The sequence below is a fragment of the Nyctereutes procyonoides genome, unplaced genomic scaffold (genome assembly GCF_905146905.1).
Source record: "Nyctereutes procyonoides isolate TBG_1078 unplaced genomic scaffold, NYPRO_anot_genome, whole genome shotgun sequence".
Taxonomy (NCBI): Eukaryota; Metazoa; Chordata; class Mammalia; order Carnivora; family Canidae; genus Nyctereutes; species Nyctereutes procyonoides.
Genome location: NW_026575042.1, coordinates 15918436 through 16495151, shown reverse-complemented (window position 1 = coordinate 16495151; position 576716 = coordinate 15918436). Strand labels below are relative to the sequence as shown.

The 576716-nt window shown below is 37.6% G+C and overlaps 5 protein-coding genes and 1 pseudogene across 5 annotated transcripts; 4 read left to right on the top strand and 2 right to left on the bottom strand.

Annotated features, from left to right (window-relative positions):
* The first annotated feature begins 115029 nt into the window (after positions 1-115029).
* CMC1 (C-X9-C motif containing 1) lies at positions 115030-198714 on the top strand. Its single transcript, XM_055321245.1, has 4 exons — positions 115030-115163; positions 139970-140059; positions 195009-195099; positions 198460-198714. The coding sequence occupies exons 1-4, from the start codon at positions 115145-115147 to the stop codon at positions 198578-198580; spliced, it is 321 nt and encodes a 106-aa protein (XP_055177220.1). The 5' UTR covers positions 115030-115144; the 3' UTR covers positions 198581-198714.
* Positions 198715-201075: 2361 nt separating this feature from the next.
* On the bottom strand, positions 201076-236429 carry AZI2 (5-azacytidine induced 2). The gene is given in 9 exon segments (XM_055321243.1): positions 201076-203078; positions 203081-203167; positions 205579-205697; positions 211458-211516; positions 219608-219756; positions 220857-220956; positions 221414-221539; positions 222954-223174; positions 235918-236429. Coding segments are annotated over 8 exon segments (1179 nt in total). The 5' UTR covers positions 223170-223174; positions 235918-236429; the 3' UTR covers positions 201076-202755.
* On the bottom strand, positions 236222-239575 carry LOC129507320 (uncharacterized). The gene is made up of 4 exons (XM_055321660.1): positions 239562-239575; positions 237383-237408; positions 237101-237151; positions 236222-236943 (listed from the first exon to the last, which is right to left on the bottom strand). The coding sequence occupies exons 1-4, from the start codon at positions 239573-239575 to the stop codon at positions 236222-236224; spliced, it is 813 nt and encodes a 270-aa protein (XP_055177635.1).
* Positions 239576-244790: 5215 nt separating this feature from the next.
* LOC129507319 (SIN3-HDAC complex-associated factor-like) lies at positions 244791-257941 on the top strand (annotated as a pseudogene).
* On the top strand, positions 245161-367579 carry ZCWPW2 (zinc finger CW-type and PWWP domain containing 2). The gene is made up of 9 exons (XM_055321451.1): positions 245161-245295; positions 285327-285679; positions 296609-296768; positions 320907-321021; positions 331961-332007; positions 356303-356361; positions 357669-357736; positions 363677-363801; positions 367003-367579. The coding sequence occupies exons 2-9, from the start codon at positions 285369-285371 to the stop codon at positions 367162-367164; spliced, it is 1047 nt and encodes a 348-aa protein (XP_055177426.1). The 5' UTR covers positions 245161-245295; positions 285327-285368; the 3' UTR covers positions 367165-367579.
* A 35402-nt stretch (positions 367580-402981) lies between these two features.
* On the top strand, positions 402982-571782 carry LOC129507317 (proline-rich protein HaeIII subfamily 1-like). Its single transcript, XM_055321658.1, has 7 exons — positions 402982-403180; positions 406681-406731; positions 410758-410814; positions 410961-411206; positions 412121-412461; positions 570538-570670; positions 570776-571782. The coding sequence occupies exons 1-6, from the start codon at positions 402982-402984 to the stop codon at positions 570625-570627; spliced, it is 984 nt and encodes a 327-aa protein (XP_055177633.1). The 3' UTR covers positions 570628-570670; positions 570776-571782.
* The last annotated feature ends 4934 nt before the right edge of the window (positions 571783-576716 follow it).

Genomic DNA, 576716 nt, shown 5'->3' with positions numbered 1-576716 from the left:
TGGAATTGGGGGGCTATAATATATCATTCAATTTTTTTTAATGTTGCAAGTATTTAAAAGCATGTCATTTTACATAATATCCAGATTTCTGGGTCCCTCGACAATTTAGGAGGACTGGAAATACTAGGCTCACATTCCTATAGACAACAATTAACTGCAGCTCCCAGCTGCTCCCTTTAGAAAGTTACACTTTCCCATTCACCACGTCCCCACTAACTACTCTATTTTTTAAATCCACCAGGGTGTAATCACATATTATCTTATTTTCCTCACACCTGAGGGCAGTTTGAGTGGTGAGCCCTGATTTACATGTTTAACACCTGCAATACTGTGCTATACTAAGATATCTATATTTTGATCTTTGTCAAGGTTCCAGGCATCTAGCTCTGACAGTTCTTGTAACTTCCCAAGTGACAAGAGTTATTGGGGCATCTTTTATAATATTTAGTTTTTGTTCCCTATTTCTGAAATAGGTCCAGAGTGATAAAGGTGAAATGGAGGTCTTTCGTTATTCATAATGCGCACCCCCTACCTTTCAACCATACCTGAGTTTATGTTAATGAGGTGATTTTCTGAAAGCCCCAGATAATGGAGGGGCATGTTGGTTGCTGAGGGAACCAGTCTGCAATTAGAGGGTTGTAACTTTCAGCCCGATCTCCACACTTGCTCTGATCCTGGAGGGGAGGAAGAGGTGGAGGTTCAGTTAATTACCAATAGTGATGCCTATGTAACAAAGCTTCCTTAATACACCAAAAAGACAGAGTTTGGAGAGTCTCTAGGAAGTCAAACATGTGGAGGTGCTGGGAGAGTGGTGCCCCAGGGAGGGCATGAAAGCTCTGGGCTGCTTCTCCCATACTTGGCCCTGTGCATATCTTCCATCTGGCTTTTCCAAAATTGTGTCATTTGTCATAAACCGGTATTAGCCAGTAAACTGTTTTCATGAGTTCTGTGAGTCACTCTTGCAAATAATTGAACCTGAGGACAGGGCTGTGTGAACCAACAATTTATAGCCAACTAGTTAAAAGCACAGGTGACAACCTGGACTTGGGATTGGCATTTGAAGTGTATGCAGTCTTCATGGACTGAGACCTTAACTTGTGGATTTTGGGCAGCTAGTGTCATGGTGTGAGTTAAATCGCAAGACACCCAGCTGACGTCTAAGAATTGTTTGGTGTGGGAAGAAAGCCCATACATTTGTTGACCAGAAATGAAGCATTCTATGAGTGTTCTGAGAGTACAGAGAAGGAAAAAGCAGAGATTTTTTTCCCTCATCACTGTCACATTTTGGCATGTTGCCCAAGATGTTCTCCTACTCAAAATTAAGCTTTCTTGACTTAGCCACATTGAGCCTTAAAGGACAGAACTCAATAGCCAGGGTTTGTTTCAGCATGTGGACAATTTGGCCAGCCTTACAATTAGGCCAGCCTTACCTTTGTACCACTTTGTGAGGAGGAGCTGGATCTACCTGGGTAAAACCTCAGGTGGAACCAGGTGGGCATCAGTTGTCTTATCACATATCGAAGGATGACTGCAAATCTGCACTTACACAGCAGCCCAGAGATATTCAGTCAGAATCATCACAGAAATGAGGTATACAGGAGGGTTGCCAACAGAAAGGCCTTTCAAACTTATTTTCACTATGACTGCCAGTAAGAAATGGATTGGGCGACATGGATACACAAACTCACACCCTAATTTTCTTACTAAATAAAAATATCCTATTTTATTTTATTTTATTTATTTATTTCATTATATTAAGTGTACTCTTTAACCTCCATCATCTATTTCGCCCACCCCTATCCACCTCCCCCTCTGATAACCATCATTTTATTCTCAATAGTTAAGAGAGAACTGTTACTTGGTTTATCTCCCTGTATCTATCTCTTTCCTTGACTGGTTTGTTTTGTTTCTTAAATCCACATATGAGTGAGATCATATGGTATTTATCTTTCTCTGACTTATTTCACTTAGTATTAAATTCTCTACCTCTATCCATATTGTTGCAAGTGGCAAGATTTCATTCTTTTAATAGCTGACTAATATTCTGTTATATATATATATACATAAAATTGAATATATATCTATTTATGTATCTATATACACACATACACACACACACATATATATCACATCTGCTTTATTCTTCAGTCTCCTGGGGACACTTGAGTTGATTCCATAGTTTAGCTATTGCAAATAATGCTGCAATAAACATAGAGGCACATGTATCCCCTTGAATTAGTGTTTTTATATTTTGGAGTAAATACCTCAGAAGTACAATTACTGGAATGTAGAGTAGTTCTTTCTTTCTTTTTTTTTTTTTTTTTAATTTTTTGAGGAAACTCCATACTGTTTTCCACAGTCTCTGTGACAGTTTGCATTCCCACCAGCAGTGCCAAAGAATTTCTTTTTCTCCACATTCTCACCAACACTTGTTTCTTGTGTTTTTGATTTTAGCCATTCTGACAGGTGTGAGGTGCTTTGTCTTTGTAGTTTTGATTTGCATTTCCCTGACAATGAGTGATGTTGAGCATCTTTTCATGTATCTGTGGGCCTTCTGTATGTCTTCTTTGGAAAATGTCTATGTATGTCTTCTACCTATTTTTAAATTGGATTATTTTGCTTTTTTGGTTTTGAGTTTTATCAGTTCTTTATATATTTTAGATACTCACCCTTTATCAGATATGTTATTTGTAAATATCTTCTCCCATTCCATAGGTCACCTTTTAGTTTTGTTGATTGTTTCCTTTGCTGAGCAGAAACTTTTTATTTTGGTGTTGGCCCAGTAGTTAATTTTTGGTTTTATTTTCCTTGCCTCTGGAGACACGTCTAGAAAATGTTGCTATAACTGATGTCAGAGAAATTACTGACTGTGCTCTCTTCAAGGATTTTATGGTTTCAGGTCCCCACATTTAGTCTTTTGTCCATTTTGAATTTATTTTTATATATGATGAAAGAAAGTGGTCCAGTTTCTTTCTTCTATATGGCCGTCCAGTTTTTCCAACACTATTTGCTAAAGAGGTTTTTTTCCCATTCGATACTCTTTCCTGCTTTGTTAAAGATTAATTGACTGTATCATTGTGGATGTGTTTCTGGGTTTTCCATTCCATTCCATTGATCTATGTGTCTATTTTTATGCCAGTAGCATACTGTTTTAATTACTATTGCTTTGTAATATAATTTGAAGTCTGAAATTGTGATACCTCCAGCTTTGCCTTGCTTTTTCAAGATTACTTTGGCTATTCAAGGTCTTTTGTGGTTCCATACAAATTTGAGGATTGTTTGTTCTAGTTCTAGTTCTGTTCTAGTTCTAGTTCTGTAAAAAAAAATACTGTTGGTATTTTGATAAGATTTGCATTAAATGTGTATAGATTGCTTTGGGTAGTACAAATTTAAACAGATTTGTTCTTCCAATCCATGAGCATGGAATGTCTTTGTATTTCTTTGTGTTATCTTGAATTTCTTACATCAATGTTTTATAGTTTCCATGCTATACTGCTGATTCATTATTGTTGTATAGAAATGAAACAGATTTCTGTACATTGATTTTTGTATCCTGTAATTCTATTGAATTCATTGATAGGTTTTAGTAGTTTTTTGGATGGAGTCTTTAATTTCTTACATATAGTATCATGTCATTTGCAAATAGTGAGAGTTTTACTTCTTCCTCTGCACTTTGAATGCCTTTTATTTCTTTATGTTGTCTCACTGCTGTGGCTTGAACTCCCAGTACCATGTTTAATAAAAGTTGTGAGGGTAGACATCCTTGTGTTGTTCCTATATACTATTTTTATTCAAGGTTATTGTTTTATTTTTTAAAGGGCTGTTCATGACTTACAATATTGATTTCACAACTTTTAACAGCTCATCATCTGCAATTTGAAAAACATGGCTCTTAGAGACATGCAGTTGGGGCACCTAGGTAGCTCAGTCAGTTAAGCATCTGTCTTCCACTCAGGTCATGATCCATCCCAGTGTCCTGGGATCAAGTTCCACGTTGGGCTCCCTGCTAAACAGAGTCCGCTTCTCCCTCCTCCTCCACTGTTCCCCGGCTTCTCTCTCCCTCCTTCTCTCTCTTTCAATATGTCTCAAGTGGATAAATAAAATCTTAAAAAAAAAAATACGTGCAGTTAAATTATCTCCTAGACTTCAAATATTTTCTCTCCATAATGATTAAGTCATAAGAAAATAACATGTCTACAAAATATTGTTTAAGCGCCTTATAGATGTGTTTCATTAAGTTATGAACTAATATTTTGCCCTGTCCTTCATCAGAGGCTGAGATAAGGCCAAATGCATGCAGAGTGTCATTTGGAGGGAAATATTCCATATGTGTTCCTCTTGAAGCTCAGGACAAAGTTTGCTGCTGACTAGAATACAATATTACACTAAATAATTATTATTGAGTAATACCTTTTATTTCCCATGTTTCCATGACTTTCAGGAAATTTAAAAATCTAGTACACAAGTGTAGCTTTTCTTAACCTGTATTTTCTAGTTTGATTATGTCTTCCTCTATCTCTCCAAGTTCACTGTCTTTGTCTTCCTCAGTAGTTACAAACCACTCTGCCCACTTCCTCTGGTTTTCATCCTTACTTCACACTACTATAGAGTGATTTTTTTCCAAAGATGATTATCTAAAATACAAAAATGATCATCTACATGCTTCAGATCTTTCCGCCACCCTCTTTAGGGTTACCTCCAAGAGCTTTGGCCAGCACACAAAGATTTTTCTGAAAACTAGGTTAGGTAAATTTGCCATGTAATATTAAAATATGTAATACTCCAAAATCCATTGCTAGAAAAGGAGAAAATATCTAAAGATCTAATAAAGAATGAATAACTCTAGACTATTGATTGTGTAGTTATTTGTTATTTTTTAGTCTCCACAGATAGAAGCATAGAAAGAGGATGCTTATATATCTAGGAATGCCCTGATTCATTCAACAAGAGAAACCTCTATATATGGATCTTACACTGGTGACTAAAGGGCCAAATTTGGCCCTTAGCCAAGCTTAGCTTCTCATGGACAGCATTTTAAAATTTCTACCTTGAATATCTTTACATGAACATGTGAAGACTGGTTCACTACACCCAGATGTGCTAATCATAGCCCACCACATTCATTTCAGCTACTTGAAAACCCCTCATGGCTTTAGAATTTTTAATTCTTTTTTTTTTTTTTAGAATTTTTAATTCTTATTAAAATTAAGACATCCAGGAGAAGTGGTCAAATGGGGCCCTTTTCATCAAAATATATTTTGTCTTCCAAATACAAGTTTTGTTTCTGTTTTCCATATCATTTCCAGGTTTGATTCTAAAAGTGCCTGAATTCTCAGAGAAAAAAGAACTGTTTTCCTACCAGTCTAAATAAACAAATAGACAAATATATACACACATACATATATACATACATAAAATAGTCCATATTTTTTTGCAAGAAAACCTTGCCATTTTACTTTTTTTATTTTTTTGTATATTTTTTATTAGAGTTCGATTTGCCAACATATCGTATAACACCCAGTGCTCATCCCATCAAGTGCCCCCTTCAGTGCCCGTCACCCAGTCACCCCATCCCCCACTCACCTCCTCTTTTACTACTCCTTGTTTGTTTCCCAGTTAGGAGTCTCTCATGTTTCATCACCCTCCCTGATTTTTCCCACTTATTTTCTCTCCTTTCCCCTATAATCCCTTTCACTATTTTTTTATATTCCCCATATGAAAAAAAAACCATATAATGTTTGTCCTTCTCTGATTGACTTTCTTCACTCAGGATAATACCCTCCAGTTCCATCCACATTGAAGCAAATGGTAGGTATTCATTATTTCTAATGACTGAGTAATAGTCCAAGACCACATCTTCTTTATCCATTCATCTGTTGAAGGACATTTGTTGAAGTGTGGACATCCTTCCACACTTTGACTATTGTGGACATTGCTGCTATGAACATTGGCGTGTGGATGTCTCAGTTTTTCACTGCATCAGTATCTTTTGGGTAAATCCCCAGTGGTGCAATTGCTGAGTCTTAGGGTAGCTCTATTTTTAACACTTTGAGGAACCTCCACACAGCTTTCCAGAGTGGCTGCACCAGTTCGCATTCCCACCAATAGTGCAAGATGGTTCCCCTTTCTCCACATCCTCTCCAACATGTGTTGTTTCCTGTCTTGTTAATTTTAGCCATTCTCACTGGTGTCAGGTGGTATCTCATTGTGGTTTTGATTTGTATTTCCCTGATGGCAAGTGATGTGGAGCGTTTTCTCATGTGCCCGTTGGCCATGTGTATGTCTTCTTTGGTGAAATTTCTATTCATGTCTTTTGCCTATTTCACGATTGGATTGTTTATTTCTTTGCTGTTGAATTTAATAAGTTCTTTATAGATCTTGGATACTAGCCCTTTATCTGATATGTCATTTGCAAATATCTTCTCCCATTCTGTAGGTTGTCTTTTAGTTTTGTTGACTGTTTCTTTTGCTATGCAGAAGCTTTTTATCTTGATTAAGTGCCAATAGATCATTTTTGCTTTTGTTTCCCTTGCCTTCATAGATGTATCTTGCAAGAAGTTGCTGTGGTCAAGTTCAAAAAGGGTGTTACCTCTGTTCTCCTTTAGGATTTTGATAGATTCTTGTCTCACATTTAGATCTTTCAACCATTTTGAGTTTATCTTTGTGTATGGTGTAAGAGAATGGTCTAGTTTCATTCTTCCGCATGTGGCTGTCCAATTTTCCCAGCACCATTTATTGAAGAGACTATCCTTTTTTCAGTAGATAATCTTTCCTGTTTTATCAAATATTAGTTGACCATAGAGTTGAGGGCCCATTTCTGGGTTCTCTATTCTGTTCCATTGATCTATGTGTCTGTTTTTGTGCCAGTACCACACTGTCTTGATGATCACAGCTTTGTAGTACAATTTGAAATCTGGCATTGTGATGCCCCTGGCTCTGCTTTTCTTTTTAAATATTCCCCTGGCTATTCGGGGTCTTTTCTGGTTCCACACAAATCTTAAGATTATTTGTTCCAACTCTCTGAAGAAAGTCCATTTTGATAGGGATTGTATTGAACGTGTAAATTGCCCTGGGTAGCATAAACATTTTCACAATATTAATTCTTCCAATCCATGAGCATGGAATATTTTTCCATCTCTTTGTGTCCTCCTCAATTTCAAAATAGTCCATATTGACAATGACATCCCTGATTAAGTGGCATTTAAACTGAGACTTGACAAATCCGGAGGAGCAAGATATGCAAAGAGATAGACAAAGAACAGTCTAAGAGAAGTAACAATTACAAAGGGCCTCAGGCAAGAAAGAGATGGGTGTGTTAACCCAGTGTGATTTAGGAAGAAAGAGCAAGAACTGTTATGACATTGAAAACTTTGCTAGAGTTTGGAACATGAAGCACCCCAAAGACCATAGCAAGGAGTCTGGATTTTATTTAACTTGCAGTGGGAACTCTTTAAGAGTTTTGAGTAAGAGAGTGATGTTGTGTGATTCCATTGGGCTGCTGTGCAAAGAATCAATTATAGTGGAGCTAATAAAGGAAGCTGGGAGAACTGCCTGGAGGCTACTGCAGCATACAAGATGAGAGATGGTGGTGGTTTGAACTAGGTGGCAGTGGTGGAGGTGGAAAAAGTGGATGCACTTGATATAAGTTTTGGAGGGTAAATTGACAGGAATTGCTGACTGGGTGTGAAGGCACTATAAAATGAAAACTCAAGGATGATTCTTGGATTTCCGGTATTATTAACTGAGTGGAGGACAGTACCATTTACTGGAAGACTGAAGAAGAATGAGGTTACATGGCATTGAATGGGAGAAGGGAGTGCCATTCATTCTGGCACACGCAGTTTGAAATTTGAAATAGGACTTCAGAAAAGTTCTAGGCTGGAGACACAGATTAGCATTGGCTAAAGATGGAATTTCAAGAGAATGTGGACATAAAAGGAGGAATCTAATCCAATATCAGAGATACTCCAACAATAGAAGTTGGAATAAAGATGAAGAGCTAGCAAAAAAATACTGAGAAAGAGCAACTGAAAAGGAAGTATGAACACAAGGAGAATGTGATATTAGCAAAGCCATCTAGGAAGGAGTTGTCAATCTTGTTGAAAGGTGCTGATAAGACTAGTAAGGTAAGGATAGAAAAGCAGTCATCAGGTTTTGGAAAACTTAGGTCATTGGGGACCTGAACAAAAACAGTTTTAGTGAATGGTGGAATGGAAGCCAAATGGAAAGAGACTGAAGAATAAATGTGAGGAGAAAAAAATACTGATGGCATGTGTGAGCTTCTCAATAAGAAGCTTTGCATATCTGCTTTGAGTTCCTTGGATAGCTTAAAGCATCCTGAAAATATGAATTTGGGGACTATGGTTTCACTGTTTATCTTGTCTTTAGGATCCCTTTCAATTTGAAAAAGTCAGCCTTCCCTTGGTTCAGTCACTACTATGTTTTTCATCTAGCAATTCTTTTCAAAAGACAATTTTACAACTTGGCTGTGATCATTCTGCTTGTCAGTGTGTTTCAGGGCCTGAGGTTATCTCAAGATGGTGTGTTGGAGTCAGTACAAGTTTCATTTATTTAAAACTTGGACTTGGTAAAAGAGTCTCTTGAGATATAACACTTCCCTCCCCTGCCAGGCTTGGGGAGAGGAAACAAATCATACATGGCAAATATCATTTACACCATTCTAACACATTCAGAGCACTCTTACCAAATCCTAACGAAGGGAAAGAGCGTATGTGTGCCCAACAGAGAAGTTCATAAATTGAGAAATATACAGTCATTTTAAGAATATATAATTCAATAAGGAATTTGTGGGAAAGCTACTGATCCAATGTTCATTTTTCACTTGAAGATATATCATTATTTAAAATTTCAAGATTTAAAAATAGGATGAATTCTGTATCTCTAAACAGGAAAAAAAGTACTATTATTTTGTACCTTTCAGTACCTAAGCAACTAGTTTCTTCTTTAATGATAATAAATGAAAAAAAAATGATAATAAATGGACTGTATCTCATTGCAATGATGGAGTTGCAATGACTAGACTTTTAATGGCCTCATTTTAGAAATTCTGAATACAGCCAGAATGTTGCAATTTAGCCCCATCAGAAATTAAATCCATTTTAAGCCAAGAGAAGAATCTTGTATCTTGAGCTTCTGATTGCTGTGCTATAGAATCGTAGAAGCTTCAGTGAGGAGGAATCTTAGACTTATCTAATGCAAGTTCCCACCTAAAACACAGGGATTATACCAATTCTGCCTGAAAATTTTATTGATGGTACACTCACTATCACGCAGAGTCAATACTATTTTGAAGCAGATCTAATAGAAAGCTATTATGACTTCAGTTCTGTTCTCTTTACATATACCACAACATTCAAATATTTAAAGGAAAGTATAAGGCCTCTCTATTAAAAATGTTTCTCCTCAAGGCAAATAATAGTAACAAATAATTGTTAACATTTTTGAATATTTATAATATGTGCCTGTGAAAATTATGGTACAAGTTTCATTCTGATATAATGAAATATTATTATATATTTATAAAGATATAAAGTTATATCTTTACAGTCATATTCTGAGGTGGTTGCAGCCAACTAACTCCCTTGCCTGCCCTCCTGCCATAGGGGATAGCAAACCAAAAGCTTTCTTTCTTCATCTCTTTTGCAGCCAAGAGTTACTATTGAATCCAGTTTTGGCCAAGTAGATATAGAGGAAAATCTGCTATGGGGATTCTGGGAAAAACTTTTCCTCCCTTTTAAAGAGAGAGGGACATGTTGGAGGGTTTTTCTTTCATTTCCCTGCTTGCTCTCATTGTAGCTAGATTTTAGCCTTGAAATTGTGAGGATGAACCACTGCTGCCATTTTCCAACAAAAGATGGAAAGTCAAGGAAATCACAGAGAACCTAGAAACCTCACACCATGGAGCCACTAAACTAAGAACCATGTACCTCTAGACTTCTTGATAAGTAAACAAGTGATGTCATTACCAACTGAGCCAAGATTAACTGAATTTTCAGTTATCTAATGCCACGATCATCCTGACAGAGCAAACAATATTATTGTTTTCCTTTCACATAGGAGGAACAGACTTAGAAAAAGTAAATATCCCAAGGTTGCACAAAGGTCAAAGGACAGAACTGTGACGGAAACTCATAGTCCCAGAACAAAAATGTAGTTTACAGTTTCTTGAATTGGTTTTCACATGTAATATTTTTCAGATTCTTTCTTATGCTGAACAATCTCATATTCTCATAACTTGTATTTTCATTGTCTCTCCTATGACATCCTTATAGCCAAGTATAGTCACTCCAAAATCTGACAAAAGTAGAGGCCAAGAGAACATTAACTATACCATTTTATACACATACATGAACATAGACTAGAATTCCATGATATTTTTACCAGTCTCATTACTCCCATATTGATTCATGTTAAGATTTATTATTTCCCTAATTTCCCTCTAACCTTTAATATATAAATAATGGAAATAACTCTAGAAAATTGAAGTGTTGTTGAAGAAGCATCTCCTTTAGACATTTGCTTTCATACACACATATGGAATAACATATCATTCTTTTCCTCCAGCTTTACTTAGATACAATTGGCATTTGATGTGAAAGTTTAAGGTGATGAATTGATACATATATTGCAAAATGATTGCCACAATAAGATTAGTTAACACCTCCATCATCTCACATAATTACCATTTCTTTTTTGTGGTGATAATATATTTTATATATGTGTGTATATATATAATATCTATATATATTACATATAATTGATATACATGGTGGATATTTATATATTTTTATATATACAAAATGAATATATATATCACATTTCCATCATCCATTCATCCTCCCATGCAAATTAGAATCTCTCATATAAAGATATTCAGATATAAGGATTCCTAAATCTCACTTTACTGTTCAAATGTTTAAAATCATCATGATTATTATTGACTGTATCAATAAAATGTAAGCTGCATGAATGCAGAGACTTTTTGTTTCTACGCTATATCCTCAGCATCTTAATATAGTGCCTGGTACATGTTAGGCACTCAGTAAATATTGGTTGAATGTGACCATTAAGAAACTCTTCCTTCTATTTAGTTGAAGTTCTTAATTTTATTTCCCTGTATTCTTTGCATTGTAGAGACCCCAAAAGTAATGGCCTAAAGTACAGATGCCTTGCAAATCCCTAGTTGGAGAACACATCTGTCTATATATTTAATTAGCTCTGTCTCTAATCAATTATCTAAGTAAGGTTTAATACTAGTCTATTCACAGCAGATGACACTATTTACCATGACTCGCAGCCTAATCAGTCGTTTTGGCTTCTCTGCTGAACAGCTCAGAGCACATGGTTGGTCAATGAATATATCACATGGGATAGAATTGAGAGATGTGTTGGAACAGGTGATGAGACTGAATGAATGAATGAATGAATGAGTGAATTAAAGAAATCAAGATCTATTGCAGACACAATTTCTCCTTGATCACTCATTCTTATCTCCTTTCACAGGAGGAGAGGAGAGGATTGTTTCTAAGAAAAACCTTTTTGATGTTTTTCTAATAGTCAATTCTCTTTTATATCTTCTCTATTTATTCCCACTATTTTCAAAGGAATTAAAATTAGTCTTTAAGGTCTGGATTTTCCTTGTTTTCCCTATAACACTTATTACTTTTCCTTACCTAATCTTAAAGAATTTCAGTAGGTTTCCAGGAGTACCTAATTGCCCTGTGATTAACCAGGGGTCCATTCTTAATGTCAGGTTTCAGGAGAACCTATAGGGGATCCCTGGGTGGTGCAGCGGTTTGGCACCTGCCTTTGGCCCAGGGCACGATCCTGGAGACGCAGGATCGAGTCCCACATCGGGCTCCCGGTGCATGGAGCCTGCTTCTCCCTCTGCCTGTGTCTCTGCGCTGCCTCTCTCTGTGTGACTGTCATAAATAAATACAAAAAAGAAAAAAGAACCCATAAACGTGAACCCATTTACTAATTATTATTAATTTAATCAACCTTCACCACTACTTCATCCTTAATCCTACTTCCTTAATCCTTCATCCTTAATTCTACTTTTCTCATGGAAAGCCTATCTAGTTTTGGGCTCACTTACTACAATGATTAGAAAACTCTTTAGCCTGAGGATCCCTGGGTGGCGCAGCGGTTTGGCGCCTGCCTTTGGCCCAGGGCGCGATCCTGCAGACCCGGGATCGAATCCCACGTCGGGCTCCCGGTGCATGGAGCCTGCTTCTCCCTCCGCCTGTGTCTCTGCCTCTCTCTCTCTCTGTGTGTGACTATCATAAATGAATAAAAAAATTGAAAAAAAAATTTTAAAATTAATTTAAAGAAAAAGAAAACTCTTTAGCCTAAAAGTCTAAATAAGGCTAAGATTAGCAGTCTACAGTTTATAGAGTTACTAAAAGAACTTATCAAAACGAAAACGAGGAAGAGATCCAGGAAATAATGAACTTGTAAAGAGTGTCAATATCGTTTGAATCGTGTCCTCTTAACTGGTAAGATGACGTCAAATAAGGAAAACCATGGGTGTCTCTGAGAACATATTTAGAAATATATTATTACTCTGAGTTTAATTTAATAAAATATTGTAGATTTGGGAGTCCTCTTTGTGAATGACATTTACAACCTAATTTGCCTCCCCAGTGGAAGAAAACATGTGTTACTATTAACTTAGTAGAAGAACAACCCAGAGTTTGAAGCTACACATCTGAAGTCTTATGCTAACAGAGGCACCTGGGTGGCTCAGTGGTTGAGCATCTGCCTTTGGCTCAGGTTGTGATCCTGGGGACCTAGGATCCAGCCCCTGCAATGGACTCCCTGCATGGAGCCTGCTTTTCCCTCTGCCTATGTCTCCACCTCTCTCTCTCTGTCTCTCATGAATAAATAAATAAAATATTTTTTAAAACTCTTATGCTAATGAAAACACAGGCAACTATGGAAACAGAATGATACCACATCATTGTTAGAATATTACTGGCATTGGGGTGCCTGGGTGGCTCAGTAGTTGAGCATCTGCCTTCGGCTCAGGGCATGATCCCACAGCCTGCTTCTCCCTCTGCCTCTGTCTCTGCCTCTCTCTGTGTGTATGTGTCTCTCATGAATAAATAACTAAAATCTTTAAAAAAAAAAAAAAGAACGTTACTGGCATTGTTTATCTTTAATACAATTTATAAGTGAAACATCTAAAAAAAGACAACTATTACATGCTTTGAAGTTGGTGTTAAACTTTCACTGTGACACAGGTAAAGAGGTTGTCACAAATCTACCACTCTACTTCCCTCTGACAGGAAATACATCTAATGAACTATTTGCCAAACATTATTTATTAGAACAATTTCTAACATTCTGACCCATATTGTCAGGGTTCTAATGAAAGATTCTATGTCACCCCTAAAAAAATAAAAACTAAAATCAGACATTACCACAAAAGTAAAAGCAATTGCCGGTGAGGCAAGAAAATGACCATATTCTATTAAACTTCAGGATAAAGTATTAGAGACAAAAGGTGAGGAATGTGTTGGCAATAGTACAATTAACCTTTGAACAACACAGGTCTGAACAGCATAGGTCCACTTATTATTTATTTAGATTCTTTTAAAAATTTTACCATTTTTAAAAAAATTTTACTGTTTTAATTTAAATATTTTAAATGTATTTTCTCTTCCTCATGATTTTTTAAATAATACTTTCTCTGATCTAACTTGCTTAATTTATATGTAAATAATACATGTAACATACAAAATATGTGTTAACTGTTTATCAATAAGGCTTCAGATCAACAGTAAGCTTTTAGTAGTCAAGTTGTTGGGGAGTCAAAAGTTGAACACCTATTTTTGACTGTGCTGGGATCAGAACTCCTGGCCCCCACATTATTAAAGAGTTAACCGTACTGTGAATTTATTCCCAGTATCCTGAGTAGTGCCAAATTCCAGGGACAATATGGCCATTTCCCAAGCACAATTCTCACATATTCTTGATGGGAGTGGAATGATGCAACTTCTTTGGGGGAAAATTCAGTCAAATTCTTCTCAATTAAAAATGTATATTCCCTTTGACTGAACAATTTCCTTTTTCAGTGGTCTGTACAACATATATAATCTACATGTTTCCACAAGTGTATATGCATTATTTGTAAGAACTAAAGATTAGAAACCCCATAAATGTCTGTCAAAAAAGGACTATTAAATAAATTAAGGTATATTCACACAGCTGAATGCTACATGTTCTTAAAAAGTATGAGTTGAAATAAAACACTCTTCAAATTTATTCAGTCAATTAAGTAAAATACATAACTTTTTCCCCCACGCCCACCTCTTGTATATGCACTGAATTTTTCTGGAAGTAGACATACAAGGGATCCCTGGGTGGCGCAGCGGTTTGGCGCCTGCCTTTGGCCCAGGGCGCGATCCTGGAGACCCGGGATCAAATCCCACGTCGGGCTCCCGGTGCATGGAGCCTGCTTCTCCCTCTGCCTGTGTCTCTGCCTCTCTCTCTCTCTCCCTGTGTGACTATCATAAATAAAAAAAAAAAAAAAAAAAGGAAGTAGACATACAAATGAGTAACTGTGGCTGCTTCTAGAAAGGACAGCTAAGAGATCAGGGAACAGAGGAGGAAGGAAGAATTGTATTTTGTTAGGTTTTTTGGTAACTAAATGGAAATGAGACCACCAAGGCAAGCGAGGGTCCAAGAACAGATTTTATTGCAGGCACCCTCGGGCGAGGTTCCACGACTCACGGAGGGAAGAGTGAGTCGGGGAAGTCGCGCCAAGACAAGGTGGCAGGGGGTTTACATAACGTTGTAAGGCAGAACGGTTTCCTATTGGTCGGCTCATATGCAAAGGAAGGATTGCAATCCAACCAGTCAGAGTGACCCTCACTATGCAAAGGAAGGATTGCAGTTCGGCCAGTCAAAGGTGACTTCCTCCTCTGGGGTTTGAAGGGCATTGGGTCCGGTTGGGGAAGTCCAAAGGAGAGGTCTAAGGGTCTGCGTCAAGCTGTCAGCAGGTCATTGGTCCATTGGCGTCCCAGGTGGAGGTGGTGACAGGAACCTCAGCCATTTGGGGTATCCGCCATCTTGAGGAGTTTCTCTTCCCGCCTGGCCCCAACATATTTCAGTACACAAGAGTTTAAAATTATAACACGTCTATGTATTCCTAATTTTTAGACTTAATTCTTTAAATGTATGTATTGCCATATTCACAGCATCTGTGACTTATATCAATGAAAATCATGTATTTCATATCATATTACAGTTGTATCAGGTGTCTGAAAATTGTGAAGTTCAACATTAGAAATTATGGTTTAATTTTTAAATTTAGTTTAATTTTAATATTATAGTTTAATTTTTATAATTATAGAATTATAATAAATTGGACACTAGATATTTATTTGTGAACAAATAGGCATACATATAAATATCATAGATTGGATTTGTTAACTATTTTTAATATAAATAGTTCCTTTGTAATGTTATGCCTTTTATTTTATTCATTTAGAAGTATTATGCACCTGAAAGAGGTTCGCAGGCATGTCTAGACTTCCAAAAGGGTCAATGGGACCAAAAAAGAGTAAGAAGCCTTAGAGAGATGCAGTATTTGCTGAAAGAGGGGTAACTAAGGTCTCATCCCTCCTCCCCAGAAAGCCCTGGAGAAGCTGAAGAGCTAGAGGAAAGCTTGGAACTGAAAGGACATAGGATAGGGAGCAGGGTAGAGGGCAGCTAGCTCTGCAAGCCATGGGCAGTCTATTTTACCTTCTCTTCTTGCTTCTCACCCATGCTGCCTGAGAAGAGTCATTGCAGGCCTGGTGGTCAATTGGAGATCAACATCCACAAAAGAAGCTCAGGTGGCTGGTTTGGGCATATCAAGGCATCAAAAAATTGATGGAGTGTGGACAGATTCAGAACTAAAGTATCCACTCACCCCAACTATCTTCTCCTCCTCCAGACCACCAGAATCAGTGGATTTATAGTCCTAGTCCCATCCTTAGTCAATTGTCATTCTGCGATGCCTGGAGTGCAGTGCCCTGGGGCCCATTTCTCCCCTCTGCCTTATCTCATCAAAAGGAGCACCAGCCATGACTTGGCCTATACCCCCCCTACCATGACATTAGTTGATGTTGCCAAAACCCCAGGGGACCCTGCTCTTCCGCCATCTTGCCCTGAAGAGCAGGGTCCCCTGGGGTTTTGGCAACATCAACTAGAGCAGGGTCCCCAAATCACCTGTCCCCACCAAATTACCTAGATAACCTTCAAATCATCCTGAATATCTACGAATTCGGCCTGAGATGTAAAGAGAGACCAGCTGGAATGCTACAGTGAGCAGAGTCCGCGCTTCTATCAAGGTAGGAAGACGGGGAAAAAGAAATAAAGAAACAAAAGGCCTCCGAGGGGGAGGGGTCCCGCGAGGAGCCGGGCTGAGGCCGTGGCGAGTGTCCCCAGGACAGGAGAGCCCTGTCCCGGAGAAGCAGGAGCTGCACCAACCTTCCCGGGTGGAAAGGGGCTCGCAGGGAGTTGGAACAGGACCCAGGAGAGCGGGGATGCCCTCGGGCTCCCTGGGACACTAACAGACACCTGCGAGCGCAGGAGAGTGCTCCGAGCTCCCTAAGGGCTGCAGCGCGCACAGCGGGACCCGGAGCAGCTCGGAGGGGCTCGGGCGGCGGCTCCGCGGAGGGAGCTGCGGGGCGGGAGCGCGAATCCAACAGCGCAGGCCCCGGAGCACAGGGCGCCGGGACACAGCCAAGGATCCGGCCTCCCCCGGGACAGGCAGAGGCCGGGAGGGCCCAGGACAGCGAGGACGCTCCTGCCCCGAGCTGAGCAGATCAGCGGCCCCGCCCCGGAGCCTCCAGGCCCTGCGGACAGAGAACCGAGAGCCCCGAGCCCTGTAGTTCCTGCGGAGGCTGAATCCAGGCTTCCAGAGTTGCCATAGCAACTGCGGCTGTTCCTCCTGGGGCCTCACAGGGTAAACAACCCCCGCTGAGCCCTGCAGCAGGCAGGGGCAGAGCAGCTCCCCCAAGTGCTAACACCTGAAAATCAGCACAGCAGGCCCCTCCCCCAGAAGACCAGCTGGACGGACCAGTGATACTCCCCCGTGTTCCAATACAACTTGTTTTTGGCCACTCTGCACTGAGCAAAATGACTAGAAGGAAAACCTCACTTCAAAAGAAAGAATCAGAAACAGCCCTCTCTCCCACAGAGTTACAAAATCTGGATTACACTTCAATGTCAGAAAGCCAATTCAGAAGCACTATTCTACAGCTACTGGTGGCTCTAGAAAAAAGCATTAAGGACTCACGAGACTTCATGACTGCAGAATTTAGATCCAATCAGGCAGAAATTAAAAATCAATTGAATGTGATGCAATCCAAACTAGAAGTCCTAACGACGAGGGTTAACGAGGTGGAAGAACGAGTGAGTGACATAGAAGACAAGTTAATGGCAAAGAGGGAAACTGAGGAAAAAAGAGACAAACAATTAAAGGACCATGAAGACAGATTAAGGGAAATAAATGACAGCCTAAGGAAGAAAAACCTACGTTTAATTGGGGTTCCCGAGGGCGCTGAAAGGGACAGAGGGCCAGAATATGTATTTGAACAAATCCTAGCTGAAAACTTTCCCAATCTGGGAAGGGAAACAGGCATTCAGATCCAGGAAATAGAGAGATCCCCCCCTAAAATCAATAAAAACCGTTCAACACCTCGACATTTAATAGTGAAGCTTGCAAGTTCCAAAGATAAAGAGAAGATCCTTAAAGCAGCAAGAGACAAGAAGTCCCTGACTTTCATGGGGAGGAATATTAGGGTAACAGCAGACCTCTCCACAGAGACGTGGCAGGCCAGAAAGGGCTGGCAGGATATATTCAGGGTCCTAAATGAGAAGAACATGCAACCAAGAATACTTTATCCAGCAAGGCTCTCATTCAGAATGGAAGGAGAGATAAAGAGTTTCCAAGACAGGCAGGAACTGAAAGAATATGTGACCTCCAAACCAGCTCTGCAAGAAATTTTAAGGGGGACTCTTAAAACTCCCCTTTAAGAAGAAGTTCAGTGGAACAATCCACAAAAACAAGGACTAAATAGATATCATGATGACACTAAACTCATATCTGTCAATAGTAACTCTGAACGTGAATGGGCTTAATGACCCCATCAAAAGGCGCAGGGTTTCAGACTGGATAAAAAAGCAGGACCCATCTATTTGCTGTCTACAAGAGACTCATTTTAGACAGAAGGACACCTACAACCTGAAAATAAAAGGTTAGAGAACCATTTACCATTCAAATGGTTCTCAAAATATACCCTAAAAACTATAGAACACTTCTGAAAGAAATTGAGGAAGACACAAAGAGATGGAAAAATATTCCATGCTCATGGATTGGCAGAATTAATATTGTGAAAATGTCAATGTTACCCAGGGCAATTTACACGTATAATGCAATCCCTATCAAAATACCATGGACTTTCTTCAGAGACTTAGAACAAATTATTTTAAGATTTGTGTGGAATCAGAAAAAACCCCAAACAGCCAGGGGAATTTTAAAAAAGAAAACCGTATCTGGGGGCATCACAATGCCAGATTTCAGGTTGTACTACAAAGCTGTGGTCATCAAGACAGTGTGGTACTGGCACAAAAACAGACATATAGATCAATGGAACAGAACAGAGAACCCAGAAGTGGACCCTGAACTTTATGGTCAACTAATATACGATAAAGGAGGAAAGACGATCCACTGGAAGAAAGACAGTCTCTTCAATAAATGGTGCTGGGAAAATTGGACATCCACATGCAGAAGAATGAAACTGGACCACTCTCTTGCACCATACACAAAGATAAACTCAAAATAGATGAAAGATCTAAATGTGAGACAAGATTCCATCAAAATCCCAGAGGAGAACTCAGGCAACACCCTTTTTGAACTTGGCCACAGTAACCGGAGAAGGACAAACAGTGTATGTTCTCATTCATTTGGGGAATATGAATAATAGTGAAAGGGAATATAAGGGAAGGGAGAAGAAATGTGTGAGAAATATCAGAAAGGGAGACAGAACATAAAGACTTCTAACTCTGGGAAATGAACTAGGGGTGGTGGAGGGGGAGGAGGGCGGGGGGTGGGGGTGAATGGGTGACGGGCACTGAGGGGGACACTTGACGGGATGAGCACTGGGTGTTATTCTGTATGTTGGTAAATTGAACACCAATAAAAATTAATTTATAAAAAAAAAAAAACCAAAAAAAAAAAAAAAACCCCAGGGGAAATAACCCTCACACACCAAAATATCTAGACCCTTGAGGAACACAGTCACTATACAAAACAGATACACTGAGCATGTGAAGCAAATTTATGGGATTAATGGATTCGTAATTTAAAGTGAGCATAATATCCAAAGAGATGAAGGAGGGTTTTATTAATTTTAAATAGGATACCATAGAGTTGAAATCCCAGGATGTAGCAGAAGGCATGCCCACTGTCAAGGAAGACAAGTTGGTTAGCAATTCACCATGAGTCCATAATGAAAACTAAAATAGTAATAAAATTACTAATGGTTCTCACAAGGGCCTAGAGTCAAACAAAGAGTAACAACAGACAGTATCAATCACAAAGGGCCTCTTGGAGTTGGGCTTTAAACCAAAGCTTTAAAGAAAGAGAAAAATAAGTTTTGGTAAAGGAGAGAATGAAGGCATTGAAGACAGACAGAAATATAGATGAAAACACAAAGATGGGACTAAAAACAAAACAAAACACCCAGTCTTGGAAAAAGCAAGTAGATTCATCTGGCTTGAGCTGACAAAGTTATTAAGAAGAATAAGGAAAAAAGAGAAAATTGTTGTAGGTTTTGAATAAAAGATTTAGAAATTCAAAATTTATATGCCAGACAAAAGAAAGCCACCAGAGAATCTTATGCAGGTAATTGAAAAATTGCCATTTACTTCTTTGATTTAGAGGAGGATAAATACACTTAAAATCATACTCTCAGACTTTCTTTTTAAATTTGCCCTCATTAATAACTTGACATCTGTAATATTCAAATCTTGAGACATTACCAATTCTCCAATGGAAGACCTGGTGGGAAACACAGGTGTTTCAAGATTTCCATGATAATGTATTTGGATTTTTAAAATCTTTCTTAGTAAATATGTTTCCAGAAAAATTATCCTGAAATGTCATGGTCAAGATGTTAAGCTTAACTTACTATTAATGCATTTTTGACAAACTGAACCTGAAAAAGTATTCTTTGTCATCCATTTGGGTTATTTTCTCTGCTTGCTGAATAGTTTCAGGAGTCTTTATTGTGAATTCTGAGGGTAAAATTAAAAACATGGTTATGGTTGCTTTTTAAAAGGCAGAGTTGTATTGTATCAATGAAAACTATGTATTTTATGATGTCTTCCAATCCTCACATAATACAAGGGCCCAAATACTTATTCATTATTTTTCTTCATTTCATATCATAAACTATAGCCATAATCTGATATTTCCCAGATTTGGGTCCAAAAGTTTCAGTTATTTATTTGTTTGCTTGCTCACTTTCTAAACTGGGAATTTGGTAAGAATTGGATATTTAAAAACTCAATATCATTCTCTTGGAATGGGGTTTGTTTTTAATTGATTTTTATCAGATAGTCCAGACAAATAATTTAGATGTCAAGGAGTGCTGAAAGGCTTCCAACAAATATACAGCAGTCTCTTGCCCCATCTCCCCAGATCCTCATTCCTGTGCCCAGAGTAAATAATTTTCAGCTTGTTGTTATTGTCTTCTCTGGCATTTACATTAATGTTTTAAAATAATGTACATAGCCCTTTTCTCTTGATTCTGTCTAGAAATCAGAAAGAGTCACCATTGACAAGATCAATGTCCTTGTTCTTTGTAATGTGACCTATCTTGAAGATCTTTTTCTGTCCTAATAGTTTGATATTTCACAATCATGTATTGTGCTGACATTCATCTCTTTCACTGTGAGGAAATAATCTTGTATTTCTTTCTCACCATTTTCTCTATTCTTCCTCCCCCTCCCCCAAATTCCTATTTATCAGATAATATTTCTCTATTTTAAAAAAAATTCTGTCACCTTTTTTTCTTTTTGATCAATTTTGGGAGGAGATTTTCACACCCTTATCTTCCAATGTTTCCACGAGTTTATCCTATTTACTCTCATATTTTAAATTTCCCTTCCCATTTCCTTTAAAGCTAGGCTGTTCTTGTTTTATTTGTGCAATATTTCTCTTATCTCTCTGATGTTTTCTTTGAGATTCTTCTTGCATTTTCTTTTCTGATTTTTGTTTTTCCCTTGTTCCTTATTTCATTCTCTTTCTTGGAGAGAGAAAGAATGTTCTCATTCTTGGAGAGAATGTTGGAAATGATCCTCAAATATCCAGTTATCACTGACTGTTCTTCTGTTTAAGAATGAAGCACTAAGAAATCACCTAGATCTATTTGTGTAAGAAGTTTGTGTGCTGGTGGCTATAATGCAGGGCAATAAAGAAAGCCACTGGCTTTTTACTTATGGACCCTCCCTCTATGTCTATATCAGCATTTCTTTCCTCTGGATTTGTTTTCTCCAGGGAAGGAGATTCTAATCTCCTGTTTTAGAGATGAAGTGATGACAGGGAAGGATGAATAACTTGCTACTGTTCTGGAAATGAATGGGGAAAGAAACCAGGGGGTTCTTGCCATTCAGGATGTTCCTATTCCCTTAGTAACACTGTTTTCAGTAGCCAGTTTCTTCCACTGTCTGCCCTCTGTGTCTGAGGTCCTCAATCCAGAATCTCTAGTTTGGTTAATCTAGAAAATAAACATCTAGTTTCTCACTTCAGTAGAATAAAGGAAACACTCTGAGAGTAGAGATTCCAATTCCAAAGCTTCTCTCAGATTCTGCAAAATTCATCTGCCTGCTTCCAGTTATTACTCTTTCCCTGCAAAAACACATACTCACCTCACCTTCTTCCCACTTGCTATATCATTTATGATTTCTCCATGTTTTTCTATTTTCATATGTCATTTGCATTAAACATCTCTTAGTTTCATTGGTAATGGAATTTGGGTTTTGTTCATTTCTTGTTCCTTTTATTGTTTGAAGATGACCTGTGAAGCCAAGAAGTCAAAATATATCTTTGTTAGGCATCCTTGAAATAAAAATCTCCTGAGAAGTGATTGAAGAATAGATCATTTCTGTGACTGATGAGAGTGCATAAGTTTTAGCACTGTCCAATAAAAACTTTGAGCTGAGGAGAATATTCTATTCTGGCATTGTTTGATATGGTGATTGCTAGCTACATGTGGATATTGAATACTGAAATGTGGGCAAGGAACTGAATTTTTAATTTTTTTTTGTTTTAATTAACTTAGATCTTTAATACCTAAATGTGGTTAGTGGCTACTATATAGAACAGTGCAGTTGTAGATAGTAAATAAGTTGAGAAACCAAACCAAGGCTTCAGGACAGATAGATGGCCATTGCCAATCTAGTTACAGATTTAGTCTTTTCTTACTCATAGATAATCAATGCAATTCCCAAAATACTATACTCGATGCTTCTATAGTATTATGAAGATTATTTTGTTCTGGAAATTATGTGTGTCATCTACAGAAAATGTCAAGAGTGCCCCAATGCAGCATCCACTTATTTTTAAGAGATTTCAGGAGAAAAACTACCAGAATTGATTGACCACAAATGATCCCACACCACTAAAGTATGAATGAACTCTCCTACTCCATGAATGTATTGGCTATGTTAATTAAATTTTAAATAAGATTTACTAAAAATAACATATTAGTTTAAGAATAATTAAGTCCTTTTACATCAAATATTAAAGAATCTTTTATCCTCAGAGATTCCTCCCATTCACTATCATAAGAATATATCATTTACATTCAAAAGGAATATTGTTTGTCCTATATGTTCTAGCCAAGAGGGATATATCTAGTATTCTAGTTATTGGGATATAAAATTTAAAAAAGGAAAAACAACATAGCTCCATTTTATTTTTTTAAGACTTTATTTGTTTATTCATGAGAGACACAGAGAGAGGCAGAGACACAGACAGAGGGAGACGCAGGCTCCATGCAGGGAGCCCGACCTGGGACTCAATCCTAGTACTCCGGAGTCACACCCTGAGCTGAAGGCAACACTCAACAGCTAAGCCACCCAGGGTCCCTATAGCTCCATTTTAAGCTCAAATGAACAGACTATTTCTATTCCTATGGGGTCTAAATCTCAAGTCTATGAGTAATAAGTTTCCAAAAATCATAAGCCATTAGAGTCCATATCCAGTCTGCTGAGTAACCCTTTATAGTTCCTGTTTCTGGAACCGAACACCAAGAAAACATGTAAAATTTGAAAACCACATTACATTATTTTTATCAGATTTCTCCATGAGATGACAAAGGGTGATCAGTGGTGAGAGAGCCATCCTAGAGGCTTGCTTCCCCTGGGAAACCCAGACTTGCAGTTTGTTGAGGAGTAAACTGGAATAATATAATCTGGGATTTCCGTAAGATTGATAGGTCCACACTTGAAGGGACATGAAAAATTACTTTTTTACTTATAATAGGAAAAACTGATGCTCTGGCAAGGTTATATCCATGGAATACTATCCACATACATTGTTCTTCAGTAAAAATTTCTAGTCACAGTTCAGTTATTTATAATGATTGTTTAATACAAAGGTAAACAAAAATACCAAAAATCCTTTTGCATCATCAGTACCAGTAGTGTTTTGATATGAGTCTATGGAATGATTGTGTTAAGGATGAGAGGCTGAATTTTAGTCAGTTTCTGCAGTTGAGAATATTACGGAATACCTATAAGTTTTAACTATTATTCAATTATGAAGAATAATAATTGGTCTAAATAAAGGTTTATGTCTAAATCCCAGCAAAATATAACCTAATGCTGGGTGCCTGTGCAGTGCATGTGATGTGTAAATCAAATATGCTTGTGAAACCCAAGTGTTCTCCATGTACTGAAGGATACTAATGATTTTAATAAGAGTGAAACGTTGTGCTTAAAGCAAACTGATTAACCTTGACAACAGAAGTGTAAACAAGAGTCTAATGAATATTAATTTTTCTTCTTTCCTGCATTAGCTGTAGCTGTTGACTGATTAGCTCTGACACCTACATGGTCAAATTAACAAGCACATTTATAAGATATTTTCTATTGTTTATAATATCAACAATATTTCTGAACTTTGGTAGGTTGTTAATAGCAGGTTGTCATCATTTTTTAGAAATCTACCAGATTACCTTTAAAATAATCAGATATACCAGCTCCCACACTGTAGAAGATACATATTTTAGAAGACATGAATATAGTTCCAGTAATTTATAATGGGATTTGAGATGCTAAACCAAAATATAGTAGTGATTCCATTATTAGACTTACACATGAGCAGGATTACTTATCAGCAGCATTGATGCAAGGTCAGGCTTGATGTATCCAGAGCTACCATATTGAACTAAGTGCCACTTCCCATTGTGCCCTTGCCATCTGTATAATGACATCAAAGCAGACAAGGCAGGAGCAGATGGCACCAATGGCATACAAGAGCAAAAGTCACACCCACAGCATGCTGCTGAGTAATGAAAGTGAGGTGACGCACAGGCAGAGAGCAGAAGGAAATTAAGAAGGGTCATGGTGGTGCTACGGACTGCTTAGCTCCCACCATCATTACAGGAGCAGCATGCCCCACCCACTCCTACTTCCTTCTTATAGGAAGTGCTCTTCCACCACTCCCAGCATGTGCTTCTAGCAGGGGCTGTCATGTTTTTACAGGATCCCAGACTCCCTCACTCTAGGTGATTATCTCAGGAGGTCAGCACCTGACCCAATCTACACCCATTCTGCCCAGAATTTGAACTAAATAAAGAGGTATTCCTTCTCCAATGGTGGTGAGAAACACAAGATGAAAATCTGAGAGCTGTCAGTAGTGATATCTCCAGCTAAGAGGAAAAAAATAGTCTACAGTTAGAGAGAATGACAACAGCAACATGAAGTGAGAAACAAAGACAGGAGGTATTTGAGTTTGGGTTTCAGAGGATAAAAATCTCTGAAATGGAAGAGATGGAACTCAGACATAACTGCTTCTATCTCTCTTCACTTAGGCAGGTAAAGGTGTAAACTTTTAAAGGCCATGGTTGTGGAGTGCCTGGGTGACTCAGTCACTTAAGTTTCTGATTCTTGAATTCAGATCAGGTCACGATTTCAGGGTCATGAGAAAGAGTCCTGCATCGGGTTTCCTGCTCAGTACAAAGTCCACTTATCCCTCTCCCTCTGCTCCTCCCCCTTCTCACTCTCTCCCTCTCTGTCTCAAATAAATAAATAAAATCAAAATAAATAAAGGCCATTATAGAAACATGTGAAAACTACTATCCAACCTGGCAGCAACAGGATAGAACTAGAGGATGTTATGCTAAGTGAAATAAGTCAATCAGAGAAAGACAGTCATCATATGATCTCACTCATATGTGTAATTTAAGAAACAGAGGATCATAGGGGAAGGGAGGGAAAAATAAAACAAGGTGAAATCAGAGAGGGGGACAAACTATAAGAGACTCTTAACTATAGGGTACAAATTGAGGATTGCTGAAGGGGGAGGGGATGGGTAACTGGGTGATGGGCATTAAGGAGGGCACGGGATGCAGTGAGAACTGGGTGTTACATGCAAATGACGAATCACCAAACTCTATCTCTGAAACTAATGATATACTATATGTTAATTAATTGAATATAAATAAAATAAAATTTAAAAATAAAAGGGCTGTCCAAGATCATTTGCTTCCCCTTTCTATACCCATAAAAGAAGCTGAGGGGCACCTGGGTGACTCAGTCAGTTGAGCATCTACCTTCAGCTCAGGTTATGATCCTGGGGTCCTGGGATTGAGCCTGCACTGGGTTCCTGCTCAGCAGTGAGTCTGCATCTCCCCCTCCTTCTGACCTCCCCCTGCTCATGCTTTCTCTCATGCTTGCTCCTTCTCTCTCAGATAAATAAATAAAATCTTCAAAAAGAAAAAAAAAAAAGAACCTGGGCTGTTTTATAGTTATCTACCCCTTTCCGTAATAAAGGAAACCATGTAATTATTCCTAACAATTTCAGCCCCTTCCCAAATTTTATTCCAAGTTTTATTTGGGATGCCTGAAGTGTTTCCTCTTCTTAATCCTTTTAAATCTAGTAGAAGCCAGAACACTATCACAAATGTATCCTTAGGGATCACAACATTGGGATAGTTAGGTTCTTTGTAGTGTGTGTAATTAGGTTATTTCTGTATAACTGGAAATGGAATAGGAGAGAGAGACAGTAGGCAAGAGGAATATTCCATGAACCCATGTTGATTAAATTGCTTTATAGTAGTGACGATACCATATAGTAATGATGATTCCATAATAATAACAAGGTGTTAGATTCTTTTCTAAATGCTTCACATGTATTCATTTAATTTAATTCTGACAACAACCCTAGGAAATAAGCACTAAACTATTTTATAGATGAGAAAACTGAGGCATGGGCAGATTAAATTATTCAAGGTCACATGACTAATAATTGGCAGAATCCAGATGCTAACCGAGGAATCTAAGGTTTGTATTTTTAACCAATATATCCTCTTATGTTTAATAGGAAGGAAATGTTACTTATGTGTTGATTGTGTTACTAAAACTAAACTAATATGCATTTAAGCTTTAGTTACTAAAACTAAACTAATTACTAAAACTAAAATAAGAAGCATTTGAAAAAAAATTTTTTTTAGAGAGAGCATGAGTGAGGGGGGAGGGGCAGATGGAGAGGGAGAGAGAGAACCTTAAGCAGGCTCCACATCCAGCACAGAGCCAGACACAGGGCTCCTTCTCACAACCCTGAGATCATGACCTGAGCCAAAATCAAGAGTCGGATGCTTAATTGATTGAGCCACTCAGGCACCCTAAATTTTTGAAATATTTTAATAAGTTTGGAAAAGTATACGCCAAAATATTAACCATGGATATTAATGTTTAAATATTGGGAATAATTTTATTTTATTCATTTATTGTTTTATTGCTGTTATTATTTATTTTTTCTATTTGGAAAAATAGAACTAAAAATGTCACTAGTTCTCAAGGTCACCTAGTTCAAACTATCTTGTGGGACTTCCTGCACTATCACAAGGAACATTCCATAAAGCATACAGCCTCTCCTTTTCTAATTGGTGATTGGGTGTCTCTGTTTTATGGTAATTGGCAGCAAGAGTTAGATTTTACAAAGATGTTGTGCATGTGCTTTTCCCCATCTGTCACAACATGCTCTTTGAGAAGGCATAAGTTATACCAAGTAAATATGAACCCAAGTAAAATAATGTTGACTTGCAACTAATATCTGAATGATACCAAAAGTGTGGGCCATGAGAATTTTTTCATAGTACAATTAATACAGTATCTATAATTTTGTCTAGGAATAGTCATGCCTAAGGAAGAGAGTGCTATGGAATGGCAGCATGAGACCATGAAGAGAATATGAAATTAGAATATAGCCGGCTGGGATTGGGGAGAAGTACTTTATCCCATTAGTAAATGTTTTAATCCCAGTTGTACCTTAAATGGTGCGACCTTGTGCAAGGTCGCACCATTTAAGCTCTTTGGTGTTTATTTTCCTTGCAAATAGATGCCAAATTTAAAATTTTAATATTCCATGATTACATGCTAATATAGTTGGTCATGTCTGTAGAACTCACTTTCATACTCTTAATTAAAAGTGAAATTTCTTAATCATTCAAAAACTGAACTTTCTCATCTTTTGGACAGATGTATAACAGTCCCTCAGGGAAACAGGCTGCTATAGCTATTTGAGTGTTTCCCTCTATCTAAATAAAAGTCAAATATACATATCCAAAAAGTCAGGACAGGCTAGTGAGAGTAACCCAGGAGACAGGAGAGTTGCTGTCTTGGTATCAACAGCACAATGGATGTCAGCTTTCAGCTCACATAGTGAAAGCAGCATTTAATATTGATAGCTTCAAGTCAATGCTTTCTGACATGGATTCTAGCAGAAAAGAAAATAGACAAGTATAAAAATTTATTTCTGCCTGAGATAGTTCATTTGGGAATGAGATGGCCTATATATAAAAAGTTTCTTTATCTCTCTACACCAAACACAAGTAAAAGGAATCTGTTCTCAAAACTTATGGGAAGTGCAAATGGGCACCAGGGACCTTTTGGATGTGCTGGAAATGTTCTCTTTTTTTATTGTGGTGGTAATAACATGGGTACATACATTTGTCAAAACATCAAATTATACAAATTAAACTGGATACATTTTATTGTATGCAAATTTTACCTCATGGAGTTGAATTTAAAAAACAACAACAACAACAACAAAAAACTCATGGGGATATATTGTCCACATACTCAATAAGATTCCTTTTCACTTCTTTAAGCTAAGATACAGAATTCCAAAATACTTACTCTAAAATATGCTTACCTTTCAGGATATGTGAGTGGCTCAGTTGGTTGAGTGTCCAACTCTTGTTTTCAGCTCAGGTCTTGATCTCAGGGTCCAGAGTGGAAGCCCCATGTTGGGCTCCATGCTGGGCATGAAGCATACTTAAAAAAAATATATATATATATATATATGTATATATATATATAATAAAAATTATATATGTATATATATTTTATAAAAATTATATATGTATATATATTTTATAAAAATTATATATATATATATATGTTTCTTTTTGGACTCAGAAGCCAGAATCCTAACTCTGTGGCTTATCAGCTGGAAATCTCAGCACATTCCTAAACTTGTCTTGCCTTAGTTCTCTCCTCCTCCTCCTCCTCCTCCTTCTTCTCTCTTTCTCTCTCTCTCAATCTCTCTCTCTCTTTTAAGAGGTTGGGGGGCAAAGGGGCAGGAGGAAGGGGAAAGAAAGAATCCCAAGTAGTTTTCACAGTCAGCACAGAGCATGACATGGGGTTTGACCCCACTACACCAATGTCATGATCTGAGCCTAAATTAAGAGTCAGATGCCCCTGGTTTTTCTATTTCCAAAATAAAATTAAAATAGTACTTATCTTATGGGGGTATTATGAGGATGAAATAAGCTAATATTTGGAAAGTGCTTAAAACAGTGCCTAGCAGATAGTAAATGCTGAATATATAATCATTGGGTGAGCAAAGTGTTTTCCTTCATATATTACAAAGATTTAACCTTAAAAAGTTCATTTTGATGTAACTTTCTCTACTAGATCTATGTTAACATAGTGATTGATTTTATACTAAACAGATCTGAATTTTAATGATAAAAATTATTTTTGTAAGAGTAGTAACTTCAGGTTTATAGAACTTTCTTCTATAACCTTCTAAACACTGTCCTCTTCAGCTAGTATGTATACATACTATCCATCATTTTTAAGAAAGAATATGAAAGTATGTACTATCTTTTTTTAAGAAAAAAGGAACATAAAAGTACATCTCTTTAAAGAAAGTAATATAAAGGTATATGAAAAAGGAATTAAAAGTTGTAATTTTAGTGGAAGAATAAACAAAAATAAATATAAATGGTTATCTATAATGATTAGGAGGGAATTAGGTGAAGATAAAAGACATGGAAGCTACACTTCTCTGAATCAATTAGTTTTATAGCTTTTGTCTTTGGCCCCATGTATAGGTCTCATAAATAAAAAACCAGATTAGCCCAAATGTGATAGTTAATTTTATGTGTCAACTTGAACAGACTAAGGGATGCCCAGATAGCTGGTAAGACATGATTTCTGGGTGTATACATGAGGATATTTTCTGAAGAGATTAGCATTTGAATTAGTGAACTAAGTAAAGCAGATGGCTCTCCCCAATGTATGTGGGCAGTCCATTGAGGGCCTACTTAGAGCAAAATATGTAGAGAAAATGTGAATTTGCTCCTTCTCTCAGTGTCTTCTGAGATACCTATCTCCTTCTGCCCTGAGACTGCAACACTCCTGGTTCCTTGGGATGAACACTCAGATCAGGATTCTCACGAGCTGCTTCTGGTTCCCAGGCCTGTGGGTTCAGACTAAATCATACCACCAACTTTCCTAGGTCTCTATCTTGCAGATGGCAGATTATGGGGCTTCTCAGCCTCTATAACTGTGTGAGCCAATTCCTATAATAAATCTCTTATACATGTCTCTCTATATCTTAATCATTCTGCTTCTGTGGAGCACCTTGACTAATATGCTAAAAATTTTTTAAATCCCCAAAAATAAAAACAAATGAAATAAACATAGTTATAGACTTAACTACTCAGTTAAAAATTAGTTTGATAACTTTAATAATATATATAATTTCTTTTTTTCTTAAAAAATTTTATTGGTCCTATCTTTTGAAAAGGCCTGGAAACAATGACCAGCCCTGTGGCAATAAACATCCTTAGTGCCCAGGTTGTGGTGTCTTTTTTTTTTAATTTATTTATTTATGATAGTCATAGAGAGAGAGAGAGAGAGGCAGAGACACAGGCAGAGGGAGAAGCAGGCTCCATGCACCGGGAGCCCGATATGGGATTCGATCCTGGGTCTCCAGGATCGCACCCTGAGCCAAAGGCAGGCGCCAAACCGCTGCACCACCCAGGGATCCCCAGGTTGTGGTGTCTAAATACTGTTTCTCACTAAAAGGAAATAGGGCTTGTTAGAAAAGTAGCTGATTCCAGAAAGTACAAAATCAGCCTCTTGTCATGCCAGAAAGGAAGCTATCAAAGATACTGAAGAAAAGTTGAAAGGAAGAAGAAGCCAACTTTAAGGGTTTCCTTTGGGGCAAAGATGAAATAATTTGTGATTTTAAAAAAAATATTATTTCAATGTATTGAAACATAGCACATTTTTGAAAATCCATGTTTCCTAATAATAGACAAGATAATTTAAAAAATCAAGCATGTCTCCTATTTTTCCTTTATAAACTTTTGCTTTTTTTTTTAAACTTTTGCTTTAAAATAACCAGTGAAGAACTTTATACTAATTGGACCAGGTTGACATCACATGAACCCATTCATCTCTTTCAACATCACCAAAAAGTGAGGTAACCAAACATTAAATGACTCCTAATTTAACACAGTAGAACTCAAGACCATCCATAAATATTCTTGCAAAAGAGAGAGAGAGAGAGAGAGAGAGAGAAAGCTAAATCTGATCAAGCCTTTAAGTATAATTATCAGTTTATTGAAAAGTCAGGTCTAGAGTAACATGTTACTCATGACTAATCAGTAAATCCAGAAAATGGGAAATTCTATGTAACAAGTGATTTGATTTCTTTTATAAACAAATAGCAAGCAGGGAAAAAAAGTGAAAGAATCTATAAATAAATGAGACATAAGAGATATATCAACCTACTCCATGCATGGCTCTTGTTCCTCTTCATTTGAACAACAACAAAGGAAAACCACTATCAAATAAAATTATTCGTATTATTATTATTACTATTATTTTTAAAGATTGTATTTATTCATTCATGAGAGACACAGAGAGAGAGAGGCAGAGACACAGGCAGAGGGAGAAGCAAGCTCCATGCAAGGAGCCTGAAGTGGGACTTGATCCCAGGTCTCCAGGGTCACGACCTGGGCTGAAGGTGGCGCTAAACGGCTGAGCCACCCAGGCTGCCCTCAAATAAAAACTATTAAGACAACTGGAGAAATTCAGACCATGGCTACATTTTAATGATATTGAAAAGTTATTGTTATTGTTATTTTAGGCATTATAATGGTAATATGTCTTTGCTTTTAAAAAAGTTATCTTTTAAAGATACATTTTGAAGTATGTATGGGCATAATAAAAGGATGCTTGAAATTTGGTTTAAAATAATCCAGGTTGTGGGTGAAGAGTAAAAAGTAGGTGGGATTAAAAATGAAACAAGTTAGGCTATGTGATGATAATTATAGAAACTGCATGATGGGTTCATGCAATTTATTATACTAGTCTCTGTGTCTGAAATTTTCCATAATAAAAAGTACCACCTTCTCCTGATTCTTAATGCCGTTTTTGGATTCTTTGTTCTGGATGTTTGTAATTAAATTGTGGGCTGAGGCTTCTTACAATTGAATCAAGGCAAGATATGGGAGTGGGGTGGTAGTAGGGAAGCCACAGGTATATTAAACCTAAAAATCTAATAGCTTCCAAGTAATAATATATTACTATATAATTACATGTGTCCTCACTTTTGTTTGACTTCAAATGAAGCTGCATTTCTTCAATTTGCTTCCCCTGGATAATAGTGTGCGATGAATGTCAAACATAATTAAAACATAGCAGAGCACAAGGAGAGACATTGTCAGCAGCCAGTGAATACGGTGCTGTTCTTTATCCAGTAAAGATAAAGTGCCACAGACAGCTGAACAGATGCTGCATTTAACTCAAAGGAGTTTACAGAAGAGGGAAGCACATTCACAAGATAATATGACCCTGTGCATCTCCCAGTGCTGTGTTACCTGGACTAGAGTTTCTTACTATTTTCCTTGCCTACAGGACGTCCCTCTCTAATTCCTCTAATTTTCCTAAAACTTGCCTGGTGCAGACCCTGCTCTGGGCCACTCAGGTCTCATACAGTCTGTTCAAGTCAATCCAATTCCTTATCCTGGTATTCCAAACCTCCCACCATCTGGCTCTAACCTTTGTTCCCACCCTAGCCCCCCCCCCCACTTTCTTTCCTTCATTCCAAGCCCCAGGCAAATGAGTTACTTATTGTTTCCTTAACACAACCAAACTCCTCATTTAGAGTTGCCACCTAGTTACAGCTATTGCTTCCACTCTTTGCTCCCCCAACCCCCCCAGTTAATCTGAAAGGTCATTAAAAATACATTTGAAAACAACAACAGATAAAAACCTCCCAATCCTTTGATTGTCACTTCTATCTCAATGTGCCATTAGCCTTTCAAAGTCTTGTAGATACATATTCAACTTTCTTCCTCAAATTCCGAAGCCATTTGACAGTCTCCTTCCACCAACATTGCTTTCCTCAAATCTTTTACCTCTTGCAGTTACTTCTTTCTAGCCAAGCTCCTGTTTCAACCTGTACTTGCTGGGCCCATACATTCTTCACCTTTTGCGGTAATTATTTGCCAAACGTGTGTCTCTCCAATTAAACCATAAATTCTGTATGGCAGGGACAACATTTGTCCTTTTCACATTATAATCCCAGAGCCTGAAGCAAAGAGATAAAACTAACGTTTTCAGTGAATAAATGAATGCAGTAAATCTCTCATACCTTCATTTTATGCAATATCAGTTATCCAATATGAGTTATCCAATATTAATTTTGTATTTTCTCATGTCAGCACATTCTCTACTCCTTGTCAGGAATCATCTCTTTCTTTCCTTTTCTCAATCTAAACTTCCCTTACACACATTTTTGTTTCAAAGAGTATGCATGAACTCTAACAATCCTAAAATAACGCAACTGAGTATGTATCTGCTTTTCTTTAGATATTCCTCTCAAGGCTCCAAAAAAGGAATATTGTAAAACAAATAAATGTCAAGGGAAACATGAAATCTAATCATAGAAAATGATATATGTATAAAATAGGTGTTGGCAAACTGCAGCCCATGGGCCAAATCTAACCTACAGACTATTTTTGTCAGGTTTTATTGGAATGCACCCATGTGAAACGAACTAGGGGTGGTGGAAGGGGAGGAGGGCGGGGGGTGGGGGTGATTGGGTGGCGGGCACTGAGGGGGGCACTTGACGGGATGAGCACTGGGTGTTATTCTGTATGTTGGCAAATTGAACACCAATAAAAAATAAATTTATTATTTAAAAAAAAGGAATGCAGCCACGCCCATTCACTTACAAATCATTCATGGCTGCTTTTGCACAAGGACAGAGTTAAATAACTGTGACACAATATGTGGCCCACTCAGTCTAAAATAGTTACTATCTGTCCTTTTACAGAAAAAAAGTTTGATGACCCTTGGTATGAAAGATTGTTTTTAAAGGATATCATATGAGGGATTTGTGATTGGGGCCCCAATGGGAAGGCAGACATCTCTAGGGAACACAGCTGGAGCTATACAGTGAACACTTTGCAATGTGTAGTGAACCTCCAGATAAGAAGGTAAAAACAAACAGACAAAAGTGTAGTGTCACAAGGTAAAGATGCGTGCCTAAAGGAAAAAGATTGATTACTAGAAAAGAGCAATCACAACAGGGATACTCTGTTTGCAGTTGAGTGAACTCACAAAGTAAGTATCCAGTGGAAATTATTCCAAACCCAGGTGTGCTGTGCCTGAATTAATTATCTGAGCTTGATTTTGATGCTAAATTAGTGGCTGTGTGGTGCTATGGTGGTTGATGCTGGGAGCCACAGTGGAAGTATGAGACCAGGGGACATTAGGAAATGATGAGTAGGGAATGAAGAGTATGGTAGGATCCCACAGCTGTGTGGCCTTGGGCAAAGTAGTTCATCAACAATTTTGGGCCTCCATTATCCCACATGGCAGATGGGGAATGATAATATGTAAAAAACTTAAATAAGAAAACATACGTGCAAATGATTGGCATAACCAAACCCATCTTTTATCAGGCTAAATGGAAAACTATAATCTGTCATGAAGGATTTCGTCATAATCATAGATACTGGCAGAGTAAGCTCTCCAAAAATAATGGTGATTATTCTTATAGTAGAATTACATTTAAATGGTCATATGGGGTTGCTTTTCCTCAACTAGCCATAGGGGCAAAAGTTCTGCAATTTTTCTTACATGTGGCAGTTAGTTACCCAGAGTAATCTTACAGGGATGACAGGACTTTTTTTTTTTTTAATTTTAGTACCAATTTATATGATAGCTTTTCTGTGAAACTACACTAGTGTCTCTGATGTGACTAGTATTTGTATGGCTCCTCAATGACTTGGAGTTACTATCAGATTCTCTCCTAGTCCCCAAAATCACATAAGAAAATACTGGTCCCATGGGTTTAGACAAGCAAGTGGTTATTACCTGCTCCACAGCCTTCCCTACTCTCCCTTTAAGATAAATTCTGATTTGACCTGTTTGACCAAGGTCTTCCCTAGAAGACCAACGAATTATGATTTATGGCATTTTTCTCTGGCTTTCTATAGGGAGCATGCTTTCATTTGTTCATTAAGGGCCTACTACATGCCAGGTATTCTTCTAGGATTTGTATGCACAAGAGTGCATATTGGTACTTCTTGAGGTAATACTAGATGCTGTGATGAATAAACTCAAAATTCCATTGGTTTAGGACTATGAATGTGTATTTCCGGCTTCTGTAAAGTCCAACATGTGGGAAGAAGGAGGGGTCACTCTCCTCTACATAGTGATTGAGGAACCTGGGTGGTGGAGAATCTGCTGTCTTTCATACATGGCTCCCATAAGGGTACTGAGTTAGCAGATGAGGCATAAGAGCATGGACAATGCTCCAGGGATTTAATGGGCCAAGGCCGGAAGAGGTATACCTCACTTCCATCCACATTCCATTGACTAGTAATCAGTCATGTGACCCCACCTAGAGGCAGGGATGCTGAGCAAAGGTGTCCAAGACTAGAAACCCTTTGTTGCAACAATTCTGTGCTATTAAAGTGTAAAATTTAGCCAGACAGCTGACCATTCTGCCACACTTCCTTGTAAAGGTGAGACACCATGAACAATTATGTGCATAAATATTCAAGGGAGATCTAAGTTCTGAAAAAGCAAGCTTGTCCAAGGCGACATGTAAGTTCACATTTCCTATCACAAAAGGGCTCCCTGGGGGATTTTATTAGGATGCACAGAACCCTCTGAACATAACCCATACATGCTTTCACATCAAAAGTAGAAAAGGACAGATATGTGTAAAACAGAGGTTAATACGGGGTATTTTTTTGTTCATTTGGTTGACATTTTAGTGTAACTTTATTTTACCACATTTATTAGACATTCAGTTGTTTCCTCAAACTTTTCCTTCTTGAATTTGATACTATAATCTTAGAGGATGAATAAATAATCTGTTGGAAAATTGCTTGATGAACATCTGTCATGCTATTTAATTACATGTTAACAGCAATCATAAAAAATGCAGTAATAACTTTTGCAGTCTTGAACTGTTCATCATTAAATTGAGTGGATCATGAAGTTTTTGCCAGGGGAAAAAACCCCAGAAGTTTCCAACTATCACAGGAACTTTGGGTCCTAATTAAGCAATCAGATTTGACAAAGTGTGTATCGATGTAAGATCACATACCTTGTGGCATTGAAAAGCTGAAGTCTGTTCTCTGAAAGTCAATTACAATTTGTAGTGTCATAGTAACACTTAAAATGTCCTAAATTGTATCTGAAAGTATCTTCAGAGTTAAGTAGAAAAAAAATTAATCCCTCTACTGTGGGCCAATCAGTCTGAAAGGCATTTACTTCTAAATTCAGGCATAACTATATTGGGTCTTAGTTCTGTCTACTTTTACCTAAAATTACAACTGTGGTAATTATTTCTTGAATATTCCTTCTTATATCATATTTCACGGGTTATGTTAGTTGTCAGCTACAATGATGAAAGACAAAAAGATGCCATATTTAGAAAAGAACATTGCATTTAATGAAGCAATGTCAAGAGCAATAGTGTTTCTTGAAGGTCTTTTGGAAATTTGTGGGGGCATGTTTAGTTGTCCCAATTATTGGAAGGCATTGCTGGCACTTAGTGGCCAGTAGCCAGAATGATGCTAGAACATCCATAATATGCAGAAGAGTCCCATGTAATGAATAGTCCAGCAGTGAACACAGATTAGCATCACACCAGATATTTATAAAAATGAACTATTTTCATTATCTGACCCCAGAACGTAACTCTATTTTATGTATTAACATAAATTTTATTTTGCATAATTGTTAGGTTCACTGACATTCTAGAAATGTACCTACCATGTAAAGTCACGGAAAATTCTCTTTTGTTTTGTTCACAATTCTCTTTTGTTTTGTTCACAATTTCACATTAAGAAAAAATCATGTTCCTAATTGCAGTCCTGGTTACAACACCTGAACTGCCAATTTTAGACAGTCAATGTTTTAGCTCTCTCATTTGCATGCATTCTAATCTTAAGTAAACATGTGAATACTTTTTATGTTTCCTTTTATAGTTATGCCTGAATTTTCATGATTGTCCCATTATGAACTCCTTCCCTTTTATCTCTTTTATTTCTAGGTAGGGGCTTGTATAAATCTCTGATTATCAAGAGACTCACAAAATCTTTGCAGCATTGTTTAAGAGGATTGAGAACCATTGTTTAAGGCAATATAGGTTTTCAGGATTGCAATGAGATCATAATTATAATGATGACTACCATTTATTGATGCTTATCATACATTAGACAAAATTAAAAGAAAAAGGAGGAGGGAAATCTTTAGATCAAACAATTAAGTCCTCTACCTAGTACAGCAGTATATAAATGTGACAGCACAATATCAGGGTTATTCTTTTTTACATAAACTAAAGATAGATACATTCAGGTCTAATACACACCAAAATTAAATCCTTCTTAAGGTAGTAAGAATTCCTTTCACTTTGGACTTCTTTTTTTTCACCCTTAACATTTTATAGAGGTAGGTAAAGTCCTTCTAATTCTAAAAATCTATGATTCTTTGGTATTTTTGTAATTTAATTTAGGCTCAAACTTCTGACCTCTATTGCTTTAACATCCAGTATGAGGCTCAGACACATCAGGAAAGACAGAAAAAAGAACTACATAGAATTAAGAAACTTCAGATATATCTGCTTATTCTCCTATTTTAAAAATAAAAATACAACAGAAGTCTCCAAGGTCAAAATCTCCTGTATTCAGCTCTTCTCCATGAACAACTTCTTCATATACTCATGCAAAACCTTTGACCCCTATGAAGCCAGCAGCATTGATCATTATGTCTCAAAAACAACTCTTTATATGGTATCCACTCTATAATGGATTCAGAGACATGAATAAAACATCTTAATTCTCAAGTATTTCTTTTTAAATTAATTTTTGAAAGAAAAAATACTTGTAAAGAAAGGGATTTTTTTTTAGGCTCTTGCATAGAAGGATATAGTTTTCATGGCCTATCTTGTTAAAAATGTTCTAGTACCCATCTGATGCACACTTATTTATGGATTTTAGACTAAAAGCTCTTTTTTGCCAGTTTTCTTCACAAGCACTTATCTCGACATCCTCATTAGGTGATTTTTCTCTTTTCTTTTTTGTTGAGGCCTAGCCATGCCCTTGGTACTCTCTTTTGTTCCATGCTGCAAAAGGAATGGTTTTAAAGGCTCCCTCTCCACCAGTCCCACCTTTTTTTTTTTCTTTGTAATTAGCCTTATTTGAGGACTAGGGAAGCAAAAGACTGGAAAGAAATACAAAAACTGTTGAACAAAAGATACGATGTTCTTTACCCCAACCATATGCTGTATAGCTCGTGTACAACCTGGGTCAGATGATTCGCATATATGCCTTTAAAATGAAAAAAGAAAAAAGAAAGAAAAATAAAAAGCACTGACTTACACAGCAGCTGCATTGGTATAAACAGGCTGGGAGTAAATGTCACAGTGAAAGGAGAATAATACATTTTACCCTCATTGCAAAAGTAATTCACTTTAAAACCAAAGAACATGATGAAGCTCCTTCACTAATAACAATGCTTACAGATATCCATTTGAAATATCTTAATATTAATTTTGCTTTAATTGGGATGAGAGAAACACTTCTTCTTTTTTTTTTCCAAACTCTAAGCTTTCTTTGTCACTTGAGCCACACACAAGTGGAATTGTCCAGCTATTTCCTTTGGTTTTACAGTGATAATTAATGAAATAATTTTTTCTGCCTGCTCTTAATTCATTAGTTAAAAACCTATGTCTAAGTAGAGGGCCAATGGATGGATTTATGCCAGCCTTGTCTTTAGAAGTAAAGCTTCAGCTTTCAGAAGATTAAAATTCATAAATACCAACTAGCTATTGGGCCTGAAATAGTGTTCCTCCTCAAAAAGAAAAACAAAAAGTTTCATACCAATAGAATTCCATAAGAATGACCATCAAGGACAGCTTGAATGGGACAGGTGTTGCAAAGTATGAAGACTGGGGGTTGTCAAGAACCGACCTGTCTTCCTCCCCACTCTACCCCATAAAGTAGACATTTTAAGGTTAGCAGATCATAGGCTTTGCTTGTTGCTTATTTTTTGTTTGTATTCCATTTTTGTTAGGCAAGTGTTAATGACCCAACAGGAAACAGAGCATACCCTAACTGTCTAATTTAAGGAGAGTTCAGTAAGTGGACCATTTATAAAAGTGTGAAGGAAGTTTAGAAAAACCAACATGGTGCAGTGTTGGTAGCAATTACCACCCCTCAGCCTGAAATGGCAAAAAGAAGGAATCATTATCAAAATCTAGAGAGGCAGCAATATGAAATGAACTATGGCTTTTTGAAGAGACTTGTAGCCAACCCACAATGACCTGGCAATGCAGAAGTTAGAGGAACAAACACCCAACCCTTCTCACTTCCTGCCTTCTGATTTTCTGCAGATGCCTCCCCGTAGCTAAACCCCACTAAAAACCAAAGGGCAAGGGATGATGCCATCCTACAGATCTGCCTCCCCAGACACAGAGCAGGTGAACGGGGAATCAAGAGGGACAAATAGAAGCTATCCATTTTTTTAAAGTCCCAGGTGAGTACCTCTTTTCTCTCCCTACTTTTCACTATAGGTATAGGTATCTATTCCCCTTAAGGTTCCTTTGCCTTTTATGTAAAATCAGTTCAATGAAACTCTTTTAGGAAACAATTCTAAACAGCAAAGTTAGTCTTCTAAATTATATTAATAGATGTCAAAGAGCTCAAAATACCTTTAAAAAATATTAATGCCCCCCCCTTCCCTGCCCACTACTGGGTAGAAGGTAATTAATGATATGGTCATTTCATTCAACAAATATTTATTGAATACTTACCAAATACGTGCCAAGGCACCATCTAAGAACATGGAGTGCCCAAAAGTAAATCAAATAAGGATCGCATCGCTAGCATAGATCTCTGGATTCCTTGCATCCCTTTCTAATTTCTTCTACTGTGCGTACTCAGCCACAAGATGGTGCACATGGCCCAGGCCTGCCAATCAACATGTTCTTTTCTTCTGTCTACCGTGATGGGTTCAGGATGGACAAATTATCTAAGATGGGTAAGAGTCTTACTTGGGACTTTTAGGCCATATTTCTCAAGAAAGAAGTGCCCTTTCAAAGTGAATTATTCAGTAAAACAGATCTAAAAAAGTGTTTGTGAGGAAGAGGAGGCCAAATTGGGATGAGCAGAGCTGAGCAGGAGAGAAAGGGACTGAGCCTCTGGATCCAGCCATGCCTGAAGCCAGTCAGGTTTTTCAGTGTTTTGAGACAAGAAATTATCTTGTTTTGCTTAAGTTGCAACTTTATATTTTACAAGGACAGGAATCTTGACTAATGCCTTATCCTCAAGAAGGTTATCTCTAATAGGAAAGATAGGTATGTAAGTAAAATACAAAGTTATAAATGACATTTTAAAAAGATGAAGAGCTTGAGGAGGCTGGTTTATCTATAGAAGTAATTATCTGAATAATCCATGAAATGAAGATGCCATTTAACTAACTGGGCCCTAAGTCACAGATAAAATGTGAATGTGCCTGTCTCTGGGGGCAAGGGCATGGAGGTGGCAGATGTGGTGTGGTATTTGTGTATTTGCATTTCACAAAGAAAGAGAGGTGAAAAAGAATGGAAAACATGTTACAATTTATTCCTAGTAAGGACACCAACATTTAAAAAAATATATGTGACTCCAAGAATGTAGAGTAAATTACTTAACAGCTCTTCACTTTTTATAGTAGGACTATGAATCATTTGGGTTTTGTTTTGTTTTGTTTTCCACATTTCTAGTTTTCAAACTGTATTTTGGTACTAAGGAGAAAAAATAGTTTTGAAACAATAAAGAGAAAACGACAAAATCTATTAGAAGAGAGAGGGGGTCACAGTTAATGTCGAGTTTTTAAAATGTTAATACTCAAGTTCCTTTATTCTGAGTTGTTCTAAGACTAAAGATGCATTTATTGGTCAACAGCTCTAAAAGCATGCCCACAAATTCAAGGGTAGAATTAGCAGAGGCCACCGCAAGTCTAGGCTTCAAACCACTTACTGTTTTTACAGGTTGCCCAAGATCAATATCTGTGTCATAAAACTTGTTATAACACTTTTCTGTCACTCTAGGAAACCCGATTTTAGTACACCATTTTACCAAAGAGAGTCTAAAACTCAAGCAATATGGTTACATGAACCTAATAAAACCATCAAAACTTGAAAAATTCAAGCAGATTATATAAAGGGTGGAACTGCATCAAAAACTGGGAAGAGTTTGAGCATTTCCTTTAGATGAAGGACAAATTGAGTTTGTTTAAAACTGAATATGGCTAACTGTGAATGTGCTAGCCTCCATCCACTTCAACTAACAAAGTAAGATGAAAAAGTTTTATAAAATTAATGAATGTATTACAAAGACAATATACCCAGTTTAGACTCAGAAGTGACAATCTTCTGTCACTCCTGAAAAATATAGAAAAGATCTCGACTCTCTCCTAGGTGTTGTAGATGCCCTTATTTTACAATTATTCTGAACGATTATTCTGAATTTCGATAACAAATTCTTGGCATCCTTCCTCCCCAACAAGCTTTGGTCTTCTCAATGGACTTTTTTTTCCCTTCTAGTTTTATGTGGTATTCATTAGCTTTTGCATTGCTGGAGGTATGAGAAAGAAGGCAGACAAGGAATTGAGATCTTCATCATAAAAAAATTTTTTAAAGCCATGTATTATTTTTTTAAAGATTTTATTTATTTATTCATGAGAGACACAGAGAGAGGGGGGCAGAGACACAGGCAGAGAGAGAAGCAGGCTCCATGCAGGAAGCCCAATGTGGGACTCAATCCTGGGACTCCAGGATCACGCCCTGGGCCGAAGGCAGGCACCCAACTGCTAAGCCACCCAGGCATCCCCATCATCATAAAATTTAAGACAATTTTATGTGGCATCACAAAAGTGCTTTCTTAGGTTAATTTTTCTATTTACTATTGATTTCACATATTAATTGCTCTGTTTTACAGAATCTTCTTAAGGTTCTAAATGAAATATAATGTGCACATAGTCCTTTTTACAAAAGGACTAAGTGTGCACTAGTAAATTAGATAGGTATATATAAACTGACTATTTAACAAATAGAATTTCTCATTTCAAATTTTGGAGTGGGCTGAACAGTTTGGTAACTTCACTATGGAAGGAAGACTCATAATGATTTTAAGAACCTTGCTACTCTAAACAGAAACAAAAAAAAATCAAGGGACAAAGATAGTGTCCAGGAAAAAAGTCAGGTTACATTCAGGAAATTAATATCTTTTTATTTTTTCACATTAAAAAATTTTTAATTCCAGTATAACTAACACACAGTGTTTTGTACAATATAGTGATTCAACAATTGTATGCATTACTTATATGTTCATAGTCATAAGTTTACTTTTAATCTCCTTCACCTATTTCACCCATCCCTCTTCGCCTCCCTTCTGGCTAACATCAGTTTGTTCTCTTAGCTAAGAGACTGTTTTATGGTTTATCTCTTTTTTTCTTTGTTCATTTGTTTCATAACCTAAATTCCACATGTGAGTAAACTAATGTATATAGTATTTGTCTTCGACTTATTTCACTTAGCTTTATACCTTTGAGATCCATCCATGTTGTTGTAAATGGAAAGATTTCATTCTTTTTTGATGACTAAATAATATTCCTTTATATATTATATATGTTAAATATTATGTATATTATATGTATTATACCATTCATCTTCTTCTTTATCCACTCATCTATCCTTGGACACAGGTTTCTTATGTGGACTATTGTAAATAATGCTGTAATAAACACAGGGATGCATATATCTTTTTAAATTAGTGTTTTCATATTCTTTGTATAAATACACAGTAGTAGAATTGGTAATTCTAATTCTATGGTAATTCTATTTTTAACTTTTTGAGAAACTTCCATACTGTTTTTCAAAGTGGCTGCACCAGTTTGCATTCCCACCCACAGTGCGTTAGGGTTTCTTTTTCTCCACATCCTTACCAACACTTTTCTCTTGTGTTTTTGAGTTTAGCCATTTGTTGAAGAGATTCTCTTTTTTTCCCATTGCTTATGCATGCTTCCTTTATCAAAGATTATTCAACCACATAATCATGAGTTCATTTTTGGGCTCTCTATTCTGTTTTGTTGATCTGTATGTCTATTTTTTGTTTAATATTTTATTTATTTATTTATTTTGAGAGAGAGAGAAACAGTGTGAGTGAAGAGGAGGAGCAGAGGGGAGAGAGAGGGAGAATCTTAAGCAGGCTCCATCCTCAGTACAGAACTTGATGCAAGGCTCATCCTCATGACTCTGAGATCGTGATGTGAGACAAAATCAAGAGTCAGGGCAGTCCGGGTGGCTCAGTGGTTTAGCACTGCCTTTGGCCCAGGGCGTGATCCTGTAGACCCAGGATCGAGTCCCAGATCGGGCTCCCTGCATGGAGCCTGCTTCTCCCTCTGCCTTTGTCTCTCTCTCTCTCTTTCTCTCTCTGTGTCTTTCATGAGTAAATAAATAAAATCTTTAAAAAAAAATCAAGAGTCAGATGCTTAACCAACTGAGTCATCCAAGCATCTCTCTGTGTGTCTGCTTTTATGACAGTACCATACTGTTTTGATAACTACAGCTTTGTAGCATATCTTGAGATCTGGGATAGTGACACCTCCAGTTTTGTTTTTGATTTTCAAGATTGCTTTGGCTATTCATGGTCTTTTGTGCTTCCATACTAATTTTAGGGTTGTTTGATCTACTTCTGTAAAAAATACTGTTGGTATTATTATAGAAATTGCATTAAATGTGTAGATTGTTTGGGGGTAGTACGGACTTTTTAACAATATTTGTTCTCTCCATCCATGAGCATGAAATATCTTTCCGTTTATTTGTGTCATCTTCAATTTCTTTCATCAAAGTTTTTAGTTTTCAAAGTACACTTTACCTACTTGGTTAAATTTATCCCTATGCATTTTATCATTTTAGGTGCAATTATAAATGGGACTATTTCCTTAATATCTTTTTACTACTTCATTATTAGTGCATAGAAATGCAATAGATTTCTATGTATTGCTTTTGTATCCTGCAAACTTACTGAATTAATTTGGTTCTAGGAGTTTTTTGGTGGAGTATTCAGTGTTTTCTATATATAGTAACATGTCATCTACAAATAGTGAAAGTTTTACTTCTTCCTTACTGATTTGGATGCCTTTTTTTTCTTTTCTTCTCTGATTGCTACAGCTAGCATGTACTATGTTGAATAAAAGTGGTGAGACTGGACATCTTTGTCTTATTTCTGATCTTAGAGGAAAAGTTCAGTTTTTCCCCAATGAATATGATGCTTGCTATGGGTTTTTCATATATTACCTTTATTATGCTGAAATAGATTCCTTCTAAGCCTACCTTGTTGAGAGTTTTTATCATGATGGATGTTGTACTTTGTTAAATGTTTCTTCTGTATCTATTGAAATGATCATATGGTTTTTATCCTTTCTCTTGTTGATGTGATGTATCCCATTGATTGATTTGTAACTATTGAACCACCCTTACATCCTAGAAATAAATCTCACTTGATCCTGGTGAATGATTTTTTTGTTAATGTATTGTTGGATTTCGTTTGCTGATATTTTTTTGAGCATTTTTGCATCTATGGTCATCAGATATAATGGCCTGTAGTTCTCATTTTTTAGTAGTGTCTTTATCTGTCATTTTTTAGTCCTTTCTCTTTTTTTATGAGTCTGGCTAAAGTTTATCAATTTTGTTGATCTTTTCAATAACATGAATGGATCTTAAGGATATAATGGTAAGGAAATAAGTCAGTCAGAGAAAGACAAATACCATGTCACTTCCCTCATATATGGGATTTAAAATACAAAACAAAGAAAAAAGACCAAAAAAACCCCCAGGCTCTTAGGTATAAAGAACAAACTGATGTTTACAAGAGGGAAGGTGAGGTTTGGGGATGCTTGAAATAGGTGAAGGGGATTGAGTATACTTATCACAATGAACACTAAGTAATATAGGGTTGTTAAATCACTGTATTATACCTGAAACTAATACAATACTGCATATTAACTATACAAGAATTTTTAAAAAAAGAACTAGTTCCTGTTTTCATTAATCTGTTCTATTGGTATTTTTTTTAAGTTTCAATTTCATTTATTTCTGCTCTAATCTTTATTATGGACTTCCTTCTCCTAGTTTTAGATCTTCTTTGTTCTTTTTCTAGCTCCTTTACATTTAAGATTAAGGTCTGGGTTTTTTTTGTGATTTTTCTTGCTCCTTTAGATAGGCCTGTATTGCTATAAACTTCCCTCCTAATACAGCTTTTGTTGCATCTCAAAGATTCTGGAAGTTGTTTCCATTTTCATTTTTCTCCATGGATTTTTTAATTGCCTCTTTATTAGCTGACCCATTCATTATTTCATAGCATGTTATTGAACCTCTACATATTTGGTTCTTTCCAAATATTTTCTGGTGCTTCATTTCTAGTATCATAGCATTGTTGTTGGAAAAGATGCATGGTATGACTTCAGTCTTTTTAAATTTGTTGAGACTTATTTTGTGGCCTAATATGTAATATATTTGAGAATGTTCCATGTGTACTTGACAAGGATGTGTATTCTGCTGTTTTAGGATAGAATGTTCTGAATATACCTGCTAAATCCATCTGTACAATTTGTCATTCAAAGCCATTGTTTCCTTGTTCATGTTCTATTTAGATTATCCATCCTTTGATGTAAGTGGGTGTTAAAATCCTCTATTATCTTATTACTATCAAGTACTTCCTTTATGTTTGATATTAACTGCTTTATATATTTGGGTGCTCCCATGCTGGGTGCATAAATATATACAGTTGTTACTTCTTCTTATTAGATTGTCCCCTTTATGATTGATTATACAATGTCTTTCTTTATCACTTGTTACAGTCTTTGTTTAATGTCTGTTTTGTCCCATAGAAGTGTTGCTATCCTGGCTTTCTTTTCACTTCTATTTGCATGATAAATGCTTTTCCATCTCTTCATTTTCAATGTGCATATGTCTTTAATCTAAAATGAATCTCTTATAGGCAGCGTATAGTTTGGTCTTTGTGGGTTTTTTTTTAATCCATTCCATCACTCTGTATTTTTATTGAGCATTTAGTTCATTTACATAGAAAGTAATTATTGATAAATATGTATTTACTGCCATTTTGTTATTTATTTTATGGTTGTTTTGTAGTTCTTCTCTGCTCTCTTCTTCTCTTTCTCTCTTCTTTCCCAGTCTGCTGCCTTTCTATAGTGATATACTTGGATTCCTTTCTCTTTATTTTTTGCATATCTAATATCAGTTTTTGATTTGTGGTTATGATTAGTATCTATAACATCTTATGCATATAGCAGTCTATATTAAGATGATTGTCTTTGAAATTTGAATCTATTCTAAATACACTAATTTTAACTCCTCTCCTGCCCCCCCACCATGTTTTAAGTGCATGGTATCATATATTATATCATATGTACATATACATATAATATACATATATATATATTAAATATATACATATATTTAATTTTACTGCTTTCGTGTTTCCTACTTTTCTTACTCTGCTTATCATCCTTACTTTCTACTCAGAGTCTCCTTGAACATTCCTTATAGAGCTGGTTTAGTGGTCATGAATTCCTTTAACTTTTATTTAGGAAACTCTTTATCCCTTCATTTTGAATGATAGTCTTTCTGGATACAGTATGTTTGATTGCAGGGTTTTTTTTCTTTCAGTGCTTTGACTATATCATGCCACTTTCTTCTGGCCTGCCAAGTATCTGCTGAAAAGTCAGTTGATAGCCGTATGGTGTTTCCCTTTATGTAACTGCTTTTTTTTTCTCTTGCTGCTTTAAAAATTCTTTTTTACCATTTTAGTTACTATGGTGTCAGTGTGGACCTCCTTGGGTTGATCTTGTTGGGGGCTCTGTGTGTGTCCTAGATCTGGATTTCTGTTTCCTTCCCCAGATTGGAGATGTTTTCAGCTATTATTTCCTCAAATGAATTTTCTACCCCCCTCTTCTCTCTCTTCTTCTGGGATCCTTATAATGCAAATGTTATTATGCTTGCCGGTGTCACTGAGTTCCCTTATTCCATTTTCTATTCTTTCTTATTTTTTTCTCTCTCCTTTTCAGCTTGATTGTTCTCCATTACTCTGTCATTCAAGTCACTGATCTATTCTTCTGCTTCTTCTAATCTATTTATTACCTCTAGTATATTTTTAACTTCAGTGATTGAGTTTGTCATGCTTGATGGTTCTTTTTTTTGTTTTTAATCTCTTTGTTGAGGCTCTTGCTATGGTCTTACATTATCGTCTCATGTCTAGTGAGTATCTTTATGACCACTACTTTATTTTTTTAAAGACTTTTAATTTAATTATTCATGAGACACACACACACACACAGAGAGAGAGAGAGAGAGAGAGGGGCAGATTCACAGGCAGAGGGAGAAGCAGGCTCCATGCAGGGAGCCTGATGCGGGACTGTATCCCTGGTCTCCAGGATCACGCCCTGGGCTGAAGACGGCGCTAAACGGATGAGTCACCCAGGCTGCCCATGACCATTACTTTAAATGCTCTATTAAGCACATTACTTATCTCCATCTCATTAGCTCTCTTCTTATGATTTTGTACTGTTCTTTCATTTGGGACATAATCCTCTGTCTCCTCATTTTGTCTTTCCATGTTTTAGAAAAATCAGGTACATCTGTTCTTGAACAAGTAGTCTCATAAAAAAGGGGTCCTATAATGTCCTATAGTTCAGTGTTCCCTGTTTGCCAGAATCTGGTGTTTCAGGCCTGTCTTCTATGTATGTTGATGCCCTAGTGTTGTGGCTGATTCACGTTTGCCTTCAGTCCCATCATCTGTAATGGCTCTCTCTGCCTGTTGTGAGCAGGGTTTGGTCCTTGTGTTGTTAGTGGACCAGTCTCCAACTGCCTTGGGCTTCAACTAAATTGGACCAAGCACTTGCCAGTGATGCAGTAGCACCAGACTCAGGGTACTTTCCCTGTGTTGCACCCTGAAAAACTTTCCTTGGTGGGCAGGGCCCACAGTCAGACCAGATATTTGACTCCAGCCCACTTCTGGGATTGCAGCCCACTTCTGCAGTCAAAGGTGTGCGTGGTTATATTCCATTCTCACTGGGGTAGGAGTCACTTTGGAGTGGTACTCATCCCTATCAGGGTTGTGGGCACACTGCCATGTTTGTGGCACCACTTTGGATGTACTCCTGGCAAGGAGAGGGCAGGTCTGCAGGAAAACATGGGAGTGGAGCACATGGTGCCAGCAAGACCCTTTCCAGTCTGCTGTGGGAGAGGGCCTGCACCTAACCTGAAAAATTCCTGCCCAGTCCAAGATGAAGGGGTTAAGTCTACAGAAAAGCACAGGGGCAGGGCATGCTATTAGCAAGCTAGATGGAGAGTGTTGGTGCTCTACTGGTTCTGGCAGACACCTGTGTATCTAGACTTTGGAGCATGAGAAGGAAATGGTGCCTCTTAGCTCTTTTGGAGTAGTCTTCCAAAGATCTCTGCCCTTTCAGCACCTGCTGAGATTAGCAGACAAATATCCCTCCTGTATATCCCATTTTTCAAACTGTTGTTTCTATGTTGTATCTCAGTAGACTATGTTATTCTGTCTTTTCTAAGGGCAGGGACTCAGTTTCCTAATGCCATCTGGCTCTTCCAGAGCTGAGTTAGGTGATTTTTAAAGTTCTAGGTGTTGACCCCCACTGATTATAAGAACTCATGAAATTTGGCCTCTCTGGTTTTCAAAATCAACTGTTGGGATCCCTGGGTGGCGCAGCGGTTTAGCGCCTGCCTTTGGCCCAGGGCGCGATCCTGGAGACCCGGGATCGAATCCCACATCAGGCTCCCGGTGCATGGAGCCTGCTTCTCCCTCTGCCTGTGTCTCTGCCTCTCTCTCTCTCTCTCTCTCTCTGACTATCATAAATAAATAATAAAAAAAAAAATTTAAAAAAAAAAAAAAACAAAATCACTGTTATGTTGATTCATCTTCTCAGTGCAGAACCCCCATGCTGGGATACCTGGTGTGGGGTCTGCTCCTCTTCCCCCCGCTGCACTCCACACTTTTCCTCCCTTTCATGACCTTTCTCATGGTCAGTTTGGCTCCAACCACATTTCCATTCATCCTTCCCTCTTTTATGTGGCCTCTTCTCTGCATTTAGCTGTGGAGAGTCTGTTCTGCCAGTGTTATGGTTGTTTTCTTGGTTATTTACACTCATATGGGTGTTACCTATGTGTATCATGGGAAGAGGTGACCCTAGAATCCTTCTTCACTGCCATCTTCCCATCAACTTAATGGCATTTTAAATCAGCAGGGAGAGGGAAAATTATTCAATAACTAATTTTAAGACAATCTACTTGGAAAAATATTATATCATTATTTCAAATCACCCACAAAAACAAATTCCAGGTAAATAAATCTATTTATCAATTTAAATCTATTTTTAACTGTTTATGTTGTAGAAGACAATATAGCAAATACTTATAATAATTTCACTGTAAGGAAGATAATCATAAAGTTTGCCAAGAAATGTAGAAAACATGACGGAATATTTGTGAGACCTGACAATATACAATTTCATTACATTTGTAAACTGTAAGAGACCATAAACAAAGGTATGTAGTTTGAATCAATAGATTAGAAGAAAATATTTTGAACACTTAGTCCTGATGAGGGACCTTAATACCTGAATGGTTCTTACAAATCAAAATTGAGAAAAGCAAACAATACAATTAAAAATTGTCCCTGAAGAGATAAAAATAGATGTTAAACTCATATTCAGACAATAATAAAAATATGATCAGTAAAATAACAATGAAATATAGTGGCAAGTGTTTAGAAGCTTGATAACAAAATATTAACAAGAATGTAAAGCAATAAGCAGTATAATTCATGTTGGTGAAAATGTAAATTGATACAGCCTTTATGAAAGGAGAATACAACTGTAAATATTTTAAATCCCTGTACTCTATGACCCAGCAACATTATCAAGGGAAGTCGGTCCTATAGAAATGGTGGCATGAGTCTACACACATATCTATAAAAGAATGTTTGTTTCTTTTGCTTAAAATAGCAAAAAGTCAGTTCTAATCTGTATAGTTATTTAAAGGATACTAGAAAAATAATTTATAGTGTATCTACATATCTCAGTCATTTAATACTGCATAACATCCACTCTAAAATATATGGTTTAACAACATAATTTATTATTTCTCATGATTCTGTGGGATATAATACAGTTGTGGTATTGACAAGGGGCTGATAACGTGCTATGAGAGCTGGTGACTGGTTAAGTTGGAAGTTGCAAAAAGCTTCACTGCATATCTGGTGCCTCAGTGTGCCTCACATGGCCACTCTCCCTTCACATAGCTCTCCACACAGGATGGTGGTCTTGGTAGTCAGACTTCTTACATGGCAGAGTTTTAAAGAGACAATATACCAAGAGGACAAACCCCCTTGTGGAAGCACCTATCAAGTTTTTGCTGTCCATTTGGTCAAATCAAGTCATATGGCCAACCTCAGTATCAGTGCAAGAGGGAGCTACAACAAAGGCATGAATACCAGAAAATGTGGTCCTTTAGGGATCATGAAGTAGAAATTACACAGTTAATTATATTAACTGTGATTACTGAGAATTAGGATAGGAATGGAAAAGGATTTTTTTTTCATTACTGTTGTTTGGTTTGTACTATAATTTTTACTTTCTCTTTCATATTCTTTAAATGTGTTACAACTACTATGTGTTACTTCCACAGATTTTTAGAAAGAAAAAGTGTCCAGAAATCTCCTTTAGTTCATTGTACAGAACTTTCAAAACACCACATGTGGCCTGCTAAGGCAATGTGCTGAGAAAAGGTGATAGGTAAGAAAAATAGTACAGGGACATGAATTATGGCAGGACAACTTTTTAAACAGCTTTAAAGCATGAAGATTACTTTGATAATTTCTTCCTTCTCTAAATGTTACTTGTCCTAGCAAAATGCAAGTGAGATTTTGGTAATAATTAAAATTTAATATGTTTTACCAAAAAAAATCTACCAGATGGATTTTTAATTTCTGTTTCTGCTGCCTGAGTAGTTACCAGAATAGGATAGTAATAACAATGATGATGATAATAACATAGCACATAGTACATGTCAAGCCCTATATTAAGAATATCACCTACACAACAAGCCTATAGATTGTCTACTACTGTAATCTACATTTTGTAGTCAAGGAAACTGACATTTACTCTAGGTCATATAACAAGTGGAGACTAAGATTTAATCTCAGGAAGTCCTGGTGCAGAGCTCCTAATATACTGCTTCTCCATGGGAATGATGATAGATTGACTCTGTATACATAAACATCTTCAATGAAGAAACAAGAAACAAAGAAACAAGCTCTATCCTTAATACAAATACATAAGAGTGATATCTAAAAGTCTTCATTTCCCATGATCATTTGGGGTACAGCTAGCTGAGGTTAAGGTAAATCATACATTTATGTCCCATGATCTTGATTTCAGGATCACACTAATTCAGAGGTAGTTGGGGCATGTAGCTTGCTTCTAGCACCACACATCAGTCTCTCTGTGCCATAAGAATTCTCTGTGGCAGGCAGAATCTGATCTCCCAATATTCTAATGCTGAAATTAGAGAGCTCAAACAACAGCTGATTGCACACCATGAGATCCACTAAAATCTGACAGCAGGTGTATTCACCAATTTTGACCATAATGACAGCAATAAGGAGACTTTCTGTTAAAGGGACAAGAGAGCAGATATCTGGCACCAGGCACTGGAAAAAAGCAAGACAATTTTAAACAAGTACCACATGTGGTGACTCATTAGATGTTGAGAGCTAATAAGAGACTGAAGATTTTTAGCTTAGCACTGATGCTGTGGACAGCAGGATATCCTAACATCTAGAAAATGAGAATGAATCAGGAGGTGGTGATAAATCCTGTGCTGATGCCTGGTGTGTGGAACTGTTATATTTTTAGGATAAAGGCAAGGATGTAAAAATTGAAGAGAGTGCCAGAGTGGAGCAAATATATTGAGAGATCTGCATGTTTGTGGGTTCATTCATTCATTCAGCAAGTACAGCAATGTGGTGGGTATCATCTTGGATTTCAGAATACAGAAATCAACAAGAGAGACATGGTGCCTTCCTGATGGATAAGGTAACAAAAAGAAAACAATTAACCAGATAACGATTATAAATGTGATGGGTTGTTGGGATACTAGAGATATAGGATACCATGGGGGCCTTGTCTTAGAGAAGTGAAGAAATTCCAGAGGAAGTGCAAGTCCAGGTCAAGGAGAAGGAATAATGCAGACGGTGGGAAGTCCCATAAGTAGGGACCTGAGCACAAAAGGTCAGAAATGGCAGGAGCTAGGGGTGCTAGTGAGCATGGAAAGATGGACTGGGGCCAGATGTTTATGCTGTATACAAAAGTATCTATTCTTACAGACATGAGAGCTATTCTAATTGTTATTCTAACTATTTTAAAAGTTATTCTATTCTAACAGCTCACCAACATTTCTATTTTGAGAAATTGCTATGTGCCACACTGTAAACGAGATTAAGCCCCTGCTCTCAAAGAGCTTATCTAATAGTAGAGGGATTCAGATGCTAAACCCATAAAAGAATAAATACAAATAAACATCCACCAAGTGCTAGGAAAAAGATAAAATATTGTGCTATAAGAGAGAATGAGTAAAGGGGTCAGGAGACACTTGACCTCTGGTGGGCAAGGATGACCACTTTTAGGGAGGAAATTTTTGAACTGAGGTTTGAACAATGAGAAGGGAAGAGGCACATGAAGGTCTGGGGAAAGCGTTTCACCCAGAAGAACAGCAAACACCTAGAGGCAGAAACAAGCAGGTCTGTGTTCAAGGCCCAGAAACTAGGCCAGTGTGGCCAAAGAGGAAATGAAGGGAGGTTTGAGGTATACCGTGTCAAAGAGATGGACAGAGGACAGAACCTCAAAAGGGGAGGGATCAAACATCCAGTCTGGCCCAGGATAACCCCAGTTAGCACCCTTTAAACCAATTTAACTATTAATTAATTAGTAATTAGCAATTCTGCTTTTTGCTCTCTAAAGATTATAGGGTATGGCAAATTGTTTAGATTTGGTTCAGATGAAATCCACGGGGAACTTTTAAGCAAGGGAATGACATCTTACTCATGCCTTAGCAAAGGTACTTGGCTACAATTTAAACAAGTTCTGTAAGGGGAAAGAATAGAGTGGAAAGCCCCATCAGGAGATCCCACATTTTCATTCATTCTGTATAAGGCCCTGATACCCAAAAAGCTTGGATTTCTCACAGTAGTCCAGAATCTTGGAATTTGGAAGGAATCTTAGCGTTTACCTTATCTATAATTCATATACTACGTAACAAAACAATCTTATTATAGTTGATGCTTACATCTAGCTTTAATGAAACTGGAATGAAACAGCTTTTAAAGAGAAGTCTACCATTGAATAAAAAGGCAAAGGACTTATAATAAAAACAGTCTTTGGAGCAAGACAGAGCCCATATGAGTCCTCGCTTTTTTTTTTAATTGGAGTTCAGTTTGCCAACATATAGCATACCACCCAGTGCTCATCCCATCAAGTGCCCCCTCAGTGCCCGTCACCCAGTTGAGTCCTCACTCTTTATGAGCTTTGTGACCTTAGGCAAGTTACTTAACCTGTCATAACCTTTCATTTGCCATCTGCAAAATAGAAATAATAATGACGAGCTGGCTGCCTTTAAAGAATTAAAAATGAGGTATGTAAAGCGCTAACTAATGCATAGTATTTCAATATTATAAAAAAGAAAGAAAAAATATAGTTTCTTTAATGTCATTTCAAAATGCTAATCCTACCTGACAAAGTGATTTTCAAATTATTGTCAACATCGCTTTTTCTAGCTCATGCTGAACCTCTGTGGAGAAAAACACATTCTTTCCCCAGAGTAATGCATACATTGATATATATGTGACATTTTGCAAACATTTATTGGATGGGGGCTCTGAAACAATTTTTGCAAAACTGTTGAAAGCCTCCTTTCGAAACAAATTGGGCTAGCAATTATAGAACTATAATTTCATCTAAACCCCACCCTCAGTGTTGCAACTCTGTTGGCAAGGTGACTTAAATCTTTCTCCCTCTGCTGCTTATACCCCTTCTCTACCTCTAGTCTAACCTAACTTCACTAAGCAAATGGATAGGTTATAAGTGACTGTTAGACACATAACAGTCAAGTTACTATATAGTTTCATAACAAGGAAAGAAAAAAATTATTGAAAGTTTCCAGCAATCACAGCAGCTATGTTTTTCCTATTGTAATTTTTGTCCTGATAAATCTGCCCAAGCTTAACTGTTCCTGAAATATACATTCACATTGTCTCTTCCACTCCTGCAACTAGAATACAGTGACCCAAATCTTTGTGATTTACCACTGGTGCTAAGAGACCAGAACCACAAACACTCATCCACATCTAAAGGGACAAACTTTCTCAGAAATCTTGGCTAGTAATTATACTAGCTCTAAAAGGAAGTCTTCATAAAAATGTCACAAACATTATATTAGTTTTCTAGAGCTAACGTAACAAAGTACCACAAACTGAATGGCTTAAACAACAGAAATTTATTGTCTCAGTTCTGGAGACTAGAAGTCTACAGACTTGGTTCCTTCTGAAAGCTATGAGAGATAATTTGTTCCATGCCTCTCACCTAGGTCCTGGCACTTTGTTGGCATTCCTTGGCTTATAGATACATCTCCCTGATCTTTGTTTTCATGTTTATTTGGTATTTTCATGGTGTGTATATCTGTCCCTTCACAAGGCATTCTTTTTATGAGAATATCAGTCATATTAGAGTAGAGGTCTCCAGTATGATCTCACCTTTACCTTCACAAATCACATCAGCAATGACCCTATTTCCAAACAAGATTATATTCTGAGGTACTGGGGATTAGGCCTTCAACATATAAATTTTGGAGACACAAAATTCAACCCATCACAACACAGAAATGAATCCTCTTTATTTTACATTTATCTATGATCCACCAAAAAAAAATTTCATCTGAGCCTTTTTAGAAAAAAAAAAAGATGAAAGGAGAACTTCCTCAGCTTGCTAAAAAATATCTACAAAAGAATCTATTGCTAACATCATACTTAATGATGAAAAACTTCAGGTTTTCCCACTAAAATTAGCTATAAGACAAGGACATCTCCTCCAATCACTCCTTTTCAACACTATACAAGAAGTTTTAGCCAATGCAGTAAGGCAATAAAGGAAAATGAGAAGCATACAGACTAGGAAGAAAGAAATGAAACTGTCTTGTTTGCAGATGATGTAATTTTCTATGTAGAAAATCCAAAGGAATTGACAAACTTTTTAACTAATAAGTGAATACAGCAAGGTTGCAGAATGCAAAATTAATATACAAAAGTGAAACACTTTCCTGTATACCAGCAATGAACAAGTGGAATTTGAAATTTAAAACATAATACCATTTACATTAGCACTCCCCATAATAAAATACTAAGGTATAATTTTAACTGAATATGTTGAAGATCTATATAAATAAAACTACAAAAATCTGATGAATGAATCAAAGAAAACAAATAAATGGAGAAATGTTTCATGTTCACAGATAGGATGACTCAATATTGTCAAGATACCAGTTCTTACCAACTTGATCTACAGACTCAGTGCAATACCAGTCAAAATCCCAGCCACTTGTTTTGTGAACATCAACAAATTGACTTTAACATTTACATGGAGAGGCAAAAAAAATCTAAATAGCCAACATGATATTAAAGTAGAGCAAAGTTGGAGGACAAACCCTACCCAACTTTTAGACCTACTATAAATCCATAGTAATCAAGACAGTGTGGTATTAATAAAATAATAAACAAATAAAAGAACAGAATAGAGAGCCCAGAAATAGACCCACATAAATATAGTCAACTGATCTTTGGCAAAGGAACAAAGATAATATCATGGAGCAAGGATAAGTCTTTTCAACAAATGGTTTTGGAACAACTGGACATCCATATGCAAAAAGAGAAAGGAGAGAGAGAAAGAGAAAGAGAGAGAGGCAGGGAGGGAGGGGAAAAAGGTAGGAAGGAAAAAATGAAAAATGAAGGAAGGAAAAAAGAAAAATCACAAAATTAACTCACAAAAATTAACTCAAAATAGATAATGTAAAATGCAAAACTATAAAATTCCTGAAAAACAACATAAGACAAAACCTACATGTCTCTGGGCATGGCAATGACTTTGTAGATATAACACCAGACAGGATAAAAGAAATCATTGACAAGTTGGGCTTCATTAAAATTAAAAGCTTCTACTCTGTAAAAGCTATTGACAGGAGAATGAAAAGACAAGCCACAGACTGGAAGAAAATATTTGCAAAAGACATATGTGGTAAAGGACTGTTATCTAAAATAGGAAGAACTGTTAAAACTCAACAATAAGAAAACAAAACAAAAATTTTTTAAAATAGGACAAAGACCTTCACAGATACCTCACAAAAGAAGATATATAGATGGCAAATAAGCATATGAAGAGATGTTCCATGTTTTTGTCATCAAGGAAAGGCAGATTAAAACAATGAGGTATCGCTACATATTAGAATGGGCAAAATCCAGAGCACTGACAACACCAAATGCTGGGAGGTTATGAAGCAACAGAAACTCTCATTTATTGTTGGTAGAAAAATAAAATGGCACAGCCAGTTTGGAAGACAGTTTGGCAGTTTCTTACAAAATCAAGCCTACTCTTACCATAAAATCAAGCAATCATGCTCCTTGGTATTTACCCAAAGGAATTGAAAACTTACATACACACAAACCTATACATGAGTATTTATAGCAGCTTAATTAATAATTGCAAAAATGTAGAAGCAACCAAAATGTCTTTCAGGAGATGAACTATGGTACATCTAGATAATGGAATATTATTTAGCAATTTTATAGATGATTCATCAAACTATGAAAAGACATGGAAAAAATATAAATTGATATTACTAAAGTGAAAAAACATGAAAAAGATATATATTATGATTTCAACTAAATGACATTCTGGAAAAGACAAAACTATGGAGGCAGTAAAAATATAATCAGGGATTACCAGGGGCTGAGGTGGGGACAGGGAATGAATAGAGCTTTTGGAGGCAAGTGAAAATACTCTGATACTGTAATAATGGATACATGTCATTATACATTTGTCCAAATCCATAGAATATATAATACCAAGAGTAAATCATAATGTAAACTATGGAATTTGGGTGGTTATAGTGTGTCAATGTAGGTCAATTGTAACAAATTTACCCCTTTGAGGGGATGCTGATCATGGGGGGAGTCTATGCATATGCAGGGTCTGGTGTATATGGGAAATCTATCTCCCCCTAAATGTTTTTGCAAACATTAAACTGTTCTTTTAAAAAGTTTTAATAAAGAAGCAACTTTTTAGAAGATATTAGAGCTACATAATTCATTCCTGTTTAAAAAGATATTTCCTTTGAAAATATTATGCCTTGTTAAAAAATATACAGCATTATAAAAAGGAATTTAAAGTAGAAAGGAATCTAAGGCAGACTTCCCCACAGACCTACCCCTGCCACCACTTATTTCCAAGTTGACATTTGAGTCTCAAGGGTAATCAAGAACATATAATTCATTCTGAAAATATCTTCTGCTCAGTTGGAACAACTGTTTGTGTTTATAAGGCACATGGTATGATGAAGATTACATTTATTTTAAATTAATCTGGGGGATGGCTTGCTGTTCTAGAAGTCTGAAGGTGAAATTACAAATTTAAATAGTTTGTGTTAGTAGTAAAGCCTGCTGTTTGCTGTGGCAGATGCTGTCAGTGTTCCACTCATATCCTGTAGGATTTGTCTTACCAAAAACACTGTGACTCTGTGGCTGAGGAGAGCTGGGTAGGTGGCTAGAGGTACTGGGGGGTTAATACCACTTGGGAGGACCCCTCAGCCAATGGCAGATGGCAGTTGGCAGATGAATGGCAGTGGTTGAGATGACTCTGAGAAACTTGGTTGGGATAACTCTTAGAAGTGGCCACACTGACTCTCAGGATTCCTTAGCTGGATTAATCTTCAGTTGCCTAGTTTTATAATCTGCCTTATAATACATCCTTCATTAGCTAACTTCCCTCCTTTTCTCACTTTCCTGTTTCTCCTACTTTTCCTGGTTTCATCTCCTAAACAAACTACTTATACATTATTTTAGGATCTGCTTCTGGGGTAACACAAACTAAGACCAGTGTCTTCCCAATAGCTATTGCCTTCCTCCTTATTAACATGAATTCAATTCTCCTGAAATTCCCATTCTCTTCCCCAGCATCATGGGCTTCAAGGAAGGCTGGCTCATATCACCCCAAGGAAGGGGTCCTGACTGGTTTAGATTGATCCTGGTGTTCCTGTTCTTTTAGCATGAGCAGTTGACTCAGTTGTGACCAATAAGACATGATACAAAGTCAGCTAGAGGACTTTGAAGACAGAGGAAAAGCCACTTCATTTTCAGCCCCTGAATTTTGTCATGTCTAGGTGAGATGCTGGAACTGGTGTAGTCCTTTTACAACAATGAGGGGAGGACAGAGTCCACACAGATGGGGCAGAGCCATGAGAACTCCAAGAATCAGAGTCAGAGCTCTAATTATATTATATCTGGAGTTGCTCTGCCTTTGGAATTCTTGTTATGTGAAATAATTCCTTTTGTTTAAAGCAGTTGAGTCAGGATTTTTATTACTCCAGGCAGAAAATATCTTATTAATAAATTTTCTTGACTATAGGAAAAACAAAACATAGTCCTTCAAATGTCAAAAGACTGCATATGGCCACTGGGGCAGCAATCAAGAGCCAAAAGGAGTCAAACACACATCAGCATAAATAATCTAGGGCAGGGGAAGAGGATACAGAACCATGTTCACCAAGCAACAATGGCAAACAACGCTAGAATATACAAACCAGACAAATAAAGCATCAAGAGTGGATAATCACCCAAGCTGTCTCCTTCCCTCCTTCTGCCCCTCCTTCCACCTTCTTCCCTCCTTCCCTCTTTCCTACCTTCCACTATCATCATTGAGGACATACTCTCTTCCAGGTACTTCAAAAAACTGTACATTTAGTGGTGAACAGGACTGACATGGCCATAGCCCTTGGGAAGTTTTCATCCAAGAGAATCACTGGTAAGTTAAAGCCCAGGAGTACACTGTGGAGAAAGAAGAAAGGTGGGCACATGTGCAGGCACAGGTAAAACTCTGTCAAGGCAACCAGGTGCTACATCTGCTGTTCTACTACAGTATGTGTCTATTTCCACTCCAGGCCTTAGAGGAGCCAAGAATGACTTTGGAGTCAAGTCAAACTACCCCCAAAGAAAGAAAACTCTTCATAGGACTCAATGGAAATCCTATAAACCGGGCAGTATTTGGTAAAATGGCCTGCTGAAAGAGAAAAATCACCTTTATCATAAATATGTCATGAGATGAAAACTGGTACTCGGCAAATGATTTTTTTCCTCACACATGGAGTGACCTAAGTTGAGAATATCAGGTAAGATAAACCAAAAAGCTACCTGGAAATTTGTGTTAATAAGCCCATGCTCAGTAAGGGGGAAAAATGCTGTGATATTTTCATGGACACAGAAAGAATGATAACCACTCAAGTATGTATTTGCTGTAGCCTAATTGTGGGAAAACGTGGAAGAAGGGAAGTCTTAACTCCTTTTTATCCTTATGGGGGAAATTATTCTATAACTAAAAGAAAAATAGGACCAAAAATTAAAACTATACTTGTTTCTCTTCTTGGAATTTATGCCATAAAAACTGTGAATCCTAAAGATGGCAGATACCTGTTCCTGAGTGTCGAGCTATAAATCAACCCAAACATCTCTTAAATGTAAAATGCAACATTACTTAAACAACTTAATGTAGATCATACTTTATCATTTATGATTCTGAGATTTACTTAAAATGTTTTACTGTATGTTTATCATTTGTACATTAAATCTAATAACACCTTTTTTTTTGCACTGACTTGCAGATGGCTGTTACCTATTATTGTTCTGCTGTGTATGTGCTCTTCTATATTTTCAAACATACCAAAAATATCCACATATACACATTTGTGCTTTCTTTTCAAGGTAACATGGCTGGAAATTATGTTATAAAATATATTATTTTTGTTAAAAATGTGTGGGTTTGTGCATTTTGCAGAAGCATAAAGACTACTTTTGATTCATTTATTTATTCATTCACCTAATATTTGTGGAACCCCTATTATATGTTAGATACTAGAATACTTGTCTAGAAGTTTTATTTGCCACTATAAGTCTGTTTGTAGAAACTATGTTTCCTCTGTTGCCTTATAACAGAGTTAGTTAACCATGAATTATTAGTATCAAAGTCTAAATAATAAATCACTATAAGATGGAAAAAAGAAAGAAGTCAAAAAACAGAAGACCTTTGATAAGATGTGAGAACCAAGTTTTTTGGACAAAAGCAGAGTTAGAACAAGCCAGATTCAGATACTAAAATCCATAGAATTGAAGATGCAAGATTTTAAAAATGATCAGGAGAGAATATAAAGAACATGGGAAAATCTGAAAGCCATAGAAGCTTTCAAATAACAATAAAAACATTCTTTAGTCAGTGCTTGGTTGGTGTGAGCAAGTTCTCACTGACAGAGAACTGTATTGAAATGAAAACTCTGAGAAAAAAAAAAGAAAACTCTGAGCCCCATTCTTTGGTCCCAATTGGCATCTGAGAAGTACAGCTAGGAGCACCTAAGAGCGCTATTTTCAACTACCTGAGACTTCATCACTTCTACATAGAAAGCCAATCTCTCTATAATCTCCACTTGATGTTTTTTCCAACCAACTTTCAGCTGGTGTCTGATTCTGGAGGTAGAATTCCAATATGGTATCATAATGGCACAATGTGGATTTATCCTGCCATATCAACCTGTAGTACATCCTCTTCGGTTCATGACATAACAGTCATTTATTCTACTGAATACCACTATCTTCTAAGCTGAAAAGAACAAAATATTGCATCATCAAAGTCAACAAGTTAGAAAAAGGATAACTTGAGGACATCAAGTTACAAACTAAGATAAGCCCCCATAAATGTGCAAATCTTAAATGGGAGAGGTCAGACAGTTGGCAGGCTAATGCTCAAAGAGGAATCTAAAGGGCAAACTTTGATCAGTGGTGTAGATTCAGAAATTTAGCTTTTTTAACATTTTCTCCAAACTAATCAGGCCCTAGAAACTGAATAAAGTACATCTGAAGAGATGGAAATATGTATTAGTGGGTTAGTTAGTTGTTTGTGGTCAGCATTTTTATGTCACCTTTCCCAAGCACAGGGTATTTATAAAACCCATCTGGAGTTTTCTTGGAGACCACGGACATGGAATAGCAAAAGTCTGAGAATCTTAAGTGGACTTTTATCCATGAAATGCTGATTTGAATCTATTCCATGTCATCTAAGTGCTGATGCCAGGCAAATGGACTATGGGGCTTGGAATAAGGCATCATTTCCAGGACCTAAACTCTGGGACTCAGGAATGAGCACTGGAATGTAGCAGAGTTGACCCAGAGCCTATTGTAAGAAGCAAGCATTAGAGTTATTCAAGATCCAAAAAGTCCAAAGGAAAATCATGATTGACCCAAAGAGACAGTTAAGGTTCAAGCAGATAAGAAGTGGAGTCCAGAAAGAGTTTCAGGATGTGGAGTTCCAGTCAGAGACCTTTTTCTGGGGCACCCATGGGCCTCAGCAATAAATGGAGAAAGATCTGTCAGGTGCACCAAGTAGTTCAGAATCATGACAATTCACTGGAGTCCCACTAACTGGAGACCTGATTGCTCCTACAATCTACAGGATGAAAACTGATAGATTTCCTTTTGCCTTTCTGAACTCTGAAAATTACCACCTTTCTCATTGCAAACTGAATCTTTAGCTAAACTGTTAATCTATTAATCTTTAATTAAACATTGATGGTAAGACTGAACTACTAAAAGCAAGGTATGACAAGTCATTTGATCACTCTTACTATGTAATTCCACAGATAGGAGAAAATGAATGGTAAAATTATTTAATATTATATTTCCTTAGGAATTTTGAAAGGAATATGTTAAACCCAATACAGCACAATGATCATCTCTATTAGATATTCTGTTTGCCCCTCAACATCCATTCTCTAACATAATCTGCACTGCTCTGTGTTAGCAAACTAACTTTTTTGGATACAACAACCAGGTTGATGGCTTCTTTTTTAAAATTTTTATTTTAATTTCAATTAGTAAAAATACAGTGTTATATTAGTTTCAGGTGTACAATATCATAATCTGACACTTCCATACAGCATTCGGGGCTTATCACAACATGTGCACTCCTTAATCCCCATCACCTATTTCACCCATCCCCTGACCCCCTGCCCTCTATGGCTAACAATCAATTTGTTCTCTATATTAAGAGTCTGCTTCTTGGTTTGTCTCTCTCCATCTCTCTCTTTTTTCCTTAGCTTGTTTGTTTTGTTTCTTAAATGTCACATATGAGTGAAATCATATGGTATTTGTCTTTCTCTGCCTTTCTCTGACTTAGTTTGTTTAGCATTATATGCTCTAGTTTCATTGATATCATTGCAAATGGCAAGATTTCATTCATTTTTTATGACTGAATAACATTCCTCTGTGTGTGTGTGTGTGTGTGTGTGTGTGTGTGTGTGTATCACTTCTTTATCCATTCATCAATCTGTGGACACTTGGGCTGATTCCACATCCTCACCAAGACCTGTTGGTTCTTATGTTTTTCATTTTAGCTATTCTGATAGGTGTCAGGTAATATCTCCTTGTAGCTTTGACTTGTATTTCCCTGATGCTCAGTGATGATGAACATTTTTTCATAGGTCTGTTTGGCCATCTGGATGTCTTCTTTGGAGAAATGTCTGTGCATGTCTTCAGCCCATTTTTAATTAGATTATTTGATTTGGGGTATTGAGTTGTATCAGTTCTTTAAATATTTTGGATACTAGCCCTTTATATGTCATTTATAAATACCTTCTCCCATTCCATAGGTTGTCCTTAAGTTTTATTAATTGTTTCCATCACTGTGCAGAAGCTTTTTATCTTAATGTGGTCCTGGTAGTTTATTTTTGTTTTTGTTTCCTTTGCCTCAGAAGACATATCTAGAAAGAAATTGCCAAGGCTGGCATCAAAGAAGTTGCTGCTCATGTTCTCTTCCAGGATTTTAATAGTTTCAGGTCTCACATTTATGGGTCTTTAATCCATTTTTAATTTATTTGGGAGCATGGTGTAAGAAAGTGGTCCAATTTCATTCTTTTGCGTGTTGCTCTCCAGTTTTCCCAACATCACAGGTTGAAGAGACTATCCTTTTGCCATTAGATAATCTTTTCTGCTTTGTTGAAGACTAATTGACCACATAGTTGTGAGTTTATTTCTGGGCTCTCTATTCTATTCCATTGTTCTATGTGTCCATTTTTGTTTCAGTACCACACTGTTGTGATTACCACTGCTTTGTAATGTAACTTGAAATCTGGAATTGTGAATCCTCCAACTTGGCTTTCTTTTTCAAAATTGCTTTGGCAATTCTATTGTGGTTCCATACAAATTTCAGAATTCTTTGCTCTAGTTCTGTGAAAACGCTGTTGATATTTTGATAGGAATTGCATTAAATGTGTAGATTGCTTTGGATAGTATAGACATTTTAACAATATTTGTTCTTCCAATTCATGAGTATGGAATGTCTTTCCATTTCTTTGTGTCATCTTCAGTTTCTTTCATCACTGTTTCATAGTTTTCAGAGTACAGTTCTTTCACCACTTTGGTTAGGTGTATTCCTAGGTATCTTATTATTTGGTGTACAATTGTAAATGGAATTGTTTTCCTAATTTCTCTTTCAGTTCTGGCAGTGTTTTGGTGGAGTCTTCTGAATCTTCTATATATAGTATCATGTTATATGCAAATAGTGAAAGTTTTACTTTTTCCTTACCGATTTATGTCTTTTATTATTTTTTATTGTCTGATTACTGTAGTTAGGATTTCCAGTACCATTTTGAATAAAAATGGTGAGAATAGGGGCATCTGGGTGACTTAGTCAGTTAAGCATTCAACTTTTGATTTCAGCTCAGGGTTGTGAAACCAAGCCCCATATCAGGCTCCACACTGGGCAAGGAGCCTACTTAAGATTCTCTCTCTCCATCTGCTCCTCCACCCGGACTCATACTTGCATGCATGCACATTCTCACAGCTTCTCTCTCTGTGTGTCTCTAAAAAAAAACAAATGGTGCGAACAGGCATCCTTGTCTTACTCCTGACCTTAGGGAAAAGGCTGTTTTCTTCCACTGAGGATGATATTAGGTGTGGGTTTTCATAGATGGCCTCTATTATGTTGAGGTATGTTCCCTCTAAACATATTTTGTAGAGAGTTTTTATCATGAATTTATGTTGAACTTTGTCAAGTGCTTTTCTGCATCTATTTGCAATCATTATATGATTATTTTCTCTTACTGATGTACCACATTGATTCATTTGTGAATGTTGAACCACCTTTGCAATGCGGAAATAAATCCCACTTAATCATGGTGAAATATTTTCAATGTATTGTTGAATGTGGTTTGCTAGTATTTTATTGAGAATTTTTGCATGTATGTTCATCAGGGATATTGTCATATATATATAAAGTTAATATATATATTAACTTTTTATTTTTTGGTGTCTTTATCTGGTTTGGGTACAAAGTAATGCTGGCTTAAAGAATGAATTTGGAAGTTTTTCTTCCATTTCTGTTTTTTGAAATAGTTTAAGGAAAATAGTTGTTAATTCTTTAAATGTTTGGTAGAATTCACCTGTGAAGCCATCTGGTCCTGGGCTCTTGTTTTTTGGGGAGGTTTTTGATTAGTGACTCAGTTTCTTTGCTGGTTATTGGTATATTCAAATTTTCTATTTACTCCTGTTTCAGTTTTGGTAGTTTACATGTTTCTAGGAATTTCTCCATTTTTTCTAGGTTGTTCAATTTGTTGACATATAGTTTTTCATAATATTCTTTTATGATTGTATTTCAGTGTTGGTTGTTACTTCTCCTCTCTAATTTTTAATTTATTAATTTGACTCCTTTCTCTTTTTTCATGATAAGTCTGGCTAGAGGTTTATCAATTTTACTGATTTTTTTCCAAAGAACCAGTTCCTGGTATCATTGATCTATTGTAGTCTTCTTTTAGTTTGTATATCATTTATTTCTGTTATAATCTTTATTATTTCCCTCCCTCTCCTGGTGTTAGGCTTTGTTTGTTGTTCTTCATGTGTGTGGTTAAGTTGTTTGAGATTTTTCTTGCTTCTTGAGGTAGGTAGGCCTGGATTGCTATAAATTTCCCTCTTAGAACTGCTTTTTCTGCATCCAAGAGGTTTTGGGCTATTGTGTTTTCATTTTCATTTGTTGCTTGTACTTTTTTATTTCTTCTATTATTTCCTGTCCGACCCATTCATGGTTTAGTAGCATGTCATTTAAGCCAGCATATAGGGGATCCCTGGGTGACTCAGTGGTTTAGTGCTTGCCTTTGGCCCAGGGTGTGATCCTGGAGACCTGGGACCGAATCCCGCATCAGGCTCCCTGCATGGAGCCTGCTTCTCTCTCTCTCTCTCTCTCTCTCTCTCTCTGTCTCATGAATAAATAAGTAAAATCTTAAAAAAGAAAACCCAGCATATATTTGTGGTTTTTTCAAATTTTTATCTTATGGTTGACTTCTAGTTGTATAGTTATTTGTGCTCAGAAAAGATGCATGGTTTGATTTCGAACTTCTTGAATTTGTTGAGGCCTGTTTTGTGAATTTATATGTGATCCATTCTGGAGAATGTCCCATGTACACTGAAATGAATATGTATTCTGCTGTTTTAGGATGAAATATTCTGAATATATCTGCTAAATCTATCTGGTATAGTGTGTCATTCAAAGCCATTGTTTCCTTGTTCTGTTCTGTTTAGATGATCTGTTCATTGATGTAAAAATGGGGTGTTAATGTCCCCTACTGTTATTGTATTGTTATCAATTAGCTCCTTTATGTTGGGCATTAAGTGTTTTATGTATGTGGGTGCTCCTATGTTGGGTGCATAAATATTTACAATTGTTATATCTTTTTGTTGGAATGTCCCCTAATTATTATATTGTGTCCCTCTTTGTCTCTTGCCTCAGTCTTTGTTTTAAAGTCTACTTTCTCTGATAGAAGTATTGCTACTCCAACTTTCTTTTTTTAAAAAACAGATTTTATTTATTTATTCATGGGAGACACACAGAGGAAGAGGAAGACAGGGACATAGGTAGAGGCTCCCCCACAAGGAGCCTGATGTGGGACTCAATCCCAGGACCCTGGAATCACCACCTGAGCCAAAGACAGATGCTCAACCACTGAGCCACCCATGCATCCCTCCAAATTTCTTTTTCACATCCATTTGCATGATAGGTGTTTCTCCATCCTTTTGATCTGCAGGTGTCTTTAGGTCTAAAGTGGGTTTCTGGTAGGCATCATACAGATGGGTCCTATTTTTTTAATCCATTTGGTCACACTCTGTCTTATGATTAGTCCATCTCCATTCAAAGTAAGTATTGATAGATATATATGTACTGTCATCTGTCATTTTATTCCTTGTTTTGTGGTTGTTTAGATTTTCTCTGATCCTTTCTGGTCTTTCTTTATGTTTTGCTGATTTTCTTTAGCGATATATTTGGATTTCTTTCTCTTTATTCTTTGCATATTTATTAGTGGTTTTTGATGCACAGTTACCATTAGGTTTGTATATAACCTCTTCTGCCATATAACAGTGTATATTGAGTTGATGGTCATTTAATTTGAACCCATTCTTTTCTCCTGTCCCCCATTCCCACATCTTAGATAAGTGTTATTGTATTTATATCTTGTTGTTGAGAGTTGCTTGACTGGTGTTTTACAGAACTATTCATTTATACTACTTCCAAACTGTTACTTTTGGTCCTTTTTCCCCCTCAAAGAGGCCCTTATACTATTTCTTGCAGAGCTGGTTCAGTGATCATGAACTCCTTTAGGGTTTGTTTTTCCGGGAAACTGTTGCTCTCTCCTTCTATTCTGAATGGTAGCATTGCTGGATAGAATATTCTTGTCCACAGATTTTTCCCATTCAGCACTCTGAATATGTCATGCCACTCTCTTCTGGTTTGCAAAGTTTCTCTTGAAAAATCTCCTGCTAACCTTATGAGTTTTCCCTTGTAAGTTAATGACTTCTCTTGTCTTGCAGCTTAATTTTTTTTTCTGTATCATTATGTTTTGCAAATTTAATGATAATATGTCTTAGGGTCTATCTGCTTTTGTTGATTTTGTGGGCAGTTCTCTGTGCCTCCTGGATCTAGATATCTGTTTCCTTCCCCAGATTAGGGAAGTTTTCAGCTATTATTTCTTCAAATAAATTTTCTGCCCCCTTTTCTCTCTCCTTCTTCTGGGATTCCTATAATACAAATGCTATTATGTTTGATGGAGTCACTGAGTTCTCCAAGTCTATTCTTGTTTTGTATAATCCTTTTCACTCTCTTTTGTTCAGCTGATTGCATTCCATTATGCTGTCTTTCGGGTCTCTAATTTGTTCCTGTGCTTCTTCAATCCTGCTGCACATTCCATTAAGCGTGTTTCTCATTTCATGTGTTGAGCCCTTTATCTCTGCTATGCTATTCCTTATTCTCTGTGTTAAGGGTGTCACTCATGTCTTCTACTCTTTCCTCAAGTCCATTGAGTATCCTTATGATCATTGCTTTAAATTTTCTATCAGGCAAGTTACTTGTATCTGTTTCACTTAGAACTTCGGTTGTGGCTTTGTCCTGTTATTTTATTTGGAATGAATTTCTCTGTTTTTTTTCTTTTTTTTTTTAATAGCTTGAAAACAAAAATTTATTTCGTATTTTTTTTATTTTGTATTTAAGTAAATGAAAGTAAGATATACTTGAAGCCTGGCTCTGCACATAAGAATAGATTACAGGCTCATTTTGGTACCTACAGCTAGATTCAATTGGAAGTTCATTCTGTAGGTAGATACCATAATGTTTTGCTTGTCTTTGACTAACCTTCTCCATTGCTCTACCATAGCATTCACATGTTAAATATCAGTGCCCAGAGAAAAACTAGCAAAAAGATAAAAGCTATCTAGTCTTCAGTTGACAAAGTCATTGCACACATCCTAACATAGAGACAATGATGAATTCATGGTGCTGAATCAAGAAATTCTCTGAATGCCAAACCTCTCGTAATATGGTGTTTAAATTAGGGACATCTGTTTCTGTTTCTCTGTGTGAAGAACATCAGCTGTATATTCTTCTCTTGGAAATAGTGACTTTACACAGAAGAGGTCCTGGAGTGCCCTCTAGGGCACTTTCTTCTATCAGAAGTGTCAGAAGCTGGCACTTTAGAAGAATTGCTTATACCCTGTTGTGTCTGAGTCACTTTTCCTTTCAGTGCAGTCATCTGCACTTACTTTCTGCCTATTATGGGCTGTGTTTGCTCATTGTGGTATCAGTGGGACATGTCAGGGCAGCTCTGGGGTGGCATACCCACTAGGGAACTTGGGAGCAGGGCAGAGATGTTAGCCAAATTTGTGCTGGGCTTATAAGAGTATGTGCAATCTCCTGAAGTGTTATGGCAGCTGAGATTTGCACACTGGAGTAGCCATGGTCACATAGCTGGGTGTGGTGCAGTGGATGTGTACAGCATGTGGTGGAAGCTGTGCACCCTGAAGGTGGGTGTGGTGCCCTTGAGGCTTTAACAAAATTGCCCTGAGCCCAGAACTGGGGTTAGGAGGCTTGAAGTGGGTGAGTCTTTAGGATAACTTATAGGCAAGGGCTACTACTATATGGTTAGTAAGTGTCTATGCAGACCCACCACTGGGGCAGATATCTCTGCTTATGCCAGTGAGTAGGAGAGGAAAATGGCACCTGCTAGCTCCTTGTTTTCAGAGAAGGTTCCCAATAATCTCTGAAATTAGTATGAATAGATCTGTCTCCTGTTTGCCCTCAGTGTTATATAAACTAACATCTTTATGTTGCCTCTCCACAGGCTGCTCTCTTTAAAGTCAAGCCAGCTATCACTTGCCCTCCAGTGCTAACCTAGATGACTTCCAAAGTTCCAGTACCAAGTCCCACTGGTTTTACAAACTCATGGAGTTCAACCCCTCTGGGTTTTAAAGCCAAACACCAGGGAGATTAGTCTTCCCCATGTGAGCTTCTTGGTGTAAGGGCCCATTTCTCTGCCCTCTCCAGGCATACAGCTCCCTCTATCCTGTGCACAGCCTCCCTTCAATCTTTCAGATGCAGCTTCTTCTCTATATTTAGTTGTGGAGCTTATTCTGCCTGTCTCTGGACCCCTCTCCAGTTTATTGACTTGGATGTAGATAACATCTAGTTGTAAATGTGAAATGGGGTGAGTTCAAGTTCCTCTGACTCCACCATCTTCCCCAGATATCAGTTGATGGCTCTTTTCCTCTGGCTCCCACTCTGTTCAGCCAATGAGAACCACTAACGGGAAGGCAGAGAGTGGAAGGATGAGGTCATGGCAGCAGGTCTCACACATTTTGGTGTCAGGACCCATTTATACACTTAAAAGATAAAAATTGTATCATTGACCCTGGAAATTAAAACAAAAATTATATCTATTGATTTTATTGTATCTATTGCCATGTATAGATATATAATAGAAATAGATCAATATTGATATAGAGAAAAATTATGTCTATTGACATTAGCAACTAAAACAAATTATATCTATTGATGTTGCCACACTACATATTAAGGCTGAACATAATAAGTATTTCAAAAATAATAATAGTTCCATTGTACATTAATATAAGTAACATATTTTTTATGAAAAATTATTATTTTGTTCCAAACAAATAATAATGTGATAATACTGGCATTGTTTTACATTTTTGCAAATCTCCTTAATATCTGGCTTAATATAAAATAGCTGGATTTCTGCTTCTGCATTCAATCTGTTGCAGTATCACATCATGTAATCCCTGAAAAATTCCACTGTATACACCTAAGGAAATTAGAGTACACAAGGCAGATACCTCAGTATTATTATGAAAATACTTTTTTAAAGTTATGAAAGTAGTCATAAAGTCCTTGGGGACACAAAGAACTCCCTATGCCAACACTTTGAAAACTGCTGGCCAGACGATGTCAGACTCTCTCCTTTCTAGGCTGCAAATTGACAATGGCAGTGTTCCCTTGTTAGAGCCGCACCTGCTGTTGTGCAGCCAGCCTCCTACAGTTACAGGATATCCAGCCCCTTCCCCTCCCCATGAGTAACAAGGGCTACTGCTGTTGCTAGGTTCTTCAGTATCTCTTGTTGGTTTCTTTTCATTTTGCCCAGACCTCTCTTTGTAAATAGGCCCCTCATTAAACTCTCACTGATTATTTTAGTGTGTGCCTGTGGTGGAGAGACTCTGACCTCCATGATCACCACCTCCTGATACTCATGACTTTGTGTAATCCCCTCCACTTGAGAGTTAACTTGACCTAAAATTTGCTTCTAACTAAATAGAATGTAACCAAAGTGATGGTATGTCACTCCCGTGATACATTCTATACGCTCTCTTTGTTGGCTTGATGGAATAAATAGCTTTGTGGGAGAAGCAATCACATGATAAGGAACTACAGCCAGCAAGAAGCTGGGCCTCAGCCCTGCAGCTATAAGGAAATAATTCTTCCAACTGTCTGACTATGCTTAAAAGTAATTATTCTTTCCCAGTTGATTTCCCAGATAAAATCACAACCCAGAGGCACTTGGATGGCTCAGTTGGTTAAGTGTCTGACTCTTGATTTCAGCTCAGTCATGGTCTCAGGAATGTGAGATAGAGCCCCACCTTAGATTCTGTGATGGGCATAGAGCCTGCTTGGAATTCTCTCTCTCCCTCTCCCTCTCCTCTATCAATCCCTCTAAAATAAAATTTAAAAATCACAACACAGTCAGCATCTAGCCCTGTGGGAAGCCAAGGGGAGGCTCTGATTAAGAGCCTGATTAAATGTATGTTGTCTGAAGCTGCTAAATTTTCGATTACTTGTTATAACAGTAATAGATAACTAATACAGTGCTATTTCCCCCAAAAAACCCTGATTCATAAATTATCTACACACCAGCTATAAAAAATTATTTTTACAATTTCCCTTCAATTTTTGATAGCCTTTCCTGTATTCATTTCCATATCACAGGATTGCTACAAAAGCAATAATAGCTTATTGCATGAAGATGTAGTGATATTGGAGTTGACTGTTCTAGTTGTTTAAGACCTTGTTCCAGATGACTTTTTTCTGGGTTAAAAGGATATAGTATATAATGGTCATATATGCAAGACTCTTTTGCTTTTGATTCCATTGCAGTTAATATCAATACAATACATAGAGAATATTTGCATGTGACTCATATAATATGTACATAGTATAAAATTAGAGTATCATGAACATCTGCATACCTACCACCCAGTTTAAAACACTATTACCTGAACCTTTGATACTAACTCCCTGAATTTTCATCTAAAAGCCTATTTTCTTGCCTCTCCAACTAGGTAACCAATATCCTATATTTTGTGTTTGTCAGTTTCCTGACTTTGTTATTAGTTACCAACTGTATGTGTATGTCTAACATTGTATTGTTTAGTTTTACATGTCTCTGAATTTCATATATATGTATACACATACATATGTGTGTATGTATACTATATATAGTATGCCTCTACAATTTGCTGTTGCTTCTTAATATCATTTTTAGATTCTTTGATATTTCTGTATATAGCTGCAATTCATTCACATTTTATTATATCTGAAGTTAGTTATCCATTCTCCTATCTTATATATTTAGATTATCTTCAGGCTTTGTTATGAACCAATATGCTTTACACAGGGACAGGAATTTCTCAACTCTAGAGTATATACCTAGGAATGGAATTGTTGGATTGTAGGATATGCTAATCTTTGCCTTTTACCTGATAATGCTTAGTTCTTTTCCAAAGTGTTGTGCTAAAGCCCATGCTGGGCTCCCTGCTCAATGGGGAGCCTGCTTTTCCCTCTCCCCCTTGCTTGTGCTCCCACTCTTGTTCTCTCTCTTTCTCTACCTCTCTCTCTCTCTCTCTCTCTCTCTCTCAAATAAGTAAATAAAAACTTTAAAAAAGAATAAGGGCAAAAAAAGTAAAATTACATCAATTATAGAAACAAAGAAAGCTGTCTTTTCTTTGTTCATCAATTCACTTTATTCAATAGGTATTTATTGAAAGCTTCCTTCACATTAGACACTATTTTAGGCATGGAGGATATATCAGTAGATAAAACAAACTTCCTGGTCTCATGGAACTGACATTATATAAGAAGGAGACAGACAGTAAGTGAGAAAAAATAAGTAAAATATATAACATGCTGGAAACTTATCAATACAGTAAAAGGGGATAAAACTACACGAAGAAGAAAGATAGGATATGTTGGAATGAAAAGGGGGTACAATTTTAAATTGGTTGTTGAGAAAAAGCCTCCCTGAGAAGAGGATGTCTGTGTAGTGCCTGCAAGGAGGTGAAAGAAGAGCCATGAATAATCTGGGAAAACAGCAAGTACAGCAGCCCAGGGGCAGGAACATGTTTATTATACTCACAGAATAGCAAAGGAGCAAGGCTGTTGTGGCTCAGTGAGGGTAAGACTAAGGGATTAAAATCAGTAAAATTGAGATGAATCAAGTAAGGCATTGAGGTCATTAAAAGGGTACTGATTTTCATTCTATGTGATAAAGGAAGTCTTTGGAAAGTTTTGAGCAGAGGTGTGACATGACATGTATTTTAAGTGCATCGTCAGTTGCTTGGACAGACTATAGGAGACGGGAATGGGGGAACACTTTGGAAATGAAGGCAATAATTCAGCAGATTGATAAAGTAACAACTCAACAGATATTACTGGTTTGAACCTGAATAATAGTGTTAAGGTAAGGAGATTTCAAGATTGAGCAGTGGTTTGTGTTTGGATGGTTGTCAGAGGTAGAGGGAGTTTGTCAGGGATGTTTCCAAATTTTTGGCTTGAGCAACTATAACGGTAGAGGTGCCATTAATTAAACTAAGAAGAGAGGCAAAAAGAGCGGGTTTGGGGGTTATTGGTCAGAACTGACTTCCAGGGCAGCCCGGGTGGCTCAGGGGTTTAGCCCTGCCTTTGGCCTGGGTTGTGATCCTGGAGACCCGGGATCGAGTCCCATATCAGGCTTCCTGCATGGAGCCTGCTTCTCCCTCTGCCTGTGTCTCTGCCTCTCTCTCTTGCTCTGTGTCTCTCATGAATAAATAAATGAAATCTTAAAAAAAAAAAAAGAACTGACTTCCAGAGATGTTAAGTTTGAGATGTCCATTAGACATCCACATGGATATGTTAAATGTGCAGTTGTTTATATGAGAATGAAGCAGGGTTTCTTCACCTTAGCACTCTTGACATTTGGGACTGGATAGTTCTTTGTTGTTGGGAGCTGTCCTGTGCATTGTTAGATGTTTAGTAGCATCCCTGATCTTTATGCACTAGATACAAGTACTACCCATTTCCCCTGTTGTGGCAACGAAAAAGTCTTTATTCATTGCTAAATATCCCTCAGAGTGAAAGTGCGAGGCATACTTTTCCTAAGGTAAGAACTACTAGAGTGGAATGGAGTTATGAAAAGAAGTCTGGGCTGAAGTTATAAATTTGGGAATCATGAACATACAGATGATATTTGAGGTCATTAGATCAGTTGATATCACCAAAGGGTCAATGGAAAAGAGAAGAGGTCCAAGGGCTGAGATTAAGGTGGGGGACCTTCAACATTTAGCAGTCAGAGAGATAAGATGCAATTAGCAGAGGTTCAGCAAAAGAAATTTATAAGGAACATCAGTTAGATGGAAGAAAACTAAGAAACTATGATGTTCAAGTGGGAAATAAAATTTTATCATAAAAGGAGGGAGTATATAACTGTGTGAAATACTGTTGATAAATGAAATAAAATAAGGACTGAGAATTGATCATTGAGTTTATTATTATGGAAGTTATTGATGGCTTTGTCATTATTTGTGTAGAGACTAGTACAAAATATATTTCTAATTGATTCTAGAAATAATGGTAGAAAAATAATTATAAACATTGAATATAAAATAATATTTTCAATGAGCTTGCTATAAAGGGAAAGAGAAATCAGGAATCAACTAGAGGAAGTGGACACAGTGGGGGAAAAGGCAGAGCATGTTTATATAACGATGCAAAAGTATCCATTTCAGAGGGAAATTTTGATGTTACCAAAGAGAGAGAGAGAGAAAATGTTAGAGTGGTATCCTTGGGTCAGCAAAAGAGAATTGAACACATTTGAGTCATGAGTATATTTCAATAGATTTCATAGATGCCAAGAATGTTGAGTTTGAAATATACACAGTAGATACCCATATCCTCTTGACACTTGCTGTCCTGTGCTTGCCTGCAATTTCTATGTAGAGCACACCATGAGGGCTTTCTCTGACTAGAAGAGCAGCTTTGGTCCACAGATGTTGGCCCTTCTTTCCCTAAGCAGTCTTCAGCCAATGACAGATGGGAGTTGGAGCATAAGTATACCAGTAAATTTTCACCCTTGGTGAGAGGGCAGCTCTAAGGAGCTGCTGTGGCATATCCTCCAGGTCTCTAGGGGAATTGGACCTCAGTTGCCCTCAGCATTAATCTGCTCATTAGTTCGCCACATACTGCTTGCTTTCCTTTCCCCATTTCACTTGTCCACACCCTTATAGAGCTACTGCCTCCTGGGATCACATCCTAAATAAGCTATTACATTCAAATCCTTGTCTCAGTGTCTGCTCTGTGGAAATCCTCTGTGTAAATTCAAAAAAACTTTGGCTAGTACAATACTTCTTACAGATTGCATAGAAAAGTTGTCATTCCAGACCAACTTCAAACAATGTCTATATGTCTTAGCAGACTCAACCCAGAATATAGCTGACTTGACTAAAATGGCTTCGTATCTTTGCTTGAGTGTCATTCTTTGTCACATCAGCATGACAGCACTAAGTGTTTTGCTTGAATAAGTGGCTCCTTTGATAATACACTGCAGGTCCAGCATTCTGCTCGCCATGACTTTCAGTTTCATCAAGGGAAGCCTAAGACATCTCAGAATTCCCAGAGATTTTCAAAATGGGCTTCATTTGTTCTATTATACACTCAATCTGTCTTGTCCATTTGAACTGGATTCACCAGAGAATCAGTCAGATAGCCACTTTGCTTTTTTTCTTTTTACACTCTCTAGCCTGCCATTTCATTTTTAGTTTGAATTGTTGTGTTGCTTTCTCATCCCCCACTCACCCATCTCACTCATCTTTCATTTAAAATCCCACAGCTAGGCAACTATAACATTGTTTGACCCTTAATGCCAAAAGATTTCATTATGCACAGTTAAGTAATAGTAGCTAATATATATGTAGTGTTATACATATTGTAAGTGCTTTACATGAGTTTTTCACATCAACTCTAAGCAGCAGGTACCATTATTGTTTCCATTTTACAGATAAATTGTTATAAATTTTTATTGGCACATTTTGAATTCCACAATGCCTCTGGGCTAGAGTGAAAATTCCCTTAGATGATCTTTTCTTGATAAATAGAGATGTCTCTAAGTACTCCGAGGATAATTATAAATCCAAATCTTTGAAGTAGTCTACAGGTTCTATGCACTGAATTGTGTCTTCCCAATATTCAAATATTGAAGCCCTAATCCCCAATGTTATGGTACTGGGAGTTATTTGAGATTGGATGAGATCATGGGGGTGGGTCTGATACGATGGAGTTAGTTCCCTTATAAGAAGAAACCAGATAGCTATGTGAGAACATAGCAAGAAGATGGCTGTCTGCAAGCCAGGAAGACCATTCTCACTAGGAATCAAATTGGTCAGCATTTTGATCTTGGATTCCCCCGACTCCAGAACTGTGAAAAATAAATATTTGTTATTTAAGGCACCCAATCAATAGTATTTTGTATAGGACAGCCTGGACTAAGACAATGGGTTTCTGCAGGGCCCAACCTTGGCCTCTTTCTCCAGGCCAATGTCACATTCTTGTCCTCCCCTTACTCTGACACTCAAGTCATGGTAGCTTCATTTTGTTCCTCCAATGAGACATGTCCCTCTAGTTCAGCACTTTAGTAAATGCTGTTTCCACTGTTTTGCACTCTGTGGAAGACAAAATAATGACCCTCAAAGATGTCTAAGTCCTAATCCCCAAAACCTGTGGCTATGTGACTTTACATGGCAAGGGCACTTTGTAAATGTGATTAAGTTAAGGATCTTGAGATGAGAAGATTATCTTGCATTATCCAAGTGGACCAATGGAATTACAAGGCAGGGGGGAAGTTTGGAATCAGAGGGAAGGAGATACGACCACAGAAACAGAGTTCAGAGTGATGCCATTACTGGAAGAGGACCATGAGCCAAGGCATGTGGCAGTCTCTAGAATCTAGAAAAGGTGATCCTTCCCTTAAACAGATTCTACCCTAGAGCTTCCAGGAGGAATGAAGCCCTGCTGACCCATTCTGAACTCCAGAACTGTAAGATAATAAATTATACACGTTTAAGTCACTGTTCATAGTAATGTGTTAGAGCAGCAAGAAGAAACTTCCCTCTTCATTTTAACTCTTATTGATTCTTCAGATTTGATTCAAATATCGCTTTATCAGAGAAGAGAATATCATTTCCCTTCCACTTTGACCACAAACTCATTTTTTAAAATGCCCCTGTTATATTTTCACAGTATCCCATACTTTTCCTCTGAGACACTTACCACTCTAAGATAATTTGATTAATAGCTGTGTAACCCCAAGCAACAGAACTTTCATGAGGGCAGAGTCTATGCTGTCTTTTCTCACCATTATATTCCTAGCATCTCACACAGTCATATCATAAGAATTCAATAAATAGTTGTTTAATGAACAGATAAATAAATGAAGTAATTAATATAGAATATGAAAATGATTTGATAGCTCTAAAAGGGACATGTAAATATTGTTCTAATTTTAACTGGTTAGGCCTCCAAATGAAAATCAATGCTGTCTGTAAAGGCAACCTAATAGTCTGTAGAGCATTATTCCTATATTAAAAGGGTATCAGAAGTTTATAGTAAGAAACGGATGTTGGTTAATGAGAAGTTGGAAACTCTCTCCTACTTTCCATCTTATCTTCATTCTTCTTTTTCTAAATCATGGCCATTCCTTGTTTCCATCAATTCAAGGATGTTAAATTGCTTTTATAACTTTGTTAATTAAGATAATCCTTGCTGTGGTTTAGCAACAAACCCCCAATTCTCAGTGGTTTCAGACACAGGTAAAATGACTTCTTGTTCTCACAAAGTCTAAAGAAGGTCAACAGAGTTGTCTTCCATCTGGCAATTCAAGAATCCAGATACCCTTTATCTTGTAATGTCACCATTTCAACCTGTGGCTTCCAAGGCTATTGTGTCGGGACAAATCATGAAGAACTCAGTCCTTATCTACCTTTGTCCAGAGGTCATTGATACCACTTCCACTCATAAGTCATTGACCTAAATTTGTCACCTGGGTCCAATTCAACTACAAGGAGGTTTGAGAAATGTAAGGGGTATAGGCGATACCCCTTTGGGGTAAGCATCACTGTATTGTCCACAGTGGCTATACATATTGTTTTGGGCAATGTTTCATTGCTTATAAGTAAATTGAAATGTTGCTTACCAAATAATATTTTAATACATTTAAAAGTTCCAGCTCTTCAAAGAAGCAGTGCAGTGACTCATTTTGTAAATAATTTTTTGTGAATAATCACTTCAAATATGTCTCTTTTTGTGTTGGCTTTTCTTAAAGTGGTATAATCATTGATGTAATAGAGCTGGCTCATACTGGCTCGGGAAGCTGATTTGATACATCTCTTCCAACTTCCAAGTTCATGTTACATAGCTTGAATTTGGCCACAGTGGAATTAATCTACACTATAGAAGTCAGCAAATGCTACAAATCAGGACTTTTTTCATTTTTTTCAAAGAGCCAATTCTTAAACATTTACAAGTATACCACCGTATACACGGGTAGTTAAATGATTGGCCCTAGAAATCAGATAGTTGCACAGCTCTAAAATAATTGAGTTCTGAAATTGTATTTTATTTATTTATTTTTTAAAGATTTTATATATTTATTTGACAAAGAGAGAGAGTGAGCATGAGCAGGGGGCAGGGACAGCGAGAGAGGGCAAAGCAGGCTCCTTACTTAGCAGGAACCACTTCCGCCACCCTCCCAACTTGGGACTCCAATCCAGGACCCTGGGATCATGACCTGAGCAGAAAGCAGATGCCCAACTGACTGAGCCACCCAGGTGCCTGAGTTCTGAAATTTTAAAACCAAATTATGGTTTTGTGCTTTTATATCTGTGCACATATATGCGCCCACATGTGCTCATGGCTTACAATGCATTGTAGTATAAGGCTCTAGAAGAAGGATTAGGAAGCCGAAGGTCTATTCCAGATTCTGCTACAATCATTTGTGAGACCTGAGCCAAAATGCTCAATCTCTCTCAGTTAGTTTTATTTTTTCTAACATAAAGTAAGGGAATTGTATCAGCTGATCTCCTATCCTATTCCAACATTTAGGATTCAAGTCCCAGGCTGAGTTAAGTCATAATTATCATACTCTACATTAAGACTGAAGCACCTAAAAGCACCTCATTTTTTCAGGGGCAAAATATTGTAATTTATTCCTGAATGATTCTGTTAGGGTTTGTGTTTGCTCTGTTAAATATGCATGAACAGCACAAAACTATGCATTAAAGAATGGTGCTCTGTTACTGTAAATTAAGTGAAAGGTCTACATTGCAAGAGATACACATTGTAAGCTCTGTCATCTTGAGGATTAATCCACTACAATTGTAGCATTTTCTTTCTTTTTAAATAGTGCTTTAATATTAGCTTTTATTCCAATTATCTATTGCTGCTTAACAAATCACTGCTAAACTCAGTGACTTAAAACATAAACGACTTTACTACACAATTTTTTCACAATTTTCTGGGTCAGGAATTCAGATACATGAAATCCAATAAGGTTGCTAGGTAGTATTCAGCTGGCAGCAAAGCTCATTTGGAGGACTCAAGACATCTTTATTTACTAGACTGGTACCTTGATAGGACTGGGCTCACTTTGGCCAATCTCTTACTCTCCAGCAAGGTGGTCAGACTGCCACATGATGATGCAGAGTTCCCAGAAACCAAAGCTCAAACTGCCAGGCCTCTAAAATTCCAGGTCCAAAATTGCTACGGTATCACTGGGGGGCATATTCTACTTGTCAAAGCAGACACAGGTTCAGCCAGAACAGGGTCAAATAATTTGTGGCCACTTTTAATCTGTAAAATCAAACATATCTTCAGTGCCATCAGGGCTTCTTGAAGACCCTCTGTGATTCTTTTCTCCCCTAAATACACAACCGCTACCACTAATAACAGAGAGATCAACTACGACTACCAACTACTGTGCCTTGATCCTCTATATAAATCTTGCAACATTTAGCACAGTCTTGGTATATAAGAGTTTGTACAAAAATATGTTAATTGTATCATTACATTTTAAAATGTCTGTCTACAAAATTGTAAACGTTATGGCTAGTGTGTTAGTCAATATTCTCCAGAGAAACAGTACTAATAGGATGTCTGTACATACATATACATAAGGTATATATACATATGTGTATAAGATATATGCATAAGTATGTAAGTGTATATTTATATAAGACATATATATCTTACGTATATACATACACATATAAGAGATATATGTACACACTTACAGATATAGGATATACATATATGTATGCATATATATATATCCTATTGGCTTTGTTTCTCTGGAGAACTGTGACTAATATACTAGCCATAAGATATATCTTATGTCTGTCTTATTTTATGTATCTCATATATATGTATATAAACAATCATATATATGAAGACATTTATTATAAGATATTGGCTCGTGCAATTACAGAGGCTAAGAAGTTCTACCTTCTGCCATTAGTAAGCTGGACACCCAGGAAAGCTGGTGGTATAGTTTGAAGGCTTGCAAATTATAATCAATTATACAGCATTCTTCCCCTATCAGTTTAATAAACAAGTTTAAAAACTAGACAGCGTTGGGAAGCCTGAGTAGCTCAGTTGGTTAAGAATCTGACTCTTAAAAAAAAAAGAAAAAGAATCTGACTCTTGATCTCAGCTTAGGTCATGTTCTCAGGGTCGTGAGTTCAAGGTTGTGGACATTGGGCTCCATGCCCCAGCATGGAGCCTACTTTAAAAAAAGATAAAGTAAAAACTGGACAATATTATTAGCAATAACGTGAAGACATGGGAATTGTGGTAGGACTGTATTTGGTGCAGTTTGAAGACCAATTCAGTGGTATTTATTGAAACAAAAAACTACATACTTTCTGTGACCCAGTAATTTCACGTCTCATTAACTTCCCTTATTTTGCACAAAATGAAACACTTTGGTATTGTCAGGATAATTGACAAAGTGACACATTTTACTATATTTTTTATTGCCAGTTAAATAAAGTGCTCAAGTTACTAGCCATGACCTTCAAATTTTGGCAGGAATGTACCATTTTTATTATATTAATAATTTGACACGTTTTGCCCAATTACATAAGGAGCCATATTTAAAGTTACAAAGATTATATAGCATTATTCATAAGCATTAAAGAAAAAAAACAGAAACAACCTAAATGACCTTAAATAGTGGAGGTGCTAAACAAGATGTACTATAGTCTTATTAAAATAATGAGATAGGGCAGCCCCGGTGACACAGTGGTTTAGCCCCGCCTTTAGGCCGGGGTGTGATCCTGGAGACGCGGGATCAAGTCCCACATCAAGCTCCCTACATGGAGCCTGCTTCTCCCTCTGCCTGTGTCTCTGCTCCTCTCTCTCTCTCTGTCGTGAATAAATAAATAAAAAAATCTTTAAAATAAAATCTATTTTTAAATAAATAAATAAAATAATGGGATAAATTTTTGTGTATTAACATGGAATGGGTTGGGGGTCCAGGTTGGGGGTCAAACTGTTGAGTAAAGAAGAACATGGTATAACATTATATACAATGGAAAACTCCTTAAATTAAATACACACAAAAACAATACTATAAATTGTTATAATTTTGTAGATAATGATATAAATGCAAAGAATAAGGTCTGGAAGGACATTTATAAAGCTGTTAATAGTGTGATGGAAGAAATAGTGAGAGTTAGGGGCAGAAATCAAAGCAAGGATTAAAGGGACTTTAGCCTCATCTATAATATTTTAACCTCCATGAATATAACATATTATAGTAAAAATAATTGTTAAAATGAGCCACAGACTTTTTATTTCAAAATTTTGATACAGGTAGATTACTATTAGTAACAAGACAAGATATATCTTTAAGTGGACACAATAAAATTTAGATAATTACACATAGTATAACTTCATTTGGGTAAAAAGAGAGAAAGACTGCTATTCAGTTATATGTTCCATTTAAGTGGCAAATATATGAAACGGAAAGATCCCTACCAACTGTTAATGAGGGTGGCTTTGTGTGGAAAGGGAGTTAAGGTGAGAGGCAGAGCAGGTAGGGGGGCACTTACTTTTTAAAATATGTTTCTGGGGACACCTGGGTGGCTCAGAGGTTGAGCGTCTACCTTCAGCTCAGGGTGTGATCCCAGAGTTCCAAGATCGAGTCCCACATCGGGCTCCCTGCGAGAAGCCTGCTTCTCCCTCTGCCTATGTCCCTGCCTTCTCTCTGTGTCTCTCATGAATAAATAAATAAAATCTAAAAAAAAATATGCTTCTGTACTGTCTTAATTTTTATAATGAGCATGCACTACACTTTTAATTAAAAATTCTAATGAAATGAGTTAATTCAAAGGTGGCCTACATGGCTAGTTATAAAACATCTAGAATTTCACACCTAAACCATAGATTATTTCCAAGTCTCACTTTTGTTTAAAAGGTGGAAGCATTTGCTCCTAAGGGACTGACTTGAAGTTCATGTGTTCAGTTAACAGACAACAGTGCCCATGGTTTACATGTGCACTGATTGGCTTTCTTCATTAGGAGTATAGGAAATAGGCATATGCATTTATTTTCCTCTAAGAGTTGGGGAAAATGCCCTAAGAGGGATACATTACATTTCATTATCATCATTGGTTTGTAACCCTCCTGGAAAAGTATATAAAAGCTGAATAATCTGATTGCTACCAAATTATAAAGCATGTACTGGAAGAGAGTATACTAATTGTTCAATCAGTTTTCTACTAACATAGGACAAAGGGATAAGTATATAAACTGACACCATTGCTATCCTACCCCTTTGTGCCCAAAAGAAAAACAAAAGAAAAAGATTTTACACAAAGTGACTGTTTTGATGGTATCAAACATGGTAGGAAGAACCTCTTCCTTTTAGTCGTTTCCTGTTTGTCAGCTTTCTATCTAGGTGTCAGGTTTAAATTTGGAACATGCAATATGCAGTGAATTTATCTCAAGCAAAGGACAAAAAAAACAAAAAGAAGAAACAAAACTTTAGATTATCCCTCTGAAAACAAAATATATTTAACATATAAAGTAATGTTACTTTTTCTAGTTATAAAGGCCACTGTGCTATAAGTGGAGTTAATTTGCATAATGCCAATCAGTGCCATAAATAAATATGGCTCTAATTGTTTATGAATTGTTAGACTGTGATTTGAAGCTTGATTTGGGAAATGCTAACATTAACAGATTATAAAATAAAATTGATGATGAAAAGTGTTACATTCCAAAATCAGGATAATTCAAAAGTGAAATATCAAGAGCAAAATTAATGTAAGAATCTCTAAAGAGAATGATGAGAAAGGAAAGAATATTCTAACAGAATACAAAGCAAGGATTAAATCATATGATTGTTATGAGAATTCACTAATACAAAAATGATGTTTCTTCTCACTAATAGAGAAAGAAAAGGAAGAGAGGAAATCACTATTAGACCCCCTAATGATTGACCCAAGGAATAGTGAAAGAATTCTCTCAGTGCATGTATATAGCTATCTAAATAGTAGAGAGGACAGCCACACCTGGATTTTCTAGTACAGTGCCTATTGATTTATTTTTTAATTGTGGTATTAGTGACAAGATTTAAATGCACCAACCTTCAGTACATAGAGCAATTAATTTTTACAAATGTATGTATCTGTGTAACCATCACCAAGACTAAGATAAAAAAATATTTCATCATCTTAGATTTTCTGAAGCCTCTTTTCCAGTCAATTCCTTTTCCATTAGAGGTAGCCAACCATTCCTGTAACCCTTACCATTGTAGCTTAATTTTCATGTCCTTGAACTTAATATAAATGGAATCATACAGTGTGTAATCTTTTGTGTCTAGCTTCTTTTTATTGTTGAATGACATTTGCATTGTTCTCATTTTGAGATCATAATAGGCTCATAGCCATTCTGAAATCTACTCAGGCACATGGCATCACTTTAATACCTTGATGGGACCTAATTCTGCTCCCTGTGAATGGATTATTCTTGGTTCTAGGCTTTGACCTTTGGGCTCTTCACTCCTCCTTTTGAATCATCATTTCTCATCCATAAAAAAACATCTACGTTTGCAGCAAGGTAGCTTTCTTAGCCTGCTTCCCACTCATAGAAGTTAATTTTGTATTATCTCTGTCTCTTTCATTCCAAGCCATTTTGATTCCTTTAACAACTTTGTGGGTTTCTTACATATTATATATTCACAATAAACTCCAATAAACAAAGCCACACTCACATTTCTTTCTGAAACAAGTCCTTCTATACTTGGTCCATATGTAAAGCTGCTATAGAAAAACATCCTCAAAATTCTTGAAAGCTTTAACATTCAACTGGGAGGATCTATAAAAGCCTACTGTAAACCTTTCTGAAATCCTAATAAAGGATCTTATAGCTACATAAACAAGATATTTACCCTGAGGCCATACTCTACTGATGACCCTGGATTTGATCTCACTATTTATTACTTTGAAAATATTTTACTGGGAGACACTGGGAATAGGAAACAGTTTTATTTTAAATCCCAGAAAATTCTGAATATATTATAATTCTTCTAAATTTACTCAAAGATATAATAGTTTCTTCTTCATTTCCTCTCTCTTTCTTCTTATATGTTATCATAATCAGTAGAAGAAGCCAGCTGGCATTGGAAATCTCCACAGCCATGCCCAGGAGCATCTTAAGTAGTACACTTTTGATTTTCCAAACCTCCAGAGGCAACAGTTTTGGCAGACTATGCCACCGCATAGCAAGCATCCTTTCTTCCTCATCTTCAGATAACACTTTCCTCAGTGTCATTGGAGCCCTCAGCAGGTGGCCTCTGGAGGCTCTTTGAGATTGTATTTAAAACATTTTTGAGGCCCTACCAGCATACACCCAGTCCCAAAGCTAATGTCATGTACTTAAGATTTAGGTTGTGGAGTACCTCCCTTCCAAGTACATACCATTTGCTACATAAGAAATTGTGCTAAAATGTAACAGCTTCAAACTATAGCAATTTAATTATACTTCATTATTTTGTGGGTGAGGAATTTGGACAAGACTCAGTAAAGTGATTTTTCTGCTCCATGTGACATTGAATGAGGTCACTCAGTGGTTTTCAGTTGTGGCAAAGGATTGGTTTGGAGAATCCAAGACAGCCTCCTCACATGTCTGAAGCACTTTATTGTGGATGGCTGAAGTCTAGGCTGAACTGAAGTGCCTGCACATGGTTCAAATATCTAGATGGCTCTGGTATGTATCAAAATTATTCAAAAGAATGTCTTTAAAGACAGGGATAAAGAGGAGACTTCTATCATCCATAGGGCCTTCTCTGGCTTAGACTACTCCAAAGAATGGGAGAGCTGATTTGCTTCATGCCCCAGTGAATCATTCTGTTAAGAACCAGCTCTAAATTTAAGAGGAATATCACAGTTATTGTATTTTTTGCTCCCAATTGGAAGGCCTATAGACAATGAGGCCAGTTCATGTATGGTTCCAAGGAACACTTTTTAAAATGTGTATGATGCTCCTAAGAAGGCATTCTTATTTTTAAAGCAGGTCAAAATGTTGAAAATATTAACCCTTAAGATTTGAGGTTTCCAGGGAAATACATCTTAGTTTTCCAGATCCCAGATCCCAAGCCCCCCTCTCTTTCATTCTGTTTGTGTTTGTTCTCCCATAGGTCTGTAGATAGGCAAGCAGTGGGTTGAAATATACCCAGGGACGACAAGGCACTCTTCAGAAGGCATGCAAACTCATTGAAGCTGCTAGGATTAAGCTTTCTCAGGAAGCTTCTGGTTAAGTCAGACCTTCCAAGAAAGTAAAAATAAGCTTGAGAACTAAAGTGTCCTCAATCTAAGTGGGGCCATGGTGAAAAATGATGGCTATTCTCAATCATCAAATGGAGAGTATATTAGTATGGAGTTGGGAATTTAGAACATAGAAGAGTAACTAAATATGAACTGACAAGACTGGTTAGAAATATAGGAATGTTATGCTACTTTGTCTAACAAACCAATGAATGGTATTTGGTGTTTATCTCATTTTCTTGATACCAAAAAACCCTTGGCATTTGCTTTTCTGGTGACATACCTAGACCAAGAAAGAAGAAGCTTCTTCTTTGGGGCTATGTATTTACAATGGAAGGCACTTAAAGAATGAGTTTGTTACTCAGGAATCTGCAAGCTTGTCTGAGTGTCCATACAGAACCACACCCAGGAGAATGCCTTCACCCACATGTCTGAAGAAAGAAGAAAGTAGAAAGCTTATGACAAGGAAGAAATATTTTCTGAATGAGAGAAATGAATTTTTGTTCATTTTCAGTCCTTGGTTAACGTCTAAAGACTTGATTAGTGATCAGTTTCACCAGCTTAGTGTAAGATCAAAGCTAATACTGATCTAGGAGTGAGGAATTATTACCTTTCATGATGGATCAAAATTTGTGCACATCTATACTTCAAAAAAAAATGTAGTTTAGAGAAACTTCTATCCCTTAGTCTTTCTTTTCAGTCATGATACCCTATACATCAAAGCTAACAACTCACTGAGATAGAAAAGTCTCCAAAGAGATGGTGAGTCAGATTCTAAATTAATAGATTTCACTAGGGTCAGAGAGTAGCAACAAAACCAAAAGCCAGCTGGAGAATTTATTGCTATTATAACTATAATAATAGTTATTATTATTATTTTGAGTTACTAGTGTGCTCAGAAGACTCCATGTATTTAATTAACCTTTCAGAAAACAAGTCTAAAATGTCTGCCTTTGTCCTAATGAGGTTACAGCTGTTGTTAAAATCTGATAGAGTTCTGTTCCCTTTCTAATTTCATGAGAGACTGATTCATTTGTAAAATGCCTCCACTTCACTCATTCATTTATAACTGAAGAGATGCACTAATCCACTCAGAAAACAAATCTTGCGATACACAGGAGATCAATTTTTTTATGAAATAAAATTAAAAGTGTAAATGCGGTTAACATTTTAAAGGTATGTCAATTCAAAGTACTCCTTGAACTCATTTGACCAAGTATTTTTTTTTCCATTTTTTGAAATCACACCTGTGCTAAGACATGCACTCTCTTCCTCTATCTGGTAAGCACAAGGTGTGGGAACTTGTGCAATAGATAATTAATCTCTATTGCTATCTATAGTTTCATAGTTAACACTGTCTTAGCAGAAGTGTGAAAACACATTCACACCTTTGAAAATGGATGATTAACTAATCAAATGACAATATGAATGTTAGACAGAATTACAGAAATGACTGCAAGGCAGAGCTATTTATGATTATAACATTCTATTTAATTTTTAAGGGTGGATTGTTCAGTGTAATCTGTGCTCCGCAAACATCCAAGCAGATTCTCAACTTTTTAATTGCATGAGTCCTCAAAAAAGAATGAAGAATATTTCATATTCTTCCCTAATTAAGCAGTTTTCAATATCAAAGTCAAGAAGGAAAAGAGAGGTATGTTTTAAGACCATGGGCAAGGAGGAGCCAAGAAAGAAGAATCACGTTTGAGTGAATAGTCAAATTATATTTTTTACTCTGGATATTGTCATTTCCACTTAAATGCAAACTAAGCTGAATAAATAATGAATGGCTGGTTCTCTTCTGATAGTCTGATTTATAAAAATCCAAAGTGGGAGGTAGGCCCCATCTTCATAATTTTATTAATTTTCTAAGTTTACCTGTGTGTTCTCTTTAAGAAATGATAATCAGGAAAAGACAGAGACACAGTTGAAGGAACAGAGATGTAATTACTGGGAGTTTAAAACCAGTATTCTGTATGCATTGTATTAAAAGACTTTAGATAAAAATATTTACCCATATTTGTATTTTTAAAGCCAAAGTGTATATTTGCAACACATATAACTTACTGACTTACAGTGTGGTGTTTTAAAGACAGGTTTACTCCTTTGTAATCCCTTGAGATCTGGTTACTTGTCTGACTCGCTATCCCAGCCCAATTTAGTCCAGTACTTTATACTGAGCACACATCTCTATCTACTGAATCAAGCCTAAGTAGTAAATGAGGAGACAAAAGTTGTTATTAGATTACATTTTCATGAAAAAAAAAACACTTGATTATTTAAAGAGTAAAAAACAATTTTTTCAATTAATAAATTAGCTGCACAATTCTTTATAACATACAAAAAATATCTATTAATTAGTAATAGTCTATTTATCAGCACCAAACAAAACCACTGTCATCTGTTCAACCTTGTAGTTCCTGTTGCCCCACCTTGAATGCAGGTATGGGTATAGGTGTACACATACATCTATTCTCCCCCTCCAAGTTGGCTTCTGTCTCGTTTCTTTACTGAAGGCATTCTGGAAAAGGTCTTCCCCATCTTTCTCTGCCTTGATTTTGCAGTAACATTTGACACCACTAAATAATCCTTTCTTTTTGAATTTGAATCCTTCTCTTATTTTCCATGCTAACACATGCTCCTAATTTTCCTCCTACATCTCTTCTTGGGAGATCTCATTTATTCCTGTAGATTCAGTTACTATGTATATATTCATATGTCTGCCAAGTTTAAACCTCTAGCTCAAATATCTCTTCTCGCCTTCAATTCCATATGCCTATATCAAAGTATGTACACACACAACACTACACATATGCATGCACACACACACACACACACACACTCAGGGCATCACATACCTGTCCTTCACACCTGCTCATTCACCATATTTCCCTCTCTCAGTAACATCAGTTACCCAAGTAGAAAGATGGGTGTCATCCTTTACCTTTCCTCTTGTACCTCCACATCTAATTTCTCATTATATCCTATTCATTCTACTTCCTAATGTTTCTCAGCTTCATCTACTGCTATCCATAATCATCACCCTACACAGTTGGGGCAACCATTATCCTGACTCATTTATTGCAACATCCTACTAGCTAGTCTTCTTGTCTCCAGCCTCCTTCTGTTCCTTTTCATACTGTACTCAAAACAGATTTTCTATTGTGGTCATTACACTTTTTTTCTTACAAATGCCCTTAAAAAGTTTAAAAAATATATGTATTTTCTTACATATTTTTAAGTTCGCATAAAATTATTTTACTATAAATTAGATAATTACAAAAAGTGGAATAGCCAAGATGATATATCATTGATACAAAAAATGAGACAGTTGTCCTCTTTTGAGTACATCCAAGTGTATCTAAATGAAAAAATTTGATACTAGTCAATGTCCTTTTTAAAATACATGAATAAGATTTTATCTAACAACTGGAAATGTCATTTGATTTTTTTCCCTTTATTTATATTCCCACTCCATTTTCCCACACAGTTTTTATCCTAAAGAATCATTTTTGTCTTGGTTGATTATCCTATCACACTGCAGAAAAGCATACATATAAGCCAAAATGTTTAAAAATTTCCTGTGACAATAAGGTGGTAAGTATATTAGGTTCTTACATTTTAAATTACTGTTACACTTACCTTATAATTGATGGAAACAGTATAAATATACTACATATTTAGAAAAATATTTATTACACATGAAAGTAAAATTATATAAGAAAACCATCTTTTACCGGGATGGAAAGTCTTTTTCTATTATTTTATGTGTCTGTGGATAAACATGTATTTCTAGAATGATAAAGCATTCTATGCCCATATTTGGCCTTATAGATATCATTTTGAGAAGCTTTGATTCTATAAATAACTATGTGGGCCAGGAAGGAACTTTATTATAGCGATGACAGTCATTTCTTTAAACTCTTTTCAAGCAATATGCCAAAAAACATGATATAATTTATAATGTATCATATGTTTTGCATTGATATATCAGTTGATAACATGAGTAGATCCTCCTTCATCTTATATAAAGCACACAGTTGGACACCCTTAACTTGGGATAGGACAATTTACCAGTTATTAGTGTTATTTTCTTGGCCAGTACCTGAGAGTATACTAAAAAAAGCTTTAACAAACCTTATTGGGAGTTCTCCTGAAGACACTCATCTACTCCAAGCCCATTAGCCTCAGCCATGGACTTAGGACAAATTTTGTTAAAGCCAAATGTACACAGGACTTACCCAGCTGCCAGGTACACAGCAGCCACCATGTGCCCCACCAAGCCAGTAAACCACAACTAGCCACCCACTTCCAACCATTCTTACACACTTTGACCAGTCTCACACCCCAGGCTTCCTTACAGCACTTCGGGAGATCCAGCATATGACTACTAGCATAGTACAAATTTGCTAACACCATGGCTTGCTCCCAAGTTCCTGGCGGGCATGTGCCCTCAGGGCTGGCCTGTCTGGATCTCACTAACACTGCAGAGAGCAAGCACAGCCCACAACAGGCAGAGAGTCAGTACAGATGATTGCACTGAAAGGAAAAATGACTCACACACAATAGCAGGACATAAGCAATACACATCAGCTATTCTTCTGAAGTGCCAGGTTCTGGTGGACAGAAGACACTGCACTGGAGGGCACTCTAAGACTACTTCTGCAAAAAGTCATTACTTTTTTTTTAAAAAAATATTTTAATTATTTATTTGAGACAGAGAGCAGGAGTGGGGGTGGGGGTGGAGGAGGAGCAGAGGAAAAGGGAGAAGCAGACTGCCCACCATGCAGGGAGGCTCATGCAGGGCTGAATCTCAGGACCCTGAGATTGTGATCTCAGCTGAAGGCAGATGCTTAACCAAATAAGCCACCAAGGTACCACATAAAGTCACTACTTTCAAAAGCAGAAGACATAGGTGACTTTCTTAACATAGAGAAACAGACACAGAGAGGCAGACAAAATGAGGAGAAAGAGAAATACATCCCAAATAAAATAACAGGACAAAGCTGCAACCAAAGTTCTAAATGAAATCGATACAAGTAACTTGCCTGATAGAAAATTTAAAGCAATGATCATAAGGATACTCACTGGATTTGAGGAAAGAGTAGAAGACATGAGTGACACCCTTAACACAGAGAATAAGGAATGGCATAGCAGAGACAAAGGGCTCAACACATGAAATGAGAAACACGCTTAATGGAATGCACAGCAGGATTGAAGAAGCACAGGAACAAATTAGAGACCCGAAAGACAGCATAATGGAATGCAATCAGCTGAACAAAAGAGAGTGAAAAGGATTATACAAAACAAGAATAGACTTGGAGAACTCAGTGACTCCATCAAACATAATAGCATTTGTATTATAGGAATCCCAGAAGAAGGAGAGAGAAAAGGGGGCAGAAAATTTATTTGAAGAAATAATAGCTGAAAACTTCCCTAATCTGGGGAAGGAAACAGATATCCAGATCCAGGAGGCACAGAGAACTGCCCACAAAATCAACAAAAGCAGATAGACCCTAAGACATATTATCATTAAATTTGCAAAATATAATGATACACAAAAAAATTTAGGCTGCAAGACAAGAGAAGTCATTAACTTACAAGGGAAAACCCATAAGGTTAGCAGGAGATTTTTCAAGAGAAACTTTGCAAACCAGAAGAGAGTGGCATGACATATTCAGAGTGCTGAATGGGAAAAATCTGTGGACAAGAATACTCTATCCAGCAATGCTACCATTCAGAATAGAAGGAGAGAGCAACAGTTTCCGGGAAAAACAAACCCTAAAGGAGTTCATGATCACTGAACCAGCTCTGCAACAAATAGTATAAGGACCTCTTTGAGGGGGAAAAAGAACCAAAAGTAACAGTTTGGAAGTAGTATAAATGAATAGTTCTGTAAAACACCAGTCAAGCAACTCTCAACAACAAGATATAAATATAATAACACTTATCTAAGATGTGGGAATGGGGGACAGGAGAAAAGAATGGGTTCAAATTAAATGACCATCAACTCAATATACACTGTTATATGGCAGAAGAGGTTATATACAAACCTAATGGTAACTGTGCATCAAAAACCACTAATAAATATGCAAAGAATAAAGAGAAAGAAATCCAAATATATCGCTAAAGAAAATCAGCAAAACATGAAAGACCAGAAAGGATCAAAGAAAATCTAAACAACCACAAAACAAAGAATAAAATGACAGATGACAGTACATATATATCTATCAATACTTACTTTGAATGGAGATGGACTAATCAAAAGACAGAGGGTGACCAAATGGATAAAAAAAACCCCATCTGTATGATGCCTACCAGAAACCCACTTTAGACCTAAAGACACCTGCAGATTAAAAGTGAGAGGTGGTAGAAACATCTATCCAGCAATAAAATAAAAGCACGTGGAAACAAATGGAAATATAAATAGCCCTAAACCTCTGGAATGAAGCCAAAAGCCATTTTAGAAGGGAAATTTATAGCAATACAGGCCTACCTCAAGAAACAAGAAAAATCTCAAACAACCTAACTATACACCTAAAGGAGCTAGAAAAAGAACAACCAATGAAGCCTAAAACAAGTAGAAGGAAGGAAATAATAAAGATTAGAGCAGAAATAAATGATATATAAACTAAGAAGAACAACAAACACAACAGATCAATGAAACCAGGAGTTGTTTCTTTGAAAATATCAATAAAATTGATAAATCCTCAGCCAGACTTATCACAAAAAAGGAGACAAAGAGAAAGGATTCAAATAAATAAAATAACAAGTGAGACAGGAGAAATAACAACCAGCATCACAAAAATATAAGCAATCATAAGACAATATTATGAAAAACTATATGCTAATAAATTGTATAACCTAGAAGAAATGGAGAAATTCCTAGAAACATATAAACTACCAGAATAGAAACAAGAGTAAATAGAAAATTTTAACAGACTGATAACCAGCAAAGAAATTGACTCATTAATAAAAAAAACTCACAGGAAACAAAACTTCAGGATCAGATGGCTTAACACTGGAATTGTACCAAACATTTGAAGAGTTGATATCTATTCTTCTCAAACTATTCAAAAAAAAAAAAGGGAATGGAAGGAAAACCTCCAAATTCATTCTATGAGACCAGCAATACCCTGATACCAAAACAGATAAATGGATCACTAAAAAGGAGAACTACAGGCCAAATATCCCCGATGAACATGGAAAAATTCTCAATAAAATACTGGTAAACCACATTCAATAATGCATTAAAAAATCATTCACTGTGATTAAGTGGGATTTATTCCTGGAATGTGATACATCACATAAATAAGTGAAAAGAACCATATGATCATTTCAAAAGACACAGAAAAAGCTTTTGACAGAGTTCAACATCTTTCATGATAAAAACCCTCAACAAAACAGATTTAAAGGGAACATTTCCCAAATGTGAAAAACTCACAGCTAACATCATCCTCAATGGGGGAAAACTAAGACCCTTTCCACTAAGATCAGGAACAAGACAAGGATGTCCATTCTCACCACTTTTATTCAACATAGTACTGGAAGTCCTTCACCATAGCAATTAAACAAACAAAAAAATTAAAAGGCACCCAAATCAGCAAGGAAGGAGTAAATCTTTCAGTATTTGCAAATAACATGAACTATATATAGAAAATCCTAAAAGACCACCAAAAATGGTCTACTAGATTTGATAAACAAATTTAGTAAAGTAGCAGGATACTAAATCATTCTGCAGAAATCTGTTCCTTTTCTATGCACCAACAATGAAGCAGCAGAAAGAGAAACTGAAAAAACAATCCCATTTATAACTGCACCCCACATAATAAGATACCTAGCAATAATCCTTACCAAAGAGATGAAAGACCTATGTTCTGAAAATTATAAAACACTGATGTAAGAAATTGAAACAACACAAAGAAAGGGAAAGCCATTCCATGCTCATGGATTGGAAGAACAACTCTGTTAAAATGTCTATAGTACCCAAAGCAATCTACACATTTAATGCAATCTGTATTAAAATATCAACACCATTTTCACAGAACTAGAGCAAACCATCCTCAAATTTGTATGGAACTGCAAAAGACCTCAAATCGCCAAAGCAATCTAGAAAAAGCAAAGCAAAGCTAGAGGCATCATGATCACCTCAAGTTATATTACAAAGCTATAGTAATCAAAACAGTATACTACTGACACAAAAATAGACACATAGATCAATGGAACAGAATAGAAAAATCAGAAATGAACCCACAACTATATGATTCATTAATCTTCAATTAATCTTCAACAGAGCAGGAAAGAATATGCAATGGTAAAAAGACAATCTCTTTAATAAATGCATTGGGAAAACTGGACAGCATCACGCAAAATGAAGCAGCTGGACCAATTTCTTACACCATACATGAAAATAAACTCAAAATGTTGAAAGACCTAAATGTGAGACCTGAAACCATAAAAATCCTAGACAAGAACGCAAACAGTAACCACTTTCTCATCAGCCGTAGCAACTTTTTTCTAGATATGTCTCCTGAAGCAAGAAAAATACGAACAAAAATAAATGAATGGGACTAAAACAAAACTAAAAAAAAACTTCTGTACAGCTAAGGAAACAATCAACAACACTAAAAGACAACCTATAGAATGGAAAAAGAGCCTGGGTGGCTCAGCGGTTGAGCAGTTGCCTTTGGTTCAGGGTGTGATCCCAGGATTCAGGGTCTAGTCTCACATCAGGTTCCCTGCAGGGAGACTGCTTCTCCCTCTGCCTACGTCTCTGCCTCTCTCTCTCTCTCTCTGTGTGTCTCTCATGAATAGATAAATAAATAAATCTTAAAAAAATGTAAAAAGATATTTGCAAATGACAAAACTGATTAAGAGTTAGTATCCAAAATACATAAAGAACTGATATAACTCAACACCCCCAAATTAAATCGTCCAATTAAAAAATAGACATATACCGACATTTCTCCAAAGAAGACATCCAGATGGCCAAAAGACACATGAAAAGAGACTCATTGTCACTCAGCATCAGGGAAATGCCAATCAAAACTACAATGAGATATCACCTCACACCTTTCAGAACAGCTAGAACAACAGCTATTGGCAAGGATGTGAAAGAAAAGAACACCCATGCGCTATTGGTGTGAATGTAAACTGGTGTAGCCACTGTGAAAAAAGTATAGAATTTTCTTGAAAAGTTAAAAATAAAGCTACCTCATGATCTAGCAATCACGCTACTTGGTATTTACCCCCAAAAATTCAAAAACACTAAATCAAAAGCATATATGCACCCCTTCTGTTAATTGCAGCATTATTTACAACAGCCAAATTATGGAAGCAGCCCAAGTGTCCATCGAAATGGAGATTAAGGAGTGCACTTGTGATGAGGACAGAGTGATGTATGGAATTGCTAAATCATTATAGTGTACACCTGAAATGAATATAACACTATACGTTAACTATATTGGAATTAAAATAAAAACATTTTTTAAGATTTTATTTATTCATGAGAGATAACAGAGAGAGAGAGGGGCAGAGACACAGGCAGAGGGAGAAGCAGGCTCCATGCAGGGAGCCTGAGGTGGGACTCAATCCCGGGACTCCAGGATCACGCCCCGGGCTGAAAGCAGGAGCCAAACCGCTGAGCCACCCAGGGATCCCCCCCAAAATTTTTTAAAACCTTATCAGATGACAATGAATTTTACTATTTTATTTAGAGGCACCTTGTTTATGAATCAAAAATTAGTCAAATCTAGACTTTATATAAATTCATAAATTTCATATATAGATACTGAATTCCACATGGTAGAGTATTTTCTGCCATATGTTCAAAAAAAGACCTTTACATTTGTGCCAAAGTTCAGTTTTCTAAGTCATTTCTTGATGCTTTAAAAATCATGACAGGTAAACATAAATATGGTCTCTTAAGAATTTTTATATAGAGATAGTATGGTAATATTTCATGATGAAAACAAAGACAGAATGAGAGCAGCAAATCCACATTTGAAATACTGGACTTAATCACAATAAGCTGATATTGATTTTAGGTTCCTAGAATTAGATTAAAGTGCTTTGTAAAAATTAAGCATAAACAGAAGAAAAGATATTGATTAATATTGGCAAAAGATATTGCCAATATTAATGATTTTGGTTCATTGCATTGTTTAGAGTAGAATCCACAACACATTTCCTTTAAGTTATTCTCAAAATGAATTCTTGGGAGGAATGAATAGATGGCTAGGGACATTGACGAGAGACACAGAAGACTTGGTCTAAGCAAAAAATTTGGATGTGTTCCCCATATTATTGAATTATTAATGTTATATGTTCCTTTTTTGAAACTATAAAACTTGTTGAGGGTCAATTATTAAAAAAAGAGAAAATCAATTATTTTTCACTTTTTCTCTCTGAAATCAGGCCAAATAAACATCTGAAACAGAGGTAAATGAGAATTCTCTCACTGGTGTTGGAAAAGCACTTTCTTCTTACTGAGGAGAATGAAATGTTCAGAAGGCACGCTTTGTTGCAGATTCTCGTGTTCTAACATACTTTTTATAGTCCTAAAAAAATAGATAAAGCAGCGAACCTTGCCTAGATGAAATAAAGTACTGCTTTTGTCAATGTTTTTGATCAAAATTCTCTTTGCTTTTTTCAAATTCTTTTCAGGAGGAGTGTATTCTTTGACGATAATTCAAGAATGAAAGGGACAAAAATTATTAAGTTAAAGTTAACATTACTCCCACATCTCCACTGTGCAATATACCTGACTTTGAAATATTCTAACACTTTCTGATACCACGTTTAGCACTTAATAAAACTATCTTTAAGCAAGTGGAAGTCTCAAATCTACAAGCTGATTTACCATGTCTTGAGAAACAAAGCCTTCACCTATATAATATTTAGATTTGTCCGTTTATTTGCAGCTCCTGAATAACCCACCAGAGTGAAATTCAGAATGGGTGTTTTTTGTAAAGAATATGTCTGTTTTTTGTAAAGAGAAAGGATAGTTGTAAGATATACCAGGGAAAGGAACCCTGCGTGATACCTTCACTGCAAGTGTGTCTTTCTCAAAAAGATTCTCTTTAAGAAAGATTACAAAAGGAGGTGGAGGACCTGAACATTGATTATTTAAAACTGGTCATGCCTGTGACCCCTTCAGCCCCACTGAATGAGCCTACCCTATTTGAAGTCTTTTGTTCTAAAATGTAATTTCACATCACTTCACTGTTTAACCTGTAAGTGGCCTTCTCATTGCTCTCAGGACCAATGCCAACCCGTTAATGTTTTCTGTAAGGTGAAGGGGCCTGTATCTACACTTTCTCTGAAGCATCAGTGAAACTGAACTTCTTAGATTTTTAAAACCCATCAGGATCCCTGGGTGGCTCAGCGGTTTAGCACCTGCCTTCAGCCCAGGGGGTGAACCTGGAATCCTGGGATCGAGTCCCACATCGGGCTCCCTGCATGGACCCTGCTTCTTCCTCTGCCTGTGTCTCTGCCTCTCTCTCTCTCTCTCTCATGAATAAATAAATAAAATCTTCAAGAAAAAAACCAACAGGATTTCTTTCCTTCAGAATTTAGCACATGCTTTCCTCAACTTGGAACATTTTTCTCTTCCCTCTCTTGCTTTTTAGCCTGAATTACTCCTATTGATCTCACATTTTATTTTATTTTCTTATTTTTTTTAAAGATTTTATTTGTTTATTCATGAGAGACCCGAAAGAAAGGCAGAGACATAGGCAGAGGGAGAAGCAATTTCCTCATGGGGAGCCTGATGCTGGACTGAATCCCAGGACCCCAGATCAAGACCTGAGTCAAAGGCAGACACTCAACCACTGGGCCACCCACGCATCCCTGATCTCACATTTAAATGTCATTTCCTATCAGAAGCCTTTCTGGACTTCTCACCTTCAGGTCCACTCCATCCATGGCTGGATTAGGCATCCTTCCTATGCACATATGGCCCAATCTTCACAAGTCTCATCCACTTCTCAATTTTATTGTAATAATTAAAAACTTACATCTAGACGAAAGCATCTTGAAGGCCAGGAGCAGTTTTAATTTCCCACTGCATGACCAACACCTATGTCAAATGCCTACCCTATAATTCAGTAGTGCGCATAGTTTTTCAACAGACATGAGAGAGTTTACAAATTCAAAAAAATCTTGAAGTGGTTACTTTAGCCAACTATTATTAGCTTATGCTATTACTCACAAACAAGTAAAACATTCTCAACGTGAGTATTAACACAAACCAGTTATAATGTTTCCAGAAATGCCTGTCAGGAAAGCTAGGTTCTAGGCTACACTTTGGCATGGCTCCTTTTCCCTTGGGCATGTTAAGATCTACTTATTCCCCTACTTCAAAGGCCTGTAGCTTCTTGCCACTGGTTTACTTTGGTGAATTCAGTTGTCAAGCTTATGTATGGGCTATGAACAGAGACTGAGATGCCTAACTTGTAAGATAAAATGGCACAAAGGCAACATAGTTTTCCATTTGTAAATTAATCAGGTATCTTACATCTTTTTCCATCTTTTTGATCATTTGAATTTGAATCCTTGACTGTCTTAACTAAATGATGACTTTAATAACATAGCAGCAATGTCCACAATAGCCAAACTGTGAAAGGACCTAAGATGTCCTTTAATAAATGAATGGATAAGGAAGATGCTGTATATATATATACATGCATATATATATGTGTGTGTGTGTATATGTGTGTGTGTGTATATATGTGTGTGTATATATATATATATATACACATATAAAATGGAATATTACTCAGCCATCAGAAAGGACAAATATCTATCATATACATCAATGTGGATGGAACTGGAGAATATTATGCTAAGTCAATCAGAGGAAGACAGTTATCTTATGGTTTCACTCATATGTAGAATATAAAAAATAGTGAAAGAGACCATAAGGAAAGGAGGGGAAAACTAAGTGGAGAAAAATTAAAGAGGAAGAAGCCATGAGAGACTTAACTCTGGGAAACAAACTGAGGATTGCTCAAGGGAAGGTGGGTAGAAGGTTGGGGTAACTGGTGACATGACGTCATGAGCACTGGGTGTTATACTATATGTTGGCAAATTGAATTTAAATTTAAAAAAATAAAAAATAATCTTAGGAAAAAATAAATAATGATGAGAAAAGTTGATAAATCTTTATCAGTTCTTTGTTTATTATCTAACTGGTTTGGCATAGAAGAGAAGGTAGACACAAATTAAATTGTATCATTTAGATTACTATGGGTTTCATAAAAATTAGGTTTCATTATTTCCATCTAAAACAAGTCACTGTTTATGTCATATCTTAAGAAACTTGACTAATTTTCCATGGAATACTTTATCTTGGAATTCTCTGGTGATTTCATCAAAATGTCACATAAGCGTGTTGCTATGTTTTTTTTTTTTTAAAAAAAACCCTCACATGCTCGGTAAGTGATTATAGTCATCTTTTAAAACATATAAGACAAGTAAAAATTAAAAGTACAAAACCTGTTAAAAAGAAGGAGAATAACAGATGTACAGAGACCTGGGATGAGTTAATTTATGAAGCTTAGCAATTAAATACTGCAAGTTTCCTGGCACATAAGATATGAGGGGAAATTCACTGGCTAACTCAGTTCTGTGTCTAATAAAAGAACATGTACTGACTTGTTCTTTCCTAGACAGAGTCTTTTTCCATTCCCATCAAGTCATAGACAAAATCTAACACAAATATTACCCAAATCTCACTATTTTTATATCTTCTGAATTATCAACACAGCATTATAGGACTTCAGGTGAATAGGAAGTATGGGTTGTAGGACTCATTATAAATCCTTATATTCTCTTAGACACTGCCAAAAAAAATGAATGCAAGTTTATTTACTTCTTAGTCAACAGATTAAAACCATAATATCCAATTTTTAATAGTTTTCAGTAGCCAAATCATTTATTAGTAGAATGAACTAAAGTAAAGAACATTTTTTTTTGAGACAGAGAGAGAGAGTATGTGCTCAAAGGGGAGGGGAGGGACAGAGAGATAGTGAGAGAGAGAATCTTAAGCAGGCTCCATGCCCAATATGAACCTGATGCAGGGCTCGATCTCATGAACCTGAGATCATGACTTGAGCTGAAGAGTTGGATGCTTAACTGACTAAGCCACCCAGGTACCCCATAAAGAACATTTTTTAAAGTGACCTGCAATAAATGTGACATTTTAAAATCTTTTTCATCTATTATATTTTCTATTTAAAATATTTAATAATAAAAATAAATTTAAAAATTGATGAAAATGATGAAAAATGCAAACACTGAAGAATCCACTACCTTTTATGACCTTTGTATGCATAAAGAGAACACTTGGGAAATTTGCCAGTTCTCAGTGTTTAGATCATAGGGAGATGGCAAAAAAAAAAAAAAATACTTAGGAGAAGTACCATCTAGTACTGTAGTGCCACCTTATATTTGTGGAATCACATTGTGTCTCTAAAGAAGGGGTTTGTAATCATGAGGAGGTATTCTAGACAGAAAATGAAGTATCTCAGGAAGGTTTTAGGTTACCCTTCCCTGAAAGAGTTACTGCCTATCTGAAACCTCCTATAAATGGAATGAATGGGGCTCCAGAGAGATAATGATAAGTGGGAAGGAGTGGGATTATAAAGTCAGGTTAAGCCAGACATAGGTCTGGAAGTCCTGGGAATTGGGAAAATCTGTGGAAACCTGTGGAAACTCTGGGGTCATCAGAAGGTTTTCCATAATCAATGCCATGATGAGTTAGCAAGGGTTGTTAAAAGACATAATCTAGCTAAGGTACACAGAATGAACCGGAGAGAAGAAAGTCTGCAGGTCTGAATTAGTTCTGTGAGGTGGAGCTACAAAATCAGTCTAGATGGGAAAGAATGTGGGCCTGCTCAAATATGTTGATGGTGAGGAAAGAAAGATCTATGGTATTAGAGAAGGTTATACAACATGACAGGTTTAGGAAGTGAAATGCAGAACTGATTTGAACATGATTGAGATGATAGCATGAGTCCTGAGAAAACTGAGAGAAATAAGGATGACAAAAGGTAAGTCTTTTCTAATATGCTGAGTTTGAGTTATCTATATGCTATCAACATGCAAACCTGTTCAGTAGGAAGCTGGAGATGCAAACCTGAAACTTAAGAAATTAAAACTTGAGTAATATTTCAGAACCCTCCACATAAACTGCAACAGTTACGTCTCTGAAAATGGATGGATTCTTTAAGAGAAAGGTCACAGAGAAGGCCGTGGACTTCAAGATTGAACATGACGGAAAAGTCAAGGATTTAAAAGTGGAAGAGGGTTAATCAGAGCAGGAAAAGGTAGAATTCATGGAAGAAGTAGGTGAATATAGTTTTAATCTGGTGCAGAGAAAAAGACTTTCAAAAAGGACAACTCAGGGCGGGGAGAGTGGGCAAAAGTGTTGGATACCCCGGAAAGGCAGACAATGAGGGCTGAGGAGAGGTCCCAATGTATTCAGCTTCCTAATTCGTTTATAGAAGCTGCAATTTTAATGATTTCCTACTTGTCTCATCTCTTGACAATAAACCTCCTCTTGGCAAATGTGATTCTGTTTTGCATAGTGGAAAATACACATTTGCCAGGGCACTGAGCTTCTCGACCTCCCCTCCAATAGCCTTTTTTAGAATACCGGATATGTCCAATTGGTTACTTTACGTCCAACATTGTTCCCCAGACCACTCCAAGGAGCATTTCACTCTACTTGAACAGGAAATATAACCATTGATGACCATTTGTATTTTCCGTAAGAAAGCTCATAGATGCTTAAGCTTTTTTCTGAGACTCACAGTCCGTGGTACTATTATGGGATATCTAACATCTATTGACCACCAACTTATGCCATGCATTGGCTACCATTTCTGTAATTATTCCTTTGTTCGATACTGACAATAATACTGTAAGTTGGACATTATTGAGAATCATTGTTCCCCATTTTCTTGAATGGTCTCCCAAGATGGTTTATTCCTCTTATAGTAGAAGGCAATATCTCTATACCTTCTAAAATTGAGAAATGGCCTACTATTGGACCAAGGGATTAAAGAATCAAAACTAGGAAAGCATTTCAACACTAAAGAATAATATGTATTGGGTCATATATCACTTGTTCTTCTGGTTTGTTACAATTATTTGAAATGATAAATTGTAGGGAATTTCATCTAGATGAGATAAAAATCAAACTCCTTATATAATGAGAAATATAATTTCTGAGAGTAAGGGATTTTTTAAAAAGTCAATTATTGGGTCCAAGTACAGTTAAAACTATTAATTTGAAATTTGACATAGTGGTTTAGCTATCATCCCTTGCATCTGGTTTATTAGAAGTTGACAGTTTCTTCTTTTTTGCTTTTAACCTTTATCTGAGAAACCCATTACCATTTATATTTAAGCCCAACCTATGAAGTAAAAATAATCTATACATTTGAGAAGGTGTATTTCACCCTGAAAGGAAACAGGGTATAAAATTTTTTATGGCTGGTAATTTTTATAATTGGAATACTATATACTTTCTAGTATAATTAATGAAGAGTTGGGTTATTCATATCTTCTGAACATCCAGGTTATGTTGCCCTCTTAATGATAAATGAAGAGGCTGTCATTAGCAATATTTCACAGCTGGGTTGTGATTGAAATTTTTTTTCTTTTTTTTTCCACCTCAGAGTTTTCCCCCCTTAATGACTTCAGAGTATAATAATACATAGTTTGAAATAGAAATATAGTAGATGATGCCATGCACTTTGTCACCTGCAAGCCCTGAGTCAAAGAATGAATAGAAGAATGAATTGAAGGATGGTTGAAGATGAATCAAGTGTTAAGAGGTGGGCTGTAGGGAAAAGGGAAGGTAAGGAGGAAGGTTCAACCAGGAGCCTTTCTTCAGATCGTAACGACTGCAGATCTATGAGCCATTAGTCTAGTGGTTGTAGACAGTTTCAAAATTCAGGAACCAATGAGCCAAATCAGATCAAGCAAAGTGTGTTAGTTTGGCAGGAAATAGAGGCTAGGGAAGCTAGTGGACTTAGAGCTAGAGAACCCAGTCTGGACCTCAAGAAGTAAATGTGTAAGCCAAAGAAAATGCTGGCACATGCCAAATGAAAGCATGGTCAACAAAGCCTGGAATGGAAGTCAGCTACATAGACAAATTGAAGGTGAGATCCAATCAATAAGGGAGGCCATGCACGGTAGCTTGAAGGAGTTGAAATGCTCCTCTATAGAGTCTCAGATCCTACTAGAAGGAAAGGAACCTTACAGGATGTCAGGCTACCATTTATCCCATGAATTGTTTAAGCTTTGACGAATAATTAAACTGAATTAACTTTAAACACAAATCCAACATATACCAAGCAGCAATTCTTGGCAGACACTGTGTGAATCATCAGAAATACAAAAGTGAGACATGTCACCTAAACAGTAAAACCCATAGTGAAAGAGAAAGACTTGAAAAACAATAAAAATAAAATGGTAATATAAAACAGAGATATGAACACAGTGTGTGGAATCATCATTAAAATACTCTGAGAGAGTAAGGCAAGGCTGCCCAGAAAAGAAGTATGTGAGCTGGGTAGGAAATAGACTTTGCCAGTCAGGAAGGTATGAAGTATGACAGTTTCTGAAGTGCTCCAGACATGGTGAAAATATATGAGTAGCATGTAAGATCTATGGGAGTTAGAAGGAGGGGGGCTGAAGAAGGGTAAGAGGGAGAGGGATAAGCAAACTGAGGCAAAAAGCTGGTGGTTAGACTTATCTACAGGGCAAAGGTTCTCAAAAGGTAGTCCCAGGATCAGTTTCATTAACACCGCCAGGGAACAGGTTAGAAATGCAAGTTCTCATGCCTTGCCCTAGCCCTACAACATCAGAAACTCTAGGGGTGGAGGAATGTGGTGGAGAGATGCCAATCTGTGTTTTAACAAACCTTCTAGTCAATTCTGATGTACAATGAAATTTCAGGACCACTGCCGCAGGGAGAAATGAGACTGTAGGGAATAATTAAGTAAGGGAGTGACAAGGTCCTATTTTCTTCTCAGGTTGAATACTAGTCCAAGTATGAAGGATGGACTAGATTACTGGCTGAAGACCATAACTATTGCAGAATTCAAGATAGAAAAGCTGAAAGCCAAATATCTTTAATGAGAAAATATGGGTCAGAATTTGATATGGTGGTTAAAAAGCTACTTCAAGGTCTGGCAGCAATTTGGAGTCAATAATTAGGGGAGGACTAATCTTGAAGTACTACTGTTTATTTTTAAAGTTTCTCATACCTTTCATTTCAACCTTTTTCTGTTTTTCTCTTATTTTCTACATAATTGGACACAAATGGCAACATTACTTCCATAACAGGAGCGCAGAAGACTGAAAGGAGAGTGCCCCAGTACTGCCTAGGGTAGGCTCCCCTAAATCTTTGTGTCTTTATAGTAAACCCTGGACATCTTTCTGTTATGGACTGAATCACATCCCCCCAAAATTCATAAGTTGAAACCCTAATCGTCAATGAGACTGCATTTGGAGATAGGGCCTATAAGGAGGTCATAAAAGTGGGGCCTTAATCTGATAGGACTAGTGTCCTTATAAGAAGTGGAAGAGACACCAGAGATTCCTCTCTTTCCCTCTGTCCCTCTCTCTCCTAACCCTCCCGCATGTGTGGGTAGAGGCCACGTGAGAACACAGCAAAAAGATGTCCCTCCAAGCTAGGAAGAGAGATTTCACCAGTGATGCACCCTGATGGCCCCTTGATCTTGGACTTCTGGTCTCCAGAACTGTGAGAATATAAATTTCTTTCGTTTAAGCTACCCAAACTGTAGTATTTTGTTTTGGCAGTCTGAGCTGACTAAGATACTATCAGGGTGGAAAGAGCAAAGCCTCTGAAACCAAACTAATGTGGACTTGTATTTCAGCTCTACCGTTTATTAGCTCTATTTTGTACCTTGATTACTTCTTTGTAAAATATAGACCAAGAAGATAATATTGCTTCTTCTTGTCATTTATTTATTCAGCAATTATTTATTGAGTGCTTTATAGGTACTCAACAAAAAATTGCTTTGCTCTGAAATTGCAATAGTTGTCTGAAGTTGTCTGATTAAAAAACAGACATGGTCCTTTACTTCTGGAGCTTATGATACAGAGAAGGACAGTTAATAATGAATGCATCTCACAAACTCACATTATTTTGTAATTGTAATTATGATTACTGCTACGTGCTAAAGAGACATGCCTTACCCAAGGCTATGCCCCTTCCTAGGGCAGCCTTTTACCAATGATTGATCAATGCAGGATTATGAAGCCCAGCACCCTTGTTCCAATTCAGGAGAGTTCAGAAGCTTCATCCAACTTCAGAGCTTGACTAGGTTTTTGTTAAGACTATTTATTCCACAGCTCTGTTTCCTTCTTTTCTCTCCCAAAAAGTCTTGACCACCAGAGCTCTCCCTAGCAAACTTCCTGTGTGCTAATCTCCACTTCAGAGCCTGCTTCCTAGGGATCCTACGTGCAATAGTAGAATGGTATGCAATAAATGTAAACATGCTCTACAATAAGGATGGGAAGTCAAGAATCATTCTTTAGTTGAACCTGGGGAGTGGCATATGGGCTCTTGTAGCCCATCCCTCATCTGTCTGCATACAAACCAGGAGCCAGCAAGCCCAGAACCAGGTTGGATGAGGCAGGTGACATTGCTCCTTGTCCTGACACCAATCACAGACATTGTTTTGAGCCTTCAGTAAGTTCTGTGCTCAACTGTGCTGAAGCATGGCCTGAAATTGGAAGAGATGAAACATTTGTACCTTCACTTTACCTATCCAGAGCTTAAGACTTAGTTGAAAATGAAAAGACTATGACACACAGAAGTAGGCAGGTAGATGGAAAGGACAAACAGCTTAGAAAAGTTGAAAAGAAAAAGGTAGGTTATTCAGTAAATACTTCTGGAAAAACAGTGTTAGAAGAATTGGTTAGTTATTTGGAGAAAAAATTAGGTATTCATTTCCTACCAAAGGGTAAGAAAAGAAAATATTTGTAAAATAGCAAACTACTTATTAAGAAAAAAAAAAAGAAAAAAAAAACAGGAAACAAAACAAGAAATATAGAGGATAGGATGGGTTATCTCTAAGAATTAAATAATAGAATAAACAAAAGAATACTCCATCTGTACACGAGTTTGTCAAATTATTATTCATAAAAGTAAGAAGAAAACACTATAACAAATGCCACAAATAGTGTAGAAAAAGGCTTCATATAGAAAAGCAATAAAGGGGATCCCTGGGTGGCGCAGCGGTTTAGCGCCTGCCTTTGGCCCAGGGCGCGATCCTGGAGACCCGGGATCGAATCCCACGTCGGGCTCCCGGTGCATGGAGCCTGCTTCTCCCTCTGCCTGTGTCTCTGCCTTTCTCCCTTTCTCTCTCTCTGTGTGTGACTATCGTAAATTAAAAAAAAACAAAACAAAAAAAAAACAAAAACAAAAACAAAAAAACAATAAAGGGTCACCTGGGTGGCTCAGTCAGTTAAGCATCTGCCTTTGGCTCAGGTCATAATGGAATCCTGGGTTTGAGTCCTGGGTGGGGCTCCTTCTCAGCAGGGAGCCTACTTCTCCCTCCCCCTCTGCCACTCCCCCTGCTTGTGCTGTCTCTCTCTATATATCAAATAAATGAATAAAAATCTTTAGAAGAATCTAAAAATAAAAAAGCAATGGATAAATTAATAAGAAAATGGTAATGGTTTAATTTAAAATGGGAAAGAATATGGAGAGAAAATTCATAGAAGGACAATAAGTCTATTAAACATGCAAAATTTTATTACTACTAATAAAAATAAATAAGTTGTAACAAAATGCCTGTCTGTATCAATTTAGCAAATATATTTAAAGTGATTTTGCTTGTTGTTGGCAATTTATCCGCAATAATTAGCACAATAATTCCACTTCTAGGAATTACCCTTCAGAAATAAGCGGAGCTAGAGATGAAAGCTTTATTGTTAGAATATTCACTTCAGTGTTATTTTTAAAAAAGAAATTAGAAATAACCTAAAATTTCAACAATATATAAACAGTGAAATAAAGTGTGGTACCTAGACACAGCTCCCAACAGGAAAAGAACAAATAGTGAACTGGAGTAATCCTGGAGACAGTAGGATTTTTTTGTGTGTGTCTGGATGTTTATGTATTCTCAATGACATGGTGCATAGTTAGGGAGAATTTGATTAACTCTCAACTAGGAGAGGGTGATAAACATTTGCAAAGCACCAGAGAAGTTAAGAATGTAAACTCTGGATCAGATTTCCATGTGTTCTCATCCAATCCTATTGTTTGTATGCTCGTATTCTATGGGCGATGGGGGAACCATTGCAGGGCCTTGAATCAATCTGAACAATGTCTGTGGGTGGCAAGGAGCAGGGCCCAACCTGAATCAGTTTAAACAAAAAGTCAGAAACAAAGAGCAAGTGCTCTTTTAGTCTAGATTATGTGCAAGTGGATTATCTTTGAATATCATCCCAGGGAGCAGAAAGGAGAGACAGGGAAAAGTGAAGCAGGGAAGGAGGGAAAGATGATGCACTCATGTTTTAGTTTTTTAAAAGATTTTATTCACTTATTTGAGAGAGAGAGAGAGAGAGAGAGAATAAGCAGGGGGATCAGCAGGCAGAGGCAGAGGGAGAAGCAGGCTCCTCACTGAGCAGAGAGCCTGATGTGGAACTCAATCCCAGGACCCTGGGATCATGACCTGAGCCAAAGGCAGACCAGCTTAACCATCCAGGTGCCCCAATACACTTGTGTTTTAATGAGTGTCCCATTTTACAGGTGACTGGTACAGAATACCATGACACTATTGGAGGGTTATTATAAAATGTGCTTCAGACCTGTCTTCCCAAATAATAAAGTGGGACATATTTATCTATTGGATTCCATTCACTATTGATCAAGGTGGCCCCACATTCATTAACTTCCCCTGCACTTCTGTATATATGTGTACATGTGACTGCTCAGAGGGTCCCTATGGGTGCTTCATGCAGTAGTGTCAGAAAGGTACAAGGTACTATCAGCTTGAACCTGTGTGAAGGTGTTTGAAGTCTACAAAGAACTAGTGGCCACATGCAAGAATTGAGGTTAAGAAGATTTGGAGTCATATATAAGACATGTCTTATTTTATATGAGTCTTTGGTGATTCAAAGACCCAAGACCCAGAAAGCCAGGAATAGAGATCATTCTCAGAGCAGCTCCAACCAGAGGTTCAAATTCTGTATGGATTTTCTCAGTTTTGAATCTCTATACTTTTTTGGTTAGGCATCATCTTTCCTGTCTCCTTCGAGACAACTTTCTTTACAAGGCACAAAACTCATCTCTTAATGGCTTCTACATTTTGCATTTTACAATCTAGCCTCAGAAAACAAACTGATACACACAGCTAATATTTCCCAGGCAAAATTTCATTGGTCTACTTCAGGCCATGTATCTATTCTTGGACAAATGAGTATGGCTAAAGAGAGATGTCATACAAGGACATGAAAACATTTGTAGGAATGTATAATAAAGTAGGGGAGGAGCAGTGTCCAAAAGAACAAGATGTCAAGCAGACAGTCCCATAAATATGTATATCGTGTTCTAAGTGAGGGGTGCCTTGACCAGAAAACGTATCTTAAAGAATGTAAAACCTGAAAGTTGTCTTTAGCCAAAGATGAGAAATAGCAAAATAGAGTCTGAATTATGGTGGACATTAGTGACAGGAGGAGTTTGGAAGTGATGCTAGGGAGAAATAATCAATAGACTATGTGACCCACATTAGTTTTACATGATGTCCCTATATTCTCTATTAACATGATCCTATGCAACAAACATTTACCTTACCAGATGTCAAGTCTTCTGAGAGGTTCTACAATGGTGCTTAAGACAGTTTCTCTCCTCAAAGAGCAGAGTCATGTAGCTTAGCAACAGCAATATTTCATCTCTGTGGGGAACCCTGCATCCATACCTTGGGATGCCTGGCTCCATGACATAGACTTTAACTAATGGAATAGATCTGTGTAAGCATTCTTCTTTGCTGAAGGTCAAGGCCTGAGCTTTTGGGAGGTCTTCATTTACCTTTAATATCCTATTGATAAATATACCGGAATCAATGACATAGGATTGTTTTGTCCGGGCATAGCACTAGTGAGAAAGCATCAGAAGTTGGTAGCAATTCTCAACGTTTGATTTTTATCTCCTGTGTCTATGTGGCTCCAAACTAATAGTGGTCAATCTAGCTATTTTAACCATGTTTGTGGCTTGTGATGGTTACCCCATGCCTATTCTATACAGCAAAATGCTGTCAACTATGACTCCATTGTCTTTCTCTTGTTGAATAATAATTTTTAAAGAGTTACTTCAAATATAAGCATTAATGTTTATATTTATCTCCTATCTTCTGTAAGTCAAAATTTATTTCTCCCTTGAGGCTCACACATCATCTTCTATCATGTTGGACTGTAATTACTTGTTTGTGTGTTTGTCTTATGCCTCCTGTACTGTGAGTTCCTTAAGGAACTAAAGAAATAAATCTTATTTATTCCAGGGCTCAGCACAGTGCATAGCACATGGTAGGTTCCCTTATTTGGGGGAAGAATGGGTAATAAATTCAGGACGTTTGTCGTCTGTCAGATTAACAGTGCAGGAACATCTGGAATACATTGTTAGAATTTCATTAACTTTATTTCCTCTAAACAAGTAAAAGATCTTTGAGATGTTTTCAGTGCAGCTGGCCATCTAACCAGAATGCCACTGCTCTTTCAGACTCACTATACAAGGGAAAGCACTTCCGTATTTGTTTGTCGAGTTTGCCAGAACCTGTGAGAAATTCTACAAAGAATCATAGCATCTGCATAAGAAATCTAATATAAGTCATGTCATCATCTTATTATTTTATTATCTTTTTTAAGTATTCTTCAGGAATAAAAGCCTGTGACCCCAGAAAAAATTGTGGCCTGTCTTAAAAGAGGCCACCCAGAAAACAATTCACAGTAAAAGCAAAACAATAAAATATAAAAAGCCTTCCACAGAGGTGAGAGGTGATTTTTTTTCACACTTTTTTTCTCACCTGATAAGTGATAGGGCACACTGCTAAATCTCCTTTGTTCATTTGGAGGGTGTTCACATAATACTGATTTAAACATATTATTACCCAGATTTCAGTTTTGAAGGCAAGGTAGCTCTGAAGTATTGCGTAGAAAGAAAGAAAGAAAGAAACAAAGAAAGAAAGAAAGACTGAATATAGTGCAATGGTTCAAAAGGACACTTTTCTAAAAGTAAAAGATAATCATCACAATAACAATTGCTAGAATTTAGCAATGGCCTACCATGTGCTGGAAACCACATATCACTGTTTGTTACAGGTCTTCTTTAATGCTCAAATCAATTATGCAGGGATGGTGTGATTGAGGACACTGAGGCTCAGGAGGAGACACAGTTTACCAAATGTAAATTAGAAGTAGGAAAGCAGATATCAGTTATATACAACAACATGAATGAGTCTCATGACTATTGAGCTGAGCAAAAGAAGCCAAATATAATATACTACACTGTACGTACTATGTACGTAAATGTAAATGCACATAATTTACATAAGTTTGAAACTAGGCAAGACTAATAAATTCTCATAGAAGTCAGGAGAGTAGTTATTTTTATGAGGAGGGTTTCTCTAGGAGGAGGTATCAAGGAAACTTCTGGATGACCAGAAATGTTCTAAGTCTCAACATAGGTGTAGTTCAAAAGCATATACATACATAAGAACTCATTCAGCTGCACAAAGATTTATGTTCTTTTCTATATATAAGTCATATCTCAATAAAACAGTTAAGAAGTAAAAGATGGCAGGAGGAATTAGAATTTAACTCTGTTTAGTTCCACAGCCCCTCTGTTCCCACTACACACTCTTTCAGAAATCAGTTTCAAGTTTCTAGGTTTAACACAGACATTTTTTCTGGGATGGTGCACAGAGATGTTTCCACAGATACTTTCTAAACTATTGCAAGTAGATACACACAGTGGATAATGTAGAGTACAAGCAGGTTGTTTATGAAAGGATGATGCAGTAAACTGGAACTCGTCTATCAGGGGTTTCATGAACTTAATGAATGGGAGGAGAAATAGCCTAGGAACAGAAAGCAAGTTAGGAGTCTATTGTAAATAGCTCTGCAAAGGTAAGTAGATCTTGGACTAAGAGACACAACAGTGTGGTTGGTGGATGAAATAAAAAGATTAGTTAAAGAGCCAGGTGAGTGTTATGATCAGTTGAGTGTGGGTAATGGGGCACAGACAGGAGCTGACCGAGGTGGCTGGATGGACCAAGCCTATGCAAGGCAGAACCTATTCAACCACCAGAAAGACAGGGACAAAGTGTATCACTCTGGGGGAAGGCTAAAGCTAGGCAAGTTGTCAGGGCTCTAGCTAAGTGATTTGGGATTTCAGGAAGGATTCTGGTCCTTGTAAAGTATACTGTTTTATGGGCTGAACTGTGTCCCCCAAAATTCATGTGCTGAAGTCCCAAGCCCAATACCTGAGAATGTGACTGTATTTGGAGATAGAGTCTTTAAAGAGGTAATTCAGTTAAAATGAGGTCATTAGGGTAGGCCCTAATCCAATATGACTGGATTCCTTATTTTAAAAAAAGGAAATCTGGACACAGACACCCACATCCTGAAGACTGTGTGAAGAGACAGGGAGAAAATGGCCATTTGTAAGCCAAGAAGAGAGGCCTCTGAAGAAACCAAACCTACAGATACCTTGATTTTGGACTTCTAGCCTCCAATTGTGAAAAGAAATAAATTTCTGTTATTTAAGCCACATTCTGTGGTACTTTGAAATGGCAGCCCTAACAAACTAATATTGTAAGTGTCAGTCTTGACCTAAGCCTATTCAAGTGAGGGAAGACACAGGCCCTAGGGCACCAGGAGCTAAATCATGCAGCTCAGAAAGCAGACAGGGGCACCAGGGACCAATGGATAGTGATCTTCTAGCCAAGAACTAGTTCCAAATTTCATATATGGGTAGGGATGGGCTTCTAATATTCTTCCAAATGTAATTCTCATTGGCTCAAAGACAGAGCAGAACAGAGCTATAGATGAAAAGTCTTCAATTCTGACATTGGGTAGAGTTGGAAGCAAGCAGGGGCTGGCTATCTCAGCCTTTAAAAAATAACTAACTGGATATCAACATAGAGCAAAAAGGTATGCTAGATCTAGTCAAACTGATGCAATCAATAAACAATTAAGATATTTATTTGTATTTGCAAATTTTTTAGATATTAGACTAAGAGATATGTATATGTGTGTATTCATGTCTAGTCTACATACTAATAGCAGTTCACTTCTCTTGGCTTTTGCATGCTCTGCCACAGATCAGCTGCTGTCCTTACTCCCTTGGGTCACTGTAATTTCCTCCTCACCAGTCCCTCTGCCTCAGTATTGCTCCCCAGTGATGAGGATCAACAACAGATCATTTAAGGCATGAATGGGTGTATTGCCATGATTTTCTCATTTGTCCGTGTATGTTTGCCAAGGAACGAAATCACCTAGAAATCCTTCTTGACTCTGTTCTAGTTTCCTAAGTCCATTATGAGGAATGGATTCTTCCACTCCAGGTACTTTCACATCCATCCTTTTTTTTTTTTTTTTTTTTTTTTTTACATTGTCACATATTTTAATTCAGGCTCTTTTCAGATGCTGCCTGAACTCCTGCAAAAGCTCCTTAGCATTCTGCTTAACCTCTGCCTCCCTCCTCACCACCTAGATATATCCTACGTAAAAATCTTTAAAAGATATCACCTTGACCACAAGGCCATTTTTTTACTTCTGCTTATAGCAACAAATTCAAACACTCCTCAGCCTAATGTTTAAGGCTGTGGGAATCTGGCCTCTTCTAACATTTTCAGTCTCATTTATAGCTAGCTTCCCAAATCCTCAAATGAATGGTTTCAGGCATTGCCCTCCACCATACCGGCTACACAGCCCTGCTTCCCACCCCTAGCGTTTGCACGTGTTTTTATTCCCCAACTTCTATCTTTTCCATGCCTCATTTGTCCTTCAAGAACACCTCAAATCCCAGACACTTTGTTTACTTTTCTCCTAGTGTGACATGCATCCTTCTCTGTAGACACATGCTACCCATCTTTCAAGTTCAGCCATAATTTCTACCGCATCTTTGAAGTCCTTCCTAACCACCCACCCTGGCATTTACTCCTTTGTGAAAGGCTACTGTGGGGCCATTTAGGTAACAGATATTATCTGAGCCCTAGAGGTCATGCTTGGATAAGACATATTTTCTCATTTCTGGGACAACGTGCCCTCCTCCTCTTTCTGTTCCTATTGCAGTTATTGCTCAAAGAATTGTCCATTAATAATGTGATATCTTAGGACATTTCTTCTCTTTTGAATTACCAATTATGTTTTTATGATTTAACTTTTAATAAATGGCTTATATTCCCCAGGTATGTTATAAAGACTTTGCCCCCAAATGATCTCATTTAATATGAGACAGGAGAGGGGCATCCTGCTACGTACCAGGCACTGAGGTGCCAGTGCTTCTCACAGAGTGCTATGTCTAGAAGTCCATTTTATGGGACACATAAAACCCATGATTTTACAGATATTATTATGTAGGATAAGGCTAAAGTAGATAGTACCCATGTAAGTTTAAGTGAGTTGATTTAAATAAAAAATATTAAATAATAATGGTTCAAGTGATATGCAGTTATGGCAAAAACTGTAGCAGTGTTTTTTCAATGACCAAAACAGTGTTAAATGATATTACATTTATTCCTCACAATGATCTTACAAATTAGAAACTGAAGTCCAGAGAAACATTGGGATTTATTTAAGTCACAAAGCTAATAGGTTTTGATGCAGGATTCAGATAGAGGTATATAGGTCTCTGACTAAAGCTCTCCGTGATGCCCTTTTGCATATAGGAAGATTTAGTTTTATTACCTAAGTGTGAGTGTCTGGCTTGTGTTTTTTATAACTCAGCTCATCTTAAAAAGATTTATTTTCTAGACGAAACTCTCCACCTCCAGAAAAATAAAAGGGGCACCAGAATGAATTTGGTATGTTTCAAACCACATTCATAAAACACACAAGAAAACAGACCTGCTTTCCTGCCTGGTTGAGTGAAACGTTAATTCTTCACCTTGGCATCTCAACCTACAGCTGTAATAAGGGCCGTTATGCCCAAATAGGCCCTTAAACGGAAGACCTGCTGAGCAGAGACCCACTTTCCCAGCCCTGCTCAACTGCGGCTGCTTTTTCTGCCAACTGACCAGGCTGAAGCAGCAGCAGGGGAGGAGGGACTGCAGGTAGGTGGGGAGGGGATCATTTTGAAAGCTCTAAATCCCTCCCAGGGAAGAAGCAGCTGCTCCTTGTTTTTCTAACATCTGTCCCATCTGTCCCCGGCTGCACCTCACCCTTCGGGGGCTCGAACTAGCTAAACGTGGATATGACAAGGAGGCATTTCTGAAGGCTGGCTGGTGAGTGGAAATGAGCATAATTGCCACAAGAAAGTTTCTTTTATCGAGAAGAGGGCATTTGGGATTCTTCAGGAGCATAGCTACCATCTTCCTTTCATTTTTCTCAAACACATACAGCTTTAATGGACAGAGTCGGCATGTGTAACGTCATCACCCCAATCAGGCTGTGCGCCCTAAGGATACTATTTCCTAGCGCCCAGTTTTTTATTTATTTTATTTTATTTTATTTTATTTTATTTATTTTATTTTATTTATTATTTTATTATTTTATTTTATTTTATTTTATTATTTTATTTTATTTTATTTATTTCATTTTATTTTATTTATTATTTTATATTTTATTTTATTTTATTTTATTTTATTTTATTTTATTTTATTTTATTATTTCCCCTCCAGGGGAGCCAGAGGCTGCTGCTTTGTGAGACAAATAATGATACTCGCAAACTGTACCGCCTCTATAGTAGAACAAACAAGCTGTGCATCTCTCGCACGTGTGGAGTTTATCACATTTAGCAGCGTGCTGCTTGCATCTGACTCCCCTGCCAACAGGATACTCCTCGAGACCAGGGACCTTATTTTTATTTAATTATTTGGCCCTCGTATCCAGAACTGTGGCTGGAACCGGACATAAAATAGACATTTATGAATGAACGTTAACGAAGAGAAAATAAGGGAACGGGACGATTCGTTCGTCCTCCCAAGGCGGACGTGGAGGGAGGGGCTTGGCCGTGAACGGAACCGCCACGTAAGGCGCCCTCCCAAAGGCCCACCCACCGCTTCTGCTCGGGTCCCCGCAGACCGGAGCCTGGAAGCCGGCGTTCGCGCTCCTCGCGGAGCGGGGCTGCGCGCGCCCGAGAGAGCCCCGCCTCCAAAGCGGGCGAGGCCACGCCCCCTTCCCGGTCCTTCCCGCCCAGGAGTCGCTTCCACTTCAATTACAGGCTTCGGGGCGGGGCCAGGAGGGCGCAGGCGCAGTGGGCGGCGGAAGTAGCGACGAGGGGAAGAAGAAGGCAGGAAAGGGGCCGCCGCCTCCTCCGCCTCCCGCGGGAAGCTCCCGGCCGCCGCGCGTGCCGCCCAGCCCAGGCCCCTCCCCTCCCCTCCCCTCCCCTCCCCTCCCCGCCCCTCCCCGTCCCTCCCCCGCCCGGGAGCGGCCCGGCGCTGCTCTCCTCTCCGCCCGCCGAGATGGCGCTCGACCCCGCAGGTACAGGGGCGGGACGCGGGGGTTGTGGAGGAGTCACGGCCGGGGTCCCTAACCGCGGCCTTGCAGCTGGGGGCCGGCGCCGCGCTGAGGTGCACCGCTGCCGCCCACGTCCGCTCACCCCCGGCGGCCGCGCGCCAGCCTAGGGATTCTGGCGGCGCACCTTGTTCCCTGCAGTCTCCGGTCGTCTTCCCGCGCCTCAGGGTCAGGGTTAGGTGAAGGGCACGGGGTTTGCTGTCCGAACTCTCGTCCATTTGTGGCCTAACACATTTCCTTCTTAACGCGACTGGTCTTTTTTATCCTCTTTTTCGCCCCTCTGGGGCACCGACTCCTTTAAATATCTGTAATCTACCTTAAAAGCGATAATCCAAAGGACCCATTATTGTGGCGGGAGTCAGATTTTTTTTTTTTTTTAAGATTTTATTTATTTACTCAGGAGAGAGGCAAAGATAGGCAGAGGGAGAAGCAGGCGCTCTGCGGGGAGCCCAATGCGGGACTTGATCCCAGGACCCGGGGATCACGACCTGAGCCAAAGGAGACGCTCAACCACCGAGCCACCCAGGCGTCCCCAAGAGTCAGTTCCTTGAGAAAGGATCCCTAAGATCTTGATCAACGTTATTTTAACTTTAGTGCTTCCACCCCACTTCTATCTGCAGCAGTAGTTTCAAGTTTCCCTCGATTTCCGGTCCTTACGGAAGCTCACCTAAGCTATTTATCTTACGGAAGCTCACCTCACCTCACCTCACCTCACCTCACCTCACCTCACCTCACCTCACCTCACCTCACCCGAGGTATCTTTGTAGGCTTTTCATGTAAGTATAGGAAACTTCATCTTTGAAGGGAGTGGTAATTGGACTAATCCACTCCCTTCATTTTATGAATGCGAAAACTTCAGGCTTTGGGAGGAGTACTGGCTTCAAGCGTTTGGAGATTCAGAAATGAGAAAGTCACTTTGGTGGCTCTCAAGGAGAGCGAAAAGTGTATGCCTTCTAAAGAGGGCAGTGACATAAATTACGTCTTTGCTGCCCTGGCTGCAGTGGTCGGTCACATGCGCTACGGAGGAATCCTCAGTGGAAGCAGGGAGATAGGTTAAGAGATGGTGGCAGTAGTCCAGGCACAAATAATACATTTACTGAACGCTTTATTATCAAGCTGAGTATTCTCGATTGTCCAACAACAGTGTGTGATGTGGTAGATAGTGTGCTTTCCCCTTGTGGATTAGGAAACAGGATCAGGGACTTCTCTAAAGCATGAGAATTTCTGGAACGCCTAATGATCACGCCAGTATTGGGCTAGGTGTTTGGATTAGACTTTATGAGGCTGTTAACAATTGATCTGGGCTTTTAAAATTTTTTTGATTTCTAAAAAAATATTTTTATTTATTCATGAGAGACACACAGAGAAAGAGGCAGAGACACAGGCAGAGGGAGAAGCAGGCTCCATGGAGCGAGCCTGACGTGGGACTTGATCCGGGGTCTCCAGGATCACGCCCTGGGCTGAAGGTGGCGCTAAACCGCTGAGCCACGGGGCTGCCCTGTCAGGTTACTCTTAACCCACTCAAATCTTACGGTGTGCCCAAGGCTACCCAGCTAATTGCTGGTAGAGTCAAGTCTGGAATAGAACTCTGTAATTTCATCTCCAGGTTGGTGTTACAGACCATGCCCTCCATTGGAGTATTTATTGATTAAACAAATACATGACTGCTTGTGATATGTTACAAGACTACAATGGTAAAAGAAAGAAGACAGCCCATCCCCATATACGCTTTGCCAGATGATGATAAACATGAAGAAAATAAAGTGTTATGTGGTAGGTAGTGAAGAGAAGACTACCTCAGAGCGGTCAGTGAAGAGCTCAATGAGGAAGTGTTGTTTGAATTGAAATCTGAAGGTCAAGAGGAAGTAGTTAGTGTGAAGAGGTAGAGAAAGAGTATGCCAGGCAGCCAAAAGTAGCAAATGCTTAAATATTTGCCTATAATGAGGGCCAGTGTGTGGTGGAGATCCATAAGGGAAGATGTTGGGAAAGTAGGCAGGAGCTAGATGCTGCAGGATTTTTAAGACTCTGATAAGAAATTATTTGGACTTTTCCTGATGTTAGCAAAGCCTTTGGAGTCTTCTAAAGAGGGCAGTGACATAAATTATGTCTTTGCTACCCTGGCTACAGTGGTCACATGCGCTACGGAGGAATCCTGAGTGGAAGCAGGGAGATAGGTTAAGAGATGGTGGCAGTAGTCCAGGCCAAATATGATAGTATCTTAGTATGGAATGGTATTAGAGAAGCTTGAAAGAAATATAAAGCTTATTCAGTTAATGTTTTGGAGGAGTCATTGAGAAGACCTGCTGTTGCATTGTATAAAGGTGATGAGGGAAGTGGAGGCATTAAGAATTAATAGATATTTTTTACTAACTGGATGGCAGATGATGGTCAGATTTAACAGCGTGATCATTGGAAACTTGTTAAAAGGGATGGAGGCAGGATTGGATGGGGAGGAAGAAAATGGAGTCAGCAAGTTGGTGTCTAAATTCCAGAATAAAAGTGTATTGAAGCCAGTTTTGTGTTTTTTAACTTCATTTTTATTTGGTTCCTGAGTGGAAGCATAGGTTTACGTTTTGATATTTCTCCTGCTTTTTATACAGTGCTATGTGCCCATACGGAGTAGATGTATTTCTGAGTAGATGAGTAGATATTTACATCAAATGAGGTTTACATAGCAAAGTCTGTTTTTCTACTGGTTTATGTTAGATTTTTAAAAATCTTTTTTTTTTTTTAAGTTTTTACTTTTAATTCCAGTATAGTTGGCATACGGTGTTATTCATTTCAGGTATACAGTATAATGATTCAACAATCCTGTGCGTTACTCAGTGCTCATCACACTAAGTGTACTCTTTTTTTTTTTTTAAGATTTTATTCATTTATTCATGAGAGATACACAGAGGCAGAGGCTCCCCTGTGGGGAGCCTGATGTGACTTGATTCCAGGACTCCAGGATCACGACCTGAGCCAAAGGCAGATGCTCAACCACTGAACCACCCAGGTGCCCCAGACTAGGTGTACTCTTTTTTATTTTTTTATTTTATTTATTTTATTTTTTTTTTAATTTTTATTTATTTATGATAGGTACACAGTGTGAGAGAGAGAGGCAGAGACACAGGCAGAGGGAGAAGCAGGCTCCACACACCGGGAGCCCGACGTGGGACTCGATCCCGGGTCTCCAGGATCGCGCCCTGGGCCAAAGGCAGGCGCCAAACCGCTGCGCCACCCAGGGATCCCCTAGGTGTACTCTTTAATCCCCATCACCTCCACCTGCCTCCCCTCTGTTCTCCATAGTCAACAGTCTGTTTCTTTGTCTGTTTCTCTCTTTTTTCCCTTTCTTTTGTTTCTTAAATTCCACATGAGTGAAACCATATGGTATTTATCTTTCTCTGACCAACTTATTTTGCTTAGCATTACCCTCTGTAGCTTTACCCACATTGTCCCAAATGGCTGAATAATTCTTTTTTTACGGCTAAATAATATTCCATTATGTACATGTATACCCCACATCTTCTTTATCCGTTCATCTATTCATGGGCACCTGGGCTGCTTCCACAATTTGGCTATTGTAAATAGTATTGCTATATACATAGGGATGCATGTATCCCTTTGAATTAATGTTTTTGAATTTTGGGGGTAAATACTCGGTAGTGTGGTTCCTGGATCATAGCATAGGGTAGTTCTATTTTTAAGTTTTGGAGGAAACTGCATACTGTTTTCCACAATGCTGCATCAGTTTGCATTCCCACCAACAGTGCATGAGGGTTCCTTTTTCTTCCTCTCCAACACTTGTTTCATGTGTTTTTGATTTTAGCCATTTTGACAGGTGATCTCTCATTGTAGTTTTGATTTGCATTTCCCTGATGAGTGATGTTGAGCATCTTTTCACATGTCTGTTGGTCATCTGGATGTCTTCTCTTTATCAGATGTGTCATTTGCAAAAATCTCCCATTCAGTAGGTTGCCTTCACTGGTTTATGTTAGATTTTTAAAGATCTTTATACAAGTTTGATCTTCATTTGGCAACAGCTTTTTTTTTTTTAAGATTTTATTTATTTATTCATGAGAAAGAGAGACAGAGAAAGACAAAGACATAGGCAGAGGGAGAAGCAGAGGGAGAAGCAGAGAAGCAGGCAAGCAGGCTTCATGCAGGGAGCTTGACGTGGGACTCTTCCCGAGTCTCCAGGATCACGCCCTGGTCTGAAGGCGGTGCTAAACCACTGAGCCACCCGGGCTGCCCGGCAACAGCTTTTAACTACCTTAGTAGGGTCTGTTTTTCTCAAGAAACTCTGAACCTAGCAATGGAATGCAGGTTACATATTTACTCCTATAGGTAGTTTTATTTAAACTGTTTTCCTTTTTGTTAGTGTAGAGGTCATAAGGGCACTCTTTGTACTTTTATCAGCTGTAATTATGTTCATTATTTTCTCTATTTGAATGTAGAGAGAAAAAGCTGGAAGGAGTCCACAACACCCAAGAAAAGTGGCTGCAGAAAGAGAATAATTTTTAAAAAAATACTAGTATGTGTACTATATGGGATGAATACTCCCAGATACTGAGATTTAATTTTCTAAGCCTCTGACATTTTAAAATAGTCCATAGACAGTTCTAATATGCAAGTAGAGTAGATGAGGAACCACTATTCTGAACTCTTCCACTTTTATTGACTTATTCTTCAGCTCTGTTTTCTTATCAGTCTAATCTATTTCCAGAGGAAATTATTCCTATTTTAACCATGAATGGAACCTTTGAGGGCATAGTAATTGTTCAGAAATATGCGGTATAGCTCATTCCCATATAATAGGACTTTATTTTTCATCTATTGCAAGTTATATTTGCCAATATATAACACCTTCTACAAGTATTGTGTATTTTAGAAATCTTGTCAGACTTAAATGATTGAAAATTTAAATGCTTGTGTATTTTGAATGCCTAACACATCGCCTATAGGAACAATTTTAAAAGTGGTGCTTGTTAAAGTAGAATTTTCAAAAAGGTAAAATTATCACTTATGCAAATACAAAATGAATATGTGTGGAAGATTTTCTTCAACTCATTAATTAGTGAGGGAAGCAGTAAAATGTAAAAAACAGTCCAAAAAGCATTTGAGAAGCTAGATGCATAGACAGTTTCATAGGTTTCTTGCTTAGATAAAAAATGATTGGTTTACAGCAGGGCCTCTATACACTATAATCTTTGGGGTTATCTTTTCCTCTGGTCAGAAATTATTTTTCTTTATTCAACAAAATTCTAGACATTAACCTCCTCCCATAACGAGTTGGAAAAGGGCCTGGCAATGGAAAGTTAAGCCCAGAGCTATACTGAAAGAACACTCAGTTATTCCTTTGCTCTTCCAGATTCCAGATAATTTTCCAACATGATTATATTCCCCAATGACAACTTACAGAAACCTGGGCCTGATAATTTTAACTACTTTCCCTAATAACCAGAAGAGATTCCTTTTTCCTTTTTTTCTTGTACCTTTTCCTCTTTTAGCAGGGTAGCTAGTTTCCCTTCCTTCATCCATTAGTGTGGATTTGTTCTCTACTTTTGCGTGGTGGGGCAGTAGCAACAGAGAGGTTTCCTTAAGTGTATCTGTCCCTTTAAAGGTGTTTTTCAGAAATCTAATTAGGAGAGGAAGATGGGATAGCGAGAGCTCAGAGGGTAGAAAGTGCAGTCAGGAATTTTCACAACATTGCGGGAGTAGATGTTGGATGAAGGTGGGTCTTGGGAGGGTGTTCTCTTGGCAGTTCTTGGAGTATTTGGTATTTATGTATCTAAGTATGTATGAGAGAGAGAGAGGCAGAGACATAGGTAGAGGGAGAAGTAGGCTCCATGCAGGGAGCCCGATGTGGGACTCGATTCCCGGACCCGGGATCACACCCTGAGCCAAAGGCAGATGCTCATCCATGGAGCCACCCAGGCATCCCAGGGATTGCTGGGGTTGTTTTAGTAGTTCTTGTGAGGATATAGGTAGATTAGCCTTAGGGGTAGTAGCACTTTTTTAATTCACTGGAAATTTTTTTTTAAATAAAGTTTTTTTTTTTAAACATTTTATTTATTTATTCATGAGAGACACACAGAGAGAGAGAGAGGCAGAGACACAGGCCGAGGGAGAAGCAGGCTCCATGCAGAGAGCCCGACGTGGGACTCGATCCTGGGTCTCCAGGATCACACCCTGGACTGAAGGCGGCACTAAAGCACTGGGCCACCTGGCTGCCCAAACTCACTGGAAATTTTTAAGTTAAACATCTGAAGAGACTCTTCAAATCTTTTCTGAGCACCATGTGACTAATATGTAAAAGGTTACATAGCAGATTAGAAAAATTTTGATTTGATTGCTTCTGTGGCTCTATGGTATCCTCTTAGACATAAATTACATTGGTATTTCAGAGCTAAAAATCTGTTTACTTGTAAATTTTCTATATTTCTAAACTCGAAGTATATTTGTGATAGAAGTTGTGAGTCATGAATCATGAAATGTTTTGTAAATCAGCTTAAGGAGTTTGAATTTTATCCTGAGAACAATGGGAAGATGCTACAGATTTTTAGGCAAGTAGAAATTTCCTTCATTTTCGGCTTATCTGACTTTTCATCAGATCCAGGTTATGTGTTCTCAGAATACTGCTTAAGTGGTGATGTGTCTCCCATGGTATCACATCTGGAGGCACATGATGTCTGTCTCTCATAGGTGATACTTATTTTGATCACCCAGTTAGGGGCTTGTTCCATTTCCTTGTTTTTTCCTTTCGTAATTAATTAATAATCTCTGGGAGACCATTTAAGACTAGGCAAATATCCATTCCTCATCAAAAAATTCCCCTTTGAGTGTAGTATTATATATTGATGATTTTTGCCTGATTCAGCCTTTCCTAGAATGGTTGCAGAATGATGATCTTATAGCAATCTCTCCACATTTTTTAGTTGGTTGTTGACATTTTAATACAAGCCAGAGACCATTTTGTTTCTTATTTACTTATTTGTAAATCTTTATAGATGTGGACTCATGAATTCCTATTTTTCCAGTGGTTTATAATTTGTTACTGCAGTAATTATTTTGGTGCTCAAATTTTCCCAGATTTGGCCAGTGAGAGAGTTCCTTCAAATTAGCTTTCTGGGTCCCTGTGATATGCTCCCATCCTTTTTTGGAGCATTTCCCTTTTTTCCTCACATAGGTATTTCTGGCTTATCTCATACCTATTCTGGCCCATCCATAGAATTAGTCCTATCTCTGACAAACCCTGATTCCTTTCTTTGGGCATGACATTAGAGACCAAGGTTGGGATACCATTTGGATATTTTACGTGCAAGTGAGTTTTGAATTACGTGCTCTTAGGAAAAAACCTGTAAAGGGACTGAGGGGAACAGGAAAGGAAAGGAGAGGAAGCTGAGCAAGGATGTGGTTTCAGGGAAGTCTTGTCTCAATCTGATCAGTTCTGGTGCACCACAAAGTACAGGGCTTGTCCCACTTTGGAGGCCAGGGCACTGGGCTTTTGTGCCATCTGCCAGTCCCTGCCCACTGCAGAAGGTGGGAGAGGGGCAGCTGGAAAGAAAGCTGGAATGTGCCATCGTGCCAAGGGGCAGTCCTAAAAAGGTTGCAGGTGTGAGTGCTTCTACATTCTCCTGCAGGGAGAATTCCAGCTTTCTCCTCAAAATCATTTCCCTGAAGCTCCTAGGAACCTTTGTTCAGGTAGTGAGAATTTGGATAGTGGTAGGTCAAGTAGGAAGGGGTACTTGCACAGATGTGTAAATACACACAGGTGCATGTATGGGGTCCAGGTGGAAAGTATCATGGGGTTGTGGTAATGACCTTTCCTAAGATACAGCTAACATCTGCCAAACTGTGCTTTTGTTTTTTTCCCTCTAGATCATTTTGGACATAATGTTCTTTCTTTTTAGAATTTGCCCTCCCCATCCCCAAATCTGTTTAATTCTTGTTCATTTTCACACGTCACTTTAGAGTCACTTTACATAGGAAGCGTTTCCTGATTGTTATCATCCCGTAATCTTTCAAAAACCAATTTTAAAAATATTTGAAAATTTTAAAAACTACTGAAATATAAAATAACCTGGGTAGAGAGTTTTTCATTCTATTTTTTTTAGAGTTTTTCATTCTAGATGAAAAAATATTTTTTTTCCCTTGAGAAATTAAGTGAAACCTAAAGATGTGATTTGTCTGTTTGTATCCAATGATTTGAGAGATGAAGTATCATGTGGAGAATGAGAATATTTACCTGTGTAGTAAACTGAATATTTTTCATATGATTTCACCTCTGAGTTTAACAGAGACTAGATGATTAGGGAAGATAAAAAACAGTTAACTACTTCTAGACAGTAAGAGATTGCCCACAAACGAGAGTAGGGTGAGTGCTGTCCTGTTATGGAAAAGCACCCAATTGAATTGGGGAATTAGTACTGATATCTTCTTGTTTTAGACTTTGCCCATTAGCCTTAGGCCTAATTCTAAATGGTATAATCTCAGGTTTGAGGATGAGGGGTACGGAGAATAAGGCTTATTGGATGACTGCAAAAGCTGCTTTAAGCCTTAAACTGTTAAGATTTTAAATACTGGTAGTTGGTCTCAAGGGATTCTTGACTCAGCACAGAGAAGTCACCGTAGAAAATAACTTTAGGTTTATATTCCATAGACTATCAGATGAGTATCCTTATTTTTGTATAAGGGTGTTAATAGCAAATGTGTAGCATTCCCTAAGCTTATAGATGTCAAAAAAATGCAAAAAATATCACCTTTTACTTGATATAAGTGGATCAAACAAAACTGCCCAAATAAAAACACAGATTCCCAGATTAACCTTCTTCTCCACCAGCCCTGATTATATTTTAACATTTTTAAGTAGAGAGGTTGAGGGGGGAAAAATTCTAAAAAGCATGATATTTAGTATACTGCATTGTTTTTGCTGAGGAACTGTTACTGGGTGTTTTTTTTTTTTTTTTTTGACAGATCAAAGGATGTGTTAATTAAGCATGATGAATTAAAATGTGGAGTTTCAAATGTTTATGCGGCAGAATGGGAACTAGCCTGTTTGACTCATCATTATGTATATAATTCGCATGGTGACTGATACATAGTAGGTTCCTAATATTTGTTAACAGAATGAATATCTATATCAAATACTGGAACACTCTTAATCATGTGTTATTTATTAAATATATATTTAATACAGTTTGTATATTTACCATGTGTCAGCAGTTAAAGGGAATTAAGAGATGAATTAGACACGGTCTTGGACCTCATTAAAGTTTCATGCAGTTTCTTGATTTAATACATATTAGAATTATTTGAGGAGCTTTTAAGAATACCAATGCCTGGGTTTTTCCCAGCATTTTTTTTTTTTTTTTTTTTTTTTTTTTTTTTAAGATTTTGTTTCTTTATTTGGCAGGGAGAGAGAAAGCATGCGAGCATATGCATGCACAAGCAGGGGGAACAGCAGAGGGAGAGGGAGAAGTAGGCTGTCCACTGAGCAGAGAGCCTGATGTGGGGCCAGATCCCAGGATTCTGGGATCATGACTTGAGCCAAAGGCAGACACTTGATGACTGAGCTATCCAGGCACCCCCCAGCATTTCTGATTTGATTCATCTGGGTCGTGCCCACGCATCAGAATTTCATAATGCCCTCTCAGGTGCTTGTTAGATGCAGCCAGAATCGAGAAATTCTGGTACTAAAATCTGTCTTTTTGGCCTGCTGTCACAGCATACCATAGACTGAGTGGCTTAAACAACAGAAATTGATTTTTCCACAGTTTTAAAGGCTGGGGAAGTCCAAGCTCAAGGTGCTAGTCAGTTTGGTCCTAGTTCTTCTTATGAGACCACCTGTCAGATTAGGGCCCCACCCATGTGATCTCCTTTAACACCTAATTGCCTCTCCAAATAAAATCATATTAGGGTTTAGAGCTTCAATATGAATTGGGGTGGGTGAGGGGGACAAAAAATTCAGTCCATGGCAACCATTGATCTATCAGGAGAAGAAGATAGCACAGATGGTGTGATGTGATATGTTAAGTCCAGAAGCAGTTACATGATTGGTATACACAAATCTTGGGCAGAAAGCACTTTCAGGTCCTGGGGCCAGAGAACTTTTGGATGGAACAAGTGTTTGATTTTTAAATTGGTAGACTTTGATAAGAAAATAAGAAGTAGAAAATGGAAGATAAGGGCAGAAGATTGAGTTGGAGTTTGACTTTACAGTTATTTGCTGAGTAATGTTGCAAAGATTGCTTTTCTTGCAATCTGACCTCCCCCCTCTCCGTTCCTTAATAATACCTTGTGTGTGGTGATGTTTGTAAAACAATTTCTTCTACTGCTCCTTCCTTCTGCAAATATTTATTGTGCTTCTTCTGTGTACCATATAAATGTAAGCTGTTTTTTTTTTTTTTTTTTTGTAAGGAGGATAACTTAATCACTAGGATGGCAGAAAGAAGATTTAAATTGTTGAAATTTTTACGTTGAAATCGTGATGCTGCTGGGACTTGGAAATTGCCAATAGACATTTGAAAATGTGGGCAGAGTAGATTTGGAGCTGGAAATAAGCCCTGAGAACATGGCATAATCAACAGCATCTATAAAGGTAGAAGTTTGTGGGGTTGCCACAAGAGGAATAAGACTAGATCTAACCTTGGAAGCATTTAAGCTTTTTCTGCTATTATTACCTTTGTTCAGAATATTTTTGAGACTCCTTTAAGATTTGCCTTCAGCCTTTATAGTCCATTCATCCCAGTATCCTCATTTTGAACAATTTTTTTTTTTTGTGTGTGTAGGAGGTGAACTTGAATTTCAGCCAAGATTAGCCAGAGGCAATCTGGTGAAGGTGGTAGATGATCATTTTGAGAAATGCTACCCCTAAGAAAAATTGTATCATGGAACTCAATTTCATGTTAATGCACACAGACTCTGAAGGGCCACATCAACAAAGATGTGAGGGGTGTGAGCAAAGTTTGATTCTTGGAAATAGATGAATAAGCCCTCAATGTAAAAATAATTCCCCCACTCCGTTGCAGAGTGGCACATGTTTTTTGTAGAAATGTTATGAAATATTGTAAGATGAAGAAGAACTGGTGGAATAGAATGGCCAAAGGCACCGAGGCACATTCATAGATTTGGGGGTAATCTACCATGCTCTAGATGTATATCAGAGAAAAATAAGGTATGTATTGCTGAGAAGGCACATGCATGCTGTCACTTCCCATATCAATGGAAAATTGTGCTTGTAGGAAAAGATAGTTTCAAAGGTTTACCAAATAAATATGAAATCTTTTCATTTAAGAAATTATGGCCACAATGGAGATTGCAGCACATTTCTAAAATTGGCATGTCTTCTTGTGTAAGTTGATTTCCTGCTTTGGTATACTTTCAGATTTGTTGTCCCTTTTTGGCCTCATCTTGGTTAAAGTAATGTGGGTGGAAGAGGAAGTTTTCACACCTAGCAATCTGCAGAATCTGAGGTCCAAGAAATAGGTGCTTTTGGGAAATGGGTACATCTAGTGTGAACTAGGTGGTTATTAACAGTGAAAGCTGATAGGACAGAGGAGTTCAAATGAAGCCTACTATTGTGGGATATATGTGGTATTTGACCCAGAAGCTAAGCAGAAATAGGCACGTCTACCTCAGTGAAGTGCTTTCCTTATTTTGATGAAGTTTGAGCTTCTAAAAAATTAGATTCTTACCAATTGACCTAGCATGTGATGTTTACACTCTTTGAAGGTATTTTTTCAGCCAAGTAACAAATGGCTCCTCTTGTGTTTTTTTTCTTTTAAATAATTTTTTCCATGACAGAAATCAGAGAATCAGAGGGTGCTTGGGTGGCTCATTCGCTAAAGCATCAGCCTTCAGCTTGGGTCATGAACCTAGGGTCCTAAAATTGAACCCCGCATCGGGGACCCCGCATCGGGTTCCCTGCTCAGTAGAAAGCCTGCTTCTCCCTCTGCTGCTCCCCCTGCTTGTGCGTGTGCTCACATGCTCTCTTTCTCTCTCTGTCAAATCTTTTTAAAAAATCATAGAATCAGAATTCTATTTAACATTCTGAGAAAAAAATCTAAACTGTGAGTTTGTTATTTTGATTATGCTCCCAATGCTTCTGAAACAGTCATGACTATCCAGTCATGACTATCTATTATTTCACACTTTGCATGACTTTAGAAGCTTACGCAACCTGGTTTGCTAAAATCCCCTTAAATAGGCCACCACCCCTGTATGTGTGTCATGGAAGATTCAAGACCTGGGTTACATGATCTTGGCATGCCGCTCTGTTAGAGACTTGGGTTATTTTTTTTATTTTTATTTATTTATTTTTTTAGAGACTTGGGTTATTTCACCTCTGTAGGTCTCCTCTTTTTTATCTGCAATATGGAATCAAACTATTTCACTTGGGAGGGCTGTTATACAGGGATTTCATTGCCCTCATCTTGAAGCTTTATAGCCAGAGGCAGGCTGGAAATTGGTTGGGGTAGATGTCTCTTACTACTCATTTTCTTTTCTGGTTTGTTTTGTCAGTTCAAGAAGGACTTATTGAAGGAAAGAATGTGAAAGGAACACTGATCTTCACTGTCTTAATTTTCCCAGCCTAAGTACTTCCACCACCCACCCCCCTTCCTCAATTTATCATAGCAAGGAAGTACGAACAAGCTGGCAAGAACATGAAAATCTGATCAAGAGCATCCCTATTTCTGTGCTGTTGAGGAGAAATGGAGTCTGCCTAGCTTCCTGGTGTGAAGCACTTATTGGAAATGTAGCAATTGAGAACTCTGGTCTTTCTATATTGTTCATGACACCATCTGCCTGGAGTCCTTCATTTTGAGGCTCTTGGTAATTAGTAAAGAAGAGAGACCTAAAGATAGAAACTATGGCTAATGAGAATATGGTTGCAAACTTCAAGTATTTTTCTTGTTTTTCCTCCAGAGTAAAGAGTAGCATGGAAATATCTTTAGGAGCAAATAAATAATAACTAGAAAGTTTTAAAAGTGGCAGTATATAAACAAGAATCAAATCAGTTAAATTAGAATGTTTTCACTATTGAAAAGGTATACTTTGCCCTTCAGGTGTCACTTCTTTCCAATGAACGATTCTGTAATATTCTGATTTGGTTCACTGTTATCTTTTTGGATTCATAGCAAGTGCTGTTGTCAGTAGACTTATAATCTACTACTGCCATACTGCAAGAACACGTGAGCCCCAAAGCAGTATCTGAGCTAACAAATTCAGCCAGTGAAAAAGGTGAAAATTGACTTTCAGGTGATGATAGAATGTTGAGAAGTTAGAGCTTCGGAAATTTTCCCTGCTGGTGTTATCCTGATTTTTTATCTCAGTATAAATTCATTCATGTGACCCTATAGTAGCAAACTCTCAAACTTTGATTTTTTTTTTTGCAGGCTCTTTTGCAAGTGTATAACATATATGTGTCACTTAACTTTGAGAGAATCATTCTGTAATTTTATGAATAAAAATTATAATTTTATTTTAATTGTGTTGAAGATAGCTTTGTGTAATATGTATAAAATAATATTTAGTGGTTGGTATGCTAGCAAACGAGAGAATCTTTAGCAGAATTTGTTCATATATTTTTAAGTCTGTTATTTCTGACTTAACACTAAGAGTTTGGAAAATCTAAATCAATATTCATGTGATTCTAGAATTGTTTTTTTGCCCTAGAAGGTTTTAGAAGAATGATCAGAAGGAGTTTTTGTAAGCCATCTAAAAAAAAGTGTTCAAGTAGAAATTACAACCTAGAATTCAGAATATGGGCGAATTTCTATTATATTTCTTATGGAAAATAGTTTAATATTACACAGCTATACTTGTATTTAAAGAACTGATTTTTAAAATTAGTGCTTTTGTTATCTAAGACTACTGCAAAATTTATAGAGCAAAAGACTCATCAGGACATATTATTAATAAGTTGGATAGATTAAAATTATATGTGAAAGGAAGAGGTAACATTTTGAAATTGGTTTTATAAAAGAGGTCAGTATATTACAATATTTCTTCTGCTCTCAATAATTATTGTGTTAATGTGTGATGCCTCATATGATGTGTGCTGCAGACCAGGAGAAAAGAAATATGTGGAGATAGTCCTCTGTTTTATTATTTACCTTCAAGTACACATCAGCTTTCCACTCCATAGGCAGTCTCACAGGCATCTGAAATTCACCATGTCCACAGCTGAATTCCCCTCCTACCTGGTGTTTCTTTTGTGCTCCCTATGTCAATGAGTAGTCACGGCATTTCCCTGGGAGCCAGAAAACTGGGAGCCTTCTTTGAATCCTCTTTTCCTTAGTGCCTGTAGGCCCTGTGCATCTTGTAGGGCCTCTCTTGAAGCTGCCCTTTTCTCTCCATCCATACTTTCAACGCCTCCTATGAGCTTACTATCCTTTTCCCCATCTTACAGCAGCTCTGGCAAAGCTAAGGGGAAAAAGGAGGCATCAATAAATAGTTTAGGCCAGTTTTCAGCAAACCATGGTCCAGGCAAAATCTGGTAAGGCCCATAAGCTATGAATGGTTAGTAGGTGGTTAAAAACAAAAACAAAAAACATACATGAGGTAGTTTGTAGTCTGCAAAGCTTAAAGTATTCACAAGTCTGGTCCTTAGAAATAGTTTGTTGAACTCTGGCATATGCAGTGGAAATTGGGATACAACTATAGGTATGGTAGAGAGGAAAAAATGTGAATCATTATTTGGGAAAATGTAGATGAAATGGATAGTTTGTTCAAGAAATATAAATTTACTAAAACCATAACTGACTAAAGAATAAAAAGCCCTTAGAAAATTGAGTTAGTAGTTAGGGTTAGAAAACTCTGTGTCTGTCTCACGTACAGTCACATTCATACCGCAAGCCCTGGGCCCTAATAGCAGTCAGAGTTCCAGCAGAGACCACAGGGCTATTGTGTGTAGGTATGTCTACACACACATATGCTCAGGTACTAGGTCATGTGACTGGGAGCTAGTTGAGCAAGTCTGTAGGGCAGGCTCTGCTTCAGGAAGAATGGCTGTCAGCATTGGAATTCTTGGTTCTGAACTGAAGGTACGGTTTGCAGAAGCAATTCTTTAGGAAAATCTCAGTCCTGTTCTTAAGGCTTTTCTGGCCCACCTAGAGTATCTAGAATAATCTCCTTTACTTAAAGACGACTGATTATAGACTTTAATCACATCTGCAAAGTACCTTCCCAGCAATACCTGGGTTAGTGTTTGAGTAAGTGGAGACTATAGCCTAGCCAGGTTGATTCATAAAACTGACAGCCACAGATAGTTTCTTTTTTTTTTTTTTAATTTTTATTTATTTATGATAGTCACACACACACAGAGAGAGAGAGAGGCAGAGACACAGGCAGAGGGAGAAGCAGGCTCCCCACCGGGAGCCAAAGGCAGGCGCCAAACCGCTGCGCCACCCAGGGATCCCCACAGATAGTTTCTACCAAACTTTTAAAGGAACTGATAATGGTCTTTATACAGAGCATTCCACAGAATATAAGGGAAGAGAAAGGTCCCTACTTTATTGTTTAAATAATGTAACTATGATGCTAAAGCAACACAAAGGAAAATCATAGGCAAATCTTAACGTGAAGATAACTATAAAAATTCCAAATGAAATTTAAGCATCCAAGACAGAGGTTCTGTTAGTTTCTACTCATCATTTTTCTAAAGGACATAGCCAGTAAGAATTTAAAAAGAGTAGAGCTGTCCCTGTGATTATTTACATAGAAATTAGAAGAGACTATGGACAACTCTGTGCCTCTCATGAATAAATAAATACCTAAATCTTTTTTAAAAAAAGAAACTGTGGACAATTTACTAGAACCAATGAGAGTTCACTAAGATTGTGTTGGTTATAAGGGCAATGTAAAAAATTTAGGTGAACCTGTATACCAGCAACAAATAATTACATGTTACTTATGAAAATATACTTTTATTGGTAGAAATAAATCTAATAAAAGATAGGATCTTTAAGGAGACTAATAAAAGATGAACAGTATCTTTAAGGAGAAAATTATGGAACTTTGTATCCACTTACTTATTTAATTTCTGATAGTTATGTGTTTATCACCCATGAGTGCAGATACTTATCCTGGTTTAAAGCTAAGATATTATAAATTGAGGTAAAATATACAGTGAAATCTATAGGTTATGAGTTTTGATAAATGTATACAGCCCAATCAAGACATCCCCACAGAATATCCTTCTCAACTCCTATAGATAACTAGTATTTTATTTTTTAATCACCATAGATTTTTTTTTTCATGTTCTTGAATCATGTAGTATTTACTCCTGTGCCTGGCTTCTTCTCAACTGAGTTTTTGAGCTTTCCCCATGTTGCGTCTATTAGTAGTTAATTATTTTGTATTGCTGAGTAGTATTCAGTTGGGCATTTAGGTTGTTTCTCATTTTTGGCTACTATGAATAATGCTTCTCTGAACAGACTTGTGCAAGTCGTTTTCTGGAAATGCATTGTCATTTATGTCGGTTGAATGAATACCTAGGAGTGGAAAATAGATTAGATGTATATTTAACTATGACTTAGCAATTAGTTTTCCAGAGAAGTTTTCACACTCTTACCAGCAATATATGAAAGTTCCAATTGCTCCACGTTCTAACATTTGGTGTTATCAGTATTTTTAATTTTAGTCATTCTTGTGGGTGTGAAATGGTATAATGGGGTTCATTTGCATTTTCTTAATGACTGATGATTTTGAACACCTGTTCATTTACATATTCACAATTTGTATGTATTGTTTTTGAAGAATCCATTCAAGCCTTTTGTCCCTTTTTTATTGGTTTTTTTATTTGATTGTATTTTTGTTATTGATATATAGGAGTTCTTTATATATGCTAAATTCAATCAAGTCCTTTGTTAAATATATCTGTATATATCTATGTGTCTATATATAGATATAGATCTGGACCTATCTATATCTGTATCTATATCTATGTATCTCTGTTCTGTGAATACTTTCTCCTGACTTGCCTTTTAATTTTCTTCATGGTGTTTTTCAGTGAACAGCAGATTTTATATTTGATGAAATTATATCTCTTTTTTTCTTCTGTTTAGTGCTGTTGTGTCTACTCAAAGAGAATTGAAGGGGTTTTTTGGTTTAATAGTTTTAGTTTTTACATTTAGGTTTATGATGTAAATTAGTTTTTGTGGGTACTGTGAAGTAGATCAGAGGCTTAAGCTTATTTCCCACTCTCCATGTTTATCTAGGTCTGCCACCATTTGTTGAAAATGTTTTTTTCTTTCTTCATTCAGTAACCTTGATGAATCTGTAAAGCAAAGTGACTATATATAGGTGGAAACATTTCTGGACTCTGTTTTGTTACATTAATCTACTTGTTTATCTTAATTTATGCCAGTACTTCACCACTTGGATTGTTGTAGCTTTGTATTGAGACTTGAAATCACTTGAAATCTGGTAGTGTAAATCATCTAAATTGGTTCTTCTATTTTAATGTTGTTTTAGTTATGCCAAGTCCTTTACTCTTACACATTTTTAAACTTTTTAAAATTATCACTTTATTTTGAAATAGTTTAATGCAACAAACTGCAAAACATGGCAGATTTTATGTACCTTTTCACCAGCTTTTCCTACTGATGGTGTCTCTCATAACCATAGTATACAGTCCATCCATGAATATAATGTTACTTTCAAGGATCAGAGGGAGAAAATAATCTTGCTTTTTTAATGTATAAAGTACTGTTATACATGCAGTGTATAGAAAGACAATGTGTTTGTGGTATTAATGTATCATGGAGGGGCGTTAGAAAAAGTCTGAAAAGACTCTCTCGAGTAAAAATGGAAAAAAGTTGGGACACACTGTTATAATTAATTGTACCTAAGGAACCAGGAATTGACATTATGCTAACTCAGGTACATATTTTAGTTAAATTTTACCATATTTTACATGGAGTGTGTGTGTGTGTGTGTGTGTGTGTGTGTGGTTATGACATTTTATTACACGTGAATAGTCAAGTAACCATGCAGAACTGTTAAGTCAGCACAAATGAAACCTTTCATGTTTGCTTTTAATAGTCCAACTCCTTCCTCAGCTCTTTACTGGCAACCAATGACCTGCTTTCCAGTACTCTAATTTTGTCACTTTAAGGATGTTCAATAAATGGAATCACATAATAATATAATTATTAAATTTAATAATAATATTTAATATGTAATTATAATATGAATAATAATTAAATAATTATTAAATAATATAATAATAAAAAGACCCTCTGAGATGGTCTTTTTTCATTTGATATAATGCCCTTGAGATCCATCAAGTTGCTGCTTTTGTATATCAGTAGTTCATTCTGTTTTATGGCTGAGTAATATTCTGTTGTCTTGTTGAACTGTTGTTATTCATTCACCCATTGAATTCCATGTTTTGGCTATTACAGCTTAAACCTACAGTGAACATCTGTGTACTCGTTTTTGTGTGAACATATATATATATATATATTTTTTTTTTTTTTGGATAAATCCTGACGAGTGTGTTTGCTGAGTCATATGGTAAATGTATGTTTTACTTTTATAAGAAACTGCCTGATTATCTTCCAGAGTGCCTATACCATTTAATGTTCCCATTGGGAATGTATGAGAGATCTGGTGACTTTGCATCCTTGTTAGCACTTAGTAGTAGTATTTTTTCTTTTAGCCATCTTAATAGGTCTTTAATGGTAACTTTTATAATTTTATTTTGGATTTCCCTAATGACTAGTTATATTAAGCATCTCTTCATATGCTTATTTACTATCCTTATGTCTCCTTATATAGTGTTTAAATCTTTTGCTCATTTCTAAATGGATTGTTTTCTTGTTGGGGTTTAAAGAAGTTTTTATATATTTTGGATGCAAGTCCTTTTTCAAATATGAAATTTGCAAATAATTTTTCACATTATGTTGCTTGTTGTTATCTTCCTAAGAGCAGTTATTGTAGAGTGAAAAGTTCTTCACTTTGGATGAAGTTTGAATTTATTGATTTTTTTTTTCTTTTATGGATCATGAGTTTTGTATCATGTATAAGAACTCTTTAACTCTGGGTCCTAAAGATTTTGTCCTATGATTTCTACTAGAAGTTTTTTTCCTTTAACTTTATATTCTGAAACAATCATAGACTCACAGGAAGTTGCAAAAAATACTAGATAGAGTCCTACATGTTCTTCATGCTGCTGCCCTCAATGATGACCTCCTATATAACTGTGGTATAATATCAAAAGCAGGAAACTGAAGTTGGTACAATACAGTTAATTAGACTATAGACTTCAGTTTTCTCCAGTTTTTATGTACATGCTTATGTGTGTGTATAGCTCTATGCAATTTTACTCCATGTTCTTGTTCTTATAAGGAAAACATTCAGTGTTTTATCATTAAGTGTGATGTAGCTATAGGATTTTTGCAGACACTGTAGATTGAAGTTCCTTTCTCTTCCTAGTTTTTTGAAAGTTTTGTTTTTAATGAATGGTATTAAATGTTTTTTTCTGTTTCATTTGATATGATCATATGGTTTTCTTTTTTTAGACTGTTAATATGATTGATCACATTGGTTGATTTTCAAATAGAGACCCAACCTTGTATCTTGGAATAAACCCAATTTGATGTGGTGTATTTTTCTTTTTCTAGATTGCTGGATTTGATTTGCTAATATTTTGTTGAGAATTTTTGAGTCTATAGATTGTGAGGAATATTAGTCTGTTTTTTTTTTAATACTGCTTTTGCTTTTGATATCAGAGTAATACTGGTCTCATAAAATGTGCTGGGAAGAGACTATAGAATTGGTGTTATTTTTTCTTTAAATATTTCATAGACTTTGTCAATTAAGCCATCTGGGCCAGTTTGATTTTTCTAAAACAACAAAACTTCAGTATAATTATCTCATTTGTTTCCCTGTTTTCAATTTTACTGATTTCTGCTTATTTTTTGGGCTTGTTTTAAGTTCCTTTTGTTCTTTTTCTAGTTTTGCAGATGGAAGCATAGATTATTAGTTTGAGACTTTCTTTTTAAGTGTGAACATTTATTGCTATAAATTTCCCTAAAAGCACTGCTTTAGCTTTGTCTTAGAAGTTTTAGGAAGTTCTGTTTTTGTTTTTGTATTCTTCTACCCTTCTTAATACTTCTTTGATCTATGATTTATTTGGAAGAGTACTGTTTAATTTCCAGGTGTTAGGAGATTTTCCTGCTACTTTTTGTTTTTAGTATCTAGTTGATTCTATTATGGCCAGAAAAAATACTTCCAATTTGTTGATATTCCATTTGATTTATTTAGTATTTTTATTATTATTTTTTTTAGTGATTGTTACAAGATTATACTATATGTACATAGGTTATGATAGTCTCTCAGCATGAACATTTTATCATTTAAGTGGAATGGAGATAATCTTGCTATCACCAAAGTTGATTTACCATCTCCCTTTTATGGTATAGTCATCCTTAGTATTACCTCTATACACATTGAGAATGCTATGATTTTTGCTTCTGTCAAAGATAATACTTAAAACTCAAGAAGAGAATAGTTTATTTATCTTTCTGTTGTATTTCTTAATTCCTGTTTTGTGTTTCCTTTTGTTACCATATCCTTCCTGTTTGAAGGAAGCCATTCTTTGAAAATAGGTCTGCTGACAAGAAATTACTTTAGCTTCCCTTCATATGAGTTGTCTTTATTTCATCTTCAATCCTAAAGAATATTTGATGGATATAGAATTTTTGATAGTTCTTTTCTTTAGTACTTGAAAGTATTATGCACTTCCTTCTGGCATCTGTGGTTTCGGATGAGAAATCCTTTATCTTTTGTTTTCCTTTGTGTATGTGTATTTTTAAAGATTTTATTTATTTGAGAAAGAGAGAGCACACATGCAAGTGGAGAGGAGGGGCATGTGGAGAGGGAGAAGCAGACTCCCTGCTGAGCAGGCAGCCTGATGCAGGGCTCAATCCCAGGACCCTGGGATCATGACCTGAGCTGAAGGCAGATGTTCAACCGACTGAGTCACCCAGGTGCCCTGAGAAATCCTTTGTCTTTTGAATCTTTGTTCTCCTATATTTCTCTCTGATGCTTTGAAGATTTTTCTTTGCCTTTCATTTTCAGAAGTTTGATTATGATGTGTCTTAGGTATCTTAGGTCTTAGGTTTGTGTTTTTAATTGTTTTCCTTAAGAGGTTTATGTCTTTTACCTCATTTGGAAGGGTTTCAGCCATTATTTCTTCAACTATTTTTTTTGGCTCTACATTCTTTTTCCTTCTGAGACTCTGGTAAAGTAAGTGATAGATTTCTTTTTTTCATCCTGCAGCTCCTGAGCCTTAGTTCATCTTTTAAAATGCTATTTTAAAAATTATTATTTAATCTCTACTTGATTTTTATATATTAATCTTATATCTGGAAACCTTGCTGAACTCACATGTTAGTTCTAGTAACTTTTTTGTAGATTCTACTGGATTTTCTATTTTTTTTTTTTTTTTAATGATAGGCACACAGTGAGAGAGAGAGAGAGAGGCAGAGACACAGGCAGAGGGAGAAGCAGGCTCCATGCACCGGGAGCCTGACGTGGGATTCGATCCCGGGTCTCCAGGATCGCGCCCTGGGCCAAAGGCAGGCGCCAAACCGCTGCGCCACCCAGGGATCCCTCTACTGGATTTTCTAGATAAATAATCTTATTTCCTTTGAATAACTGCGGTTTTATTTCTTCCATCTAATGTTTGTGCTCTTTTATCCTGGCTAGTGATTTATCAATTTTAATAATCTTAGTGAATCAGCTTTGACTTCATTGCTTTTCTCTATCATTTTGTTTATTTTCTAGCTTATTGATTTTGGCTTTGATCTTTATTACTTATTTTCTTTTGTGTTTATTTTTTCTGATATTTCAAGGTGGAAGCTTATGTCATTTTTTTTTTTTTTTGGAAGCTTATGTCATTGATTTAAGACCATCCTCCTTTCTCAAAGTGGACTTTTAGTGTTACAGATTTTCCTCTCAGTACTGTTTTAACTGCATCACACAAATTATGCTGTTTTATTTTCATTTATTTCAAAATACTTTCCCTTTTGATTTCTTCTTAGACCCATGGGTTTTTTTTCTTTTTCTTTTTCTTTTTCTTTTTCTTTTTCTTTTTCTTTTTCTTTTTCTTTTTCTTTTTCTTTTTCTTTTTCTTTTTCTTTTTCTTTTTTTTTTTTATTATTTATTTATTCATGAGAGACCCAGAGAAGCAGAGACATAGGCAGAGGGAGAAGCAGTTTCTACAGGAGGAGCCTGATGCAGGACTCGATCCCAGGACCCTGGAATCACACCCTGAGTCAAAGGCAGTTGCTCAAACACTGAGCCATCCAAATGCCCCATCCCAAGGGCTATTTAAAAGTGTGTTAGTTTCCAGATGTTTGGAGATTATCAAGACATCTTTCTGTTACTGATTTCTAACCTAATTACATTGGTGTCAGGGAACATACTTTTATGATTTTGAATTCTTTTAAACTTACTGAGATTTGTTTCATAGACTATGGTTTATCTTGGTCAATTTTTAGCTGTTATCAAGAGGAATCTTCTGTAAATAGTTGATGATATGGTTCAGGTGCTTTATAATTTTAATATTAAAAATATGTTTTCTAATATGTTTTATATATTTCACATTTGTACATATATTTCACATTTGTACAGGGATTCATTTTTATTTTATCAGAGTATATTCTTTATTACTTCTTATGGTAGGTTTTGTTTTACAAAGAAAGTCACATCTTCCATCCCTCATGTTCTTCTGTAATGTGGCCTTGCAAGAAAGAATGGAGTCTTCATTCCCCTGCAGTTGAGTATAGCCTGTCCTTTGTGACTTGATTAACGTAGTGAGACAAGAAGGATGTTTCATGGCTTCTGTGACAGAGTCAGAAAAGGCCATACTGCTTTTACTTGGTTTTCTTGGAACGCTTGCTCTTTAGACATTCCTTCTTAGGTTGCTCCCTCTCCGTCTGACCTACCTGCTGTACTGTGAGAAGCCAAACTACATGGAGAAGCCATGTATAGGTGCTCTAGTTTACAGTCCTCACTGAGCCCATTCATCAGCCATTGCAGCCCATTTGTCAAATATGTAAATGAAGAAAGAAGTCATCCTGGAAGTAGTCCTTCAACCTCAGCTTTTGCAGCTGTTGTAGTTAATGCCAGTCATTTGACTCAGCCTAGATGAGGCCCCAGATACTGTGAGGCAGAGGAGTCCATTCTGCTTTACCGTTCTGAATTACTAGCCTGTTGGATCTCCATGCGTAACAAATGTTTGTTTTACACCATGAAGTTTGATTGATGGCTGTTGCACAACAATAGGGATCAGTCCTTTTCAGTAAGATTTGCCAGGGGTTTCAGTCCTTACATATCTGAAAATATTTTAAACTGCACTCTTAATTGGCTTTGGAATTCTTGGATCTAAAGTAATTCACTCTCAGAGCTTTGAAATTATTTGTCCATTGTCTTCATACATCCCAAGTTTTGGCAGTGAAACATGATGTAAATCTGATTCTCATTCCTCTGTGTGGGTTATGTGTTCTCCCTTTTGAAGCTTTTAGAATTTTTGACCTTAAGGTATTTTCAAAGTGCGTGTAGGTTTTCTATGATCCGTTTCTGTCTGAGGACTTCTATCTTTTTATTTACTTCAGTATACTTATTAAACTTTAAAATACACACACACATATATATATATATATATATATATATATATATATATATATATTTACTCTTTTAACTCTCCATGATGTGGATATTTCTTGATTAATTAGAGTTGGTTTCTCCCTTTCACTGTGTTGTCCCATTTAATTTAGGGGATTCTTGGCTGTTTTGTTGTTGATTTTGTTTGCTTTTTAAGATCCCTTTTTACACTCTTTGCAAATATCTATCACTTCATCGCTGCCTATTTCCAGAGGTTGTTGGGAATTGTATAGTACCAGGAAGAATTTAGAGGCTCCTAGTCTAAGGTCTTAGCTGTCACTAGATATTGGGAAACTTCCTGATCCTTTGGGGATAAATACAGGTATTACTTCTTTTACCTATGATGTAAAGGCAGCAGAAGAGGTCACCCACTTGCTCCTACTGAAGTATTTTAACTTAGTAATGCTTTGGTTTCTTTCAGGGAAGTCTCTTCTCATTTTTGCTGCTTCAGTGCATGGAGCAATACTCACTTTTGGCATAAATTTTTTTCCTGGGAAAAAACTCTGTGTATGATTAGCTCCTTTAAGCCTTTTGTCTTTCAAAGAGACTCTTGATTATTTTGCTTTCTCAGAGGACACCTACCCCTTTGTTTTTCAAGACTCTATGAATTTAAGGAGCTGGTAGCACTCTGCAGTAGCTGCTCTATCATTTTAGTCTAATTGTGGTAGTTTTGTTTAAAATGCACATAAATTTCACGTGCAATGTTTTTATGTGCACATGTAGTTCTGCTTTTCTTTTACCAGTTCTTTCTTTCTTAGGCTATTCTTTACTACTAGGTTGAGGAACTAATTAATGTTTTAGTTTATGACTTTAATTTTGACAAGACTGCATGGACTATGTTATCAAATAAAAGTGTCGCAATATAGCTTGTAGAAGTTTTTGGAAAGATATTGCCTGTGTCCCATATTTTTTTTCTGTTGCATATAAAAATTATTTAGAATGATTTTTAGTAACTAAAATAATCACAACTTTATGAGGTTGTGAGAGTCAGTTTTTAGTATGTTTGTATAGGCTTTTTGAGTAAGCCAGAGTGCTTATTTTTCCTAAACTGGTGATTTACGTGAGACTTCATTATATTAAAGAAAAATCTTTTTCTTTTTTTTTTTTTCCAGATCAGCATCTCAGACATGTTGAAAAGGATGTTTTGATCCCTAAAATAATGAGAGAAAAAGCCCGAGACAGATGTTCTGAACAAGTTCAAGGTAAGATTCAAATATTCATATAAAGATCAAATACATTTTTTATAATATGATCTGAATTTAATCCTTAGCCTCAGAATCAAGTAGTCAATGAATTAATATGTATGAATTGCTTCTCACCCTTTCACTGAGATACCAGTATTTCAGCTTTCAGAACTTCCAGACGGTGTTCATTTACAATTTAAAAATATTCTCCCAAATTACCAGTAAAAAACATTTTTTCCCCAAAAGCATGGTTACATATATAGAGAGAAACTTGGTTTTGAGTATTTTAGAGAAACTAGTTATTCTAGTAATTTTGATAGGGAAATAAACATCAAATGTAACATGTACCTGTTTTTTCTTCATCAACATATTCATATAGATGTATATACTAAGATGATCTTTGGTGTCATTGTCTATTACTGAATTGTTAATGGAATCCCAATATTATTTACAATGCATCTTTTTATTTTTTCCTTTTCCATATTTTAATTTTTTTTTTTTTTTAGATTTCTTTTTTATTTATTCATGAGAGACACACAGAGAGAGGCAGAGACACAGGCAGAGGGAGAAGCATGCTCCATGCATGCAGGGAGCCCGATGTGGGACTTGATCCCGTAATTCCAGGATCACGCCCTGAACTGAAGGCAGATGCTTAACTGCTGAGCCACCCAGGTGTTCCCGTATTTTACATTTCTAAGTGGAAGATATTTATGTAAATGCATGCACTAGGCACTCTATATGCACATTTTCTTTGGAAAATGTTAACATGAGATACTCCTGTACTTTGTAAATCTAGAAAGATACTGTTGATTAATATATAATATTTGGTGAAAAAATGAGGCCATAAGCAGTGGATCATTAGAAAAGCAGATGGCAGTATGACTGTAGAAATAGCTTCTTAAAAAAATCCACCTCCTGAAATGGCCATCTAGAAGAAGTTAGTAGTAAAATTTTGCTGACATAGACTATTTTCCTGGCTCCTCTTCACTTTTCCCTGTAGTCATCTTCTTTGAGGGATCTCAGTGATTCTTAGGATGATGGGCTGTAATTCCCCAGCAAGTTTCTACAGGGGAGCCAGGTGGTGTCAGTAATGTTTGTATGCTGGGAATACTTCTGTCCCTCTGATGCTGTTCTCCTTGGAGAATGACCTTTGGAATCCATGGATTGAAGCAGTGAGAGAAGAGTATACTATTCCTCGGAATGGACATTGTGTGATAGTCATTTCTGTTTCTTTCTTTCTTTTTTTAATTTTTATTTATGATAGTCACAGAGAGAGAGAGAGAGAGAGAGAGAGAGAGAGAGGCAGAGACACAGGCAGAGGGAGAAGCAGGCTCCATGCCCCGGGGGCCCGATGTGGGACTCGATCCCAGGTCTCCAGGATCGCGCCCTGGGCTAAAGGCAGGCGCCAAACCGCTGTGCCACCCAGAGATCCCGTCATTTCTGTTTCTTAGGTGACTTATAACCTATTCCAGTTTAAAATCCATTCATAAATTAGATTTAAGTTAAATCCATCTATAAATAAATTTTATCAATAATTAATTATTTTTGGGTTGCTTGGGTGGCTCAGCAGTGGAGCATCTGCCTTTGGCTCACAGTGTGGTCCCGGAGTCCTGGGATCAAGTCCCATACTGGGCTCACCTTGAGGAGCCTGCTTCTAACTTTACCTTTTCCTGCCCCTCCCCTCTCTCTGGGTTTCTCATGAATAAATAAAATCCTTAAAGAAATAAAAACAATTATTTTCATTCTGATACTAGCTTTGCTTTCCCTGTTAATTAGTGTTTAATCAAGAGCACTTTTCTTCCACCCACACCTCCAGGTGTCAGGAGAAATTAACCTATTGCTACCTGCAGACAGCGGTCAGTGCAAAGCTGGCATTGGCAGGTGTCATGCTGTTCCTCTCGAGATAATCCTCCACTTGACTCAGAACTTTAAAAAAAAAAAATACATGTTCTAACTCAGATGAGGGAGGATAAAAATTAACACTGCATGATGAAATTATAGGGCTAACTTTTCACTACCAGGAAAATTTACTTATTACTGGTATATTGGTACAAAGTGATAAGTATGAGTTGTATTTATGCTGTTTTTAACACATTATTCAGGTATCTGGAATGAAATAAAGTTAGCTAGCTCAATTATAGATTGGGTTTTTACTCACATGATTCAGATGAAAATGCAGAATAATTGGGTTCAGGTTTCAGAACTGCCTTTGCTTATTCATCAACAGTGAAACTTTTTGGTTTTTTAAAATGAAAGTAGTAGAGTATAACTTTAAAATATTTGTAAGTGTGATGTTGCATGACTATCACATAATGAGTGGTACAGAAAAGAAAATATTTATTTTTTGCTTCTTTATCAAAAGTTGTTTAGGGTGTTGATTTGGTTAAGTTTTTTTTTTTTTCAGTATACTGAAAATCTTCTGAAGATTCAAGCATCTTAAAATTTGAGATCTAGTTGAGTTATTTTAATGCATTTGCCCCTATTAGAACATGTTATGAAAATTGATTTTTGAATATTTGAATCTTTTATAGATAATCATATATTGATATTTTTTAGGCCATATGGTCTAAAACAGTGTTATAGAATCTAAAATTGATTATTTTATAAAAGAATAATCTTTATTCCTCCTGCTTAACCATGTGATTTAATAAAGAGCATACATTGGTATCACTTAAGCAGCAACAGAAGAGCTACATTTGAACTGAACAATGAGATGTAATTTAGAATCAGGACATTTCCTTGTAGTTTATTTACTGTTAATAGCCTTTGCTTTATTAAATAATTGTAGGATTGTATGAAAAAGCATTACGTGTTCTCATTGTATATAGTTCTTGGATAAAGATAGAGGAATTTTTTAATAAGTGATCTGACTTTCTGCTAAATGCCTGAAACCTGACTATGTAGGAAAGCTTTTCTGTTTGATTTTTTTGCATGTCATTTCAACCCAGCTGATCATAAGAACTGGGTCAGACTGCCAGCAACTTAGGTTTCTGAAGGGAATGGAACAGCTTTTCCGGGGACAAAGAGAAATGAAATCACTTTCAATGAAAGAAAGATGCCTCATTATAGTCACCAACAGCAGTTATTGACAGCTACACTTCCTATTAACAAGGAGCATTTAACTAAGAGTTTGGCTGTTGGATCTTTGGACTTGATCTAATTTGCTAGCATTAATTAGTTTCTTTTGAGCACAGACACTTGGTGCTCACAGCTATAGATTTGGAGGGCTAATTAGGATAGAAAATTGAACAGAATGGGGTAAGGCATTAACCTTCAACCATTACCAGCTGGGACACTGATAAAGACCACAGAGTCCAAATGCTCCCTATTGATGTGAAGAGTACCCTAATGAATATCAATTTCAGCCAGGTTGCTATATTCTTACTAGTTCTCTCTTCATTATAATTTTTAACCAGTTTCCGTGATACCTTCATTGCCTATTGGTTTTTACTATACACTGATTTAGTCTGAGTTGCACATTTCATTTTATGTTTAAACAGAACTAAAATTTATCTTAAGTAGCAGGTAACATTTAGAATGTTTCATTGTTACATGCCTTAATACTTCTAAAATTCAATTTTTATTAACAATTACATAACTCTTATTCTACGGTGAGTTTTTATAAAGTCACAGTAACTATGATTTCAAATAATGAAAATTATAACCTAAAAAAAAAACCAAAACTATAACCTGAAACAAGAGAATCTTAGCTTTTGGGTAACAAATTGAGCAGTGTTTGTATTAAACTGGTGTCAACCTGACAATCTTTGTCTTCATAAAATACACTTTTTTTGTTTTTGCTTTTTGAATAGAAAAATAGTAACTCCTCACCTGTTCTTTTGGAATTTAACTTTGATTTAATGAGTCAACCTAGAGTTTAGACACAGAATTGAGAATGTTGATCTTGTTATTACATAAACTTTGACAAGATTATTAACTATTGGTAGAGCATATATTAGCAGACAAGCTAGTGATTGATTGATTTAGGTAGAAAACTAAACTTTATGGCATTATTCTTTTGCCAGTGATATTGGCAATGAATAGAGCCACTATATTTACCAAAGTGTATTTTTAGATATTAACATAGTGAATACTAATACTATGTTGGGGATGAAACTGAAAGAAGATTCTAGGCTGTCATATCTCTCCCCATGTCTCCCATTTCCCAAAAGCCAAAGCAAATTCTCTTCCATCAAACGGGATGGTAGAATCATTGCTTTCTTGGATCTGGGAGTTACCAACTTGTTTTAGAAAGATGATTTGATGACCTCTGGAGGTTATTTTTCACTCTGGGACTTTTTTTTTTCTTTATAAATTTATTTTTTATTGGTGTTCAATTTGCCAGCATATAGAATAACACCGAGTGCTCATCCCATCAAGTGCCCACCTCAGTGCCCGTCACCCAGTCACCCCCACCCACCTCCCCTTCCACCACCCCCAGATCGCTTCCCAGAGTTAGAAGTCTTTCATGTTCCGTCTCCCTTTCTGATATTTCCCACTCATTTTGTCTTTTTACATGTGTTTGACTCTTGGCTAAGTTATGATTTATATTTTCTATGTTAGTAATACTGTGTCATATATATTGTATGTTACATATAGACACACATATATGTAGTTTGTCATATATATTTTATATATAATATGCACATAAGTATACATCCTTGTGTTACAGTTTTCCTTCTGGAAATAGTGCATGAGAGGAAGAGTCACTGAATTTCTGTTTTGTAAAAAAAATCATTATATTTTGTTGCTTTTTATTAATTGCATACTTGGCATTTGATATAAAGCTTCCATATTGAATAACGAAGTTAGCTTTAAAAATAATATATATTTTTTCTTTTTGCTGTGATATATCAAGACCAAAAAAAGTACTCTGGCATCACAGATGGCCTGGAGCTCTAGATGCATCAACTGCTCACTGACTCCTTTCATCCTTTGGGACCTTGTTTTACCTATTTTAATATTTCTTTTTTTTTTTTAAGATTTTATTTATTCATGAGAGACACACACACACAGAGAGAGAGAGAGAGAGAGAGAGAGAGAGAGAGAGAGAGAGAGAGAGAGAAGCAGAGACACAGGCAGAGGGAGAAGCAGGCTCCCTGCAGTGAGCCTGACATGGAACTTGATCCCGGGTCTCCAGGATCACACCCCCGGGGGTGAAGGCAGGCGCAAAACCGCTGTGCCACCGGGGCTGCCCTAATGTTTCTTTCATATCAGTGTCTTCTGCTGCAGTCTTTTGACCAATAGGTAGTGTTAGTTCTAAAGGAATTCTATAAAGTATAAGAAAGCATGGATTGTTCACTTTTTGAGACATTGCAGACTTGTAGTTAACACAGAAGTTTGATAAAATGCCTATCTTCTTCTGTCAGTCACATGCAATTAAATATGTTACATTTTGTAAATTCCAAAGATAATGTGAACTGACAAAAAAATTAAGAATGCTTTGGATATTCTTTAGGATGTTTACAGGCAGAAAACTATCAAAACATTATTAAAACAAATTGGAGGACTGCGGACTGCAAATGGTCAAAGAAATCAATCTTCTATCCAACTGCATTACTTGAACCTGCCAAAAACTTTTCCTTTGTGGTTTGAATGGTGCTATTATTACCACATATATTTTGCCATTTAACAGTTCACCAATGTTAACTAACACTGAAGTGGAGATGGAACTATTTTCTATATATTAGGAGGATAATATATAAAATCACCAAAGGTATCTATTATGTCTAAGAGTATGTCATATACTCTAAGAAATATAAAGAGATAGAAGGTACAAAAATTCCTCTTCTTTGGCCCTCCACTGGACTCATCACATATTCGTATTCATGGCTCAGATTGATTACAGCCTAAGGATACAAGCAAAAAGAGCAAAGGGAAAAGGCACATGAGATGAAGTTTGGAGGAAACCAGGCGCAAACTTCCAAGAGTCCTTTCTCAGTAGAGTCACTTGGGCTGTGCTTAATTCCTACAGTGTTGAATTGTGACAGCATATGTGAAATGTTGTGTACTAGGGAAACTGATTAGACACTTAGTCCTCAGAGTTTTTATAAGGGATTGGTCACATGGGCATCCTTTGGTTAGCATTACCAAAATTTTAGACTCCCAGAAGGAAAGCAGGTGTTCAGCATTAAACCATATGGTTTGCACAAACAGTTTTAGACACAGTGAGCCACTCTTAGCAATTAGAGAATGATGGGAACACTCCCAAAATCGAAGTTGTCAGACACCAGCAAAAGGCCAACCTTGCAAACAGGCTTTTCTAAGGATAGCAGCCTCAGGCCTGCTGTGTCCACCCCTTTCTGCATATGAACATAATACAGATTAATTGCCAGTTAGTACTTGTGTATGCCTATCAGGCCTGATGTCATGACATTATGAGTAATAGACCTATATCTGACAAATACAGTGGAATTATTCTTAAAACAGCTGAGCAAAGTATATAGCGGTCATTATTTATTGATATAGCAGTTCTCAGTTACATTTGTTAATTCATACCTGTATTGTAGGATGTAATGGCTTATTATTGTCTGATTTCTCAATAACAGGGCAGTTTTGTAATAGAATTATAATTGTACAAAAATAAGTCTTGATTGCCTAGTTTTCTTCTCACAGAGAGAGGTATAGTCTGTTTTATTTTTATTTATTTATTTTTTTTAAAAAGATTTTATTTATTAGAGAGAGAGAGAGGCAGAAACACAGGCAGAGGGAGAAGCAGGCTCCATGCAGGGAGCCTGATGCGGGACTCGATCCTGGGTCTCCAGGATCAGGCCCTGGGCTGAAGGCAGCGCTAAACCGCTGAGACACCTGGGCTGCCCCCTCTGTTTTAGTTTTAAAAGTAAGTTAAATCTTTAAATGACTAAATTAGCAAGGAGTTTTATCAGGGCAGATTAATTTAATAGCTCCAACAACTAATTTATGCAGTTTATCTTTGAAGATAAAAGTGAGAAAAGTCCACATTTGACACAAAAGCAAAAAATTACGTGACTTGAAACTTAGAAATATTGTTTTTTTTTTTTAATTTTATTTATTTATTCATTAGAGACACAGAAAGAGAGAGGCAGAGACATAGGCAGAGGGAGAAGCAGGCTCCCTGCAGGGAGCCCTATGTGGGACTCAAGTCCTGGGACTCCAGGATCACGCTCTGAGCCAAAGGCAGATGCTTAACTGCTTAGCCACCCAGGAGTCCCGAAATTTAGAAATATTGTTAAGAAGAGTAAATATTAGTGATATAAAATACAAGCAAACTGTTCTGTGATTACTTCATTAACAAGTTTTTATTATAGCCCTACTTTTCCTAGGCCTCGCCTTTCAATGATTCTGCTGTAATAGGTTTTTTTTTTTTTTTTTTTTTAAGATTTTCTTTATTTACTCATGAGAGACAGAGAAAGAGAGGCAGAGACACAGGCAGAGGGAGAAGCAGACTCCATGCAGGGAGCCTGATGCAGGGCTCAGTCCCAGGACCCTGGGATCACGCCCTGAGCCAAAGGCAGACGCTCAACCGCTGAGCCACCCAGGCATCCCTGTAGTTTTACATTCTTTTATTTTATGAGAAATTAATCCAAAATTAAATATGGTCTTTAAACAGTGCCATCCCTTATTTATAAGGTATAAGTACAAGATCACATTTCACTTTAGCTACCTGATGATCCTTGAGTTATAATTGACATTCTTTCCAGATAATCAGAGCAGATGACTGGTAAACTTTTTGCAAAACTCACAAATAATTATATTTTGACTGAAATACATTCTTAGAGGAATCTTGTCTGTTGGAAAGATAAAGAAATTTGGTTTGTGCAAAACTCTGGAATGCATGTAGATTTAGCACCATTTAAAAAATAATCAGTTCCTTTTCAGAGGGAGCTAAAATTTGCTTCAAACTTACTGTATACAACAGATAAAAGCAGTATTTTATTGTAGTATGTTTAATTTTGTACATTTTCAGAGTCAACATATGAAAACAATGTTGCGTTATTTTCATGAAGCAAATTTTAAATCAGATGTTGTAGATTACAGTTGAAGCCTAGTATGTATCTCCTCTTCCAGTTCATTTTTCTGGCTTTTTTGAGGAATATAAAATATAGAGTAAATCCTAAATCATATAAAGTAGTAGTCTAAATAGTAATGATTTCTTATGATTTACTCAGGTTTTTGGAGTATCATTCAGTTAAACAGATATGATAGAAATGTTGATTTGAGGCCCATAAATAAGTTTACAAGGCATCATATTTTAATATATTGGTTGTCTCCAATGTGTTAGTGGTCAGTAGTACTACTTACAAGTATTTTTAGTGTTATTCAGTGATTATATTACTAAAGATACATTTTTACAAGCAAAATATTGAATTTTCAGTTTCCCATAAGCACTTGAATGGAACCTTAAGGTTATATAGAACATAGTCATTCAGAGATGTTTACTAAGTATTTCTTAGCCACCAATATGTGAATAGTAAATGAAACAGACAAAAATTCTTACCATCATGGACCTTATATTTCAACAAAGGAGGGAGATAAATCTTGTAGGTTATTATAAGTAAATAGATGTAATCTGGAGAAAGTTGAGTGAGGGCCATGGGGAGTGCAGTTCCTTCCTCCCTCCTTCTTTCCCTCTTTTCTCCCTTCCTTCCTGTTGTGGGACTCAGTCCCATGACCCTGAGATTATGGCCTGAGCCAAAACCAAGAGTTGGAAACTTAACTGACTGAGCCACTCAGGTGCTACAGCCCAGGGCTGTAGTTTCTAATAGGTGATCAGTATAGGTCTCACTAGAAAGTGACATTTGGACAAAATTTTTGAAAGAGATGAAGGAGTGAGATGTGTAGATATCTCTAGGAATAGTGATATGAACAGTACATGCAGACCTTGAAGCACTAGATAAAGCTGGCATGTTTGAGAAACACCTAAAAGGTTACTGTGGCAAGGTAGAATGATTGAAGGGGGAGTGGAAAGTGAAGGGTTCAGCAAAATGGGGGCAGAATAATTTTGGGTCTTATAGATACTAAGGACTTGTAGGTACTAAGGAGAGAAATGGATAGACATTGATGGTTTAGAGTACTGGAAAGAGAGGCAGGGTCTGGTTTACTAGTCAGTAGCATCACTGTTGTGCTACATATAAATGCAGTAGGGGCAAGGGCAGAATCAGGGATATCAGTTTAAGCACTTGATTTTGATAATCCAAGTGGGAGGTGATGGTGGATTAAAAGGGTGGCAGCAACGGAGAGGATTAGGATGAGTACATCCAAAATATATTTTGAAGGTAGAGGCAACAAGGAAAGAGATAACTTCCTATTATTTGTCCTGAACAAGTAAAAGGATGTGCTGTAGTTAACCAGAGATGGAGAAGAATGTGTGTGTGTGTGTAGAAATATTACTAGTTTAGTCTGGTCTTTGGTGATTGATGGATCACCAAGAGTTTAGTTTTGGACATGTTAACTCTGAAGTGCCTAGTAGACATCTAAGTTGGAAACCATTGTATTATAAAGTAGTAAAAATTAATCATTGTTTTAAAGGGAATCAAAGGAGTAGAATGTTTATACAGATGCAATGGTTCTGGTATCAAAAACTGACATTTTTATGTCTTGGTTTCCTTTAAGATTTCACATAGACCAGTTTCCTTCCGGAGCAAATCTAACACTTATTTGTTAATTTAACAAACTATATACCTCAGTGCTAGTAGGGAAAATAATGGTGCCAGTACAGACAGAGGAGGATATGAGGATATAGTCTCATACCACAATAAAGAACCTAAATTACCTATTCAGTATCATGTGACTGGTTAATGTCTCATAGTTGATATTAGAATCCAGGTATCTTAATTCTCAGGTTAGTGCTCTTTCATTAACATACCATTTAACTATGTCAAGGTATGACAAGTACACTTTATGCTGACTTTAATCAGTTGGTAGTGGCTGCCTAGCCTGCTACAAAGGGGATCAATCAAAAACAGATCTCATTAGATCAGCTAGCTATGTCTGTCATGGGTGGTAGATTTGGTAAGTAATATGCTTTGCCTAGTATTTTCTTGCCTATATGCTAGTTTATTTCTAGTTACTATTTTTCTGTTGCTGGATTGTGTGTGCTCTGTATAATTTATCCCAGACTTCACCAAGGCAGAAAAGTTACTTTCTTCCTGTAGCTTAAGCAACTTTGAATTTTTATTTCATTTTCTGGGAACATACTTCCTATGGCACTCCTTGAGGCTATAGCCCTACCTACATAAACTACAAACCATTGGCTTATTAAAAATGCAGTCATACCCATAACATTTTGATTTATACATTGAACTTGTTTTCTTTATTTTTATAATTAATAGTTAACAATACCTACTTCTTTGAGGTTTAGTTTTTGCTGCAACTGAAACTCTTCTTGCTTTTCATTACCTTATATCTTCTTATTAAAGATATCATTCAATAAAATATGTGGTAACTAAAGGTTGAGTCTGTGAAGGATCATTAACATATATGAATATGTTCATTCACAAAGTAAAAGGGAATTACATAAAATCATATACATGGTGTATGATAATACCATTATAAATATATGTTGAAAAGAGTAAATTACATCCAAAATTAGTAAATATCTGAAAATGAGAAGGTGGATCGTAGTTTATTTCTTTTTCTCTGCATAGCTTTTTCATGTTCTTCAAAATGAACATTAAGCTTTTTTATATCCTACATGCACAAATTATGTGTATAGCTTGATGAATTATGACAGAGTAAACATAAGTGTAACCACTATTGAAGTGAAGAAATAGAAATTACCAGAAGCCACCCTTCTTTAGGCTCCCACCCAATCACTGTCCTTTTCCTGCTCTGACAAAATAACCACCATTTTGACTGAGAACTGCATAGACTAGTTTGCCTGTATTTTAATTTAAATGGAACCATACAGTATGTGATCTATTGTGCCTGGCATCTTTTACTCAACATTTTATTTGTTAGATTCATCCATGTTTTTTGCATGCAGTAATATTTCCTTCATTTTCATTGCTATATAGCACCATTATAAGAATGTGCTATAATTTATAGCATAGAAATGGGATTTCTGGGCCATACAATGTATATAACTTCAGTTTCAGCAGATAATGTTAAACAGACTTCCAAATGACTGGAAGTATACCTCATTTTTAAAAAACAGCCATAAAAGTGTATTGGAGGAAGAGGAAGGATGATAGGTAATTTTTATTTTCATAGAAAGGATTTTTTAAAAATTTCCCATGATGAACAGGTATGTTTTAAAGAATCAAATGTACTATTTCATAGTATAAAACTGTAAATATTAAAAAAAGCTTTTTGTATGTTATATACTACAAACATCACAAGTAAGGAAAATGTATTTGTGACATATGTGACAAAGGTTTGCTATCCTTAATTTATAGAGACTTAGTAAGGAATTGGTGAATATCCAATTTTAAAAATGAGCGAGGACACAGAGTTTCTTTTTGACAAATTACATTTATTAAACATGAAAAATATTTGCCCTTGCTTTCGGTGGGTGAAGTGCAAATCATACTGCACAGTACCATATGTAACCTGTAAACTTGATGACTTAAAAGTTCATAATAAAAAAGTTCAGCTTCTGGCATGGCCTAGTTCTTAATGTACATGTCTCTCTGCAGAGAACAACTATAAGCTATGAGCAAAATGTAAAGACAACATAACGGCATTTGAGTATAGACAAAAGCAATTGGAAAACAGAGGGGAATCACACTGAAGGAAGGGAATATATGGGTGAATCTCCATCTTGTTAAGGTGGCTGCAACTCTGACCAAACAAGCAAACAAAAAAAAAACCTTTTAGTTTTACTGAAGAACCAAAAATCGGGTTTAGTGTAACTACTTAGAACACTTTGTATTTATGTGTGATGATGTAAGAGAGGGAAAGAGCATGAATCCCAGCAAGTTGAGAGCTAGAGAAAGTGAGCCTCATATTGTGTATACACTGTGATTATTTCTGGTTCAGTCCTAAGCTACATACGGAACAAATTCCAAGCCACTCAGTTAAGGGTAAAGAACCGAACCAAACTTTGAGCTGCTTCCCAATATACATTGTAGGGGACATAGGGTTTCACAGTTTGAGATCAGTGAATAAAATCGAATACTTTAATGTAAAAGATAAAAATATTCTTCAGAAAAACCACAGAATCTAAACATTTTACATGATACTGATCACAATATATGTGATAGAATGGCAGACTTCCCATGTGCACAGAAACAGTAAAACATCCGTTCTCAAGAAATCAACAGAGGTTAATTTCAAGATGACTTAGAGAAGAATGTTACATCAGCTGTTCTAATTGCTTAAGAATGTAAAGGAAAAATATATTGCAGTGAATAACAAGACTATAGATCTTAACAAAGAATTAAAAATAATAAAGACCTGAATCAAAATTCTAGAGCTAAAAAATAAAGTATCTGAGGTAAGAACTTCAGGATGGAAAGGCAGGAGTCATGAATCTGAAGACAGATCAGTTGAAATATCCACTCTAAAGAACAGATGGAAAAATGATTGAAAAAGATGAACAGAATCTCAGTGATCTTTAGAACAATATATTAAGGACATATAATTGGAATTTTGTATACTTAGCATAATAACTAAAGTTAAAACACTGAAAATATTCACTAACCACATACCTGCCCACAATGACCCAGCAGGTCTACCAAGGAGAAATGAATCATTTCAACGGAAGTTTCATTTCTCTATCATAATATTTATGGTAGCTTTTTTTTTTATAAGAATCAAAAATGGAAAATAACCCAGATATTTCTCACAAGAAGGGATAGCCTAATGGTGGTGTACTCATACAATAGAATACTTTTCAGCAATAAAGTTGAACTGCTGTTATATACTACAGCACAGATGAATCTGAAAACTATTACTCTGAATGAAATGTAAAATAAATATAAAAGTACCTACTTAAAAAATATGTTCTAGAAAAGGCTAAACTAATCCAAATAATGGTTGCACCATTAGAGTGGGAGTGGGACTAATTGGAAAGGAACTTACTGGAGTGATTTTTAAAAAAAGATTATTTATTTATTCATGAGAGATACAGAGAGGCAGAGGGAGAAGCAGGTTCCCTGCAGGGAGCCCGATGCAGGGAGCCTGATGTGGGACTAGGTCTCAGGACTCCAGGATCACGCCCTGAAGCCAAAGGCCGCTGCTCAACCGCTGAGCCACCCAGGCGTCCCCTATGGAGTGATTTTTAATGTTCTGTATTTTGTTGGTTTGTGATATAGAGGTGTGTATACTTTGTTTCATGGAGCACTATTTTTAAGCTGTATTTCCTTGTATGTAACTGTTACCTAGTAAGGAAAAAAAACAAGTATAGAATTCTAATCATGTCCATGATAAAGTATTTGTGGATAAGAAGACATGTAGTGTATAATATTGACGAGGTTTTGGAGAAGCAGGTATTTACACTGCTGGCTAGAAATATAGATCAACAGCACAGTATCATGAAAGTGGTTTATGAGTATTTTCTTTTTTAATTTTAGTTCAGTTAACATACAGTGTTACATTAGTTTCAGGTGTACAGTACAGGGATTCAACACTTCATATATTATCCAGTGCTCATCAAAGTGCACTTCTGAATCCCTGTCACCTATTAAACCTGTTCCTCTGTTCACCTCTCCTCTGGTAACCATTAGTTTGTTCTCTGTAGTTAAGAGTCTGTTTCTTGGTTTGTCTCTTTCCCCTTTGCCCATTTGTTTTGTTTTTTAAATTGCACAAGTGAGTGAGATCACATGGTATTTGTCTTTCTCTGGTTGACTTAATTTCACTTAGCATAATATTCTCTAGCTCCATCCATGTCAATGCAAATGACAAGATTTCATTCTATTTTTATGACTGAATAATATTTCATTGCCTGTATATGCCACATCTTTATCAATTCATCAATCCGTGGATGCTTGGGCTGCTTCCATAATTTGTTTATTGTAAATAATGCTGCAGTAAGCATAGGGGTTCATGTGTCCCTTTGAATTAGTGTTTTTGTATTCTTTGGGTAAATACCCAGTAGTGCGATTGCTAGATCATGAGTTAGTTTTAGTTTTAACTTTTTTGAGAAACCTCCATACTGTTTTCCACGATGGCTGGACCAATTTGCATTCCCACCGACAGTGCACAAGTATTCCTTTTTATCCACATTCTCAGCAACACCTGTTGTTTCTTGTGTTTTTGATTTTAGCAATCTGACTGGTTTGAGGTGCTATCTCATTATAGGTTTTGATTTGCATTTCCCTGATTGTAAGTGATCATGAATATCTTCTTATGTGTCTGTTGGCCATCTGGGATGTCTTCTTTGGAGAAATGTCTCCAAAAGACATGTCTTTGGTCCATTTTTAAATTAGATTATTTGTTTTTTGAGTTGAGTTTTATAAGTTTTCTATATATTTTAGATACTAACTCTTCATTGGATATGTCATTTGCAAATAAATATCTTCTCCCATTCTGTAGGTTGACTTTTAGTTTTGTTTCCTTCATTATGCAGAAGCTTTTTATTTTGATGTAGTCCCAATAATTTATTTTTGCTTTTGTTTTCTTTGCTTGAGGACACATACCTAGAAAGCATTTGCTGTGGCTAATGTCAAAGAGGTTACTGCCTGTGTTCTCTTCTAGGAGGTTTATGGCTTCAGGTCTCACATTTAGGTCTTTCATCCATTTTGAATTTATTTTTGTGTTTTATGTAAGACAGTGGTCCAGTTTCTTTCTTTTGCGTGTTGCTGTCCAGTTTTCCCAACACCAATTGTTGAAGAGATCATCCTTTTCCCATTGGATATTCTTTTCTGCTTTATCAGATTGACTATGGAGTTTGAGGCTTATTTCTGGGTTTTCTGTTCTGTTCTATTGGTCAATATGTCTGTTTATGTGCCAGTAGCATACTGTTTTGATCACTACCACTTTGTAATATAACTTAAAGTCTTGAATTGTGTTGCCTCCAGCTTTACTTTTCTTTTTCAAGATTGCTTTGGCCATTTGGGGTCTTTTGTGGCTCCATACAAATTTTAGAATTCTTTGTCTAGTTCTGTGAAAAATGCTGTTAGTATTTTGATAGGGATTGAATTAAATGTGTAGATTGCTTTGGGTAGTATAGACATCTTAACAATATGTGTGCTTCTAATCCATGTGTTTGGAATTATTTTCCCATTTCTTTGTGTCATCTTCAATTTCTTTAATCAATGTTTTATAGTTTTCAGAGTACAGATCTTTCACCTCTTTAGGATTATTCCTTGGTCTCTTATTTTTAGGTGCGATTGTAAATGAGATTGTTTTCCTGATTTCTCTTTCTGCTGCTTCACTATTGGTGTATAGAAATGTAACAGACTTCTGTCCATTGATTTTGTATCCTGCGACTTCAGTCAGTTCTAACAGTTTTTTACTGGAGTCTTTCCAGGGTTTCTCTAGTATCATCTGCAAGTAGTGAAAATTTTACTTCTTCCTTACTGATTTGGATGTCTTTTATTTCTTTTAGTTGTCTGATTTATGTGGTTAGGACTTCCAGTGCTGTGTTGAATAGAAGTTGTGAGAGTGGACATTTTTTGTCTTGTTCTTGACATTTTGAGAAAAAAATTCTCAATTTTTTTTCCATTGAAGATGATGTTAGCTGTGAGTATTTCATAGGCTGTTATTATGTTGAAGTGTGTTCAATCTAAACCTACTTTGTTGAGGATTTTTATCATGAATGGATGTTGTACTTTGTGTGAAGCTTTTTCTGTCTATTGAAATGATCGTATGGTTCTCATCCTCTTACTGATGTGATATACCCTGTTGATTGACTTGCAAATATAGAACCACCCATGCAACCCAGGAGTAAATCCCACTTGATCATAGTGAATGATTTTTTTTTAAATGTGTTGTTGAATTCAGTTTGCTAGTATTTAATTGAGAAGTTTTGTATCTGTGCTCATCAGGGATATTGTCCTGTAGTTCTCTTCTTTTAGTGGTATCTTTGTCTGGTTTGGGTATCAGGATAATGCTGGCCTTAAGGAATGTAGAAGTTTTCCTCCTCTCTTCAATTTTTTGGAATAGTTTGAGAAGAATAAGTATTAACTCTTTATAAATGTTTGGTAGACATCACTTGTGAAGCCATCTGGTCCTGGACTTTTGTTTGTTGAGTTTTTTGATTACTGATTCAATTTCTTTGCTGATTATTGGTCTATTCAAATTTTCTACTTTTTGTTTCAGTTTTGGTGTTTATATGTTTTCAGGAATTTATTCATTTCTTCTAGGTAGTCCAGTCTGTTGGTAGATAGTTTTTCACAATATTCTCCAATGATTATTTGTGTTTCCATGGTGTTTGTTGTTATCTATCCTCTCTTATTTGTGATTTTATTTACATGAGTCCTTTTCTCTGTTTTTCATAAGTCTGGCTGGAGGTTTACCAATTTTATTGATTTTTTTCCCCCCAGTTCCTTGTTTCATTGATGTCTTCTAATTTATTTTAAAAAATTTTTATATCATATATTCTGCTCTAATCTTCATTATTTCTTCTCTTCTTCTGGTTTTAGGTTTTGTTTGTTCTTTTTCTAGCTCCTTTAGGTGTAAGGTTAGGTTGTTTATTTGAGATTTTTCTTCTAGAGATCGACTTTTATTGCAATAAATTTCCCTCTTAAAACTGCTTTTGCAGCATCCTAAAGGTTTTGGACTATTATTTTTTTATTTCCATTTGTTTCCATGTACTTTTTCTTTTATTTCCTGGATGACCCATTCACTGTTTAGCAGCACATTATTTAGCCTCCATGTATTTGTGGTCTTTCCATATTTTTTCTTGTGACTGACTTCTAGTTTCATAATGTTCTCAGAAAATATGCATGGGATGACTTTTGGCATCCGTTTGCACAATAGATGTTTGTTTGTGTCCTCAGTTTCAACTGCAGGTGTTTTTAGGTTTGAAGTGAGTCTCTTGTAGGCAGCATATAGATGGATCCTATTTTTGTTTTGTTTTTTATCCAATCTGATACCCTCTGCTTTTGATCAGAACATTTAATCCATTTACATTCAAAGTAATTATTGACAGATATATGTTTATTGTTACTTTATTATCTGTTTTGTGGTTGTTTTTGAAGATTTTCTCTGATCCTTTCTTGACTTTTTTCCTGTTTAGCTGATTTTCTTTAGTGATATATTTGGATTTCACTTTCTTCTTTGCATATTTATTAGTGGCTTTTGATATATGGTTAGTATTGTTTGTATAGAACATCTTCTGTATATTGCAGACTTTATTAACTTAATGGTTGTTTAAATTTGAACCCAATCTTTTCTCCTCTCCTTCCCACATTTGAGGTATGTGTTATACTATTTTATATCCTTTTTTTGTGAGTTGCTTGAATGATTTTTTTTTTTACAGAAATACTTATTTTTGCTGCCTTTGTGTTTCCTACCTTTGTACTGTCACTTTTGATCCTCCTCTCTTCAAGAATGCCCTTTCATATTTGTTGCAGAGCTAGTTTAATGGTCATGAACTGGTTTTTGTTTGGGAAATTCTTTCCCTCTCCTGTTCTGAGTGATAGCCTTGCTGCATAGAGTATTCTTGGCTTTAGAAATTTCTTGTTGAGCACTTTGAATATATCATGCCATTCCCTCTGGCTTACAAGGTTTTTGCTGAAAAATCTTCTGCTAGCCTTAAGGGTTTTCCCTTGTAAGTTACTGTTTTTCTTTCATCTTGATGCTTTTAAAATTTTTCTCTCACTATATTTTGCAAATTTAATTATAATACGTCTTAATGTGGGTCTGCTTTTGTTGATTTGATTGGAGTTCTCTGTGTCTCCTGGATCTGAATATCCATTTTTATCGCCCAGATAAAGGAAGTTTTCACCTGTTATTTCTTCAAATAAACATTCTGCTTTTTTTTCTCTCTTCTCCTTCTGGGACTTCTATAATATGAATGCTGTTACTTTGGGTGGAGTCACTGGGTTCCCTAATAAGTCTGTTCACGTTTTGTATAATTCTTTTTTCCGTCTTTTGTTAAGGTTACTTTCCATTACTCTGTCTTCCAGGTCACTCATTTGTTCCTTTGTTTCTTCCATCCTGCTGCTCATTCCATCAAGCACGTTTCTCATTTCATTTATTGAGCACTTTATCTCTGCTGTGTTATTCCTTATCACTGCATTAAGGGTCTCACTCTTGTCTTCCACTCTTCACAAGTCCAGTGAGTAGCCTTATGATCAATTCTTTAGATTCTCTATCAGGCAAGTTACTTGTATCTATTTGACTTAGATCTCTGGCCATGGTCTTGTCCTGTTCTTTCATTTTTATTTCATTTCTCTGTCTCATTTTGTCTGCTTCTCTGTGTCTGTTTCTGAAGAAAGTCAGCTATGTTTTCTTCTCTTGAATGTAGTGGCTTTATGAAGAGGTCCTGCAGTGCATGTCCCTGGTTCACAAGAACTTGGCACTTTAAGAGAGCATCCTCTCTGTGTTGCTTACACTCTGGTGACGTGTCTGAGTCACTTTTCCTTTCAGTGCAGTCGCCTGCACTGATTCTATGCCTGTTGTGGGCTGTGCTTGCTCTCTCTGTGGTGTTAGTGGGACCTAGGCAAGCCAGCTTTGAGGGGTGTGCCTGTGGGGTCCTGTCAGCTGGGTGTGGTGTTAGAAAAATGTGTGTGGGGCCACTAGTCCTACATCAGATTTCCCAGGGTGCTGTGGCAGTCGAGGGTGTGTGGCTGAGTAGGGAACTTGATTATGGCTGGCCGTGGCTGAACCCAATATGTGATGGTGGTGGAGGTGCATGTGTGGGTGCTGTGGGAGGCAGTAGCTATGTATCTGGTGGTGGCTGTGGTGCACGTGTATTAACAAAATATGCCCTGAACCCAGAGTGGAGGTGAGGGGGTGAATCCTCAGGGGAATTTGTGAAGATGGCACACTGCTAGCAATCTAGATCTGCAGCCTGGCCTTCTGCATGTGCCTCTGTGTTTATGCTGGCAGGTAGGGGAAGGAAATAGTGCCTGACAGCTCCCTTGTTTTTGGAGAAGTCCCCAACACTCTGTGAAATTAGTGTTCATAGATTTGTTCCCTCTTTGGCCCTGTTTGTAAACTGCCTTTTTTCATTTTGCCACTCCACTCAGGCTGCTGTCTCTTTAAGGGCAGTGACCCAGCTATCACTTACTCTCCAGGCTCGCCCAGTGCTGAGTCAGCTGACTTCTAAAGCTCCAGGTTCGGAGTCCTGCTTGTTTTACAAACTCACTGAATTCAGCCCCTTTGGATTTTAAAGCCAGAGATTATGAGAATTTTCCCTGTGTGGGCTCCCAAATGTGAGGTATGGAGGAGCTTTCTCTCTCCTGCAGATAACCACCTCCATCTTTCTTACCTTCCTAACTTTACACATGTAGCTTCTCTATACATAGTAGTAGAGTTTGTTCTGCCCATGTTCTGATCACTTTTGGGTTTATTGACTTGAATGTGGATAATATCTAGTTGTAAATGTGTAATGGGGTGAGCTCAGATTCCTCCTGCTCCACCGTCTTCCCAATATCCCTCAGTTTATGAGTGTTTTTTTCTAATAGTAATTCATAAATATAGCTGCTGCTTAACTTAGTGTTTCTAGTGGGAGAAGTGTCTCTTAAGGAAATTATCAGAGGTATCCAATAAAAATATGCATTAGTATATTCATCATTGCATTATATACGATATGGAATATTGCCCCAAACTTAGGTATCAGCAGAGTCTGGTTATATAAATTATGTTATAGGAAATGATACATACACACTTGCAATCATAGTAAGTCCATTGTTGATGGGAGACTCATCACAATATATTATTTGCATTCAGGGATTGGCAGTCTACAGGCTTAGGGTGAAATCGTCCCACTGCCTGTCTCTGTGTTTTATTGGAACACAGCTATGCCCATCACTTCTGTATTGCCTCTGACTGCTTTCACACTGTAGTGGTGGAATTGAATAGTTGCAACAGATACCGTATAGCTCACAAAGCTGAGAAAATTTGCCATGTGACTCTTTACTTGAAAAATTTCCTCACCTCTTGTTTAATTAAACTAAAAAATATAAGAAGGGCTTGCCAAAATTAACTAATTCCATAAGTTTTTTTAATGAGGACTTACCATGTACCAAGCATTGCACGTTTACTACACTAAGTACATAAATGTGACAGAAGTAGATTCAGTCCTTGTTCTTATTGAGTTGAAGCAGGCTAGATAGTTATTAAATATTCAAATAAAATTATGACTAATACTCTGAAGAAAGCACTGTAAAGAAATGTTAACAATTTCTAAGTGTTGGAAATATTTGTGATTTTAGAAGTTTGTTCTTGGTATGCCTGGGTGGCTTAGGGGTTAAGCCTTAGGTTCAGGGCGTGATTTTGGAGTCCCGGGATCAAGTCTCACATCGGGCTCCCTGCATGGGGCCTACGTCTCCCTCTGCCTGTGTCTCTGCCTCTCTCCCTCTCTCTCTGTCTCTCATGAATAAATAAATAAAATCTTTAAAAAAATAAAAATGTGTTCTTAAGGCACCTGGCTGGCTCATTTGGTGGATTGTGTGATATTTGATCTTGGGTTTGTAAGTTTGAGCCCCATGTTGGGGTAGAGATTTAAAAAGTAAAATTAAAAAAAATTTTGTTCTTTTTAAAAGTTTTCTGGATTTTTTTTAATATTCAATTATTTCTTATTGGAGATAGATCAAGAACATTAAGTAGATAAACAGACATTTGCTCAAACCTTTTTAAAAACCCTTTTAAAGAATAATGGTGGGATGCCTGGGTGGCTCAGTGGTTAAGCGTCTGCCTTTGGCTCAGGGATTCCAGGATCAAGTCCTACATTGGGCTCCCTGCATGGAGCCTGCTTCTCCCTCTGCCTTTGTCTGTGCCTCTCTCTCTGTGTGTCTTTCATGAATAAAAAAAGAGAGTACTGCTCTTAATTTGCGAGTTCAATTTAATAGTAGTCTTATTACATACTTCTTAATGACTGCCTATCACATGTTCAGCACTGAGAAGTTATATAGAGGCAGAGGAGACTTGGTTCGAAGAACCTTCTCTGGTTGATGAGAGACCAACCAAGCATACATAAAATAGAATTACATCATATAAAGCAATTTATAATAAGATATCTATATGTTGGTTTAGGAAAAAAAGAAAAGCCAGTGAATTCTGATTAGTTAGGTGAGACTGAATGAAGAACACGGGCTATGAAGTGGACCTTGAAGGGTGCCTAATGATTTGGGTAAGTACAGGGATTCTGGAAAAGCATTTTATACCAGAGACTCAGGATTGAAGGCACAGAAGTCAGAATGGGCATAGTGTATCTATACAGCAGTAGAGATTGACCTTAGGAGATCAGTGGTGCATTTGTGGGATATTGACAAGTAGAGGCTAGTAGTCAAGCCTGATTCTAGAGTGCCTTAAAAAACCTAACCTACCACAAAAGTGTAGATTTGCCTTCTGGTCAGAACCAGAAGAAGCATCTGAAGTCTGTCCTTTCTCCCACCCTCGCTTTCTTCCCTCTCTTTTTCTCTCTTCCTGGAAAGAGACTTTATACAAAAAGAATTGAAAGTGATTAGTTCTGCAACAGAACATGTGATATATTGACAAATGTCTTTCCTAAAATCTGGTTTTCTGCAGATTAAGACTAGGTGTTGGGCAGCCCCGGTGGCTTAGTGGTTTAGTGCCACCTTCAGCCCAGGGTGTGATCCTGGAGACCCAGGATCGAGTCCCACATTGGGCTCCCTGCCTGGAGCCTGCTTCTCCCTCTGCCTGTGTCTCTGCCTCTCTCTCTCTCTGTGTCTCTCATGAATAAATAAATAAAATCTTTTTTTTTTTTTTAAAAAGACTAGGTGGTGTTGTTCATTAAAGTGACAGGCAGTGATGTGTGTTTGCCAGAGTTAAAGGGACACCCCTGTCTCAGACTGCTATAGCATAACCCCTGGCATTTATGAAAAGTGTTAGGCTACCATGTGAGGATGAGCATTAACTCTATGTAGTACTTCCACATAGTTAACTGTGGCATAGTCTTTTTTCATTCTTGCAGGTGTCCTTAGGAGGCATGTATTATCATCTTTTTTAGACTGATTTGCCAGATTTTTATAACATTTTGCATTGAGTCCTCAAAGCCAAGGAAAAACTTTCTTTGATCTAAGAATAGCTAAATAGCCAAGCAGCAGCTTATTCTCCTAATTTAATGGCAGTTGATTTCTGCTTACATAATTTGAACAAACAGTCACATTGGTCAGGCTGCTTCTTCCCACGCTCCCCCATCCCCAGCCAGTAGTTTTTCCTCTGTATTTTGATACAGTACTCAGGTCCTTGCCTTTATTTTATTTATTTTTTTAAAGATTTTATTTATTTATTTATTCATAGTCACAGAGAGAGAGAGAGAGAGAGGCAGAGACACAGGCAGAAAGAGAAGCAGGCTCCATGCAGGGAGCCCGATGTGGGACTCGATCCCGGGTCTCCAGATCATACCCCGGGCTGCAGGCGGCGCCAAGCCGCTGCGCCACTGGGGTTGCCCAGGTCCTTGCCTTTAAAATGCATGAATAAGTAATGTGTTTGCATTTATTTTTTTTTTTATCTTTCTGATTCTGGATCATAACCCTAAAACCAGTTTTAATAATAACCAAACTCAGAAATGCAACCTAAATTTAACTCTGAATCCATATCATTAGACGTCTTTTCTTATTTTAAATGTCTCTATTAGCAAAAAGTTTAAGAAAATCTTACTGGATTTAATTTATTAGGACATGCTATATTTATATAAGATTTCCAGGTCATCACACACAAATTCAGCTTCCTCTTGACTTTCTAAACTTCACCATGTGTTTGTTACAGATTATTTCTGTAGTTCCACCCCATATTTACACGTCCTTAGTGACATTGCCAGAGAGCCAAGTCTTACATAGAATTTAAGTGATAGGTGGAATCGTAAATATCTAATCTTTTCTAGTGTCTTTTATGTAAGAGGTTAGGTTATAAACTAACCTTAGTTCCAACCATGGGTTAATAACAAATACACAATTAGAACCCAGCTCTTTCAGCGTTAACTTATTGCCTGACTCTTAATTGTCTTTCGAAGCCTATTGGATCCTTGAGCTCAGGTAATCTCACTTCTGTTCTGACTGTTCTAGATAGATAATAGCCCTTCATTTTGGTGGAAAATGTCTTTATTGGATCAGTGGGAGCAATTTAATTCTCTGTGCAGTTTAATGCAGTTAGAGCCCTTACTTTTCTCATCACTCACCTACAAACTTTGAACTAGACCGTCCTAGATGAGTCAAGACTATGTTTGGAAATTTGACACTCACTTTAAAGAGCTGAATCCTAGATTGTGTCAGGGTAAAAACTGAAGATCTTTTGCATCTTTTTCTTTTTTTTTTTTTTAAGATTTTATTTATTTATTCATGGAGACATAGAGAGAGAGAGGCAGAGACACAGGCAGAGGGAGAAGCAGGCTCTATGCAGGGAGCCCGACATGGGACTCGATCCCAGATCCCCAGGGTCACACCCTCGGCCGAAGGCAGCGCTAAACCGCTAAGCTATGGGGGCTGTCCTGCATCTTTTTCTTTGCCTGGTATATCTCCCATAGATATGCCAAACTCATAAAACTTAAACTTTGAAAAATTCTGATCTTATTGACAGTTTGACCAACCATACTTTTTATGTACTAGTGTGAAGAAGGTGATGTTTGTTTTTTTCTTATTTTGTCCTCAGGAGACAAGACCTTGTTGTTGACTTATATGTGGTTGAGTTTTTTAAGGAATTCTAATTTCATTAATACCCCCATGATTTTCAGAGTGGACTTCATTTGCTAAAATGCCTTAATGATAAAGGCTTCATGCAGTTTCTTCTGTGTTCTCTATTTCTTTCACATCTTCTCTGGTCAAATCTATTCAGATGATGAGATTCAAATTGTCATATTCTTACGGTAGAACCTCTGCTCTGCCTTAATTTTTATTCTCTCACACATAGATTAGATCAGTGGTCCTCAGCCTTTCCTATACATCAAAATTATCTGGGAATCTTTTTAAGAATACCAGTGCATAGGCTCCTCTCCACAAAGAAGGGTACTGGTTGGAAGTTTCTGTTTTCAAAGCTCACAAGGTGATGTGGACGTGCGGTCAAGTTTGAGAAACAAGGGATATTAGCCAAAGACACAAAACTGATCCTTAAGGCATAATGGCAATAGGCCATATGGCTTTTACTTGTCTTCAGCTCCTTTTGTGTATCTTCAAGTTATGTACTTCACCATCTAAAGCACTCTTCTGTATGAACCAGAAGCTTTCCGTTTTTGTGCTTTGTGTGGTGTGTGTGTGTTTTATTTTTTGAAACTTTTTATTTCCTTTCCTTCCATCTTCAAGGTTGAGCCCTACATTATCTAGGCCAGCCCTCAGATTCTTTCTAATGGGCCAAAGCAGTGATGAACCCAAGTGTGCTTTTGAGATCTTAACCCTTGCCTCCTTTTTATTTTATAGTATTCCTTGTTCCTTTTTCCTATTCTGAAAATTACCTGACAGCACACAGATTTCATTTCACCCTTCTCAGCAGCCTCTCTCTTCTCTGTGTTCCATTAGTCTATGCTTAGTTTGTCATATTTATGTACAGATTTTAGTCTCTACATGAGCAGAATTTGATTTGTGATCATTTTAGCTTGAGTTCATAGGATGTAATGTGAATAATTATGAATAATTGCAGATATGAGTAGTTTATAACAGAGTGAAGAAAATGATTGTGATATGGAGAAAAGGTCTTTAACCAGCATGTACATGTATCCTCTGCCTTCCTGAGGGTGATGGTTCTGGCACTGAGCCACCAGTGACAGACTCTGGTGTGGCCCCTTGTGGTTACACATTCAGTCAGAAACTCTTTACGAATTGAGTTAAAGTTTTGTTCCAGTTAACAAGTACATGTTGTAAAGGAAATACACAGATATGAGAATTGATTATCTAAAACCCTTTTTGGATTTAAAAAAATGACTAATCAAGTTACTGTTGTAATTCCATATGTCATCCAGGTAAATGCTCAACTTATTCTGTTCTGTTCTCTGCTGCTATAATATGTAGTGGGTTTATCTATGCCTAATTTCTCAAGTTTCAGTAAAAAAAGGCTAAATCAAATATATCATTGTTGCATTGTATAGGTTTGTGACCTTGCTAGCTAGTATTCTTTCACATTGATACATGAATGGTTGTTTTTGTTTTGTTTTTGTTTTTGTACATCAGTATTTTGAGTGGGCCCATTTGATCAAACTTGTACTTCATGGTATAGAATTAGCTGAGATGGGCAGTTACATTTTTTACCTTGTCACATTCTTTTACATTGAAGGGGACACTGATTTTCCTATAGTGGTTATACTGGGTTATTTATACTAGGATTAATTGTTATTGAGATTGGATTCTTCACAAAGGTGAAGAACCTATAAATTTTAACATGCCCTTTAATGAATATAAAGTTATGCAAAGCGTTTATATTAAATAGACTTGTTAAGCGTATCTTTCCTATCTGCTACGTGGTTCCTACTGAGAGTGCTAATATTCAGATACTCGTTTATGATCTGTGTTATTCAGGAATATGTCTAAAAGAATACATCAGATTCTTCCTCTTTGAATTATCCATGTTAAAGAATACGTTCCATAATGGTATTTTTCATTAGTGGGTGGAATATCTTAGTTTTCTTCTTCCCATTTCCCTTTGTTTTAAAGGAAAAGTTCCAAAGTATAAGGAAATAGGTCATGCTATCTATAAACAGGTTAGGAACTGAAGTATATTATGAAGTAAAAATTGAAGCTCAGTTGCCCTCTAGGGGTTCAGTTTTAACACAGCACATGTAGAAATCATTTAATGAGATCTTTTGGGGGAGGGGTAGATCTGCTGAATAGAAGAGTTCTATCTTTCGTTTTCTGTTGGAGCATGACTAGTCAATGACAGGCTGATTTTGACTATGTATTTCAAATGAGAACATCCTAATTTTGTAACCTACATGTAATTAAACATTGTTTTGTTTTTAAAGTCAGAGCACCAAAAAAAAAAAAAAAAAAAAAAGTCATGGCACCTGTACCCAAATAGTCCAGCCATCAACATATATTCAAGAATTATTTGCTGACCACACCATAAATTCTTTTTCTACACTCTTATCTCCTCAGTGCTGCTTTGATAACATTTCAGGTTAGCTCCCTCCCTTTTCTGCCCAAACCCAGTAAAGACACCAGTGAAGTGGTTTGGTCAGGAATCTTCATGCTTTCAGGATGCAATCATGAAATTTTTTCCGTTTATTTTCAGCACCTTTGATTGGCATCTTTGGATGGTGAGAGTACTTCCAGTTAGAAACACCCTGGCTTATTGGCTCTCCTCTAGTCTAAATGGTACCGAACTTGGAATTGATTGAGGTCCAGTGGATTTTTGTTAGAATCTGTGTCTGCTGCAAAGGGCTCTACTTTGTAATTGCAGAGTTAGACTTACTGCTGTTTGGTAAGAGGGAGCAGTTTTTTTCTTTTTTGAAAATGTTAGCTCAACTTGGACTTGAATAAGTAGTAAATATAGAGTTTATTTTATGTACAATTATTTGATATTTAATATTTTGAATATTTAAGCATATTTCTAAATCAAATATGAAAATTCACATGGTCATTGATGTATTTTAAAAAGATTTATGTGTATCATGTTTGTTTTTTTAATAATGTTCTTTTACTCTCTTTGAAGGATGGTAAACAACTTTTTTCTTTCAATATATAATTTTTTTTCATCGCAGTAGTCATATTGAGCTTTTCCCTTTTTTTCCCTCATGGTTATGGAAAAACCTTAGTTATTAATTGTCAGAACCTGTTTTTGTATCATTGATTTATAATTATATTTCAGGTTTTATCTGTTAATATCTGTAAACTTCATTAGATGTTGATAAATATGAAAATATTAAACTGGCTATGATATAGATTTAGTACTAGTTAGTAGCTAATAGTCACTAGTCCTTTTAGTTACTTAATTTTTCTTAGCACTAGTCACATTTCAAATGCTCAACAGCCACATGTGGCTTGTGGCTACTACATTGGATAATGCAGATTATTGTTCATTTCCGTTATTGTAGAAAGTTTTTTTGGACATCACTCTGGTATAGACATATGAATCATCATCTTCGGTGTATGTTTAAAATAACCTTAATATACTGGTAGTTTCCTGTGTAAAGTGAGTTGTAACATGAAAACATTCTATGTCTTTATATTTTCTTTTATCCAAAGAATATTTTGAAAATAACTTTAACTGAAACTGATCTTATATGAACTAGGATTACCTTTCTATTTACCTTAAAGATCAGCATATATTTCTAATTATGAACTACATGATATCAAATGTTTTAATAAAAATTATGTATTTTTAAAATCTGTAAAGATGTCTACTTTATCTCCATCTTGTGGTAGAAATATATGGAAATCTTGTGCTTGAGAGAATACAGTTAAGCCATATTCATCTGTACATTGACTTATGCTCCTTCCCATTACTGTAAATGTAACATTAAATATTAGGGTTTATTAATAAAGTTTTAAGTCTTACTCAAGTCAACTAAAGATGATCTTTAGATTGTAAAATTATAAAGAAGGGGGGAAAACCAGAATTATGACTACCATTCTGAATGTGTTGGAATATTAAAACAAGTAATATAAATATTGTAACCATGGTTGAGAGGAAGAACAAATAAGGAAGCTTTAGCTGCTTACTCACAAAAGTAGTTTTGTCTTGGTAAAGAAGATTTTGATGAATATGTTTCTGTGATAAACCTCTGAAGATTCATAAATTCTTAACTGAAAGAATTAAAATTCTCATTTTTATAGTTTCTAGATTTTGACTGTGCTCATTGTCCTTTTGTGGATATTATAATTGTAAAATTATTTTTGGAGGTAAATGAACCTTAAAACACTTTGTAAACTGTAGCATTCTACATAAATATATAAAATTACCTTTTAAAAATACCTAATATAAGCTATTTGATTGGGAAGACCATATCAAAGGCTTAAGGATTTATTTCAAATCAGATTTATTTGTATCACCCTTTCATTTTATTTTTAATTAAAAATGTAATTTTTTTCAACTAAATATATTTAACCTAATATTTAAAATTTTTTCCATTCTTCCAGGTTATTTTTAATTTTTTTGAGTTAAGACTAATCAAATTTACACAGCAGTATTAATTTAGAGTTAAGTTTTTAATATTTTTTTTTGAATTTTTATTTATTTACGATAGGCACACAGTGAGAGAGAGAGAGGCAGAGACACAGGCAGAGGGAGAAGCGCCAAACCGCTGCGCCACCCAGGGAGCCCTAGAGTTAAGTTTTTAAATAGAAATGTCTGGGCAACCCGGGTGGCTTAGCGGTTTAGCGCTGCCTTTGGCCCAGGGCCTGATCCTAGAAACCTGGGATCGAGTCCCGTGTCCGGCTCCCTACATGGAGCCTGCTTCTTTCTCTGCTTGTGTCTCTGCACCCCCACCCCGTGTCTCTCATTAATAAATAAATAAAATCTTTAAAAAAAAATGTCTGAATGCTCTAGAAGTTATGAAAAAAATGTTTTAACTTTCAAGCAGTTAGGAAGAATTTTATGCAGCAGATAGAGGTTTTAGCGAGGTTAGACTTAGATAGCTTTTTAAAAACTTAAGTCTGTTGACCTTATTAAGTTTTAGGGATGAAATATCCTATAAATTAGTAACACAACATCCCCAAGTCCATCTATTTAGAAGATATCCCACATAGAAGTTAAAACATGAAAGCTGAATATAGTGCAAGGTGTCTGTGGGACAGTGAGAAGATTGGCCTAATTATGTAAAACTAGTTGCAGTTGGAGTCATATTTTGGTGCTCCTTGAAAGCCAAGCAAAGAAATCTAGACTTGATATAATAGAAAACAGGGATTTTCATATTGCAGAGATTTTTATATAGGGGAAATTCTGTGATCTTGGAAACTTAGCATCAGATGGAGCCTTTGAGGGTTACTAGTCCTAGTTCAGGAATCTTCCAAATAATATGTGAAGATTTCCATTTTCAGTGGTATAAAATTGTCACGTTGTATTTACTTTCCCTCAGTTTGTACACATTGCATTAGTATTTTATGACATTGAATGTTGCTCTGGGAATTCTGAGCCTGATTTTCATCCCTGCCCCACTTTACAACTATCCTGCCATAGGGGTTTTGATTTTTCTTGGATAGTAGAAAATTTATTTTTTTAATTCTTGGGTTAGGTCACTTAACTAGACTATATCTTAGGTAGATATTGTTCTATATCAGTTCTTTTTGGAATACAGTGTGTCTTTTTGATTTGCAGATCCAATTCTTATCAGAAAACTTTTATTAAATTATCATGTAAAATATATATTTTTTCTTTTTCTGAATTCTCTACCTCAACACTGAAACAGGGCTACCACTTGATGCTATTTGCTATTTAACAAATAACCTCAGAACTTAGTGGCTAAAAACAGCACCTATTTATTATGTTAGTTTCTATGGGCCAGGAGTCTGACATGACTTAGTTGGGTGCTCTCTCTCCTTCACTCTCTTACAAGGCTGCAATCAAGGAATTGGCTCAGGGTCTGCAGTCTCATCTGAAGCCTCAACTGGGGAAGCTCATTCAGTGGTTGTAGCAGCATTCAGTCCCTCTGTAGGATATTGTGCTGAGAGTCTCACTTTCTTGCTCACTGTTGTCCAGAGTCCACCCCTCCATTTGCTACATGAGCCTCTCCCTCATGGAGTTTTTATCATATCATGCAAACTGGGACGGCATAGAGCGCATCTACCAACAACACAGAAGTCAGGCTCTTTTGTCACCTAATTATGGCAGTGACATTCTGTCCTTCACATTGCATGTTTTTTAATTAGAAGGAAACAGCTAGGTTTAGCCTGTTCCCAAGGGAAGTGGTTTATTCTAGGACATGGATACCATGAGGCTGGGATAATCTGAGGCCATCTTAGAAGCTGCCTACCATGTTTTGGTTTTCTCTGTGTTTGCATAACTTTTAAATTTTTTTCTCTATGTTTACTATGATTATGTAAAGTCATTCTTACAAAATCTATCACTTAAATTTTAGCTATGTCTCGTTTATTTAAGTATTTCTAATATATTGGTACTGTTATGGATTTGTTTATTAGATCTTTAATTTAGATTCTTAGCTCCTCTTAAATCTTACTCTATTTTATCAACTATTCCTTCAAGTCTAGCTTCCTTGAATTTATATTTTTATTAAGTTCTTATATAGTGTGACATTTGAGATGGATTTTTTTTCCTTAGGGTATGTTTGCAGAGTTGCCCTGCTGTTTCTCTGAAAAATTGTGGGTGAATTCTCTTTAACACTCCTGCCACCTTTCTCTAATATATTTGTCTTCCCTTGTGGGCTGTAGTGTGAGGGCTGAGGTGTTCTTCTCTGTACTTTCCTGAAGCCTGGAGGGAGGGGGAGAAAAGGAGCATACTGGCCAGTGCAGTGTTTTTGTTAAATAGCCTTCAGGAATGTTTCCTTTTTTCCTGTGGGGCTACCTTTGGGTTATCCTCTCTGTTAAGCCTGGAGCTCTGAAAAATGGCATTCTGTGTGCTTTTCTACCCCTGCTGAGATCTCTGAAGGTGGGTAGAGGCTTTTATTCTAAAGGATTTTGTTTTGTTTTTTATTTTTCCCTAGGATTCCTATTTATGCCCTTGGTGCACTGCTTTCAAGAATAAGGAGTGCATTAGTGGAGATTCTTAGGACTTTTTAAAACTCATTCTTTCCCCAGTGTTTTAAGGGGTGGAAATGGGACTCTAGTGGCCATGCCATGTTGAGCCTCACCATGCTGAGTTTGCCAGTCTTTTCTCTTTCCTATTATTTTTTGAAGTTTATGGTATGAGACTATATATACCTCTTTCCTTGTATTGTGGCAGCTGAGCAATTTTTCCTCTTTTGAAACTCCTTTTGTTTAGCTTATTGAGGAAGAGTTTATGAGCTTGCAATATTCTGGTTTTGTTTTGTTTTTTTTGTTTTTGTTTTTTTTTTTTTTGTTTTTACCCAGAACTATCCTCATTTTCTATTGCCTGAATTGTTTTATTAGCATATAGACTAGCTAGCATTCTCTATCTAGAAAATTTCTTTTCCTTCATCTTCCCTAACTTAACCCTAAAAGTTGCTAGGTGAAACTTTCTGAAGTATACAGTTTTAGTTCATGTCATTCTCCACTACCTATAGGATCACATCTAAAGTCTTATATTTAAGGTCTTCCAAGATTTTATTTAAGCCTACTTATCATAGTCTCATTTCCTTTCTTGAGCACATTTTAGGCTAAATTGAAAATTTTTCTATTTTCCCATGCATACCCTGGGTAGATTTTCAAGATGTTAGTACATAACATGTTTGATGCTTGAATGATGTAATGGTTAGGGGTGCCAACCTCTTCATCCCTACTGTCATGGCTGACAATCCATGTGTAACTTTTTCTTTTTTTTAATTTTTATTTATTATTTATGATAGTCACACAGAGAGAGAGAAAGAGAGAGGGAGAGACACAGGCAGAGGGAGAAGCAGGCTCCATGCACCGGGAGCCCAACGTGGGATTCGATCCCGGGTCTCCAGGATCACGCCCTGGGCCAAAGGCAGGTGCCAAACCGCTGTGCCACCCAGGGATCCCCATGTGTAACTTTTGACTTCCCCAAAACTGAACTACTAATAGCCTACCCTTGACCAGAAGTCTTACCAATAACATAAACAGTCAACACATATTTTGTGTGTTGTGTGTTTTAAATACTGTATTCTTTAAGTTAAAGAAAGAAAATGTCATTAAGAAAATCTTAAGAGAAAATACATAAATAGTCTGTACTGTATTGAAAAAAATCCACATGTAAGTGGACCTATACAGTTCAAATCCATGTTGTTCAACAGTCAACTGTATATACACTGTATTTTTTATTTCTTTCAATTTCCTGATCATATTTCTTTGGAAACATGCTTATTTGTCAAGATCCATTTAAATAAATATGTAGTCCCCAGGGAAGAACACAGATATCTGTGAGCTTGTGCTATTGTGACTGGGATACTGATATTAAGATGGATTTAGGTGTCCTTTCATGCTTCATTTTTTTAGATCACACGGAGTTTGTCATTCTCTTCTAAAATTGGAAACTATTTCTTTAAATTTGTATTTATCCCTGAGAAATTTCACCTTAAATTTTTTTTTTTGCCCTGGTTTTCCATATCGTTGAGATTATTTTGTATTTTGAATCTCAAGTCAGTCCTCCCATAAATCAATATGTGCTAATCAAGTCTTCAGATTAGAAACAGGAACTTTCGGGGAGGGTAGCTACAGTAGTTCCATTATTGTTGTGTCCTTGTAATATCGTCATATTTTGTTTTCTTCCTCATGCCTCTGGTGACATGAGAGAAAATTGGTCATCTATTTATAGGGGATGACTGGCTGTAGGAGGAGATGTTAGAGAAAGGGGATGCTTTTTCTTTCATTAAGCTACAAGCAGAGGGCCTGTTTCGGGGAAAATGACAGTGAGAATGAGAAGCATCACAGGAAACATATGCAGCACTTGGTGACTGAAAAGATGACTCCTGAAGAGAAGTGTGATGATGCCAAAAGTTTGACTTAAGGTGATTTGCAAGAAGCAATGAACCTGGACATACTAAGTTTAAGGTCAATCATAGCTAAGAAGATAATCTAGTTTTTAACAGAATTGCTTTGTGTCTCAGGTTTCTAATGTAAGGTATTACAACAGGGTTTTAAAGCAAAATATATACCTTTCTTTAACTCAAATATCTTTTAGTTCTATAAAATTAGTGTTAATTTTCTTTCTAAGACCGTGTGTATTTTGGATGCATGATTAAATTTGAACTGTATTGATTTCAAATAAGGGAATAGAATAATTATTTTTTTGAAAAACCCATTTTAATTGGGTAAAATAAATGTGAAGTTAGTGATTTTTTTTTTTTTTAATTAATGCCCAGTTACGTAGATGTACTTTCACAGGATCTCATCTACCACAACTGGTATACCCATTAAGTATCCTTAATCAGTGCCGCTTCTGGGTCAATTACATAAATGAATTCCATCAAAAAAGTTATAGAACTGGCATTGCAGGGATCCCTGGGTGGCGCAGCGGTTTGGCGTCTGCCTTTGGCCCAGGGCGCGATCCTGGAGACCTGGGATCAAATCCCACGTCGGGCTCCCGGTGCATGAAGCCTGCTTCTCCCTCTGCCTGTGTCTCTGCCCCTCTTTCTCTCTCTCTCTCTGTGACTATCATAAATAAATAAAAATTAAAAAAAAAAAAGAACTGGCATTGCAATTGGGAGGCCCTGACACAGTTGTTGTGTTGTGTCACAACACAAAATAGAGACATCTTCCCCCATTCATATGCAAAAATTTCTGTTTTCTATAATTGCCTTATTTTGTTGTAGAATAGCTTGAAGTTGCAAACTATGTAGTTAAATAGCAAAAATTGGGGACAATACTTCCTTTTTGTCTCAACATTTGTCACATCTATAACATAGGAGAAATAGAGTGAGAAATAACATTTCTCACTTCTACAGTATAGGAGAAATAAAGTTTTAGTAACCACTTAAGATGGATTTGAGAAATTTTTTCATAGGATTTTACAAAATAAGATAAAGTGTATAGCTACATTGGAAATTGATAAGCATCAGAAATTACTAATTGCTTGTATTTCATAAATAAAAAGAAATAAAACTCTTTAATTGCAAGTTAAAACATGAAACTAACATAGATAAGTGAAAATCAACATAAAGTAATAATAATACCAGAAATCCTAAATTTGCTCATGCTTGATTTCCTTTTTATGAGTTAAGAACATAATTTTAACCTAGGATGTATTAACCTTATTTTTCCCACTTTCTCCTTAAGGAAATATGTTTTGTGTTCTCTGACTAAAAAAAATAAAAAATAAGAGAATGTAGTTCCTTAGTGCATGCATTATAATAGGATTACTTCCGGATTTGTCATTCCAAAACATCAGCCATGGTGGAAATGCAAACTGGTGCAGTCACTCTGGGAAACTGTGGAGGTTCCTCAGAAAGTTAAAAATAGAGCTACCCTACGACCCAGCAATTTGCACTATTGGGTATTTACACCAAAGATACAGATGTAGTGAAATGCCGGGACACCTGCACCCGTGTTCATAGCAGCAGTGTCCACAGTAGCCAGACTGTGTTCCACGATGTCCTTCGACAGATGAATGGATAAAGATGATGTGGTATATATATACAATAGAATATTCTTCAGCCATCATTTGCTTTGACATGGATGGAATATCTGCTTCTCCTTCTCCCTTTGCTCCTCCCCCTGCTTTCTCTCTCTCTCTCTCTCTCTCTCTCTCTCTCTCTCTCTCCCCTTTTCTCCCCCCCCCCCAATAAAATCTTTAAAAAAATTTAGTTTTAGCTACAATTATTTCTTCAGGTCGGCTTTCCTTATAAATATTTTTTGATGTGTATAGAATTAGAAACTAAATTATTTATATTATGCTATCATTGGGTATATAAATGATGATATTCATTCCTTCACTTCCTGTAAGTTTTCCCCTGAATCCTCAGAAGGGCCTACCTCTATAACGCTATGTCAAATGCAACCCACTCTCACTGCCCTCCTATAATGCACCTTACTGCTCTCTTCTTTTTCCCCTTAATTTTGCTATTTATTTTTTTAAAGGTCTTTTGATTTATTTGATCTAAAAAAAGATTTGATTTATTTGATCTAAAAAAAGATTTATTTGTTAGAGAGAGTGCACATGTTTGGTGGGAGAGTTACAGGGAGAAGGAGAGAGAAACTTAAGAAGACTCCATGTTGATCACAGAGCCCACTATAGTTCCATCTCACAACTTAGAGATCACTACCTGAGCTGAAACCAAGAGTCAGGTGTTCAACTGACTATGCTGCCTAGCACCCCAGCTCTTAACATATTTGAACTACTATACAATGTTAGGTCTCTGTCTATCTTCCTATTGGTTAAGTTCACAAGGGTCAAGATCGTGAATTTGTTTTATTTGTCCCAAGTGTTCAGAATAGAACTTGGTATATAGAAATATATAGATATATAGGTTATTTTTTAATTTTTATTTTTTAAAGCTTTTATTTGAGAGAGAGCATGAGCAGGGAGACAGGCAGAGGGAGAGAGAGAATCTCAAGCAGACTCCTCACTGAGCAGGAAGTCCAATGTGGGGTTCGATCCCAGTACCCTGGGATCCTAGTCTGAGCCAAAGGCAAATGCTTAACCAACTGAGCCACCAAGGGGCTTCTAGATATATAGGTTTATATAGAGGAAATGCATAGTGTTTGTTGACATACCCTATTTCCTTTCATTTGTAAAAGATTTATTTTACAAATGAATACAAGATTTTATTTTACAAGAAATAAATTTCTTACAAGATTACAATAAATTTTACAAGATTCATTTATTTGAGAGAGAGAAGGGGGAAGGCAGAGGGGAGAGGGAGAGAGAATCTTAAGTAGACTCTCCACTGGGCAGGGAGCCCAATGAAGGGCTCCATCTCACGACTCTGAGCCGAATCAAGTGTTGGACACTTAACCTACCAACTCCCCCAGGAGTCCCTATTTTCCTTCATTTTAATTATACAAATACTGTTTGTAATAATAATTTTAATTACTATTACAAACATTTTCATTATACAAATAATTTTAATTATTGCATTTTAATTATACAAATACTGTTTGTAATAATAATTTTAATTATACAAATACTGTTTGTAATCTAAATTTTCATGATGCACTAAAATTGCAGACTACAGTTTGCCTCACACAATAGATGAACCTAAAAAAACTTATGTAAATAGAACCTGGTTTTCTTCTTGTCTTATGCGACTGTTTGGAAGTGTCTTACTTGAATTTCAGATTGATCTTTGAGGGTACTTGCAACATTATCTTTCAAGTTTCTGTATCTATTACCTGCTGTTATGAGATACTGATTGTATGGTTCAATTATTTGGATAAAATAATTTTGGATAAAAGCCATGGATACATTATTTTAGTAAAAATGAACTTTTTTCATAATATGTGCAATTTCTTTAAAGTGTATTTAAGTTTGAGTTCATTTCTCTTTGAAGGAGGAAGAGCTCCTATCCAATATATGGGACCAAGTAGTAGTTAGGAGACAGACATGGAACTGCAGTAGAGTTAGAGGCAAACATAAGATTTATTTTGAGATCTGAATAAAACTCAGGACCAAGCGGATTGGGAACAGATTGTCAGAAATCTGAATTCCTTTCTCCCCCAGCTGTTCTGAGACTTAACAAGCCAGGAATTATGCATATATTCAGTTAATGAGAATGTGACAGATACCTCCCATGAAAAATGTAATGCTGGGACTAAATGGTTGATTACCCTGGTAACCATGTAATACTTTATACCAAAACTAGAAGACCTAGGAAATAACTTCTTTCTGTTTGACTTTAAAAACAAAACAAAACAAAAAAACGATGATTCTCTAGTTTTAAAGTTTGTACATTTTGAGAAAACTTAATGTCAGCAGAGCAGCTGCTGTTTAAATTTACTTTGTAAAACACTGAATTATTCATTTCCATAAACAAAACTTCCTTAGTAATTATTTAGCATTAATTTATTTCCATTTATTTCACTCAACCCTGTTGACATTCTGTTTTAAAATTAAAAATATTCTTTGTGGAATCTAACAAATAAGACTTTGTGACAGCTACTTTACTTATGACAGAACATTTCCAAATCCCTTTTTATTTTTATATTTCATATATTATTTTTATGTTGATGAAAGTTACTGGTAAAATATAGAACAAAAGTAAAATTCTTACTTAGCATCATCTTTTAAGTAGCTTACAACCAACCCGTATGTTGTTGACTTGTTAGATTTTGCCATATTGCTTTATGCATGAGTGTAATTAACCACTATTATATTGGATTCTGAAAATGTAAAATTATTACATATATTTTAAAGAATTTTTCATTTTAACTATATTCACAGATTGCTTAATAGGCTAGTAGGGGGAAAAAGATAAAGATTGCTGTTTTACATTTCTTGGAATTCTTTCATCCATCTTTGCAAATAGGGTGGGTAGTCCTTTAAATTTCGTGCTGCTTTCTAGAAGCCTGAGCTGGGCTCTTTCACCTGTGAACTGATGTTACTAGTTATTGCATGCCCTCTTTGGGCAGTTGGTCTTTTACTGTCATGTGATATATGTCATTTTTCCATAATTGCAGTTCTATTTCTGTTTAACGTTTTGAGAGTGTCATTGCTTTGCTGCTTCTCCATTAGACACTTCTTGAGGGCAGCAGACAAACTATCCCTTAGTTTACCAAATGTCTACAAGTGTCTAGTACTAAATAGAGTAAGAAAAGAAACCCCTTTATTTTTAAAGTAGCATCCACTTAAGTGAAGTTACCTTCTTACCTGAAGTGTTTCTTGAGATGTTTAGCCTAAAGGAAATGTAAACTTTCAGTTAAGAGCCTATTTTGATTCCCTGTTGTTTCCTGAAAGGAAGTAAACGTACTACATCCATTATAACAGAGGTGGTTTCATGGGATTATGGAAGGATTGAGGAGTCTCCCTTTACTCCGCCTCTAGGGCTGTGATTAGAATTATTATGAGACTTCTGCTTTAGTAGTTGTCAAATGAGTGATAGTAGTTTTGAATGGATGACCACATGTGCATATTTCTAGAGGTGAAGTATTCAAGAGAGACTTTGAAGTCAACAGAGACCTTCAGCTTTCACCAGGACCCATTATTGTAGACATTTTGTTTTTCCCCTGTGCAGTGTCTTAGAAAACAATGTTAGCTAAACTATTTAAAATTGTGAAATTTTACATAAAACAAAAATTCTAGTTTAAAAAAACTAAATCCTCATATCTGGTAATAATGTGTTTCCATTCTTGCAAGACAGTTATCTGGAATGAAGTAACTGCTTTACCTTTAAACAGGGGGGCATGTGCACTGGTTCTTTATAGTCTTTCTGCTTGCACTGTGACATATATATATATATATATATATATATATATATATATATATATATATATATATTTTGAGAAGTATTTTACATATATATGCACATAAAGTGTATATATATTAATATATATTTACACACACACATTTTCCAAAAATAATGGGCTTCAATCATAAGTAAAATCAAACTGAAATGTCTTTGTGACTCAACAAAAATAGAATGGAGTCTTTATGAAAGTAAAGACTATCCTTTTGTGCATAACATACAAATAGCCCAACTTCCAAGATACATACGCATATGCAAATTCTACAGGCAGCCCAGCATCCAATTCTACAAATCTGTGGAGGTGTCCTATATTAACATAAAATCTAAATTTTATGCCCTTACCTATCATATATAATTAACTTCTGTGGCCATTTTTCATAGGGTATGATTTTGGAAATTTTATTTGCAGGCTAGTTTGCATAATTTTTGGTTTCTCATATTCTTTTCTTTGAATTGATAATATATAAAACACAGAAATGGTACATCTAAGGTAAGTAGCTTACCTTAAGGTACATTAAGGTAGTAGCTTACCTTAACTTAGTATGAGTTATTTAGTACATAGTAATAGCCTGTTTTGTGAGGTTTGAGATGTATATAATGTATATGAAATACATATTTTATATAAATTATATCCTTTTTAAAGTGCTTTATAAAGGTATTTTATATATGACATATACATAATATATAGTAAGTATATATGTTGTACAATGTTTGGCACACATTAAATATGCTCAAAATTTTATTTTCAATTTTAATAGTACATTTAGCTGTGATTTTGCTTTCTTCAGTATATTGTTTAGAATTTGAAAATTTTCTGTCACTTTCATCTGAATTATTGAGTTGACTAACAAGCAAAGTATTATTTTATATTCATTTAATCCAACAAATACTTTGTCTTTACTCTTCTCCTTTATCTTAAATTTGAAGCGGCATTAAGGATTGAAAGCAGAGGAAAATCTATTTTCCCATCAGTATTAAGAGTTAAAATTATGTAAATATTTTATTTTAGGATTCACTGATTTTTACCTTGTTCAGCAAGAATTAGTATGTCTTTTTTTCTAGGAAAGTCATATTTGGTTGTTTTTTGGTACGTGCATTACGTGCATCCATTTTGGAGGTCACAGTAGTAGAAAGAGTATGATCTAAAAAGAACTGTGTCTGCCCATCTTGTAAATATCCGTGCCTGCAATAAGACTCTTCTGTCAGAGTAATCAATCTTTAATAAAACCATGCTCCTAACTACTTGAGCTGATAAATAGTGAGGTTTGTTTTAAAGAAGTCAAGTTTACTTTATGTCAATTTTCTATTTGCCCTGTATAAGATATATTTAATTACTTTATTCCATCTCTGTGTTCAAATTAATCAGGTTCTGCTACATATCGGTGCTCAAATTAGAATAATTCTTTAATCAACTGTGTTATCCATGCCATGGTAGACTAGAATAGAAAAGCTACTCTTGGCATATTGAAGATGCGTGCGTTTTATTTTCTATTGTAATTTAAAAGTAAAATCAGAAATATTGATTTCTACTTGACTGGAGAGATGATTTAGTTTGAATATCAGTCTGATCTTAATCAGGTGAGAATTAATTGAGTTGGAGGTATTAGATATTCAGTGATGTTAACTGAACCGTGATCAATCTAGAGAGAAGCTTTCTTTTGTACTATGTTAGAATTATCAAATAGCTCATGCACTACAATGTGAAATAATCTTTTCATGTTCATCATTCTACCTTCTTGTCTCATTAAATGCACCACTAAATTCGTTCTGTACACAAACTAATCTTTAAAGTAGCAAGCTAATAAATCACAATTTAATAGAAAATTAAAAGGCTAATAATTTTGTCACAAATGCTATTGTTGTGAGAATTTTATAATGTTTTTTTTCTAGTGCCTAATTTTAAAGCCAAGTAATTAAACTTCTGCTTTTCAAGTATACCTGGGACTTAAAAAAAAATCTTAGTTTTACTTTTTTTTAATGTTCAACATTGCAAGAATAAAGTGAGCAATACAGAATTATTTTAATGTTTATTTCTAGAAATAAAAATAGAGTCTGTAGCATTACATTGGTCTGAAATGTGGCATGGGCTTTTCATTTATTTTAAGAGTGTGATAGCAATATCATAAGTGTTGTGAAAATATAAATGGTGAGATAACACCTCCATAGGACTTGCTCTTAAGTAGTAAAATTGTAAAATCTTTAAATAAACTGCAGCCAGAACTGAAAGGATCGATTTGCCTTGTTAACTAGGGACACTACACTTAGTAAATGTCTAATTAAATTTAGCATAGTGTGTCTTTTATTCTTTTTTTTCTTTTTAAAAAGGAGGATTTGGACCTATATATGAGTAAGGTAGCACATGTTATTGTCAGATTTCTTCCGTTTTGGCAATTGGTGTGACCGTGTTAAATTACAAGAAAGCCAATAGTGTGACTTTTGATAGTGTCATCTTACCTTGGAATAGTGCTTTTCGCTTGGCATTGATATAATGGGAATAGTAAGATCTATGTAGCCCTGTATTTTGTAAAAACGAATGTCCAAATTTGTAGTTGAGAACAATTAGCATTTAATGAAATGAAGCCATCTGTGCAGAAGTATCTCTCAAGTGCAATGAACGGGGTGTTCTTAGTGAGACATAGAGGGGTTCCCCACCCAGTATCCAGCATTCGGGGGAAAACACTTGCTTAAGAAGGAAATTGCATGAGTATTTTTTCACTCTGCTCATCAAAGCCAGAGCTGGATTCTACTCTCCTCTCTACCTAGAGCTATTGCTTGCTTGCTTGCCTTTTTTAAAATTCCATTTTGGAAGGTTGACACATATGTCCACTACCCGGACACCATACAAATGTGTTTCCATATTTCTTACCTCTCACCCGAGCCCCAGTTTTCCTCCTCGGAGGCAACCACAATTACCAGTTTCTTATTTGTTCTTCCACAGCCATTTTGAGTTTGTATAAACATCTGTCTATGTAGATACACATATGTGCACACATACACAGATGTGTGTGTCTTCTAAACAGAATTGGTAACATGCTCTACTGGACTGGTCTACACCTCCTTTTTCGGTTTGACTCCTAGGGATCATTCCCTATTAGTGTTTTTTTTTCTTTTTTAGTGGCTGCATAGTATTTCACGGTATAGTATTTCTATTTTGGTTGTTGATATGATTGTGTTAGAGTGAAAAAAGGTTGGTAAGTGGCTTTTAATGGTGTCTAAGGCTGATTTTTACTTCGGTAAAAATATATTTTGTTTTAGTTAAGAGAAGGTAGAGTGAGGAATGGCTAGTGATGTGTCATTCTCTTAATGATTCCCTACAAAGGATTTTTTATATTTAAGTATTTATTTATATATTTAGTTTTGTTAAGAAAGACCTAGCCATAGTTATTTTCATATTTTAAGTGCCTACTGCATTTGGGTTTGTAAAACTTGTTACTGTTTTGTAAGGGAGATGCCAAGCTCTTTTAGATTATTTGGGGAACAAGGTGAGGTGTTAAGTACAGAAATAAATTCGACAAATGAGAAGATTATGAGGAGGGTGACCAGGTTTTGCCTGTAATCTGAAAAGCATATCCAATAAGGTGGAAGAAGCAGCATTCACACTAACTCTGAACCAGGAGAAGGGACCAAGAGGGATGTTATTTCCTGTAGTATTTGTTGAGGAAGCAGCATTCGATTTACTCTTTTTTTTTCCAGTTATAAATCCTCCTCTCAACACACACACGCGCGCACGCACGCACACACACACACACACACACACACACACACAACATGCGTGGGCAGAGGAACTGGCTGCCTTGAGAGATAAGGAATTTTTTTGTCACAGTGTTTAAGCAGTGAGAGGGTTAATAAGGACCTTCTGAACTGAGAAGGAGTTTAGATTAAGTGTGCTGTGAAGTCCTTCCCACTTTCACCATTTCAGTCCCAGAAGTCTGGAACAAGGCAGCTCAGCTTGTCCTTCCCTGGCCCCTCTGTGAATTGTGGTAAATGGTCATTGGTAGCTCATACTCATCCACAGAAGAGGCTGTAAACCTCTTGAGTGTGTGATCATGTGTGATCACATGTGAGCATGTGTGATCATGCTTCTCGAGAGGGGAAGGAGAGGGCAGAGCGCCCACCAGGAGCTGGCAAGGAAGCCTAGGAGGTTCTGTGTTCAGAGGTGGGCCACTTTGTTCACTGCTTTGATCAGTGCTTGTTAAAGGACAGCTCTTTTAACTTTGGAGACAATGGGCAGCAGAGAGGGAACGTGTAACAAAAACGTATGGTATGGGGACACCTGGGTGGCTCAGTGGTTGAGCATCTTCCTTTGGCTCAGGGTGTGATCTCAGAGTTCTACATAGGGCTCCCCATGGGGAATCTGCTTCTCCCTCTGTGTTTCTGCCTTTCTCTCTGTGTTTCTCGTGAATAAATAAATAAAATCTTTTAAAAACATGTATGACCAGACACATTCACTTATATTTATATCTTGCTTAACCACCTAAATCCTCTACCTCTGCTATTATTAATGATCATGGATACTGTGATTTGGGGAGACAAAGCATCTGGTATAGGTAGTCTTTTTAAAAAGGTGGGCTGGTTGGGTGCTTTCCTCAGCAACACTAGGCTATGCTAATGTGTACCTTTCAAATGCTGGTAGCACTTAAAATCTGAAACACGGAATTTAGCGTTTCATTGTATACCATTTGGAGAAGCCACTTTCTAATGTGTAAAATCCTTACTTTAAATATTTAAATATATTTAATTCTAGAAAATGTGGGTGGGACCAGATGATGAGGTATCTGATGTTACTTAATTTCACATGATTGCTAAGTAGCAGAAGGTGGAGCAACAAGCCTACAGCTTATTTTTTCCTATGGTGATAATAGAGCACCCCTGCTCACTCCTGACTCTCATTGTGACCTTATGTGAGCGAACTGGCCTGGGTTTAGTTTATTCTGTGACCATGGAAATTGCAGCCAGATGTGGAGATTTTTCTTGTGTTCTTATTTGGAAGAAGTAAGTGGGATTCAATAGTAGCTACAAGTATTTTTCTAAAATTAGAAAAGGGCTGGTTCTAGGCAAGTCTGTGCCAGCTCTGTGGTCTTAGAAATGTGATATAACCTAAAGGCCAGTTTCTTCATTTGGCAAATGAAGATAATAATAATGCTTATCTGAGAGTGCTTTTATAAAATTCAAGTGAGCTAATAAATATACTCAGTATAGTATCTAGTGTGTAATAAATACCCAGTGTATTTTAGTTGCCATTATCATTTTGTTCTTACTGCTATTATTAGCACCTTTAAATACCTTGAAAAGAATTAAGAAGTTACATGGGGAAATGGGAAAACAAACAAAACAGCCACCTGAAATCAGTTTCTTCTAGTGGAGGAATGAATTAAGAACCATTTGGGGGTGCCTGGATGGCTCAGTCCGTTAAGCATCTGACTCTTGATTTGGGCATAGGTCATGATCTCAGGGTCATCGGATTGTGTCTTGTGTCGGGCTGGTGAGCTCAGCATGAAGTCTGCTTGAGATTTTCTCCCTCTCCTTCTGCCCCCTACCCACTGTTTGCACACTCTCTCTCAAAATCAATAAATTCTTTTTTAAAATGACCCATTTTATTTATTCACTTATTTTTACAGCTTTATGTATGTTTAACTTTTTAATTATAATTTTCAAAATTTTAATTCCAGTATAGGTTACATATAATGTTATATTGATTTCAGGTGTACAGTATAGTGACATAGCAATTCTGTACATTACTCAGTGCTTGTCAAGATAAGTGTACTCTTTGCCCTTCACCTATTTCAGCCATCCTCCTACCCACCTCCCCCCTCTGATAGTCATCTGTTTGCTCTCTGTAGTTAAGAGTCTTTTTGGTTTGTCTCATTTTACCTTTGTTCATTTGTTTTGTTTCTTAAATTCCACATATGAATGTGATCACATGGTATTTTTCCTTCTCTGATTTATTTTGTTTAGCATTATACTCTATAGATCCATCTGTGTTGTTGCAAATGGCAAGATTTCGTTCTTTTTCATGGCTGAATAATATTTCTCTCTGTGTATGTATACACAACCCATATCTTCTTTATCCATTCATCTCTGGACATTTAGACTGCTTCCATAATTCAGCTATTGTAAATAATGCTTCAGTAAACATAGGGGTGCATGTATGCCTTTGATTTAATGTTTATGTAGTTTTTGGTAATTAATGGATCATACAGTTTTTCTATTTTTAATTTTCTGAGCAACTTCCATATTGTTTTTTACAGTGGCTGAACCAGTTTGCATTCTTATCAACAGTGAATGAAAGTTCCTTTTTGTCCACATCTTTGCCAACACTTGTTGCTTTTGTTTTTCATTTTAGCCAGGTGTCAGGTGATATCTCATTGTAGTTTAGATTTGGATTTTTCTGATGATGAGCGATGTTGAGCGTCTTTTCATGTGTCTCTTGGCCATTTGTATGACGTCTTTGGAGAAATGTCTATTCGTGTCTTCTGACCATTTTTAATTGGATCATTTGGATTTGGTTGGTTGAGTTGTGGAAGTTTTTTATGTATTTTGGATACTAACCCTTTATCAGATATATCATTTGCAAATATCATCTCCCATTCAGTAAGTTATCTTTTAGTTTTGTTGACAGTTTCCTATTCTATGCAGAAATTTTTTATTTTGTTATAGTCTCTGTAGTTTATTTTTGGTTTTATTTCCCTTGCCTCAGGAGACATATCTAGAAAAACATAGCTACAACACTGTCAGAGAAATTGCTCCCTCTGCTCTCTTCTAGAATTTTTATGGTTTCAGGTCTCACAGGTCTTTAATCCATTTTGAGTTCATGTGTATAGTGTGAGAAAGTGGTTCAGTTTCATTCTTTTGCATATAGCTGTTCAGTTTTCCCACCACCATTTATTAAAGATACTCTCCTTTTTCCCATTGCATATTCTTTCCTTCTTTGTTGAAGATTAATTGACCATGTAAGTGTGGGCTTATTTCTGGACTCTGTTCTGTTCCATTGGTCTGTTGTTTGTTTTTGTGTCAGTACCCTACTGTTTTGATTACTACAGCTTTGTAGTATAAATTGAAACCTGGTATTGTGATACCTCCAGTTTTGTTTTCCTTTTCCAAAATTGCTTTGGCTGTTTGAGGTCTTCTGTGCTTCCATACAAATCTTAGGATTTGTTGGTTCTAGTTCTGTGAAAAAGATAGTAGTTGTAGGCTTTTCATAGATGGCCTTTATAATATTGAGATATGTTCCCTCTAAGTCTACTTTGTTGAGGGTTTTTTAAATCATGGATAGATATTGTACTTTGTCGAGTGCTTTTTCTGCATCTGTTTAGACAATCATGGTTTTAATCCTTTGTCCTGTTGATGTGATGTATCACATTGATTTGAGAATATTGAACCACCCTTGAATCCTGTAAATAAATCCCATTTGATTGTGGCAAGTGATTTTTTTTTAAATGTATTGTTGGATTTAGTTTGCTAATATTTTGTTAAGAATTTTTGCATCTGTGTTCATCAGTGATATTGGCCTATAGTTCTCTCCTTTTTTTGTAATGTCTTTATCTGATTTTGATATCAGGATAATGTTGGACTTATGGAATTAATTTGGAAGCTTTCCTTCCTCTTGTATTTTTTGGAATGGTTTTAAAAGAAGAGGTATTAACTCTTCTTTAAATGTTTGGTAGAATTCACCTGTCAAGCTATGTGGTCCTGGACTTTTGTTTATTGGGAGTTTTTGGATTACTGATTCAGTTTCACTGCTGGTAGTCAGTGTGTTGAAATTTTCTATTCCTGGTTCAGTTTTGGTAGTTTATATGTTTTTAGGAATTTTGCTATTTCTTCTAGGTTGTCCATTTTGTTGGCATATTATTTTTCATAATATTCTCTTACAATTGTTTGTATTTCTGTGCTACTGTTTTTTTCTCCTCTTTCAATTTCTGATTTTATTTATTTGAGTCTTCTTTCTTTCTCTCTATGAATCTGGGTAAAGGTTTATTAATTCTGTTGATCTTTTTATTGTTTTTTTAAGTTTCTATTTCATTTATTTGTGCTCTAATCTTTATCATATCTTTCCTTCTACTGGTTTGGGTTTTGTTTGTTCTTTTTCTAGTTCTGTGAAGTGTAGGGTTAATTTGTTTATTTGAGATTTTTCTTGCTTCTTGAGGTAGTCCTATATTGCTCTAAATGTCCCTTTTAGAACCACTTTTGCTGCAAAGATTTTGAACATTGTATTGTCATTTTCATTTGTTTCCATGTGTTTTATTTCTTTTTTGATTTCTTGGTTGACATATTCATTGTTTAGTTACATGTTATTTAAGCTGCATGTATTTATGCTCTTTCCAGATTTTTTTTCTTTTCTTTTTTTAAAGATTTTATTTATTCACGAGAGACACAGACAGAGAGAGGCAGAGACAGGCAGAGGGAGAAGCAGGCTCCATGCAGGGATTCTGAAGTGGGACTTGATCCTGGGACTCCAGTGTCACACCCTGGGCCGAAGGCAGGCGCTAAACCACTGAGCCACCCAGGCGTCCCTCCAGATTTTTTCTTGAAGTTTGTTTCTAGTTTCATAACATTGTGATCCAAAAATATGCATGCCATGACTTCAGTCTTTTTGAATTTGTTGAAACTTGTTTTGTGGCCTAATGTTTGATCACTTCTGGAGAATATTCCATGTGCTCTTGAAAACAATGCATATTCTGATGTTTTAGGATGGAATATTCTGAATATATCTGATAGATCCATCTTGCCCAATGTATATCATTCAGAGCCCCTGTTTCTTTGATTTTCTGTTTGGATGATCTGCCCATTGATGCAAGTTGGGTGTGAAAATCCCCTGCTATTATTATATTACTCTTGATTACTTCCTTTACGTTTGTTATTAACTTTTTTAAATGTATCTGGGTGCTCCCATGTTGAGTGCATGAATATGTACAATTGTTATATCTTGTTGAATTATCCGCTCTATGATTGATTATATATTGTCCTTTTTTTTTCATGGTCTCTTGTTACAATGTTTGTTTTAATGTCTGTTTTGTCTGATAGAATTATTGCTACTGTGGCTTCTTTTCCCATCCATTTGCAAGATAATTGCTTCTCTCTCCCTTCGCTTTCTTTCTTTTTTTTTTTTTTAAGATTTTATTTATTTATTCATGATAGACATAGGGGGAGAAAGAGGCAGAGACACAGGCAGAGGGAGAAGCAGGCTCCATGCAGGGAGCCTGATGTGGGGCTTGATCCCGGGACTCCAGGATTGCGCCCTGGGCCAAAGGCAGGCGCTAAACCACTGAGCCACCCAGGGATCCCCTCCCTTCACTTTCAACTGCAGGTGTCTTTAGGTCTGAAACGAGTCTCTTGTAGGCAGTATATAGATGGGTCTTTTTTTTTTTTTTTTTTAAATCCATTCCATCACCCTGTGCCTTTGTTTGAAGCCTTTAGTTTATTTACATTTAAAGTAATTATTGGTAAGTATGTACTTACAGCTATTTTTGTTTTATGGTTGTTTTTGTAGTTCTCTGTTCCTTTTTCCCCCTTGCTGTCTTCTCTTACTATTATTTGGCTTTCTTTAGTGATATACTTGGATTTCTTTCTTTCTTTCTTTTTCTTTCTTTCTATCTATCTATCTATCTATCTATCTATCTATCTATCTATCTATCTATTTATTTGGATATCTACTACTAGTGTTTTATTTTGGGTTTGTTTATAATATCTCCTGCATATAGTAGTCTCTTAATTTGATGGTCACTAAGTTTGAATCCATTTTTTATGCCTTTCCCCTTCATGTTTAGGTATATGGTTTCATACTTTACACCCTTTTATTTTGTGAGTTCCTGGAGTGATTTTGACAGAAAAACATATTTTTACTGCTTTTGTGCTGCCTTTTTTCTTATTCCTGCTTACAATCTTTCTTTTCCACTCAGAGTCCCCCTTAATATTCCTTGTAGGGCTGGTTTAGTGGTGATGAGTTCTTTTAACTTTTGTTTGGGAAACTCTTTATCTCTCCTTCTATTCTGAATGATAGCCTTGCTGGATAGAGTAATCTTGGCTGCACGTTTTTGTGTTTTTTTTTTTTTTTTCCTTTCAGCACTTTGAATATATCAGCCACTTTCTTCTGCCCTATAAAGTTTCTGCTGAGAAATCAACTGATAGCCTTATGAGGTTGCCCTTGTATGTAACCTGTTTTTTTTTTTTTTTTTCTTGGCACTTTTAAAATTCTCTTTATCACTACTTCTTGCCATTTTAATTATGTTTTGTCTTGGTGTGGACTTCCTTGGGTTAACTTTGTTTGGGGCATTGTATGCCTCCTCGGTTGCCCTTATATGTAACCTGTTTTTTTTTTTCTTGGTGCTTTTAAAATTCTCTTTATCACTACTTCTTTCCATTTTAATTATTTTTTGTCTTGGTGTGGACTTCCTTGGGTTAATTTTGTTTGGGGCATTATATGCCTCCTCAGTCTTGATTTGTTTTCTTCTTCAGTTTTGAGAAGTTTTCAGCTATTAATTCTTCAAGTATATTTTTGCCTCCTTTTCTTTCTCTTACTCTTCTGGTATTCCTATAACGTGGACTTTGATATGCTTGATGATGTGGCTGAGTTCCATAAGTCTATTTTCATCCTGTTTTGTTTTGGGTTGTTTTTTGTTTGTTCTGTTTTGTCTAGTTTTGGTCTCTCACCTACTCATCTTGATTGCTCTCCATTACATTACTGTGTCCTCTAAGTAACTGATTTGTTCTTTTGCTTCCTCTAGTCCACTATGTATTCCATCAGGTATGTTAATTTCATTTTTTGAGTTCACCTATGATTGTTTTCTTTTTTATGTTTTCTGTCTCTTTGTTAAGGATCTCACTGAAGTCTTCCACTTTTCTCTCAAGTCCAGTGAGTTATCTTTATGATTTATTACTTTAAATTCTCCATCAGACAGACCACTTTTCTCCATATTTCTTAGGTCTTTTGCTATGATTTTGTTCTGGTCTTTCATTTGAGACATTTTCCTCTGTCCTCAATTTGTCTAACTCTGTGTCTGTTTTATGTTTTCAACTCTTGAAAGTAGTGGCCTAATGAATAAGAGGTCTTGTAATGCCATACAGTTCAGTGTCCTCTGTTTAAGGGAACCTGGCACTTCAGGGGTGTCTTCTATGTGTGTCGCATTCACCCCAATGTCATGGTTTGGCCCCTTCAGTTTAGTTGTCTGCAGTGGCTCTCCACCTGTTGTGGGCAGTGTTTGGTTCCTGTGGTATTAGTGGACCATTCGGAAGCCACTTTGGGCTTGAGTTGAGTCAGACCAAGTGTTTGCTAGGGATGTAGTAGCACCAGTCTGTAGGGCACTTTCCCTTTGTTGTCCCCTGAGAAGCTTTCATTGCTAGGCATAACCTGCAATCAGACTCTTTGACCCACCCCATTCAGACTAGTGTGTGTGGTTATCTTCCCTTCTCTCCAGGGCAGGAGTCACTTTGGAGTGGTGCTGGCCCCAATCATGGATGCTTGCACACTGCTAGGCTATGGTACTGCTTTGGATGGGCTCTGGCCAAGAGTGTATTGGAGGGGGCTGCTCTGTAGAAGCTCACTGTAATAGAAGCTGCAGTGTTGGCAATATTTTGGGGGGGGCAGGGGATGGCACACTGTTAGTTAGATGGCAAGTGTTGGTGCTAGGCTGGTTCTGGCAGGTGGCTTGTGTTTATGCTAGGGGACAGGGGTGAGCAACTGCGCTTGTCAGCTCCTTTGTCCCTGGAGAGTTCCCCCAGTGATCCTTGTCCCTTGGGGGACAATCCCCGAGATGACTAAAATAACTCTCCCTTCTCTATGCCCCAGACATTTTTCAAACTGCTGCTTCCATGCTGCATCTCTGAGGGCTGTTTGTTGTGCTGTCTCTTTAAGGATGAGGATTTGGTTTCCTCTTGCCCTCCCAGCTCTCCCAGAACTTGAGCCCACTGGTATTTGGTGTTCCCAGTGTTAAGCTCTGTTGATTGTAAGAACTCATGAAATTTGACCCCTTTGGTGTTCAAAGCCAAATGTTATGGGGATTTGTCTTTTCCATGTGGGCTCTTCACTATGAGAGTCTATTTCTCTTTTCTCTCCACATGCCTAGTATCCTTCTCTCCCATGGACAGTCCCATAGGTCCATTTAGTTCCCCACCATGTCTCCACCCTTTCTACCTTCCTTCAGGTGGCCTCTTCTCTACATTTCAATGCAGGGTTTGTTTTGCCAGTCTTGAGATCATTTTCAACTGATGTCAGTGTTATCTAGTTGTATTGTGGGACAAGGTGAGCTTAGATTCTTCCTACTCTGCAGTCTTCCCTAGAAAATATCCAAGAACCATTTTAAAACCTGCGCAGTATTAATATATCATTGCCTTTTGGTTTTTCATAAGTAGAAGTCCTGTCTCTTCCAAGAGCTACATACTAAATGCTCTTTGTTAGAATCACATCTTATTTAATTTTCTAACAGATGGACATAATGAATCTGAATATCCCCCTAAGCTTTTACATTTCTTTTAAATATCAAATTTTTGCAAATATCTTCTCCCATTCAGTAGGTTACCTTTTCATTCTGTTGATAGTCTCCTTTGCTGTGCAGAAGTTTTTTATTTTGATCTGGTCCCAGTAGTTTATATTTGTTTTTGCTTCCCTTGCCTCAGAAGACATATCTTAAAAAAAAAAAAAAAATGTTTCCAAGGCTGATGTCAAAGAGATTACTGCTAATGTTTTCTTCTAGGAGTTTTATGGTTTCAAGTCTCATATTTAGGCCATTAATCCATTTGGAGTTTATTTTTGTATATGGTATAAGACAGTAGTCCAGTTTCATTCTTTTGTATATAGCTCTCTGGTTTTCCCAACACCATTTGTTGAAGAGAATGTCATTTCCCCATTGCATATTCTTGCCTCCTTTATCAAAGATTAATTGTTTGTATAAGTGTGGGTTTATTTCTTGGCTTTCTATTCTGTTTAATTGATCTTTGTGTCTGTTTTTTATGCCGGTATTATATTGTTTTATTAGAGCTTTATATTATAACTTGAAGTCTGGGACTGTGATCTAGCTTTGTTCTTTCTCAAAATTGCTTTGGCTATTTAGGTTCTTTTGTGGTTCCAAATAAGCTTTAAGATTATGTGTTCTAGTTCTGTGAAAAATGCTATTGGTATTTTGATAGGGATTGCATTGAATCTGTAGGTCACTTTGTGTATTATGGGCATTTTAACAATATTCTTTCAATCCATAAGCATGGAATATCTTTCCATTTGTGTTGTCTTCAATTTCTTTCCTCAGTGTTTTATAGTTTTCAGGGTATAGGTTTTTTTCACCTCCTTGGTTAAGTTTATTCCTACATATTTTGTTCTTTTTGGTACAATTGTAAGTGGAATGGTTTTAGTTTCTGTTACCTCATTATCAGAAACACAACCAATTTTTGTGTATTAGTTTTATATACTACAAGTTTACCGAATTCATTTATCACTTCTAATAGTTCTTTGATGGAGTATTTAAGTTCTTCTGTGTACCATATCATGTCATCTGCAAATAGTGATAGTATTATTTCTTCCTTACCAAGTTGGATACCTTTTATTTATTTTTCTAGTCTGATTGCTATAGCAAGGACTCCCAGAACTGTGTTGAAAAAAAGCAGAATGGGCTTCCTTGTCTTGTTCCTGATTTTTAGGAAAAGCTCTGTTTTTCACCATTGAGTATGATATAAACCATGGATTTTTCATATATGACCTTTATTATGTTGAAGTATGTTCCCTTTGAACCTCCTTTGTTCTTACATCTTATCAGCTGCTTTTTCTGCATCTGTCAAGATGATCAAATGATTTTTGATCCCTTTGTCTTGTTAATGTGATCTATCACATTGATTGATTTGTGAATAATGAGCCACTCTTATATCCCTGGAATAAATCCCACTATTGTGAATTTTTAAATGTATTGTGGAATCAGTGTTTTTATATTTTATTGGGAATTTAAGAATCTATGTTCATCAGAGATACTGGCCAATAGTTTTCCTTTTTTGTAGTGCCTTTATCTGGTTTTGGTATCGGGGTGATACTGTTCTTGTATAATGAACTTGGAAGTTTTCCTCTTCTATTTTTGGGAATAGTTTGAGAAGAATAGGTGCCAGGTTCTTGACATTTTAAAGAAAGTCTTAAATGCTCTCTTTAGGTTCTTAAATTTTGAAATAATTTTTTAATCTCTGTTTTTGTTTATTGATATTCATTTGCATTTCCTTAAGATATGCTTAAATGCATGAACTTTTGTTTTCATAATCTTTAATGGTAATATTATATATGAGCATTTAAGCTTTATAACATTTAGCATTGGAAGACAAAGAATTTATTTGGATGCCTTGGAATACTGTTTTATTTATTTTTATTTATTATTTTTTTAGAATACTGTTTTAGAAATCAGTTGGCAGTATTAGCAACATCATTATTATATGAACGTATGCTAATATGGTATGAAAGCAAGATCTTCATTAAAATCTTGTAGCTAAACAAGTGACAAAAACCTTACAAACAGCTTGAGGCTATAGGCCAGTCACGGTTATTCCTGAAGAGATGTGGACAAGTGTGAAAATATATAGACTGTGCCTTTATTGTGGTCAGAACACGTAAATGCTATCTTACATCAATTCCCTATCAAGAATATTTTTATTCATATTAGGAAAAATGGATCTGAAAATAATAGTGTTTAAGCTTTATGTTGTGATCTATCAAATGTAAAAGTATTGGGTTTATTAAACTCAGAAAGTGGACTTTTGATAATAGCCATTGTGTTTGCATTTCCAGGAAAGGAAGGTCTTGATCACCTAGTGTATTTTCATTAGGCAAATTCATGATGCTAATGATTTTTCTTCTAGACACTATCTTAGCATGAACTGGTCTGCGGCAGGTCTAGTGAGGTTACAGTAAGGTTGGGTGATGCAGAGCAATCAGTCCATGGTTCTTCACCACTATGGAATGTGGCAGTTCCCTTAAAGAAGACCTTAGCCAGCTTTAGTCACTTCTGGGATAACTTTATGTACATATTCCCTTTGAGGATATCCCAGGTCTTTTTTTTTTTTTTTTTTTTTTTTTTGCCTTAGGATTTTTTAAATTTATTTGAGAGAGGGCTTGAGCACAAGTAGGGGGGGAGGCACAGAGGGAGAGAGAGAAGCAGACCTCCGTTGAGCAGGAATCTTGTTACGGGGCTCAATCCCAGGACCCCAAGATCATGACCTAAGCCGAAGGCAGATGCTTAATCAACTGAGCCACCCAGATGTCCCACAAACTGGGTTCCCAGGTCTTAATTCTTACTCAGAATCCTAACTGTTGCTTGTAAAAAGTAGATCTTAATATCATGCTGTAAATAGAAAAATTCACATATAGGAATACTAATTACATTCCAGAGTGAGAGTTAATGGGCTTTCTGAGAGCCATGTAGCCAGCCACCCCTCAGCATCTCCACTTATCTCCAGTGAGCTGATTGTAAGTCTGTTTTGCCTTTCTGAGTTGGAGGAAGTCCTTAGTCAAGGTCACAAAGGCAATTGCCTTGGTCTCATTTGGCTCCTGAGTCCAGCTCATGTGCACGAAGTGGGACAGAATGTCTGTAGGTGAAGTAAAGAAAGACACCTGATGGGTTCAGGCATCAGAGAGCAACGGTGGGACTGCCAGCAGTGGAGAAGAAGCAGCTACAGGAAGCTCATGCTGTGTGTCTTTGATGTGGAGTGTTATTGCATGTCACCCAGTTTCATGCGATCACACACATTAAAAATTTGAATTAATTTCCTGCATCTGTTGTCCTTGTCCCCATTTTACCACTTACCCTTCAGAGTATGCTGTGACACTTCAGATAGATACAGATGTCTGTTTTGTAGGGCTCTTGTCCAGCAAAGCCCTTCTGATGAGTTCTTTATGCATTTAATAAATCTCAATCATTTCCAGTGTGCTTGGGTTTAAAAATATTTTTGGTATGTATTACCTGTCTTCTGGAGACCCCTGAATTACCTGCTTGCTGTTTTTGTTTTTTTTTGTTTTTTTTACCTGCTTGCTTTAAGATAATTACAAATTACATTCTTTAGTAACCAGAAGGATAATGCATAACTCAAGAAAAGAGGGAAATCTTAATTTTGCATTAAAGGAGTTATAAAAGATTCAGAAAACATGTTTTACCTACACCTTCTTTGTGAGGAAGATAGTGTATTTTAGTCTGATGTGGAAATGGTTGATTACTTACAGCAGGTTGGAAATGGCAGAGCTGAGACTAGAGCAGCCAGTGGACAAGTAGGGGAGTAGCTGCCGCGAAGCGCACTGTCCTGTGGAAGGAATAAGGCAGGACTGAGTCTGCCCCGAAGCTAACTGGATTATGGTTGGGGTGAGAGTGCTGAGGAGGCAGGATGCCAAGGGCTCAGTACAACTTAAAAGGCAAACACCAGAATGGAAATTAGAAAGCGGTTTTCAGGGGCATCTAAGAGTTGACTTAGGAATGGAGTGGGACCCCTATTACCAGGTATTAAGGCCCTATGACAGGATTGTCCTAAAGGGGGTGCCATCAGGTGACATGCAGAGACTAGACAGCAGTTGCCTGTGTCTGGAAACAACTCCTCTGTTACTCTCATACTCATAAAAGATATCCCTTTTCTCTGTTAGAAATCTAACTTATTCTCTGCTTCCCTTCTATCTCCGTGAGGCCTCTTCAGAGATCCTCTCTCCCCTCTTTTGGAGTTCATCCTTTATTTCTGCAGTTAATGGCATTTGTCCTATTCTGCCTTTTATTCATGTGCATGTCTGTTGTGGAGTGTGTATTATGTGCCAAGCACAATCTGGGTAAGAGATGTTAAATTGATGAGTATTTTAGAGTTGTTAAAAATTAGGAGTGCCTGGGTGGTATAGTTGGTTGAACAACCGGATGACTCTTGGTTTCGGTTCAGGTCATGATCTTGGGGTTGTGGGATCAAGCCCCGTGTTGGGCTCCGTACTCAGCACAGAATGTACTTGGGACTCCCCCCGCCCCTCTGCACCTCAGCCCCATGTGTGTGCGCTCTGTCTCTTTCTCTTGCTCTTTCTCTCGAATAAATCTTTGATGTAACTGCAAGTCTTTTTTTTTCTCTCCACTTTTTCAGATTTTACCAGATGTTGCAAGGATTCTGGAATCCTTATGGTAGTAAAATGCCGGAAAGAAAATTCTGCATTGAAAGAATGTCTAACTGCTCAGTGAGTAGTCACCACATTGTTCGTGCTGCTCTGTGTGTATGCATATAATATATGTTGTAGGTAAGAGCATGTAATATATGTAGTAGGTAATCTTACATGTACTAGATTCTGTAGTTTGCCCCATAAAATCTTTGATATTTTTAGTTGAGTCTGAGATTTCAGTTTGTTAAATATTAAGCAACATATTAAAGATCTTGTCAAGGTATGTGAGCTAACATTGTATCTGATTAAGAATATGAGGTCAGCAAACAAAAATACAGGATTTTCCATATGACTTAGCAAATTCCTTTTCATGAACAGATTGATCTGTAGAGTATATTATAGGTGGGCTTTTTTGTCTCTTCTAATGAAAAAGTATTGAGTTAGATGATTTGTCAGCCTTGTGATTTGGGGATTAATAGAATTTCACTTTTGGGAAGTTATAATCAAATGAAGGATACAAAGGTAATTTTAGATTTTTGAAGTTAATCAATTTAAAAATAATTCTTAAATATCATGTTCACTGACATTTAGTTGAATATTATAATTAAAATTTGCAAAGTTCTTTGAATGCAAGTGCTTCCTTTTTTTTTTTTTTTTTTTTAAAGAGCTTAGTTTTAGAGAGAGTGCATGTGCAAGCATGAGCAGGTGTGGGGCCAAGAGGGAAAGAATCTCAAGCAGACTCCATGCTGAGCTCAGAGCCCGATGTGGGGCTCAGTCTCACAACTCTGACCTGAGCCAAAACCAAGAATCAGATGCTTAGCTGACTGAGCCACCCAGACGCCCCAAGTGCTTTCTGTTTTATCTCCCCATTTTTTTATTGTCTACATTATTGATAGTATTGCAGAATACTTTAGTATTGTTAACTGGCCGTTGTGAGGTCTTAGTTTTGGTTATCTCTTATTTCCTTCTATACTCTGCTTCTCTAGCCTGTGAAACGTACAGGTCAGCATGTTTTGATGCTTCCTTAGGGAAGTATAGAATATATATCTGAATCAAATATTTGTTTTCGTTTTTGATAGCATACAATGTACATAGGTATTTAAATTTACAGACTTATTTTGGAATTCTGTAGCTAGAAGACTTGGAGGTTAAATTAATCCCTACATTTCTAGATGAGGAAACACACCCTTATTTATGGGCCAGGACCTGCACAAGGCATTTCATCATAGAGGAGTAAAAGCTCCTTCTGTAACTTGTTTTTCTTCAATTCTATTCCCTCATGCTCCCAAGAGACGTATAATGAATAAATGAACCTGTTAAACTTCTTTGTGACTGGATTTAAATTCTCTTTTATATATTAAATTTTTATATCTTAGTTTTAGCCATCATAATAACTTGTTCTTAGTTTGCCGTATTATCTCTGCCTCTGAGACGGGCATCATTAGAGCAAAAGGACAGGAGTGCCAACGGTGGAGAGGCCAGCTTGGGCTTACCCTCTGGCCCAGCCAGAGCTTAGCTAGCTGTGCAGTGCAGCCCCAGGCAAGTTCCTCTCAGGGCATGGGAAAATTATTCCTCATGGAGTATTGTGAGGGTTTGTACATAAACTCATTACAACAGTGCCTGGCACATAGTAGATAGTCAATAAGTGGTAGCTCTTTCTAAATTGTATTAAGTTTTTGTTACCTGAATATTAATAATTTAATATCCTTTCATCTCTTTCCCCTGGAAATAGGAGAAAATAAGAGCTTGTAGTCTATTCTGGGGGAAGGCACTGGGAAGAGTTGGAGGAGGCTGCTTCTGTTTAAGAGAAAGTGAAGGAAATAGAGAGTTGTGACATTTGCTGAAAGTAAATGGACTTAAGGATTTTACTTGACTTTAAGTCTCAACACTCTGTTTCTTCATCTTAGAATAAAGTGCTCTGCTTTACTACTGACATTCCATGAAGTTAACCACAGCATTCTCTCTTCCTAGTGATGTTTTTCAACATGAATGCTTATTCTCTTTTGGTCTCATCATCATTCATTCCTCTATAAACTGCAGTCTCACTTCTGCCCCCTTCCACTGAGATTGCTCCTCCTAAAGTTTCTAATGGGTTCATGGTAGCCAGATGCAGTGAATTTCACTCTTTACTTGAACTCTCTCCAAAAATTATGTAAAATTCCCTTTTATCTGGCATCCCTTTTATACTCCTTCCTGTTCCCCCAATATCTCGTTTATCAGCCTTTTGTTCCTTAACTGATTCCTTAAAACAGGTGCCCTCTTCTCTCATGCTTATGCCTGCAAAAGCTGTTTGTACCCATGGATTTGGTTCCTATGGGTCGTGAGTTTTTTGCTTTCTTCAGGTCCCAAACTGAACTACCTCCTTTTCTTCCTCCTGCATCATGTGTCTAGAATTTAGAGTCTTTCTTGTCTCCTAACTCTAAATGGTTATTTCCTAGTGATTTCATTACCCAAATCTTCTCCAGATCCATTTTGTCCTTTTCATCACAACTTCTCAGTGAGCTTAGGCCCTCATCAATCTTGTCTGGATTACTGTGGTAGTTATTTACTGGGCATCCTGCCTCTCACCCTGCTGCCACCTTTTGGCCACATGCTGTCAGCTTCGTCTAAGACACAAAACTGATCTTTGAGTTGCTCTGTTAAGTGTCCCGTCGCCTTCAGCATAGATTCCGGCCTCTTGTGACAGTGACCTTCATGATACAGCCCTTTCCCTATCTGGCTTCATCCCAGGCCCTTTCTCTTAGGAACGGATTTATTCGTTCTTCATGCCTCAGTTTTTCATCTTGGTGCCTATCCAGTGTACCTCCAATATGGATGGATGTGATCTTTCAGTGCGACTCCCACACTTCTGCTTGCTGTCTGTCCCCTCCCTGCTTCTTCCCAATGTTTCCATGTGCGCTGGGCCCCACCTACGACACAGTGCTTTGTACACTTCCTTGTGGTGCAGGCTTTACTTGTCTGTTCCCAGAGCCTCACAGGCTCCTTGAGGATAGGTGCTGTGCCGCTCACTGCTCTGTCCTGGTTCCCCTCCCCTTTAAACTAGTTTAATAGCCTAATGTTTGCAATAAATTTATGATCATTTCTTAAAATCACCTTCTAAAGATTGTACCTGATGAAATGTCGGAATTTTACTAAAGTAAGCTTGTATTAAACACTTGCCGAGTTTTGTTTTTTTGTTTTTTTTTAATTTTTTATTTATTTATGATAGGCACACATTGAGAGAGAGAGAGAGAGAGAGAGAGAGAGAGAGAGAGTGTGTCAGAGACACAGGCAGAGGGAGAAGCAGGCTCCATGCACCTGGAGCCCGATGTGGGATTTGATCCCGGGTCTCCAGGATCGCACCCTGGGCCAAAGGCAGGCGCCAAACCACTGCGCCACCCAGGGATCCTCGTTTTTTTTGTTTTTTTTTTTTTAAAGATTTTCATTTCCTTCTTGTAGTTATAATGATCCAGCATTTTATGAAGAATGCAAAATGGAATACCTGAAGGAAAGAGAAGAATTCAGAAAAACTGGAATTCCTTCCAAGAAAAGGCTGCAGAAGCTTCCTACAAGCATGTAGGCAAACACTCTGATACTCAGAAGCTCTGATACTCCTGGAAATCATCACCTGAAATAATGGACTCAAAGAAGTATTTGCTTTGTCCTAAGTTATGGAAATATTAATTTTATCTGGAATAAAGATTTTTTTTTTAATTTCAAAGTCAGGTTTATCAAAAGGGATGGGAGTGGTAAATAGTGAAATGGGATATGATCTACATGGCTGTCATGGATATTTTGTAAATTTTTCCACAATCACATTTGTAGAACAGTGATACTGAGCTTTAGGGTTGTATATAGACCTTATATTACTTTCATCCAGTGTGTAGACTAATGGCTAATCATAGGGACCAGAAGTAATCAAAGTTGGAAAGGACAATTGTCAAAGGTGTAAATAACGTAGGACAGAATAGTGACGAATCAGAATCCTTCCTCGTTCTGTCACTTACTAGTTATGTAACCATGGAAATAATTTTCATAGTTACAGTGGGGATTATTGCAGGTAAGTAGAGTATGTAGGGCAGTGCTTCAGATGTGGTAAATAGCTCTTTAATGGTTGTTATTAATAGTAGTAAATGATTATTTGGAAATAGATGAAGAAAAAGTACTTGTACATGAATTTAATTTTACTTACAAGTTTGATGGAAAATTTCCTAAAATGAATTATATTTCCTTGACCTGTTAATTTGGCTGCTGAAAATATTTTAATGATTTCAGGAGCTAATGTAAAAAAAAATTACCTGGAACCAATAAGTTGGTTCCAGGTTGAGTTTAATATTAAAAATTGCTTTTCTTCCATGGGCTGTTAACTCTTCACTATAGCCGCTGAAACCAGTTTCCAGGTAAGTAAAATTTATATATATAGTTCTCATTAAAATCACAAATAGAAATTACTACATACTAGGACAAGATTTAACTTTGCCCCAATCCCATTAAACAGCTCGAAGATTTTTTTTTTTTAAAGAACTTAAAGCAGATAGGATCGTAGGAAACCAATGTGATGTTCAAGTTCCTTACTTGAACATACAAGTGAACTGCTCAAATAACTATTTAACTGTTATTTGAAACCTAAAGAAACCACATTTTCCCAGGCCACAGATCAAAAGGAAGATTACTAGAGCAGACAAAAGCAAAGCAAATATAGAAACCTAGAGACCACATACCATAGGGGTAAACAAGCCTATATTCTTCTGTTGGCCTTTTGGTATTGGTACATTTCCTAGAGCACAGGGCCTTAATTTTTGTTTTTAACGATGCAAATGAAGAAAAGGCAGACAGTTTGCAAAAGCTAGTGAAATATATAATCTGTGGCTAATTTATAATTTGGATGAGAATCAGAGGAGCCACCTTCAAGTTTATGTGGAAAATTCATGTATGTAGAGTCACTTTCCTCACAGGTGCCAGACAGTAGGTTATAGAAATATGTTCACTCCTCTATTATGTCAGGAACTAAACCATTTACCACAGCTTTCAAGATATCCATGCCTCACCACCATACTTGTCTACTTCTCTTAGTACAGCTGCCTCAGTTGTAGTCTGTCTTGCTCACGCAGACCTCTGGGTGATACTATTCTGTTAAGAAAGAGTGCACAGATTTTCTTTCCACTAAAGATCCACCCTTGTCAGTGTAGCCTTTCCAGATCAGATCATTACTGGTTTTGTGTGATTTGATCTTAAGTCTTTAAGTTTGATTTTTTCCCTATTTACTTGGTTTTCAATGTTTCACATAGGTATGCCCCTGCTCTGCTTAGGAATTGGGTTCCATTTTGGAAAAATCTCAGTTTCCTTTTAGAGAAGATGAAGATTTTATTTTCATGAATAGTAGATCAAAAGGAAGGAGTTAAGTGGCTTTTTGTAGTTACTTGTGTCCTCTTCATTGTGTTGTATAAATGCTGAACTGGGTTACACAAATCTAAGGATTAAAGACATTTTCAAGAGAAGCCTTTTGGAGCAAATTTCAAACAGTATGAAAGAAGTGGTATTGTCAACATACCATGTTCCATCTCAGGGGTGCGCCTGGGTGGTGCAGTCAGTTGAGCATCTTGGTCTCAGGTCAGGTCATGATCTCAGGGTCCTGGGATCCAGCCCTACATCGGACTTCACACACAGGAGGGAGTCTGCTGGAGTTTCTCCCTCTTCCTCCCCGCCACCATCTCAAATAGATTATCAACTACAGATGGGCCATTCTCATTTCTCTTTGAATCTTATGTGGAACAGAGACGATTATAAAGCACGCATTATAAAAATTTGTGGCAGGGTAACAGATTTTTTGGTTAATCTTTGCTAAAGAGTCTTACATATCATTTATTTAGTACTTAACACGGTAAAGAACATCAACCCCTGATTTCTGAGAGCATACATGTTTGATAGCCACCCTCTTGCTCAGATGGAAGAACTTTTTTTCCACTTAAAAGAAGTTGGTTTAATAAGACGAATGCCTGTTACACGAATCGAATGAACAACTACTACCTGACCCTGGAACACATAGGCAAGGACAGTATTTCACGTTTGCTTCAATTTCAAACAAAAATAATTTATTTTAATTAATTTCTTGGCCTTGTTCAAAACATTAATCAAGCCATTATCTCATATGACTTCTTTACAAAGAAGTTTCCAACCTTGGTTTTAAGAAAGGCAAACCAGCAAGCTACATTAGGGATTCTATAGAATATACAGCCTATGCAGCCACATGAGAAATAGTTCCTGCTGCTTTGTTATTACACAGGTAGTTGCTTCCTTTAGCTAAAGCCTGGAGTCTTGTATTTGTTTTATGCATATTGGGTTTTGTTCTATTACTTGGCAGGAGATTGTACTCCCTGGAGTCAGCTGTGTTCATTGGTCAGAATAAATTCCAGCATCTGACACCAATTCCATTAATCAGAGACAAGCTTGAATAAGTGAGTAAGATAATAGAAAGACAAAAATATCTGGTGAACGGTGAACATTGTTTATGTATGTATGCTATTCAGTTAATATAGAAGAGATCAGAGATATTCTTTTGAGTACAAGATATTTGAAACTGTCTATCAAAAAGGATAAAGGCCTCCTACATGAAACACTTTATCTCAGGCAAAAGATGTACAAGCCTACTAATACATTATATTACTAATATGTTAATACCACCACCCTGAAAGAATTTAGATAGATTTCCATGTGAAGCCATCCTTGTTATATCCTTGTTTATAAATGATAAGCCACTTAGAATCATAAAGCCTGGGAACATTTCATGATTGTACTATATCAATACAGCACAGAGTTTGGTTTATAGAATTACAATTCCTAATTTGGTTAAAGAAAAAAAAATCACTATCTCAATGACTAAAATGTTAAATTTCAAAAAAAGTAACAATTTTTAAGTTGCTCTACATAACAAGTAGGTACAGACCCTTTGAAAAAAATGACTTTATCCAGTTACATTATATAAATTTTACTTATGGACCACGAAGGCACAGATTTAGACTGAAACCTCTGTGGTGCTCTTTCTACTTCTAATTGAATAATATAGAAATACAGTACTTTACACACCACATAGTTTTTCAACTATCACTTTTTTTTCAGTAAGGCTCTGAAGGATGTATGGGACAAAGTTGGCTTCAATGATCAGGTTATTTCAAGTCTTAACACGTATTAAAAAACGATTTTAAGTCTTAAACTTTGAAACACAATAGCATATGGAGATGGAATAACCTGTAAGAGACACTGTTATTCAACTATAACAATTTTCATCTTTATGCAATACAAGGTCAATAGAAACATAACCTACTCATTTTGCCTTTTGTTCTTTTTTTGCAACTTAAAGCGACTTACATTTTTTCTCAGATATTAATGGCCTATTTTTATGAATGGGTATTTAGGCATTTCACATGCTTTATAAAACCATGTCTAAAAAACTTTAATTCCATTCTTTATGTGAGAGGCTGTTATTTACAATTACTATCGAAGGTACAACGGTCTCTGAAACACCTTATTTATTAATCCGTAGCATATGTCTGATTCTTAGCCAGAACATGGGAGTTGGAGGGTACTCTTTCATACTGGAAAATCAACTACATAATGTGGAACAGTATGTGCAAATGTATATACTGAAGAACTCTTGCAAAAGTTTAATCAAAATCTGCTTTCAGTTTGTTAAATAATTTCTTGAGAGAGCCTCTGAGATACAGTAACCTCATGACCAAGTCACGAATCTCTTTAGAATTAATTCTTAAAAAGACAGTTTTGATTATGTTGATCCAAGTAATGAAGTGGTGTTAGGTTGGGTAAAGGCAAAGTTTTATTTTTCATTTCCCCAAATGCTGTCTCACTTGATTTAGGAGGGCTTGGGAATACCCAAGAATTATCTTCCAGAGAATTTCTGCCATAAGAGTTGTGTTCCTGAAAGTTAGTACCATCATGAAGAATGGATCGCTCATTATCTGTCCATGATTGGAGAACTGCTTTCTCTGATAAAACCTTTATATCTCCTGGTAAAGGGGAAGATGTCGTATGGCAAACAGTTTTGCTGTTTGGTGAGAGGGGGAATGTCTTTTGTATGTTGCAGTAAAATTCGCCAAGTGCAGTTTTGTGCTGTCTTTCCCAAGGTCTTCCATGCATCCTACTGGGGAACAGGCTAAAAAGAAAGCACAGACTAAATGTCAGTTGTCAGTAGCACAGTAAATATGTAGCACTTCATTAATTTGGTTGGATCTAGAACTAATATTTCTAAGTTAGCGTGATCACTGGGATACTGTAACGTGAATGAAGACATGACAAATGATCCAAGTTCTAACCCTAGATCACTGTTTACTGACATTTTGACGTGAGGTTAAGTCATTAAATTGCTTCCAGGTGTCACTTCTCTCATCTGCAATATGAACATAGTAATCTTGTCCTGCCTATATCACAGAACTATTAATGAAAATGAAAAAATTCCACAATTTAAGAAGTTGGAAACCAATAAGGTTAAAATACAGGTAAGGATCCCCTTCTTGGCTCTTAATGTGGCTATGGAAGGCTGTTTACAGGTCACTCGAAACTAAGCTGTTGGGTAGCCTGGGTCGCTCAGGGGTTTAGTGCCACCTTCAGCCCGGGGCATGATCCTGGAGACCGGGAATCGAGTCCCACATCAGGCTCCCTACATGGAGCCTGCTTCTTCCTCTGCCTGTGTCTCTGCCTCTCTCTGTCTCTCATGAATAAATAATAAAATCTTTAGAACAGCTTAGTTTTTTTTTAAGTAATATTTTGTTAAATACTTCTTTACTTACTCAAATCTTTTTTTCCATAGGTGCTTCAAAAGTAAATTTTTTCAGAAATAATTCTGTGAATTGATGAGGCTTAAAAGAAGTTTTAATATACATATCCAAAGGCTTTTAGAGATAAAACAGTTTGTTTCTTAAACACATATTTCTCTGGTTACAATATCATCAAGAAAAAAAACATACTCAGTTCACACATAACGGCTCAGAAAACAAACTGCTTTAAAGCTATTATTTAGCGATAGTCAACATAATGGTAGTATGAGCTTATGAGCTTCTCTTCCCCTTCCAATTCAACCAACTAAGGCAAAATGCAAGGAATTAGGATAAAGTCTTGATTTATAATTTTATAAGAAACTGAACCATGTTATAAAATAAGCTCATTTCCTTTTGTCTTGGGAAGAGAGGTAGGAGTAGAGGACCCAGAAGTAACAATGCTTAACTTCTGGATAAGGGTGATCTCTAGGTCAGGAAAAAAGGTGACTTAAGTCTGTCTCTACTCCTCACAGCATTAAGTTATGTGCAATAAGGAACCTTGAACCTGCTGTCACTGTTGTACTGTGCTAGAAAACTTATGGTTCCATAAACCAAAAGACAGCCTTAAGCAGCTCAGAAGACACAAAGAGGAGTCATTTTCAAATATGCAAAGAGTATTTCTCCTGTATTATTCTTTGGAAATTATATTTATTATATAAACAAACAGCCTCACTGACAACTCCCTACAGGATTATTCTGCATTCCTTTTAGGAGAAGGAACTTCTCCATCAACATATATTTGCCTCCTATGTAACCCTTGCCACTGGAAAACTCAAGTGCAAAATGAACCATAAGTTAGAGCCTGACAGGACACTGTTATTAGTTTGCCTGATTCATAAATAACTCTAGAAACTGGCTTTAGTTTTCCTTTTTCCTACTGGTAAACACTCCTGGAGATTTATAAAATTCTCTTGTGCCCTCTTTAGGGAAAATACGAGGTGTACATAATTTTAAATAAGGTGATGGTAGTTATTTGTTATGAAAACTCATATCTCATTCCTTTAAAATAAATTTAGGGCATTCAAATTTACAATTTTTCAGAAATAGAACTATTATGTAATAAAAAGTACAAATGCACTGATTTTTCTCTGAGGTATAAAAACAGTCTGGGCAAAGTAGCCCCTACTACATTAGCCCAAAACTCAAAAAATCTAGTCAGCCAAGCAGTTATATATGAAAAGCAAATCAATGAAAATTTTCGTTTCACTGAAGGATAAGGAGAGAACACCTAGTTTCCATTCTAAATAAACTATTCTTTATGGAAAGAAAAATTAAGTTTGCCAAATGAAAAGAATCCCATAAATGGGTCAAAGTTACTTTTTTTTTTTCCAAAACAATTTAAAGAGCTAGGTCTTTGATATAGTCTATAGCACTGGAATGAAAAATAGGTTTTGGTATCTTGGGTATCTTTTTTTTTTTTTTTTTTTTTTTTTTTAAATATACGAAAGAGTTGTGGTAAAAGGTCAACTAGAGCAAACTTAACACCTCAGCCTTATACACATAAGCAACACTTGGCTGAGAAAAAAAAGCCACAAGGGGAAAAGAATACAGTACTGAAGAAAAAACACATCAGCAACACCTTTATGTGTGAAGTTGACCAGTATGAGAATGAAGCCAAAGCAGAGAATAGGTAGGCTGTGAACATACTATAAACTATATATGCTTCGGCTTATCAAAATCATCTAATGAGATTTCGATAAGAAACGATAACCGATTGCTCTTCAAGCTGTCTGGCTGGAATTTAACTTGCCTTTCTTGATTGTAGTTGGGATTTTCAGTTTTCTTAGTAGTTCAGCTTGTACTTGAGTCACCAAATGTAAATTAGACATTTCTCTCTTCAGTTCCCAGTATGCATTTTGCATATTATCACTGAAATATAGTTTTTACAAAAAAGGTTAATGGTTATATTTTCTTTATGGACAAAAAAAAGAGTGACTTTAAAACAGAAATGAGCATATCTGTACTTCTGGCTCCAATTAAGTTTCCAGATGATACAAATTAAAAACTTCCTCATTAAATAACAAATATAATTAGGGCATTGGAACAAGCGAAAAGATCTTATTTATAATACTAATACTGACCTAATTTCTAGCCATGAACTGAACTTTATATTAAACAGGAGGATATTACAAAAAGAAGTATTATATAACCAAGTTTTCTTATTAATTATAGCCCCTAATGTGCAGTGGTATGACTATACTTTAAAAGTAAGGGGAATGGTCTTCATTTGCAAATCTGATCAAAACGAGAGACATTTATTCATGTATAGAGTTTTAACTTATATTTATCTCTTAATTATTTGGTTTTGACGTGAATTGAAATATATCAACTGCCGAATGTATACCCAAATCCACATTAAAATAAAATTTAGGTTTCATGCATTCCATTCTTTTATGTTTGACTGGGTTGTCTCATATTGTTGGTTTAAACCAATGTGACATGACAGCATAAGACAAGAAGAGCCAGATGATTTCCTGGTAAGGAAAAGGCTAGATAGAGGATTATATGAAACAAAAACTTCATAAATGCCTCTCATTTTCATAATGTATTTTACTCAATTATTATCCGAGATGTTATAAATTATTTTAAACCTAACTTATGAAAGTTTCATTCTTCCATTAAGCATGGAAGATCATGATCTTGTCTGGGTCTTTAATTGCCAACTAAATAAACTGGAATCTTCAGTATGTAGTCCTACTTGCTACACAAGAATATGTAAAACTTGAGCAACTGATTTCATAGCATTCAAATGACCGTGATTCCTTCTTAAAGATACTGATGTAAATGGAATAATAATCAGGTTAGAAAATGTCGATTTTTATCTAGCTATAAACAAACCAGGGGATAATACTCTTGATATCTAAATCTAATATCCTATTTGAATTATAAAGCAACAAATCTACTCAAATATAATTATTCTGAATGTAAGGTTACATGCCCTTGTTTTGGTCAGGATATTTCTATTCTACTCAGACAATAGTTCTTTCAGAAGCAGAATAAACTTTATACTGCTTTGGGGAAAAATCTACATGTTTTAGTCTATTGTAAATGTCATTTGTCAAACAGTAGTCTATTAAAAATCACAGGGCTTTTTGCAGGTTTTAGATAAGTGTGAAATAATTACTTCACAAAAATTAGCTAACCACCTCTACTCCACCAGTAAACATCTGAGATGTATGCTACAATGAATGTTTCACATAGGAACCTGTCTTAAGTGTGAAAAGTTGCTGGTTCTTTGCTGCAATTGTGGGTATTCAGTATGTTTTCCAAAGAGTTACTCACATTACACAGCAGTAAGTTTAAGTACTGTATATGTGCTAATTCATGCAGTCATGATATGAATAATAGTTTAAAAATACTGTTTAATTATTGGCATGAGAGGGAAAATCAGTACCTGACTTAGAAAAAAAGAAAAGCAAATACCCAAGACCATGTTTGGATCATTCAAAATAGCTAATCGTGTAAAATAAAAGAGAAACAATTATAAAGGAAGTGCTAAAGCAGTGTCTAAACACATTTTCCAATTCTAATGAAGACTGTTTATAAATTAGGTTAAACTAAAAATTAGGTCACCAAGTTTAACACATCTAAGTCTTTTTTTTGCCTTTAATGTCACCTGAATGAAAAGCTAGTTTAACACCCCCCCCCCCAAAAAAAGACAAATTACTAAGTATAAGCTCTCCCCCTTGTGGATAACAAAGTAATAACAGCCACTTTACACTTAAAAGTGCTGCCATCTTCATCATGCGCTAAAGTATGTAAATCATTACTTAAGTGAGACTGGAAAAGGCATATTGTCCACAAATCTTTAGTAGAGTTCCAGTTAACTTTAACTTATCTAGGTATTTTTGAGACTGTATAGGCTGGCTATGGCACCCCCACCAACCCGGAGTGTGAACTTAGTTTTGCTATAAATGACACACAAGCACGTGTGTGTGTGTGTGTGTGTGTGTGTGACATTAAAAAAACTTGAGCACTGAGAAGCAACACTAAAAAGCATCCCAAATGAGAACCCTACGAAAGAAAATAGACAAAACAAAATGACGGTTGAACATTTATTACATTAGGCATTTTACCCATGTTCTCACACCAACTTGGCAAGCTGGGTAACCACATTTTCTGCGTGAGGAAACAGGTTCAGGAGAACATATTCCATGCTCCAGCATGTTGCTGATCAAAGCCATCTTTAATTTATCCTAAGGACAGCCTGCTGCCCTTTTGGGGTAACATTTTTCATATTATTACCATCATAAAATTACCAAGCACTTCCAATATGCTGGCTGCCAACACAACTGTCTTAACCTTGGGTATAAAATTTCAACCCTCTAAATTTTAAAAGTAATGAAACCTTCTTATTCACATCTCAAGGAGGAGTACATGTCCTGCTTACAAAGTCAAATTGTGTAAAAGCCCAGTTTTCTTAACTGACACTATTCATCCAACTCTTTAGTACTGAAACAAGTATTCCATATAAGAAAAATCTACTTAATTTTTTACTTCACCCATTCGTATTTTGCTTTAGCTTCTGAATATTTACTGAACTATTACATCTCCTAAAGGAACAAAACTAAGTATAATTTAACCCAAGAGCTAAACACTGAGAAATGTATATTTTGATAACTGTGATTCCCAAAAAGCGTCTTCCAGACACTTTTGGTTGTGAGGCACAACAAGGAATCATTTTATACTGCAGCCCAGAGAAAACAAATTATGAAAAAACATACCCCCTTATGTGTAATACACTCTGGTATGTTCTGTTCATTATTTGTATAAAATGCTTTTCTCGACACACAAAGTTTCATGACCACTAAGGAACACAGCACAGTTTGAAAAATACTAACCCTAATCTATATTTCCTTAAGAGTTACATTTTAACAAGTTTACAGTATAAGTTTACCCCATACCTAGATCTATTTAAGAACAGAGAACAACCTAAAGCTAATACCAAACAGAACACTGGCAGGATACAGGCCAAATTTCTGACTGGATTGTTAAATGATGCTGTACACAAGAAGTACCACATAAAAGGCCTCCAATAATTAAAAAGGTTCACTCTATCTTAGGGAAACAATATAGTACCTCATTTGCCTCGCAAATGATGGAGAAAATATGAAAAAAAAAAAAAAAGTCCCCAAAATGGTGTTTTATAAATAACTGAAAAATAATCCTTAAAAATATACAAACCCGTATTTAAAGGTTTTATGGAAACATTTCTATAGATTGTTTTGTTAATATAGTAAACTTACATCTGAATTGTTCCACTAAAAAGTGGATGAGGTAACTTAACAAATACTAATAAAACACAAGACTATAAACTGGAAATAGTGGAAACATTTACCAATATAAATGGTAAAGTGAAGGAAAAACAAGATAAAATGTAGCTAGGAATGAGACTAACATAAAAATGCATGATACAGAGTTTACTAAGAGGTAAGCTACAAATCTGGTTACTAGTTTTCTAGTTACTAACCAGAAAAGGGAAACCTCATCAGTTTTGCAATCCATATTGCTTACATAAAATAAATGCAAACCAACCTGTATAAAACCGTAAGTATACTTGAGCACTAGCAAGTCATTAAGACATGCTTTAATTATATAGTTCTTTTAGCATACAAGTAACTCTTAGAGATAAGAACTTAAGGCTATTGTTTCTAAAAACTGTTTCTCTTAACTGATACTTTAATACTAAGCTTTAGAGAATTCAAAACTGCACTTTGAAGCCACAATTATATAGTCTGGCAGCCTCCAAAACTAGCCTCTCCCTGGACCTTTATCCTCCTCTTAAATGCTGGTGTAGATATTCTTCAGTATCTTGTTAGTTATGTGATGTTTTAAAGACACTGGGAGGGGTGCAGCCTTTTGAGTTATTCTTAATAGATGTGATCCAAATCATGTAAAATTTCCCATGAATGGAAGAAGCCTCATTCTGTATCATGTATCCCTAATACACTCTATAGATAGCCCTTTGTACTTGTATTTGATGTACGGATTCTAACATATTTGTTCCCTGCTTCTTTTCCAAAAATGGTTTGAAGAGGCTTAAAAACTGATAAATACAACAAAATGAGGGGAAACCTAGATTGATAGAAGAAAAAATTTTGATAAAGACAACTCTCAGAAACATGGGGCGCCTGGGTGGCTCAAAGTGTCCAACTCTCGGATTTGGTTCAGGGCACGTCTTGTGAGACAGAGCCCCCGTGTCGGGCTCCATGCTCAGCGGGCAGTCTGCTCCCCTCTCCCTCTACCCCTCCCCTGGTGACACACACATTCCTGTCTCTCTCTAAAATAAATATATCTTCAAAAAAGACAACTCTCAGAAATAACTTACATGGACACTGAACTAGACACACTGTTAAAAAAGGAAAAACTTCCTTGCTATAAAAAGTTAGATGGAATTTGAAGGCATAACCGAAGAACTGTTCAAATGGCAGGGTTTAGTAGTCAGAAGAAAGATGTTATGACCCACGAGGGCTAAATATGCTGGTCTATTATAGAAAAAGTTTGCCTATCCTCTGGATCTAGAAGATTGGCTGCAATCCTCAAACTGTTTGCCCTAGTTAATTAATTCTTTTCGATTAGGTTTTTGATAGGAATAGGTATGAACCATTTCACATTATTTTCTTTAGCTTAGTAAACTTCGGAAGCCAAATGATCAATGAAATCAACTCAGTATTTTTCACTGGATGAAAGTATCCATATACAGAAGGGATGCTAAAATAATTTGCAACATAATACTTGTTAAATTAAAATGACATATATTTAAGGAAAAAGAACTAAAGTAACATACCTGAACTCTTAAACCTACTTTTGTTTTTACACAAAGTGGACAGTTCTCTTAAAAGTCAATACCAAGGGGCAGCCCCGGTGGCCCAGTGGTTTAGCGCCACCTTCAGCCCAGGGTGTGATCCTGGAGACCCGGGATCAAGTTCCACATCGGGCTCCCTGCATGGAGCCTGCTTCTCCCTCTGCCTGTGTCTCTGCCTCTCTCTCTCTCTCTCTGTGTCATTAATAAATAAATAAAATCTTAAAAAAAAAAAAAAAGTCAATACCAAGGACTAATGTGGTCCTAAGTTTGCCCTTAGGACAAGGTGGTATTACTGTATATGGAAATGTATAATTCCTCATGCAAAATCAAGACTTATTACAGAATACTTTCTACACAGCTAGCTCCCTAAAGCCCTATCTAAAATACCGAACGTTCAAAAATTTTAAGGCATAACAATATATGTACCTTTCACTACTTAAGTTTAAGCCAACTGTTGAAAAGCAGTTAAATGTTTTTTTATAGGGACGCCTGGGTGGCTCGGCAGTTGAGTGTCTGCCTTCTGCTCAGGGCATGATCCCAAGATCTGGGATCAAGTCCCACATTGGGCTCCCTGTGAGGAGCCTGCTTCTCCCTCTGCCTATGTCTCTGCCTCTCTCTTTCTGTGTCTCTCATGAATAAATAAAGAAAATCTTTTTTTTTTTTAAAGGTTTTTTTTTTAATAAACTCACTGTGATCAGAGATTACATTCATTACCCAAATAGTATCCCTTTGTTTTTAAGGTTAAATCATAACAAGTCTCAGTAAGCTATCCAAGTGGCCTACAGAAGAAAGTGTTACTTTTGAACTTTGAAGAATGTTCATACCTTGAAATGCTTAGTCTTTGGAGATCACTGCTCTTCAGATTGTCTTCCTGAGATGGATCCTGTCATTTGTTTAAAAAAAAAAATTTAAAAATTATAATTGTTAGAAAGTATAGATCTGTTTCCCAACTAGTACCTTATGATGTGGGAGTTTACATATACAGGGGCCCATGGTTACAAGATATTTGGAAAAACATTATTCAAGTTACACAGGTTCCTACACTCTAGGACTTCTCAGACCCTTTTATAAAACCGCACATTATGAATCCCTAAACACACTATTGTTACATACCTTAGACCTAGATCCAGTGTTTTCTAAACTTCTTTGGGCCTTTTGTCTTTTTTTTTTTTTTTTCCCCCTAAAGGACCAGCTTTTCTGAATATAAATGACTGGAATATTGGGGGAAAATCTAAAAGGGTCTGACCCTGGAACCCTGATCTCATTAATACTAAACAATAATCAACTGAGTAAAAAAAGAAAAGAAAAATAACAACAAACATTATTATTATGTCCATGTAGTGATGCTATTTCACACTTTAAAAGAGGTTATAAAATGTTTCACAAAAGACTCCCCCTCAAAAATACTTGTAGATATGGCTGCAGTAGATAAAGCAAGATTAATAAAGTGAACATAAATTTTTCTCTGACTTGTTCTTTGATTCTCATGTTCAAAAGGACTCTGATCAGCAATCCCTTTGAAACAAAATTTAAAAGTACACTTCTCACATTAAGATTTCAACTTGGAACCTCTGATAAGTTTATATTAGGCATTCCACTCTCGCTATTCCTGGTTCACTTATCTTAGGTGTGAGCATTTTTAAATTTTAAATCTCTCCCCCCACCACCCCACCAAATAAATTCCTACGAAAGTGGGAACCAACTCTTAAAAAAAAAATTCCTTTTAAACTCTCAAGTTTCTTAATCTTTCAAATGCCTTTTCAGCAGTAAGTGAAGTGATTTCTAAAGTTTCTTCTACTTTCAAATGTCTGCTTTTATGATTTATGATAGATGAATTAAACTAAAAGCAAATTTATCCCCTAGCACCATCTAGTGGAAAAGAGTAACTAATCAGAACTGAACTATAACCCCCCTTAACAGTACTGCTTTTCTAGATTACCTCAGTTTTTTTTAAATACACTGACTTACTGAATACACTATATACTAGGTATTGTACTAAATGTGCTACACGTTATTTAAGCTTTATGGAAAAAGGAGATATTTAAAAGTTTATAGAAAACAAGTTCAGAAGAATTAAATGTTCCTAATGTTACAAAGTTAATAAGCAACACCATAATTATGAGCCAAGTTTTTTTATAATTCTATGGTACTGCTTCATACTCTGTAAGCAAATATCCATTATGTAAAAAAGCTATCAATTTCCTTTCAAAGAAAATCTGTTTATTGACTGATAATTCAGAACTTCAAGGTACAGATCCTTTCTCGCATGCACATCTTTTTTAAAAAAGCCTCTAGGGGCAACTGGGTGGCAAAGTCAGTTAAGTCTCTGCCATCAGCTCAGGTCATGATGTCAGGGGCCTGGGATCGAGCCCTACAACGGGCTCCCTGTTCAGAGGGTAGTCTGCCTCTCCCTCCTCTGCCTTACCTCCCCTTCTCGTGCTCACTCTCTCTTGTATGTACTGGCTCAAACAAAATCTTTTTTAAAAAAAGTTTAAGCCTCTAAAAGAAGATGGCAGGGCAGCCCGGTGGCTCAGTGGTTTAGTGCTGCCTTTGGCCCAGGGCCTGATCCTGGAGACCCAGGATCGAGTCCCACGTCAGGCTCCCTGCATGGAGCCTGCTTCTCCCTCTGCCTGTGTCTCTGCCTCTCTCTCTCTCTCTCTCTCCCCCTCTCTCTGCCTGTGTCTCTGCCTCTCTCTGTTTCTCATGAATAAATAAAATATTTAAAAAATAAATAAAAAAAATAAAAGAAGATGGCAGAGTAGGAGGCTCCTATGCTCACCTCATTCCACAGATACAACCAGATAATATCCACATCAGTGTAAAAAATGGCAGAACAGACTCTACAGCAAAAGGTAAAGAGGCCACACTGCAGAAGTAGGAAGAGCTGAGATGCAGGCAGGAGCTAAAGAGACCCACCCACAGGACTGCCTGTAGGAGGGAGCGAAACCACCGGCATGGAGAAGGGAGAAAAACAGACCCTTACACCAGGCACCCCCGGTGTAGGGAACATACACAGGGAAAACAAATTCCCATAACATTTGGTTTTGAAAACCCAGAGGGGCCTAATTACTGTAGTTCTTATAATCACTGAGGCTTAACACCTGGGACTATAATTTGGTGGACTCAGCTCTGGGAGAAGGGAGGACAAGAGGAAACAGAATTCTGGCCCTTAAAGAGACAGCATAATCAGCCCCAATAAGATACAGCACAAAAGCAGCATTTGAAAAATGCCTCTGGTATATGTGAAGGACTAGTTTACTAATCTCAGAACATGTGCCGGAGGAGGAGGGATCCTTGAGACTTCTCTAAGAACAAAAAGGCTGGTGGGCACCATTTCCCTCCCTGAGGCCCGGCCCTATTTACATGAATACATGGAATCAATGCAGCACATTTTCCACTTAGGTTGCTAACAGCGTGCCCTACATGCTTCTACAATTCTGCTCTCTCCAACCCAACCAGCCTCCACAGTTTTGGCAGCAGTAGGTACCCTCCCACAGTAGACCAACACAGACCTTGCTGGCACTGCAAGCACTCCCGACCCCTTCCAGACTCACCCCCACTAGCCATAAAGCAGTTTTCAAAAGCAGCTCCAGCTCCCACCCACAGCAGACCTCATCAAACCTTGCTAACACCAAATGCCCTGCCCGCACATTCTCTTGTCAACCTGCCCCTTACAATATGTCATTGGCCAGAGCCCATCCAAGGAGGTACCACAACCCTGGCAGTATGTAGGCAGCCCTGACAAGGATAGTACCACTCTGAAGTGACTTCTGCCCTGGGGAAAAGGGCCAATAACCATATACACCAGTCGAGCTGTGGCCAGTACAGTGGACAGCATGATAGACATGTGGTCTCACTATAGTGCCAGCCCACCAACAAAAGCTTCTGGAGGCACAACACAGAGGAAGTCCTGAAGTTCAGTACTACTGTGTTTGGGAAAAGCCTGGTCTGCCTTATGCCAAGCCCAAGATAGCCCAAAACTGGCTCACTAACAACACAGGAACCAGACCCTACTCAGAACAGAGAGAGCCACTGTAGACTGAAGGCAAAAGCAGCACAAGCCAAACATTAGGGTGACACAAACACATATGAGACAGCCCTGAAACATGAAGTTCTGGTGAACAGAGGACATCATACTACAGAGTACTACAAGACCTCTCCTTCCTTTTTTTTTTTTTTTTTTTTTTTTTAAGACCTCTTCTTTTTAAGGCCACTACTTTAAGAGCTGGAGGCATAGCAGACTTTCCTAACACAGAGAAACAGACAAAATTGAGGATTATGTCCCCAAAAAAAGAAGGATAAGATCATGGAGAACTAAACAAAACAGAGGTAAGTAATATGCCTAATGGAGAATTTAACATAATGGTCATAAAGATACTCACTCACTGGACTTAAGAGTGGAGGACCTCAAGGAGACCCTTAACAAAGTGCTAGAAACCATAAAAAGTAAACAATCAGAAATTAATAACTCAACAGCTGAAATTAGAAATGCACTACGTAAAACAGCAGACTACAGAAAGCAGAAAAAAGGATGCACGACCTGGAGGACAGAGTAATAGAAAGCAATTAAACTGAAAAGAAAATAGATTTAGGAAACTCAGTGATGACATCAAGTGTGGTAACATTACCATAACAGGGCTACCATAAAGAGAAGAGAAAGAAAAGGAGGTAGAAAAGCTGAAGAAGAGGTGGAAAACCCCAAATCTGGGAGAAGAAACAAATCCAGATATAGGAGGCACAGAATGCCTCCAATAAAATCATCCCAACAGGTCCACAACAAGACACACAGTAACTAAAATGGCAAAAAGTAGTGATAACGATCAATTTTAAAAGTAGCAAGAGGAAACATAAGAAATATGAAGAATTGTTAAGCTAATATTATGAAAAATATGCCAACAAACTAGAAAACCTAAAAGAAATGGAGAAATCCCTACAAACATATAATCTCCCAACACTGAATCAGGAAGAAGTAGAAAATTAGAACAATTACCAACAATGAAATTAAATAATTAATAAAAAAATTCCCAACAAACAAAAGCCCAGATTAGATGGCTTCACAGGCATTACACTAAACATTTAAAGAATTAATACATATTCCTCTCAAACTATTCCAAAAATTAGAAGAGAAGGGAAAGCTTCCAAATTCATTCTAAAAAGCCAGCATTACCCTGATATCAAAACCAGATAAAAACACTACAAAAAAAGGGGAGCTGTAGGCCAATATCACTAATAAACATAGCTGCAAAAGTCCTCAACACAATACTAGCAAACCAAATCCAACAATACATTACAAAAATCATAAACCATGGTCAAGTAGAATTTATTCCTGGGATGCAAACAAGGGTGGTTCAATATTCCCAAATCAATCAACATGATAAATCACATGAACAAAACAAAGAATAAAAACCATATGATCATTCCAATAGATGCAGAAAAAACATTTGACGAAATTTATATCAATTCATGATAAAAATCCTCAAAAGTATAGAGGAAACATACCACAAGCCAAAGGCCATACCAAAGGCCATATATGAAAAACTCATAGTTATTATCATATTCAAGAGTAAAAAACTGAGATCTTTTCCCTTAAGGTCAGGAATAAGACAAAGACGTCCACTCTCACCACTTTTATTCAACATAGTGCTGGAAATGGGAGCCACAGCAATCAGACAAGAAAAACGAAAAGGCGTTCATATTGGTAAGGAAGAATTAAACTATCATAACTTGCAGATGACATGATACTGTATGTAGAAAACCTAAAAGACTGCACCATAAACTACTAAACTACCATAAACTAGTGAAACTGATAAATGATACTGAAGGAGCAGAAAGAAATTAGGAAAACAATTCTATTTACAACTACCCAAAAATAATAAAATACCTAGGAATAAACTTAACCAAGAAAGTAAAATACCTTACTCTGAAAACTATAAAACACTGATGAAAAAAAGTTGAAGATGACACAAACAAATGGAAAGATATTCCATGCTCATGGATTGGTAGAACTGTTAAAATGTTCACACTACCCAAAGCCATCTATAGATTTAATGCAATCCCTATCAAAATGCCAAGAGACTTTTCAGAGAACTAGACAAATTATACTAAAATTTGTATGGAACCACAAAAGACCCTGAATACCCAAAGCAATCTTGAGAAAGAACAACAAAGCTGGAGATATCACAATCTCAGATTTTAAGATATACAACAAAGTTTAGTAATCAACAGTATGGAACTGGCACAAAAATAATACACACAGATTAAACAGAACAAAGGGCTCAGAAATAAACCCATACTTATATGGTTAATTAATCTTTGACAAAGGAGGCAAGAATATGCAATGGGAAAAAGAGAGTCTCTTCAACAAATGGTGTTGGGGAAACTGGACAGCTATATGTTATATGCAAAAAAATCAAACTGGACCACTTTCTTGTATCATTAACAAAAAGAAACTCAAAATAAATGAAAGACCTAAATGTGAGATCTGAAACCATAAAAATCCTAGAAGAGAGCACAGGCAGTAATTTCTGACACTGGCCACAGCAACATTTTTTTGTATGTCTCCTTTGGCAAGGGAAACAAAAGCAAACAAACTACTGGGCTACATCAAAATTAAAAACTTTTGCACAGCAAAGGAAACAATCAACAACTCTACAAGACAACTTATAGAATGGGAGAAGATACTGGCAAATGACATATCCGGAAAAGGGCTAGGATTCTTGAACATATTAAGAACTTATACTAGTCAATACCTAAAAAATAATCCATTAAAAATTGGCAGAAAATATGAACAGACATTTTTCCAAAGACATACAGATGGCCAAAAGATACATGAAAAGATGCACAACATTACCCATCATCAGGAAAATGCAAATCAAAATTTTATAATGAAACATAACCTGACACCTGTCAGAATGGCTAAAATAAAAAAGAGACAAGTGTTGACGAGGATAAGGAGAAAAAGGAACCCTCAAACATGTTGGTGGGAATGAAAACTGGTATAAATGCTTTAAAAACAGTAAGGAGGTTCCTCAAAAAGTTAAAAATAGAACTACCATGAGTCCGTAATTCCACTACTAGGTATTTACCCAAAGAACATGAAAACACTAATGGAAGGGTATATGCCCCCTATGTTTACTACAGCATTATCTAAAATAGCCAAGATATGGAAGCTGTTCCACTGTCCATCAATACATAAACAGACAGAAAACGAAGATGCAGTATATATGTCTATGTGTGTGTGCATATATACATATAAGGAACTATTACTTAGCCTTTATGGAATCTTGCAATTTGCCACAGCATGATGAATCTAGACAATACAATGCAAATAAGCAAAATAAGCCAGTCAGAGAAGGACAAATACCACGATTTCATGCATATGTAGAATTTAAAAAACAACAAAGAAAAAAAGAGACAAACCAAAATATACTCTTAACTATTAAGAATGAATAGTTATCAAAGGGGAGGTAGAAGGGAGGGGTGAAATATGTGAAAGAGATTAACAGTACACTTATGATGATGAGTCAGTAAGCTATAGAGTTACTGAATCACTATAGTGTACACCTGAAACTAATATAACACCATATGTTAATTATACTAGAATTAAAAATTTTTAAAAATTAAAAAAGTATATAAACAAGCACCCAGCCAGCCAGCTAGCCAGTTAGCTTCTCATGGGACCATGACACTTAAGCTTGTGGGACAGGATGCTGGAAGCCTTTGATGTAACGGTGATATGTAATCACAGGTTCAAAGCATGGGAAATTAATTCCAGATGTCAAGTAGGAAAAATATTTTGCCCTAATAGGAACTGACAATTTCTCTAGTGTTTCCCTTTTATTGGGTCTGGGGTCTTGTAATCAAGTTCTCACTGTCCAGTTTAGAGGAATTCATCTGGCCAAGACCAAGGTTGAATGCTATATTATTCTTAATGCCTGGCTCATTCGTAAGTTTTGGTCACCTTCAATAAAAACTATATTATAGATGAGAGAAATGTCAGTTTCATTTAAGGACAGTTGGGATTTAGGGGCAATGTCCTGGCTAGCGGTCAGGGAGTATGGGAAGTAGTGTCTTTATCAGTTATTGGCATCCTAAAAGGAATCTGGGGTAGATGACACAGCTCCTCATGGGATTAGAATGCTCTGATGGGCAAAATGGTTAAGCTGACAAATAATTATCTAACGCTGATTAACTTATTTAAAATACATGAGTGTATAAAATTGCTGTTGGACTGTAGACTACTAAACTTTTCTTGTAACACTTTCAAACTTTGCATTTGGTTCATTGTTCTCACACGGTTCTCTACCATTTCTTCTTTTTCTCTCCTCAGCACTGTCATGATATCTAAAACCTTCCAATCAAGTTTGTTAGAACCCAATGCAAAGTATTAGTAAATAGACTTGAGAGGCAACTTGTGTTTTGGTGGATGACTTTAGGCTAACCATACTTTAGAAGCTACGCAGAATTTTTTGTTTTTGCTTTTTTCCCTCAATTTTAAAATCTCAGCTATTTGCTAAAAATTAAAGTTGCCCCCAAAGTATTAGAGTTTTGAAAATTAGTAGACTCTGTCAGGTTTTTTTTTTTTTTTTCCCAGAATTATAAAAACTGAGTTGTCTCTTGTGGTGTCTACATTAACCAAATTATTAAATTAAAACGATAAAACTTGAGTACTCTTTAGATTTTATAGGAAAAAACGACTTAAGGAAACTGAAGGAAAAGGAGTTTAAAAGGAACAGCTTTAATAAACTAGTAAATGAGGGTTTTAAAACGATAAAATTATATAATTCTGGGATTATGCTAAAAGTAAACAGTATATTAAATTTTAGACAAAATAGTTAAAAGGGAAGATAAAGGTAAATTTTTCAGAGAATGTAACTAAGTAGTTATATGTTAAGTCTATGATTTAATCCTTAGTTATAAAACCTACAAATAGCATACACAGAATATTAAATTTCTCAATTTAATTCTGTAGTACCGTTTGTTTGGCTTTTTGTAGCTGTATTTTAAGATCACTACATTCTTTCCTCATCAGTTCCAGCTCTTGTTCCAAACCATGGATCTTCAGGTCATAGCTCAACTTTTCCACCTCCCAGTTTGATGAAGGTGGATTTAAATTTCTTATCACTGAAAAAAAAGGATGAACATTAAAATTGTTATTTCTGCTTTCTACATTTGCTGTAATTCCATTAAGGTTATACTAGTGAAGTGCAGACAATATAAAAACTAATATAAAACATGCACAACTAATAGTTTTTAAAAAACAGTAATTACTTTAAAAGATCTATGCTAATGAGAATAAGAAATCTACCAATCTTATTTAAGAATGTACTAATCACCTCTACCCCTGATATTCTGTTTAACGTACAAGTTTGTCAGTCTGGAACTTTAAAATATACAACACTAATCAAACACATGCTATAACTAGACAAGTCAAAAATATGTAAGTCAAGGTTAAGACAGTGATAAAAATTAAGTGAAGTGAGGAAACTGAAGCTCATGTATCTAATCATTCCATCTAGTCCCTTCAGAGAGTATAAAGTATGACCATCAAGCCTAGAACATGAGGTCAAAACAATTTATTCATGAACATCTACTGTAGAAACTCAATACAACGGGATAGCGATTTACCTTTGACTTAGTTCTTCAGTCACTCTATCTAGAAAAAGCCCCAACCAGCTACTGTAAGAGAGTTCATCTCAAATTCCTTATCAAAAGGTCTCTCTTAGATGCCTACTCTTCAGCTTGTTCCATCATAATGTTCATGGGAACAGGCCAATACCCATATGCTCCAAAACTTATTATTTACTCCAGCATCTCAGCTGTCCATTTTAACAACCTTCAGATATTTACAAGAAAAAAAAAAGTTAATTTTAACTACTCCATGACAACCTAAGAGTGGGCAAAAAAAAGTTCAGTAGAAAGGAAAAGCCAGGACATACCAGCAGGCAAGACTTTTTGACAAGGATGGAGTTCTACTTCATCACAAACTAACCCTGAATAAAAACCATCAAGTTTTCTCTAGGAAAAAAACAATTTATATCTAAGGGAAAGTTAAAAGGAATTGATATTTTGGTGAAAGCAGATCAGAGAAATTAATGTAAGCCTAAAAATTGTAAAATAAGACCTTAGCACACAGATATAGAAAACTGATAATGGATATAATACACATAAATGGAAAATTATATTGATTCCATTATAATATTTGTAACAAATAAGTGGCATACCCTGCTGAGTTTCCACCTCTGTCCTTAGCTGGAGGAGCTCTACTTCTTTAGATTGTAGCTGTTCATTCAATACTTTCAAAGATTCAGAGTTGTCTTTATTCTAGTTAAGTAGGGAAAATGCCAAATTACATTCAATAAAATCTATAGGTTGATATATATTAATTTTCAGGGATAAAAAAAAAACAGATTTAGGCCTTTAAAAAGCAAGGTGGGAAAATGAACCCAGTTTTTCACTATTTTTTTTTTTCTTTTTCAAACTTAGGATATATTATTCACTGGCTTTTTATTTTTTTTAAATACATTGACAATTTCTACCACATCATGATTTTTCAAAGTAAGTTAGTAGTGTTAGATATACTTAAGTCCTAAACATCATTACAGACTATATATATATTTATTTTGTACAGAAATGTTACAAATATTACCATTAAAAATTCCTGTTTTTGCCTTAAGCATGTATATTTTCAATTTTTTTATTTAATATTTCTCTTATTTCTAATTTTAAACTTCCTGAAGAAAACCCTTTTGCAATATATATTGTTTTCAAACCAACTTACCATTTTATCCAATTTGCTTTTCAAATTATCTCTATCAATGCAAACCTCTCGATATGCATGATAGGCTTTATTTACTTGTTCACGTCCCACAGAACTTGTTTCTTCATCTAATCGAGCTCCTATAAGCTAATGGTATAAAATTAGAAGAGAAAGCTTAAAGAAGGTATTCTACAAAACAAAACAAAAAAGAAGCCAGTTCTCTGATGGCTCCACACCTTTCTTTTCTTTGTAATGCAGGGATTATATTATAATACCTGGACCATAATTAAGGAAACATTTTACTTCCACGGTTAAAATGCTTTACTGATTAACAAAGCAAAAAAAGTACAGGTAAATATTTTTAAAGTCTTCTATTTTATGCTTTTACTTAATCAGTATTTTTCATTTTATTTTTCATTTCATTATATACTAATAGAGTACATCATTCTTTTACAGTACTTAGATGTTTTCCAAGCCAGTAGTATTTCATTTCCATCATCAGGAAAAATGACAAGTTAGGGTAAACCTGGCTTTTTAAAGAATAAATGTGTTAGTTCATTAAATACTATATTATTCCAGGAGAGAAAGTATAGAATTATTGGTCACAAAGTACAGAAATATTTCTGGTATTAACTCTACTAAAACACATTTTTGTACTTAATTTTAAAATAAACATAACTACAAGCTTCAAAATGTTACCTCTTCTCACTCTCTTCGATATCACAAATTTGATTACCCTTAAAGACAGTGCATAGGAATATCAAGAAATTATGATTTTTACAACTGACTTCATTTCTCTTATTTCTCCTAGATGAATCAAACTCTACCAAGCCTCATCCTAAAGCTTTTATAACAAGATAATTCATTTCCTTGGCAGCTATGAATCCATTTCCTTCCCTTTTGGGGAAGCTGCTGTTTATAAAATACAAATACAATGATCTAATGTGAAGAAACATAAAACTAAGTAAAAACTTTAAAACACAAAAATAAAAGGATGAGTGATGACAATTTCCCAGTACACAAAGCTAAGTAGATATGATGATTTATAATGGCATCAACTATCAAACATATAGATTCTATAACATTTAAGACAGGTTTCTGTACAGGAAAGCTAAACATATGACTTTAATTTATAAGTTAAAAGCATTATTCTTTTTGTTTAAGAACAAAAGAGAATATTGAGGGAAAGAAGATGTCACCCCTGGTGAAAATATTTTTAAACACTGAAACAATGTTACAGGAGCTTCCACCTTTGACATTTAATTTCTGTTGTTGGAATATCATTTTTTGCACAGATTTTGAAATCCTACATAAAATACACACAGTTTACAAAGGTACGGCAATCTGAAAAGAAGAAAAAAAATTCCAAGAAAAATATATTCCAAATCCTATTCTACAAATATTTAGATGTGTGAAGCACAATATGAGAAAGAAGTACAGTATCCAGAGTTTTGGGATTAGCAGTGAGTTATCCTTGGAAACTTAGTACAACAGAAAAATATTTAAAACTTCAAATATTTTGAATTATTAAGTCATAAAATATAATGAAGATAATAATTACCTTTTCTTCCAAAAATCTTATTCTTTTCTTTAAGAAAGAGTTTTCTTTCTCTGAATCCTTAAGTCGTTTTTTGATGTCTTCATATGCAGTGACAAGGGCAAAATGTGAAGCAACAGACTCATCTCCTGAATATATTGAGATTGGAGTCACTGTGTCCCTCCTATGTGCTTTTTCATGATTCAGAATGCAGATATCATCTTCTACCAGTGCATCCATGACAGCTTTTTGAAAGAATATTAAAAAAAGGTCTCATTGAATAAAGGAACAGAAAGAGAGATGTATTTAGAATAGTGAGGATATTGGGGTAATGTTTAAAAATTTCTGTTTCTTTTAGCAGCAGCATAACATAGTGGTGAAGAAGATGGATTTCTGGAACCAGATTCTAGGAGGCGCATCCAACCACTACTTGGTGTCAGTGAAACTTTGGGCTTAATCTCTCTGCCTCGATTTCCTTATTTATAAAGTATAAGAAAGAATAGCAACTACTTCACAGATTTCTTAAGAATATTAAAAGAGTTGATACCTATAAAAGCATGTGAAAACAATCTAAGGTATTATTAGTAAGTTTTAGAAAAAGTCTGTAAAACACCATTTTTATAGGAAAAAAATTTTTAAATATTTTATACCCATATATTTCTTCCTTACCAGCATTTCCACTTTCAGATGTAAGTAGTAAGTTTTACAGCTTCCCAAATTATAAATTCTCAGAAACTCTCTTGAGTACAATTCATTACAAGACTATAGTATAGAAGTGTAATGCATCCTCCACTATATTCTTTCCATACCAGTAATTATGTTTGTTGTCCATTTGCAATAGAAGACAAAGGAATTAACGTTTCAGTACTCAACATGTCCCAGGTACCATGTACATTCTTTTAATATTATCTCATTTAAATTCATCCAAACAATTCTATGAGGTAGGTATCATCTACATTTTATAGGATCAAAGAGGGAAAGTAATTTGCTCAAGTTAAAGCCAGCAGATGTTAGTTAGCTCTGTGAGGGTACAGGTTATGTCTATTTTGCTCATCACTGTGTTCCCAACTTGTCATTGTGTGGAAGATGCCCAATAGATATTGGTTATTAAATGAGGAGTGGATGATGTAGGATTCAAATCACACTCTAACTCGAAAACCTAAGAGAAGCCAGTTACTTCAGTAGTTAGTGAATTTACTTGTTCTGTACATCTACTTTTGCTGTTAGGTTCAACATTACTTCCCCATCTGAGAGTTATGATCCTGAAAAACACTGTGGAAGGAGAAATCGTACCTGAAACCTTTTAGGACCTCAAGGGAAAAACAGATAAGAGGGACTGCAGGTCATAAGGGAACCTCAAAAAATCCTTTTAAATACTTTTTAGTTTGAAATAAAACTCCAAATATAGCATTCTAAATACAGACTATCAATGGAGTTTCATTTATCTTAGATTAGTAATTAATGAAAAACATTTTTATTTACTCTTTGTTTGACATAACATTTGATTGCTGTGTCAGTCACTGTTCAAAGAATTTTACAGATGAGGAAATTGAGGTAGGAGGAATTTAAGTTATTTTCCCAAGTAAAACAGTAAGCAATGAGATGTAAACATAGGTGATTAAGCCACAAAATTCATGTTTTATTATGCCTACTTTTCTCCAAAACTTCTGACATCCCTCCTTGTACCTAATCAACTACTGTGAAGACCATGTTGCTTTATTTCAGACAACATGAATATTAAGGAAAAGTGAATGTTTTTCATGGTTCTGATCTATCACTGTATCTTTTGTTTTTATAATAGAAAGCTTCCAATTGTTCCCAACTAATGTCAGAATTTGGTATATGCAGCAATTTGTTTATATCTAGGATTACAGGAAGGGTAGGCAAAAATGAATCTATATACTACAATGTGAGTAGATGAAACCTATTATTCAATCTTTACCAACACGAACCTAAAAATTTCTAACCATATAGGACAACTCCTACTAAGTTAGAATCTATCCCACCCTATTAAGAAAGTCCAAAAATAAGAAAGGACTATGCTACCTACATATTCCCAAAAAGGTGGCAGATCCTCAAAACCATAATTAATTCCTGCTCCTTCTGATGGAAGCTGTGCTTTGTTCTAGTGACGCAGAAAAAGTTTTCTTCCTTTAAAGGGGTTTATTTTTCCCTCTGTGAATTCAAATCTATTCCAAAATAACAGCAAACATAAATCATACCAATCACACTGCTGACAGCTGAAATGTTATTTCCTTTCCAAAAGGGAAGTAGATTCTCACACTGCAAACTGTAAATATGCATATATATCTTCATATAAGACTTTCTCATACGCATTATACCTTAAAAGTTTGACAAATAGAATAGTTGGTTAGTTAAGGGGTAGGATGCAGTGTAGTTTAGGGAGATAAAACTGTGTCCATTTTAGACATATGATTTCTCATATCTTAATATCCAACTGGGACTTTTTTTTTCTAAAGACACACACACAAAAAAAAAAACAAGAAATAAGCATGAACTGCTCTACACAACAAAAGAGATGTCCCATAGATTGTGTACTTTAAGGATCAGGGCACGGAGGTTTAGAACTTTACACAAAGTTCTAACTAGTTCAGCTACGTGATTTCCTATTCATTTTCATCATGAAATAATCATTTACTCAGGGAGTAAAACCCGGTGGAAGACAGCTGTGCAGTAAAATAATTATAATACCATAAAGATAAGTAATATATTTGAAACAAGAGAAAATGCTATGGGAATTGAGAGTTGGGGAGAAGGTGTGGTTTTAAAAGAAGGTATCATAAAAAAGCAAAAGCTCTTAGTCCCACACTCTTAGGTGAAAAGAATGGTTACTTTCATTTTACTTATAACTTCCATCGGGGAAACAGGTTCAAAGGCCTGAAAGAGAATGGGAAGAAGGTATGAAAAGGGAAACAGCAGAATGTGAAATGAAAAATAAATAACAGGGGATCCCTGGGTGGCACAGCGGTTTGGCGCCTGCCTTTGGCCCAGGGCGCGATCCTGGAGACCCGGGATCGAGTCCCGCGTCGGGCTCCCGGTGCATGGAGCCTGCTTCTCCCTCTGCCTGTGTCTCTGCCTCTCTCTCTCTCTGTGACTATCGTAAATAAATAAATAAAAAACCTTTAAAAAAAAAAAAAGAAAAATAAATAACAGAAACAAACTGAGGTGCTCTTTTATAATAGAAAGACTATAGAATTTGGTCCTTATTCTATGTTAATTCAAGAGACCAGACATGATACAAGAATGTGAAGCTTATACAACATTTGTAAAATATACCTATAACCAAATGAATTACTTAGTTTATTGTGCTAAGTATTTTTAAAATATTATCCCCTTCAATTCTCATGATTACCATATGAGGTAGAAAATCATACTATAATCATTTCACAGACGAGAAAACTGGGGCCTGGGATGGTTATAAAGCTTAGCCAAGATCAGATGATTAGTATATAGCACAAGCACTTGGATTTCAGAGCCTGAACTATTAATATTTTTCCCTCCCAATGTATCCTTCACATACTTAAATTCATCAAGAACTATAAAACTGGGGAGGGGGGGAGGGTGCGTGCCTGGATAGCTCAGTTAAAGCCACTAACTCCTGATTTCAGCTCAGGTCCTGATCTCAGATTCCTGAGATAGCTGCCCACCCTACCACCATCAACCTATTCCTCCCATCCCACTCCCACTCCCCCAGCTCAGCAGGGAATCTACTTTTCTCCCCCTCTCTCTGACCCTCCCTCCCTCATGTGTGCACACATGTGCATAATCTCTCTCTGAAACAAACAAAACAAAAAGAACCACAAAACTTTTGATGAACCCCTTAAAAGGTTTTTATTTACCTTAGATGGAAGGAGGTATACTGATGTAACAATATCACATACACAGTATAACTGGTCTTTTTTAGGACAAAATGAATAGTGAGACTGGATTATTTTATATATTTAAATCTATTGCCGAAAGTAAAAGTGATTTATTTTTAAATCACTAAAAAGTTGCATATGGGGACACCTGGGTGGCTCAGGGGTTGATTATTCCCTTTGGCTCAGGGCATGATCCTGGTCCCGGGGTGGAGTCCCACACTGGGCTACCTGTGGGGAGCCTGCTTCTCCTTCTGCCTGTGTCTCTCATGAATAAATAAATAAAATTTTTTAAAAGCTACATATGGTGTCCTCTCCAAATATGAGAAAATATTATTTGGATACAAAAGCTTCTTCCAAGTTTTATACTATTATTCTATATAATTAATTATTATGCTATAAACATGACTTGGAATGCATTGGAAAGCAGCATGAAGACTGCTTATCTGTCCTTAAAATTGTAAATGAAATAGTCATACATTAAAACACACCCAAGAGGTGCATGGATGACTTGGTTGGTAGACCATGAGACTCTTGATCTTGGGGTTGTAGGTTTGAGCCCCACACCAGGTGTACAGACTACTTAAAAATGAAATCTTAAAATACTCCCAAGATTAAATCTAGCATCACAGATATGTATACAATTTTAATGTTTTAAAATAACTGAAAGTTAAATTTGCCATAAAATGAAAAAGGAAAATTTGATTCTTATCTTGGCCAAAATAAATGTGAAATCATGTAAGCATCAGAAGTATTAAGGCTTATGTTACTCTGTATAAACTGGACTTAAAGAAATTAAAAGATGTAGGGCCAAAGAAAATTGTATCTTAGAAAGGTACAAAAAAACAACAAGGCAGTTATCCCATTATATAAATTATTATACTGAAAGGAAAACTGCTGGCAAAGTAACAAAGTAGGTTATGTTTTAATTGCTTATGTAAGCATCCTTTCTCAACCTTATTTCTTGTAAAGGGAGCTGCAGTAGTCTGCCTCACAGTAAAGTATGATTCAGTATTTTTAACATCTAACATTTGGGAAAACTTATCCTATACTCATCTAACCTTATTTACCGTAACTTAAACTACCTTCAAATAACAAGCATGTACTTAATCTTTAAAAAGTGTCATAAGCAGAATATTATCAAGATTAGAATCAACAAAAGACTAGATAATATTTTTAAAAATCTAGCAGGAATTGAGAGCCTTAACTTATAAACTCAACAAGTGTCAAAATATTACCCAAAGACAAGATTAAGTGGACCTGTCTTGATCATAAAAATCAGTAATAAATATATTCTTCATCAAAATGCCACACACACACACACACACACACACACTCTAAGAAACTGGAGATGACCCAGAGCAGTGTTTGACACAGTGAAATGTCGACCACTGCCTCAGAATCACTTGGTGCTGCTCTCTTCAAAATACTGCTTGCTGGTTCTGGCCCAAGACGATAATATAGAAGATCCTGAACTCAACTCTTCTAGGAACAAACCAAATCTACACCTATTTTTAGAGCAATCACTCCAGAAGAACTGAGGCCTGACTGAATAACAAAAGATACACCACACAGAGAATGGCAAGAGAAACAGAGACACCTTAACAAAGGGAAGCCCCACCGTGGCCACTGCAAAGTGCAGTGTAGAGGGATACTACAGTAGATGGTGAGCAGATTGGTCTGCTCTCTTGCACAAAGAAAAAAAAAAGTCATGACCTTGTAAGGGCTATAGGAAATAAAAGAACCAGCCAAAGCTGCTGGAACTCTCTGGGCTGGGAGATTGGTAAGTGCCACAGTCTACATTCCTCTTCCACCTTGATAATGTAAACAGGGGCAGAATCCAGGTACCCTACCTGGCCTACTGCCTCAGTGAGCTTCAAGTCCTTAAGTGCACACTGGGCTACCCCTGGTCAGTGCTCATGACAGCTCAAGACTTCTTGCCAATGTGACAGAGGCACAAAATTCAATATCCATTCTTGATAAGAACCTTCAACAAAGTAGGAATAGAAGGCACATGCTGCAACATTTTAAAGGTCATATATGAAAACCTCATAGCCACCATCATATTAAAGAATGAAACACTGAGAGCTTTTCCCCTAAGGTCAGGAATAAGACAAGGATGTCCACTGTCACCACTTTTATTCAACATAGTACTGGAAATGGCAGCTACAGCAATCAAACAAGAAAAAGAAAAGACATTCAAATTTCTAAGAAAGAAGCAAAACTATTACTACTCGCAGATGACATGATACCTAAATACTCCAATAACAACTACTAGAACTGATAAATGAATTCAGTAAATTTGCAGGATACAAAAATCAATGCACAAAAGTCTGTTCATTTCTATACATGATACTGTCTATTCATTTCTATACATAATTCTATACAGATACTGAAAAATTCCACCATAAACTACTAAAACTGATAAACTAATTCAGTAAGGTTGCAGGACACACAATCAATATATAGAAATCTGTTGCATTTCTGTACACTAATAATAAAGTAGAAAGAAATTAGGGAAATAATCCCATTTACAACTACACCAAAAGTAATAAAATACCTAGGAATAAATTTAACCAAGGAAGTGAAATATCTTATTCTGAAAACTATAAAACACTGATGAAAAAAAGTTGAAGATGACACAAACAAATGGAAAGATACTCCATGCTCATGGATTAGTAGAACAACCTGTTTAAATGTTCATACTACCCAAAGCCATCTACAGATTTAAAGCAATCCCTATCATACCAAGAGACTTTTCAGAGAACTAGACAAATTATACTAAAATTTGTATGGAACCACAAAAGACCCTGAGTACCCAAAGCAATCTTGAGAAAGAACAACAAAACTGGAGATATCACAATCTCAGATTTCTTTCTTTCTTTCTTTTTTTTTTTTACAATCTCAGATTTCAAGATATAATACAAAGTTCAGTAATCAAAACAGTATGAGACCCGACAAAAAAAAAAAAAAAAAAAGACACAGAATAAAGAACCCAGAAATAAACCCACACTTATATGGTCAATTAAGAATATACAATAGGGAAAAGACAGTCTCTTCAAATAAATGGTGCTGGGAAAACTACACAGCTATTGCAAAAGAATAAACCTGGACCACTTTCTTACACCATACACAAAAATAAACTCAAAATGGATTAAAGACTTAAATGTGAAGCCTGAAACCATAAAACTACAGGACAACATAGGCAGTAATCTCTTTGTCATTGGCATTTGCAACATTTTTCTAGATATGTCTCCTCAGGAAAGGGAAACAAGAGCAAAAATAAATTACTGAGGCTACACCAAAATAAAAAGTTTGCATAGCAAAGGAAACCATCCACAAAATAGAAAGGCAACTCACTCAATGGGAGCAGAGATTTACGAATGACATAATATGTTAAGGGGTTAATATTAAAAATAAATAAAGAATTTATATAATTCAACACCAAAAAATCCCAAATAATGATTAAAAATTGGGCAGAGGACCCAAATAGACATCTGTCCAAACAAGACAAATGGATGGCCAACAGACACATTCAAAGATGCTCAACATCACTAATCATCAGGGAAATGCAAATCAAAACCACAATGAGGTATCACCTTACAACTGTCAGAAGAGCCATTAACAAAAAGACAAAAAATAATAAGTGTTGGCCAGGATGTAGAAAACAGAGACCCAAGTGCAATGCTGCTGTAAATGCAAACTGGTGTAGCCACTTTGAAAACAGTATGGAGGTTCCTCAAAAAATTAAAAATAGAAAAACCATATGATCGTCAACTCAAAAAAAAAAAAAAAGAAAGAAAGAAACACTATTTGAAAAGATACATGCATCCCTATGTTTACTGTACTATTATTTACAACAGGCAAGATATGGGAGCAACCTAAGAGTCCACTGATGGATAAATGGATAAAGAAGATATGGTACACACAAAATGGAATATTACTTAGTCATAAATAAGAATGAGACTTTGCCATTTGTGACGACACAGCTAGACCTAAAGGACATCATGCTAAATGAAGTTAAGTCATACAAAGACAAATTCTATATGATTTTGCTCAAATGTGGAATCTAACAAAACACAACAAAAAACAAACAAACAGAGAAATACACAGAATTGATGGTTTCCAGAGGGGAAGGGATGAGGGAGGACCAAATGGATGAAGTGGAGTGGGAGGTACAGGCTTCCAGTTACAAAATGAGTAAGTCAAAAACAAAACAAAACAAAACAAAAACAAAAACAAAAACAAAAAAACACAAAATGAGTAAATCACAGGATGAAAGGTACAGCATAGGGAATATAGTCAGTGCTACTCTAACAGCATTGTATGGTGACAGATGGTAGGTATACCTGTAGTAAACACAGCATAATGTATACAGTTGTTAAATCACTATGTTATACACCTAAACTAATGTAACATTCTGTGTTAACTACATTTCAATAAATAAATAAAATGATAATGGAAAACAAAGAAATACTGATTGTTAGACAGCACTACAGAACTATGCAATACATCTAATAAATCTAGGGTGAATATCAAGCTGAACTTGCAATAATCATCCCATGTGATTTTTAAGTTCCTATCCAATTTGAAAGCCACTACTCTAAAGTGGCTACTATGTGATCTACAGAATTCCAATTGTAACTACTATTCTTAAACATTTGTGGGCATAGTTAGTTCTGTATTACCAACTGGTAAATATCACCTAATTTGTGCGTGGAGATTTTGTTCTTAATAATATAGAAAACAACTTCATGTTCATCTCTCTCTCTTCAAAATAGTATAGGAGAATCAGATATTTACCTATAGGAAATATATCTATATAATTACGCAAATATTTCATATATTTGGACTTCAACTGTTTCTTCTTAGAGGTTCACATAAAGAAAGTATAAATTAAAAAAGTAAAAAGGCTTAAGGTGATGGGCACTTGGGTGGCTCAGTCAGTTGAGCATCTGACTCTTGGATTTTGGTTCAGGTCATCAGGATCCTGAGACTGAGCCCTGAGTTGGTCTCCATGGTGGGTGTGGAGCTTGCTTAAGATTCTCTCCTTCTGCCACTCCCCCTCCCACCCCCCTACCCCCAAAATGCTTGCATGTGCACTCTTTCTCTTAAAAAGGAAAACAAAAACAAAAAGGGGGGCTAAGGTGAAAGATGTTGATGTTTATTGATAAGAACAATGAAATTCCCAAGAATGATTAAAAGGTGTTCTGGTCAGCCAATTCCAATGTGAAGGGGAGTTGTTTCCACATTATCAACAAGCAATGCACTGGACATCAGCTGGGTAGCCTAAATTCAATTCCAATCTGATATTATCTACCCAGAGAGAGCAACATATTCCACAGATAAAGGGCCTGCTCCCACAAAACTGCCCTCTATTTTGGATGCTAACTGTAAGCCTAGGTTGTTGTTACCTGTGCTTCTGACCATACAGAAACATGGGATGAGGTCCTGAACAAAGCAGCTTCTGTCCTTCTGGCATTTGGGGCTGGCATAATGGCATGTGAAAATGTTCTGGAAGCTCTCTGAACCCTCTTCTTCTTGGGTTTTAACAGAGGCTTCCTTACATAGAAATGATTAAATCACTGGCAATTGATTAAAATTCCAGCTCCCTCTCCCAACATTGGTGGGACTGAAAACTTCAACCCTCTAATTATAGGACTGGTTTCCTTGGCAATCAGCTCCCATCCTTAGTTGCTGTCCAAAAGTCACCTCATTAATACAAATCCAGTCTTGGTAGAAAAGTGCTTGTTACAAATAAAGAAGACATGCATTTCACCTTCATGGCTCTGAAACAATTTCAGTAAAAGAGGTGAAGAGAGAGAGAGAGAGAAAAAAAAAAGAGGTGAAGAGACCAAATATTATGACGAAAGAAGATTCTATAGCTCTTACCCTCAGGACATTCCAAGGGCTTTGGGAGCTTAGGGCCAAGAACTGTGGATGAAAGCCAAGTATATATGAGAAATACATTATCTAAATAATGAAATATACATTTCTTATAAGTCACAATATTGCAATGATAATGGAGAAAGGGCACAATTTGCCAGGTAAGATGGGTAGAAGGGAGCAAGAGTAGTTTTCTAAGGGAGAGACAAAGAAAAGAAAGATTCAAACACTGCAAGAATTATTTTAGAAAATCTTAAACTTCAATCTTTACTACAATCAACATTAAGAGGACCCTGACTCGAGACATGCTATATATATATATATATAGGCTTGTGAGATACTAGAAAACACGGAAATATGTTCTGACACCAGACAGGTCTTTCTTTTCCCCAGGAAAAAATATGATTATCCTGTCATATTTCATCATCATAATATTTGCCATATTCATTCACCACTTACCATGTACCAGGCACTAGTGCTACCAAATGCAATTTCCAGCTTCTCAGGTAGTTACTATTATACTAACTTATAAACAAAGTCTCAGAAAAAAATGAAGTACCTTACCTACATAAGTAATCTGTGGCAAAACTGAGATGTGAACCCAGGTAAGTTATTGTCTAAATTTGTGCTCTTAATACAACATTCTGAGAGGCAACACAACATGGATTCAGATTTTCTCCAATAAGAATCTGACCAGAGATTCAAAAACCCAGATTCTAGTCTATAATCTGCCACCTTGATTACTGCATGGTTTACCTCTCCAGATCTAAATTTTCCCAACAAAATGACAGGGCTGAACTACATCACTAAGATGCCACCCTCCTAAATTGTAAAGGTAAAATTCAATGCAAATATAAAATGGCAACCTAAACAGAAGGAATTCTAGGGCTGGAATTAAGGACTATTTAGTAGGCTCTTTCCTCTATTCTACGTTGCATCCTGAACTAAACCTCTTATTTTCATCATCATTCTACCTCTGAAAAGCTAGAATATCCCTAATCTATTCCACAGGATCAGTCAAGATCCTGTGGGGCAAGGATTAAGTATTAATGGAGGCAAACAGACCAACACTTCCTTCTCTCTTTCTTCCTTTTTTTTTTTTTTTTAAGACTATATTTATTTTAGGTGAAGGGGTAGGGGTAGAGCGAGAGAATCCCAAGCAGACTCCTCACTGAGCATGGAGTCCAACTCAGGGCTTAATCTTAGAGACCTGAGCTCATGACCTGAGCTGAAAACAAGTCTAGCTCAACTGACTGAGCCACCCAGGCACCCACCACCCCCACTTTTAAAATATTTTATCTGTTTATTTTTAGAGAGAAAGAGCACCCAAGTGCACATGTGACAGGGAAGGAGGGGAGGGAGATGGGGGACAGAGAATCTCAAGCAGACTCCCGCTGAGCTTGGAGCCCTACACCGGGCTCAATCTCACAACCTTGATTATGACCTGAGCCCAGAGTCCAAAGCTTAACCAACTGAGCCACCCAGATGCTCCTTTGCTCCCTATTTTTAATTAAATAATTAGGGGCAGGAATGGCCTAACTAGTTTATAAAAAAAGAACAATCTAGTGACTTTTTCAAGATACTGTTACTCCATCTATGTACTTCAGAACTCAAATGCCCTGTGTAATTCAGTGAATGTCCAAAATGTACTCAGTTTCTGATATACAATATGAAAAACTCCATTCTCATTTCTGTAACTCTGAGTTATGTCACTAAACTGCAGTAGTACAAAATAAGTGTTACGGCTAGGGAATCATAAAATTTTTTCAGGGTTAGAGTATGTATGAAGAGCACTTTTTTCAACATTTCCATAAAGTAACCTATCTGGATGGAATGGAGCACTTACATACACTAAACGCTACTATTGTTAGCAGTAATTACTCTCTAATAGAGATAAGAAAACTACCTTAATCCAGAATGTAAATACAAGAAAGAAAAAATAAATTACATTGGTTCTATCCGTGGATTATGAAAAACGTCATCACATTTCATTTAATAATCGTAAAAAGCTCACTGTAGGTAATTAATATTTACCGAGTGTTTATGATAGGTCAAACAGCTTTTAGGGGAACTACCTATTTGTTTTTCATAACAATTCGTTAATTCTAAGACCTCTGGTGTGGGCAAGAATTTCCTGTTACCACAGGTAGATTGAAAGACAGGCAAAGGTTCAAAAGTGAGAAAGCCAGGACTGTAAAACTGTAAACCAGCCAGCTGACTCCAGAGCCAGCATGCTTTAGTGCCTTGGAGATATGAAGGAGAGATTTAGTCTCCGACCCAGTGTCAAGTGGGTAAACTGAAAAATTTGATCTCGAGTTAATGTTCTGACTTTAATCCAGTGCATTTCCCATTACACCTTCCCATTCTATAATAAACAATGTCACATTAAAATTTCCTAATGACCTTGTGAGTTTTGTACCATTCCTAATTTACAGTTGAAGTGGAGAGTGATCACAACAGGTTGGGAAACTAGATATGGCAAGTTTAGAGAATCAGCACTTAAATGCGTTGAGATCTTGAGCAATCCTATCTAAAAATCCATAGTAGGGGGCTAAAAGGCTCTCATGTTTAAGAGGCACGGAGGCACGGACCAATTCCAACCCTAGTACTTCACTGTCTTCCATCATCTTGGCATATCTCCAACAACACAGGCTGGAGCAGTTTATATCTCAACTTCTATTACAGTTTTAGTGAATATTTTATTTCACTTTCGAGTACGTGAGTTCCTTACCTACAGGGACGAGAGTTCACCTACCGTGCACGTATGTAGGAGTCACTCAACAAATGATCGAAAATCATGCCGAATATACAGCTTGCACACTGCAGAAACGACGAATACCTACTGTTAGCCTCGACAATAGATAAGGGGCTGATGTTCGCTGCCCCAGGCAGGACCGTCCTAGCCGCACGTCCCTCTTTCGTTTCCGATATAAATGCAATTTCAATGAATGAAACAGAAGTAAAGGCGCCGCAGTAATTCAGAGTACGGGAAGCAAATAACCGATAGGGAGAAAAAGCGTGGAAGATCAAGTAGGGAGGGCCTGGAAGAGCTAGCGTGCACAGGTGACAGGAGTAAGGGATGCCCAGGGGTGGGCTGCGCCCTACGCAAAGGAGGGGACCCGGGCTTGCGAAGAAAATGACGTGCCTTTCCGAAACCGCAACGGCAGCAGGGGTTGGTCCTGGCACCGCCCGCACCCCTAGCCCGGCAGAAGCGAGTCACTCACCCCGAAGACAGGCTACGTAGGGCCGCCCCCAGGGCCGCCGGGTTTCGATTCCCCAGTGTTTGGAAACCGACCGAAAACAAACCGGGTCGCCAGGGGTCACCACGGGCTTCCGGTTTCCTCGAAGACACCGCCGCTTCCCCAGAGAAGGCAGACGCTCCGGGAACGCCGCGGAGGAATTCCCATTTCTTAAGCCCTGGCTGCGCCGCAACGGGCGCAGCCCGGCCCGTCCGCGGGGGCTCGGGAGGTTCTGGAAGGAGGCCCGACCCAAAGCCGGAGAGGCCGAGCCGCTACCAAAGAAAGCCCGTTACCCAGCAACACGCGCGCGCCACCCGGGCGCTCCGGCGCCCGCCTCCTCAGCTTCCGCTTCGGCTGACAGCCGCGTCGCGTTCCGCGGAGGGGAAGCGTGGTCGAGGGGCGCCGCAAGGGCGGAGGAGCAGCGAACGGCCGGAAGTGGGGCTCCCTCTATCCTTCGGCTGGGCGCCGAGACCGCGCGAGCGGACCGGAAGTCGGTCCGAAGGGAGCCGAGAGGGCGTTCCCGAAGCCGGGGCTTTGAGGGAAAGGGGGGGGTGGGGTGGGGGGTGGGGGTGAGGAGGAGGGGGGCGCGGCGTACTACGCGTCCCGTGAGCCTCCGCGGCGGGGCGGGGCGGTGGCACGGCGACGCCCGGAGGCGGAGGCGGAGGCGGAGGCGGAGCTGGACTTGGGTAAGCGTTTTACCCGCCGCTGTGGGGGTTAGTTTTCCGCCTTCCTCCAGCGAGTCCTTTGCGTTCGGCGTCCGCTTGGGGGTCCCCGAGCGTGTGTCGTGCGTGTTGGGTCCGCGCAGTAGCGCCCTTCCGTGTTTCTGTCTCTGCGGCCTCCCTGAGGCCCGCGGCTGGGCGACTAACGACGACGCGTCCGGGGCGGCGGCAGGAAGTGGTTGGAGCCCCCACGTCCTCTCCTGGGCGCTGCCGCGGAGCTGCGTGCCGGCCTGTGAAGCGCGGACTCGGCCAATGACTTCCTCAAGGTCCCATAGTTCCTCAGCACAGTGCTCTTAAAAAAAAAAAAAAAAAAAAAAAAAATCTAATTCATTGAGTTAGGGCAGAGCTCTGGGAGGTGGGGATGGTACGCGGCTGCCACAGCGTTGCTACCGCCTCAGGTTATTTCTAGATGAAGGCTCAGCCGCGGCGTCCCCGAGCGAACTCCTTACTGTCTTTGCTGGGCGCAGCCCGGGAGAGCCCCTCGAGCTCTGGGGCTAGTTCTGGTTAAAGATGAATAAATAAACGAGAAAATGGCAGTTGGAGACCGTTTCTCTTCATTAGCCACCAATTAGCAACAGTGACGCCCCTCGCCGCCCCCTCACAGAGTAATTTTGTCACCTGGAGGCTTAAATAGGCGTCCTGTTGGGCGATGTGTTCACCGCGCGTCTGAACTCGTCAGCCCACCAGTCCGCTCTGATCAAAGAATGGACTTTGTTGTTGTTGTTGTTGACCTTTTCGGTTCAAGTAAAGTTCGCAACTATGAGGACAACAACAACGACAAAAAAGCCACACGCAACTTAAAGTTACGTCGTATTTTTAAAATATTTTCGAGTCTAAATATAATAAGATCATTTGCTTTCAATGCATCGGGCAGGGGCATGGAAAAGAGCAGTGTTTTAATATTCTGGATATGAATCATTAATTTTTTATTGCCTTGGTAATGCGCTTTGCGAATTTAAAGGCAGGCCGCCCGCCGAACTGGATGTTTTGGCTAGTAGAGTTTTGAGGAATATTCACAGAATCGGCCGAGGCACCTTAGATCATCAGAAATAAGATGATAATCTGGTTTCTAATTAGTAAATGTGGAAATGTCTTCCGTTTTCAACCTTCATTCACAATCTAGGATGATTTTGAGGCTTGTCGAAAAATAAGGGAAATACACTTTTATCCTTCCTAAGGAGAAAATGGCTTAGCCCATTATTTTAAAGTTTATCCGATGCGAGTCTATTTTTATTTTAAAATACACGCCTCACTATAATTATGAAAAAGGTGGGTCTTAGCAACAAAATTATCTTTGTGTTAAGATTATTTTCTCCCATACCTCCTCACACCTGGGCCCCCAGGAAAAAAATGCGCGCGCGCGCACACACACACACACACACACACACACACACACACACACACACACTAAAGGTTACGAACTACCTGAAGTCGTGACCAGATACACTGTATATCCAAAACTGTGTTTTCTGAAGCGACAGTCTTCAGAAGGGGAGGGGTCAATTAGGTATTCCTAATCCTTAACCTTAGAAGGTACGTGGAAGATTTCAGTACACACCCTTTATATAAATGATAGCTTAAGGGTGCTAATTCTCAGGTTGTCCACTTTCTTCCCTAAAATTGATCTGCCTCAGAGTGTGCGTGAATCAGACACATTTCTCCCTTCCTCTTTGGTAATTGTCCCTCTCCCACTCAACAAATAAAGCAATACCTTTAAACTGACCTAAATCTGTTTACAAAGTGAGTGATTCTAATGACTGGGTAGCTCATTCTTTTGCAAAAATGGCAGTTTCCAAGGGCCTTGAAAAATATTACAGGATTTAATTGAGTTGTCAGCTGACCATTAAAAATAATTTTTGATGACATACCTCTGTGATTTTTGGTACACAGCTTAGTAATTAAAAAAAAATGATTACTCTTATTTATAACCAGAAATCCTTCTGCTCCCAAATACTTGGAATGGAAGAATACAAAATAGAAGAACAACTTAACCTGTTTCTTTCTAGCAATGAATAGTATTCATCCTTGATACATGACCTAAGTGGGTGTTGGGGGGAGAAGATCCTATCTATTTCCTTATGAGATGCATTTTCAATAATAACTGACTTGATATTTTATAATGATCATAATTTGTAATATGTTATTTGATCAGTAGTAGTCTAGTAATGATAACAATACTAAGGAAAATTTTTAGAACTTATGTTCTCAGGAATTTTAAGATATTTCTTTGTTGTCATTAGAGGAAAATGTTATAGGATGGTCAGTTTAAAATATTTTCAAACACTAAGATGTTAGGATAAACTTATGGGAAAGAAGTGAGGTAAAAATATGAACTCAAGGAGAAAAGGACTGATAATCAAGTTCCTAACTGTAAAAAGAGAGCTCAGTCATGTGCTTTATGATGAGATGAATAATAATGGGTATCAAATTACTATGGTATTTACATTTCATGTATAAAAGTGTTATGCTACTGTCTCTAGTAACTAGCTTTGTTCTGGACAATCTGTGCTTCTTAATAACTTTTTGACTTGAAATGCTTTGCATTCAATTAGCTTCTGACAGAGCTTTCATTTCTTAAAAAATAAAATGTGAATGTCATAGTTGTAAGCACAGTAACTAAGTGTAGTGATTTTCTTTTGAAAACATATAGGTGAAGAAAATTTTGATAGCCTTGGAAAGTCCTAAAGTAGAGAGAAGAAATATAAGGACAGCTAAGAGAACAGCAACAGAGAAGCCAGAATGGAGTTAGTAGATTGTACAGAGAAAGAAAAAAGACCCAGTGGAAGGAATCCTATACTCTTATTAAATGAAGTAAGAACAATTGTCCTCTGAGCCTTGACAGTATACCCTAGCTTTTGGGGATATCGATTCATTAATTTGTTGCGAAATTAACAAATACTTAGCACCTACCATACGCTAGACATTGTGTTAGCATTGAAATGAAACAGGCAAAATGACTTTTTAATGTATAAAAAAGTAAAATCTATCACGGGGAAATCAGTCACATAGACAAAGACCTATGTGAAATTCAACAAAATGACAAGCAATTCCCTCCCATTAATTTTTTAATGATAATTTCTATATGTGCCTATGAAAAAAATTTTTTCCTATTTAAAATGGAGGAAGAAAGAACTCTGAGGCTTTTACGTGTTCACTATAAAAACCAAGAAGAGACAAAGTCAAGTTTGTTGGAGGAAAGACATTTTATAAAGCTACCAAGTAAAATGAAAGGATGACATTAAGCTTCTCTAAGGTCTGTAGAAAAAAATTAAGCTAGATTTTTAAAATAGATTATGAAGTAAAGGATAGGGAAATTTCCAAACCCATTACACAACCCATACAAGAGTGAAATTGTCGGGATCCCTGGGTGGCGCAGCGGTTTAGCGCCTGTCTTTGGCCCAGGGCACGATCCTGGAGACCCAGGATCGAATCCCATGTCGGGCTCCCGGTGCATGGAGCCTGCTTCTCCCTCTGCCTATGTCTCTCTCTCTCTCTCTCTCTCTCTCTCCCCCTCTCTGTGACTATCATAAATAACTAAAAAATTAAAAAAAAAGAAAAAAGTGAAATTGTTGAATTTATAGTAGTTGGAAAGTTAAAGACATAATTTCCTAGTGTAGATTTTTAAATGGTCTATGAATAGTACATTAATTCTTTAAAATACAAAAAATACATGTTTTTAATTCACTGATAATAATCATTTAATCTATAATCATTTTATATCAATCCCTCGTGGCTTTAAAAAGCTCCTTCCTCTCATCCCATAGCCAGTCTGTTCCTGCTTTTATGGATTCTACTCCTTAGCTATCTTTCAAATTCTGTTTATAATCCCTACTGTTCTACAGTCTCCTATTTGTACTATTTTAATAGTTCCTTCTAATTAGTTTTTTTCTTTTTTTGGTTAGCTCATTCTTTATATGGATATCTAAATGATCTTTTCCCATTGTAAATATTACATTTCTCCTCTTAAACTGGTAAAATGACTCCTTAGCGTGTTTTAGAAAGCCATTCTTAAACTAGCCCAGCCTATTTTTCACCAGCTCCTAGAAACATTGCCAACTCAAGCATTGAAATTGGGTATCTTTGTTCATGTACAAAGGTAGCATTCAGCTGATACTGATTATGATCTTACATGCTTTTTTTTATCATTGATATTACTTAAAAAATTTTAAATTCTCAGTTAATTGGGGAACCCTGGAAAGATTCTCCAACATCAATTTGAGAATTATGGCTCTACTTAATATTTGTCTTGGAGTGGAATCACATAATGGGACCCTGGGTGACTCAGACCTTGATTTTGGCTCAGGTCGTGATCTCAGGGTCCTGAGTTGGATGGAGCCTTGCATCAGGCTTCATGCTGGGTATCGAGCCTGCTTAAGATTCTCTCCCTCTGGGGATCCCTGGGTGGCTCAGCGGTTTGGCGCCTGCCTTTGGCCCACGGCGCGATCCTGGAGTCCCGGAATCGAGTTCCGCGTCGGGCTCCCGGCATGGAGCCTGCTTCTCCCTCTGCCTGTTTCTCTGCCTCTCTCTCTCTCTCTCTCTAGGTCTATCATGGATACATAAATAAATCTTAAAAAAAAAAAAAAAGATTCTCTCCCTCTGTCCCTCCTCTTCTGCTCTCTCTCTCTTCTTTCTTAAGGATTTATTTATTTGAGAGAGAGAACGTAAGCAAGTGTGGAGAGGGGCAACAGGAGAGAATCCTCAGGCAGACACGCCTCCCCCCCCCCCCCCCCGAAGATCACGGTGCCGACAGGGGGCTCCATCTCACAACCCACAAGATCAAGACCTAAGCTGAAACCAAGAGTTGGATGCCTAAACAGCTGAGCCTCCCAGGCACCCCCTCCCCCAAAATAAACAAAGACCAAAAATTGAAATAACATTTAGAAGAGGATCTTGTATCATGGTATCAGAAAGATAATGGATATCCATGAAGATAATGGATATCATCAGAATATATCGAGTGACAATTTTTTGTTACTGCATCATAATTTTTTTAGAGTATGTAGCAGAAGGGTATCATTATTTTGACACCAAGTGTTCCATAGTGAAATCAAAGCTGTTTTGTTCCCTTTGTGCCTAAAATTAAAAAAAAAATTTTTTTTCTCCAAAAATCATCCTAAACTAATACCAAAGTTCTTAGTTCTTCTAAATCTTCATAATGAATTGCATTGCTACTTGTATGTTATTGGTAGGAGTGATTAAGAAAAATTCTTATCTCATCCTACCAGTACTTTTTCTGGAATAATCCAAAGTTTCAATTTCAAGAAGTGTTTCTTTTGTTTCTGCAACAGGACAGTTTGATATATTTATTATCTCAAATGAACTAATACGTTTCAAATACCTATGTTAGATAATATAGAAGTTTAAAGATCAGAGATAAGGCAGAACTAGAAATACCTGGAAATACTTAACTCTACATAGAAAAAAACCAATGATATGTTGAGCTTAATGACTAAGATGACTGCTCAAAACTAAGAGTTTTGGAAGCCAAATTATCTCTTTATTATTTTTCAATTTTGATTTTTGGTACTGTTTAGATGAAAATGAAATAAGTACATCTACACCAGATCTTAAGTGGGGAACTTATTAGCAACAGAAATACGAATTAAATTATCAGTAACACATTCATGAAAAGTGTAATTACTTTTTGACATTGAGTTTATCATTCACTAAGTACATCATTCACTAATATGGAATATTTAATGTTTTGGTCAATATTTTTTATAAAAGTTATGAAACATAGGCCAAAAAGTCTCAAGAGAATGAAAAAAAAATTTTTTTTTGGTCTATGCAACTAGGTAGAGGACAATTACAGTTTTCTAGATAGAGCAAGCTCACCTAAAAAAAAAAAAATACACATATGGAGATCTTTTATTGAGGGGAAAAATATGGCTTGGGTTGAGGATAAAAAGAGGCCAGGGGAAGAATCTGTGCATCTTGATATTAAGTAAATCAGCAGAATATTCCATAATCCTTGTTCTCTAAAAATAAAGCAACAACAAAAATCTTTAAAAGATTATAAATATCTTTCATTTTTATAAAAACTGAGACTTTTTTCAATTTTTTCAAAAGAAATATACAGCAATAAGGAAATTGTCAATTATAAAATATAGGATTAGTCATATTTATATGATGTGTTTATGAAATGTTCCTTTAGTTAAGTAGAGAAAGTGTGCCTTTTTCCATACACAACTAGATTATGTCAGTCTCATGTCTCCTTTTTGCTGAAAAATAATAAAAATTTTAAATATTGGTAACACAATCTTAATTTTGGTCATTTCTAATGATATCTTAATAAAAAATACAGGAAAAATAGACTTGACATTCATTTTGTTGCTTTACACACTGAAGGATGATATATTTAAAACCAAATATATCAGTATTACATTAAATATACACAGACTACTCAAAAACTGTCGTATTGGTTTAAGAAAAAATGTACACAAAATAAAAGATCTGTGAAAAACAGTAAAGGATGAAAAAAGTATTGATCATGAATAAACTAAGCTAAAGTAGAAGGTAGCCTGATATAAAATATTAGCATAAGACAAAGGAGACTTTCAGGAAAAAAAAAAAGTGTTGCTTCCACCTGAAGATAAAAAAAAGTCTGTGTGCGTCTCATAAAACAGCTTTACAGTATATGAAGCAAAACTAGATAGAAGAGATAAACACACAATAATGGAAGACTTTACCTTCTTCACTGATAGAATGAAAAGAGAAAAATACATTAAGGAAATAGATTATTGGAATCAAAATTATTAATATCACACCCACTAGAATGACTATAACCAGAAACAAAAAAAAATGGAAAATATTTATCTTAAAATTAATATGGAATCCCTGTATCCAAAACAATTTGAGAAAGTGGAACAAACTGGAAGTTTCACATTTACTGACTTCAAAGTGTGTCACAGAGGTACAGAATCAAAACAGTATGTCACTGACATAAAGACATATAATGTATGATATATGAATCAGTGGAAGAGAATAGAGGGCCGCCCTGCCAAAACCCTCATATAAGTGGTCAGTTAATTTTCAGCAAAGATTCCAAGGCCATTCAATGGGAGAAGGGCAATTTTTTAACCAGTGGTGTTGGTTTTGGGAAAACTGAATATCCAAATGTGAAACTATGAAGTCAGACCCTTACCTCACATCATGTACAAAACATTAAGTAAAAATAGATCAAAGACTTAAACTATAAGAGCTAACACTGTAACAGTCTTAGAAGAAAAATAGGGGAAAGCTTCATGGTGTTGGATTTGGCAGTGAGTTTTTGGATATGACAACAAGCACAGGCAACAAAAGGAAAAATAGGTAAGTGAAGGTCTCTAAAGCACTAATACACAAAGTCAGCTAATGACTCTAATATTGGAAAAATAATGTGATCTTTACTTTGAATTTCATTAGAACTACCTAAATATATAATTGAGGAGTAGGGCAGCCCGGGTGCCTCAGCCGTTTAGCACTGCCTTCGGCCCAGGGCGTGATCCTAGAGACCCGGGATTGAGTCCCTCATCAGGCTCCCTGCATGAAGCCTGCTTCTCCCTCTGCCTGTGTCTCTGCCTCTCTCTGTCTCTCTCTGTGTGTCTCTCATGAATAAATGAAATATTAAAATATATATCTATAAAATATGATTTTGTTTGATTTTTAATCAATTAAAAATAAATATATATTTTAAAATATATTATGATTTTGTTTGATTTTTAATCAATTAAAAAACAAATATATATATATATATATATATATATGCTGTTTGCGGAACTGACCTACACTCTGGCCACAGAGGAAGCTGAACTCATTGGCGTCGACTACGTGGCCCGAATGACAGCCACGGGCAGCAGCGAGAACTCCACAGTGGCCGAACACCTGATAGCGCAACACAGTGCCATTAAGATGCTGCACAGCCGGGTCAAGCTCATCTTGGAATATGTCAAGGCCTCTGAAGCGGGAGAGGTCCCCTTTAACCATGAGATCCTGCGGGAGGCCTATGCTCTGTGTCACTGCCTCCCTGTGCTCAGTACAGACAAGTTCAAGACAGACTTTACGATCAATGCAATGACGTGGGGCTCATGGCCTACCTTGGCAACATCACCAAAACCTGCAACACCATGAACCAGTTTGTGAACAAGTTCAACGTCCTCTATGACCAACAAGGCATCGACAGGGGGATGCGGGGGCTCTTCTTCTGAGAGGGTACTTGAAGGGATGATGCACAGGTTGGACAGTGGTCCCACAGGGGAGGGGCATCACACTCCCTTTAGAGAAACCTCCTATTGATAATAAAAGCGGAGCAGCCCCTCAGCACCCCTAAAAAAAAAACTGGGTATGAGCTTTAGTCAAAAGAAATGGAGCCCAGGAAGCTTCAGCACAGAATATATTAGAGAGGAGTCCACAATGGAGATGAAAATCAATCTTCCTAGAAAGATGATGGCAAGGCTGTGAAGGCCCTAAATGTAAGATGGAGGGTGAATATGAGATTTTTGGAAGTCTTTTATGAAACTAATGTGCCTTGTTGTCTTTTCCATTTCATCATGCAGAAAAATAGGGAGCTGAGAGTCTCCTCTGAGGCCAGAAGAAGAAAGGACTTATCTAAAGAAATTGAAAATTGAACAAACTGGAAAAATCCTCTAGCTTGTTTCTTTCCAGGGTAAGAATTCCAACTTATGCCTATTCTCACCAAGTCATGTTTACTTTGTGAATTTAGAGGTGATCTGTTGAAGAAGCATGCTCTCATGCTTTTACATCATGCAGTTTAAAATTACTTCAATTTTCACATTCTCATTTTAAAACTCTTTAGTGATTCATTTTCTCAATATTTGTGTAGTGATTCTTGAAACAGTAATTATGTATGTGCTCACTAGCACCCAGAGTAAGAAAGCCATCACTCTTTATTAAGTTATGACACTTATTTCTAAAATGAGGAACGTAATGACAATGTATAAATCATTTCGAATGACAAGTTGAAATTCTCTAATTAGACTAGCTTGAGATTCTATTCTTGTGTCTTATGATTTAAGGGAAGTGGTGAACTTAAAGATCGTTCTTCCACAACATTAGTGGAACAAAATTTTACCTTTACATAAATCAACTATATGACTTCCATGGCAAATAGCTTAAAGTCATTGAAAATGGGCACATGTAAGGAGAAATAACCAAGCCCACCAGAAATCAATGCTCTCTTTGTTCAACCTACAGATAGAATTCTAATCCATTTATATTGCTATTGTATTTGGTAGACTGTTCTGAAGAACTTAATTGTAATTATCGTTGGATCTGTTGTTTCAATATATTGAAAAAGTCTCAATATACTGAATAAACTAGGATACTTTTAACCAATAAAGACTTAAATCATATAGATCGATTATTAAGATTTGAAGTTAGCATTTAGCACAATTTATCAGATTTCTAATTATTTGTTAACTATTCCCTTAAAAAATTTTAAAGCTAAAGCATATAGTTGCTGTAACAGATAGCAGTTTTTAATTATGCCAAAGGCTATTTCTTTCCATTCAACTTTGATTTCTGATTTTGGATGAAATTCATTAGTTATCTTAATATTAAAACAAAAGAAAAAAGAAAGAATAGCTTTTAAGCATCTCGAAGCATTTATTCAGCCAGAATCTATCCAGAAATATCTGCATAAACTAGTACATGAATAATAAAGCTAAATTACAATTTTGAACAGATAATAGGCTCTTAAATTTCTGTTGAATCAAGTATAATCTAGGGTTGACTATAGGCACAAATTTGTTAATTAGGTAAATGAATGAACAGTGATTGTTTACATCACAGGGAAGATTAAAGATAAATGTGGGACACCTGGGTGGCTCAGTCTGACTCTTGGTTTTGGCTCAGGGTCCTGAGATCCAGCTCCACCTGGAGCTCTATGCTGGGGGATCAAGCCCGTTTAAGATTCTCCCTCTGCCCCCACCATTGCTTATGTGTGTGAGGACTCATGCACATTCTCTCTCTCTCAAATAAATAAACAAACAAATAAATCTACTTTAAAGTTTAGAAGCAAACTAAATTGAGTACTTGAGAAAAATCATTATGGAAAGATGAAATAATTAGAATACATTCATTCTGCTTTGGTTTCTGCATATTTTAATTTTCTATCTAACTATAAATAGACGTTGCTTAAAAGCAGTGTAGAAAGGAAATCAAACATTTATTATATGTCTTCCGTGTATCAGATACTGAAATGCGTTTTTATGTTGTTTCATTTTATCACTAAAACCATCCTATGAATTAAGTATTATTATGATCAATACATACAGATGTAAAATGATGCTCAGACTTAACTGACTTGCCTTAATTTAAAAATCTCAGGAAATGGAGCCAGAATTTAAGTTTAGAGCTATAGAAAATATTCAGTTGATACACACATCCATCCTGGTTGTTAAATGTTTGAATATCAACGCTGCTTGGGCCAGTCTTAATTCTGAAGTTCATATTATTTCCATTATTTTATAGTACTCTAAATATTCAGTGCTTTTCTTTCACAGGAACTTTTTTAGATGTTGGGATACAGTGGTTAACAAGATTATACGAACCTTGCCCTAAGTGGCTTTTCAATTATCTTGTAGAGGACTTCAAATTATAACACAATGTATTAAGTGATATGCTAGGGAATTGAGAGTTCTGAGGGCACATCATAAGAGCTTTGACCCCTGCTTACCATTTTTCAGGTTGGTTTAGACATCACCTAAACCTAGCCTAACCCCCTTTACCTGAAACCCTTAGTGTGCCACATGTATTTGTCTCCTACACTTAACATTACTTGAGGAGGGAGTTTTTGTCTTTGCCTGAGCATTATGCCTGTCTCATAGCAAACCCTCAAGAACTAGTTTAGAACTAACAACAAAAGAATAGCTCAGGGTCTGAAACTCTAGCAAATAAGTTAGAGAGCAGTCTTAGATAATATTTTAGGTATTGTGATGACAAGTGATGGAGATTTCCGCATAAAATAGGAGGCAAGTTTATGTTTTGAGAATGAGGAAATGGGGAAGGATTTATTCATAAAGGTTTACAGTAATCACTGTACAGATGCAGGAGAAAGAATACATAGAAAGGATAGCCTTGAAGATGTACTAACAGCTCCACTGAGGTTGGAGTCTTTGGATTTGTAGTGGTACCAATAAGCATGACTACATAATTTCCTCTAAGAATCAACAGCTCAGATGCAGGAAATAAGGGATCAAGCTATTTCTCTTGTTAGGAATGCCCTTGGCCTCAAGTAATTGGAAAGATAAATAGTAGTTTGAAGATGTATGGGTTAATTTTGTCACATATCATGAAGAACAGATATATAGAATGATGATAAGATTCCTAAAATTAAGAACCAAATACTTCACTCCTCAGAATGTTACTATGAGTTCTGCTCTGCATATGAATTGGAAATGGTTTTTCTTCTGTTTTTTTCCTAAAATCTTATTTTGTATGATACTTTTTTCATTAAAATTGATCACTAACACAAAAGTCAAGAAGGAAAATATCTCTTTGTTTTGTTTTCAAACATTTTTTGGTTCATGCTGAATGTTATTAGTACCAGACAACACTTGGACATCATTAATGGGTACATTTTTGTACACATCATTAAATGGGTACATTTTATGGTATGTGAATTATATCTCAATAAAACTGTCAAAGCAAAAGAAATGAAGAGAAAAATGGTAACTTTCTCCCCTATACATAGACTTAAAGAATAGAAGAAAAATGACTATTTGTTGTGGAAGTAATAATATCAAGAGGTTTCTTAAAAAGTCGCTAGGGTGGTGGGAAAGGGCAAATCATGGTAGATGAGGCCTAATCTTCTAACAAGACTATTGAGTAAGTATTATGTTTTTATACCAGGCTCCTTCTCTTCAACCATTTGTGTAATGTATGTCATAACTTGCTCTGATATCACACTTTCCAGCTTGCTCGTTTTCTTTGCATTTCTGTCTTCCTAATTCACAGAAGGGAAAAACAGATACCTACTCAGAGTTGGCAAAATTAGTTTCTCGACTTCCATCTTAATTTCAGTTCCACATGCTCCAATGAGGATTTCTTTCATCTGTACCTCTGACCTTATGTTCATCAATCATCAATGACTTCCATGTTTAAATCCAGTATCTTTTTCTCTGTTCTCCTTACTCAAATCCTAAGCAATATCTAACTCAATTAACTGTTCTGTCTCTCTGGAAACATAAGAGTTGTCAACTTTGATCCAGTTACTGAAGCTGAAAACTTAATAGTCAATTTTGATCACTACCTTTCCCTTATTCTCTACACAGAATACATCAGTGAGTTCTACCTATTTTACCTCTAAGACATATGGAAGCAGTCCTATTTTCTGAGAGCCCTATTTCTACCCAAAACCAAAACATCATATCTTTTCTCAAATCTATTCTTTTTACTGTAATATAATATATTTTAAAATATATACTTTGTTGAATTGTACCATTCATACAAAAACGTGTAAAAATTTTAGATGAACAGCTCACAAATTATCTCAAAGTAAGAGCACTTGTATTACCACATTTAGGGAAATGATGAATCTCTTCTTCTTTCTCATTATCTGTCATGGTTATTAAGACCCTTGAAGAACATTGCCTGCTCCCGAGAAGCTACCTCATGGCCACTCTCAATCACTAGATCCCTTTGATCCAAGTTAACTACTATCTTAACTTTTAACACTGCAAATTCCACTTGTTTGAAAACTGTATGTAAGTGGAATCATGTAATATGTGTTTAAAAATCAAGCTTCTTTTAGTATGTTTCTGAGATTCAAGGTTTGTGTAGAATGAGCTTGTTCTTTTTTATTACTGTATAGTATCTTATAACGTGAGCATACCATATTTCACTTTTCTGTTCCACAGTTTGTAGATATTTGAGTTTGTAAATTTTGGATATAAAACTTGAACATATCTGTTGAGAAAAGTAGATATAGATATTAGATATAGATATTTGTTATATATATATAGGATATATATATATATATATATATATATATATATATATACATATCTCCTGTATCTCTAATGAGTAAATAAAATAAAATCTTTAAAAAAACAAATTTAAGAAGTACATATGTTCAAATTTAGTAGATAGTGAAGAGCAAATTGCCGGTGGACAAACCAGTTGGCAACCCAACCAGATATATATGAGTTCAAGTTCGTTTGTATCCTTGTATCCCAACTTTGCATGTCCTTTCTTTTAACATTGACTTTGCTGATAAGTTTACAGTGTTATCTCATTGTACTTTTAATTTGTATTTCCTTTATGACTCTTAAGTTTGAGGACCTTTTCAAATTTATTGGTCATTTGAAGTAACTCTTTTGTGAAGTGCCTGTTTAAGTCTCTTGGCTGTTTTTCTATTCGATTCTCTGACTTTTTTCTAATTGATAGATATCTACCAGAAATCCTCCCTGCAGTTACTGCCTGTCATACTGGCCTTATTTTTGTGCTTCACTTAGATCCCAATTTTCTTTTTTTCTTTATGGGCCCTATTTTCAGTTTTCAAATTTTAGCTCTCATGTCATCATTTATGTAAACCTTCCTTGACCATCTCCTCACCTCCCCCAACATGCACATCTTTCTATTATATCATCCTATTTTTTACCCCTTAAGCATCTGTCAACATATGAAATTTTATCTTGTTTACTCATTGGTTTGCTTGTATATACTGTCTACTTCCCTTCTTCCTGGAATGCTAACTCACGCTTGTGTCTGTTTTTATTCACTGCTGGCACCTGGAACTTTTGTGTGGCATGTGAGAGGTTAGCAGTAAATATCCATTGAAAAAAATGAATAAGGGCACTTGGGTTGCTCAGTCAGCTGAGCATCAGACTCTTGGTTTCAACCCAGATCATGATCTGGGTCATGAGATTAAGCCCTGAATTGGGCTCCATGCTCATTGAAGAGTCTACTTGGGATTTTCTCTCCTTCTCCCTCTGTCTCTCCCCACACTCACACTCTTTCTCTTTCTCCTTCAAATAAATAAATAAATCTTTAAAAAAATGAGTAAGTAAATCAGGGAACAATTTAATGCCCAGTTTGAGATACTGCTCATAATAATATATTTAGAGATGAGTACATATCATTTTTTCCAATTTTTATATATTTTTGTAGATGAAGGGAATTTTCTTGAACTAGAACCATTGCCTGATATTTCTTATGTGCATTATAATTATATTTCTAGCAAGATTATTTAACACCTAATGATCTTCATTTTCCAAGGTAACCCTAAAAATAATCACTATCAGTATATTGCCTTTGCATTGTAAAATTTGCAAGTCCATAAAATATTTTTAAAATTTAATTTTTGCAACAAAAAATTATAACTTAGCCAAATAAATTAAATCAAGTACTTTGAGTATACAAGTGTTTAAGGCTAATTAGCAGAGACACTGCAAGTTGAAATTTACTGAAAATTTGTAGTTTGATGGTTTATTTGGAAACATTTTTACATTAAAATATTTCTCCAGAATTTTCAATAATTGATTTTAATTGAAGATTTGATATATAAGGTACAATTATGAACAATATGCATAGAAAAATATTAAATCTGATCTATTCAGAATTTTCTGCAGCTAGTCACCATTTTGATGCATGGTGATCAATATCAAATTTTTTTTAGAATATTTATTTCAAAAACAAAACAAAACAAAAAAAAAGAATATTTATTTCAAGGATAGATTATGTTGCTAAAATATATTTGAGAAATTACTTTTTTATATTGTTAATTTTGTCCTTTTACATTTATATTAGCTTTTTGCATTTGTTTTCTGTATTCATTTATAAAATTCATGATATTGAAAATGTAATTTTATTATATTTATTTAAAATGCATATATACTTTTAGTCTATTTTCACTATTCATGGCCATTTTGTTCTCTTACATCATTGTGAATACTGAATTAGCACATTCTGAATTCTTGCTCCTAGAAGAAATATAGAATTAGATTCCTGCAAACCTCTGGTGACAACATTTTCATTAATCAGTTAATACAGAAGCTTATTTTTTTATATATGTTCCTGTTTAAAGACAGTTTATTTCATCTATACTGTTAATTCATTAACATTAAGCACATGACCTACAATGCTATAATTCTTAACTGAACAAAGCTTATCTAGCAGATTTTCTCCTTAAGGCACATCTCAGGAATTCTTGAGCTTAAGAATGCTAGCCCTAGATGTGGGGGCATTTTAAACAAAATCACCAAGGAAAGCAGTTATTGAAAAATGTGGCACTAAATATATCACAAAATAGATAGCTATTTATAGTATGAGAGCTGAAACAAGAAAGCAGAGCATTGCCTTGTGAAAGTGTAGCAAATATGGACATTGGAGGTAACAATTTATAGTGAGTAGGCAAAATCGCAAATATGTAATCTGCAAATAATAAGGATTGATGCATAGTTATATAAAACAATACAATTTTAAATTATCCAATATAAAAACTTTGGAAAATAGAATGGAAAACAATTTATAATCTTACCACCATAAGATTTTTTTATCTTTATCAATTTTTGCATCTAGTGTATATATTTTCAGATACTGTACAGACAGCTACTTTTTTTTATCTTCCACCCAGCTTGCCAATGGGAAACCCTCCCCCGCCACTGATGTATTTTAGTTGGAGATGTCTTTACTCCGTACTTCAAAGATAGGTATGTGATCTATGCCTAAAACTTACAATACTCACCAGCTATAATCCTTGATACTGAGATAGAGCCAGTGTGAAGCCATAAGACTTTTACTAGATTCCTGGAGAAGAAACACTGGTTCATTTATACTGGACTTCAATTTGCTGCCACCATCTTTTACATAGAATCTAAGACTGAACCTAATGCAGAAAGAGGCAGAGTAGAGAGACTAAGGAAAACCAAATCCTACTGAAATAATTTAATTGGTCTTGAATTAATATAAAATTGTATGCATTTAAGATGTATAATGCAGTATTTTGATGTATATTATATAGTGACATAATTACTGCAATCAAGCTAATTAACATATCCATCATCACACATAGTTAACTTTTGTGCATGTATGGTAAGAACACTTAAGATTTACTCTTTTAGACAATTTCAAATAATCAAATTATTGACTGTAGTCAACATGCTATAGATTAGGTCTCTAGAACTTAATTCATCCTATATAACAAACTTTGTACCCTTTGACAAACATCTCCATTTCCTCCTCCCATCCCTGGTAAACACCATTTTCTCTGCTTCTATGATTTTGACTTTTTTTCCAAAATCAGTGACAGTCATACAGTATTTTTTTTCTGTGCCTATATTATTTCATTGAGCATGATGCCCTCTGAGTTCATCCAGATTTATCCATGTTGTCACAAATGACAAGATTTCCTTCTTTAAGGCTAAAATGATATTCCAGTGTGTGTGAGGGTATGAATAATGTGAACAGTGCCACAATGAGCATGGGAGTGCAGATTTTTCTTAGAGATAATTTTATTTCCTTTTGAGATATACCCGGAAGTGGGATTTTAGATTATGGAAGAAGTAGTCGGTTTCATGTGTGTCTGCATGCACATGTGTATATGTGTGCATGCTTACTTATGATAAATCCTGGATGAAAATAATAACTGAATTAATTCCATATGACATTTAAGATAATATGACAACATTCAGTTGCTCAAGTACAAGAGAGGGGAAAAAAAGATCACTGAGTTTACCAACAGAAGGTCAAAAGGAAAGAGGTTTCTAAAGGATTTTTAAGGAAGTAATTTTAATGATGGGCCATAAAATCCAAGCTAGAGAAGGATATAAATGAAGATAGGACTGAAATAATGTATGATCACATTACTTAAACAATGATTGGTTTTAATGGACTTGTTGGGAGAACAAGAGGATCAGAGAAGCTTGCAATTGATATTTTTTAGGAGTAATATTACTGGGAGAAAGTACCTAGAGAAGAGAATAAAGTGAAGTGAGTAGAAATGGAAAAGCAGAGTTGGGTGGCTCAGCAGTTTGGCACCTGCCTTTGGCCCGGGGTGTGATCCTGGAGACCTGGGATTGAGTCCCACGTCAGGCTCCCAGCATGGAGTCTGCTTCTCCCTCTGCCTGTGTCTCTAACTCTCTCTCTCTCTCTCAAGAATAAATAAATCTTTAAAAAAATTTTTTTTAAAGAAAAACAGAGTTAAGTAGATGGCAGAAGCTAAAGACTGGATGTTACATGAGAACAAAACGTTTACATTTCCATCATATGAGTAATTCCATAAACAAACTAAATACAAGTAAGTAATTTATAGGTACTTTGTTAAATTTTAGTGTTCAGTTTTGCTTTAGTAATATATAAAAAAAAAACTTCACAGTCAAGATCTGTGTCTAAACCTGAGTCTGCTATAAACATGTATCTTGGCCAAGAAGAAAAATTTTGAACATGTTTATCAGGTGTTTATATCTCCGGCTCCCATCCTACACATTCACAACCAAGGTCCATTTTTTCTGCCAGCAAAGAAAATGGAATGTTCAGCCAGCCCTTTCCCTTTTGGGGATAGTTTCAAATAGATGCCTTACTCTCCGTAGTCAAAGCAAAAGTGAAGACCTGTCTGTGCTTCAAGGTCTTAACCAGTCCTGGGGTTACAACTGTATCTGTCCCTCCCACACTGAGATTTATGAGCTGCTGACGGAATATCTGGGTGTGGTCACATCAATTTCATTTCTGGGCTTTGTCAGACAGAAAGGTAATTCTGCTGGAAGTTATCACTTGGGCCATGAGCTTCTTTTTAGAGTCCATTGATTGTGAGTGGAGGCCCTGGCCCAAGCTCAGGTATTTGGCTAGTTAAGGATCATATTTGGGATGCCTGGGTGGCTTAGCGGTTGGGCGTCTGCCTTTGGATCAGGGCATGATCCTGGAGTCCTGGGATCGAATCCTACAACAGGCCCCCTGCATGGAGCCTGCTTCTCCCTCTGCCTGTGTCTCTTTCTCTGTGTGTGTGTGTGTCTCGAATGAATGAATGAATAAATAAATAAATAAATAAAATCTTAAAAAAAGATCATATTTTAGGAGACTGAATCATTTCTGTGCCCTGAGTTCTTCCTGACACTCCTTATTGCCTTCTTTTAAAGATGTGTTCTTATTAGTAGTAAAGTGTAAATCTGTTTAGTAATTCTTACATATATAAATATCTCCTAAACCAATTTGATATTATAATTTCTAATTCTTTATTTTTATTTTTTCACACCTTGCTGTAGAACCCATTTTAAGAATCTTAGTGTGGTGGTGCCCCAGGGTGGCTCAGTTGCCTGACTCTTGATTTCAGCTCAGGTCATGATCTTAGGGTTGTAAGATGGAGCTCTGCATTGGGCTTTGTGCTCATCAGGGAGTCTACTTGAGATTTTCTCTCTGCTTCTGCCCCCTCCTTTAAAATAAATAAATAAATCTTTTAAAAAAAGATTCTCGGGGATCCCTGGGTGGCGCAGCGGTTTGGCGCCTGCCTTTGGCCCAGGGCGCGATCCTGGAGACCCGGGATCGAGTCCCACGTCGGGCTCCCGGTGCATGGAGCCTGCTTCTCCCTCTGCCTGTGTCTCTGACTCTCTCTCTCTCTCTCTGTGTGTGACTATCATAAATAAATACAAATTAAAAAAAATAAAAAAAAATAAAAAAGATTCTCTCCGTTTCCCTCTCCCTGTCTCTCCCCCATTCCTTATCTTAAAAAATAATAATTATATCAGAGTCTGAATATGTGGGTAGATTCTTTTCCCTTTGCTTTGCTATGTAGATGTTAACTCGGCCTAAGAATCCCAGCAATCTTCACTCTGAAGTGTACAGTTGCTTTTTTGGTGGGTGGAAGGAAGAGAGAGATTGAATACTGTCACAAAAGTAATTGTGGCTTTGAGTTCACTACCAACTCCAGATTCAAGACTTTGTAGATCCTCACTTAATCTCTTATGTTTTTAATCTAGAGCCTAACACTATTAGGGCATTTGGTTTTTTCCAACCATAATTAAAATGCCTTTTCTCCCATTCAGTGTCCCTTCTTAATGTTTCCAGTTTATGGTAGTAAACACCCACTACCAGTGGTTCAATAGTCTGTTGGATGACAATAGCATAATTTTCCAATCTCCAGTGGTTTTAGTCATAGTCAGTAAAAAGATAGAGGAACCCTGAGCCAGTCTATTTCCACCACAGACTTCTTTTGGACCAGGAAAGACACCATCTCTAAAAATTAGAAATCTTTGAAGGCTGGATTAGAGTGAATTTTTAGCATGTAACTGAGAGAATGCCTCTAATAAGTGAAATCATGAAATGCTGCCTAAATCTGGTTTCTGTCTGTAAATATCTAATCATGAGCCCCGAATTCCCAACTAGAATTCACTTTTTTTCTGCCTTCAAGTAATTCCTAACTTGTGAAAGGTTGGGACCCAACCCCCTGAGTGGTTATGGTAAAGGTTAATTTGTGGCTTTGTTTTAGGGTAATGATTTAATGATATAGAGTTGAATATTTCACCACTGGTCCAAAATCCCATCTGGTTGTACTTCAAATATTCTCAAATCTAAGATATTCTTATTCCTATCCTAATAAAGCCAGCTCAGTGTCACATTAAAAAGTATATAAGTTCCATTTTTAAAAGCATTGAAGAAAAGCCTGGGTGGCTTAGTCAGTTAAGTGGTTAAGTGTCCGACTCTTGATCTTAGCTCAGGTCTTGATCTCAGGGTCATGAGTTCAAGCCCCACTTTGGCATGGAGCCTACTTATAAATAAATAAAGAAACAAACAAACGTACCTTAGAAATTCTTTATGAAGTTTCTTGCAGTGGCAGAAGAGGAAGTCTTTCACTTACACTAAGTAAACTAAAACTTTATTTACCCATCTGTCCTCTTCTAAGTCAACAAATTATGCAGTAATTGTTTGCCTCTTTTCCTTAAAACTCATTAAAAAAAAGTGACCTTCACTATCTTACATCATTACCTCCTTCCTCTAGTACTCTCCCAAATCTAGTCTTATAACCTCTTCATGTTTTTTCTTCTATAAAGAGCATCGTAGCCCCTCTGTGCCTGCATTTTTCCTATCAGCTGGCTAAGTCCTCAGGAAAAAATAAAAATTATTTCTTAGAAGTATGAACTGAGGGGCGCCTGGGTGGCTCAGGGGTTGGGCGTCTGCCTTCAGCTCAAGACATGGTCCTGGATTTCCAGGATCGAGTTCCACATTGGGCTCCCTGCGGGGAGCCTGCTTCTCCCTCTGCCTATGTCTCTGCCTCTCTCTCTCTGTGTCTCTCATGAATAAATAAATAAATCTTTAAAAAATAAACGAACTGAGAAGGGGAAGATGAAGCTGTATTTTTAACTTTTTATGTCTCTATCCTGTATGTACCATTAAGTATATATAATGCATTTAGATGTTAAGCATGCTTCAGCACCTTGAAATGCCCATTTACCTCATTCCTAACCATAGATACTACCTTTTCCTTAAGTTTTTGAAGCCTTGGCATGTGACGCTTCTTTGTTAAAAACAAAACCAAAAAATTGGTTGGAGAACTGTAGGAGATAATCTTTCTAGGTAGGGAAGTTTAGTGAGGGACTGGATGTGAGATAGGAAGGAAGATGGCCTGGTATATACTCCACACCTCAGGAACATTACTAAGTGTAGAGTGACTGCTTTTAGAAAACTATTTCTAGAAAAAAAAGATGTTTAGTTTTACAAACCAAAGATGTGCTGAAGTATAGAGGGCTGCTCTATTTGCAGAGCTAAGTTCTGCACTTCTCGGTTTAGTTATAGTAAATAATGAAAGGACTTTCAGAGCTGCAGTTTACAGCTACACAAGACTTCAGAAGACTTTTGCAATAGCTGAGTACTATTATGAAAAGATAGAAAAAGCTACCAGCAGGAAAAAAAACAAAAACAAAAAACTGGAATCATGTGGTAGGCTCAAGGGCAGGACCCCAGTCTAAACTCTGTATCAAAACCAAAGAAAGTGTAAAGTATCTGGAAAAAAGATAAAGAAGCAACTAGATTGGTTAACTACAGGAAGAGTTTCAACCTCATGGCCCTGATGCCCACCATACCACCTCAATTACCTCTTCAACTCAGTCTCCCTGTGCATTTACCAGTCAGATGATGACTTTGATACGGAAATGGCTTCTGGTTCAAACAACACACCTACCTTTTCTTTGTAATCTCACGTGTTGGAAAATGCAGAAACTATGTTGTGGGTTTTAACTATAAAAGGCACTTTGGGGAAGTCCTTGACCTATTTAATAAGCCTTGCTTCAGCAGTAAGAAAGCAGTTTCTGAGAAGCCCGAGAAGCATGGTGCTAGAGCCTCTACCCATTTCCATTGAGGAGTGATGACCAAAGTTTATGTAGACGGGGAACAAAAAAACCTAAATTTTGGAAAGGATATATTAGTTTGCTAGGGCTGCTCTAATAAAGCACAGCAGTCTAAGTGGCTTACTAAAACAGAAAAACATAATATTTAAGATATCGAATGTTTCATAGAAAAGCTGAATGCATAAAGTCTTTATATCCCCTTCTAATGAATGAAATTAAAGGAATTTCAGGGAACTGAGGTAGAATAAATTGTATGAGAGACATCTGTAATTTTATCCTTCTATATTGAGAAGCAGTGGGTGAGACGTTTTTCAAATGTGACTGGCTATACTTGTTTTCCCTCATAATAATAAATTTGTAATAACTCAATCACGTAGTCTTGTCACAAAGTATTTGTTAACAATTTTCGAATTGAGGTTTTGCCAAGGTTCTGATCTTTCATATCTTTACTACTAAAATATTAATCAGGACACACTATGCCTCTTAGTGTAGATACCTTGAAGGAGAAAGTAATTCCTAAACATACAAGGAGGTAACTTGTCTATGTTGTATCTTGTGTTTCTTCCCTCTGTGTTCATATTCAATAACATATTTCATTTATCTGAGACTTCTAAGTCAGATCCAAAGCTCCTCTTTGGGAAAAGTGGCATCTTTTACTATAGGGATCTTCTATGAATAGTACCAAAATATTACCATATCATAGCTGATATACTCTTAATAAGTTAAACTAGCTGGAAAATAAAATGTGCAGTTCTTCAAGAGGCACAAAACAAAGGCTAATGCTGCTTGGGTGTCATTTCCTAGAAGCCTAACCATGAGATGCAAACTGTTAACTTTTGTTTGTCCTATGTGACCAATGATTTCACTGAAAACCTGCACAATTCAGTTTCAGCTATGGATTCAGTTGACCTTTGTGAAGTATTTACCTATGTAGATTGGGCATTTGACTTGTTTTAACCTATTAGGATTTTTTTTTGTTTGGTTTTATATTAAAGAAAAATTGTGGAAGAAAATTGGTGTGTATGAATGCTGAGTTGGTTGGTTTTTTGGGTGGTTTCTTTTAGTCAGGCTTTCTGTACATTGAGATGTTATGTGATTAATGAATCCTGAATGTAAAACTCTTCAATTCAAAAATTGCCGATAAAGCCTTTTTCATTTGAGCCCAAGCCAAAGTGCTCTCATTGCTGCTTTTCCTAAAGTCCGGGGATGGGGGGGTGGGAACCCACCAGTTCACACTTTTTATAATGAGGGAAGAACATTTTACCTATCTTATAAAAATGTGATTCAGTGTCTGTCTTTATAAAAGTGGGTTTTAAAAATTGGATAGTACAAATAATAGCAGTGAACCACTTTTATGGGTATCCTATAATTTTGTAATTATTAATCTAAAATTAAAATTCTGTAATTCTTTCAGAAGCACCTACACAGTACGTGCCACCCTGTATACAAACTAAATAGTGAGTTGGATGGGCTCTTCTGTAGCCTTTGAATAAGATCTTAGCTATTAACATGTCTCTCCCAGGTTGTATTTGAATTTTATTTTGTGCATTTTTGCTGGTATTGGTGGCATAGGAAATACTATAATATAGATTATCGCTACTTCTGTATTTATTAATAGACCCAACCAGTCTTCTTTTTGTCTCCTTCTAACTCTTTGTTCATGTAATGTACTATATATAGACATAGACTTCGTTTTAATATATTTAAAATCACAAATTTGTTTTATACTTTTTATGTTGTTGAGAGTGATAATTAGGCTTGTATTAGCATATTAAATAAATTTAGTCTTTTATAAAATTTAAAACACAGTATAAACAGAAAAGCAGACTTGAAGCTTCCCTGCTTTTCTAAAGCTCTTCTACTGAGTACGTTCACTCCTCCATACAACATGCATTCTAAATATTAGTCCATATGTTTATATATTGAAATATTTTACCTCTGCCTCTTTCTTTTCTTTGAACTTATTTTATGGTTTTAATTTTTTTGAATTTTAGTTCCATAGAAGATTTAATCTCACTATGTTCAATCAAGTTTATTAATCTTTTATAACTTTTGTGTCATACATACAAACACATTTATACTTAATTATATATATTATTTTCTAATTTTATTATTTTTTATATTGGTATTTAGTCAAGTCTGGAATTTATTTTTATAAATGGTACTAGGTTGAGATGGAACTTTGTTTTTTGTTATAAAAATTATGAATGTTCAATTTCTCACATGCTTTGGGACAGCAAATATGATTATATGGTTTTCCTTATATAATCTGTAATGTGACATGTCTTCGTAATCATTGTAAACATTGTAGGTGGCCAAACAGCACATATACTGGTATATGCCAGATCTGCCGGGGCAGTATTTGCTGGGGAAAGCTTAAAGGAATAGGGGTCAGTACGTCAGTGGAGAGTCACCAGTGCCTCATTCCACTCTACAGCAGAGCATAGCAATCTATATGGGCCATGTGACAGATTCCATTAGAGGGATCTTGACCACTGGAACTGTGAACTTCTAATGAGTAATTAGAGAAATACCAGCTCCTCCCTTGGCATGATCAGGAACCAGAATATAGTAGTAATATGATGCAGCTGGACTTTGATTTTAGCACTATTCTGACAGCCTGGCATTCAAGATTGATGAGAAGTCCCAGCCCAACTGAAATCTAAGACTTCTGGTTATAAATATAAGATGCTACAAGTTAGGGGCACCTGGGTGGCTCAGTTTGTTGAGGATCCAATTTTTGATTTCAACTCAGGTTATGATTTCAGGGTACTAAGATTGAGCCCCACATTGGGCTCCATGCTCAGCAGGAAGTCTGCTTGAGGTTTTCCTCTCCCTGTCTCCCTCTGCCCCTTCTCCTGTACACACACACTCTCTCTCATAAATGAATCTTAAAAAAAAAAAAAAAAAGATGCTGAAAGCAGGATGGCCATGCCAGTAGGCCACAGCAGTATACATGATTGATTGTGTTAACACCAGCCCCTTCCCTGACATGAGAATCACTGGAAGTAGCAATGGGGTCCAAACATTATGGCTGACCAATAATGATTTCCTTATGCCCTGGGCTATAGCCAGTTTCTGTGAGGTTTTGTAAGATGCCACATTTGTGGTAGGCCAGCTTGCAGGGAACCATTCAAGCAACTAATTAACTTTTACTTCTCAATGCCTATTTGGCCATGATCAGTCTTTTTCTTATTATTCTAATAAATGGGGCTTACTTTACAGATCTGATCTGCTTTAGCCAGAATTTTCTTAATCTACTTTCCTAAATGAAATTAACATAGTTTTTCTTTTCTTACGCTCTTCCTATATGACTTTTTAAATTTCCTTTTAAAAATATTCAAGGTATCCTCTAGGAGCTTGTACATGTTTTTAAGATTCTTTAGTTATGTTTCTAATACAATTTATTTCTTCATTTTCTCTTGTTCAAGAACTAGCTTTTGTTTCAAATTATTATTGACTAAAGTTTGTGTGTACCTCCCAAATTCAGATGTTGGAGCCCTAGGCCCCAAGGTCTCTGTATTTGAAGATGGGCCTCTAAGGAATTAATAAAGATTAGATGAAGCCCTAAAAGTGGGAGCCTGATCTGATAGGATTAGTATCCATATAAGAAAAGACACCAAAAATCTCATTCTCCCTCTCCTTGTGCATGCCTTGAGGAAAGGCTACAGGAGAAAGAGGACATAGTGGGAAGATACCCATCTACAAGCCAGAGTCTTCCAGCCTGCAAAACTGTGAGAAATAAATTTGTTTTCTGTTGTTTAAGACTGTTATTTAAACGGCGCCTGGGTGGCTCAGTTAGAAGCATCCAGCTCTTGATGTTTGGCTCAGGTCATGATCTCAGGGTCTTGAGGCCGAGCCCTGTGTCAGGCTCCATGCCTAGATTCTGTCTCTTCCTCTTCCTCTGCCCATCCCCACTGTTCGCTCACTCCCTCTCTAAAAAAAAAAAAAAAAAAAAAAAGTTATTTAAACCACTTAGTCTATGGTATTTTTTTTAATGGAAGTCTATCTTGATCGGCTCTATTAGTTCTTTGGTTTTTGTTTTATTTTCTTGCTTGTTGACTAGTTTATTAATTTCTCCTATACATCATTTTTTGTTTGGGTTGCATTCTGTGAAAAATCCTTAGTTCAATCTTGTAGCTTACGGATTTTTTTAACCATCTTGATAGTGTAGATTGATTTTTTAAATTTCAGTGGTCAGATTGTAAATCTCCATGATATTCTATTGGTTCTTTTTAAAAAATGAATATTCTTCCACATCTTTCTAAAGTTATTAAATATTTTAAAATGCTGTCCTTTTCACTTTATTAAACTAATGTTTTACAGGTATTGAGTTCTTCCTTTTGTTGGGCTTGTTTCCTCTCTTTCATTATTGGCTTTTCCCTTTGATTATTAAGATTGAGTCCTCAACTGTGTATTTGAGGTTATGAACTCTCTGTTTACTTAAGCTTTTTTTTAATAAATTTATTTTTTATTGGTGTTCAATTTACCAACATTCAGAATAACACCCAGTGCTCATCCCGTCAAGTGACCCCCTCAGTGCCCGTCACCCATTCACTCCCACCCCCCGCCCTCCTCCCCTTCCACCACCCCTAGTACTTAAGTTTTTCTCCATATATGGAAGGAGAAGTGGTGGGATAAAACTTCTGGACAGAGTGGACCCGTAGCTGCTTTTGGGTAGTTACGACTTAGCCTCCTAAATTTTCTGTTTTACTCCTCCCCCGCCCCCCACCCCGGCATTGACTCTCTCTGTTCTACATGACAACAGATATCTTCGTTGCTTCCTGCCTGGCCCAAAAAGCGATGACCCTGTAGTGTTCTACTTTAGTACTCTAACCAATCACTCTCTTGGCTGTCCCAGATCCCACCTATATTCATCATCTGACATTTGTAGTGTTAACACACCCTTGGACCAACATCCATCTTTGTAGGAGTTTTCTTCTGTGCATGTTTTGGCTGTGGCTTCCTTTTCTATTTTCCCATCTATTTTCTCTCATGGAAGGATTCTTCATAGTGTCTGAAGATATGAGGATACTACTTTTGATTGTTATATTTTTATTATTTTAGGAGATATGACGATACCCTCTTCTGTAATTTTCAGGTCCTTGGGGTCAGATGAAAAGGCTAAGCATATATTCAGTCTTCCTTCTTGAACCAGTGAACAAGATAGCTACTACATTTTAAAAATTGCTTTATTTTGATATAATTTCATACTTAAAGTTTCATGAAGGAGAAAGAATTTCCAGTTACTTTATACTCAGCTTTCCCAAATATTCCCAAATGTTAATATTTGGAAATAATAATTTGGGAATATAAATCAAATATATATTTGAGAATATATATTGAATCATTTAGGAATAAGTTATAGTGATATCACTGAAAGTGGCAAAAAAAGAAACTCTAAAAAAAATGTCCCTCCACTAAAGTAATGTTTAAACTGTCAAAAACCGTTAGAAAAATATTTTTGGAAACACAGACTCTAATTTTAGAATCTAATAAAAAGTGGACAATACCTAGAAGAGTGCTTAATAAAGAAAGAAGCTGCCAATTTCAGTAAGCAAGCCATGTGACATTTTTAATTACCCACTGTATTAGGGTTCTCCAGAGATGTAGAACCGCCATGTATACATACATACATACATACATATGTATATGTATGTATGTGTGTGTGTGTGTGTGTGTGTGTATATATATATTCATTCTAAGGAACTGGCTCATGTTACTGTGGAGAGTTGGTAAGTCCAAAATCTGAGGGGATAAGCCAGTGGACTAGAGACTCAAAAAAGAGTTGCGTTTCAAGTCCAAAGTCTGCTGGAAAAATTCCTTCTTGCTTGGGGAAAGTCAGTTTTGTTCTATTAAGGCCTTCAGCTGATCAGATGAGGCCCACCCATGTTATGCTTTACTTCACCATCAATTTAAATGTTAATCTCATCCAAAAAACATCTTCACAGAAACACCCAGAATAGTATTTAACCAAACATTTGGGTACCCTGGCCCAGCCAAGTTGATACATAAAACTATCACACCCACGACTGTCCCCCATTTCCCAGCTTACAGGTAGCAGTGGGGATAGCACCTTGCATTCCTGATGCAGCTTTCTGGTGCCAGAAGGGTTGACCACACACACCAAAGAATACAGCCTTTCAAAGAGAAAGTTACAGACATGAGCCCTCTCTATCCCTTGATACTTCAGTGTGCATTTCCAAAAACAAGGAATTGTTTTTATTACATGACCGTAACATAGTTTCAAAATCAACAACTTAGCTTTGATGAAATACTATTACTATATGGGTACATTTTAAAGACTCTTGTTACATATTGCAAAATTTCACTCTCAAAGTTTGTACCAATTTACACTTTTGTCAGTAGAGTATGGTAATTTCCAGTAATTCTTTATCATTTTAAAATCGTGGATTTCTATGGTTTTAAACTTTGCTGAATTGATATGTACCTCTTCAGATTCATTCCAGTAGAGCCCCTATGTCTTTTTTTTTAATATAGATCTCATCTCCCTCTGTATTTTGATTTTTCTTTTTCTTCATGAAATCTTCCTAAGAATAAAAAATAAAACACAAACTCCAACTGTGGGAGTATTCTAAACTTCACTGTTCCTAGTACAAAAGCATTTTTATCTATTACTGTTCTCTATTATATACACTTATTTTTTAAAACCATTAATCTTTACAACCTCTCTATGACAATAATTTTGGAGATAAAATCATCAGAGTTTAAATGACTTTCCCAAAGTTAATACAACCAGTAATTGGTAGACTTCAGACTTTTCTTAGACTGTCTGACTTTAGAGCTGATACCACATTGAACTGGTTAGGTGGGAAGGACAGTGACAAACTCTATCAGCATTTGCCAAAGGGAATTCATATCTGCTACATTTAATTGTCTTGAAGATAGTGATAAAAGCATCTTTTGTGAGAAATGATACAAGGTATCAGATTGAAGGCTCTGGATGAGGATCAAAAATGAGGAGTGCTGGATGTTAATGATTGACAAGAAATGTAACTTTTAGTGTAATATGATTGCCAGGTTAAGGAAGATTATGTATGAACTGAAGACAGAATAATGGTGAACACCTATAAAGCAAGTAAGGCTTAGCAAGTGTTCAGAGCAGGCGAGACTTAATAACACAGATGTGATGGAAGGGGTCTAATGAAATTTGGACTCTGATAAATGGTTAAAAATAACAAGGCACAGGAGCTAATAATACAGCTGGAGGAATAAAGAATTATTGAGGAAGAACAACCAGAATGCAGAAATCAAGAAACAGTAAAGCAGGACAACTTTTAGAAATCTGACCTTATTCTCCTTACATTACAGATAAGAACACTGAGGCCCTCTTGAGATTACAGAGCTAACAAAGTTGCATAACAAAGATTAGAAACTACATTTTTGATGCCAAGTCCTGATCATCTTCTAGTGCCTCTTGAATATTATGAAATTATAATCCGTAACGTTAAATTATCTTATTACTTCAAATTCTCATTGGAAATAGATTCAGTATTGCAGTCTTATAATCAGTGGTTACAGTGAGATATTATCCAGAAAATGTAAGTGATGAAAATTGAAATTATGTTGCTAAAATGCCTTAAGTCTAAAGACCTTGATACCGATATTATTACTTTTCTCCAACCCAAAAGAGTGGCATCATCTGGAGTAGTTTGTGGTTAAAAATGGAAACACTTCCTATACAACAGTTTTGGAAAACAAAAGAATAATGACAACTTTTTTTCATTTGGAAGAACAATCATTATTTTTCTCATTCACATACAAACAATATAAACAATTTCTGTTACAAGCCGTCATTTATCTTCATTCTTATTCTGTATGTATTTTTTTCACAGTGTCTCATTAAATTCTCATACTGTTCAGAACTCCTTGGATATGTTGTAATTTTACCATCTGGGATTCATCAGTCACAAAATACATATACATTGTAATAAAAATGGATGCTTCACAAGGGTTCTTATTGGCTATAGTCCATCTTAAAGGCCTTTGTTCTGTTAAACAATAGAACTGTGTAATATTTCAATTCAAGAACAGTTGATCTTATGTCTTAATTTTTTCAGACTCTACTATAACATTCTAAAATAACGTTCATGGAATACAGAAATCTTTGGAGAATCTATGTCAAATCTATGTGGACTTTTCTGATTTTCTTTTAACTTACAAATTTTACTTTAATGCTACAAATACCTATAATAGTAATTATGCTGCATACAGTTGTTTAGAACTGTTTATTGGGGTTCTGCAGACCTCGGTGGTCCCTTTAATAATTTAATTTAATTTAATTCGTAATGCATTGCAATGTATTATTACAAATAAAAAATTGCTCACTAATCTCTTTCCCATCTGTTAGCTAGTTCCAGATGCTCCTCAGAAATATAGATGACATTGAGCAAAATTAGGGAAATGCTAGGAAAAATTCCTGCATGTAAATTATTTAGGTATTTGGGTGGGGATCAGAAAACAATGTTTCCATCATCAACTCCTTCACTGCGGGAGATAAAAAATAATGTGTCTGCCCTCAGAGAGCTCACAATTTAATGATGGGAAGTATGCAGTAACACTCTGATATGAACCAGGATGCTATAAATACCAGAAGTTAAGGAAAACCCAGCAGGGAGAAATTGCAGCTGGTTGGGGATATCTAGAAAGACTTCTTGAAAGAGATGGTATCTAAAGTGGATCTTGAAAGTTGGCACTTTACAGATGAAGGTAAAGAGGATAACATGAACAAAGGTATGGAGGCAGACACATTTGGTATGTTTGGAAAATATAAAATAATGTAAGTTGGTGCAGTTTGAAAGGCTAATAGAAGTAATACTAGCAACCATTTAATGAGCACCTACTGTGTGCTCTGCTTCTTCCTACATATCCTATATGCATTATTTTTTTAACTTTAAGAACACACTATGAGGCAACTGCTAAGTATTATTATTATTATTGCCATTTTTTAAATGAAAAGATATTAAATGATTTGCCCAAAGTTAAACAGATTTTAAGGTGATGGTCTTAGCTCTTAATCTAGGTCTGACGGTAGTGGTAAAGTCTATACTCTCAACCACTATAATACAAAGTTATATTGTGGAGATTTCAGATATAAAGTGAGGACTTTATTTCCAATTATGTTAGCAATGGAAAACAATAAATATTTTTTTCAGCAAGAGAACCGATTATTAGGAGTTTCTAAGATTAACCTATTATCAGTGAGTTGAATAAATGTGAGGAGAGAGAGAGAAAGTAGACCGGCTGGTTGGTAGGCTTCTTAGAGCAATCTGAGTGAACTAATGAACCGAACTGAGTTTAGGGGACTGAAAAGGTGGGAACATAACACAGTGATTCTTTAAAATGTTTAAGTTGTAACAAAATGACAGATATTTAAATGGAGGGGAGGAGGAAGTAGACCATTTCAAAGGTGACCTTGGGTGAAATTCAAGCCTAAGTAGCAATAATGGGGAAGAGAAACTTCTGAAGGAAAAGAAAACTCAATTTGCCCCAGGTTGAGGGTGCCTGAGAAGCATCCAAGTGACAGTGTCAAAATTACTTGGAATGTAGCTGTGAAAGTGAGACTTGAGATGGAGATTTGGCAGCTATTTGCAAGGAGAGAGTGTCAAAGCTCTGCAAGTCAACTCCCTAAGGAAGAGAATAGAAAGAGAAATTTGAAGACAGACTTTAAGAAAGGCCTACATTTAAGGACTAGGGGGAGAAAGAAGAACTAGTCAAAGAATCAGTAGTGGTTAAACATTGAAGAACAATCCTTTGACTAGGTGATAGAAAATCTCTGGTCTCCTTTAAAAGAAACATTTGGCAAAAGCCAGATGGTCAGGCATTTAAGAGTAAGTAGATGCCTAGGATTTCTGGCAAGTAGTTGATACTCTTGACTTTCTGTCGTGTGACTCTAGAACTTTTCTCTAGAGAAACAGACCCATACTTCAAATTGCCTATCTAGTAGACTCACAAGCATCTTAAACTCAAGACCAAAAAGAATATTTTATTTCTATTCCCCAAAACTTAAATTTGCTCCATATCTATGTCCTCTATTTGATTATTAAACTATTTGATTATTAAATCTATTCAATTGACTCCACTGTTTTAGTTTTTCTTTTCTTTTCTTTTTTCTTTTTTTCCCTAAACAGAAATCTTAGGTTCATCTGCCACTATCCCCCCTTCCTTATCACTAGGAACCTTCCACTTCCAAAACCAACATACAGTTGATTATTGTTATAGACTAGGTGTTTGTGTCTCCTCAGAATGTGATGGTGTTAGGAAGTGGAGCCTTTGGGAGATGAGGGCAGAACTCTCATGAATGGAATTAATGCCCCTCTAAAAGAGACCCCAAGAAATGCCTTGCCCCTTCTACCATATGAGGTTAGTTTTGCTTTTGTAAAAAAGCAGCCATCTATGAACAAGAAAGGGGCTTTCACCAATGAATCTGCCAGTGCCTTCCTCTTGGAGTTTCCAGCCTTCAGAACTATGAGAAATAAATTTCTCTTATCTCTAAGTCACTTAGTCTATGATACCTTTGTTATAGTGGCCCAAACACATGAAGACAGAAATTGGTACCAAGAATGGAGGAGTGCTGTTCTAATGAACACCTAAAAATGTGGAAGTGACTTTGGAACTGAGTAATGAGTAGAGAAGTTGGAAGAATTTTGAGGTGCATGCTAGAGAAAGCCTACGTTGTAGTGAACTAATAGCACATTAAGAGTGATTTTGTGAGAGCCCAGAAAGAAAAGAGCTATAAAGAAAGCTTCAATCTTAGAAAATACCTAGTAACTTGACCAAAACTTTATTTGAAATATGGTAAAGTCCATTCTGATTAGATCTCAGATAGTAATGAGGAACATGCTATTGGGAGATGGAGAAAAGGCCATTCTTGTTATAAAGGGCAAAGAACTTGGCTGAATTGTGTACATGTCCTAGTGTTTCATGGAAGGTAGAACTTTTGAATGATGACACTGGATATTTGACTGAAGAAATATCCAAGCAAAGTGTTGAAATTGCAGCTTAGCCTCTCTTTATTATAGTGAAATGCAAGAGAAAAAAATAATTATTCCATCAAAAAGGAAGCAGAACTTAAAAGATTTGGAAAATTCTCAGCCTATCCATATTAAAAATAATGAGTGAACTGTTTGGAAGAGAATACAGAATGTGGCCAAACAACTATCTGGTAAGGAAATTAGCCATCTAAACTGACTTTAGGAGCTATTATTCATGACAATGGAAGAAGGCAATTTGGAGATCATCTGGTCTGCCGCCCCAGTTATAGGCCCTGAGCATAAAGGCCTAGGAGTCAGAATGATTTCAGAGGAGGGGCCAGGGCACTTGTGGGACTGTGGCACCTACTGCCTAGCCTTCCCTCAAGGACTTCCACTCCCTGCATTTGTGCCAAGCTCCTCAAATGCCACAGGTCCAGTTTTAGCGAGTCCCTGTGGTGCAGATTGCAGCAGTAGTCACCTTACCAGAGGGTATAGGCAGAGGATTTGCTGCATCCATGTGGTGCTGCCCACTTGGTGCCATCTCTGCCAGGGCACAAAGTACACAACCCATGAGATCATGACTACTTCTACCTACATTTCCTGGTACATGACCCAGGCAGAAAATCCCTGAGGCAGAATCACTCCATTGTGGTTCTGTGGAATCAGTGGAGCTGTGAGGCTGGGACTGCCCTCATGACCAGGAGCCACCTTCAGGCAATACCAGCCTTGGAGAGCCACAGGCATGTGATTTTAACCTTTGAGACCTATGGTGTAGACTGCTCCAAGCAAACTCAGAGAGTTGGGGGCTACCCAAAGCAATGGAGGCAAGACCATGTATAGCCTTTGGTACATTTTGTATTACCCTTTGCTACATTTGTCCAGTATTTTGTGGAACTTAATTTTATATGTTTCTCTCTGAACTCAGTAAGAGAGATTGTTTCTTGTTCAGCTTTTGTTCACAGTCCTGAAATCCATGCCTGACATTTAGTAGAAGCTCGCTTTATGTTTGAATTAATGTTCAAAGTCAATCATTTATTCAACAAACATTTATTGAGTATCAAGTATGTAATACACTACCAGGAGCTCAGTATAGGGTAGTACGTAGTACTCTTACTATCCCTAGATAAGGGGCCAAAGGTTTAGAGTGGTTAACTCATTTGTCTATTAAAAAGTGGTAGAGCTATCTGACTGAAAATTGAGTGTCTGTGACCATTCATAACTATTACCTTGGATGAAGGAATAAATAATGTACAGCTTGAACTTAAGACTGTATAATTTCGGATGGCTGTCTTATATTTTTTATTTTCAAATTTAATTTTTAAATTTTCTTCTGATTTCTGTAGTTCAATGTTAGCTAAGTCATGATATCAAAAATTAGAAGTCCTGTAAAGCAAGTGTTAATGCTTAGCATAGCTTCTTATTTGTCAATATCTTTATAATCTACAGTGTAAACTACTTAGGCATAATTTTATAGGGACCCATTTAAAGACCCTAGAAAGGGTCACCTGGGTGGCTCAGTGGTTGAGCATCTGTATTTGGCTCAGGTCATGATCCCAGCCTGAGTTCCACATCAGGCTCTCCACAGGGAGCCTGCTTCTCCCTCTGCCTATGTCTTTGCCTCTCTGTGTGTGTCTCTCATGAGCAAATAAATAAAATCTTTAAAAAAAAATTAAAAATGAAGACCCTAGAAGTTTCTGATGGTGCCTGGGTAGCTCCTGTCATGATCCCAAGGTCCTGGGATAGAGCCCCACATCAGGCTCCTTGCTTTTCCCTCTCCCTCTGCCCCCTAACCCCCACTCATGTGTGCATTCTCTCTCTCTCTCTCTCAAATAAATAAATACAATATTTTTTTAAGACTCTAGAAGTTTCAAAACCACATTGTCTTTCCCTCTTCATTTGCATCTTCTGTATGTGATAGTAATTTTGAAAACCAGCAAAGTATTTGAGAAGAGGTAATAGAGATCATGAAAATCTGGTTTGAAAAGAATAAGTGTTTTGTAATCTGTATTATAAATTCTATTAGCCTGGATAAACTGTGTCAAATCTAAAATATGAAGAGGTTTAAGTTAGATGCAATTGAAAATGAGTATCACTATCATTTAAGTAATAATGACATTTCCTTAGTGTTAATTTATCTTCTCAATATTATCCACTGTGAGACCCAACTTTCTAAGAAAATCTGAAAACTTTATCTACCATTTAAAAGTAATCTTTTAATCCCCTTAACATTTTATAATAGGATATCATAATGGATTTTCCTAAGCTTTCCATTGAAATGGTACCACAAACTTAGAGTACTTTCTCCATTATAGTGGTCCGATAGTTGCAAGATGGACAAAATCCTAAGCAGTTGAGTGATAGATAGCAATCATTTTTCACTTTCTTTTCTATCTCTTACACGTTAATTATTTACATTATTAGTGTTCTTTTCAATATGCTGTTTCTTTGTAGAAATATTTTAAAGTTTTCTGAGGAATAATTTAATCTAGATAACAGTCCATAAACCTGTTAAACTAGTTAATTATAACTCAAATACATTGCAATATGGTAAAGGTAAATAGATAGCTAAAGAACACCTCTGTGAAGCACTCTTAGTTGTGGTACTGCCCACCTTTCCAGCAGGAGGCTTCACATCACTATTAAGAGATAGGACTTGCAAAAAAAAAATAAAAATAAAAAAATTAAAAAAAGAGGACTTGCTTATATATGATCTGAGTGAGGATTCTAATATCAATTTCATATTTAATATTATTAAGCCATATTTTCTATTATTAAATAAAAATAAATAGAAGTTCCTTGAATGAATATGTAATGGATAATCTTATTATTTCTAGAACTGTACCCAACTCCTTGCCCTCAGTTTATTTGTTACACAATCTCTCAATACCTGCCTTAGACTTAGAATCTTCCATATCTTTCTTTTATTTGATTGGGGAGTTGATGGCTTTTCACACAGTAGCCAACATCATGTTCTCCTCCTACTATTTTCTTTGCAGCTAACTGGGGGGGGGCTTGTGGAGGATGGATGATTGTGTCTTGAAACATAAAACTCAACGTCAGCCTTGACAGAAATAACTTTAACTTCTTCTGTGTTTGATGACTATATTTATGCTTCAATATTGTCAAAGGCACAAGATAAAGATGTCTGTTACTACTACTACTGTTTAATATTTTTCTAGAACCAATGTAAAAGTAAAGAAAACAAAATACGAAGGAATGTCAGCAAGATGCCAGAATAGTAGACTCTTGACTATCCTTCCTCCCATAGATGAACTGAATAAACAGCTACACACAAATCAATTTCCTTCGAGAAAAATACAGAAATTAGTTGTGTGATTCCTGCACATCAGGTGACTAAGAAAATACACACATTGAAAGGAGTAGGAAATGTTGAGACACACTCCTCCCATAAACTGGCTTAGCAATTTGTAATCAGGATGGAATTCCCAATTGCCAGCTTTTCCCTGAGGAGCAAAGGATTTGGACCACGTATCTAGCTCCCCAACTTTTATTGTTGTCAAACAAGGAACTGGCTCCCAAATCACCTGGCTCTGAAAGTCAATGGAGCTCAAAATTCATGAGTTCCTCAGAACCATATTAAACAAAGAGAAAGTTGTAAACCGAAGTGTGAGCACTTACCAAGACTATACAGTGGACTCAGTACAGAGAGAACAGACAAAAACACAAGGCTACCAGTTTCCCCTTTGAAGGGATTTGACTGCACATTTTTATAGCTGCTGCCTCAGGGTCGAGTTTCTTTTTCTTTCTTTTTCCATTCGTGGAGCTTCTAATCAATCAATCTTCATCTGGAAGTTGACTGGGCTCCTCCAGGGGCCTGAAAATGTGGGCACCTCAGTAATTTGCTTTCCCCTCACTCCAGTGATGAAAACAAGTATCCACCTTCTCCCTGGAAAGAGCTTGTTCACACATCTAGCATCCCAGCTTTAATACTGCCACCCAAGGGTCTGACTCCCAAATTGCCTAGCTCAGAGAGCCTGAAGGACTTGGCATTCACAAGTCCTCCTTTGCCACCAAAACCAAAGAGGGTTTTTAACAGATGTGTATGTATTTCCTGCTGCCATTCCCCACCCTTCGTACAGAAGGAACAGACAAAAACACAAGACTCCCAGTTTCTCCGTGAAAGGGATTTGACTACATAATTTCCCCAACTGCTACCCAGGGGTCAGGCTTCTAATTATTCTGCATGTAGGAGCTTACGGGGCACATAATTAGTAAGTCTTACAGAAGCCTGAAGAGATATGTGGGAATTTTCTGTGCCTTTTCTCTCCAACTCACCACATTGACAAAACAGTGGAGATAAATGATTTTTCTGTCAGATTATTAATTCAGAATAATAGCCATAAAGATGCTCAGTGAAGTCATGAGAGTAATACATGAACAAAATGAGAATTTGAGCAAAGAGAAAATATATTAAAAAGCACAAAAAATATAGGGCACCTGGGTGGCTCAGTCAGTTAAGCTTCTGTACTGGCATGGAGCCTGCTGGGGAATCTCTCTCTTCTTCTCACTTTGCCCCTCCCAATCTCTCTATCACCCTCTTTAATTTAATTAAATTAATCTTCGATATAACTCTCAACAAATTAGGTATAGAAGGAATTTATCTCAAAAGAATAAAGGTCATATAACAAATTTACAACTAACATACTCACTGGTCAAAAGCAGAAAGCTTTTCATCTAAGATCAGGAACAAGACAAAGGTGCCCATTCTCATCACTTCTTTTCAACTTAGTACTGGAAATCCTAAGCAGCACAGGTGTGCCTAGGCAGCACAGGCAAGGAAAAGAAATAAAAGGCATCCATATCAGAAAAGAAAAAGTAAAATTGTCTTTCAGGATACTTTATATATAAAAAACCCTAAAGACTCCACTCAAAAACTGTTAAAACTGATGAATGAACTTAGTAAAGTTACAGGACACAAAATCAACAAACAAAAACTGGTTGCATTTCTGTATACTAGCAACAAACTATCTGAAAAAGAAATCAAGAAAACAATCTCATTTCTAAGTGCATCAAAAAGAATAAAATGCGAAGATGGCGGAGGAGTAGGGTCCCCAAATCACCTGTCCCCAACAAATTACCTAGATAACCTTCAAACCATCCTGAAAATCTACGAATTCGGCCTGAGATTTAAAGAGAGAACAGCTGGAATGCTACAGTGAGAGGAGTTCACGCTTCTATCAAGGTAGGAAGACGGGGAAAAGAAATAAAGAAACAAAAGGCCTCCGAGGGGGAGGGGCCCCGGAGGAGCCGGGCTGAGGCCGGGGCGAGTGTCCCCAGGACAGGAGAGCCCCGTCCCGGAGGAGCAGGAGCTGCACCAACCTTCCTGGGCGGGCGGAAAGGGGCTCGCAGGGAGTTGGAGCAGGACCCAGGAGGGCGGGGATGCCCTCGGGCTCCCGGGACACTAACAGACACCTGCAGCCGCAGGAGAGTGCTCCGAGCTCCCTAAGGGCTGCAGCCGCACGCGGACCGGAGCAGCTCGGAGGGGCTCGGGAGCGGCTCCAGGGAGGGAGCTGCGGGGCGGGAGCGCAAATCCAACAACACAGGCCCGGGAGCACAGGGCGCCGGGACACAGCCCAGGATCCGGCCTCCCCCCGGGACAGGCAGAGGCCGGGAGGGCCCAGGACAGCAAGGACGCTCCTGCCCCGAGCTGAGCAGATCAGCGGCCCCGCCCCGGAGCCTCCAGGCCCTGCGGACGGAGAGCCAGAGCCCCGAGCCGAGCCCCGTAGTTCCTGCGGAGACTGAATCCAGGCTTCCAGAGTTGCCATAGCAACTGCCGCTGATCCTCCTGAGACCTCACGGGGTAAACAACCCCCGCTGAGCCCTGCAGCAGGCAGGGGCAGAGCAGCTCCCCCAAGTGCTAACACCTGAAAATCAGCGCAACAGGCCCCTCCCCCAGAAGACCAGCTGGACGGACCAGTTCCAGGGGAAGTCAAGGGACTTAAACTCTACAGAAATACTCCCCCGTGTTTTTTTTTTTTCTTTTCTTTTTTCTTTTCTTTTTGATTTCTGATTGCTTCCCCCACCCCCTTTTTTTTTCACCTTTCTTTCTTTTTCTTTCCCTTTTTCTTCTCTTCTTTCCTTTTTCTTTTCTTTTTCTTTTTTCTTTTTCTCTTTTCTTTCCTTCTCTCTCTTTCTCTCATTCTCCCAATACAACTTGTTTTTGGCCACTCCGCACTGAGCAAAATGACTAGAAGGAAAACCTCACCTCAAAAGAAAGAATCAGAAACAGCCCTCTCTCCCACAGAGCTACAAAATCTGGATTACAATTCAATGTCAGAAAGCCAATTCAGAAGCACTATTATACAGCTACTGGTGGCTCTAGAAAAAAGCATTAAGGACTCACGAGACTTCATGACTGCAGAATTTAGATCCAATCAGGCAGAAATTAAAAATCAACTGAATGAGATGCAATCCAAACTAGAAGTCCTAACGACGAGGGTTAACGAGGTGGAAGAACGAGTGAGTGACATAGAAGACAAGTTAATGGCAAAGAGGGAAACTGAGGAAAAAAGAGATAAACAATTAAAGAACCATGAAGACAGATTAAGGGAAATAAATGACACTCTAAGGAAGAAAAATCTACGTTTAATTGGGGTTCCCGAGGGCGCCGAAAGGGACAGAGGGCCAGAATATGTATTTGAACAAATCCTAGCTGAAAACTTTCCCAATCTGGGAAGGGAAACAGGCATTCAGATCCAGGAAATAGAGAGATCCCCCCCTAAAATCAATAAAAACCGTTCAACACCTCGACATCTAATAGTGAAGCTTGCAAATTCCAAAGATAAAGAGAAGATCCTTAAAGCAGCAAGAGACAAGAAGTCCCTGACTTTCATGGGGAGGAATATTAGGGTAACAGCAGACCTCTCCACAGAGACCTGGCAGGCCAGAAAGGGCTGGCAGGATATATTCAGGGTCCTAAATGAGAAGAACATGCAACCAAGAATACTTTATCCAGCAAGGCTCTCATTCAAAATGGAAGGAGAGATAAAGAGCTTCCAAGACAGGCAGGAACTGAAAGAATATGTGACCTCCAAACCAGCTCTGCAAGAAATTTTAAGGGGGACTCTTAAAATTCCCCTTTAAGAAGAAGTTCAGTGGAACAATCCACAAAAACAAGGACTAAATAGATATCATGATGACACTAAACTCATATCTGTCAATAGTAACTCTGAACGTGAACGGGCTTAATGACCCCATCAAAAGGCGCAGGGTTTCAGACTGGATAAAAAAGCAGGACCCATCTATTTGCTGTCTACAAGAGACTCATTTTAGACAGAAGGACACCTACAACCTGAAAATAAAAGGTTGGAGAACCATTTACCATTCAAATGGTTCTCAAAAGAAAGCAGGGGTAGCCATCCTTATATCAGATAAACTAAAATTCACTCCGAAGACAGTAGTGAGAGACGAAGAGGGACACTATATCATACTTAAAGGATCTATCCAACAAGAGGACTTAACAATCCTCAATATATATGCCCCGAATGTGGGAGCTGCCAAATACTTAAACGAATTATTAACCAAAGTAAAGAAATACTTAGATAATAATACACTTATACTTGGTGACTTCAATCTAGCTCTCTCTACCCTTGATAGGTCTTCTAAACACAACATCTCCAAAGAAACGAGAGCTTTAAATGATACACTGGACCAGATAGATTTCACAGATATCTACAGAACTTTACATCCAAACTCAACTGAATACACATTCTTCTCAAGTGCACATGGAACTTTTTCCAGAATAGACCACATACTGGGTCACAAATCGGGTCTGAACCGATACCAAAAGATTGGGATCGTCCCCTGCATATTCTCAGACCATAACGCCTTGAAATTAGAACTCAATCACAAGAAGAAGTTTGGAAGGACCTCAAACACGTGGAGGTTAAGGACCATCCTGCTAAAAGATAAAAGGGTCAACCAGGAAATTAAGGAAGAATTAAAAAGATTCATGGAAACTAATGAGAATGAAGATACAACTGTTCAAAATCTTTGGGATGCAGCAAAAGCAGTCCTGAGGGGGAAATACATCGCAATACAAGCATCCATTCAAAAACTGGAAAGAACTCAAATACAAAAGCTAACCTTACACATAAAGGAGCTAGAGAAGAAGCAGCAAATCGACCCGACGCCCAGCAGAAGAAGAGAGTTAATTAAAATTCGAGCAGAACTCAACGAAATTGAGACCAGAAGAACTGTGGAACAGATCAATAGAACCAGGAGTTGGTTCTTTGAAAGAATTAATAAGATAGATAAACCATTAGCCAACCTTATTAAAAAGAAGAGAGAGAAGACTCAAATTAATAAAATCATGAATGAGAAAGGAGAGATCACTACCAACACCAAGGAAATACAAACGATTTTAAAAACATATTATGAACAGCTCTACGCCAATAAATTAGGCAATCTAGAAGAAATGGACGCATTCCTGGAAAGCCACAAACTACCAAAACTGGAGCAGGAAGAAATAGAAAACCTGAACAGGCCAATAACCAGGGAGGAAATTGAAGCAGTCATCAAAAACCTCCCAAGACACAAGAGTCCAGGGCCAGATGGCTTCCCAGGGGAATTCTATCAAACGTTTAAAGAAGAAATCATACCTATTCTACTAAAGCTGTTTGGAAAGATAGAAAGAGATGGAGTACTTCCAAACTCATTCTATGAGGCCAGCATCACCTTAATTCCAAAACCAGACAAAGACCCCACCAAAAAGGAGAATTACAGACCAATATCCCTGATGAACATGGATGCAAAAATTCTCAACAAGATACTAGCCAATAGGATCCAACAACACATTAAGAAAATTATTCACCATGACCAAGTAGGATTTATCCCCGGGATGCAAGGCTGGTTCAACACTCGTAAAACAATCAATGTGATTCATCATATCAGCAAGAGAAAAACCAAGAACCATATGATCCTCTCATTAGATGCAGAGAAAGCATTTGACAAAATACAGCATCCATTCCTGATTAAAACTCTTCAGAGTGTAGGGATAGAGGGAACTTTCCTCGATATCTTAAAAGCCATCTACGAAAAGCCCACAGCAAATATCATTCTCAATGGGGAAGCACTGGGAGCCTTTCCCCTAAGATCAGGAACCAGACAGGGATGTCCACTCTCACCACTGCTATTCAACATAGTATTGGAAGTCCTAGCCTCAGCAATCAGACAACAAAAAGACATTAAAGGCATTCAAATTGGCAAAGAAGAAGTCAAACTCTCCCTCTTCGCCGATGACATGATACTCTACATAGAAAACCCAAAAGCCTCCACCCCAAGATTGCTAGAACTCATACAGCAATTTGGTAGCGTGGCAGGATACAAAATCAATGCCCAGAAATCAATGGCATTCCTATACACTAACAATGAGACTGAAGAAAGAGAAATTAAGGAGTCAATCCCATTTACAATTGCACCCAAAAGCATAAGATACCTAGGAATAAACCTAACCAAAGAGGTAAAGGATCTATACCCTAAAAACTATAGAACACTTCTGAAAGAAATTGAGGAAGACACAAAGAGATGGAAAAATATTCCATGCTCATGGATTGGCAGAATTAATATTGTGAAAATGTCAATGCTACCCAGGGCAATTTACACGTTCAATGCAATCCCTATCAAAATACCATGGACTTTTTTCAGAGACTTAGAACAAATTATTTTAAGATTTGTGTGGAATCAGAAAAGACCCCGAATAGCCAGGGGAATTTTAAAAAAGAAAACCATAGCTGGGGGCATCACAATGCCAGATTTCAGGTTGTACTACAAAGCTGTGGTCATCAAGACAGTGTGGTACTGGCACAAAAACAGACACATAGACCAATGGAACAGAATAGAGAATCCAGAAATGGACCCTGAACTTTATGGTCAACTAATATTCGACAAAGGAGGAAAGACGATCCACTGGAAGAAAGACAGTCTCTTCAATAAATGGTGCTGGGAAAATTGGTCATCCACATGCAGAAGAATGAAACTAGACCACTCTCTTGCACCATACACAAAGATAAACTCAAAATGGATGAAAGATTTAAATGTGAGACAAGACTCCATCAAAATCCTAGAGGAGAACACAGGCAACACCCTTTTTGAACTTGGCCACAGTAACTTCTTGCAAGATACATCCACGAAAACAAAAGAAACAAAAGCAAAAATGAACTATTGGGACTTCATCAAGATAAGAAGCTTTTGCACAGCAAAGGATACAGTCAACAAAACTCAAAGACAACCTACAGAATGGGAGAAGATATTTGCAAATAACATATCAGATAAAGGGCTAGTTTCCAAAATCTATAAAGAACTTATTAAACTCAACACCAAAGAAACAAACAATCCAATCATGAAATGGGCAAAAGACATGAAGAGAAATCTCACAGAGGAAGACATAGACATGGCCAACATGCACATGAGAAAATGCTCTGCATCACTTGCCATCAGGGAAATACAAATCAAAACCACAATGAGATACCACCTCACACCAGTGAGAATGGGGAAAATTAACAAGGCAGGAAACAACAAATGTTGGAGAGGATGCGGAGAAAAGGGAACCCTCTTACACTGTTGGTGGGAATGTGAACTGGTGCAGCCACTCTGGAAAACTGTGTGGAGGTTCCTCAAAGAATTAAAAATAGACCTGCCCTACGACCCAGCAATTGCACTGTTAGGGATTTACCCCGAAGATTCAGATGCAATGAAACGCCGGGGCACCTGCACCCCGATGTTTCTAGCAGCCATGTCCACAATAGCCAAACTGTGGAAGGAGCCTCGGTGCCCATCGAAAGATGAATGGATAAAGAAGATGTGGTTTATGTATACAATGGAATATTACTCAGCCATTAGAAACAACAAATACCCACCATTTGCTTCAACGTGGATGGAACTGGAGGGTATTATGCTGAGTGAAGTAAGTCAATCGGAGAAGGACAAACAGTGTATGTTCTCACTTATTTGGGGAATATGAATAATAGTGAAGGGGAATATAAGGGAAGGGAGAAGAAATGTGTGGGAGATACCAGAAAGGGACACAGAACATAAAGACTTCTAACTCTGGGAAATGAACTAGGGGTGGTGGAAGGGGAGGAGGGCGGGGGGTGGGGGTGAATGGGTGACGGGCACGGAGGGGGACACTTGACGGGATGAGCACTGGGTGTTATTCTGTATGTTGGTAAATTGAGCACCAATAAAAATTAATTTATAAAAAAAAAAAAGAATAAAATGCTTAAGAATAAACTTAACAGCCCACTCTCACCACTGTTGTTCAACATAGTATTAGAAGTCCTAGCCTCAGCAATCAGACAACAAAGAGAAATAAAAGGCAATCAAATTGGCAAAGAAGTCATACTCTTACTCTTCATAAATGACATGAGACTTTATGTGGAAAACCCAAATGACTCCACTCCAGAATTACTAGAACTGATAAAGGAATTCAGCAATGTGGCAGGATATAAAATCAATGCACAGAGATAAGCTGCATTTCTATACACTAACAATGAGACAGAAGAAAGAGAAATTAAGGAATTGATCCCATTTACAATTGCACCAAAAAGCATAAAATACCTAGGGATAAACCTAACCAAAAAGGTACAGGATCTATACTCTAAAAACAACAGAACACGTATAAAAGAAATTGAGGAAGACACAAAGAAATGGGAAAGCATACCATGCTCATAGATTGTAAAGTAAATATTGTTGAATTGTCTGTGTTATCCAGAGCAGTCTATGCATTAATGCAATCCCTGTCAAAATAAGACACATTTCAAATCTGTAATCATCAAGATAGTAGGGTACTGGCACAAAAACAGACAGATCAATGGAATTGAATAGAGAACCCAGAAATGGACCCTCAACTCTATGGTCAACTCATTTTTGACAAAGCAGGAAAGAATATCCAATGGAAAAAGGATAGTCTTTTCAATAAAGACATTTTGAAAAAGTCTTTTCAATGGTGCTGGAAAAATTGGACAGCCACATGTAGAAGAATGAAATGGGGCGTTTTCTTACTCTATACACAAAGATAAACCTAAAATGTATCAAAAACCTAAATGTGAGGAATCCATCAAAATCCTAGAGGAGAACACAGGCGGCAACCTCTTTGACCTTGGCCACAGCAACTTCTTGCTAGATATGTCTCCAAAGGCAAGAGAAACAAAAACAAAAATGAACTACCAAGACCTTGTCAAGATAAAAAGCTTCTGCACAGCCGAGGAAGCAGTCAACAAAACTAAAAAGCAAAATGGTGCCTCATTTCATCTGGTCCCCCCCAAATTTAGCTAGATAATTTTCAAACCATCCTAAACACCTATGAATTCATTTAAAAGGCAACCTACAGAATGGGAGAAGATATTTGCAAATGACATATCAGATAATGGCTAGTATCCAAGATCTATAAAGAACTTATCAAACTCAACACCCAAAAAACAAGTAATCCAGTCAAGAAATGGGCAGAAGACATGAACAGATATTTCTCCAAAGAAGATATACAAATGGCCAGCAGACACATGAAAAAACATTCCCTGTCACTTGCCATCAGGGAAATACAAATCAAAACTATGCTGAGATACCAGCTCACAGTAGTCAGAATGGCTAAAATTAACAAGACAGGAAACAACAAATGTTAGAGAGGATGTGGAGAAATGGGAACCCTCTCGCACTGTTGGTGGGAATGCAAGTTGGTACAGCCACTCTGGAAAACAGTATGGAGGTTCCTCAGAAAGTTAAAAAGTTAAAAAGAGAGCTACCCTGTGACCCAGCAATTGCACTACTAGGTATTTACTCCAAAGATACAAATACAGTGATCTGAAAAAGCATCTTTCAGATGCACCTCAGTGTTTATAGAAGCAATGTCCCAAATAGCTAAACTGTGGAAAAGCCAAGATAGCTATCAACAGATGCATGGATAAAGAAGATGGTGTGTGTGTGTGTGTGTGTGTGTGTGTGTGTGTGTGTGTGTGTGTGTGAAATGAAATACTACTCAGCCATCAGAAAGGATGAATATTTACCATTTATATCAACATAGATGGAACCGGTGGATATTATGCTGAGTTAAATAATTCAATCAGAGAAAAACAATTGCATGGTTTCACTGATATGTGGAATATAAGAAACAGTGCAGATGATCATAGGAGAGAGGAGGGAAAACTGAACAAGAAATCATCAGAGAGGGAGAAAAACCATAAGAGACTTAACTATAGGAAACAAACAGGGTTGCTGTTGAGGAGGTGGGTGGGTCAATGGGGTAATTCAATGATAGGCACGTGATGTGATGAGCAACTGGGTGTTATATGCAACTGATTAATTATTGAACACTACATCTGAAATTAATGATGTACTATATGTTGGATAATTGAATTTCAATTTAAAAAAGAATTAACAAAGGAGGTAAGAGATCTGTACAATGAAAATTATAAAACATTTATGAAAGAAATTGAAGACACAAATAAGTGGAAAGATAGCTCATGTTCATGGATTGAAAGAATTAACATTGTTAAAATGTTCATAGTACAACAAGTGATCTACACATTCAGTGCAATCCCTATAAAAATTCAAATGACATTTTTCACAGAAATAGAAAAAAGGCATAAAATTCATATGGAATCATAAAAGACCCCAAATAGCTAAAGCAAGCTTGAGCAAGAAGTGCAAAGCTGGAGGCATTATACCTCCTTATTTCAAACCATGTTACAAAACTTTAGTAATCAAAACTGTATGGTATTGGCATAAAAACACACAGATCAATGGAACAGAATAGAGAACTCACTTATATATAGCCAACTAATTTTTGACAAAGGCACCAAGAATACACAATAGGGAAAGGTTAGCCTCTTCAATAAATGATAGTAGAAAATTAGATAGTCACATGCAAAAGAATAAAATTGGATCTTTACACTATACACAAAAATCAATTCAAAAGGGACTAATGACTTAAAGACTTGAAACTATAAAACTCTTCTAGAAAACATAGGGGGAAAGGTCATTGAGATTAGGATTTTCAATGATTTTTTTGGATTTGACACCAAAGCAAATAGGATTATATAAAACTAAAGTGTTTCTGCACAGGAAAGAAAATCATCAACAAAATTAAAAGACAACTTATAGAATGGAATGAAACATTTGCAAATATATACTCAATAAGGAGTTAATATCCAAGATATGTAAGGAACTCTTACAACTAATAGAAATAATAGTAATAATCAAGATTTTAAAAAGACTGAAAATAAATTAACCAAGCAGCAACTCAAGAGAAAGGTAAGATCAACAAAGAATACCAAGAAAGTAGAGGAAGTAAAGAATAGAGTGCCGCTATTAATTAAATAGAACTCCAAAGAATAAATGGGGAGGCTCAAAAAAAGTACTGACAAAATAAGTGAAGAAAAAGGAGATATAAACAAATTTCAGAGTGAAGGAGAGACACATAATGAGAGACATAATAAATACACCAGGATTCTTAAAAGTATAACAATTGAGAATTCCTCCCTTAGGCAAACTTTCCAAAATAAAAGAGACATTCTTTACTTCATTTTATGAGGCTAATAATCTTGATATCAAAACCAAAAGCAAAAAAGAAAATTGAACTCACCTGTAAACACATGTGTATAATCTTAAGTAATTTAATGAACTACATACAGCAATATATGTTAAAGAAAAAATTATTGTAACAATCATATAGGGTTTACCTAGACTGCAAGTATGATTTATTATTATTAACTCATTATTACAACATAGCCAGTTAACAGACTTTAAAAAAAATCTTTATGTTTATCTCAACATACAGAAAAGCAATAGATAAAATTCAGCAGTACTTCATGTTTAATAACAACAAAAAAAATCTCATAGTAAACTGGTCATTGAAGGGAAAAATTTTCAGGCAACTTTTTAATAGTCTCTACCAAAAAATATACATATCTGACTTTATAGTCCAATAGTGGAAGCATTCTCTTTGAAATTAGAAAAAGATGTCTACTACATGGCTTCTATTCATTATTATGCCTGTCTTAGGCAACATAGTAAAAGATACAAGGATTGAAAATAAACAAACAAAATTGTTATACATACACACATGCATATTTATACCTAATGTGAAGTGAAATGCAAAACAATATCTTGCTCAGGGACAACTGGTGAGTAACAGAGCCAGGAGTTCACACATAATTTGGCTCCAATGTCTGAACTCTACAACTTCTGCTATATTGTCCAGTGTCTCAGAGAATTGAAGAAAAGTGTGTTTACTTCAACTGCAATGTAGATTGCAATCTTCTCAAAATTTCCTCACCAGTTAAATAATTAACCAGAAATTTTACATGAATATTATTAGCAAAATTTTATATTTATCTTCCAGTAGATTTGGTTCTTCATGTTTTTAGACTTGTCCATTCTTTTGTTATAATAAATAGTGCCACAGTGAATATTGTTTGTATCTTTGTATGTGTAGAATAGTTTCTTTTAAGTTTCACACCAATGGTATTATGTAAAAAATTGTAAACTATGGCTATGGCATATATTGGTAAACTTCTTTCTAAAACAATTTGTGGTGACCCTGGAATATGATAAATGAGTTTCTAAATATATGATTAACTCATGAATTAAGAGCTTCTTTATATGGTGCTTATACTTGGATAGTAGTATTCTACTAACTCATGAATATGGTATATGGACGTCATTCTTTAAAATAGGTTTTTTATTGCAAAGTAAGTTAATTTTACTTTATTTTAGTTATATTATTTTTTGGTATTCACACAATGATTGAGGCTAGAAGTTAGGGGCTTAATCATATAATCCTAATGTTTTTATATGTTTAAAATTTTCATAATAAAAACCTCTGAGAAATGTTTTTTCCAAACTGCTTCAATTAATGGATAAAAGCTATATAAGTGAAACTATATAAGCAAAACATTAGTTTTTAAAAGCAGATCTCAAATGTTCATATGGGGAAATATTTCGTTACATTTGATATTCCTCAGAATTAGAAAAAGAAAGGGGTCATCGACTCATTTCATGTATCTCCATCCCCAAGAGGCAGTAAAGTTTAATGGATAAGATCACAGAATCTGGAACCAAACTGCCTGTATTTAAATCCTGACTCTACCATATACTAGCTCTGGGACTTCAAAAAATTACTTTTCTTAGCTTCAGTTTTCTCTGTAAAAATGGTCATACTTCTATTTTTATTTATTTATTTTTAATTTTGGAGCATTTTATTCCCAGAGAAATTGGTGGTTCTATTTTGTTCCTTTGTTTCTGAGTGGGTGGAAACACATTGTTCAAAATGTATAGTCTTTATGGGATAGAAAGAATGTGGGCAAAGAAAGTAACAAAGAGCTGTTTCTCCAATTTTGGTTTGAACTTTCTTTCCTTGTATTCTTGAACCTATATTCTTCTTATTTGTTTTCCAGATTAAATGCATTTATGGAAAAGAAAAATTGGGTGGTAAGATAATGGTAGAATATTTTAACACTGCAATGGATTCCTCAGCAGAAAACAGTATGTATGTAAACAAAATGTGGGTTCAGTGTGAGAATGAAAGCTGTTTGAAATGGAGATTGTTGTCAAGTGAGGATGCTACCAAAGTTGATCACAATAAACCATGGTACTGCTTCATGAACACTGATTCAAGATTCAATAAGTGCTCTATTTCTGAAGAAGACTTTCCAGAAGAGTCTGAGCTTCATGAAAGTGGATTTAAGATTGTCTATTCACAGCTCCCTCTTGGAAACCTGGTTTTGGTAAAATTACACGATTGGCCAAGGTAAAGTTGTTGTTACTTTATAATAAACTATTGAGTTACAGTCTTGCTAAGCTGATGAATTTTTAAACCTTTTCAAAGGATCAACTTTTTCTACCGTTTTCTTATTTATTATTTCCCTATCTCACTATTATTTCCTGACATTTTCAGACCTAATTCTTTTTTTTTTTTTTTTTTTTTTTTTTTTTTTTTTAGTTTCTTAAATTGGAAACTTTAGGTAGCTTATTTAAATCATTTTTCTTGGGCAGCCCAGGTGGCTCAGTGGTTTGGTGCCTGCCTTCGGCCCAGGGGATCGAGTCCCACATCGGGCTCCCTGCATGGAGCCTGCCTCTCCCTCTGCCTGTGTCTGTGCCTCTCTCTCTCTCTCTCTGTCTCTCTCATGAATAAAGAAAATCTTTAAAAAAAATAAAATAAAATAAATCATTTTTCTTCTTAATATAGACAACTACAGCTAAAAATTTTTCTTTAAGCTCAACATTAGCTATATCCCACAAATCTGGATATGTAGTGTGTTAGTACCATTCAGTTTCAAATATTTGTTAATTTTCTGTGTGATACCTTCATTCAAATGGGCTGTTAGAAGTATATTTTTACTTGATATTTGAGGATTTTAAAATATTTTGTTGTTATTGAGTTCTAATTTAAATTTATTGTCCAATGAGTATTTTTATGACTATTACTTTGAATTATTTATCATGCTTATTACTTCTCTGTTTAATTTAGCTAATTTGCTGTGGTTTTGTCCTGTTCTTTCATTTGTGACGTATTCCTCTTCCTCCTCATTTTGTCTAACTCTCTGTGTTTATTTCTGTGTATTAGAAAAGTCAGCTATGTCTCCTGATCTTGAAAATAGCGGCCGTATGAAGAAGAGATCCTGTAGTGTCCCATGATTCAATGTCTCCTGTTCATTCCTGGTAGGGAATGTCCTGTATGGGTTGCTTGCACCCTACTATTGTGGCTGAACTGTGTTTACCTTTAATCCGTTTGGCTGCAGTGGCCCGTTTTGCTTGTTGTGGGTACACTGAGCAGAGTTTGGTCCTTGTGCCACTAAGGGGCAGTCTGGGGCTGCCTTGGGCTTAGGTCAGGTGGCATCAGCAAGCAGACCAGATGCATGTCCCCAGTCCGCCCTGCTGGGGTTGAAAGATCAACAAGGCCCTCTCTCTGTGCTGCTAGCTGTAAGTTTTGGCTACTGGGACTGTGGGTGCACTGGCGTGTGTGATTATCTTACCCTCTCCAGTGAAGAAGTCATTTTGGAATGGCATCAGTCCCTGCTGGGGTTGCTTGCAGAGTTTATCAGGGCAGGAGCTGCTTTGGAGGGATACCTTGCTCAGTGTCTTTTATACTTTTATATAAAATGAGTTATGTTCTTTAATAAGAGATTTTTTTTCAGTCTGTTTTCTCTCTGTTGTTCAGATTGGATCATTTCTGTTTTAAGTTCACTGACTCTTTCCTCTTTCGTGTTCATTCTGCTATTGTGACTATCCATTGAGCTTTTTGTTTTGGTTATTGTATTTTCAATTGTAACATTTCCATTTGGTTCTCTCTATATCTTCTATTTATTTGTTAGACTTACTATTTTTTTTTCTTTTTGGATATTATTTAAATCTGTTTTAGCAGGCTGTTCCTACTGCTACATTAGAGAGATATGAGGGAACCTCTTTGTTACTGCCAGGTGGGAGTGGAAGTCTAGGTTTTCTACTCAGTCTCCACTTACTCTCTGGAAATGGAGGGATGCCTCATTGCTGCTGGGCTGGGACAGGGTTCAGGCTCCTCACTCACCAGCTTGACTGGGAGAGGTAGGGGTACCTTGTTATTTGCATCCACTAATACCATAGGGGAAGAACCATGTTAATTCTGAAAGATGATAAAAATTCCAACTTCCCAGTAGTCCTCTTCCACCACCATCTGAGTGGTTAGGAAGTGGCAGCTTTATCACTGCTAGGTGGTTTGAAGTCCAGGCTCAACCCTTAGCCTTTGTTGATGAGGATTAAGATGGGGATTTGTAGATTTTTCAAAGGTATTTGGCTGGGAAAAAGCAGCTATTGCTTAAATGTTCTTTGTCTTGCTTTGCTGCCTCTATCCGGGTCTTTTGATTAGAAAGAGCAGACTTCACATGGACTATTTGTTCATATGCACCCATTGGTGTCTCTGGGTTACTGGCTTCTTTGGCACCTAGTTTAGGATATATGAGGCAAAAGAAGCTTGGAGAACTCACTGCCATGTCATTCTTCAGATTTTGAGGCCCTTATCTGGCATATCTGCATCTTTTAGAATCTTCTTATGTTTATTTGATATATAATACTAAGGAGTTTTTTTGTACTTAGTGGGAAGAATACAGAGAACTGAGTCTACCTCAACTTCTCCAGACCTAGAACCTGCATAATAGATTTTCTTTAGCTTTTTTGTCTAAATCATATGCCCAGAGCCCCCTTATTCTATTATTTTCTCAGAGTATCAAAAAAATAAACTTGTCTGAGATTTCCTAGCTTTTTCCTTTACTTTGTTTTTTAAGTTTTAAAATTAAATTATTTTATTTACATATTTTGATTAATAAACTTTATTTTTTAGAGCAGTTTTAAGTTTGTAGCAAAATTGAATGGAAAGTACAGAGTTTCCACATATCTCCTCCCCTGCCCTACACAACCTCATATACCAGCAACATCTCAAATCAGTGTGGCACATTTGTTACAATCTATGAACCAGCATTTACCCATCATTGTTGACCAAAATCCAGAGTGAATCATTAGCATTCACTCATTGTGCTGTACATTCTATAGATTTTGACAAATGAATAATGATATGTATTTAGCATTATAATATCATACAGAATAATTTCACTGGGCTAAAAAATCTCCTGTGTTTTGCCTATTCATCCCTCCCACCATCCTCTGGCAACTGGGGTACAAAACTATGTACATAGTATTGTAATCAAAATATGTAGACTTTTTCAGATTGGCTTCTTAGTAATATGCATTAAGTTTCCTCCCTGTATTTTCATGGAGATACACTGTTGTTTTAATTTGCATTTCCCTGATAACATATGTGGTGGAACATCTTTTAATATGCTTGTCATCTGCATATCTTCCTTGATGAGGTGTCTGCTCAGATCTTTTGCCTATTTTTTAGTTGAGTGGTTCATTTTCTTATTGTAGAGTTTAAGAGTTCTCTATATATTTTGGATACCAGTCCTTTATCAGATATGTAGTTTGCAAATATTTTCCCCAAGTCTGTGGTTATCTTCTCATTCTCTTACTAGTATCTTTCACAGAGCAGACAACATATTTAATTTTAATGAAATCCAGCTTACCGATATTTTTTCCATGGATGGTTCTTTTGGTGTTGTATCTCCACTTTTATTTGTACCTTTTCTTTCCTTTATTCATAGTGATTCTTTCTTCTTTTTTTTTAAGATTTTATTTATTCATTCATTCATGAGAGACACAGAGAGAGGGAGAGAGAGGCAGAGACCCAGGCAGAAGGAGAAGCAGGCTTCATGCATGGAGCCTGATGTGGGACTTGATCCCGGGACTCCAGGATCACGCCCTGGGCCGAAGGCAGGTGCTAAACCCCTTAGCCACCCAGGGATCCCCAATTCTTTCTTCTTTGATTTGGCTTATACTCCCAGCAGTTTCTCATCAATGTAAGCTTCTGTCTGGAAAGGAGTTTTGTTGGTTAGTTTAAGGGCCCAGATTGCTCCAATAACTTCAGGTTTTGTTGCAGTTCTCTCACAGTTTTGGCTGCTGTGCTCACGTTGACCTGCTGCATTTTTCAATAATACTCCTTGCAGTTTTGACATTCTTATTTTGCAAACCCATCAGACTGCTGAATACCTTCTCCCTCCCACCCTGCTTCCCCTCATACAGATGCTAGTAATATGTGGGTCTTGTTACTGTCAGTAGTTTGTACCTGCCTGCTTCTATTTTGGTGGTTTCTGGGTTAACTTAACACTTAGTTTTTTTGTTAAGATTTTATCTACTTATTCATGAGAGACACACAGAGAGAGGCGAGACATAGGCAGAGGGAGAAGTAGGCTCCCTGCAGGGAGCCCAAAGTGGTACTCGATCCCAGGACCCCAGAATCACGTCCCGAACCAAAGGCAGATGCTCAACCACTGAGCCACCCAGGCGTTCCACACTTAGTTTTGTTATAGATGCTGTGCATCAGGTTTTGGCTTTGCTATTATAGTTATTCTACCTGTACTTGAAGGAAACTTTCAGGAGATTCTAAGACCATAACACCATTTGCTGCTGTCTTCCCAGAATCCCTTGCTATTTTACATTACATTCTCCTGCTAAACATTCTCAAAGCTGGGATACTCTGGCTCATATTACCTCGTTTCCATTCACATTCAGCTGTTCCCCATGAAGAATATAAAATGTTTGCTTTCGTAGAGACTGTGATGGACTTACTTTAACACACACCCACATACCCACACCTACCCCCCACACACACACACAAGAGGCCTTCAAATCAATACCTAATTTTTGTTCTTGTTCTGTCACATACTGTTGTGGGCTGAATTGTGTTCCCCAAAAGTCATACTTTAAAGCTCAAATCTCAGAAGTGACTATATTTGGAATCAGGGCCTTTAAAGAGGTGATTATGTGAAAATAGGCCATTAGAATGGGCCATACACCAACCTGGCTAGTATTCTTAGAAGGAGAGGAAATTTGGACACACAAAGAGGCACTAAGAATACACATGCACAGAGGAAAACCTATGTGAAGACCTAGCAGGAAGGTAGACATCTATAAGCCAAGGAGAGGCTTCAAGAGAAACCATCACTGCTGACCTATTGATATTAGACTTAAAGCCTCCAAAACTATGAGAAAACAAATATCTGCTTTTAAGCCACTTATTCTGCGGTATTTTTCTATGGCAGCTTTAGCAAACTAATACATTTAATATCTTGCAAATGTGGAAATCTCTCTGAGATATATACCTTTTGCTACTAAAGGCTTTTCTAGAGATGCTATGTGAAATAAAATATATGCATATTATTTATTTAAATATTAAAAATATTTTCTTTTGTAAAATAACTAGGATGGGCATGAAGAGGAACCAGATAGCTATGTAAAAACAAATATCTTTTTTTTTAAATTTGATTTATTTATTCATGAAAGACACACAGAAAGAGAGAGACAGAGACAGAGAGATAGACAGAGGGAGAAGCAGGCACCTCACAGGGAGCCCGATGCGGAACTCTATCCTAGACCCTGGGATCACGCCCTGAACCAAAGACAGACACTCAACCACTGAGCCACCCAGGCATCCCATAACAAATATCTTAAAAGACATGAATATGGATGCTTATTTTATTAGGTTACTTATGAACGTATTTGTAGTCCCATGTCATTTTTCAGATCTAAAACTAATATTTTCAAAGCAGAGACTTTGTATTTTCTAATGGAAATTCTGAAGGTTCAATAACTAATTTAAGAGATGTATTTATTTCTTGTCATTATATCTGAAATATTGTGTTAGAAATCTGATTAGGAATTTCTTTTGCAGTTTTGTGCTTGTAACTGAGGATTGGGACTTGAAATACAAATTAAACATGTTTTATTCCAGGCCCTAAATTATCTCTAATCTGTGATTGGAACCATCAAAATACCTGCAAAATGCAGGTATCTGTCTTCTTGCTATTTGGAAAGAGTAGAATGCATTTGGCGAAGTAGTCATATGTATTCCTCTTTATGAACTAAGTATAGTTGAACACAGGCTTAAAATATAGCTTTAAAATATTTTTGAAAACCTCAAATCTAGTTATATTTCATATTCAATGCTACAAATACATAGAAAGGTAATAACAGGATAAATTGCAATAGCAGAATATAAAGCTAGAATTAACCCACTAAACGTACTCAAACATCAGTTCTTAATTAAGCAGTATTAAAAATGTTGAAGTTTCAAGTGGGAAGACCAGCCACTAGCTGTCTGTAGAGGCACTTAGCAGGCAGCATTATCTGGGTCAGTTCTCATTAGCCCATGGCCTTACACCCAGCTTTGAAGGCTCAGAAACTCAATCTTATCAACATCCCAGAATTATTCTTTCCCAGAACAGTTGATCTTCTCTGATAAAGCTAAAAAAAGCTACAGAGAGACTGATAGAGAATCTAGAAATGACTATTTACTCTTTATATAATAAAAATAAAGAGTTGTAAAGAGAAAGAAAGCACTTTGTCTATAGTCAAGCTCCATAGAAAATCAAATTACAGAGACATTGTCAAGCAGAAACTAGGTTCTATTTAAGGTAACAACCTTGGGTATATTTACACATTTTACAAAGTTTTTTTATTTTTTATTTATTTATTTATTATTTATTTATTTATTTATTTATTTATTTATTTATTTATTTATTATTTTTATTTATGATAGTCACACACACACAGAGAGAGAGAGAGAGGCAGAGACACAGGCAGAGGGAGAAGCAGGCTCCATGCACCGGGAGCCCGACGTGGGATTCGATCCCGGGTCTCCAGGATCGCGCCCTGGGCCAAAGGCAGGCGCCAAACCGCTGTGCCACCCAGGGATCCCACAAAGTTTTTTTAAATGTGAAAATTAATTTATAGAAAGTATTTTTGCATTCTAATTTACTATAGTACAATTTAATGGTAAAATATGCCTTTAAATTAACAAACTAATACAGTGATACATTTTAAATATAGTATTCAAATTTATAAATTGATTTCTATAGATCCTTTCAGTCATAAAATATTATTTGATTACTTCTTATTTGCATTCTTTTGCCTGTGGATTAATATAATGTGGGATGCCTGGGTGGCTCAGCTGTTGAGGTCTGCCTTCGGCTCAGGGCATGATCCTGGAGTTCTGGGATCGAGTCCCACGTTGGGCTCCCTGCATGGAGTCTGCCTGTGCCCCCCTCCTCGGCTCATGAACTTTAATATATATATATATATATATATATATATATATGTATATATATATATGTATATATACATATATACATACACACACACACACACACACACACACACTTATAATGTGTGTGAGGGAATGGAGATGGGGAATTGCCTCTTCTTATCAGCCCCCTATAGTTAGATACAGCTTAGAGATTTTGTGGCAAATACAGCATTCAGTTAGTGATGATTCCAACTCATCCATTTTGTTTCCCACAGATTAAGAATGAGGCCCAAGTAAAATTAGTTCTCCAAACATCCAAACCATAGTTTGAAAATACAGTCATGTGCTTCACATTGAGTATATGACAATTGCAATCATGCTTAAGTTTCAACTTCTACTGAAGGCAATAGCTATCTTATTAAAGATTACTTCCACTAGATGAGAAATGTGTATGACATCAGTTTCTTCATGATATATTTGCACTTCTCTTGAAGCTGCTTGTTGTGCCCAAATTTCCCCTTACCCCGAAGTGGATTCCAACACCTGATATCTCTTTGTCTATTTTATATTTGTACATTTTACCTCCCACCACCCACAGATTCTAAAATTAATCACACAACTTTCCTTGTAATCCTAATACCTTCCTATTGGGTTGCCTACTCTTCTTCTCCCTCTTCACCTTTAAGCCCATAAGACAACACTTCTGAATTTTTCATCAATATAAATGTGAAAAATCAGAAAGTAGAAGTGCACAATGCACTATCATCTCAAATAGAGTTCAGACTGAAAGCAAAAAATGGACATCAGTTTTCTTCAATCACACTGAGTCAGGGAAAATGATGGATACAGCATGTGGAGAGAAGTAATCATATTTTCTGTGTCTGTTGCCTCTTCTCAGCTTCTCCTGCAGTTTGGTACATTCTGTTTCAGATGAAATGCATAGACTAGGAGTCAGACAATTCCTTTGCACTGCCTGACAAAATATTAACATGCCCTAGTTATTTGGACATCTGACAATACTTTTCATAATTCATCTATAAATCAGCATGCAATATATTCTATAACATGAATGTTTTAAATAACCAACAGTCTTTTATTAGTATCTAATTCTTTTTAAGAGTCATCTCTATTTTTATTTATATATTTTTTAAATTTTTATTTATATTTTATAGAGTAATAATTTAAATTGAATACTCTCGGGCCCAGTAGGTTTGGTGTTAAAAGAAGTTGTATCAGAATTTGTGTCGGAAAAGCTTATCTTAAACATAATAACTGCAAGGGTTTTTTTCATATCTCAAGTGATAGAAATCCTGTGATTGTTTTACACTGCGTGAAATTGGTACTACTTATAATTTGATATTGCATGTCAATAATCCTTTTTAAAATTTTTGTGAGGTACAAATAACCTAGTATTAAACATGAGCCCCTTGCATTTTACAAAGAGTAATCAACAAATACAGTGTAACAATCAATTTGGTTTCTTTTAAAATTATTATTAATCCATTGGAGGACCCACTGTTTTTTATTCTGATAAGTTAGGAGTCTTCAATACAGCTACCATTCATTTTTAGTCATTTATTTGCCTATGGAAATCTTCTTTTGAGTGAGTCCCTTCAGAAATGCAGATTTCCAATGTAGGTTTAAAAGATAAACTCCAACTCAAGTTTTCTCTTAAACAGTCTTAAGTGTTGCCAAATAGCAATGATACTCTGATGTAAACCTGATAATAACTAGATGGTTCTTCATTAGGGCCTGAATCTTTACTTGACTTTCCATTATCATTTCCAATTCTCCAAAGTATTAGGCTGCTTTGGGTTCCACATAGTCTAATTCAATTTGTAATCCTCTTGCCCTCCTCTTCATGATCTAGGGCTGCCAGACAGAGCTTCTACCTTCCCTTCCCATTACCCAGAGAGGTCTAAGAGCCAAAGAACTCTGCTCAGCATCCAGGGAACAGCTAGACATCTCCTTCTTTGCACACTTCACTGTCCCTGGTGACTGGTGCACCCAAGTCATCACCTCCTGGCAGCTACACTTGGGATTTGTCAATTTCCTGGAATTAATATTTTTTGCATTAATAATACTAAGAATGAAGTATTTTTGTTAGTTTACATTGTGTTGTTTGTGATCTGTAAAAACTTTTTTACAGTGGTGTGGTAGATATATTTCTATATTTATAACTTTGTAACTTTCTTATCAATTGATAACTTAATAGAAAATCAACCATCTGTAGTCCTCAAACCCAGGTAATTTACAGATTTTGCATTTTTGTGATTTCAGATTCTTTATAGCATGATCTGTATGCTTCCTTTAGGTTTTAAAATTGTCTAAATATCTAACTTACCTAGTTTCTAAATAACTGAGGTAAAAATATTTTTGTATCATTCTTTTTACCTCTCAGTTATACCATTTATCTTCCTGTATATGATTATATACCTGTATATAATTAGTTTGCTAGGGCTGCCATAACGATGTATCAGAGACTGTGGGTAGCTTAAAAATAACAGAAATCGGGCAGCCTGGGTGGCTTAGCGGTTTAGCGCCACCTTCAGCCCAGGGTGTGATCCTTGAGACCTGGGATCGAGTCCCATGTCAGGCTCCCTGCATGGAGCCTGCTTCTCCGTCTACCTGTGTTTCTGCCTTTCTCTCTCTCACTCTGTATCTCATGAATAAATAAATAAAATATTTAGAAAAAAATAACAAATTTAATTTCTTACCATTCTGAGGCTAGGAAACTCAGGTCAAGTTGTCAGCAGGTTTGATTCCTTCTGAGGCTTTCTCCTTGGCCTGTAGATGCATCTTTCTCCTTGTATCTTCACATCGTCTTCCCTCTGTGCATGTCTGTGTCCTAATCTATCTCTTTTTATAAGGAAGCCAGTCATGTTGGATTAGGGCTCACCTTTAAGTTAGCTACTTTCATAAAGACACTATCTCCAAATGCAGTCGCATTCTGAGGTACTGGAGTTATAAGAACTTAAATATAAGAATTTGGTGAGCAGAAAACTATTTGGTTCATAATGATGGCATTTTATAATATTTTAATTTGCCAAAAACCAAAAATGTGTAAAGCACAGTTTGTGTGAATTTTGTAACAGCACATTGAGGAACCAGAGTCACAGTAAAGCCTCATCACATGCTTGAGGCCTCTTGTCTAATAGAAGGCAGAGCCAGAGTCTTGAATCTCCTGATTTGAACATCACTATCTTTTTTCACTAGGGAGCTGCAAACTAAGGTAGAACTTGGCATCCCTTAGTCACATCTTCTTGACTTTATTTGCTGCCTTCCTTTCCTCCTTTAGGCTACAAACAGTAGGTCAGAGTCTAGAGACACTGGTAAAATAGCTAAAATTTAGTTGAGGTACATGTATTTTGTTTTAGGCAAATGGAAAAATGAAACATATCAAGGAATTTTTTGGGATTTATGGCACAAAAGGACACATTCCTAAAGATTTATTTTTAAAAAGTAAAGGCTAAATTTTGTTTCCTGTACTAAAAATTTTTTAGGAATTTGGTCTCCTTTCAATGGTGCAGTTAGGGGAAGGGAGCAATTAAAACAGCCAAGCTCTATTTCTGCTTTTCCATAGTAGTTAGAATCTCCAGTGTTATCACAGCCTGAGCTACCAGTACCCCTTGGGCAGCCCTGACTCAGGAAATGCCAACTCTCTCCTACCCCATCAGAACTCTGTCAGTGGGATTTTAGTAATTAAGCATTCTTCTTGGTTAGAGCTGATACAAAACTGCCATGAGTCTTATCTTTCCTATTAGCAGTATCTGAATGTCTCTTACAAATCCTGGAGATGATTCTTCTGTCTAATACTTCTTTCTCCTTATATCTTATATTTATCTTAAATATGTGACTTTTCCAAAGCATTCTATATCTACAAAGATACAACTGATTACTTGTATCAAGTGAATATTCTACTTTTAAAGGATTCAAGTATGAATATGTTTAGGTTTTGTGAGTTATTAAAATTTAAAGAAGAAAGTTTAGTGTATGATTGTAGCAAGATGTATTGATTTCTGCCTTTTCAAAAGCATCAAAATAATTAAAAATACTTTCTTTTCAAAGTTGGCCAGGGATACTTTGCCCAGATCCTTTTAAAGGAAAATACGTGATTTATGACCTGGATGGAAATGTTGAACAATATCACATAGAATTCCTGGGTGATCCCCATTCAAGATCATGGATAAATGCAACATGTGTTGAACATTATAGTATCACATTAAAGGTAGGTACGGTAACATCAATATTTATTCTTCTTGCGCTTGTTTTTGTTATGGCTATTTTTATCTCAGAATCCAAAAGATGGGGGGATCCCTGGGTGGCGCAGTGGTTTGGCGCCTGCCTTTGGCCCAGGGCGCGATCCTGGAGACCCGGGATTGAATCCCACGTCGGGCTCCCGGTGCATGGAGCCTGCTTATCCCTCTGCCTGTGTCTCTGTCTCTCTCTCTCTCTCTCTCTCTCTCGCTCTCTCTCTCTGTGACTATCATAAAAAAAGAATCCAAAAGATGTAACTTTTATATTTATATAAATAAAACAACATACACTGTTTAAAATAAAAAATTTGTATTTTTTAAAAAGTTTTTTTTTAAAGGAAGTATGGAGGCAGCCTGGGTGGCTCAGCAGTTTAGCACCTGCCTTCAGCCCAGGGTGTGGTCCTGGAGACCAGGGATCGAGTCCCATGTTGGGCTCCCTACATAGGGCTTGTTTCTCCTATTCCTCTCCCTCTGACTGTGTGTGTTCTCTCTCTCTCTGTGTGTCTCGAATGAATGAATGAATTAATGAATAAATAAATACATATTTAAAAAAAATAATGAAAAAAAACAAAGGAAGTATGGAAAGTAGGGTAGTTTTATTTTTTTATTTTTTTAGAGATTTTTTTTAAATTTTATTTATTTATTCATAGAGACACAGAGAGAGAGAAAGAGAGAGGCAGAGACACAGGTAGAGGGAGAAGCAGGCTCCATGCAGGGAGCCCGTCGTGGGACTCGATCCTGGGTCTCCAGGATCACGTCCTGAGCTGCAGGCGACGCTAAACCGCTGTGCCACTGGGGCTGCCCAGTAGGGTAGTTTTAAATTTTATTTTCCTAATGGCGATATAGTATAAATCAACTGAGGACTTTACATAATTGCCTTTTGAAACAATTTTAAGATTATCATTTGGTAGTTTTTAAAAATTCCCTTGAGAAGACTTTAAGTTGTAGGTCTAGCTCCCAGGGAAAATTAATTATGGAATGCAACCAGATTTTCAAACTTCAAACAGAATACTTCATCATACTAACTCCTTCAGTATCTTTTTTACTTTTTTTAAACTTTAAATCACACACTACAGGTAATGAATAGACTGGACTCTCAGGTTAATGAGAATAGGTGAACTAGGCCTATTTCCATGGTTTGGTTTATTCATTATAAATCAATTCAATTATCTGTGTATTCTAATTTTGGAACTTTTAATCTGGAAACCATGCTTTCATTAGAAATATTAATTAAAAATAGATGTCAGAAGTGTGGATTCTTCTGACTGGATGGTTTCTATTTTATAGTGGAAAAATTATATATTCAAATATACATGTGAATGTATATATAGTTAAGGCACACCATTTAATCAGCAGTATAAGTAAATATGTGTAAATTTGAGGTACTTTAAAGTGGATTTTTGCCATATCTTTGGCATAAGCAGTATCTTTTTTTCCATTCAACTTGAAAGCAACTGAAAGGGAAGGCTGTTTTAATGAAAATATTTCAGTATGGAATAATATACATATGCTCATGTCATGATAATTGTGAGCCAGTCATCTTAATGTGAGGCACCTTCTCCACTTTAATATTTTAGATGTGTTCTTAGGCCCTTCTACTGGCAACCACAGAAAACAGGAAGAATTGTTCTCCCTTCTGTGCCCTTATCCTCTTTCCCAAAGGACAGGGAAATCTTCTAGCTTCTGATGAAGCAGACCTTAGAATCTTAAAGATTCGACAATATGATTAAGAGCAAGGCATTCCTAAGAAATTATATTTAAATATAAGTAAAAAATAGAAGTGAATTTTTAAATTGTCTCAATTAATATTTCTCCTAGGATTTGAATTCTGTCAGGATTAATTTAAGTAGCCTGATGCAAGTACTCATACTGTTAATCCCAAGGACAAGGAAAAAATCTGATGCAAAACAAAGCCAAACTCAAGCGTCTGGAGCCATACGTTTTTAACCTTCTGAAAGCATTAAAATGAACTTTGAAATTTTAGCAAAGACCATCAATTCAGGGCTGATTAAATTAAGCAGACCTCTAGTGCAATGATGAGGACAGAAAAAAACGGGTTTCCCCTCTTGCTTTCCCTACTCCCCCAGCTAGCCAGGTGCTCTGGGTAGATAACCCAACTGAGTGTTCACAAGCTCTGGGGCATCCTTTCTCCACTACTGTCATTCAGGGTACCTTTCCTACCGGCTTCTTTTTTGTCCCTTACTCTTTTTGTCTGTGTCTTTTTCTTTACTTGCTCCCTTGGAGCTGATATAATAGGGGTGACTTTCTCTGTGGATCTCTTCATTCAAGCTGAAATTTTAATTCCCTTCCACCTCAAATTCAACTGGCACATGCCAGATTCTCCCTTTGTGCTCTGATTCCCCACTTCTGCCTATATAAGGATCTCCACTTACCAGGTAGGGGAGGTTCACATTAACACCTCATTGCCCCAGTCTATTCAAGAAACAGAAAGAAAGGAGGTTGACTCAGAAATACTGCCAGCCAAGGTAGGAAAATGGTAAAAAAATGTTACATATGAGAAACTGATTGAAAAAGAATAATTTTGAAATATGTATCATCTAGGGATAGCTGAGATTTCCCTGTCCCTGAGAGATGGAGATAGTAGCAACCCCAGCCTACAGTTCTCTGGCGTAGACTTCCCCCAAATTTAATCTTTTAATGGTCCTCTCTGCACTGGAACTCCCATATCCTCAAATACTGTCTCTACACTGTACTACGTTGATCCACATATTAAGTTCACGTCCCCTTCCCCCATGAAAAAAGATGACTCACACAAAAATTAATGTATAGTAGACAATCTGGACTTTCTTAAAGATTTTTCTAGAAGTGAATGAGGGATGCACATTGCACAGGTTATCTAATCTCTTTTTCTAAAATTAGCAAAGAATGATAGGCATTTATAACTTTCAGTGCTTAAACCAGCTAGATCTTACTTCATACATTATTTCAACATCATTTTATCCTAATTTGTGTAAGCTTAGTTTAACACATGACTAAATATTTTAGAGTTTTCACTGAATATGGACTACATATGTTTTGCAGAGGTTATGTTAAGGTGGGAGAGAAATGTTATCTTAGAAAGACATTATATGCATTTATGAGAAAATGAAATATTTTAGTTTTAGATTATGATAATTTTAACTTTTAATTCATGTTTGCCAAGTTTTATTTTTTTTTGAATAGTCATTTTCCCCTGGTTGATATTTTTTTAGGACCACTGACTTACTAATTTTATTGTTGAAAGCACAATAGAGCTTTGTCACTGTCTTTTGATTGGTACAGATGATAAGGTTTTCCACAATAAATTAAACATCATAGATATACTGGGATATAGTTTAGGAAAAAAGATGAGGAAAATATTTTGTTGAGTATTTGTAACTTATATTAGTTTATTCATACATTTTATCTTTTCATTTACTAAAAATCAGTTGCTGTAAAGACAGATGAAATTTTCCCCTTCCTTAAAGAAAATAGATATGAACATGTACTTGATGGCAATTTTTCTTAAGTATCGATGCATGGAATACAATTATTTCCCCACTAGCACAAATGTTATTCCTTTATATTTAGCAGATACCGTCTGCATGAAGCAGACCCATTATTTGCAAGTTTATTTTTTAGTTTGATAGATTACATGACTTAGCTTAGCATTTCTTAAGCCTGGCCATGCATTAGAAAGCTTTATGAAATAACAACAAAATGACAACAGCAACAAGAATGTGACCATGCCTGGGCTCCAGTATACTGGATAAGTTAGATCAGAGTCTCTTGGAATAGGGCCAGGCCTCAGTAATGTTAAGTTTTTCAGATGAATGTAACGTGCAGGCCAGAGAGTGAAAACCACTGACTAAATTTTCTCAGCTTCGTGCATCAGAGTTTTATCAGCCTTATCTCTAGTAGTGTGGTAATATAGCTTTGGTTATGACTTACTGTTTCCTGTTGCCTTTTACTTCTTTCCTTAGTCTTTCACTTTGGTTTGCCTAGAAATTATGCTTATGGCCATATGTTCACATGTCAAACCCAGTATTGATCTGTTTCATTGAAAACAGCTTTGGGTGACAGGCACTGAGGAGGTCACTTGATGGGATGAACACTAGGTGTTAAACTATATGTTGGCAAATAAAACTTCAGTAAAAACAAATGAAAAAAATTACTTCTAATACAAAAAAAAGAAAACAGCTTTAAGGTCATTTCTGTCATTCAGCATTATGCATAATTTACAGATGTTACTGATAAATCTGATCTATAATTTGGACTTAATATTTTTAGTATGTTGAACTTGATCATCTATCTTATTGATTGTATAGAGTCATAATTTTTCTTGGACGTAAATAATATACTCCAACTAATGATTGCTTGGCCTACACTTTTCTAGTTTTTCATGTTTCCAAGAAAATGTAGAGAGTTCACCCCTGAGGCTGTGATGCTCTTATGGTAAAATTTAGTTTATTTTGTCCATGATGTTAATGGATTTTTTTATGCTATATATTTTAGTAGTCTGCTTACATACTGTATGTGGAATATATCAGTAGGTATACAACCATCTCTTCGGGTACCAGATATCATCTGAGTATTTGCCCACTGTACTATGGAGTTGCCTGTATTTTTCAGGGAGATAAACAGGAAGCAATACCATATTACTAAAGATGAACTCTGCAGCTCCTATAATTCTGCTTCCTTATTGATGAATCATTAATAGTGTTCACCAGAATTTTCCAGGTCTCTTCCTGTTAAAAGTAGAATTGCACATTTGATACTTGTGGTGGAGTGGGGCCAGTGAGTTGTGGAATTGATGAATGTCACCACTTTGAGCATGTAAATGTGTGCAGCACAACATCCTCCAGAATTTAGTTTTTCCCTATGGCACTGTTATGGATAATGTTTGAAATGTTGATATGCTACTTTCTCAGCCTGGGTCCCTGAATGACTGTTCTTAGCAAACTACCTCCCCCTCCCCACCAGATAACAGATACGTAATGTGAAGAAGATATAGACCTTATGTTAAGCCCTTGGGATTGTTCCAAAAGATACACTAATGATGGCACAGAGGATGTCACAATTCTTTGTAACTTTAGAAGAACCATTCTGAAATTTTAGTACCCTTAAGAATTTGGCCTAATGACTGAAATGCTATTACTCTTCCAGTCTGAAAAGAAATAACACAACTCGTTATCCTATAGCAACTTTTAAATAAGTTTGTTTCTTTGCCATATAATAATAAACATATGACTGGAAACTACCAACTGATGATCAATTTATTGAGTATAAATTTGGTCTAGTAAATATCTTCCAACAAAGGACTCTGATGTGAACATGCAGTATGATGACACCAATGACTAAAAGAGCCCCCTAGCCAGTAGTGATATAGTGAGTCTCTGCCATACGCCACAAATTGGGTAGATCCTTTTCATATAATTCTTAAAGTCTTATAGCAACCCCATGAAGACAGGCATTGTCACTATTTGACATATAAAAGAAACTGAGATTCAGGCTACTTGTTTAGCCGAAAGTCAGTCAGTTACCAAATGATGAGATAATGGTTAGAGTCAAAATGTCTAGTCCCAAAGTCCAAATTATTTCTCTTTCTATACCATGCCAATTTACTTATTCATAAGAAGTGGCCTAATTTATTGTTCAAGGTTTTCCCACATTTGTACCTACAAAATAAGGAAAATTATCACCTTTTAATTTTAATATACATGTTGAATCATGGCAGTTTCTGGTAGAGTTGCTTTTTATTTGCCCCTTAATGTTTCCCTTTGGAGGACTAGTGACAAGCAGAACTCTTTGTATTTTCAAATTACATTTGCAATAGTCATAAGAAGTGCATCTGGATTAACATCTATTTGAGCAAGTGTTTTGCTCTTTAGGATCCAAATTCTAAGAATGTAGTTTGTAATAAGGATTAGCAAATTAATTATAACTAGATCATCAGGCAGTATTTTGGTCTTAGAGTAATGGAGTGAAACTAGATACCAATCTATTGAGCCAACTCAGTAACTCAGTAGAAAACTACATTTGCTATATATAGATGTATCTCTATCTATCTATCTATCTATCTATCTATCTATCTATCTATCTATCATCTTCCTCATCTTACAATGTGGTTTCCATTCTGATAAACTCATAATAAGTTGAAAGCATTGTGAGTCAAATGCATTTAGTACATCTAACCTACTGAACATAGTTTAGTGTGGCCTGCCTTAAATGTGCTCAGAACACTTATATTAGCCCACACATGGGCAAAATCATCTCATACAAAGCTTAGTTGATAATAAAGCATTGAATATTGCATGTAATCGAATGCTGTAGTGAGAGTGAAAAAAGCACAATTGTGTGGTTACAGAAAGATTGTCAGCATACGGGTTGTTTACCCTCGTGATCATGGGCTGACTGGGAGCTACGGCTTGCTACCACTGCCCAGCAGCATGAAAGAGTATCACCCCCATATTGCTAGCCAGGAAGAAATTCAAATTCAAAATCTGAATGGGTATCATTTTTGTACCATTGTAAAGTAAAAAAAGATAAGTCGAACCATCACAAGTTGGGGACCATCTGTGTGTGTATATATATATATATACACATATATATATGTATATATATGTGTGTACATATATGTATATATGTCTGTGTGTGTGTGTGTGTATATATATATATATATATATATATATATATATATGCTTTTGCACCACATTCCTGCCGACAAATAAGATCTATAGCTATCAAACTCTCAGTAAGTTTTTATTTTAAAAGTTTCATATTTGATATAAAATTTGTAATTTTGGTGGGCAGCCCCGGTGGCGCAGCGGTTTAGCGCCGCCTGCAGCCTAGGGTGTGATCCTGGAGATCTGGGATCGAGTGCCACGTCAGGTTCCCTGCATGGAGCCTGCTTCTCCCTCTGCCTGTGTCCCAGCCATTCTCTCTCTCTCTCTCTCTCTCTCTCTCTCATTCAATAAATAAAATCTAAAAAAAAAAAAAGAAAAGAAAAAGAAAGAAAGTTTTTTTAAAAATTGTAATTTTGGTATTATGGGGTTAAGATTTTTTGTTTGTGGAATGCCTGGGTGGCTCAGCAGTTTAGCGCCTGCCTTTGGCCCAGGGCATGATCCTGGAGTCCTGGCATCAAGTCCCACATCAGGCTCCCTGCATGGAGCCTGCTTTTTCCTCTGCCTATCTCTCTGCCTTTCTCTCTCTCTCTCTCAAATAAATAAGTAAGTAAGTAAGTAAGTAAGTAAGTAAATAAATAAATAAATAAATAAATAAATAAATAAATAAATAAAATCTTTAAAAAAAAGTTTTTTTGTTTATGCGCTTGTTTTCTAAGCGTTCTTTAGTTTTTGGCCCATAGAAAGGTTAAGGGAATTAGAACATGTTGCTATAACTATGATGTTATTTGTGACTAATACACCAAGAAAACTTCTGTAGTAATGTATAGGAAAAAAATTAAGTTGTCATAGTAATTAATAAGGCAAACTCTAGAGCCAAGCTCTTTGGGTTTGAAGGTTGGCTATGCTGTTTACCAGACAATTAAAGTCAGGCAAGTCACTTAGTCTTTACAAATCCCACATGCCTCACTATAAAATGGAGGTTATTATAGTATCTGCCTCATAAAGATGTTGTAAGGGTTAACTGAGATAATACATGCAAAGCATTCGGCATACTGCTTGTCATATAATAAGTGCTTTTTAAATTATTATTATTGAAGTATAGTTGACATATGATGCTATATTCATTTCAAGTGGGCAGCAAAGTGATTTGACAGTTTTACACATTTCTTAATGCTCACCACGATAAGTGTAGTTACTACAGCAGGCTCTTAATAGACATTAGTTGATATTATTCATTGAAACTACAGGGGAGGGCAGCCCCGGTAGCCCAGCGGTTTAGCGCCAACTTCAGCCTGGGGTGTGATCCTGGAGACCAGGGATCGAGTCCCATATCAGGCTCCCTGCACGGAGCCTACTTCTTCCCTCTGCCTGTCTGTCTATCTCTCTTTCATGAATAAGTAAATAAAATCTTAAAAAAAAAAGAAACTACAGGGGAAGTATACATTTAAATTATTTATTTCCTTTCCCTACGAACCCACATCTACAGGAAGGAGTTCCAAAAAGATACCAATTACAATAAGATGGAGAATAATATATTTTCTTTTGATTAAGATCATATGTGAAAAAATGATATAATTTTAGTGTTGTTGTTGTTTTTTTAAAATCAACCAACATGCTCCCAGCAATGCAGGAAATAAAGCTAATTGAGCTTCTTATCCTTTGATTCTTTAGTACATGACTGAAAGAGACCATTGCTGCAATGCTTTTCTTGGTTAGTGTAAACAGAAATGCTCTGAACTATTGAAAGCAGGAGATAAGTTAGAGCTTTCTTAATCTGACTCCTTGGTGAGTGAATAGTCCCCAATATCAGCAATGCCTTGAGAGTACTTTGGATTTGTTTGATGGAATTTGGAAGGAGAATAAGAAATATTATCGTTCATGTTCTTTGCAACTGAAAGAAACCAGTTTCTTTCCCTATCTCTATTCTGCTTTTTGATTCACTTACATTTATGTATGCTGACTTGACTGCTCCAAATAAATTCTTGAATTCACCTCTGTCATCTCCCGACTTCATCTCTTATGAATTTAGATAGCTGTGAACTTCTACTAAAGTTTAAAAATCCAAATCCAAATAATATGGCCAACTTTATATTCAACTTATAGAGGATAGAACAGGTGGCTCCCTTTCTCATCATCAAATACATGAAAAATGTATTAAATATCACCCAGGTTTCTCATATTGACTCTTCGCTGGAACAGCAGTAATCTTTTCTAAGAAATTCTCAATTTTCTAAAAGTGTTTTTAGTTACTGTTAAAGGAACCAGAGTCAGGTCATTGTTTTTAAGCCAAAATACAAGGCTCACTAAATTGTCTTCGGAGTCATAACCCTTATGAGTTAAGGGTATGCCTTAAAGTGAGTCTTTTATGTTGGAGTTCTTAAAATAGTGGAGTAACTTTTTGGTACATTCTTCCATTAGGGAATAGTGAAATCCAAAACTCATAATCATATAACTGAAAGTCTACAATTGAACTATTAACTTACTTATTCATTTTTTACTAACTCCCCCACATATTAGATTACTTGTATCATATCTTCTAGCCAAAGGCCAGGACCAGTCCATGACTCAGGCAAAACCCATTATCCCTAAACCCTACACAATACTGATTAAGCTAACTTTGAAAATAAATTTCAGAATTATCACTTCTTTATAATTTTGTTTATCTCCCAGAATGTGTACTGATTCTGCATTATGTATTTAACCATCCTCTTCTAGATCTCCCACCTGTTCTTATGATTCACTGTGAAATGGAATCTGAGCATCTGTCTTTGATACAATAATTGTTTTCTCATAAACACATATTCCATAAAAAAACAAGGAAATATGGAGTAGAAGATAGCAGCCAAGTAACTTTCCTTTAGGTCCAGGTCTTGATAACCATATGTACTATTGATTAAAATCCATTATGCCAATCCTAACATTTTTAAGGCTCAGGGCAAATAAGCACATGCTTATTTTCATGGTTGATTTAAACCCATCCTCCCAGTCTGTTGAATGTCCTTAGCTATAGCAAGCGGCCTGGCCAGAGCAGTGGGAGATAGCTGCACTTTAGCACAGGCCTTAGAAATTATCTGTTGACTCAGTTTCATCAATACATTCTGTGCTTCCTGTGCTCTGTTTCATCAATACTGATATTTCATTACTATTAATTCATTACTAATGCTATCATTTTATGTAGCAGTGTTTACAATGGCTCTCTCTACAGATTTAATGATATACTTAGTTTTACCAAAAAAATGTCTACAACTTGAGGGGCACCTGGGTGGCTCAGTTGGTTGAGCATCTGACTTAATTTTGGCTCAGGTCATGATCTCAGGATGCTGGGATTGAGCCCCTGTCAAGCTCCACAGTCAGTGGGGAGTCGCCTTGGGGTTACCCCTCTGCCCCTCCCTCTTGCTCTCTATCTCAAAAAAAATAAATTTTTTTAAGTCTGCAACTTGAAAGAATATATAAAATTCTTTAAACTGTACATAATAAATTTGATTCAAACTTTTGATACTTTTTTTAAATTATCATAAAATATATGTAACATAAAATTGAATATTTAACCCTATGTTCAATGGTGATTTTAGTTTTCAATTACTGATTAATAATCCCTCCCCCCCCCCAATTCTTAAGAAGTATAAATGTGACCTGATACAGAAAGTGCCAGTTGGCAGTTCTTTGTTAATTTTCGACACACTCTATTTCTTGTAAAATGGGCTACAAGCCGCTTCATAACACCATCTTTGTGATTTGTGCAACAGAATTGCCTTTAAAAAAAAAAGATTTTGTTTATTTGAGAGAGAGAGAGCATAAGCATAGGGGAGGGTTAGAAGGAGAGGGAGAAGACTCCCTGCTGAACAGGGAACCCATTTCGGAGCTTGATCCCAGAACCCTGAGATCATGACCTGAGCCAAATGCAGATGATTAACCACCTGAGCCACCTAGGCTCCCCGAAAGAATTTCCTTTTAGTGCTATAAAATTTTATAGTGATTAAGCCCACAAATTCTGGACCTTGATGGCTTGTGTATGAATTCCAACTTTATCACTTACTAACTATATGAGCTTGGGCAAGTTCTAAACTCAGTCATTCTGTTTCTTCATTTGTAAAATGAAAACAACAGTACCTACCTCAAGAAATTATTAGAAAGTTAAAATGAAGTGTTGTAAAGTGATTAAAACTCTGCTTGACACCTCATAGTACACAAGCATTGGATAAATTAGTAAAATTTAAAAAATAATCATAGATCTTTCATAGAACTTCTATAGAAATAAAATGTGTACTCAGTCAACTCCTCCCTGCTATGAATAGAGTTCCTATCTCATTTTCTTAGATTGCATAGGCCAATGATAAATATTTATGTCCTCATCATTTATGACAGTAATAATGAACATTTGAAAAATGCTTTACATTTTACAAAGTACTTTTTACATACACTATCTCAATGTAATCTTCATTCATTGTTAAGAAAGTGAAGTTTAGATTAAGTGACTTGCCTGAGGTCATATAGCAGCAGAACTGGGACTCAAGCCTACATCTTCTGTTTACAAACTCCAGGTTTTTACATTATATGTCAACCTGTTTGAAATTTATATTGGACCATCTGCTTCTAATCTTCATAAGCATATCAAATTCATAATAAGGTATCATCTGTAAATAGAAGATCACAATGTCCTTCTTATTGATCTCCTGCTGTTAATTCAGCCAACTTGATTAATTAACCATAAACCAGAACTTTTCAAAGTTAGACAAAGATGTGAAAGCTTTCTTCTTCATGTTTAGTGTATTGATTCCTAGCAATAGATTTAGAACTTCTTCATGACTGTCACTAAAACCTAGTATTTATTTTATTTTCTTGTACCTTAGGAGTAATTGGTAATTATTGATACAAATATTGGTATCTTGATAGCAGGATTTGTTTTGGTTTTTTGTTTTGTTTTACTCTACTGTTGGTTCCCCAAATTGCTCATTATCACATTCTCCCAAAGAGCTCTTTAAAAATATTACTATTCCTGGGGCAGCCCAGGTGGCTCAGTGGTTTAGTGCCACCTTCAGTCCAGGGTGTGATCCTGGAGACCCGGAATCAAGTCCCACATCGGGCTTCCTGCATGGAACCTGCTTCTCCCTCTGCCTGTGTCTCTGCCTCTCTGTCTCTCATAAATGAATAAATTTTTAAAAATATTACCATTCCTTATTATTTAGGCATAAAAAAGGCAGGGAAGTTTTACCATTTTTGACAACATGGATAGATTTTGAAAGCATTATACTACGTGAAATGAGTAGACAGAGAAAGATGAATACCATATGACCTCACGTATATGTGGAATCTAAACAACAGCAACAAACTCATAGAAAAAGAGATAAGATTTGTGGCTATCAGAGGCAGAGGGTGGAAGAAAGGAATTGGAGGAAGGTGATCAAAAGTTACACACTTCCTGCTATAAGGTAAATTAAATACTAGGGTATAAGGTACAGCATGATGACTATAGCTAACACTGCTGTATGATATATAGGAAAGTTGTTAAGAGAGTAAATACTAAGAGTTCTCATCATAAGGAAAACAATCTTTCTGTTTTTTCTTCTTCCTTTTTATTGTATCTATATGAAAAGATGGATGTTACCTGAACCTATGGTGGTAGTCATTTCACAATATATGCAAAACAAACCAATCATGCCGTATGCCTTAAACTCACACAGTGATGTGATGTGTATTATTTCTCAATAAAACTAGGAGAAAATACACACAATTGTCTGTGTGCATATGTATTTGTGTGGGTATATATAGAGTGTATTGTGTATACACATACACACACACACTCACATGCATATACATATATATTTCTTCCTGAACCTACGTACTTAGGAATGTTCTGTGAAATTATATAGTTCCTCAGTCTCAAGAACCACTATATAGCAGATTATGTCACCATAAATACCTGTTTTCTATGTCTACTGGAATTAGTTAAAGAAAATATTCATGAAAATGTGTTTTTATTGTGTTGGTGTGTGTGTGTGTGTGTGTGTGTGTGAAATGAATAAATGTGTTTATGAGTTTGTGGTGCTGAAGAAGCCAGACAAATCTTCACAAAATTATGATGTTACACTCCCCTGTCCCTTCAAATAGTTTCCTTCTTTGTGGCAGTTGATTTTCTCCCTTCTACGACAGCTACAGCCCTCTTCTTCTTCCCTTCTTCTCTCAAAATCTGATTTCAGTTCCATCACACTAAATGACTGATATATTGGTTGTATAAAAATTGTTTTCAGAAGGATGTCAGTCTAAATAACAGACCAGCCTAAAATGTCAGACTGAGATTTCTTTAAAAAACAACCACCACTACACAGAATGTAGCAGTTGTATATTTCTTCTAATAGGAAAATAGCTTAGATATTCAAATTATTTAGTAAGTATATGTTAAAATCTAAATTAATAAAAAAAGTCATCTGGTAGCCTGTGATTTTTCTGATTTTCCATTGGGACTATTTTAAACTGCTTGTCTTCCTCCTCCACCCTCTATGCCCAGGTTTTGAAGGAATACTCAGTTCTTGTTTTTGTAATTCCTAATATTTCAAGCTAACTAATGAAATCACAGTGTAATTGGATGCTCATAGTTCCTTATTCATTCTTCCTAATTTCTCCCCTAGTACTCATTGCATTCTCAGTATTATCTCTCAGATATAATCCATAGTCTCTCAGATCCCTGTAAGGGATCAGACTAAACAGAACTAGAACTTTTTTCTTTTTAAAAAGACTTTATTTATTTATTTGAGGGAGAGCGATAGAGAGAGCACAAGCCAGGGTGGGGAGAGAGGCAGAGGGAAAAGGAGCCGACTCCCTGCTGAGCAGGGGGCCCAATGCAGGGCTCAATCCCAGGACCCTGGAATCATGACCTGAGCCACAGGCAGACACTTAACCACCTGAGCCACCCAGGTGCCCTAGAACTTTTTTTTGAGGGGCAGTTTAGCTAGTTCACACTTTCCAGTAGTGTGGAGAGTGGACATAAGTTATTTTGATCTTAAAATCCTTCTGAGTTAGAGTAAGCAAAATTGCTATTTATGTCCATAGGAAACTTAGAATAAACAGTAAGTTAGTATGATTTTGAAAGCAATATTTGCTTCAGGTGTTCAATAATTGGAATACACTATCTAAATAATCCAGAGTTAACTTAAAGATTATATGAACTGATGCTAAAGATGAGAGATGAGAGGGGAGGAAGTCGAGTGTGTGATGCACATGGGTGTGATGTGGCTATCTTCTAGTGTGCATCAAAGGAATGGGAATGTTCTTACTGTCTAGATTACTGGTTGTTGTTGCAGAAATCCAATTTAAAGAAGACAAGATATCCTTGTGATTAACTTTCTACTGAATTGCTTTAAGTGAAAACAATCTGCCCAACAGAGGAGAAGAGCGATGCTTTGGTGTGTTAGTAAATAGAACGATGCATCAGGGCAATGCATGGTTAGACTCAGCGAGCTACACTACAAGTCTGAATGTATAAATAGCATCAATTAACGTAAATCACCAGGCAGAGTACCTTAGAATAGGCAGTAGTGTTGATCCTCAAACATTCAGGAGAGATGCATTCCAAAGGAAAATTTTATATATTTTTAGATTATGAAATTTGTGAATTATATATCCTCATGTTTCTGAAGGCATATTATGTAAGAAATAACTTAAAGTAATGGTCACTATTTGAAGTCATTTCAATAAATTTATGAAGCTCAGTAAAGCAGGCTAAGTATCTATGATTCTGGCTTTTCAGATCTTTAATATATGCTCAATGCTGTGTCTAAAAGATAAATTTTCTAAATTATAAGTACTTATTTTGCAGCTAACTTTAATAATGATGTAACCAAAATCATAATTTTGAACTCTAGATGCTACCGTTGTACATACAGGATTGTAGTGAGGCTCTACCATCCCCCAAAGAGGTCACATTAAAAAGCATTTTATTGAATTACTTTAGTCTTAAAATTAGGTACTATTTTTTATGTAGTATTTAAAGTACTTGAAATTAGACACTTTTTTCTTTTTTTTCTTAAGATTTTATTTATTTACTCATGAGAGAGAGAGAGAGAGAAGCAGAGACACAGGCAGAGGGAGAAGCAGGCTCCATGCAGGGAGCCTGATGTGGGACTCGATCCTGGGTGTCCAGGATCAGGCCCTGGGCTGAAGGCGGCGCTAAACTGCTGAGCCACCCGGGCTGCCCCTAGACACTTTTTTTCTAAGAAAAAATATACTTACTAATATCATGGAATAAATTAGTGGCCCATGAAGAATTTTACATCTGATTTCTGTACAGAAACTGAAGTTTATGTTATCTTAGAAGTAATATCACCATATCATAATGCCCAGTGGTAATCATGTTTATAAATTTTTCTTTTACTCTTCTAGGGTTTATTACATAATTCAGGATTAAAATGCAGTAGCTTTCATTTTCATCTCCAGTTTTCTAACTGGATTTAATCAATGCCACATTGAACAAAAAAAATATCTAATTATAATAATAAATATTTAGTCAGCTTCTATTTGCAACTCTTCTAGGCTTAGATGTAAACAAAACAAAATTCAAATGCCTTTGTGAGACGTAAATTAGGAGGTAAGACACATAAATAATAGTGAAAGGTAAGGTATGTTAATTGTTAATGAGTGCTATGGGAGAAAATTAAGGGAAAAGGTCAGGTAGAGTTAGGAAGTAAGGTGCCAAGGGGAGAGGAGGAAGGACTATCACCTGGTTATCTATGCTGATATTCAAAGTCCCTTAGCTAGGGAATTCTTGCCCACAGCCAACCAAACACCAGTTCTATTGATAGTATTTCGTGTTTTGATTGTATTTTCCTCTTTCATGTATTCCAAAAAGTAGTCAGGCCCCTGTGTTCCCATGTGCCGGGGAGTTTTCTGTTGTGGAGGTCAAAAGCAGAGCTTGCCTGTCTTCCTAACCTGAATTCCTTGAAGATGAGAAAAGGGTGGACTGAAAACAGAGAAGTCAGTGCCTCTGAGATGGACAGGCAGGAGCAGCTGAGCTGGGAAGGGATCCTTTCAGATTTGGAAGAGGACAAGTCTGTCAGTGCCCTGAGAAGTGGCAGTACCTCAAAAAATAGCATCATGGCCCACCCAGAGACGTTGAACCCATGCCATCAAGGTTCCCAACTTCCAAAAAAATGATTTTGTCTCGTGTGGCCAAGAAGCTTTAGATTGCCTGACTTCAAAGGACTGGAACAAAGATGTTGCTATTCATGTAACCACTATGGGCTGTAGAGTAATAATCTGTCTTCACTTTTCAGGCATCATAAATTTCTTTCCAATTTATATGAACCTAGGGAAAGTAAGGGGTGGCCCAATGACTGAGATCAAATTTCTTATCCTTGTTGGATGCAGGCTATTACACTGTATTTTATTTAGCAAAAATCAGTAATGCTTACAAGTTTGAGGTATAAGATTTATCCTGCTACAACATCAGATCATTACATCTTTATTAACTCTGAGGTGGAAAAGCAATCTTAAAATCCAAAGCAACAAAAGAAGAATTTCTGCCGGGTTGCAAATTTCATTCCTCTGGCCTTACTGGGTGGACAAACACTTATATATTATTTTCGTTGACTTTGCCACTCCATATTAGTATGTGATGACAGCAAAAACTTTATTCAATAAAATGGGACATTCAATTTTTCCCTCAAATCCTGGGAAATGTAAAAATAATATTAAGTCCTTTCAGTCAGCCACTAATACTCATGAACAAGATCATATAGGACAGTCATTTACGAACTTCTCAATTTTGGACACAGCTAGGAATCTACTCAGACACAAGGTACTATCTTCCCTGTCTAGCCATGTTTAGTAGTCTCAAACTTCATCTTTACTCCAAATAGGGTACTATCTTCCCTGTCTAGCCATGTGTTAGTAGTCTCAGACTTCATCTTTACTCCAAATATTTACATGTTTATTCATATACCAAGAATACATCTATCAAGAATCATCTTATTTACATTCATAAATTCACACAAATTTTTAGACTCTGTGTCTTCCTTCTCTTTCTATGATGATTACTTACTTTCCTCCTCCACCCTAAATTTAATAAACTGAGAAAACCCAAATTTCCAGAATATTATAAACATAATTAAGGGCATGATATCCCTTCTTGGGATCATGGTATTTATTGGACTTTGAAGATGTCCGGTCCTTTCTATGACTTCATCTGAAATCTTTGATCTTTCTCCTTGACTTGATAAGCTTATAGCACCTTGAAAGTCTGTTAAAGAGATGCCTTTAAAATTTCCTTCTTAAGTATATTTGAAAATTTGTCTGTGTTTTGTTTTGTTTTCAGGATGGAAGATACTATGAAAGTTCTAGCATTATTACATATACCCAGGTTTTAGTGAAAGACATAGGTCTTCATGACTGCAAAAGATGAAGACAAAAATAATTATTCTCACGTTGCAAAGGATGGGCCAAAACCAACATGGGATCCTTTAGCCCAATTTATGCAAGGATATAAAATATTTGGGGTTAGCATACAAAATTTCTTTGGAGAAAATAGTGACATTCTGTGGCATTTTCCCTACACCTCCTCACTCTTCATCTTGGGAAAAGAAAAGAAAAGATGTTGCTTTTCATCTATAAGGGATTTTTTTGAGAGCTTGATGTGTATACTCTTGCTTGAGCAACACAGCATACTGGTGTCCAGCTTTCCTCCGAGGAATCTACAGAGTGAGAGTATCTGGTTATCAGGTTTTGCAGCAGAGTGAAAAGAGCTAGAGGCACTGAGAATAGCCAGCATTCCCATGGTTTAGAGGAGAAATGATGCAGCCAACATGGGAAAAAGAATCAAGGGTCATTTTAAAAGGGTCCCCACCCAATATGGCTTGCTGCTCCCTTGCAATCTAGGCAGAACAATGCAGTGAAATGGTGATGGGGTGGGGGATTGAAAACAATCAGCTAAAAGAATGCCCTCCTCTGTCAGAGGGAGCTGTTCCTAGTTGATAGAAATCATTCTCCAAAAAAAAAAAACAAAAAACAAGATTCCCCATAATAAAAAAAATACGCTGAACCCATAAAGCACCAACCCCAAATTGCTGTGGTCGTGGTCAAAAACTTTTTTTTTGGAATTTTTTTCCATTCTCCACACCTAATCTCTTCAATCCCAGAGAACCCAGAAGATGTGGGGAGAGAAAGAGAAGCACATAGAGGAAAAGGAGGTCCACTTCAGCCTGAAGTATGCCTCTAGCTGGTGGAAGACAGAAGCTTTAACTTAAAGTGGAGTTTGGAATTTTATTTCTTATGTACGAATTGACATTTTAGTTTTTGAATTTTAGGGGACATTTTATTACCTGAGAGTTACCAGGAAAGTCACAAGAGCTGTGATAGATTTCAGTCAAGGGTTTAGAAACCTCTAATTTCTAGTTTAATAGAGTGATTTTGAATGGCAATTATTTTCTGCTTGAGTTTGGATCCTATTTTCTATACCACTTGGTTTTGAACAATTCTTTGTTAAATCTAAAGTTAATTATCTTACTTGACTTTTGGATGAAATGGTAAATATAGATATTTTCATGCCTTTGAGAGATAATTTTGTATTTAAAAAAGAAGTTTTTATCTTTTTTTAAGATTTTTATTTATTCATGAGAGACGAGAGAGAGAGAGAGAGAGAGAGAGAGAGAGAGAGATAGGCAGAGACACAGGCAGAGGGAGAAGCAGGCTCCATGTGGGGGCCTGACGTGGGGACTCAATCCAGGGTCTCCAGAATCAGGCCTCGGGCTGAAGGTGGCGCTAAACCGCTGAGCCACCCGAGCTGCCCGAAGTTCTTGTATCTTAAGAAAAAAGATAGGAAACTAGTTTTTGCCTTAGTTTAGGCTTAAGACAACATCGTTTCCTTTGCTGAATTTTGGCCAAAATGTAAAACTTCAAGTTCAACATTTATGTCATTAAATACTATGGTATTTTTAAATTGAACCTAATCACAGTATTATTACTATAATTCATTCAAGCATGATGTTCGTTCATCTTTCACGAACGTTGCCCTAATAATTAGTATATGGAATTAATCTGTTATGTTTGGTGAAATGCTGAGCCTTTATTTCCTTCAATCCAGAAGCTTTTCCTTGGCATATTCCAGTTGAAAGATTATGATAATGTCTTAAACAGCTTAGTTTATGAAGATGATTGCGAATAAACATTTTTTGGTAACTTCTGCAGAAGAATTCTATTTAAATAAGTGTGAATCACTTCAGCATGTCTTGAAAAATACACAGACTCATTCAACTGAAAGTTTTATTTTAATTAGAGAAGACATTTGTTCAAGTAGGTAATTGGGTTCTAAAAGTATATAAGATTACTATTATTATGTAATCGTCTTGGTAGAATTGGCTAATACAGTTAGCCAAAGAAAGAAGCAAAAATACACATACAGGAAAGAAGAAGAGCAAAATTATCCCTATTAGTAGATGATTGTTTACCTGGAAAATCCATGGAGCTCATTTCTAAAAAAAATAAAAAATAAAAAATAAAAAATAAAAATTTATAAACAATAAGAAAATTCAGTTACATGGCAGTTATAAATTACTATACACAGGTAATCAGTGTGAAAATATGAAGGGGTAAAAGTTCCCATTTATAATAGCAACAAAACATACATAATACAGGGATAAGCTTAAGAAGCATGTGTAACAGCTAAATGAATGAAACTTTAAATTTCTACTAAGAGACAGAAAATAAAACCTAGGTAAATAGATATAATCCTCTTCTTGGTTTAGAAAATTTAATATGGAAAGATGTCAATTCTCCCTAAATTAATTTTAAAGCAATCTCAATTTTTTAAAAGGACTTAAGACAAATGCTAAATTGTACAGGAAAATTAAATATAGAAGAAGGAGTTAGGCCTATAAAATAAAATTACAATAAAGCTCAAGTAGTTAAAGCGGTTTGGCACTAATAGTGATTTGACAGATAAATAGAACAATGTAATATCCAAAAATAGACTCCAGACTACTTGGAAATATAATTAGTAGTTAAAAGTTATATTCAAATAATTAAAGTAGTATTATTTTTAAAATTCTATGGGTACAAATGGCTAGCTACTTGAGAAAAAAAGTAGAAGGTATACCTCATACCTCTAAATTAGTACTAGAAGGATGAAAGATTTAAATGAACATAAATGACAATACAAATATCTAAAAGGTAAACTGTCAACAGGAGATCTTTGTAATACATGTGGCAAAGGATTACTTTTTAATTTATAAAAATCTCTTATAAACCAGTAAGAGAAAGACCAATATAATATGAACACAGGACCTGAACAGTCATTCCAGAGAAAAGAGAATGGCTTTTAAAAATGTAAAAAAATGAAAAAAAAAAGTAAAAAAATGATGAATAAGTTCTGGGATCTAATGTACAGCATGATGACTAAAGTTAATAGTACTAGACTATATACTTGCCAAAAAAAAGGTAGATCCTAAATGTTCTCATTATGCACACACACACAACAGTTATGTGAATTTATGAGATATTAACTAATCCTATTTTGGTAATAGTTTTATAAGATATGCATGTATCCAATCATTATGTTATGCTTTTAAATTTACAGGTATATGTCAATTATATCTCAATAAAGCTGGAAAAATATTAATAATTTCTCCAATTACTAAATTTAAGAAATGAAAATGATAATTAAAAAGAAATACCATATTTCCCATAAGATATTGATAGAGATTTAAGAGTTTGGTAACAAAAGTGTTCTCCAGGAGGTGAGGAAACATACTGTTTATGGCATTGTAAATTGTGACCACCTCATTCAAGAGTCAATTCCCAGTAACTTCCAAATTTTAAAATATACATACTGCAAACCTGGTAATTCAACATCTAGGAATTTATTCTTCAGTACACTTTCACATGGGCAAAATGACACATGGAGAAATTTTTTTATCATAGTATTGTTTCAAATTGCATAGTATTAGAAATAACCTAAATGTTCATTAATAGGGCATTTGTCAAATAAATAAGGTACATATATGGCACATGTGTGGATATACACACATCTATTTTCTCATTTCTTTGGTTATCTCATCCAATTTCTTGGCTTTAACTGCCACGTGTGTGTGGATGATTCCTAAATTCTATGTGTAGTTCCATTCTGTCTCCTGAATTCCCTTACCACACTCCTGCTTGGTATTTCCACTTATATGTCACAACAGACATCTTCTACTCCTACCTGAACTCTTGATCTTCCCCCACAAATCTCACTTCCTTGACATCCTTTTTCTCAGTAGACAGCAAATTTTATCCTTCTCCTAGCTCAGTCCAAAAGCATTAAGAGTCATCCTCGCTTTCTCTCACAACCAGTTTTCAGTTGGTCAAGAAATTCCTTTTGCTCTAACTTTAGATTATGTCCAGAATCTTGCCACTTTCATCACGGTGCCTGCCGCTGCTCTGGCCTACAGCACCATCATTTCTTACCTAGATTATTGCAGTAGCTGGTCATCATATCTATATGCCCCTGTATAGTCTATTCTAGTCATGAATCAAATCAAATGTTATTCTTGCTTGGAACTGTGAACGGGCTCAGAATAAAAGGCAAATTTCCTGAAACGGCTCGAAAGGATCTCCATGATATGGCCACTGTTAATTTTGTGACCTCATTCCCTTTTGCTCTCCATTTTCATTCAGCCTCAGCCAGCATGGCTTCTTTGAAGCTTCTTTTTTTTTTTTTTTATAAATTAATTTTTATTGGTGTTCAATTTACCAACATACAGAATAACACCCAGTGCTCATCCCGTCAAGTGTCCCCCTCCGTGCCCGTCACCCATTCACCCCCACCCCCCCCCGCCCTCCTCCCCTTCCACCACCCCTAGTTCATTTCCCAGAGTTAGAAGTCTTTATGCTTCTTGAATACGTTTGTATTCTCCTACCTTAGGGTATTTTTTTCTCTGTTTGGGAGTACTCTCTCTTGGGATATCTACATGGCTAACTCCCTGACCTCTTTCAGGTCTTTGCTCAAACGTCACCTTTTTCAATGACAGTTGCCCTATTGACTTAACTTTTCTGTATTACATAGAACTTATAATCTCCTATAATATACTGTAGGCACTACTGATTTGTTATAGATTGTCTATTTCACTGGCTAGAATGAATGTAAGCTTTATCTATTTTCTTCAACGATAGATCCCAAGGGTTTAGAATATGTCAAATCAATTAATAAATGAAGCAGTCTTCAATACAAATTGAAAACCTCAATGTATATATAACTATTCACAACATTCTGTAAAATGAGTTATATTTATTTAAATGATACAAATGTTTGTAGGTGTATCTCTGAAAGACTATGAAAGAAACTAGTAATAATGGATACCTATGGGAGAAACTATACCAGGGGTGGGTAGGGAGTAACAGTCTACACTTTAGGATATGCGCTTATCCCTTGTTAGTTGAAAAACTACAATGCATAGCTGAGTCTAATTCTGGAATTCAAAATTCTTTATAAAGTCTTAATTTTTTTCTTTGAAGATATTTAATTGTATTACCACTAGATGGCACATACTTACTGATAAATTCTCAAAGAATCTCAAACACAGGTTTTTAAGAAAGCATTTTAGTTCCCCAGACTCACCAAAATTTACTTTAACTGTCTACAGTACTGATTTTTCTCAAGAAATTTCCTCAACTTCGCTTGTTTAGTGTCATATCAGCTTCTAGGCTATTTCTTACTAATTTCTTAGCATCATTATAACACTTAAGTTTCAGGAGTATCTTAAACCTGCTGACGTTAGCCTAGATACTCTGTTTACATTTTCTAATGTTTATTGAATTGTATCTACCTATCTTTTCATCTCTTTTTCTATGAAATTAATGAAATTTAAATATTCTGTGTACAAAGATTTTTTTAAAAATAGATTTTTGTTTGATTATATTGTTTCACTGCTTTTATATCAAACAAATCCATGTCCAGAACAACCTGCAATTTAATAACCACTTTCTAAATGCTTAAATGATACACAATGAGATTAGGCAAATGGGTACTGTGAAGGATACAAAGATGAAATGTTAACTTGTGCCTTTCATTTTATGGGTGGGATCATACATGAATATTAATAACTATGATACAAATCAGAATGTATTAAATGATTAAAGGAAATATTAAATATAGTAGGAACAAATAGTTGATATTAATTTGGGGATTCCAAGAATAAGGTGGAATTTGAAAAGAGCATTAAATATATAGATAGCTTCATTCTTTGAATAAATTGAATATAGGTGTTATAGAGATTAACATTTCTATATAAAGAGTAAATTATATATCTAAGATAAAGATATGATCATTGTATACAAGTAGTAAGTTGAATTATAGAATAAAAATCTGTATTCTTTTTGATGGTAAAGTTTCCATAAATAAAATGGTATGCATTTTATAAATTGTAACATTTAAAAGTATTATAAAAAACTTTTTAGGCAAATTCTGGGCCTGGTTGGCTCAGTCGTTAGAGCATGCAGTTCTTGATCTTGGGGTTAGAAGTTCAAGCCCCAGGTTGGGTACAGAGATTACTTAAAAATAAAATCTTTAAAAAACTTTTTAGGCAAGTTCTAAAATAACATTGGAAAAATTATTGGGCCAGATAATTTTTGTAATTATTTTTAACATAGAGATTCTTTTACTCTGATTTTCTTTTCAAAATTTTTTTTAATATTAAGTTAATTTGTATGTAGAAAAATCCTGAATTCAAGTAGAATTATATTTTTTAAGTGTTACTATGCCAGAAAACTGCCATCTATTATTTAATTTAATACTCATGAAACTTATAAAACCCACATTTTACAGAAAGATATTGGGGCAAAGGCTTAAGGAACTTGTATGAATGTCACCTGTCTGTGATAACACCCAAACTGGATGTGAATAGAATTAATTTTCTTAAAATAAGAAACTTGGCTTTTCAACTTATACCACTTCAATATCATTGCTATTGAAAGAGCATCAAAATTGAACACCAAGGGCAGCCCTGGTGGCGCAGTGGTTTAGCGCTGCCTGCAGCCTGGGGTGTGATCCTGGAGACCCGGGATCGAGTCCCACGTCGGGTTCCCTGCATGGAGCCTGCTTCTCCCTCTGCCTGTGTCTCTGCCTCTCTCTCTCTCTCTCTCTGTGTCTCTATGAATAAATAAATAAAAATTTTTAAAAAATTGAACACCAACAAAAAAAAAGAAAGAGCATCAAATTATTCGACTAACATGTATTAATACTGACTACTTTGTCACATTGGTTGTCCTTTTGTAACTTTTTAAATGTAAGATGAATCATATTAAAATATTATCTTAGTGAATCAAGAATCTATCCCTTTGACTTTTAATGTACAAAATTCCCACAACTTTGGTATACTCTAAAATAATAAAATAATAATCATATATCAAAGTCTATGTAATATATGGTATAATCAATCATACATTAAATCAGATTAATTTCAGCTCAATGGCTAAATCAAGTAGATATTAAAACAAAATTATATATTCAGAAATGAGTCTTATTTCTTTTCTGTATTTCTTTAGCCAGAAAAATGTAAGAAAAAAAGGAAATTGTATAAAAGTGCACTACAAGAAGCCCACGTCCTCTATGGATATTCTCATGAGCAAAGACTGGAAATGTGCTGCCTATCTGAACAGGGTATGTGAGGGTTTTTGTTCTTTACCACCCCAAATGAGGATTTATTCAGATGTATGCCTCCCAAAATATATTTGCACATTCAAATAAATCTCTTCATAGGGATGTGATATATCTTTATCCATTGAAAAAGAAACTTTGTATGGATTAATAGTATGTATTTTGCCCTCTGAAACTATTTTCAGTGACTAAACATACATTCTATTTAAATGCAGGGATTTTAATTAGCACTTCTATCATCTTTAAGACTACGTAAATTCTCTTGTGTATTTCAAAGTATATGTTTCAAGATTAGAAGCTGTGGCTTTAAAATATATTTCTGAGGTGAAACTTTCACTTACATATGCTGCATTATTTCAGAACAAAATATTTTTCAAAATGTTTTATTTTTAAAGAAATTCAGGGCTGAGATAAAAACAACCTTCAACTTTTAGTGAGGTGAAAAAATATGGGAAGATTTCAGGTCATTTTCAAAGAAAGTTCTCTTGAATCATAAATATTATGGTTTGTATATAGCTTTTTAAACAAATTCATCAGAAGGATTATAGTAGGTAGGACACATTTTTAACTGAATATGATTGTCACATAAAAATAATGATTTTCAATAAACTTAATTTGCTTGCTTAATGATAATAATAACAATTATTATCTTAAGTTCTAAAACTGATTATAGAAGGATCTGGCCTTTAGTACTGACTGAATTTTAAAGTAAGAGTTTCTTCTTGGACTTTAATATATATTTCTTTAAAACTTGGATGTGAAAACATTTTATTTGAGAAAAATTCAAATATTAACTAGCTACTTAAGTTTAGATTTTAAAGGAAATAAGTTGACTTAAAAAGAGTGAAAAAGAATGAAAAGCACATTACTCTGGTTACTATGAGACTGGGAAAAGAAACATTTATTACTATGAATGTGATTTTATTTCTGAAGATATAATGTCTGTTTATTAGCGGTAAAGGTTGCACTTCCTGTATTGTCACAAATAGAATTTTATTCTTTGCATGGACTATACATTTTTCTTGTGTAACCAAAATAAACTTTGAAATATTTAGTTTTTTTATTTTTTCAATATTAATATTTTGAAGTAACATAGTTATTTTTTTAAAGTTCTAGTATAGTCATTTCACATCAGCAGTAGAAATACTCTTTCAATAAGTATGGAACTGTGTCTTTGTTGTTATTGTATGTGCTGGTATACTTATGTCTGGGTCCTTTGGGATTCTTGTTTGTCCAGAGACCATAGAGAGAGGTTATTTCTCATTGATTTTGCAGCAGACCATTTTCTTGCTGAAAGTCTGATGATTTTTGCATGCAGAATTTGATGTTATTCAGTCTGATTATAATAAGTCCTATCCTAAAGATTTTGATTTTGTCCCTGAAGGAGCCAGAATGGAGGGTCACAAAGAGACTTCTAGGAATTTAGTCTTTGCCATAATAGGCTCACTCACTTCACACTCATTCTTTACTATCTCCAAAATAGACAGCGTAGTCCTTGCGTTTCCAGGGTGAATTCTAATATTCAGCTTATTACTGTGTTCAAAAGTAATTTTGAGAGGTAATTAGCCATTATTCAGATATTTTACAAAAGATGAATAGCTTACAGGCAAACAACTTACTTCATTCCAGCAATTATGAGGGTTTCTTTACTCCAAAATTTCTTCTTCCAACCTAGAAATAACAACTAGTAATTTCTTGGCCTATATTCTTCCTACCCTGCAGAAATTGGCACACTATTACGTTTGATGCAACTCTTTCACTGTTAAAATCTGTAATGATATATTAAAAATATAGACCCATTTCATATGATAAAGGTATAGTTTTATAAGAAACCGCCAGACTGTCTTCCAAAGTAGCTGCATCATTTTTACATTTCCACCAAAAATGAATGTCAGTTTCTATTACTCCACATACTTGCCAGCATTTGGTGTAGTTAATGTTCTAGATTTTGGCCTTTCTAATAAGTCTGTAGTGGTACCTCATTGATGTTTTAATTTGCAATTCTCTAACAATATACGATGATGAACATCCTTTCATATGCTAATTTTCCATATATAAATCTTCCTTGGTGAGATATCTGTTCATTGCCTGCTTTTTAATTCAATTGTTCATTTTCTTATTGTTGAGTTTTAAGAGTTCTTCACATACTTAAAGCAGCATTGTCAACAATAGCCTAACTATGGAAAAAGCCCAAATGTCCATCAACTAATGAATAGATAAAGAAGATGTAGTATATATACACAATAGAATATTACTCAGCCATCAAAAAGAATGAAATTTTGCCATTTGCAGTATTGTGGTTAGAGGTAGACTGTGTTATGCTAAGCACAATAAGTCAGAGAAAGACAATACCATATGATCTTGGTCATATGTGGAATTTAAGAAACAAAACAGATGACCATATGGGAGGGGAAAAAAAGAGAGAGGGAAGAAAAGAAACCATAAGAGATTCTTAGCGATTGAGAACAAATTGAAGGTAGATGGGGGGAGGTGAGTGGGAGATGGGCTAGATCGGTGAAGGGTATTAAGGAAGGCACTTGTGATGAGTACTGGGTGTTGTATTTAAGTGATGAATCACTGAATTCTACTCCTAAAACCAATATTGCACTGTATGTTAACTAACTAGAATTTACATAAAATCTTTTGAAAAAAAAACATGAAGAGAAAGAAGAAAAAAGTTCTTTGTATATTTCAGATAATAGTCCTTTGTCAGAAATTTTGTAAATACTTTTTCCCACTCTGGATTATCGTCATTCACTTGACAGCATTCTTCACAGAGTGAAAATTTTAATTTTAATGAAGTCTAGCTTATCAATTATTTCTTTTGTGGATCTTGCCTTTGATTTTATATCTAAAGTCATCAGCCTACACTAGGTTATCCACATTTTCTCCTATGTTACCCTCTAACAGTTCTTTAGTTTTGCATTTTTCATTTAGATATGTGATTTTGAGTTAATTTTTGTGAAAGGTATAAGGTCTATATCTAGATTCATTTTTTTTTACATGTAGATATCAAGTTGTTCAACACCATTTGTTGAAAACTGTCTTCATTGTCTTTGTTCTTTTGTAAAATATCAGTTGACTATTTATTGGGTTTGTTTCTGGAGTCTCTGTTCTATTCCACTGATATTTTAGTTATTCTTTTCCCAATATTACACTGCCTTGATTATTGTAGCTTTAGAGTAAGTCTTAAAGTCAGGTAGGGTGAAGTCCTCTGACTTTATCCTTCCTTAATATTGTGTTGGCTATTTGCATCTTTGTCTCTTCATAAGAACTTTAGATTGAATTTGTTGATAACTTGTTGGGATTTTCATTGAGATTGCACTGAAACTATAGTTCAAGTTGGGAAGAACTGACATTTTGAAAATATTTGGTCTTTCTGTCCATAAATATGGAATATGCGTAGACTTATTTAAATTCTTTGATTTTGTTCATCAGCGTTTTCTTCATATAATCTTGTTTGTATTTTCTTAAGTGTTGCCTAAGTATTTTATTTTGGTGGGCAGTAGTGTAAATGGTAATATGCCTTTAATTTCAAATCCTACTTTTTCATTGCTGATAAATACAAAAGTGATTGACTTTCGTGTATTAACCTTGTACCCTACAACCTGCTATAATTACTTATTTGTTCCATGTGTATTTTTCTTGACTCTTTTGGATTTTCTACATAGATGATTATATCATCTACTAAGAAAGACAGTTTTATTTCTTCTCAATCTATACATTTTATTTCTTTTTTCTTCCTTATTGCATTAGCTATGAGTTCCACTACAATATTGAAAAGAATGGTGATCTGGGAACTATGGTCTTTGACTTATTCCTAACCTTAGTGGGAAAGCTTTGACTTTCTTACCATTAAGTATGATGTTAGCTATAGGATTTTTGTAGGTTCTCCTTATCAAATTGAAATTTCCCTCTATTCCTAGTTTGCTGAGAGTTTCATGAATGGATGTTAGATTTTGTCAAGTGCTTTATCTGCATCTATTGATATGATCTTGTGACTTTTCTTTTTTAACCTTTGATGTCATAGATTATATTAATTGATTTTGAATATTAAATCAGACTTGTATACTTCAGGTAAATCTCACTTGTCTGTGGTGTATAATTCTTTTTATATATTGTTGGATTTGACTTGTAATATTTTATTGAGGATTTTTGCATCTATGTTCATGAGATAAATTGGTCTGCAGTTTTCTTGTAATGTCTTTTTTTGGTTTTGGTATACTGGCCTCAGTGAATGAATTAGGAAGCTTTCCTTCTGCTTCTATCTTATAGAAGAATTTATAGAGAATTGGTATAATTTGTTCCTTAAATGTTTGGTAGAAATCACCAATAAACCCATCAGGGTTTGGTGCTTTCTGTTTTGGAAGGTTATTATATTTATTCAATTTTATAAAAACTATGGACTTCTTCATATTGTTTATTTATTCTTTTATTACTTTTGGCAGATTGTGTCTTTTAAGAAATTGGTCCATTTCATTTAGGATGTCAGATTTTTGGGCATGGTTATTCACAGCATTTCTTTATTATCCTTTTAATATCTTGGGATCTGTAATGATGCCCTCTCTTTCATTTTTTATATTAGTGATTTGTTTTTTCTCTTTTTTACCATAGTTAGACTGGCTAGAGTCTTCTTGATTTTACTGATCTTTTTAAAGACACGGTTTTTGGTTTTATTTCCTCTATTGATTTCCTGGTTTTTATTTCGTTGATTTCTGCTCTAATTTTTATTTCTTGTGTTTACTTCAGATTTAACTTGCTTTTCTTTTTCTAAAAGTTTCCTGAGGTTGAAGCTTAGCTTATTGATTTTAGGTCTTTGTTCTTTTATAATATTTGCATTTTAATGCTGTAAATTCCTCTCTGCATACTGCTTTCACTGTGTCTTAACAAATTTTGATAAACTGTATTTTCATTTTCATTTAATTCAAAATATTTAAAAATTTCTCTTAAGATTTCTTTTTTGACCTATATGTTATATAGGAATCTGTTGTCAGGAGGTCAATAGTAGTCTAACACTGCATCACAGTGCCTGTGTCATTCACCTCACTTCATCTTACCATGTGGTCACTTTATCTCACATCTTAACAAGAAGGATGAATACAATACAATATTTTGAGAGAGTAAGGAACCACATTCACATAACTTTTGTAACAGTATATTGTTATAATTGTTTTTATTAGTTATTGTTGTTAACCTCTTACTCTGCCTAATTTATAAATTAAACTTTATCTTAGCTATGTATATATAGGAAAAAACAGTACATATAGGGTTTATTATTGTCCATGGTTTCAGGCATCCACTGTGGGTCTTGGAACATATCCCCCATAGATAAAGAGGAACTACTGCATGTCATTACTGATTTTCTACTGGCTGGACCCATTCATTTCTGCTGAAGTCTCCAATTATAATAGTGGGTTCATCTTTTTCTCCTTGCTTTCTATCAATTTTTGTGGTATATGCCTTGACACTGTGTTGTTAGACACATTCATATTAATAATCATTATGTCTTCTTGGAGTGATGATGGCTTTATTATTAGGTAATGCTCCTCTTTATCCCTGATAATTTTCCTTGCTCTGAAGCTTACTCTGTCTGAAATTAATATAGCCACTCCTATTAAAATAGCTTTCTTTTGATTAGTGTTAACATGGTATGTCATATCCTTCTATATATTTTTACTTTTAATCTTTATGTGTCTTTTTATTTAATTTGAGGGATTTTTTGTTGTTGACAGCATATAATTGCTCCACTCTGACAGTCTTTGTTTTTAATTGGTATATTTAGACCATCGAAATTTAAAGTGGTTATTGATAGAGTTAGATTAATAGCTACCATATGTGTTACTGTTTCCTATTTGTTTTCCTTTTTCTTTGTTCCTTTTTCTTTTACTCCTTTCCTGCCTTTCATGTTTGTGTTTGTTTATTTGTTTGTTTGTTTAGAGAGGGAGAGAGAGACAGGGATGGACAGGCAGAGGGAGAGGGAGAGAGAAATCTTAAGCAGGCTTCATGTTGAGCATGGAGCCTGATCTCGCAGCCCTGAGATCATGATGTGAGCCAAAATCAAGAGTCTGACACAACCTCCTGAGCCACCCAGGCGCCTCATCTTTTGTGGGGTTTTTTCCTACACCTTTTTGGTTTTGTTTGAGCGTTTTATATAATTTTATTTCTTCTCCTTTCTTAGCATATCAATTATCCTTTCTTCTTAACGCTTTTTAGGGAAAAAAAAGTCTTAGGAAAATGGTTTTCCTAAATTGAACATCTTGTTGCTATTATTATTTTGAACAATTTGTTTTCACTTAGATAAAGAATAAGAAAATTTAAAGTTTACATTTTACCTTCACTCAGTCATTCTCTGATGTTCTTCCTTTCTTTATGTTGATCCAAGTTTCTGTTCTACATCATTTTCCTTCTCTCTTTTAACATTTCTTGCAAGGTAAGTCTACTGGTAACAAATTCTCTCGATTTCTCAAATTCTCTCAAGTATATATCCTTTTATTTTTAAAGGATAATTTCATAGGGTGCAGAATTCTAATTTGATGCTTTTCTTTCCTCTCAACAGTAATTCTTTCACTTCATTCTCCTCTTGCTTGCATGGTTTCTGAGAGAAATTGAATGAAATTCTTGTCTTTGCTCCTTTATAAGGCATCCCCCACCACCAGGCTTTGTTCAACATTTTTTTTTCTTTGTCATTGATTTTCTATCTTTAGTATTTATCCTACTTATTGTTCCCTGAGCTTTTAGGATCTTGATTTGGTGTCTTATATTTATTTGGGGGAAATTCCCGGTTATTATTGCTTCAGATATTTCTTCTGTTCATTTCCCTATTTCTTTTCCTTCTTGTATTCCCATTTATACAGGTATTATACTTTTGTGGTTTTTCCCATAGATATTGAATATTCTGTTCTTTTTTTCCAGTCTTTTTCTCTTTGTTTTTCAGTTTTAGAAATTTCTATTAATATATCCTCAGGCACACAGATTGTTTCCTCAGCTGTGTCTGATCTTCTGATGAAACCAACAAAGGTATTCTTCATTCTGTTACAGCATTTTTAATCACCAGCATTTCTTTTTTATTATTTCTTAGAATTTCCATCTCTTTGCTTACTGTACCCATTTGTTGTTGAATGTTGCCTACTTTTAACTCTAGAGCCTTAGTATATTAAGCATTATTAAGTTCACAGTATGATGATTCCAACATCTCTGGCATATATGGGTCTTTTTGATGCTTGCTCTTTCACTTAAGATTGTTTTTTGCCTTTTAGTATGTCTTGTAATTTTTTTGTGGAAAGGCAAACATGATGTATCATGTAAAAGAAACTGGTAAATAGGCCTTTAGTAGTGTAATGGTAAGTGATGTGTGGCTATGGTTCTTTGATTAGGTCTCAGTCCTGGGCTTTGAACTGCACAGGTGCTTCTCATTTTTTTCACCCCACACCCCATTACATGGTACAGGATGGCTAAAGGGGAGCTAGAGTTGGATATTTCCCTTCCCCCACACAAAAGATTACATACAACAGGCTAGATTTGAGTATATCTCCCCACCACCACCACCAATTGGTAAGGCTCTGAAAAAAACCACAACTAGTTAGGTTCTGGTAAAATATTCTTTTGAGGGCAAACTGCTAAGAACTGAATATGCCCTGGCATATTTCCAAATGGTTACTTCCCTCTCACCCCCACTGAGGAAGCAGAAAGATATTTTTCTCCATTATTCACTGTGAGAATCTGATAGAGCTTCTGTAGGTACACTCACGAAAGTGTGCTTCCCTCCTGCATGACTGGGCCCCCCTAGAATTTTTGTCTCTCAGCTGTTTGCATTGAGGCTGCAGCAATTCATCAATTACAGTTCATGTGTTCCTACCCCAGCACTACTTCCTGTGGAGGTTTCTGCTCCATTAAGTTGTGATTCTTTGTATTCACCTGTCTCTCCAAATTTAGGGGCAGTGGTTTGCCCTGTGACCTCACTTCTCTAAGGGATCTAAGAAGAATTATTGATTTTCTATTTGTTCAGCTTTTTACTTGTTGTGAGGGTGAAGTGTGACTTCTAAGCTCTTTACATGCCAGATAGGAAACTAGACTATCCTATACCTTTTTAAGAAAATGCTTTCTTTCAGCTGTCATCTTTAAAGAAGCATAGACTGACAAGTTTTCTGAGGCTATGAATGGACAAGCTTTAAAAAATATATTTAAAAAAAAGAAGCCATTGATTTATGTTAATATTTGTATTCCTCTCTAATATGCTTGTAAATAAAACAATTTTAACATCTGTTATGAGTCATGAGGCATAATCACCTCTACTGACTTGGAACATTTTAATTTTCTACCTGCAGCTCTCTTTTGCCCTTTAAAACTATGATGTGAATATAGCCCAGAAGAGGAGTAAAGGCCCTTTTAATTATCCAAATCTACATTTCCTGTTAACTGCTTTTCACTCTGTGTGAGGGTCCCTACATGCAGAGATTTCTGAAGGGAGGAAATTAAACCTTTCTCACTAGGGAAAATTCAGCTCTTAGAAAGTGTTTAATGTTGCTGATGTTGAACATGGACTTACTGTTATTAATAGGAAAATTGCTAATGATTGTAATGTTTCTCAGCATTACATCAGACTTTTCCTTTGGCATATCCCTTTGAAAATCAGAATGGTTGTTGATGCTCCCCCAAAACATTTCTGTGTTGCACTGGGAGATGATTGTACAGCTTTTCAACATAAAAAGTTCCTTAAACAGCAGTTTATATATTTCTGTTCCCAATTGTCTTCCTACTGGAAATTTTACGTAAGAATGACATATATCTTGAGGAGAAACATAACAAATTTGTATCCTTTTTTTCATTAACTCTCAGTATATGATCAGGGTCCATCGGATCCAGTTTTAGTTTTCGAGTTACTTTTTTGTGTAGTTTTAAACTACATGTACAGATTTATATTTCATCATGATTTTATTGTTATTAGTGGTCTTCAAAAGAAAAAGGAGAAAAAAATTATAGTTACAACAGAATTTATCCGTGTCTTATAATTATCATCAGGACCCTTTTATAAATTTGAAATAAACTATGGAATTCCAATAATCTTTGATTTTTTTATCATTACTCATCAATTTATTTCCAATGATGTTGAAAAGAAACTATTTAAATGGGAGAACAATAGAACCACTTAACAAGATGATACAGCAGTAAAATGTATCATCACTAAACTGTTTTTCCTAGTATTCCAAGGGTTAGATGTCTGTCTGTCTCTCTCTCTCTGTCATACACACAAACACATAGATACCCCGAATCTCTTTATTAACTAAAATGGAAGAGAACATTGTTGATAATCTCTAATCTACCAGACATTGTTTTAGAAATTTTATTTATGTAAATTCTATTATTTGAATCTCAGATATACCAATAAGGTTATAATTCTTAATCCTGGTTTATTAATAAAGAAACAAAAGGCCTGAGAATATACAGTGTTCTATATCTTATACTCTCTAGTATAGTAATTTATAGTAATGTACACATTCTATGTATTTTAACTAATAAATTATATTAATTTATTCAAGTAAAATGTATATTTCACATCCATGTAAGATTTTTAATAAAATACATGTACATTTGTTAATTACAAAAAAATATTGAACACCTTCTGCATATAAGCATGGTCCCTGACTTTACAGCACATTCTAGTCTTGTAGAGTGCTTAGACATATATAGAAGTAACCATAATACAAGGAAGAAGGTTCTGTGTCCTAGGAAGACTGTGGTTGTGCAACAGAGGTGGTTATTTCTCCTAGATGGAGGAATCACCTGTGATGGTGAATGGTCTTGTACATTCATCAGTGGGGAACAAAAGGGGCATTCCAGAAGAAGGGATTATTCCAGGCACACAACTGAACATAAGAAAGAGGGCAGTTTACATGTGGCCAGATAATTATAGGTATAAATATAATAACCTGCTTCTCCGGACTTCTGTGTTTTATGCCAGTAATTAGTTTCTTACTGCAAAATTTGCTTTTAGATAGCAAGCATTTATTTACTCTTATGTTCATGGATATTTATTCTTTTTGTTTATCTTACATGTTCATTGTGAATTATAGTCCTATATTGATAAATTAAATTTCTGTATATTTTTCTTTAACGTTAAATGTAACCTTAAAACCTTAATATTAATGCCCATAGCTCTATTTATTTTTCATTACCATAATATTAAAGTTAACAAAGCATATGTATGAGTATAATTTTTTTTTGTATGAGTATAATTTATGTACAATTCATTTAGATGGAATTCTACATTGAACCCATAAAAAATCCAATTAATTATTATTACCAATAATTTTTACTAATTCACACAGTTTTGCATATATCAAAATAATATCTTAAAATGATTTTCTATATTCTATTTGGTTGTAGTCTTCTTTTTTGTTGAGTATTGCTTAGGGTTCCTACATGGAGGCAGCAGACATAAAGATTAGAGATTGCATGGCCTCAGGCATGGTACTTAGCCTCAACTTTCTCAGTTGTGAAATGGGGATGGACTACATACTTTACAAGATTATTATGAAATATAAATAAGATATTTTCTGTAAAGTCTTTACCCTGTATCTGCATGGAGTAGATGTCCAAGTAGAGGTCACTAGGATTTCATTCCAAATCCTATATACTTCAGAGCACATAAGCCTAGAGCCTAGAATAGGATAAACTAGATGCTAACTTGAGAATGTCCAACCAATTAGATTTAAGGGAGGAAGTTTGTCAAATAAGTATATGAATCCCTAATGTTATTAATTTTGGATTATTCTGTTCTACTCAACCCTAGGAAGTTGAGTTTGTTAGCATTTTGATCAAAAGAACCATTAAAAACACATATTATAGTATAAGAAAGTAGAAAATTCTAATTGTATAACATTGCATTTATTTAAACAGGAGTATAGGCATTTTTTCGAAACAGCCATACTTTATTATCTTACAGATAAATCCAAAGCAGATGGCAAAGTTGCTGTGGTAGCCAGGGAAAAGGTAAGATCATGTTTCATTATATAAAATATGCAGACTTCAAATTCCATTTGATTAAAGCTATTTTTAAAATAAAATTGAATTAATATTTAAAAGCAAAATGATATATAATGATTTTTTTCTTCTAAATGTTGGTTGAGTATATGTTTCCTTTTTTAGGTTGACACTAGAAATTTAATATTTATGATTATGTCAGTGTTATAGAATTATCAGAAATTAGAACAATAAAAAAATTTAAAGTTCACAGGTTAGCAATTGCTTTTACTTAAATTGTATTTCACATATGTACTCTCATATACTAAAATATTTTTTGTGTGCCATGTTATTGGAATGTGCGATCTCATGGAAAATTTAAATGATTAAAATCCACAGCTTAATATGGACTTTACCTTGAAGTTGCGAACAATATCAGCCATTTATATTAATCTAAACATAGAATCTTTTAAATAAGATTGGGAGTCAATAGCATTTTATTTTTTATTATTTTTTTTAAATTTTTTATTTACTTATGATAGTCACAGAGAGAGAGAGAGAGAGGCAGAGACACAGGCAGAGGGAGAAGCAGGCTCCATGCACTGGGAGCCCGACGTGGGATTCGATCCCGGGTCTCCAGGATCGCGCCCTGGGCCAAAGACAGGCACCAAACCGCTGCGCCACCCAGGGATCCCGAGTCAATAGCATTTTAAAAGAATTTTTAAAATTTAACCGTCATTCTGTATATTGTATGCAGGGAGATGTTTAACTCTTATTTATTGTCAAAAATATGATTGGGATAGTATGAACCTTGACATTCTCCTCAAGTGATAGTATTGTTAACAGGATGGTACTGAAAAAGAGAAAAAGTCAATACTTAAATTCTTTTAGATGAATGATATATTGGTGTTGTAAGAAAAAGAATTGTGATTGAAAGGAGAGCCTATCCCTGTAGTATTTCCTGTGTTGAATGGTGGGGTTGGTGTAAGGTGGACCCAGGGAAGATTGAATGTAACCTGACAGAACAGAAAAAATGTTGGTCACAAACCTATAGATGAACAGGCAATGAGGTAAGCATCTTTTCTGTATTCTGAGTATGTATATATCATGAGTCCTCTTATTTTTTTACTATTTATTTTTATGAGTCCTTTTAAAATCAGGTTATGTTTTACCCTTTCACTTTTTGACTTGTAAAAGTAATCTGTATTTTTCACTGGCTAAATAATATTGTTGCGCCTTTGCAGAGAAGAATTCCACATCATAAAAGACAAGGTTGCCTTTTAAAAAAGAAAGGAGGGGATCCCTGGGTGGCTAAGTGGTTTGGCACCTGCCTTTGGCCCAGGGCGTGATCTTGGAGTCCCGGGATCGAGTCCCACTTCAGGTTCCCTGCATGGAGCCTGCTTCTCCCTCTGCCTGTGTCTCTGCCTCTCTCTCTCTCTCTCTCTCTCTCTCTCTCTCTCTCTCTCTCTCATGAATAAATAAATAAAATCTTAAAAAAATAAAAATAAAAAATAAAAAAGAAAGGAAATAGTACTTGAGTGTATGTCTGACCATCAAGACAAGAATATATAAGACGGTGCAGGATTGTTAACGTGGATGGAACTGTTTATTTTAGTCTCTGCTTAAGGATATTTAGAATCAAAAAGGATATAATAATAACTAACATTTTTATATATTGCTTTATTTTTACCAGTGATTCTCAATGAAAGTGGTACTACTGTCTCTAGGACAATGCTATTTAAGGTGTGGTCCATGGACCAGAGCTAGTCTGTGGACTATTTATTATTGGTCTGCAATGAGATAAGAGCAAAAACTGACAATAATCATTTAGAAACTTGTGTAGTAATTCAACAGAGTTATTTTTTTCTGCTGAATGTAATGATAAAATACAGAATATATATTTTGTATTTCTTTTCTCTTTCAATTTTTTCATAGTAACTTATTTTTAATTGTATAGAAATACAGATCTTGGACATACTGGGGGCAAAACTGGTCTTTTAACACTTAATTTGAGAGACACTGTGTGTCTTGGAGTGTGTTAGGAATTTGTAGAAGTATCTTGGGCTGCAGTAGTTTGTGGGAATACAGGGCATTTTGTTGGGCAGAGTTAAGGAAACTATCTTGCAGTGCATGGAATGGAACTGTATCACAAAAACTGTCTAGCATTTGGCATGACTTTTGAATGTGCTACTTGACTCAATGAACAAGAAATATACAGTGGACCCTTGAACAACACAGGGTTGGGGCACTGACTGCTGCAGTCAAAAACCCATGTGTAACATTTGGCTCCCCTAAAGCTTAACGACTAATAACCTGTTGTCAATTGGAAGCCATAATAAAGATATAAACAATTGGTTAACACATATTTTGCATGTTATATGTATTATATACTGGATTCCTACAATAAAGTAAGCTAGAGAAAAGAAAATGTGAAAATCATAAGAAAGAGAATATACATGCCCAATACTGTACTGTAAAAAAATCTGTGTGTAAGTGGACCTGTACAATTCAAACCTGTGTCAAGGATCAATAGTAATTGTGTAGTGATTTAATACAAATACTGAAATATAACATGTCAGATAAAAAAAACAAGGAATTTAGAAGGCTTATTATAGTGCAGGAAACTGAAATGGAATAAACACACTGTTCTCAAGATTATTGAATCATTTACTTATTTTTTACTCAACATATTTTAACATAATGTAACTACGTATTTAGCTGTAAAGAGTAGAAGTGTAGTTACTGAGATACCATGGAAAACATTTACAAATCGGAAACAGGAAATTTGAGATGCCTTTTACAGTCTTAAAATAAAATATTACTAAATTTACAGATAATGAAATATATTGTTCCCTTTGAATTTCAAAAAATAAACATTTAGAAATATTTCATTGTATTGGTACCCTTTATATATTTTGTAAGCACTTTAGAATAATGCTAAGAAGCCTGTTACAAATATTACATGTTAAAATTATTTTTAGATAATCTTTTGTCGGGATCCCTGGGTGGCGCAGCGGTTTGGCGCCTGCCTTTGGCCCAGGGCGCGATCCTGGAGACCCGGGATTGAATCCCACATCGGGCTCCCGGTGCATAGAGCCTGCTTCTCCCTCTGCCTGTGTCTCAGCCTCTCTCTCTCTCTCTCTCTGTGTGACTATCATAAAAAAAAAAGATAATCTTTTGTCTTCCAGTCTTACTCTAATACTGTCTCCAAAGTCTACCTTAAAATTCTTTATTACATAAGATGTAATGTAAGATATTATTGCTTTTTTTTCTAATTTCTTATCAAGATACTCTTCATCGGGGCACCTGGGTGGCTTAGTTGGGCATTCATCTCTTGATTTCAGCTTAGGTCATGATCTCAAGGTCGTGAGGTGGAGCCCCACATCAGCTTCCATGTTCAATATGGAGTCTGCTTGAGATTTTTCCCTTTCCCTCTGCCCCCTCTTCCCACTCACAATCTCTTTCTGTTTCCTCTCTAAATAAAAAAATAAAATCTTAAAATAAAAGACATTCTTCCTCACGTGTCAAAAGTTATGGCCAAGTTATTTTTAAGTACTAGAGACTGAATGTGGCCTGGAAATGTTGTGGGATTTCTGTGATATTTTGTTACTAGGTCATCTCATGTCATAGCACACAGAGGATTATTTCCCCCATTGGGAATTACTTTGCCAAAATCATTTGGAAGAATATAATACTTCTCATTTTCTATGCCTATGCTTGGTTGGACAAGCTAGAATTTATTTTGGAATATTATCTCTATTTCAGTTAAGATTAGTTTCTTTCATTGTATAAAATGTCTGATCTATTACTACTTAACTTAAAAGTAGTTTTGCATCCTTGCCAATAGCTGTTGTTTCTTGTGTTGTTGTCAATGCAAACTGCTGGAGCCTCTCTGGAGAAAAGTGTAGAGGTTCCTCAAAATGTTAAAAATAGAACTACCGTACCATCTAGCAATTGCACTATTAGGTATTTACCCAAAGGATACAAAAATATAGACTCAAAGGAATATATGCACCCTGTTGTGTATAGCAGCATTATCAACAATAGCCAAACTATGGAGGAGCCCAAATTCCATTGGTGAATGAATAAAGCAGATGTGGTATATATACAATGGAATATTACTCAGCCATCAAAAAGAATGAAATCTTGCCATTTGCAATGATGTGGATGGAGCTAGAGTATATTATGCTAAGTGAAATAAGTCAGTCAGAGAAAGAAAAATTCTCACTCATGTGGAATTTAAGAAAGAAAACAAATGAACTTATAGGAAGGGGGAAAAGAAAAAAAGGAGAGAAAGAATCAAGCCATTAAGGACTCTTACCAATAAAGACAAATTGAGGGTTGATGGAGGGAGGTGGGTGAGGGATGGGCTAGATGGATGAAGAGTATTAAGGAGGACACTTGTTATGGTGAGCAATGGGTGTTGCATGTAAGTGATGAATCACTGAATTCAACTCCTGAAACCAGTATTGCTGGATATTAACTATATCTAAAATTTAAAGAAATAAAAAAGTGCAGGTACTTTCCTCTAGAAGAAAAGACAGATGTGTAATTTAATAAGAATAATATAAGAATGAATGAAGTATGGGGTGACTGGATTGCTCAATAGGTTAAGCATCTGCCTTCAGCTCAGGTCATGATGACAGGGTGCTGGGATAGAACACCGTGTCAGGCTCCTTGTTCAGAAGGGAGACTGTTTATCCCTCTCCCTTTGTCCCTTCCCCCCCCCCCACTCATGCTCTCTCTCTCTCTTAAATAAATGAATAGAATCTTTTTTAAAAAACAAATGAATAAAGTATGTCTACAATAAAGTTATAAGTAAAAAAAGAAAATAGTTTCCGTTCCTATGTTCCCACCATTTTGTTCCCACCACTACTTCTGCCAGTACGTTTTTCTATAGATCCTGTACAGAATGATTTTATCCAAACTTATTCATGATAGGAATGACTAGCATTTATCTTACCAATTATGTCTTTAAATGTAGTTGTTCCCAAGCATACACATATGGAAATACATTTTTATTTTATTTTTCTTTTATATTACAGTTATGGTATTTTGAAATTATTCATGTAGTCAGGTATATTAATTATGTTATAGGCTACAATTGCTGTAACAAGGAGACTCAAAATTACAGTGAGTCCTACAAGATAAAAGTTTATCTATCTCTCTATTGTATACCTGACCAAAGGTGGGCAAGTGATTCAGAGTGGGAGGAGGCTTTGCCCCACAGGATCATTTAGACTCCCAAGTTTTTTCTGTTTCATTGTTATGCCAACCCCCAGGGTGTGGTCCTAATTTATATGGTCAATAATTGATTGCACTATCTATCACATCTACATTCTGGGCCATGAAAAGAGGTAAAGTGGAAAAGGAGTACAAGCAATTGGCTGAACAAGAAAACATGAACTTGAAGCTGCACGTGTCACTTTTCTCATATCCCATTGGCAATATTTAGTAATATGGCCACAACCAGTGGCAAAGGGAAGGAGGGGAATACAACTTCTAACAAGACCAATCTAGATACTGGGTTACAATTAGTGGCCTAAGACTTTCATTTAAGAATAGAGAATAGTCTATTTCAAAGTATTTCTTATAAAAGGTAGTGGTTAGGTTGATAGAGCTGAGAAATACTAAGATAGATTGCCTCATGTAACCCTTACAATGCCAGTGGGAAATAGGTATTACCATAACTGTTCTTACAAAGAACCTGTCCCCAGGGATGTTCACCATTGCCAAAAATTCAATACAAAGATGAATGATTAAAAAAAAAAGTGAGGTAATTGGCTGTACAGCTCCTTATCTTGGGTTGCAAATTTCAACAATTTATTTTCTTCATATTTATGTAAACAAATGTGTATACGTACATGTAAAATGTTTTGTGATTGTCTTGTTTTTACAACAATGAACACTGATTATATGTTATTCTATAGATTTAACTACTTGGGCTGACAGACACAGATCTGTTTTTAATTGTCTGCAGAGCATACCATAGCAGATATATCACTTTTAGTCAGTCAGCCCTATATTGATAAGCGTGTGCAAGTTTTCAAGTTGTGATTGTGGTTTGATACTGCTACATGCAGTGCTTTCATAAACCTCCTTGTACATATGTCTTTAGGTACTGATGCTATTATTTTTATAGGATAAATTCCCCAAATGGGCTTGATAGATCAAAGCTAACCACAGTGTTACCTGCCTCCCTTGAATCATGAAGGGACCTTGAGGAATAAGTTCTATGTTGGCCTATGCTGAGTTGCATTGGCAGTTACTGTAGCCTCTTTGAACCAGGATGTAAGAATATTGCCACCTTGAATGCCATTGCTAAGTGCCTATGGGGATGGTGCTTCCTGGGGCAAGTAGGAGAGCTCTAAAAAAAAAAAAAAAAAAAAGGAAGAAGAAGAAGAAGGAGGAGGAGGAGGAGGAGATGATCTAGATTGTCTCTAAGTCCCTTCCTGCTTTAATATTCCATGAAATATTTATAACAGCTCAGTACGTAATTTCAGAATGTCAAAAGACTGATACAGACCAGAGTAAATATCGGGGTCAGTTGGCCCTAGAAATAAAGAATTAAAATACTAGTGTATTGGGAAATGGGTGGAGTTGCTGATAGTGTTACCTGTTACAGATTCTGAAAGAAGTTTGAATATAAAAGCAAATATTCAGGACACAGCATATTGTGGTGTAAAAATAGAAACTTATGAATGAGCCAGATCTGCCTTCAAGGGCTAGTTCTACTTAGTTGTGTGACCTTAGGTGAGTTAATGTCTTTGATCCTCATTGAATTAAGCTCTGATTTGGGAACCATAATAATTAAAGATAGCATGAAAAGCAATAATAGCATAGAGTTTGCTGTATTTTATAGGTGCTTGTGTAATAAATGCCTACTACTTTTCTCATTTCTCCTTAGAAAGAAATAGGAAGTATTTAAGAATATTTAAAATTTTTAGACTTATAATAGCATCATAGTTCTATTAGATGAGACTATGTAAATCTCTTTTTAAAAGTAAGTACCACCTTTTAATCACAATTTAATTTTTTCAAGGGAGCAATATATTTGGAGGACAATTTTTAAAAAAATATTTTATTTATTAGAGAGAGAGCAAGAGAGAGAGCACAAACAGGGAGGAGGAGCAGAGGGAGAAGCAGGTTCCCGTTGAGCAGAGAGCCCGATATGGTGCTTGATCCAAGGACCCTAGGATTATGACCTGAGCTGAAGGGAGATGCTTAATCAATGGAGCCACCCAAGCACCCCTGAAGAACAAAATTTTCTAAATCATCCAAAATTCACCTCCTCAATTAAAATTTTTAGATTATTTTTTGCATGTTTATAGTTATTTCTATATACATATGTTTATTTGCATCATTTTACTCATTGAGTAATGTGCTGTTAATGTTTTGATTTTTGTACTATATCACAAATCTTTTTCATGTTGTTTTATGGTTTTTACTACATTTAAGAAGTTCTTTTTTTTTAATTAGAGAAGTAGCATTGTGAGAAAACAAAAAATAACATATAAATTCTTTTCCAGCTATAATTTCAGTTCTAAAAGAAAGACACTGTTAATAGTTTTATATACTTTTGCATGTATGACCTTATGTATTATATATGCAAATAAATGTTTATGAATAAACAAAATATAATATTTATATGTATAAAGTATATATGCTTTATTAACATAAATGGAATGAATTAAACCTCACTTTTTTCATTCAATAATATATTGTGGACATCTTCTCAAGTCAAGGATCTACCAGATCTTACCCAGTTGTATAGCATATCATTTTATAGAAGTGTCTTTATTTATTGAACAGTCTCCTGGACATTTAGGTTGATTCTGGATTAGCAAAATTATAAATAAAAATGTAGCAACATCATTGCACACAAATCTCTTTAAACATTTCTGTAAATATTTATACACTAAAAATTTCTAGAAAAGAACTTGCTGAGCTCAAAGAGTAGGAACATTTTAAATCTTGCCAAATTGCTAAACATCTCCCACCTAAAAAATCCCCCAACATTATTGTACCAATTACAGTCCCATTATTAGTGTAAGGAAATGTCTAGATTGTCTTCACTTGTCATCTTTTGCATTACCAATCTTTTTTCTTTGTAATTTGTTTTGTTTTTATTATAAATTTATGTAATATATGCTAGGGAAAAAATACCAAGGGTTACAGAAGTGTGTAAAATGGAAAGTTCAAGTCATTTTCTTACCCCTTGTTGCCTCACCTCTAACATTTTACTATTTCAAAATTGGAAATAAGCATCTTTGCACATTTTTTGCATGTTTGTGCCCAAATTTCAACAGAACGATTCTTAAAAATGAAACTTCTGAGGTAAAGGATGTGAGTGCTTAAAATCTGGTTATGTTTAAGGAAAGACTAAAAAATTGTTATATATTGAGGGAAACTAAGGAAACAAATGTAATGTGAAATCCTAGTTTGGGCCCTGAAACAGAAGGATGTCAATGATAAAACTGGTGAAATTTAAATTAGGTCTTTATTCAGTTAATGGTTTTGTAGCAATGTTAATTTCTTATTTTAATAATTGTACTGTGATTATGTGTAATGTTAACATTGAGGGAGGCTGGATGAAGGATATATGGGAACTCTTTTGAGCTCTCTCTGCATCTTTTTGTAAATCTAAAATTACTTCAAATAAAAGTTAGAAACTCTAGTCAAGTATTGCCAAATTCTCTTCAAAACAATTTTATCTGAGTACTAGCAATGCTTTTCCCATTCTCTTTTCCCACCAATCTTTATATATTTGCCAGTATTTAAAAGGAGATATAAAATAACATGTTATTATTTTCATTTGCTGTCATTTTTTTTTTACTTTCATGAGGCTGAGCTTTGTTTACTATATTTACTTTGATGAGGTTAAGCATTTCTCAGTGTATTTATTGGATATTGTATTTCTTCTGAAAATTGCCTATTTATACCCTCTCCTGTTTCTTCCATAGGCTGGCTTCTCTCTCTCTTTCTCTCTCTCTCTCATTTTTTTTTTCATTGACTTGCAGGTGCTCTCTTTAGTTATTGATTGTTAATACTTTGCTAATATGCTGTAAACAATTCCTTAGTTTTCCTTTTAAATTTTTTGTAGTTCTTTTGTACTTAGATAATAAAATTTTTTCTTTTAGGTTTTGGAACTTTGGTGACATACTTTAAAAGACTGCCCCTTCATTAAAACAAAAGTTATAATTCATTTAGTCTTTCTTCTATTGCTGTTGGTCACACTTTGATGAAAATCTTCATGAATATTGCTTCCTTTCCCACCACATGTTTGGTTTCCTTCCCAGTAGAAGAATCCCTGAGACAGTGATAGGAATACATCAGGTTGTTCACTCTCATCAGCAGTGCATGCAAATGCCACAGTGATAGGTGTTATCACATAAAGATGCTGTCACCAGTGTACATCATACTTTGTTGTTTTAATTTGTATTTCTTTGACTTGAGGTAATTGTCTATGTTTGAGTTGTTAATGTTTTCTTGTAAATTTATATGAACATTTTATATACTAGCAATTAAAATAATAATTTTTTGTCATTGTTTTGGTAAATGTTTTTACCAGCATATTGCTTGCTTTTCCATTATTTTTTCCTGGCAATATGGAGGTTAAATATTTGTATGTGGTCACGTCTGCATTTCTAAGAGGTTTTATTACTTAGGATGGACTTCTTCATAGATAATAATGCAGAGGAGTGAGTAAAAAAAGAATATATAGAGGTAGACTGTCGAAGTATGAATCCTGGCTCTGTCATCTACTAGCAGTGTGATCTTAAATTAGCTACTTAACTCTGTAAGTTCTCGATCTCCTGTTAAGTGGAAAGAATGGGAGTATTGCAAAATAAGATTGCTTTGACAGTTTGTGTAAAGCACATAATGTAGTGCTTAGAACATAAGAAACATTTCACGAGTGTTAGCTATTATTATGGGACTGGGGATTTATTTTTATATGAGGTAGAAGGATAGGGTATAAAAATTTTATGCACCTTGCTAAGATGGGGTTCAGGACATGCTACCCCAAACATGGCATCTTGGTATATTGAATATTTCAAGCTCAATGAATTTGTGAAATGAGAGGTACAGGAAGGATTTTCTCACTTTCCCTGGAGCATGAGGTTATAAGAGCCTCATGTAAGATGTTATCCCTACACCAGGAGGAAAAGAGCATTCTTTGATAGTAGAGGGAGCTTGAGAAGAATCTCGCAGTAAGCCTTGCCTTTCCACAGCTTACTAATCTTACCTCCTACACTTTCATGTTTTTTCCTATGACCTTCTACTTTTCAAACCTTGCTTAAACACTCTCAGGTTTAACTGCTTCTTTGGACCTTCATATCCTTATTGAAGGCTGCCATATCACATAAAACCTACATTAAATAAATCTGTATGCCTTTTAGTTGTTTGTTTTTTAAAGATTGATTTACTTATTTGAGAGAGAGAGAGAGTACATGAGCAGGGAGAGGAGCAAAGGAAGAGAGAGAGAACCTTCAAGCAGTCCCCCTACTGAGTGTGTAGCCTGAGTTGGGGCTCAGTCCCAGCACCCCGAGATCATGACCTGAGCCCAATTCAAGAGTTGAATGCCCAACTGACTGAGCCACCCACGTGCCCCTAAGTCTGTATGCTTTTCCCTTGTTAATCTGGTTTTTGTTACAGGGGCCCCCATCAAGAACTTAGAAGAATAGAGGAAAAAGCCATTATTCTTCCCCTACACTGCCAGTTATTCCAATACCATTTATTGACTAACAAGTAATGTTTCCCTTCTTTACTGTTTTTTTAATCTTTATAATATATAATTTGCCATCTCCATCATGTAACATGTCAAAATACCTACTTATATATCTATTCATCTATCTGATCTTAAATTTCATATTGCTTTAATTATTTTGTCTTTAATATGTGGATTTGTGATCCTTCATTACTATAATTTTTTTAAAATTGTTTTCACAGTTCTCATCTGTTTACTTTTTCAGATTGTATTGTGTCTTTGTTTACATATGTGTGTGTGTATATATATATCTGTATAATATATGTATGTATTTTCTGTATATTATGATTCTTGACCTTTTAAAAAACCTTTCTGACTAGGGAAGGACTGCCCCTTACAGGTAGCAAAGGGTACTTCTTTCATATGTAAATCAACCAGTTCCAAACCCATATCCCTCAAATAACTTACCAAACTCTGAAATACCAAGCCAATATTTCCATTACCCTAAATCATCCCAAAATCAAGTACTAGGCAATTGGAGACCATTCCTATAGGCCAGAGCCCTCCAACATTGTTCAAACTAGCCAATCGTGAACTGTTCAGCCTACTGTACCTTGCGTTTCCTGTGGAAACCCCAATAAAGGCATAATTTAAATAGTTTTAACTACATAAAAATGAACTTTAGGATTATTTAGTGAAGTTCCAGGAAAAATTCTGTTGAGATGATGATTGGTATTGTAGAAAATCTATTTGTTAATTTAGGGAGAAATTATCTATTTATAGTATTAAATACACCCATGTAGAAACACAAATTGTCTCTCTATTCATTTCTCCTTAAGTTTTTTTTTTTTTTAAGATTTTATTTTATTTATTCATGAGAGAGAGAAAGAGGCAGAGAGACACAGGCAGAGGGAGAAGCAGGCTCCATGCAGGGAGCCCAACATGGGACTCGATCCCGGGACTCCAGGATCACGACCTGGACTGAAGGCGGTGCTTAACCATTGAGCCACCTGGGCTGCCCTCTTTAGGTTTTTTATTTTTTTTATTTATTTTTTTAATTTTTTATTTTTAAATTATTATTATTTTTTATGATAGTCACACACACAGAGAGAGAGAGAGAGGCAGAGACACAGGCAGAGGGAGAAGCAGGCTCCATGCACCGGGAGCCTGATGTGGGATTCGATCCCGGGTCTCCGGGATCCCGGCTCTCCAAAGGCGCCAAACCGCTGCGTCACCCAGGGATCCCTCTTTAGGTTTTTTAATGCAGAATTTTACTTATTTCTAATTAAGGCTATCTCAGATACCATTACTAATTAGAAAAGGATCTCTTCGTCATTTTGTTTTCTAATTTTTTTGGCCTATATACAGAAATTATGTGTCTATGTATGGGTATCTTTTTTCCTAACGTTTCACTTTTATTAAGGCCAAGAGTTTAACTTGTAACACTTTGAAAGACAAAATTAATGATCACTCTTCTTGATTTATACATTTATGTGTGAGGAAATTAGGCTATTATATTTTCTGATGAATAAATAGGTTTTCCCAAAATTATTGCAAATATTCTTCATAATAAGCAGAAAATTTTCATTAGCCCAGTTGCAGGATAAGTTGCTTACATTTTATGACTAGATGTCTAGATATTTGTGTTAATTAATAAGCTTGCTATTAATATGGAATTCATGTACTGCAGCTCACTTGATTCACTAGCTTTATATGCATCTTTCCCCAAAGATAAATATTATAATAGATCCTTACTTCTGGTTTCTAGCCCCAGGCAAAGAGAAATCTCTGAAAAGAATAGTAAGCAGAGGAACCCCTTGGGAAGAGTCACAGTCAGAATTCAAAACTCATTTAGTTTCATTTTGGATTCTACTTCGTGGTCATCATTCATCTCTCCATAGGCCTGTGTTCCCCAGACTTGAATCATTCAGGTATCCCATCACCATTTTGCCATTTTTTATACTGTTAGTTACTATCGTTGTCTTTTGTTTGACTTAACCTTTTTCTCAATTTAATTTTTTTATTGAGGTAAAATTTAAACACTGAAAGATCTTAAGTGTAGAGTTTCATGAGTTTTTCTTAAATATATACACTCATGTAATTACCATCCCTAACCAAAATAGAGAATATTCTCATCATCCTAAAACGTTTCCTAGTCTAAATTTTAAAATGTAATTTCACTGTTTTATTGTGCATTTGTAGGTTTCAAATACACAGAAATATATACTAATATATAGAGAAAATTATCCATTTATCATTTTCAATTATCAGTAGAAATCTTAACATAGAAATTATTTTCATACTAAATTTGATTACCCTGTGCTCAAAAAATGGAGGGAAACTGGGGAGCTACACCACTATAAGGCAGTGTTGTGAAACAGACTTCCAGGAAAGTGATTTTTTTTTTTTTAAGATTCTCTTTTTAAGTAATCTCGACACCAAACATGAGGCTTGAACTCACAACCCTGAGATCAAGAGTTGAATGCTCTACTGAGCCAGGGGTCCTTGGGGAAGTGATTTTTAACAAGATACTCTTTAATAACTGAGTGACTAAACGTGCTAAACTAGGTTGCAAGGTTTACCTCTTTTATCTTGAATTACACTCTAGAGGAATTCTATAGGATAACTATTAGCAGTAAAATACTAAAATTAGACAAGATTGATTAATTTTGGATAAAGCTTTTTATATACCATTTATGAAAGCAAGCAAAGATCCCTTGACTCAGAGTACCTGTTTTCTGGTGTGGATAATTGTATTTGCTCTTTAAATTTTTTTAATTTTGTTTTAATTTTGTAAAGATTTTATTTATTTATTTGAGAGAGAGAGAGAAAAAGAGAACGCAGACGCAGAAGGAGAGAGAAAAGTAGAGAGCCTGATGTGGGAGCTCAATCCCAGAACCCTGAGATTATGAACTGAGCCGAAGTCACTTAACCAACTGAGCCACCCTGGCGCCCCTATTGTTTTCAGTTTTATTTATCTAAATAATCTCTACACTCAACTGTGGGGCTCAAACACATGACTCCAAGATTAAGAGTTCCATGCTCTTCCAACTAAGCCAGCCAAACCACCCCTGCTCTTTTTTTTTTTTTTAATTTTTTACTTAAACTCAATTGCCAACATATAGTATAACACCCAGTGCTCATCCCATTGGTTCTTTAAATGTTAAAAAAAAAAGTTTACTTTGGGACTTACATATTTGCTTAACCCTTTTTTTTGCTTCGACTTTTGGCCCATGGATCTAACTCTAGCCAGGTTAATCTCCTTGTCACTCTCCTAAGATGGGCAGTGCGAGTGGGAGGACCTGGGAGAGGACAAATGTGCCTTATCTTCCCTGGAGATGAAGCAACAGTGTCCTAGTGTGAAGGTCATGCTATTCTCCAAGTTCACAGGGCTTGCCATGGAAGAGGTGTTGGCTAGCAGCTGGCTATAAAGGACATTGTTACCATCACAGGGCTGCAAGGGTGTCTGTTGCTGCTGGAGTTGTAGTATTGAGGGCGTGCTATAGAAGGTACAAGTGGAAAGGAATATTAGAGATGCTTTCTTAAGCCAGTGATTTCTCCAGTGCAGTGATTATCTGTGAAAATTCAGGTTTCATTATGCACATGTGGTATTTGGTAAATAGAAATTTATGTTTATCAATGATTTTTTCTCTCTCTTAAGAATTGTTTTCATACTGGAATGCCTGGGTAGCTCAGCGGTTGAGTGATCCGGCTCAGGGTGTGATCCCGGGATCCAGTATCGAATCCCACTTTGGGCTCCTTGTGAGGAGTCTGCTTCTCCCTCAGCCTGTGTCTCTGCCTCTCTCTCTCTCTCTCTCTCTCTCTCTCTCTCTCTCTGTGTGTGTCTTTCATGAATAAATAAATAAAATCTTAAAAATATTTTTTAAAGAATTGTTTTCATCCTAATTACTAAAAGCAAACAAAAAGTTATCATTTTTGAATGTTACCAATTAAAACAATAGAAATGTTGAACAAAGTAGTTTTGTTTCTATATACATAATGGCCATTTAAAAATTCACTCAAGATATTAATTCAGTTGGAACTCAAGTACTTAAATACTTAAAAGCTGGTGAAAAAGATTCCAGAAATTCAAAACTTTTCAGTCAGAACTCTCTATTTTAATGTTGAGCCAGAAGGTAATAAAGAGAATTCTACAAAATGTGCTTGCTCTTTTGTTAAGAAACAAAAATCTCTTCAAGTTGAGTCCCAGTTATCACATAAGTTTCCAGGTATTGTCCTTTATTATTTGAACTAAAGGTTATGTTATGCAGCTTTCTTCCATTTATTTTGCTGATTATATTTATTACAACTATTATCCTTTCTCTCTGATTCAGAGACACATCAGTCACCTCTCCAACATGAAGCCACATATAAGATGAATCTGATTTTCTTCTAAAGTTTGGAATACTCCTCATCCACCATCATCTTTCTTATCCCATTTCATTAAAACCAAAAACAATGTTAGTAATCAATAGAGTTATTATTGATTTAATGTACAATAGGAATTTGAATAATGAGTTTGTATTTTATAGACTGTAGCTATTACACTAAATATTAAATGATCTTTCTATGCCTAATAGTAATAATTACTGTTTTCCTGTTTGCGAAAGGGGAGCATTATCACTGGAAAAAATACAGGGTCAGTGAAAATTAGTAGAATCAACTTATGACTTATTGGAATTCATCTATATTTTCAAATTGATAAACATTTGGCTTCTTCCCACAAGCCTCCCAACTTTTCATTTATATTAGACAGCACAAACCTATCGCCTTTCTTGAAGACCTATAAATTATTACCTTTTAATTCTTTAGAATTATGTTAACTTTAAGATGATATTTATCCTTTTTGTTTATGTATTTAATATCTTCACTTTAATCCAAAAATAATTTGCTGTGTCATGAAATTCATATATTAGATACACATCTTAAATCTGTATGTCCCCTACATACTGGGGAATGCAGTCATACAGATCAAAGGGAGATATATCTTCCATTTCCTTCCATGAATCTAAGTGCAGGAGTGTCTTACTTCAATCTCTGGAATCCCTAGAGAGTTATTTAAAGACTTAGATCTACACAAAAATTTTGAAAGAATATTTTTTAAAGTATGCTTTTGCATAGTCTATGCATTCCAACATAGAAGAGAGATCATCTTCTTTTGCATAATGCTTAAGATAAATGATGAGAAGGTTTGACATTGATCCATGGGTCAAAGAATCAGGCTGGTTATATTTACTACTTGAGTTGATAGAAGAAACAGATAATGAAGCTCTCAACATTCATTCTTTTTATCCAGGAAAAATGTGTATGGGTACCATAACCATTGAATGCTCTTGTGCATCAGTTTTTTGGAGTTTAATTGGAATACAGGCATACCTCATTTGATTGCACATCACAGATGTCATGGTTTTTATAAATTGAAGGTTTGTGGCAACCTTACGTCGAGTAAGTCTATCTGCACCAGTTTCCCAGCAGCATTTGTTCATTGCATAAAACTGTCACATTTTGATAATCCTCGCAATATTTAAACTTTTTCATTATTATTGTATTTGTTATACTGATCGGTGTTCGGTGATCTTTGATGTTCTATTATAATTGTTTTTGGTTGTCACAAACCATGTCTATGTAAATCAATGAACTTAATTGATAAATGTGTTCTGACTGTTCCACTAACCATCCATTACCCTGTCTCTCTCCCTCTTCTTGGGCTTCCCAATTCTCTGAAACATACAATATTGAAAATAGGCCCATTAATAACCCTATAATGGCCTCTAAGTGTTCAAGTGAAAGGGAGAATCACGTCTCTTACTTTAAATCAAAAGATACAGGGGATCCCTGGATGGCCCAGCATTTTAGCGCCGCCTTCAGCCCGGGGTGTGGTCCTGGAGACCCGGGATCGAGTCCCACATCGGGCTCCCCGTGTGGAGCCTGCTTCTCCCTCTGCCTGTGTCTCTGCCTCTCTCTCTCTCTCTCTCTCTCTCTCTCTCTCTCTCTGTCTTTCATGAATAAATAAATAAAATCTTAAAAAAAAATCAAAAGCTACAAATGATTCAGCTTAGTGAGGAAGGCATGTCAAAAACTGAGATAGGCTAAGAGCTTGGCCTCTTACACCAAAAAGCCAAGTTGTGAATGCAAAGAAAGAGTCCTTGAAGGAAATTAAAAGTGTTACTCCAGTGAATACATGGATGATAAGAAAGCCAAACGGTCTTATTGCTGATCTGGAGAAAAGTGTTAGTGGCCTGGATAGAAGATCCAACCAGTCACAACATTCCCTTAAGCCAAAGCCTAATCCATGGGAAAGCCCTGTCTTCAGTTCTGTGAAATCTGAGAGAAGAAAAATTTGAAGCTAGCAGAGATTGGTTCATAAGGTTAAAGGAAAGAAGGCATCTTTATAAAAGTGTAAGGTAAAGCAGTAAGTGTTGATATAGAAGCCACAGCAAGTTATCCAAAAGATCTAGCTAACATAATTTATGAATGTGGCTCCATTAAACAACTTTTTTTTCACTGTAGATGAAATAGCCTTATATTGGAAGGAGATGCCAACTAGGACTTTCTTAGCTGGAAAGAAGTCAGCGCCTGGCCTCAAGGCTTCAGAGGGTGAGCTGACTCTTGTTAAAGGCTAATGCACCTGGTGACTTTAAGTTGAAGCCAGTGCTCACTTACAGTCCAAATATTCTAGGGCCCTTAAAGAATACGCTAAATTATCTATTATGCCTGTGCTCTATAAATGGAACAACAAAGCCTGGATGACAGTACCTCTATTTACAACATGTTTTACTGAATATTTTAAGCCCACTGTTAAGATCTGCTGCTCAGAAAAAAATGATTCCTTTCAAAATATTACTGCTCATTGACCATGCACATAGTCACCCAAGAGTTATGATGGAGATGTACAATGAGAGTAATGTTGATTTCATACCTGCTAATTCAACGTCCATTCTGCAGCCCATGGATCAAGGAGTAATTTCAACTTTCAAGTCTTATTATTTTAAAAAAATAAATTTTAAAAGGGTGTAGTTGCCATAGAGAGTGATACTTCTGATGGATCTGGGCAAAGTAAGTTGAAAACCCTCTGAAAAAGATTCACCATTCTAGATGTCATTAAGGACATTTGTAATTCATGGAAAGAGGTCATAATACAAGATTAACAGGAATTTGGAAGAAATTGATTCCACCGTCATGGATGACATTGGGTTATTCAAGACTTCAGTGGGGGAAGTAACTGCAGATGTGGTGGAAATAGCAAGAGAACCAGAATTAGAAGTCGTCCTGAAGATGGGACTGAATTGCTGCTATCTCATTATAAAACTTGAATGGATGAGGAGTTGCTTCTTATGAACAAAGAAAGTGGTTTCTTAAGATAGAATCTACTCCTGGTGCAGTTCCTGTGAAAATTGTTGAAATGACAACAAAGGATTTAGAATATAACAAACTTCATTAATAAAGCAGTGGCAGGGTTTGAAAGGATTGACTCCAATTTTGAAAGTTCTGTAATGGGTAAAATGCCTTCAAACAGCATCATGCACTACAGAGAAATTGCTTGTGGAAGGAAGAGTCAGTTGATGTGGAAAACTTCATTGTTGCCTTATTTTAAGAAATTGCCACAGCCAGCTCAGCCTTCAGCAATCACTACCCCGATTGATCAGCAGCCATCAACGTCAAGAGAAGACTCTCTACGAGGAAAAAGACTAGGATTTGCTGAAAACTCAGATGATGGTTAGCATATTTTTTAGCAATAAAGTATTTTTTAAATTAAGGTATATACATTTTATAGACATAATGCTTTGTGTGCTTAATAGACTACAGGATACTATCAACATAATTTTTCTATGCTCTGGGAAACCAAAAAATTCATTTGACTCACTTTATTACAATATTCACTTTGTTGCAGTGGTCTGGAACTGAACCTGTAATATTTCCAAGGTAGACCTGTATGTCAATTCTAGGAAATCTTCCTTAAAAACCCTATGTTCTCCTCTTGCTAAAAAATACAGTAACTTTAGGAAAAACTATGGAAACTGGAATTGTTTGCAACAGACAGATTTTTAGAGTTTTCAAGTAGAGATCAAATAATCTAATTTACTGGTACCACTGAGTCAGATAAACAACTGTGACATAAGTTCTACTTTTCATGGAGGTCTTTACTCCCTGGATACCCTGTTTCCATTAGCTTTTAGGATTCTTAATCTCTTTATAGATATAAGAGAAACCTGTCCTATTTAAAAAAAAAGCCTGATTTTGTTATGTTTTACCTCTTATATAGCCAAAGACCATTAAAAAAATTAAGTCCAAGACTTTAAAATTTATCAGTAAAGTAGCCAATAATAGAGCTTCTTGAAGTGTGCTGTTACTTGTATCCTCAGCCTGGATTGGGAGATATCAATGGAAAGTCTTTCATGCCTTCTATTTAAGGTGGTCTAGTGGTCAACTTCTATTTTTAGGGAAAATACTCTCCTCTGTCTCAGCTCACTGCTTGAATACACACTACAGTGTTTTCTCTGCTAAGCCCCTCAAAGCAGAGAAATCCACAGTGCTTTAGTGAGAACTTACACATAGCTAAAGATAGTGCAGAGGATAGCAAGATATTTATAAGTCATATTGCCAGAGACTGATCTCTGATATTGTCCAAATCTTGCAGGAATACTGAGCTCTACCAAGAGTGACTGGACTGGAGCATGTGGTAATTGACTGACATTTATGTAAGAAGCCCTAGATTTGTATTCTCTCTGTTAAAATCATGTTTAAGATAGGACTAGAGAATGATTATTTTAACTTTCTCCTTTTTCAAAGAAGAGTGAAAACAATCATTATCTAGGCCCGAAGACTTAACTTTATTATTTGTACTCTCCAGATACTCAGATTAAGTAATAACCATCATTTACAATGCTGCATGAAACTAGTTTTCATCCTTATTCCAAGCGTATCTTCCAGCAGGTTTTCCAAAGGGAAATGAAAATATTGGCTTTTCCTCCTATATGATAACTTTTGACAAGGAGTTTGTGTATATTATTCAAGGCACATATTCACGTTTGGAAATTCTGTCAAAGTAGGCAGCTCTTTAGTGATCATTGACTGTCAATTACTCTCAATGGAAGGTTACAAAACATATTTATGTCTTCTATGAACATAAAATGCTGAATTAAAATTTTATGCCCTCAGATTTAACACAAAGCTGTTCTTAAAAATAAAATGGTTTTAATTTAGATATTAGTAACTTAAGGAAATGGGCAATGTCAAGTTACTTTATGAAGATTATATAAATCTGATGTAAACACAATTCCTATGGATTATTTTGGCAATCAAAGGCAATTCTGTCATTTGCCATTCCAGTCAGCAATCCTAATTACCACTAAATATATAAATAAATATTTTTTTCAGTAGATGGCATTTGCTCTCTATACATATGCCTCTTGTAGATGCCTCTATATCTCGAAAGAAAAGAATTAACACTTGTTTTGGTTTCTTTAAAATCAATGACAGTATAGCATTATATTTGGATGGATGGGTGTTGACTAGACCAATGCCTAGAAAACTCTAGTTTGGGTACAAGTCACCTGAAGTGCTTACTTAAATATGGATTTCTGGGCCTCACTCCCTGAGTTTCTGATTCTGAGTTAGGCCTCAGATGAGCATGAGAATTGCCTGTCTAACAAACTCTCAGAGGCTGCTAATTCTGCACATAGCAGCCCTGACTGAATAGCATGAGGCTCAACAACATAGGAGAATCAGATGTGGAACACAGAAAGAGAAGTGGAAGGGATGAAATAGATAAAGATTATAAGTATCTACTTGTGGGTTGAATAGTAGCCCCCAGAAAATATGTTCTCCAGGAACCTCAGAATGTGACCTTATTTGGAATTAAGGATCTTTGCAGATGTAGGTAAGGATTTTGATATGAGATCATCCTGGGTTAGGTGGACCTTAATCCAATGATGAGCATCCTGAAGAGTCTCTCCATAAGAGACAGACTTCTATCCTACAGAACAATAAGTAAATAAATTTCTGATGCTTTCCCAAGTTTGTGTTAAATTGTTATTGCAGCCTTGGATAACAAATAAACTCCCATAAGTCCAACCATACCAAAACATCAAGTTCTGCCATATGCTCTGAGGAAAAAGGATAGAATTCTGATACTAGCCCAGTGGATTAGTATAATAGGTTAGACAACAGTTGAATATTGACTAATTGTTGAGCTCTGTTAGATATTTTCTGGGGTGTTATTTAATTTCATCTTACCCCCAAATGCTTTAAGGTAGTTATTTTTTAGCAGTAATTATTAAAGATCTTGAAATACAGAATGGTCATTTAGTCAGAAAATACTTATTACATGTCTGCTTTATACCAGGCTCTTGCTACATATTCCAGTGGTAAGTGATTTACCAGAAGTGATACAGCTAGTAAGTACCAGGGATTAAATTCAAATCATGATCCTGTCATTCCAAATTCAATGTTCTTCTCCATCATATCATATTTTATCAAGGCTTGGAGCTGGAATGTACAGGGCATTTGGCAATACTGACTACTAGTTCATTTTGGCTGCTATGGAATATTTAACAAAGCAGAAAGGAATTTATTATCTCTAACAGAAATCTCATTGATTTATGGAAGGTATTTAACATTATTTCTTTCTATTAATACCTATGAAGTAGTTTGTACTTTGTTACCTTAATCTTATTTCCCCTTGTAGCAACCCTTTTACTTTAAGCTCAAATATGCACATAATTTAAGCTGATCCTTAATAACAAGATAAAAATAATAGCTCTACATTGTCTTTGGAGATGTAGAACAATGATTTTTAGACAATAATATTTCCATATACTTCTTACTTTACTTACTTTCCACAGTGCTGGAAAAAGTGCTTGAATATTACCTTGAGGTTAAAGATCACACACACACAAAAAAAACCCACTTATTTTTTAACATCATAATAATATGAATTCCCTGAGTGTTTCATACAAACTTCTTTTGAATGATTATTAAGGTATTTAAGCTGTTTAATAATGCTTTAAGAGTTATTAAATTCAACCTTCATCTTATTATAATTAATGCTTTTGAACATACAATGTGAATGGCACTCTGCTAGCTGCTAAACATTTAGTACATTTAAAAAAAAAAAGTGTTCCCACCCCTTGCAGTGTGGATGCTTGTATCAAGATCAGTAAAATTAAGATCAATGTAACCGTGAAAGATTTAGACAAAATGGGCTAAGAAACTGCTCACTTTCACAGGTTAAAGTGAAAAGATAAATAAAAGGAAGCTAACAAATATTAAGGTGAAAGTTGCATTGAAGTTTTATCTTGGGAAATGAGGGTAAATTGTATGAATTTGTTAAAGATTTAACTCAACAACCATGACAGTACAGAATGGACAGTAGCACTGGCACTATTTTTTCCTAGTGATAATTTGTTTTGATTGTATCTTTCTCTGAACATTTATTCATTCATTTACTCTCCAAACACTTCACAGGCACCTATAGGATACAAGGTTTGGCATGGAGACAAATATATTATCCAGTGAGAAGATAAGTCACGTGTACTATTAACTAAAATGTACTACAGTGACTCTGATCTAAATGGATCATAACTCTTATCATGGATTGGTTCATGGGTGAATGTAAATTCTATATCTATGAATTAATTACAAATTTTATTCAGCTATCTTTTGGATTTTGATTTCTTATTTATTGCATTTTAGCCAGTGACTTTGGTCTGTAAAATAGAGAAGTTACTTTAATACTTTTGAGGCTTCCTTTGTGACCTAGTAGGTGATCACATTTGTAAATGTTTCAGGCTTGAAAATAATACATATTCCTTAATTATTCAGTGCCAGTTTCCAGTGCTAGTTTATTAAACTTATTTGTGTTACTGAACATTACTGTTTCTTTGCTAATTTTTTTGCTTTATCATTTTCATATGAAAAGTAAATTAAAATATCTCATTTTAACTGTAGATTAATCAGTTTCTACTTGCGATTCTTTTCTGTTTTTTGCTTTATATATTTTAAGGCTGAGCTTCTAGGTATGTATAGGTCAGGACTGTTATATTTTCTGGATGGATTGTTTCTTTTAGCATTAGATAATAACCCTTTTTATCTCTGATTATGCTTTTTTTTTCTAAAGTAACATTGCTATGTTGGGTTCCTTTTGTTAATCATTTATATGTTATATTCTATCTCTTTACTTTCCATTTTTCCATGTCACCAAATTCTTTAAAAACTATACCTTATTGAGATGTAATTTATTCACTCTTTTTTTAAAGATTTTATTTATTTACTTGAGAGAGAGTGAGAGCCAGAGAGATGAGCAGTGGGGAGAGGCAGAGAGAGAGGGAGAAACAGACTCCCCACTGAGCAGGGAGCCCGATGTGGAGCTTGATCCCAGGACCCCGAGATCATGACCTGAACCAAAGGCAGACACTTAACCTACTGAAACACCCAGGCACCTTAATCACTCTTTTGAAGTATGCAGTTCAGTGGTTTTTAGTATGATCACAGTTTTGTAGTCAATACATATAATACTTCAGTATGTACAGTCAATACAATATAATTTTAGAACATTTTTTTTCATCACCCCAAAAGGAAACCTCACACCCATTAGCAGTCACTGCCCATTTCCCACCTTTCACTAATCCCTGGCAACTACCAATCTATCTCTGTCTCTATGGATTTGCCTTTTTATGGACATTTTGGATAAGTAAAATCATACAACATGTAGTCTTTGTGTTTGACTTTTTTCACTTTTCACTTAGCATAATGGCTTCAAGATTCATCCATGTTATAGTATTTGTCAGGACTTTGTTGTTTTTAAAGGTTAAATAATATTCCATCGTATGGATAGACTACATATTATCTACCCATCGATGGATATTGGGTTGTTTCTACTCTGGGGCTCTTATGAATAATGCTACTAGGAACATTTATATACAATTTTGTATGGACATAATGTTTTCACTTCTCTTGGATGTATACCTAGGAGTAGAATTATTGAATCATAAGATAATTCTACATTTAACATCTTGAAGAACTGTCAAACTGTATTCCAAAGTGGCTCCACCATTTCACATTCTTACCAACTGTGTGAAGGTGCTGATTTCTCCACATCCTTCATCTCATCTTCACTTAGATATTAAAATCCCAAACACTTTGCACCTATCCTGATACATTTTTGTAGGCCTTCACCATGTCAGTTCCTATCTGTATAGTTTTGCACTCCACGTGTTTCTGGCATCTGAATAGTTCTTTTTCTTTCTTTAAAGGTGATTTATGTTTTTAAAACTTAGAGGTTGTTTAACCTAGTATTATTATGTGTTTAACCTAGTATTACTATATTATTATGAGTAGTATTAAGTGAGAAGGGGAGTGAAATGGGAGATGGGCATTCATACTGGATTAGTTTACTATTCCTGGAAGTTGCACAGATCAGTGTAATTGTAGTGACCTTTAAGTGGTGTGATTGTAGTGACCTTTAAGTGGTTGAATTGGGGTTTCAGGTGTGGTTGAGAGCTGTGGGCCAGAGTTTATCTTCTGGACTAAATTACTTGGACCATAGGGGACCCATTATCTTACTGAACTCATCTAGTCCCAGTTTAACTAACTCATCTTTTTGTTGTTATTTTATAGATGCAAGTTTCCAAAAACACTACTGAAAAGAAGCAGCCCAAATTTAGAAGAAGGAAAAGGTATGTTTTTTATTGAGAAGTATTATGATAAACTTGAAATGTATATATTGGATTTAATTGTTATGACATTTCCCCCTGATTCTTGATTCTTGATTCTTTTTCTCTAAGGAAGCATTAAAATTTTCTAAAAGAATTAAAGTATAAGTAGTAGTCTTAGAAGTATGGAGAAAGGGCAGCCCTGGTGGCGCAGCGGTTTAGTGCCGCCTGCAGCCCAGGGCATGATCCTGGAGACCCTGGATTGAGTCGCATGTCGGGCTCTTTGCATAGTGCCTGCTTCTCTCTCTGCCTGTGTCTCTGCCTCTCTCTCTCACTCTCTGTGTGTGTGTGTGTCTCTATGAATAAATAAAGTCTTTAAAAAAAAACAAAAAAAAAGTATGGAGAAAGTTTTATGTTTATACAAATATGTTGAAGCAGAACTGTTGAAGATTAATATCATGGGAGCAAGCAGATGAGAAGCAGGTGCTTAGTTTAAAAATAGTGCAAACCAGAAACAGACCTTTATAATGAACTGATAAGCCACTGATGGCAGGTTTTAGTGTTTATCATTGAATCAACCATACAGTTTATTTACTTATTTTTTTGATGAATGATAATCAGTGCTGTATTAAAAGGAGTCCTGCTCAAAGACAAAGTCTGACTCTGGTGTAACAGTCCTTCTCTTATTCTTTGTCCTTTTTCAGAAGACGGATAATTAAATTTTTAAAAAGGACTTACTGCCTTATCTTAGTTATGCTTCATAGTAACCCCATCAAATAGGCAGGGGGTGTATCATAATCATTTCTGTTTGAAAGATGAAAAGTTTATGACTTAGAGAAACTAAATGGCTTTCTCAAGATCTTCTGGTTAGAGAAAATGTGTTTGAACAAATGTTTTCTGACTCTAAGTCAGCAACACAGTATGGTGGGAGAAGCATGGATTTTGCAGTCTGACAGAATTTAGCTGTGTCATGCTCAACCTTTTCCTGCACTGTCAAATTTCTCAATTTCTCAGAGCCTCAATTTCTTTATAAAATGAGAGTAGCAATTACTTACTAGGTTTTTTTTGGGGAAAGATTACATGAAAAAGCCTATATAAGGTACTCAGTGACTCATTAGTGATTTTTACCTAGTGAGAGCTCAGATCAATATTATTTCCCTTTGATTTTTCACTGTATCCTGCTGTCTTACTGTATAAAACAACCAAGGAAAAGTACCTCAAGATAAAGGAATATATTCATAATTTACAATTATCAATGAATATACACAAATAACCATTTAAATATACATGATTGGTCTTTTGAAACTAAATCTGTCAAATTCGTTTTCTAGGAAAGCTATTTTAAAATGCTCTTTTGAAAATGTTTGTTCAGATGATGCCTTATCAAAGGAAAACATGGGTATGTGAAGACCTCTCCTGCTTTTAGTTCTTTTGCTTCTATTTAATTCTCAAAAATGTAGTTGTAATTTTTGAAAAGAAAAAAAAAACGTTTATATATATATGTGTGTGTGTGTGTATATATATACACATACGTGTATGAGAACTATTAGTAGGTCATTTTTGGTATTGGTTTATATCCTAGAAATTTTCAGTTGTCTTTAGGTTTCTATTCCCATGAATTAAATTTTTCTGGCTCCGTCATGTATTTAATTAAAAAAAACAAACACCAGAGGTTGTGGGAGGAAATACCAGAATCAACACATTAAAATCCCAAATCTCTCCATTCCAAAATTATTGGGGTCCTGGAAGTGCCAATGGGAGAGAAAGAAGAAAAGCAGCAGCCTGGGGCTTCCAGCTGAATTAATTGCCATTGATATTAGAACACAGTAGGGTGAATGTGGAATACAGAGAGAAAGTTTTAGTTTTCAAAAGCACTTTACTCTTCCTTCATTTTCGTTTTTCTTGAAAAGCAGGTAAATGCTTATTTGCAAGATGGAACTTTTGGCAGCCACGTAAAGAGGTTTCAAAGTCCATTAAACCCCAAGATGTTATCTGAACCATATTCCCTCTCTTTTGTGGCTACCCCCAGGTCCTATGGCATTGTGTTTCAACTGACTAAATAAGCCATTCATCTTTAGACCTATTAAAAGAAAGTAGTCAGAAGAAGGACAGAGTAGTTATCTTTTTTAATCCTTCTGTTCCCCTCCTAAGCCAGTAGAAAATTCCGTAGTTTCTATCTCAAATTTATTCTGCTGCTACTTTCCTGCTAACCCAGTGCCTTTTCTTAGCTATGTTGTCCCTTTGCCTTACACGATTAGTTCAAATATTCCTGTAGAAAGGCAAAAGTCAGCTTATCCCTGGACTGAGTTCCCACTAGGAGACCTTGGTATTCAGCTGAGGGCTCCAGGGCTAGGGTCCTTCCCCATCCAACTCATGGGGCTACTGCAGAAGAAATGCATAACAGCTAGAAATCCATTGTCTGGAAATCACTCTTCCGCATAAGTGAGTGAATACATCTCCATAGTTATCCACTGACACCCTTTCAGTAGTCTCACATTCTCTGTGATTCTCAAGTCTCAATAGTTAATTGTTCAAATCATTAACCTAATCTATGTTTTACTCCTCTATCCCATTTTGAACAACTAAAAAGCAGAAACATCTAATCTACTGTGTTCTTTGCAAGTGCTGACTAGTTAACTACTTCTTGAAAGAGTGGTTCTTTATCAGTAGATAACCCCCCTCGTTTTTTTTACTCCCACCCATATTTCAGTGGATTCCTTGATCTAAGTCTCTGATATCACTTCTTTTCTTCTTGGCTTGAAGTAGGATCAGTCCTAGATCAAGTAAAAATTATACCATCTTCTTCATGAATGTCTGCCCTACTTTTTGGAGCCACGTTAAAATCTCCCATAAGTTTATGCCCAGATTTGCTATTCCTTTCTGGATTTTAAGCCCTACCATTTGCTTTTCTTTCTTCCTTAGTTAGAGATCAGGAGGAGAGCTAATTAAGTGTATCTACTTTACCTGTCCAAGTGTCAGTTGTTTCATCTGTGATAAAGATATGCAGTAGAAGCCCTTTTATCCAACAAGGAGAGAATATCTGGAAATTAATAGACAAGTTGAGGGATCATTAAATAATGTAAACTGCATGCAGATTTAATCTAAGAAATAGCTATTTGTGGAGCATATCTTTGTTTGGGGAGAATTACTACCAGGAATATTATGAATTATATTTGTATTGTCCCTCTAACTCATCTTTATTCAGTGTTTAGGGACAAGAAAATTCATCTATAGTGATGAAATAATAATACCAATAGTAATAATGATAGCCAACACCTATAACAATAACCATGTGTCCTCACTGTTCTAAATGCTTCATATATATTTATTTAGCCCTTATAAGATCTCTATGAAGTAAATAAGGTAGATATTATTATATTTCTCATTTTATCAGTGGGGAAACCAAGACACTTACAAGGCTATATGGTTTTTCTAAATCATGTATCTTCTTTAAAGTGTGCAGCTCTTTCCTTGTTGGTTGCTTTGAATATCAAGAATCTTAAAGCTAAATTATGTTGGGTTTGGGCACAATACTTGTAGTTGAGTTAAGCAATTTTAAGATTTCAGTATTACTCTTCTATACCCCCTTAATGAATTGATTTTCAATTTCTTTTTATCTTTGAGTTTTTGTTATTTGTATTATTGTGTCATTGGTTTTTGTTGGTAAAGGCTTAATTTCTTTTGGGGTAGTAGACAGTTTATAGAAGTTTAAATAAATAAAAAATTGGCATGTTATCCAGGTTCAACTAATAATCTATGACATTCATTAATAAATTAGCAAAGGATATATCCATCAGCTACCTGAAACAGATAAGCATGGGAAAAGATGGTTAATACAGGAAAGGTCTATATCATGGGGAAAGCCCTAGGGAAGCTTAAAGGCCTTAGGGGCTGGGGTTGGGAGGTAGAATGGAGTGACATGGAGAAAGGTGATTTCTTGCTGCTCAGGACAAACTTTTCTCACCTACTCTTGGTTTAGAGTTACCTTTAACCTCTGTACTAAAAGGTGGGGTTGGCCCACATGCCCCTTTCCTAGAAAACTCCTTACCTCCTGTTTCTGTTTGTGTCCCCAGGAATGGCGCTCTCCTTTTCATTACACTCCAACTTGTATTTTACTCACCTCTACCTTTAAATTGTGAACATATAAAAGGAGTGTTTGTGATTACTTAATAACAAAACAAAATCCAAGTACTTTTTCCTTTCCTCACCCTCCTGTATATAAACACCTTCAAAATTTCAATATTGAAATGACCCTGAAAGTTTATTGAAGGTGATATTTTTCAGTGCCAGCTTTGGGGTAGGTAGCCTAACCAGTAGCTTCTTTATATATGGAAATAAACAGCTTCTTTAAACATTTAGTAGAAAGGTAGAGATTGGAGAAAACTCCAATAATATATATTTAAAGACTTTTAAAATAGCAGCTGATTTATTGACACCAACAATAAGTTATTTCTTATTATGAGTAGAAAAACTACACAGATTATTTTATAAAAATTCATTTTTAAAAGCCTGATATGGACTTCAGTATAAAAGATACCTCTTACTTTTTTTTAAACTTTCTCTGAGTGATGGAATAACTTTAATGCTACCACTTTACTCGAAACAACAAATTGAAACAAGTCAGGGGAGTACAGGATAAACAGTATAGATAGAAGATGATTGGTCATGCAATCAGCAAAGGCATTCATTCTGTCTCTATCTTTGGAGGATATCATTGGCCAATTTTGATAACCTAGTTTGTGGATTATAGTAACTGCTGTTTCTCGAGAATTATTTTTGAACTCCATTGGTTTACAATATAGGAATATCTATTTAGAAAAGCAAACCTCCCATTGCTCTGGAAGCAGAATTTGACATCAATCAAGTTGGTGTTATGAACCCTGGTTGATTTATGAAGTCATCCATTACTTTGTCTACCCTTTGATCAAAAGGCAGTGTACATATTTTTCCAGATCACTTGAAAATGGAGGGCCTACAATGCCATTCGGCAATGACATTCATTATCATAAATTGATTGTATTTTAGCCTAGCCTTAGAAATATAAAGATGTTCGTATGCCATTTTTCCTTTATAACATAGCTCAAAATCCATCTTCTCAACAGTGCATTAAATGTCAGTATCAATTTCCTTAGACTCAGAATCTAAAGTAGGAAAACACAATATCTGTGAGTGGCATTAAGAATCAGTGTGAAGATAACCACACTGTCTGTTAAGTAATAGGTTACTAAGTAGGAAATCTATTATAAAGAGAGGTTAATTCCATTAACAAAATTGCTTCAATAAAAATATACATAATTGTAGAAAATTCTGATTCAGTAGGCCTGGGTTGCATTCATCTTTTTTAAGTAAATTCTCATGTGATTCTTATGCCTACCAAGTTTTGAATACCATTGTTTTAGAATGTAATAGTTCAAATTCTGTGTTCCTGTGCTTTAGCAATTACACAGAACACATATCTATGTGGACAAAACTAACATGTCAGTTACAGTTTTTGTTGTGTTTTTAAACCTAGGAACTGGTTCTATGATATACAAATGGCTTACCAGAAGCTACTTTCAAACTGTTTTTGAAAGAACTCTTCCACAGAGAAAACCTAAGTTGACTGGGAAGAGATGATGACCAGGAAGGCTCATTGGTCTGTGCCTACACTCTTGAATCCTTTGCCCTTAGGGACTGACATTTGTTGATTGAATATAAAAGTACTTGGGCCAAGTGATAAGTATTGATGAAAAAATATTTTTGTAGACAAAACTGTGATGTGAAAAATGTTAATAAAATTTTTTTAATACTGTAGTGACAACCAAGAATAGGAAAGTTTTCTATTTCATAGCCTCCCATGACTTTATTTAATGGTATTATTTAATAATGTTCTAGGAGAATTTTAAAATTTCCTTCTTATGAGTAAAAGATAAGAGAAAATTATCAACAAAGGAGATTTAATAAAACATGGATTCTTTTGAACTGAAGGAAAGAAAACATAAAACTTTCCACATTAACAATCTGTTTTTCACCTTACAACATAGTGTACAAGGATACGTGTGTGTGTGTGTGTGTGTGTTCACACAGACATAAAGGGATGCATATATTGTATGCATTCTTCCTAAAAATAACTAATTAGAAAATTTTAAAATATGTTTAACAATTAAACTAAAACTTAGTGCTGAGAATGCCTTGCTTCCATATTCACTGATAATATTTTAGCTTGAAAGCATATGTCCTGCTTGCTTGGGTCTATTTTCATATTCCATGAACTTTTAGCTGTTCTACCTAGTGTGATTTTTGGTGACCTGCCAAAGAATGGTAGATAATAGGAGGTGGTATGTCAGATTTTTGTCACCAGAGTAAAAAATGATGAGGTATGTATTCATGGCCTTTATCTTTGAATCACGTTGCCTTGGAAGGACATCTCAGATGCTCCATCTGTCTCTTGTGCAGGATAGCAGGCCACATGTGGTCTCCTTTCCTTGATATTTACTTCAACAAGACTATATCAAACAAAAATGTTTATATTATTTGAATCGGGAATTCAACTGCATGTTATTAATCAGTAGTTGAGTCTATAGACTCAAGTATAGTGTATATAGTTATATAATGGTAATCTATTTCTTTTGTGAGGATATTATTACATCTTATCAAACTCAGTGAATTCATGTCACAGTAGTACACACGCAAAAGAATTTTGTAAGTGTGGTATTAAAAAAATGTATATAATCAGATTAAGCAATTAAGATGTGCTGGTATTTGGATTAGGAAGAGATTAGCCTGTGTTTAGATTAGCCACTTAATTACATGATTTTCCCTTTTAACAGTAGTTTTAATACTTTGCTGTAGGGGTGGCAAACTGAGGCCCACAGTCCATTTGTTTTTCTAAATAAAGCTTTATTGGAACATAATCACTTTCATTTGTTTAGGTACATGTCTGTGGTTTGTACCATAACAGCAGAATTGAGTGGTTGTGACCGAAATCACAAAGCCTGCGATATTTACTCTCTGTCCCTTCACAGGAAAGGTTTGCTGACCCCTGGTTTATAATAAAGCAATTTAGTTTGGCCCTGACTGAAAACAAAACAAAACAAAAAATACTTCTAGTGGGCTTTTTGTGATCTACATATAGCAAGAATATCACCTACATTTTTAAAGGAATAATTGTGAAATATTTGCCTGGAAATCCATAATTATTTTGCATCAAGTAGAGGCCATATGTGAAAATTATAAAAAAAATATATTTTTTAATCTTGTAGCATTTAGATGATTTTATCTTTTGGGGTGGTTAAGATTATGGATTCATTTGAATTAACTAAGATGTAATATTTTTTACTACATTAATTATGTTTTTTAGTTGTCTCTGAGGCAGAAGTTTTACTAAAAGAGTTGGAGCAAATGCTACAGCAGGCACTAGAGCCCACAGCAGCACCTGATGAGTCTGAAGAGGAGCATGGAAAGGAAGTAAATGCAGGAAAAAAGGTAGCCCTGGTAATCATGATTAGGCCTAAATAGCAACTTCAGATTCTGTAAATGGTAGAAACTGTTTCTGCATGTACATTTTACTTAGGTGGAAAACTTTTTTTCCCTTCTGAAATTTGAGCCCTTGATTATACTAAAGTGAATAATAAACTAGTAGCCTGTTGAAAAGTCAGAATGCATCTATCAGTCTTTGAATAAAGTCTGTGAGTGGAGAAGCCCTTTGTATTTCAGATCTTTGAGGTTGGAATGAAGAAAGAATGGAGGGGGCTCACAGTAGTTGATGGGGTGCCACTGCAGAGAGACCTCTCCACTGCTGCTGATCTTCACAGTCAGAAGGGGCCAGAATAAGAGCAGCTTGCTAAGAAACCTGCCCTGCCTGGTTCATGCACAGGGACAACCTCTGTGAGGACAAACCTCATTATTGACACACTGGAGGTAGAATTTTCCAGTTTTGTTCTTTTGGCCACCTATGTTGGGCTGAGAAAGTCCATGGGTGCTTACTTTACTCAGTATTTGTATGTGACAACATAGGTTTTAATTTGGTTGACAAACTGCTCGGCACATCAGCTCCAAGTTTGTGCAATAAAATGAGGGTACAAGCCTAGGTCATTAATACAGAGCAGCAGTGTGGTGGTAGGTTTGAGAAAAATAAGTCATAAGGCAGACGCTTCCACAAGGCAGTACAGCTGTTCTCTAATAGGAAGAAAAATGGAAGCAAGAAGTCCTGTATCCTTAAGATTTTGTTCATTCTGCATTCATTCATTTAAACGTATACAATGCCTGGAGCCAAGAGAGCACAATGGTTAGGAACACTGACTGTGGAATATAATATCAATGTCCCAATCCTAGTCCTGTCATCGAGGACTTGTGTAATTTGGTACAGTTGCTTATCACATGCCTCAGAGGATTTTTGGGGGGTTAAATAAGGCAAATCAGGAAAAGTAGTCTGTATGGTAACTGACACCTAAGGTTAGCTGTTATTATAGACGAGAATTGGCAGTGGCAGCCACTAGAGAGAAGAAGGGCTGAGATTTCCTTTCTTCATTTCATTCCCACATTCTCACTTTGGAGCAACTACCCATTCCCAAGTCTGTCCCTTCTCAGATGCTGAAAAAGGTGTATTTGTATATGGGCAAGGTTGTTTACACACTTTGGAAGACTGCCCAATTGCATGATTTTCATTCAAAATTCCAAAAAGAAAAAGAATGATTTATAAACACCCCTGTTATTGAGTTAGAAATCAGAATATGCAAGATCTATAGTTAAAGAGATCAATACCCTAAAAGAAAATTAAATTAATGCTAAAAACTCTTACCAAGTTGAAAAACATAGTTTTCTTAATTAGCACTGGCAATATCAACCTATATCTGAATTTGCGTGGGTTGTGAATGCCATTTTTCCAATTAGAGTTCTTTTTTGAAAAAACTTATTTTCTCTATATGGATCTTACCTTTTATAAAGCAGGATCTATAGATTGGTGACACATATATTATATACATGTAATTAATATACAAATTACTCTTTTCTAGCAAATGTGTGCTTTGTGTGAGCACCATATGGTTTTGTGCAATGTTTTTTCAGTCTTTGCAGTTTGTCTTTTTAAAACTACAGCCAGGTTGATTTTTATTGAGATGTCCTGGAGCTTTTACAGCCACAGAATTGGCTTCTATTTTACTATTATAACTAGTAACTTGATAGAACAGAAAATTACTTCTGATTTTTATTTCTTAAGGTAAAATACATAGTTTTAATATATCACCAGGCAGGAGCTTGGGTTTTATTTTTGATTCTTGTATTATTTTATGCTTTCAAGAGCCATTTAGGAATTGTAAAAATTAACAATTTTAACTTTCTGGCAGGCAGGTGAGTGCCTCCTGTGGACTGGTTCATAAGCCATTCTCCACACTGAGCTTTGTAAGTCTGGCATTCACATCAGGTTCAGTGTATTTAGGGCCTTGTTCACTTTTAAATGAGGAGAATAGCGATGAAACCAACTATCAAAGCTGGAACAATTTCCAGTTTAAAAGAAAAGAAATGATCACCTCAGGGGTTTCTCTCTTTCTCTCTCTCTCTCTTTTTTTAAGTTAGCAGGGAAAATTAGTATGGCTTCCAAAGTTAACACCACTTAAAACTGAAGCTGTGTTTTGTTTGTAGGAGAAAGTGAACTCTTACAAGCTAACATACCAAAAAGAGCCACCTGATAATTTTAAGGTTCTGAGCATGTTTATTCTCTGAGCAGATATCATTTGAGCTATTTTCAAAGTTGTAAATATGATGGTGTTTTCATCCTTCATTTAATGCATGAGGGTTCAGGTTGATTACTGTCAAGCATTGGGTGAGGGTAGCAACACACACAAAAAAGCATACACAAGTAGATAATCAGAATTCTTTTCTATTTGTCACTGAAATGTTTTATGAGGCTATTTTCCTTAGTAAAGTCATCTTCCTAATTATGTTCTTCTTTAGCTAATATTAACACTGGTTGTCATGCCCCAGCTTTGCAAGCAATGAGAGAGAATTAATATCGGATTTTTATAAAATCCACCTGAATGATTCACAAATTCGATAAGCCATATGCATAAGACAGTTTAGTGAATAATTATTGTGTTAAAAGGTACAATTTTTTGATATGTGAAATACTTGTATAAATTACATGTATTTTTTTCTTAGTTTCATGGAAGTTCACTCTACCTTTAATGAACCTGGAAGTTAGAAATCTTATATGTGTTTATGGTTTTTTGTATTATTTTTACTAGTGTCTCTTTCTACTAAGCTAGAGAAACTATCACTATGTATAAGTAATGTAGAGGCTTTTGAGAAGCTAGCCATGGAAAGTGGAACTCAAACAATTTTAAGTTGTATTCTCTATAATAATAATTTTTAAAATAAACAAATATAGAAAAGTCATAGAATGAAACAGGTCATGTTTTCCCCAAGCTTAATATTAAAACTAAAATGTATAATGTTGGTGAAAAAAGAGAGGGCCTGAATAATCAGTCCTTCTTATATTAACACATTTACTATGCATTATACTCTATATGGGGATCATTATTTTATTTGACCACCAGCATAACAGAACACTTTGTGTTACTGCTATGGCTTATGGAGTTACTGACTACTTTACATTGTGTTCAAATAATTAAGCCTGGTCTTCCAGTAAGTTTGATGTACTTCTGATGAACCGTATGGTTATTTTTACAGTTATCTAAATGCAACCCTGAAGTTCCTGCATGCAGCCCATTTGAAAACCACTATGAAGAGGACTATCTTGTAATTGATGGGATAAAATTAAAAGCTGGAGAGTGTATTGAAAATATAACTAACAAGTTTAAAGAAATAGATGCTCTAATGTCTGAATTTTAGGGTATTATAGATATTTTCAAGAGGTAATTCTAAAAACACTTACATGTTTATATTTTCCCAAAGTCAAAAACTTGAAAATATGTAGGGAAATAGGTATATATAATACCAAAGCCAATATTTGTAATAACTTTCTATTTTATATTTTGAGACTAGCCACTGCTTTGAAAGCCAATCAAATGGTATTTCAGTTAGTGTTAAAAATTTTGGATTTAAGAAATCCTGATATTTGTATTTGTAGATTTTTTCTTGTTTGCCTTAATTTTAAAATAATTTATAGACTTACTGCACAAACACATGGTTTATAATGGATTATGTAGGCCCTTTATATGAATGTGGCTATTTAGATGGCTGTCAAGGCTATTATAATTCGTACAGGTAATTCATGTGTAGTAGAGACTTGAGAATGTATATTGGTAGTGGAATTAAGCTACTACAAAATAAAAGGAAATAATAAAAAAGTATTGTATAATAGAGTTAGAGCTTTTCTCAGAGATGTCAGTTGCCTTATATTGAAAATAATCACTTCAACCACAATTCCCAAAACTGATGAACAGTTTCAAAAGTGGGGGGAGAGACTGTGGAAAATCAGAATCCTGGATGCTTCTGCATTGATTCAGTGTCTCTGAGGGTGAGGATGGGAAAGTGTGGTGAAAAATATAAAGAGATAAGTTAAGCATATTTTCAATAAAAAATCTAAGAAATATAGGAATGGAAAAAAGTATATCATGCAAACCCAATCCCTTAACACCTCCCCTTCCACCCCATTGTATAGGGATTCCCGTGAACAGTTTCAGTGAGTGTCCTTTATCGTGTTCTAATGCACGTTCATCTCTAGTGCCCACACTTGGTCACTTTCCATGACTATGTCTCTCCTGGAACTGTGGGGTCAGAGAAAGGGCATTCCAAGCACATAGAAACAAAAACCAAAGCTTAAAGATAGAAGAAAGAGCAATACAGCATCCTGGACCTATTGCTAGTTGAATTAGCTGGAGTGACTATGTGCTGGTGTGAAGGTAGCCATAGCAGATGAGCAGCACTGTGTACACAGGTGAAGGAGTTGATAACTGTAGGGGCCAAGTGAAGAGTTTTAGACAGTAGAAGCCCTTTTATATTTCAGAAAGATCACACCAGCAGCAACACAGAGAACGGAGAGAGCAGGAGTAACGTTGGAGACAGGGGGGCCTATTAGGAGGCTGCTTGGGGAATTCAGTTGTGATATTATAAGAGCCTGAATAAGGTGGTGCTGTATGGAGAGAGCGGTGTGGCTTCCAGCTACATTAATATCAATGGATTTTTAGGATTTACAGATTGGATATAGGGATCCAACAGGTAGGAATGATTCTTGGGTTCTTATATTCACAATGCTGTTCGCTGAAGGTCAGAGTACACACAGAATTAGGGGCGCCTGGGTGGCTCAATTGGTTAACTCTCTGACTTCAGCTCAGGTCATGATCTCAGGTTCCTGAGATCGAGCTCCACACTGGGCTCCACGCTCGGCTAGGAGTCTGCTTCTCACCGTCTTCCTTTACCCCTCCCCCTGCTCGTGTTTTTCTCTCTTTCTCAAATAAATAAAATCTTTTTAAAAAAGGAATACATGCATATTAGAAATGGGAGGTGGGGTGCAGATACCAAGTTTGCTCAAACTGTGTGAGTTCAGCAGAAGTTCTATACTATTCATGCTTTGACAGACCCTGCCTTTCAGAACCACTCCATGAACCAGAGTGACAATGAATAGTCTCTCAGTACATCATATTTACTTCTCGATGGTATATCTTTTTCTTCTGACAGAATTATTCTGCAGCATTTCAGAAAAACTTCCCCTCTTTCTTTTAATGCTATGATTTTATATTCACAGCCTACAAAAGTGATCGATCCCATTTTCCTGTTACTTCTTAGAATCAACTATAAAATGATTACAATTGTATTTGAAAGACTTTACCTACAATTCGAGTGTTTGATGTAAGTGTAGAATTAGATCACTTGCAGCTAATTCCTCTTGGTGGAACAGCCAGTGCTCAGGGCTCAAAGTCAGATTCCATAGGTAAGACACTGAAACTTCCAGACTGACTTCATCCTCCATGTTCTAAGTTGTACAAGTCTGGAATTTCTACTGAAGTCTTTGTGCACTTGAGCAGCCCAAAATGGTTCTGAGAACAAACATTTGGGTTGGCTCAGTCTGCAGAGGAAACTTCAATCTGCTTCCAAGAAGAGGCTCTTGGGGAAAAGCCTTCTTCCAAGAAGAGGACAGAGGAGATCCTCCATCCTTGTGAGAGTATAGACTTTCAAGTTTCCACATAGAATGTGCTCAGAAAAACAGATGAAGGAACAATCGACTAACATTTCTATCCTCAAAGCTGAGAATCCTGCCTGGCTGGTAAACCCTTTCTCCTGATAATAAATACCCCATGTTCTGGAGCAGACCAGGTGACATACACCAGGGCATAGTGATGGGACTATGAGGACACAATGTCTGCCTTCAGGTTCCTGTGCTACCATCTACTTGTTGGGAGACCTGAGGCAAGTTATTTAACTTCTAAGAGCCTAGGATTTTTTCCATCTATAGAATAGAATTTGCTGTGAGAGAAAACATTAATATACATAAAATACATAGAACAATCAACACACAGAGAACTATGCAAGTTATGACCATGATTGTTGTCTCAAGGCAGTTCTCTTCTGACTGCCCTTGCCTTTTTCCTAGGCCTAGTGGACTAACGAGCTTCTTTCAGTAGAACTTTCAGAGTTGACAAACCTGCTTCTGGGCCACTGGGACCAAGGACTTATATGTGATTATGCTGACTCCTAACGGTGGACAATACCCTAGTTTTATAGCGAGAGTCTCTTGCTAGGCCTAGAGGAGGACATCTAAGGAAATTATATCTCCCTATCAAAAGAGGTTAAATTCTAAGTACACTACTTCTACCAAGTTTGATGTGAGAGGCATAAGACAGTATGTCAGGACATTCTGCCCACGCATTTGGGTTGGAATCAGAGCCCCTCTTTGCCTAGATTGAGGAGTAGCTGGCTGATCCTCTTTGGAATGAGTTGGGCCAAACCCACCTAGTGTACAGTCTCCATGAACCTAACGAAGGACTAGGTCCCTTGGAAGCTGAGTCCCCAGTTAGATCTGCATACTGTGGAGAGTTAAGCACCAATGCCAGTTCTGTGGTCCTATATTCCAGGAAGTTCTGGTCCATTTGCCCCATGCTAGAAGCTGAACCTAGGCAGGGATTTCCAGTGGTAAGAAGCTTAGCTATATCTTTAGTGGAGACAAGTGATGCACTTTTGATAGGTTAATCTCTTGTTGCCACAAATAGGATAAAGAGGAGAGGGCACCCGTATAATTGCAAAAGTCTGTAGTGTCTATAGCCTTGAACTCACTGGTTCTGCAGTGGAGGGTGATGGGCCAGAGATAGTTAGAACATCCACTAATAGACCTAAGCACCATCATAAACTTTATAAATCAGTCTAGAACCTCTGTGGGAAAATTTGATGATTAAATTTTTTGGAGGAACCTTTTACTCATGAACCTGAAGTAATCTGTGTCATGATGTTGATGGAATAAAGCCACTCTGTTATCTAATGCTCTACCAAATAGCTGGTATTCCAAGACTCCGCCATTTGTTGGGGCTAATAAATGGTATAGTTCTTTTCCAGATATTTTCAGACCAGTAGAATTTGCACCTGGAGCCCTTCTAAGGGACAAAGGTAAGATTTTTTTTAAACCAAAACAGAAGTACCCAAATCCTACTCTACTATTTTTTTCCCTCTGTATGGTTCCAAGAAAAGATCTAAATATAGTGCAATTAAAAAATTCTAAGTTCTTCTTGAGGACTGAGCCAGATCTTGCTGTCACACAGTCGAGTTCTAGAAGAGGTATTTCGTACAGATAAATTTGACCTTAAGGTCCAAGTGGGACATTCTGTGTACACAAATTTAAATACTAGTATTTTCCACCCACTGATAGGTTGCATGGTATAAGCACGCAGAGCAGTGAGCAGCATAATCAAATGAAAGGGTGAGGGAAAGATGAGAAACTCGTTTCCAAGAAAAATTTTGGAAGAATGAGTTGTTTGCTTTTAAATGCATATAGGGAACTACTACAGGAAAGGAGATATGCTCAGAACCAAATAAAACAAAACACAGTTTGCAGGCAGCCCTGAAGTTGCTGGGTTAAAAAATCAAAACTGTTTCTAATCTTCAGCCTCTCCAGCCAGAAAAAGATTCTCAAATTAAGATACAGCCTGGGGCCAAAGATCAAGTCCAGGGGCTGGTTGTTGAATCACATGGCAGGAGAGACAAAGACCAAATCTTGGTGACTGGCAGGAAAACATGGCCTCAGGGTAAGGACCCAATCAGGGGTGTGGCTAATAACTTTCTAAACTATTACAAAGTGACTTTAAAACCTCTTATGAAACTTAAAGGTATAGTACTACTGCCACCTGATGTGCCCAAAGTGCTAGTAAATTAAATCGGCAAAGAGAATCCTGTCTTGAAAAAAAATTGTGGCTTTGACACATAGAATGGACTGGAATCAAACATAGAAAATCCACTGAGCTGTAGAAAAAATGCCTAAGTACTACCAGCCTAAGCTAAATGAGATTGAAACTGACAGGGAAAAAAGACCTCTGAGCCCCCAGGTTTTGTGTTTGTTTTTTTTAAGTTTTTTTAAAAATTTATTTGAGAGCGAGTGCATGCACAAGGGGCAGAGGGAGAGGGAGAAGCAGACTCCCTGCTAAGCAGAGACCCCTACTCTGGATCCCATGATCCTGAGATCCCCAGATCATGATCCTGAAATCATGATCTGAGCTGAAGACAGTTGCTTGACCAACTGAGCCACCCAGGTGTCCCACAGCTCCCTGTTTTCTACAGGTAGGTAAGAGGCTGAGGAAAGTTTTAGCCACCAAAAAAATGTATAAGTTTCAATGTCCCTTTCAGAAGCAAGTGAGGAAGATGATAGAAAAGGATGCCTCAGAGGACAGAGCTAGGAGCTGTAGAGAACAATGGAGCAGAGATCTTACACCCAGCCCACTCGACTCCACCTGATGCCCACGGCTTGACTTCCCTTCCCTGGAAACAGAACCAAGATCTTAGTAAGAAATATATCCTACTCCTTTGGCTGCGTAACTTGGCTAATTTGCTTAGACGGATTTCAGAATGACTAAGGAATAAGTTTCCTCATTGTAAATGAGGTGTTCACTGTGATTCTCCTGTCTCCTATCCCTGTTAGACCATTGCATATTGTGTGGTATGAAGAGGGGATGGGCCAGTGATTTGTCTTCTTAGTTTGTAGGTTCAGTTCACACCTGGCCCAGATGTAGATCATGAAATTTTAAATGCTGGGCCAAATACCATGATTGGGTGAGACTTCTGGATGTACTTTGGAGAGGATAGGCTATTTTCATATTGGAGAGATGTGAATAATGTAGCCAAGGAGGTGGACAGTAGTTGACTGAATTGCTGATCCAAGTTGTTTATGTCTTCTGCACTTCATAATTATCATGGCTTTATCACAAGCAGAGTGTACTTCCCTGCCTTGTGACTTTGGCCTTGGCCTCTTGTTTTGATCAATGAAATAGAGCTGACATGATGGTGCCAATTTATAGTCGAGGACTTAAGAGGCTTTGGGTTTCTTCTTTGCCTCTTATACCTCTGCCGTTGCCTTGAAAAGAACATGTCATGTCCTAGCAAGCCTTCTAGTTCAGAGAGGTTGAAAGGCCAGGGAGAAAACCGAGACTCAGAGACCTGCAGAATGAAGCAGAGCTGTCCCAGATGATCTGTAGATCCAGAATAGAATAGTATTTTGTTTTCAACCACTGAGTTTTGGGGTGGTTTGTTACATGGCATTATTGTAGCAATAGTTAATTGATAAATACCTGATTTCTGAATTCCAGCAACAGTTTCGCAGATCAGCTATGGTGGCAGCTTTCGAGCTATAACTGGCCATGAGATGTTTTCTCCTGAGGGCGGAGCTACTATCAAAATAGCCCTGCCTCCTCGGTTGGACCCAGAGTTCTAGCCCAAGGCCTTGTGCCCAGTGACACTCCCAGCTTTTTCTGAATCTGGCCTAGATTGGCTCCTCAACTGGTGAGGCTTCGTGCATTCCCTGCCCAGCTCACAGTGGTGAGTTTTATTGAAAATCCCTTCAGAATGCTTTATTATGGAGGCGATAGATAGATAGATAGATAGATAGATAGATAGATAGATAGATACTATAAGTAAATAGGATACCAACACCACCACCATATCACTAAAGGTTCATAAGAATGGGTCACTTCTTCCTTTTAAGTATTTTTAAACTCTATAGCAATTACAAAACGTGGAGATATGGACATGATGGTGGAATGACTCATTTGGCAAAGAAAAGTATGCATATATTTCCATCCCATTTCTGTTTCTCAAGTATTCCTTAGCCCTTTGGTATGGTATCATAGGATTTTAAGTTGCAAAATCTAGTTTTGGGTCCAGATTTTACTAACTTGTCTAAGTCACATGACCAATAAATGGAAAGGCCAGAATTTGAGTACATTTGTCTTTTCAGATCCCATATCCTTGATTACCATCTATACTGCTTGATAATCTGGTTACTAGGTGGGTGGTGGAATGAGCACCTAGTTCCCCCATAGGTAAAATGAGGAGGGAACTATCTAAACAAAAGCATTGTTGTGAGAAGTAAATGAGATATTTTATATGAAAGTGCTTTGTAAATCAACTTTATATTCTATTTATTCTTTCTGAAGGAAACCTAATATATGTTTAAGTACGTTGCAATTAATAATTATTGGGGTAAAATGTAATTATACATTTGAAATGATCACTTGCCTTACATTTGTATTACCCTGTCTGCTAGTCACCAATATCAGAATTCCTTTTTTCTCTTTTTTAAAATTAATCTTTGGAAACTATTGCTAGCCGCATGTGATCTCCCCTCTGATGGGTGTTAATGGCAGTGTCTATCTTTTAAGGGACATCTCACTGTTGAAGTTTAGCTGTAGCATTAAATCACCTTGCTTTATTCACAGACATTCAGTTAAAAAAGAAAAGGGGAAGGAAGTCTTAATATTGATGGGTAGTGGCAGGATTCTGTGGTATTTTGGATGTGTTCCAGTAAATGTATGGAAGTCTTTCATAGGGAACCTGGGTTGTGCTTCAGCACATCCTCCTCCAGCAAGTTGGAATTTTGGCCCTGGCTCCAAAGCTTTTGAAAGAGGAAGCTCACCAAAATGACCAGAACTAGTCTGTTTTATTTTTTTTTTTAAGATTTTATTTTTTTATTCATGAGAGACACAGAGAGAGAGAGAGAGAGAGGGAGGGAGAAGCAGGCTCCATGCAGGGAGCCCGACGTGGGACTCGATTCCAGGTCTCCAGGATCATGCGCTGGGCTGAAGGTGGTGCTAAACCGCTGAGCCACACGGGCTGCCCAGAACTAGTCTATTTTAGCAGTGACACTTGCTTATTATGACATACAATTAAATTGCATGAGTTTAAAGTTTTGTAAAAGAACCCTCATGCAATTTGCAGAGGGAAAGGAGCAGGCAGGAGAGAAATATGAATGTGGTCATGCCCCTCTCTTCTAGAGCCTATGATCTAGTGATGGAAGAATATAAAAAAATATAGGTGGTCCAAAAACAAAAAGTGCATTTGAAGATGGAATGTCTGAAAGCAGAAGGGAGTTCTCTTTCTAGATGACTGAAAGTCAGTAATTACAAAATCCCTTAATACAATTTTTTTCAGTTTCAGGTGCCCCCTGCCAGAAGTGAGAAACCACCCTACAGGGTCTGACGTCTGTCTACACACAGCTTTAGCTCTTGGCTGCCAACAGAATAGCTATTCATGGAGGGAGATAAGCCAGAACTAGGGCTCCCTGCTCAAGCTCCTCCTTTGGTTCCTCCTGTGCAGAGAGGGCCAATGACGATGACACCTGATCTTTAAACCCTGTGAGGTCTTGACCTAAGGGGACTCAGTACTTGTACTAACACAGCTGGATGAGGCCCCAGGTTCTCCATTTCTCCATCTGATCACCACCTTTTACCCTCTCTGCTTCCCATTTAGTTGCCTGGCTGCACTTCATTGCCACCCCTCCCTGGCCCTCCACAACCTCTTTAACTTCCCCTGCTACTGTGGGTGAAGCCAGAGTGTGAAAGGCACAGGAGGGGAGATTTGCAAGGGACACTCACCTCGGCTGCTAGTTCTAAATGAGCCATCAAGCTCTTGGAGCCCCTTCACTACAGAGGGGGCAGTGCTGTGCTTCTTCAGGGTAAGGGGCTGGCTGCATAGTCCCCACTTCCCGCCTGTAGTCTTTCTTCCACATCTCCCATGGACTTCTGGTCTCCTTTCTCAGCAGCAGTGCCTTCAGGCAGCACCAGAGTGGGGAAACCACCTGATCTGTGAAAGTCTGACTTCCTTCAAGCACGGGAGGGTTAGGGTGTGAACGTAAGGCGATGTTTGAAAGTGCAGGCTATTTGGAAATGAGGGTCCAACCTTATGAGGTTATATGTTAGGCACTTATATGTTAAGTCTTGAGGTAGGGATGTGAAAGGAGAAAAGAGATTAATTCTGACTACAGAAACAGCTTCATGGAGTCATTTTTTCCTTCCTTCATTCAATACTGTTGACCAGGTTTCGTATTAGGCACAAGTAATACAACAGTGAGCAAGACACACATGATCTCCAGCCCCATGGAACTGATTCTGACTTTGAACAAGCTGCTTTAGTCTCTATGTGCCTCACTTTCTTTATCTGAAAATTGGGATGATGGTGATGATAATAATAGTAATAGCAATACTAATATCCTGGAGTTGTTAAACAGAATCAAATGAGTTATGATGGGCAAGGCACCTAGCAAAGTCCCTGGCACGTTGTATGTTGTGTAAGTATCACTATAATATAACTTTTATAGGGAAGAGAAACCTGTAAAGCAAAGCCAGAATTTGAAGGTAAAAGAGTGGGCCAGCTGGAGACCATGAAAGTCACAGGCTGAACAAAGCAAAGAGGTGAGCAAAGCGGGAACAGCAAATAGCTAACCCAAATAACCAGAGTACAGGGGATGGAGGATGTGATAGGAAGAATACTGGGAATTAAGGCTGGACCAGGCAGGTTGGACATGCTCAAAGAAAGACTTGTATCTCTCTAAAGAGGGAGCTCTTCATTCAGCAGGAGAACCAGGTATTGCAGTAATGAAGAGCGATGACCACTGGAATCTCCAAGATCAAACACCCAAGGGTGCCGGACACTTCACCCGGCTTAGAATGAGACCATTCTGTGATTTGCATGCGCAGAGGGGCAGCGGGCAGACATTACTATGCCAACCTGTGCCCCTCTGTCTGAGGAAATCCGTGCCCTGATGTTAGCTCAGATTGTCAGCTTCTACAGCGAGTGCCTTAGGGTTGCCAGCAGGCAGCCAGGGACTGGAAGGTTAGGTGTCTCTGCAAAGTCTTATTAAACTCTCAGCTGCCTGGGAATAATGCACCACAGCAGCAGAGTTTTAAATGGCAAAGGGTCTCTGGCTGTCAGAAAGGTTACAGGTAGATACTTTCATTTGTCCTCCATGAAAGCTTAATATCATTTTCTTCTGTTCAAGTCAACTTATAGACCTCATTACTTCAAGTTCATCGGGCGGCTGGAGCAGACTTTTTGATTTTACTGTGCTTTCAGAATCATGTTGGAGAAAAGCTAATGCATTTTTAACCAACTTCAGCAATTTGAAGCTCTTTGGTGCTGTAGCATTTTAATACAATTGTTGCTAACTCTCTGAGAGCCATATCTATCTGAGTCAAGGGAAATTCCCACTATTGCAGTGTGAGCTCCAGGAGGAGGTAGGGGCTGTGTGTCCTTCCACTTGTGACCCACCCAGACCATAGCTTAGTGCCTTGCATGTGTTAGAACACCAGTTCTATTTTTTTTTTACCAGTTCTATTTTGATATTGATTTTAAACTTCCTGCCATTCTAGCCTATTCAAAAATGTTTTCTGACAAGCTCTATACTCAAACACCTTTGGACTGAATCTCAGGTGGTTGTTGCGTTGTTGTTGTTGTTGTTGTTGTTTTCTAGTTCCCCAAACCCTGACAAGCTCTAGGTCTGTCTGTTATCTATTGCTACAATAATGCAGGGTAGCAGGTGACCATGAAATGCCAGTGGCAAATGACGAAGCACATTTTTTAGTTTGGGACCTGCAAGGTACAGCCAACTTGGCCACTTACAGGTGATCTCACTTGTGTGTCTGTGGTCAGCTGCAGGTCCACTTAGGTGTGGCTCTTCTGTTGATCATGTTAGGCTTATTTATCTATCTGGGACCACCTAGCAGTCAGATGATCCAGGGCTGTCTCAGATGGGGAAATGGGCCAACTCAGTTCTGCTTCATTCACTACTTGTCATCTTCCAACATGCCAGCCCAGGAATGTTCTTCTGGAGATACTAGAGGGACAAGAGTAAGAGAAAAATGCAAATCACCTTACAAGTCTATCAACTACTGATAAATCATTTTTGACATTTAAAAACTTCTACAACCTTATTTCCAAATAAATATGTACTCTTAAATGCACACATGGAACAACAGTCACGTAATTATTTCCATTGCCTTTTTTTCTCTTGACTATATATTGTGAATGTATTTCATTGCCATAAGATGTTGTTCTACAACATGATTTTTATGATTGCTTAGTATTTCATTGTATTTTTGTCTATATACAATGAAATATTCTCTTGATGGACATTTAATTTGTTTCTGCATTCCCTATTATACAATTATAAGCCACTCTGTCATGAATATCTTTATCATTCCATCTTTTTGTTTTTAAGATTTTATTTATTCATGAAAGTCAGAGATAGAGGCAGAGACATAGACAGAGGGAGAAGTGGCTCCAGTAGGTAGCCTAATGCAGCACTCATCCCAGGCCCCAGGATCATGACCTGAACCGAAGGCAGATGCCCAACCACTGAGCCACCCAGGTCCCCCTCATTCCATCTTTGTATACATTAATTTTTTTAAGTCTTTCCTAGAAGAGGAATCAATAAGTCAGATTATCGACACAGTTGCCAGGCTTTTTATGGCTATCATTTATTATCCTCCAGAGATGTATGAGCGTCTATTTCTCTGCTAGAGTGAGGATTGGTTTCTACTTGAATTTTGTGTTACTTAAAGCAGTTCATTGGGTTAATCTCTGTCTTAAGGAACATCGACTAAATGAGTATGAGATGGTAGATTATTTCCCTCATTCCTTAGAGAGGGATGAAAATTAGCATTGACATAGGTCACAGACTCAATCTGAAAGGTGACTGAGATCTGAGATAAGAATAATAAATCATGTGGTGGGAAGGAGAAAATGTTAAGAGAAACAATGGTCACTTGATTTAGACATTAAATGTCCTTTCAGTCAATCACTGTTGTGACAAATACTAGTGAAGAGTCATTGGGCCAGAAAAAGTTTTGGTGGACTGATGAGTTTAAAAATCTACGAAGTTACATTCCAATTTGGGCAAGAGTGGGGAATTTGAGGTGCTTGAGAGAATAAGATCAGTTTCTTTTCTTTTCCTTTCTTTCTTTCTTTCTTTCTTTCTTTCTTTCTTTCTTTCTTTCTTTCTTTCTTTCTTTCTTTCTTTCTTTCTTCTTTCTCTTTTCTTTTTTTGTTAAAGAATTTATTCATGAGAGACACACACAGAGAGAGGCAGAGACACAGGCAGAGGGAAAAGCAGGCTCCCTGCAGGGAGCCCAATGCTGAACTCAATCCCAGGACCCCGGAATCATGACCTGAGCCAAAGGCAGATGCTCAGCCATTGAGCCACCCAGGTGCCCCAATAAGATCAGTTTCTACTGATTTCTTTTATGGAGTAGTTAGTTACCTGGCTTCCCCTAGTGTATGATAATCATGATTAGTGATTTTTTTTATGTTAGATTTCTTAGCTGATTTTTCCTAAAATCCACCTTTCTTGTAGTCAATTAAAATTGCTTATAACAAGAGCATGAAGACTTTTCCATCGACATATGTGATTATTTTGTGTATTTGTAATTTTTGCTTTTAGTGCTCAGAGGAAAACTGGCTCTCAATAATAGTTCTTGCCCTCCTGCACAAAGTATTTAAGTTCTTTCGAAACCATTATTGCTTCAAAATTTTGACCTTCCACACAATGGACTATGACTACCTCCTTCCCAGGATTTGGGCTTTATTCATAATCCATGGACCTAACACAGAAAGCAAGGGCTTAACAATATTGTTTATAAATTTTTAAATACGCTTGGCCAAAATGAGGACTAAATTTGCCATCCAGCTAGCCTTTCTAATTATGTAAATTCAGATTCTCAAAACTGATTGAACCTTAAATGTTTTTATCATGTGGTACTTAATTACACCTGGGCATGTATGCCTCATTGTTTATTTCATGTGTGGTCCAGTCTCCAAAATGATTCTCACCTGGAACTCCTACCCTTGCTCAGCTCCCTTCCACATTGAACAGGGTTCACCTGTGTAACCGTGAAAGTATCTCAAACATGACAGATTCTGACCTCTGAGGCTGGGTTATAAAAGACGTTGTGGCTTCCACTTTATTCCTTTTTGGGGTCACTCATCTAGAAGAATCCAGCTGCACGTCATGAGGACACTCAAGCAGCCCTATAGAAAGCTCCATGGGGTGGAATTGAAGCCTTCTGCCAACACTAGCACTAACTTGACAGCCATATAAGTGAACTCCTCTGGAAGTGATCCTCCAGCACTAGTCAAGCCTTCAGATGACCACAGCCTAGGCCAGTATCTTGACTGCAACCTCATGAGACACTCTGAGCCAGAAAGACCCAGATAAGCACTCTTTAATTCCTGACCCACAGAAACTGTATGATAATAAATGTTCATTGTTTAAATTACTAATGGTTTGGGATAATTTGTTACACAGCAACAGATCACTAATATAATGTGTGACAGGCTTTTCTCACCAAATAGATTATAAGCTCCTTTAAAAAAAAGAATCATATCTTTCATTTCTTGTAGCTACTTGCATTGCATTGAGATATCAGCCAAAAAAAAAAAAAAAAGAGAGAGATCAGCCAAAATAAATGATGTTAATGCTTCACAATTACCTTTTAGACAAATCAACAAAGACACTCTTTTAGGACCCAAGGAAAGCAGTAAACAAAAGGAACAAAGTAATTGCTAGTGGATAAGACATAAATTTTTTTTTAAATACATATGGACCAGGTCAGTGAAGATATGAAGCTAAGAAGAAGATGAGGATGCTATTTTATATATTTCATATAGGGTGTCAGGAAAGCTCTCTCTGAAAAGACATTTGAGCAGAGACCTATGCATGTTGGGAAGGAGCATCCCAGGCAGATGAGACTGCAAGTTCAAAGGCCATGACACTGGAAGAATGTTGCACGTTCAATAAGACCCATATGACCAAGGCTGAGTTCATCACTTGTTGCACATTTCACTAGTAAGCTCATTGTGTTTCTCACCACTCCAACTACACATTTAAATCTCTCTCAGTGACTTGACCCCTTTTCCCCATGTTTTCTGAATTTGAACTGGGCACCAGATATTGGTGTACTTTAAACAGACCTACTTATGTAAATAAGTCATTATATAAACATGAATATGGCTAATGAGTCAAAATAGGCTAATATTTGTAGCTGGAATGAAGAATTAGAAAATTCACTGATTGCAATCTTCCTTTCATTACTTCTGCCACTTGAAGCTTTCTGACTTCATTAAAGTCATTAGTACCCACCAATAAATTACATAGCTTTTGTAGTAACACAAATATGTGTGAATGTTTCTGACATTGCAGGAAATAATCAGGCTCAATCAATATATGTTTATCAAGACATTAGGTCTCAAATCGATGAGTAATTAGCTCTCCCAACAGAAGAACAAATAAAACTCTGTTTCCTAAATGTTCTGTCATTCTATGTTGTGAATTTCGCCTCTTTTCCCTCTCCTGCTGGAAGAAACACGTCACAATGAATCGAATAATCACTGACTAATGAGTTCTGCTTTGATTACAGCATGTTGGTGATCATAAATAAATGAAATTGTGTTTGTATTTCATAGGTATCTGAATTTTTTTAATCTTGCATTTCACCTCAGATGAACAAATTTGTCTTTAGTTTAATAAGTAAACACTCCTCTGAGAGGCAAAACGCAGAACTTAAACCTCCATTTAACATTTTAAATTATCATGTAAGCAAGAGCTTCTGCATGTTCTCCTATTGGCAGCAGTGTTCTCTCTATATAAGACTCACTGATTTGATTGCTTGCTTGCTTGCTCTCTTTTATAAACATAATTTTGGCAAATTAATTAATTTGTGCTTTAATTCTGAGGAGGTTTCATAGAAGGAGATACATAAAGGGAGGTGAGGAGGAAGGTACAGAGGAAGAATCTGAAAGGAAGCCAGAAAGAGACACAAAAACAGAGATGCAACTACAGAAATCCTATACTTTGTGTAGGGGGAAAAGAACAGAGAGATAGCCACTTAGATCTAACTAGAAAGGAAGAAGAACAACTATTTAAAAACTAGGATTTGTTTGTGGGAAGGAAAAAGAATATTACTTTTTACTTAAAGAAGTTAAAGAAAAAACAGTACTGAAAAAATGCTGTATGTGTTTTACTTCTTAAATAAAAATAGAGTCTGTTCAAATTTCAAGGCAATACATTAGAAATAACTAAAAGGAAATGCACTTAATAGTTTACCCAGAAACCTAGTACAGTACATTTCTATCAAAGCAAAATAATTTAAAAATCTTGAGGACTAGGCATGTGTAGTGTCATTTATAATGAATTTTTTTCCTGAGCTCTAAATGTGCTTACTGTATTGCATAGGTTATGAAAATGAGTTCTTTAAATCTCTACAGAATTTTTTTATTAGCCTAGTTGTGCATAGGCAAAAGTATTTTTTAAAAATCTTTCTTTGGTGCATATTTAATTAATATGAAGTGTTTAAAACATAGAGACACTTGAATATGTAATGATTTACCAAAACATTAACTGTAGTGGAAAGCAAGCAAAGAAATGGCAACTTTCTTACAAATGATTTTTTATGAACTGTAATGCCAGTGACCTTATGAATTTGGCATAAATGTAAACATGCTGAAATCTATTCATGTTAAATGCACAATCCTTAAAGACATTTGATTTAAGAACATTAGAATGAATTTTTTGGATTGACAGAACCAAGAAGTTGGTTCTCTAAGTAGTAAGAACTTTAAATATTTATTCTCCAGAGAAACAATGGTCTCTAGCAGTTTCAAGAGAATTCCAGGGTGATTTTATCAAAGAGAAAATTTTCAACAATTCTTTAATGGTTTTAGGCAAAACACAATAGAACAACAAACAAACAAACAAACAAAACAAAGCAGTAAATCCTCATAAATATTTCCCCCCAAGGACTCCTTTCTTTCGGAACTTGTATTTCAAAAGAAACTTAATCTGTGTGTTCCTGATTCATTTATACACCTCAGAGCCATTTCAAACACCAACACATCTTATGAACCTTTTTATAAGTCCTTTCAAAGATATTTTTATTTGAACTAAAAAGTCATGTTTTGCTGGCAGTAAATGGAGCTTGAGTGTGGGAGAAAAAGTTAGCTTGGAGCCCACAGAGTTCAAGTGACTCCAAACAAGGTCAAAGCTATTCTTCCAGTCTCAAATGAGATTGAAATAAAGAATAGAAATGTTCACTGTGTGATAGCATTCGTGAGCCAAAGAGTTTTAGAAGAAATAAAAAATTGTCTTGAAACCATTAAATATCTAAGGCTCAAAACAAGTTCTACAGAAAGTAGAATAAGTTGGAATTTCTTGCATTTACTTGATGTGTATTTTAATAATTTTTTAAAATTTAAAGACAAATGTTTAGAACATATCTTTGAAGCTTGTATATTTGTATTACTGGGTGTCCTAGGGTTTCCCACAGAATCAGACAAGATTTGGGCCTACTGGTGTATTTGGGACAGAAAACACAGATAATTTGTATCAGACGACACAGTACAGTAGGAAGATAGGGAACAACACAGGGAAGGGAAGGAGCCACTGAAGGTGTGCTGTAAACAAGTTACCCTTGTGGACAACTAGAGCTTGATCCTGCTCAGGAACCTGGGAGCCAGCATAGGGCACACGCCTCAGAGCTATCCCTGGGAAGGGGGGAGGGGGCATAGGAAGGAAGCTGGGGTATTTATACACCAGTTCCCACTGGCCACTGGTCAAAAGCTGCTCGAAAAGTATAGTAATTCCCATGTTTCTGGTCTGCTGTGCACACTGGAATTGACTAAGATGATCTGGGTGACAGGTTGACAAGGTGATAAGGGATCCACAGAACATCTACTACTCTGCCACATATTCTTTTTTATTTCAGAGTAACAACCATAGCTTATGGTGGAGAATCAAGAGAAGTTTCATCTCAGGGAGTTTGTCGATTGAATGGTTTTTTCAAGCAAAAGAAAATTTGTGATTGATGTAAATGACAATTCGAAGGCCTTAATCATCTAGAGTGTAAAAATCAGACTTAATGTGTATTTGCCTTAACACTCCACTTTCCTTTACATGAATGATGATAGCTAACTTTACTAAATGGCTTATTATATGCCTGGCACTGTGCTGTGTGCATAAGCTTGTAATAAAACATTTGAACCTCACAACCACTCAAGGAGATGGGCACTGCTATTGTCCAAGTTTTACAGATGAGAAAACTGTCACACAGAAAGGTTCTGTAACTTGCCCTATTTTGTAGCTGAGCAGGGGTTCCAGTTCAGTCTGGCTCTAGATCTCTGGTCTTCAACACTACACATATTGTCTTGATAGATAACCTAGTGTTCATGAATTTCCCATCAAGATTTCTTATTTTACTATTTGAAGCCATGTGATTGCTACCCATAGTAATGCCTGAGACTAGAGATGGATGCAAAGCCAGTATGCCCTGCCTCTTCTACTTCACAAGTGCACGTTTGAGTGTAGTGCTCTGTAGCCATTTTCAGAGCTCATCAGAATTGGTGGCTAATTGTCTAAAATGTAAGTGCCAACACTAGTTACTTCTTATATGCTGATAGGCTTTCCCAGTGACCTCTGGGCCTGTCCATGGGCTAAAATAACACATTAGTGCCTTTTCACTCTCATTTTAGTGGAGGAGTTCTAAGAGGAAGTTATTTTTGGAACATGTATTCTTTCTGTACCTTGACTTTCGCCAAGTTTTCAATCTTTTAGAACTCATGGTTATCTTGAAGTCAGACTAAACTTAAAAAAAATAAAGTTATAGGGGTACCTGGCTGGCTCAGTCAGTAGAGCATGTGATTCTGGATCTCGGGGTTCTGAGTTCAAGCCCCACATTGGGTGTAGAGATACTTAAAAATAAAATCTAGAAAGAAAGAAGAAAGAAAGAAAGAAAGAAAGAAAGAAAGAAAGAAAGAAAGAAAGAAAGAAAGAAAGAAAAGAAAGAAAGAAAGAAAGAAAGAAAGAAAAGAAAGAAAGAAAAAGTTATGTAACAGGAAACACCTTTGAAGCCAAATAAAGGCTGAACATGTGAGTTTCGACACATGTGAAATTGCACACATGCAAAACAGATTACAGAGTTGTAGATGAGGCCACCTCTTCATTGTCCTTTCACATATGAGTGAAACAAAACACTGGGTTCATCTACACATAGGGCACAATTCAGATTTTGTTTCACATGAAACAATATTTATCAACAGAAATTGTTTATCAAATTGGTTCACACGTCTTTGTCTAAAATGGTAAAGTTACAAGATCACTCTTTATAGCATATTTATTCACGTTTTTAAGTGAAAAGTTGTTATATATCCCTAAAACAGGAAATGGGTTACAGAGAAGCCATTGTAAGAAAAGTGGCATTGCTTTTCAAGAGTTACTGACTGAATGGCTTAATTGAGGTGGGTCTATATGTATTTTCTTTCCAATTGGTGGTAGGATAAATAAAAATCTAGTATTAAGGGACCTCCATTTATCATGCACCTTTACAGTGCACTTGTTTGGGTGTACCTTTCAGCTGTTTAGTTTTTTTCTAAACTTTAAGTCTTTAAATTTTTTAAATTAACAGTCAAAATTTCTTTTAGTCCCAAATGTATTATTGGAAACAAACTAAAAGTGTGAATGCAGGGAATTTAAAGTTGGAAATACTCATTTATTCTTACAGAAAAAGAAAACGTTTTTTAAAGTGGTCAAAAGGCCACAATTAATTCTGTATTCTTTTTTTTAAAAAAAATTATTTATTTATGATAGTCACCGAGAGAGAAAGAGAGAGAGGCAGAGACATAGGCAGATGGAGAAGCAGGCTCCATGCACCGGGAGCCCGATGTGGGATTCGATCCCGGGTCTCCAGGATCGCTCCCTGGGCCAAAGGCAGGCGCCAAACCGCTGCGCCACCCAGGGATCCCCTAATTCTGTATTCTAAGAAGAAAATAAAATGATCCCCAAAATGACAGACTAGTAAGCTTCACTTCCAGAAAAGCTGTCTTTCAGGTATTATTTCAAGACCTTGTAATACAATGTAGGGAAAGAACAAAGAGGTAAACATAAACAGACTATGTTCTGGAGGAAAAATCATCCTAGTTATTAAATTCTTGAAAAGAATAAAAATAGTATCCCTTTTCCCTAGGACTTTATGAAAGTAGTTTACTTGGATTTTCAACATTGTGATAAGACTTTCAAATGAAGCCTGTGACAGGCTCGTGTCTGCACAAGCCATGTGGAGCATCCAAAGGGCACAGAGCAAATGCCTTTCTGGGTACAAAGGATCAGGGCTCAACTTGTCCAAGTAACCTTTTATAAGAGGACATAGGTGGCCAGTGATCATATTTTGCCGTGATAAATTGATGATGAGCATCAATTCTGTGCTGAGGGGGAGAGCTGCGTTGTGAGGATTTCCAGGAATAAATGGACAGGAAGCAGAGATAAAGACAGTGTTTTGTTCTTAGTAGCATCTACTTTTCTTGATTGCTGATGCTGTATTTGGAACTGAGTGAAATGTTTAATAATCAGCAGTTCAAGGAGACACAGGTTTTATGGAGGAATCACTCACCGTGTTTGACCTGGGAAGATGGCCCAGCTGTGGCAGACACCTTTGGAAAGGTTTTCTAGCCCCTGAACACAGAGAAAATTAAGTTATTCGAGATTGTACTGTATCCTCCCCAGTTATTTGTCCCTCTTGGGAATTTGGAACTGGCAACAGAGATGCAGAAATTAGGAGTTGTTGCGGATTAATGGAAAGTGTTCGTAAAATGGTCCATAAACGTGAACACTGGGACTCCAGGATCTGCCCAATTCCTGTTGTAATAATTAGTGATTGCTATGTAACAAATTATCCCCAAACTCAGTGACTTTCAACAGTGATCATTTATTAGTACAATGCACACATTTATGAGTTGTCTGACCTGCACTTGGGTTCAATCATGCATTGTGGTGTTGACTGGGGGCTCTGATTTTGATCGGGACAACTATTCCATGTCTCTTACCCCCTTACAGGGCAGAGAACTAGCTCAGGCATGTTCTTCTCAGGGCACAAGCACAAGAGATCAAGCAGAAACACAGAAGTTTCTTTGAAGAATAGGCTTGGATTTTGCACACCGTTATTTCCATCTCATTTAATTTGTCTAAAATAAGGTTTGTGGCTGAGCACAGATACGAAGGTAGGGAGATAGATCCTGCCTCTTTAGTGAGAGGAATGACATGGCGAGTTCATGTGATGCGGAGAGCTAAAGCACTGGGCCCTTTAATGTAATCTATCCTGCTGCTCTGGCAAAATATAGGTTGTATTGATTGCTTAGCTTCCCACATCTATTCAATCCATTCACTTCTTTTCCCCACCTCGGAAGTAACAAGCAGGAAGCCCATTAGCACTGCTGAAGGAAGGAGCTCTAACGGTGTCCTGGTTTAACATCCAGTTCTCATGTCCATGGCTCTGGGTAGAAGAGGCAAAAGACAATGAAACAAACTCTGACTTATTTATACTGATAGTGCACTGGGACAGGGGAGGAGCAACAGTTGTCCTGTAAGCCAGGACATCCCAAAACACATGCTTGGAGTTCAGTTTTTATTCAAATCCTGAAACCCCTTCTTTATCTTCATCTAAGTCCCTGCCTATTACCTCCTTGGGGAAGCCCATCCCCTAGGACATTCCAACAATGTTGCCTATTTCCATTTCCAAATTGGGCACCTCCTTGTATCACCATGTTGTTAAACTAGGAGAAGTGTTTGTTGTCCTGGGACATTTTATTTGGTGGTGGCTTCCATGGGACTGAAGGTTACAATGGGATATGCCTGGTCAGCTTTACCTGTCTAGAGGAATAGGGACCTTTCTCTGACTGACATACAGGTGTCATATAAGTCATAGTAGCCTTGGCTTCCTTAATTCTTCTTTGATGATGATCCTAATTCTGGGTGATTTTCTTCCAAATTAGTGCAAACTATAGATGACTTGTGGTTCAAATTATTCAAAGAACCAACTTTTACCACCCAGTATAATTTATAGCCACCAGTTGGTCTTAAAGTGACTTTTTTCCCCTAAGTCTCCTTGTGTTTTTGTGTAAACCTAGTTTCCTTTAGAATGTTAACTCCACTTATTTCATAAGTACTACTTGAATTTGAGCATACTAATATATTTTGTTTTCAATTCTATTGTCCATCTCTAGCTGAGACTAACTCTGTTTACTTGTAAGCAAAAGAATCTTAGCTAGTACCTTAGCCTAAGAAATAATGCAAAGAAGCACCAGGATTGCTTAATCAACATGGCAGCTCTATCTGCAAAAGTTAAAAAGAAAAAAATGCCAAAGTAGTCTTGGCTGTATTAGCAGCATCAGGCAATTACAGAATCTGCTGCAATAAATGGCCAAGGTTATGGCACCCATAAAGTTTAATTTGCATTCTGAATATTACGATGTGTTCACTGAGAATGCAAAGCAGGCTCTGCAGGATGTGAGCAGCTAAATTACAGTGCATTTCAGGATTTCTTTGGTTCATGCAGAAGCAGGAGGGAATGACTTGCTGGTGTGTGGTCGGCCTCAACCTTCGCCTCCTTCAGCAGGACATACAGAGCATTGAAGCAGATGGTCCTCGTGGGCTACCCTTGGAGTAGACGGAATCACCAGATGGTCTGATGTAAATTGTGACTAGGCAGCACTGCAGCCAATCAGATTATCTGGGTCGTTTGGGGGATTAATGGAGATGGCCAGAAGATTGATTAGGTTGCCATGATTGGAGCCTGCTGGTAAGAGGATGAAAATGAGTTAGCCAATTGCACCAAGTGTGTTTATTCCAAGTCACCCAGTGAGAAATTGAGCTGGCATTGTGCAGAGACTCTGAAACCGGATGAGGATCTCATTGCTGGAGAGCTAAAACATATAGGAAATCATATTTCCAGGTCAATGAAATGTACACACTTCTACAGTGGAAATTGCCCATAACACTTTCACAGGCTTTTTCATGCTAACCTATCATGCATGTATCAGTGGGAAAGGAGGAGAGGCCGGGGCTCTGATTTATGTTGATAAACTTCTCTGTTTGCATAAATCTCCTCCTCTTCTTGTCCCCATTCCTGGGCATCTTCCATATGTCAAGGTTTATAATGAACCAATGTAAGAGCAACCTGTTGAAACTTCCATTTGTATAACTAGGGGTTTCCTTCCAGCACATTTGCCTGCTCCACATCTAACTGCTCTATCATGACCACTAGCATGATAGGCTTCAGACTTAGAAAAACATACAGAATTCTTTTTTGGTGAAATGAGGTGGAATTTTAGGACACCAGGAGAGAGTGAGAGAAAGAGTGAAAGGCTGGCCAAAAGTATTTCACCATTCTTTATTCCCTAAAAATGTAGTGCCAAGCCAATGCAGACATAACCCCAATAGACACTGACATGACCCCAGTAGAAGATGAAGGTCCTCAGTTGTCTAATGCTTCAAAACCTTAAGACTGGCTCAGTCAACTCAGTCTTACATGTGATGGTGGGACAAGGAGGGCAAGGAGAGGTTGCGTGAGGTTAAGGTTCTGAGACCACATTTGAACATTTCAAAGGAGGAACTGTCCTGACTCCTTTTACTGCATTACTGAGGTCAAGAACAGGGACCAGCTATGACCACCAGAGCTGCTTTAACTCATTTCAGATGCTTATAAACAAAGATTTAAAAATTTTCCTCTCATTTCCTGAATAGCGAGTTGCATTTTTTTTTTTTCTTAGGGAGGTTTTTGGTGAGGAATCTTAATTGTGGCTATCTTATGTAACAAGCCAAATTACACACAATAGCAAACAAAAAAGCCCATGTAAAAAAAAGTATGAGGCAGACTAAACAATTTAAAATTATTATTATACAATCACTAAGAGAACATATAACATAGGAAGAAGAAAATAAAAACTATCCATTATTGTTTTGAGGAAGCTCCATACTGTTTTCCAGAGTGACTGCACCAGCTTGCATTCCCACATTAGTAGGAAGAGGGTTTCTTTCTCCACATCCTTGCCAACATCTGTTGTTTCTGATTTGTTAATTTTAGTTATTGCGACTGGTGTGAGGTGGTAGTGATATTGAGCATTTTTTCATGTGTCTGTTCGCCATTTGTATGTCTTCTATGGAGAAATGTTTGCTTATGTCCTCTTCCCATTTCTTGACTGGATTTTTTGTTTTTTTGGGGCGTTGGGATTGATAAGTTCTTTATAGATTTTGGATAGTAGCCCATTATCTGATATTTGCAAATATCTTCTCCCATAGGTTGCCTTTTAGTTTTGTTGATTATTTCCTTTGCTGTGCAAAATCTTTTTATCCTGGTGAAGCCCAATGATTCATTTTTACTTTTGTTTCTTTTCTTTTTTAATTTTTAAAAAAATTTTAAAAAATTTAATTAAAAATTTTTTTAAATTTATTTATTCATGAGAGACACAGAGAGAGAAAGAGGCAGAGACACAGGCAGAGGGAGAAGCAGGCTCCATGCAGGAAGCCCGATGTGGTACTCACCTGGGACTCCAGGATCACGCCCTGAGCCAAAGGCAGATGCTCAACTGCTGAGACCAGGCATCCCTTTACTTTTGTTTCCCTTGCCTTTGGAGACATGTCAAGCCAAAAGTAGCTGTAGCCAAGGTCAAAGAGGTTACTGCCTGTGTTCTCCAGGATTTTGATGGATTTTTGTCTCATATTTAGGTATTTCACCCAACAACCCAATAACTATACTTCTAGGTATTTATCCAAAGCATACAAAAAATGATTCAAAGGGGCACATGCACCCCAATGTTTATAGCAGCAATGTCCACATAGCCAAACTATGGAAAGAACCCAGATGTCCATTGACAGATGAATAAAGAAGATGTGGATTTATATATGCTATGGAATATTACTTAGTCATCCAAAGAATGAGATCTTGCTATTTACAACCATGTGGATGGAACTAGAGAGAATTATGTTAAGCAAAATAAGTCAGAGAAAGACAAATATATGTTTTCACTCATGTGTTGAATTTAAGAAACAAGCAGATGAACATACGGGAAGGAAAGGAAAAGTAAAAGAAGACAAAAACAGAGAAGGAGGCAAACCGTAAGAGACTCTTAACTATAGGAAACAAACTGAGGGTTGCTGGAGGGGGAGTGGTTGGCAAGTTGGGGTACCTGGGTGATGAGCATTAAGGAGGGCACATGATGTAATGAGCACTGGGTGTTATACGCAACTGATGAATCACTAAATTCTACCCCTGAAACTAATAATACACTATATGTTAACTAAATTGAATTTAAATAAAAATTTTTTAAAAATTATCCCCCACTTGGATGTGAGTATGTTTCCTTCTGGTCACTTTTCTGGGTGTGTGTGTGAATAATTTTATTAAAAAAATTGTATCAGCCTATACACATACACAGAGAATCACAAATGCTTTTCCATTTAATGTTACATGATAGTCTTTACCTCATATCATTAGTCTTTTAAACAACATAATTTTGATGGCTATCCATGACATATAACTTTTTCCTATTCTTTTAATTATATATGATAGGGAACAGGTTTTTGTTTTTGTTTTTTGAGATTTATTGATTGATTTGAGAGAGCGAGCACTAGCAGGAGTGGCAGAGGGAGAGGGAAAGAGAATCTCAAGCAGACTCCACATTCAGTGCAGAGGCCAACACAGGGTTCAATCTTAAGACCTGAGCCAAAACCAAGAGTTGGACATTTAACTGACTGTGCCACCAGGTGCCCCAATAGGGAACATGTTTTTATGCTCATCAATAATATTAAATGAACATGTATTTGTATAAATGTGTGACTGTCTTTCAGTTAATTTTTTAGCTGTTTGATTAAAGGATTCTAACTTAAAATATAGTATAGAGATAAAAGTCTTCAGGGAGACACAGTGGAGAGATAGACCCAAAGGTAACCGTGGACTCCAGCATACCCCACTTTTCCCCACTTCACATACTGTTCTTCGATTATAGGCCACTACCTAGCAGTGGGCTCAGGTCCACCACCAAATACTTGACCCCCACATTGTGATCCCAGCCCCACTATGGGATGTGCCAGCTAGTTCCACCTGTGCCATGGTCCCTATTATTGCTCTTCCTCTGGTCCTTTGATGTCTTTTTCCAGACCTTTACTTCTCTAGGTATTCCCACAGTTTTATAATATCTCATTGTTTTTAACACATTTTTTTTATTCTATCATCGTCATGCAGGTTCTGCTTCCCTGATTGAGTCTTGCCTAATTCAGGCAATTTACCTCTCTGTGCTTCAGTATCCTCATATGTAAAGTGGGCCTAATAATAATGCTCATGTCATCAAAAGTTTTTTATGGGGGCAGCCCTGGTGGCTCAGCAGTTTAGTGCCGCCTTCAGCCCAGGGCCTGATCCTGAAGACCTGGGATCGAGTCCACATCGGGCTCCCTGCATAGAGCCTGCTTCTCCCTCTGCCTGTGTCTCTGCCTCTCTTTCTCTCTCTCTCTATGTCTCTCATAATTTAATAAATAAAATCTTTTTTTAAAAAAGTTTTTTATGTATTTTAAAATATGCTTGAAATGGTGCCTGGTTCATAAAGAGGGCTCAATAAATCAGAACTTTAGTTTCATCATCATCATCACCTGTCTGCCCAGGTAACTGCTTTAGGTTTGTCCTTTAATCCATGCATGAATCTTAGCTTTTTTCTTGATTTCAACAAATATATACCCACAGAAACATTTGTAAAGTGTAGTAAATTTTACTGGGCAGGTGTAGGAGGATATGAAGGAGGATTTTATATAGTAGTATTGAAAACAACTCCAAGTTGAAGAGCCAGATTTCTTATTCTTGACTTTTTTTTGCCTGCCACTGGGTGCTCTCCCTGATTCTTTACCTAATGTACCCCAAGATGCTTGCCTCTTTCAGGCTGTTCTCCTTTTCCCTGCATGTCCCATCCTCAAGTCTGTTTTTTCCTCCTCTCCTCTCCCAAAAGAGGAGAATGAAAACTCCCCCTGTTTTCCTGTTTTCTTATTTTGCCCTGCAGAGCAGCTTGGCCTTGGTTTGCTTTCTTGTCCTATTGTAGTGGTTCTCAACCAGGAGCCATTTTGATCTCAAGGTGGGCATTTGGCAATGTCTGCAGATGTATTTGGTTGCCATGACTGGAAATGATATTGGCACCTATAAAGGCCAGGTATGCAGCTAAACGTGCAATGCACAGGGCAGCTCCCACCACTAACAAAAATTGCCCAGGGTAAAAGTGTCAAAAGTGCTGAGATTCAGAAACCTCAAAGTAGTGCAATAGCCATGTCCTCACAGTCTTGCTGTGACCCCCAGTTAGCTTACCAAGCCAGTTTTCTAAGGAAAGACAGTTCTCTCCCCATGAGGACTTTTGGAAAGGAAATGTATTTCCAACTCTGTACAAACAGAAGTTGTGACTCTCCCTACCATGTGATGACAGATATGCTCCAGTTGCTCAGCTTTCAGGTTAGCTTCTAGAGCTGTGCTATCCGATATGATAACCACTTGGTACCTGTGGTGAGGAATTCACTAAAGTTAAAAAAAGTTTAAAAATTCAGTTCCCCCCCAAAAAATCACTTCTTCAGTCATACTAGCCACACATCAGATGGCTACAACATGTGGCTACCAGATTGGGCAGCACAGATATAGAAGATTTCCAACATCCCAGAAAGGTCTATTGGGCAGTGCTATTGTGGAACTTCTGATGTATATTCTTATTCTCTCTCTCTCTCTCTCTCTCTCTCTCCCTCTCTCTGGGTCCCTGGACCTCTCTCATCATTCTTTTTTGTTCACATTTATAGACCACCTTGTTCTTGATGATCCAAGGCAGGAAACCATGGCAGTCTTGCCCCCAATACTAGACCCAGCTGAAAGTCTGTCTCCAGGAAAGGCACTCTGCCTCAAGTATGAGGAAAGCATTCAAAGATTCTTAGAATCTTTGAAAGGGATTACAAGGACCTTTTCTTCTCTAAGGACCCACAGCACATAGCATGGTACTTAGAGCATGATCAGCATTTATGAAATAATTGTTTGATGAGTAAGTGAAGTAATTACTTTAGTGTACAGATTCTAACTAGTTACATATCTGTGTGTTGGCCTACATCTTGTGGGGCCTTCCGTAAGACTGATCAGAGTTTGGCCCTCAAATTGGTTTCACGTAGCTGAAAGTTACATGGCAGTGTGGAGTAATGAACAGAGAATGGAGTTTGCATTTGAAGGCTTGAATTCCAGCCCCTTCCCAGGAAAGTGACCTTGATTGCTTAACCTCTTGAACTTCAGTTTCTTCTTCTGCAAACCAGGGATTTAATTTTTGACTCATCTACTTCCTGGGGTTTTGTGAAGCATGAATAAGGTAGCATATGTGCTAGCACTTTGTAAAATATAGATAGCGGTAGTTTTAGTTATATTTGTTATTCACAGTCAGTGGTTCTGGTTAGAATTAGCAGGGACCCTCTCTGTCTCTCATGAATAAATAAATAAAATCTAAAAAAAAAAAAAGAATTAGCAGGGACCATATACTTCTTTCCATCATAGAACTCTAGCTTTCAGACTCATGGTAATGTTGGTTTATCTTACTGCTGAAAAGATTCTTAGTTATCTTGAGCTTATTCTCTGGCTCTCTTTCCTTTCCTTTATTAAAAAGAGAAGAGTCCAGTTCACAGGATTTTGCAAAGGAATAGCTAATGAATTACAGATGCCACAAATGCCAAGTAATGACAACAGGCTCCTCTCTGGGGTTCAGTGTCAGTGAATTCCACCACAGCAGTCTCTTCCACTTTCTTTTCAGCTGGCATTTAATGCCACACCTGATGACATCTTGGTCTCATCTTCGGAGAGTGGTGTAACACAAGTTAACACTTTTGTCATTATCCATTGAGCTGATTTTGAGATTCTTCAGAGGGTTTAAAAGCAAGAGCATCTGGATCCAGTCATAGCAGATAGTCCTTTGGAAACATGCTCTTCTGAAAGAGCGAATAAGGCTACGTCGATGTGTACACTGAATTCATCAGTAGCTGTTGCATTCCCACCTCATGTTGGGTGTGTCCAAGCTTAGGGCTTTCTACTATGAGACTTTTAAGTTGAAAGTATTATTTTTTACAGCATATATTTCCAACTCCTTGCTCTGATTGCAGTGCTCTTTATTTACTTTATTCATATCATCTCCACCTTTCAAGGTCCATTTCTTTCTTCTCTTCTTCCCTGGACCTCTCTGGGAATATTACTCTTTTTCTTTCTGGAACAGGAAAGAATGATAGAAACTTGAAATTGAAGGGACCGAAAGGACTCTCTAGCCTCAAGTACTCTGTGGTACTTGAATCTGTGTCAACTAATTGTTCAACCTGTGCTTGAACCAACTATTATATCATATCCCTTATTTTAGAGTTAATAAAAATGGTTCTAATTATCTTATAACCTAAGTTTTTACTCTCCAGTGAAACAGAAATGGGTTGTGTCTTTTTGATCTCTTTCAACCCTTAACATAATGCTAGGTATTTGTATTGGTTAGGATTGCTTTGAGCAGCATGTAATAGAAAATTGAATGACAACTATTTAAATAAACATATAGGGTTATAAGTTCTCCTTTAACAAGAGGTCTCAGAGATGGCCCATTGCTCTTGTTGGTTCAGTGGTTCAGTGATGCTGGGGGCCTGCAAAATCTTTGCTATGGTTCTGTTTGCTGTAGCAGATGCTGAATGGCACCATGATTGCATTTAAGGCAAGAAGAGGGCAGTTGCATCTGTAACTTGTTATAGGAGGACAGCAGCTTCTCCAGAAAATGTCCATTTGCTTTATACTTATATCTCACTGGCTAAATTGACCATGCTACCCTCTTGTTTCAACAATGGCTAGGAAAACAGAAAATGGGATGCCATGTTTCCTGTATCCTTATAATAACCCATATCCTGGGCTATGCTTATTGCCTCTCCTCAAAATAGTAGAGTCCTGATAACCAGAGGAAAAAGGTAGAATAGCTATTAGAAGGACTACTATCACAGGCTGTGTTCTCCAGAAGTTGATCATGAGACAAGGTTACAAGGAAAAGGGGTGGTTTACTTAGAAAGTGATCCCAGGAAGCATTGGCAGGGAATGGGAAAGCAAGAAAAGGGAGCGAAGATAACTAATGAAGTATATATTAATAAGAAGTTTAGTGCTATAGGCAGCTGGGGGTTATTCCTGCTCAGGACCTCTGTGACACCAGCAAAGGACATGCCTCCGAGCTGTCTTACCTGAGAGTCTGAGAAGCTGGGGAGTTTATCCACTCATCACTGTCCATCATTGGTTGCGAGCTGCTCCTAGGGCCAGTAACTGCTCAGTATTCCCAGCTTACCCCATGTAATGACTAAGCATCTCCCTCAAGCAGAGCCTCAGATACTTGTGATAAGAAGCCACCCACGTGCTTGGGAATAGTGAGTACAGGGTCTTCTTAACTACCATCAGGGTTTGTCACAGTACTTACGAGGCACTTAATAAATATTTCAAAGAACATTTATTGAGTACTCACCACTTGCAAGTACTGTGCAAGATATTTACTAATTGATTTATTCTTTTCGGAAGAATTTCTTGATATAAATAAAATAAAACAAGTGGTATTTGCACTCAGATCTTGGTAATTGTAAAACACACTTGCCTGGAGGCTGTGGCCCCTCCCCCTTCCCTAGTCAACATTGGCAGGTAAACTTCCTATCAGGGGGCTCAGTCAGTCCTAGAACATCTTGTCACTGCACACAGTGCAGTTCTTAGGAAACAAGTTGTTTCATTTAATGAAATGTTTCCCGTTTCAGAGTTCTACTTTGTCCTTAAGAGCAGACATTTACTAAATAGTCCATTAGTTGCTTAAAAAAAAATGAATGCCTCTTTTTCTATTCTAGATCAGTGATTTACTGCCATGAGCTATCTGGCATTATAACCATCATTGTTCTTTTCTTAATAATTAAAATCAGGAAGCGACTGCCATGAACATCAGTCTTGGCTTTAATCCTCTCTAAGGAGTTATTCTTAGTTCCTACAGCAGCAAGAATATAATCAACCTACCATTTGAGGCTAGTTTGCTTCAGTGTGGGGTTCTCTTGTGCCTAGTGAATTGAGTCTGAAGCTGGTACCATGGCTGTTTTGTTTTCAAATTCTTTTGCTTCCTTTTTTCTCTGGATTTATCCACCTGCTCGCAATGATAACTGATTCCGCAGAAATTTCAGTGGGCTCTGATGCCTCTCTAGCATCTGTCCCATCCCTTTTCTGTTGTGGCAGATGTGTGGTTTGGTGACATTGACCAATGTCCCCTCCACCCCCGTACCCCCACCCCACATGTACAGATTCAGAGACAGGACATGATTGTCTTACATCAATTAGATTATCATATTATGTTGGCCATAGTGATTAGTTCATGGGAAGGTATGTGATATAATTTAGACTAATATGTGGGGAGTCAGCCAGAGAAGAAATATTATACATCAGAGAGATATATATCCAAGAGAATGGTAGTGAAATCAGGTTTCCATGAACCCATATTTACTGTACCAAACACTTTATTACTTCCTTTCTGGTTATAGCCTGAACTGAGCCTACATTTCACTCCTGACCCCTCTTTTTTCTCCACTGGATTCCAGTCATCTAATACCCATGGCCTAGCCTTCTTAAAATGTGGCCAGTGCTTGGCCATGGAAGGAGCCAGTTATCCAGCTTACTAAAACTTTCTTAGACATAGGGATTTATTATAAAACATATGATAATTATATCTTGAAATACTGAGTGTCTTTCAAATATACACTCCAAAATGGCTGCCTTGTTTTTTTGTTTTGTTTTGTTTTTTGTTTTTTTTTTAGCCTTGTTCTAACTATATATGCAAACTATGAGGAAAGAAAATGTTGAAGATAAGGCAAGTTCTGGAAATGGTTTTCAGGGTTGTTATTCTTTCATTTATTTATAAGTGGTAAGGGATTAGCTATAGAACTCAAGATGTGTAATTTTCAGCAAATTATATTTAGTGTCGTTCATTTTATATTGATCTCTGAGGGAGAAGTCATTTCCATTTATAAGATCCAGTCAAATGCATGTCTATGCCTGTGGTACAACAGCTATTCTTCAGAGCTCTCCAAATACCATGAGAAAGAGAATATCTTCCCTGGCCATAGGAGAAAGTTACAGACATTGTAAGGAAGGGTTTCATCAGGGGAAGGGTCTTAAGAACTGGGTTGGATTGCCCAAGGATGTTGGGGAACATATCCACTTAGAAATCCTTAAAAATAGAACCAATGGATTCTCATTGGTTGGATATGGTTAAGTGGAGAGTTTCTTGCATACAATAGAAAATAGAGTCTTTGGATGTTTGAGGTTTTACACAGGAAAAAAACATATACTTAGTTTCATGACTAAAGACTCAAGGGAACCTTCAAAATGAGTAACACTATAAACACAGAAGCAAAAATTTACACCATGTTGAAGGTCTGAGCTTTTTCTCTTTTCTCCTCAACAAGAATTCCACAGAATTTGTTGGCCTCTGAAATTCAAAAGCATCGCTGATGCTAAAATAGATCAGCTTTGGTTGAAATCTGACAACTACATGGCACACGGATTTTGCTCGAACTTTGGCCATTTTCTGAAAACTTGTTTGACGTACTTACATGTGGTCAGAGGATATTTATAGTTTGCTCAATAACCTCAAAACTCTTAATTTAGAAGCAACAGGTACATGGAATGACTCACCAAGTCCTGTTGATCATCTTTCTAATTCCAATTTAGAATGCAGTGCCTTCTCCTTCTCTCTGTGGCAACTGACTTATTAGAAATCTTATTTCTTGCTTCTATTACCACTTTGGTGTCCTAGTTGGTTTCTTTGCCCTCTAGTCTTACTCTTCTCCATAGAGTTGTCATAAAAATCCTCTCTTTTTTCTTATTTCCAAATTAAAATACCACAACCATTCCCTGGTGGTATTCACGGGCTCACATCTGAACTTCTTACTATGACATAGAAATGCCTTCATGATCTGGATCCAGCCAACTTCTGCATCAGCCTCTCATTTCTCTTTTACACACTTGAGGTTCCCCCAACAGGTCACATTACTCTTTTGTCCTCCATGCTTCGGTGCAGAAGCATGTTTTTTCTTCCTGGAACAGCACACTCTCCTTTTAATTCTTATTTGTTCAACATCTCCTAATCCTGCCAGATTCAGCCCAGTCACCACCTCCTCCCAGACCCCTCAGACTAAGTTAGATGCCAGTGGGTTCCCACAGCACCTTGTACTGCTTTTCAGTCTCCTGATCTCCTGGAGGGCTAGCGCTGTGTCTTACATTTCTGATATTTTTCTTAGTGCCTGGCACAGGTCCTCAAGAAGAACCATTCATTTTGTGAAATGAATGGATGAATGAATGCGGTAGATATTGTGCTTTACTTTCTCATTTAAGGAAAACGAAGTAAATGAGTCAGGATCATGTACATTCTTGAGAATTTTGGACTATGGTTGAGCAAAAGTGCTGCGCAAGAAGACCCTGGTTGGCCTTGTTTGGGGTTGTTGACCAAAATTTAGACTTCTGACTTCCTGGGTACACAAGAAGCACAGTGCTATAGAGTTCTACCATTTAAGTATGTGGAGGGAACACCAGGCCCCTAGAGCTTGTCCCACCTACACAGTAGATTACCTAAGTTGATATGAAGTTCCTATGCACCCTGGAGTTTGGGAAAGGCAGGTGAGGGTTGCAAATGGTGTTGGCAGCATTCTTTATCAATATGTTCTAATATATCCCAACTAGAATCTCCTTTATGAAATGTAAAAGTTTCAGTGAGTAGATCTTTCAAGAGCAGATCCATTATTATTTAAAATTTGCAATTAAAATGGAATTTAATAATCCTTAATATATATTTATAAGTGTATAAGTAAGAGCTTGAGGTAATTTTATCATTTAATCCCCAAAATGACCCTAAGATACAGGAGCTTTATTATACCTATTTTACAGATAGGGAAACTGAGGCTCAGAGCCATTTAATAATTTACATAACTTTCCAAAGTCACACATTTACTGGTGGTGGAGTTTGGATTTGAAATTATATGATCAGACATCAGGGCCTTGTACTTTTAATTAATCACCTCTCTGAAACCCAGGGAGAGCAACATGTGCACATTTTCAGTTCTTTTTATTGATACTGTGTCAACAAAAGCATATGAGTTTTTAACTATATAAACAAGCTAGCAAGATATGAAGCATGAATATTTAAAACTAAGAATCTGGAATATAAGTAAATATGTAGAGAAAATATAATTCTTCTAGCTGCACAAGCCAGAGGTGATTATTTGCAATGTAATAACAAAAAAAAACTGAGATCGGAGAGAGTTATGCTGAATTGTCCAAGGTCATAGAGTGGTTGAGATGGATTCGAAGAAGAGTTGTCTTATTCTGAAATCTTCATGAGGCCTCAGCTATTGGGTACTGGGAAGGCTCTTACTTAAACTTGTCATGGAAATATAGAGCAACAGTAAGCTTAATGCCAGAAATCCTGCTTATTGCTTACCATATGACCAGAAGTTAAGATTGAGTCAATGATTTTCGCCACTCAAAGCCAACTGTTCTGGTATTAAAATGAGCTAAGTACCATAATGAGATGCCACTGCATACCCATCAGGGTGGCTATTATCAAAAAGATAGAAAATATGAAGTATGGGCAAGGATAAGAAGAAATTAGAACACTTGCATGTGGTTGGTGAGAATGTAAATGGTGGCCACTAGAGAAAATGATTTGGTGGTTCTACAAACAATTAAAAGTAGAATTACCATATGATCCAGAAGTTTCAGTTTCAGGTATATACCCCCAAATAACTGAAATCAGGGACCAAAATAGGGACTCATGTCCCTAGTAGCATTATTTGCAATAGCTAAGGGTCCATCAGCAGATGAATGGATAAACAAAATTTGATATCTATACACAATGGCACAGTATTGATTTATTCTTAAAAATGAAGGAAATTTGGGACGCCAGGGTGGCTCCCAAAACGTCTGGCTTCGGCTCAGGGCGTGATCCTGGAGTGCTAGGATCGAGTCCCACATCGGGCTCCCTGCATGGAGCCTGCTTCTTCTCCTTCTGCCTATGTCTCTGCCTCTCTCTGTGTCTCTCATGAATAAATAAATAAAATCTTTAAATAAAAAAAAGGAAGGAAATTTGACACATGCTGCAACATGATGAGCCTTGAGGACATTATGTTAAGTGAAATAAACTAGTCATAAAGGACAAACACTATATGATTCTACTTATACCTAGAGCAGTCAAATTCATAGAGAGTAGAATGGTGGTTGTCAAGGGCTGGGGTGGGGAGAATGAGGAGTTCTTTAATGGGCTCAGAGTTTTAGTTTTGCAAATGAACAGAGTTCTGGAGCTGGACGGTGGTGATGGCGTGCACCATACACATATTGGTGTCACTGAACTTCACACTTATCATGTAAATTTTATGTGTATTATATAATAATTAAAATTACTTAAATAAATGAGCTAGCTGGGTGTGTCAGTTAGTGTCTAATCAGGAACACAGACGCCCTTCAAATCCTTCAAATGGAAGAAATTGTGATACAATTGGTCACATATGACAGCCAGAGTATGTTGAGAGCACCAGAGGTTTGTGTGATCAAGAGGTTGGTCCCATACCTAGGGTTGGAAGCCCATGGCAGAGGAGGATGTATGACCTAATCCTAGAATCTGGGACGTATGATGGGAAGGAGAGCCACAGAGGGTGCTGCTGGTGGATGCAGCCGGCAGACAGACAGAGCACCCCAGCTGCTCCCCTCCTTGTACTCGCCTGTTTTCTACCAATGCCTCCCATGGACTTAAACAAATGAGAGACAAGTTAGCAAGGGAGCCCAGAAATGCAGTTCCTTGTGACACCAAGCAGAGCAGGGGACACAACAAATGGAATGAAGAACAGGTTTGAGAGCAAGGTGGCAAAACAACACACAGGGCCATGCAAGATTTCTTTCCTTGTCATTTAAAAAGCTCCCAAATTCCTGTAAAGACTTTAAAAAATCTCTCTACATTGACTTTCAAACATTACAATGCTCAGTGATACTGGCTAATCCCAATTAAATTAATTTACCTTCTGCAGGTTAGATACATTCAAAAAGAGTCTATGGAGAAATATATTTGAACAGAGGTTCAGTTTTGGATATTATTCAATGCTTCAGAGACTGTCTCTTGGCAGACCAACTGATAGTCATCCTGAGCTAAATGGTATTCTATTTTACATATATATATGTATTTTACATGTATATGTGTATGCATATATCTATACACATACATACACATATATGTATTTTACATATATGTAAAAATATAACATTTTAAACCAAATATAAATTTATAAAATATAAAAAATAAAAATATTTTTGTAAAGATACATTTTTAAATTTGTAAACATGAAAGTATAAAATACATAATTATAAATATATAATGATATGCAATTTATATATATCTATCTGTTTGTAACATGTACACTCTGATGGAATAAGACTCCTGCTATTCCTTTAAACTCACTACCTTTTTCCTTCACTCACCCAAATCTAAGAGAGAGTTCCTTTTCCTTGCAACCTTTACAGTCCTCAGTGTACTTCAGGAATATAATGCTTATAACAGTTGTAACTTTTTGTTGATTCATCTATTCTTTCTGCAAAAACCTATAAACTATTGGAGAGCAAAGACAGTGTGTGTGTGTGTGTGTGTGTGTGTGTATATGTATTTTTTCTTATGTATTTACAGTATGCCTGTGTACTATTGTATCTTTATCACTAACAAATAACCACCAATGTGGGGCCAGTTATGTAGTAGGTACTCAGTATTTTTGCAAGAATGGATAAGCTGCTTGATGAAGAGTTGACAGGTTCGAGCAACTGAAGATGGGGCCAGGGGAATAGGAGGAGTGAAAGCCACAGGTGAGCTGTTCAGTACCGATGATGGGGAGGGTGATGATGCTTGGTTTTAAAGTGAATCCGGCTTTTGAAACAATTGAATGGACCATCAGAACTGGGAACTGGGGGCAGCTCGGGTGGCTCAGCGGTTTAGCGCTGCCTTCGGCCCAGGGTGTGATCCTGGCGACCCGGGATCTAGTCCCACGTTGGGCTCCCTGCAGGGAGCCTGCTTCTCCCTCTGCCTCTCTCTCTCTCTCTCTCTCTCTGTCTCTCATGAATAAATAAATAAAATCTTAAAAAAAAAAAAGAACTGGGAACTGGCTTCAGGAGAAATGTCAGAGCTTGGAGGTAAAGATTTGAAAGTCATCTTTATAGTGGAGGAAGCAGGCTGTGGCAGCTGGTTTCTTCCATGTATGGCTGTGACAGTGTCCCCTCCTGTTCTGCATGCTCTTCTGGTACTTTCCTATTTCCCCATTGAGAGGTGGAGTCTCTGTCACCTCCCCTTGAATGTGGGTGGGCCTTCATGTTTGCTTCAGTTGATAGTATAGCAGAAACGACACTACGTGCCCAAGTCCTAAAAACGCCTCCCTTTATTAGATTCCTTTTGGGAACCCAGCCACCATACGGTGAAGAAGCCCAAGCAGCATTTGGTGAGGCCCACGTGGAGGGGGGTGGAGACCTGGAGCTCCCAGACAACAGCCAGCACCGGCTTGGCCAGCCTTGTGAGTGAGCCATCCTCAGGTGGAACTCCAGCGTGGAGCAGAGGCCTGTCATACCCACTAAGCGCCATCAGCAATGGACACGTGTGTGCAACATAAATGATTATTATTATTTTAGGCATTGGGTTCTGGGGTGGTCTATTACACAGCAATAGATGATTGATATACATAGGTGGTGAAGGAGCATGCAATTTAAGTCAGCCAGGCCTGGGTTAAAATACCTGATTCTGCTATTCCTGGGGTTGTGGCTTTAGGTACGTTACTCGGAATGGCAGAACTTGTTTCCTTGTGCATCAAATAGGATCAGTAACGGCTGCTGTTGTAATAATTAAAGGGATGCCATAGGTAGGTGTCTAATGCTGTGCTTCATCTCTCTGGTGGTGACAGCATTGTTTCTCCAAGATGAGCAAGTTGAAGTTTTGTAAAGAAAGAGTATATGTAGAGTACAGCAGGTCATTTGGAGATGAGTAAAAAAGACAGTAGGGAACAGTCAGAGGCTGAGGAGGGAATCAAGACTAAGTGGCTTCTTGAGAAGGTTGGAGTGAAATATGAAAGGGAAGGCTAGCTAAGATCAAGAGCTGGAAAGGTACCGATTTGGCAGTGGGGAGATGGCTAGTGACATGTAACACAATTGTGTCAACAGAGTGGAGCCTGAAAGCCTGCGTGCCAAGGGAGTAGCGAGAAGCAGCAAACAGTTGGCATTTACTTACACCTTAATTTCTAAACATGTATATGATATTCTTAAAGAACATGAGAATACTTTAAAAAATGTATTTATTCATGAGAGACACAGAGACACAGGCAGAGGGAGAAGGAGACTCCCTGCGAGGAGCCTCATGTGGGACTAGATCTCAGGACCCCAGAATCATGACCTGAGCTGAAGGTAGACACTCGTCCACTAAGCCATCCAGGCATCCTGAGAATACTTTTCTATTAAAAAGGTATATATCACCCATTTTAATGTCAATTTCAGTGGTTCTTTGCTCTAAAAATGCATCCAGGTGAATCTTACAACTCGTCACCACACTCTATTGGTTTTCCCTATGAGCTCATTTATTGTATTTATGGCTGTCTCTGTGGCTTGTTTCCTGTTTCATATTTACACTTAGATTCTTGATTTTTCAAAATGCCTTGCCTAATTATTACTACAGTTGTACATGTTGCTTATACTCTGCTTCCAAAATGAAAAGCACAGTGTACAGATAAGGTCATAATGGCCAGGAGACCAATGACCACGACCAGAAACAGGAGATCTGCTCTTCAGTTGATGAAATGAAACCATATCGTCACAAACTACAGAGGATTTCTCACTCCTACTTGATTATTGGTTGCTTTCAGTATGCACTTAACTGGTCAGAAAATATCCACTATTGTTATCTCAGATCTTTAAGCTGAAAGGAATGATAGGTCCCTCAATTACTAAAAAAGGGAATGGAGGCTTAGACAAGGTACTTGAGTAAAGTTATGGTTATTTACCTCCTTGCAGTGATTCAGTGACAATGATACAAACGTAACTACGGTAAGCTCATGGTGAAAAGCTAGTTTCCATATATCCTATTCTTGTTTTACTTTTTTGAAGACTAAATTTTCCAAGATGAGATGTAAAATCATTTCTAAGCCATCACATAAAAGGTCTTTAATATTCATTCTCAAACATTTATTTAGTCCCACCATGTGCAAGGCACTGCATTAGGTGGGTCTTCTAAAATATACTATACAAGGGAATGAAACATAATTTTTGGTTTAAAAAGCCAAATTATGAAAATGTAATATTTATTAGGCACTTATAAGATAAAAGGCACTTGCTAGAGCATCACCTCTGCAAGCTTTACACCTCTGTAAAATGTCTGGTTTGCTCAGTTGATTCTAGCATGATGCTAATGAGAGCCAGGTCAGGAGTTTAATTCTTGACAGCTTTTGCACGAGGAATGTTAATTCTGACCAACCACATCTAAGACCCAATCAGTTAGTTCCCACAATTGATGGGAGTGTGACTGGTAGGGCTAGTTGTGGCCTGGCGACCACACTGGACCTATGAGTGGAGATAAAAGGCAGGAAATGGAGCTGTCCAAGGTGGGCTCCCAGAATTCCCACACACCACAGGAAGTACCCATCAGCAAGGAGGATTGGGACATGGGACCTGGGGCTGATAATAAATCAGAATTTGTTTGGGGCAGAGTTTACCACTTCTTTCTGTATGTAGGGAGTTCAGGACACTCCTAACATCTCCCCTTTCACTCTCTGTCCTAGTAGAGGTGTCTTAACTGCCCAGTGAATTTGGGAAAAGTGAACTGGGCTTACTGGCCTCTTCTGTAGCTTCTGGGAACTAGATGCCTCCAAGGCAAGCTTGCAATAGCCCCACAAGGCAGTGACTGAGTGGATCTGTCTGCCTATTCTGGGGGTTGAGAAATAGGAAGATCATTTGCCTACAGATGCAAGCTACCTCCTCCAGGCTGCTCTTTATCAGTAACAAAGGTAGTATTTTGGCACTAATCATGTCTAGAACCAGCTCAGCAAAGCTGGCACTCTATACAAGACACAGGAAACCAAACAGGCACTCTCGCTAGGCAGAACTGCTCCAATATTGTCAGAGCAGAATGTGACTGCTCTTAAAGCTGCAATGTTCTGGAATATTTTCAGGTGACCCAGAAATTAAAGTTCAGGATCCCTGGAAATCCTTATGTCTATAAACCACACCTTTAACTTTAGCCAAGAAACATGTGTATGTTTGAACAAGTAAAGGGTGAGGGAATCTTCCAAACATTGCCTACAACCATGCTCAGAGCATGTGGCTTAATTTTTAATCAGCTGCGTTGTTAGGCATGGGACATCAGCAAAGTGGTATGAACATAGAACTGGGTCTGGCCTTTGTTGTCCATTGGGGGAAGGGAGTAAATATTTTTTTTCTTTCATCGTTACTTTGCCTCCTCCCTTCTGAGGTAGACTGATGTGGATTATAAAGAAACTTGTCCTCACTTTCTGCAGAAAAGGAGTCTGGTGGAGGGGATCTGAAGATGCCTGCATGAGAGTCAAAACGAGATTTTGAATGGCCTCTGAGTTGGCAGCCAACCTCCTGAAATCATATTGTCTGAAGTCCCTTGGAGTTTCTTTTCTGAGGACAACACGGCAGTCTATTTATTGGTTTCAGTTGCTATGAAGTGACCGTCCTCAGAAGTGAGGCTGTTGCCCTTAGCTACACATTTCTTTGTGGGCATAATCTTGTATCACACAGCACCAAATCAGCAGCTGGGAAAGGCAGAGATCCTGATGAAATATGAATATGATGATGATGAAATATTTTCCTAGCGGTAGCCTCCTTTTATAAGACAGGGTGTGCCTAATTCAGCTTGGAAATGACACATGACCTTTTCAAAGGAAAGGGCCGGCTTTATTTTAACACTGTCCTCTTCCCTCTCAAGTAGGGATTTGCTTTTTTGTTCTGAGATGTGTCAGTTAAAATGATGTCTTCTGAATAATCTCCCTCCTGATCGTCTGCACCTCAGGGTTGTTGGGAGGATTGCAGGGGATGATGTATCGGGTGCACCTGATAGCCGGTAGGCAGGGCTCATGTAACTACTGGTGCTTGTTGCTTGTTCTCATCTTGGAGAAGGGAAGACTCTGGACCTTGGTGCTTGCCTTCAGATAATGAGTATCTTTGTTTCATTCTCTCCCTCCTCCATGCCACCTCCCCTGCCCCATTCCACAGATTAGATATTTTCATTCAGGGTAATTGTAGAGTACATTTCTACTTTGAATTTCATTTGCTATCTTCTGGCATCTAAGCTCTTTGATCCCACTCCTTTGTTTTATATCTTCCATTTTGAGAAGAATCTTCAAGTTTTTGGTATTTTTTGGTGACAGAGATCCACTGTTAATTTATGCAACTTTCCATTACACGCCAATAAGATGTTGGGGGAGGGGGTATCTTCATGTGTCTCATACCCAAAATCTATTTGCACTCTTTTGTCTCTTTTTCTTAAGGCAGTTCCAAATGCACCCCATGTGTCTGACGTTTGAAAAGACTGTAAAATTAAAGCTACGTAATTATGAATACTATGAAAAAGGTTTTGACAACTTTTGGTGGCATTTAATTCAAGTTAAACTCCTCTCATTCAAAATAATAAGCATAATGTTACTTATTATGTAAATGAGGTGGCAAGGCAGATGTTTTTCATCCTGATGCATTCACTGGGGATTAATACATAAAAAACTGAGCAGGAGGGGCCTGTGTTCAACCTGGGAATTTGAATAAGGGTTGAGCAACAGGAAGGATGATTACTCTGGCTGGAGCTACTCTGTTCAATAGGGGAGCCAGTAACCACATGAGGCAATTTAAATATGAATCAATTAAAAGGAAATAAAATTAAAAATTAAAAGTTTCTCAGCCACTTTAGACATAATTCATATGCCCAATAGCCACAAGTTGCTTGTGGCTACTTATCAAAGAGCACAGATAGAAAACATTTCTATCACTTCGGAAAACTTATACTGGGCAGTGCCACTAATCACAGAGCTATGAAAACAGCTGGGCATGCTGTGGATTTCTCTTCTCAACTGGAACTTCATCCATGAGGGGTCTACAAACACTTAGAAAGGGTGTAGATCCATAAAGAGCCAAGAGATAAAGGGGTAGCAATCAGCTTGCTTCTGTGCTTCTTAAACTTTAAATGGGCAACCACATCACCTGGGGATCTTAAAGTGTAGCTACTGAGCAGGTCTAGTCTGGAACCTGAGAGTCAGCACTTAGATCTGGCTCCCAAGTGCTGCTGCTGCTGGTATGGGGACCGCACTTGGAGAATCACAGATTTACAGAATTGATTTTCAATCTTGCCTCGTTATCATTATTACTTGGGTAGGTTTAAAAACCACTGATGCCTAGCTCTCACCCCACCCCCAAATTTGACTGAATTAGTCTTGGGGCCGGTGGTCTGGGCATCACAGATTTAAAAAATCCTCAAGTGATCACTCTCCAAGTGATTACCATTTTAAGAACCATTAATGATGATAAAGCAAGTCTGTTAGGCCTGAGAACCTGAAGCACTGGCTGCACCTGGAAGTTTGTTAGAAATGCATATTCTCTGGCCCAGATCCTGTCCCGCTGAGTCATAACCTGCATTTTCAACAGCTTTCCCCAGGTGATACCATGCACCTTCAAGGTGAGAACTACTGTGCTGAATGGCCTTTTAAAGTAATAATTTATTGATCTATGCCAATGTGCTTTAAAGAAATCTTTCAAGTAACAAGTTCTTTTAGTCCCTAAAAATACTGCAGCATATAATTTAGTCCATCCTTATGCCAAATTACTGAGGTTTTATTAGACTGTCAGTGCACAAACTAGGTGGTTTCTGCTTGCATTGTAACAGAAAGTATCAATAATCCAGGCAGAGGGGGAGATTGTGGACGTTCAAGTCTCAAGCAGAAGCTCAAAAATAACCAAAGCTTTTAAGGAACTAGTTCTACACATTTGCATAAAATTTATTATTCAAGATAAAATGCTCTTTCGTTTTAGGTGAATGATTACTGGTGTGAGAAAACTGTATACTTCGAATCGATTACCAGAGATACAACATAGTTGTATTCTTAATTTCTGTAACTTCTCATTATGCGACACTGAGATCCTGGAGGGGAAGGCAGGAAGGGACAATAAGGTCTTAACAACAACAAAAACAAAACAAAACAAAAAAACAAAACTCTTTTTTTCTACCATTGTGTTTTCCTAATCAGTCTCTCCCAGTAGTATTTTAGGGGAATAGTGCCAAAGACAATTATAATGTAGAAAGGCCAACCATTTGATGTATTTATTAGAGCAGTGCTTCTCAAACTTGCATGTGGTAGGAATCCCGTGGGGAACTTGTTAAAATGCACAGTATGATACAGTAAGTCTGGGGTGGAACCTGGGACTGCATTTCTAACAATACAGGTGTCGGGATGCTACTGGGCCATTGACCACATTTTGAGTAGCAACGGGTTACTTGGTTCTTTCAGGACATGGTTCGGTAAACTCTCATCTCAATGACTCAAAACATCAAATGGTCTGGTGTAAATAATAAGAAGGGTGATTTGTGTTGAAAGTGCTGACTTGCTAATTTGAATCATCTAAGAGAGACATCAAAAGGTCAAAATTATTCATAGATCCATCATTATCAGGAGACTAATCGGGAAATGAAGTCATTTAAGGCAAAAGCAAAATAGTAACACAAATACCTCAGATGACTACCAGGGCAAAATTTTCAAAATGTTGCAAGCTGTCTGCATGCTTGAAGTAGCAATTTACATGCATAATTAGGTGCAATCAACAGTTTTGAAATGTAATATATTTTCTGAGCCCATATTTACTTATGACAGATGCAAAAAAAAAAATCTGTGTCCCCAAAAAATAGAAGGGCAGAGAAAGAAAAATATTTGCATTTAACAGTGGGACTCTTTACAAGCACATGCCTAAATTTAGAACAAATTTAGTTGAAGTATTGTATCTTTATTTTGATTTAATCTTCATTTAAGCCTTGAAAGAAGTTCACAAATACATTTGGAAGTGACAAGCATGTAAGAATAATAACTTACCAGTCAGCTGTTCCGAGCTCCTGTTGGACCTGACATGTAATTTTTACTTCTACACTGTGGAAGGAAAAATCTGACAAATTCAAAACTTTATTGCACAAAACACCACACTGACTTTCCTCCTGTCTTCAGAAGGGGCTTCATTCTTTAAAGATACAAAATATCTTTTAGAATAATTTACATAAAAAGATTAAGCTAACAATTTCTTCTTCTTAATCAAGGTCCTCAGATGGGTGCTCGAAGTGAATTTCTATCATCTTACTCTTTTCAGCATAACAGGCAGTGACTGTGGTGTGCTCACTACGCACTAACGCACTCTGCTGAGCACTTTACACCTACAATCTAATTTACTGTTATAAAAATACTATAAAAATTGATTTATTATAATATACTGGGGAGGAAATGGAGAGTAGGCACATAGCTCTCTGTTTTTGGCTGATATATTACTACATAAAGGGTCCTATGTCCTAGAGTGCATTTCAGACTAATGCCAGCTCATTTTATTTTAAATAAGATCCCAACTTAGGAAATGAGCTTGGAATCTGTTTTTCAGGAATTCTGAAGAAAAAGCGAACGAGGAATTCGGTTCCCAAACTTCTTTGCAAAAGCATGCTCACATTGCAATATCCAGATTGGCTGTCTACACGATTAAATTAAAGTGGCAGTTAATTTCTGTCACGTTTGTAGGCAGAGTCAGAGATTAAGAGATTGAACTGAAGGATAGGGCCTAATGATGTGTTCTTGTGTAACTGCATCTATTGAGACAGAGTCTTGATCCGGCAAAGTTGTCTTAAGGTAACGCAAAGCAGTCACGAACAATGCAATTTTCTAGTTTCATTAGGTAAGCGTTATCCGTGATACATTATATGCTATGGGAAAAAGGCCACCCTCTGCTAAGAAATGCATGAATAGTTCATTTATCTGCTGATCCATTTGGGGGCATTATGGAACTCAGAGCCCAGAACAATGGGCTCTATTTAATATTAAACAGGTTCTTAATAACCTGCTATTTCTCTCCACAGCTGCTGGAGGGTCCCTCCTGGACGTGCAGAGTCGCAGCTGGCAGTTCCCAAGAAGTTGTAAGCTACCCCCCCCCCCCCCCCCCCCCCCCCGGTACCAAGTGGTGTTGAATCTAGAAGTCGTGCCGCTCACCGGACCGTCGGTGGGCCCCGATGTAAGAGTTTCCGAGTCTAGCCTCGTCACCTCTATGTACCTCTCTCTGCAGACGCAGCTCGCCGCCGGCCGGGGGTCGCCCCCGGAACCTCGGGGGGACCTGCCCTGCGGACCCCGCCCCGGCGCGCTGCGGCCGAAGCCTGGCGGCGACCTCCCGCTCCGCCGTCCGCCTCCCCCAGCGACCCTCCCCGGCCGACCTTTACGCCCAAGTGGGGCGCGCCGCGAGCTCGCGTCCTCCGGGTCCCCGCGGGGCCCCACCCGTTCCCGGGTCGTGCCCGCGACCGGGCCGGAGGCGAGGGTAGGTGGGTTCCCTGCCCGGAGCGGGCCCCGGCCCCGGGCCCGGCCCGGCTCCTTCTTCACTCGGTCCAGCTCCCCAGCGCGGGGCTGCGCGGGGCTGCGCGGGGCTGCGCGGCGGCGGCCACCGGAGGACACACACGCACGCTCCGGAGGGCTGAGCCCGGGACACGCTCGGCGCGGGGAGGGGGGGGGAGGGGGCGGGCGGGCGCCGAGGCGGGGAGGCGGGGGGGCGGGGGGGGGCGCGCACCGGCCCCAGCCCCAGCCCCCCGCCCTCCGCCCTCCGCCCTCCGCGCGCCCCTCCCGCGGGCCTGCCCTCCTTTCCGCGGTCCTCCGCGCCGCCGGGGCGAGGGCGAAGGTGAGGGGTCGGCGCTTGGCCAGCGGGCGGGGACGGCAGGGCGCCCTCGCGCCTGGCAGCCCCCTCCCGCGCGATCCGCCCGGCCGTTCTTGCAGTAACTTTGTTCCGAAGGTCGGAGGGCAGGGGAGACGCCGAGGGGCCCCGGAGAGGCTGGGGAGCGCCGCGAATCTGGAGGCCCGGCCGGGGAGCAAGTCCCCGGGCGGCCCCGGGGCTGGGCGCGCGGCCGGGAGGCGTCGCCCCCGCCGCCGCCGCCCCCGCCGCCGCCGCCGCCGCCGCCGCCGCCGCCGGGATGCGCTCTGCCTAGCGGGGCTGCCGGGGGCGCCCGAAGGCCGCCGCTCCAAGGACACGCGGCCCCCGCTCCCCGCGCGCCCCGGCCCAGACGCCGCCGGCGCCCGAGCCGAGCGGGCGAGCGGAGCTGCGGGGAGCGCGGGCGAAGGGCGGCAGGAGGGAGGGCGCGCGGGAGGCGGCCCCTCCTCGGCGAGCCATGCGTGCCGCGGGCAGCTGAGGAGCCGCCGGGCGCCGCTGCCAAGTCCCCGCTCCGCTTTTGTCTTGCCCTCCAGTGAATGGGAAGATGGAGATGGATGTTGAGGGAGTTTCTCCGCGCCCGGAGCCCATCCCCCGCTCCCAGGGGGCTGGCGGAGCCTGCCAGGCGCCGCCACAGCCGCCCCAGCCCCAGCCCCAGCCCCAGCCCCAGCCCCAGCCCCAGCCGCAGCCGCCGCCGCCGCCGCCGCCGCCGCAGCCCCAGCAGCAGCCCCAGCAGCAGCCCCAGCCCCAGCCCCAGCAGCAGCCCCAGCAGCAGCCCCAGCAGCTGGCTCAGGATGAAGTGCCCGGCGAGAGTGCGGGCGCGGAGGACAGCGACGATCCCGAGGCGAGACCCGGCAGCGAGAGGGGCGAGAGCAAGGTAGGTCCACAGTGTTGGAGCTGTGACACCTTTTGAACAGAAGCGAGCATCTCTGGAAGTGGCTGTCACTGGAGCCCCTCCGCCCCCCCCACCCCTTCCCGGGTCTGTGTGGTGGTGGGGGTTGCAGATGTGGACAGGGCGTGAGATTGAGGGGAGTCGCCGGGAGAGAGTGACTTTCCGAACTGGAAGGCGCGCGCGCGTGTGTGTGTGTGTGCGTGTGCGTGTGCGCGCAGGGGTCTGTCCTGGTTTCCGTGTTCAGAGGTGTGTGCCGAGAAAAGTCTTCTGGTACCTGCGACGTGGTGCCCGGGGTAGAGCACAGCGTCTCCGGAGAGCCGTGCTGACAGACCTTTGCCTGTGCACACAGTGTAACCAAGGCTTATTTAGATGATGTAGGTCAAGGGGAAGCGTGTCTCCAGGAGCTCCCAAGTGGCTTCTGAGACTCCTTGGAGGGAGGTGACATCAACCTTAAGATGGCAACAATGGGAGCAAAGTTTGGCTCATTTGCAGAACGGGGAGCGCTGCCTAACCCAGCTCTAAACTCGAGATCCTCCTCCTCCTGCTCCTCCTCCTGCTCCTCCTCCTCCTCCTCCTCGGCGGGCACCCTGCTAGCTAGGAGGGCAAGGGACCAGGTGCCTGGCAGCAGATGAGCCCTGGAAATCTTTTGCAGCCCTGCTGTGTCATTGTAGACCAGGGGATAGCTACTTCTTACTGTGGAGAGGAGAGTTCTTCAGGTAATTGGATTCCAGTAAGAGATTGCTCAAATGCCATCATTCTCTGGTGCTGTTTCTTCTGTTGAGAAAATTGTAAAGGAAAGGAAAGGAAAGGAAAGGAAACGGCATAGAAAATACTGCCTTGGTAATATTATGAGAGTGTATTTATTACAGCTTGCTCTCTGAGCACAGTCTTTTTCCATTCACGCTTGGAGTTCCGTTTTGTGGAAGCTGGTGGTGTTCAGGTGTATCTGTGTGAAGTGTGCACATGTATTTGTTAATGCATTTTTGAAACTGCTAATCGTGGGGAAAAGTTGGTGCAACAGAGCAGGATACCAAAGAAGGGTCAGTCAATATACTTTCTCACTTTTGATCACTTAAGGGAGTGTGCAAGAAAATAGCTACCTCGCCTGGTTAGAGGAGGATTGCATGGCACCGAGTGCTCCTCCTCGGAGATTTTTGCCTTGGTTTCTGTTGGACCTTCCTGAAGGTACTAGTGGATTAAACAAATAATACCCGAAACACATTGGGGTCACGTTGAGGGTTGCTGTTCTGTATTTGGAGACAGGCTCACTTAACAAGTTGGTATTTGCAAATGTTCAGAATTGTTTTGAATTGTGAAACTGAGGTAAGGATTGGCATTGTTGTTTATCTACCCAAATCAATATTGTGATTTAAACGGCAGTCTACCACGGAACGGGAATTTGAACACACACTAATGGAACCGGGGTGCCTTACAAATGCACACAAGATTTACATTGTAAAAACTATGATGAATTTTAATATTCTGATACCCTCAGCGTTCCAGTTGCTCTTGATTTCATGAATGTTTAATTCTGTCATGACTGCATATTTACTACTTTAAATGACTGTGTGCACTCAGTTATATGAAATAACCATAACCGAGTATGATATTACTTAATCCAACTTTAAGTGTCTTTTGCAGAATAGGTGGGAATAATTAAAATATACAACCAGTGCTGCTATTTCCATATTGTTGGTTCATGTGCCCTGAGCATGAGAAATTCCTGCCATCAGCAAAAATCTTCTGTGCTTATTTGTTTCCCTTTGATGCACCATGCAGACTGTCTAATGTTCTACCGGTTGTGAGGAATAAGGAAGGCAATGCACTACAAAATTACAGCAGGTGAAGACAGGCCTGAAAGCCGGTTGATTACATATCGTTAATTAGCATGTTCAGATAATTGAGTATTCCACTGATGTGATTTGCTTTCCGTTTGTCTGCAATTTCTTGAGGTGGAAACAAAATGCTACTTTTTTTCCCCCTCCAGGTGTTTGCCTTAAAAAATCATGTTGCATCCTTCTCTTAAGCCAGAAATCAGCTGTGTTAACCCTTTGTTTGCCTCTGCTACTGGCTCTTCTGAGTTTGAGGACAGTTGCTGTGTTTCAGACTTTAATAACTCTTTTTGTCTTTCATGGATACTAAGGCAAGTCATAAATTGATTTTTCGTAGCAAATCCTGGTTTCATTAGCGGGAGTGGGCTTTTGGGTGTCTGACCAAATTATTCTACTAAAATATAAATGGAAGACAAAGTGGGATAAAGTGGTATGTGGTTTTACCAAGCTGTTTGGGGTGAAGCGAGGCTATTATTGTGATAGGATTTAAACACAATAATGTACAGTTGTAATGCAGTGGACTTGTATTTTCACTCATGAAAGTAATGAAATACGAAATTTGAATACTCTCTTATCTTAAATCTTCCCCCAAGGAAGGGTACTGTAAATAGGATGTCAATGGATATGACTCCCCTCCCCATCAAATAAGGTATCCAGGGAGCAATGGCATTTTTTTTTTCAGATTCTGATTTGGGATCATGATTTTTTTTTTTTTTGTCATGAATTTACCCCAGTTGTCTTATTGGAAAGGAAATCAGAGCTTAATGCCAGATCAGCTTGTCTCCTCAATTGCAGGTGCATGGTTATACATTCTCAGAAAGTCTCTGAAATAAGAGGAAAGGTTAGAAAACTGGATCAGTCAAAGGATTTTTTACACCAGAGTTTCATGATGTGACTGGCACTTTCTGTTCCTAGAATAACAATGCCTGATTCCTCTCTACCAACTACTCTTTGGAGAAATGTTAAAGCAGCTACATACTATATACGCTTTGATTCCATGAATTGGCGTCGACCCTAAATCGACCATTTATTCCTCCTCTGTGCTTGCAGGCAGGTTTATATTAAACCTTCACAAAAAACCAGTTTCCTCTCCTTGCAATGACATCCAAAGACAAAGTGGTCCCCCCTTTGGGGACCTAGAGATATTTCCTCACCCATTATCTCAAGCACTTCTTTCTCGTGTCAGAAAAGAGTTTCTCTAATCTGAACAGAACCTTTTTCTTCTGGTCTTGCAGATGCATGGTCATGCCCTTAAGTAAGAGACCTCCTGTCCTCGAAAGAGTTCTCCACCCTGGATTTGATCATCCTCAAAACTTTCTTGCAGAGTTCTCTGCAGGCCTTAGAGATTTCATTTTTTAGTGCCATTTAAGACTCTTTTGAAATGCTTTGTTTATGCTGAATAACTCTTGGATAAATATTTCTGAAACTTTCTTTGGAAAAGTTAAAGTTCCTTATCTTGAGGACCAGCACCCAGTAACTCACTCCATCTGTGCTATCTAGCTACTTATACAAATGTGTGAATTCTTCCCTTGATCCCAGATGAGTGATGTAAATCATTCTTTCTGGTCTCCTGTAGCTTCATCTTGTTCATGTGTTCTCCCCTTTTCTTACCCCCTCTTTCCCCCCTCTTCAACACATTCATGTGTACACACACCCCCACACACCATTTACTATTTACTGTGAAATGTATGTTCATGGCCCACGTGTGAGGTCTCACGACCAAGCTTTCCTCTTTGTTCAGTTCTCATTAAAGCCTTGATTTGAAAAATACATCTTCTTGTGGTTTTGGACCAGAGAGACTCAGCGCTGTTGCTACCAGTGATACTTCACTGATGAATGTGACTCAAGATTCTCATTTCAACTGCTTTTCATCAGTGACACTGTCCTAAGTCATCAGTCTTATGGAGGTTGCTGCAGGGAATCTCTTACCCAGTCTGTCAAGACATTTCTAAAATCCTTTAATTTTGAAATAACTTTAGATCTATAAAAAGAGTTGCAAACATAAGACGGAGTTCCCATAAACTCTTTACCGAGCTTCCTCTACTGTTAACATCCTTCTTAATCGTGCTACGTATATCACAATGAAGAAATTAACTCTGGCACAGTACTATTGGCTCAACTTGTCCAGTCAACGTTTAGTGAGCGAATTTGTAAACATATTGAGGTTTTTCATTTTATCCTTCTAGGATTTAAGACTTTCTTTAAACCTGAAAGGTCTTTGAGAGAGTATTTAAGAGCCAAATTTAATTGGCATTAACTCTCCCCCCTTTTTTTCTGCTGGGTAGGAGCAGCTTGTGAAGTACAAAGGTTGAGGTCCCAGGGGATCTGCATCCTGCTGCAGTGAGCCCTAGGGGAATTACAACTTTGGCAAAGCTCTTGAGTGCTGTTAACTTATGGGGAGTGATAGTCTTCTTTTTTTATTTTATCCTGAAAAACATTCCTGCGCCAGGTAAGATAGGGTTTGTCAGTGCACAGAGGACAGCAAAGTCTCAAGTGGCAAGTAGAGGAGAAAAGGCAATTGATAAAATCAAGACAGTTCACTTTGATGCCTAACCCCTTGGGTGTTTGTTTCTGGCATGAAAAATAATGGAAGCCCTTTCATTTTTGTATTATATTAGCCAGGTGAACTCTGATTTCCAGCACAGAAGCAGAAACTTGTCCACATTAGGCACCATGTCATTGTGATTAAGAGCGTTGGCTTTCTGATTAAGAGTGAAATCAGAAAGACCTGCATTTGCTGCTGGCTTTGTCTTTCACTTGGTCTTAACCTCAGTAAGATCCTGACCTTTCCAAACATCAGTATTTTCATCTGTAAAATAGGAATAATAATTATTATTACACAGCTTGAACGAGATAAACTATATACAGTTTGTTATCCAGTGCTTCATACGTACTGACTGCTCAGCAATCGTTAATAATTGTGATTATTATTACTACCCTTGCGTCAGGGTTCTGAAAAGGAGAATGAGTTGGGGCTCTACGTTCACCTAGAATTTTCAGTTTCCCAGAGGTTTGTGGGGCTGGAAATGGTACAGACACACTATTCACCAGTCAGACCAAGTTGGTGCTCATTGACCTGATTCTGTTCTGTGGGCCTTGAGGTATTTTTCTGGTGGGCAGGAGTTTAGGAAAGAGTTACCCTTTATCTTTTTTTTTTTTTTTAGATTTTATTTATTCATGAGAGACACACACAGAAAGAGAGAGAGAGAGAGAGAGAGAGAGAGAGAGAGAGAGAGAGAGGCAGAGACACAGGCAGAGGGAGAAGCAGGCTCCATGCAGGGAGCCCGATGTGGGACTCCATCCCGGGTCTCCAGACTCAGGCCCTGGGCTGAAGGTGGCGCTAAACCGCTGAGCCATCGGGGCTGCCCTACCCCTTATCTTGACTTATCAACAGACCTCTCCTCTCAGGAAAGCCAAGGAGGACCAGGTCAGAAGACCCCTGCATCCCAGTCCAAGACCTAGGGGTACATGCAACAATAAGAGAATATAATAAATAATAAGATAATAAAGCAAATGCATAGCCCTGTTTTTATACACTATATTTATGGCTTCTTGGGAGAAGTAGGTGGCACATTTTAAGACTTAAAAAAATGTTTGAACTAAAAAGTTGTTCCTTTCGGGTTCTTTGTTTGCAAGCAATAGAATCTGACTTTAATTTGAGCAAAAGGGTATCATTGTGAGGTCATAAGGTAATCGCAGAATCAAAGGAGAAATGATAAAACTGGTTTTGAGAAACACTGAAGCCAGGCGATCTCAGAAGCTCTAAGTCGCAGAGAGTGAGGAACCATCTCCCAAGGGTACTGACACAAGAAGAATAAATTCCAGCCAGCTTTTTGCCTTTCAGTCAGTCTGCTCAGGAGCCAAAGTCCAGGGCAAGGTTATCTAATGGACTTTGCTTGGATCAGATACCTGCCTCTTGGTCAGGGAAGAGTGGGCATTACATCGAAGGTTCTTGAAAATTGTATTCTTTGGAAGGAGTATAGTCCCTGAGGAGGAAAATCAATGTGCTGTTAGAACATCAAGGGGGAATGGATACCAGGGGCAAAACAATTGGTGTAACTCCTCTCCTAAAGAGGTACAGGATGGGAGGGGGTAGAGGGGGATGGAGAGGGAAGCCGAAAGGAAAGGAGAGAAAAGAAAAGAGAGAAATAGAGGCAAAGAGAGAAGGTGAGAATCAGACAAATGCACTTAAACAAGAACCTGAAATATTTTTTTTTTAGCATTAATTTCCTACCATTTGAAAAGAAAGAAAACAGAGGAAAATTGAGTCTTCTATTGCTTATGTACAGGCTAGGTTTCCCACTTATAAAATGAAATCAGTGACGTGTTTCACATCCGCTGAACAGATAATCTCAGGACGAATGTGATTGGGCTCTGATATTTTAAAACTGAGATCTTCCATGGAACTGCTGCCCATTAGAATGAATGAAATGCATTAACATTTTTTTTGTCCACTCCTGAATTAAAGCAAGTTGGTTTTCTGCTCAAAGCCCTAAAGCATTTTCTTTGACTTTTGAATCCACATGTCAGTACATTCCTGTGCTTACATTTGGACCTTACATACTATGGAGAGTCCTGCAGGAGGAGGCCGACAGTATGTTCCTCATTTTTGGATGGCACATGTTGGGGGCGAGCTGTTCCTTCCTGAGCACACACCCTTCCAAGCACCATGCCTGGCACATAGTGGGCCCTTATTAATAGCAGTTGATATTGAATACTGACTTGATGTGTCTGTCCACACTCATTATACACCCTCTAGATGCTGAGATCACAGACTTGAAAGAGAAACCCACAGTTTCATGGGGGAGACACACTTATGCACGGATCATGATTCTGTAGGATGGGAGGACCATCAGAGAGATGAGAACACAAGGCAAATTCTTTGTAAGTGGGGCCACTTAACACATTTTTAAAAAAGTGAAGCGTTGACCTAACAAGCATTAGAAGTAACCAAATGAAATGAGACTGGGTAATATAGAGACACTAATAAAGGACTCCCGTTTCTGAGTTTGCTGCTGTAATAACCAATGGTGCAAGTCAAGTCGCATTCACAATACCAGTGGCAGGGTCTGCCCTGTCCATCTGTCTACACTTCCCCCTCCACCCATTTCACAGGATTGCATCCCCTCCCCAGGTTTGAGCCCTTGTATTTTACCATCTGTTTTCTCTTTAAGGTGAGATTTCCTGGCATAATTTACAAGTAGTAAAATTCACCCTTCTGAAGTGTACAGTTCAGTAAATTTTGACAGTTGTATATGCCTGTGTAGCCACTACCCAAACAGGATGTGGAATATTTCTGTCACCTCCAAAGACTTCTCTGGTGGCCCCCTGCAGACAGTTCCCTCACCCTACCCCAGCCTTTTCCAAAATTTCATAAAAATGAAGTCAAATAGCGTATAGTCCTTTGCATCTGATTTCTTTTGCTGAACAAAATATATTTGGTATTCACTCATTTTGATGTTTGCATCAGTAGGTTCTCTTCTCTCTCTCTCTCTTTTTTTAACTGAATAGTATTTCATTGTGTAGAATACCACATATTGTTTGCCCATTTATCCGTTGATGGGCATTTGGGTAGTACTGTGTTTGGCTTTAATTAAGAAACATTTTTTTGGTGGACATACATTTTTATTTGTCTTGGGTAAACTCCTAGGACTGGGACTGCTGGGTCATATTATAAGTATATTTAACTTTCTAAGTAGCTACCAGTCTGTTTCAAATATAGCTTGTTCCAAATGTACCGATCCAGCATGCATTTCTACCATCCATGCCTGAGAAGTCCAGTTGCTCCACAACATTGTCAACACTTGGTATTGTCAATATTTTTAATTTCATTCATTCTAGTAGGTATGTAGTAATGTCTTGTTGGGGCTTTAATTTTTATTGTCTTATTAACAAATAACATTGAATATGTTTTTTTATGGCCTGTTTGCCATCTGTATTTTTCTTTGGTGAAAAGTCTATTCAAATCGTTAGTGGGTTTTTTTTAAAATGGGTTATTTTGTTTTTATCATTGATACAACCTATTATTTTACATAGGTTTATGTTTCAGAAAACCTAGTGGAAGTTTGAGGAGATTACAAAGAAGAGTTATTTTGGGTTTCCTTTCTTGGGAGTTGTTGGTGAACCAGCATTTATGGAGTGATTTTCATGTGCCAGTCATAGAGCAAGGTGGATTCACATTGGGTGATCTCATTTTATGCTCCACAGTAATCCTGCAAAATGACTGCTATTAGCTCTAAGATCATAGAGCTTGTACATGCCAGAGAAGAATTTAAATTTAAGTCTGTTGGACTCTTACTCTTTCCACTTCATCAGGTGTGACTCCACACCTGCTGAAGTCCTGACGTGCGCGGCCTGTTCTCCACAACTTACTGGTTACTTTCCCAGCCCAGACTGCTTTCTCTGCTCCGGGTGTTTTAAAAGCAGCCCTTAGGTGAAATAACACTGCTGGCATTGACATGCAAATCAGGACATTGAGCTTAAGGCAAGAGAGTTCTCCCAGTTTTATTTCGGTCCTGAAAAAAAAAAAATCCTCTCCACTTCAAAAGGTAGAAAGTTGAGAATTCTCCAGAGAAGTAGAAGGTTTGAGGTATTCATTTACATTTTAGTACCCAAGGATGTCCATCTCTCTAGCTCACTTGTGTGCTCTGGTTACCCAGAGGGCTGGAGTGGGACTGACCCCTGGGAATCAGATCTCAGTTCAAACTCCAGGTTTGATCCTGAAGGTCCTGAGGACTTTGGACAAACCACGTGAACACTGATTTGAATTCTCTTATCGGTTAAGGTGATGGATAAGGGTAACTTCCCCTTACCGCACTTGAGTATTAGCAGGAGTGACCAGCTCCTCTGTCCCTGGAAACCCTGGGTCCCAGATAAACTAGGACGGTTGGTCATCCTGATTACAGGATACATTTAAAGCACAGGGATCATTGCAGACTCTCAGGATATGAGAGCTGTCACTGTTGAAAGTGCTTTGGGGCATTCAATCCAGGAGTCTGAAAATGACTCATTGTATTTCAGAACTAATAAGGCCCTGTGAATGATTCCAGGTTCTCCAAATTGACTTAAAAAATAGTTCAAAACAAGACTTTGCATTACTTTTCTGAATAAGTGGCTGTAGAACTTTCTAAAGCAGCTTCTTATGGCCTCCATCCATGAAATGTGTTTTAGGAAGATGCTGAGATTTCCCTGGTTGGAGAAGGTTCATCAGGGGAGTGCCCTCACTGACAGGACAAAATTCACCTTGATAAATCATTTTTTAAAAATTGCATGGTTGCGGGGTGCTAGGTAGCTCAGTCAATTAAGCATCTGACTCTTAATTTCTGCTCAGGTCTTGATCTCAAGAGTTCTGAGGTTGAGCTCTGTGTTGGGGGGTGTGTGGAGCCTGATTGACATTCTCTCCCTCTGCTCCTCCTCCTCTCCCCACCTTCTCCCTACTCGCTCTCTCTTTCTCTTTCACTCTCTTTAAAGGTTTTTTTTTTTTTTTTTAATTGCATGGTTGAAAAATCCTAGAGGAAGACACAGGTAGTAACTTCTTTTTGACCATAGCAACTTCTTTCTAGATATGTCTCCTGAGGCAAGGGAAACAAAAGCAAAAAATAAACTACTGTGCTACATTAAAATAAAAACCTTATGCATAGCAAAGGAAACAATCAACCAAACTCAAAGGCAACCCGTGGAATGGGAGAAGATATTTGCAAATGACATATCTAATAAAAGGTTAGGGTCCACAGAATACAAAGAATTTAAAAAACTCAACACCCTCAAAATGAATAATCTGATTAGAAAATGAGAAGACATGAATAGACATTTTCTCAAAGAAGATATCCAGACGGCCAACAGACACGTGAAAAGATGCTCAACATTACCGATCATCAGGGAAATGCAAATCAAAACTATAGTGAGATATCCCCTCACACCTGTCAGAGTGGCTAAAATCAGAAACACAAGAAACAGCAGGTGCTGGTGAGGATGTGAAGAAAGGGGAACCCTCTTACAGTGTTGGTAGGAATGCAAACTGGTGCAGCCACTCTGGAAAACAGCATGGAGTTTCCTCAAAAAGTTAAAAATATAACTACCTTACAATCTAGCAATCACTCTACTATATATTTACCCAAAGAATACAAAAATATTGATTCAAAGAGATATATGCACCCCAGAGTTCATAGCAGCATTATCAATAATAGTGAAATTATGGAAACATCCCAGGTGTCCACCAGTTGACAAATGCTAAATATTCAATATTAGAATATTATATAGAATATAGAATATTACTTAGTCATAAAAAGGATGACATCTTGGCCATTTACAACAACATGAATGTGGCTAGAGAGCATTTTTTAAAAGATTTATTTATTTATTTTGATGAGGGGGAGGAGGGGCAGAGGGAGAGGGAGAGAGAAGCCTCAGGTACACTCCCCACTGAGTGTGGAGCCTGATGTGGGCTTGATCCCAGGACCCTGAGATCACGACCTGAGCCAAAGTCAAGAGTAGGATGCTTAACTGACTGAGCCACCCAGGTGCCTTGGAGCTAGAGAGTATTATGCTAAGTGAAATAAGTCTGCCAAAGAAAGACAAATACCGTATGATTTCACTGATAAGTGGAATTTAAGAAACAAAACAAATGAGCAAATGGAAAAAGAGAGGCAAACCAAGAAAGAGACTCTTAGCTATAGAGAAGAAATTGATGTTTACTGGAAGGGGTGGGGATGGATGAGTGAGGGGGTATGTTAAATAGGTGATGAGCATTCAGAAGTACACTTGTGATGAGCACCAGGTTGTATGGATGTGTTGAATCACTGTGTTGTACAACTGAAACTAATATTTCATGTTAACTGGAATTTAAATAAAAACTTTGAAAAATGTCAAAAAATTGCATGGTTAGTGGGGCTGGTGTCACTAAGGATCAGACTCAGTATTTTTTCATGGGGCCTTTGGTTGGAAAGACACTGTTCTTGTATGGAAGGTAGTGGGACTTGATGCTGTGACTTTGAATCCAGTTCTGCCCCATTCTTACTGAAATCTTGCACAAGTCACATATTTTTTTTTTGAGTGTTATCAACTACGAAATGGGAATAATATTTTTTTAAAAAGTTTGTCTCTTTTTTTTTTTAAATTTATTTATTTTTATGATAGTCACAGAGAGAGAGAGAGAGGCAGAGACACAGGCAGAGGGAGAAGCAGGCTCCATGCACCGGGAGCCCGATATGGGATTCGATCCTGGGTCTCCAGGATCGCGCCCTGGGCCAAAGGCAGGCGCCAAACCACTGCGCCACTCAGGGATCCCGGGAATAATATTTTTAACTTTCTAAGAACTGTCTAGGTTGGAGACAAGTTCAGTAGTACATGAGCAAAGTCTTCTGTGAACTCTTACATAAGTCTGAGTGTGTGTCTGTGTTTTGCTGGATATGAGTCTCCCCCCCCCCCATGGTTTTTTGTGACCTTATTTAAGAAATTGAACAAAAAAGTGTATCATTTGGTTAAAGGTGCTGGAATATAGGGTGCATAGGTGCATGTGATCATTCTTGGGAAGGATGTCTTCACATGATACTGCGTGGCTTCAGGTGTCTGGGAGGTCCAAGGGGCCAAATCTGGGCTGTGGTACTCAGAACATCACCAGCTGACTTGGACAGCTTGCTGTCCTGCCGTTCTGCCTTGCTTGCTATTTGGATGACAATAATACTGGTGTTTTTGTTTTCATTTATTATTTTTTAAGTTTTTGGAATTTACCCTGTCCTGCCCACAGCCTTTGCCCAAGCCATTTTCTTTGCCTGGAAAGTTCTCCCCACACCCCCTTCACTTCCCTGTCACCCAGGTAATCCCAACTCAGCCTTCAAAATTCAGTTTAATACCCCAAGAAAGCTTTTCCTTATTTGCACCTTTCCCTGCTTATTGCGTAAGTCTGGTCCTTGTCAATATGGTATCATACATTATTAATTGTACATTAGGTATTTAATATAAGTCATGAGGATAGGCCTAGGTTTGTCTTTTTCACAGCTATTTCTCTTCCCGCATTCCCCCAGCACAGTACATTGCATGCAGGAGGCCTGCAGATACATTTTTGATGAATAAGGTTGGCCATGAGTACTCATTTTGAAAATCTTTAATACCTATCTTCTGGCCCAGAATGGTCCCTGTTCTCATGCAGCCCATATTCTAGGGGGAGAGACAGAAACTAAACAAGTAAATAACTAAATAAATATAATAGATAATAAAGAAACAGCTAAATAAATAATATGATACCAGTGGCTGCCTGGCTGTCTGGCTACAGGCATATATTTAGCATCCCTGCCTAACCATATTTTTACAAGAGCTTCCATTTAGGGCAGTAGAGAAAGAACTACCAACCAGTCTGTTTTCTAGAGTTGCCACCTTCTGACAGCCTCAGAACCTGGCTACCTCCTCTACTTCTCTCTGCTTCTGCTAGAGTCTAAGTTCTCACCCTATTGGCATTATCAAATCACAGCACATGTGCCAGCAGCTCTCCTTCCTGTTTTCATGTCAGACATTGCTAGTTCCTCCCAGCACTCTTCCCGAATGAGTTCGGCCTTAGCTCTGGAAGCAGATATTCATTATCAGTTGGAGGTGGCCTGCGAGATGAAGTCATGGGGCTCTTCCTTGCCCTTGGTGTATGGCTTTCCCAGCAGTGCTTTCTCACTTACCTGGACAAGACAGTCAGTCCTCAGTAACCATGTCCTCCCCCCCCCCCCCCCCCCCCCCAGTTTCCAGACCTGCATTCTCTAATCTGGTAGTTAGGTGACATATACAGCAATTGAAAGTTAAATGGAATGAAAATTAATGAAAATTAAAAATTCAGTTCTTCATTTGTATTAGTCGCATTCAGTTGCTCCAAAGCTGTAAGTCGAAAGCCTACCCCGTTGGGCAGTGCATATCTAGAACATTTCTATCATTGCAGAAAGTGCTGTTGGGTAGCCATGTTATAGAATGACTTCACCCCTCCAGGCCCGCCCCAGCCATTGTTGACTGAAATCCCCCTGAGATGCTCTGAAACCAATTCTTTGACAAGGATGAAGATTTTATGACCTAGGGTTTGGTTTAGGTTCTTGGTGAATTACTTACAGATTGTCTTTGAACTACTCATACTGTTGTGTACAGAGGCTGCCTAGAGCAAGGTCTCATTCAAAAATTTTGTCTGGTGGTGTTGCTATTTTTACTTAGGTGTTCCACTAAATCTTGGTGTTTGTCCTTGGCCATTATAGAAAAACAGTCCCTGGTAAAGTGGTTCAAGAGATGGCTTTTCTATTATCCAAGGTCAAAACCTTTATTAGTGGGTAGTTGAACCTGTGGCTGAAGCACCATTGACACTTCTTCTTTGCAGTTTACTAATGATTGTCTTCCCACTGTGGGGATTACTGTGATGATACTTGTCAGAACACACAGGCAGAGGAATCTTGCTGAGAGCCCAAGTCTGATAGCATCACACAACCCCTGTGCTTGCAACAACAATGCAGGGAATAATTTTCGAATTATATAATGGATAAAGAGTATTAAGTTACAAAGTTCCACCCTTAAGGTGTCCTATTTTTCTTCTTCATATGTCTCACTCAATATCGTTCTAAGTTCACTATGATTACTAGGGGTTTCAGGTTGAGATAAATAAGAAAAAAAGAGGATATAAAAAAGAAAGTCTGATAATGAAAGCTTCCTTTTTGACCCTTTTTATATATATATTTTTTCATTAGTGAGTGAGAAGAGTGATCTTTTTAAGATTGGAGGAGGACTGGGGAGTTAGTCCTAAAAGATGCTAATATGGGACTTGCTGTGCTTTTGTCTAGCACATTACTTGCTTGTCAGCAGGAAAAGAGATGGGAGGATGGCCCCAGGGTGGATGTGGTGAATTTCCTCCCTGTTAGTTAGGATGAAAATTTGAATGACACCTTGAAGTGATTTCAAACTCTTTTATTTACACATCGAGTTAGCTGGGAGGCCCCTAGGCATCATATTCAGAATGCCACAATGCTTGGAAAATGGTGAGAGAGAGAGAGAGAGAGATGTGAGCACTCTCTCCTCTATCCCAACTGTGGCAGGTAATCTGGACCAGGGAGTGAGAATATAGGTCATTGAACAATGGTCAAGAAAGAAAAAGGGCATATGGCCAGGCCAATAATCCTGACACCTTTTGGGTATTTTTATGTACTGTTTAAACAAGTATTAAACACACAGAGGTACAGAAAAATTAATATCTCTGCCAAAAGTTAGAGTTGTAGCCAAGGCAACCATAATTGCCCATTAGTCATTCCCTTCTTATTTCTTTATGTTTGAGCTAAAGACAAGGAACTGGAGCTCATTTTAAAGTCTTGTGCATCAGGGAGGGTTCACTTTTCACCCCTGGGATATTTGGAGGGTGAAGGACAGAATGGTGGTGTCTGTGTTTTCAATGGCTTCAAGTAGCTCAGAAGTCAGAAAGGTGAATGTCCAGGGAGTGAGATGAAGGGAAAATTGCCCGACAGGTGTGTGTTAGTCCCTGGGGCCTCCTAACTTTCACTGTTGTGTCTTCCCAGTCTCGTCACGCTCAGAAATGTGCCCATATTACCTGCATGCTGTGGTCACAAAGGCACTCAGCTCAGAATCGTGCAAGCTCAAAATGAAAGCCTGAGCATGGGATGGTCACTTGTCCGGTTTTTCTTTTGCTTTCAGCTTTCAGGCCATTTTGGAATTCAAAGAAGCCTCCTCATTAATGGCACAGTCCCTGAATTCTTTTGGGATTTGGTATCTGGCAGTGTCAGCGTGTCACATGTTGCTTTGCTGGTGTGTATCCCTCTAGTGAAGGAACAAGAGGCAGAGAAAAAAGGAAATCCTTGAGGGAAAAGCAATACTGAAGACTTAGCATTTCACTGCTGCTGTGATGTTTGAAAATATATGTGAAGTCTTTATTTTGATGCATCAATTTAATTGTGGCCTAGAGCTGAGATTTGCATCTCTGTGGCTATCAAATGTAGAGATACAACAATAAAATAACACCACACACTTTGCTCCGTTATCTAGTTTTATTTTTTTGCTTTTTCTTTTGGTGTCAATTGTAGAACAGCTATCTTTAAGAAACTAGAACTTCTGGAAAGGGTTAATTTCATCCTGTATTAAGTACCAAGATTTAACCTTCTGCGAGGCTGGACTGTGTGTTGAGTGCCAAGTAGGTAAAGCAGAGTCCTTCAGAAGTAATGTTCCAGCTGAGGATCATATCACTCTCTAAAAAATAGTCTGACTTTCTGCTGATGATTCATCAGAAAAATGAGCATGGTAATTGAATTGGGGATTTAAAAGGATCTCAAGGAAAACAACCACATTTGACTGTTGGCGCTGTCATAAGAAATTGTGTTAATGTGCAATATGTAAGGCAATAAGCTACCGCAGTGGACTCTTTAGCAAAAGCAGGCTGTGTATGTTTTTGCCCTGATCGGTTACAAGAGGCTGTCCATCACTGCTGTTGAATCAGAGAAGGGTTTGAAAACACTGAGTTTTCAAACAAGTGAGTCTCACTGTGGAGGCCTGCGATGCCTTCTACATGTTGATTAGGTTGTGGGAAGGAAATCTGGGTACCACAGCAAAAGATGACAATCAGAGACACCAGCACGGAGGACTTTTCTGAGGAGAGTCTTACACTACAAAGTGTGGAGATGATCACTGATAGCACATGTAGCCACTTTATCATGGAAGGGAACAGATTTTGGTCCCAGTTGTATGAAATATTGGTTAGGATAGGTTGAATGAAAAAAATCACCTTTGAACAAGTTAAAGACCTAACTTCTCTAGAGCAGAGGTTCTCAACTGAGGGCAGTTTTCTCCCCCACACTTCAGGGGACCTTGAGTGTACCTGCAGACACTTTTAGTGGTCAAGAGTGAGGCACTCCTCATGTCTAGGGTAGAGGCCATGGACGTTGCTACATGTAGCCTATAGTGCATGTGACAGCCTCCTACAGTGATGAGGCATCAGGCAGGCCCCAAGTGTCAGTAGTGCCAAGGTTGAGACACCTGATCTAGAGAATGTTCTGGATCTTTGGATCTTGACTTTGTATAGTCTTTATGGGGATGCTATTTTGAGAAAAAGGTTAAAGCAGAAAATATCTAAGGCTTTTCCTTGTTATAGAGTGTCAGGACTCCCAAAGATGTGAATGCATCCTTTTGCCAGATCTAATAAAAAGAGATGAGTCTGAGAAGAAAGTTCTCTACACCGAGAATTCTGAGTATTGTCTTTGTTTTTAACAAAACTGACACTCATTGAGACGCTTTCTGTTGCCTCGGAGGTGTAAGATGGAATCCTCCTCCCTAAAAATAATTTTCTTAGACTGTAACAAAGGTTTTCTCTTTCACTGCCAAAACGTATATGCTTTGTGTTTCCAAACCAGTGAATTCAAATCCTGTAGCTGTTATACCCTTATTAAATTTTGCTACAAGCACTTTCTTATCTTGTACAATATGGATTAATCCATGCTTATAACTTTTCACATCAAGAAAAACATTGTATCTGAAGTAGTTTACATGTTTTCTTCTTAAAAGCACACTATAAGGCTAAGATTATTTAGCCCTAGAAAATATTGGCAACCAACTAAATAAGATGTGTTGGAGAAAAGACAAGCTACTTAATCTTACCCAATGGTTTAAAAGCTGTTCAACAAGTGTATGAGCAGTCCAACAAGTGTATGAGCAGTCCAGATTCCATTTTTTAAAATTTTGGTAAGCATGAATAAGGTAATACTTGGTTAAGAAGGAAATTTCTGTTCAAAGATTCAATCTACCAAATTTGTTACTTTATTTAACCAAGAAGTTAGCTATTGGTGTACATGAGATAGCCAGGAAAGGGTCCGGCATCAGTTCAAACATTTTGAGCACAAGGTGAGAAGTGTAATACTTTATTTCAGGAGTTGGTAAACTTTTAGCACGAAAGGCCAGTAGTAAATAATTTCATCTTTGTGAGCCTTACAGCCTATGTCTCAACTACTGCACTTTGATGTTGTCCTGTGGAAGCACTCACAGACAGTTTGTCAATGAATGGATGTCACTGTGTTCCAATGAAATTTTGTTTACAAAAGTGAGCACTGGTCCTACTTTGGTCTTCAAGACCTAGTGTACTTCCCTCTGATTAATTTAACTCAGACAACCTTATCATGGGCAAATGCATAATTCCTGTAGTATTTTTTGCAGTGATGAGGATTGTTTATGGAACCCCAATGTTATCTTCAAAGACTCCAGATTGGGAATCATTGAAGGATGCACTTAAGTGTTGGCCTATATAACATCAGCAAGCTCCGAGGCGAAGACTCTATACCCAAAATTGATTTTGTTAAAAAGCGATGCAGTGTTCATGGAAATTATCTAATAGAGTCTGTTAGCTTATTATAAAAATACATGTCATTCTGTAATATTTGCTAGATTTCTATTGGAAAGAAAAAGAAATGAGCCATTTCAAAGGGGGATTCCCCACAGACTGGAAATGTGCCACAGACTGCTGATCAGAATAGAAGCTCTTACTCAACTGGCATCAAACATTGCTCAGCTTTGACCTTGGTAGTATATGAGAAGGTATGGCTCCGTCTTGTTCAGCTATATTCTGGGTCTTCCTGATAGAGTTTTCTGATGTGGGGTTCTGTTATTAGGCCTTGTCAATGTGTCAGCTAATATAGTGTAAGAGCGAGTGATGGTTCCTGCAAACTGTAAAGAGAGAAATGAGCCGCCATAAGTTCCTTGCTTTCTATTCCTCAGTAATCACGCCAGTGTGATCAAACACTGTGACACTTCCGACAAGCCAGCTAGTCGCAATGTGGAGGCAATGAGAGATTTTTTTTCCTACCTCTTAAGTGCCCTCAGTCAAAAAAGATAAAACTGAAGTAGTCTTGTGTGAGGGTTCTCAATCATGGGATGGGAGAGGCTCAGTGTCCCGTGGAGCAGCACAAGCATAAAATTGCCCTGAAGTCTTCATTTCATGTGAAATGTGAGGCTCTTAAGAAGTAGTGTCTGATTCCCTGAATGAAGTATCTGCTATGTTCAATTAGCCATGTTTTTTCTTTTTTTCAATTCTATCAGTACACACACACACACACACACACAGAGAGAGAGAGAGAAAGAAACCTTTACATTTGCTGTTCACATGAGCCAGTAACCAGTTCATGAATAAAATCTTTGCTGCCTTGTTAAAAAGAGCGAGTTAAACATATAGAACTGATTTCATCATATGACTGGGTTGAAGAAAACTCAATATAGTACTTATATGACCTCTGGCACAGTCTTCACCTATTTCCTGGAAGCATTAAAAACAACTAAAGATAGGCAAAGCTTTTCAGTCTTAGATAGAGCTAGCTAGCTTTCTCTTCTCTTTCCTCCTCTTCCCTCCCCCTTTTTCTCCCCCCTTCTTTCCCTGCTCCTTTCTCTCTCTCTCTAAAACAAGCTAGTGAATTAGTTACCTACTGCTACATAACAAATTACCCCCCCTCCCCAATTAGCAGCTTAAAAATACTAAGCATTTATTACTTCACACAATTTTTGTAGGTTAGGGATTCAAACAACTTATGTGGGTGGTTCCAAATCAGGGTCTCTCAAGGAGTTGCAGCACACACATATCAGCTAGGACTGCAGTGATACAAAGGCTTTAGAAGTGATACCATCATGTGACTGGCAAGTTAGTGCTGGTTGTTGGTAGGAGGCCTGAGCTCCTTGCCATGTGAATATCCCCTTAAGGCTGCCCGAGTATCCTTACGACATGGCAGCAGGTTTCTTCCAAAACAGGTGTTTAGAGAGATGAAGGTGAAAACCATGGTGTCTTTCTGACTTAGCCTGGGAAGTCACACTGTGTCACGTTTGCAATACCCTACTGGTTACACAAGTCAGCCCTGTTCAGTGTGGCAAGAGACAACACAGTGTGAATACCAAGAGGTGAGAATCTTAGAGGTGGGCTCCTATAGCCAGCTACTTGGAAAGATTCTTCAAATTATTACCTGTACTTAGTTTTCATTTGTGTGGAGGCAGAAACTTTAGCAGGGGTCCTTTCTAAACCTAGGGAGGCCATAACTAACCTAGGCTTTTTGCATAAACAGATGTGAAACTTAGCATACATCTGATGGATTCAGAATTTTTTTTTTCTCTATTAGCAACACCTGTCAGATACACTAGCTGGACATCGTAGTGGAGGCTGGTTATTCCATTTTTAAAAATTCTAAAGGGTTACAATGACATGTATCTAGATTTTCTTTTCATTGCTTGCTTAAGAATCCCAGCTGGTCTCATCAACTCAAATTTTTCATATAGCTTTCCTTTATGGAATCTGTATTACTTGGGAGAGGCTGAACTGTTGTTAAAAAAAAAAAAGACATTTAGATGCATAATGTCTCCAACATGATAAAACTTCTCTCTTATGTCCCAGTCCAAGATGTATGTTTCTCATTGACTGGTGGCTTTCTTCACATAGTGAGTCAGGGACCCACACTTCTTCCATATGATGGTCTATGGTCTACCATCCCGGAAGGTCAAATTATCACTTGCATCCAGTCTGAGGGAGGGATAAGAGTGTGGAGGTAGTGATGCCAGTAGACTCTGTAGGAGATTCTGCAGGGCTATGGCTATTCCAAGATAGCTGAGAAATGTGACCTCCTGGGGCATCTGCTTCCCAGATATAGGTGTATTCTCTAGGAGTGGCATTTGGGGTTGGGATAGCTTTTGATAAAGAGACAATTATGTCTACTTGAGATTCCAGACTTCAGAATTTGGCCTGCCTGGGAACAGTCATATTTTATGAGATCTGAAATTATGCATATATGAAATTTTGTGACCAAAGTTAATATTACATCACTTTATGAGTCCACAAATGAAAATAATGTGAGCCCAAACCCATTGTAAAAATTTTAGCGTGAATCACATAATTTCACATTTGGTGGCCAAGTGCATTGCAAGTTGTTTATACAATGTTAAGTGGCTGCTCTCTGGGCAGCCCGGGTGGCTCAGAGGTTTAGTGCCGCCTTCAGTCCAGGGCGTGATCCTGGAGACCCGGGATCGAGTCCCGCATCGGGCTCCCTGCATGGAGCCTGCTTCTCCCTCTGCCTGTGTCTCTGCCTCTCTCTCTCTCTCTCTCTCTGTGTCTCTCATGAGCAAATAAATAAAATCTTAAACAAAAAAAAAAAAGGTGGCTGTTGTCTGGGGGCACCACTTTGGACTGATAAACATAAATGCCCAGCATCCTTTTTAAGATTATTCTAGAATAATGTGCAGTCATCTTCAAGATACAACCCTTCCACAGGAAGCAGTCACCTTGTTTACCCAAAGTGTTTTTGGACTTATATTCATGTCACTCTGCCTAGTACTCTAACTTGCATTATCTAAACCACCTATTTTGTCCCCAGTGTTAACATGATCGCTGTCCAGTTGAGGTGCTGCTGAGCCATTGCTTTCTAATTGTTACTGTTATCATCAGCAACTTATCTGACACTTATCTGACACTTAACTGGGGCCATACATTGACCTAAGTGTTTTGTTTATCTGTTATCTCAATAATCCTCGCAAAACCTTATAAGGTAAGTCTATCACCCTCATTTGACAATTAAGTTAATTGTATTTCGGAGACCAGGACACAGTTAGTGGTGGAACTGAGATTTAAATATATTTTATCTCATACATTGCTTTTGCCTTTCTTTTGCAATATGGTGCACATCAGACTAAAAACAATACAGTGAGGATGTTTGACTTTTTGGTCTCATATCTCTAGGACAAATTAACTCATGCATTTCTTGATCCTTAAATCACACTATGACGGTGTTTTCCTACTCCTTTTAAAATCATTCCTGATCCCAAATATCGCCTCCTCACTTCTGAGCAACGGCATTTTCTTTCATGTGATGCCTTTGCTCACAAATGCTTTAAACAACCTTTTCCTTACTCTTCCTTTGAACATGGGTCTCCTTTGTGAATGAATTTGCAAGCACCTTGAAGAAAATGGAGCACTGGGCAGTAACCATTTTGGCTTTAAAGAGGAGAATCCAATCTCTTGTGACAAGTAGTGGCAGGATTGATAATTCTTGTGAAGGCAGTTTGGAAAGAATTCATCTATTACCACCTTTAGCAAGGCTTTTTTTTTTTTCTTATCCCACACAACTAAGTCATCAGTAAACTGGTAAATGGATTTAGCTGATACGGATTTTCTCATTTGCTGGGCTTGCAAACCCATGTTGTCTTCAACAGCTCTTTTCTTGGTCGAGGTTCATTGAATCAGTCTTCAAAGTGGTGAAAAGAACAAGCTTTCAAATCAGACAGCTCTGATGGGTTGGAATCCTGGCTCAGAAACTTCATAGCTATGTGTGATGTTTGAGAAATTATTTAATTTCTCAGCACATCAACTTTCAATTCTGCAAATAGAAAGGATGATGCCTAAAGATTAAATAAAGCAAAACAAATAAAAATAGTATTGTGTGAGGAGACTGGTAGGTCTCCAGTAGTTATTGCTACATTAATTTTTGATAAAAATATCAGTTAGGCAGCAGCAGGCAGCAGACAGTGTAAAAAATAGCTAGAAAAACCAAGGTTGAGTTTTCTCACCTGCTAAGTCTGCAGACTGGTGGCTGCTGGTATGTTGTTCAGGGGCTCCATGATGTCTGGGCTGTAATATCTGTGATTCTCTAGGTTTTGCCCTCATGTTAGCAAGATAGCTTCTGCAGCTCCAGATATCAAGGTGAAAGGAAGAAGAAGGTGCTAGTCCTGTGGGGTTTTTTTTTTTTTTTTTAATCTACTATGGGGAAAACACAATTCTGCAGAGATGCCTCAGCAGTTTTGTGTTGATGTCTCATCAGCCTGGCTATGTCACTTGACCATCCCTAGCTGCAAGAGAGACTGGGGAAGTGATTACTTAGCCATCCCAGCCTCCAGAGAGGAGTTGGGTGACACAAGGCCTCGTGTGGGGATAGGAGCAGCCTATGTATATACCTCCCAAGTATGAGAGAGGATTGCGTGTAATATTGTGAAAGCATGGTGGAAAAAATGAGCACATAGGAGTGGCCCTGAGGCTTCATTATCAGGGAGGAAAGACAGTGAAGAATGGACTATAAGGAGGGAAGTAAGAGGGAAGTTTCTAGGCAATAGAAATAGGATGCAGTGACATGTGGACTCTGCATGCATTTCATGGTTGGGACTTGGTGGAGACATGGTGGGTCTGGAGTGTGTGTATGTGTGGTGCGAGAGCCGTGATGTAGTTGTTGGTGATGGAGGGGATTGTTAAGCTTGGACAGATAGATAAGTTGGAACTAGATTTTGAAGAGCCTTGTGCAGGGCAGAAAGCAGTTTGGACTTTGTTTTAATGGGGGCAGAATAGATACTAGATGACTTTGCAAAGGGATGAAATAATGAACCTATGTTTTGAACAGGAGGGAGGGAATAATCAGATGCAGGTTAGGGATGATGGGGGATTGGGCTAAGGCTGGGAGAAAAAAAAAAAAGGAGATAGCAGATACTAGTATTCAGATGGTGGATGTAACACAACTTGTCCTAAATTGCTTGAAGTATATCCAGGAGGGAGGAGTTAAAAATAATCCTGAGATTTCTGTCTTGGATGCATGACAATGCCATTGAACAGAAAGACGGAATCCTGGGTAAGAAGCAGGCTGGTGAGGAGAGGTAGTGAGTTTGGTTTTTGACATACAGTGTTGAATGGATTTGTAGGACTTCTGGACTTTGGAATTATTAATTCTGAGAGCCAGAAGAGAAATTGGTAGAAGGTATAGTTACAGAGTAATAACTGAGATCAGCCTAGAGTAACATGTAGAATGGTGGAAGCCAAAAATGAAGGGACAGGCAGATGATGGGAAGAAACCAAGTGGGAGCGGTGTTCTAGAGGAGCGAGTGTCAAATGCTTTAGAGAAGTCATGCAGAAAGGAAGAGACGCCATTGACTCTCAACTCTTATGTATCTTATTGGCCATGTCTCTGGCATGTCCCCCATTTTGGAATGCACCCTATTCTAGATCCTAATTTCTTTGATGTCTGTACCATTATAGCTTATTACTTAGTTTTGTACAAAGCAACAAGTCATTTTCCATAAGAAAAGTTTCCAAAGATAAAATAATTAGATTTCTTTCTACTACGGAAGCAATATCTGCTCATTTCTGAGAGAAAGCAGAAAATACTCAGAGGTAGAAATAAGAAGAGCAAAACTCATAATCTTATTACCCAGCAATAACTACTGCCACAAATAAGATATTTTAATCTTTATGTGAATATTTTAAGACACATATGCAAGCATATATATATAATTATATATATAATTGAACATAAATCAGCCAGTATGTACTATAGTACCTTAGCCTCCTGTCTTAATACAGTATATTGCATCATAAGAGTATTTGCTGTGTTAGTGCTTTTTTTTAGAAGCATTACTTTTCACAGATGAATAATATTCCAGTCAATGTGCTTATAATTTTAAATAATTATTCCCTTAATGTTGGACTTCTAGATTGCTTCTAGTTTTTCCCTATTATAAATAGGGCTCAATGAATATCCTTGTAAATAAATGTTGGTACCTTTTGTGGATAAATGTTAATGTTAGGAAATATCTTTTTTTTTAAAAAAGATTTATTTATTTATTCATAAGAGACTCAGAGAGAGAGAGAGGCAGAGACATAGGCAGAGGGAGAAGCAGGCTTTTCACAGGAGCCCGTTGCCAGACTCGATCATGGATTCTGGGATCACGACCTGAGCCGAAGGCAGCTGCCCAACCGCTGAGCCACCGAAGTGTCCCATATTAGGAAATATCTTTAGGATAAATGCTTAGAGAAGTATCACTAGGTCTTCTGATACCCTTTTGAGAATTGTTCTTTTTTTTTTTTTTTTTTTTTTTTTGAGAATTGTTCTTAATTTCCTCCCACACTCCCGGATATCTCAGAGGCCCCACAATGGACTTCTGGTTGTCTTGCAGTTAATATGCAGGTGTCTCTTTGCTCTTCTCTGTACATGATTTATTTTCACAATACTAAGGATTTCCTGGGGAGCCACCAATGAGTTTGGAGTGTTGTAAAGGGAGAACCAGAAGCAAAGGTCAAGTAGAACCAGTGACTCATCTTGGGAGCAATGTGATAATGTGTTTCTAGTAAAGAAAGAGCTTGCCACTGAAGCAGGATCCACAGTTACCCTCTGAAATCAAAAAGAGAAGAAACAGGTTAAATCCCTAGGGTGGGTGATTTAAGTTACCTACCCAAAATCATTTCCTGCTAGTGTAGGCTATTAAGCCTTGAAATGTGTTCCTGGGTGTGACTTTGGGGTCTTATCTGGAGACCTTTTAAGCATTTTTAGAATCTCTTTTGGCAGAAGTGGTTAAGTGGGTTGGTGTTAGATGAGATGCCCCTCTCGGTGACCTCTTTGGGTTATTGCTAAGACAATGAAGTCACTTCAACTTGGGAGATGTGCCATTACACAAGGTTTATTGTACTTTGTTCAGGTGATTATCATTTAAGCCCATTTTCTGTGTGTATTTGTGTGAATCACTCTACAGAGTAGATTGAAATCTGAAGTTATTTTTCCACTTCAATTCCTTTGTCCATGAATAGTGCTTCTTTGAGAAAAGAGATCAGTGTTGTTTATTGTTGCTACTCTTGTTTTCTTATAGCTGGAAGCTTTTTCTATCAATACAAATTCCAATTCTTTATGAAAGATTACAGTTAGTCACATGTAACCTATATATCCAGGGTGACTCTAAATGATACCATTTTAACCTCCTACAGAAATCACTTCCATTTTCATCTGTTTCTTCATTTCTTAAATTTTGGGCTTTCTTTAGAAATATTTTCATGTTTCCTCATTCTTTGGGGCTAAATGCCTGAAGGAGAAAGTATAGGTGGGCAGCAGAATATTTTTTCGCTCTAAATAAAAGATCACAGAAGGTGCCTGAGGAGATTTAGACCTTGGGAAAACTAAAATGAGCTTTTTAATTCACTCTTCTGGGACTTTTACATTTTGGGGGGCCTTTGTGAGTTTTTCTTTTTTTCCTTTAAGTATTTTGTCAGTGAGAACTGATTTAATTTTTTAGTACTACAATGATGGCAAAATGGGATTAATAAATGAAGAACGTAGGGGTTTTGGTTCAGGGAAATATGACCATATTGTGTTGAATTTTCCTCATTGAAGGCTTTATCCAGTTGTGGAAAAATATTTAAAAGGTTAAGTTCTTCTGCCTTTCTGTGTTTCACGTGAAAAATATGAAAGTATGGACCTACCAACTGCCTTTCCAAGGGTCCCTAAATCTTGTACCCTTGACTGTATCCTTTTCCATCACTGATGGTTGAGTTTGTGGTGCTCTCTCCTTTGAAAATTAACAGTGTGCATCAGAGACTAGGTACCCTTTTAAAATAAAGATACTGGTTTTACCAGAAAGAGACCATTTTTTGGAAACTCCTGCTCAGTGCTCATATGGACGATGAGGAAAGAAAAAAAGCTCATTGACCTGGGATTTTGGAGATCTGTGGTCTGTTCCTTACTGTGGAACTAGCTCTGAGGTCTTAGGCAACTCATCATCCTGGGCTTTACCCTGTTCACAGAGGAGCTAGTCTGAGAGTCAGGGATCCTACCTTCTCATTTGTGGCCTGCTGCTAAATTACTGGAATTATTTGTATAAGCAGGGCTTTCTCCCATCTTTTTCTCATACATATAATAATAGGAACACATACTTCCAAATTATAGACACATCCAAGTGAGCATTTAGTGTCAAGGATTATACAATTTCCTTAAGTGCCCCTAAATGCTCTGAGTGTATTTAAGTGTCACTTTTGAAATCATAAAACAAGTCCGAGTTTGTGAAATGAGGAAGTGGGTATTACTGATTACTAAAATTCTGGATTTTTAAAAAAGTTGAATGACTCAGTGGTGAACCAAGTCATAGGAAGCAAGTGATTACTGGGTTGAGAACCCAGCAGGTAGACATGGGGCATGTGGGCAAAATGAAGAGGCCAAAGACAAAGAATTGGGTCCAGGGTTCATATCTGCTGTGAGTTGGCAGGTTTAGGGGAAGCTGAAAAGTTGGGTGAAATGTAACATCTTCTAGAGAGGGCTTGTCTGTGTGTATTGTTCTCCCCTGGGTAAGGCCTTGCTTTTTTTTTTTTTTTTGTTTTTTTGTTCATATTCTGCTGTTGATCCTTACCACCCCTTAACCCTTTTCACCTCTCCTCTTCCATACATGCACTGTCTCTAATGTGTCTGTTCTTAAAGGTACATATAAAATATGTCACCTTGTTTTGTATTTTATACTATGGTTCTCATTTGGTTTCTTGTTTTACCCCAAACTAGGTCTTTAATATATACCCATGTTTTGTGTATAACTGATTTGGTTCTTACAGCTGCATAATATTCCAAGTGTGCCTCTATCATTCATATATATATATATATATATATATATATATATATACAAATTAATAATATATAATATATATATTTTTAAACTTTTTAAAAAGATTTTATTTAATTGTTCATGAGACACACACACAGAGGCAGAGACACAGGCAGAGGGAGAAGCAGGCTCCCCAAAAGGAGCCTGATGGGGGACTCGATCCTGGAACTCTAGGATCACTCCCAGAGCTGGAGGCAGACGCTCAATGGCTGAGCCACCCAGGCGTCCCCATCCATCATATTTATTGATTCATTTTCCCAGTGGTAGGGATCCAGAGGGCCATTACAAGTGATGCTCCATTGTGTCAGAATGTCTTCATGGGCTTATATTAAGGGTTGGATTGCCTGGTTATAGCATATGTGTGCAGGTATGCCTGTTTATCTTGTATCAGCAGTGCAAACAGATTTATGAAAAACATACATGAGATCATTCTTACCATCACTTGAAATCATCCCCCTAATGGGATATAGTTGCTTCTACCTTCTTAATAATAAATTTGAGCATCTTTTGTATTTGTTAGCCTTTTAGTTTTCCCCTTTTGTGATGTGATGTGAGTGTGTGTAATTTTGGGTAATTTTGGAAGGTTCCCTAATTCTTAATAGCTTCCTTATCTACCTAAAGGAATCAGCTGTTAATCTGATTGATAATTTATTCTTAATAAAGGCAAAAAATTAGTCAAATCCCTTTTCAACTCCACTCCAACCAGATAGAGTTAAAGACTTTGTTACCACCAGTTTCTAACAGCCAGGAAAAGTTTCCAGGCATCCCTTCAGAGTTAAGTTTGACTGTATTGGTGGAGGTGTTGGTCTGATAGATACTAACTTCTCATGACTTGCTGCTAAATTCTTGGATATATTTAAGATTTTCTCTCTTCATTTTGTCATATTTAAAATGAATAACAGAAATAGATGCTTCAAATCACAGACACATTCAAGTATGCATCTAGAATTAAGGGTGATAAAATTTCTCCTTTTCCTGTCATGTAAGGAGCTTGGAGTCCCATCTATACAATAATAAAGCTGAGCAAACTGGAAGTCAACGTCAACAGCTCTTCTTAGATTCTTCAGGGAACCAAGGTCACAGGGCAAATTACTGCCTCCCAAATTGGAGAGACAAGTAAATACAGAGAATCACCACTTATCAGAGCAGAAACCTCTGTGGGACCAGTGCCAAAATAGGGAAACCTAAACTGTAATTGATGAATTGCTGAAGGCTCAATGTGGAAAAGTCTGAGAGATAAAAGCTCCAGGGGACCCTGGTCTTAGAGGAGCTACCACATTTCTGTGTTTTCTCTCCAGGACTGCCAGGCTCTCATAATGAAGATGGGAGGAAAGTCCCCTTGTGCTTCTGACAGGGAGAGTGGAAAGTTACCATTTTGAATTATGCTAGAGCATTCTGTTCTGTCTGCCCTCAAGAGAAACTATTTTACTAAAGCCTAACCTACCTGGAGAGAAGGCAGGGTAGGGGCAGAGAAGCATGTATTAAGGTCATTGTTCAACGGCAGAGGCCCAGTGCAAGTTCAAGACCTAATCACAGGACTACTGAAAGCTTCCCTTCCTCCTATACCTCACCAAAGACCTATTTACTACACTTAGTTTTACCCAGTATATCATATCTGCCCTGCACTAAAAAATTACAAGGCATACTATAAGAAAAAACACAGTGTGAGGAAACAGAGCAAGCATCCATATTAGACTCCGATCTGGCAGGGATGTTGGAATTATCAGATGCAGAATCTATGTGATTCTAACTATGATTAATATGCAAAGGGCTCCAATGGAAAAAGTAGAAGACATGTAAGTATAGATGAGTAATGTAAGTAGAGAGGTGGAAAGTCTAAGAAAGAATCAATAAAGACATACTGCAAATCAAAACCACCATTACAGAAATGAAGAATGCCTGTGATTGACTCATTAGTAAAACTTAAGTGCCTCTAGATATTGTAAGTTTATTCAAATGTTACTTTTGAAATTATAAATATATCTAAATTTTATTGTTTCATGTAATATATTCCACTCCTGGTCATGCTGTTCTTTAAAATGTTCAAGGAAGATAAAAGAGAGCTTGAGAAGAAATAGAAAGAGGAAGAAAGCATTGCACATTGCCTTTGGTTACATAATATCCATTTAGAAATTGATTTTGGGTAAAATTGACAATTTGGTGAAAAATATTTTTGCCTTAATGGAAGATGAATTCAGGCAGATTCTGACATTAGCTATAGAATTTTGATACCTAAAATTAGGGAGTTGTGAATATGAACATTAGAAGAAATAAAATGTTCTAAAATATCAAGGTATCTTAGTTATGACTTACAGTGCTCTTTTTGTAAACATATTGTATCAACACTTTTTTTTTCTGGAGAAATTTTTCATTTCATGATTGCTGCTTGATTTTAATGACTTTAATTGACAATAGCCATTAACTATGTCTGGCTATGCAGAGATTGGAAATTTAAGAAAAGTAGAAATAGAAAAGAAATATGTTAGAAGCATTTTATAATATGTTAGGATAGTAGCAAGGCACATCATTAAAGTACTGTTTTTATTTTATTATTTTTTAAATTGGGATCATCTAAAACATACTCTTGTGCAACTTTTATTTTGTTAGTCACATATCGTAGGCATCTTTCCAAGTCATCACATGTAGATTTGCCTCATTCTTTACTCAATTTATGACTGTACACTAATTTGTCCAACCATTGCCCTATTTCTGCTATTGCCTGTTTATTTGCTTGTAGGTAGAATGGCGTGGTAAACATAATTATACAATATATCTTTAAGTAGTCATGCTTCTGTAGGGTATAAATGTGTGATTAGAAAGTCATGGATTGTAGACATTTACCATGTTGGTAGTGACTATCAAATTTCATCAAAAAAAGATGTTTTAGCCTTCTTTCCTCTAAGATCAAAGTGCCTGTATCTTACACATTTGCCATCACCCAGCATGATCAATCATTTTAATTTGTGCCAACCTAGTAGGCTTTAATTGGTATCTGGAGGCTCTGGTTCAAAATGCTAGACTGATGACCTGCATCTAATTCTTCTTCTATCCACTAAGTTGTAGAAAAATATATTTTTTAAAAGAATGAAACTGGAAGGAAAACAAGTAAAAGTACTGTCAGTGGCCAGAACTTTGGAAGAATATGTGGAAGATATAAAACAGATGTGGTTGGAATAATGGCAACAGACCAGTGGAAACACAAGCCAGAGCAGCTTCGAGCTGCCTGGGATCAACAAAGATTGCTAGAGTGGGCCATGGAGCAATCATTGTGATTGTCCATTGTGTAGAATGGTATTTCTATCAGCCTGGACCTTTAGTCATTCCTCCTAGCCCTTGTTAGAACTGCTTGAAGGAGGGGGCTTTTGCCCCTTAGCTAAGGCTAAAGGACTCTCCTAAAGAAAGCGATTGGCTTTAGGACAAATCCCAGAGAGAATATGAGTGAGGCTGGGATCTGTGTGTAGGAAATCCTGATCTTTACAACAGACATGCCAGGGAAAACATGAGATACAGGTAGGTGCCTAGGAAGGAAATCTAGCAAGTGGTTCTATCCCTACAATAACCGTGGCTGCCCCCACAGCCACAGTTTTTACCACAATGTTTGCATACTCCAAGTCCAACCATAATCCAGGATGAATGCCTCCTGACATACATGCTCCCATTTTTCATTGACCTATCCCTTCATTCAAGGGAGAGATGCTTGTGTAAGTACACGTATACAGCTTTAAAGTAAATCCATTCTACCTCTCCTAAACCACATATTGAAAAATATAAAGGTGAAAACAAGGTTTATCAGGTATTTGATAAAAACCAAGAGGAAAAGCACTAGAGAGCAAAGATGAGCAGAACAATTCCTCTAAGTTAAAAAGAAATAATTCAAGTAATGGGCAAAAAATTCATTCAAATTCTTGTTCTCTGAGTAAATAAAGAGATTTCCATCCATAAAACAGGCAGGAGTTTCTGAAAATAAAAAAAAAAATAGATTGCTGACATTAAGACAAAAATCGATGGTTGGGCTAAATAATAAATCAAGTGGGATTGAAGACCTTGTTGGTGTTCTTGAAGATGGAATCAAGGAAACCTTCCACACTGTATAGTAACAAAAGACAGAGTCAGGAAATCAGGAAATAGTGTTAAGATGAGAAGCAGATGTCTAGGCATCTAACATGATTCTGATGAAAGTTACAGAAAGAGAGTAAGAAAGAGAGGATATAGCTAAAATATAATAGAAGAAAGTTGTTTTTTTTGTAGAAGAAATATAACTCTTTAGATTGAAAGTTTTCAGTAAGTGTGAAGCAGAATGAAGGAAAAGAAAACTCAGTGATAGCGTAGTAGACTTCTGTTTGTTCAGCCTTTTTTACCTTTTGATAGCTCTTCTACTGTATACTAGAACTGATCAGTTAATGCTTCCTAGGGGACCCATGGAAAAGCTGGGAGAGACTGGCTCTCATCCTTTCTCAGGCCTCCAGTGCTTAAGCACTCAGTGACCATGAAACAGAAAGGGGCTATTTTTAAGGAGACTATTCATCTAAGAAAGAATCCAACACATAGGAGGCCAGGTCTGAGGATAGAAAGGAAAAGACTCAGACCTAATAACCTTTTTAAAACCATCCATTTGGCCACATCTGATTTTAACACTACCCATTAGGCTTCCATTTATCATGGTAAAATACTTAATATCTCCTAAGGGTATTCTAGTACTCTGAGGAGAAAGAGAAGATCCTAAAAACTTCCAGAGAGAAGAAGAAATGAATTATTTACCAAGGCATAAGAATTATAATGATATTTTACCTTTGAACAGTGACCCTGGGTGGAAGAAGATAGAGAAGCAGTGTCTTCACAATGCAGGGAGGGTGGAGAAAGGTTTTGAGGCTAGAATTCTGTATTCAGCTACATTAACAATTAAGCATGAAGGCAAAAAGATTAATGGAAGTGCAAATATTTAGGAAGTTCATGAGAAGCTTATAATAATATTTCAGTAATATGAAAAAGGGATAAGGCTTAAGAGAATTGAAAGAAGCTAGAAAGGAGATAAAAGGTCAGTTGGAGTGGGTACCTGAAAACTTCTCCAGTTGGAAGTGATTTATATATTTCTTGTGGATCTCTCTTCTTGGTTCTTAAGTGAATAGTATCTACACGTTTAGAAAAAATCATAAAAAGTCCTCTTTTTTGGTTTTCCATTTTCAGAATCAACCCATACGGACAAAGCATAGAGATAGGCTTAACCTTTATCTGAAGACAAAACACATGTGCTTTAGCGTGCAGTCATTGCAGTCGGGGACAAAGTGATTTGCTGTAAACAATTATGAAGTAAATGTAACTGCTCTGAGTAAAATCTGGTGGAGTGGCGTCTGAATACAGAAATGACTAGACTAGGAGTCCACCTCAGAAATAGGGCAGAGGAAAGATGAGGACACATCAGTTGGGAGCATTGTTGTGTGTGATCTGAGCCAGCCTCCTCAGAGGAGAGGCTTGGGTGTGGCAAGTAGCCGGCTGGGCCCCGTGTTTGCTCTCTAGGAAAGCGTTCAGACCATGAGCCTGTCCTCATTTTCTCCCTTCGGAGGCCCTGTCATTACCCAGGGCTGAATATGTTGTTTTGTTGTCTGAGGTGGTTTTGGTTAGAAGATGCAGAATAGAGTCACTTTTCTGGGAAAGAGGATTATATGTGATAAAATGATGGCTTTTTAATGGACTGGTGTTTTATCCTAAATATTTAAAAAGAGAAAGGGAGGGAGAAAGCTGAAATGTCCTGCTTTCGTTTTCCTCATGTGAAATCTGTGTGAAAAGGCTTATAGCCTCTTTTCCAAGAAATAAGATTCTAACTCACAAAGTGCATAAACAACAGAAAAGAGAAACAAAAAGATGCTAATTGGTGATTAAAGGAGAGAAGTTCAATATTTTTTGACTGTATGGCAAAAGCTTACATTCTCAAGAATAAACATTTCTAATGAGGTCCAAAGACTACGGGGCAAAAAGAAAATGGGATAGTAAAGACTTTTTAATAATCTAAAATAGCTAGGGAGAAATAAAGACAGTACTAAGGCTCGCCGTGCACCACAGCAACTCAACTGGTTGAAAGATGAAAAATTCACCCTAAACGTTAGGTGTTTTTTTTTTTTTTTTTTCTCACCTGTACCATAGCAAACAACTTTCTGTATATCACTGCTTTCTCCTCCTCAGTGGCTAAAAATTTGGCTTCTCTGACTTCAGATACTCTAAGGTAAAGGAAATATGAACTCTCTAGGACATGAAATGTACTTTATCTCAGGCCCCAGTTGGGCAAAGGGAAAGGAATGGAGTCAACTCCAAGTGAGGAACCCAAGAAGATCCCAGAGCCGTGCTCCTGAAAGCAGGGGCATTCTTGCTCCTGTTTGCTGAGCGTCCTCAAGGGACAACTTTATGAAACCCATGCAGGGGAAGGCAGTATTATGAATTACATTATGTATAGGAGAAGCACTGAGGATGTTTTAGAAATTGACGTATTAAAACAGAAGAATGATCCAAGGACCTACTTCTAGGAAGGAGTTGATTAACAAGAAAAAGTACACAGTAAAAGGCCATGGAAAGAAAAGATGGGAGCACAGAAGAGCCTTTCATAGCTCTTAGGTGCAAGTGTTAGTCTTGCTGGGTTAATGGTGGTGAATGGCCTTTTGTAAGAGAAAGCATTCTGGAAATTTAGAAGTAATACCACCTCAGAGTTCTTGGAAATCTTTGTTGGTGTATGACCCTTCCAAACGTATCAATGGGCATATTTGATTTACACAAAAAAGACTTGGAGTCTGTTGAGAAAGGGGGATGATCCCAGAATAATAGCTGAAATTAAGAGAGTCCTTCCTCTGTGCTGGGCACCGTGCTGTGTGCTTTTCATGTATCAACCCATGTCATTCTTACTGTGGTCCTAGGAAGTAGGAGGCCTTATACAGATGAGGCTTTGACAGGTGGAGCAGCTTGCCTGAGATCTCACCAGAAAGCCCCAGACCAGGTGTATATGTCAGCTCAGGCTGCTATGGCAGACATCACAGACTGGGTACTTAACCACATAGTTATGGAGGCCAGAAAGTCCAAGATCAAGGTACTGGCCCCTTTGGTTCCTGGTGAGAGCCCACTTCCTGACTCCTAGGCAGCTGCCTTCTTGCTGTGTCCTCCCATCACCTTCCTTGGTGTGTGGGCACAAAGAGAGAAGTCTCTGTCTTCTCTACTTATAAAGGCACTGCTCCTGTCATGAGGATCCCATCCCCATGACCTCATCTGGACTTTACCACCCAAAGGCCTCACCTCCCCATGCTGTTGCATTCAGGGTTAGGACAACATATGAATTTGGGAGAACACCTGCATTCATTCCATGACATTGGATTTTGAACCCAAACCTTAGAGTTGAGAGCCTTGTTTTGAACTAGTCTGTTACTATTATGTCATTATTGCTGCTACCATTATAGTATTGTAAGTAATATTTTCCCTCGATAAACAGGAATTTTACCAATGCAAGGACCTACATTTCTTTTCACCTCACCCTCAAATAATATTTAATAAGTGAAAATTGAAATAACACCTGTAATTTCTGAGTATTTAATGCATGCTAGGGAATGTGCTTTTTGTGTATCATCTCATTTAAGTATGTCAGCAGCCGTGGGAGGTATTAAGAAAAATGATTAAGGAGGCAAGTCAGCATTACACAGCCTGGGTTCCAGTGCCACCTCTGCCATTTACTAGCTGAGTGTCCTTGGCAATTCTTCTAATTTCACTGAACCTCATGTTCTCCATCTATGACATGGTAATAATAGTCATACCACCTTTGTCCTAAAGTGGTGAGGCTTAAATCACTATCAGAATAATATCTGAAACATAGTGATTGCTTAAACATTAGCTTTTGTAAAAAAATTATTCCCATTTATAGGTGAGAGAACTGACATTCAGAGAAGTTAAATCACATGCCAAGGGCAGTGGTTCTTACGTAGCAAAATTGGGATTCTAATCTCTAGATGCTTCAAGGCTCAGCCCTTGCTCCTAAATCCTTTGCTGTAATGACATCCTGGGACCTGGCCTCACAACTTTCTAAAGACCATCCAAGATGCTTCTTCCCCCTTTTTCCCCCTGACCAGTATTTAAACTCCACCATGGATTGTCTATGAACAGGTTGCCTGGTGTGCCTGGGCATGTTAAGGTTAAGGCAATGAATAAATTAGGAAATTGACACAGTTGCAGGTGACCCATTTTTAAAGATCGAATTTAAAAGCACTTTGTCTTCAAAAGAAACTGGATTAAGCGGAACTGCCCTGTTTAGCTAAAACATGGACCATCTATTTGAAGGAACATTTAAGATATTTTATTTCCAATGGTGGCTTGTTCTTAAATGCATAATGTTAAAGAAGAGAGCAGAGCTTTTAGTTTTAGTGACTTTGAAGTTAAAAAAAAAAGCAGCACTATAGATTCTATAATCCATATCTAAAGTGCAGAATAGCATGAAGAAGTACAAATAAAGGATATCCTGAATTGTTATATTCAGGGGAATCTCTTTGTAAGGTAGCATTAAAGGGAGGTGTAATGAGCTCTTTATAGGTTAACTATATGACCATAGGCTTTTATTTTCTGTAATTTTTTGCTTTTTAAAAAATGTTTTGGGAAACCATGGAATATTAGACCATAAGTTGGGTAATGATGTGCATTTCACTAAAAGGAAAAGGAACTAACTCATCTAAGTAACAGTGTCCAGACTTTCCTGCCCCAAACCTGCTGAGGATCTCATCACAGGATGGCATTAATTTTGTGAATTGGTCACATTCTGGGCCCAATCCCAGTAGGCTTAAAACACTCATTTGTCAGTTCACTGCAAGTGGTTTCTTCTCTTAGATGTGGACTCATAAACTCCTGATTATAATATGTAAAGCCAGAAAGCCAACTGATGAACAGACAGCAAACCATACTTGCCAAAGGCATAGACACATGCCACTAGCCAACCCGTTACCTTCCTGTAGGCATAGATAAAAAATTTTAGTCAGCTAGTTGTGAAGCTGTAAACACTCAAGATGAGTGAGTTACATATATTCAGTGGCATGAGGCTAAGGTGGTTGATTATATTAAGTCCACCAAAGAGTGACACCTGCCACCAGGGCCAGATTCCCTAATAGCATTTGGCTGGGCACTGCTCTGTGTGACCTTGGGCAAATTACTTGCTTCACTGTTTCAAATTCTCTGTCCATAAAAATGTATGAATAAATGGCCACCCAGGCTGCCCACGTCCATGCTTTAATTGCCCAACAGGCTCCTTTTTTTCACAAAGAAATCACCTCTTTAAAGTGACTTTGTACATCTCTGATTTTAAAAGTTTAATTCACAAAGGAAAACAGTTTCCCTGACTTCCAAGTTCTGGTAGTTTCCAGGTAAAGAAAACAATGATAATGAGGCTTTTTTTTTTTTTTTTTTTTTTAAGGACATCTATGTTGCCAAGTTAAAAACATTGTTTAGGCTCTTTTGGTGTTTATAAAATACATAGCATTCTGTCAGAAGTCTGTAGGAAGGGGACCTGCCTATGCAAATCATCCATTTAACTTCCCAAAGACTAAATATATCCTCTGGTGTTGTCGTTTCTTTTCTTTTCCTTAAATATTTGTAATCTAGATAAAAAGCATCGCCTTTTCTTGAGTTTTCCTGAAGTGTGTTTCACTTTCCTGTGGAACAGAAGGCGGGCATCAGCTTGCTGCTTTCCTCCTGACAGTAAAGCCTGCTGCCAGAGAACAAAGAGTAGGCAAGGACGGGGCCTTCGTGCTGCAAAGACAATGGATAGTAACGGACACCTGCTTGAGAACCGTTAATCATGCCGTGGTGTTTATCATGCTGTGGTGTTTAATTCAGCCACCTCTGGTTTTAGCTTTTTATTAGAAAACAACCTTCACATCCCTCTGTAAATCTTCTACCTCTTTTTCCCTCTTGGCTTCAAACTGTGTACTTAGAAAGCATTACCCCCCATGTGGGGTCAGACATTTGCTGGGGAAATGTATGAGCCAATCTCTTTCAGGATCAGGGAAGCTATTACCTATGGTAATGTGGAGTCCAACTCATAATTTAGGATTTTATTTTGAGTGTTTGGCGGCCATTTACTCGTTTTCATTCAAATCAAGGAGTTAGAGTTTCAAAGTAAATCATTTTCCTGTTATGAGCTTTGACTTTCCAGTGTTTCCCCTTGACGTTTCTGTGAAATGTGTTATCCTGGATTAGTACAAAATCAGGCACCAGTGCCTCAGCATTAAATATCACATGGCTGTATTAACTTTTTATGAGATGAAGCTGAGCTGCAAAACATTATATGTGGATTTTGGAGAGGATTGTTTCTGACTGGTGAATTATGATGACTGAGTTTTTATCTATAGTACTAGAGTAGGGCTGATCGGATTAATGCGTTTTAGGCATATAAACCTGAATTATAAAGATGAGAAATATGTTCTCATTGCAAGCAATTCTTTGTAGGTAATGGTGTAACTGTATGAGTTTTTTAAGCTATTGAAATATACTCTGGATGATTGGAAAAGGCTTATATTTCTCGATTCCCTAGGATACTAATATGCATATCTCTAAAAGGAAATGGAATATAATGGCCTTGCCAGGGCTGTCTGTAGTTGATGGGACACCCAGCGCCATCAAATCACGGGCTGCACTAAATGTGATTAGGAGCTGTCACAATACATTTAGCCCTCATCGGTTAGAGAGAGAATCTGGGCCAAAGGTCATTCTCTACAGCAAAGTGGGCATTTAGTGCTTTTATTTGCGCTAATGGTAAATGATAGTTAATGAAAATCATTTATAAACCTTGTCCAAACCAGTGTTTCTCTACTGAAAACGGCGGCTGGCTGCCTCTTGGAAGGGCTGTAATTGCAATACGGTTGACGCCATGTGATAGTAATTGGGCTCACAGCTTAATGAACTCTGTGTCCGGGAACTCATTTCCACATAGTGGGAAAACAGGCTGAGGTAACAGCCCTCCCTGATGGGAACTCATACTCCTGCTTCGTCAGGTGGACCTTTGTCACTTTGCACTTTGAAGTGAAATATTACCACCTTTGAAATGATGTGTTCAGTCCGAGGCCTCATACTTTTGGATCGTGGTTGACACCTACCCTAATGATGATTAATAGCCTTTTCAAGGATACTAGTTGTTTTAAAGGTCATTTAATCTTTATGTAGCAGCTTAATTGAAATTTTATCCTTCTTATACACCTGGTGTTCATTTTGAGAGGAAAAGATGTGGTCGCTGCAAGCTGATGAGAAATAATTTATTTGGCATTCCTTCTCCTCAGATTTTCACTGTATTCATTTGAAAAACTTTACATTCGTTTTACTTCTTTTGCAGTAGTTGTGGTAAAGTTACTCCTGGTGAATCCAATGCTTGCAGCTTCTTGACTTGATTCCGTTTCATCAGCCAACCGCTGGGAGGCAATGCCTAGCCACTTAGCCTTACCTTTGGAATCCTGGACGTCTGAGCAAGAGAATGGTCACCCGCTTGAAGGACTAGAATTTGAATGAAAGTATTTCTGAGGACTTTCAGTGGTCTGTAGAAGACTCAGGATTTGGGATGATTTATACAGGAGACCTAATAATCACATATGTTTATTGAGTAGTTACTATATGCTAACCCCTGAGGTAAGCCTTTGATATGAATTAATTCATTGAATCTTTGCAGGAATCCTATGAGGTCTGGAGGGCCTCCCCATTTTATAGATGGGGATGTGGAAAAGACAGGTTCCATTACTCCCCGCAAATCAGGTGGTCAGTAAGGAGGACTGTGCTTAGCCCATGTGGCACTGCGTGCAAATTAGGGGAAGGCTCTCCTTCTGGTGATGACTTGGGTGGCACAGCACAGGCTGGGTGTCAGCCCCTGATCGTACCCACCGTCAGGTGCCCTTGTGCATTGCATAACCTACATAGTCTGTGTGGTAGCCCGGCTGCTGACTGACAGATCCTGAATCAAACTGCGGCAGGTAGAGCAGTGCTGTCCAGTGGAAACAGAGTGCCGTCTTAACTTCTCTAGTAGTTACATTTTAAAAAGAAACAGGCAAAAATATTTTTAAGGATGCACTGTATTTAACCTAATAGGTTCAAAAAGTATTTCAACTTATAATCAATATCAAAATTATTGAGATGGTTTACATTCTTTTTATTTTATTTCTAACATTTCAAATCCATTTGGCATACTGTACTTCTTGTATTTTTCGGTTGGTACATTTCAGATGCTCCAGCAGCCACATGTAACTGGTGGTTTAGACAGTTCTAAAGTCCCAGGTGTTAACCTCCCATCCCCAATTGATTCTGAAAGAATAAGCTGAATTCACTCAAACCATCCTCAATTAAGAAAACCTTATACGAAACAATCAGGTAGATCAGAAATTCCAAACATGGTTCCCTCTGGCTGCTATCAGGGTAATTATGAAAGCTTTGTTTTTGCATACAAAGGGTACATCAGGACTATTGTTAATACAGTCACGTCTTGGTGATAGAGTCTGAATATCTATATTAATGGATTGTCAAATTCTGTGGATCCTTTCGTTGCTGTCTTTTTGCCATTCCTTCTGTCCTTTGCATTTCAGCCACAGGATGGCAAAGATCTCCAGAAGCATTAAGACACAAACCAAAGAACTTTTCAACATCTCAGCATCTCTGGTAAGAGTAATGTGGTCCAAAAGCTTAAATACATTTCTGGATGACTGGTTCAAGGACTTTCAATGATGTTTTACTCTGGAGAGTTAGACAAAGTTACCTACCAGAGGCACAAAAACACAGGTTGAGCCCAGTTTCTTGTCGTCTTACAATGCCTGCTAGCATGATTTAATTAATTAAACTTAATTTATGGAATTTTTTTCTTAAATAATCTACTTCATTCTTTTTGGTAATAGGGTATGAATCAGATGGAATGTCATCAATCTGTAACCGGTCATATCTTTTTGGAAAATGTTCAAGATTCTCTGAAACTCCCTGGGAAGTGGTGACATCACTTAAAAGGGTTTGTAGAGCTTTAATTACTAGTTGATTACTACGATTGCCGTCTGGGAAACCTGCCATATGATGGAGAGTGGTACTTGGGTGAATTGACCCAGTTTTCTTGAAGCAAGGACAGCTGTGAGTAGTGTAGTGTTTGGGGAAGAAGATAGGACTTAGAATCTTAGGTTTGGTGTGCCACTTCTTCATTTTCTTATCAGAAATGTGGGAGAATGACTTCTGCTACAAATGTGATATTATCATGAAGAACTAATAAGAATTTAGGCAAAGCATCCAGCTTTGTGCCCAGTAGGGATTAGACAATCTGTAGATTACAGCCATCATCATTACTAATGGAAAAACGATTGGCATATTTTTTTGAGTTGGGTATTTTTTTTCAATGAAACGAAGCCAGTAATATTTATAAGTTTATTTGTAACAAAAAACTATTTTCTATTTCTCAGTGTCATGATCTCGCTACACAGCTGTATTATTAGAAACACAATAGTATCTTTCCCAGAAAAACATAACTGAGAAGTTACCAAAATAAAGATAAAGATGATATTAATTATATAAGACTAGTAAAAAGCATTGGATAAAAAGTAGAACTTTTTCTAAGTGTAGAAAGATTGTTGAGTAGAAAGATTGTTAACCCTAAAACATGTATATATTTTTCCTGAAAAATAGTGTTAAAAGATATTATGATTTCTTTTTTTCCCTTTTTTGCCCTTTTTACTCTTTTCCCCTTCCACCCTCCCTCTCTCCTTCCTTTCTTTCTTTCATGGAAGGAAATGGGTTTGGTTGGTGGGAAGTTTGGGCTTGGGGCCTTGTGTGTGGAACATAGAGTTCTGTGACTATAAAAGTTTAACTTCCAGATCAGAGTGATATGGGTGGATTATAACTGTGGGGATATTTTTATTCAAGAAATACTATTACTCTGAGCTACTTAGGTCTGGATAATGGCTATAAACTGCAAATGCTCCTTATCTTAATTTGTATGTGTTATTGAGCTATGTTGCTCAACTCTTTGGAGTGGCTATTTGGAGTGGCTACCAAGTATCTTTCAAAGAATGAAATGCGTTTTAGAGAAAGAATCAAAGAAATACAAGAACTGAGATGCAGTTGGACACCTCAGTTAAAAGCCTCTTGGGTAAGCAGCAGATCCCAATTCTGTCCAAATTTTGGTATAAAAAGGGCATTTAGAATAGGTTCTAACCTTTCTCTAACGGAGTTTAGAAAAGGGAGTTTAGAACTGAGTAGATGGAAGGATGGGGGTAGTAGGCTGAAGGATGATGCTTGGTAATAGATTAGGAACAGGCAGTTTTTGGCATCCAGCATTAGATCCAGCATTTAGAGCATGTTTATTATTTATGATCTTGTGCCACTGTGTTCAAGGTTGGGACTTACAGTAAAGTGTCCAGTGGCTGCCCCTGGGATTAGTTGGAGTGCCTGACTTTATAATTCCACCATGACTGGAGAATACATCTGGATGCTGTCTTGCTGAGGCAGTCAACCAGTGAATGTCCACTACATGTGCAGTTTCCACTTAGGAGCAACTGCTGCTAACAACCGCTTCCACCTGTCTGAATTTTCCTGTAGTTCTTTCTGGTGCTGATGCCCTAATTCACCTTGTACCCTTTCATGCGGTCAGTAGGTCTGTGGCATAGTCAGCTGCCATGTTGCAGGTGCTTTGGTTTTCCAAAACTTTGACCTTCTTGTGGCAGGCCACAATCTCAGCAGCTGTTGAAAATTTGTCTGTCGACTGGAGCTATTTTCCTCCCAGTTTTCCTGTTCTTTATCTCTTATATGCCAAAAAAGGCAAGGAGAGAGACAAGAAAGAACAAGTGATATTACAGGTTAAGTCTACATCTGTAAGATCAAAACACAGCACAATTTATAATGATCTTTATATGCTGAGCTTCTCTTAGCAATTAGTAATGTAGTTTTATCCCTCTTCTTATTTTCTGTAACACTCCTACACACACACACACATGCACGCGCATATACACACAATAATGTGATTATGAAACTGTCATCAAGGTGATTTTTTTTTCCTCCAGCAAGGAAATCTGATCAGTGCCTTTGTAAGTCTATGCTCATGGATGGTGTTGAGTATGATTGTGTGGTTGATGAATACAATGGAGAGGCTGGCATGGTGTTTCTCACATATCTCTTTGAGGTGCTGCAAAGATAACTTTGACATTTTAATATAGTGTCAATACACATTATAATTCAGAGAGCATTTTGCGTAATGCTAGGCACATAATAGGAGGTCAATAAATTCATGTTCCTGATTGATGTGGCACCTGTAGTACGTAATTATTCATCTTTCAAGACAGTGATTAGGACCTAGCTGGTAATAGGAATTGTGAAATACCATAATTTTGTTAGAGTTGGTTCCTTCTATTCTTTTGCCATACTTGAACTCCTTTAGTCATAGCTGTGAGTATAAAACATTCTCTGAGTGAGGATATGAGGCAAAGGATATGACTAGAAGGCCCAGGCTCTGTCACAATCTCAGGTCTAAATGGTCATATCAGGCCAAACTCTAAGCTACAGTAGAAATTCTTGCATATGTCCCCCAAATTCATCGGTCACTTACAGAGCATGGCTCTGGTTTTGTAGCCTGTCATCCATTTATTTTCTCATGATTTTCCTTCAGATAACTCTTGTTCTAATTTTCAGACGTGAGCGTGTGAACCCACATCTCCAGGAATGGGGCTCTGATAGTTTTAAGCTGAGAAAATGGAAGCTCTTGGTAAAAAAGAGATGTTGGTTGTTGGAAACCTGCTATCATGGTGGTTATTTTAGTTTTTTATCACTTATTTATTTACTTTAAAAGATTTTATTTATTTGAGAGTGAGAGTTTACACATGAGCAGGAGGAAGGTCAGAGGGAGAGAGAAAGAAAGAATCTCATGCGGACTCCTCCCTGAGCACTGAGCTTGGTGTGGGGCTGATCTCATGACCTTGAGACCATGACTTGAGCCGAAATCAAGTCAGATGCTTAACTGCCTACCCACCCAGGTGTCCTCATGGGGATTATTTTAATCTCCTACCCACAAATGAGTCTGGTAACACTTTTTCAGTTGCTAGTGATAGGAAACCGGACATAACCAATAACCAATTCAAGAGAAATGAAATGTGTTGGCTCATATAACTTGAAATTCTGGGGTAGCACTGGCTTCAGGCTCAGTGGACTTCAGAGCTCAAATTAGATTTTAGTTTCTCTTTATGTCTTGGCTCTGCTTTCAGTACATTTGCTCTATGCGCACACAGTGTCTTCCTTTCCGGTCACAGATGGCTCCCAACGTTTTTTAGGAGGACTTTTGAAAGTTCCAGCAGCCTTACTAGTTCTGACTGGGTTGTGCATTCATTCACCGTTGATTCACTATGGCCACAGTGAACGTCAAATCGTAAGTGGTTCAGGTTTGTGTTATACACTTTGTGCCTGGAGTTTGGGTTTGTAATTCCTCTCCACCTACCTCCAAGTACATTCCTATTGACATACTGTATATATGTTATCTTTTAAAAATATAATATAATACAGATGAAACAGTAAGACATAATAAAACATTAAAGGTGGCTGTCTCTTGAGTGGTATTGTAGGTGACTTAAATTTTTTAGTTTTTATTCTTTTTGTGGTTTCTAAGTTTTCATAGGTGAGAGTTTAATATTTACAAGTAGAAAAGTTATCTTAGCTGTAGTTACAACTTAGTAGTAAAAAACTATTATTGCATTCTTTAGGAAAATAAGACTTTTTCTCCTACCTCTTTATTTGCATTTTTTATTAGAAAATCTTTCTCTCAAATAAGTCAAATATTGCTTATGCTCTATCATTTATACATTATTTCTTCAGTATGCTTGGAATCTATCGGTATATGGCATAAGGATAAGACTCTGATTTTCTTTGAGATTAGCATATTTTCAGACTGACTATTCATTTAAAAACTCATTCTTGTCCATTGATTTGGATAGTTTACCATTTTATGCTTCAAAAGAAGGAAAAAGATAATCCTGCCAAAGTTCTAGAAAAATTCTGTCATTGACCTTCTGTTAGCCAACCACACATGGCCAAAGGAGAGAGAAAACAAAAGTGAAGATTTAGGAAAACAGGAAAGAGCCAGCTATTGTTCCCTGCCTAGAAAGTCATATGGTTCCTTGGAAGGTAATACCACTTCCAAAAAACAAAAGTTTATAGTCATGTGAAAGTCCATTGTCTCCTTTCCCCAACTCCTTCCTACTGGAACACCTGTTAATGTAGAGAAAAGCAGTTAGTTAAACATGGAAGCTGTTTCTAAGCACTGTGGAGTAATCAGTAAATAGCCCACCCAAATTTGAATCTTGTCCCAAGTGGCATACTTCACAGATACAGAATTCGAGGAAAAATATTCTTTATTTTGGCCCATAAGGTGGCTCCTGTCTGTGCATAAACCAGACAGTTATTAGAAGCACATTGTAATTGTTCACGTACTTATAGAGAACACATTTTAATTTAGCCAAGAAACGTTTATATTTCAACATGTGACTCATCATTTTGGAACAATTTTTGGTATGGCCTTAAGAGGAAAGATTTTAATGTAATACAGGTATGAAATCTTGTGAACAATTAAAAAGAAACCTTCCTAGCATTCCCCATAGCAGTGACCCCTGAAAAAGAAGTTGCAATGAACATATGTTGGCGATACAATCTGGGAGAACTTTTAAAGGCTTGATGATCTTTCAGTTACTATGTTAAAATCACACATGGAACCATCCCTGAAGTTATTTCAATTTTAGAAGTACCATTGAGGTCAATAGGAATCTTGCTTGGGAAGGACTGCATTTTTAAAGATAATATTAAATATTTTGTACTTATACAAGTCAGGCATATTGTGGATTTTTGCCAATAAAAGACTGTAGAGTTTCATTTCTAAGTTCTGTTGCAGTAGTCCTATTCCAGTCCACCATCATCCTAACTCCATTTTCTTAAATTACTTTTCATGCAAATATCTTTTCAAAGGACCAATTGCATTCAATGTCATGTCTCCATCACTTTATAGGGGATAAAATTTTCCATGAATGAGCTAGAGTTTTCTCTCTTGAGATTTGTGGACTGAATGAGGCCATCTGCATAGATATGTTTAGCATCTATTTAGATGTTTTTAGAGTCTGTTTAATTGATAATCAAGACTCAGGCCTGTTGATTAACAAATTAGTTTCTCTTTTAGTGAATTGTGTTCCCCACGCTAAAAAGCAAAATTCCCCATGCCGAATCTCAGAATTCGTAGGAAATTGTGTACTTGAAGTCAGTTGTCATGTTTCTTTTGAGATTCTTTGATAAAGTATCTAGTGCATGTTAGATGCTGACTCTCCTTGGGAATTAGAAGTGGAGATAGGCACTTCACGTCTGAGATAGGCATGCTGGAGTGAGTTCATGATTATATTCCATTTGCTTTTCTGATTATAAAACTGGAAACTGGAGTGGAGCCCATATATGGGACTGGTGAAAATTATTTTATAAATATTCCATTCCTCTTTGTTTTTGTGCCCAGTTGTCCTGCCAGGTTATTGCCTCCATGTTGAATTTTCTCCTTGCTCTCCTATTTCATCATTGGGAACACACGAAACACTTTGTATTTTGCTTATTCTTTGTTTTTTTTTTTTTTTTTTCTTTTTCTTTTTTTGTCATGAGGTGCTACGCATTCCTGAAAACAAGGTCATTGTGCTATTAACAGAACATTATTTGTCTGTTGTGGGTACTCAGTAAAACAAAACAAAACAAAACAAAACAAAAAAACCCACAACAAACCCAAAGCAAAACTAATTCCACAAAATGCATTATTATTTGGGTAAAAATGATTTAGTATATCTTATTCCAATTAAAATTATGCCCAGATGGGTACAGCATGATGTGAAGTCTCATCTGGGATGTGGAAGACATCTGGTGGACCCATTGTGACCTTGAGGCAAAAATCCCCTAGGAATTTTAAGAAAATCTCTGGAGGATACTGGGCTTTCCAGGGATCTGGGAAAAGAAGGTGGTACCAATTTTCTCTAAATCAAAAAGGAAAGAATGGGTGGAAGGATGAGTAGGTAGATATGAAGAAAGAGGCCACAAGCAGAAAGGCATTGCTTGGTGAATTCAGACTTCTATAGCCTGCATTTTCCATCTCTACAACCAGTGGTGTAATTCTGGCCAGTGTTATCACAAGAAAAATAAGGAACCTGAGAGCAGTTTGGAAGAGACTTTTAGAGGCTTCCTGGTTCAAAGAGGGTCTGCATGAACCCACTCAAACAGCCAGTGTGTGTAAATGTGAAGTCATCTTGGGATCCAAGCAGTAGAGAAAATGGATACGCACATCTCTTGCTCTCTTCATTCCAAGGGGACACTTCCCTTTAGGGTTCTATGTATTAGCCACACCTTCCAGTCCCCAGAGACAGACACAGACAACAATACTTCATTTCTCTGCTCACTCTTAAAACCCTCCTCTCCAGCCAATTTCCTCAGAAACACTTCTCTCTTTGGAGAGGATGGAGGATGCAATTCACGTCAATTAATTTGATAAGGGCACTTGATGACTCATTTTGGTCCTATTGGTATATTATATATATATATATATATATATATATATGTGTGTGTGTGTGTGTGTATATATGTATATATATATGTGTGTGTGTATATATATATATATATATATCTTCCCAAAATATTGGTTTCAGTGATTTTTCTCTTCTTTTGTTTCTTGTAGGCTTATCACCAAACATCACTAGAAGTCAACGAGCTTAATTCCAATGCACATGTGAGGAAGATGTCCATGTGGAATTTTAATTATCCTACCTGGGAACAGTATATTCAAACTTTTTATTAATAGAGAAGATTTTGGGGGCTTACCTAGTGCTAAGGAGGGTTAATTCTTGACAAAGGAAATGTAAACAAGTACTTAGTGTGGTATTTGGTGTTATTTTTTGGTCTTGCACAGACTAGTTGTTTCACCTGGGTTACTCTTATAATGGACCCTTGTCATATCCTGCTTGTGTCCCCAGAGGCACCTCACATCCTTTTAGGACACACAGTAAACACTGCATAAACCCATTTGGATTCCATTCAGCCATGAAGGCAATGCTTTGATAACGTAATGTATAATCTCCTTGCCTAGCTCTTGTGAGAGTCTTGTGTTGAATCTTGAGTATAAACTCCTTGAGTCCATGAATTATGTCATTTCCTCATCAATTTTTAATTGCATGCATCTCCTAGACAGAGCTTTTGGTGGATTGGTCATATAATGGAGAAATAGGTAGAACAGTGTACTTGCTAAGACTCCCTAAGTCATTAGGGAGTGGCTTGCTTGCTGCTTAGTAGACGAGTGACCTTGGAAGCTTCCTGCTCCCCTGCACCTTAGTTTATTAACTTATAAAAAATAGGTAGTTCCCACCTGTTAAGTCTGATGGAAGGATGAAATGAATTAATATATGCACAGCTCTGAGAATAGTACATGGCATATAAGTTCTATAATTAGCGCATTAGCTGTTACTGTTATTAGTAGCAAAAATCTTTAGTATTTCATGTGGTATAGGTCAGGGCACATCTTTTCATTCATGAAGTATATGCTTATTGTTTCTCTGGACAGTGACTTGCTGTGAAAACTAGAGATAGAAGTTATGAATTTAGGGTTTTCCCTGAGTGACATTAAATAACAATAGCTTTCCCCCAGCCCCTGAAAGTATCCACATGCCCAGGACTAGGGCAGCTCTGTGTTAAAAGCAAAAAGGCCTAAATTTGTTCAGGAACTCCCCACCTGCGTCCATCGTTCTTTGTCTAGCTGCAGCCCGAGTGGGCGCATTTATCCATTTTGATTAGAAGGCGAATCGATAGTCAAGCATACAGATTCCCTCAGGCTCAGTCCCAGAGCTGCCTTTGGCTTAAGGCAAAGGAAAATATTCTTTTTCTCTCTTTGTATCATTTCTTACTGCAATCAGACTTCGGATGGAGAGCCTTGGGGCCCTAATCCTGAGTGATTTATTAAGAGAGGATGCACATTCTTCTAACACCTTCATCTCCTTCCTGTCATTAGATCTTTTGAGGACTCCAGATCCACTGTTTGTTTGTATGACAAAAACCTAAATAATGCCCAGAAATGTTTTCAGGAAATGTGATTTAGTGTGGCTTTAAGGACTCTTGATAGTTATAATTATTTTGACCACGTGAATTCCAGCAGGAGACTCATGTGATGAGTTTTAACAAATTTTTATTGAGCACTTACTATATTCTAGGTCCCACAGAAAGTGCTGGGGATACAGCAAGGTCACTGCTTTCCTGATACTTATGTTTAATTGTGACAGGATAGAGGTACTGCATATTTCCATTTGCTACTTCAGCTCCAACACCTACCCTTCTCAGCTCTAATCTGCCTGGGAGACTGATCTGAATGGTTTACATCAGGAACGAGCAAACTATGGCCCACGGGCCAAATCTGCACTGCACTAATTTTTGTATGGCCTCTGAGCCAAGAATGATTTTTGTAGTTTTATATTGATGAAAAAAAGTTCCAAGACAATTTCATGACACGTGAAAAGTCTATGAAACTCAAATTTCAGTTGTAAGTAAAGTCTTATTGGCACACAGCCATACCCATTTATTTATGCACATTTATGGCTCCTTTCTGCCCTAAAGGAGCATATCCAAGGAGTTGCCAGGGACCCTATGGCTCAAAAAGCCTGAAACACTTACTGTCTGACCCTTTTCAGAAAAACATGCTGATCCCTGGCCTTTGACTACTTGCCTTCTTCTTGTTGAACTTGACAAATGGGGAACTGCTGGTGGAATCAGAGGACAGGGAGGAGGGACATCAGGGCATCTCTTCTCTGGCTTTCTTTCTTTGGCATCTTTGTGGGTTGGCTGAATGGGCTTTTGAAGGTCACAGCCCTTAGCAGGTCATCCTCTAAATACAAAACCCATTCCTTCTCTGTGCTGGTCTCTGCTCCCTTCTCTCACCCCTCCAGGCCCAGGGGTCAGAATGTCCCTCATTGTTCCTAGGTCCTGGGGACTGCACTGTCCTGTGCTTTTTCCCCACACACTGCCTCCAATTCTCTAATTCACCACTTTAGTAGGTGATGCTCTCACAGCCCAGTCTTGTTTGGACCCTAATGGATAAAACAGTAATAAAGAACGCAGAGATCAAGATAAGTTTAGATGGTGAAACTAAAATATTAAGTATAAAACAGAGTGAATGGTCAGGCCTCTTGTGAGGTGAAGTCTGAATGCTAAGGAGAAAAGAGAAAAAGATCTAAGGACATGCCATTTTGTGAAGAAGCAGCTGGTATAAACTTCTTGAGTGTTGAATTACAGAAAAGGGCCTGTGTAGGCCAGAGGACAGTGTGTCATCTATGATGAGGGCAGCAGGAGCCAGTTATATGGTCTTCTGGGTGTGTGCTAATGGTCTTTATTATAAATGCCATGGAAATACTTAAACAAGGATGGCATGATCTGATTTATGAATATAAAAATAAAATCACTCCAGCTATTGTTTGGAGAAGGAGTTGTTTGGTGGCGAGAGTGGCTTGATAGATACCTGGGAGCAAGTGTTGGTGATTGCAGCAATGGGCAAGCCCACAACCAAAAGGCAACTGATGGCTGCTGTTCCTCTGGTGTCTCCCAGTGGAACTTGGGAGAAGTTACCAGAGGCCTGTGATTAAGGAATGTTAGAGTTGGCGGTGGGACAGTGGTGATTGGAGTGAGGTTTCCTTAAATTTTGATACACCCTACTTAATTTTCCATAGAGAGGACATTATATTTCTTGATTTCTTTGGGCGATAATGTCTCACTTTCTGCATTTTTAATTCCTCTAAAGCTTTACAAGCCATAAGCTACCCTCTCTTCAGACAGTAAAGAATAAAAGCTATTTTGGGAATATTTCTTATATCTGGTTTCTGTGAGAGCAGAACAGGAAAACATTTTGCATTAGCACAGGCAGTTTGTGATTGTGTTTTGATTGCACCTACTGGTTTGATTGTGTTCTCTGTACTTTTCTGAATTATTCCTTTGGGTTTCTTGGTCCTCTGGTTAACTTTTGTATTCTAAGTGTTTTTAGCCACTTTTCATTTACAGCCTAGGCCATTCAAAGGCTGGTATTCATTCTCTCTGCCTTTACCTCCCCACATCTAAACACACACACACACACACACACGCACACAAACATGTTGCACACACACTCTCACACTCTCCTCATTCACTCACTCACTCACTCACTCACTCACTCACTCTTAGGGCCATTGTATAATTAGATCCTTGCTGGCATCTTGCTATCATTCGCAACATCCTGGGAGAGGGAGATGTCCTTTAGTGGGATGGCATTGCACAGTAGCAGGAATATTTTGTGGCTTCACTTCTTGCCCCTCTTCCATGTAGTTTTGGTTAGGCCTGTGCAAGAAATGTTGCCCTTTTCTCAGCCTGCTACTTGGATGAACAGCATGAGCCCAGAAGTGATCCTTCCCAAGCACCTTGGGCAGTTTGACAATACTCTTCCACTACTTGCTTTTAACTACTTAAAATTTTCTTCTCTCCCAGCTGGCATGTTTTACTTAGTTTTGCCAGTTTCCTGTGGCATATGTGGTACGTTTTCTTGGTAGTCGCTACATATAGCTTAAAGCAGGAACCATAAGCATAAGTACAATTCACTCATTTATTTAGCACATACTTATTGGGTGCCTGCTGTGTAGCAGGCCCTGTGCTAGTGAGTGCAGAGTCTTTGTCTCAAGGAGCACATGATGTTGTGGGGGTGTTGGGCACCTAAGCCAATAATTATATTTCAGTGTGGCAAGCGAAATAGGAAGAGGATGGTTATTTTAGAAGTGGAAAAGCATAGTGCTTGTCAGCCCAGACTCTGGAGCCAGACAGCCTTGGTTCAAATCCTAGCTTCGCCACTATATATCTCTGTGATTCTGGGCAAATTACTTAAAGTCTCTATACCTTATTTTCGTTATGAGGAAAAAGGAGATATTGTAAAGGTTAAGAGAGCTAACATAACAGAGCAAAACAGCTGTAGGAAAACAGAAGAATGCTGGGTGTGTAGTAAGTGCCTAAATAACCATTTTCTGTTATTATTAATATCCTCTTATAATCCTCACAGGATTAAGTTTTGAAAAGGAAGATAAGTAGTTAAGTAGTTACCACTTTACGTGGTTACCACTTTACCATGGTTAAGTAGTTACCACTTTACATGGAATCTGGAGAATTTTTCAGAGGAGTTAATAAGTGAGTTTCTGGTTTGTGAGATCATTTTTAGTAACTAAAAATACAGGATTGAACCTTTGAAAATATTTCAAAATATTTTCCCGCTTGCATTCATGCTTTTGGCTCAGACCTGAATCTGGATTGCTATGTTGCAAGAAGAAGAAATGAATCTTTTCTGTTTACTAATAGAGCCAGTTGCACTGATGCTAGGGAACATTTTTCATCATGTAATCCTGGACTTCGGTGCCTACCTTTTAAAATTAGCTGTCTTCTTCCGGGCTTTCTAAGGAAATAGGTGACTGCAAAAACTGGATATATTGGTTTTAATTCCTATTTTTCAGTGTCACACCTCCTAAGTGGCATATGCAGGGAGAGCCTTCAGAAATTCCTGCAAGTATGAAGTATAGAGAGCATAAGCATCTGGTGCCTAAATATCAGCAGCCTTTCTACCGGCCAGTAATCCCAATCTTCCAAATGTTTTTCTGGAATCATTACTCTGGCTAAGCTCTTATTGACACATCCTTTTCCTTGGCATCTTGAGAGAGTGTGTCTGAGGGATGCCATTGAATCCCCACCAACTAGCACATAGTAGCTGCTCAATCATTGCTGAGTAAACAGATGAATAACTGATTTTAGTGTTTGGGTCTATCATAAAGTGTGTTTATCATGTACCCACCTAAAGAACTTTCTATTTCTTTTTCTATATCTTATTCATAGACAAGAAACTAGAATATTTTATCCCTCTGGTAGGGCCACTAAATCCAGTTGTGTAGTCTTGGTGTCATGTAGAGGCATCCAGACAGGAAGACTGGTTGGCACTGAAATTCAGCCCATGCTCTGCTCAGCTGGTCATGTGCCTTCACAAGAGGCTCCATCTAATCAAAGGTGGGGGTGCCTTTTCTCTACCTTGGCATGATAGTACTATCCACTGGCCAATCCAAGTATCCATGGGGTGGGGGCTTTTCTCTTCTATGACAGGCATCATAGTTAAACTCCTTAGCACAGAGGTGATATCTTTATCTAACGTTTGTATGGGTACCTTGCAGCCTAGTGATGGCCATGGCAGTAAATTCAGCATTCCATCACTGTATTCCATGATTGCCAAAAGCATAAAGGGAATAGGAAGAGTAAATAAGTGCCTTGTTTCATTAAGCCTGTTGCCCAAAGTGCAGATCCATCATAGTGTTATCCTGTTCTGTCACCCAGATCCGTGATGTAGTCTGCACCTCAGAGCAGTTTGCTACTATTTTCAGATGGTTTCATAATCATATGGATAACTCATTACAGTCTTTTCCTCACTACCAGAGTGTTCGTTTTAAAAGCATCTCCTACTAATGACGAATTTTTTAGCACCATCTGTACATAGGTGAGGTAGAAGGAATTTAAAAGTAAAGGCCCCACATAATCCTAATTGCTCTCTCAGCCAAACTTTTTCAGTTCCTGCTCCCATTGAATCTGTTTTGAGAACTGCTAGCAGTTAGAAGAAATAAATGGTTTATATCTTTTCCCTGTGTATCCCCTGGTTGGCTCTGCTAATATTTAATGAATGGGCTGGAGAACTGGCGGCTGCAAATCAGCCAAGCCCTCATTGAGCTCCTACTGGGATGTGAGGGGTAAAAGAGGTAGGAAAACTGGGCCCAGCCTTTCTGACATGCTGGTCCAGCCATGTGCCAATGGCATCTTACAAGTAACTGTGCTTCTTTTTTGGCTGGTGGTAGGACTTCCTTCCTTCCTTCCTTCCTTCCTTCCATCCATCCATCCATCCATCCATCCATCCATCCATCTATCCATTGATCTATTTAGAGTGCAAGCAGCAGGTGGTGAGAGGGAGAGAGACTCTTAAAAACAGACTCCATACTCATCGATGCTTAACCAATTGAGCCACCCAGGCGCCTCTCAAATTCTTTTAAAACAGTGTGGAATTTAAGAAAAAAAAATGAACATAGGGGAAAGAAAAAAAAGAGAGGAGGGCAAACCACTAGAGACTCTTAACTATAGAGAACAAACAGGGTTGATGGAGGGAAGGGAGTAGGCTAGATGGGAGATGGGGATTAAGGAGGGTACTTGTTATGATGAACACTGGGTGTTTTATATAAGTGATGAATCACTAAATTCTCCTGAAACTACTATTACATTGTCTGTTCACTATAATTTAAATAAAAAATTGAAACATTAAAAAATGAAATAAAACAATATGGAACAGATTGCTTCCATGGTGGGATTTAGCCCTTTTGCTGAGCTTATGACTTCTGAAGCAGTTGGGTTTGGTGCAGAGCAGAGGCCTGGATTGTCCTGATTGAAAGTTGTTCCTAGTGGGCCCTCTACCACAGCAGGGTACAGACAGTCATGGCGTTGGGAGGTTGGGAAGCAAGAGGCTAAGGATTAATAATGGGGGGCTTACCCAGGAGAGTGTGTGTGATTGGAAAGGGGGCAGGGATGCTTGCTCATGGGACAAAGGGACAGCATCTCTTCCCAGACCCTGGGGCTGGCCCCATGCTGTGACATTAATTGCCACCTACTGCCCATACCCGAGTCCTGAGGAGGAGGAGGAGGAGGAGGGGGGGGGGAGGAGGAGGAGGAGGAGGAGGAGGAGGAGGAGGAGGAGGCATTGTTGGGTGGCGGCGGTGGCGGCCTGGAGACCAGTCCAGGTTCTCCAGGAGCCTAGGAACAATAGGAGATATATAGGTATATATGTATATGTACAGAGATATTTTTGTATTTCTACGTTTATAAATACATGTGTAGAAGTATAAAAAATACATGCATACATATGTGTATATGATTGTATATCCATGTGTATATGATTTATTTTAAGGAATTGGCTTATAGAGTTGTGGGGCTGGTAAGTCTAAAGTTTTTAGGGTAGGTCAGCCAGTTGGAAAATCAGATAACAGGTTGGAAACTCAGGTTTCAACTCCTCGCCCTGCATAGTCCCCTCCAGCAGCCCTTAGTTTGTTGTCTGTTGGTAAGAGGCTGCTTTATGGTTTGCCTTTCTTCCCCCCACCTCATGTTTGTCTGTTTTGTTTCTTAAATTCTACATATGAGTGACAAGATACGGTATATGGCTTTCTCTGACTGACTTCCCTTTGTGTTATACTCTCTAGCTTCATCCACTGTGTTATGGTTTTGAGGCAGAATTTCATATCTCAGAAGCCTTTTTTAAAAAATATTTTATTTATTCATGAGAGACAGAAAGAGAGGCAGAGACATAGGCAGAAGGAGAAGCAGAGTCCCCGTGGGGAGCCCAATATAGGACTCGATCCCAGGACTCTGGGGTCACGACCTGAGTTAAATGCAGATGCTCAACCACTGAACCACCCAGGTGCCCTTCTCAGAAGCCTGTTTATGCTCTTAAAGCTGTCCATTTATTGGATGAGGCCTACACTATCTAGGCTAATTTCCTGTACAGTCAACTGATGGGAGAAGTTAACCACATCTACCTAATACCTTGACAGCAATACCTAGATTGCATTTGATTAAATAACTATTCTAGTTTAGCCAAGCTGACACAAAAAACTGACCATCGTATCCCGATTTGTTATCATGATGTTGGGAAGTAGAAAGCATGAGGTTAGGTGAGGGTGAGAATCTAGTACAGCACTTAGCATAGAGCCCCACATGATCTGTCAACATTGCATTTGAATGGAATTATTTAATTCTCAGCCAGAGGAGCAACTGTCTTGCAGTGAATAAAGTTTAAAGCTTTTGGGCTTCTGACTTGCACAGAATCCTTCCAAAGTGCTGTACCTAAGTCTGTGCTCATAACATTGAATTCTTTTTCTTGGTCATCCCTCCTTGTAGAAGCTCTAGGCCCTTTGGCAGATCAGATACCTCTTTTGGATCTCCTACTATTTCTGTGTGCCCCCTACCTGGCCACTCTGTGTCTTTGAGCCTCAGTTTCACCATTTCTGAGTCGGGAAGACATTGCTATTCATCTTCTGGAGTTCTTCCAAAGATAGGAGAAGAGGCTGTGCAATTATGAACATAGAAAAAAATCTAAATGCTTTCTTCTAGTTTCTACTTCTCAAAAGTGTTCTAATATTAGTTATTTTGTTAGCTAAAAAAGTAGCACCAAATTCTTGTACTCAATAAAATGGGTAATTTAAAGTATGAAAATGTACAATTCCTCACTCACAAGTGGCATAAAAAGCTATTTTCATTTTGAATAACTAGCTTTCCAAATGCTTTACATTGGAAACATAGGCATACCAGGTGTATGGTATCTGGCCCTCATTAGGTATTGCCAGAAGCCTGGCCATGTGCTGAGGGTCTCACACATGACTATGCAGCCTGCTTCTTAGTGCAGCAGTGAGGCAACTGTCATCATCCCCATTTTCCAGATGGGGAAACTGAAGCACAGAGAGGTTTAAATTGAACTTACCCAAGGTCACATGCACAGCCCAACCCAAGATTCAAATCATATACGTAGCCAAACCTGAGATTCAAACCCCATGTTGTGCTGTTCTGTTAGCTTGAGATCTACAGGTAGAAGGGTCAATAAGAGGAGCATCCCAGAGTGGTGAGGAGAACCTTTGCTTATGGCAGCCAATTTAACCCAGTAGAATTAGGTATTGGGCACTTGCTTGAAAAATGAAGTCTTCTTCCTCTCAGGGAGCCACCTCAGGGCTGTTTTGGATGGTTGTACAGAGTGCACACTGCCCAAGGCTCCTGATCCTGGACAAGCAGAGGCCAAAATCTCACCTGTGCTTCACTATAAATAGAGGTCCCTGGTGAGGTGCAGTGGCTCAGAGAAGGCCACTTTTTCTCATTCACACACACTTCATTTTGTAGAGCTGGCTGGCCCTGGCCAGTCTTGCAATTTCTTCCCATTCTTCTACCGTTCCTCATTCTCACCATTAACAGGCTGTCCCTGTGCCTTCCTAAACATTTCCGTCTTCTCAGCTTTAGAGCCCATCTCCTTTGTGCAGATCCTCTTGACCTCCTAGTTTACCCTCAGCAATACTTCGTTCATTCATTCATTCATCAGCACCCATCTATTAAACATTTACTGTGGGCAGTGTACAATTCTAGGTGTTGGAATTAGAATAAGGATGAGCTCAGAGGTGAGTAAGAAAGTCTTAGTCATCAAGAAGTTAAGATTTGGGGCATGTGGGTGGCTCAGTCAGTTAGGCATATGACTTTAGCTCTGGTCATGATCTAGGAATCCCTGGGGCCCTGGGATGGAGCTGCACAGAGTGTTAGGCTCCACCCTTAGCAGGGAGTCTGTCCCTTTCCCTCTCTTTGCCCCTCCCTCTGCTTGTGTTCACTCAGTCTCTGAAATACATAAATAAAATCTTTAAGAAAAAGTTCAGATTCATGGAGGAAAGATGATTATCAAAGAAATAGCCATAACAATAATAAAGTTGTGTTGCATGTTCACTGTATGCTGGGTATGTTCTAAGTGCTTTGGTTGCATTCATTTGTTTGAAACTTCCAGTAATGCCACACGTGCTGATATGACTAATGTTCCCATTTTGTATTAGATGGAACCATGGGATTACTGTCATGATTGAGGTAGGTCAACATAGGTATAGACTAGCAGTTTAATATGGTTGAGCCTAAGAAAGGTAGACCCTATATACAGTTACATGACCAAAGCCTTTCACATAGTGGTGGAGTGAAGCTCTGAACCCAGGCAGTCTGGCTCTGAGCCGGTAGCCGTAATGCCGAGCTATACTGAGATGCCTGATAATTGGAGTGTTAGTGTTCAGAGGAGGGAGTAGTGGCATGTTTTGCCTGGAAGAGTCAGGGAGGGCTTTTTCAAGGTGGTACCTATACTCTTATTTACCATTCCTTGATTTTGTGGACTGTTTCTACCCTATGTTCTCAGGCAGAATGTAAGGGCAAATCCTTGTTATTTACTCATCTCCCGTATCACAGCTCCTGGCCCAGAGCCTAGCTCTTAGGAAGGACTTCATAAAAAATTTTGTTTGATTAGTACTTGTACTTGTCAGTGGGTCTAAGTTTTCTGAGAGAGAAGAATGTGGAAAAAGAAGAGTACAGGACTGAAGATAATTCAAGGTTTAGGAAGTGGGAGAGAAGAAATTCAAGAAGTAACTAAAATCTCAGGGGAACTAAAAGTTTCTCTGAATAAGTTATATTTAGCAATGATAAATATTAATGTAATTAATATTAATATTCTTAGGCAAAAACCGGAAGTTAGGGTATAAAAAAACAAGTGAATTTGGTTTTAATTTTATTTAAAAGATTTTATTTATTTGAGAGAGAGAGAGAGAGCATGAGAGAGCACCAGTAGAAGATGGGGAGAAGGAGAAGCAAGCTCCCCACTGAGCAGGGAGCCAGGCTCGATCCCAGGACCCTGGGATCATGACCTGGGCCGAAGGCAGACGTATAACTGATTGAGCCACCCATGTGCCTCTGAATTTGATTTTTAAAGGAATAAAATTTTTACAGTACAGCTTCACATTTTCTGATCTTTCTCTCTGTTCTAGCCCAACCTTGCTGCATCAACGTATCCTTAATGCTTGGTGCCTTTATGATGCAAGGGTCATTCACATAGGAATAAATCTCAAAAGATGCTTGGTGTCTGAAGTGTATTTCATGTTAGAACTGAGAAAGTAGAGTTTTTTTTTTTTTTTAAGTGATCTGGGTAGAGATTAGAACAGGGAATCAAGATTTAAACACATTTTCATAATTACTTTAAGCAGTTGTGGCATCATTCCCCCGCCCTTTGTTTTTGAAGATTTTAGAGAGACACAGAGAGAGAGACAGAGAGATAGGCAGAGGGAGAAGCAGGCCCCATGGAGGGAGCCTGATGTGGGACTCGATCCCAGGACTCCAGGATCACACCCTGGGCCAAAGGCAGATGCTCAACTGCTGCGCCACCCAGGCGTCCTGGCATCATCCTCTTTATTCATACTTCATGAAAGTTTTCTTTAAGGAGAACATTTTTGTATGCATATAATGGTGAATCCATAGATAATATATACATATGCTCATTATAACAATCTAAATATGCTAATTATAGAGTAGTCTGTGTTGGCAACTGGATTTTCTACTTCTGCCTTCTAGCATGTTCCTACTTTTCTTGCCAATGATGGACACACAAAGTAATGACTGAAACTTCCTGTAAAATTTATTAAAAGGTCTTATTTTTATGATAAAAGATTCACCCTTCAACACACCCTCTGGTAGATTTTAAATGTTCTCAAATTAGCTTAAATCACAGTAGACAACTAAAAAGCACATTGTTATTCTTTTTGAATTCAATTCAAAGCAAATCACTGAAGTTTCTAAAGTCCCCAGTGACTGTTTGCAATATCCAGACCTATGACTATCCCATTAAATGGTCAAAATACCAGTAGATATGTGGTTCTCCAGTGAGGGGAATGGGGACATTTTTGGTTGTCACAGCTGCAAGAATGGAGATTGCTAATGGAATCTAGTGGGTAGGGACCAGGGATGCTGTTACACATCATACTATGAGCAGGACAGTCTCCCCACAGTAAACACTTAGCCAGCCCAAATGTCAGTGTGGCAAAGTTGAAAACCCCTGTTCTGGATCATTATACAGAAAATTCTTTTATGTTAGACATGTATATATCAGGACCTTAACATTTAATGGATGGAAGAGTATGTAGAAAAAGTCCAGCTTGCTTAGTGGTAGATGACTTGCTTTTTGATAATTGTATGCTAATGCACAAAAATGGTCATTTCATTTTTTTAAAAATGACTTAAAATATAAACTTATTTGTTCAAAAGTGTATTAGCCCCTTTGCCCCATTTATTTTGTATCCAAAGAGTTTGAATTCTATTCTTAGGACTTTATTTTTAGAAGTCATGAAGAAGCCACGAAGTAGACTAAGAAGTTTAAAGTATATGTATTTTTCCTGAGTCAATAAATTGATCTTAATACTCAAAGTCTTCATAAAATTCCAAGGAGCCTTTCTGAGCAATGCAGTCTATTGTTTGGACAAAAAGACTTCTGCGACTGCTTTTACCTGTTGTTTAAACCTCTTTCTTAGGTTTTTCTTCTCAGATTGTACTGTCTCATCCACCAGCATGAGCTTTTTACACATCTCCACCAGTGCTGGAGTTCTCTTGTTTTTTCTTCTAGTGGGTAAGGCCTATAATCTACAGCGTTTGGACACAGAGTGTTAATGCAGTACCCTTTGGCGTGGATCACCTTGCTTTTGCTTTCTGACTTATAATTGGGAAGCCATCTGGACATGTCCCACTGTGGTGCTCTTCAGGGCTCCCCTCTACTTTGTTTTCTGTTTAAAATTCTCCCTAAGGCTTGCATCCAGAGGAACGAGTCCACAAAGACTCCATCACTGCTCTGTACCTCACAGGCACCTCTGGTGACCTTATCCTTCACAGCTACTGTCCCTGCTGAGTGGGTCCGGCACCTGCAGAGTAGCATCTGGTCATTATGATAAGCTATGGCATAGCCTGTCAGGCCATCCTTCACACTGTTTTTTGGGAAGAGTTTTTGAAACTGGAGTAACTACCACATCTTGTCTTAGCAGGCATCTGACTAGATTTGTCTCTGCTGGTAACATGCTTACCTAGCCATTCTCTTGTATTTGTGCATGTTCCAATTATTGCTACTGCAGGCTCCCAAGAACGTGCAAGCCTGAAGTCTTCAGGTCTTCAGTACTTTGTCTTTGCCTCTGTTTCAGTTGGTATCACTCAGAGTAGGAAGTCTTTCTTGTTGACTTTATCAGACTCTCTCCTGCTGAACAGAGACCCCTGGCTTGGCACAGACCTTAGCTGTGGCATTTTAAAAACACTTGATGTTTACTCTTTCTAGAGAATTCACAAGGACTACAGGTTTATTCTAGATAAAAATTGGAAAATACTTAGTAAAATAGGTAGTAACATATAAGTAACTAGAAGCTACTTATAATTTTTTACCATTTACTGTTAAAATTTTAGGCACATGTTATATATATATCTATATATATAACATATATATATATATATATCTGTGTGTAAATGGACATTTAAAAAAATCAAAGTACTGTTATTTAGCTTAATTTACTAAAAAATCTAACACCCATTTACCCATATCCTTATATAGAGTAGCATTTTTAATGACTGCTTAATATTTTAATAGATAACTGAAACACAGTATTTTCACAGATAACTGGAATAAAACATACATGCACATATATCCACATACAAATACATATCTTTTTATCAATTGCTTTTGATCCATGTTCATATCTGTTTTACCTTTTTCAGTATGATAAGTCCCAGCATATCTGTTCATATCTGGTTGCTTATCTCAGAAGATAAAGTCCTATAAACACAATCAATTGGTTAAAAGGTTGTGAATATTGTCTCAGACTGTACAAAATCCTCCTTGTTATGGCTATATAATATGCTATCGTATCACATCTTCCTAATCCATTGGTCTGTTGATGGACACTTAGACTGCTTCTGTATATTGGCTGTTGTAAGTAATGCTGCAATAAATGTAGGGGTACCAAACTTGTCAAATCAACATGTTGTACACCTGAAACTAAGATAACTGTGTGTCAAATATGCTCAAAATAAAAATAAAAGAGACTGTGTGATCAATGACTGCACTTACTACTTGGATATAAATAATGAAGTTATGTTTTTGAAACTAAAAAAGAAAAGCCTGAATGTTTTTAAAGGCTTTTGATACTGCTGAACAACCTCCGAAAAGATGCTCACCACTTACTTTATTGTCTTATTCTGAGTTGGCTAAAACTTCCACCATTTATCCTTGATTTTTTATATTTCTTCCAATGGCAAGTTTTCTGCTTTTTCATCATCAATGACCTTATATTCCAGAAATATCTGGTATTCCAATTTTTTAAAAAGTGTTTTAATGAGGAATGGAACCTGGATTTGATCCGATCACTTTTGGGAGTCTCTGTGCATGTTCCTGTGATTTCTGTTACTGGATTTATCAGCAATGAGGAATTCCATCAATGCCTTTCCTGACATTGCATTGTCCTTGCTTTTATAGCCCTTTGAACTTTTGTGGGTGTTCCCAGTTCAAGGGGGAGTGGGCCTCCTGCATGAGAAGGAAGGTTCCAGGGATGTCCTGGGGCTCGTGGCCTTTAGGATGGGCCAGGCACATCAGCCTTATGCAGTCAAGGATATATTTTACAGCTCTTAGCCTACAGTTCCAGTAATGGTGTCTGGGCAGTGTTCTCTGTCAGAGGAGTGCTGTGGTCTCCAGTGCTTTGTATTGGAGAGATGAGTTCATTCCAAGCAGGCTTTCTTATCTTTCTTGAGACTCTGCTATGCTTATTGCTCACTGGGACCTCAAACTTGTGAGATGTTGGTGAAACATTTCAGCATTTCCTGGAATACTGGCTGCACTGTACTGCTGTCTCAGGTCAGGGAGATAATGTCAGATTTCAATATCTTCATTTAGCTCAAATGCGATCATTTACGGCAACTGTGCCTTCTAGTTTATCACAGAAATTTAGAACCATTGTTTGATTTCAGTGTTGATGTGTTTATTCATTATTGATGTATTCATTTTCATCACTGTATAGGAGATTGGTTTTAAAAGGCTGCACTTACAGCATGGTGCATTTCAGTACACTTGCGTGAAGCTTTCTAAGAAGAAAAAAAAGACAAACTTAATGTACAGTATTAAACATGTGTTGGATAACAAAAAAAAGCCTTAAAATATGTCTGTTTTTAATTTTGAGTTAGCTGATATGCAGATAGTTTAAAACTGTAACATACCTGACTAGAGCCATTGATGTATTGTTAACAATGAATGTGGCATCATTCTGATGCATACCAGTATTATCCAATAAATTTTATTTCAGCCACTCCAATTATTTCAGTCACTGAGACTGGAAATAATTTTCTGAAAACTAGATTAAATATCACATGAAATCACCTTTTTAAAAGTATGGGAAGAATAATATTTTTAAGACAACATTTTGAGAACTTTCTGTATACTAGACCCTGGGGAGTAATACATTATAGGCCAGATTCATGGTAGAAGTTTGGTGTCGAAAATCTAAATACACCCAAAGCTTTCAGTGGTTTTCTACATTGCCATGAATCTATGAAAATTATATACATGGAAAATCTTGTGAGTGCATGTAAGTAACTTCTAGATGTGTTCCTTTGCAGTGGAAAAAGATGTAATTTGAAACCTTATGATGTGTCAAATACAGGAGGCCAGAGTCACTATGATGTAATGAAAAACAAATTTTTAAGTTGAACATTTTGAACAACTGCAGAATATATAGGACTTTAGAAGTTATCAAACAAAGCATTATCTGAGAAGAGTCTTTGTAGACAGGAGGGAAAACAGATAGCTCAATGTTGACAGTGAATGCCAAGTTTTAACAGTTAGGTTTACTAAAGCCATTTATTCGCAGCAATTCTCAGTGGGGTTGATCACACTTCTGATAATACTTGTGAATCTGTGTTGCAGAGCTACTCTAAACATGAGAAAATCATTCACGAAGTACTCATTTTAACTCATAAGCTTTAAGCGATTTAATAATGGATTGATAGCTTCATTAAAAAAATTGAAAAGTAGATATTTTGATTGAAATATAACCAGCGGCGGTTTCATGTTTTCTTAAGGTAGTAATCTCATATAACTGTGTCATCCTCAGTGTGATAGTGTGGAAATTGCAGATTGAATACAGCCCCAGTTTTCTGTGTTCAATGAATATATTGCTGTTAAGCTATATGTAAATCACATTTAAAAATCAATTGAGTCATTTTAGATACATTAGAGGATCTGTGTGTGAAAGAATCCATTTGGGGGAGATTTTATAGACTGATGTGTCATATCCTAGTTTATAGTATTTAAATATGGATTTTCTTAGACTTGTTTAATGTGTGCATTGTAGTTAATCATTTTGACACCCTGACTTGGCTTGGCTACATGGTCATTGTACGTTTTTGGAGAGGAGGCTGTAGAGATAAAATGGGATATGAAGCTGATAGCTAAGAGGGGGAACAGATTCCTGCATGCATATTTTATTTTTGCTTGATTTTTATTTTGTCAAGCTTACATATAAATAATTTTTAAAAATTATGCAGTTCTACAAGATTCATGATGAATGACAGTAGATCTTTCTGCCTCTCCTCTTTATCTCAGCTCCTACTCCCTGGAGTTAACCAGGCCAGCTTTTAGAGGTATTTGTTCTGAGTTTTACCTCCATGTTTCCAAAAAGCAAGATTATACAACTGATTCCTGATTTGTTTCCCAGTTTTCTATATTATCTATTGAAGTTCTCCCTTGGAAAATAGGTACTTTGCTCTTTTTCTGACCACCACTCAACAGGACACCTCCCCTATTATAGGTGTATTACAGTGTTTTTAAGAACCAATCATTAGTTTTATAATATTTGGTTATGTAAGTGTGATAGGATATATAATTCTTTTTCATCCAAGGTGCAATGTAACAAAAGGTAAATTTCTAATTGAGTTGTAAGACTGAACTGAGTATCTGAGGACTAGCTGCTTTGTACAGTGGGAGTGAAGGAAGTTTGCTGTGTTGGAAATATTGCTCAGAGAAATTAGAGATCAATTATATGGAAAGATAAACTCAGAATTGAATGGGGCAGAGAATGCAGAGGGAACATATGCCCTTGGGCATTGGAGGGAGGACTGGCCTGGAGCCATTGTTATTCCTGCTCAAGAGGACTCTGTGTGTGTGTGTGTGTGTGTGTGTGTGTGTGTGTGTGTGTGAGAGAGAGAGAGAGAGAGAGAGAGAGAGAGAGAGAGAGAGAGAGGGGGGTACATGTAGTGAGACAGGGTTACAGTGTAGAGGAGTATGGAGTGGTGGAGGTGGTCTGGGGGATTGAGTTGTTTTTTTACTCTAGTCATTCCTCTATTCTCTACCCACATTTTTCGTGAGCATCTTTTACCAATCAGTCCTGGGTCTTTTGGGGGCTGGTTGTACAAATTCTAAGAGACGGAATTTACCCCACTGCTGGCACATCTTCTGGGGCTAATTTTATCCGCTCGCCGGTTCTCCACATTTACCTGTTGTTGTGTTTTCTCCTCTTCTTTCTTTTCTGCCTTACATTTTCTTTTACTGTTATGACTCATGTGGTTTTTGACTCAGAGTTGTGGTAAACATATGTGTTTAATGCACAGCATTTAGCTGGAATCTCAGAATTTATTTGAACATAAAGGTATTTGAAGGTAGTATCTGTCCATAGAATAAGAAGGCAAATAATTATTGATTTCTTTTGCATAAACAGAGATATTTGAATATTTGTGCTTTTCTTTTTTTAATGCTCCTGACCTTGAGTCAGTTGTTTTATTCTTCTTGGAGGTGGAAGGGAAGTTAAATGATCATATTCAGAGTTCTTCAAGACGGTGCTTTCCTGAATAGCAGCCACCATGGAGTCCTACCACATATTCCACTTGCACAAATTCAACAGTTCAAAAGAAAAAGAACTTACAAAGATTTCCCTTTGCCCCATGGAGTTCCATGTATTCCCTCTCTCAAGGATTTAAAAAAAAGATACAAAGAAAAATTAAGAGAATCAGTTCTTGGCTTATGTTCTTTCAAGGACACAAGAATGCAAAATGTAAAGATGAATTAAGAGATTTTTCAAGGGTCACTTTTTCTATTAAGTTTTGCCTTAAAATTTGATTTTAGACCCTAACTCCGTATCACTTACAAAAATATTATAATCATTCTACTCCACTATACAGAACCAAAACACTGAATGTAGTCTTATTCCTGTGGCTGTATTATGTCATGAAAAATGTTGAATCTTATAATTCATACAACCTTGGGTTCAAGCTCTAGCTATGCCATAGTGGACATATTATTTAACTTTCCTTAATCTTTAGTCTTTTTTGCCTCCTGAGTGATTACAGTCATAAGCTACTTAATAGGTTTAAGAGTTAATACTAGGCAATATTTTAAGCACTTCGAAGTGCTGTGTACACAGTAGATGCTTAAGAGATTAAAATGTTGGCCCCATAGCTGAAAGTTCAGTTATTATTTTTCATGGATCAGGTATCTCATTATTTTTAAGATTTTGATGTAGGCCCAAGAATATTAGCTCACATTTCTTGAACCCATATTACTTCACATTGTTCTAAATTCTTTACATGTATTGACTCATTTAATTCTCAGACACACTGTGAGTTAGTTACAGTTGCCATTCTTATTTTATATGTAAGTAAACCTAGACCCAGAGAGTAACTTGGATAAGTAACTTATCCAAGGTGGCAAAACTGCTAAGTGGTAAAGCAGGGATATTTGAACTGAGGATAATAATAGCATTTCCCAGCCTGAAGCATTTCCCATTTTCCTTTAGGAGAGGAAATAAACTCTACCTTTTTCTTATACTTTGACCTTCTGGAAAATTCCTGTATCTTTCTCATATTAGCTTACTGGGAAAATCATAGGAAAGTTCTTTTGGGTAGTATATGTAATAGTATTTATAGGTTATGTATTTTGAGTTATAAATTAAGAAAACCAAAGAGAAAGAGGAATTTATTGAAATTCAAAGAATGATTGACTCACCTGTAGAAAGGGCACACATGCAAGCTGGGCTCAGGAACAGCTGGCATCAGGAAATCTGAGTCCCACCAGAATTTTCTTACATGTTCCATTCATGCCTCGCTGTGCATGTTGACTCTTGCCTTTCTCATTGTGGACAGGCTTTCTATTCAGTGCAGAACCTATTGTTGCTGATGACCTATGTTTAACATTTTATATGACTGCAGCCATCTGAGAGGGCTGACTTTCCTCCTCGGATATGATTTGAAGAATCCCAGGAAGGGACTAAATCAGGGCCTCATGCTTAGAACAGCTAATAGTAGGCTGAAAGTAAAGCCCTAGAGAACGTGACTTCTCCTGAGGCAACCCTATAGACCTGGGGTCATGGAAGGTGAGGGTAGGTATATCGGATAGGAATGCTTTTGGTTGCAAGTAACCCAACAGTATTATAAACTAGTGGTGGCTTAATACTTATTTACTATTACAACAAAAATCTGGTGTTAGAGTTGAACCATTATTTCAATAACATCATTAAGAACTTTGTAGCATTCTCTCTTTTTCCTCCACTCTTTCTTCCCTATATAGGACTTTCATGTTCCTGCTTGTCATCTCTTCATTATATGGCTGCCAGAGGTCCAGCTACCTTGTGCCCATTCAAGGTGAGAATAGAAAAGGTTGTGTGATGGCAAACTTTATTCTTTTTTAAAAATATTTTATTTATTCATGAGAGACACAGAGACAGAGGCAGAGGCAGAGGGAGAAGCAGGCACCCTGCAGGGAGCCTAATGTGGGGACTTGTTCCCTGGGCCTGGGATCATGCCCTGAGCCAAAAGCAGAGCCACCCAGGTGTCCCTACACTTTATTCTTTTTTCATTATATTTTATCCACCTTTTTCATAAGCCCACACCAGACTTCCCTTTATGACTCATCAGCCAGCATGGAGCCATGTAAATGTATCTACCTGTGAGGGAGTATGGGAAAATGAACAACTACTAGCTTATTAGCCACCATTGTGAGAGGCAGCAATTGAGTAGGGGTTAGGAATGGCTATTATTTTAGACAGTCAACATTGTCTGCTCAGTAGCACATTAAAAAGATCATATACCATGATCAAGTGGGACTTATCCCCGGGATGCAAGGATGGTTTAGCATACACCAGTCAATAAATGTGATGTGCCACATTCACAAAATGAAGGATAAAAATAATCATCTTACTAGTTGCAAAAAAAGTATTTGACAAAATTCAGCATCATCTCATGATTACAACTCTCAAAAAATTAGGTACACAAAGAGTGTACCTCAACATAATAAAGTCATATATGACAAACCCACAGCTGTTGTTGTACTTAATAGTGAAAAGCTTAGAGATCCAAAACAAGTCAAGGGTGCCTGTTCTTATCACTTCTATTCAACATAGTATGGGGGGTTTTAGCCAGAGCAGTTACACAAGAAAAAGAAATAAAAGGCATTTAAATCAAAAAGGAAGAAGCAAAATTGTCTCTGTAGATCACATGATTTTATACATAAAAAACCTCAAAGACTCCTCCAAAAAGTTGTTAAAACTAATAAATAACTTCAGTAAAGTTGCAGGTTACAAAATAAACGTACAGAAACCAATTATGTTCCTATACCCTAACAACAAGTTATCTTAAAAAGAAATTAAGAATATCCTATTTACAATAACATCAAAAGAATAAAATATTTAGGAATAAATTTAACAAAAGAGGTAAAAGCTCTACACTGAACTATGAAATATTAACAAAAGAAATTGAAGACACAAATTAATGAGTGGATATCTCATGTTCATAGCTTGAAAGAATTAATACTATTTAAATGTCCATACTATCCAAAGTGATCTACAGATTCAACTTAATCTCTGCCAGAACTTGAATTGACATTTTTTACAGAAACAGAAAAAACCTTACTATTTAAAAAAACCACTCAGGACCCCCAAATAGCTTAAGCATTCTTGATTAAGAAGAACAAAACTGGAGACACAATACTTCCTGACTTCAGACTATAACAACAAGCTGTAGTAATCAAAAGAGTATGATACTGGCATCAAAACAGATACATAGATCAATGGAATAGAATCACGAGCCCAGAAATAAACACATACATATAATATATGGTCAACTAATTTTCAACAGAGGTGCCAAGAATACACAATAGAAAAAAGATAGCCTCTTTAATAAATGTTGTTGGGAAACTGGATGTCCACATGCAAAAGAATGAAGTTGGACTTTTATCGTACATCATAAACAAAAATCAACTCAAAGTGGTTTAAAAATTTGATTGTAAGATCTGATATTATAAAACTTCTAGAAGAAAACATAAGGGAAAACCTCCCTGACATTGGTCTTGACAATACTTAGGATTTGGCACCCCAAAGCACAGGCAGCAGAAGCAAAAATAGGTAAGTGTGACTGTATCAAACTAAATAGTTTCTGTACAGCAAAGGAAACAGTCAAAATGGAAAGGCAATCTATGGAATGAAAAAACTGCAAACCATATATTTAAAAAATGTAGTATCCAAAATATATAAGGAATTTTACAACCAAATAGCAGAAAACCAAATAATTAAAAAATGGACAAAGGATCTACATAGAATTTTTCTGCAGAAGACATACAAATGGTCAACAGGTATATGAAAAGATGCTCACCATCACTAATCATCAGGGAAATGCAAATCAAAGTCACAATAAGATAATCCCTCACACCTCTTAGGATGGTGATTACCAAAAAGTCAAAAGATAATAAGTGTGGGTGAGAATATGGAGAAAATGGAACCCTTGTACATTGTTGGTTGGAGTACAACTTGATACAGCTGTTATGAAAAACAATATGAAGATTCCTCAAAAAGTTAAAAAGAGAGCAAACATGGTTTGGCAGTCCCATTTCTGAGTACATATGCAAAGGAAATAAAATCACTACCTCAAAGAAATATCTGTATCCCATGTCTCTTGCAGCATTTTCCACAATAGCCAAGATATGGAAACTACCTAAATGTTCATCTGTGGAGGAATAGCTCAAGAAAATGTGGTACATATATATGTTTTATATATGGTGAAATATCATATGTATGGATATATGTAATTTTAAATATATAATTATACATATAATGGGATATTTTTCAGCCTTACCCTTACAAAAGAAGCAAATCCTGCCATTTGTGACAACATGGATGAACATTATACCAAGTGAAATGAACCAGACAGAGAAAGGAAAGTACTATATGATCTCACTTGTGTGTGGGATCTGAAAAAAAAAGACAAAAAAACAGACCTAAAGCTGAACTTATAGTAACAGAGTGTAGAATGGTAGTTACTAGAGGCTGAGACATGGGGAAAAGGGGAGATTTAAAAAAAATAGAATGGTGGTTGCCAGTGGCTGGGGAAATGGGGAGTAATTATTTTAAAGGTCAGAGTTTCAATTTTGGAAGATGAGAAGGGATCTGGAGATGGGTGGTAGTAATGCTTATTCAACAGTATGAATACATTTAATACCCCTGAACTGTACACTTGATAATGGTTAAGATAGAAAATTGTAGAGGGTAAAAAGAAGAAAACTCTGGGTGAAGGGGTAGGCAGACTTGTCTGTTGCTATGGTAATGGGAGGAAGGCTATTAGGCAGAGAGTCTCACAGATATGTACTAGATAATATATAAATTGTAATTAATATATAAGTAATATATAATATATAAATATTAATATATAAGTAATATATAAAAAAGTCATGAACTTAGACCTCAACAGTTTGCAACTGCCTTCAAAAGACCATGCCCAGCCATTTGCACTCTATTGTCACCTCCCAAATAGACTTTGGCCCTTTCAGCCTTTGGACTCTGTTCATGGGACTTTGTTCCCAGCTCTTTTGTTCTTTCTTTTCCTCCATAGCTTCCAGAACTTTTCATCTTATTTCAAGGTCTACTTCAGTCTGCCAAGCTCATGGTGGCATCCTCTTCCTTTGAATCTATACCACTTCTCGACCAAACAATCTTATGTTATGTAATATGCTACTTGATGACAACTTCTGTTTTGCTGTTTTGACCTGTAATGTAGCTTTTGACACTAACGTGTCTGATCTGATTTAATGAGACTATAGATTTCTTAAACAGAACAGCCCTTCCTCTATTACTTTGTAAAGACTGTAACCAAAAGAGGAAGGCATAGTGGGTGCTCAGTTTATGTTGGTTAATTTTTTTTACTGGAGTATTTAACTAAAGCCTTGTTTTATCCATGAAGAATAATTTTAACCTATAGTATGGCTCTAAAGTGCTTTAAACGCAAGAACTGGGGGAAAAATGCCTTTAGTGCACAATCTTTCTGTCTAGTTCAAACTTTGCTTTAGAGCATCTACTGAAATGACATCTTCCTTCTCAGAACCTCTGACTGTTCATCACTGCACAGGTAACAATCAATAAAGACTATTTCTTTTCCCACTCCAAGTTGCTGTTGGGTTTGTATTATGGACCAAACAGTTGCTATGCTTGTCTACTGTGCTATTTTGGTCCTGCCTGTTTTTGAAGTATTTGCAGTAATACCCATGGATTGTTGAATTTTACTTTCTCTGGAGTCAAGTGACTATTATGCATGGGCAGAAAAGGAAAGAAAAGAATTTAATGTAAGCACTACTGTTTTTCAAAAGAAGTTAAGTTCTTTTGAGAAAGGGGAGATCGCAATGGGAAGTATGCTGCTCTGTGAAGAGGTGAGATGCTGCAAACAGTGGAGCCGGCAATGGGCTCCGTGTTTGCTTAGCATTTGATGAATGAAAATTCTATTTGTACTTGAGGGTGATAGAATTTGAAATGGTTGTATTCTAGCTTCATAATATTCTTGAGAGTGTGGCTGCATTTTTTGTGTCTTTTTTTTTTCTTTTCATCTTTGATGTCCAGCTGGTATTTTGAGACAAGAGTATGATTATTGAATTGGATTTGAAGAGCAGCACTAAATCATTCTCACTTGGTACTTGACCTTCATCCTAAACAGAATAGATTTCATGGGAGAAATCAGGTTGGGGAAGATATAATTTAATTCTGCCATGGGTCAAGCAGAAAGGTTAAGTCTTTTAAGTTCCTCATTCTATGATACTGCTTGGTGAGGTTTTGAAAAAGCAGTTTTTAATACCAGAATCATTTCATGCCTGTCCCATGTTTTTTTTTTTTTTATTAATTACTGTAGTACACAGGCACATTTGAAATAAGTTTTCCTTGCTAGTATTTCTTCTTGTGTCTTTTTAGGAAATGGGCTTTTTTTTTCACAAAAAGTGAATTAAATTAAAAAATTATACTGATTCTACATTGACATGCCAGGTGGCAACTGGTTAGTACCTCAAAAATATAAGGCTGTGATTTTACCATCTGTTTAAAGACATTATTGGATTCATTTGTTTCCTTCCTCCTCTGCACCTCAGAACAAGATGACTGATGAGGGTTATTGTGAGTTGTCTTCTGTACCTTTCTTCTTAGGTTTTACATAACCTGGTGTTGGTTACTTGTACCAAGGAGACCTCAGCTTCTTTTTTCCTCAGAGTAAGACTTCAGGAGGAAGCCCTATACTGCCACTGTGCTCAGATTTGCCATGGCCACAATATGACACTAGTGTGTATTTAATTTGTTTCTGGTGGGGTGGACTTAGTGACTCTTAACTGAGGATGCTAACATCCCAAAACCTCTTGCTTTGGACAATTTCTTTGTAAATGTAGTTGTGTCTATACAGTCTCCTCAGTTCTTTAATGAATATGTATTATTTTAACCTTTTCTCTAGGTATCATAGCTGGCTCTTGTCATTTTGCCTTCTTTTACCACCTATGTCCTGACATGTTCCAAACAGAGTGCTCTAAACTGCACAACACTGTTCTAAGAAGATTGGCTTGTAATGATTTCCTTCCCTCTAAGCGGTACCTTCCATGTGAATGTCAGCATGGTGGTGACGTATTGCTGCTCCTTGCAAATCTGTTTCCTGACTCTGGCTTCCACCTTTGTACTTACTCTGTAAGTTCAAATTTAATCTGTTACCAGTCATTTTCCACTCACCCAACTCTTTGTTTAGAATGGATCTTAGTTAACATGCTCCCATCTATTTGTGTATTAGTTTGTGTATTGGTCCTAATAACCGTTTTCTTCAGATGTGATCTGATTTACTTAATGTGGTAAGTCTTACTTTGGGCAGAGATAGTAACCATGAGTGCTAATGCCACTTTCCTATAAAACTGCAGATTCTCTGTTGGGCTAACTGCCTCTGAGCACAGTGAATATAATGATTTGGGCACATTTGGGAGTGCTTAACAGCATAATTGTATTAATTTTTCAAAAAGTGTAGGGTCACAAAAAAGCCAGCAAGACCTGAGCTGATTCTAGTGTATGACTTTCTTAGAACAAAATAATGATGAAATAACTCTCTGTAGCATTCCTGTGACATACAACTATAGATCAAGATTTAAAAGGGACCAATGAAGGCAGATATCAAAGGCATAGTTCTCCTGTCCAGGATTGCACCATAGGTCCCCTGACCCACATAAAACTCAGAAGCTCATGCAAGGCCAGCAATCCCAGTGTGCCACACAGTAACTAAGTTTTTGAGGGCAAGGTCTTGATTCTCTGCTCTCTCCCCTATGGCACCTGGTACAATGCTTCATGCCTGGTAAGCATTCTTAAAAAGTTATCAAATAAAATGAGTTCAGAGATAGAGTGAGTAATACATGTATCACAGTATGTCCTTACAGAGCCTATGAGGCAGCATGATCCACAACCTGGCTGAGCCTAGAAGCCAGACCCTCTATTCCATTCTGATACTCATTCCTCTGTATCATAGTATCATTTCTGTCCGCATCCCCAACTGTATGCCCTGGGTTCTCCCTAAGGTTTCTCCAGAAAAAATAGCCTGATTTGCAAAACATTAAACATTATGTACTTGACTTCAAGCTGACTGCTATACATCCCATGGTAGTAGGCAATGTGGCGTCTTAAATCCATCTTGAAGAAGCAAACCATTCCCAGAATTGCCCCTCCCATCTTCTCTATTCTGTTGATTTGTGTCACAATAACAACACACATCCCGTAAGGAGCAGATGGTGCTGTTATCAGGAGTAGTGTATGGGGAGCTTTCATTGCTTCTCTGATGGTTCCACTTTTAAGAAAATTTTGTGTACTTTTGGCTTCATTTGCTCTATCACTGTTCCATTAGTAGCTGAAAGACCCGAGTAGACCCAGTTACTCTTGACATTCAGTCACCAAAGATTAATTCTTTTATCTGACACACACGTTATTGAGCATCTATGGGCCAGGTACCATTCTAGGTGCTGAAGATAGAGTGGTAAAACAAATGAACAAAAGTTCTACCCTTGGAAAGATTGTATTCTAGAAAGGAGAGGCAGACAAATACAAAAACAGAAACTATAGCATGTCAGATGGTGAGTGCTATGGAGAAAAGCAGGGAACGTAGATTGCTGGAAGGTGGTAATGATTTTAAACAGTGAGATCAGGGAAGGGTTACCTGGAAAGGGACATTTGAATAAAGACCTGGAGTAGGTGAAGAAGTGGGCTGTGTGGGGATACCTGGGTGGTGCAGCGGTTTGGCGCCTGCCTTTGGCCCAGGGCGCCATCCTGGAGACCCAGGATCGAGTCCCACATCGGGCTCCCGGTGCGTGGAGCCTGCTTCTCCCTCTGCCTGTCTCTCTCTCTCTCTCTCTCTCTCTCTCTGACTATCATAAATAAATGAATAAAAATTAAAAAAAAAAAAAAGAAGTGGGCTGTGTGGAAGCTGTGGGAAGAAAATATTAGAATTCATTCATGGCCTGCCCAGATCTAATATCCCATAACACAGTAGATCAAAGGTGAACGTATAGGAAATCTGTTATGTAGCAAATGCAGGGGATATTGCGATAGGACAAAAGCCAAGTCAGATACCATTTGTTAGTGAAGGATGTCTCAGCATGGCACAGTGCCAAACTGAGAGGTCGGAGCTCTCTGCAAAGGATGTGTGTATGCTGTAGCTCACCACAGTCCCTGCTCTGGGTTGATCAGTTAGCTCATGGGCCTCTGTAGGTATTTGGGTTCATGACTTTGATTTATAATATCTGCTATTTTGAAAATACCAAATGTTTAGAAAGCTGTAGGAGTGGGAATGTTTCCAGATTTCTCCTGTTTCTGGAATCCAAATTAGTTTCCCATCCCTTTAGCTTCTACCTTATTTTTAAGCCTGATCATCCACTAGGGTCAGTGGAGCTGCCTCTGTTGAGTATATCTTGATGTTCCAATACATGAGACCAAATGACCCATGAGACAAAATGCAGTGATGGTGTGTGCATGCGTGAGTGAACGTGTGTGTGTGTATAAATTATGGGAAACCTATAAGCAATATGAATACAAACTAGAACTTGAAGTTGAATTCATTCAGGTAGGAGGATTAGGGAAGGAAAACTAAAAAACTAATCTCCTTTGTTTGTTGGTTTATCTCTGTGGCCATACCCTGTCCCTTAGGAATACACTTTCCAGACTTAGGTACAAGGGAGTGTTCCCTTGCTACTGTGTACCCTGCTGAGTTAGATATATTTTCTGTTGCAGTCCTTCCCCCATTAGGTATTTGAGACTGAGAAGGTTTAAGCTGGCGGTGTACTTCAGGTCCTCAGCAGACAGATGGTGATCAGTGCCATGGGAACGAGTGCACTCTCCCTGAGGGCATGCATGTGCAGGATGATGGCTGGGCTGATGCAGGTCCCCTGTCCACAGCTGCCTGTGGTCAGAGACTGAGAAGTATGTGCACAATGGAAGTGGAGTGAAGACATTTTTAAAAGTCAATCCTATCAAATGTTGAGGAGGGGGCAAGAGAGGTGCACACTAGATGAACCCACTGAATTTAGCAGAAGTTTTGAGTGATAAGGCCAAGGCCCTCTCACGTGAGCACAGCAAAATGCAAGGAAGGAAGCTACAAGGAAACGTCACAGAAACAGAGGAGGGGAAGGGTCAGCATAGTGCTTAATGCTGCCATAACATTTCCAGTGTCTGTGAATAGCTTGTTTTTGTTCTTGTGCGTGGAGGTTCGATGAAATCAGAGAGATCACACTCACATTAGTGAACTCTCCTTTGATGTAGCCCACTTCTGTGGGAAATCCATTTCCGAGAGGAGACTCTGTTGTGCTCTGTTGAAAATCAGCCTCCAGGAAACTCATATGGGAATTCTGAGGAAAAAGGAAAAGCTTCTAGGGAGATGTTTTGAAATCCTTTGAGCTGCATATAATCAGTGCAAACTTTACATGTATATTGACTGTACATTAAGAGCACTTTAAGCAGTAAAGACCTCAAAGGCACTAGTCCATTATGAGAACAAACAGCAATTTAAAGCAATATTTTCCCAGAGAAAAGAATCAGGAGGAACAAAGATGCCCGAGTTGGGGCTTTTTTTCCCCGTTCATTTGTGAGAAAATGTGCTTTTGATTGATATCTACCGAAGACTGTGTTCAGCATAGCATATTTTTGATGGTTAATGAATGTTCCAAATAGTAATTTAAAACATTTGGGGTGGTGCCTCCGGGCACTTTTTCCAATACCTCTTTTATTCTTTCCAATATCTGGAACATGAAGACTAGAATGAAAATAATTGCGCTCTCTCTCCTCTGCTCCTTTCCCATGAGCCTGAGTGCTCATACTCTGTGTATCAGCAAGACCTTCTATTCTCATGAATTCATTGCTTTCATATTTAGTAACAGGGCTGGAACTTTTTCTGTGTAAAGGAAGAATATGCCATCCTGTAGAAGACAAGACCCATGGTGTATCCAGTGTACCTCCTTTTGCCATCTTTTTCTTTGGAATTCTACTAGAGGGATGTGGAACAATGTATTTATAAAAATGTGGGATTGCATTAAAGGGGGGGAAAACCCTTTTTTTCTAATTCAGGTCAATGTACTGAAATGAAAAGATTTCTCCCCACATTTCCATGTGTTTTTCTTCTTCCTGTTTTTATTTGATTTTTACAATGTGTTTTCACATTTTACGTTGGTGGCATTAGGTAGCAAGACACCACACAAATGAGATGCTACTGAGGACCATCAGACCATGACAACTTAATAGCATCTCGGTAATGTGTCCGGCTTATATCTACTTAGAGTTGGTTACAGCATAATTTCATATGTAACTTAAAAAAATAAAAATAAGAAACACCACCATTATACAGCAGACCAATAATTTCAGGCTTCATTTACACATAAGTAATGCTCTACTGTTAAATAAACATTAAAGAGCTTTCTGTTATGCTCTGTTGTGGCTGAAAAACATTGGTCATATAGTAAGCCAGCCAGCTAATATATTTATGTTAAATTAGATAAAGACATTTAATAAAAAGAAATGTGTGATAAAATGAAAGAGCCAGAATACATCATTGCTTAGTACTAAGATATGTTACCTCTTTAAGATGTCACACAAGTATTTCACATACTGCACAATATTTTCATAGGCATCATTTCTAAACAGCATGACATTTAAAACATGCTAGAATCCTTGAAAGCTGCACAACTTTTCTCTTTTACTGTGGTTTCTGTTTTGTTATAAGGAAACCTTAATTCATAATAATAAGCTGCCATTTTTGGAAGAATATTGTTTGCCTGGGAGTATGCTGGAAATTTTGCATATATTATCTCTAATCACGTCAGTAATACCACTCCCACTGTGCAGATGAAAAGACTGAGGCAGAGAATTTAAATAACTTGATTGTATGACTCATAGGGATAGAGAAGGGACTCAGACACAGGTCCATCTGTCTTTGAATTTAAGACTCTTTCCACTCAACCAATTACATTAGGATCTCTAGTTATGGGGCCCAGGTAGTAATATTGAAGATTCTAACATAGAGAAAGGCTACACTTGCACTATGTGTCTTTCGTGAGAATAACTAAAGAATCCAACCTTGAAACTTGGCTTATTTGTGGGGTTTAATAAAGAGATGCAGACAGGAAAAGGACTCATCCTTTCCCATTCTTTTCAAGTTTCTATTTGAAATTGCTTCATTCCTTCTAAAGAGAGGAAGGGATATATTATGTATGCAAATATGTGTGTCTGGTCTCTTGTGTCCTTAAGAATGGAAAGCTATTTAAAATGACAGATATGTAGATGGGACATTTATATGGAAAAATATGTGGAAAATGTTGGGCAAAGCTGGGTACCCACTGGTAACAAGGGCCAAAGAAAAAAGAACTGAAGCATTATGAATATAGAATATAATACTGTATAGGTTCATGTCTGCATGTGTCAGAAATCTCTTTAAGTTCAGTGTGTGTGTGTGTGTGTGCGCGCGTGCGTGCGCGCCTGTGTGAAATCACTGTAAGCCTAAAAATTAAGGGCAGAAGTCACTGGATTTGACGATTAAATGCTTAATCACCAGCTCTTTGAGCAAAGGTGGTAGAAGGCTATTTTGGGGGGAATGGGTGAGTGGTAGGGATACAGAAGGACTTGTTCTTTTCTCATCTCACATCCTTAATATTTGAAGTTTAGGCCAAATCTTATTGTGCAAGGAGCTGTGTTAAAAATGTCACAAATTGTTGATAAAAGTGATTCACCATTTAGAATGTTTCTCTCCATTGCTTTCTGTGATTTTCATATTAATGGAAAATCCCTTCTACTTTTCTCTGCTACCCAGCAGATGAACCCCCCCAAAATAATCCTATTCATATCCTTTTTTTAATATTCTGTGTGACACTGCTCCATACCCTGCTTACAAATCACCCTACCTACAATTTATGGTTTTGACATCCATGATTCTTTGTTGAGCCTTGGGAGATTAGCTATCCAGCCACAACAGAAGGGGTTCTGGTCTTAAATGTCACTAATACCACCAACACAATTGGCGTGGAGGTGCTTAACTGGGTTAGACTGTTAATTTATGTGGAGTTTCAAGGTGGGCTGATGTTTCAAGTTGCCAGGTGAGGCTGGTAGAGTTTAACATTGTCATTAGTCCTATTTTCTTCAATTGTTGCTTGCAAAGAGATTTGAAACTTTAAGTTGTTTTAATGCATATTCTTTTTGTTTCTGTAATGGAAAAGGATTACTACTGATAGTTAATTTGACCTACAATGAGTTTCCAAAAAAGGCATACACAAATTTTACTAGATGAACAGAATTTGTCCTCTGTCTGGATTGGTATAGAGCTTAGAAAAATGCATGGTCTTCAGCAGGACTGGAGTGACATGGTTAATTATAGAGGTGTTAGCATGAGGAGTTACAACCAATTTAGGGTCCCCCCACTTTCTGAAATAGACCCTTCTTTAATTCTATTAATTCCAGGATGAATGGAAATTTCAGGATAGTGAAGGGTTCCACATGGTTCTTTATTCAGTGTCAAGGATAATGCTCACAAGATATTTCGGTCATCCCCCAAATTCTTCCTGCTTTCTTCCTTATTGTGGGTCTTTTCAATAATTTTGTGGGTGTGGAGACCTGAAATTGATGTGCCCCCTCAGTCATGGGAAAGGAAAAGACAAAAGGGAGTTGCACAGCCAGGGCTCTGGGCAGTTGATCAGTCTATTCAGTGAAAGAAAAGGGGTGGCCTGGACCTTTTATAATTTTCTTGGTGTATAATTTTAACCCCTACCTAATCCAACTGTGACTTCCACCCAGGATGTCCTTGTATGATTTTCTTTGAGATAGGGAGGAGAGAGTTCTTCTCAAATCTATTTATGAAGAAATAAAGATAAAGCAGACAGGAATCCTATACAAAGGGTATCTGCAAATATTATTGCTTCTTTCTCAAAGTAAGCATGCAAATATTTTATAAGAAAGGGCACCATGGTCTTTGGCCTTGCTTTCTTAGTATATAGCATTACTCTCCTGTGTCCCCAACAAGAAGGAAAAAAACAATACAAGAGTAAGGCTAATGGCATTTCAAGACCCCATGGGTACAAGAGGATAATGCCATTTGTAGTGAGCTTACTATTGGGAGTCATGAAGGAAGAGCTGGTAAGGTGGGGAGGGGGATGAATAGATCAGGACAGGTGGAAGCAGAAGCTGTAGCCAGAGTCTGAGAGGCCTACAGATTGTCCCCAAGGCACCTTTTCATGCTTCGAGACCGCTTGCCTTCCCCTTCCAGTGTTTTCTGTTCTCTCATAGGCATAGAACCCCAAGAAAGCTCACAGACAGATAACTTAAATAAGAAGCAAGGTCTATACAACACCACTGAGGTCACTGTGCCTGCTTTTCATTGGTTTATCAGTTTGCTTTCCATTTGGCCTACTTGGTTCCCTTTATATTCTAGGCACGTAGAGAAATGCATATTTTTGTAGTGGGCCTGTTCTATCTATATTTGAGTTTTCAGGAGGGCATGCCATTTGGAAAAGTTTTACTTAGTAATAGTGAAGAGAAAAAAAGACGACTTTGTGTTTGAAGTAGTAGCCTTGTTTCAATGACATTTAAAAGATGGATGTTCACCATCGTGCATCTTTCCAGGCTAAGAATCCAGCATATCTTGAGAAGATGAATGTATTGGGGAGGCTGGTTAATACATTATCTTTGTGTTGCTGCTGGCTAGCAAGAGAGAAATGTTACGACGGCCAATAGGTTGTCCTGCTCTGTTTTTATGTTAATGTAAAGTATCCAATATGCTGCACACCTATGGTACTGTAATTCCTGGAGGAAACTAAAAATAGAATGGAAAGGCTAAATGAAACCTAACTTGGCATTTTCAAGCCCCTTCCCCTCATTCCTGAATAAGTCAGAAATAATTCCAGAATTAATCTCTTTTCTGGTGCCCTTAGATGGGATTCTCTGTGGGCTGAAAATAGTGTGTTCTTGGCTTCATTTCTGTAGCTTTTCTGTCAGAGGCCATTTGGGGTGGGAGTTTAGAAATCTGAAGAGAAAACCAATATGCCAGAGGAACTTCTCTCATGAAGACAGGACTTTGAATTTGATCATTTATATTTGATCAGATTAAAAAGTCAGGTACTTGGAGATGGTCTGTGTTTTGCTTTAAGAAGCTGTGAAGAAATGAATTGCTGACAAGTTGGAGCCATAGTGATGAGAAGGTAACTGACTGTATGGCTATGGTGCTTTTAAAACAACTTAAAGTTTGGGAAAATATTTTAGAAGTAGTATTAAGACCATTTTAAACATTCATCTCCTCTCCTTGCTCAAGGCATGCTGTAGATACAAATCAAGGAGAGAATATATATGAGTTAGGATGTACTGTTTTAAAAGTAACAGGAAAACCAACTCAACCTGCTTAGACAACGAAGGGGATTTATCAGTCATGTAATTTTCAAAGGCCAAAGGTGTAGGACAGGTTTCGAGTGATATTTGATCCAGAAGGCCAGGGTGTCCTTAGGACTCTGACTCTACTGCTTGTGATGCTCTTGGCCTGCCATCCCTGGCATTTTGGTGTCATTCAGAGTCAGACTTCCCTAATGGTAGCAAAGAGCTGCAGCAATATGAGGCTTCTTACCCACACAAGGCCTCCCAGACAAGGTGAATATGCCTTTGTTTCTTCGTTCTTAGGCCCGAGATTCATCCCGATTGGTCTACATGGTTAGCTTAGCACAGGACACATACTTGTCCCTGGCAGTGAGGCTGGAGTCAGCATTCCCAGAACCACATACTCTCAAATGTAAATGGGAAATGCCTGAAAGGGCTGAATGAATGCTTTGGAGACAACCCCCAAGTGTCGAAAGGCACTAAAGCACTGAGATTAAGAGCCTTGTAAGTTTCATAGGACACCAGGGTGTCCGGATATCCTCCACTTCACTCCAGAATGCAGTTTGGTATTTCATTGTCAACCATTCACTTTGCTTTTTCTTTCTTAACTCAAATAACTCTTGGAGCAATTTGATCCCATTTTTTTTTCTTATTTAATAGATACTGGAAAGAAAGGACAGCTGGCCTAGCCATTATGTCTGATACCCTTATATCTGTTTTCATGTTTTATTAACACTTGTATTAGTTTTGCCTCCTGATGTCATGGTAAGGTAAGTGCCCTTGTTTTTTGTGGTCTCTAGCTTACTGATTTGAGGCAAGTTTAACTGACTTATCTAAGGTCATACTCTGAGTTATAGGATAAAAATGTATTAATGGCCACAGCTCCAAAGTTGTAGCTCGTTGGCCAAATCCAATGCAGCCTGTTTTTGTAAAAAAAAAAAAAAAAAAAAAAAAAAAAAAAAAAAAAAAAAAAAAAAAAAATTCTTATTGGAACACAGCCACATTCATTCATTTATATATTGTCTAAGGCTGCTTTCACGACTGTGATTGTAGATCAAGTACTGTGACAGACACTATTTGGCCTGAAACACCTAAAATATTTATTATCTGGCCCTTTACAGAAAAAGTTCATTGACCCCTGGGTTGAATGAGCCACATTCTTCACTTTAAAAACTATGAAAGATTTCACAGCTCAGGAGTATACTCTTCCCAAGCCTTTCTGGTTTTTAAAAAGTGATCAAAGAATGTTGGAGGTGGAAAAAGTCTAAATGATTCATCCAGTCCTGGGCTTTCATTCTGCAGACGAGAAACTGAGACTCAGGGATGATGTGTGACTTAGGCAAGACTCAGGCATATTGGAAGGAGATGAGGGTGCCCTCTATTTTCTACACCTGGGTTTGTGTGCCAGAAGAGTCCGTGCTATCAGGGAGGAGATGAGGTCTGAAATATATTTTTTAAAGATTTTTAAAAATTTATTCATGAGAGACACAGACAGGGAGAGACATAGGCAGAGGGAGAAGCAGCCTCCCCGTGGGAAGACCAATGTGGGACTGGATCTCAGGACCCTGGGATCATGATCTGAGCCAAAGGTAGATGTTCAACCACTGAGCCACCCAGGAGCCCAGAGGTCTGAAATAATTTAAGGAGAGTGTCAAGAGGAGTAATGAAGCTCTCCCACTTACTGGTTTGGGCAAGTTATTTAATCTAGCCAAACCCAATTTCTTCTGTAGAATGAAAGTAACAGCAGTTCATGTCCCCTGGGGTTATGCTATGAGTGAGACATCCACTATGAAGCACATAGGAATAGCTCAATAAATGTTAGTTGAGGCTCGTATCATCATCAGCATCGATATTGTCATTATCATCAAAATCATCAGCAGGCTATGATAGTTCTCATCCCTGCTTCTTTCTTGCCTCTTTTAGAGGAAGAGGGATCACCCTCCTTTCTAAGGCTTAAATGCCTCCGTGGGGACTGGATCATTTCCTCTTGTGTCCCATCACAGACCATATTATATCAGTTATTCCATTTTTATGTACCTTCTTTTGCTTTCCTTATACCATTTCTTCAAGTAACTAACAAAGTACTCAAGCCTTAAATAGTGTCGTAAAAACATTTCCATCACTCATTTCATCTTAGTACAGTGTTGCATTTCTCCCTTTCACGTCACTGCTCTAGTGGTTCATGTCTCACTTTCTTTATACTCCCTTGAGTTCTGTTCTAAATCCAACTCTTCTAAAACTGTCCTAGCCGAGGTCACAGATAAATCTGTAGGACTATATATAGTCTTCATCTGTCCCAATCTCATGTAGCATTAAAACTCTTGACACCCTCCTTCAAGAGAGAGTCTTTTTCCTTTGCTTTTAAATCATGATCTTATTTTGCTTCTCTTCCCGTTTCCCAATAAATCTCTTTCCCAAATTATCCCTCTCCATCTTGTGTATAATGTTTCCCAGGTTCTGCACTTTGAAGCTCTCCCCAGCAGTTGTATTCTTTGTTTGCCATGTCTTCAGTGGCTGTCTATGGAGCTGATAAATGTCCCTATTTGAGTGCAGCTGTAGAATTTATAACCTCCCAAATGTTCCTTCTGAACTACTTCTCTACTTAATTCTTCCTCTTCTCCTTCATCTCTCATGAGCCCCCAATTCCTAATATATATCAAGCACTTATTGTGAATCGCATTCTGTGCTCAGAGCTTTAAACTAAGATCATTATTAAATAGCCAAATCCATACTTTGTTCATATTTCCTTAGTTTTTACCTTTTTCTGTTCCAGGACTCCATCCAGGTCACCAAATTTTTTAAAAAATATTTTAAATATTTATTCATGAGAGACACAGAGAAAGAGGCAGAGACATAGGCAGAGGGAGAAGCAGGCTCCCTATAGGGAGCCTGATGCGGGACTCAATCCCAGGACCCCAGGATCACAACCTGAGCCGAAGGCCAGACGCTCAATCACTGATCCACTCGGGCATCTCTCACATTTTGTTTATTAGTCATGTTTGCTTAGGCGCTCCCCTTAACTGTGACAGCTTCTCAGACTTTCCTAGCTTTTGATAATCTTGATAGCTTTGAGGTCAGCCCAGGTGGCTCAGCGGTTTAGCGCCACCTTCAGCACAGGGTGTGATCCTGGAGACCAGGGACCGAGTCCCATATGGGGCTCTCTGTATGGAGCCTGCTTCTCCCTCTGCCTGTGTCTCTCTCTCTCTGTGTGTGTCTCTCATGAATAAATAAATAAAAAATCTTTAAAAAAAATCTTGATAGTTTTGAGGTGTACTGGTCAAATATTTGGTAGAGTGTCCCTCGGTTGGGATTTGTATGTTTTTCTCATGATTAGACTTGTGATTATTGGTTTTGGGGATGAAGATCATTTTCATCACATCATATCAAGAGTACATGTTACTAGCAAGACTTACCATTGCTGATAGTTAATTTTGATCACTTAAATGAGGTGGTGTTGGTCAGATTTCTCCACTGTAGTTACTTTCTTCCCCTTTTCTATTCTGTACTCTTTGGAAGGAAGTCACTACCTGCAGCTCACAGTTAATGCATGAGGGGTTAAGTTCAACCTCCTTGAAGATGGAGTATCTACATCAATTATTTGGAATTCTTTTACATAAGATATTTATCTTTTATCCCCCATTTAGTTATTATTCAGTCACTTAGCTATATCAAGTTATGTCAGTATAGACTCAGGGATATGTATTTTATACTTTGGTTAGAATCTAATTCTACTTTATTTTGTTCCACTTGTTCTAGTGTTGGCCTTTGGGAGCTCTTTCAGTTGGCTTTGTTTCCTTTTCACACACTCTCAGTGTGTGTGTGTGTGTGTGTATGTGTGTGTGAGAGAGAGAAAGAGGAGAGAGAGGAGAGAGGAGAGAGGAGAGAGGAGAGGGAGAGAGAGAGAGAGAGAGAGAGAGAGAGAGAGAGAGAGAAAGAGAAAGAGAAAGTGTTTCTTTTTTGGAGCACCTTCTTACCTTTTAGCACCACAAAATGCTCCAGGCTCATCCTATATATTTTCTTTCCTGGTTCTAGAATCAGCCATTTCTCCAAGGAACTCTGGCTTCTTTTATTTATTGGAGAATGATATTAGAAACCAAGATCTGTGTTCTGGGTATGCCCCTTTTATTGTAGTATTATTTATTTTAGGCCTGCTGAACAGACAGGGCAGGGACATATATGTATGTATAGTAACCTGTGTATATACAGATACCTGTAACTGTTTCTATGTGTGACCATCTGTGTGTGTTTTAAGCTAAATGTGAGTTTTACGTTGATGTCACCAGCTCTAATCCATTACCTCATGGATCATTTTTGCCTTCTCCCTTTGCTTGTTGATAACCTCCCACTCCAGTAGTGATAAAGCTGGCTTCCATCTGCCCTTTAGTTTTTAATTGTTTAATACATTCATAGTATTATCAAAATTGTTAATCCATACCCCTGTGGGAAAAATATTTTTAAACTAGAGGATAGTATTTATGTACAGTTTTTACTGCCTTTTAGGCTTGTAGATGACTTATTCCAAAAGTTACTTAGGCTAGCACTATTTTTCCCTATCTGCATGAGGAATGTTCCATACATTTATAATATGGTTAGATTGTTTTGATACTCGCAGCATTCCATCTTGGGATCTAACAATCCCTAAATGATTTGTCAAAAAAAATATCTATATGTCAAGGTTACATTTTGTGCTGTAAAAATGTATGTTTTTTTTTTTTTTTTTTACAAATGCATGGTGACATGTATCCACTACTACCTTATTGTACAGAATAGCCTTGCACCATAAAATTTCCTCTGTGCCTTATCTTTCAGTACTCCCTTACCAGCTCCCTGGCAACCATTGATCATTTTACTGTTGCTATACTTTTTGACTTTTCAAGAATGTCATATAATTTGAACCATGCTGTATATAGTTTTTTCAGGTTGGCTTTTTTCCTAGTTAGCAGTATGTCTTTAAGATTCATCTATATCTTTTCATGTCTTGATATCTTATTTCTTTTTATTGCTGAATAATATGCCATTGTATGGAGATGCCACAGTTTCTTTATTCATTTACCCTTTGAAGGACATCTTGGTAGCTTTTAGTTTTTACCAATTCTGAATAACACTGTTACAAACATTTATGTGCGGGTTTTTGTATGGACATAATCTTTCAAACACATTAGGTGAATCCCTAGGAGCACCGTTGGTGAATCATATGGTAAGGTTATGTTTACCTTTCTTTTATCTGTTTTTAAAGATTTTATTTATTTATTCTTGAGAGACACAGAGAGAGAGGCAGAGACATAGGCAGAGGGAGAAGCAGGCTCCATGCAAGGATCCCGATGTGGGACTCAATCCCAGGACTCTGGGATCACGCCCTGAGCCGAAAATGGATGCTCAACCACTGAGCCACCCAGGCGTTCCTATGTTTTCTTTTCTAAGAGACTGGTAAATGGTCCTCCACAGTAGCTGTACTAATTTTTCATTCCCACCATCAGTAAATGAGAGTTCCTATCATTCTGAATCCTTACCACCTATTGGTGTTGCCCATGTTCTGGGTTTTACTGTAATACGAATACAGTTGTATCTTGTTTTAATTTGCAGTTCCCTAATGACAGATGATGTGGAGCATCTTCTCATATGCTCACTTGCCATCTGTATATCTTCTTTTGTGAGGTGTCTGCTCATGTATTTTGTTTACTTTTTAAATTGGGTTTTTTTAATTGTTACTTTTAAGAGTTCTTTGTATACAGCAGTCCACCATAATTAGCAGGAAATATGTTCCAAGATCCCCAGTGGATGCCTGAAACTAAGGATAGTACTAACTCTTGTATAACTATGTATTTTCCTATACATACATACATACCTATGATAAAAGTTCAGTTTGTAAATTAGGCACAATAAGAGGTTAGCAACAATAACTAATAATAAAACAGAACAACTATATTAGTATAAATTACTAAAAATTATGTGAACGTAGTCTTTCTCTTCATCTTAAAATATCTTATTGTACTGTACTCACACTTTTTGTGATGATATGAGATGATAAAATGCTTACGTGATGAGATGAAGTGAGATGCATGATGCAGGCATTATGTGTGTTAAGCTACTATTGACTTTCTGACTCTATGTCACAAGGAAGATCATCTACTTCTGGATTGCGGTTGACCACAGGACCATGCAGAAAGTAAAATCATGGATAAAGAGATATTTCTGTGTTTTGAATACAAGACTTTTATCTGATGAGTGTTTTACAAATAGAATCACTCTGGCTTGTCTTTTCATTTTCTTAGTGTCTTTTACAGAGATTGTTGTAATTTTAAGCAAGTCCAACTTACTAGTATTTTTCATTCATGGATCATGCTTTTGTGTTTTATTCTAGAATTTTTATATTTTGCATTTTACATTTAGGTCTATGATCCATTTTGACTTAATTTTCTGAAAGATATATGTTTAGGCTTTTTGTTTTTCATATGAACATCTAATTGTATCAGCACCATTTGTTGAAAAGACTGTCCTTTCTCCATGGAATTGCCTTTGCTCCTTTGTCAAATATCAGTTGACCATATTTGTGTAGGTCTATTTCTGGGCACTCTCTTCTGGTCCATTGATCTATGTGTCTATACTTTTGCTAATACCACATTATCTTGATGGCTGTAGCTTTATAGTAAGTCTTGAAATTGGGTAGTATGAGTATTATAGGCAGCATATATCACTCAAAAACATTTTCACTAAATTTCAGTGACACATAATGGAGAGAAGTGGTGAAGTGATAACATATGGCCTTATAAATTCTTGTAAAATTAAATACATTCAAGTGAGTGGTATCCAAATCAAGAAAGAATGTTAGAATTTTCAGAAATTCCATAATTCTTCTTCCAGTTACTAACCCTCCAGCCAGTGATAATCTTTATTTTTACTTTTAGCAATATTTATTAGTTTGGCCTGTTTCTGTAGGTTATTTAAATGGGGTCATACAGTATGTACTATTTGGTGTCTAACTTCTTTCCTCAATGTTATGTTTGTGAGATGTGTCCAGCTCTCAACTATACAGATGTGTGTATAGTTGTTGACTGCTCCTGCTTATTACTGTATAATTTTCCATTGTATGAACATACCACAATTTATGTATCCATTTTTCTATGATTGGAAATTTGTATTACCTTCAGCTTTTATTATTACACATAGGAACAGTATACGATTCTCATATGTATCATTCAGAGTTTATATGCACATTTCTGTTAGGTATATCCCTAAGAGTGAAACTCCAAATCATAGGTATATATATGTTCAACATTGATAGATATTGACACTTAGTCTTCCAAATGCTCAATTTATATTCCCACTACCAATGTGTGAGAGTTCTTGTTCATGCGACGTATATATTCTAGTCCTCAAAACATCTCTGTCCTCAAAACATCTCTGTGTCATTATCTGACAACATTTTGTTCTCATTTTGCATTTGACTAAATCTGAGTCCTAGACATGGTAAATGACTTGGCCAAGGTCATGTACTATTGATTTCTCTCCAAGGCAATCTGAACTCAGACCACATATACTTTTAACAAAGTATCTCCTTTCCTTCCTTCTCTCCTAGGTTAAAAATGCTATTATAATAATGGAAGGTCTTTGAAACTTCCAGAGTTCATTTAGATAAATACCGGCACAATGTATGTCAATTTCTACTATGGCCAACAGATGGCGCTAATAGTAGTTTAAAACGTCACTGAGCTTTGAACAAATGAACTCAGATTCTTAGAACTAGTCTTTCTTTATGTTGGTCTGAGCTGATCTAAAAATCTTGGGGTCATTACTCTTTCTCTCCTGCCTCACCTAGTTGGACCATAAATCCCATCCATCTGACTCAGAAGTAATTCCTGAATATGCACTCCCCATCCATTCTGTCCTTCCTCTGTGTTCCCATTGCCCTTTCTTCTTATCTCTTAAATATGAGTCTTGTACTCCTAAAGAAAGAGCACTTATCACAGGTAGCAATTTATGTACCTGCCATGCCCTGCTATGTTTTGATTCCTCATGGTAGAGACTGAGTTATATTTATTAAGTGTCCTGGGGTCTAGCATGATGCCTGGCACAGAGAAGGAACTCATGTTTGAAGAACAAATCAAGTTCTCTTGACAAACACCACAAAGATCAAAATGACCATTTTTTCCCTGTGGTCACATAAGCTGAAAAAACATTTAACTTGCCCTGTCTGCCCTGAATGGCCTGGTATCATGCTCTGACCTCTGGGAGAACAGAGCTCATTAATAAATAGATCCCTGGTCCAACAGTGTGGCTCATTTGTGCATTCCATCTCTCTTCTGAAAGACTGGAGCTAAGCCACGGTACAGAGTCATTTCTTTTTTATAGGGTGGTTGCCAGAGAACTTCTGGTGGCAGACTGTAGGTATGACCAAATTATCCACTTACCCTGGTTCAAATTGAATTGTTGGTAGTTAAGGACTGGGAATGGAGTAGGTCAATTTGAGATCAGGCAACAACACCACCAAGCACAAATCTATCCCTTTGTGAGAAAGATTCCTGGTTACTGGACCATTTGTTTGTGGGTTAGGGCTTTCACTTAAAAAAAAAAAAAGATTTTATTTATTTATTTGAGAGAGACAGAGAAAGAGCATGAGCAGGGGGGTAGACAGAAGGAGAGGGAGAAGTAGACTCCCTACTGAGCAGGGAGCCAGACATGGGGCTCAATCCTGTGACTCTGGGGTGGTGACCTGATCTAAAGGCAGACACTAAACCAACTGAGCTACCCAGGTGCCCCTAGGACTTTCACTTTAATGACATCATTTTACATACTTGGAAGAGGGTAGATAAAAACATTAAGCAGAGTAACATTTAAAAAATATTTCCCATCCCAGACCTTCTCTCCCATCTTCTCCCCACAGTTATAACTTTTCAAGGTTAGTGTTGATATTCTCTGCCATTCCAGTGTATGTTGGGGTCAGAGCCAGACTGCTTGGGTACAAGTCTTGGATCTGCCATTTCCGATGTCTGTGACCATGGGTAAGTTATCTAACCTCTCTGAGCCTTAGTTTCTCATTTGTAGAGTGGGTTTAATGATAGTGCTTGCCTCCGATGGTTGTGATGGATGAAATGATTTACTGTGTGAAAAGCCCTTGAATACTGCTAGCTCACATTAAGTGAGCTTGGTAAATATTGACTTTTTTTTAAATCAAACCAGAGACAGCTATTTTGTGATGCCATCTAGAGCACAGAAAGCATTTCATTTATTATTATGTTTCATATTGTCATAGCCTTTATTACTGGGGTGCAAATGGCTAAATGTAAATGAACTTGCATCTGCAATATTTTTCTCAACAATTGTAGTGAGTACTTTATCTGCTCTTTTCTATAATAGACTCCTATACTCTCTACACATGTCATAATAATTCCATATGTTTGCATGGCATCTTAAAGTTTACAAGCTACTCTCACTTACAAAATCTCATCTGAATCAGAAATCCTTGCAAGATGGACAGGGCCTGTTTTATACTCATTCCTGTTATTTAAGAGATGAGAAAGCAATGTCTAGCTGTGATTAAGGGGATTTTGTGAAATCTCAAGGCTGGTGAACAATGGGACTGGGCCTGCGATCCTTGTTCTGGTATTTCCCACTCATTTTGAGATTTGGGGAGTTTGTGTATAAGTGGGAAGCTATAATCAAATAGCTAGGTGTCCATTACAAAAATGTGTGTACATACGATAGCTTCTACCCAGAAATTAGGTATTAAGACTGCTCGTAATAGGAAAATTCATATTCCAGGACACTGAATTTGAAATAAGGGGTGGCAATAGAAGTCCCAAATGAGTCTATGAAAGCTTTTAAAATTTTATGTTCGCTAAAATAACTTCAGACAGCACCATGAATAAGAACCATATTGGTGAGAGAGTACCCATTTTTAGTGCGTAGAAAGGTAATTCCAGGATCTCTCTTCCCAGTAGTTGTAGCAGTAGTTTGTATGGCTTTTTGTTTATTTGTTTATTTTTTGGCAGATATAATGCATACCACAAGGGTTCTTTTTCCCTCCCTGGGTTTGCTTCACCAACCAAATGTTGAATGCCTTTCTGGTTTTATGACTCAGAATTATTGATTTCTGCTTTCTTGGGACCCATATCTGTCAGCCCCTCGTACATGCCTCTGAGCTTTTCTCCTTGGCTCAGACATGGACCGAAGGCAGTAGAAGGCTCCATTTCCCTCCCCTCCTTTCTCTCACCCAAGGCTTCTGATAAGACTGCTTTTCTTTTTCTGTTTCCTTCACCTCTTATTTATGTCCCCCAAACTAGGATATCTTTATCAATTTACCTGTAATGGCTGATTTAACTTTTAGAACTAAAACCTCCACTGTTTCAGAATAAAAATATGATCACAGCCATAACTTTGCATAAGATTTCCCTCAAATCAGTGGAACAAATACGCATCCAGTTTCTATATATGCTATCATAGGTCCTTAGAAAAACTTCCATTGAGGACATAGAACTTCTTAATTCTTCAAGATTCATTCTGATTCAGTTCTCTTCTCATGAGAAGCCTGTGGAATGAATGAAGTACCACTGTTGTTTATCACTCTTAATTAAGGGCCCCTATAGTTTTCTGTTTTCACAACCCCTCCCTACCCAGAACTGCACAACTGTACTGCTAAAAGTCTCTTAATTCAGCTGTGTTTGGGCAGCCCGGGTGGCTCAGTGGTTTGGCATCGCCTTCAGCCCAGGGCATGATCCTGGAGACCCGGGATCGAGTCCCGTGTTGGGTTTCCTTCATGGAGCCTGCTTCTCCCTCTGCCTGTGTCTCTGCCCGCCCCCCCCATTCTTTCTTTCTCTCTCTCTATCTCTCATGAATAAATAGATAAAATCTTGAAAAAAAATTCAGCTGTGTTTGTGTTTGAAAACTGCTTGCTAGCTCTTAGATATCTAAGAACGTAAGAATGCTGGGGAGAAGTCTTTCCCATTGTATTGCTAAGTGCTTGAAGCAAAGTGGTCACTGATATGTCCCCCTGAGCCCAGGAGTTCTGAGGAAGGAGAGTGATGAAAGAATCTGCATCCCTCTCCTCTCCTCTCCTCTCCTCTCCTCTCCTCTCCTCTCCTCTCCTCTCCTCTCCTCTCCTCTCCTCTCCTCTCCCCTCCCCTCCCCTCCCCTCCCCTCCCCTCCCCTCCCCTCCCCTCCCCTCTCCTCTCCTCTCCTCTGAAATGGAGTGCTGGATGTGATGGTATATACCTCCCACATGTCCCTTTCAGGCCCTGTTTTTCAGGGGCAGCCGGAATGGGCCCCTGACGGTTCTCCTCGTCTTTCCCCAGCTACTGGCTGCTAAGAGTGGTTTTGCTCAAGGCCATGATCACTCCTACAATGATCCTGCCTCAGTGCAGGATGAACTATAAGGACCCGCCAGGCTTTCCAGGTCCCCTGTGGGGCCAGGAGACCTGCTGAGACAGTGTGTCTCAGGTCAGCTCCTCCCTCTGCCTGGTCCAGCTTCCTTCCCTTCCCTTCCAAGCTGATCCCAGGGGATGTCCGATAAACCTCTTGCACACAAATCTTGGAGTCTCAGAGTTGGTTTCCCAGGGAACTTAGCCTCAGACAAATAGTCCGCTTATCTGTGCAGTGGGTTGGTGGAAAATTGAGGGCAGTGTCCCTCAGCGTCCATTGCTATTGCGGAGCAAACCACATTGGCTCAGAGCTGTTCTGACTCTTAAAATCTGTACTTGTCAGTGAGCTGAAGCAGTCCTCATGACATCTGGACATTGCTTGGTGTGGGACTTCTTAAGGGATACTGGCAATATGCAATTCTTTGATATCTCTTAGTGAAAATTTCTTCTTGTTATGCTCAAAGAAAACGAAGAATGGCATGGCCTACAGAGACCTACATTTGTACTCTTTAAACACTGTCCTCAGTGCTAAGGTTGGGCATACAGCAGTGAAGAGAAAAGATATAGCCCGGTCCTTATGGCGTGGGGCCCAGGGGAGAGGCTAGTTAGGCAGGGATTACACTACGGCCATGTGTGCTGTGACAGGGACAGCTGTACTTTCCTGTGGGATGCAGATGAAAGATGAAAGGCAGCTAATCCAGAATTGAGGAGCGTTTCTGAGCATTCTGTATATGCTGAGAATGGGAAATGGGTTGGGAAAAGTAGTTTGGGATCTTATGGAGGTGGCAGAGGTTTTATGGAGAGCTTTGGGAAGAGATGGTCCCCTGGTGGCGTGAGTAACTGGGAGATGTCCATGGGCGGAGTGGGGGTGGCGTTCCAGTGAGGTCAAGAGTGGGAAGGTCAGCAGAGGCCAGAGCCTGCAGGATTTAGGAAAACAGGTTGGAGAAACTGACCCGGATCCTCAAGGCAGTGGAAAGCATTAGTGGATTTTAGGAGTGGAGTCATCTGACCATATTTGCTTTACTTCATGAGTTTAATATTTGTGCTGAATTATGATCATTTATAATATAGATTAGTATAGTCATGTTGACTGAAAAAAATTGAAACCAGTGCCCCCAAAGTAATCAGAATGAGGGATTACTCTCCTCATTGTGTATTGGTTGTGAGAGGCCTGGCTTTAAGGATTTGAGTAGATTTCAGGAATTCCAAGGACAGGGAACAGAGAATGTGGCAGCTGAAGGTAGAGAGAGCAATGTAAGCCATGGGCACTAAAGGAGGTGTTGCTCTGTGTGTGCGCGCACGTGCATGTGTGCATTTGTGTGCGTTTTCTGCTCTCTCTGGACATCTTTTCTTTTTCAGTGTATCTCCTCTCTCTCTTTTTCTAACTCTGTGTCTTTGTTTCTCTAATTTTTCTTTCACTGGGTTTCTCTCTGACTCTCTGGGCAAGGTAGGCACTGAAAGCATGTCTATTAAAGAGATTCCCCTGCAGGCAAGTTCCCCAAACCCCCTCTTATCCAATAGCATATTCCATCTGAGTTACCAAAAATGCCTGGAACGACATAGTTGAGTGCTTGTGAGCTCCCAGACTTCACAGGAAAGGACTTTTCTGTTGGAGATTGTTTTAAGGCTGAACAGCAAGCATAAATGTTTTTCTTTCTGCTATTTTATTTAGGTCTAAGCTTCCTTAATTAAAAAGTAATTATATTTCCCCCTGAGTAAATATTTGATCTAAATTCAGCTGATGTGTTGACATCAATACTCAACAGGAAGGTTTCCCCAAACTCAAATCTGCTGTGGATGCCCCAACTCAAACCCTGCAATGAGTCCTAATTTTTCTGCACAAACTCATTCTCTTTCAGATTGCTGGATTGTCGGGGAGTAACTGAAGGCAGATATTGATTTGTTAAGAACAAATGAGAGAAAATGAGCAGAACAAATAAACTATTGGGGAACCAACTCATAGAAATTTGTCCCCATCAAAATGCTCACATCATTCAACTGTTCTTTATTTAGAGAAAATAATAATAATACTAAAGGATATTGAGTGATATACTTGTTAATATTTGGGGTTTGTTTTTGTGTGAAGATATTATTGGAGCTACTGCTTCTCTCTTGATGTTTGTTATGTATTTTTCCCCCAACTTCATTCTATTTGAAGTAAGATGTTGCTTCACTCTGGCAATTTGGATTGCCTAATTGATGTTGCCAAGGAGGAGGCCTCTCTTGGTTACTCTGTCACTCTTCTGCATTTGGAAGTGTCTCTAATCCCTTTAATGATTATCTTCACGGCATGCAAGCACGTCTGATGCTGAGAGTCGAAAAGTAGCTAAGGACACAGAGTGAAATCTTAGCTGGAATGTGCAGGGCCTGGAGTTTCCTTGAACAGGCTGCTGCTTGATTAAGCTGGAATCCTCAGCAGTATGCTATCTCATAGTCATTATATGAAGTTTACTTAAACAGTTTTTATATAAATGAACACTTTCCCAGTGTAATGAGGCATTGGAAGGGGTGTAGGAGAGACCAGAGGAGTTGGTGAGGTGGCAGGCTCTAGGAGCAGGTGTGTTATAACTGGTGTGACCTTAGGCAAGTCCCTGACCTCCCTGGCCATCCTCTGCCAAAGGAGGTCACTAATGTCCTCTCCACAAATCTAATATTTTGAATGGATGCATCTGAAACATAATCTGAGAAAGTTGTTCTTTTTCTTAAGCATTTCAGTTCTCCTAAAACTAGAGATGATGGGGAAACAAACAAACAAACAAACATGTCCATGGATTTGGTGATTCTCTTTCCTCTACTAGGGGTTAATTGATGTGTTTTGCATTCCAGTTGCAGAGGTGTGCTATTCAACATGTTATCCCTTTTCTTATCATCCAGCAAATGGATAAAGAGATGCCTGTGTATGTCGGTGTGAGTGTGTGTTGAGGGAAGGATGGGTTGGAAGGCTCTGAGAAAGAACAGTTGTACCTGCAGAATGTGGTGGTCAAGTTAGGGACCAAGTGGCAATTTGCCCCTCCCTTTGCCCGCTCTTTACATCAACTTTTATGCAACAACTGCTACTTTCTAGAATTCTTCCTTTGTCCTATTATTATTTTCTAGACCTGACAGGTGGGAGTTACTTATCAAGACATCTTAAAATCTCTCTTAAGGGCACTTAGGTGGCTCAATTGGTTATGTGGCTGTCTTGAGCTCAGGTAATAATCCCAGGGTCCTGGGATAGAGCTGCACTTGGGCCCCTTGCTCAACGGAGAGCCTGTTTCTCCCTCTCCCCTGCTTGTGTGCGTTCTCTCTCTTTCAAATAAATAGATAAAATCTTAAAAAATAAAATAAAATCTCTCATAGGCCTCTGTTGCTCATAGCCTCACTCTGTACCTAGCAGATCCTCAGTAAAGCCTTGTTGAATGGCATTGACTATAAGTATGTTTCAAATATTAGCTCTTAGATGCAGCAACTCTTTAATAAATTCCAGGTATCAACATCCTCAGTGGTAAGAATGCCTCATGTAAGCAAATGGAGTGCCTAGAGGAGAGCACTTGTCTTTTGTGTTGCAACATCTGCGGGCTTATTTCTTATTCTTCTGATGGCTCCAGGAGGTGGTCCATTTACTTATTTTTGCCAAGTTTATAAGGAGTACCTATCAATACTTCTGAATTGTTCATAGATGAATGGCTTTCGTCTCTACCATCACCACCCTGTTACAAGCTCCGGAGTTTCTTGCCAGGTCTACAGAGTAACCTCCTCAACTAGTGGTTTGCAGAATTTGAGATGCATCAGCATGCCCCGGAGGACTTGCTAAACACGATTACTGCCCCCACCTCCAGTTCCTTATTGAGAAATTCAGGAGGGGGGCCCCAAGAGTCTGCTTTTTCTGAGTTCCCAGGTGGTACTGTTGTTGCTTGTCCCAGGCCTCACATTGTGAATCTGTGTTCTCCTTGCCTCCTTTCTTGGCCTCCAGGTTCTATCCATGCAGAAGCTAGAATGATCTACTGGAAACAAATTTACATGGCTTTGTCCCCCCTCAGTACCTCCTCATGTCCTTGCTCTGCCCAGGCCCTGCTCATGGGGTCCTGGCTCAGGAGGTACCAGGGCTGACCAGCCTAGCTTTCCAACCTTGCCCTGCCCCATCAGCATATTCTTTTTCTTTCTATCATCTCATCTGCCTGCCTTGGTTGGTGCAGGACCCAATACTCCTTGCTCTTCCCAGCCTCCAGTTCTTCACATGGTCTCTGTTCTCTGTAGGAAGCCTTCTTCTTTGCCCCTTTTCAACTGTTAGTGCCTGTACATCCTGTCCTTCTCAGCAGCACTGCCACTTCTTCAGAGAAGCCATATCTACCCACGCGAACAAAGGTCATGTTCCTGCTTATTTTCTTGCAGAGAAGCTTTTTTTTTTTTTTAGTCTTTTATAGACTTTAGCATAATATTTCATGATATTCACTTGTGGTTTTGCTTTATGCATAGCTGAATTTCTGCTTGGGTTGGAAACTCCCCTGAAGGAAGGAGCCATATATGTTTTAGTTGCTGGTGAATTTCTAGTATATAGCAGTGCCTGGCACATGATAATCACTTGATAAACATTTGTTCAGTGACTGAACAAATGGATGAATGGATGAGGTTCTGGAATGCTTGAGAGTTGTAGGAAAAACTTAAGGGAAGAGGAAAAATAATTCCTGCCATGTAGCATTTGGCTACAGCTGTGTATGCTGGTTTATCTGTCGATGAACGTATCCAAGGTTTATTTTTGAAAATTTTGCTTAAGGATTCAGAATTGCCTGGTGCAGTCAGCGCCCCCACCCACTTTGCTTCAAAACATGTGTATTCCTTGAAATGCCTTTCTTCAGGCAATCTTAGCCTGACTTTAATAGAACCATGTCTGTGACTCAAAGAATTGGTCTGTATACCTTTATATTATAGTGCTCTTTATCCATGATCAAAGTTTTGAGAAACATATTTTTGACTGAAAATAAAGGATTCTTTCAGAGATAGTTTTGTGAGATTTCAAATACCTTCCTTTTGGGGGTTGTCACTTGGCCTTTAGCATAAGCTATTTCTCTGGGGATATTTCCCCCTCTTAGACTCCTTTCCCTCCTTGCTTATATATTTTCTGGCCAATCTTCTTTTCCTAGATTCCTTCCATGGAGCTTACAACATTTCTCAGAGTTCATGGGTAGGTCTGATCATAGCAGTTATATGACAAATCAGATTCTGAACGTGAGGCTGGTACTTAACTCATCTCTCCTAGGACAGCACAGCCTCCCTGCCTACACACCGAATCTTCGTTCATCTCTTACAGTTGTGTGGACTTGAGGACTGACAGAGGAGCAAGTGACCACATGGGCAAAACTGTCAAAATCAGGTACCTACAGGGTCAGGCCAACTGTGACTGGGGCATTTGAAGCAGGAGTTTGTGATCTTCACCATTTGTGGTTCATGCAGAGAGGTGGTTCCTTAGTGATATTCTTTACCTCCAGGACTTTGAGGTGTGTTCAAAGAACTGGGCTTCAGAGGTGCATGTTTTCAAATGGAAATAACTGTCTCAATTTGGCACCAACACAATTTGCCCAAGTGAGAAAACAGTGTCAGTTACTCCTAGCACCTAAAACTGAATTGGGGAGCCAGAGAGAGATTTCATGCCCCTGGAAGTAGGATGATACCTCAGATTAGGGTTGTCCTCTCAGAGTTTTTGTTGTAGGGATTTTTAAAATATTTTATTTATTTATTCATGAGAGACACACACAGAGAGAGGCAGAGACATAGGTAGAGAGAGAAGTAGGCTCCCTGCTAGGACCCTGATGTGGGACTTGATCTCGAACCCCGTGATCACACCGTGAGCCAAAGGCAGATGCTCAACCGCTGAGCCACTTAGGAGTCCCTGTTTTGGGGTTTCTTTTTTGTGAAACAGCATGTTTCCTCATTGTGGAGAACCTTCTCTCCCCCCTCATTATTTGTGGTTTAGGAGTTTGTTGTTAGAAGATAATACTGTGTGCCTCTCTTGCATTTTTGCACATCTGTATCACCTGGAAGATAGAAACTAGAGTCTTCCTTCTGGTTCTGGATAGGTTTGCTTTCTGACCAGAATAATGAAGACAAAACCCTGGTAAGAAGGTTAGGCAGATTCGCTGGCAGCACCTAATTGTGAACTAAAGCAATGCAGAATTATCCAGAGTGACATGAGTGCAGCTGGAGAAGACAGGCATGTAGGGAGAATGCTCTGGGACTCCTAAGGCTGACCACCACATCAGGCTGTTAGGAATTTGGCATTGTAGAGCTTTACATTTCGTAGAATCCAAATTGTGGGGCTCTCTTCTCACAACCCTGAGATCGCTACCTGAGCTAAAACCAAGAGTCACAAACTTAACCAACTGTGCCACTCAGATGCTCCATCCACATGTTCTTATACCAAATGGCCTTTACCATTCTAGTAATAATTTCAAGTGATGGTTGGAGAAAGTACATAAAAGAAGGAGTAGATAAAGCTTATCAGGCACAGTTTTAGCAGGGAGGGGATGTTAATAGATGGAAAAGGACAATCAGAGGCAAGAAACAAACAAGTGAGAAAAGAACCAATTTAAATATTAAAACTTTTACGAAACAGACCTATTATACAAGGCTGTTTCAATTCATTTTCCAGACTTTCATCTAACTTCTCATCATGTAGCCACATGTCTGTCACCTAAACAGTGCTCATCTATGTCCAGACCTCCTCCCTTGCCTTCTGTTTCCTGTGTGTGCTCTTACATGTACAGTCTGCCTGAAATAATGTGCCCTTCCCTGCCTAGCTCTCTGGGTCTTATCTCACCATGGCCAGACCTACCTAGTGCCTAATGGCACCAACTCTTTTAGGATACTGGAACCCAATTCCAACATGAGGGGTGGTCCCTATACCCCACCCCCATCCCCAACAAGATGAAGCAATTCTCAGACACCAGCAGTGTGTCTGAGACTTCAACTCAATTCTCACACTAACTAGCTGGAGATAACATAAGATTCCACAGGCTAAGGGTTCTGGCCTACAAGACTGTCCCTTACCCCTATTTCAGATGCCAGTTGCAAGCCCTGGGCTGTTACTGTACTTCTGTTCAATCATCCACAGAGTGTAGGTATCCAATGACATCCTCCTTAGGTTCTTTTAATTTCTTAGAGCAGCTCACAGAACTCAGGGAAACACTTATGCTTACCACTTTATTCAAAGATATGATAAAGGATATGAATCAACAGCCAGATGAAGAGATGCACAGGGCAAGATATGGGGAACTCTGTATGGGGTACAGAGCTTCCCTGTCCTCTCCAGACATACCACTTTCCCTGAACCTCCACATGATCACCAACCCAGAGGCTCTCAGAACCCAGTCTTTTTGGTTTTTTTGGAGGCTTTAGTACACAGTCAGTTGACTAAGTCATTGGCCATTGGGTGATTCAACCTCCATCACCTTCTCCCCTTTGGAGATTAGGAGGTAGGACTGAACATTCCAAACTTGTCGTCACATGTTTGGTCCTCTTGGCAACCAAGCCCTGCCCTTGGGTGGGGTCTGAAAGTCACCTTCATTAATAACAAGACACCTGTGTCACCTTTCTGGCTCTGAAGGGTTTTCAGGGTCTGAGTAAAGACCAAGTATATTTGAGAAATACATATTTGATCATCTGAATGACTAAGTATATATTTCTTTTAAATTGTTATATTGCATCCTAGATCTAAATTACCACCAAATTCATAAGTTCCATCATCCATCCAGTAGGTGCCATTTCTTACTTTCCCTTTGACTCAAAGGAATAAAAAATGTTGAGTGATATTTCTTACCTTTCTCTCCCCACTTTCTCTTTCTTTCTCTCTCTCCGCTTGCCCCTTCCCCTCTGAGTTAATTTTAAGATTAGTTTCTTGAGACTGACCCTGGGACACGTCTCCAGTGAGATGAAGATATATACAGAGTACACAGAAGTTGGAGTCTCTCTCTCTCTCTCTCTCTTTTTTTTTTTTTTGCAGAAGAATTTTCACTTGAGAGTAAAATTTTAATTGGACGTCTAAACTTTCAGATAAGCTTTTGTTCACCATTTGTCATGAATTTACGAGGGAAGGAAAAAAAAAATCAATATTCTATAGTACTTCTTTCATCCCAAGGCGGTTGAAAGACTTTAGCTGAAAAGTGAGAAGATCAGAAGAGAAACAGATTTATAAAAAAACACCCCCATCTTAACAATGTCATTTAGAAGAACAGACCCTTTCTGAAGCAATTTCTGATCTTCTTTCCAAAGGCGATCACTTTTAATGGGCAACCATGAAGATGAGAAGAAGAAGAAGAAGAAGGTACAAAGAGAAAAATGCAGAGTGCAGTTTTCTGCTCTCTGCAATTTCGGGGAAAGAGATCCCAGCTGTATATGTGGAAATTTGCAAACATTTAAGCTGGACCTTCTGCCAAATTTAAGTGCCTTTGCCGATCAAGACAAACAGCATCACTTTCTGTTATAATTCCAAGCAGCTGGGAGGTAGCATGCAGAGCTGAAGTTCCCAAGGCTTACTGTAAGGGGCCCCTTCCTAGGTGCATACCAGATTTCTCTGTAGTACAGCGATGTAGTTTTATCACTTTGTCATCAACTGTGGCTTGATGAATATGTTTAAGAATTTCTTGGTTTCCTGCTGTCTGAATGCTCTGGCATCATACATGAAATAGTTTTCTTTTGTGTACTAACTGCTACCAATTTGCTCTATCAAAACCTGCTTTCTTATTTCATGTAAGATAACCCTACTTAGAGTTTTTAAAGTTTCAATGGTATCAACTTAAAACTTCGATCTCTTATTTAATACATATTTCTTCATCTTACCCATTTTTCCTCCCTCCAAACTTGTGGCTCTGGCTCCCTGGGAGTGGAGGGTTCTGGGTCATGATCCTTCTCTTACACACTTTTCTCTACCTTTTTGGAACAACTCCTTTGATGTTGGGTCAATGAGGAAAGAGATGAGATGAAAATTTTGCCTTGCATGTCTGCCCATGATGGGGTTGCGTTGCTCTTCTTGATTGAACATACCTGCTGACCTAGTATATAACTTATTTTATGGGCTTTTTGAGGATGGCTCGTCACTCCAACAGTCCCTCCCAACAAAGGCCTCCCTCCTGTGTGGCTCCTGGTACACAACTCAACCCTGTCTTCTAGCTGATTGCCTCTTTGGACATTATCACATTGCCAGTGCCTATGTGTGTCCAGATCATGATGCGGTGTTACTTGGCATTGGTGATATTTTCATCTTTGTGGCTAACTGGCAAGTTCAGATCTAACTTATATATATCTTGGGATCAGGAAAATTCCCATGTTTTTCCTTCTTATACCATCTCTATCCAGTGCTCTTTGCCTGCCTCAAGTGCTACCAAGGACTTACTATCAAGCTCAGTGATTAAGCATGTGTATTTTGGGGGATGCACGATGTCATCTCTGCTCTGCTTGAAGCCTCCCTCCTTTCTCATCGTTGAGTTGAGAGAAAGCTTCTCAGAGAGAAATCTTCCAGTTCCTCAGACTCCTTTCTTTTGATTTGTTCTCTGTTTAGATCACAAGGTAGGTGTAGGGAGGCTGGAGGGGACAAAGGTTGTTGTTGGTTCTACTGACTTGTTAGCCTTTCAACAAGCCCAGTGGGAAGGTGGTCATTCTTTGACCTTAGAATGTGTGACACTAACTGCATATTCTCTCAATTACAAGGAAAATAGCATCATTCTTTTATGCTATAGTTACTGCCTTTGATTAAAAAAAGAGAAAGAATGAAAGGAAAAGTGTTGGAAAGAAGAAATGCATATTTTCCTTGTAATGGTCCAGGAAATGGTGACAGAAAACCCATGGTTTTGGAATACTGAGACCTTTAATGAGAGGGACTAGCCTTCTTCTCTCTAGAGCCCAGGACACTGCCTGGCACAGGCTTACTGGGTAGATGTTGAAAGAAGGTTCCATATTGCCAAGGAGTTAGAAATCATGGGTGTGATTTTGCTGTGGAAAAGTCTGAGTTGGAGAAAAAGTAACCTTGGAAGAAACACATTCCTAGTTTTTCTCCCCTCCTCCTCCTCTTCTAGACCTCCAATGTTTATTTCCCCTGCCCTGCCCACATCTAACTGGGCAATGGGAAAATTGGAATTGTCTTTGAAGTGCCCATGAATAGTGGTGATTGTCAATCCTGAATAGTTATTTTGAAACCTTGGATTTAGTGTGGTATGGCAAAGTGTGTCATGAAGGCCCTTACTTCTGGAGCATGGTGACTTTTATGAACTAAGAACTAGTGGATCATGGCTCTTCTGAGGAAGGAAATAAATGTCAAGCAGTACTTACCTCTACAACTGTGCAAGAGGGGCCTCTGTCCTGGGCCACACTTTCTTGAAGGCCTTGGGTTCAAAAACATAGGCTGTATATATTTGGTAAAGAAAATACGGTGCCTCTGTTAGTCAGGATTCCGTACTCAGTGTTGGCAGGTAAACATCAACTCTCATGACTGCTAATACTGTTCAAGCCCCAGGGACACACTTTCCCACGTCTCTTGACCAATGTTCTCAAGCAAAGGATGACTGCGTCTGAATGCCATGAGGATTTGTGGGTTGTGCTATCAGAAACTGGCACTGCTTTGGAGTGTGGGGAGGATTTGAGTAGCAAAAGCACTTAGGTAAGACAAAAGACTAATTAAATTGTAAAACCTTTCTCTTAGCATAAATGCAGTAGTTTATTACATTAACAAGTATTATTTTTCAATAGTACTGAATATTCATTTTCTTGCTTCTCTTCTTGGTTCTGGAGACACATGTGAATTAGGGAGCTCCTTGCAGTAGTTTGCACATGGTGAATGAAGCATATTTTGCATTATTAGCCAACTACTCATCCCCAAATCACAGGTCCATCAGCGGAACACCCAGATGTGTGAAATAACAATTAAATTCAGTTGTCTCCAATGTTTTGCTTTCACTTGTATAAAAAAAAAACCATAACTTCACACACATTTAAAATTTTATAGTTATGAAGTATTTCTCAAGGTAGAAGAGTAGAATGTATTTTATTTAATTGATTGATTGATTAGTTTTTTTTTAAATAGACCAGTGTGGAATGCCTAGTGTGAGGCTTGAACTCACCACCCTGAGATCAAGACCCGAACTGAGATCAAGAGTTGCACGCTTAAGCAGACTGAGCCACCCAGTCACCCCAGTGATTCATTAGCTTTATACATAACTTAAGATGTTAAGTATGGGATGTAGGCTTTCATTGGTATTCTTGCCTCTGCAATATTAAGGGGTGGGCCTAATGTAAATAGTCAGGTCCTGCTAGTTGCCTCATTAAAAGTTAGCTGCCTTGCTCTTCCCTAAACTGTTTGTCATTCACAGTAGAGGGAGAGCTATACTTTGGCAACATGTTATGAAGGTGGGATATAAGTTGATGGCTAAGGTTTTTCCAACTTTAAGTAGCCTGGTCTTTTCCCATGGAGTTCAAGACAAATTCTGCCTTTAAAAAAAAGGGAGGGGGAAATGTGGTCTCCTAAATGTTCTGTTTGTTGGTGAGACTACATTACAAACAGGCCAGATTTGGAGCTTCTTACAATATATTTAGATATAGTTTCTTTTCCCAGCATGGATGCAAGCCTAGTCGGTTAGGCCAAATAACGTTTTGTCTAACTGTTTAAGGATCGTTTCTGTCTTTAACAACAGCTGTGGCAGCAATAATATTGACGGATAATTGTGGTAGCACTTACAGTGCTCAACGTGCTTATATATATGCTTATATATATTTTACCACCTGTTAATGAGTTAGGGAAGAAAGCTGTGGCTTCTGACATTTTGATAGATTTAGTTGCAAAGTTAATGGCAACGTGGAAGGGTTTGCACCTCTATTTATTTTTATATTCTATTAACAAACTAAGCCCAGACATTAATTTCCATCTGGGTTATGCATTTCAGAACATTTTAAATTTTGTTTTCTTTTCATGGAAATGAAAACATAACTGTAGTCTTCAGAGTATGTTTATGCTGTGATGGTTTATTTTTCATTCTGGCAAATCAATAGCTAAGTCTCTGCGGAAAGCATAATTCAGTGATTAGAGTATTTGACCTTTAATTTTTCAGAAATCTTTGGGGCATTACATTTGTTGTTCATGATGGTAAGTTTGGGGTCTCTATCCAGCTACATAAAGGGAGACAGTGGGAATATAAGCATCAGGTAAGAAGCTGAGGAATCTAGGTTCTGGGTGCCATTTAACCCTTTCTGAGATTCATCTCTCCTGTCTGATAACCTTCATATGCCCCATCTACAAGATATGGATATTGTGGTGAACAGACTGAATGATCTATGTGAAAGTACTTTGAAAGCCACTCAGTAGGGCAAATAAAATATATCAAAAGTAAATTATATTATTATAGGACCAGGGTGAGCAAATGATGGCCTGAGTATCAAACCTGGCTCTCCATTGGTTTTTGTAAATGAAATTTTATCCGATCACAACAACATCCATTTATCTATGTGTTGTTGATAGCTAGTTTAATGCTATGGTGGTGGAATTGAATGGTTGTGATGGAGAACCATATGGCCTGGAAAACCTAAAATATTTGCTACCAGGCTCTTTGCAAAAAAAATGTCTGCCAACCCTGTTTTAGTCCATAGACTATTTGGTTGGAATTCTCAAACATGAGGAAGATATAAACATCTAATGTCAAATTTTAGGAAGAACTATAATTATCTACACTTGATTAAAGAGGAATGGCAGCTGATGAGTAAAGAATTAATGATAGAAAGTCTCCATTTTTATAGTCCCGCTGAAATAATTGATCCAGACAAGGATTGTCAATGGGTATTAAAACCTTTATATAAAGTATTCCAGGGGAAAAATATACTTAAACTGAGTGAAGGCATGATACTGCAGATCACTTGCTAATTGTAAAAGGAAAAATATCATTTATAAGAGATCTTGTAGTGACTACTTTATCCATGTAATCAAACGTATCACTAATAGTGAGACAGGTGGATGTGATGTGCCTTCTAACATGATGCAGTATTTTGGAAGACCATCATCTATGAAGCGTTCTTCTCCTAAATGGGTAAGATGAATTTAATCAAGACTTCGGCATAATTTCCAGTTTACAGGAAATACTGAGAATCATTTAAGTGACACTGAAAGGAAACATTCAGACAGATTGCAAATAAAAAAATACAGAGTTTCCTTTAGATTATGAAAGATAAAACAACCAAATATAATGTGGGAACTTTGATTGGGCTCACTGTGAAAAAAGGAAAACTCTAAGAGATATTTATGGACCAGTTGGGGAAATTTGCATAGGAACTGGATTTTGGATTTTATTAGAGTATGATTGTTAATTGATATATTCTTGTTACTGGGATAATGATATTGTTTGTGGTTGCGAAATGTACATTGAAATTTTTTGAGTCATTTCCAAATTCTTGGGACAAACACATGTAAAAACATGTCTATGAAACATGGCAAAATGTTAGCAGTTCAGATCTAGCTGATAGACTTATCGGAATTGATTATAGTATTCTTTTACATTTTTTAATTCAGTAAGCAATTATTATTTGCCTACTTGGTAGCATAGAGAGCTCAGGGAATTGACATCTATTGGAAGGAAGACATGGGTTCTTGGTGTGTCATAGTGTCTTCTCTGTGGTCCCCTGTCCAGCACCTCAGTTTAAAGAATTAGAACCATTCCCTTTTCATGATTTTTTGCCTGCAGATGTTAATTCCTGCTGGTGATTCATCTAGCCAGGGAACCCACCCAAGCAATATTTTTCCTTTATAAAATTTCATCTTACTAGCTGTCACCATTCAAGTCTGTCAAAATATTTAGAATTTTAATTCACTCATACAATCTGCTAGTTATCTTTCCCAATCTTGTGACATATGAATGGTCAATGCATTTGCTTTCTGTGTTTTCGACTGAGTAGGTAATGAATATACTGAATAGTACCATTTCTGAGCCTTCTAGTGCATGCTCCCTTCCAGGCTATAGTGGATCTTACAAACACACCCTTCCAGCTCTCAGAACCCCTGTGAACCACTTCAGATCCTGTTGGCGTCAGCTCTTCTTCCAACTGCTGCTCTGATTTGTTTGGTGTGGACTCTCATTGGCTCCATGCAGGTGCCACCTGATTGTGGCTCCACTTATGACTATACTATGACATTCCTGTTGATACTGTGGCATAAGAGGCCCTAAGGACCACAGTCCTGCCCATGCATGGTCAGCTTGGAAATGTGAGGCTTTTCTGCTGTATGGAACAAAGCTTTGAGCGAAGGGAGATTGAAGCCTGAAGATACAGTCTTTGCTTTCTCCTCGCGGGGCTCAGTCTGAACAATATCAGATAAACAAGTGGTAGGACTGAGTAGCTGCTGTGTTGACTTTCTCTCTATTGCACTCCCCAGTTCGCTTACTCCTCTTTCCCTTATCTACACACTACTTTCTGGAAAGTCAGGTAAGGACAGGTTCCCACTGTCATGAATCTACATGTCTCCAGTGTGTCCCCAGGAATGTGGTAAAGGACTAACAAATGCCTTTCTCAAGTCAGAGCCACTTGAGTGGCAACCTCTTGAGTTACCCTTGAGTTACCCAGCAGTCCTTTGGTGCATACTCATGCATATGAAGGACACACAGTACGTAATGAGATCAACTATTCTAAAATTTAAAATAATTTTGTTATATGCAAACTGGAGATTAAAGATGTTTTTAGAAACAATACCATAGTAGTAATATCTTTTTCTGTTTTGAAAAACAACAAACAAGTATTTCTTCAAAGTCAGTGGTTCATGGTAAACTCTGTGTGTACAAAGGAGCGATTTCAAATTTCTTCTTGCTCATGCTACTGATTGCTTTACTTATTTATACATCCTCTTATTCATTTTTATGTTATTTTAAACATTTCTAAAAGTCAAAGTATATAATTAGTGGACTTATATTTTTTTGGTTATAAATTAATTTAAAATATCATTACTTTTAGGGGCAGCCTGTGTGGCTCAGTGGTTTAGCACCGCCTTCAGTCCAGGGCCTGATCCTGGAGACCCAGGATCAAGTCCCACATCGGGCTCCCTGCATGGAGCCTGCTTCTCCCTCTGCTTGTGTCTCTGCCTTTCTCTCTCTCTCTGTGTGTGTGTGTCTCATGAATAAATAAATAAAATCTTAAAAAATATCTTTACTTTTAATAAATATATGGCTAAACCATTCATATGTTAACAGTTTAAAATATTAAACAGTAAAAAAATATTAAACTGTAGAATTTCAAGTCAGTAATGGCTCATTGGGAGATAGTATAAAGTAGTGGTTATTACTGTGTATTTTAAATTGAGAGTTTTTGAGTTCACATTCTTTCTCTGCTAATTAATTAACTTTCCCTTTGGAAATGTACTATATTTAACCTTGCTGTGCCTTAGTTTACTCATCTGTATAATCAACATAGTATCAGTACTTACTTCATAGTACTCAATCTTATGAAGATTGAGTTAAAATATATAGAACAATTATGAAAGTACCTGGCAATTAGTAAGTGCTGAGTAAATGTGAATAGATGTTATTATGATTATTAATTATTATTAAATTTATTATTACCACCACTACCACTATGATGGTTTCTTTTCTAGAGGTCATTTTCTAGAGGTCTAGTAAGTCTACCTACTAACGTGATGCAAGCAAAAATAGTCTCCTAAGTAGCTAAAGTAGGTGTCATAAAATTATAGTATTACACGTAAACTCCGTACTTAGATCTTTATTCAGAGCATATTTGCTCTTATGCTGCATTCAGTGCTAATGGGTTTTTGATCTATTTTTCTGGATTATAAATAATTGGAAGCATCTTATTAGAAAGCTGGGGAGTGAGGTTGTTGCTGAGGTATAATGAGAGAAAGCTTTGCTATAGTGGGTGATAATTCACCATAAAACAGCAGATAATATATTAGATAGTCATAAAAACCCTAAAGAATGATGGCCATGTATATTAATTCACCTAACAAATATTTACTGAGCACTCACTTTGTGCCAGGCACTGTTCTAGACAAAGAAAATACAAAGGTGGATGTGACTGACAAGGCCCTGACCCTCAGAAGATTATATTCCATGGTTGGGTGAGAAGAAGGGACAAGTACATACATTTGAACAAGGCAATTCCTGAGCATTAGAAATTCCAAGAATGAATGCATAGGGTCATGTGGTAGAGAGCAGCTGAGGTGGGAGAAAGCATAATTAGTAGGGAAAGACATAAGGTGAGACCTGAAGGATGCAATGACAGCAGGACTGTCAACAGCCAAGTATTCCATGTAGAGGGAAAAGCAAATGTGAGGTCATGAAGTATAAATGAGTTCAAGGGATTCAGGCTACAGCAAGAAGACCAGAGAAGCTGAGATGTGGCTAGCCCAAGCGTGGGGCTAGGATAGCGGTGGGGGGCCGGGGGTGGGAAATGTATAATGTGAAGTGAGAATGAAGACTTAGGAAGGGCAATTCCATAGTAGATCTTCAAGTTGGCAGTAAGGATATGGAACCTTATTAGAAGAGAGGAGAATCCAGTGAAAGTTTGTAGGAAGCAGAGTGATATGATCTAATATGTTATAATATGTATGTACATGTTATACTATATATGTATCTATGAAGATTGTCATTGCTAAATATAGAAGGTATTGGGAAAGGGTAAGATTGAAAATATATAAATGAGGAGACTATTGCAGCAGTTTAGTTGAGAGACTGTGGTGTTCTGAACTAAGATGCTGGAAAGAGAAAGAAGTGTTTCTGTTGAGATTGATTTTTAGGGATTGAGTTGATATGATTCCTGGAGAAGAGGGAGGTGCTGGTGCAGGTGGGGGTAAGCAGAAGGCCGTTCTTTGTCTTGATCAGTGGTGATCATACCACTCCTGCAATGAGGAAGGCTGAAGGATGGGCTGAGAGGGATGGGGTCAGGAATGCCCTTTGGGCATGTTTGGCTTGAAAGGTTTTTAGCCACATGGAGGAGGCAGGAAAGTACTTGACTATGCAGTTCTGTGGAAGGAAAATGAAGGACAAAAAAAAAAAAAAAAAAAAAGAAAAGAAAAAAAAGAAAAGAAAGTGAAGGACAGATGCCTTATATATGTCAAGACTCTGAGGTTTGATATAGAAGAGAACATAGGAATTTAATGAGGCTATAAGCTGTTTGAGGTAAATATTGATGAAGGTTGATATTGGTATGTGAATTTTGATGGCCTTAACTACCTAAATAGGGAAAAAGATGATTTTAATATATTTGTAAAGGCCTATTAAAGGTCTTTCTAAATGGGATGTAGGCTTATTTTATCAAGATAGGGAAAACCCAATTATTTTCCATATAAACACTTGGTTCACTCCAGGCTCTCTGATATGTACTAAAATTGTCTTTTAAAACTTTCCCAGAGCTCCTACAAAATTCTTTCCCTCTTGTGCTTCTGTTTTCCTATCTGAAGAACAGAGGCAAGTGAACTCAACAATCTTGAAGGTGTGTACCAGACACTAAGTTTTCTTCTAGAAATCTGGGTCTAAGGGTCCCATTTAGTTAAAGCAACCGCTGTGGTTTTTTTTAAAAAATATTTTTTTATTTTTAAGCAATCTCTACACACAATGTGGGGCTTGAATTTACAACCCTAAGATCAAGAGTTGTACAAACTCAATGGATTGAGCCAGCCAGGCACCCTAAAGCAACCACTCTTAAGAAGAGCTCAGAATGACTAAAATGTTTAAGGAATGGCACTTACCATGATGAGTAAGGGCTAGAATGCCAGGGTCATCTGGCCTGGGCCCAGGCAGATTGAGTTCCATGTGGGGTTGGGGAGTGTAGATCCAATCTCCTATCATAGCTGTGGCAGCCAAGGCCTTCTTAAATGTATTAGTTGGCAAAACTCATCTAGAACTGTCTCTTAAACTGTGAAACCTTTGCTCTGGAAGGGAATTTTGTCCTTTTTTTTAATTTAAATTTTATGTGATACTAGTTTCTTAACAAGCAAACTGCCTTCCTTCCCCAGAAACTACCCTTGTAAGACTGCCCGCTGATTTATTTTGATGGTGAGAGCAGTGATTTTATTTTCTTTCACTATGTGTGGGATGGCTTCATGGCAGTTATATTCAAGCCCCTTGATAGGAGAGCCTGCTGAATTTATAAAGGTGTCATTATTTACTCTTTTAATATTCTCAAACAGCAGCAGTTGCGTTGCTTATTTGAAATAAAAGTGTTGAATTCAGGACCAAGAGAGCTTCCTGTAGAATGTCTGCAGCAGACAGTATTTGCTATTTTCAGCCTCAATTTCTTCTTGACCACTTGAGTCGCATGTTAACTGCTTACCAAATATTGACTGTTTCTATCAGATGGGGCACATTGCTTCTTGATCACTGAAAACTCCTTCAACTGATCATGTCAGAAATGAAGGGAAGAAAGGAGTTTGCATGATTAAAATAAATTGCAAGATCTTGGTCCAGTCCCTAAAGACTGAAGAAGAGAAGATGAGATGAAGTCTATCTGCTACGGCCAAGAGATGACAAATTTCTTTCTGCAACTAGATTGTTGAGCTGCAGATTTGTGGCCAATTAAAAAAAAAAATCAAAGACTGAGGGCAAACTTGATTTGGGGAAAACTCATAGACTGATATTTCCTTGGAGACTTCTCCAAAGAAGATGGAGATGGTAGACCTATTGCAAGTGGACTGCTCATTTTCTGAACCCTATTCCCTCAATCTCCCATTCTTTATACCTGCCCTCCCTCCAAAACCTGCTTCTTCTTTTTTATTTAAATGGAATAAATGCTAAATCTTTCACCTTTAGCGTTTGTGCCCTGACATTCATTTAGCTGGAGGGAGATAGTATGTCTTTACCTCTCAGAAATGTGGACCTCTCTTAAGTTTCTTCTTGCAAAGTGGAGACCATGAATTTCTACCTCTACGGCAGAGCCAAATATGAAAAGTGCAGGGGCTTTTGAGGTAAAACTGACATGGTTTGTGGTCCAGGTTCTGTTTATTCTTGGCTGTGTGATTCAGGGCAAATTGATTTTGCCTCTCTGAGCCTCAGTTTCCCTATATATATATAATTGAGATAATGCCTGTGTTGTAGGTGGTTGTAAATGAAATACGGAAAATAATTAGCACAAAGCATAGCGCCTAAAACATGCTCAATAGGCAATAAATGCTATCATCGCAGTTTTTACATATATCCCCTGGGGCTTGACTCTCCAATATATTCAGTATAAATTAGGCTGGCTTTGAGCTTGTCTAGACAACAGTGTATAGTCAGCACCTCATCATATCCTGGTCTCTTAAGTTTCAAAGCATCATCCCCAAAGCAGCATTACAGCAGGCCCAAGAATGTGTAGCTACTAGGTATGCCTCTCATGCAGAACCCAACAAGCACCAGATACTTCAGCTGCAAGGGCATCTTGCTGGAGTTTGGCTGCCAGTTCTCAGAGAAAAATCTTGACTCAAAGGAATCTCAGTGTCAGGACCACCAAGGCCAAGGTCAACTGAGTACCAGACTTGAGTGTTATTTTAGTTCATCTTTCATCTTTGAGGAGATGTTATTAATGGTTCACATATGGGCTTTGAGGTCCTGGAGTTGTCACACCATGGAGGCAAGGGATATGGTTGTATCAGCTCTTACCTGGATGTGCCTGGTTTCCCAACAGAGTAGCTTCTATTCACAAAGGTTCTAAGAGCTGATTGATGTTCAATAAAATAAGGGTTTAGAAGAAAAAAAGGTTCAATAGACAAAAAATTGGAGAAATGAAAGGAATATGTTTTGGAGTATAGAGATAGATGTAAGTATTAGCTCCAGATCTCCCATCTAACACCCTGTTTAGTGTGGTAATAATACCAGAACTTTTATTGAACTCCTGCCAGTTGCCCAGCACTATGCTTGGCACTTTATAAATACTATCTTTAATCCTTCCCAAACCCTGCAGAGCCCTTGACTGTACTTCAGTGCTGCAGTTGATAAAAACAAAACAAAACAAAACCCTAAAACTCAGGGACATGGCTGCATCATGGCCACAAAGCTAGTGGAAGATTTGGGCTTCATTCAAACCCAGATCATTAGGATGCCAAGTCTAGGCTTCTGTACTCTTGGGGTGATGTTTATTGCACTCTTAGGGGGAAAAAGGCACTGTCTAGAATGATACTTTGGAAACCATATCTCCCCTGGGTTGATCTGAAAAATGGCGAGCTGTGGTTTTGCCTAGGGAAGAAGTAACATCATTAGTAAGACCCACTAATCTGTGAATCACAAGAAAAGGAAAGGGGATAGATGATGTTTAATAGTCAATAAGTGGTAAGGTATGGATATGAATCAATCTAATGATCCAGGGCTTATACCTGAAGCAGGGCCCTGGGGGTTGCCTGGTATGGCAGCTGTTAACATTTTAGATGTCGAATCATGAGGAGGTACAGAAAGTTCTGTAAGAGAGATCAAGGGAAGTCAAGGCGGGGAATACCTGGAGAGATTCAGGTATAGCAGCCATTTTCCACGTAGTTCAGAAGTCTTATTTTGTTTCATTTTTTAATTACTCTGGTGTCTGGCATGCCAATGCCTACTAGCTGAACATCAGCCTTGTCAGAGGGGGTAAAGCTGGTTGGAGGCACCACAATGCTTCCTAACTTGCCAGGTGATGAGTTGCACACCTGTCTGTGTTACTATAAAGCCTTGTTTGCTTTTTAGAAGAAGGGACAGGAAGACAAGTGGCTCTGCCTAGAGAATCTTTTGTCTGCCTCAGCCGTTTTCTCGTCTCAAAGCCAATATTGGTAGAAGTAGTTCTTTGTTTTTCCAGCATTGTTTACTTTCCAATATTTATATGGCGTTATCTATCATGCCCTACCTCGGAGCACTGTTTTGTAAAAGATAAGCAAGTTTAGTTCCTTTGGCCTCGCCTAAATTTTAAATATGAGAAAAATTTTGTGTTCTTTTTTTCTTCTACAGTGGTTGAGATTAGAGCCAACCAACTTCTCAGCCTAATTGTCTTCCCCATGACTGATTGTTCTTCCAGATTTGTAATTTTACGGAAAATGTTCTGCAAAATGCATTGATTTTTATTTAAATTCAACAATGCCCCAGTGTCCTAGATGATATTCACTTAAATGCTTGGTTGATTTAAAATGCAGGAGGTGCCGGACTTGTTTGATTTGGTTCCCAGATCCTGCTTTTGTCCCAGTTCCTTGTCTAACAGGAGCAAGGCTGTAGGGACTCACTCATCCATTATGTGGCTTTCTCTCATCCACATTTCTCATGTATTCTGGGAAATAGAAGAACTATCTCATTGAAGCTTTCCCCAACCTTCAGCTTCTGGATTTTGTGGTCTCCCAGCCCCCTTTCCAATTCAATAGGAAGCTCATCATTTGGCAATTTCCTCTCAAACATTGTGGCTTGGGAAGGTGACCTTGAACTGATCCCCACTAATCCTGTCAGCAGGGACTTTGGGATCAACCTGTCTCCCATTATGACCCATTCTTCATCTGAGCCAGAGGGAACTGGACTGAGGTAGCCAGGACCACCCAGTGAGCTCACAGGGTAATATCAAGCCAGCATCGGGTTCCTGTTCAGTTTCAGTAGATGCCTGGATTTTCTCCTGGTACTTAGGCCACAGGCAGCTAGACTTAGAGGTGCCTCTAACCACTTAGTGACTTCATTTTCAAAACCAGACCTGAGAAACTGGTTAGACTACCATGTCTGACTCACAAGCACTGGGGCACAACATCTTGTATTTATAAGGCACTCAGGCTTATTTACTGATGTGAGTTGATAACAGTTTTGTGCCGTGAATGTACAAGTGGAGAGGTCTTACTGAATGGCATTTCTAAGCCAGATAAAGCTATTCACTATTTAGAAAAAAATATTGTTGTAAATAAGGACATGAGTGTATTTTCCATCACCCTTCTCTAAAGGTGGAAGAAGGCCTCGTTATTGAGGGCAGTAGAATAGGAGCCAAGAGATGTGGGGCCTCACAGAACTGGAGAGAACTGAGTCACCATATTTCTTTGTACTAAGGTCTCATGGTCAATGTGATAGGTAAATGTGACTCTGGTTAACATTCACATGAGGATTTGAGTAAAGCTGAGCTGTCTGTTGCTTTTATAAGCAAACTAGATGGGTTGAGGTAGTGTCTGTGAGTCTAGAGGAGGTGGTAATGCTAAGGGAGCAATAATGTGAAGTGGTGGGGAGGAGATGAATACTGGCATAGAAGAGGAGCAGGAAGCAGCAGTTCTCAGGATACTTTTTTCTGGGTGCTAGTCATGAGCTTAGTGATCCCCACTCAGAGGGTTTCAGGAGTAGGGGAAGAAGAGAAGGGGACAGCATTTAAATATCTAGAAGTAAGTAATGAATATCTGAGAAAGAAGAGGAGTGGACTCACATAATGCGGAGTTGAGAAAAAGTAAATGATAAAGGGGTCTCTAAGAGAATGTCGTCTCATTCTTTCTGCTCAAGTATCAGGAAGAGAAAGCAGAGGCCATACAGAGAGGGCCACCCAAGGAGAGTCTCTGTGGTGCAGGGAACAGTTCCTAGAGCTCCACAAAGAGTTCTTGAGAAAAGGTTCAACCAGCAATTCAGGACTGCATTCAGAGAGTTGACTGTTGCCCATAAGAAGCATTGTGCTGTGGAAGCCTTGGTTATAGCCTTGGTTATAGCTGGTAGTAAAGAAAAGAAACTCTTTTTTTTTTTTTTTTTTTTTGTTGCAGTGACTAAGGTGCCAGAGGTGATGTCAGGCTTGGGATGGGAACAACCACAGACTTGTTTTGGAAGGAGGCATTTGAAGGAAAAAATGAGAACTACATCATAATATATATGGAAAGGCCATTAAACAAGTGGACGTTCCAGGCTGTTTTCTCCCTTAGACACACCAGGCACTGGGTTTCCAGAGCACGGTCATTTTCTAGTCTCCAGCCAGAGTGGTTTTTTTTTTTTTTTTTAAATTTCATTCCCTTTGCTGTGGGTTCCTTTGTTCCAGGATCTCCACTGGTCATCTTCTCCTCTGGGTCTGGGTACTGTTCACTTTTACATGATATGCCAGTCCCTGGCCACCCTCGACTGGTTAGCTTGGCTCAGTCCTGCATAAATCATGTACTTTGTATAATGATATATAAGAATCTCTGAAGCTATAAAACACTATTTAAAAATAAAATTCCAGGGGTGCCTGGGTGGGGCAGTTGGTAGAGCATGTGACTCTTGATCTTGGGGTTGAAAGTTTGAGCCCCACATTGGGTGTAGAGATTACTTTAAAAAAAGAAAAATCTTTTAAAAAAATGGAATATATTTTTAAATGTACTCAAAGTTAATTGGATGAAGGTACTTATTTCAGCTTTGTTCCATGATTCTTTCCCTAATTCCAGTTTCTTTATCACAGTGGATTGCCCCACAATATATCTCCAAGATTTCAAGTTACAAGTCAAGAGCAAGTTTTGATTCATTATTTGTTTTAAGGGACTGTCTGTAACCCCAGCTCCATTTCCTCAAGCTTCTGATGTGTCACACAAGGATATGAGTCAGATGGCTGGTGTCAAGTTCTGTCTTTCCTAGCTCTGTGACTTTGGGCAGGTTTTTCGTACCTCTACATCTCTCTTTTTTTGTCTTTTGTAAAATGAAGATAAAAACGGTACCTCTCACAGGGGTGTTGGAAAGCTTTAAAGAGGTAGAAAATATCTGATTCATAATAAATGTTCAATCTATGTTAGCTATTGTTATATTACATTCCTAAAATTCCATTAGGACTCATCATTTGTAGTGTAGGGGAAGTGTCGTGAACTGAACACTTGGACAGACTTGGGTTTGAATACTGACTTTCATACTTAGTTAGCTGTGTGACTATGCACAAGCCACTCCAATCTTCTGAGTCTATGGTACTCGTTTGCAAAGATGGTGCTCACGGTACTTACCCACAGCAATATTGGAGATTTTATTTTATTTCATTTTATTTTTTTTTAAAAGATTTTTATTTATTCATGAGAGACACACACAGAGGCAGAGACATAGGCAGAGGGAGAAGCAGGCTCCCCTCGGGAGAGCCCAATACAGGACTTGATCCCCGGACCCTGGATCACACCCTGAGCCAAAGGCAGATGCTCAGCCACTGAGCCACCCAGGCATTCCAATATTGGGGATTTTAAAATGGGTTATCTATATAAATATATGGGTAATATGTATATGAAACACCTACTATATGTATATAGGTAGTATATGTAAAACCTAGCACGGTGCCTGCCTAGAGGTTGCTTTCCCATCAACAGGAGCTACTGTTATCATTGTTGTCACCACCATTATTATTTTTGTATACAGACAAATGCTTGGGATTACTCATAGATAAGAAGCGTAACTGAGATTCAAGGACCAGCATTTCCTGTCCCCAAATTAGTCTTGCTTTGAGTTTCTACTCATTTGCACCTTGTTGACTCAAATTTCTTGTCCTTTCTTGACTTCAGCCTAGTGCCTTCTCTGACATTTTTAATCTTTACCTTTCTGGTCTCATCTACTCACCTGAATATTGAGACTTCTTGTCACAGCCCTGCCTATCAGTCCTGGGTCCGAACAGCATAGCACCTTGTTGGGTTCAGCTCCTGGCTCTCGCACTTACTTTAAGCATGTGACTTAACTTTTGCGAGCCTCAGCCATCTTTCAGATGGTTATTGTAACAACTATCTCATTGAATTATTGTGAGTCTTTAAGAAAAAGTACCGAAGTGTTCTCGTAATTTAGGAAGTGCTCTCTCTGACTGTTGGTTTCCCCTGGGAACAGACTCCGAGGTGGAGAGTTATGTGCAGAAGACATTTTGGGGCAGTGGTCTCTGGAACCACATTTGTAGGGAAGTGAAGGTGCCAAGATTTGGCAGAAGGAGAAGTGGAACCACAAAGCAATTGCAGCCGAACCCTCAACCCAACCCAAGGGGAGACTGAAGTCAGGATGTTCCTTCAGAATTATTGAAAGGGCCCAGCCACTGTTGCTGCATCAACCAGTCATCAGGTGGGGGCTGCCTAGGGGGAGGCAGTGTTACCTCAAGTGTGCAATTCGCTTTGACCAAGGGCAATTGCTGGAGAAGGAGACAGCTGTGAGCTACACAGCAGGCAGCACTTCTGATAGCTGAGGAATTAAGTGCCTCAGTCCTGAAGGGATCTGGCCACACCCCACAACATCCACTACACTAGTAATTTGGGATTGCCTCTGTTCTCCTCTTGGGCATCTGTTTCATTTCTCTTTTCATAGCACTGGGGGGGGGGTCACTCTGATTAGCTTTTTCCTCTAGACACCCCAAATTCCCGTGTTTTTTTTTTTTTAATGATAGTCACAGAGAGAGAGAGAGAGAGAGAGAGAGAGGCAGAGACATAGGCAGAGGGAGAAGCAGGCTCCATGCCCCGGGAGCCCGACGTGGGATTCAATCCCGGGTCTCCAGGATCGCGCCCTGGGCCAAAGGCAGGCGCCAAACCACTGCACCACCCAGGGATCCCTCGTGTTTTTTTTAATTGAGTCTAAGAACATTGTATAGATTATCATTTATCATTTTCAACTTTTTGGAGGGGAGGTGCAGATCAGGGCAACTAGTTATTCATCTCTCGTTTTCCAATGAATACAAACTTAAAGAAGTGGTATCTTTACTTTTTAATTTAAGGGCCACTTCTGATCATCTATCAGTGTTGCATCCACTCAGTGTACTGGGATGTAAAGGACACAGAAGGCTGTGTCTATGTTTAGGTGTGATCAGTTAGTGATGCCTGCCATGGGAGTGAGAGAGGACACAGTGGGAGCTCATGCTCCATTTTTACAATCCTAAGTGTACAGCCTTGTCTTCCCTTTCATTGTTGGATGTTAGAATGCTTTTGACTTTCCTTAGTTTTCCTGGGTAAATGGCTGTACTGATGCTTACACCTAATTAGCCCCTTTAAGTATAATTAAGCCATATGCCTAGAATTGTTTCTCAGGTCACCTTAATCACTTTATCTACAACTTCATCTCCAGGAAAGCTTCCATTAAATAATTATAAGAGTTTTTTTTTTTTGTAATTATAAGAGTTTGTTAGAAGATTTGGTTACTTTCTTGAACACTTATTTACCTTCCCATTAAAATCTGGACTCACCTTTTGTGATTACATTACATTAATGATTATTTGTTTGTTTTATGGATTTGTGTAGTTCACCCCCTAAGGAGCACTCTTTCTCTGCCATCCTTGCCTGTCTCAGATTGTGTAAGCTCCCAGAAGGCAAATGCCATGTCTTTTTAAATTGCACTGTATAGTACTATGCACAAATGAGCAATTAATTCTCAAAACACTGACAGTGGGAGAAGGCACAAAGGAACTGATGATATCTTAAATGATTTAAGTGATGTCTTTAATGTATTGGCTATCCCAATTTTTTTCCTAATAAAAACTGTCAGAAAAAAATGAGATAATGTTCAAAGTATATTGAGTTTCTCTGAACTAAATCACTGCTTAAATTAAAATTATTATTAAAAAATCAGTCATAGGTATTTCTGTCTATACCCACAAACTGTTATTGTTGAACACCTCCACTTGGATCTTTAAATTGTCCTTATGAAGTTAACAGGTTGAAGAATAGCAGTGGTGGCCAATGGGAAAGTCAAGGACCCGTACTTGATGTGGGTCAGTGGTTGGCAAAGTTTTTCTGTAAAGAGCCAGATGGTAAAAATATTTTCAGCACTGTGGGCCATATGGTCTCTGTCAGAACTAGTCAGTTCTGCCTTTGTAGCAAGGAAGCAGCCATAGATAACATATAAACAAATAATCATGGTGGTGTCCTGGTAAAACTTTATTTGCAAAAATGGAAGCAGATTTGGCTTGTGGGCTGTGGTTTGCTAACACCTGATCTAAATGATAAGACTAAATTCCACTGACTATGCATGAGCTGATTCAGAAATACATTACTAAATTGAAGCAAAGGCAAGAGAGACACTTTCAATGTCAAGAATGCGAAAATCATTTTTTTATTTGTTTTATTTATTATTTATTTATTTATTTATGATAGTCACATACACACAGAGAGAGAGAGAGGCAGAGACACAGGCAGAGGGAGAAGCAGGCTCCATGCTCCAGGAACCCGACATAGGATTTGATCCTGGGTCTCCAGGATCGCGCCCTGGGCCAAAGGCAGGCGCCAAACCGCTGCGCCACCCAGGGATCCCCGCAAAAATCGTTTTTAATGAATTTTGCTCATGTCATTTGTTTCCTAGTTTGGTTACTCCTAGGCATGGTAATCATGGTAGGTTCCATAGCGGCACTTCTTACTTCCAAGTGTCCTAGGCACTTTCATTTTTAAGATCTAGTCACCAAGTGGTTTCAGTGTGGGCTCCTCACCAATTAAATCCTGGATTTGGAAAATCCACCAAATATCTCTGCAATTAACCTTGTATTTATTTCCTGTATGAACTAGATTGTGCTGACTTCTCCATTGACCTAACAGGATTGTTATAATGGCCAAGTGAAATACTATGCAGGAACATCACATTTCTATTTTAAAAATCAAGGAATATTATAGTTGCTCAACCCACTCTTTCTCTCAAGTTGAGCATTATACCTGTCTGATATTTTTTTTCCTGGGCAGGTGTGTGTGTGTGTGTGTGTGTGTGTGTGTGTGTGTGTGTGTATTTGAGAGAGAGAGAGAGAGAGAATCTAAATCCTACTGGATAACTGAATGATTGTGAAGCTTTGCTTCATATTTGACTCACCTGTAGCACTTTAAAAAAGTCCAATGCCTTCACAACATCCCAAATTAACTGAATCTTATTTCTGAGGGTGGGACTCTGGTACTAATATTTTTTAAAACTACCCAAGTGGGGATGCCTGGGCAGCTCAGTGGTTGAGCATCTGCGTTTGGCTCAAGGCCTGATCCTGGGGTCCTGGGATGGAGTCCTGCATCGGGCGCCCCATGGGGAGCTGTTTCTCCCTCTGCCTGTGTCTCTGCCTTTCTCTGTGTGTCTCTCATGAATAAATAAATAAAATCTTAAAAAAAAAAAAACCAAACTACCCAGTGGATTGTTTTCTTTTCGTTCTATAACAGATTACCACAAATATAGTGGCTTAAACAACATGTTATTAAAGTGTTGTAGGTTAGAAGCCTGACACCATTCTTGCTGGGTTAAAAATCAGAATATCAGCAAGGCTTTGCTCCTGCTGGAGGCTCTAGGGGAGAATGTATTTCCTTGTTTCTTCTAGGCGGTAGAGGCCACCCACATTCTTTGGTTCATGGCCTCCTTCTTTCCTTGTCAAAGCCAGCAGCAGCATCACTACAGCCTTCTTTTGCAGTTCTCTCTACCTCTGACTCAATTCTTGTCTCCATCTTCCCCTTTTAAGGATTCCTGTGATTATGTTGGGCCCATCCAGATAATCCAGGATAATCTCCCTATTTTAAGGTCACCTGGTAGCAACTTTATATCCTTCTGCAACCTTAATACTGTTTTGCTATGTAATCTAACACATTCACACTGTTCTGAGATTATGATGTGGACAGCTTTGAGGGTCATTGTTTTGCCTACCACACTAGGTAATTCTGATTCTGAAAGGGAACAGTATATGCTCTCCCGAGCTGAAGAGCCATGAAGCTGCTGAAACATATCATTCTCACATGTGTCCTATTGTTGGCTGAGGCATTATGTTTTCATTCCTTCATTGACTCACTTATTTACTTGTTCTTTAAATACATACTGAGTTCTTGTTGTACTCTAGGTATTGCTGCTTGTGGTATGACGGTAGATAGGATAGCCAAGGTCTAGTGAGAGGAAAACTACATATATATATATGTATATATACTACATTTATATATACTTTTTATATTTATATATACTACATTTATATATATATATTTAAAGATTTATTTATGTATTTATTTATTTTAGAGAAAGAGCACACAAGTGAGGGGGAGGGGCAGAGGGAAAGGGAGAGAGAATTCCCCACTGAGCCCAGAGCCTGATGTGGGGCTTGATTTCAGGGCCCTGAGATCATGACCTGAGCTGAAATCAAGAGTTGGATGCACAATGGACTGAGCCACCCAGGCGCTCTCAAAACAGTATTTAAATAGAGAAAATGCAGGTGTTTTGGGTCCTCACAGGAAGAATCCTTTCCCAAATTTGGAGATCAAGTAAGGATTCCTACAAGAAGTAAGGTAGGAAATGGGTGGATATACAATGCTGAGTAATAATAGTCTGAGTCCCCTCTTCAGACATTTAATGCATTTTCTGTAAGGCTCACCAGAAATTTGCATGGCGGGTACTGTAACTGCCATTTTGCAGATGTGGAAACTGAGTCTTATATAGATGAAATAAAATTGTAGTCTTCTATTATTATATGAAATAATGAGATGGGTTCTATACTAAGGCATCAGAATGGCCATTCTTCCTTTAAACTCTAAGTTAATTTATTACTTTCTTCCAAGTCCAGTCTTATTTTTGAAGACAGAAAAAGGAGCAGATGCCCGATCCAGACTCTGTGGTTAACCTGCACATGGCCCTGTGTTTAGCTTTATGGTTTGTTCTCTGAACCAGGAGAGCACCATGTTCTCTGTGGAGGTGCAGTCAGCATTAATTACATGAGTATAACAGGACTCCCAGCTTACAGTTCATTGGGTATCAAAGTAGATTGGATTGAGGGTCTAGTGCCTTCTAGATCTGAGCAGTGAAGGACCATTGCTTTCATTGACTGGGCCTATGACTCTTTAGAGGGTTGAGCAAGAGAACACAGAACAGTACTTAGTTCCTCCTTTACACCATAGTCCTTGCAGATCTTCTTGGGATATTTTTACCATGAATCCTTTTTTTTAGTGAGTTATTTGACTCTCACATATAATCAGATTTAGTTTCTGTGATGAGAATATAGATAATGGGTTCTAGAGTAGTTATTTCTCATCTATTATATGGATAACCAGCATTCACAAGTATAGAGGAAACAATCTACAATGTGTAGAAAATGGGGTTACATTGGACCTTGGTACAGGATCCTTTCAAGTGTTACTTTGGATTGCTGTGTTCTAGGCATTAATGCTTAGAATATAATGGTAAATCAGCAGCCCAGCCGGAGGTTTGAAAAAAATAGAGACAAGTAAAGGAGATGGCATGTTTTTTAGGATCTCTCAGGAAGAGGCCTTAGACCAAATTTTCAGACCCAGTAGAGATTCCCCGAGGAGATGATGCATGAAGGTGATATGGGGATAAGTAGAGAACAGTGAGTAATGATAGCTTGAGTGCCAAATTAAGGTATTAATGTATTATGTTTAATTCTCACCAAAACCTTACATGGTGGATACTGCTAAATCCACTGTTTTGCAGATGAAATTCCTACAGATTAAGAAATTTTGAGGTCACACAAGGAGAATGGCAAAACTGGAACTGAACTTGGAAAAAAAACTCTAAGGCTGCCGTGGCTAATAGAGGGACCATTAGCCACATATGGTTATTTAAGTTTAAATTAAAAAAATTCCTCCATCACATTTCAAGTGTTGAACATCTTGGAGAGCGATGTCAAAAAGATGGTGGAATTGAGAATTTTCATTGCTGTTTCCCTCATGGAGACATTGATTCAATCAACTATCTGCACATGAAAAAACCTTCACAAGGGCTAAGGAATTCAGGTGAAAAATTATCATTCCTGGGTGGAGCACAGAATGAAGACTCCATGAAGAGGGTAGGAAGGACCATGCAGTTCAAGGCAGCACAGTGAGAGATGCTCTCCGTGGGGAGGAAGGAGTGTGAGGTGAACCCCTGACTGCGCTGCCACCCCTGTGAACTCAGGCTGCCCCCTGGCCCCTGCTGCCCCAGGTGGCCAATGGCTCCCATATTGGATTGTGCAGATTAAACTTCATCATAGAAAGTTTATTAGGGAACACTGTTAGAGAAAATATTTAAAGGAGTTCTAGAAGATCTTTGTCAGGTTAGCCCCAAGGTCAGTAGCATGTGGGTACCTTAGAATATCAGAACCGGAAACAGACTCTGTTTCTATGCCAGTAGCTCTGTTCTGTCCTTACTGATCACAAAGTAGATAGTGAAAGATTCAGAGGCTGTCACTCAATCTGCTCTACTGCCCATGCATGCAGAGGAAGATAATTATAAGGGTTGCACAGTTAGTAATTTCAAGGGACTACATGTACTTTTTTTTTTCTTAAAGATTTATTTATTTATTTGAGAGAGAGAGAGAGTGCTGCCTGAGGGCAGGTTGGGGGTGGTGGTGGGAGAGCAAAAGGAGAAGAGGAGAGAGAGAATCTCAAGCAGACTCCCTGCAAAGCACATGGAACTTGATCTGGGGCCTCGATCTCACGACCCTGAGATCATGACCTGAGGTGAAATCAAGAGTCTGATGTTTAACTGACTGTACCACCCAGGTGTCCCTCAAGGGACTTGTGCACCATCTAGCTATAGGAGAGTGCAGGTGTTGACTTGGCATTGTAGTGACCATGAGCTATTTAGGCAAAGTGAAGTGCTCCTACTTCACATGTGATCTCAATCTGAGGATTACTGCAATAATTATATATAGAGATTACAGGATAAATTAGTCTAATGTGGCAAGTTAGAACAAATAGTTGTTCTACCTTAAAAGAACTTCAAGTGATATCTGAGCATCCATTTATAGATAAATTAGTAATGTGCTAATAAGGAGTCATTCTTATCAATTAATTCAGGCCTTTTGTAAAAAACATTTATTTGAGAAAGAGAGCGAGAGAGCACAAGCTGGGGGAGTGGCAGAGGGAGAGGGAGAAGCAGGCTCCATAATGAGCAGGGAGCCCGATGTGGGGCTCTACCCAGGACCCTGGGATCATGACTTGAGCTGAAGGCAGACACTTAACCAACTGCCACCTAGTCACCCCTAATATAGGTCTTCTAAAGGACTCCAACTTTTTTTTTTCTGGTTGTATGGGAAGTTTACCCTTGCATAGCAATCTCAACTTTGCAAAGCTACTTTAAAAGTATTATATCCTACAATCTTCAAAGTTTTCATATAAAGAAGGATGGGCAGGTACTGTAATCTGTAGTGGACAGATGAGGGATATTAAGGTACCTGGGGTTTTGTCTTTCCCTCCAAAGCAGGTGAGCTACAATTGATTCTACATCTGTTGTCTCCTAATCTTAAGATATTTCTAACCATAAAAGGAAGGTAACCTCACTTATTTAAGGGAAACAAATCTAATTACTACTTTTCTCCAATGTTTAGAAGGTGTACCACAGAAAAATTCATATTATTGAGGGTTTTACTGCTCTCTCAAAAGAACATATCTATTCCTGGAGGAGTCAAGAGAATCTGGTAAATGGTTTTGGACTCATTTAGTGAGTACACATCAATTTTTGTCTTAATAATGAGTTAGTAGGAGACAATGATGGTTGCTGTTTAATTGCTTTTTGGGTACCAAGTAATAACCAAGTGTAGATACCTGAAATCTTGGTTTGCTTATTACTGGAAAACACACAGAGTTTCTATCTCTGTTTCAGGCTGTTAAAGTGAAATGGTCTTGTTATTGATGATCTACACAGCAATTCTAGCATGACAGATACCAACAGATGCACATGGAGTGAATGGTCTTGCTCTAGTCTTCAAATAGAGATCAATGACTATTTTATTTGTTCAACCCTGCCTCTTGTCCATGGCTGTGGCCTCCATCATGAGGTAGCTGGAATGATTAATGATGTGTTGGCGATATTAATGCCTCGTGTTTTGGTACTCTAATTATAGAAGCAGATTGGAGCCAAGCTTTAGAGTGGGGTTGAGATTGAAAGATATTTAAAAAGCAGGTGATTGGTCCAACACTTCTGCTTCTTTCAATTTAACCATAAATCAATTGTGAATGATTTTTCCCCTGTAATTTTTCATAGCTTTTGAACTTGGGTAATGAGCATCCCTGTCCTAGAGTAAAACTGTGATTTTCCTAGAGCTTGTTGGAAAGAAGATGAAGATTTATGAAGGGGCTTAGAGGGAAATATATTGCATTTCTTTATGTCCTCTCCTTGTATTCCCCTCCTCCTTTACTTCAACCCTGATAAGTCTCAACTTTCATGCATGGCATATAGTATTTGGGAAATGGGAAAGCTCCAGTATGTCTTGACCTACTTTCCAGTCAATGTACAATTACAAATAAGAAGTTGATACTATATAAAGTGGTAGTACAGTCCACACTGAAGGGAACATACGGAAAAGCAAAGACTGTGTTTGCCTGAACAGCACCAATTCTGTTTCCTATTTGCTGAATATGTTGACTGAAGATTTTTGAAGAATATGTGGCAGCTCAAGGTGTTGCTACCACCCAAGAAGCTGCCATGCAGCCTGTGAGCAAACTTCTTAGGAGCCCCAGGGGAAGGGAGAGGCTTCAAGTGGAATCACATTGACATATTTTCTTTCCCTAGCTAGGACTGCAGCTTACCTCACTGTGAGTAATATGATACATCAGTGCCTGATGAAAATCTGGCTTTCAAGTTCTGGAAAAGCACAGGTTTTTTTTTAATATTTGTATTATTTTCATTTTTTAAGAATTTTATTATCTGGGAAATGAATGGACAACAAAGAGCTTGTTAACATAGATACTTGACAGAAACTCAAACATAGCAAATGCTCATGTTTACCTTTAGACCATAGTACATGGAAAGATCCGCTAGGACCTTTGAGATATTCATTTATTCTATAACTACAAGACTGTTTGAAGTAGTATATATCAGAGCAAAGTATTACATTTATAATAGGCTTAAAATATGAGGGTCATTTATCGACAGGTTTGTATTCCAATTCCATGAATGTTTGGAAACAGTGATTCTTTTCCTTTCCTCCTTCCTTCCTGCATGCTTACTTATCTGGGTTTTTTCTAAAATATTTACTGAACCATTCTTATGTATCAAAACACTAAGCTAGCTTTTAGGTGGCTGGCTGGTGGGAGACGATGGTGATTTTGAAAATAAATAAAATTCTGTCCATGTACTCAAAGACTTATACTTACTCTAGTGGGTGAAGAGTATAAGTTTATGTTGTAGGCAACAGAGTCCACCCTATAACTATAAGACTGTTCAGGGATCTCACATTGCCTTCTTTTCATTCCAAATCTTTGGAGAGTATGTCTAATTGGTAAAGCCTGGGCCACATTAGTTATCTTGCCTGCAAAGAAGTCTGGGAGATACAGTTTTTAGTTTTCCAGTTTTTGCTACTAAGTTACTATAGAACGGTTGGAATGTGTATGTAGGAAATACAAAGTGACCACCATGGAAAGACAGGTTAGGAGACAACCACAATAAATTGTGTCAGTGTAATACTGGAGTGGATAATAGTACTGTTGGGAAAACCTAGTGAAGGTACCTATCTCAGAGGAAAGGAGGGGCATTTAGGGAACCAGTGGGGTAGAGTTTCACTTACTAGGGCTTGATGGTTGTGTTAGGATAGGGTAGGTATACAGTGCAGAAAAAACAGCTTCAAAACCTCAGGGGCTTCATACATAGCTCATGCAGGGTCAGTTCTGTGGGCAGGACTAGGTATAAATTTGTGAGGCTTGGGGCAAACTAAAATTTTGGATCCCTTTTCCAAAAATTATTCAGAATTTCAAAATAGTGATGGTGTAACATTAAACACAGAGTATAGGTTCCTCTATGATTGTATAGCTCAAATGCCTATGAAGCTGGTCTGATGCAGTTGGTCTGGGGGTCCAGGAAGTTTTCTTCTATTCCTTAACTGTCTACAGGAAGTTAGGAAATAGGGTCTTCTCTATGCTCAAGATGTTGGAAGACAGATCATGGTGAACCAGTGGTTTCCACATAATGGCTCCCAGAAAAGGAAATGACAAAAGCAATAACTTTCCTCTTTGAAAATGTTATCTGTATTTGAATATTAGTAAATGTAGCATGGCTTAAAAATTCAAGAAGCTTTTTACCTTTCTACACATTTTGGACAGAATAACCTTAAAATTCTCTCTCTCTCTCTCTCTCTCTATATATATATATATATATATATATATATATATATATATATATATATGTATAAGTTTATGTTGTAGGCAACATAATATCTATCTATATATAATTTTAAAATATATATAACTACATCCAAATGCTACTAGAATAATTAGTAGTAATATATAATGAAAACCTGAAGGAGGTTTGAGTTTACTGCTTTGGACCAGGGAAAATGTTCTGTTCTAGTATACCAGTCTTAAGATACAAATTATACTTATATTTAGGTGGGACAAATTCATATCTATAGCATGCCCTTTCAATTATGTGGCTATTTTCATACTACAGTGGTAGAACTGAGCTGATGTAGCAGAGGCTGTATGGCCCACAGATTCTAAGGTTTTTATTGTCTTCCCCTTTACAGAACAAATTTTCTAATGTCTGGTCTAGATGGTCACCAAATATCTGTTTTGATATGAGAAAATTTAGGAATATTGCCTTAAGGAGATATAAGGCTGCTTTTTAAAGAATAAGTTCTGTCTGTTGCACTCAGAAAATCCTCAAGGAGAGCCTAAGCCAGCTTTCAGCTGCTGAGAGGCGTAGCATTTCTCTTTTCGCTCTTGAAAAGCTGTATACAGGCCACCTTTGGCAGAGGTCATTATGCAAACACAGAGTCATCTCTCCGGGATACTGTGTGCAAGGCATTTGCACAAATGTAAATTGTATTAAGGCCTGAGGATAATGTATATACTTTAGTCACTTTATGAAATTGTTCAGTCATCTGGATGTCTTTCACTGTGTTTACCAGGAAATGGGAAATAGAGAATTGAGCAATTTTCTTGTCAATTTGATCAATGTAGACTGGCAACCTCAGTGCCTTTAGTTTAAAAAAAAAAAAAAAAGCTTTCCTCTACTTCAGTTGTTGGAATTTATTTCTTTTACTACATTACCCAGTTAATTACTCCAATTTTCCAATCTGTCTGACCATTGAAGGCTTAGCCTGTTTGAGTTTTACATGTGGCTGGAACAATTGAGACCTGTTCCCAAAATGTAAGCTTTTTCAGTGTAGTATTCATGTTTGTTTATCTACTTGCTTGCTATTTTTGATCTGTAGCCTAAATTGTTCAAATTTCACCTTTAAATCAATCAAATACCACTATAGAAACACATAAAAAATGGAGAAGAGACTGTGGAATGGAAGAGCAAGAAGGATTTGGAGAAATAGTGCCCTGTTGGTGAAGGGAGGATAGGAGAAAGGGCCTGGCAGGAGGCAGGCCTTGGGTGTAGGGTGTGAGAGGAAGCAGAAGTGGCCAGTGCTTTAGAAGGAACCATCAGTGGAAGAGAAATGATCATGGGCTGAGAAAAATCCATGAGGGAGAGGGAATGTTTTAAGGACGGTTAGTGGTCAACAAAATTATATTCAGGAGTGGCCCATCTGAGAAAATAATACTGGCTACACATTCCAACAGTGTGCTGGTTGAAGAAGGGGTCTTGAACTGGTTCTAGCTAGTCCTTCCTGGTTAAGTGTGGAGATTTTCTCCTCCTGCTCCCACCTTCTCTTCCTGGTATTTATGAACTTCCTACCTCTAGAGGTTGATGAGTGTCCTTATTGTTAACCAAGGGATTGTCTATGTGGAACAGGGCACATGGTGAGAAGCAGAGTTATAGGACACAGACAAATGTCATCTTTGAGTGGACATTAGCAGGCACTGTGTTACCCACTGTGAGTTGGTTTTCCTCAGTGGTATTAGTGAAACTGTATCTGGATGATGGCATGCCCTCACAGTCCCAGCTTTTGGCCATAGGTGGTACTTGCTTTAGAGCGGATATTGGTTTCAGGTCTTACATTTTCCTGCTTACACAGCTCTTCTCTTTCCTCTTTTCCTGCTCATTTGTGCAAATGGTTTACGCATTTTGAAGAGTGGCTTTTGAATTTATGGTGAAGTATTTTTGTGATCTTTGTTTCCCCCAGAGTGACTCACTCACATTCTGGAAGAGAGCCCTGGGGATTCTGAGGAAGGAATTCCATGGGAAGAATAATACTTGAAAATACTGCAACCTGACCCTAGTGGTTACTAGATTTGATGATTTAGAATTTATTGATGACTTCTGAATTGGAGGAATCTATGTCATAGGACCAAAATTCAGAGAACACTCAGAAGGGTTTTCTTTTTGATTGGTTGGTAAGCTGTTCTTAGATGTGAAGTGATAAGTCAATACAGAAAGGTACTAGAACATTACAGAATGGTGGGGAAAGATCATATACTGGTATAGACCTCAGTCACTCAGAGATCTGGAGGCATCTGTCACAGAAGAAGCCTAGAGGTGTCTAGTGGGTCAGGTCCTCAGTAGTGAAGTGGGGAGAGGATATTGGTCAAGGGGTAGGAAAACATTCCTGCAGAAGTTCTGCAAATGGCTGGCATCTTTTAAATGCCGTTGCTTCCTACAAGTGACCTTTCTTCAATTGTAACAGGCTTTCAAAAATTTGATGAGCAGTAGTAGTTACCTTGTGTTTTGAAGAAAATATAGATTAGCTTGGCATCTTAGGGCGAAGATGAGGTTACTCTAAGAGGGTTTACTGAACAAAGATGGAAGTGGAATAAGTCTGGCATATCTTGAAGACTCATAGCAAACCGACAGATTAAAATCGATGCTTTCTAGGGGGTGGTATATGTTCTGAGGGTCTCAGTGCAACTTGATGTTTCTTGGGCTTTTTCTTTGAGTTTTAAGTGCATGAACTATTTATAGTTAGGTTATAAGTTTGCAGGCTCAGCCTACATCTTTTATCTCGAGATGCCAGCCACACTGGTAGAATTACAGCCCTTTTGGTATTGTTTAACAAATATTTTAATTCTTTTTTCTTCCTCCTTTTATCTCATTAAAGAGCTTCCTGACTTAGGCCTGTGCAGATTTTAATGTATACATAATCCCTTGAGGATAGTTAAATTCCAGATTATGATTCGGTAAGTCTGATGAGGGTAGAGGTTGGAGATTCTGTGTTTTTCACAAGCTCCCAGGTGCTACTGATGCTGCTGTCTGAGGACCCTAGTTTGGATAGAAATGGCTAAGTGAAGGGGAAGGATCTTGTAGCAAAAAGGTTGAGTTTTACAGCCAAGTCAGAAAGGCCTAGGTGCAATAGGTATGCAACTAAAGATTTAACATTAATTCGCAGAAAGGTTTGATTCTGGCTCTGAAACTTACCATGACTTGAAACTTGTATGACTTGGACACTTTTTTTTTAATGCTACTACCTTTACAGGTATCATTCTAATGTGTACATTTCCCCCTGATATCATCATTTTTATTGTTTTATCTCCACTGCTGAACACAATACGTGGTATATCACAGATGCTCCATAAATATATTTTGAATGAATGATTGAGTGAATTACCAAGTACACAGGTTTGATTATAAATTTTATAATATAAGTAGAATATGCAGCAAAGTGTCTGGATGAGAGACATTTCAGTAAACATGGTTGCTTCCCCATTTCTTTCCTTTCCCTCTGAAACAAAAAGCTAAATTTAGATGTGTATCTCAAACTGTTGAAGCAGCAACATATAAGACAGGTACTGCCTTTGTGATCCCTTAGTGAGATAACAATTACACTTCAGATAATAGAAGTTTGATGGATGGATGAGAGAGTAGTTTCACAATGTTGTTATACATAAATGGACAAGGGTAAATTAGGCAATCACTTCCCACAAATTGATCATCTAAATATGCATACGTGTCTTATCTGCTGCTGGAGCACTGGGAGGGAAGCAACTGTGAGAAAATTTGAGTCTTATCAGAATTCTATGGATTCAGAAAAGACTGAAACTATGTGTATAGCTGATCTTGGGAATATGGATATGACATATCTGTCTCACCAAATCATGGGTCCCTCTTTCTCTAAAATGTCAATTTTATTTAAGTATAACACATTTGGTCCTTTCAAAGTGCAATAGGTATGCAACTTAAAGATTTAACATTAATTCACATATTAGTATGGTTTGATTTAATCAGATTGTTTTCCTCACTTTCAATCAGCTAACACTATTTACTAAGTATAGACTGTGTGCCAGGAATGGAACTAGATGCTGCCGTGGTGGGGTGAGGAAGGCCAAGCCAGTCTTTGCTCTCCTGAACCTTATTTTTGAGAGTGGTACAGGAAAATAGAGAAAAATAAGAAGACAGGCCAAAGGCTTTACTGTTTGGTTGGCTTTCAGAAGATCAGTCATTGAGGTGAGATGTCACTTATTAATTAAATGGATGTAGAACCAGTTCTGGTAGTTATTTGTAACTATGACTTTAAAATAATAAGAGTGGTAACTTTAACAAAACAATTCTTATTTTTAAATTTATGATGGCAGGGTTTTACTGTTCTGTTCTCTGTTCTGTCCTCAACACTTTCAGTAACTGGTACATGGTCGGTGCTCAATAAAGTAGTTGTTGAAAGATTTAGAAAAAATTGTACGAATGTACTTTTACTGAATTCTTGTTAATGGTGACTGAAGATTTATAAAGTTTTGTGTTTATTAGGACCAATATATTATCATATATGTATCCAGTGTGTAGATCCTCACCATAATTAATTTATTAATTTGGCTAAAAAGACAAAAATACCCATAAACTGTGACGCTGGTTTTAGGCTGAAGCATTTGAATAGGTGCCTCGAAAAATTAATAGTGAACAGATCTTTGGGTAGTTCTCTATAGACAGTTCTCTTCTTGACTTAGGGCTTTTAATTTTTACAGTAGCTATCACTGTCCTTACTGCTAGTTAATATATTGTAAAGTGTTTGTTGAAGTTGACAATAGATTGAGTTTGTATTTTCATTTTGTTCCAAAAGCTACTGATTCTCAAGTGTATTATTTCTTCCCGTGCACTGCTATTTTTCAGACCTTGGTGTGGTTCTCACCACTTCCAATTTCTGCAGTACAAGATTGTCGGCAGAACTGCCACCTACTAATTGGTCTAGTCTTGGGCACCTGGGTGGCTCAGTGGTTGAGTGTCTGCCTTTGGCTCAGGTCATAATCCCAGGGTCCTGGGATCGAGTCCCACATCAGGCTCCCTGTAGGGAGCCTGTTTCTCCCTCTGCCTAGGTCTCTGCCTCTCTTTGTAGGGAGCCTGTTTCTCCCTCTGCCTAGGTCTCTGCCTCTCTCTGTGTCTCATAAATAAATAAAATCTTTAAAAAAAATTGGTCTAGTCCTTATGTAGTATCAATCACATGCATTACCCAAAGCAGAAGGTGCCATAATGTCAACAATAAACTCATCTGGCCCAAAAAAGAGGAGGAAGGACATCTAGCCAAATATGAATCCTGGCTAATATGCAGTTAAACCATGTGAGTAGAAGATCTCTGATTAATTGTGATTATGATCGTTCAAATAGGGAATTAAAAAGATTTCATCATGTAGTGTAGTAATGAAGGTTCATACCTGGCTAAGGTTATGGGATCAGTATTTGTACCCATAGGTCAATCTCATCAAATCTGATGCAGGAAATCTTGGGCAATTTCTGAATTAATGAGTGAGCCCAGGAGGAGATGGTTGCTTAGTCAGGCAGATGGGAAAACTCTCATTTCTAAAAACTGCCAACCCTATTGAGATTAGGACTACTTAGAAATGTAAATGGCACCAATTGAAGTATTGTTGCTTTGTGTTTTTTTTTTTTTTTTATAGCTTCTAGACAAATGTTTAAAAGTGGTGGAGGCTGAGAGGGATATAAAGATAAAAACACAGTCAAAAGAAGTTTCCTTGTCCTGGAGTGATAGTCATCCCAGAGATATTGTCCCAGGAAAGCAATCTTTTCTCATTTGAATCCATGAAGGTGAGAAATAATTGCTCTTACAATCTATTAAGTGAAATAAGAGCAGAAAGGCTGTTGGAAGTCCTATACAAATTAGCATATGACCTTGAGGGATTTTTTTTTTTTAAATCTGGGAAGTAAAGGGTGGAGACTGGAGGGACCAAGGACATGCACACTCCTTTTTTAAGTGGAGAGTGTAGTCTTGAGAGAAGATGCAAAAAACAGACTATTAAAGGAAGGAACCATGGGCATGAAGCCAGTACAGCAGGAAGACCTGAAATGGGGCCTTAGACAAATGAACTCATCACCAAAGCAGAGGAAGAAGAGCGAGTAAAAAGAAAGAAGAAGAGAGGGACCGGGAAAGGGGAGGGATGGAGAGTAAGTAGGCAGGAACACACAAGCTCTGCCTTGAAATCAACCATGTGGTTGTCATTGGGCAAGGCATAGAATTAGTCCTTTTCTAGTAAAGCAAAGTGGGGAGATGATATGAAGTGGTTTTCAGATTTTTGTAGATTTTTAGGGGTGCTGGGAGGGACCTTCTCAGGGAGTAGATTTGGTTCAAAAGAGGCTAAAAACCAGGGATCCAGGGATGATTTCCTGATCTAACAAATGAGGATTTTCTGACTTTTATAATCTTTATCAGGAAGAATTGATGATGAGAAGCAACACAACACTTCTGTTTTATGCTTGCCATTAACTGAAAAAACTTATTGTACTTGCTTACTAATCTGTATGCAGTGTGATTTGATGATCTGCAATGAACACGTGTGTTTCCAAAATCTCATTAATCTCATGCATTCATTGTTTGGAAGAAGGGTCCTTGAATTCATTTTGACTCATTGGACTCATTCCTATAATGGTGTCCAGAATGCAATAGACAATGGAAGGAATTGCTGTACAAGCCAATGTTCCCAGTAAGTTGCATGTTACATAAAGGAATTTAATTTGGACAGGTTATGAGCTTATGAGGGTAGGTATTGGCACTGGACTTTATTTGATGGGATTACTTGCTCATCTCCAGGAATGTAAAGATGGTTTAATAGATTGGCACCCATAAAGATGTACTGATGTTATACAGGCTTGTTTTGTTGGTAGAATTAAATGTAACTGCAGAGTGGTAAATTATGGGGTGGGGGGTGCTGTGGCAAAGAAGTAGAAGAAACAGACAAAATTTGTGTTTTTAGAATTTAAATGTAGATTATTATTCAAATGATTGGAAATCAATAATGAAAAATAGTATTTTAGGGTTTTCTTTTGGTATGGAGAAAGATGTAAGATATAAAAGGAAAGAATAAAAGGTCAGGTTGATAGTAGAAGAGCCGATTAAGGGCACCCCGGGTGGCTCAGCGGTTCAGCGCCGCCTTCAGCCCAGGGCCTGATCCTGGAGACCCGGGATCGAGTCCCATGTCAGGCTCCTTGCATGGAGCCTGTTTCTCCCTCTGCCTGTGTCTCTGCCTCTCTCTCTCTCTCTCTCTCTCTCTCTCTCTCTCTCTCTCTGTCTCTCATGAATCAATCAATCAATCAATCTTTTTAAAAAAAAAAAAGAGCCGATTAATTCCTGTAAGCCAGGTGTAGGATGAGTTAATGACTATTCCTGAATAGAAAAGGATGTGCGCCAGAGGAATCTGTAGGGCAGACAAGAACAAGATACTGACCTGAGCCCTTTTTTATAGTTCACAATGCTGACCCCATAGTAAGGATCACAGATTTTCTAGATAGTGGATTGGTCAGCTAGGTACAGTGAAGGGAACAGTGTAAAATTCACCCCAAGTCATCAAGAATGAGGAGTGCCTCTTTTGAAAAATGTTCAGACAGGTACCTTTAAAGCAACCAGAATAATTTAGTTCCTATTATTTTATCTTTGCCAGTGTTATTTTAATAGGAAACTGATTTTTAAAACTTTACTGTAGAGAAGAGTTCATTTTTCACTTATGGCAATGCAGCAAAGTAGCTGACTCTTTTGATAGCCTGGCAGACACACACACTGTGGACCCTCTCCTCTCCAAAGAACTGACAAATATTAGAGAATGAACAAAAAAGCAACTGGCATGTGTATTGACTTTATCAGGTGCATCTGATAAGCGGCTGCCACCTGCAGGAGACCTGCTATAAAGTCTGCTTTTACTCCCCTAACCCTCTAGTACCTTGAATTTGCAATAGCTGCATCTCATTCTTCTGATAGTTTCTAGGTAGGTTTGTGTTGATAGTATCTATTCTGACAAAGGTCAGTAATTATCTCAAATATCATTGTGTTACAGCCACCACATTAAAAAAATGCCAAAAGCAGTTATTGAATTGTTTTCATCTGGCAGATAATGGAGATTGGTTTTTGACCTGTCGTTATGCCTATAAATAGTTAATCCCATTATTGTAAAGAAAATGAAGCTATTAGCCTTATTTATAGAAGGTTATTTTCCAAAAGTGAACAGTTGGGGCTGGAGGACACTTTCTCAGGCTTTTAAATGCAATTAGGAGATTCTAACTATGAAATCTAGAATGGAGACTTTTTTTCTCCTAAATGTAAATGGAGCACATTATGTTGGATATCATTATCTGTATAGGAACAGTTATAAGATCAATATATTTTGAAGCCAAAACATTTTCTTTAATGGTATCTTTTTCCTAACCCATTCAGCTAAACATTCTGAGACCCCCAAATCTTATCCCAGATTCATTTGTCAGCCTTACATCAAAAGCTTACTGCGTATGCTGTCTTAATTATCACCTGGGTGATACCTTCGAGCCCTAAAGGAAAATTACTGGTATGGTTGTAATTTCCATGCTTAACCTCTTTATTCTGTTTTTCCCTACAGTACTATGCAGTACTGTACTGTATCAATAAAGTTACACTTCTGTGACTTCCCAGACTTCTCACAGTTTAAGAGAATGCCAGAATCATTTTCGACATTTTAGGGCCTGATACACATGACTAATGATGTCCTGTGTAACACAGGATATGTTTTGCTACTTGAAAACTCTAATGTACTTAAGATTGATGCAAAGAACTGATCTACTTGGGGTGACTAGTCAGTGTATAGTGAGTTAATTTCATGCTGAAATTCTCTTTTCAAGACAAGTGAGGATTTAATTTTCTAGCATAGAATTGAGAATTTATGATCTGATCCCTATGTAACTGGAGCCTTACCCCTTGGATGTATGGTTTGCTATGTATGTAGAGTATTGTGTTTGGGTGCATTTCACAGAGTAACTGTCCTTGGTTTAGCATCACCACTTAAAGAGAATGAGGTCAACTATCTTAACTGTGAATGGCCTGACTTTGTGAATTGGAAATTTCCATTGAAAGGCTGCAATGACACTTATTCTTGGCTCATTTTCCACCTCTCTAGCTATTTAGTTGACTATAAGGCCATGGTATAAATGCTTCTGCCCTCATCATTCCAAGTCTTTTGTCCTATTAATTGAGCTATAGCATCTGTCTCATTGTTCTGTTTGCCCCACTTCCATCTCTAGAAAATTGCATAGATTTCTTTGCTGTGATTTTTTCCACTGACCCTAACCTCGTAGAATGCCTTTTGTCCACCTGGATCCAATACACTCTAAAGTCCAACCTTTCTCTAGAGCCTTCTCTGATCAGCTTAGTGACCCCTTTGACTAAATCATCAACTGAACTAAAAAAGGTGTGGGTATCCCTGGAGTACGGTCCTGTCTTGTTTCTCTGTGCCTATCTTCTTACAATCCAGATTTTCAATTCTGAGCCCCAGAAGAGCAGGTTCAGTACCATAATTTTGTATATTCCTTCTTCATCCAGTATGTGTGTGTGTGTATAGGTGAAGCAGTTGGACAATTGAAAATTAATCATCTGAGTCCATTTATTAGCCTTTATATTAGACTGATATCTTAAACCAGAATATTATATACTTGTTGAGGACAAGAGCCATGGTTTACTTAGCTTTCAGTCCCCAGAACCTAGAGGTTATCATATCGTAGGCACTCAGATTTATGTTGAACTGAAATGAATTATTTTTACTAACTGGATATAATATGCCTATTTCAATGATATTCAGAAAACAGAGATATGACATAGAATTCTTTGATATCTCTCCTGTTTGAACATTATTTATATTTAAGTGACGTTATACTAGCTAAGACTGTCCTGGAGATGGCTTCCATTTTGGCTTTGGCAGAACCTTTTGATTTTGATGATGGCTTGACTTAAACCGCTACCTGTAATGAGAGTTGCACTATTTATGCCCACAGCCCTTCCCTCAATTTTATTTTAAGTATTTTGAAATAAGATGACCAATGTCTCAAAATATGTTAATTACATGAATGGAATGCGTCCACTGTGAAACTTTAAACATGGCTCTTAATACTAAAGTGTTAAATGGAGATGTATTTCCAAATTTGTATTTCAAATTTCTCAGCTTAAATATTAGGTTTATCTAAAGAATTCTAGAATCACTGGCAAAAAATGAATAAAAGTGAGGTAATTTGATTGATCTGCCTGACAATATTTCTCTGTATTGAGTGGTTGTTATACAGTCTCAGTCATCTCCTTCTGATGGTATTCTCAATATTTGTTACCCAAAGACTTTCTGGCACATAGAGCAGTTGGTAGCTTATCAACAGTGTCTAGACAGGGCATTAAAACTTATAAAATGCCATTTTCATTTGCCTCGTTTTTGTCAGAAACATGCCAACCGTCTTTGTGAATAAATCTACCAAGAGTAAACCCACTCTCAAATTTCTAGGTGGCTAGATGTTAATTTCTATTTCCATTATCCTTTAAATATAAATATGAATATAAACACTGAGATAAAATGTACTGTTATTAAAATGCTGTCAAAGGAGTAGAGGTAAGAGAAATACATAACCTCTTTCTCCCTCCTGAGTAGTAGTCTCTATAGGCTTCATAACTGAAAGGTCCTTCCCTGAGCCTGAGAAATTTGTTGGACATAGTATATAGCCTGGATTTTACACTCAAGTAAATATGCTCTGTGTGTTTCCAAAAAGGCCAATATTTATATATCAAGCTCACCAAGTTAAATTTACTTTCCCACATTAAGCCTGCATGATGAATGGCTTTATCTTGCCTATTACAGCCTGTTAAATCATAAATCCCCAGGCAGGAGAAAGAGAAAAAATGACTTGAATGAAGAAAATCACTGAGGGACAAACCATTACTATTTTAGATGGTTATATTGAATCACATTTGCTAACAATATATGTAAAATACCTTGGAAAACCCATTTTCTCTTATTTTCCTTCCATTTCAATTTCTGTTGCTAACAACAAAAAAGAAATGTTGGTATAGGAATATCTGAATAACCCAATATTTCCATTTTCCAATTTTGTTACCTACATAATATACTATTCCTTGAACCAGTTTTACTTGTATGCTTATTTGTTGGGTGAATAAGTAAATGAATGAATAAACATGAGCATATACATATTTTCATGTTCTAGTGGGAATGCCCCCTCCACTGACTGGAATTTTAACCTATTTATTGGTTTTAAGGGAATTCCCTATTTCTCAAACAGCCCTTGTGTTCTAACTGGTTGGAGTTCTTCTCTTCTGCCACCATACTTCCGTAAGTCTTTGTGTGTGTGTGTGTGTGTGTGTGTGTGTGTGTGTGTGTGTGTGTGTTTTAGGTATCTATTTTAATCTGCTTCATATTTAAGTAGTGTTAGTAGTCACCTAAAAAATGTCTTGTTCAGTGTAAAACAATTCACTTAGTGGTTTTTAGGCTTCTTTCTTTATGTTCCACAAAGCGGATCATAGGGCATTTAGAAGGTAGGATAGCATCAGAGTGATCATATAATTTACAGTCCAAACTGGACACTTTTGAGAGTGATGGGTGCGGTATTAGTAATTGTGCTGGGACAATAGACACAGGCTAGGATCCTGCTGGGTAAACCAGGTGTATGGGTTCCTTAGGAAGCATGAATAGTAATTCTCATTTAAAGAAGATTAAAACGTAAATGAGAGTTGTGCAGATGGCGCTGTATTCAGGTCTTTTCTGCTACCTAAGAATAAAGTAGACTTTAATGGATGTTGTGAATAAATAAATTGTTAGTATTCCTACTGGGGTTACATATGTAATGACAAGAAAATAAACATGTATGGTAAATTTTTGGATTGTTTAGGCTCCAATTCTTGCAGATGAGAATAAAAATAAGTTATATGGTTTCTGCTGTATAGGTTTGTTTTGTGTACTGGTTGCATTCAGGAAATAATTGTTTATAGCTTAGTTTCATAGTTGTGTACATTATCTGTCTTCATTACTAGACTGTGAGCTCCTTAAAAGCACAAATGTGTGTTATTTATATTTGTGTCCTTATAACTCCATACATTTGTGTAGTCCAACACTGTGGGTTGTGGCATTGTGTAAAAATTTGCCAGACTTTTGCTAGTTCAATCTTTGTTTAATGAAGGCTCTGCTATAAAATTCTTGACTGGTGGAACTCTCCACTTATAAGGAAGTTATTTTCAAAAGAAGCCATCCTATTTTTGAATTGCCATATTTATGGGAAAATATCCCTTTAACTTAAGTGAAACATACATCTTGTTATAATTATTACTTGATTTGACATATTTCTTGAACACTTGCTATCTACAAGGAATTGTGAGTCTACTTGCTAGTCCTCATTTGACCTCCTGAATCTACCCAGAATAAATCTAATTCCTTTCCTTTCATATAGTTGAAGTCTGCTATCATGGTCTCCTGAGTTTTCTCTTATCAAGTCTTAGCCTTACCAGGTTTTTAAATCCTTTCTCATATGAGTTACATTCCAAACTAATTGCTATTCTGCTCATCTTTTAAAGTATCCCATTTTGAAAGTTTCTGTTAAAAAGGAACACCCAGTTCAGAGCAAAATCTGTCAGGTGAGGTCTGAGTAATACTGAGTATGATAGTTTATTACCAAGATTGCCATATAGTTATGCAGATTTGTGTACTGTACAGTGGTGCCTGGCAAAGGTGGTATTGGGTGGCTAAGTTCTAGCCTTCACTCCACCCACGGAGCCACATGTCCTGGTTCAGGACTGTGTCTTCATAAAGGACCACCTTTTTCTTATTAGCATAAAGTCTTGGTATGGGCTTGCCAATACCAAGTCAGTTATGCTGACCCTTTCTCACCTTGCCCACCTTCTAAACTCTGTATATCTTTATAATATAGCCTAAGATTTCCTATGCTGTTTTGGAACATGCATTATTTGTGCGTTATTTTGACCTTGTGGCTAATGAAAGTCCCTGGTTCTTATTTATATGAGCTTCTCTGTTAAGCCAGTTTTCTGCTCTTGTGCCTGACATTGATATATGTCATTGAAAAGGATAAAAACTTTCTGTAACTTATACAGATTTTCTTCCACATTGACTTGAAGTCATTAATCAATGTTCTTTAGGAACTTTTTCTTTCAGCCAGTGATTAATCCATTTCACTCCTAGTCATTTCTTCATCTTCTTTAAAAGGATACCTTGAAACAGTCAAATCTTTTGATAAGCTTGTTATTTTATGTCCATGATATTTCCCTGAATCAACCAGGTTTGGCAATACTATCTGGGCAAACAAATACTAATTCTTGGTAATCGTTTCTTCTTTTGAAGCAGCCACAATTTATTTAATATACATATTAGAATTTAATTAAGGCTTGATATCAAGCTCACCAGTTTCTGAAGTTTTTCTTTCCTCATCACACATCCCCATTGCTTTAAAAAAAATCAGGACATTCATTTCTTTCAGGATACCTGGCATCTCTCCTGTTCTTTTTAAATCTGAAGATGGGGGTCTGTGAAGATGGTTACTCATGCACTTTGTCCACCTATCCCTCTTAATTTTCTGGAGCATCACAGCAACCAAAGTAAGAAGACCAGAGGACCCTTGAGGATGGGTCTGTGATTCCACTTCCCCAGATAATTCTGAGAGAGCAGGTGCAGAGCTTCCTTCTCATAGTCATTGGACAAGAGTCAAAGGATAAGTGACAGAGAAGGTGGGTTGCTTCACGATAAATATTGGGATTGTCAAATTGATGACTTCTAAGATTTTGCAAGGAACCTACATCTCTGTACTTGTTGCTTTTCCTCTTTGCAGGCTCCCAAATCCTGCTGACTCATTTCAACATATTGTTTTACTACATGGGTAAGCTGACTGGCTCACGGGGTTGACGTGCAAAAGAAAAAATGCCCCTTGAAATATAAGATAGTTGAGAGAAAAGGACTCATTCTCATATCTGAGGAGAGCTAGCTCATTCTTAGCTGGTCTGTTAGTGTAAAAGATAGCCCTTTCTGTTCATTCATGGTTTCCCACTGCATGAGAAACTCCAATTGCTTAGTCTCTCTATTGGTTACTGAAGGAGTACTCAACAGTGACTAGAAAAACAAAATTTTACTCAGAGAGAAAGACTGAGCGGATTGTATCAGTCCGGGTGTACTAAACTTTGCTGCAATAACAAATGACTTCCAGAACTAAGTCGCTTAAAATGAGATTAATTCTCACCCATGCTACATTTTCACTGAGGACTAGAGGGAAGGCTCTTTCTGTGGCATCGTTGTTCTTACCACAATGCTCAGGACAACAGAAACACCACTAACGAGGACAATGATTGGTGCTTGGGACACAGAGAAAGGAATGTCAGGAAGCATACACTGGCCCTTAGAGCTTCTGCTCTGAAGTCACTTAATACTTTTCTCATGGTTTAATGGCAAAAGCAAGTCACACTTCTTATGGCAGGAAGTACAGTCCCACTGTGTGCCTGGAAAGGGAGAGGTGAAGTGTGTGTAATAGCCAAATAAACCAGTTGAAAGATTTTCTTATTGATATAAAAATAATGGAATAGACAGATGCAAACTTTACCAAAAAAGCCAGATTTTTTAAGAGATAAAATCAGAATCTCCAAATTCTACAATTAAAAAAATGCTTTGAAAACCTAAAAATTCAGATAATTTGAAAGGAGAATAGTCTTCTGAAGACTGGATTAGATTCCTAGAAGAACAGTCATAACACAAAGCAAAAATATAAAGAAATGAAGATACTGAGTAAAAAATTGAAGAGGCATAGAAGGCAGTTCCAAGACACTTAACTTCCAAAAAAAAAAAAAAAAAATCCAGGAGGGAAGAAACGAGCAGATGGAAGAACAATAGTAATATAAAAAGAAGAAGGAGAAGGAGAAGTTTCTAAAGATAAAAAAGACTTGAAATTTCTATTTAAAAAATAGAATCCAGGTCCAGGCTAGTTTCATTGAAGAATAAAGTATGCATGTGTGTATATATATTACATATGTGTATATACATACACATGCATATATCTACACATATTTGTACACGTGTATAAATATACATGTACATGTAAATATACCCACGATACATATGGATATGTGTACACTGGAGTTATAAATACATAAGGGTGTGTGTGTGTGTGTGTGTGTATGTAGGAAATACATGGTATATATTTATATTTCCTAGAAATTTTAGAAGGACAAGGAGACAAATTTTTCAGAGCTTCTAGAGGGAAGAAATTCCTTAGTAGGGAAAGAATCAGACCAGCACTTGCCAGCAACCATTGAAGCCAGAAGTCAGCAGGATGTCTAGAGGCTATTGATAAAGAGGAGTGGTGTCAGGAATCTCCTCAGAGATTTCACTCACCAATCAGGGAAAAGACAGAAATCGTCAGACCTGCACAGCCTCAGACTGTAATCTGTTCTTGTGCTATATCTGTGAAAGTGCCTGATGAACTAATATAACCAAATGAAAATTGAACCAGAATAGGTAATTCAAGACAGGGCACAATAGTGATGAACAATGAATTTCACAGTAGATGGTTAAATATTTATTTATCAAAATAACTCTATAAAGGTGCTATTTTTTTTTTTTGCCCAATTTATAAATGGGAAAATAGAGACTTGGAGAGAGCAGACTGACACTCAAATGACAGAGCTGGGATTCAGCAGAAGCAGTTCTAGTACAGAGCCCATGCTGTTAATACTTACCCATATGATGCCTTGGTGTCAGTCTGTTCAGGCTGCTCTACCAAAGTACCACAGACTAGGTGGCTTTTAAACAACAGAAATTTAGGGCAACCCAGGTGGCTCAGCAGTTTAGTGCAGCCTTCGGCCCAGGGTGTGGTCCTGGAGACCCGGGATCAAGTCCCACGTCGGGCTCCCTGCATGGAGCCTGCTTCTCCCTCTGCCTGTGTCTCTGCCCCTCTTTCTCTCTCTATGTGTGTTTCTCATGAATAAATAAATAAAATCTAAAAAAAAAATTAAAAAAAATAAACAACAGAAATTTATTTCTCATAGATCTGGAGGCTGGAAATCTGATATCAAGGTGGCTGCACAGGCAGGTGAGAGCCCCCTTCCAAGTGGCAGAACTTTCATTATATCCCCATTTGGCAGAAGAGGCAAGGGAGCTCTCCTGAGCCTCTTTTATAAGGACATCAATCTTATTCGTGAGAACTCTGCCCTGGTAACCTAATCACCTCCCCAAAACCCAGCCTCCTCATGCCATCATATTAGGCATTAAGATTTAAAAATATGAATTTGTGTTTTTTAATCTCCTTTTTAAATTTTTTAAATTTTAATTCAATTTAGTTAGCATCTAGTGTATTATGAGTTTGAGGAGTAGAATTTCGTGATTCATCAGTTGCATATAACACTCAGTACTCATTACATCAAGTACCCTCCTTTAATGCCCATCACCCAATTATCCCTCCCCTGAACCCACCTCCCCTCCAGCAACCCTCAGTTTATTTCCTGTAGTTAAGAGTCTCTTATGGCTTGTCTCCCTATTTTCATCTTATTTTATTTTTCCTTCTCTTTCCCTATGTTCATCTGTTTTGTTTCTTAAATTCCACATGACTGAAAACATATGGATTTGTCTTTTTCTGATTTATTTCACTTAGCATAACACCTTTTAGTTCCATTCATGGTGTTGCAAATGGCAAGATCTCATTCTTTTTGTTAGCTGAGTAGTATTCATTCCATTGTGTGTGTGTGTGTGTGTGTGTAAATATATATATATATAAATATATATATATATATATTTACACCACATCTTCTTTTTTCACTCATCAGTACGTGGACATTTGGGCCCCCTCCATAGTTTGGCTATTGTTGATAATGCTGCTCTACACATCAGGGTATGTATATTGGCTATCATGGACATTGCTCAATGCTATAAACATTGGGGTGCAGGTGCCCCTTAAAATCACTATGTTTGTATCCTTTAGTAGTGCAATTGATGGGTTATGGGATAGTTTTTTTTTTAACTTTTTGAGGAACCTCTATACTGTTTGGATGAGATGATACAGACATTCAGACCATAACGCTTGGGCAGAGTGGAACTGTTTGAGTAAAACCAGAAAACTAAGAATTACCAAGGAAAGAGAGTGAATTTGTCAACAAAAGATGTTTGAGAAAAATATATCAAATACACAGCATAAAAATAAAAAATAAATCAGGAAAAACATTCATTAACACATGACAGAAGTTTATATGGAAGTAATATGACCAGACAAAATGACATAAAAAATAAAGAACTAAATTTAAAAAGTGGACAAAGTCTATAAACAGTCCATTTATAGAGAAAGGACTTTTTTTTTCAAGAAAGGACTTCTAATAACTTATAAATTGCCAATAACTTATAAAAAATATTTGTCACCTCATTTGTAGTCTAGATACCATAAATTAAAACTACATTGGAGCGAAAATTTTCCACCTTTTGGATTAGCTACAATTAAAAGCATTTACCATATAACTGATGGGACTTTGTCATATGTATACTTTCATATGCTTATGGTCACAGTATAAATTTATACATTAGGGAAAAAATGGTGTAGCATTTGTGAAAATGAAAAGTATACACACCCAAGAAACCCATTGGGTAACAGTTCCGTAGCAGCCGCAGCATATTGCATTAAGAGATCAGAGATCAGGTAAATGTTTGATCACTGGCTCTCAAGAAAAAGGGGACGAAAAGAGATGAGGGAGGGAAGAAAGGAAAGGAAAGGAAGAAAGAAAATCTCTCCTTTGTAGCAACTGCCACTTTCCATGGTGTAAATACTCCCACGTTGGCCAAGTTCAAGCTGTAATGTGCAGGGCTAGGAAAAGATGCACACAGTTGTATGGGCATGCTCATAAGACATGTGTACCAGAACCCAGTTATAACATTACTATGATCTCTTAACTTTGTCTTCTGTAATCTCTCTGTATCATTAGAATTGTTTACAAAAAAAAACACATTAAATACTTCTGTGGTTTTTGACATTCCTATAAAAAAATTTTAAAAGTGTTTACTTCATCAAGTCTTCTACAGTTACCCCATAAAGTCTCTCAGTATTTTCTCATATGATTTATTGGGTTCTGGAGTCTCAAACTCTGTCAAGTTCTCCATTACTATTTTCTCATCATCTATTAGACATTGTAAAGAAATCTGACAGCTCTCTTAATAAAATGAATCTTCAAAACTCCAAGGTTGGCAAAGGAGTGAGAGATCACTTCATTGCTAACTTTGCAGTATCTGTGTGTGATTGTATTAAGGGAACAGTCATATTTCCCTTCAATTTTAATGTCACCAGAGTACAAGTTTCATGGAGGCAGAGACCATGTTTGTCTTATTCTCCAGAGTTTCCAAAGGGTAGCCCAATTCTTGGCATTTGAGAGTTAATAAATAACCAGCTGGTAAATAAACACATATTCTCTTTGCTATCCTTGGCCCTTTTTGTTTGAAAACTATTCTAATAGAGAAAACAGCAAAAGAGTGGAGCTCCTTCTCTGCTATGAACATTAATTACACTACTGTTAGCCGAACCACCTCTACCCATTTTCCTTTTTGGCTTGAGTTTAAAAGAAAGAGAAGAAAAAGGTGCTCATGTTTCTTTATATTTTTCTTTAAAAACCTTTGCTTCTTTCTCTGCTTTAGCCTGACCATTTGTGTGCATCTTTTACATTGCACATTTTTTTTTTGTCTTCGTTCTCACCCTTTAAAAAGATAAGCTCATCATAGAGCTTTCTCTGCAGCCACTTGGTTAGTATTATCATTTAAAAGTCTATTCCTGTTATGTTTATTTGGATCTTTATGATAGAATTATTGGAATTTCTCCCTTTAATAATCTCTTACCTCATTTGAACTATCTTCCTTTTTAATTTCTCAAGCAATGGTGTCATGGTTCTCTTTGCTTTGGTCTGATGGGCCAAGAACTTATGGTTTCTCAGCATCCTCAGCCTACTGGCCATGGGTGTCACTAGCTATTGGACTTTACCTATCTTTGTTCCTTACCTCAAAAGCCCTTGGGCTGCAGTATATGGGACAGACATTTCACTGTTTCTTCTCAGTTTAATGATGTAGGGAGTGTTTGCCAAATGCCTACTACATGTCTGGGTCAGTGTTGTCTATTTTATTATAAGCTCCTAGGAAAAACAAATGTCAAGCTGTCTAATATAGTGCAGTTCCTTTGGGCACTAAAGTGCTGTGTGTATTTGTGTGTGGTGTATGTGTGTAAAGAAAATATTTTATTTACATGTTTTTAAAGGAAAAGGTCTGCAATAGGTTGGTATTTAGATAATAATTCCAAGTCCTCTAAAAATAGTGTAATATCTGTAAGCTGAGTATGAGTGAGCCAATCAGCAGATATGGAGGGTTACGGAAAAAACCTCAAAGTAATATACAGAGTGATTCCTTAATATCATTATAGAAGGTAGAAATTAACTGTAAAGTGTTTACAAACTATTTCATACCTCTCAGCTGCCTGTTGTATCCTTTTTGCAAAGTCCATGAAGAGATAAGGAACCAGGACACTTAGAAAGGGAAAGAGGGGATATTCTGTGTTAAGTAGTCCAGCAGAGAAGAAAAATGCATTTTTCTGTTCATTTCAGTGCTAGAGAAATTGAAAACTTAAATATGAGGGAAGGCCACATGGAGTCTAGGCATAATGCTGGAGGATAAATGATTTTGAGCAAAGAACTTGCCCATCACACAGAGCAAGGTGGGGGGGTGGGGTGACAAGGAACTCAGGATAGCATAAGACCTCATCAAGTTTGTATTTATGATCATGTTTAGATTGAGTAGTGACTAATAATGATGTAAAGTTTGTAAATGTGGCATCTCATTTTACTTAGGTGTTTAAATTTCTTTTGCTATTGTACTGTATATTGTTTGACTAAATATAAGGAAAGGTAATTGTTTTAATAAACAAGTCTATTTTGTGTGTGTGGGTGGGGGGAACTTTACCTAAGTGGAATGATTTTACTATTTATATCTCTAGTTCAGTCTGTGAAACCATTGTTAAGGCACTACCCCTCCACTGGCAACTGAACATCTGAATTGTATACAGTGTTTAGGAAGAAATAAATAGCCTCATTCTATAAAGCCATGCCTATAAAATGACAGTAAACTTCATTGCAATTAGCTCTTACACTCTGATTAGAAACATATAAACCTGCCAAAGAATCTTTATCTTAAAATCTGTGGCCTAACCATTTCCATTTCCATCATCTGAGCTCAAGGGACAAAGCTTCAGTCTCCAAGGAATCTGGGATTATTCATTGAATTACTGTCTTCCTCACCTGCAAAAATGGACTTTCTCTTTGTCCCTTGCCAGATTCCCAAGGGGACATGAAGAATGAAGTCTTTAAAGCTCTGCAGAATATATATAAATAATTGTTTTAATTGAACACTCTTTTTGGGCAGACAAATAGGTCCTATGATTTGACAGGTTCCTTTTCATCTCCATTACCTATGATGGAAATGCATAAATCCTGTTCTAACCAGCTCATATGTTAATATCTTCAACAGGATCCTGATAGATCTGCCAACCTAGATGGATGTGATTTCTAACCAGCTTCACGTTCCAGCTGTGTAACAAACTAGAAGGGCAAAGCAGATCCAATTTGGGCTTTTCACTTTGCCAAGCATAGTAATGAATTAATCTCCACTTTCTCCTGTGAGAGCACCGAGAAGAATTTTAAAAGGCTGAAGTGTATTAAAATGATGACCAGACATGAATTTGAGACATAATTCAATTACACAAGTTATTACAAGGACACCTACTAAGTGCAGGACATTCTACTAAGTGTTCACTAGGAGAAATGTTTCCAAATGTCAATGACACTCAGTCCCTTCTCTCAAGAAACTTAAAATATAGTCAAGGAGATAAAGGGATGCATACTTAATACTAGTAAAAGCAAACTGTGATGAGCCAGAGCGTATTACTAATAGGAGACTAACTCTGATAGAATCAGGCATAAATAGATGGAAAAGATGATTGGAAGCAAGCCTTGAGGAGTATGAAATTTATTCACTGTTGCTATTTCTGCTGTTTCAGCACTACGGTCCTACCTAGATAGAGGTAAACATGGCTACCCAACAATGCCGTTTTTTGAATGAATGGGCCTGAATGCGTTGGCTCCCAGTTCTTCGTCTTTAAACAGAAGAGAAGCTTGGTAAATATGAGAGAAGCTGAAGGAAAGAACTCTGTGAGAGAAGGACCAAAACTCCCTATGGGTCTTCCAAGAGTATGGTTAAACGGTGATGCTGTGTGTGCTTCACATAGACTTTCTGAATAGACTCATCTCATTGTGGTGGTCATGGAGCGTAGGTGGGACTTTGAGAAACAAGGGCCGATTTTAGAGACTAAGGTCCTAATGGAAGACAGTGTGTGAAGAATAGATTATGAAAATGGGAGTGGGATCAATGAGAGAAAATAGGCAATGAAGAAATTTTAACAAACAGGGCCATATTTTCAGGCCTACGTTTAAAGGGAACTTGATGTTTTGAGAACTGTCAGTTCTGTTGATTCTTTATAATACTGTCTCTTACCTTGGATTCCAAACATTTTATGCAGTTTACTTTCATATAAGATAGCACTGGATTCCTGAGTGTTTTACCTTGACAGTGTTGATATTCTTAAGCCCTGTTTACCCAAACAGCGGCTTGGGATAATTTTGTTTGTCTACCTAAATAGAATAACATTTTTTTCCTGCAGACATCAAACATATTACTGTTTGTGATCATAAGGACTATCAGTTTCAAGACTATCTTGGGAAAAGAGAACAAAATTCAGATTTTTATATAATTAATCAGAATGCAGGTCACTTCATACAGTAGAGTTTTTTCTTCTTAAGAAAATTAGTTGATCCTTTGGATTTTATATAATAAAGGCTTTTTTTTCCTTGCCCCTTCTCCCTTTGTCAATAAATTAAGACTCCATCATATCAACTTCATCAATCATTAACAACAAAAACAAAAATAACACCAGCCTATTGTTTTTATTGACTATATTGGTGAAATTAATACAGAGAATGAGTACTTTGTGAGCTAAGAGTTTAGTGGAAACCAGAGCTTCATGGAAAAGTTTGCTGGTCAGGGGTCAGGAAACCTGTTTCTTGATTTTGACTTTGCTACATACTTGCAGAGATTTAACTAGTGGTTCTCTGTGGGTCACTGTGTCCATGTTGGTAAAATTTAGGGTTTTAAAGCTTGCTTCATGGTTACAAATAATAACAACAACAAATGCTATTGAGCACTTACTCTATCAGACACTGTGCTAAGCCCTCTGCTTGTACTATCCCACATAATTCAAATGACAGCTGCTTTTGAGGTAAAATCATTATTATCCTATATTTTCCGTTGAGGGAATTGAAGGTAAAGTGTGTCATAGTCTAACATACTGGCCATTGTACTGAGTGCTTTTCATGTAGTGTAGCCAGTTGTGATGTGATCCTCTCAACAGCCTTACATTCTAGCTCTCTCTGTCAGAGAAACCCTGGGAATTTGGCAACTTACAAGCCCAATCTGGCCCATTGATGTGTCTTATTTGCCTGTATGGTAATTAAAAAAAAATTATAGTTGCCAACATTTTAATGTCAGAAAGATTCCTATAAATAATCTAGATTTCTGGCTTTTTTTGAAAAATGGAAAGATCTGGCATCCCTAGGCCGTAATCCTTCCATGGCAAATGAACACTGGAAGTGAATGGTGTGCTTTCAAGTTTCACACAGTGCCCACCCAGCCTTTTTCCTTTGTCTGTGTTACCTCCAAAGCTTTTGTGTTCATAAGAGTTTTTGACTTCTGCATTAAAGATTTCTACTTCTCTAAAACCAAGGAATTTAAAGGTTTGTTGGATAGCAAAGCAAGTTGGTGATCCTACTTGGCTTCTTGCTCATGATAGCCAGTGAAAGTCATAGATAGTGGTGTTGTTTCTCTTTTGCAGGGCTTTTATGGACAGCATTTCTTCAGCATAAGTGACATTTCAAAATCAGCAAGGCAAGCTGAATCGTAATTGGCTCTGTCACCATTTGGGTTTGATGCTGGCACCTCATGTGTTTGCCCTGGTTGAATAATCTGTTTGCATCTGAGTAGACCACACACAGACGAATGTGAACTCTGTTTATATTCATTTCCTGCCTGGGAACTTGGTTCCTCTGGGTCACGGCTTTGGAACGATTGATAGATTGGAAATTTACTGGTATAGACATGGGTGGAAAAACTCACTTAAACCCATTTTGGAAGCTGACCTTCATAACCTTATTTGAGCTCCAGTAAAAGGGACATTCTCATTGATAGCTCCAGTGGATTAGAGCAAATGCAAGGAGCCTGATGTCTGAATATGAGATGTTCAATATAATCAAGAGTTTTAGTGTTTGCATTTTATAGATGAGGTACTTGAAACCCAGATTTGTCTAAAGTTGCATTAGTTGGGGAAGTACCCATTACATATTACCAGCACCTCTCACTAATGAGTAGAATTCTCTCTTATTTCCTCGATGTCTCTCAGGCAAGTCAACAAGCTCCATTTCTAGAATTCCCAAGGCCAAGGAAAGACCAATGTACCCTCTCTGTTCCCATTTCCGGGGAGCAGCAGTCTACAGGGAACCAAGGGGGAAGGGATTAAGTTTAGGAGACTGAAAGCTCCTGGGTGTGCTCTGTGCCTTGGACTGGGGCAGCCACAGGGGCTTCCTGGGACCTCTTTCCCCATTGTGATGATCTAGCAGCGTCTGTGCAGTACCCATCTCAGTGACGTGTATATAGAGCTTTTTGGCATTTGAGATCTTGTTCCTAGTCTTCAGTGAGTTACAGGCAAAAGTGAGTGAGGAGTAAATGAGAAAAAAAAAAGAGAAGGCCCCCAGGAGACTCATTGGCACCATCTTTATCTGGGACACTTCTCTAGGACCTACCTAAACCCATGGAAGCCTGGGAATTCCTGATCCAAGTTGGGCAGCTACAAGTTGGAGCTTCTGTGACAGTGAGCTCCAGAACTTTTTATTAGAAAAGATAGGCACTTTAACTCAATCCTCAGCACTGTACTAGGTATTTTGAGACCACAAAAGGAAAATGTATGAAAAACAGCTTCGGCCTTCAGGGAGTTCATACTGCAGGTTGAGGACATGTATAAAGATGTTCAAATAGGAGCTTCTAGGCTTCTTTGAGGATCTGAGCATCAATGTCATAAAAACACTTTATGATAAATAATCTCTTTTCTTTTCCTGACCCCTAACAGCCAGAAACTGTCAAGGACAAATGCAGTTTTGGGGTAAAGGAAAGGAATTGCTGTAACTCTAAGGTGGGGAGATACTGAACTATCATGGACTACAGGAGAGACTAGGCAGGATGAGAATTGACCTCAAATAAACTACCCTTTAATTTTTGGAGACATTAGACATTAATAAGGCAAACATGGGGCCATGTTTAATCTTATAACTTGCTACAGGTTAAATAGGCAGTGATGAATGCAAAGTTGAGCACAATTTGGGATAGTATGGAATATTTTATAACATGAATCCTAAAAAAGTGCTGAAGTCTTCCTTCTGTGTGGGTAAAATCATTGGCAACCTAGGATATAATTTTCTTTCTGTAATGGCACTCAGGCATGCAAGAAACCCAGGGAGTCAGTAAGCCTAATGGAAATGTGTTCCCTTTTTCTCTTCTGCCATGGTTCTCTTTCAGTAGACCTGGAGCTTTGAAGGTGACTGTAATTAAACATTCGTTCTATTGGCTTGTACTTCTCATGTGTGAGAAAATTGAGTAGTGAATTTTTCCCATAAACAATGTGCAGAATTCATCTGAACGGACCAGATCATTTAGATCTTCACTCTGAGACTTGATAGCTCTGGCTGTTGTATCTATGTATCATGCAAATGATTATTTGTTTCCTGAGTGAGTTTATCTGGCTGACAGTTCATTTCTGTATAGATAGGGGTAGAAGTTAGAGGAAGATTAAGAAAGTACATCATATGTGCCTTCATATTTGGTGCTTAGAAATCTCTAGTTGTCATTGTGATTCCTTTCCATGCCCTTCTTGATTCTGACTTCTTTTTGGCCATTGTGACAGCATTTTATTATTCTGTTTGCCATTCATTTCTGGATGAATTACCCATTGCTCTGTCCACTTGTCATTGTGGCTTCTTCAAGTTCCCATGTGATGGGGGTGGAGTGAGCAAACAAACCAGTCTAGGCTGTGTAAAGGGCTGGGCTTTCTATTGAAATAAGAATTAGTCTTAGAAAGCTGCTGGAGAATTCAGTTTCCTCAATCAGCATTTATGTAAAGCCATATGTTGGTGTGATTTTCCCAGATAAAGCCTTAGAAATATTCTTTTAGAATCCCCTAACTGGTAGATAGCTCCATTTTGTGGGCAGGCCTGTCCTATGTACCAGGAGCTGTGCAGAGCCTCTGGGATGCTGAGTGCATGAGGTTTCCACCGGCCATTCACTCTTGAGGCACTAGATTCAACCAGAAAGGATTGAAAAGATATTACAGGGAAGTCTCTTAGCAGCCAAATTGGGGATATGGAGTGATCTGTTTAATCAATACCTTATTTGGATTGTCAGCTGTAAAAGGCTTAGAAAATAATGCAACAGAATACTCAGTTCTGAAATAACACTGAGTGTCATTTCACCTTTCTTTTATTCAGAAGGTCCCTTAAAATCTTTGTATCCTGAGCAAGCCAGTTAATAAAGATTTGAGGTCTAGGATGTCTGATAAACTAGATTTTATTCTGGTTGGGAAAGGAAATAGATAAATGGAAAGGGCATAAAGTCCTCCTGGCCCGGGAGAGGGATGAGAGCCTGAAGGAAAGGTAGGGGCATTTGTAGTTAGAGGTACTAATTTTTATTACTGTGTGCCTCTGCTAATTGTCCCCTAAACCATCATTTTTGGAGTGTAAGATGGGTCAAGTAGGGCTTCCTCTTTATCTGTTTTGGTCCCTCACCTATTAGCACCCAGTTCTGTGATCAATTTTGAGGTGCTTAATCAGAAGGCCCAGCCTTTTCAGCAAAGGCCCAGAATTTTTGGAAAAGATTTCCTGGAGATGGACCTGATAGTGCTCTGTCTAGTTTGTCTAGCTCACTTTGCCTCTGGCTGGACTCTCACTCAGGAACAGGCTAAGAGAAATATCTGACAATGCAGCATCTCTCATCCTATGTGGCTGGAGGGCTTAGCACGTGCCCCATGACTCTGGTGTCCTGACTTGATGCCCTGTCTCAGTGCCAGCTTCCATTCCGGGTTTCCAGGCTCATCCTTCAAAGGGTTGAAAATAGCGTCACAGTTTCCTTCTCTTAGGAGCTATCTCACCTTTGACAAGCCCATGGGACAAACGGACCTGACCTCTGTGGCCTCTTGTCTGTCAGCCCTGATTGAATATTCACTCTGTGGAGCATCATGCCAGGCACTGTGGAAAATTATAGAAGGGGGAGGCGATGCACTCCTGGCCTTTGAACATCTTATCAACTTAGCGGGGGGACAGAACCAGCACAAAGCAAAATACAGGAAAATTCAAATGTCAGCCAGACATATATTGTTCATTATTTATAAATCCAATTAAAGAAGCCTAGGAACACATATTTATGTTCACATATTAATATGTATATAAAATTAAAGCATTTGCTAAAATGCTTTGAATTAACAGGAATTGGAAAAAGACCGTTTTCTGCTGCCTAAGTTTTGGTTCTCCAGGAATGACCTCAAGATAAGGATTTAAGAGCAAATAGTTTTTTTGAGAAGTTTTGGAAACACCACCAAGAGGGAAAGGAAAGGAAGATAAGCGCTATAAAGGCAGCCAACAAAGGATGTGTTCCTGAGCCAGCTATGGATGATGATGGACACTTAGGCTTAAGCCCTATGGGGAACTTTTGGGGAACAGCCAAGACACACACCCTATCATTATCATCTGGACTGTCAGCCTCTGGTTGAGGACTCCTCTCAGGACCAGTAACCCGCACATTCCTGGCCTGCCATGCCCAGAGAGAGAGTTTTTGGAGAACACTCTCATGCAAAGAGATGCAGCTAATGGCAGCTGGAGGTTGGCCTTGGAAAGGCTTGAAGAATACGGAGTAGGGGGGAGATATTGATAGCTTCTGCTACATTTATATATATTAATGGAAGCAATGGCTTGGACAGGAAAGGAGAGAGAGGTTTTGAACACTGAGAAGAAAACACTGTCTATGAAGGCCTGGATTAATGGTGATGTTGAAGCCAGACCCATAGGCTTTCTTATATGAGTTCCTCAATAGAATATGGTTCACCTGACATTGGGAAGAAGGTACCAGCTGAAGCATGTTGAGATGGGAGGCGATTTGGAGCCTGAGGATTCAGGTTGTAATGGCTGCTCCACCAAGTTAGGACACCCAGTGTTCTAGTAGGCATATGTTGGCTATGGATGATGTTGGGCTAGCAGGTAGGTTAGCCACACTGTGGATTATAGACAGTCACTTTATCTGTGGCATGAAGACCTGATTCTTCCACAGGGATCATTCCAGAAGAATGGAAACTACATGTGATTGGAGAACAATATGTGCTTCTTCAGCTCACTTAGGTTGAAGAGGCAGGCAGTGACCAATAAGCAGTGGGGATTTCATCCCAAGTCTCCTGCTATGTTTATAAAGGATAAGACTGGCAGCATTGTCAGGGAGTGGTCAGTATCTCTAAAGGGAATGGTTCTAATACAGTACAGTCTCCTCTTCTGTTGCATTGCTTTGCATTGCTTTGTATTGTATTGTCTTGTGTGTGTACCTTCTCTAGAGAGCTGGCAGATGGGGGCAGTGAAACCTGTCAAAGGCTGCAGCGTTGCAGAGGGCTCTCGTTCATCTGACATAGTTGTTGATGCATTGCCACAGAAGGTCTGCATCCCAGGCTTTAGCAAATGCCCCTGCTGTGACTCCCATGTGTTGATCTTTGTTAATGGAAATGTCCATGTGTTTTACCTGATTTTTAGCTGCCCTGGCAGATGTGCCCAGGAATGAGCTCCCAGAGATTGCACCTCAGGGGTTAATTACTCTCTGATACATCAAATTATGTTATTTGATGTGCTCTATTCCTTTTTTTTCTATCCTGTGTTTACATGCTAGGCAGAGAAGATCTAGAATAGAAGTGCCAGGATATGTTAATAATTTATTGATAACTTTTATGTGGGGAAAATAAAAGTAAGACATGTTCATATATTCTTATATACACAGTAACATAGATTGTCTGTGGAAGTGGGAGAGGAATAGTGTATCAGGTTGGATCCGGTCAGAAGACAGAAGCTAAACAAGTTACTTTAACAGGAAGATTTACTATGAAGACTTTTGTAGGGGAGGAAAAAGTTTTCCTCGACTCTTCAGAGTCCCTGCCTCTGTCTGAAAAGTAAGCTGACAAGGACAGATTAATAGGAGAAAAGAATATAGATTTATTCAATATAAATGTTATGTGACATGGAGCCTTCACAAAGAAATGAAGACCCACAACAGTGGTTAGAGCTGTGAATTTCTCAGCAAGGCAGGATGAAGAGTGAGCAGTGGTGGGGGGATGTGAGAGGTCAAAGACTAGGGAGTAATCATAGTAACCTGGGGGAAACTAAGCAAGGCTCCTTGATAAAATTCTTCTAGGTGTCCCTTTGTCTTTAGAGATGAGGGTGCTCCTTTTCTCCAGGCATAGAGAGGACACCTCTCACAGGAGGGCTCAGTGACCTGTTTCAGGGAAGAAGAGAGACAGGAGACAGAGAAGAGAGTGACCTTACCACTTCTGCTATTATCTCAGATTTCAGTTTACAATATTCAGGATGCCAAGGTGGCACGTTTTGGGATGGCATTTCTTGAACCTCATCACTTGTTAGCCAGGTGTTAAATAATCCAACAGGGGTCACAGAGTGCAGGAAGCAGCTGGACCTCTAGGGCTCGGGGAACAAAGGAAAGAAGTTAGGGTAATGAAAACTTAGATACTTGGATGATGGGCCCTGCAGATGGAGAACCCAGACTTCTGAGGAGGGAGCACTAGCTGGCTGTGCTGGTATCTCTGAAGGGGGCTGGAAATAGAAACTGCAAAGTGGAGTCAGCTGCTCTGACTGGAACCAGTTGCTATTGCCACTGTGAAGAGTTCTCGCTGGAGCCATGTGACAGAATAGGAATCTCATAGGAGCCAGTTCCTTCTCCTCCCACTACGGGCAGACCTAACAGGGAGCCTGCGGCCCAGGAGAGATGTGCTTTTGCAGGGCCCCAGCACTATGAAGCAGGGTGGGTTTGGAGGCGAAACACAGTTAAGTTAAAAACCAACCCAGAGAGAGAACATAAATGTATGTATACACACAAAAGAGAAAAGAGAGAGTTCATGTGCATTTGAGTGAGCTAGCTAGCAAGAAGAAGAATGTAGCCAAGAGCTGCCTGGGATAAGGAGTGTTGCTACTGGGTTATGGAAATAATCATAATAATAGCCTGCACATAAGAACTTGGTGCAGAATAACATTAAGGATCATTATTTAACATGGGGTGAGGTGGTGATTAAGTTCTAAAGTCAGGGCATTAAGGGAAAATCACATATAAACACTAGAATCATGCACTAAGACCCTGAGAGCCTGTTGAAATGAGAAAGCATCTGTATTTCCCATCTTGTGCTCGACTTGTGACAAACACATGTATACTGAGTGGAATGCAGGTGGAACACCTCTCCCCTGCACCACTGATACTACTTTCTTCTGCTCTCTCACTGAGCATGGAGAGAAGAATTTTTCTTAAAGATTTTATTATTCATTAGAGACACACACACAGAGAGGCAGAGACACAGACAGAGGGGGAAGAGTAGGCTCCCCTTGATCTCAGGACCCCAGGATCAGGCCTTGAGCCGAAGGCACACACTCAACCACTGAGCTAACCAGGCATCTTGAGAGAGGAATTCTTATAAGTTATGTGTGTATGTGTGCTACAACTTCCCCTTAAATTATACCAAGTATGTGCTAAGCACTCTCCATATGCTGTTTTACTTGCTGATCACTTTGACCCTAGAAGTGGTATTATGCCTCCTTAACTAAAAAGAGATCAGATGCCCAGGAACATTGACTAATGTGCTGTGGGCACAGCCAGTGAATGAAAGAACCTGCATTTCCAACCCAAGTGTATCTTGCTCCAATCCTATGCTGCTCTGTAATTAGCAAACCCCTATTTCCCCCTCTGAAGGTTCTGCCCTGACTTTATGTCTAGGGCAAATCAAGTCATCTCTAACATCAAAACAGGGGGTCTCTGCAAGGTCTTCAAGGTATAGTAGACCTGCAGTGTCCAGTACAGCAGTATGCTTAAATTTAAATTAAGTAGCATTAAGTAAAATTTAAAAGTCAGTTTCTCATTGACACATGAGTCAGTACCAAGTAGGAAAATTTCAAGAGCTCAGGAGCTACATATGGCTCATGACTACCATATTAGCACACAACATCTCCCTTCTCACAGAAAGTGCTACAGTACATCCATAGTGAGTGGGAGTGTGATTCTTAACCTCGTTAACAGGCCCAGCTCTGCATTTTACTGGTTGTGCATCCACAGGCAGTTTCCTTAACCTCCCTGGGCCTTATTTGCCAAATCTGTAAAATAGAAATAGTCAGGGCAGCTCCTCACAGGGTTCAGATGAACGTTAAGTAAGACACTGTAAATTTCTTAGTTTGGTACCTCACACATCACAAGTTCTCAGCATGTGTTACCTATGGGGAGAAAGGGTTTCCTAGCTCTAACATTATGTGATTTTCTGAAAGTTCTACTTTCAGAAACGTCGCTATTCCCCCCCCCCCTTTTTTTTAAGATTTTATTTATTTATTCATTAGAGACACAGAGATAGGCAGAGACATAGGCAGAGGGAGAAGCAGGCTCCATGCAGGAAGCCTGATGTGGAACTCGATCCCAGAACTTCAGGATCACAACCTGAGCCGAAGGCAGACACACAACCGCTGAGCCACCCAGGCATCCCCCTATTTACCTTTTATTATCATTTGATGAAGAGAGGAAGAAGTTTGAAGCAAGGGAAGGAATATCTTGATAATTGATACTTGGCATGCTTTATGGAGTCAGGAAATCCTACATTAACTCACAGAACATTGTATTAAATATTCTATTTAATATACATTCCTTTAACCCATACTATGTACCAGGTTTTGATCTAAGAACTTAACATACACTCCCTCACTGAATCCTCCAAATGGGCCTATATTGTTGCTCTTCCCTACCCTCATTTTTAGTACCCTCCACATTTTACCACTTTTCTGGGTAAGTAAGTCCTGCAGGAGTTGGAAAGAGGAAGATTCTACCCTTATGAAGAGAGTAGAGAAACTAATAACTGTCAACGGTATATTATCTCAGGCTAAATATTTTGTGTGTATGATCTAATTTAATGCAACAGCCCTATGAGGTGGGTTATACTTTCCTCATTTTATAGATGTTGAAATAAACTAAAGAGGTAAGTAAACTAGCCCAGTATCACACCACTAGTTCATGGTGAGACCTAGGAATCTAATCCAGGCCTAATTTCAAACCCCACATATTTTTCTCAGCATCTTGATATGTATGGATAGGGAAGATATTATTTTTGCATGTTCAAGTATAATACAAGTATAATACAATATATTGTATTTTATAATACAATAAAAGAACATAGATAAATTGCCACGGGAGTTAAGAGGAAGAGGGATTACTCCTAGTCAAGAGGTCATGACTGTCCTCTTTGAAGAGGTAGCATCCAAAATCGAGCTTGAAAGTTGGTAACGTGGGCAGATAGTATGGGGGAAGAAGATTCCAGGCAGAGGGAAGAGCACAAAGACAGACTCTGACAGGATGAGGACACCATGAATAGTTTGCAGAGAGGGGGGGTTTGGGGTGGAGTTTTGCCTGGGTGGGAGGGACTCTCTGGTCACCAGCATTCTTAGATTTGCCAGTGCGTGGTTATAGTAAAAAGTAGAGTAACTCTTAATTTCATTATTGATTTTAAGTCCTCTACAAGACAGTGCACCCTCTTTATCATGTGTGCTGAGGGCAGAGCATTCCCACCAGCACCTACCCTTTGGTATGACACTGGCAGCTGGGTGGGTTTGGGTAAGTTCTCCTCTCTTTACCTTTCCTGGTAGTACTGTAAGTTCTTGTGATTCTTAGCCTGTGTTCTTCACTGGTGGGCAGCCTACCCGGTGTTCCAAGGAGGTAGATTCTCTGAAGGACAGAGGGGTAGCCCTGGACTTCCCATGAGTTTTGGGAAAGGGGGATCACAGGTGGAACCAGGGGTCTGGCATGCTTCAGTTCTGGAATTCTCCTGATGCAGGTATAGAAACTTTAGGATCTGGATGATGCTGTAGATTCAACGAGCAAGGCTAGATTAAACCTAAGGGCCTGGACCATGGGCTTGGAGGAATCTTCTATCACTGGGTAGGAAATGGAGAGTTTGAAGTTTAAGACTGAAATCACTAACGAGAAGCCTGGGTGGTTATTGATACCCCTCCCACCCCACCTCCACCCTTTCCTTCACCACCACCCTGGGGCAAAGAAAGATGGAGAACCTCCTGCTAATTTTCAACTGCACTTTGCTCTCTGTTATGTAGTATTTCAGTGACAGGATCTACTCAGGAGAATTGGGGCAAGGCTGGCTGAGGTTCTCAAGGAGCTGAATTTTGGGTTCAGGTGCCTGCATGGCAGTGGAATGATGCTTCCTGACCTTTCAGACTTTGAGACCTCTGGGCGGTCTTAGACTTCACCTGGAGCCTCCTGTCCAGGATGCGACCACCTAGGGAAATTCCAGGGAAAGGTGGCAGGTAGAGTATCCTTTCTGAGTTTTATTCTCTCTCATTCTCCCTTCACTCCTTTCCATGTGTCCGTGTTACTCTGTTGTGTCTCCTTCTCCTCAAGATTCATAGACCAGTGATGCAGGGGTATTTATTTTATGTTCTTGTCAACAGAGATATCATGGACTGAAAGGTGATGGGTACCCCAATGAGTTCACTACAAGATCTCAAAGATTCCAAGCCATTGGCTGCTCCAAAGCATAAAGCCACCCTTCTGGAGAGGCGGCAGGAAGGAAGCCTGGAGGAGGTGAGGAAACATCACTCTTCCCTCTGCCCTTGACTCCATCGGCCTTGAGCTGTCAGATGGTTGGGCCCGGGCCTGATGGGCTGTTTCCCGTGTGTCCTTCCACAGGCTCCGCTGTTGGCCAGAGGAAGACCACCTTCTCAGGTGTCTGGGGGAACTGCTGAAGGACAGTGAGGGAGATGTTGCTGGTCCCCAGGACAGAAACACAGCAGCTGGAACCAAGAAGCACTCAGAGTGGGACTCGAGCCCAGCACCCCTTCAGACTGAAGCTCTCTGAGATACATGTGCTTCCTGATTGGACTGTTTTTGCTTTTCCATCACCTGCATAACACAGTTCTGGATACTTTGGAATGGTTGGCTTTCTTTCCTTTTTTATCCTTCCCCCACCTCTACCCCCACCCCTGTCTTGTCTTTTTCTTCCCTTGGCCCTGAGAACTGTAAGAAAAGAATTGCTTTGGAAAGTATAATTCTGTTGCTGAAATTTGCCTTGTTTATGAACAAATTCTTTCCCTGAGGATTTTCGGAATTGCAATCCCAGGTTACTTGGTAAATGGGGCTGCATGATTTGATTTGTGTAGTACTGATCCTTAGATTAAAAATACATTTTCTTTCTTTCTTTTTTCCCCCCAAGTTTTGGATCCAGGTAATGGCCCGAGTCACATTTGCTTAGCTACTGAAGCGATCTCAATGTGGTATCGCTTGGAGTTGAAACATAATCAAACATACATTATACCTGGGGCTCTTGCATGCTATTTGATATATATGTTACACTACAAAGAAACACAAACCTTGTAGGTTGAAATTTAATTCCTGTCTGATCCTATAGTTAGAATGGTGAGAAATCACAAAATATCAAAAGTGGCTTCAAATACCCTGAATGTAAGCTAACCAACAATAAATGGACAGTTTGGAAATGCCATTTTCCAAGGCAAAGCAGGAATTGGAGATCAACTGACCTCGTCAACAGGGTTGCTCAGGTCTGTCTGTGGATCTGCTCAATTTGGAGGAATCCAAGAACAAGGTCTCCTTCTGTGTTTGGGTTGACGGAAATTGTGGCGTCTCTGACTTAATGCTCTGTAACTGTGCCTGCCTTGCAATAAAACACCTTTGGTTGACTCAGCAACAAGGTCTCTGTCAATTTCTTGCAACACTGTGTCCTCAGTGCTTTGTAAGAAAGTCCAGGGTAGACCTTTGAGTGGTTGACCTGTCAGAGATCGAGCCGGACGCAGTGTTACTGCTCTTTCAGTAATGTCTCCAGAGCCATCTGTTGTCTCCATGTGGGGTCTGTGTGTGTGGTCAACTTCCCTTCTTCATATTCTGGTCAACTCTGGACCTCTCTAGTCATGGCACAGCCTAGTTAGGCCAGTGTGCTGCCATCTCATTCTGGAGCCCCCATTTATTTCTCTGAGGCTCCAGAACAAGCTGCACACTCTTAATACTTCAAATTCCACACACACACACACACACACACACACACTATGGGAATGATGATTTTTCCTGTAGTTATGGTTGTAAGCACCTATAAAAGGACATCACATGGTTGACACCATACATGTTGTAAACATACTGGGATATGGCAGGACTCAGTAAATGGCGATTATTTTATTTGTTAGAGATTTGAAAGAACACTGTAAGTCCTTATGGTTGACCATATAGTTGACTGAGAACACTGAGTAGCCTTTGGGTCACATCTTGGGTCTCTTTGCTTAAAGCTATTAGGAAGGTGATAGAAGTCAAGAGAACAGAATCTGCAGCTTGCTACCTTAACCATGTAGTCAAGTACCTTGATTCCTCCCTCAGTGGAATACGGCAGGTGTTTTACATCCTTCACAGGGATGACACTCCGGCTTTTATGGAAAGTGAAATTTACCACACTCATAGATGTATAAGTGACCATCTTTCTTGCTTGTTTGCACCATGAGGCCCATTCATCCAAAGGCAGGTGAGTTTCTCTATATACTGACAGAGATGTCTCCTTCATTGTGGAGGAAAGAATTCGACTCGTCTCAGGTCTCATCAGACCGTGTCTGCCATGTCAGTAGAAAGCACTTTTGAAAAAGCCCCTACTGTCTCCAGTACCACACCTGAGATTTCCAGATGGCCAAAATGTGAAGCAAAGGCATGAGCTAAGATGATTAGGGTGGCAAAGAAGGTAGTTGTTCTCTGGTTGCCGTGGTATGTATTATAGTCCCACAGATATCCCTGGACTTCAAGCCATGCATAGTAGAAAGAACATTTTCTACTTTCTACCTTGAAGTCATTAAAACGATAATAATAACAGAGAAGCAGGTCATAATTATTAAGTATTTATTTCCGCTGGGCACTGGGCAAAGCACTTTGCAAGTGACTGCTCATTTAATCATCACAGCAACCATATGAGGTAGGTCCTCTGAACTCCCAGAACCTGGATGAGAAACTGAGGCATGAAATTACTATGTAAGTAGACCAGGTTCCCCAGTTGGTGAGTCATAGCTGCAATGCCCCAGGTCTCCTGACTGCAAAATTTGGGCACTTTACCACTTTGGTCAGCTGCTTCCTCATCTTGGTCCTGGTGTCTGTCTGCTTTTCTGGCTTTTTACTGTGAACCTTACCTTTGGAACCATATCATCCTTACTCGTAACTTAAGGCTATGAATTATCAACTTTCCTACCTGCGTCCCACAATTACTGTCTAAGCTCTTGGCAAATGTATGCCAACGGATTGCAAATCAATATGAAAAGTAAAAGTTCTTCTGGATGGGGTCCTGGTTCAGCCTATCTTATGCTGAATTCTACTTCTGTTTAGCTTTCAGAGGTTTCAGTGTATCTTATCCAGAAGAGATCCCAAGGGATACGAATGTTGAGTCCAAGAACTTTCTCAAGGGTAATTGAGAAGGCACCATGTACAGGTGAAATACTATTAGATTCTTGAACAAAACGATGCTGACTCTAAGCTTAGTTCCTAAGGCTGTGTCAAAGGGCATCATTTATGTCAGACAGAAACAACCTCTTCCCTGTTTGCTCCAGCAGCTCATTCAGAAGGTGGTGTTAACTGTGCATCTGTTCAGAGGACAGAAGGTGGTGGTACTGTGTATCTTTTCAAAAGACCAGGGGAGCTTAAAGCATTTTGCACATTTGCAGGCAGGTTGTAGCAGATGCAGTTGGTACCTTGTTGGTGTTTCTGAGGGCTTTCTCTGGCTGTTAGGGCCTGTGTGATCTCAGGCCAGAGGTGCTGGGGTGTTCATTCTTCCTCCCACTGAGGCTAGCCCTCAGCCCCACTGAAAAGAGTTGGTATGTAAATGCCCCTCCTCACCCTTGGGTGGGCCAACTGAGGCATTGTCTGCTTGGGCTCTGAGCTCCCCAATGGGAGTCCAGCTGCCTGTGGTGGGAACTAATTTGTTAGCCCACTTTTGTTGTTTGCCGTTCCTTCCCATGTCATGCCGTCTCTTCTCAACCAGTGTTTCCTGGAATCACTTCCCCAATAATCAGTTACTCTGCTCATAAATTCCTGTTTTAGGGTCTACTTCTGCCTGGGAGTCCAAGTGAATTAAAAATTCAGCTGCTGGTCAATTATAGAAATAATAATGTCCCAGAGAAAATGCAGCAGTATCATTCAAGACTAAACCTTTTCTCCCCTTGTCCTTCTACTGCTCCTCTGCTGTGTTAGGATATGGAAAGGAGACTTTATAAATCTGAGACCCACTTGCCAGAGAAGTTTCCTTCCTGTGAAATAGGTACCTCCCCAGGTTATGAAATCCTTTTCCTTTAAATGAAAGACTCAACTAACATATGAGACCAGGCAAGAGTCACCTGATGGCAAATGAAATTACAGTTCACCGGCTAGAACAAGTAATTAAATATAAAGGGGTAATGGGAAAAGGAGGGAGTCACAATCCCAGAGCCCCCCTTTCACCTCTCAAGGACTCCCATTTGCCTTTGAATCACTTCTGCTTCAATTAACATTGATTGAGCCTGCCTAAAGTGCCTGGTTCTTGTCAAATCCCATTACACGGGCTCCAATACACTCTCTGTCCACAAGCCTTTGTTGTGCTGGGACATTTTTGTGGGAATATTGAATATTGTGTGGAGTAGCTAACGCATTGATCAAGACTGTTATACAAGAGGTTTGCTTTTTCTGGCATGGCAGTTGTGTAAACGGGATTTCATCCCTGCCATTATCATTATCAACTTGAGCCAATTCTCTAAGTTCAAGTTACGATGCTCTAAAAAGCATGTCAGGCTGACCTACTGTAGCTTTTAAAGAGAAACATTGAAAATATCAACCCTGTAAAGTAAGAGGTGTACCTGTATCTTTGTTAGAGGCATCACACACCTACTTTATGTATTTTTGTTGTTGGAAGGAGGACACATGAAGAAACATGTTTCTTCTGTGGGTTCCCAGTGAAGATTTTGATGTTTATCAGAGATGTAAATGGAACGACGGTATATATCAGAGTCTGTTTTATCTCTTGGCTTCTCAGTCTTTGCTAAGGTCTTGGAGGGTGGGGCTATATTTTATGCAAGATTAGAGCAAGAATCCTATTAAAAAATCAAAGAATAACATCGTTGCGAGAATAACCAAGGCTCTTTTATGTAGGGAAAACATTTACTGCTATCGGTACCTTTTTAATACTCACATTTTAGATCTCATTAATTATTAAATTTTTCCTAAATATTCAAATTCTACTTTTGCCACAAATAAAGCATACTTTATGAATAATATCATCTTAAATATGTAAATGCTGATTAGAAACGTAAGTAGACCAATTCTCCCAAATATTTCAATAAAACTTCTACCAGTTTCATTTAAAAGCTTCACAAACTTTTAAAAGCCGACAGCACACTTGTGCATGTGCACACATAAATAATCCCCATGGGATTTAACATGTATTATACCTCCACCTAAATGATTAAGAAGTATTTATACTATAGATTTGATTTATGTCTTCATTATTTATAAATTTGTTTTATCCTTTCCCTGTTTTTCTGTGTGTTTATCAGTGTTTATATTTTCCTAGAATTATAGTAATCCCTGCCAGACTTAAAAAGAATGCAGTCTTAGACTAGCAGAGTTTCCAGATTCAAAGTTATCAACCACTTGCTTTTTGGTTGGCATATGGGATCCTAGTGGATCTCTTCAAAGTTGATTCTACCCTGGGCTGATGTTTTCTGGACTGGGTTTTTTTTTTCCTTAGAGTCAAGGTTTAGTTACTATGTTGAGTCCTTATAAACCCTTATAATGGCAATATGGGCCACCATCTGAGAGCTTCCATGTTCATCAAATCTTAGTCCCAGACAGTGAGCCTTTACTTCATCATGTCTTGGCTTCTCCAGTATTTCAATAACAAAATATCCAGCAGCTTATTCATCTAGGGGATGAGAGGAGGGAGTCTGGACAGCTGATTCTCTTCTTGATCACTGCCTCACAACTGACTGTTACATATAGGCTTCAAAGGAGTGTAGCCTTCTCTGGTCAACCAAGAAAAATCTAACTTTTCTTGAGTTTTTTGACTTAAAATTCACTGTAGCTGTTCTCTTATTTAATGAGAAATATATATAAAATTAACCGAACATCTGTATATGTCACATCTTTAACCTACTTATTAGAAATTTTTTTTAAAAAAAGTCCTTTTTGGTTTTAGTACCTTTTTGTATACCCTATGCTTTTCATTTTTGAGTACTGTTATGGATTCAAGCCTCTTCATAGATACGAGTTATTCCAAAGAACTATAATTATTGTTGGAATGTGGAAACCCCCTTAAATAGTCTCCCTTGTCTTTGCCGCATTGCTCTTGAGACAGTTTTGAAAGTCTCTTGCTTAAAGGCAACAAAATGTTCCTTACCTGTATTGATTTTTCTCTTCCATTAGCTAAGATTTTAGTCCTTGAGAAGCTCTGAGTCTTATTAGTAGAGCACTAGGATTGCATATCAGTGTTATCTCCATGAATGTGATAATAGACAAAATAATCTAATTTGGTCACTGTAATGGAAGTGCTGGAAAAATAAGTATTTAAGATTATAAGTTTTCATTATTTTTTCCTAATATAAATGCTATTATTACTAATTCTAAA

Coding starts and splice junctions, on each gene's coding strand:
- CMC1 (XM_055321245.1), top strand. Junction 140,060..195,008: donor ATGTTCTGAACAAGTTCAAG/GTAAGATTCAAA, acceptor CCACTTTTTCAG/ATTTTACCAGATGTTGCAAG. Junction 195,100..198,459: donor AAAGAATGTCTAACTGCTCA/GTGAGTAGTCAC, acceptor TCCTTCTTGTAG/TTATAATGATCCAGCATTTT.
- LOC129507320 (XM_055321660.1), bottom strand. Junction 237,152..237,382: donor ACTTTACTTGAACCGAAAAG/GTCAACAACAAC, acceptor ATCTTTAACCAG/AACTAGCCCCAGAGCTCGAG. Junction 236,944..237,100: donor GGCTGCGCCCAGCAAAGACA/GTAAGGAGTTCG, acceptor TTTTTTTTTAAG/AGCACTGTGCTGAGGAACTA.
- ZCWPW2 (XM_055321451.1), top strand. CDS start 285,369: ATGGTAGAATATTTTAACACTGCAATGGATTCCTCAGCAGAAAACAGT. Junction 321,022..331,960: donor GTGCTGCCTATCTGAACAGG/GTATGTGAGGGT, acceptor ATTATCTTACAG/ATAAATCCAAAGCAGATGGC. Junction 356,362..357,668: donor AAATTTAGAAGAAGGAAAAG/GTATGTTTTTTA, acceptor TTCGTTTTCTAG/GAAAGCTATTTTAAAATGCT.
- LOC129507317 (XM_055321658.1), top strand. CDS start 402,982: ATGTTTGCTTCAGTTGATAGTATAGCAGAAACGACACTACGTGCCCAA. Junction 403,181..406,680: donor GCACCGGCTTGGCCAGCCTT/GTGAGTGAGCCA, acceptor TCTGCACCTCAG/GGTTGTTGGGAGGATTGCAG. Junction 411,207..412,120: donor CGACCGGGCCGGAGGCGAGG/GTAGGTGGGTTC, acceptor CTTGCCCTCCAG/TGAATGGGAAGATGGAGATG.